The sequence below is a fragment of the Dermacentor andersoni genome, chromosome 3 (genome assembly GCF_023375885.2).
Source record: "Dermacentor andersoni chromosome 3, qqDerAnde1_hic_scaffold, whole genome shotgun sequence".
NCBI lineage: Eukaryota > Metazoa > Arthropoda > Arachnida > Ixodida > Ixodidae > Dermacentor > Dermacentor andersoni.
Window position 1 is genome coordinate 33,839,040 of NC_092816.1, and position 576,716 is coordinate 34,415,755.

Consider the following 576,716-nt stretch of genomic DNA (forward strand, 5'->3'; position numbering starts at 1 on the left):
CCTCCACGTGTAAAGAAATAGTCCCTCTCCAATGAGCGGGTATTAGTGCGTCCAGCGGCACGACATCAGTGTAGAGTGTCTGCCCATTGGTGCAGGCTTGTGTTCACCTGCCACTGAAGTGCAGATTCTGCGGCCTCCTAAAGTTGTATCTGACTATAGAATCACGTAATGCCTTGCACTGGTTGCATCGACTTTAGCAACCTGATAGCACACAATGATCAGGAACAGAAATCTATAAAGGCACCCAAGCAAAGCTGGCTGGCCACACTTCCATTATGAGGGGCTGTACAAAGGTATCGCCAAATATTCCCATGACATCCTTGAAAAAGAGGTGGTGTTTGGCACTTCTTTAGAATCAAAAACAGATTACAGTGAATGTTGTGAACCACGTTAAAACAAACTGAGCTTGGTTGTCTGCACAGCATGTAATGGAAGCTTGTGCTTCACATAGGAAACAAACTGCTCTGTCCAGTACAATTGTCGAGTTCGGTGTGGCACCTATTATGTCATTAGTGTCAACATCCAAATTTTCAAAGACCATTCATTTCACCATTATTTTTGTACGACGATTCTTTCAATCAGTGCTTGTATTACATGAGCAGGTGGATGTGAAAGCAAAGCTTTGTTTGCAAACCTTCAGACTTCCATAATTGTGTGGCAAGGCACTGGCATGGTGTCGAATAGCTCACACTTCCTCGGTCCTGCACCAAAGAACAAAGAAGCCCAATGCTCTATTTGAAGTTGCATCACGCAACAATTCGATGGCACACAAAGAAGAGTAACACACACAGCACAGCGTTCTGCTGTGTGTATTTCTCTTCTTTGTGTCCAATCAAATTGTTGTGGAATTCAACTTCAAGCTTCTATACCAATAAAACCAGTCTTCAACCTCATCAATGCTCTAGTTATTAAGCCACAATGGCGCACATCTTTGAAATGTCCCAACAAGAATTAGCTCTCCAACAAATCACCACAAGCGTAAAATTTTGCTGCACAGGTGTATGCACGTGCCATATTCTGTACCACTAAACTCGCAGGAATCGAAGGGGCAAGCATTAACCAGCCTTACTGCTGCCGTTACCATCATCATCATGACAACAATAGAAAGACAGTGCTGCGTTTCAGTAAAGGAAGTGCCAGAGGGAAAGCCGTGACAGCGAGGCTTACAATAAAAATAGCAGTTACAAGACACGTTCAATGCCAAAATACGCTACATATCGCTCATCCTACTTTGGCATTGCGGCAAGCTTTTACACGTTTGAGCATGTCACAGTTTGTGTAATCAATGCTCTAAAGCTGTACAAAAGGTCTATTCCCTCTGCAATCTTTATTTTTATCATGGCGGGTTAAAGACCCACTTTTCATTGGCATCTGCACCACATTTCTCCCGATATGTAATTTTGCCTTGGTTCACGACATCTTCACGCACACCGAGTTCTGCAGAGCATTGGATCTGCAGTGTTCTGCTGCTGAAGAATTAGAGCCCCATTATGAGACGAAAATATATGATTTGTCCATACATAATAACGCTGCCCCCCCCCCCCCCCCCAAAAAAAAAAGAAAATACATTGAACCACTGGCAGGTGCACAAACAGTGAACACAGCAAACACTTAAGTATTTTCTTCATGCAAGCCAGCACACTAAGGTTCCCAATGCATTTTCATTTCGCCATAAATGCATAGGCACAACCGGCTTGGTGCGACATCCACATCTCGCACTGCAACGAATTGTGCAATGCCTTGCTGTTTCATAGTGCGGCCGATATATGACGCATGACCATAATTCAGCGTTATGCATACTAACTTGTACTAAGTACTAAGTAATCTCATAAGAAAAACCAAGTTCTTTATGAAATTAGCATTCACAGGGTACTTCACACAATTTGTGATATCCATTTATCTATTCATACTTCATTAACCTCTTTCCCCAAAAAGTGAGCCATTTGGAAGGCACCCTGATAGATAAGTAGAACAATCTGTAAAAATTCAGCAACCAGCGAAAAAGTCATTATCATAGGCTGTCGCATGTGTGATGTCGGTAACACAAATTTGAAGTCCGCTACACAGAAGTGACAAATTTGGCAATGTGGTGTGTCTAGACATTGCTTCAATGCTAATCACAGTAACGCTGTCATTGAAGACGCCTTAATTCCTACGTACGTTCCGTCGACACACCCAACTACGTTCGTAATGCTCCGGCGAAGTAGGAAGCGTTCTTCTATATATGCCCGCTTTGCCGCGGCCTTCGGGAAAGCCAGCCACCGCTTACGCACTGCCACATCGATAAGCGCATCAGACACTTCTCTGACACAGGCTCACAGTAGTCTGATGACGTCCAATGTAACGCTCGGCGCCGACGCTTCCCTGAAAACTCCCAGTCACGTAGAAACTGAGGGCGCAGAGGACTTGCTCTTCGACGGTGGGCGAATGAAGCCCGCCACGCTGTCTCCACATACGAGAGTCTTCGCCTAGCTCGTCACACAGCCAGCGCACCGATGTCTTCGACAGGCGAAAATGACGCTGAAACTCCACGGCGGTCATGTACGTGAACGGGTACAAACGGTCATACTGACGCTTGCTGCCGCTGGATGAAATAACACAGGCTGCTGCTGCCGCCGCCATGTTCCCGAGTTGAACTCGGGAGGGGTTTCGCGATGCACGAGTTTAGCACGAGTTCGCCTGTCAATCAAAGCCATAGGTCACGCCCCGCGCGAGGCATGTAACTCGCGAGGCATGTGCGCGCACCCACCACGGTTGGGCCACGCCCAACTTATCTTTCGGCAACAGCGACGCGGTGCCGAGCTGACAGGCATCAACAATATTCACCACCGACATAAAACACGCACAACGCACTGTCATCGGTGATGTACTGCGCACTACTATCAAAAACAAAGCGTTGACTGTCGCTGGCTTATGCATATATCTTCTCGGGCTGAGATGGCCCCGCAGCACGGTTTCATTGCCTGCATTGTGGCGACGTAGCGCACAGTAAATAATTATCGGCACGTCACTGTAGCTGCTTGCAAGGCGTCGATGCACCGAGGGTGACGACGATGCTGAGGAGTGCGTGTCGCAGCAGTCGTTTGAGATGGCTGCTCTGTCATCGGTGATGTATCGGAGCCACAACGTCGTAAACACGATCAGCGTCCGAGAATCGCTCGCTCTTTTAGACCCAGTGCAATGGCATTTCTTCATCACAAGCACTGCGCACTCAACAGTTCCAACACCTTCCTCAGTTCGAAGTCTCATTTCATAACCGTACACAAGAGCCCTCACCTGCCAAAATGCAATTGCTGCGGTGTCGTTACGGTATCCTTCTGCGATCGCTGCTGGCTCCAGCATAAGTAATCCGCAAGCACCTTGGTGTGCACAAAACACTCAAATACTGCGTACATGCGCTCAGAGGCACTTTCACTGGGCAAGCGATGACAAGCGATGAATTGTGTCGCTGGGAAGCACGCACTTCTTCGCAATGCATCGCCGAGGCTTCGCGCACAAAGATAAACTGGTACATTTTCACTAAACTGCGTCACTACGGGCACTACGGACCACCGACAGCCGTTGCTCCCGTGACTAGTGCGTCGTTTTTAGTTGGTCAAGCGGAGGCCTTAAGGCGCCTGTGATGAACAGCCGTACCACGGCGCTGCGTTTCTGTTCTCCTAATAGAGAAAGAGTGGTGATCACTGACATTATTGAGAATAGTACTGTAGCGCCCCTAGGTGACTTCTCACCGTATGAACTGCCTCGGGCGCGCGACCCGCTTCAATGTATCCGCTTCTAAGCTTTCGCCTCACTGTCGCCACTCACGGCAAGAAGTGCAAAATTTAATGATTTGCTCGATCTCCGTTTGTCATCAGAAATTTCTAGCATTCAAAACAAAAAACAGACACTTAAAGAAATAAAAATGTTCGCTATTTTATTTGTTGTATTTTAACGTATTCGTTTGAGCGAAAGCGTAAGTGCAAGAATGCGCCGCATGTACCCTGTTCGCATTCGATGGAGGATAGGAAGATAGTGGCCGAAAGAGGAGGCCCGCCCTTGACGCGCCCGCGAAAGGCGTGGCAAGCGGCTCACGGCAAGTGTGCAGACAGACAGCGGGACAGGCACGGTATTGCTAAGTTGTGATAATCCGTTGATAACAATACGCGGCGCTGGCGCGTTTCGTTGTGCAGCCGTCTGCGCTTGAAACGTGAAAGTAGCGTCCCGCGCAGGGTGCGCTCATGTTGTCATACGCGGCTTTTTGTCTACGTATTTTCTTGCCTGCAGCCTTTGCGCGTCCCGCGCTATCTCCTTTCACTGACTGCCGTCGAGCAAACTCGGGTAAAACTCGGGTGAACGAGAAACTCGGCGCATCCTGCATAGCACCCCTGCACTCCGGAGGGGCCTGCTCCATCGGCCCAACGATATCGATTCCAAGCTCTTCCCACGTCTTCTCGGGCCACTGTACTGGCTCCAACGGCGCCATTACGGTTTTTGCAGATTTAGCTGATGCTTTGCAGATAGCACAATTCCTAACCAGAGATTCAACTTCACTGTCCATTTCGAGCCACCAGTACTGTTCCCGCAACCGTTGTTTGGTCCTTACAATGCCTAGATGCGATTCATATGCCATCACGACACACGAGTCCTTAGCCGCCTGGAAGTGAGTGTCGCTGGGGGAACGACCTGTTCAGCACGAAACAGTAGCCCGTACATAAACGACAGTTCTTGTATACGAAAAAACAACCTTAGTTTTCCAGCTAAACAGCCCTTTTCCGGCCATCTGGACATAACATGCTGCGCCACCTCATTTAGCAATGAATCCTCAGCTGTTGCTGCTTGCAATTCACTCTTGGTGATCATGCTGGAAACCACAGCAACTACTTCCTCCACAGGTTCGTCCTCTGCATAGGTCAAAGGTAACCTAGAAAGCGCATCCGCAATGGCATTGGTGTTCCCCTTTGTGTGCTGCACAGTGAAGTTGTATCTCAAAAGTCTAGCACACCAGCGTTCAATACGCAGTGAGCGTCTTCCAAACCCATTTGTGGACAGCAGTGTCCCCAAAGCCTGATGATCAGATCGTAAGACAAACTTGCGGTCCCACAGATAAACGTGCCATTGTTCGCACGCCCATAACCATGCCAGCGCCTCTAGTTCCCCGGTAGAGTATTTGCGTTCTGTTGGAGTTAGTGTTCTCGAAGCGAATGCCAGTGTACGTGCTTCTCCGTCGACTACCTGCTGTAGCACAGCTCTCAGTCCATATGCCAAGGCGTCAGTGGTCACTTGTACAGGCAAAGACTCGTTGAAGATAGGCACCACCCCGCATGACGACAGCATCTCCTTGATCCTGCAAAAACTATCCTCGGCGCTCTGGTCCGACACGAACTTCTGTCCTTTACGAAGAAGCCGTGGCAGCTGCTCCACCACCTCTGTATAATTGGGAAGAAAATGGGAGTAATAGTCTACGAGCCCAAGGAAAGACCGCAGCGAGACTACATCGGCAGGCGTTTGTGTCTTAATCACAGCACCCACCTTTGACTTGAGTGGGTCAAGACCATTTGCACTCATATGATGACCCAAAGAGGAGAGTTCCTTGCCAGCGAACAAGCATTTCTGGCTTAGTTGCAGCCCCGCCTCAGCGATGCGATGCAATACCTCGCGAAGGTTACGGTTGTGCTCGTTCTTGGTCTTTCCAAAGACTATAATGTCGTCGATATAAAACACGCCCTTGCAACCTTTCAAGATTTCTTGGCATCATTCGCTGAAACGCGGCTGGTGCCGATGCGAGGCCAAAACACACTCTGCGGAACCTAAATAAGCCTTCGTGCGTAATAAACGTCGTTATTTCGCGACTCTCTTCGGCTAATTCCACTTGGTGGTAGGCTGCAGCAAGATCCAGTTTCGAGAACCATGCTGCTCCGCTCAGCGCATGCAACAACTCCTCCGTGTGCGGCAAAGGGAATCCATCAATGACTACTGCTTTGTTCAGCTCGCGCAAATCGACGCATAGACGAATAGTTACATCCTTATTCTGCACAACCATTATAGGAGACACCCATTCCGCAGCACTGACCTTTTCTATAATGCCTGCACCCAATAATCTTGCCAGTTCAGCCGCTACTTTCTCTCGCAGCGTCAGGGGCAAACGCCGAACATTCGGTGCTACTGGTTTTACATCTGCGCGCCGCTTCCCAGAATGTACAAAGTTTTTCGCCAATCCCAACTAATCAGCGAAAAGAAAGGAAAACTCACATAATTCAGGAGGAAGCGACTGAGGGCTGACCGTGACTTGTAGGCACTCCAGTGTAGAACCGATGATTTGCAACTGTAGCTGGTGCACCGCATCCAGTCCTAGTAATGCCATGTTTTGTGGAAGAACGTAAAATCGAAGGCAAGCCGAGTTGTTCCCACGTACAACTCTGGCTGTGAAGCATCCCAAGGCTGGAATTTCCTTCTGTGAAAAATCCCGCAGCGTCGCTGTAGCCGCAGTCAAAGGGAACCTGTTGGCGAACTTGGCTCAATAAACGTGGCCTGGCAAAATAGACACCGACGACCCAGTATCACCCAGCAACTGAAGTGACTCGTTCTCAATAACGACGTCAACGACCAAAATCCTTCGTTCCACTTGTCTGACCGCCAGCACAGTGAGCACGTCCTCCTCGCTAGCGCCGTCGTTTCGGACTGTCCACACGTCCCGCTCCGCCGACCTGCCACAGACCGCTCGGAAATGTTCCATCCTGTGGCACTGGGAGCGTTTCCCGCGTGCTTTGCATTTCTGTGAATTATCTGGTTGCCTTGTAGAGCCGCACCGGCAACACCTGCGCACCGGCTTCATTGCCGAGTCGCTGTCTGGGCCTTTGCCTTGAGATACACGCTACACTATGTCCGTTTGTGACGACCGTTGGTCACAGACCGCCGCACCCTCCGCTGCCTGCTCGTACGTCTGCAGCATTTCTGCTGCCTCTGCGAGCGTAAGTTGTGACCCCTTCACGAGCAATTTCTGTCGCAACTCAGTGCTCCGTACTCCGTCAACAACCCTGTTCCGTAGAGCGTCTTCCGAGAAATGCCCGAAGTCGCACGCCTTTGCTAACTGTCGGAGGGCACTGACGTACTCTCGTATCGGCTCATTCGGCAGTTAACGACGTAACGTGAATCGACGTCGCTCGACCAGTACGTTGACGGTGCTTGAGAACTGACGCTCCAATACGAGGTAGGCACTGACGTCTTCAAGGTCGCCATATTGTAGTACAGCGAGCACAGTGAAAGCCTGCGTGTTATCTCAACCCGCTTATCTCCGGAAGCGCTGTGGAAGCTGTGAAAAGTACAACAAAATGGTGTGCGGTGACGTCACTTGAATACTCCCTATAGGCTCAACGCCTCCGTGTAACTATCCCCTTCACTTGCCTCCGGCCCGGCTTTTGTCGTGTCTGACGTCCGTGCCGGATCTGAGCCAAATGTGCGAAAAACACAACGTCCCTCGACCCCAAGACATTGCAGCAGAATGGTCTTTTCCGTAGTGGCGATTGCGCGTCCATCCCCGTCGCTTCAAGCAAAATTTGTGAAATCATCGCGCCACTGCTCCCATAGAATTGTCGCATCTCCAGGAGTCTTCAGGAAAGGCGGTAATGGCGGTAGTCCGTACGCTGCCATCTCGTAGGTGACGCCCCTTGGAAGAGCAGGAAGCCAGGTAAGGGAAAGCAGTTCGTCGCTAGCTCGCTAGCTTCACCGACTGCGCCAGATTGTAGTGACGCAAAGCGCGGAATGATAGGACAAGACTATACATTGACGGGGAACCGCGGAACTGAACTTTATTCTGGTGGCAATCGCTTATATACAGCTGATATATTTGACAGCGCCCCCTATACACAACAATACCAAGAGAGGAAGGGGAGCACTGTCACAGGGCCCAGTACGTGTTCCTTAATTATACACGCGCGGATGTGCCGCCTCCGGTCACAGTACGAGCAACGATACGTCTAATAAGTGTGCTGGCAGGCCTCCACAGCTGTTTATGACGCGGCTGTGCCCATGTAAGCCCTTAATTTTCCCACGGCGATGTCATTTGACATGAGGTGAAATAAGTTAGCATGCGAAAATAAAAATAATACCTACCAACGGAGGCCTCAAATGAGCACCCGATATTTTTTAAATATAAATAAAAATAAATAAAAAAATAAAATATACTCAACGTAAATACTCACATCTAAACGAAGCAAAGAAACGAGAATTCTCGTCTCTTTATCGCCCTTCCGTCTTGTTTCGCGTCGCACCACTTATCAGTATGGAAAAGCAACTAGTCCAATCCGCCGCCTGTCAAATGCATACTAACCGATATTTCTGGAAGGGGGGGGGGGGGCAGAGTGCCCTGTGTGCCAACCCCCCGCTACGTATTTCGTTGGTTTACGGCATCAAATCCCTGAACAAAGACGTGGTCGACTGCATTCCCATTGCGAGACGCTGGGGAAAAATTCTTTGGTGTCGTGTCGAAAGGACACATCAACTTTAATCCGTAGCCGTTGTTCACGAAACCTCAGATGTACCAGTTCACGGTCGACGTTAATGTTAATGAGTGGCATGTCTTTGTCTGTGTCGCTGTCGCAGCCGGGAACTACACTCATGAGGGCAAAGTGAACTAAACGTAACACCTTCCTTCGCGAAGCTAAGTGAAGCCAGAAGTTGGCGTTGCTCCGCCATCATGTCGGGCCATTTCTCCTCCCTTGTTTACATTTCTCGTGAAACCACGCCGCGCTGCGCGCAACCGGGCTGTTCGGACGCGTGCGGCCTGCAGCAATACTAAACAAAAGGATGTAATCGCCATGTCTCATCGCATTACCGTTGCCGAAGTCATGTTGAAAGAAGTTCATAATGAACTTCGCAAGTTAGGCCGTGAGGCCGAATCGGCTGCTTTTACCGCCTTTTATGAACATAAACATGCTTTATCAGCCCAGCCAACTGAACTGTCCTCATCAACCGCGGGCACCAGCCGCTGCCCAGTTCTTGCGTGTTTTTCAAAAAAGGTCACCGTTATCGCTCCCTTCTACTTGCATTTCTCTGCTTGGACTTCCTGGGGCTGTCAGACGGACTTGCGAGCTAGACGCCTGGTGACACGAAAAAAATGTACGGTCTCACTGTACTGCAAGAATGCGCTGGATGATACACGTACGACACACCAACCCATTTGCGACCCATGTGGAGTTTATGATCACAAACACGTATTCTCGCTGCGGCTTGAGGAATCGCCGTGCTTTATAGAATTTTGGGTGGCCGCGCATCACTACGACAGCGCGCCGGCAGGGAAGCAGAATGTCATTTCTGACTCCGCGTTTAGATTCATTGACTGCGGCCTGAGGTGCCTTCTTCCCACGGCAAGTGAAGTTTCACGGAACCAAGCTTTTGTGATAGCCGGCGCACGGTGCAGAACGGTACGCACGTAGACCTGGCCTACGTGCGACCATGGAACAGCCGTTTGATGTGTTCGCAGCTGGCGTACGTTCTGTGGAGCCTTGCTCACTCTTGCAGCACATCCCGCTAACCTTCACTTCCTGGCGCTTCTTGCGCGCAGACATAACATACGCCTGCGGTAGGGAGGATTCGTTCCTTAAGTCAAAGCATCTTCCCGGATGAAGCGTCGACTGGCCGGTGCACGGTGCCGAGGGCAGCAAAGTGCACACATTCTGCATAACGCAACAAGTGCTTTAATATGCACAAAATCAAGTTGTTACCGAACACGAAGTTCTAAAACCAGGATTATGCAATCTTGACTAACATACGTTCTAGTACGTGCCTCAAATGCGCCATGCGCTGTCACAAGCAGAAATCACCGACCTGCAAGACGTTCATTGTGCAGATTCTGAAACGCATCGGCTTCGGCTTGCGATGGCCCGTTAGCATGATTGCGCCGAAGAGGGCAAAATTTCCCGCGGATATTCCTTCGTCGCCGTGGCGCGGTACATTGTGTACAGCGTTGCATGCGCGTTCATTTCACGAGCTTTAGTTCCTCCTGTCCCGCCTGGCCACAGCAACATCCGGGCAAGCACGGTCCAGATAACACAGCGCAACAAAACACGGAGACTAACGCAAACCTGCCCACACGGCTCCTTTGCCACGGTACGAAACCTAGGATGAGCAACATGTGTGAGCGCACAGAATCGTAACAAAGCCGCCATTGCGGCCCGAAAGCATGGCCACTGCAGCAAAAGAAAGAAAAAGCAAAAAGAGAAAAGAGAACCTACCACGTCACTTCCTCCACATTTTTCTCCAAGCGCGCAGAGGGGTAGACTTTTTCACTATGAAGCTCCATAGGTAGGGCCTCTCCTCAGTTTTTTTCCTTCCTCCATGGTCGTCCTCTTCTTCCACAGCTGTCTCGTTGGCGCCACTCAGCGTAACCGCGCGAACGCGCTCGTGTCACTACTTGCGTGTTCGTGATCGTTGTCTTCTTCCCTAGCTGGCTCCCTTGCCGCTCATCATGCCAGCATTACCATACTGCCCCTCCCTCTGCGAAGGCGCTGACGGCACTGGCCCACTGCCAGTCGGTGCGGCGATTTCGGTCTCAAATTCTTCGCCTCAATATATCGCTTGCGCCTTCGTCTTCTTCCACAGCTGGCACCAATGCCGCTGATCATGCTAGCGTTCTCCTCAACATACATTGTCAGTTCATAAGTTTGTCTAACGCTCACAGACATATTAAAAGAACAGCGTATGTTGTATTCATCGGCTGCTCTGATTTAGTTTGATTTTCTTTTATTAAACTGTTCGGTCGGTCTTCATGCCAATCAACAAGAGTAATTGTTGCCAGAATTTCGCAAGCTTCGCATTTTACAGCTAGTTCAAGCAATTGGAATTCGTCTTTAAATTTCATATCTGTGTACTGACTCGTACAAGAACAGTTACCATCATACTTAACGTGAATGCTCCTTGGGCACCTATTACTACTTCTTTTGTTGAGTCCTGGATATTTCAGGTCGTAGCGCATTGAAAGGATAGTAGCTTAACTAATGAGACTTCCAGAACATTCAACGTTTTCTCCTTACAGCCTGTGTTGGTTAAAGTTAAGCTGCTATAGATGCGACTTCATTGTTCGAGTCGAGTCTGATGGAAGCTGTACGTACCTATTTTGCTATACCAGAGTAACTAATGTAACTATACTTCAGCTACACTGTAATTTAAACATCTCCAGCTTCGGACGCGCAAGAAGGCATAGTTATACAAAGAAAATTCCAGAGCTATTTTCACTACAGCGCTATTAGGTTTGTTTACATAGATTATTATTATTATTATTATTATTATTATTATTATTATTATTATTATTATTATTATTATTATTATTTTGCTCCCTTAGGTGCTGCATATCTGGTTCAGGATAACAGGCCTTTTTCAAAACCATGAGGCTGGTTTTCTCGCACAGTTGGATGCTCAAAATGTTGTGGCAAAATGAATCGCAAAACGACATTAAACTATTATACACATGCTGCTCACCAAGCGCCAAGCAATTTTGTATGCTGCACATGTATTGCATGAAGAAAATCGTGCAAGCCGAACACATGCCTGATAGTTCAACAAGGCCTGCAGCCACTGCAGGAAAGCTACCTTGCCATTAATTAAGGAAGAGAGTTCATTTTGATGTACCAAGTGTGGCCATCCAAGTTAAACAAATGGCCAACGACAAATCACACCATCCATGCAGGATGCTCCAGGAGAAAAAAACAGGACAACGTTAGCATAAAAATTAATTTTATTAATGAAAGAATTTCATAGTGTGTCCCATGGGGCGCAATTATATTCGTATATGCATCAAAATGTACAGACCGGGAGCATAGGTGTCTTTTTTTGTGTGTGTGTGTGTTTACATGAGACGTATGTCCAAAGGATCGCCGCACACTACCTTTGTGCAATTTCGTGTAACACACACGACCTGCGCGCCGACATTTTCATAACTTAATTGTGACGCAAAAGACTGGAAGGGGCACGATTCTTTCGCGCAACAACCAAGGGAGTGTGAAAAAAAAGAAAAGAAAGAAGCACATCCATGGATCGAGAGGGAAAAAAAAAACTGAGATGCGCTCGGTGACACACGAAATTCGTATTCATGCCTAGAGAAACTGAAACGCAAAACAAAAATTAAAAACGAAGAGCCTATAACAGCGAAGACGAGCTGCCTCCCTCACAATTCATTTCATGGTGGCAGTAAAAGACAATCACAAGCGCCAGTACGTCGCAGCAGGGCAGTATGCGAACAAAAGTGTGTGACTAGGCGTGCTCACGACCGCACAATGCTGCATAGGCTGGGCGACCTCGTTGCACGCTTTTCTTTCTTTCATTTCACGATGCACAAATCCTTTAAAAAAAATTTAAATAAAGAATGTGCTCACGTAAAAACGAACAACACCCATGAGGGAAAAAAAATGCATGGTACACGACGCTGAAACAAAAATTCACAATGGAAACCGCTCTAAGTATACACTCCATCATCAATGTGTCACGCAGAAAGTTTGACTATAACAGCCACAGACACAGAGAAAACAATAACACGTAAAAAAAAAAAAAACATTTACAGATACACACTTTAGCCAACGTGCTTTGTCATTGGACAGAAGACGATGAGGACTTATTATAATACATAAGAGTATTCCTCTTGAAACACATTTCCTCACTGTCTGCCTCTCTCTCTATCTCTCTCACAAGCTTCTCTTTTTTCGTTTTTGTATTTATATTACAACAACTCTCTGACACTAACAGCAAGCATTTGCTGTCCTAAGCTCGAAATAAATAACTTCCAACTCATAGCATTCCAAGACATTTTCAAATTTCTTTCTTTGAACGCTCAGGTTAATCTTCGGGACAAACAAGAAAAGATAATGAGGAAAGGATAGCTAGGCAGTTGCTAAGTGCAAAATAAATAAACGTCAACAACCTCCCCACTTCCATGCATCTCGTTTTGTTGGGCTATAGCAGACAGATAGCAATTGTGGAGCCCTCGCATCATTTTGTGATTGAAACAGGCTACCTTATTGCTGCTTGTTGCTCGTCTCTATAAAAAGCTTACAATCATGTAAGAACCTACGAAGAACTAAATTTTGGAATCAAGTAAAATAAAAATGGAACTGGCAGCTTGAAAAATTTAACTGAAGTAGTACTATAAGAAATTCCAGAATGGCACGCTTGCTGCCATTAGTAGTGTGGTCTAATAATAGTGCGCATTCAGAAAGCTTTGCTTAGTAAGCAATCAATTACCACCCTGTGAACCAGTGAATAATTAACAAATGTCATATGTGCAAGCTCTGTGCAGTCATCTGTATAATCCGTATTTGACCTAAACTGTTCCTTTAGAATGACAGGAAAAGGAGACATCTGTAAATGGCACTGCGAATTGTAAACAATTAAGGCATCACGAGTATGCTAGTCTTACAACGTGCGCAACATGTCACACTTACAGGCTACGGCTGATTAGTATTCTGGCACTGAATACAGAAAAAGATAAATATGTTAGCCTTCAAACTATTTCCTTTTCCTGATTTGCACAGATGTTTACAAAATGCATCATACTAACGAATTTTGTGAAAAGAAGGTACTAAAACCTTTTCCATTTTCATTTTGGTTGAAAAGGAACTTTGAGTGTGACACATGCTGCACTAGCGTTAGGCAGTGGAATGAAAAACTGCGCCCAGAGCAAGCTTAGTTCAATTTCTTTCCTCTCGTCTACCGTGTTGCAGACTCCCATGTTTTCCTACATGACAACACATTTACAGGCTTCAGAAAATGCAGCTTTAGATCTTTCTATGACAGCTGCAAAGCTTATGCACCTACTCACAATATCGGTCACTTCCAAGCCTTTATACATTGAGCTTCCAGGGGCCATTCATACGAAAACTCGGGATTGCTGAAACTTTTTGCACATGTGGCTGCTTCTGCTTGTTTTCTAGACTGACAACAAAAAGCAGACACCTCAACTGCGACACCTTGACATTACCAATTAACTGATCTGTCATAGTATGCATAAGTTGACAGACTATAATCAGCCACCTAAAGAACCACTGTGGTTTGATTTGGTCATGTGTCATGCAACATAGGCGGATAGAAAATGCGAAATGGAATGCAGCATGTAAACCATAAGCTAGAAATATTTCATGACTTGTCATGGCTTGCTAGAATGATCTTGTGGCTTTCTGGTGCACAACATGTTCTGTGTATGAAACCATCTCTAAAAAAAAAAGGAAGAGTAAAGAGTTGCTAACATTCCGTTTTCAGCAGCCAGTATGCTGTCCAGTTCACTCAGTCTTTCTAACATGGCAGCATTGGTTCGTTGAGCAATGGCATACAATAGACCCAACAGGGAAGTATACATGTTCACAGGAAAAACAAGAACGACTGAAAGCCTAGAGACGTCGTTGTGGCATTGTCAACGGGCAATAACACACGCAATGACTGACAGCCCAGGAAACATGTCTTTGCATATAGCATGAAGCACCTATTGAGTAATGATGGCACACCTAGCGGAAGGGAGTCAAAAGAGTGGAAAAAAAAGTGTCCATCTCACAGCTCCAGCAGGGCTGTCAATAAACTACTGTCATTAAAAAAAAGTGCATCCATAAAAATATTTGGAAAAGCAACAGGTAATGAACATTCTTTGTCATGTGAATGATGACAACGAAATTATCAGCTGAGATTAAGTGGCGATATAAGTAGGTTGCTTGTGTTAAAAAAGTATGACCAGCTAGAAGAAAACCAAGATGGTTTGCATGAAATAAAATTTTCTCCACTAAAAAATTGAATTGAAAGAGAATCTTCCAAAGTTTCGATTGGGTGTTTTCCCACCGAAACAGAGTACTTCGCTGCAGTAAACTGTAGTAACATGCACATGCTCAACTCAAGAAAAGAATTCAGCATACATGATAAGCAGTGCCTACAATGACACGATTTAACAAATGCCAACTCAGCAGGGCTGCAGAAAGGCAGTTGATATGAAGGGAAGAAAACAACCTCTAGGAATTTCCCCCACTGCCGACAAACACGGAACGATGCGAGCACACGGGGGGGGCAAAGAAGGTTGGCATGATATGCAGGCTTGTCGGGGAGGAGCACGTGAGATGAGTCCTTGTCTCAATGTTCCATTCATCTCTCGCGCTGATATGTTATAATAGTTCCAGCTATGTACACACAAGCACGCACAGGCACGCACACACACACACACACATGCCTTGGCTTCAACTGTCTCCATCACTTCCGCAGTCTCCAAAACAAGATGTGGCAGTCAACCGCAGCATTGTAGATGCACGCTCGTTGCGACACGTTGCATAGCGAGTAGAGTCTGCCGCCACCACACTGCGCTGCATGCCTCGATGATTTGTCCGTTCACACAAGGCTCAGCACGCACTTGCATCATACCAGGGGGGCATCATAATCCTCAGTTCGTCTAGACCTGATGCAGTTGGCCCTGCTTTGCCCACAACAACTGCAGCAAGAGTTTCCCAATCAAACCAGAAGCTTACAGAAGTGCTTATAGATTGGCGAGGGAATTTCAAGCTTAAAATTCTTAGAGCTTAAAATGTGCGATTAAGTAGCTGAGCAGACACAACCATGTCTCTCTGCCAAGATGCACATTAGATCAGGACCTCTTGCAGCCCTCAGAGCAGGTAAACCTTTGCCAACTAGATCAGGTGCAGTCAGAATAAACGGCCCTACTTTGTCCATTTCTGCTGTCTGGGAAACCGTTTGCCTACTTTTTAACAAACCTGGAGTGGCGCAGGAAACAAGAAAGCGGTGGCAAGAATAATGACAACCCGGAGAATTATGGTTACAGTTTAGAAAATCGAGTTTCCATCCATGGAACCTGCTAGTTTTTGTATGTCTCTGGAATGAACTAGCAAGCGTGGAAGCCTTTCTCGCGTGGCGAGAAGATTCATTGGGTCACCACTGCTGTTGCTGCTTTCCCATTTTCCGGCACCATGTTCAGGTCTGTTTAAGTTAAGGAAGCAGATGCCACGAGATCAAGTCAACGAGCAGTCCCGTGTGCCTAGACGACGCACCCATCAGACATGGTGGCGTTTATCTGCGCCCTCAAGGTCTGCACACTGTTCATGATCTTCTTCTGATGCCCCACAAGCACAACACCAAGCGCGGCCAAGTCCTTGAGCGTAAGCCGCGACACAGCCTCCATTGTGGTAAAGCCACCCCTCTGGAAGCTTTCATGGTAGCGTGCCATTTTGATGCTGCACAGCCACTCCTCGACTGTCTTGAATTGTGTCATATCGGGAGCGTTAGGATCCAGCGGGTTCTGGTGCCTGCATTTGTGCAAACAAAAATATAAGCGAGAACGCTTAATCGCAAGAATTAAGGGCAGGGAGGTTGGCCGGAGGAGCATGAGTCCGGCCATCTGCTCCGTGCCGGGCAAAATGGAAATGGCAGAGACGGGGAAAGGTAGAGGAGAATGAGAGACTATGATGAAATGACAAAATGACAGAGAGTTAGATATACAAAGCTGAGTGCATTATGTGCACTGTTTGGAGCCACTCCACGCACTCTAATTGTGCATGTGGAAAATAAATTCAGTGCAAGATTCCAACATAATCTCCATAGCTGGGACAGTCGGATAGTTTGTACTTGGAAAGAAATTGTCTACATCCATTAGGCAAAAGATATGTGTAAGCAAGCAAACAAGACAAAGGGGTCACAGGAGGTAGAGACTCGTATTGATGAACAGCGAGTGAATAAGGGGAGCCTCAGCCTGGAGCCGACGTTTCCCCAAGTAAGCATGTAATCATTGGCGCATTATCGCTACATAGTAAGTACACAGTCATGAAATTCCATTCATACAGACATAAAAGCTGTGATGAAGGCAAAGTAGTACTCAAAATTATACTTCTTTGTCTGCTTCTATCAGTTTTTCATACCAATTATCATATTTCTCAATTGAGTTTTAATTGCGATTCAATTCTCTTTAAAAGGCTTTACCACACCACCAGCTTGACTGCCAATGAAATACATTTCGAAATCTACACATTTCTTATGAACTCTTCAATTCTGGGTCCAGAGAAGGCATATTGTATTCAGGATATGCATAACCTTACAGAAAAAAAATTGCATGTGCATTTTCTGCAAACGGTGTTCAACTGAAGGGACTAAGACAGATTTACCTGTTCTGAGCAATTTTTCGTAGACTCTCAGGGCAGCGTATGAGCTTGTCTAGTGTTTTCACAATGGTGCTGAACTGAGGCCTATGTGACCGGTCCTTCTGCCAACAGTCCAACATTAACTGGTGGACAGCTTCCGAACAGTCCTGAAATGAATACAACACCAAGTCAGGGAAAGTGGCGACAAATGAAGGTGTGACAAATAAGTGATTGAGAGTCGTTGAACAAGGGAGTAAATGATTTGTCAAGGACGATCGTCTTTTTCAGTGACAAATAAGGCTACTTAAGGTGCCTTGATTTATCCCAGCTGGCATCTTCTACTTGTCAGTTCACCTTTTGTGCACTATCGACTCCACCAAACCTACACCTTGTTGCACTTAATAGACGCGCTACATGCCAGTACTAATTCAGGCTAGATGGCATGCCAGTTATTTTTCAGCACTCTTGTCAACTTTGTCACCATTTATCAAGTGGCAGAAGGAACTTATTTGTTAATGAAGAAATTCACAAATCAAGCAAGATTAAAGGTTGACGGAGTGGTAAGGTTGCTTAGGTAATGGCTCAGAATATGCAAGATGGTTAAAGAGGAACAGATGTGGGTGCTGTCCATATTATGCACAGAATACAGCCATTGTTTTGCGATCCCTTTGAGCACTTTGTTCCCAGCATTTGGAAACAATAGCAAACATAATTGGACTAAATGAATGCAGATTCTAACCATGGGGGCAGGAAGCCTGTATCCCCGCTCGATGCTCTTGATTACTTCCTGGTTTGACCAGTTCCAGTACGGCCGCTCGCCGTACGACATCACCTCCCAGCAGACAATGCCAAAGCTCCAGACATCGCTCGCTGACGTGAACTTGCGGAATGCTATGGCCTCGGGTGCTGTCCATCGTACAGGTATCTTGCCTCCCTATTTGTGGAAACAAAGGAAAGTTCATGGGAGTAACTCACTTTCGATGCCAGAAAGAGTGTTGTGTTCTACAGCACTAGCATGGATACATAAATACAGGCAAGTCAATATATTTCATAGTGGCAACTTGAAAGGCAGTGCCATCTGAATGAACATGCTTTATACATTTTATGTGGCTATGGATCCAGACATGCACACTAAGCACCGTGAAAGGATTCCAATGCAAAGGAGAAAGAAAACACACTTACAAGGCTGCACAAAATGTGCACTCACATGACTCACCCTTGTTGTGTATGCTCCCTCAGTGGCACTCTCTATCTCACGGGACAGGCCAAAGTCAGCGATCTTGCACACAAGATTGGCGTTAACAAGCACGTTCCTCGCAGCCAAGTCCTGCAACAAACGGGCAGAGTATTGGTATCAGGTATAAGCTTCGTGCATACGTTTGTTAAGGCTTGTATTGAGGCTAGCGGGAAGGTAAGGCCTTGCTCATAAGTAAGGCTGTTCAGTTCAGAAACATTGGTTGCTGGCTCTGCACAAGGTGTTTATGTTGTGTTTGCGTTAACTGAAGTCATTGTGCCTTTACTATGACACGGCATAATCAATGGAGAAAAGCAACCAGACACATCAACACGGCAAAACACTATTCTGATAAGAAATTGTGATGACGATTATAGATTTAAACCTGCACTCAAACTTACCATTCCTAAAACTAAACGTAGTCATAAAAATTTTTCTTGTTATTATATAACTCTGTTATATTACCAGAACTACCTATAGTTCAGTGCACATACTCCAGATTGTGAATATGAAGTTGTAGCACACTTAAGTGCACACCTAAGAGTGCTAATAAGTTAACCATCTGCTAGGAAACATTCTACAATTTTACAATATTTGCAAACACTTCACTGTGCTAGGAGCACATACTTTGTAATGAAAGGACAGTGTGTTGATTGTTTTACATATAGTATCTGTACTTTACAGAAATTCTAAAAACAACACTGAAATGCTCAAACTATTTGTTAACTGTTTGGCAACACGGCAATACATCAGTGGCATAAATGCAAATCTGAGAGTGTGTTGACGGCGTTAACAGTCAACGTCCATTGGGAAAAAAGAGCTAACAAAGGTCACCAGACCTTCTAGAGCACAGACACAGGTTGTAAAAGGAAGAAGTGTAAGAGGTGGAAGGAAGTATGCTATGTGTACAAGTTGTTTTGTGGCTTGGCACCAGTGCCTAATTTTGTGTTTTCTTCATGGAGAACACTGTCAACGTCAATGCAAAGTTCAGAAGAGTCAAGTTCCAAGTCTGGAAAATGTAACTTAGATCCATTTATAAGAGCTTGCAAGCATGAGATTCTCATGTTGCATGAAAGTATCGGGTTCCCACGCATGCTCTGTCATCATCTCTCTGAATTAAGGTAATAAAGTGTACAAGTTCACCCAGTAGAACATTATGTTACCCAATCATCCAAGAGAAAACAACCATATCATAATAACTCTGCTGCATCTTAATTAGTGCCCAAAAAACGAGTGCAATGAGATTTCTACACTTTACACATATGCTGCAGGTTCAGCATTGTGGCTTCATTTTTAAACAAGCATATGTGGATGACTGTATGCGCTTGAAATCTGATAAGGTGCTTCAGAAAACCAATGTACTTACCCTGTGAACGTAGTTCATTTCAGCAAGATACTGCATTCCTGCTGCAATCCCCCTCAGCATGCCTACAAGTTGAATTGTTTGGAATTTCCCATCATTGGCCTGTGTGAAAAATATGGAGGAAGTAGGCATTAGCAGCGCACGCACATATACTGACAGGAACACCAAACTGCTTAGAAGCTATGTTATCATTTCAAGAATGATTCTGAATTGTATGAAAAATACTTTTATCTCAAGTTATACATTAACTTTATACATGCATGGTTCATTATACAATAAACAGGCTATGAATTCTAATTTATATGCCTCTATATATATATATATATATATATATATATATATATATATATATATCAGCAGTGACCAAACAAAACAAGCATCCACTCGGAGTAAAATGTCAAGCAATGGAGTTTGTCTTCCTCAAGGCCTCAATGAAATCGTTTGCTTGGTTTGGTAACTAGCTGTTTTCAAAACACTGATGCCAAGCTGCGATCATCCTTGTTGGGCTCCTGTTCATATCAGAAGAAAGTCGCATGTGAAGCTTTGTGTGCACTCACTCTGAGGAAGGTGTCCAGGGACCCATTCTCCATGTACTCAGTGATGATCATAATGGGGTTGCTCTTGGTGACAACACCCTGGAGGAAGATGACGTTCGGGTGGTCGAATTGCCCCATGATGCTAGCCTCAGTCAAGAAGTCCATTCGCGCCTTGTCTGAGGAGCCTGGCTTGAGTGTCTTGATGGCAACTGTGACCTCCGGCCGGCCAGGGCATTTGAGCTTCCCACGGCACACGTCCCCAAATTCTCCCCCGCCGATAATGGCTTCAATTGTGATGTGCAGAGCATCAATTTCTTTAGTGAACTCGCGGACTGCTTGATTGGGATCCTCGTATGTATGGGGGTCGATGTATGCCCTTGAAGTGGCGCCGGGGCAGTGGGTGAACAGAGGTGTTGTCACTGCAATGGGAACAAAAAAAGAAACGAAGAAAGACAATTAGTTTTTAAGAACGCTATGTGCTCAAGCTAGTTGGTAGCATCTCGAACTAAATCTCAGAAGTGTCTAGTATCATTGAGGGTGGCACTTTTTTATAAGCACACTTCAATAATTTGTTTATAAAGCCACAAGGCTTAGATTTCAGTGTAGGTGCATTTTAAAAGGAAAAGAAATCTGCGAAAAAATTTGCTGAAAATAAACTTGCGAGTACAGCAAGGATATGTAGGCCAAAGAAAATAATATTTCTCAGGAAAAGAAGTACCTGCTCAAATCTCAATACAACAAACATGGATATAATAAATTATTGAATATAACAATGCAAATATAGAACTTCTTTTACTGATATCACAGTGTAATAAATGTATGCTTACATCAAACGTTGGATTTAAGAAACATATTTTCATGGTGGGTGTGCTTTCATTATAGTGGGGCCTGACTACACTAATAGTGTTCAAAAAAGAATAAAATGTAATGGCCAGATTGCAACTGTACTGTAGACATTTGTTAATCTGGTCACAAAAGAAATCTCTGGCTAGCATTATTATCAGCTCTTCTCATTTTTTCTTAAACTCATCAGAGATATTTAAATTCTGTAAGCAGGCTTCTGCATGTGGTTTCTATGTAGCCACTCAAGTGGTGGAGCTCAGTGTCACAGTAGGTACCGCCTTTGTCAAAACTTCAAAAGCCACTGCATTTGGGACAAGAACTGGTGCTAGAACCTGCAGTAGTATTAGTCCCCTCTGAGACTTGTGTAAAATAAACGTACCGGCTAGATGATTCTTGATCTACAACTTTCAGTGCCTGACAATGAGACAAACATAGGCAGAAATATACGCACAGTGCTGTATGTATATTTGCAATTCTTTTTATTCCATTGTCGCACACTACACGTTATTAAGACTTGTGGGAAACGGTAGAATTGTTTAGCTTTCAAAGATGCGAGGTGCAGTGCCCATACCTTTATGTTTCGTTACTGCTGTGTGTGTGGCATTTTGTGCCTACACACATGTGTGCTGCCAAAGTCGGTAGCGCTGAGCTACCATGCACAGTGGCATGCTATAGTGCCCATAGTACTTAAATGCTGGAATAGGTAGGACACACCACAAGCAGCATTCAGCGGCAGCGAGAGGCACTATCTCTTTATTAGCCTCAGCTGCGTTCAAGTTCCGATTGTTTCGTTGGGATTTCAGTGCCTGGCATGACAATTCGAAGCCCTGTTGCCATGCAGTCTTAAATACTTGCTACAAAGGCCACAAAAGGCATCTAGCGCATTCATGGATGCTGCAATCCCTTTCTTTCTGTTCATACCCAATCTATAACTTGCTTGTTTTGCATAGGCATAGGCATGTCTTATTGGTAGCACTCTAGGAGTGTGCAGAAGCCTGCTTATAGAATTTTTCAAGCTTTTTATCCTGGACGGCAGTACTAACACAACACAGTCACATTAATAAAAGTTAATTGTAAGGTAATAGTTTGTAACAGTTGCTTTATTAGTCAAAGTGTTAAAAAACAGCCTATGATGCCACCAAAGAAACCAGACAGCTGCTGAAATGCATGCAAGCAGGCGAAGTCGTTAGCAGAAAGTTCATACTTACACCGAGCAGTCTGAACAATTGGAGGGTGTTCCAAAGCAGGGACTACTACAGAAGCAGAGAAGGAAAGGCAAGCGTCAGTTCACCAGCACCCAGCCGCTCCCAGCAGAGAAAAGCGAGCAGAAGAAGAAAGCAGGTGAAGTTTAGATAAAATTAAGCATGATGTTAATTACTGGTGCTATTTGTCGCCTAATAGCGCTGTGCTTCTCTGGTGTAGTCAACAATCTGCTAGAGCGTCGTCTAGCCAGCATGAAGAATCATTATAAAATAGGCTACTACTCGAAAAACACATGAATGTCTTGGGACTTGAGTAGATCACTTGCTCAGAGTGCTGTGAACAGACTCATACTTGTACATGGGGACCTGTATACTCTTTAACTAGGTCTGTCATTCACAGGGTTTGTCAACAAGGGACATTTTTCTCAACATTAAACTGGAACACTATTGATTTTTCTGCAAAAATGGAGATAATATACATTATTTTGAGAAAATAAAACCCGTAGTTGCACTGACCTTATAGGACATGACTTTCTTAGCCAAAAGAGGATGTCTAGCCACCATAGCGCTATGAATGCAAGTTTCAGGAAGTGCAGTAATGCTAGAAAACCATCTAAACTGTACTTTGAAAGAGGTATTTGCTGTCAATTTGAGCTAACCCAGCTCTTCATGCTTACGCCAAGTTATCACCACATTATGAAGCTGTGAATTATGCTGTGTTACCAACCATTCTGAGCGGCAGAAAGCATCATGCCCAAGGTCAGGGAACAGAGGAGGTTGAAAACAAAAATTGGCATCCTTACATTTCTTACCTTCCCCGTTACGGTATTCCAGAGTGTCGCAGTCACTGGGCTGTTTCTTGTTGCAGTCGTCAGAACTTCTGAAAAAAATGAGGAGGGTTAGTTTTAAATGACTACAAGCAGGCAGCAGTAGACCCAGAACACAGTGGAAATTGCAGTATCACATTTAACTAAATAGGTGAATAGTTTCCTTGGCTCTAACTGCACTAAACCGATAAGCTAAGACCACTCTTTATAAGTCAGTAATATTTACAGTAATAGTTTTCTCAGCTCTAGCGTTTTGAATAGCTTAAATTTATAATGACTGTCGCTGATATTCCTTACATGCTGACCAGCCATTACAATATGACAATTATTCCTTACATAACATTTGCACTGATTATTACATGAGGATAACAAATTTTTTAGGCACTGTAGAATATAGTCATAAAACTGTCTTCAAATCAGAATCATAACACACTGATTGCTGAAGCCTCATATATGTTTAGCAGTTGTAAATAGGCATTTCTAGAGATACCAGCTGCTTTATTTATACTAGTATAATTAGGACATTAGTCTTTGTTCTGGAGGAATGATTTTGTTGGTTTCTAAAGGTTAAATTATTTGTGTAGCCTTGAAGAATAGGTTGCAAAAATGTAAACAACCATTATATTACTGCCTCCCCTATGCAATATGCCCACTCAAATTAGTCATCTTATGTGCTATTCAAGCACTATTATTTTTAATGCAGCAGCAGGCAACATACTACGATTAATTATACATTACACCCATAAATTCACAACGGGAATGAACAGTGGCATGCATTCATACACTGCTGACTTTATATATACCACATATTTTCAATGTTTTTACATATAGGTATGAACTGGTGTGCCTTGCATTAAGTCTTGCCCCCTTATCATTTCTAGTCTCACTAATATTGACTTACAGTTATGAATCGCATGGATGACATATTTCAAAGTGACTTGCTTTAGTGTGCTTTTTCAAGCCCAGATATGTTCTTGCTGCAAAGAAATCATACCTGCCTATATGTTACTGTGTTTGCCCAATTGCTTTTGTTTTTGTTAAATTGCAGGTCTCGGACAACTTTCAGCAAAACGAATGTTAGAAAAAGATCCAGATATCTTTAGCTACAAACCTTCTTTTCATGCGTATGTGTTATATTATTTAAAACAAGTAACGAGAAATGAAATTAAAGCAGACCTTTTGATGTAAAGGATGATCATAACAATCACTATGACGACTAGAAGTATGACTGCAACCGTGGCTCCAGCGATGATCCTGACCTGGACCTTGTCCTCGTCACCCACCAGAGCTGCATTGGAAGACGAGCAGAAGGCAACTTGTTAAAGCAAACACAATGATTGCACATTCCATATTCTAACAGTAAAGAGTCTTTCAACCATGGACCAAATGTGCAACTAGTCGCAGACATCCGACTACTCCACCATCACGCAATCAACAAGGGACACAACATCATCTACCAGTGGATACCGGGTCATTGCAGGATTTCAGGAAATGACAGTGCGGATGACGCTGCCCGGTCGGCTCATGATGGTGCCCAGATTATACTCATACTGCTGTCAAGAACAGATGCAGCCACAAGTCTTCGCTCCCTCGCCCGCGAGCTTACACAGAATCTGTGGAACACCAGTGAATTCACGAACGCATGTCTCCACTGATTGGATCCACGTCTGCAACTCCACCTCCAACCAGGGTTGCCACGAGCGGAAGCAACACTTCTGTGCCGCCTGTGGCTCGGCGTGGCATTCACGAACTCCTACTCATTCCGCATTGAAATGGCCGACAGCCCTACTTGTGACACCTGCGGCTGCGATGAGACGATTGAGCACCTCCTTTGTGACTGTCCCCGTTACAAAGTGCCAAGAAAAGTGCTCGTGACCGCTCTCGAAAAACTGGACAATCGCCCCTTTACAGAGGAAAAAGCTCTAGGACATTGGTCCAGACGGGCTTCGGGACTCACGGCCTTAAGGGCTTTGCTTAAGTGTTTAAGGACATGCGAATTGTGCGACCGCCTTTGAATGTTGTAGCGCGTAGTTTCGCATTACTGTTTGAATTTTCTGGTTTCCATTTTTTTGCTCTTCTTCTTTCTCCTTTTATTCCCTTTACCCCTTTCCCCAGCACAGGGTAGCCAGCTGGTAATTACACTGGCTAACCTCCCTGTCTTTCCTCTCGTTTGTCTCCTCTCCACAAACAAAAGGCAACTAAGAAATTCTGCAGGTCCCATGTTTCCTTTTTTGCCTTTCCTTTAGTTTTTTACATGAGTATACATTTGACAAACAAGAGGTTTAACACAAGATGACATAAACCCGTGTAAATGCTAAGTTTAACAATAAGTAAGAGCATTGAGCTTGGCACTTGGCATTCTGTATATTTCGTGCTACTTAAATCTTTTAGTAGTCCGCTTTATGTATAGTATATAAACAACTAATTAGTAATGACCATTATCATCATTATCATCAGGGAAACATTCTTCCTGCCTATGCTGCACCATCTCCAGCTAATATCTTCGCCCTTGGTGTACTAAAGGACCATAACTATACAGATAATAGTTACCCCTTGCACTCCCTTTCTGAAGTGGAAAATTCCACCACTCCTTCTGAATTCCTACAATTCTGCCTGCTTCTTTCCTTTCGTAGCTATTTTGTTACAGACACCATGCCAATTAATTGTTACGAGTATCAATGGTTCTGCCTAAGTCATGTGGCAGCCTGGGCACATTGGTATTCCATTTTTAAGAACTGGTTCAAGCACACAGAAAATGTGGATGAAAAAGGCAAACATATACACACGCATAGGTGCAGTCCTCTTATGCGCCTGTGTGTGTGTGTATGTGTGTGTGTGTGCACACGTGTGTGTGCATGCTTCTTTTGTCTGTTTTCCATGTGCTTGATCCACTTCTGCCTAAGTCCACTTTTTCCTCCTAGATTAAGCTTTAATATACAAGGTTGTGTGACTTATTTATTGCATTCTGCTCACTTTCTTCAACGCAATTTTCCTTTTGAATGAATTTGTAGAGAGGTCACACAAAGAGCAATTCTTTCTTTTAAGCTGAGGTATACGCACAGGCAGGCATAACTTGTGCAATACATATAGTTCTTAGTTTCCTAAACTTCACTGGCTAATATAAAGTAGATGATTTCATTCCAAATGTAGATTACTATATAAACGAGCCAATTTCGTCACAAGAGCAACTTACCTGGGCTGTGAGTGTACTGGCCAGTGGTGAGGAAAACAGTGTCGCTGTACTCTCCAAAGCCCCGCGTCGTCTTGACACGCACTTGGAAGCCATATTCAGTTCTAGACCGCAACCCGGTGACTGCAAGCTGTAACTTGTGCGACTGCAACACTGTCTCGTTCTTGGCCCACTTTCGCGGGAAGTAACGCACTTCGTAGCGATCAATTTCGGGGAACGGGTCTTGTGGTGCATCCCATGCCAATAAAACTTCAGTGCTCTTGATGGCCTTAGCACGAACATTGGAGATCACTGTTTGAACTGCAACAGAAAAAACGAGCAAAAGAAAATAATCGGCATCTGCCTGTCTGCACATGTTAATCAAGGCTTTCTGTGCCTAGATCAAAATGTTGTACAGTGCACAAAGTGCAACTGGCCACATGAATTGTATTACAAACATAAAAAACAAAGAATCACGTCAAAGGTTCGGATCGAGGTGTCTTACGGAAGTTTCTACTAGGCTGCCCGAGGTATCAGTTGCCCAACAATATGTTCTTTGGAGATGTTTGCCGAAATCAATATAGTCCCCATTGGCCAACTGCAGTAAGATTAAACATTGTCTGCAGAAATTATAATGAACTATGGCTAATAACTTTATTCTGAAATCCCTTTTGAATTAGCTTTTCACTGCTTACAGTCCATTTGTGCAAGAACAATTACTTTACAAGGTAAATCGCCACATTCTTCCCTTCCACATAGCACACCTAACATATGCAACACACAGGCATGTTGGATGCATTGAGCTCACATACCTGATGCATCAGTCTTGACTGTGATCTCGGCATAGTGGCCCTTGTCAAACCCAGAGACACCATTTTCAGCATAAATTTGGAAGCGATAGGGAGTGACTGGACGCAATCCTGTGATGGTGACACTGGTCTCATTGAAGCCCTGCCTCGCTGGTGAGAACACGACGCTAGGACTGCAAGTCTCACAAACGACACGGTATGTTGTGTCCTCACGGCCACCAAGGTTGGCTGGTGGATGCCATGTCAGTGTGACCGATGACTGGTCCACACAACTTGCACTCAGGTTTTGAGGTGCTCGAGGAGGTTCTGTATGAGAAAAACAGTGCAGTGTGAAAAAAATATTCCCATGGCAGCTTTTCAATGCTTCTACAACACAACACTGTCTTGAACTCTGTTTACAAATTGGCGCTGTAGCTTGTGTGGCGTGATGAGCATTGTGTGAAGTGACAGGGCAATCCCTAAACTAATTTGAATGTGTCTTTTGTTATCGGCATGCAACATAACACGACAGAAACACTCTGTATTTTTAATGAAGGGCTGTTTTCAAAGATGTTTCCAATGCATAGAACTTCATGTGAGCATAAAGCCTTCTCGATAAATGTTGCTAAGAGCAGCAAGTAAGAGGTTTTTAGTAGAAAGCAAGAAGTTGTGCTATAGAGTACAAATGACTAAATATAATGATTAATTCAACAATATGTGTGTGTATGTGTGTGCGTGTGTGCACATGCGTGCGTGTGTGCATGTGTGTTGTAGTGCAGACAACCAATGCTGCCCAATCATGATCACCAGAGCTAGGCACGAGGATCACCACTCGTGCTGGGACTCTTGCTGCTGCTTGACCGCCGCATTAGCCACTCTCAGTCTGCAGTCAAAAAACCTCTTCACAAATGGTAGAAGGTGTGGGGTGCTTTAAAAACGACCACGCTGTAACTACGATCCCACATGCTACCGTCTACCATGCCCGACAATGCATCCCAACAGGTGCCTCTTCCTTTATTGGCTGTGTGCTCCGGTGTGCTCAGCCAAAGGGACCCTGCTGTATAAAGCAGTGTGGATGACAACGAGGTGGAACATTGGCTCTGGTCGTATGAGAAGGTAAGCGTGCGCAACAAATGGGATGATGCTGCAAAACTGAACAACGTAATTTTCTATCTTGTGAGTGTGGCCAGCCTCTGGTACAAGAACCATGAGAGGGATTTTCAGGTGTGGTCAGCGTTCAAAACCTCTTTCATAGATGTGTTAGGCCACCCTGCTGTTCACAAGCTGCGCACAGAGCAGTGTTTGTGGCAATTAGCTCAGCAGCCGGGTGAGTAATCCACGAGCTACATTGAACACATTCTAGACTTGTGCAAGAGAGTCAACAAGACAATGCCAGAGTCAGACAGAATCAAGAATATTATGAAGGAAATAGTGCACTACGTTTTCAACATGCTGCTTGTGAAGAATCCGCGCTGTGGCAGAAATAATTATTTAGTGTCAAGGCTACAAGGAGCTGTGAAGGCAGCGGTCATTGACCCACCGATCTTCTTCACATGACCAACATCTGGCTGGATTGGCTGCCATTTCCAACCAATCAACGCTGCTCGCTGAGCTAAAGGCGTTTGTGCATGAGGAAGTTGTCCACCAGCTCTCCTTAGTGGCCTTTGCTCAGCCCCAGAATATTCGACAGCCTGCTCCAGATTTTGGGCCCTCACTCTACCTTGAGATTAAGCAAGAAATCACCAAGGTCTTGCCTCTCCACCACCTAGAGATCCATGCAGTGGCCCCTCTCAGTTATGCTGAAGTCGTCACCAGGTCACGACCATAGACTGCAGCTGCAGCTCCACTCTCCTGTTCTTTCACCTGATGCCACATTCACTGCTTCCTGTGACCTGGACTGGACCTGCTGTTATTAACTTGTGGTGTACATCCGACGATCGGCCAATTTGCTTTGCCTGTGGATATGCAGGTCATACTGCCAACTGCTGTCAGCATGCTCAGTCGACTGGTGCCACATCACCCGTGAAGTCCCGTGATACAGGAGTTCCAAGGCCATTTTGCAGCTCTTACGAGTCATCTTCAGCCCCATCATCTGTTCGACTGATACCGTTACCCACTGTTCACCTTCACCGCGTCACTGCTCACTATCACCAATGCTACCTCGTTCTGTGGCCCGAGAGGAGGAAAATTGATTGTTGCTGTCCACCAGGCAAGGACTGCGGCGCCGTTTAACTACAAAAGTCCTTACCATCGACCATGAAATGTTATAGAAGTTCATGTTGAAGCCAAACACGCATTTGCACCTGTGGACACTGGACCGCCGTCTCTGTTATGGATGCAAACTCTTCGCTCACTTCGTAAAGTTATGATGTCACTTTCGGGATTCTCCCTTCGCACAGCAAGGGCTCAGGATGTTAAGCCTCTCGTGGCGTCCATGGCGCATGTGGTCATTGAGGACATCCTGTATACCAGTGAGTTTATTGTTGTTTCTTCGTGCTCTCATGACGTTATCATCGATTGGGACTTTCTTTCATGCCATAACAGCGTCATTCATTGCGCACCTGCTGAGGTTGAACTATCACTCATGGTATATGTGATCTTAGCCGATGTTCCGCCCATCCCCTGTAAACTGCTCATGAAGGAAGATACGACCATTCCCCCAGCACCTCAGGCACTTTGTGCTGCAGCAGCTTCTCCGACGCAGTCAAACTGTTTTCTCCATATGGCCTGTTCCTTAAACTAAAAGCTGCTGTGCTAGCTTTCGCTGCTGCTGACATTACTCAAGGCACCATCAATCTCGTTGTTTCGAACCCGCTTCCATATCCTGTGACACTAGTCCGACAAGAATGGCTGGGCAATGTGGAAGCCATTGACGGCAAGCGAATCATTGACGTATTTAACAACGGAGCCTCTGCCAACTGCCCCACCCTACCCCGAGTGCTTTATCTACGTCTACAGCATTGTCCACAGATGTGTTTGGTCTCTCCATCACCGATGATCTTACAAGGGTTTAGTGTTCACAGCTTCCTTGCATCTTAAACGAATTTCATTATTGTTTCAATGTCACAGAAACTTCTTTGGGCCAAATGTTCACCGCTACGCATGCCACTGACACCGACTTCCACCCACCATTGCGACAACGCCTGTGTCGTGTATCTGCTTCAAAGCATCATGTCATCAATGAGCAAGTCAATGACATGCTTCACCGCCAGGTGATTCGACCTTCATATAGTCTGTGGGCATCTCCTGTTGTCCTTGTTACGAAGAAGGATGGCTCTGTTCGCTCCTGTGTAGATTACTGATACCTTAACAAGATCACTCGCAACAATGTATATCCCCTATCGTGCATAGATGACGCCACCGACTGTCTGCAAGGCGCGGAATTCTTTTCTTCATAAGATTTGCAGTCGGGATATCGGCAAGCGCCAGTGGCAGAAGCTGACCGGCAAAAGACAGAATTTGTTATGTCTGATGGGTGATACGAATTTAATGTAATGGCTTTTGAACCTTGTAATGCACCCACAACATTTGAGTGCATGATGGACACAGTATTGCGTGGCTTGATGTGGCACACATGCCAGTGCTATCTTGATGATGTGGTTGTCTCTGCTCCAGACTTCACCATGCACCTTCAGTAACTCAAATGCATCCTGGCATGCTTAATGAATGCCGGCCTACAGCTGAACTTGAAAAAGTGCCGCTTTGCAGCAAGACAGCTTACATTACTCAGTCATGTTGTATCCTCCCCGATCTGACCAAACTTTTCACCGTCGCTGAATTCCCTAAACCAACGTCGATAAAAGAACTACATAAGTTCGCTGGACTCTGTTCCTACTCCAGACAGTTCATTCAAAACTTTGCCGCCATCATATTACTCCTTACAAAGCTTCTCAGAAGCAATGGCACTCCCTCCTCATGGTCATCAGAGTGCGAGGACGCTTTTACAACTCTACGCAGTCTTGTTACTTCACCCACAATTTTGTATCATTACGACCCAACAGCACCTACGGAAGTGCACACAGACGCCCGCAGGGTCGGTCTCAATGCTGTCCTTACGCAACGCAAATCTGTATTCGGTGAATACATCATTGCATATCCAAGTCGATCACTGACAAAAGCTGAGACCAACTACAGTGTGACGGAGAAAGAATGTTTAGCCGTCATTTGGTCCATTACTAAGTTCCATCCTTATCTGTATGGGTACCCATTCAATGTCATCAAAGACTATCATGCACTCTGTTGGCTCCCATCATTGAAAGATCCCTCAGGCCACCTTGCTCACTGGGCACTGCGGCTACAATATTTTGACATCCGCGTCGTGTACTGCAATGGACACCAGCCTTCTGATGCTGACGCCCTGTCACACTCTCCCTTGACCGACAACATTTCCTGTTCCTCAGCGTCTCAGTCTACCATTTCAACCGTTGACAATGAAACCAACATTGAGCACTGCAAGGACCACTGGATTGCCTCTTTTATAGACTTTCTCTGTGATTCGTCAACACAACCGGCAACTTGCACGCTGCGTCATCAAGCTCATAATTTCGCCATTCGTGATAACCTGCTTCACCGATGTAATTATTTCTCCGATGGCAGCCAGTGGTTATCGGTAATACCTCAAAATCTGCGCATCTTTCTATGATAATCCACAGTGTGGGCACTCGGAATTTTACAAAACTTACCAACGTCTTCGACAGCAGTATTACTGACAAGGGATGTACAGCTATGTTCAAAAGTTTGTTCACTCTTGCCCCGATTGCCAATTCCGCAAATCTTCTGCCCCCCAGTCGCCAAGTGCTCTACAGTGTCTACCTTGCCCTGCGCGGCCATTTGAACATGCCAGAATTGATTTGTATCCCCTAACAACCCTAACAACTGCTGGTAACCGCTGGGCCATCATCGCAGTTCATTATCGCAGTTCATTATCTCATGCGATACAGCACGTAATTTTGCAATGTTCCTCTTCCACAGTTTTATTCTTCGCCACAATCCACCCCAGTAACTGCTCAGTGATCGTGGGTGTGCCTTTTTTGCCCAAAGTCGCTGAGACAGCATCGCGTTGTTCATTAAACAACTACCGCTATCACCTTCAAACCCACGGGCTGAGTGAACGCTTCAACTGTACGCTTGGCGACATGCTTGCAATGCATGTTGCCTCTGGCCACTTAAATTGTGACTTCATTCAACACTTTGTCACCTACGCAGACAACACCGTGATACAGAGCACCACTGGTTCTTTGCCATTTTAGAGCGCAGCTCTTTGGCGTCCGTTCCTGGGTTTCGCGTCGTCGTCGGCGTTGTCGTCGGCCTCGTAACCAGCTCCGCCCCCCTTTCATCCCCCCAGCGCTAGCAGCGACCGACTGATACCGCTGGATGCCGCTGACGCCGCTAGAGAGTCAAGATAACGTGACTGCATAGAACACCGTCGCCGCCATGCAGAAAGAGGAGGAAAGGGTCCCCCCCCCCCCCCCGTTCTTGTGTGGCGGATAGGGTGCTCTTCAGTTGCCGACGCGCCGGTTATTTCACGTAGGCCCCGGCACGTCGACGAATACGTGACCACCTTCCCACGGCTAGACCTGGTTCTTAGTGCTGCGGAAGCGAGGGTATCTTATTGTTTGTGTCGGCATCGGCGGCGTTGTCCCTGAAACCAACTCCGCAGCTGGGGTTGACTCACTATCGGCGTCAGCGGCATCAGTCAGTCGCTGCTATCTCTTCCCTCCTCCCTTTATCGTGTTGTCCGCTTGCTGCACGCGCTTCTGTCCCCATCGTTTGCCGCTGGGTGTACACGCCGCCCCCCTCCCCCCTCTTCCTGCGAGTCTCCGGTTGTCAAAGCGCCGGCTCGAACTTAATTCCTTTCTTCGCTCCTCCTCCAATGCAACCCCTGTGCGGTGGCAATCAGAGAGCCAGATCGGTGGCGGCGGATCTGTATATGTGCACCGCCCGAGCCGAAATTGCCGCTGCCGTTCGCCCTGTGCGGTGGCAATCAGAGAGCCAGATCGGTGGCGGCGGATCTGTATATGTGCACCGCCCGAGCCGAAATTGCCGCTGCCGTTCGCCACTGCGAAATTATCTGCCAGTTCTTTCTGAGCCATGAGCGAGACGACCGATGGGACTTTAATGTTGACATAAAGACAAACAGCAATTTCCTAACACTTATGCGGGAGAACATCCCGTTCCTCTCGCTCGTAACGCGTCCCACGGCTGTGACAACCTCGCGAGGCACTTGTATAGATCTCGTCTTTGAGAATCAAGCATTGGTGTACCAAGTCGAACATATATCAGTCTATTTCTCCGACCACAAAGCTTCCTTCATGACTGTCAAGAACTGTTAGTGGAGTCTTTGTTAAAGGAATACGTGTGAAAAATAAAAAAAAAATTCTGTGATAGCGCATACATGTGTTGCTCGATTTCTTTGCCTCAATCTATCGAAAAGGTGAAACAGCTTATTTGCTGCGCTCAAATTTCGCATTAGGAAGTAACGTAATCGTCGGTAATATTTTCTTATTGTACAGCCGCCATCCATCTCACACTATCTACACGATTCTCCCATACCAGCCTGATGCATCCAAGTGTGCACCTGTTTCTGCCGCTACGAGAGACATGCTGAGGAGTGCCGCGAACTCGCACGGGCCTTAACTTAATCTGACCAGGAACACCAGCAGAGCAGTCGCTCCGACAACACCGACGTGCCCACTTTCCTTCCTGGCGCACTTGTCTGGCTGTCAGTTCCTGCCATTGCAGCCAGTCTCTCTTCGTAACTACTGCCCAAGTACAAAGGCCCTTACTGCATCATCGAGAGCCCATCTCCTGGGAATTACGTCATTGAACCAGTCACACCATCTTTGCAGTTGCGCCACCGGGGACGAGATATTGCCCATGTGCAGTGCCTGAAGACGCACTATGACCCGCTCATTGTGGTGGACTCTTATGTCACCGGGATGGCTCCTTTTCCTCCTCGGGGGCAATTGTAGTAAAGACGACGAACACTGGCCAATTATAACTAGCGCTAGGCATGATGGAGTTCGCCGCTCGTGCTGGGACTCTTGCTGCTGCTTGACTGCGGCATTAGCCGCTAGCAGTTCGCAGCCAATAAACCTCTTCGCAATATGTATATATTTATATCATCAATAGAAAAAATGTTTCACAAGCAAATGTAAGTACAAACTGTGAACATTCTAATACATTATTTTCTGTCAAACATTTCTTTTTTTATTATTATTATGCGCTGTGAATATTCCCTAGCAACTTTAGAGCAACACTGAAAAGCTTGTTTTACTTTATATCGCAAATCTCAACCTTGGTTACTCGTGACTACTGAAAAAAATAAATACAAAAATAGAACTTAAGAATGCTTCAATAACATCAGCCTACCAATCAGTAAGAGCATGAAAAAGTTATAAAATATATATGGTCATTTTAATGCTTATTGTTGGGAAGTAAGAGGGTGGTGTGTTTAAGTCTTGTGTGCAGTGTGTCACGCACACCCGTAAGCAAAACTATATGGACCACAGGGTCGCCGAAAAAAACTGAATTTCTTCAGAATTCACATGCACAAACTGAAATCGAAGAGTGGACTGGAAAGTTCACAATGCCAAGTTTGGACTGCAGTCCTCAATTTCGAGTTACATTCAGAAGCAGAGGAGAAAGTCAGCTTCATTGTGCACTCCATGATCCATAAACTTTTGCTCACAGGCATACATTTGGGGCAAGATGTTGAAGCCTGTGCAAAGTTGCATACCCACAGCTCAGGGAACCAGCGGAACTGTATAAGCAGGCTTCATCTTATGAACTGGACTACACTGGATGATAAACTGATGGTGTCTGTACTTCAGAGCAGGAACAATGTAATGACCCATTTCCAATTATTTTCCTTCTTGTGATTCATCAGTGGTGTTGTAGAGCTCCACCTATGTTATCGCCGGGACCGGCCGGTCATGAGCAGTGGAATACAATAAAGGTATAGAATCAAGCAGATGGAATGCTTACGTTATAGCAGCCCTGGTAGATCAACATGAAATAATGTGTGCACATGTTACTCCGACACCCTTTCTTTTGAGATCTGAAGCATCATTCATTCCCTTCCAACGCACGAGTTCCAATACCTTACTTACACCATTCCACCCATGTGAGAAACCCCACCAGTGAAATTTTGATTCATTGGTGCACCTGACAAGTGCACCTGACACGGAGCTTTTCAGACCAAACTGCTGGCATGATGTTTCTGCTTCTCTTAACATTTTCACCCAAAATCACTCCCTCTGCCCTTCCTTCTTACCCTCCCTGTTATTAAAGCAGTTCAAGCCCACCTACTTATCTCGTACTAAATAAATATCTGGCTCTTATGACCATTCCACACTGTAAGCTTGTTGCTTCCACAAACCCATTGCGTGCACACGCCACTGTGTTAAAAGACATAAAGTTTAATAAAAAAAATACTACTGTAGGAAAATCTGGCATTAACAGACTATGGGAGCTAACAGTCTGCTGATCCGGCCAGCACGGGAATGATGGGTAGGTAGCCCACGAATTAGCCTAATTGCCCTCCTTGCTTTGAATGACATCAGTGACCTTGCAAGTGACTTTGCAAACAGATCATTTTCAGAAAAATATTGCATTATAAGTGCTTCTGCAATAATTAGGCATATGCACAGAGACTTATTTAGTTTATGCATTCAGAAAAATAGGATTGCTCCGAAATTTAGAACATAGAGTGGAATAAATAAAGTCACAAGAACATCTGAAGCCACAAGTGTGACGATTAGACAAATCCATGTACTACCCACTATTCCCATGGTAGCTGAATGATCGCAATGCAAGGTTACCACCTAGTAATTTTAGTAGGAAACTCCATGTTAGAGCAAAGATGAGGGAAACTCACGCGTGCAAGGCATAGTCTTGGGATCAGTAGGGGATCTAAAGTAGCGCTCTTTGCAGCGACATTCCGTGGAGCCCGGCTGTGGGGCAACGCTGAATGAAGGGCAGCGCAGGCAGGGACCATCACCAGAGCTCGGCTTGAACGTGCCAGGCGGACACACTAAAGCAGCAGAGAGGGGCCACAGCACAAGAAGCAGTTAGGCGCTGGCAGCGAAAAGCAGCTGGTTAATGTTGGCAAGCGCACAGTAGCCCACAAATGAACACCACACACAAGCGATGTTACAGCAAGCTGAGCATCACAAGATAGATTGCACACACCGAATGCCAGGCTACGAATGACTCACAACAAACAGTTCATCATAGATACTCGAGAATGGGCGTCATACCACAAATGTCATGTAATGAGATGTGAAGGATGTCAGAAAAAATGTGAAGAAATGTTTCAGTAATACAGAAGAACTTTGCACATTGAACACTACAATCTAATTGCTTACTGCAGGCAGATTAATATTTTTGTCTGTGTTTATACACGCAGACAAATAGACACAGTGATTGCTTAAAACAAGAATAAAGCAGAAGGTTTGCTTTCTTTTGCCAGTGGGATTAGACCGGACAACAGTTTATTTTTAGCCTACAATGCTGAATTCACTCAGGTGGGGCAAGAGAACTTCAACCTCAAATCTGCACCGTAACATTGTTTTACCTAGTAAATTTTGATGAATTGATGCATCCAAACATGGAAATTTTTGCCTATATTCCTGGCTAACTTTATACTGACTTCACATTAAACAATAGATTGACAAATTTAGCACCGACCTTGCATTCCAGAATTCACGCTACAGTCAGTATATATTAAGAGAAGCAGATAGCAAGCTTTTCAGGAGCACATGATGCTACTATTCCTCTTGTTCAAGCTTTAAGTGCGCACTAAATGAAAAAGTGCTTACATCAGTGAATGCATGCAATGGGGATGTGATGTGATGACAAGGAGTTCTTTACAAAGAATGAGAACACCAGCGCAAAATAATGCTTCATCATTTTGCCCTTTTCCACCCCAAAAAGTCACACAGTCCATGCCAATAAACAAACAAACATGAAAGCTGTAGCTAGCGCAGCAACAAAGCACCAGTAGCAAGGACAGGGATCTGCTTTCAGAAGCTTGTGATGACAACGAAAAAAAAAGAAAGCAGAAAGACGGGAAGCAGAAAATTAAGGATATCCCATACAGGAACTACAACGTGTGCAAACAAACAAAAAGTAAAGAGAAATACAGAGAAAGAGCAAAAATAAAGATGACAACGACTAAATAACGCCCCGCATGAGAGATATCTCTCCGAAACAGCGCGGTGGCGGTAATGACCTCGCGGGAGCGAGAGCGAAAGATGAGGGAAGCTCGCGCGGCGAACGAGAAATAACAGCGTGCGGCAAAGAAAAAAAAAGAATAGAAATGAAAGAAAGAAGGCGACGCGGAAATGACAGCGCCGAGGGTGAGATAGGGCAGCCAGCAACGACGAACCAAGAGACACGAGGGCGGAGGAGGAACGATGATGAAACGAAAACAAAAACACGTTTCCTGGATATACGAGGCAAGGAGGGAGTGTTACCGGGGACGAGTGCGTCTGCTTGCTGATATTTCTTCTCCCACTTCTTAGGCGAACGTCTAAAGGAGCTCTCGGGGGAGACGCGAGGCCGCCGGCAAGCCAGAGCTCGGGAAGCACGAAGAGTTTAACGAAGGGAAAAAAATGCGGGAAGAGAGGAAGCTGGGAGGAAGGGAGCGGACGGACGCTTTACTCGGTGCTTCTCCTTCCAGAAGCACGGGAACGGGGAGGAAGACCGGGCATCGGCGCGCCTTATCGACTGCTCCTGTTTACCGACGGCTAACACCGAAGTATGGCGGTGAAGCCGAGACGGCAGTGGCGCAACAGTTATCAGCCGCGCTCCTGGATCCGACACTCCTTATACGCCAGGGCCGTGATACCCAGTTTCGCGGTTCCCCTTATCGCTGCGCACAACCCTTGCTGCCCTCACGGCCCTGGGAGGTTAGCTCCACGTGGGAATGGGAGGACTCACGCCGCGTAAACAGAACCGAGGCCTCTTTCCAACCTTTCTAAATCCCTGCAATTCTTCGTTCGCAGCCTTCTCCTCTCTCATCGAGCGCACACACGCATCGCGTTCTATCAGCAGCATTTAAAGGCGGCAGACTTGGCTTCAACGAGCGGAAGTCTGCACGACGCGCCGAAATATATACGGCGTGCTAACCAATTAAACTTCTTTTTCGTGCTTTACCGCAGACGCGCAGTTCTCTCTTTCGGTGGCTGAAAGCCCGGCGATCGTTTTTCTCTTTTTCGGAAGAGACGACGTGAGTCCTCGAGTGTTTTTCAACACTATCGAAAGTTCATTAACGCAGTGAGAGCTACATTTCAGCCTTGATCGACGCACTTGAGCAAGACCGGAAGCATCAAGCTTTCAACACTGAAACTGTTTACGTTCGGGAATCGGTGAAAGAGAGAAAGCGAGAAATCAGTTTCGTGGAAATTTTTTATAAACAAATGCGGTTGTAATTTTTTGGTGCGCGTTTCATAACGCACGGGAACCTCGCGGCACACATCTATTTGGTCCGTTTCCGAGATGAGAAACAAAGAGTACCTGGATCCCTGACAGCGCGACGGTACAAGCAGCCAGATGCAAATAAAAAGTTTTAAAATTATAACTAAGACAAAGAAGCACTCAGCAAATGAATAAAAGTTAGGACTCTGTACGACGACCTCGCAGTTGTACAAACAACCATGCTGGAGTACGCATTTTGACGCAGAAAAATGAAAGCGAAGCAACCAGCAGGTGCGACAGCAAGCTGAAAGTGCGCTACTAAATTAGAATAATCGCAGGAAGAAAACAAGTAAGAAAAACAGCAACAAGATGACAAAGTATACTAGGAGGCGGTCAAGCTGCAACAACGTTGCAAGATTAAACTTGGATATTACATTTCAAAAGAAACGAAATGTAACTACGGGAAACGCAGAGTACGCGTCTAAACGTTAGCAAAGGATAACTATATAAGCACGCACAGTGGTCGCTTGAAAACAGCAAACGTGGAGAGAGAGAGAAAGCAAACTGCGGGGCCATCATTTATGACCAGACAAGAAAAGCAGCGGAAACCCCATACACCGGTCTTCACCGTCGTCGCCGAGGCAACGTCACTGCCGCTGTAATGGTACGCCAGTCTAAAGCAAATGACCCGAGGAAACGGTGCGCGGCTGGCGGCCAGAAGCGAGGAGAAAGATCTGGCATCTGTTGTTATCGTGCGGGTGCGCGCTCCCTACAACACGCCTCGAAATTCGTGCCCGCACGTCTGTTCACCGTTAAGGGATCCCCATTCCTAGGCTGCCGACTCTGCCTCTCCCCTCCCTCAGCCGCCAAATCGCGCGCGCAGCGTGCAACAGCAAACTTGGGTTCTTTCTGGCTGGTGCCACGAAATCGCGAGAACGATGTCGTATTTCATCCTCCCCCCGTAACTGCGCTCGTACGCCAGAGTGACGCCGGCGGCCGTTAAGGAGACGAGGAAATAACAAAAGAGAGATAAACAGAGACACGCGTATGAGGTGCGGGTCGCTAGGAGATACTAGGGCGCCCAGCGCCGTTTTAAAAATGCAACGTAACACAGTAACGTGACAGTTTAACAATAACCATAACCATAAAACTGGCTGAAGCGAAAAACGGCACTGCTGTACAACGTCCGGAACTAAACGCACAGCGCCGGCTGCTGTTACATTTCAACAAGTGCGGATGCTCAAACATGTAGATAGCGCATATGACGTTGCTCTTGTAGACACGTCAGCGTCTGAGAGCGGGATCGATTGTACATGCAATAAAAAAAAATTAAGCCACGGAGGCATAAAAAGAAACGGCAGAATTTACATCAACAGAGAAATTACTCTCTTCAGCACTGCATGCAAGCTTCCTCTAGCACCTTCGAGACGTCACTGTATCTCTGCATTAGATTGTTCACGAAACCTCCGCAATGCTATAGTTAATCGCAATGACTAGCCCACTCTGCACCCAGGGAAAGCAGACAACGCCATCTACAGTGTACTTGCAGTGAACAAAGCAATAAGCATATGACAATCTTTTAAACGGTGCGAAACGACGACTTACGAAGCGTTCCCTCCTGTAAAGCGTGCTTTGCCACAGGCGGACAATTTATGTGGCAAAGCGGCCTCAACAGCGCACTACAAGGAGCAAGCTGCAAGAAGCACGGCGAAACAGGAACAATTAACCTAAATGAACCACCTAACTGGTCACTCAGTCGACAGTTAGGCATAAATGACAACTGTCCCCTCTTAGCGAAAGTTTCTAATGAAATGAAAGAGCGCTTCCAGAAGAGTACAAAACAAGGACTCTGAAAGAGTCAACGTGAGTACCGCCCGAATCGTCGCGCTTATTCCAGTGCGCATAGACAAACGAAACTGCGTTTTGAGTATCTGCACTAGAATAGCTACGGCTTACCGCTTAAGGGAAGCTTCATCGCGACTACTACGCGCGCGGAATAGTCGTAGACAAGTCCTCCGGTTGCGCGAAAAGATCAGGACTAGACTTTTACGTCCACACAGAGAGAGACTTTTACGTCCACAACTACTCGCTCACTGCAAGGAAACGCGTAAATGGGTACGACGGGGGCAGCTTACTCTGGCAGGAGTTTCCGACAGCCCGGTAGCCCGGTATGCAGGCGCATCCGCCCGACGGCAGCGTCCAGTTGCCGTCGCCCTTGCAGAGCATGCGCGGCGGCGAGCCGGCCACGCGGGCGTTGGCGACGCACTGGCCCTCAGCCGTCACTATGGCCGTCACCTCGCTGGCCGTCGGCGTCTCCGGGAAGTGCGCCAGCGACGTAGTCACGTTAGGGCACACCATGTAGTACACCTGCACACCGACGCGGGAGCAAGTCGCAGGTCAGCTCCGCCACAACGAAACGAACTCCGTGGCCGAACACACGTTAAGTTTGCCCAAAGATTACACTGCTATTTACACAGATTTCCATAACGACGACGTCAAGGGCAAACACAGAATGGGGCTGGTGTGACGCATTCCTCGGACGACACTAAGGCGCAAAGCTCTGTGTTAATGAGGAAAGTTGCACAATATGTCCCTATTGGGCAGGCCCGATCCAGGTGGGAAATCAAACATCAGATTTCTGAGGCAGGCATGTGTAGGACTTAATGGGATATTTATGAAGGCATGAAACTTGAAGGTGTAATGCAGTGCTACAAACATCTCAGTGAAATTGAATTTCCTTTTATATCATCTTTGTGAAGAAAGCATTTCCATTCATTCAAAGCAGACGCTTTACAAAGCAAACGCTGCAATATATATCGCATGTTCACATGACATTGCATGCATCATTACGGGCACCAATTTAGGTATAAGAATTACTGCAGTACTACAAATTTGTCTCTAAATTCGATTGAGACATAAGGAACACCCACTTGGTTAAAACACGTTGGCGGGCTAGTTGGTTAGAATGCATGGTAGAGTGTATAAGCGCGACTGGACGAGGACGTAGAAAAAAACAGATACACAGACACAGCGCTTGCACAGACACAGCGCAGACACATACACACACAGCAGACACATACACAGACACAGCGTCTTCGCTGTGTCTGTGTATCTGTTTCTTTCTACGTCCTCGTCCAGTCGCGCTTATACACCCTACCATGAACACCCACTGTTAAAGTAACACAAAATATGTACACGCAAATGCGATGCCGTATTCCTATAACTGCCGAAACTACGAAGATTTAGCAATGAACGCGAAAAGACGGTACAAGCCTACATAATGCAACCCTGGAGGGGAACAAAATCTGTCACGTGAATAAAAAGAACTAAAAGCGAATACATAGAAAAGGATACTGAGTCTTATCACTGACAGAATACAGGATATAGTAATTACATAATTACTGGGAGGAGCTTAAAAATTAAAGATGCTAAAATCGAGAGGTCAGGTGAATTGATTAAAAAAAGTATAGCCACGCTGCAATTACGCCCATAACTTAGTTAAGGAGCCTCGTTAGGACAACGAAGGGGCTAGATTAAAGTGAAGAAAAAAAACAACAACTAAAGGACAATTCGAAGTAGGTAGCCTAAATAAAGCCACCGAAAGGAGTAATAACAATAAAAGCGTCTGCCCTGGTTTGCGCTGCAATTAAAACGGCCTTCCGCTGCTTGGCTCCGAACCTCTAATTACGTTTACAGATTCAATTACCATTAATACGTCGGACTCGACCGATGCTCGATCCTAGGGTCCACAGCGCTTTCTTTCTTGTTGTTTCTTCTCAATTTTATCTCATTAAAATTTACAGCGCAGCTGCAGCGTCTTCGCTTTATACATTAATCCGATGATTTAACCAATTCTCGAGAGAAAGATAAATAAATTAATGAATAAACTTCTTTTTTGTCCCTACGATTTTCCAATCGATGATTGCGGCTCGTGGTCTTGATACGTGTCTTGATCAGTAGCGAACAGAGAACCGAATAACATGCAGCTGCAGCCGAGTTAAACCCACGACTCGAAGCTTTCATCGAAGCTTTACATCTACGATGCTAATAGCAACCGAGGCTCGGCAAGCGTACTTGCACTTAAATAGAAGGAAAAAACAAAAACAAAAAGGAAGACGGGAGCAATCGCATGATGCCACGCAGAGTGATAGCTGGTGGTATTTACCAAAGCTATCAGAGACGCGTTCGGCGAAAGCTCTGGGTTAGTTTTGACCTCGTGAACTTCTGTAACCTTTACCGGATGCCTCAGCACACGGGCAACTGCATTACCCATTGCATTGTGGTAAGAAATGACGTCACGCATCTCAGAACCGAAGTCTCGTGCTGTCATGTGAGAGTCAAACGTAAAGATTGAAGAGGAAGGGAGAGTAACTAAAATATCCGGCTAACTACTCCCTGCTGGGAAGAGGTAGAAGAGGTTATTATAAAATGGGGAAAAAAGAAAAAAAAAGATTTCCGCGCACGTAGGATGAGGCGTTCCACAACGTTTAAAGCTTGCAAACAACAGACACAAATCTAACGATGCAGCGTGTCTCATGGACTTCTTGTTCAGTATTGCTTTCAAAACAAAAGAAAGAAACGTGGAGACTCGGAGATGGAAACTCAGAGGAAGACGGAGATTTAAAGTGATCAAAAGTGACCGCACAATAGAATGCATGGAACCAACGTTCCGACAGGGGCACTAGTCTTCCCCGGGGAAGCCCTGGACAAAGACAACCCCCCTTGTCGAGACGTTGGCCCGAGGCTGAAGATTCTCGCGTTCGGCCACTGTTGATCGGCGTTGCTCTGCGACGTTAAACTGCACGAAGCACTTCGGCTAAACGCCGCCGCGACGTTGACTCACCTTGACAGCGATGAGGGACAGGCAGGCGCCCTGGTCGCGGAAGGCGAAGTAGACGCCCTTTTTGGTGACCGGCACCGAGCGGACCTCGGTGTTGATGATGACTTCGGCGTTGGAAGTGAAGCGCCCTTCGTCAGCCGCGATCCGGTCCACGGGCTTGTACGACTCCGGTTCCCAGGGCGGCGGTTCCCGCGTGGCGGCGTCGAACTCGTAGTAGAGCAGCGAGAAGGTCTCCTTGCACGAGAGCGCCATGCCGGGGAACAGGTTGCAGTCGCGCATGCTGAACTTGACCTCGACGTAGATGCGGTGCGCGGGGCCCCGCTCGATGAACGGCGTCCATAGCCAGTTGTTGACGCTGTCGTAGGCCACGTCGCAGACCACGTACGATCGCCAGTTGATGCCCTGCTCGAAGTTGGTGAAGCTCTCCTCCACCCACTGCGACAGTAAAATAGACACACAAAGAAAACATGTAGACGGGGACTCGAAAGTATGCTCAAGAGTCATGGAAACACGTGCGTTTAGAGCGTGGGAAAAAAAAAAAACGACTGCGATCGCGAGGTGTTCGCATTTGCGTGTGTGTGAAGTAGGTGGCATACAAAACTTACGTGAAAAGCAAAATGGAGCGGGAGACGTAGGCGTGCATTAAAACACTCCAATGAAATTAAAATACCGTGGAACCCGCACGCATAAAGAATGTCTAACATAATGGAGTGTGACTGCTTGACGACTAATTTGCAGGTAACGCATATGTTTAAAATGACACGTCGACATGGTGCGTGCGAAAGGTGCAGTACCTAGGGCCATAAAAAAGACAAAAAGAAAAGGAGGGGGGAGGGCAGTATTGGCTCTGACGTCTTAAGATAGGATAACATTTATTGGCAGGAAAGAAGAGAGGTCGACCTGAGCTAGTGCGCTCTAGACTGCTACTCTGCCCTGGGGAGGAAGGAAGGGGAGTGAAAGTACTGGGATGGGTGATGATGATAAGAGAAGTGGGAGTGCTTATGTATATTAGACAGTGGCCCTACCACAGCCGCTCGTCTAGCTTGGTGTCCTGCAGGAACTTCAACAGCGTTTTAGTTGCCCGCATTGAAGTTACAGTATCAAGCCGTGGGCCGAAGATAGCGTCCTCCGACAGTGGTTGCCTGCCAACGCTGGCTAGGGAACTTTCCAACGTCCTTCGCTCCAGCATATACGCTGGGAAACCGCACAATGTGTTCCAGTGTTTCAGGCGTCTGGCAGTATTCACAATCAGGGCTGTTCGATTGGCCGATGAGGTGTGCGTACCGACGGGTGGAAGCAACGCCCAGCCGAATCCTGTGTAGCTATGACATTTTGCTCCGCGTAACCTTCGGGGGCAAACAGAATTTACCGCCTGGGTCGCTTATATGTATGCGTTTGTGGATGTTGTCATCGTAGGCTCTGTATGCCTTTGTAAGGTCCTGCATGAGTGTCTTAATCACAGAGTTGGTGTCAGGTCGCAAGTAGGCAATCCGTACTTCATCAGAGGAAGAGAATACCGATCTTGCCTCACTCTCAGCGAGATCATTGCGAATCACACCACAATAACTAGGCACCCTTTGAAAAGTGGTCACGTGGCCACCTAACTAGGCACTGTTAAAATTAAACACGCAGCCGTTATTCTTGTAGAAGCAAATTCGAAAAGTGAATTAATTGCATAAGATTCGTTCTAAGGGAGAAGCCTAGTGGGGGAAGAAAAATCAGATGGCTTCATTATAACAAGAAATGAATCAGTTGTGTGGGTTCACACCGTTACCAACTTTCATCGCTGCAAAATTTTCGCGCAGAAATCGTACAGACAGCCAGCCAATGCTAAATTTCGATTGGAAACCATTAAGGATTCACTGTCTACAAATACAGAATAGCTATCTTCCTGCATGTCAAGTATCTAAAAAAATAATAATAATAGCAGCGAGCGAACGAAAAAGAAAAGGAACAAACGTAACAATTATCTGCTGCAAGGATAGCCCCCCCCCCCCCGTCCCCCCAAAAAAAATTAATAAAGGAAAAGACCGGTTGAAGCCCGTCATCTGTTTCAAAATTGCCTGCATAAGTGGGGCTTCGGGACATAGCAGATAACGTAAGAACCCCCTTCACTGTCAGAACAACCGACATTGTCAGAACTTAGGAGTATTCTTATCAAGAAAAATATAAATTGCATCCAAATCATGCACAACAGAGAAACAAAAACAAGATAAAGTGACAACTCTCCGCGCGAATATCTTCCTTTTTTTTTATAAATCCGGCTTTGCAAGCAGTAACGTGTCCTTTCTTTGCCCCATCAGGTTATTCCTTTTACTTTGTTTCTTTCTTTCTTCTTCTTCTTTTCCTTTTCTTTTTTAGCATTAACACCGGCAGCCCGACACTTTCATAAAGAGCGTCTCAAGCAGAGACCATGCAAGGCGACAGACTGTCAAGAGCGGCCCCAAATGAAATCAATGACAGCCGCCAAACGAAGCAAACCCGCCTCATCGTGTAGGGACGCGGTGAGCGCGAGAAAGAAATGCAGCGAGAAAAGGAAGCTTGAAATGTCGATGCACAAAACGAAAAAAGAAAGTGAGAAAGGGAAAGAACAGAAAAAGAAATATTACTCCGCTGCTGCCTCGCAGCAGCACATAGGGGGTTGCGAGATGCACGGAACTTAAAAAAATATCGAACCAAGCGAATCGACGCGATAAATAAATGAACGTTGCGACACACTCGAGCAGCAAAGCGGCGGGCGCCACGCGAGAATTACCATAATTTCAATCCCCGTGCGCGCGTTCCTGGGACGACGACGAAGCAGTTGGGGTTGTTACAGCGCGGAGCGCAGCCGAATTCAATAACACGTGCCCGCTGAAACGACGTGGAGAGAACCGCTCACGTACAACCGAGAGAGAGAGAGAAAGGAAGTATAAGAGGCTAAAGAAAGCGAACAAGACAACTTAAGCGGGAGTATCGAGTAAAACTGATGAGACAGTTTTCCAAAGCGCCGAGAGGGAACCGCCTATGAGAGGAGGTGAAGAGGGGGAGGAGAGAGAGAGAGATAAAATTAAAGGCTTACGGCGTTCAAGCAGGAAATGACGTCCTGTCTCTCCGCCGCTAAGAAAGATATCACGAGTAAATTTTCAGCCACTCTTGTCTACCAGTATGCGCGACTCTAACTCCAGTAAGCGTGATGATGCCCTTGCTTCGGGTTGACGTCGGAGAGAATTTTCTCGACTGAGCTGCCGGCTGTCACGGCGTCGAAGGGAGCCGGCGGCAATGAACGTTCCCTTGACATCAGTGTCTCTATAGCTTGAACAGAATTGCAGTCGAGGACGTTTCGACGAGTACGCTTGGGCAGTAAATGGGATGCGAATACGATTCGGGCGTCCGCTTTTCCGCGAATGCGCGGTCGTAACAAGGGGGGCAACAATGGGTCACGTGCTGAAGGGAATGGTTATTTCGGATAATTAACATCCAGGCACAGTGGCCGAAAATTGAAACATCCCCGGCCATTGTGCCTGGGTCCATAACGAGTAGCCAGCTGTTATATTATTGAAATATAATATAGCAGCCGGGCTACTTGTTCTGGAAAATGCGGATTGGACTTGACGAGACAAAGCAGAAAGAATGCCGGGCGCAGTTTGGAAATACCAAGTATACTTAGGTCGGATTTCTTTAGCTAGTGCGTCAAGAAAACAGGAGCTACATAAACGGGAAATATATCCAGCACCACGACTAGTAAAATTGCTACGTGATGTAACACTACGGCGTCACAAACTACAAGCTTGAAACAGCCCCTATATCTGCTTTGAGTGTTGCTTTAAAATATCGTTTTCAGGGACGTTTTCGATGTGCGGTGTTACATAATACAAGAATACGCAGAACAAGCCAACTCAAAAATATAATTATGGGGTTTTACGTCCCAAAGCCGTGATCCGATTACGAGGCACGCCGTATTGGGGTCTCCGGATTAATTCTGTCCACCTGGGGTTCTTTACCGTGCACCTAAATCTAAGTGCACGGGTGTTTTTGCACCTCGCCCCCCCCCCCCCCCCCCCTCTCCCATCGATATGCGGCCGCCGTGGCCGGGATTTTATCCCGCGACTTCGTGCTTAGCAGCGCAACACACAAACCACTAAGCAACCACGGCGGGTAACTCCCAATAAGAACATGGATATGCGAACAAACGGTGAATGTTCCAAAAGGACTTCTTCTTGGGCAACTTGGTGCTTAGGTTCCAAGGTATACTTCTTGATTGTGGCGCGAAATACATTTTGTGAAAAGGGACCGAAGAAAGAAGACAATGACAGCCTTCTTTTTTCGGGCCCTTTTCACGAAATGTATTTCACACCACAATCAAGTATACCTAGGAACGGTAAATGACGTGAAAGCTTCGATGAACTTCGCGTTTCATTTAACGAAATTGGGAAACCTTCAGAGGCTTACGCGCTGAAATTTGCAGTAAATAAATATTGGGTTGTAAATCAAGCGGGAGTGAGCATGGATCTTGGCACAAGCACTATCGACTTGGTTGCCGCATTCCACACTGGAGAATTTCGCTGCTGCCGGCGTAGAATACTAGGCGGTCTCCAAAGCACAGCGAGTAGCCGCTTTTGTTTTTCTTTCGGAAAAACAAATAATCAAGTGTTTAGCTGCAAATGCTAGTTTTTCCTAATTCTCCATGACAATCGTAGACGGCACTCAAGATACCATGCAATCCATCAACCCTGTTTTAATCTACAGGCGAAGGTAAACACAGGTCGTCATGTGCGCATTTGTAAGTGCAGTCCGATACGAAGTTTGACTGCCCCGAGTGCCCTACAAGTTCGACTTCGCCCTGTGCAGCTCTACAAACACCCACTGATAACAGCTAAATAAGTCTCACGCATCTCCCGATTTTCTCTCTTTTCTCTCTCTCTCTCACAAACGGGAAAGGGGCTGGAAAGAAGAATGTCAGAAGGAAAAAGCTTTCAATGTTGAACCATAGTGCGCAGCGGCAGGGACCAATACGGTTCGGCCGCATTGACGTCAGCAGAGCCGTTACAGTGGGACAAGGAACAGAGCCCGGCTGGAGAGGGCGAGCGTGGTGAGTGTGTGGGTTGGAGCCACTGCGGCGACCGGAGGGACCAGCGCACCACGTTCGATCGGCGGCTGCAAGCGGTGGGAAGGAATCCCAGGCATGATGATGAAAGAGGTCCGAGCAAGAGGGCGGTCGGGGTGGCGGGGGAAGAGCGTGCGTTGCGGAGAAGCCAGCCGGCGGGGCGCCGCCAACTGGAAGTCGTTCGTCGGGACGCCGCCGCCGGTGGAAAGGAAAGGAAAAGGGGGGGGGGAGGAGGGGGGACAAAAGGCAGACGGAGCGAGGCGAGGCGCGGCGGGTCAAGCGGAAGCGGAAATGGCCGGTCGCGTGGCAGAAACGGCTTCCGCAGAGACGAGGGGAAGCCGCCGCCAGCTCCGCTTGGCTCGCCGAGCATCGCTTGCGCCCTATGCCACCACCGTCGTCGTCTCGCGGTTGGGATGGAAGGGAATATGGGAGGAGTGAGAGAGGGGCGCCTAGCTTTGGCTCCTGCACTCCCGCACGCCGCCGACTCGAAATCGTCGTCGCAGAACGCAGGGTCCCGACTCGATCGTAAGCTATCGGCCGGGCGATCGTTTAGAAAACTCGCGGCCTTTGCGCCCCTCTCCCTGGCCACCTCGCTCTCTCTTTACTGCCAGCTATATTTTTGCTTTCTTCTCGCTCTTTGCGGAGTGAAGTTTATGCGCACTATCGCGCGAAAATATTGCGCTCGCGTTTTCCTTATCTCTCTTTATTATTATTTTCCTTCTTCCGCTCGGTTACCTCCCGTTAAACGTGGAAATAGTTAACATTGATTCGTTTCGCTGACGGGCGTAGATGGCAGGAGCTGAGACAATGTAAGCAGGCAGGAAGAAGAGAGGTGGAGAATTAATGCAATGGGGTCGAAACTGAGCCCGAAACATTTATATGGTAAGACACGGAGAGGGTGTTTACAGTGAACGATGTTTCATCAGTTGAATAAGGAGCGCATACACTCTTCGCGGAGAAATACCGTAGAAAGCACAACTAACGTGATAGAGAGCTGTGAAACGAAGGTAGTCGCAAGGATCAGGTCACTAACATTATATGGCCACTGTGGTGTTTGTGAGACGGCATTTCGCAATGTAACCAGATATTGCTACCCCTGAAGTTAAGAACTTCACTTCAAAAGAACCCTCCCGCCCCTCCCCTAAAAAAAAAAGAGGGACAGTTAGTGCCCTTCTACTCTGTGAAAAAAGATAGCCAGCGAAGCTGTATTGGGATGACTATATTGACAACTATATTGATTTATATTGCTATTGCTGTACTGATTGAATAAAGACACATACACATAACTTCGTGGTTTTCATCGTGTTTATTTTGTCTCATTCGTTATCCCAATGACCGTAGCTTTGTGAATTCGCATACAATTGCTATACTTCTACCCCTTTCGCGGCAACTCTACGTGAACCACGTTTCAGAAGCACAACTGTTCCCTCCGACAGTCAAGTTCAATCGCTCTTAAGCACTGGAGGGCGCAGCCTAAAGGAAGCGAGAACGAGATCAAAAGAAAATACAACAGAAAGAAGAGTCACGAGACCTAGTGGAGCAAATTAGAAGAAGCAGAGGAAGTTCCTGGGAGAGTCGTAGTACGCCACCTTCGAGCCAATACCACACGGCGAGCGTGGGTGTGTGTACAATGTTCGATGAAGAGGTCCAAGAACAAAGGAGTGGAGGAAGGCGGCACAACCAACCCAACCAACGAAAGAGTCGACGAAGCCGGGGCGTCAAACGACGCGGCGAGACGGCGCGGGGACAGGAACAACCACTATAAGGAGGCACAAAACGACAAAGGCGGGGGACACAAAAAAAGAAAATAATAACGTAGAAGAGCATACGCTCGCTTCTGCGTAATTGCGAGAAAGAGCGAAACGGCGGCCGAAGGAAAGGCTGCAAGCCGCAAGAGCAGACGCTAGTATATAAGAAGAAGAGCAGGCTTTACAGGGGTGGGGAAGCTCCAGAGTGCCGCAGGCGCGGGGAGACGGACATCAGGCTAGAAGGCAGGGAGATGGAGAATAGAGAGGAGGAAAGGGCGGGGCGTGGGAGTGAGAGGCAGCGCACAAAAACACCAACGCGGAGGTCAGAGCGAGCCAGAAGTCTTGGCGCAGTAAGGACGACTCCCAGGCTCGGTCAAGACAGGGGCCGGACACGACGAGATGAGGTCCAGGACAGAAGGCAAGAAAACACGACCAGACAAAAAGAGAGAGAACACCGCACAAACGGCGGCCAAGGGAGCCGGGCAACGACGCGCTCCCAGTCGCAGAGTAAGCAGAGAACAACGGTAAGCTCTCTCTCTCTCTTTCTCTACCTCCGGTGTAGATGAGAGAGCGTCGCGGCCACGCCACGAATCGGCACAAAGTGGCAAAACGAGGCCTCTCGGCGCTAGAACGAGAGACGATACAGAACAGAAAGAGCACAGCAGCGCGGAACGCTGTGGAGGAGGTAAAAAAAGGAGAGCGCGCTTCTGAAGATGAAAATACTACACGACGAAGAGGACGCAGAACGCGAGACAAAACGACAAGCAGTAGGGAAGACCCGTGGAAACAAGCAAACTGCATAACGAGCATTTCGCTCGTAATTGGGCGCGACTGAAAAAGCGACTAACAAGGCTCTCGCGTTGCTGTCGTTTATTGCTTTGGTTTGTTTTTGCTTTTATTCCTCTCTTCTTTCGTCTCTCTTTTTGCTCGCACACAGCAGCGACGGCCACGTTAAACTGGGAAATTAGTTATACGACAGCCCTTTCTTTCTAGCGTTGGCTTTCGCGAGTCCGCATTTGCATGCGCGGATGTCACATCTGTCATCCAATTATTCAAGACGCGTTGCACGTGAAAATGGCTGAAGTAGTGGCCAGCCACACACGTGCAGCGTATGTACTGCCTTAATGCCGGAACGCGCAAAAACTCCGGCGTGGAGGGGGGGGTGGGGGGGCGTAACGATTGCAACGGTACGAAGAAAGGATGCGCTCAACCTGTTACGAGTCAGCGCTCGGCTTAACCACTGCTAATCACAGCTAAGCAGTAGCTAACAGCTATTGTGCGGTCCCAGCACTGAAGAAGGTTTGCCATACAATAATAAAGCGAGCGCAGTCACGGGACGTGCTAACGAAAGCGTACCTCAGAAGCCCAATGCTCACGAGCTAAAACCGGATTTCAGAGGTCGAAGAAAAAAGAAGAAGAAAAAATAATAAAGGGCACTAAAAGGAGGCGATGGTGCACACCACGCTACCGTAATGAAGCGGGAGAAGTAAGTGTACGATCAAACAGGAAGAAAAAGATATTGTTAGAAAAGAGGACACAGAGATAGAGAAAACGTTTTTTGCGTGCAGAATTGTCGGTATGGAATTAAACAAGCACAAAAAAAGTTAGGGGGCGAGGTGGGAGAAACAGAGACCCACATATAGTACTAAAAGCCAGCTTCGAGCTTTCCAAAAAGCAAGAAACAAATTGAAATGGGTAGTCGCGCACAAAGGAACGGTGCTTGACGCGAAAGCCAAGTTCCACTATGCGGCCATGGCCATTCTTGCACAAAACAAACTAAAGACGGAGAGAGGGTGAAACGCGGCAAAGCACAGAAACACAACGTTAAGCGGAACGGCGAGGGCTCGGAGACGAAGAAATCCAAGAAGCAGCAGCTGCAAACAAAGCAGTGCAGTCTTGGGGCAGGAGGAAAGGGAATGCAAGAGGCGTCTCGAAACGGTTTGCTAGACCGCAATCGGAGAAACGATGATGGCTGCGTTGAAACGAGACACCGGGTCGAGATGGCAGCGACCCCCCCCCCTCCCCTCATCTCTCTTTCGTCTACCTGAGACCGTTGCCGCGCATGGAGCGGCGAACGATGGACGGCGCACGGAGTAATGACGCCGAAAGGGCGTTTCCAGGACCAGAGACGGGCATATACGCTCGGCGCCACTTTGCTATCGCGTGTCGTATATATATACGGATCTTTGTTTTTCTCCCGAGGCAAATCGACCCGTTTGATTTCCTCTCCGCGCGTACTGCTGAAAGCAGAGCGAAGGAAGTCGGGAAGGAGCTATTGGCGCCTTACCGTAGCCACATTAAAGTCTATTCCCACATTGGAACAACATATGAAAAAAGCGCGCGTGAGTAAATAACACTTATATTCTTTCATATGCTTAGAAAAGAAAAAGCGACTAGTCTCTAATCAGTACTGAAAGAAAAAATCATGTCAACGTTTAACCTCATTGATGATGGTCGTGCAAGCTCCAGGTAAGCCATAGAGGAAGTTGGAAGTTGCGAGATGTCGGGCGTTCCGTTTGCATCTGAGCATTTCGTTTTATAATTTGGCATTATACTTCAACACACTACACCAAAAAGGAGGAAAACGTGGTGGAACGTGTTTCTTAAGCTGATATCCGAAAGCAAGATTACGATGTAGGTGGCGCCTGGTGGTGCGCACCAGGCGCCACCAGGCGAAATATCGAAATTATCGAAGTAAAGGTTGAAGCAGAGAATGCCTACAACTCTCTAATCTGCCACGTGCAGCGAACACCCCAATTAGACTTTTACAAAGCCTACACACTACAGGCACTGCCTGCGAGTAATCCCCTCTGAATAATACGACCCCACAAAGCAATATTGTCGGGCTCGGGATAAAAAATTGGGAGAAAGAAAACTCGTTTACACGAAGCGCGGAAAGATCGCAGTACGGTTCCAGGGTGGCTTCACCCCGAAGCGGAAACAAACAAGCGGGTGCAGGAAGGGAAAGACCATCGCAAGGAACGAAGGCCATTGCGGTTCAGCGGGTGAGGGGAAGGGGGCGATGGGAAAAGATCGAATACCTTGGCATGACCGGAAGCCGCGATATATGCTAATCTCCGTTAGCCCACAGCCGGGCCCCCACCCCGGAACGACCGTCGCGAGCTGCCGCCTGGCCGGATACGCCGCCGTACACCCGAGATATAAATCGCACGCCAGGCAGCCGAGCCGGGCCAGAATCCAGGCTTCCCGAGGAAGTCGAGATCAAACGCCGGGTCCCCTCGACGGCTAAAGCCCGTGGACAACCAGCGTGCATCCTCGTCCCGTCGGGCTGGCGAATTCCCCGTCCCTCCTCCTCCCTTGCCCCCCTTCGGCACACCCCGAGCGACGAATGCTATGCAGGGGTGTACCCTGGCTCGCGCACGCGGGCGCGCCTGGCCGCCCGCCCGCGCAATAAAACCGGCATTTTTATGGCCGTCACGGGCCTGTTAATGGCCGCCGATAAGCTCGAATTACGTGATTTGTCGCAATCGCGCGCGACCGAGCGAGCGCCCCTAGGTTGGGCCAAATTCAAAACGGCCGTTCCGGCATGACGCCTTCGCTGCACCGCGATGCTCTTAGTGGCTGCGGGAAAACCGTCTCGTCAGGGCGTCCGCGTCACGTTGCATTCATCTCCGTCTATATGTACACGTGCGTAGACCACAACGGCACGCGCGAAAACGGTGCGGACGGTGCGTTCGCCGTTAAGGCCCTTCCCTCCCACCCCTACTCTCATTGAGTCATCAGGCGAGGACTGCTACCGGTACAGTGAGGTGTCGGGGAGCGATACAAAACGACCATGTAACTCGTTTTCTGATGCTGAAACCCGTCTTATTACGGCGTGAATACTCAAGCATCAGCTCACGTACGCAAGCGTTATGACTCATGACGTTAGCCATATCAAAATAAAAAAAAGAAGCTCAAGCCTCACTACCGCATCGCGAAGGCATGCAGCTTCTATTGCAATATGACATGAAATGATTATAGGGGGTACAGACCTACTAGAGACCAACTGGAAGACCAGTAGCGATTTCAAATTATCGCCTTATATTTGGAACATCATGGACTTGTTTGAGCGGGAAGACGTTAGCAAGGGGAATCTAACCATTCCAATTATACGAAACATACTCCAGCAGCCGAGAATAGAAGGCGACGCCACTGAAGCCAGACTACGCGAAATGGTGCGACGGTTGGCAGTGCGCGAACACAATCAGCTGGCGTCCCGGTAACAAGATTCGGAGCCCTAATTTGACACCACGCAAGCTTGCCTTGCGAGTTTAGATGAGTTACTTTTAAGCAGTGGTACCTCTTCCTGATCGAACGAAACGAGTACAGACTGTGCAAGGGACGTTGGGCAGTTGTAGGGCTTTTAATACACTACAATTAGAGTTGTCCGAAGCAGCTGAAACCTCCTCAGTACATATCATGACCGGCAAAGCATTCATCTTCGAACAGGCGAAACCGCAACCACGCTAGCCGGTTAACCATCTCAACGAGAGACTGAGAGACTGAACCTCGGTTCCCAAGCCCTTAGCTCGTCTTAACAATGCCTGCGTTCCCAGCGCTCGCGTGGCCGAGAAAGAGTACAACGTTAGTCTAGACGCTGCGGAGTTTACAATAACAAAAGAGTAAGGCCAGGAAACGAAAAAAGAAAGCAAAGCAGGCTAGCGAGCGAGCAAGCAATGGCACTGCTTCGGCGGTTCCCGCGACTCGCGGAGTACATGCGTATACCGCGAGCCTCGCCGCGTCTTGTGTTCCTCCCCTTGCGTACACAAGACGCGAGAGGCCGCGGACGAGGGAATTCGCGGAAGAACAAAGCAAACAAGGCCTCGCGTGCCCGTTCGTCGAGCTCGCTCCGAGAGCAAGCACCGCTTTTAGCGCGTTTGCGCGTCCACCGCTCTTGGGTAAACGCGTCGTGCCGCAACGAGGTACGGTTGTGAAAACACGGCCTGGGAAGTGCGCCTGGTAAATAGGGACGCCGAAGGAAAAAGAAGAAAAAGCGAACGAGACGTCGCCGACACGAGCACTTGAATCGTTCGTCGCGAAGGCAGCAGAGAATCGCGAGACCTGGATGGAAATGAGTGGGCGCGCGCACGATTAAACTTGTGCGTGCGTGCGCGTTTGCAGTTCACGCCTGCAGTGCAAATTAGGGACGTCTCGCGAAATTCAGGGCGCTCGGATTTTGCGCAATACTTCGCGAAAGCTTCTTCAGCCGGTGCGGTTATTTGGCTGCTGTTTCTGACAGAAGCTTGATTTCGAGCCTAATTACTTTCCACGTTAACGCTTCACAAGTGCGCGCACTGATAACTAGCTGCGCTGGGAAAACTAACTTTTCTAATCTGCTTGTTTTTCCCCTCTTCATCTTGTGCCACTGCACGAAGCCGCAGCCATTTTGCTGATTATCAGACAGTACATCTTTGGCGCATGATGTGTCTCTCTCTTGCTGCCTCGCTCATCTCATTTCTCTATTTGTTTTGGGTAAAAGATAGTACGGACTATCAAACACTACACTGCTGCTATGCAAGAAGCACAACACCAAACGTATCTTCTCAGACGTTACTTGCACTCAAACTAGCCTCGTAATATTAATGATAATAATAATAATAATAATAATAATAATAATAATAATAATAATAATAATAATAATAATAATAATAATAATAATAAGCCATCTCCTCACGTAAAAGCTCAACAAAACAAATGGCAATGCAGAAGAGACGCGCAGAAGTATGCACAAGATTTTCGTGCGCACAAGAGCGAATAACGAAGGAAGCCCGTGAGAAGAATTGCGACGCTCAAAGGCAGCACGGATGTCCAGGCGCGCAGTGAATCCCGATAACCAAACAGACAACCGACCCGGACAAGGCTGACTACAATGCGAGAAGATACGAATACAAAAGAAAAAAAAAAGGTTAAGAGAAGGCAACAACGCACGCTTGGCTAACGACGCCGGCAAAACACCCCTAATTTGGGCGAATTAAAATTTGCATCACAGAGGCGCGCCGACGGCACCAGATGTCCGCTTCGGTTCGCTCGGCTTGCCGCCTTGATTGGACGAAAATCAGCGCCAGGGAGATGTACGACATACAGCAGGGAAAGAAGGCTGAGTGGGTGAAGGGGGAGAGGTCGGAGAGAGAGAGGCAAAACGCGGCGGTGTCACTTATTTAGCCACGCAATTTGGCTGTCCGCAGCTGGATACTGTTGTGCGCGTGCGTGTGTGCGTGCGTGTGTGCGCCGTACGTCGCCGCCGCTGCGGTGTTGGCTTTCCTAAAGACGACACGCACGCCGGCTTCTTTTAACCGAGCTCCGTTCCCCCTCTCCGACTTCGCCGCCGCTCGGTCGACTCGAACGCTCAAGCGCTCGGCGAAACACAAAGCCCCGTCGTATACGGTTTAGCCGGGTAAATGAAACTAACGAGTCGCGCAGTGGCGCGGGCATATATACGCGCGCGCATGACAAAAGATCCGTGCGTTCGTGTGAAAGGACCGGCAGGTCCCGCGGCTAAAAGCCTCCTTTTAATTCTTTCTTTCTTTTCTCAGTGTCTTCGGAGGCATCCGAACGCCAAGCGCCCGCTTCGCCGTCATTCCAGTATCTGTTTCCCAGAGGGTCTTTTAACTATGATTCGGTTCCCATAGCGGTGGATCGCCGCGGACAGCCGCCGCTTTTGACTTCCCCTCCCGTTACTCTTTTGAAAGACAGATGATGGTTCAACTTCTCTCTTTCTCTGAAGAGTGATTAGAATCGTAGTCAAAACTCTTTGTCTGCGTGCGCATGACCATATGCTGCTTCCACACACGGAAATAGACGTCGGTGCTTGTATACGCTACACGGCAGCACTGCACTATTTGAACAAAGCCGCGCAGGTGACCTGTTCTCGTGTATAGCTCAATAAGCGTTTGTGTCGGTTTTTAGTTGGCGCACGTCGAATAGGTTATGGCTATTGGGTCATGAATGTCCTTCTTACGCGATAAATAATCCATTATATGTCTATTATCACTGAAGCACATCGTAAGTGTTCTTACTTTCATCAAATATTTCCTGCATAGATCGCAAAACAGAAAAATAAGCATTCTACATTATTTCATCGGACGTATAGTAAGAGAACGTGTATCATGAACTCGGCATGTGCGTACTCTGTGGTCAACCTTTGCCGGATCCCGCGTGTCTTCTCGTTCTTCGTCGCGCGCTTAGCGCTGTTTGTTCCCGAATCTGTACCGAGTAGCTCACCTAGTCCTGTCACTGACTAGATCGATGTTTTCCCAACGCCGCATGCTAGAATGTATGGCGTGATTCTCAGATAAAACGACAAATGCAGGACGCCGAGCGAGTCGACTCACCCCAGGTGTTCTCGCTTGAGGCCCGTAAGGATACCGCGTCCAGTTCAGGATGCTCTCTGTCGTTGTGTCGAGGAGGACAACTGCAGAAAAAAGGAGGAGCCATGTTAGGAAAATATTCACACATAAAGCTACACATAAAACGCGCCCACACAAAGCAGCCATCACCACGATAAGAATGAAAGTTCCAAGTGCACCAGCAGGGGGGGCTTTGCACCATTATCGAGGCAGCCGCGAAGATCAAGCTTAAAGTGTGTACGCTAGGAAACAAAGAAGAATTAAAAACTTAGGCAAGCTTACTTTCACACTGCAGAAACTCATAAAAACTCGATGTTAACCGTTTTTAAGCGGTGAATCTCGAGTGGTTGTTGGCTTCGGCAAGAAATTAATGTTAATCGATTTAAACCGGTGAACATCTCGTTCTAGCGAGCAGCCTTAAGCGTAAAGCCACGACAACATGCAAGCTGCAAGCGCTGTACGAAGGCACACCTTGCGTTGGTTGCAAGGTCTTATTAAAGGGTTATGATGCACTTACCATACACACACAAAATCAAATTCACGAGTGAATATTCGATCAACATTCACAAAGCAAACACCATTTCCAAAGCGACGCTTCCAACGAGGGGCCGGAATCCATTTGTGTGCCCTCCAGTTCAATAAGGTCTCGTAATCGTCAGCGAGCTAGGTCACTACGTCCGCAACGCAGACGACGAATCGACCTCACTCGCCATCGTTTGCTCAAGCAGCGAACGTCAAACAAAAGCACCCGTGACGCTGGCGTAGATCTCCCTTATTTCGCTCTTCCCGCGTAAGAGTCGAGAAAAAGTCGCGAGGAGAAAACAAGACTTCTCCGCCCCGCGGCAAACGCGGCGCCGAAGCTAATCTTCCAGAACCGGGTCCGCGGCCGCAAGAAAGAAAGCGATATCCTGCCTAAATTAGAAACAGAGGGAGGTCATCGCCGAAAGGCGGACACGCCCGGCTCACCGCGCGCAGAAACCCAAGAGCCAATTGCAAATATAGCGCGGCGCGCGGCATAAGCCGAGTTATGAGGCGTATGTGCCCTCGGCCGCCCTGCCCGGCCTGGCGGGACACCTCGTAGCCTCGTGCGACGCGCACACGCGCGGAGCTCCGTGGGTGGCTCGTGGGTGGGAACGAAGAGGGGACCCGCGCGAGCTACGGGACGCGCGCTCAGCGGGCGCTGTCACCGCTGCTCGGCGGTCCAGTTTATCAAGAAACTCCATATAGGCGTGATTGGTGGCAAGGCACTTCGCGCGCGCAGCGAAAGAAAGAAGCGAAGCACACGGGAGGCGGTGAAAGAAAGCGGGGGGTGCGCGCTTCGCGATTTGCATATTTTCCTCGTTTGAAGAAGAGAGAGTGTCCCTTGTTCTTTGCCATCGGCCGTCGAATCTCCCCGCCTCACTGCTGAAACCCCGGTTCCCGTACGCGCTATACACGCTCGGAGCGCGCTCACTGTACTCTTACGCGTCGCACGCTTCTCGAAGCGACCACCGGAGTTAATCGTAATCACGTCCCCAAAAGAAGAAACGGAAAGGGAAACCCGGAAAGAGTTTGGGGGGTGACGCAGGATTCGAGACGAGAAACAGAGAGGAGTACCCCGGGCGCACACAGCCAAGACCGAGCGGCACGGACATGCCCCGCTCGCAGTCTGGGCGTGCAGGACCCGCGGGTTAGGACCGGCGACGCCGAGGCTCAGTTGAAACCCGCCAAATGAATGAAGCTTCACTCCCAACCGCGATGGGCGCGGGAAACGTAATGCCCTCCCGACAGCTCGGCCGTTCTAACGTCTCGTATTCGAGCTATCACGGCTGCGTTTAATTGTCCCGCTCGCCCCCTTGCCGCGGCGTTGTGTAACCGCGCTTCCCTCCTGCGCTCGCTACGATTACGACTGCTTTAGAGCAGCAGTCGTCGTATAATCGTGACGCCAGGCGGCACGGTTCCCATGGAAACGGTAAAGACGAGCTTTACCCTGCAGCTACCGCGCTTCGCGGAAACTTTTGGCTTAACCTAAGTGTGTTGCCTGCATAGATTGGAGCGATTTCAACTGCATCCGAGACGAAAACGGCACCGCCGTGCGTGCCTTAAAACTTCAACCTAACCAAATTCTACTTTACTTCGCCGCACGCGCTTTCGACTCGACGTGCCGGCGTGTGCCGGAAATAAACGCGCCATTAATCTCTCCGGTGCACGACACTACGCATATATCTCTTCCAAGTTCGCAAACCGATCAAGCACTTCTCATCCTCGAATTTTCGGTTTCTTGAGCGCATCTGCGTGTTTTTACGGTTTTGACCGAGCCAACGTGCTCTTCTTTGCATCTATAGAGAGCGCGTTTGTCTATGGCATCACATTAACGTTGACGTTTTCCTCTTGTCGTTGTCATCCTCGTCGTTGTGACTAAAAAAATACTTTACAGGAGACAACACGCCTCGCTTCTCAGTTCAGCTTTTCTTTTTTTCATTCTTTTTTCGCACGCTCGTGCCTATTTCGCTGCTTTATTAAACTCCCTTCTGAAGTTGAAAATACTTTCCTCTGTGCAGATTGGAATAAACCAACTTTATATTTCCCATTGCCAATGTTCTGTGTTTACATTTAATTTGTTGTGCGTTTTCAAATGACGTTAATAGAGACGCAAGTGTACACGCAGATAAGTGCACACGCCAGTTCCGTGTACATCCTCCCCCCCCCCCCCCCCGTCAAGCGATTGCTCCGTATAAGATGTTCTGTTTGTTTTGTTCTTAACTCTACAAACCTACATTTATTACATGAGATTGTTATATGTAACTACGTATTCTTTCCATGGTTAATCGTTTTTATCCCCTTATCTGCCTGCACACACGAGCCCTTTGTTATCACTTCATACCGCGCGAACTGCGGCAACCGTCGTTTTGCAGCATGTTCCAGTACTCTAAATGAGCAAAACTGTCGCGTGAAGCGAAGTACTAAAACTCTGTGTACAAAAGCGAAAGACAACGCTGATGGATGACAAGGTGCCGCTATCATTTTTTTTATTTATTTTTGGTCAACTTCAACGCTTCCGGGTGCGCGAAAAACGGCCGTTAACGCCGAAATCGCTTAACGTTGCAGCACAGGAAGACACTGACACTGCCAGAGCTTCCGTATAGTCGACGCCAGGACGTGATGTGCGTCTCAAACAGGGAAGCCTCGCACTTCCTGCGTGTTCGGCGCTTGTATTTTAGAGCGGCTGCGCAGCAATATACAAAAAGAAAAGAGCAACCTTTTTAGCACATGTTCATAAAGGAAAAAAAGAAAACGAGCGACGAAATCGCCCTATAATAACTGATTACAATACCTAAAGAAATCCATACAACTTTCAGAGAGAAAATTTTCTGGTCGCAGAACAGGAAACGAGTACCGGATACGGTAGGCAACACTTCAGGCGCGCGAAAGTTTTTTTTTTGTTTTTTTTTCACTTCTGTTTTTTTCACGATGAACAGAAATTAGGTGTTGGAGCGACTATAGAGCACAATGCCAAACCTCTCACACACCAAAACAAAATGAAATAAAGAAAAGCTCCAAGTTGTACAGAAAACACGCGTCACGTGAACAATAAAGCACAAGACTACAAGATATCGCTGCTGGCGTTAGGGCGTCGCTGAGTCGCTCTATACATATTGTATAACGGTATCGAGAAACTGCCCGAAATGACGGTCGTAAATTATGAACGGAGGAACCTCTATTAATGCGCGAGCACGGCTCGAAAACGGAAGCAATGCAGCGGCTCCAGAGGCGCTAGCAGTTAGGGCGAATCCCCCCTTTTCCCCCGGGCCTTCGCCCCCTCCCCCCTCGCCTCCGACTTCACCACATAGCACACGTGTTTGAAAGGAAGCCCACTGCCGCGACGCGAGACAGTTCCCAACGCCTCGAAGCCCTACGTGCCCAGACTTCCATCGCGATATGCGGAAGGCACCGTGTGTAGCTGAAAGTGCGAAGACGTGGTTCGGTCCCCGCGGCTCAACGTCCCTCCAGGAAGACACGTTTTTCTCCACGTTTGTCATTCTCAACCTTGCGCTATTAAAACATTTTTTTTTTCGAAAACTGCCTCCCTTTTGAAGACTGCGCAGTGTAGTGCACAAACTTGTTTGGTCACGCAGTGAATATTGCTAATATGGAGCAAAAGCAAGCTATTCGAAAGCACGGTTAGTCACATACGCGGAAATCCAACATTCACTGCATTTCTTAAGCCGTTTCTTCCATTTTTAGAGCGCGATCAACGTTGTACCAGTTCCACAGTACTACTGAAGTGAAGTTAAATATGAGAAACTTTGGCACCATACGAAACCGACGGCTACTCCTATTGAACCTATTCTTACGACACGAATCGATTCTTACGACATCCATTCTTACGACATACGACAAGTTCCGACTAAAATTATCAACGTGCTGACTTCCCATCTGTGGTCTACGACGAGGAGGGGGGGGGAGGGGGATGCACAACGAACAACTTATGTAAACCTTACTTTTTTTTTCCTAATATGCACAGCATATGCAGGACGTACACACAGTATAATCCCCTTTCTCTGTGACAGTTGCACGCAAAAATCTGAACCAGCAGAAATACTTCAAAGGGCACCAGTCAGAAAATTAGATTCAGCTTTCTGACTGGCGAATCACGTCGCATTACGTCAACGTCTATACGCCGAGTAAGATCGACGAGGTGAACAACCCGGTACGAATGCTTCGGTCGAATAGACAAAAATAAAACAAAAACAGCAGGGAACACAACGATCGGCGCCTATTGCCGCATTATAAGTCTAAGCCCACGAAGCCCCCGCACACATCGGCGCCATCCCTTATCTCGGGAGCCGCGCGATCCCGACCCTGATCGCGATGCAAGACGCGAGCGATCAGCAGTACACAGCAAAGCTGGGAGCCGCGATGAAGCGCGCTCTGATGGCAACAAAACGGGCGGTGGGCCAGGCAACAGTAGCACGACAACGATAGACCGAAGCAAAAGAAGATGAACCGAGAGAAAAACATATAGAGAGGATTGAAGCTGCGAGTCGCTGCTTTAATGTGTCGGGCGTCACCCCGCCCCGGACCCCCGGCCACTTTAAGTAATGCGGTTATGGAAAATACCGCCGTATATATACATGCACATATATCTATATATACGGCGATGGCACGCCTCTGCGTTGCTTCTGGTATACGCCTCCTCTTATTTCCTTCTTAGCTCTAGGCACAGGTATTCCGCATCAGAGAGATCTTTTTGTTGTTGTTGTTGTTGTTCACACCCCTTTCTCACTTTCTTTTGAAGCGTACGCCGGCATATACCAGCGCCCGTTTCGACCCTCAGCCGTAGGGTTCCCAGCATTGGTTGCCAAGACAATATAGCAAGTGCAGCCTTGGAAAATGAAGCAATTGTGGTATGTCTGAACTGTTTATTCCTGCATAAGGAGCTTCCACTAGAGTAAGGTGCTCTGGTGGCAAGAGCAACCAGCTGATGAAATGGCCACGCCTAAGGCCACTTATCTCCTCACTTAAACTTTGCAGAATATTCGAGAAATTTCGAGTTGTCGCTTCTTAGGCTTATAGCAGCGTCAGAATTAAAGTATCGGCATCAAAGGTCTCGCGCGAAAGGCGATGATACCGCGAGCGACGATTCGTGATAGCGCAGTGCATACGAAGGACGCGTCGAAAGCAGGGTGTGAACACCGCACGTCAAAACATTTTCGGTACGCAAAGGTTGGAGAGTGGAAGCTGAAGGAATTGGTTCATTCAGCAAAAGATCCCTGCTCGAGAAATAAACAGCACCGCCTGTTGAGCGACACTGCAGCGTCCGAAAGAGAACCAACCGTTCGATTACGGGAGAATGATTAACACGAGCACCCACTGGCAAACAATGGTGTGCTTAGCGCACTGAAATGAATGTAGAATAAACAGGTCGGACTATACGTATTGAAGAACTGGGTGGTCCATTGCTGCTTACGCTACTAAATAGTGCATACCGTATGGTTCCATACATTAGACTCCTGCCCGCGCCTCTGGAGTCGTTAATGCGAAACGGGGTCGTCACGGGTCATCAGATATTTTCAAAGCTCAGCAAAAATTGGTAAGAAAGGAGCTGAGCAAGTGCAAGCAGTGCAACAGCAAATTAAAACATGATAGATCGAATTCTAGACTCCCTAAAAAAAGCCCGAAATCAGCTCAAGAATATAAGCACAACTGCCTTTTCTTTTTCTCGTGCTGTAATACAGTGCCACATAGCTGCCAACTAACCAGTGACGCTCTTATAACGCATTAAAAAGATCCCGAACAAACCGCACACGAATTAAGTAAAAGCGATGGAGGATGCAACAAGACCTGAAGAGAACACACGATGAACTCGGGCAGTTTTCCTGGATAGGATAAGAAAAAAAAAAGACACAGCTGCACGGAATAGCAAGAACAAAAATGCAGTACAACGAATGAGGGCGAAGAGACGCATATCTCTCATTTTGTTCCCTGCTTCCAAAGTGGGTCCACCCTGTCTCTCCCTTGTCTCTACCAACTACAGCCGCGAAGCCATACACAGCCGCACATGCAGAAGGCCATTCCGCATCGCATCACCACGTGAAAGGCGAGCCGTTTCAAGCAACCTATATATATATATATATATATATATATATATATATATATATATATATATATATATATATATATATATATATATATATATAATAGATACGACCGGACGCACCGCCGCCGCACGAGAGAGAAAGGGAGAAGCAGCCGCCGTACACCTAGAGATTCGCGCGAGCCAAGTATCAAGCTAGAGGAAACAAAGACGATATGAAATGGAGACGATGAGGGCAAAGCTAAGGCGAGACCGAAGAAGAAAAAAGAAGAGCGAGCGTCTCTGTCTTGAGAAGCGGTGAAGGGAGGTGAAAAGAATCGCTTTAGATAGGAACATACGCTAAGAACGAAGATGAAAGCACGAACAAGAACGACACAAAGAAGAGGCGGCAGTACGCACAGAACGCGGGACATATCGCGCCCCCGGCAGGCTCAAGATGGTCGGGCGCGCGCTCAAGAGAGCGAGAAACAAAAGAAAATGAATTTGGAAGCGCCGAAGACGAAGGAAAAGAGATAAAAATGAAAGAAAAAGAAGGATTAAAGAAAAGAGATGTGGGCGTGTGAAGCCAAGGGGAATGGGCTGAATTCAGTACCGGAGAGACAAAACGACGACGCTAAAGGAGACGACCGATGCAGATGGGGAGAGAGAGAAAAAAAGTTTCCGAGATGGCCGTCGCGCATAAGGAGGCGGAATAATACGAAGAAACATGACGATGGAAAGAAACAAGCGCACTGCGAAGAAAACGAACGAAAGAACGAACGAAAAGAGGAAGCGAGCGATAAGCGGCGAGGAAGTGAAAACTAAGAAAAATATGTTCCGAGTACGGCGCGGAACGAAATACGAATTGTAATGGCGGCAATAGAAACTAAAATAATAATAATAGAGGTGTGAAGGCAAGAAACGGGCGCAGCTAGAAAGATGAAACCACTGCCGGGGCAGAACGACAGGAAGCGGTAGAAATAGTCAGTCGCCAGCTTTAAAACAAAAGGAAAGACGTGTGCTTCTGCAAATTTGTTTCTTACTGGCGTCACTTATTCCCTCCCTTCCCCTTTTTTCCTTTTGTTTCAAGTAATCCAATCCTGCGCCCGCAGACACTTTTTTTTTCCTTTGCCTTTAATGTTCGGAATATTCCATGACAAAAATTCGATACCAAGGGTGTTGTCTCAAAATTGGCCGGTCATCCTTGAGAAAGGGGGTTCGTGGAAGTAAGTCATGCATGTACTCGCACAGTACGTATACTTTACACCTAGGTTCGGGCACTTACTGTCTTCACGGAATAGAAATTCTGTCGCTTGCCTCTCTACGCGGGACCCGCTGTACTGGCGTCAGAAGCAGAAAGATGAAAGCAATCGAAACGGCTTCGTCACAGGTGCGCTATTGACCCTAGTGAATGGCGTGCAGGTTGCCATCGCAAACGTATCGACCAACATCAGAGGCGGAAGCGAGCCGCCGCCTTCTTCGGTACCACAAGAAGAGAATTACGCTGCAGACAAGGCACGGTCCATTTGCCACAGATTGAACGGGGACATCGAACCGAGACTTCTTGACATATGATGTCTTTGCATGCTTGCCCACTTCACCGCCGTGGAGTTCGGGAAAGCTGGCTTCTCCACAATAAGAGGCTTTGTGCAGTAAAGCCCGCCTTACGTAAGTTCCTTCGTTTCAAAGGCAACCGAATGGTTGGGGCCTCAAGAGCCTACGTGTGCGCCCACCGTGCGCGTGCCGTACGCAGAACACTGATGACGATGCTGCGTCCAATTGCGATGCACTGATGCGACAAGTTTCATGCATCCCGCGAGATGCGCATGGTTGCAAACGCAAGTTAGGCAACGCACAGGAGAGTCTAAATATAGTCGGAAGAACAAGGGCTAATAGCAGGGATGCCGAAATCGACTTGAAGGTTCTTAAAGACGTGCCAACGGCAGTTGAAACCAATCAGGAAGCTATGGTGGGCTCCGCAAAGACGCGCGAATACGTCAAGGCAGACGAATTTCCAAAAGCCCATTAGCTGCCAAATATCCATTCCATCGTGCGACAATGCAAAGACTACATCATGTATTTACGGCTCACTTCCAACTACTATCTCGAAAACATGTTCTGTTCTGCATAAGAAAACCGCTCACTGAAGGCACAACGCAGTGCACAGTCATGCACAGCGACTTCCTTGCGCAAAATATGCGACGAGAAGTTGAGCGAGACCTTTAAATTTCGGAAATGCCTAACAAACAAGAAGCGTTTGCGTCCCATCCCTCCGCGCAACGGACTTGGCCCTCAGTCAACCGATCAATAAGCCACACGCACGCGACCGGCAGTGAACAACACAGAAATCGCGGTGATTTGAGCGGGCGACGCCCATGCTGCAACGGTTCTAAAATCCACCACGCGCATTATGAATATTGCGCAAAGTATACGCGCAGACTGCGTCCGCTGCAGCACGCGCATACACAGGAAAAGGAAAAAAAAATACGCCCGCGTTATTTCCTTAGGCTCCGCCAGACAGCATCTGGGGTCGAGATAAGGAAGTATCTGACAGCAAACAGGGCAATCTGCACGGGACCTCGACGCGCGTGCAGAATTGTCGAGCACAGTGCCCCCTAGCGCACGTACGCCAAGTTCTGGCATGCAGGATGGCTTGACGGGAAAGTCCATGCAGCGTGCGTGGTTGTGATACGAAAGCCCGGAGAGAGCAGACGGGCAGAGCACGCCGCAGGGAAACCGCTGCGCCTGGTCGCGGTGTAGTTTTAATCGAGTTATTCCACCCCGCTGTTAATTTTCCTCGAGCGAGTTTTGCGTCCGCGCCGCCATATAGCGGAGGGCAAGAAACGGCACGAGGCAGTAGACAGTTCGCCAGGCGCTGAGGCGTAGACGCCTGCGCACGGGAATAATTAAGGACGAAACACTAAATAAGCGAGAGAGAGAAGGAGAAAGAGAGAGTAAGAGAGAAGGAAGTGCAATCCGCGCGAACGGGAAGATTGAAAACGACCAGGATGGGGATACAGGAGCAGGTTATTAGCAAAATGAGAGTATCGTGTTCCGGGAAACCGCGCTTTCGGCGCGAGGATGCGCTACTGTTTGCGAACGTGCGGGTTTACGAGCGTGTTTGCTCGCGCATCCGCTTGCAACGTGTGCTTGTTGTTTGTTCGGTTCTCTTCTGCGGGTTTGCTTTGGGGGAGAGAGAGAGAAAGAGATAGACAGTATTTGTAAGCGTGCGTCCGCGTCCTTTCGTGCTTTCCGAATCTTTGTTACAGGGCAGACATAAGCCCTCCAAGCGAAGACGGATAGCACGAAAGAGAGAGACAATCAGGGCGTGGTTGCAAACTGGAATGCGCACGGTTGCGCAGAGAACGACGCAGTGAAAGTGCACAGGGCCTACGTAGCACGTCCCCGGTCGAAACAACAACAACAACAACAAAAAGCGCGATGGGTCATCCCCTGGGAAGCCGCGATAAAGCACATACGAAGGTCACGCATGAGGATAAAACACGAGCTTTTCGGCAAGTAGGAACAAGAGGGATCGCAAACAAGGTCGCATGAGTAAGCGCCGTGTTGTCCTCAACGCCATCCGTGTATGGCCCCCGATCGGCAACGAGCGTTTGCAGGGTAGTGCACAATGCGAATGCGTGGGCGTTCGTTCGTGTGTTTGCATGGAGATTGCGCTGCTAGGGAAGCCGGCTAGGCGCCGTTGAGGCGGGTCGGCTTAATTTCCGGCCAATTCGGGATCGCAATCCCAGCCGCTACGCGCTAACGCTGGGCGATATCCGCCTCGCAGTTCGCTTAGGCTTCGGTCGGCTGACTCGACTGATTCGGTGGGTCCGTAAAGGGCTCCTTGCGGAAGTCGCACACGGCGATGCGACCAATCAATAGAAGGTGGTTCAACTGGAGCTCTTAGAACAAAGGGAGGTACCATACATACTAAAGGTTCCAGAAAAGAACTAATATTTACATTCCCTAGCAGGTAGGAAGCTCACTTAGGACCCAGTTACAGAAACTTTGGTTAAAGCAATCACTTTCCTGGCGACCGTTTAACTTGTTCCGATGAAGTTCGAATGCATGTATACTGACAAGAAAACCCGACCTGGGAAACATACCGCGCAGAAGTGGCGGCTTCAGACCCCCACCGACAGGTGGCCCTAGTTGTCCGGCGCAAGCATATTCAGGTTCCTCTTCACTGCAGCGCCCAACGGCCCCATTTCTCGGCGAACTTCCAGAGAATTTCGTTACATTTCAACAAAGGAATGCAGGGAAGCAACAGTAACCGTTGTCGTAGTCTCGTGGCTAACCAACGCTATCGTCAAATCCGTGAGTGCAACACACGAGAAAGAAGGGGAAAAGAAGGGTTGTAGAATTGAGATATCAGAGCGCGTGTCTATCGTTGTTTAGCAACCGAAATTTGTGGTATAAAGCAAATAACTAACAGAAACAGGTTTGTGTGATCTAGCTGTCTGGACTTGTTAGCACCTAACTTCATTTCCCTGATTCTTAAAGTTGCTAACGCAAATTCCTAATCCCTCAAGTCTAACCTACAACAAAAGCGTATTCTTTTTATCTCACAGTTCTGAGCAGACAGGCAGCTTATGCTGCATTCCGGGAGAAATAGATGACTTCGGTGTAAGAAGGTCGAACACTACACAGCGGCAACTGCTACGGGGAAATAAAAGGCGAGAAAGAACTCTACGAAAACAAGCAAATCGAACCCACGCGACACGGTCCCATTCTCACGCCGTCTCGTGGCGGACGCGAGTCGCACGTAAATCATCGCGCTAGTGAGGAAAGCCCTCGTCGCGAGCACCGACACCCGCGCGACGAACCCAGCTGGCTGGTGCGGCTAAACCGCACGTGACGCCGAAATGGCGGCGTCGGCAATATAAAAACGAGCCTTCATTTTCTCCCGGCGGCGACGTTGCCAGCCGAGAGAAAAGAAGAAAGAAACAATAAAAAGGGGTGGGGGGATAAGGGGGGGGGGGGGGCTGCTTCTGCGGTCGACTGGGGCGCACCTAAATCAACCCGAGCCCACGCTTGAAGGGGCGGCTACGACGGAGGGCAGCCAGCTCCTCGCGGAGAAGTATATATACTGCGAACACGCCGCCGCCGCCGAGGCAGCACCGAAGATGCTCTGGGCAGTAAAACGGCGGCAGCCATGGCAGAAGTAAAGGTCGAAGACGAGACCGCAAACGGCGAGATATTAAGCGACGCCAGCATGGCGGCGCCCCTTTCCTGCTTTCCTATTGCTTTTTTTTTTTTTAGTTGCTCTACTGTAGATAATTTGCGTCACGGCGCAATAAACGTGCGCAATTAAAGCGTTTAAAGGAATTCTACGGACGATGTGGAGAGAGAGGGAGAGAACCGGCAAGAAACGCTGAAAGCTAGGAAAGGAGGGGGGGGGGGGGGGGGGGACAAGACGCGGAGATACAGGATGACGGCTGCTGTTATCTCGATGAAACAGGTTGTTAGCAGCGCAAACATTGGGCCGGCCTCCGAGCAGTTCAAACGCGCCGCTCCCTCGCGGTCCGTGTCCTCTGGCAGCCGGCCTGCTGCCTCCGTCGGAGATGGAAGGAAACAGCTGCGACAGCTGCAAGAGGTCTGGCGTCGGGCGAGCAAGGGAACAGTGCACGGGAGGAAGTGTGTACGCCAACAACAAAACAGTGGCGAGAGAGACGCAGTCGAGTAAGCCGAGTAGCCGAGGGTAGAAGCGGCGGCAGAGTTTTTATTGCGTGCTCTCTTGACCCATACAACAATACGCCCACCGAGTCGTAATGAGCAGGAGGAAACAAGATAGACTATACTGGCTCCTGTTTGTATTTTCTCTCTCTCTCTATGTCTCAAGTGTGTGTGTGTGTGTGTGTGTGTGTGTGTGTGTGTGTGTGTGTGTGTGTGTGTGTGTGTGTGTGTGTGTGTGTGTGTGTGTGTGTGTGTGTGTGTGTGTGTGTGTGTGTGTGTGTGTGTGCGTGCGTGCGTGCGTGCGTGCGTGCGTGCGTGCGTGCGTGGTCACCTGACCAACTACATCCATTAGTGAAGCTCTAGCAGAAGCCAGTAGATAGAATTCGCCAGCCTTCGATTATACGTGTATGAAATTAAGCAACATCTTGATCTCTGACGGAGATTCAATGCGTGACCAGACGGCGGAGACAATCAATATGCATAATGAGGCCACATATTAACCACGGAGGCAACAAACGCGCAAGAAAGGAGCCGAGCGACGAAGAGCACGCAAGAAGGACTCGAGATTTACGCCGGCTCGTTACTTTCCGTCAACGTGTCCGTGCACCAGAGCAAGGCATGGCGCCTTAGTCAAGTTAGTAGTCGCGGCCAGACCACGCGCGCGCGTCCTTACTCCTCCCGGCATGTGTCGCGAAATGTGGACATTGAAGCAAGAGGAGGACCAGAAAACGAAGCAAACTCGACGATAAATTTTCTTCGATAGCCATCGCACACCCACCGTACCTCGCAGGCACGGCAGGCACTTCTCCAGCGCAACGAGTCAACATAAAGATAGACGAAGATAAGCTAATAGAAAGAAAGAAGCGCTGTACTGGAGAACCCGAAAAGGGGGAGAGCACAGGGTAAGCGGGACGTGACTTACGTAGATTGGAAGCTATAAAAATATCCACCTGCTAGACGTCCCAAGGTCCGCGCGGCGTTTTCATTTCGTTTTGTGCCTGTGCTTCGTTTCCTCCTCCTTGTGGCGGTCGTAAACGCGACGCCCCGCGTGCTAAGCCTAACAGTCCTTCTCGCGCAGAACAAACACCCTCGAACAACGAAGCCGCTCGCGCTAGTCACATCCACGTGTTGTAGCCCGCCGCTTTTCTTTCTCCCGCGGGTACGCTGTACCCGGAATCCGTTCATGCGGGAGACATGGCGAAGAGAGAGAGAGAGATGTCGAGGGGGAGGGGGAGTAAGCAAGAACCGACAAGAGGGCCACTACTACCACCGCTTCCCTGCAGCGTCGTCGTTTCGGGGCCAACAGCGGCCGCGACAATCCCATGCCACTTCGCCGCGCTCCCGCAGACAGAAATTAATAGCCCGGCGTCTCCGGTGCAAGACGGTAGAGAATGCGGAGCGAGGAGACGAGAAAGAAAGAAAGGAAGCACAACAAGAGTAAGGTCAAGGACAACGAGCTGCTCGGCCCAGGCGGCTCACGGACAACAGGTGCGCGTGTTGCCGCCGCGCGGCCGCATCGCCAATGTCGGTCACTCACGAAGGAGCGCGAACGTAGTGCGAGTATCGCTAACGACCTGTCTAAAAGCAACGACCGTCGGGCCACCGGTCAGAAGGAACGGAGCTGGGCACCACGATGCGGCCACCGTGCGCGCGTGACAGGTATACACGCAGCTATACACACACCGAGGGGGGGGGGGGGGGGGACGAGGCCACGCGCGGACATTAACGCGCACGCAACAAAAGAAGAGAAAACGAAGCTTCGACGACAAAACGCAGAGGGACCGAGGCTTCGTCCACAGCTGCAAACGTTGGATGACGAGGGGGGGTCAGACTGAGCGCCGCGCGGCTACTTAGCGAAAAGCTAATGTTTGCTTTTAGTCGCACGCAGACCTGCAATTTCCGATGGAAAGTGGCGCGCACAGCTATGCTGCCTGCGTATATAAACGCAAGGGACAGCGAGCGCTCGAAAGAGAAGAATGCGCGGTGGTCGGCGAGCCCGGCCGCTTGGCCACCAAGAAGCGAGCGAGCGTGGGGCGGTGGCCGTGAGCGCGTAATACCCGTCCTCCTCGTAGTTCTTGCTCCTCTGTGAAACTGAGAACGGTTCTCCGAAATACAGTGACAATGTTGCAATTGCTGAAGGAAAGCAGTGATCCGCAGCGACCCAATGGGCGGCGATTGCACTCTACATCGCGAAGACTCTGTCGAGAGCCGCGAAAGTTAACGCGCACTGCATTTCCCGTGCATAGTTCAATGCAGAAAAAGTGAGGGTAGAGCCATAGTCAGACTTAACCAGAACTGCGAAAACGCGTCTATGGCGGCCGAACACAACAAACATGGGATGCGAGTAAGCGAACATCGAAAGATAGCAATCGTTCGAGACAACCCACGCCAGAAAAATTTAACATCTACCGCGGCAAAAGCAAAACGCTCTGAAGGTGTGTTCGGGTCAAGTATGATGGTCACCGTACATAACAAGGCAAAAGAATCAAAAACGTCTTTACAGAGTTTGAAGCTTGGAAAAATAGAAGCGGCTTTGCACAGCTAAACATAAAATTTAATAACATTTCCGCGCCTTTCCAGGCATGAGCAAGGTGCAAATGTTTAAGAATTGGAGTGGTCACAGTCACTTCATTCAGTAACGTAGGGCGCTCAGTTGAACGTTATTTCTCGTTCTCTTAGTAATGATAATAATTCAATGCTTATTTCGACAGCCCGCTCGCGCTAACAATCAAACTACGGGCACGTTGAATGCCGCTTCCCATGGTCCGATGCAAAATAGTATAACGCACGGCGTCACATTTTCGACGTTCCAGTTATCTACTACGGCGTTGCCGAGGACGTGCGAGTAATTTGAAGCCGGTCGGGGCACGAGGTGGAGCTGGCCGGCCAGTGGCTAACGAGAGACCTCAGTCGAGTTAACTTCTTTAAGCGTGACCCCCTCTTCGTGTGGAAGCGATGACAGCGCACGCCCGCGCCGAATCGCAAAGTAGCACATCGACCGAGCCGCTTAGGCACACGCACACACACGACGCATAAAAAGGCGCGCCGCAAACGCCCAGGGGCGACGATTCCTTCCTGACTCGCCCACGGCGCGCCGGCACACGCTGTAATTTGACGCCGTTATGATGAGGACTTCCCCGCGTCGGTCTCCATCCCGAAGGCCCCTCAAACCATCATGCGTCGTCCATTGAGGACTTCTTCCTACGTGGGAGTGGCTCATGAACGAACGGCCAGGAAGGAGAAGGAAGAGTGCGCAAGGCCCGAGAGCGGTGCCAAGCCCCAAAGCAGCGGGGGCATGCGGGCATGCATGCCCACGAGGAAACGGCACAAAACCAAACGAGCTAGCAAAATGTTAAGGAAAAAAATAAAAGGACCGCGCCGACCGGCGTTTTTCGAATGTGTGTCGGTGCGCAGCTGCTTGTGTTCCTGGCTTTCTGTTACCACAACGTTGCCCCAGCTGTAAGAGTTAGCGCGATTTGCATTTTCCTTTAGGGTTGAGCCAGGAAACGGTAAGAGCCATATATAGCAATAACAAACGAGACCCCTAGCCACACAGCATTCCATCCAAGCTGAGTTCCCCTCCGTCGTCTTGTGCCGCTTAAGGGAAAACAATAATTTGTAACCTGTACACGTAACGTGCTTGTAAAGTCCGCATTCATTCGGTAGGTTTCCCAGTGTACGCCGGTTGGCAGTCGTGAGCCCGATATAAGTTTGATTGCTCGAGGGTGCGAAAATCTACGCCCAGCGAAGTCGGTCGTCGAGGTTTCTTGGCGTCAATACGACGACGTCCACGGCAATACGTTGCAGTTCTCCTGAACCAGTTGAATCCTCTTGAAATTCCTGTTAAAATTTCTCATTGCGCGTAAAGTCTGACGTATCTGATATTTGCTTTCTTCTTTCATGATTTTTTTTTTCTTCGAGGTTGGTAGCGATCTCACGCTGACAAATCTCGGCGTGTTCTGCTCTCGTGTTTCAACTCAACAAGTACATAACCATAAAAAGAAGGGGGGGGGGGAGGAGAAATCAATGAAGATATGTGGTCGGCATAACTTATCATATATCGTCTAAAACACGCAAGCAAATATAAGAAATAAAGAGAAACGATTCGCCGGAGATAGTAGTTATCGGTTTCGCCACCTCCCCACCCCAAGTGCTTATAAAACCAAAACACCAGCTCATCCTAGCAATCTGGACAAGATGCGACGAAAACAAAAATAATAAGAAATAAATAAATAAAACAGAAGTGCGAAGGTAGGCTGCAGAATCCTGCGAAGCTAATTCCTAACCTAAGCCTCTTTGCGTAGCAATACTCTGTTGCTCGAGATCGCCACGCTGCCCCGCTCGCTTCTAGCTGGAAATAAGTCCCTTTCATCACCATTACTTCAGCGCGGCGACACAGCGACACAAAAATAACAGGAAGGAAAGAAAATAGAAAAAGTCAACGATAGGGAGAGAGAGAGCGAAAGACAGAAACGGGTACGACGAGGCGAAACTGGTCACATTCGCTGCGCAAGAAAAACTGTCTTCCATTCCCTAAGCCTTGTTCTTTTGCTTTTATCTCTCTCTTTCTCTCTCTCTTCTGCACTCTCCTGAGCAACTCAGCAGCGGCGACGCTGACGCTCCTTCATCCTGTTTCTTCCTCTTCAACTTATTCTTTCTACAACTTATTTCTTCTTCCTCCTTTTTTTCGCTTCCGTCTTCGGCCCGTGCCCAGGGCGTCTTCATTCTTTATTTTCTGACCTTTCCTCGTTCCAGACTAACGCCTTTCCGTCCCAGACGGCGTCGCGAAATTTGCGCGTGCCTGCCTGCGCGCGCGCTCGCACTGTGGCTCTCCCCGGTGAGGGAGGGACGGGAGTTAATCCATTTTCGAAAGCCCTTCATTACATTTCCTCGCCCGAGAGTCTTTCCGTGTTGAGATGCTGAGGGATAAATAAAAAGAGACAGATAGAGTATAAGCGGAACCCTTTCCCCAACCAGCACCGACCGGTATTCCATTCCAACTAATTGCATGCAGTGGTGTGGACGTTTCGCGAGTGTTCAGGGAGATCATGAAATCATTTCCGTGTAGCGCAACTAGAGTGATTGCTCCCGTTTAGGCGGTGACGACGGTTCCCGAGCTCGCACCAGGAGTAAGCTTTCTTCCTATTGAAGTCGCATGAGCATCCACTGCAGCTTCGAGTAACTTTCGGGCGACTGATAAAATATCTTTTTCCGATTAGTAATGTCGTACGCGACGGACCCTTCAACGTGCACCAAAGTCACGCAAGAACACGCGCTTTCGCGTTACGGAGCCGTCAGCACGCAGCTTCCGCGGTCACGTGCTCAGGGAACCCAACAGCGCATCAATATAAGTCGAGAAGAATCTCTGTGACACGATCCTTCCTATAACGATTCAATACGTGTAGACTTTGGTAGCTGCACAGACGTCTAGTTTCTTTCAAGCTGAAAAAAAAAATACGAAAGGAAGACGGCTTGCGAACTGGTTGAACAGCATTTGCAAATAATCGGGAAAGTGTTGCAGTGTGTCTCACGTGGTCTCCTGGCTTACTCGGCACTTCCGGACGACGCGGCGTTGCAGGCGTATCACGGACTCACTACGGAGAGACGTGCGTACTTTGTCTTGTGTCTCAGCAACCCCTTAGCTGTTCTGCCACGACGAGCCCGTTCGTGGAAATGAATGCTTCTTCGCGAGCGGTGCCTTGAAGATGCTTTCGAAGATGGAAAGTCGTTAAAAACGAACCATGCGAGCATGGACGATGACGCGCGATATTGATTGCAGAAACTTGCCGTTCCCTTCTTTTTGCATTCTTCTTCTGGCGAAATTCGCTTCCCCGAAGCATAATTGTTTGCCGTAGGGTCTCCTCACGAACACAGGCTGGCGCGAAACAGTGCGCAGTAAGCATTCAAAGAATCAGAGAGAAATTCGATTCTCAAGCAAAGGCAAAATCTACCACGAAAAAGTGCCGTGGACTCGCCGGGCAAACGCATCAGGCAAATAAAAAAAAAGAATTCGTGAGAAAAACTTCTAACGACCACGCGACGGCCGGGGAATGGCCGGTGCAGCCTACCCTTTTCCGGGCACAGCCGCAATAATTGCACAAGCGGGAAGGGTCACGACGAGTGGCCAGTTGCAACGTCCTCACCTCTAAGAACAAGCCTCCTCCTTCCTTCGTTTTCCTCCTCCCCGCGCTACACCTTTCAGCGCGGCCACTACACTCGTTCACTTGAGCTGCTCGCCACAAAACACCGGCGCGATGGGGATGACAAACGGCGGTCGTGCGGTAGGCTACAGCGCATGCGTGCACACAAGTCAGTGCGCACGCGTAAAAGTAACCGAAAACGTAGACAAGAGAGAGAGAGAGAGAGAGAGAGAGAGAGAAGAAAAAAAGAGAAATAAAGTAAACCAGAAGTGATACCCCAAGAAGAGTAACTGCAGCGCGCCTAAACTCCACACCATGCGCGCGCGGGGAACTCTACGCCTATACACCATATGGGAAAAATAAGAGAAACAAGAGACCTCATTGCTGCGCGGTTCTAGCCTACACACACGCACACACAAGGCAAACGCGTGCGGTAAGAGAACGCAATGCCCGCACGATCACAAAGCGCGCGCGTGCGAAAGTTATACCAGCGAGGCACCGCGGAAGAGGGCGAAGCAAAACAAAGGCGCAGCAATTTCCTGAGCGCAAACAAGAAAGGAACAAAGAGCAAGAGAGAAGGAAAGCTTGAAATAAGCAAGCAAGGAGTTGAAGATGGTCGAGGCAGCCACCGCAAAAGAGCGCGCCACGCAAGTGAGAGAGAGAGAGAGAGAGAGAGAGGCGCCAATTCGCCAAGCGAGAGGAAAGGAGGGTGGTGGGCGTCCAGAAAGCGCAAGACAAACAGCGCGATCCTAATAAGAGTGATGCAACAGAGCGAGAAAAAGAAACTGGTGAAGAAAAAGAAAGAGTAAATGAAATTGAGAAAAAGAAGCAGAGGGCCGGCGAATGCAAGGAGCTTTCTGGGCAGATAAAATAGCCTCCGAGACGCAGCGAGCGCGCGCGCTCGTGGATAAATAGCCGAAGCCGAGCGCGCGGACGCGGCAAAAGGCAGAGCAGGAGGCGGCGATTACGAAGCGAGGCAGGAGGAGAGAAAGAGGCAAGAAGCCCGGGCGACAGCAGTTACGCCAAAAAGGAAGCAGCAAACAACAACAGCATGTCGCTGCGAAGAAAGAAAAGGGTGCAATACAAACAAAAACAAACATCCAGATGCCGAAGCGAGACGCTGCGTATATTAGCGTAGTAGCCTCCGGAGGAAAAGCAGGAAGGAGAGAATAGGGCGGCGCATAATGATTAAAGAAAAAAAGAACGAGCGTGTAAGGTACAGAGGAAAGAGGCGGGCAACGAGGGAGGAGGGGGGGGGATAAATAATAAAGAACGGAGAAAGGAAGAGTGAAGCGAGGAGGAGAGGTCTTCGAACTTGCTCCACGCGCCAGCGGTCGTGGCACGGTGTCGGCGCTGCCGCTTTTCAAGCGCCTCGTTAGCGGCGACGACGCGAGAGGCGGCGGCATGCAGGCACGGCAGCAGCCTTCTCGCCCAACGCCCGCAATGTGCACGACTGCGAAGCCAGCCACGTATACAGCAAAGCAGCCAGTCACCTATAGCCAGGCAGGCAGGCGAAAGATCGCGGGAGGGAAAAAAAAAAAAAAACACCGCCTGCAAGGACGGGAAAAGCAGCGAAAACAACAATAACAAGAAAGAATGAGGGGGTGGTCCCAGTAGGTGGCAATTAAAGAACAAAGAAGCGATTAAGAAACGCAATTAAACAGTAGGGCTACGGCATTCACGGCCAGAGGCATCATGCTCGAGAAAATGCGAGGATATGCCGCGTTGGCGCTGCAGCGGTTACGTGGTTGTGTTCTCTTAGTGCAGGGTACAGAGTGGCGGGTTCGACTACTGAACGTGTGAAACGGCTGCGTTTCGAGGGTGACGGGCTATTAAAAACCCTGCGTGCAAGTATACAAGGGCAAAGACAACATTTCCCGGATCGAAGAGTAGATTGAGGGGACATCGTGTTCATATTTCGACCTTCCTTTTGTTCTCGTCACAGTTGCGCCACTGCAGGGACGCACTAATATAGACATAGATGTTAGATAACGCCCAACAAGCAGATTACTTCGAACTCGTGAGACGATTTCCAAAGCAGTCACCAGGTTGCTTGCGTACAGGTTCATGACACTTTACCGTCAATGCCTGTTTATCGCCACAGCATTCAAATAAATTAAGCCATAGCTCCAGAAAATAACCGTGTGAATTTAAAAGTGATATTGAAATTGGCCGCTGTTCTGTCACAAGCTGTTACACACTCGTGGTGTACCTTGCAGCTCAGAACCTTCCACGTCGGAATTTGTGTGCCCTGGTCCCGTTGTGATCATGATGATTCAAAAGTTGGCCCATGCACGAGAACAGGATGTTGCACAAAAATATAGAAAAGACAGTAAGCACTCTACTGTACGGAAAAGTCGAAATGACGCGAATACCCAATCTGAACCACGCCCGAGTTATCGCAAGCTTGCGGTAACATGGACGTAGGCGCTCATACTAACTTAGCGGTGAGCAAGACCGCGCTTTCGAAGCGAACAAAAGAGCCCGGAGCTCTCCAAACGATGACAGCAACGAAGAAGAAAGAACGAAATGGCCGCGAGAGACCTGCAAGCGGCTTGCTCACTGAAGGAGGCGCACATACAAAGCCGCGGCTATTATATTCCGCGAAATAAATCTCCCATCCAGTTCTAACGACGAGACTCCGCCAGCGCCGCCTTAGCCCCAAGTCTATAGCTTCCTGCGACACCGAATGCAAGAAAAAGGGTGCGGTTCGGGGCGGTACGGTCGACAACCGCTTTCGCTGTAAAATAAAAAAGTAAACTTTGTGTGTACGTAGGTGAAAAAGAGAGGGAGGGGCGAGTGGGAAGATATCGGAACACGCTTTGTGCTTAAACTGGAAGATGATACGCACATGAACAGCACAAACACCAGCACCAACGTATGCACGCACACACGTCTCATTGAGAAGGAAACAGCTCGGGACACACACAAGGAAATCCGGGAAGTAACGGGAGATACGGGAAGCGCGCGCCGCAGAGACGACCGCTAACAAGCGTCGCGGTTCGTGCTCGCGAAACCTGCGGCAACGCACACATGTATCGAACATGCTCGCTCTCCGAGCCAAATCGAGCGTGTACTACGCCGGGATCCACTATACGACGGCGGCAAATCGTTTCCGAGACGAGCCGAGCATCTAGATACAAACGCGCGCGAAGCCGAAGGCATCCCGAAGCCACGGCATACAAAGAAAACGTCGCCGCCCGTCGCCGCTGTTGCGTCTGGTACGAAGCCTCCTCTTCTCCGGTGTCTGTCAGTCCTTACAAGTGACGCCCCCACTACGCCCCAACCCACCCTCCTTTCTTCTTTCACGTCCATTCGACCCTAGGATAACAGGATCGACAAACAACGTGCGCAGCGCCAGCATTCTTAGACAGGGTGCTCCTTCCTTCCTTCCTTGCGTGGGGACTTTACCATGTAAGAGAAGCCTAAACGCACCGAGCGAGCCTCGACGACAACCACGCTTCGGCACGGGCTCGAGTGTCAGCGACAACAACGAACGCAGGGCGACAGTCGCGATACACGCGTTACGCCGCACCACACGGGAGGGAGGAGGCGACGTCCCCGCACAAACGTTTGTTGTTCCATACCGCATTGAAGTCTGAGCACGAGCGCGCAACAACTTTAACCAAAGAGACAAGGAAGACGACAAGAATGAGAATGAAGGGAGGGGCTGAACGGACGGAGATACACTTCTTTTATGATATAGCGCCGTCTTCTTCTTGTAGAAACCGCAGAGGGCGGAGAACGCAGTGCGTTGCTTCGCTATTTTTTTTTTTTTTTTTAGTTTTTAACACCGCCTTTAACTCGAGGCCGTGACAGATGGGCGACGGCGCACACGGCTGAGCCCAGGGCAGTAGTGAGTCGAATAGTCGTGCGATAGAGCTTGAAAAGTATAGAGGTCAATTTCGCGCAAGCGCCGACAACGTTTTCTGAATGGAACACGACTTTCGCAAGCGGTGGGAGAGGGCGGGGTGTAGAGGGCGTGTGTGCGTAATGCGGAGCTTACACCACGGCGCGTGACGGGCTCCTTGCTTGGAAATGTCGGTTTCGCGGTGTGCGCCGAACGATTAGTGGCGTACAACAACGATCACGTGGACATATTTCTCTTTATAATCCTGATATGAACGTTTATAGAATATCTATCGAGCGTCAAACGTGCCTTTACACCGAAAGCACAACAGATGTAACATTAAAGAAACAAATAAATAAATAAATAAAACATCAAGAGCACGGCGCCTGCAGTTCCGTCGCCTTGCCGTACGTGCTCACCGATTTTCTCAACGTCCACGTTTCTCTGTGACGTTTACCCTCATTTCTATACGTACTATACAGGGTCCCGAATATTTCGCTGCGAGTGTTTGAAGAGAGGTTTTGCGCTGACCGCTCCACTGTTCTTGCTCAAATTTTGCAGAACGATCGCATTTTGGCGTCGACTTCGTTTACTAACGCACAGTTAATTGCCTGGTGTTCCAAGGAAAAGGCGCGAACTTGCCTGCGCTTATGGCGACGCGAGCTGCTGCCGCGACGGCGCAAGCATAAACCTGTGCGGCCGTCTGGCGTCAGCTTCAAAAAGCACCGTTTATGGGAGCAGCAGGCAACACACGGCAGCCTTCCCTGAAACGCTGCTTTTCACAGCTGACGGCAGGTGGCGAAATAAGTTTACGCTTGCGCCGTCGCCGGCAGCAGCTCGCGTCCCCATAAGCGCAGGCAAGTTTGCGCGTTTTGTTAAAAACCAGGCAATTAACTGCGCCAAGTGTTATACCGAACGAAGTCGACGTTAAAATGCGGTCGTTCTGCAAAATTTGAGCAAGAACAGTGCAGAGGTGAGCGTAAAAGCTTTCTTCGAACACGCGCGGCGAAATATTCACTACCCTGTATAGTTACCGAAGAAAGCGGGTGGGCACAAAGAATATAGCGGCGAACACGAACCCCGCAAAGCGCTGAACACGCAGCGCAAACACAACCACGCGTTTTCGGAACACGGAGCAACGAGAGGCAAATCTAGCGCCCACGACTTACAGCAAGGCGCATCGTGCAATCCATACAAAGCAACACTGGAACGCAAATAGTATGGTATATATGGAGTAGGTCAGCGTTCTCTGCTTTCCCATTCTAGTGGCTAAGTGCACCTCTTTCCATTCTCATTTTTGGAGCAAGATCGCCAAAGGCTGGGAAAACCAAAGAAACCGCCCGAGGATAGACGACGCTCGTTACACGACCCTCCAGCTATATATATATACGCGTAAGAACTGAAAAATGGAACGCGCGCATACACACAGGACAGAGACATGCCAGTCATGCTGCCGCCGCGTGCCTGAGAGAATCAGAAAACCGCTGTACGCACGCACGCACGTACATACGTACGCACTGGCCGCGAATAACGCATTTGCAAACCACGACGCGCAAAATGAGGCGACGGGGGGTAACAAAACATAACGCGAGCTGAAAAAAAAAGAAGAAAAAAAAGAGGAAGAAAGCAGTCGCAAGAGGGAAAGTATAAATAAATGCAGGAGCGAGGCCGCCTCAAACGAGCGTCAAGAAGTGCCTTCCTCGTTTCACCACCGTCGGCACCGCCGCAAGCAAGTGTCCGCATGAGCATGAACTCCGGCCAGCGGCGACAGAAAACGGAATAACCGTGCCGCGCGCATACACCCCCAGCGCTAGATCCTCTGTTATCATCCCCCAACCCCCTCCACTCAGCCTTTCTTCGCGTTCACTTGGGTCGGCGCTGCCTATCCTTTCGTTCCAACCGCCTGCAGCCAGCGCACTACGCCGTTTTGTACCGGCGCTATCATCTCGCTCGCGCGCGCACGCACTTGCGCGGCGGCCCCGAAGCACAGCACTTCGACCGAAGGCAAAGGCGCGGTCCGTCCGGGGCCTATGCTCGTGGAAACAAGATGGTTTCCCTCAGGGGCCATCCCGGGACAAAACGCATTTGAGAAGAACGGGGCCGGCCGGACCGTATGGAGCGCGCAGAGGCAGGCGAGTCGTTTCGGGCTGTGCTTCGCGGCGACGACAGCCGGTCGCTGCTTGCCCCCCCCCCCCTTTTCCTTTTTCTTCCGAGGCCTCGTCGGCGACGTCGTCGTGCGGTTTTCTTTCTTTCCGCGCACGAATGTGGTCGTTCTCCGGCGTATCCTATGCACCACCGCGCGTGCGGAAGAAGAACATCACCCCGTGAATGTGTTCGTGTGCGTGCCACCTCCTTCGCTTCCAAAAAAGCCCGCAAAAGAACGGAGCAGGAGCGTTCCTCGCCGGTCGTGGAGGGCCCCTCCCATTCGCGGACCCTAGACGAGACGAGAGCCTCCTCGTGATTCACTCGCCGCTCGATGTGTATGGTACACGCGGTGCTGCGTGTGCTCTGGGACTCATTGTTTTCATCCTATGCACTATCGGGCCTAGCGGCTCTTGTCCCTTGCCATGATGGTTTCTTTTCTTCCTCCCTTTGTCTCCGTGGTCTCTTGGTCTCGAATGTGCGTGTTCATGGCAGTTTCTTTTCTCTGTTTCTTACCCTAGCGTCACACTTCTCTAAGATGGCGGATGGAGGATGTACACACCTGCCCGCAGCCCCCTGCAAACTGTACCTTAGTTTAATGTGAGGACCGGAAACCACCGCAAGGGTAATCGCGGTTCTTTATTATTATTATTATTATTATTATTATTATTTATTATTATTATTATTATACAAGCGCGTCCTAGAATAAAGGGTAAAATGCACCCAGACTACTGTGCCGCAGCTGCCTCAAAGGAAGCTAAAAAGATCAACGAAGATTCATGGAAGAGAAATTTAAAGCAAGCAACGGTGTTAGCACACAATGGAGTAGCAGCAGGGAACCATGCGCATGGTAAGTTCCCAGCGCTAAGGCGGCTGCGATTCACGAAGCTGATCAAAAGCTCCTGCGGGATTTTAACCTATGCATGTCGTTGAGGAGAAGATATAGTTAGGGGTCTAGCAATGTTTATACGGGTACCCGGCGTGTGGTTCACTTCGACCTACAAGCATGCACAGGTCCTCAAAATCAGGACGACCTCACTGTGTCCCATGACTTCAGCTGCGACTTCACATTTGTATACATGCGGTCGTCTACAAACGAGACCCGAATGGTCAACGAAAGCGCGTACACAAAGGAAGATAATAATTTAGGTTGATGGAAGTCAAATAAAGGCGCCTTTAGTACTCTCTTGCCAAAAAAAAAAAACAAACTAGGCGAAGCCTACCACGAGCTTCAAGCCAACTAAAAACCATTCACTTTTTTTTTTTTTTTCATTTGGATTGTCACGTCGGCGCCCGTTAACCCACGACAGCAGACCATGACGACGCTCTCATATTCGCTAATAACTCCAGACAGTCATTAACGTACGCGGGCCTGACCATATATGTCCGCTGCGGTTACAGCTATACCCGACGGGACATCAAGCGAATCGGGAAAGCGTGGCGGAGTGAAAGAATCGCTGCTCAGTCGAGGACGATACTCGTAGAGAGCATTCTTCTCCGTCGACGAACGACCGCAAGCATCGCCCCTGCAAACGCGTCATGGCCAGAAAGGGCGGGTCAGTTCCCTCTTCTTGTTTGTTTTTTTTTTCTTCCTCCCTCGAGACATCGGTCGAATCCACCCACTCGCGTGAGGTGCGCGTCTCGGGAGGAAGCTGAAAGAAACCGCGCACTATACGGGACGGGTATACGCAACCGACGGTCTTCTCAAGGAGAAATGAGAAAAGAATAAAAGAGAGATAGAGAGGGAGGCGGGAGAGTGGGAGTACAGGATGCGTGCCACGAAGACAAAGGAACAAGAAGGGGCCACGGGAGGCTACAATGAAAACAGGAACCAATCCGGCCGGGGGTCGCGGAAGCGATGGAGCCAACAAAGAGACGCTGGGAAATCGAACCCCGCGTACGCCCGCATACGGAAGCAATTGCTCAACGCTGCCGCGACTCTCGTCTCGTAACTGGTCGGCACCACCGACGTCCGGTGCGCTACGCGTACCGTACGTACGTACTCCTACATACACGGGGCCGTTACAGAGCATGCGGAGCGCGGTCGCACAGAGAGTCGCGCGCGCCGCGTGAGGCGGTCATTTCAGAGACGCGGAAAGGGGGCGGAGGCTTTGTTATTCCCTAAGAAGTCGCTGAACCGAATCCGCTGGCAATCGAAGGAGGCACGAATACCGTCAAATCCAGAGCGAGAATGCACAAATGCTGCCTGTTACAGAGAGGGGGCTTCTCTTCCTCCGTGTTCACGAGGCGACCGCAGACGGAAGATTTTCTACACGATCCCTTTAACGTAGCCCGTGTGCCATTGCGGCGCGTTTGGCGACTGAATCTTCAACAACAGCAAAAAATAAAAACGTTAACTGTTTTCAAGGGTTTATGGTTACGTACCTCGTGAAGCGCGCCTTTAAGCGACGGGGCGCTCTTGCACCATGGCGCGCTGAGCCTACACGGCAACGCGCACTACAAAACCGCTTGAATTATATTGTTACCATGTGCTGTAACATATGCGAATAAGTGCAGGTAATATTATTGAGTTAACATTGCGCATAACCACAGTGACACGAAAATGAAGCTCATTTTAACATTGGTTAGACCCTATATATGCATGCGCATCAGAAGAGTCGGTCAGTGATACCGCTTCACTGAGAAACAGAGCTGCTTTCGGCGCTCACTGACGTCGGCGGAAGCGCACACTCAGCCACATGCGTCGAGTACTTCCCGTAGGGCAAATGTGAATGGTGGCTAACACAGTACTTACATGCCCAAAATAAAGAGGTCGCACATTCTACTTCGCCCCCCATACCAACGCCGTGGTGCGTGCATGAAAGTGACATACGCGATTCGCACGTGCGCACACAGACATTGCGTCGACAGTCACTGTCACTTGCACCCGAGCACGCGCGCGCCAAATTCGCAGTCCCGGCGTTAAAATATGTCAAGATGGAACCACGGACAAGGAGAAAGAGTCAGAAGCGGCTTAAACAAGCCCACATGCTCATTTTGGAGTCTTTCCGGAGGAGGAAAAAGAAAAAAGAGCGCGTCCTGTCATGCGCACTCTGTTATCACAAGGATTCCTCCACCCACTGAACAGAAGCGACGGCAGTGACGTGTTCGCCGTTCCAAGCCGTCACCACTAGAGAAAAAGAAAGAACAATAAGTGAGACAAAGAGTCCCCGAAGAAGCGTCGTGTGCCGCACGTAAGAGAACAAGGTAGGCAGGCTAAAGGCGCGAGGGAGAGAAAGAAACGGTCTTCATGGCACGCAAGGCGCGAAAACCGCAGAAAATGGTCGCGCCTGTATAGTAGGGCACGGGACCCGCGCGCTGGCTGCCAGCAGCTGGCCTGTGTCTGCTTCCTCAGTTCTATGCAGCAGCATGCGAAAGTTGAGAGCGTAAGCAAAGGCTCGTGCACAGTCCTCTAAAGCCGCCTTTCCGCCACCTTGTCCCATCTTTCCTTTCCAAGACAGGATGTTAACGAAGCGAGCAGACTACAAGATGCAGCTACGCTCAGCTCAAGCTGCCGCGTACTCAGACGGGACAAGAAGCACCTGCGTTCGCAGATAAAGGGGTGTATAAGCACAACGCGCGTGGCAAGTGTTATCAGGAGCCACTGTTAAACGATAGCGCACTACAATCCCCTCCATGCGCCATCCCCGTCCTCAGCAACAGACCGAGGTTACTAAACATACTCCCGAACACAGTAATCAGATATATACTCGAAGCAATACAGCACGCCGCGCCTCTGGTGTCCTAAGACTGAAGTTCTGCGCGTTGTTCCACCCGTTAGCTACCCATAATAGTGAGCATGGACGTCATTTGGCCCGAGTGTCGCAACGATCGATGGCTGTGAACGGTAGAAGGCGAGCAGTGCGGCTTCGAAGTGTTGTACTTCGCATTAGCTAGCCACTCGAACACACTGCATATCCCTTTTACTTAGCATGAGAAGTGACGTAAGGAAAAGAGTGGGCAATGGGCAGACAGTATACATACAGTTTCGACGTGTCGTGCACGTCTGGCTAAATACACTTATACTCTGCGCCCGCTTGTTATAACTCCGCGAATGGCGCAACACAAGGCGCGGACTATGTGCTATTACGGCTCCGAGACGCCGTTTCCAAGTCTAGTTAGCGGTCCTTATCGCCGCGTGCCCTTTCACTTAGAAGACGACTGATGCAACGAAAGGGGATTGCAAACGTCTTCGAGACGCATGTCGTCACTCTCCCTGCGCGAACAGCAAGAACAGAGAAACCAGCGTGGTTGGTGAGGTCCGATTCTCCTCGCGTCTTTTCAGTCATATTTTGTCGCGTACAGTACAATATATAACACTATTGAAAGGAACTTCTAATTTGTACTTCGCCATCGGTTGCGGCTAAGATATGGCACGGAGTCCTACACACACATATGTTTGCCTAATACTTCGCATCGTGTGTAGCGTGTACGAATGTGTCATTTCATATTTCACCTTCGCCATCTGGAGTAGCATGCTAAGCGTTTGGCCAGGCAAATATTTCTAGCATCCGTTAGTAAAGGTTTCTTTCTCTCTAATATCTCGTGTCAGCTTCTTTCTTTCTTTCTTTCTTTCTTTCTTTCTTTCTTTCTTATTAATTGCGTAATTGAAAATGTTCCCGTTACACTGGCTGTACTGCCAGTTGAGCGCGTCCTTTGCGACCGTGTACTGCACAATTTCAAAAGCCCATCACCGGTTGCACGCAACTGCTCGGAACCAAGGGCGCGCGGTCTCCCGTTTCCCTTCGCGCCCGCACAGATACACGCGCGCCGCTCGACGACAAGGCTCCTCTTCGCGGGACGCGCTCGCGTGTCGCCTTCATTAGGAGAATGAGCGGCCGTTGTTCTTCCCTCGCGGGCGAAGAGCCCGGGCTCTGAAACAAGCGCCGGGCGGCGGTTGAAAGAAGCAAGCGCAACACAGCGCGACGCCGTTGAGACCGCCGCGCAGCGCCCAGCGCGTCGCCTCGCCTCGTCTCCGAATGCCACACGACGCGTCGGGGCGTCGTTCGCGCGGCGCCGTTCACCCGTCGCACACACGCACACGCATGGGGCTAGCGCGAAACCACCCCGGAGAACGCCAGCGCGCGACAGCAGAATCTCACTCCGCTACGAAGCGCAGCCGCGAGAAACGAAAGCAGACACTTCACTCGTACACGGCGAAAGCGCATACAAACCGTGCTCTCTAAACGTGCAAGCAGCGCCGCTCAATGAATGTTAGCGTGTACTAGTCCTGCGGATGGTTCCGATTGTGTGAGCAGCGTAGTGCAATGTAGATTGTTCGGAGGGACCTCGATTCGTGCACAATGGCTCGTAAGCGGAGAGCAAGGAGAGCGAGGACACACCCTGAGTTGATCACGAGTCTTTCGTGGGAGTCGGGTGGAAGTCGGAGAACTTGACATAGGAACACAACGCTTCATGGCGTTCGAATACGTTGTTGAACGATTGAAACAAGAAATCGCGATGGGTAGGCGCGCCGTAGCCCCAATCTGTATACACAGAGGACGGAGATCAGTTACTCCAGACACGCTATGTAAGACTACGAGGGCTGATAGCGGCATAGCGTAACAGAGTTGCAATCAAGTAAGGAGCTTGTCGTACTGGCGAATTTCTCGGAAGTAGACTCACTGAAATCCGGCGATCACTTCAAGCCCTTTATAGTGTCGAAAGGTTCACGAATCGTCGAATCTCGCCGATGACGAGGCTGCCAATTCCACAAGGCATCGCGCTCAGGCAAAAATGACGAGTGAGAACAACTATTTCACACTGAAAAGGAACATTTTAAACTGTTCACCCGCAGAGGTCACTTCTTACTACTTTTTGTCTTTCAAATACCGAGAGGCACTTTATTCACGATAAGCCACCACCAAGCCTTATAACGCAGATAAGCTCGAGTTTGCGCGTTTGCAATGCTACCCGTATGGAGTGACCGATCAAACGTATTTTTCTTCCATTCTCACCATCTGTTATCGTCATCTAGATCTGAGACAGAGAAGAAAAAAAAAACAGAATTGGACGTTACGCGATGTACTACATCTGTCACGTCGAAGCACAGGCGTGCCCAATGCAGCCGGCCCAAAAGCGGTATTCCCCATACGCGTTGCCTACTATACCCAGCGCCCTGCAGTGGTTCTCGCAAATCCCCCCCTCTCCACTGCCCTCCGCCCGTTCTTCCGCGACACGGCGTCGTATGGGGAATGATGTTATGCGCATATCGTTTATATGCATCGCGTATGCGCCGATGTGAGCGAGCGCTCGCGCGTTCATTCACGTGCTCACGCACCGGCAAGAACGGCGACGCCCGAAATCGGGTGCGCTTTTCAAATTTCACGCCACGTCTAATTTTGTCAGCAGACGCCGGCCGCCTCCTCCCTCCGCGAGAGTGCGCGGTTGTTTGACGCGCCTTTTCGTTGTTTCCTATCAGGCTCTCGACCGCGGCGAACCGTCCTTATTTTCATCTTTCACCGAGACGCCAACCTTCCGCATGCGCGAGGGAGATACAAGAATAAAGAGTCATGCAAGGGCTACGATGCAAAGCGTACGCACAGACCCCTTCTCGCTTCTCTGATTTTTCCTCCAGAGCAATCCGCCCACCCCCTCCCTCCTCGGTCCCAGCATCTCGGTCTGGTTTATTTATCATTTCTCTGTTATGTCATTTTCTCTATCGCGTTTCAAGTAGTGACGCCCGCGGGATTGATAGCACGCGCGAACCGGAAACAAGGGTAGGGGAGGTGTCCGGACATTTTTGTTTTGTTTTGTTTCGGTTTGTGTTGTTTTATCCCTTTTCATTCTTCTCACTGAAAGCCTGCTCGTTTTTTATTTGCGTAAGAGGGTGTGACGAACGCGATGATTCTAAAAGCGTCAGTTTGATAAATTGGCTCCAGCATGGGTGGGGATCCCCTGAGAGGGAGAAAGCCTCGAGGAAATCTTTTGATTAAAGAAAAAAACCGGCAAAGCGATACAGAGAGAAAGAAAACTCTGGGACTGCTGTGGATCCAAAAGAAACAAGCACATATATACTGCAGTACACTTTAGGGACGCGGTTTTCGCGAAGCGCCAGCCGCGAAGAAAGTAGAGATAAGCAGCAGCGAGATAAAATCACCCCCCGAGCATGGTTTCGCAGCAGAGACCCTTGGCTCCGGTCGTTTCTGCTCCAACGATCGTAGGCGCTCTGCAAGTCGGCGCGCTATATGTGCACCAACTGTGAGCGCGACGATGACTACGTGTTAGACACCGCCGCGCTGAGTGCCGTGATTCCCACAATCTGATCTGGCTGCATCACCAGAAGAGACCGAGCTAGGCTAACCGTGATATCGGGCACGCATTCTGGAGTAAATGTCCGACAAGTTCAGGTATACCGAGGCAAGCATATCTACCCATGCGCACCCGAAAGGTCACCGCGATGACGTGTGTCACTTCTAAGGGGAACACCTATCATTAGTACTTTGCCACTGGCTACAGTTTTGACCTGCGGGCAAGAAGATAACAATTATATGCATAAATGTCTGCCTGGGGATTCATAGGAGAACTATCTTATCGTGATAAAGATGAAGAACCTTAGCCTTTGAGCTATCTCTCTAGCATCTTATAAGTTTTCCCTTGAACAGTGTATCATGCTGTATATGCTCTTCACTAGACTAATGACGACGAGTCGACGTGGCGCTCGCTGAACGATTGTGCGTGTGGTACTGTATAAACTTCACTGTGTATCACTGCTATCAGTGCTATCTTTGTCAAGTGCTCTGAAGTTACAGTTCAATTTGATTTCAACTCGATTTCGCTCGAGCAATAGCAATTTTTTTACTCCTTTAACACGTTTTACGGCGAAGCTGTGTATGGCTGGGCTTCCGTGCATTTTTGTTCTGCTACCATCATCAATCAGCAATGGCTCAGCACCCCCTAAGCAAAGCAAAATATGCAATGGCTCATCGCTCTAGTAATGCTGAGGCTATATATATATATATATATATATATATATATATATATATATATATATATATATATATATATATATATATATATATATATATATATATAGTCGTCCACGCAAACGTATATAAATAAATGTGTGTGAGTACCTTTCGTTACGTTGACCCCCGATCAAGACAATAAATGTGTTTGTACCTTCGTACAAAATTCTGTGTTGCCTCTGTGCCGTGTGCTAAACAGCTCTGCTGGTCATCCACCTTCACAGAGCGTAATGACCCATTATTTTTTCTATAAGAACGATGGACGCTGTGAATTTTGACCGCTACGATTACTCCAACACGCACACACACAAGAAAGAAAGAAAGAAAGAAAGAAAGAAAGAAAGAAAGAAAGAGAACACAACACAGCAGAGTAGTTGCTTCTACTGCAGTACTACTATCCCACGGCCGCGCAAATAATTTCGCCCACAGCCGAAATAGCAGCGCTACTCGATCGCTTATCAAGTGAAGTACCGTTCACGTCGCGGGGTGAATCAGGCCACTTCCTCACTGGTCTCACTAAAAAAAAAAGAAAAAAAAAAAGAAGAAGAAGGCATTCCGGCACGAATGCCGCCCCTCCAGCGGGACCGGCACAGCGTGCGGCGCCATCTCCACACTGCCGCGGTCGGTCGGTCGGTCGCGCGCCAGCAACAAGTCCCACGGACCTAGAGGAGCTCGATCAGTCACGTCACCGCGCTTCGCGGAGGCTTTTCCGAGAAAAACCGCTTACGTTCTACGCGATGGCGCGCTCTGTATATGTAGAGAAAGAGAGAGAGAGAGCAAGTGAGGAGGGCGCTATTTCCGGTCCCATCGTGTCCCGCACATGCGACGACGAACTTTGTGTGCGAACGCGACGATCATTAGCGGGTCCTACTCGCTCGCGTTCTGGGGGCTGGCGAAAATGAGCAGCGTTCTCGGCCCCTTCCTCCTCTGAGTCAATCCGCGCTCTCTGTGCCGCTTGGGATGGTATTTGCCGAAGCGCCCACAGACAAACGTAAACGAGAAAAATAAAAGTAAAAGATCCGAGAACACCAACCCAGTGAGAGCGACAATCAAATCAAAGTGACAAGCAAATCAATGCACCGCCCGTGTGTGCAGCGAGGTGTCAGCGCCACCAAGCAAAGATAATCTGCTGTTACGCCGGGCAACATTACACTTGCCAGGTGGAACAAATCGCCCGTGCTCTGCGCTGATGCGCTCCTTTTAACAGCTGACCGTCTTGCGCACGAAAGCAAGTTGCTGCTAAACTGACTCACGGTGCGCTGGCTATCAATATTCTTTCTTCATTCAAGATGCGTTTATATCTTGGCTTCCTGGGAAATACCTTGGTCACTGTTCCCGTAGTTTCGCGTGAATCTATCATTAGATGCCCGGCACATAATGATAAAAAAATAAGATAAAATGGAAATACGCAGAATACTAAGACAAATTAAGTAGATCTACACTACAAATCGTGCATACTTTAAAACTTGCACACACAGTAAGGCACAGCGGATACACGAACATGCCATTGGCAAAATATCGACATAGGGCGACCTTACGTTATATAGAGGAGAAAAATATAAGAGAAAGCAATGAAAAAGAAACATGAAGAGTGTAAAAACACGCGCGCGCACACACACACACCACCGTATAGGCGTTCCTGTGCTTTAGTGCTCCCACGTTCGAATGCATGATGAATGATAGGAAAAGAACGCGCGCTCAAGCTCGACACGCGAAACTGTAATCATAGCCTAAGAGGGCTTCGAGTGCTGCTGCCTTGCTGTCGCTGATTTGTCGCGCCACTCCCTGCACGGCAGCAGAGTCCACTGCCACCGCTACTTCCGGTCCCTATACAGCTGCTGGAACCGACCTGCTGTAATCAGCGTTTTAAATACCTCTGAATGCTGGCGTCTCTCCCTCTCTCTCTCTCTCTCTCTCTCTCTCTCTGTGTGTGTGTGTGTGAGGGTGAATGTTTGTGCACTTCTGGGTGCGTATTTTAACGACGACTCGCGTAAGGACGTGTGACCAGTCCATAGTGTGCGTCTTGCGGTTCCGGCGAGACACTTCCGCAACTGATTTTGGAGTGTCCCGCTTACATAGCGCAGCGCACGTCGCTGGTGGGGAGAGACTGTCATCTCCTTGTCCTGCTGCGGTGTACGACACTCGACGAATGTTTGTATAACCCCAGCGGTTGTGCGTCTCGACGCGCAGGCTGGTCGCGCGCTCTTTCCTTTCTTTCCTTTTTTTTTTTTTGAAGTAACTAATTTAGGTTCACATTTGTAGCCTATTTCTAATTTTTTAAATTACAATACTTCAGACACGATTCTATTTTAACATTCCGTAGTAGCGTGACCTGCAGTGAGCGGCTCTACTGTGTGCGACCTGTGCCGTGTGTAACCTGCACTGTGTGTGTTCTGCTTTGTTTTTTTATATTTATCATCTTTCTCTTTATTTCTCCCTTTCCTCCCGTTCTTCCTATGTTCCATTTCTATGTTTCTGTCTCCTCGTTTTGAAGAATAGGCAGGCGTTGTGCCCCTGCCGGTGGCACTTGCCAGCCTACTCGTCGCTTTCCCTTTCCTGCCACGTGTATATATGTTTTCAAAACAAATAATAATAATAATAATAATAATAATAATAATAATAATAATAATAATATAGTTGAGAAAAAAATTGAACTGAATTCAATTCTGGGGTTTTACGTGCCAAAACCACGATTTGAATACAAGGCACGCCGTATAATGGGGGGACTCCGGATTAATTTTGACCCCCAATGGATCTTTAACGTGCCTCTAATGCACAGGACACGGGCGTTTTTGCATTTCGCCCCCACCGAAATGCGGCCGTCGCGGCAGGGATTCGATCTCGCGACCTCCTGTTCAGCTAGCTGAGAAAGAAAAAAAGAGGAAAGAACAAAGAAAGGAAGTGTTGATGATGCCAAACGTAAAAACAAAAAAAAAGGGGGGGGGGGAAACCACCTGAGGTCATACGCCAGCGCCTTCCCACCAATTCGATCGCGAATGCCACTACCGCTGAACCTGCAGTTTCCGTTCACAGCCAACACGGTGTGCGGCAAGACGCCATAGCACACGCAGCACGATCGATTGAAAAAAAAAAAAAGGAAAAGAAAAGCAAAAAAAAATTTGCCGCGCGTTTCGCGGCGGGTCGAATCTGAAGTACTTCCTGTCGTGCACAGATCTCCGCGCAGCTAGTCTGGGCCCGCGTATATCACGCAGCGTGGCAAACACCCGCCACACACCACCGACGCGCGCACCATGCCAACCTCGCACTCCCCTCCCGGTCCGATAATAGACGCTCGCGAAAAGACGCTTCGCGTAACGGGTCTATCGAAGCCTCATCCAAAATTTCCCATCGACAAATCGCTAGCGTTCGCGTACGGTGTAAAAAAAAAAAAAAAAGCCGCGCGAGATAACACCGCTGCGGGGGTCTATATACGCTCACTCGGGTTCAATTAACCGTTCGTCGTTCGAACCCATTTGTAAGTAATATAGCGAGCCGAGATTTTCGGTGATCCTCCCCCTTATAAAAAAAAAAAAGAAAAAGGAATTAAAAGCGAGCAAGGACAACTACCGTTTTCGCAACGACGATCAGCGTCGACCAGCGCGAGGTCGCGGAGTAAAAAAATAAAGAAAGAAAGAAAGAAGAAAGAAAGCTGTAAAGAAGAGCCGACATAAAAACGTGGACACACACACTCATCACTGCAGGCAGCGGCACTCATGTCCCAACTGAGAGCATTAAGATCGGTATCTCGCTTGCCCTGCCGACCGCGGAGTATGCCTGCTGCATGCAAGTGGCCCACGTAAACAGGGCGTTTCAGCAAACTTTAGCCAGAGTATAAAGACAACGCGACCAAATGCATGTTGCTCACTTTTGTATGTAGTCTGTCACGCTATTTTTTCTATTCTGCTTAATTAGACAACTAGTCAAGATTAATTCACCGATTTCTGAAGCAACGGAGCTAGCGAAAAAAATTCGAATTAGAAAGTTGCAGAGCGGTTTGCAAAGCGTCCGATTAGACAGTTTCTAACTTTCTGTCTATTAAGTATTAGTGTTTTTCATCTTACTGCGGATGCCCGCGAAATAAAAAAAAAAGAACCACGTGACATGCTTGCTTGGGCGTCGTGATTGCACTGCTCCCAAGCGTTCCGCGCACAAACGAACACAGCATTTAACCGGGTGTGCTGCCGCTGCGTCTTCTTATCGCTATCATGAACCGCCGCGAGGAAAGCACATCGCTGGCGTAAATCACACACTGCAGCCAACGCTTTCGTCACTGCCCTGTCGCCTTTTAAGCGGCAGCGCGCGCTGCTAGATGCCATGTTCGTTTGTACGTGGACAGTTTGGGAGCGCTGTAATCACGGCGCGCAAGCGGGTGTCACGTAGTATTCTTTTTTTTATTTCGCGCGCATACGCAGTAAGCTGAAAAACACTAATACATAATAGATAGAAAGTTATAAACTGTCTAATCGGACGTTTTGCTAACCGCTGTGCAACTTTCTAATTCGATTTTTTTTTTTTTGCTAGCTTCCTTGCTTCCGAAGTGGGTTAATTAACCTTCGACTAGTTATCTAATTAGGCAAAATACAAGATATAGCGTGACACACTACATACAAAAACGAGCAACATGCATTTGGTAGCATCGTCTTAGAGTGCATCGGCATATTTCTAAACTCTGGTTATAGCTAGCTGCAACACCCTGTATACGTACAGGGCGGCAGTGTATCTACTACGCGTACAGTTCCGCTGGGAGCGCATGCGTACGCGTTTACAAAAACAAAATTCGCACACAAGTCGCATACAAACGGGTACGAAGCAAAAGAAGCAACTATGCGCATATATATATATAGCCAGGCGGCTGCGATTCCCATACATATTACGCGAACTGGGACGCCCCGAGTGCATGCCGCGCTTACGGTTCTCTTGTTTTTCATCATCATCTCTCTCTCCATCTCTTAATCAGCGTCTTCCAACTTTGTCTCCTCCCCCACTGGCACTGAGCTTTTACACACACGCACGCACGATCGCACAAACACACGTGGCGCGGGCGCGCCGATATGTAAACACGCTCATTGCAAGGTTGCCCCTGTTCGTTACAGTCTGCAGTATGCCGCGGTCTTGACTAAGCGAGCACGCCCTACATGCCGTACCGAATACGAGTGTGTCTGTGTACGTCTGGAGCGTCCGCCCATGGCGGCTGTGTATAGCACTTAAGCGACCAGTCCGCACACAATATCAAGGCGATGGCTCTTCATATCGGGGTCAGGCTCGTTTGCAAGGCGCTCCTCCCGTCTCGTTTGCTTCTGACCGGCGAGTTCTTTCGTCGCCCGGGCCCCTTATTGCCCCGGCTCTATTAGCCGGCGTCTTCGCGAGTGCCTCGGCGATCACCACGGGAGGCGCCCTAGTCGCGGCGGCATCGTGTGCGAGAAGAGAGCCAGGTCAAGTCAAACATCCTTCTTATTTCTGCCCTTCCCCCTATTTTCTCGGCCCTTATTCCTGCCTCTATATGTATAGGATGTGCCCCGGCACATCGGAACATACGCGGCCAAACTTCTCGGATCTTGCGATATGTCGCGCAGTATCTAGGCGCAACAGATACTCGGTCCTAATAGTACAGTGCAGCATAGCCGAAGCTGCAGCTTGGCGTCATGTAAACTTATGTAGATCTCACAGATAAACTGCCTGCTCGTAGCATCGCCTTGCGACTGATTGCCGCAGTACGCTGGATAATCACTACAGAATAGTTGTCCGTACTGCACGAAGCATTTGCAATACGTGGCACGAGCTCATAGCGAACGTACTGGACGTCTTGTACGAGTCGAGCGGGTAAAGTATAAGCGCTCCAAGCGCAATAACTGCACTTCAAACGTCGTTCCTTCCGCACTGTAGTTATTTCATCACTAATAGCCACTTTGCCCTAGAAGCACGATAATCTTTAAGTACCCTATTTCCACAAGAGGAGTCGATATTTCCATTCCTAAATAGTTTGTGGCCTCCCTCTCACGCATACAACATGAATGTGGCATCCGTTCTGAAAGCATTGTTTGGTACTACAAACGTTTCTGTAAATTCGTCCTTGTCGCTCGCTCATTCGATCCTTGTCGTTAGCTGCGACAAATGTGTCACATCTTGACTGCCGAAGGGTCTGCCATCCCAATCTATGAAGATACTGATCGATAGGCGAGGGTTGTAGCTCTAGCAACCCTGCACGGTACTACAAGTGAGATAAGAGCACGCCCTATACTTCGGTGCCGATAAAGGAGAACGTGAGCAATAAGCGCGCCTCTGCCTACAACCGCACAGACAAAGTCACAGGCCGCGCGCACGAACGGACCGAGCAAGCAGATAAACAAACCAGCGCGCGCATCATCGCTCGCGACAAATCCGAGGTCGCTAACGATCGTCACCGAGAGACGACGGGCGCCTAATTCCGTTACTCTTTCGCGACCGGTGCGGACAGGCCGCCCAATTACTTTCCTCCCCCGAACAACCTTAGCCGAATGGCGTATCTGCAGGCGCGAGTGAGTTTGGGCGATGGGAATTGCGTTCGTTGGCGCCGAGGAAGCTCGACGAGTGCGCGAGAAGTCGAGGCCAACGACTGCCGGGTCGGTAATCACGCGTCGTCGAGTCGGCTGTTGTTTCCATCTTCCACGTTTTCGTTGAGGGCCTCCTGCCTCTCTGGCGGAACGCGCGGATTTGGTGCAGCGACTAAACGACGATAATTTAGTTTACTGTACTCTTTCTATACGTTGGTATACCCGAGTGCCGATAGTGAGTGCAGCAGCGGCTCTCCAATAAACGTAGGGGTAGGAAAACTAGCTGAAGACAGTAAATCTCATATGCTTCATGAATAAAGATGTGCGCAGGCTGTTCAAACAGTTTCTACGCGTATGTAGTAAATAGACGCTAACTGCACTGACAATAATTTCGCCGACACTTAAAAATATTTAAGTGGTTTGTGACTATACTTGTAGAGACGGCCACTTCATTAAAAGTTGGACAGTTTTCGTGAAGCAACATCGATATGCAACACTGCACGCAACTAACTTGCCGATGCTGGCAACTATAATAAGGCTGGCTGAACCGTGCGCGCGTTCTCATTCGCGCTGACTAATTAACGGCAAGAACTTAACTGCGTCCTTAGTTTATCGCACCCTCTGCAAGCCGTACGCATGTGCGCGCATACGTGTACTTAACAAAACAAGGGTAATAATAAGAGAGGGGGAAGGTCCTAGAAAAGTGTGGCAAAATGGCTCGATACTGTGCATTATAATTTCTCGAACATCAACGTCGCGCCAATCAAATACCGAGTAACGCCCCGTTAATTGTGACCGCAAGCGAGCAACTCCCGCCGCTCGCAGATTGGAGGCCTTCTCTCCTTTCTTTTCAAGCACGGCATGCGTGTAGCGACAGCTTGATTTCTTTTCATCTATATTTTTTTCTTCTTTATTTCTATACTTCGTAAGTGTACTTCCTAACGATCCGTAACGCTGTACCACACGCCACGCACCTCTGTACACTCATTCATGCGCAAAACGCAGCCGGGCTGTGAACTACACGAGAAGCTGCAGACTCTCGTATCTCTCCCGGCCCGACGAAAATGCACCACACGGGAACGAGGAGTGGGTCCTAGGGGGATGAGGTGGTGGTGGTGGTGGTGGGGGGGGGGGTCTGCATGGTTGAAGCCCGTCCTTCGCTTTTCATATTTAATTCCCAGCCTCGTTTTTCGTCCGCGCTCGCCCGTGCATCACCACCACTGTCCGCACATGGGCCGAGCTTAACTTAGCCCGCGCGTGGCGTAGCGTTCCTGACATCACAGCCCGAGCGAGCGAGGGGAAAAAGAAAAAGAAGATGATTAAAAAGTATACGTACTGTACACATAACGCTGTGGAGCAAACTTACCCGAGAGAAAGCTAATTCTCATTAATAAAGCTCGCGCATCATTAACCAAACGGGGTCGGATCCCTTAATGATTCGGATATGAATCGACGTGCAAAAAAGAAGCACGGGCGAAGAGAGCAGGCGAGGGGAGCACGCCAGGGAAAGAAAAAAAAAATAAAGAGCGCCCAAGAACGCAGAAACAATAATATCGGGGAAACTAATACCGGTGCCTGGTGTCGGCTCCTCCTTTTTTATGATTTCGGGTCATTCGCTGGCTGCGGCCCGGAGCTTGCGATCCAACACGCTGTATATAAACAAGCCTGATTGATCGTTCAATACTTCAACTTCCCGAGTGTTAGCCGGAAGTGTGCCCGGGCCCTGCTGGGGCTACTGGCATGTAGTTTGCGCGCCTGTTTGGCGTTGCTCCTCTCTCCTGTGCATGACGGCCTCGCTATATAGCGTTGTGCGCTGAACCGAATAGTTGTTGCGCTTCGATAAGACGGGCCCCAACGTTTTCCCGACTCTGCCCTGCTACCTAGTGCGCCATTAAACTGCTACAACTATTGAACAGCTAGGACTACTGGAGTGACGGTATAAGGATCACTTAAATAGGAGAAGCCGCACAGAGTGAACAGAAAAGAGGTCAACGAGGAACAGTGCGTTTGAGGAACCTATACATTATATATAACAAATGCTGGTCACCTTGCAAACTATGCTCTACGACAGCGTCACAGCCAGGCCCGGTATACTTCTATATTTAAATCAACCCACTTTCTGGAAGGTACCGCCGAAATGAACGATCCCCGCTAGGCAGTAAAGACGGTGCTTCGACGAGCGCGTTTTATTACTAGTCATTACACGAATAGCTGATTAATGACGAGGAGCACGACATATATGTGCTTTCACTGAGCTACCAATAAGAAAAAAAAAAGAACAATGAGGAAACTACTTCAACATGCCTGTCTTCACTTCCCCGTAAACGTAAACACAAATAAATATAAGCCGTGTTCCGTTGGGCGCCGTGGCGCTCCGAGCGTATGCGACGCCCAGCGGAACATGGCTGTTATTCATTTTAGGGTCACTTACTATCAATGCCATTTAGAAAGGAAGAGAAACGAAGTACTTATCCACAAAACAAGCGCGAGGCACAGTAGGGAATGAGAGAGAGAGAGAGAGAAATGAAAACAAGGACGCTGTAAATGTAACGATAGCAATAACCATAAAATGGCTCGTAAAAGGCAGGGACCACCCGACGGTTTCTTTCCCGCAACCACCATCGATGTCCGCACGACAGCCGGTGTCCCTCATTACGCATTCCGTGTCGAGAGCCGCCGTAGCAGGAAGAGAACAATAAATAATTCACGTCGTGTCCGCTAATTTCGTGTCACCTAGTCGAAGCGCACGTTACTAGGGAGCCGATAATCTCTGACATCGCGAGTGCTTATTGGCCGGGTATCCCCTTGCTGAGCTATTTTACTACCACCCCCCCTCCCAAAAAAAAAGAAAGATGACCCAGTTTTTAATCGATCATATATGACCATGCGGATACGTATACAGCAGGAATTCACACGGGCCGCTACTGTGCCGATGCTGCAGAAATGCTTTCGTACTGACCAGTGGACATGAAATGGCTGCTGATAATGATCACGATGATCATTATGATAATGAATGACGACGCGCAAAGAAAGCGCTAGCAGAAGCAACGAGCGCTATACTTCGTAAATTGCTTCCCAGTAATTTCTCAACGGCCAAAACTATATGCGCCTGTGTAGCTGCTATACCAATGCTGTGTCAGCATACTCTCGTCTCGGCCACGCCAATGAACTGCAACCAAAGGAATGGGCACAAATCGGGCACCAAACGAGCAACCGGGAACGCGAACCAACGAGAAGATTCCGTCTTGTAATAGTCTGCTGGTAAGAGAATCCGGAAATGCCCCTAAGAGGCATCCGGACAGAACCAAACTTCAAAGGCCATCGAAAGATGGCGCCACCAGTAATGTTGCTCTCTGCATCTTCTGCGGCTTCTGCCGGCTAGAGGCAGGGAGCCAGGACAAGGGCTCCGTAATGAGAGACGCAAGAGATTTCAAAACGTGGCGTACTTAGCGAATACGTGACGACGTGCGTGCCGGAAACAGGTATACGGAAAAGCCTTTCGTCGCAAACACACACTGCGGAGACGGGATTTCGACTGATAAGGCCCGGCGACGGCCCGTGCCACAGGTCGAGCGAGCCGCCGCGGCATTCCTAAAAGGCAGGCGCAACGTCGGGGCACGTCTTCGCGGCGTTATCTCATTTTCCGGCTCCTCCCAGTTGCCCTCCCTTCATCGTCTTCCCCAACGGCTTTCTTGCTCTCGCTCTGTTTGTCACTCTCTATTTGTTGAATTTTCTTTACACCGTCGCATCCGAAAGGCGCACCTGCCAACAAGCTATAAGCGAAGGAAAGGGACGCAGGCCCAGCGCTTCGTCGAGCCTCCTCTGCAGTGAACTACTATCGCGCCCTCTCTCAATTTGGCGTGCAACCTAAAGATGAAGACGTCGCCGTGCCGGCGAACGGACTCCGTCGAAAAGAAGATGTAAAAAGTGCATTACGTCTCCCATCACGCAAAGTGTTTCCCCTCCTTCGCACTCGGCTTTGGAGCCAGTCAGCACGCATCATCGAGCTCAAAGTCTGCCGTCGTCGACGGTGTTGTTGGTGCTGCTGTTTGTTGGCGTTGCTGTTCTTCCGCTCGCCTTTTTCGTGGCCGCCACCAAAATGGTGGCGGCCAAGTAGCAGGTGCGCACACCATCCATAACGTTGTTTTCCTCGACGATCGCGAAGACGCCACCATCGCGGCGCCTCCACTGCAGGTTCCGCCCGTTTCTTGTAAACAGTGTATACTACTTCGCTGGCGTGCGGTTTATTGAAAGCAAAACGAGAATAAAGTGTGAAGTGCCCGAAAGAAAAGGAGGCAGAAAAGGCATGGACGATAGCTTCAAGCACACGCTCCAAGCAAGAAGCGGTAAGAGGAGGAGGAGGAGGACAAGGCACGTGGATGTGTCCATTCATCACGAGCGCGATGATGTGTTGTTGTTCCCGTTTATATGGCCACAGAGTGCTAACCGGCGAGCAAGGCGAGCGAGCCCTTTCCAAGCGTCGAGGCGAGGAAAGCAGAAGACGGAGCAGTTGTGTGGAGGAAGCGACGCAGCAGCAGAAAAGGCACATCCTTTAGGGCAACGTAATCAGCCTGCTGTCTAGAACCGAGAGAAGTTGGGAAGCCATGGCTGCAGTGGGCGCGAGCGAATGAGCCTTCCCTGTTCAAGAGAACTGACCCTTGGCGCGGAAGGTCTCACATATATACAGTCGTGAAACCCAACGGCCGCCCGAAGCGTTGAAGCGTGCAGGCGCAGAGAAGCCACTAAGCCTTTAAATGAGGGGGAAGGAGGAGCTATCTCGTGACAGGTTGAACTATGATGCAAGTCTCCCGTCTGATATAGCGCTCTCGTGTATTTTGCCTACGATAGGCTAAAAAGAAACCTGGGAACTCGCACACCACTTCATTTCAGCGTTTAATGCCCGGCGAAGAAAAAGCCGTTTCGTGACAGGTTGCATGAACTATGACGCAAGACCCCCGTCTGGTACAGCCCTCACATTCATTTCTCCAAGGACAGGCGGGAAATAAACCTGAGAGCTCCCACACCACTTCATTTCTTCAATTCTCGTTTTGCTGCTATTTATTCATTTCTTTCATTGCATAAGCTGGACCGCAATACTGGAGATGAATCGAGATTCTTTTATAATATTCCCTTGGGTGCATTAAATAACCGCGATATGCTACGCGCGCACGCACAACAGTACGAGCTCCGACAGAACAGCACGACTACAAACGAGGTTATATATACCTGAGCGCGAGGCCGTCTTCCTTAAGGCTACAAGCTTCCATCATAGCATGACAAGGTTCGAATTATACATGACGTACAGAAGCGCTCTCTGCGCGTCATATCAGACATCATTCAGTTTTATTATTAATTTCCTCTTTATAGACGGTACGGAGCCCGCGATTAGAACAGTGAAGTCCTTTCGCTTCTTCAAAAAAAAAAAAAAAAAAAACATGGAGCATGGCCATATAACAGTCGCGAGAACTCCTCTACGACCCTCCCTTTTACGTCTCATCAAGTATACGACATTCACCCATTCGCTCTGCCGAAGTTCATTTCCTTACGTCGCCGTATTCAGATTGGGCAAACATACGCCGCACGCGCGCGCGCACACAGAATCTCGTGTGTATCCAAATGATAACCCTCGAGCGTCTCCGAGAGCCTGCGCGGGCTCATTTCTCTATATGCCAAGCCGCGGGCCTATTGCTGTTGCTGCAGCAGATTCGACGGTCCTTTACCATCCATTTCTTCCTTGCTTTTCGGCTGTGCGCGAAGCCTTACCCGAGCCCCCGAGGCAGCGGCGTATAGGCCACCACCGTTGCCTGCCGAGAGCCAACCCTCGCGGGATCGTGCCAGCAAGCGAGTGCCTCCTTTTCGGTCGGACCGCAGAAAGACGGCGCACAAGAACCGGGCACCACCGCAGCAGCAGCAGCAGCAGCAGCAGTAGTAGTAGTAGTCCCTTAATTTCGCGGAGCGCTCGCGAGTTGGCGCGCACAAACGCACACACCACGAACAGAGAGAGAGAGAGAGAGAGAGAGAGAGAGAGAGAGAGAGCGAGAGAGAGAGGCGCACGCGGGTGAAGAACTTGCTGTGGGCGAAATAAGAAAAAAGAGAGCCTGAGATCGGTAAAACATACAGGTCGTTTGAAATAAAGAAAGAAAAGAACAGACACAAAAATAGAAAGGAAGATGAGAAATAAAACGAAGAAAGAAAAGAAAGAGCCAAGGAATAAGAGAAAGAGCACACGGAGGCCAGAGTGCAGCAGCAGGGAGCGACAGAGCGGCCGGAGCAGCCAGCGGCGGCAAGGGGAGCGGTGGCGGCGGCAGGAAGGCCAGAGAAGACGCGATGAGAGAACCCATAATTCATGCGGTGGCGACGGAGGCAAAGAACGGAGCGGAGAGGACGCGGCGCAGAGAGATGCGAAGAAGATGAGGAAGGAGAGTGGGGAACAAACCAGTCCTGGGGTTAAGGCGCGCAGGGGGCCGAAGAAGACACAGAGAAAGCTCATGAACAATGTATGCACGATAAAAAGGGAGGGGGAGAGAGAGAAAGAGTGCTCGTGCGCGCGCGCATATACACACACACGCACCTAGAAACAAGAGTTACCGCAGTTTGAAGACGAGAAAAGAGGGGGGTGAGGGTGGGGTTTGTAAAGAAGAGGGAAGTAGAGCTTGTATCCTAAAGCCAAACAGAGTGCAACAAGCAAAAGGTACGTGAATGAACAAGCAAACCGAATAAGACCAGAAGAAGAACAGAATCGAGAGAGAGGGGGGACGAAGCAACGTCATCCTCGGAACAAGCTTCGCTCCCTTCTCATTCTCTTCCGCAGAGCCGCGCGGTGTGGCGGCGGCGATCTCCTTCCGATCAAACAAGCTCCTCGGGGACTTCCATGGCTTCGTCATCGCTCCAGCCAACCTCGCCTTGGGGCGCCGTGCGCACAAGGACAGGAAGGAAGACCCTCTGCGCTCGCAAAAGCACAGCATCGCTGTTCTGGTCTATCCGCATGAAAGCTGCGATATAGCGGACACGTGCAAATGCTTAGGGCAAACTGCGAGCCGTACAACGCGACGTACCGTGCGCACTTGCCGAACAGGGTCGGCGGTCTCCACAACGCTGCATTCTTGTTTTTCCAGGTGTGACGTAAACAACATGTCGACAACAAGAATCTATATATGCGTTCCTCTCAACGGAGCTTTGCCGCGTCCGTCAATGCCAGTGGTGCCTCGAGTGGAAGACCACTCAGGCTGTGATGGCGGTTATCATACTGAAAGTAACAAATTTGCCAACACTCGGATTAGCTTATAGAAAGAACCGCGGAAGCGGTTCCAGCTGACAGCGGTGGCTAGTAGGTAGGTCTGTCCAGATATATATATATATATATACCAACTATAAATCGAGGCGCAAAACGCTTGTTCCCCACGATTCGAATCTGGGGACGTAAGAATACAGGGATTCAAGGTAACTTTATGGAGTAGCCCATATTGAGTCCATCAAATCAGCGACATCGCAAACTTATAGCAGAAGCAGTACGCAGTCCTACCTCTGAAATACAGCACGTAGCTACAAGCGATGCGGAGAGGCGAAAAGCTTCTAGAGGTTCTCTCGAGGCTCCCACGCGACGGCATGCAGACTCGAGAGTCTGCTCTGCAACGCACTTCGCGATTCTCGCTTCCTGGAGGGGCAGTTGGGAGTACAGCCCAAGTGTACGTCCAGTAGACGAAGAACAATAACGGCAAAAGCAGGCAACCCGGTAAGGCCTTCCACTGGCGCTCACAAACGCGCGGCGCGGCGCTATAGCCCGCCTTCTGAAAGAAAATTTGAGCCAAAGGATTCGCACGACCACTCGGGGGTGACCGGTAGCGAAAGAGTGCTACCCTGCTGCAGTATACTTGACAGCGGCGGCGCGGCCGCGATGCTTTGTTCCCGCCGAGCTTCGCGCGGCCATTATGTCATTTACCCTTCCCCCCTCCCGCCCCCCTCTCCTTCCTCCCTTCTCAACAACGCAGCCTTTCCGATTCCTTCTGCCGCGCGCTTATTACAGAGGCCCGCGCGAGTCTCAGTGCGGTGAGGTGCGAAGATAACACGGTCGGGAATATAAACGCAGGAGGCGCGGCGAATAACGGTGCACCGAAAACTCGCGCCATCATCTTTGGGCCAAACTACCGTGACCCTCTAGACCACGACGCGTTTTTCATCACGTGCGACCGCGGACGGTCCCACGTTTTGGGCTGCCGCGATCGGTGTGTTAGCACTAAGCCGCAAAAGCACACAGCGCCTTAACTGCGACCTTGAGAAACACCGTAAATCTTGCACACACATGCACACAAGGTAGGGTACCCCAATTTGGAGCTTCCCAAACATGCGTGGAGCTACAACAGCTTGGTTACCGCGGGATAGCTGCTGAACAACGATATAGCGTCAACGCGTGATGAAAAAATCGCGACTTTAGCACGCGGAGAATTTATATTCTCTGGTCGTAATGACGGGGAAGAATGCAATAGCAAAACTGTAACCTTCAAAACTATGTGTTTTTTTTATTGGTCTAACCTGTGCCCACGAAAACTCCCGAAGCACAACGTTAGCGGCGAGCACAGTAGGTGATCGCCGAAATCTGATCAGCGGGTCAAGCGCGTTGGCTTTTATACATGACTCGTCGAAGGCTCCAGCGTAATCGCTGCTGCTCGCGTGCCCTCCAGAAAGTTCTACACAATTCGCGTGGCACATACAATCAGATCACATAAGGTTCGGTGGCAACTGACAACGGACAGAACTATCGCTAACACTCGGGAAATTTCCTGCGCCTAGCAATTTCGTTTCAAATTTGTTAGCCGGTGAAAAGCGGTCAACAGAAAAAGATAAGCAAGCACACATGTCGATATACAGCGTATACATGTATATGTCATCAAAAACAAGAATGAATAGGAATGGAAAACGAACTTCTTCCTTGTTTTCTACTTACATCAAGCGTGTCCATCAAAACCACGATTCAGGCAGAAGACAGGCAGACATACGCCAGAGGCACTGCACTCAAACAGCCGCAGCTTTGCGCCCACATCGCTGTGTCGTAAGCGCGTCGCCTATCACGACGTGAACGAATTTCCCAGACAACTGTATACGCCCCCTATCCTCGAACTTGTTCGGAGAAATCTCGTCCGATCGGAGCTGATCTTGACAAAGCTATAAAGAAAAAACGGTCAGACAACGTTACGCGGTCATCGCTCTGCTATTCGACACCTTATCCAATTACTCGAGACGAGAAATATGTCGCCGTGTTCTCGCAATAAACGAAGGGTTGCCTGTACAAACGCATCTTCGCTTTTGCAACGCAGTCCGAGCGCCGAACCGTACTTCACCTCAGCCGTCATCCTTTCTCTTCGTTTCAGCCAACCCAAACATTATAGCGTCTCGCACAGCGCATTCTTTACGGCGTTCTATAAGAACCATGTCGGCACGCCGTCGCAATGCGCCTCCTTCGCGCGTTTATTAGAAATCGGGCCGTCTGCCTGTTGTCTCTCAAATATCAGCCAAAAGGAAACAAACATCGGAACCGCGCCTCGTTGCGTGATTGCAGTTATGGCGCGGCGGCGGCGCTTCCCAACGAAAAGGGCAAAGGAAACGCGAGACACGGACAGGGAATTCTGTGCCCTCCACCGACCGACCAACCGGGCGCCTCCCCAACACAGTGAACACCAAACACACGGACGACGGCGTAAGACAAATAGAGTGAAAACGTCCACGAGGCATTTCTCGACCACCTCCCCAACCCCTCTCGCACCATCGGCCAGACACGGTCTGTATTCTTTTTTTTTTTAATGTATTTATTCAGTTTCTTTTTCCCCTTCGGATCGACTCCCATCATCCTGCCTCCCACCATCTCCTCCTGCTTCTTTCCCAAGAGATGAAGCCGTGGCAGGCCGGTCTATTCTGTAGCCACTGTCGATTACTGCTTCGGCCTGCCTCCTGTCTTTGGCACTCCTTTTTTGTTTCTTTCTCTCTCTCTAACTCTACGAGAGTGTCCGAGTATTTACTTGGCCGCGTCAACTCTGCTTGCGTTGTTGGAGAGAGGAGGTAACGGGAGGGGGGGAGGAGGAGACACAGGCAGAAAGAACGCCGTTCATGGCAGAGACCTACCGAAAGCGCGCCGCTGTGTGGCTCCCAGAAAATAAAAGGCAGCATAGAGGGAAGAACGAGATGAAGAGGCACCACTCCTCTCGTGTTACTGATCCCTTGACAACCATCGTGTAGGCTTCGAATTATGTTCCTCGGGCCATCGAACGTCTCTGCTTGCGCGGTCCGCTACGAAAACGTCCGCCGGCCAGCTGCTCTCGTCCTTTACTTTTTTTTTTCGTCTGACATTCTCTTTCGTCTACTTTCGCAACGCCCCGGTCTTCTTACTCGCCCCTGATTTCTCCCTCCAGACAAGAAATGCACGGGGATGTGGCATGCGATGCCCGATTTCTATACTTTCGTTCATTTTTCGCGCTCTCTACTTTATCCGCATTTCCTGCGAGCGGCCAATGGACGGTGGTGACGAGAGTGAGAACTGTACTACGTCGCAACAGACTTGCAGGCTCGGTTCGGCCAACGCGTTCTGTCGAGGTTTACGTGTGGGTGCTCTGCCCGCGTAAATGACATGTGCTGTGCTGTGAAATATACACGTACGCATTGCACAGAAACAGTATGCTGTGCAGCCCTCATCAGGTTCACCATACAATGGCCCTCATTCCTCTTCCCACCCTATCTCTCTTATTCCCCAAACCCCCTCCGCCGCGTGGAGTAGCAGGCTACAGGCACTTCACTCAGGCCGACCTCTCCACCTCTCTGCCATTAAATATTATCTCTCTCTCTACGTGTGGGTGAACTACTATTGCGTCTCATGGGTGGACCCCTATGTTGATTCTGGATACGAGGTGGGTGATCAGACTGAAAATCAGAGGGCGGCTATGACATCGACGGTCTTACGGTCGTTGTCGTTGTTCATTGCGAATGTTTTATCTTAAGTAAGCTTCAAGCTTCACCACGCATTGCGCCTCAGGCCGTATAAAGCTTAAATGCAGCAGCACTATATTTCAACCTCTCCACCTGACTTACACAGCTAAACCTAATTGTTGTTGTTTCTATCTTCCTGTTTGTAGTGCAAGGAACACAGGTGTCCTAGTGTAGAAGAGAAACTAGCGGCATGATATCGGTATGCAACTAAGGTAATGTGCGATGAATTGAGAGCGACCATCCGTCGCGATTTTCAGTAATGTATAACTGTAAGTGGTCAAAGGCATTGCATTAAAGAAATAATCATAATAATAAGAGTGAAATCACTGCTTGGTGAGCATTCGCGTCATTTTGCTAGATCGCTCATTAGATCTACAAACTTACAGCTATGTCACTATAGTAGGACGTCGAAAACAAAGCGACATTGACCACCACACGCCGACGCTTACAAGGAGTTACACATCCATGTCATGGCCGGGCGTGGCATCCATCTGCTGAGCGAGCAGGAGCAAGCGTCTTTCTTGCTTCTAGACGTTTATTTTTTTTTTTTTAATGAAACGTTTTCTCGACCAGTGTGCTTGCGTAAGAAAATCTGCAAGACAAAACAAGAACGACTCGGAGAATTCTAGAGGCCAACGGCTGTGGAGATCAGTCATGTACGAAAGAAAAGTCATGGCAGGCAGTGATTTATGTATACCCATATTCGACAAGAAACGCCGGAATCAAAGTTTTTACTGCGTGAGAGAGGATCTCAAAGGTGGCATATGCGTTTGACACCCGTCACGAAATATAGAAGCAGTGGTCCGTTTTATTTTCCGTTTTTCCTCTCTCCTCTTTACATCCCACCATCGCATTCCACACATACGAGGTACAAACTACAGATTTCTTAGTATACTTTAATTCCTGCTCCGTTCCGCATATAGTCTCTCCATCAACTCCGGCGAGCGTCCGCTTCGATTTAGCAAAAAGGCTCGACACCGGCAGGTAAAAAACGCTCTTAAAGCCAGTTCCGTGCGCGCGTATACGTGCCCGAGATATCCATTCCAAGGGCTTTTTAGCCCTTGGAATGGCACGTATACGCTTCCCTCGATGGCGCCTGTCAGCATTTGGAGCGCGGTCGCGGTCGACCCCGATTCGGCCTCCGGTTCCCGTCGCCGCTGGAGACAACGTACCACCCGCGTCGCCAATGTGCGCGAACCATCGATCAAAGCGCGCGCACCGTTGATCACGCAGAACAACCAGCTCCGGCGAACATTTCTGGTCGTATGTCACACGAATGCGGGGGCGGCGCCGCGACAACTTGTCCCGCTGTGTGTACGTGAACGTAACACACGCGAGCCCCACCAGCCACCGGAGAATCGCCGCGTCGGGAAAGCGAGAAAGTCGGCGCAAAAGTCGCGCGCGTATCTCGCAGAAAGAAAAAAGAAAAGTGCGCGAGAGAAATGTGGAGGAGTGTTGATCAGAAGAGACAAACAAAGCAAGGGTCGCATGAAATAATTGATAGACTTTTCGCGTATAATGCCAAACTGAAGCGGAGAGCGAAAAGAAACATAGAAGTATGCGATGTTCGTATTAAGGCGAGTAACGAAACTGCGGCCGTCGATCCGTCACAAGAACGTGCAAGCTGACGCTCTGTGTAAGATCCGCTGAGAGAACCTTGTATCGGCATTTCGAGACATCCGACTTGGAGTTTTCTATGGTGAACGTCCGCTCGGAGTTTTGTGACAGAACGGTGTAAATTTATCGAGCTGTACAAACACATAAAAAAAAGAACAAGGAAAGTAAAAAAGAAACGCCAGACGAAAAAATAAGAAGGTATTTCTAAATTATCCTATTGCGGTCATGATGGCTGCTGGGCAATAACGTGTTCACCGGAAGCCAGCAAATGTTTGTGACTGCCGCAGCCACACAGAAGTGAAAATATTTTGAATATGGTCAGTATGTCTATGTAGATATGATGTGTATACGTGTACTACCAAAAAAGCGGTAGCGTGAACGTTTTAACTTTGTCTTGAGGAAGTTGGCTTTAATGAAGTTATTTTTCCGTTTGTATGCAGTTACTCAGAGAAAAAGAAAAGAACCTATGAAGTTAGTCGTACAAGAATGCATATTGGAGGAACTTAGTTGAGAGAAAGAACATTTACTCCTAGTTACTGCAGCCCACCGTTCCGGTTAACTTTTATAATTACTGACACCGGATTTGTCACCTCTAAGTACAATTGAGGCCACAGCTCGAAAGCGCTGGGAACGAACGCAACCGAAGAAAAAGAGATAACACGAACCAAAATAACAAGTACACAGAGATCGATCTCAGGGATATAAATTTAGATGATTGGAAACAGAACGTGGCTTAAAATAAAGAGGCGCGATGATCTTTTCCCAGCATCGCGCGGCGATCTGGAAGCATTCCGTATTTCGATTCTCCCAATCTCCACTTAACTCCGAGACTTTAGAAAATATAAGCGAGCGCGGACGGCAATACACTTTAACGAGCCGCTCATTCCCATCCTTCATCCTCGTGTCTTTCTTTCTTTCTCTCTCTGTTTTTTATGCGATCTTGTTACGCGATACGGCTTCTTTTGTTACGCCTAAGTAGGCTCATTTCTTTCAGCGGCACTGCCAAAGTAGTTTCAAGTTTTCTACCCTCGAAGGAACAGATAATCATTCTTCCTTTATATCTCCAGAAAGCAGCTTAGCAGGAGAGAGAGAGAGAGGGAGAGAGAGAGAGAGAGTGTGTGTGTGTGTGTGTGTGTGTGTGTGTGTGTGTGTGTGTGTGTGTGTGTGTGTGTGTGTGTGTGCGCGTGCGTGCGTGCGTGCGTGCGTGCGTGCGTGCGTTTCACAGTAATAATATAGCAGAGGAAAATGCAATAGGATCCGTCTGATCGACATGCATGAAGGCAAAAAGGAAAAAGAAAGAGAGGGAAAGCAAGCATACACGCGGCAACAGCCGAGTGAGATGAGAAAACGCGGAAACAACCCGCCGTTGCGGTTCTTCGGGTTCGCGAACGCGATAAGCTCGGGCGACGTTTGCGGTCGCGCGCCCTTCTATACTGTACACCACGTAACCCGACGCGAGGACGGCGGCCGCGACAATTACCGCAGAGCGCCGTCACTTGGCGGGCGGGAATAAGAACCCGCGAGGGCTTTCGGAGATAAAGGACGAGTGTGAGCGAGAGACGGGGGGTGTCGGTTACGGGCAGGGGCGGCGGATTTAGATGAATCGCGCGCGCCTAATCACCCGGCAAAGCGACACCTACAGAGGAGACGGAGCGCGAAGGGTAATGTATTGCGCGTGGCAATTATTCGACGAGACGCTGAAGCTTATAACGACGGAAGAAAAATGAGATACCGAAGGGGCTTCTCTTTCGCTCAAAGGAAGCTTCCCGTTTTTCGACATATATTTAAGCATTTTTTTTATTCATTCATTCCGGTATAACGATTTGATACGTTTCAGTAACAGCATTCAATTCATTTCGCGGAGTCAGATAACGAAATCGTGGGTGTTCTGCGTCGCTTTATCTCGGCGCAACTTGACAAAGATTTATTTTCTCGTCGATAGGTTCGCGCTTGGGGGTATACAATCGCATACGGAAATAGCGCGAACGCCGACTTTATAATTATGATGATAATGCAGCACCGCATATATTATACCATGCGGATGAATGCGAATGGAATAAGGACTTGACACGAAGCAAGAACCTTGATGGAAGTTCCTTGGAGGTTTGATGAGATAATAAGAGGAGCTGAGAACGATTATTCGTTCTCATTGATACAGCTCCCCATGACCCCCCTCCGCCCACCCCACCACGAGGCGGTCGCGTCTTTATGTTAGAGAGTTTAGCTTATCAGTATTATAATTTAGGGAACACCGGAGATATAGACGTGAACAACGTAAAACATCAGCGCGGATGACGCCATCTTGCAACGTTCAGTTCATCCACAGCGCATACAGCTATTATAGCAATAACACGTCTATGTGAAACATGACCGGCAGTGCGAAAGGTGAAAGCAGGAACATAATCACGGATGTATATAGTAGCTCTTTCCTCCCCTTGCATATAGAACGGCAGGAAACAATAACGTTTGTGGTAAATCGTGCTTCAACGAACCAACCACAACGTGTCGTTACCACAGCTGCTGCTGCCGACCATAAATAACTCAGGTGTTCCACTATTCCGTAAACAGCGGCACGTATAAGCGGAAAGGCTAATCATTTCCATTGGCTTTCCGCCGCACACCCGCCAAGGTGACTTGGTGGCACGATGTGCGCGCATGTGACCGCTGTTTGCACCTACGACCAACTTTCAGGAGATCAACAACGGCCGTGCACTGGTCAGCCAGCTTACGCCGAAGTTTCGGCCCGCCTGTCCCCACTTCTTATGGCGTCCTCACCACTAACGGCCGAATTTCGAAGCGAACGCGTCTCCCGCTCTTGCGTCAATAGCATCGCTGCGTGACACGAGGCAGCCTTCCTCTTTCTTCAGAGCTATAGCGGCGTACAGCCAGTTCGACCGCATGCGCGATTTAACAAAGCAGATCGAACGCCACCGCCACTACCACTGCCACTTGCACACGGAGGCAAACGCCCCTGTTTTCGGAAAGCTTTTCCTAGGGTTTTTCTTCTTGTTGTTTTCGTGAAGCAGGGCTTATATTTATAGGGCCAGCAACTGCAGATTGTATCATACATACTCAGAGTGAAGGCCCGAGAAGAATATATAAAGCATAACGAAATAGGAAAAACCGTCAAGAAAACACCTAAAGGAAGAGAACACCGCCAAAATTCGAGGCGTTTTATTTTTTTCTTTAGAGAAAACAGCGTATAGAGAAAATGGGAAGGCAATAAAGGGGAAATAACGAAATAAACGGGAAGAAGAAAAGGAAAGCACGACGCAGGAAGAGCAGCCGGCACGTACGAGACGGACGACCGACGACCAGGAGGGATCGGAAGTTTTATCGCGGCAGTTTAAACATTTAGTCGTCCTGAGCGCCCGCCGCTTCTCCCCCTCCCTCCCCGACTCGACGTCGTCGCTCGTCGGCGCACTGTTCAGAGCGCGATGATCCCGCGCGCGCGAGGGGCTGCGTACCGCATCTTCTAGAACGTAAGCAGACACTATATGGGTTTCGGCCCCCTAAACCACCTTTCTGAGGATGGAAACCCGCAAAAGTTAATACAACTGTTGCGCATTTCTGAACGCGAAGTAAACTGCCAGTCGAACGCCTCGGTGGATCGGTATAGCCCCGACGTTCTGCTGCTGAGCACGAGGTCGCCGGTTCGATTCCCAGTGGTGGCGGCCGCATTTAGATGGAATAGAAATGCAACACAAACGCGTACACTTAGATTTAGGTGCGCGTTATAGAGAACACCAGCTAAGTCAGATTTACCACGAGGCCATCCGGTAAACTTAAGTCCCTCGTATAGCTTGTGTGCTTCTTCGGGGTGTTAACCTCCCTTTTTTATTTATATTGGCAGCGAATTGGTAAGAGGTACTGTGCCAGCATTCAAGAATACCAGCCTACATCCATTCGAGTGCGATTAATCGATTGACTGATAATCATACCGATTTATTTATTTATTTATTTCGCAAAGAACCGCCATAGTGGACGGCTCTGGATTATTTTTGAGCCACGGCGTTTCCTTAAGCAGGCCTCCTAAATTAAAAATGTAAAGAGAGAGAAAGGAAGACCGGTTAGGTGCGAGTGAATGCGGTATATGGAAGAGCCGCGGGGCAAACACGAAGCGATGAGGAGGATCGGATGAAAAAGGGGGGCGGGCGGTTTATTGATTCCGTCTAATGCTCCGGGCAGCGGCGCCGATCATAAAAATCTCCGTGAAAGGGAAGACTCGTAAAAAAAGGTACGCGCGCGCGCACCCGAAAATACTCGCGCTCGCCGCTGATGCTGCTGCAAGGGGGGGGGGGGGGGGGGACGAGGTGCACAGCCGATACGGCGCGCCACGCACAGGCACTCGCGGACACAAGCCGCATAGGAGTGGAGACGACGTCGCTACTATTACCCAGAGAGCACGGAGCGCAGCGGAATCTGCCGTCTATGTGCCAGAGATTCTCCGAGTGCGTGTGTGTGTGTGTGCGTGTGTGTGTGTGTGTGTGTGTGTGTGTGTGTGTGTGTGTGTGTGTGTGTGTGTGTGTGTGTGTGTGTGTGTGTGTGTGTGTGTGTGTGTGTGTGTGTGTGTGTGTGTGTGTGTGTGTGTGTGTGTGTGTGTGTGTGTGTGTGTGTGTGTGTGTGTGTGTGTGTGTGTGTGTGTGTGTGTGTGTGTGTGTGTGTGTGTGTGTGTTCTTTGGGAGGAAACACGCGGTTCGCTCGTTTCCACCCCCCCCCCCCCCCCTGCGGGTTTGATTTCGCTCCCGTTCCTCCATCGTCGTTTCTCCCAAGTTCTTTTCGGGCTATGCGATTCTGCGGAACGGCCCACTTCATATACAGCTTCGATCGGCCGCATATGAGACGCTGCCATTTCGACCATTACGGATTCTTCGATGCAGGAAGCTTCCACGCAGTGTACACCGATGTTCGTTCCTCGGTCGATGTTTTTGTCTTCCCTACAACGGCGTGTTGTGTGCGTCTTCTAATGGCCATGTATATATATATATATATATATATATATATATATATATATATATATATATATATATATATATATATATATATATATATACATAATGCCAGCCATGATCTAGTATCGACATCCATTGTTTACTACAAATAATTCCTTTTTTTTTTTCAAGGCGTCTTTAGGAATGCAATAGTTGTACGCAGGAGTGTGTGCGTGCGCAAGGCAACATTGCATGCAAGTTTCTGCAAGCCCCTTCTCGTTTCTTCACAAACACAGAAACCGCGGCAGAAAAAAAGAAACGAAAAGAAAAGAAAAAGTGAGGAAGCGCAAGAACCCTCCCGTGCCCTTTTATACCAAAGCAGCGACGCCCACACAAGTTTTGCCTTAGCTCCTTGTCTTGGGCTTCCCTTGCATCCAACTCCAGCCGTGTCGATCATTTCTTTCTGTCTTTCGTTGTTTTCTCAAACGGGGAAGCAGCTACACGACCGGGCTGGCGACACGAACGCGCGCGAGGGCGACAGCCTGGAGGAGCAGCAGCGGGCGCGGCCGTGGCGACGATCGAAGTCCCAACCTAAGCCACTCACGTTCGTCGACGACTTGTCAAACGCGCTGGCGAGGAGGGGAGACGGAGGCGTCACGTACACGCCACCCTGGGTGCACACACACACGCACACTCACACGTGCGCGCGCAAACAGGCGACGTGCATAGAAAAGGAAGAACTGGTGACCAGCCAAGTGGTATCGATCGCAGAGCGCATCGGCAAAACCTATAGTACGTTGTGAAATGGCGCTCTACCCGAAGGACAGGTCTTGTTAACGGGAGGAGGAGGAGAACTGCAAAGATGCAGGGAATGGCGGTAAGGTAAAGTGCTAAATAATGAAGAAAAAAAAAAGAAAAGGACAGGAACGGTATACTTTCGTATTTGTACCGAGATCACATATGCATACGGAACTAGCTAGTGTATACACTTTAACGTTAAAAAAGAAAGGAAACACACCGTAACGTTCCGCAGTGATGATGCCAATACACATAGAAGTAGTTATAGTATGAACAAACGGTAGGCTTTATGGGAACGTGGTGCGCTATAACAGCGCCAAATATGTACGATGCCGTGCCTCGAGTGAGCAGCCGTCGGTAGCCCGGGGAGCCGAGCGCTGCGCAAGATGACTACCAGCGCACTTGCTGTTGCATTAAAGCGGGAAAACTTCCTGATAACCGATCACAAAGAACTCGCCGTAACTTTCGTGGGACTCCATCTACTATGAACGAACAGCGATTCTAGCCTAACGGCCTAATTTTTATTAAAGCTGCTAAAGAAATTATGGCACGCCTAACTAAACGTAGCAAGAAAAAGAGAAACAATAAAGAGAGAGAGAGAGAGAGAGACCTGTCAAACAGGAACGTGAGAAGTCCCAGCCGTTGCCACGTGTCAAACACCAGACTGTCACGCGTGTTTCCGGGCCTTGCGAGTACGACCATATACACATGCAACCGACGACACAACCTTGCACTTGCAAATAAAGCCCCACCCAGTCGGCTGTTTAGAAATGAGTTACAGCCAAGCTTATACGCGCTGCGCAGTTCGATGCCACGCTCATTGAGAGCGATTACGCGCGTAGGCCTGGCGACCCAATTCCTGCAAGTCCGGACAGACACATAGCCGCGCCCGCAAGCATGCGCACGCATCTACGTGTAGGCACACATTACGGCGCACCCCTCCGGACAAAGCATATGAAAGAAAAACGTAGACATGCCGAGCAAGGGAAGCTTAGGACGGTTTGCAAGTGCCACTTGCATTCCTTTAGCAACGCGTACATATACGGACGAATTCGTCCCATCTCTATAAATCGAGGAGGCACATTCGCAGCGCCTGCGCGCTTCATCGAGCGCTAAGACGACAAGATACTGAAAGATGGCTACTGGAAGGCCATTCGGGCAAGCTTTGCGGGCCGGACTGTCCTCGACCGAAGTGGCTTTCTCTCGCATCTGACTGTCTATATCAATCTGGATTATTGGCTTTGATTTTTTGTGGCACAGTCAGCGGAACAAGCAAAAGCGGTGGCAAACAGTCGTTTGTATATACACTATAAACATAGTTCTATGCGATGGCTGCAACGTTAGACAGGTCTTTTGTATTTGAATGCGAAAATAATCGTGCGGTGGTTTTAAGTTCTTTCTATACTTATCTCTCAATTTCTTTGACTTTTAACTTGAACTCAACATTCATTCTGTTCATATTTTTTTTAAGCAGCACAACAAAGGAGGTAAAATGAAGTAACAGAAGCTACTCGTAAAACATTATTGCAAAGAAGAAGAAGAAAAAAATAACCAGCAAGGATGTACGGAAGGCGTAACCAATATGCCGAAACAGTCACTAATTATGACTGCCCATTTTCAAACGTCTTATTCGGGACCGGTATCTTTTCTAACTTTCTAGGCGAATTTTACAGACGCAGGATGCTCCTCCAACCAGCGCATTTATTGGGAGATGAACTTATATTTCCGTCGAAAAAATACTGCGGCTTTCCTACAAACAATAGGCATTTCGCGTGTGGGTCACGCATCTCTGTAAAAGTTTCGCCAGTGGAGAGAGAAAAAGATATTATAAAAGCATGAATAAACTCGTTCTTGGTACATTACACGAGGAGCGATTGCTGTGGCGGTAAATAACAACACAACTAATTTGCTTACTAACTTATTTTAGATATATACTACTGAGCGACATACACGAAGAACGAACGACGTAGTGCACGCGAACTCAAAACGTATAGTCCAAATTAGAGATTAGCGTGACACAGCCCGCAAGCATTCAAATGACACCGTACACCTAATGCCCTACATTTGAGCTATCTTTTGTCTATTCGACCTTTCTGTGCTGCTTCTGTGCCAGCCTCCCGTCATTTCTTTCTTCCCTCTTTTTCTTTAATATATTCTCGTTTCACCAGCCATAGCAGCGTAGAGATAATATCATAATTTGGCGTAACAAAATAACTCCGCATGTCCGACAGAAAAACAGAGGAACGTCAAAGCGTGCGCGCACGTAAGGCCTCCGGTGAGCGATCGGCGAATATCGTGAGTAATTAGCAGCGTTCGGCATTGTTGCGGTCACGCCTGCGACAGCGCTGAGCACGCATGCTCGGGTGACAGCGCTGCTTCTTTCTCCAACCTCTCTCGTGGTTTTTATTTTACGTATACTTCACGAAGGTATGCAGCCTCTGTCAAAAGCACACAGGCTACTTCGAGCTTTCCCGATATATGTTGTATGTATGTGTGGTGCGCTTCCCGTGGCCCTGCGACATTACAGAAACCTGAATAGTGAGTACGAGGGAAGCGATTTTCATTTCCCGGGGCGCTGGAACTTCCTCCGACGTAATATCATATGAAATGCCTTAGGGAACCTGTAAACAAGGCCCGTACACTTTCGACAAAGAGTGTACCTGTTACGAGTTTGTTCGGCTCGTGTTGTGTCCCCGAGTGAGGTACATGCAGCGAAAAATGCAAGAAGAAACGAAAATATAGAAGGATAGTGAGCGGGACACTATAACGTTCGCAAGTTATGTGAGCTACCGCATATGTATATGCGTATAGTTATCTTAGTTCATTTCGCAAGGTTTTTCTTCTGAGTCTGTAATACGCTTGTTCAGTTAGTACCTTGCGATTTTCCTTTTTGTTCTTTTTAACATTTTCTCTCGGTTTCCTCTCAGTCCAAATCACGGTGACAGCCTACATCGATTAGTAGCAACACTTCCCACACTTCGCAGTCAACAGACAACATGCCGGAGTTGAGACATGAGGAAGCGAACCATAAAGAAAGGACATAAAATAGAAGTTCAAGCATGTTGCAGCGAAGCATGCAAAAAAAATAACAACTATAGGTATGATAAGGGAACCGCAAACAAACGAACAAAAGCAACCATCAAATAAAGCAAAGCGGAAAAAAAAGGAAGCGGGACCCGTGGGAGAGGTGAATTCTAACTTGAGTACGCGACTATATCGTCCTACGTCGCCCTCCCAAACCAGCCCAAGCCTCAGATCCTGCTCGTATATCACACATACGCACTACTTTCCGCGTTTCCTTCGCTTTCCACCGCGGGGGCCGAACATTGGCAGCTGCATCCGCGCGGCGGGCGCTGACCATTTTGTTTTGGTGCCGCGCGCGCTCTACGCGGCTGTAAGAATGCTGTGGAGGAGGCGAAGAAGCGGACGAAGAACACGATCTCGCTTCGCCGCCCACATCGAGAGCTGCGGCGCCGATCCGCGAGACTCCCAAGAGGTAGGCCGTACACGTCGGGCCTTTGCAAGGCGGCGGAAGCAAGCAAGCCCCGCATCGTCTCCAAGAAGCGGCAGGCAGGCAGGCAACAGCCGGTCTCTCTCCCCATTATAACGCAAACTCGGGGCGCGCCGATGCGAGACGGTGGTGGCCTAGCTCAGTGCCGCTCTCCTGACACAGCCCCCTTTCCGTGCTTCGCGCGGCTTCGGCCGGGCTCCCGCCCGTCGCGAGCTCATCTTCTCCCCTTTTCAATTTCGCCACACGGAACCAACGCGCCGCGCTTCGTCCGTCGGCCTTGCTTGCTTGCTTGCTTGCTTGCTTGCTTGCTTGCATGTTTGCTTGTTTGCTTGCGTCGTGATGCACTGACCTCCACCACTGCGTGAGCCCTTGTGTTCGCTCCGATGTGCCCATCCGTGTGCTCTCGTATACACTTCCTTTGCGCCATAAGCGAGCAGCTCCTTATTGTCCAGTATTGAAGCTCATCTTCGCCCTAACGAGGAGCGATGTTATTCGTTTATTTCTGTTTGCATCTGGCATATTGTAGAGGAACGTGAATGGAACATAGCAAACGAAATAAAAATAAAACATTAGAAATGATCTGCTGCATGCCACCCGATGGCGACATACATAAGATCGCCGGTTCTATTCTTTTATTAGGCTTATTTCATCATCATCATCATCATCATCATCGCCATTAGCAGTGATCAACTCGCGCGTTCGCGCAATACAGCATTTCGAGGCAGGGTACATAAATTTGAGCACGCGCTTTCGTGTCAAGCAGCCAGCAAGCAGGTGGTGTGTCGCAGGCATTGCGGGAAAGCCGACATGCGAAAAAGGAGGCACGCACGGAGACGAAAAGGTATCTTGCGGACTGCAGCCTCTTTCTCTCACCCTCTCTTTCCTTTCTCAGTTCGTATTGGACTAACTTCCTCCACCTCTTCTTTTTTTTTTTTTTTTTCGTAGTTTCACAGCATCCACGATATCTTGCGCTCACGTTCGTACGAGCATGTTATATCTTTCTGCGCAATGCTATATGGCATATACTTGCCTCGCATTCTGCTCTACGCGGAGCAGCGCTTCCTCCTCGTAGCTGCTAATATTTGCTGACGCCGTCACGTTTCGAGCATCGCGGAAAAGAAAGAACAAAAAAAGAAAGGAAGAGGCTGCCGAAGAGCGAGGCAGCTGGGCGATGGCGACTACGAAAAAAAGAGAACGAAAGATAAGACAGAACTGCAGTAACGCGCGGAAGAGTCGACGCCTGTACGCGAACCGAGAGGGTGACGAGACAAGCTGCGTCGACACCGCCGCAGCCGAGGGTCGATGCGAGAGAAGTAGTAATGCAAATAATAAGACGGGACACCGAATCCGTCGATGCAAAACATACGTGCACGCCGAGCCGAAAGTGCGGTGAAGAGGGTGCGGCAGATCGGGGACGTCGAGGACGTCGCGATGCCCCGGAATTCACGCGCCAGCTGGTGCAGCGTTGCAACTTTTTGAGCCCGCGAAAGGCAGGCAGGCGGCAGCAGCAGAAACAGACGTGTGCACTATGCCGCCCCACATCCCTCCCTCTCTTTCTCACTCGCCTCTCTAGTTCTAGGGCTTTCAACCAAGAACGCCCCGCTCCATTCTTTCTTTCTTTCTTTCTTTCTTTAATTATTTCTCTTCACCTTTGAAGTTTGCCTTCTGGCGCTTGACACTCTGAAAAACATCTCGTTGTGCGCTTGTTGGCACTAATGCCCGTGACCTCGCCAAGGCCGAAATAATTACTTTTAGAAAAGGGGCAAGAAGCGAAAGACGACGGCGATAGGCATAGATGCCACTGCAAGATGGGGAGGTCGGTGAGTGGCGGCGAATCACGACCAGGAGCAGTCATAACTAAGGTTCGGCCTAAATGTACGTTGCAAATTGCTAAGCAACCCAACGATTTGTTCCGAGTCTTCAACGACGATGCAGAGAAAAGCGAACCCCGGTGATGACCCCGGAATTCCCCGGTGATGAAAGAATGCTTGTATATGGTGCACGCCAAGGGACTGCAAAGATCGGGCGACGGGACCGCGTGCTCCGCGTCATGCCCAAATATAATATGCACACACTCACGATTAGTTGTGGGGAAAAAGAAAGGGGGGGGATGAAACATTAAGGGCAATATAAGTTGATGGGAGGAGAAATGTCGCGTTTTATGGTCGAGAAAGACCTCGAACCATACCATTTCTGTCAAGTGAAATTGAACAAGGTAAGTACTCTTGCGAGTGATGCCGCGACAACCACGTCAAACTTATGCGGAGTGAAACGTCACGATCGAAGGCGACCAGCGTGCTCGATCGAGCTGTTTGTTGGTTTGCGCAGACACCACAAAGTTAAGCGTCCCGTAAGTTCTTAAAGCTATCGAATACGACGAAGTACTACAGGAAGGTCACGAAGGGGCCACGAAAGGCACTCGTGTATATGCCTCCTGCCAAGGCTGCGCTTTCCAAACGCGATTCCTAGTTTCGCGTGTCCTTGCCACGGAATCACTTGGCAAACTCGGCTGTCACATGCGCCGACGAACCTTCGGCTGACAGAAACTTCGACAAACACGGCTGTCCACCTCCGCAAACTACAGGCCCTTTCAAGGAACGGAAACGCGGACGTCTGGCGCGGCAGGGTATTCAGTCGAAATTCGGTTCCTTGAAGAATCCATCACGGCTGTGGCGCCGTGATTGACATCAAGTTGAAAAAACGCTCAAAGACAAGAAACGCGTATAGCCGGGAAGATGGTTCGTGATCCACCTACACAGCATCGGCCAACTTCCACGTGCACTGTGCAACGTTTTAAGAACTGCAGAGGAATGGGAGCGCAGCGCCGACGATCTGGCACAGGTTGAAGCGATGGTTCAGAATGTAGAAATCTAAGGAACGCGCTCAGTTTGGTTGCCTCCATCGTTTTGCAAAATATAAGCCAATAACAAAGCTCTTCGAGCACACTAAGCCTGGGCTTTGTCCCAACTACAGACATCGAGAATCGCTTCAAATAGCTTCGTGTTCTGCAAAATATTTATCGACAGCGATAGCTGCAGGCCAATGGCGATAGGAGCGGGGCACGCTCCCCCTACAGCCCTGAGCGATGTGCCAATTGGCAAGCGAAAACGAAAGAATGCGCTACTACGCAGAACCAGCGAGACAGATAACGACACCTACAGGTGAAGAAAAAAAAGAAGGTCGAGGGACAAGAACGCGATGAAAATAAAAACGAACAGAAAAGAAGGCACGCTATTTGAAAAGTGCGATAGAAACACTGTATAGGCTGAGGCGGAGAAGGACGACGAACATCACGTCTCGTTAGGACGCGGCCACGCGGCACGTGAGGAGCTTCGTGCTCGAAGCCAGTGGGCAAGGACACTGACAACAGAAAAATAGAAAAAAAGAAAGGAAGCCAAAAGGAAATAAGAAAGAAAGAAAGAAAGAAGGAGCGGGATGGTGCGCGTGACATCTGGTTATTCCAGAGCACAGGGACCCGTCGGTCAGCGGGCGCGTCATATCGAGGTCAGTCGGTATAATCGAACGAGACGGCAAAGGAGGGGGGTCGATGGGGGGGCCGCAGGTATAACAAGGTCCACTCACAGCCGCCGCTTTGAGTGAGACCAGTCAACGACGAACCGACGGACGCCGGCGTAATTGAAATTGTTTGAGACCGGGAGAGGGGGCTGTACACCGCCTGTACAGACCCCTCTCTCTTTTTTCAGACAGCGAGACAAGTGGGTGAAGTGCCTGCGCCTCGAACAGTGGAACGCGACACGCGAACGAGGAATACGCCCACGTGTGAAAAAGTGTCACTCGAGCGGCGGAGGCTGCAGTGACGTCAATAATGTCTCGAAGTGCTCCAAGCTATCGCATGAATGCGGGTCGAGGAATGAGATCAAAACGGGCGCCACGCGCGTTCATTCTAAATCGAGAACGTCTTCGCACAAGAAGCGGCAACATTTCGGGTGAGATAATAAACGGGAGCAGCGTACATCGAACATACAGAACGCATTTCACACGCAGCGAATTCCATATGCGACAGTTCTATAAACATTTAATGACTTGATGATACAAAGAGACAAGGACTATTTTAGGATTGTTACAATGCAGTCGAGCATTATCGGCACCCCAAACTGCTCGACTACACTGCTTCTACCCAGGTGGTCGAAATTTCCGGAGTCCTCCACTATGCCCCATAATCAGAAAGAGGTTCTGGCACGTAAAACCCCAAAATAATTTTTTTTTTTGCATTGCTTCTAAAATTATGTAGTATTGTTGTGCTCACTCGTTTGTTAGTTTATGCAAACGCAGGCCATAGTGTATGTTCACTTGGTGACAAGCTATACTTATAGTTTTGTTAATCTTGCCTTATTCATAATCACCTCAGTCGGCTTGCGTGTGAAATAAGCGCGACAGTCAGCGCAACAACTCAAGTGCGTATGAAATAAGCGATTGGTCAACTGCAAGTACTAAATTAATGTTGCACTGGTGTACTGAATTACAAGAGTAAAATTTATGCGCTATTATCTCTGATAAAGCAATCTCTACAAAGCTAGAGTAATTGCGTCTCTGTGGAAAAATAAGCAAAGAAGACACGCGCTGAACTTCAAGATGTACTCGCTGTGCCAATGGGGTTCGAGAAGTCGCAGACCGCTTATCAACTATAGAATTGCAGCCGCCGATATTGCGTATTCTTCTGCGAGTCGATACAACGTGAAATCGCTGTCGCACTGCATACACTCGTATAAGATATAAAACGCTAGCCTGTCCAGCTACAAGCAAGAAAACAAACGCGTTAAGCGATGGAGGTACTCCGTTCCTTGCTATTTACGTACGTACATAAAAGCAACGAGCGATTAAATTGCGTCGCAGGAGAGCAAACAGAAGAGATTGTCGCAAGTGGTGAGGGAGTAGTGAAAATGGATACAGAAGGAACGCGGTGATAATGCAAATGCAGGGTAACTTTGCTGATCGACCCGAACGTGTGAACGCAACAGGAAAAAAAAAAGGGGGGGGGGGGGAGTAATCGATAACTCATCTTCGTGGCAGACAGAGACAATTTAGAGCGCGGAAAGAAGACCATGAAGATTGCGCATGTCGATAAAGTAGAGGGGGGTGAGGGGGGGGGGGGGGGTTGAGCGAGGTTGTGACCTCGATATTGTACAAGCTCCATGCCGCCGGATATCGACCCGCGTCTCCGATTACTTCATAGAAGGAGCAGCTACTTTTGCGGCAACGGTGTAAAGGAGCCCGACTATGAGCGGAGAGACAACGCGGACGACGACAACGGCAAAAAATGAAAAAAAGAAATACAGAGGAAGAACTGGAAGAGAGAAAGAGACAAAGAGAGTAGCGCTAGAACAAGGAAACATGCTTATCAACAAGTCATCTTGCGGGGTTTAATTAGTGATGAAATCTATCTTGTCAAGTAAGGTCGCTAAGCACAGAACATACATAATGACTACATTGTAGAACACCCCAAATTGATCCACCAACGATCACTCGTAAAAGAGATACTGGCCATGGCTAGGGAGACTATATGCTTTCAAATTAATGCGCAACTGCTAACGAAAGAAAGAAATTAAAATAATAAAGGAAGCGAAAAGAAAAGGAAAGCTTGGGCAACCACCAGAACGAAAATCTATCGTATAGACGTTTATGTGAAAAAAAAGTAGTGCCAAGGGCACTAATGTCTTTACATTCTACACCTATAGTTAGTTTTTCCTCTCCTGCCTCTAACAGCTCATTTACCACTCCAACCACGTTTCGAGGCACGAAGATGGTATAGTCGTCCAAAAGCGCCAAAGCAGAACAGTGTGCTATGCGCACTGGAACGAGTAACAAGCAATAAATGCAGTTGAGCGCGGGCTGGGAGCATAATGCATTTCAATAAAATCCAAGCTCTCGCTTAAGTTGGCTGCAGTTATTAAAACACGAGCAACGACGGTTATTCCAGACGCGGCGGTGTAAATATCGAATGCCTTGCCATCCGAACCACATCAGCACGCCGTCCAAATGGTTGTTTTCGCCAGCCATAGCGCCTCGTGAAAGGATAATGAAAAATGATATAGAGCGCGGTGAAACGGCTGAGCGAGAGGATATCTCAAAAACTTCCAGGTTCTGGGAGAGCTTTCCGCAAAGGCGACTCCCGCACGCATGAACGCCTCGGCGTCGGCATGCAGCGTTCCTCCCGCTTTCCCCTCCCGATAACCCCGGAACTTGCACGCAAACCGTGTGCGAAGAGCGCGAGGCGCCGGCGCCATGCTAATTAATTACCGGGCTAATTAATGTAATGACGCACGGGAGCGGCGCACTTGGGCTGCGCTAGAAAAACCAGAGCAACAAAGCAAAAAAAAAGAAGACTAACCGCTCCAGAAGGGCACGGAAGGACAGCAAGAAATAAAGGGAAAAGAGCATTCTGCATTCAAGGAACTTACGTGCGAATCAGCCCCTATCCTCCTCCCGCACGCGCAAGCACACACACACACACACACACACACACACGCACCGTTTCTTTCGCATTAGTTTCCATTTTCCTATCCATTCGCATCACCACCTTGTTCTTATGGTCCCTCGCTTTTCTTTTTTCTTTTCGCAAGTGTGGCAGGTCGTTCGTCCCATTTTACACGCGTGTTGGACACAGCGCGTTAACTTCACCGCGTTCTCCCGACTTCGGCGGCCCCGCGAGAACGCAAGCACGCGCATAAGGGGCAGCGAAAGCCCTGGAACAAAAGAATGATAAACGAGTACTCGGAGGTGCAGTTCTCCCCTCCCCCCCCCCCCCCCCAAGCACACACACACTTCGCACTCTTACCCCCACTTTCTTTGCGGAAACGACATTGAGCTCAATGTGTGCAAGAGGCCGTGCTGAAACAGTGGTGTTGTGTGTACATACGAAGCCAGTCTACACCCGTGTCGGCCTATGAAACAAGAGGTCACTCTATTACGCAACAGTGTTGAAGCTTAAGTCATGATGCTCTGTCATGCTCGCACCGCATTCTTCTTCGTGAAGTCCTTTATTTAGAACGCCGTTCCCTTTTGTTCTCGAATTGCTCGCTCGCAACATAACAAAAGAAAGCGCGCGCCGAAAATTGCCACGTCGGTTGCTTTCACGTATGCTTGAGCGCGCGCTGCTAAGAGCTAGAGAACGCCAGAGGCACGCCGAGAGAAATAAAGGCAACAGTGGGAGGGCGCGGTGGCAGAAGGAAACGCGCCTGATCCACCATATGGATACTGTAATGCTATCTCGTCAGAATGTAGCGAGAACCTTATTCAAAGCTCTCAGTAAATTCCGGCACGCTAAAAACTTGTTATAAAGTGCCTCCCCCCTCCCCCCCGTTCCCTCGCCTTTTTTTTTTTCTTTTTTGGTTGCATGACTCAGTTGAGGTTGTAACAAAGATTCCAATGGAGAATGATTAAAGTTTTTTTTTTTTTTTTTCTCGCCAATCGGGCGTCGTGCGAAGTAATTTCCTGCACTGGGTGTAAGCATGCCATGTCTCTGGAGCGCGTGCGCTCATGAATGCCACGTCAGTCAGGGTAGCGTGACTAGGAGCGCTTCGACAGAACCAGGGAGAAACAACACCAGGAATTGCACCATATAAAAAGAAAAATAAATGAAAATAACGACTTGAAAACTGGCGAGGAGGACGAAAACACTAATTAGCTCTCAAACACCACGCGGTGCGCGCCCTGCAAGGAGGACCTGCAAGTTGCAACCCCACGCGAACGCACGTGGACAGCACGAGGCGATTCGAACCACCCCAGGCCTGGCAAGTCTGTCTCTCTTTCTCTCTGCAAATAGCATCTCGCCTCCGGCATGCGCGCAGCAAAAATCGGACGACGTGCGGGAAAAACACCCCGCAGGAGGAAATGCCAGACAAAGAAGCACACAGAAGGAGAGCACAAATGAGAGGAAGCATGCACGCTATAAGCAGAGGTTGCGGTCAGAGGGGAAAAGGAGGCGAGAAATGGCGCGCCGCGCAGATAATCCGCCGTCCCCAAATTGTTCCACTGACTCACACGAAAAGCGCGCATCGACGTGCCGCCCCTCTGCCCCCACCCCGCATTGCCGCCTATTGCCTTGCGCAAGCGCAGATATAGCTTGCCTCACGGTTATTTGCCCCCGCCCCCCCCCCCCCCCCCCGTCACTTCCTTCTTCTTTCTTTAACTTTTATATCGTTATCTCGCCGCGCTCTTCGGTCCTCAATCGAACGCCATTCGAGAGAACCTAAAGAGCTGCTTGGCCCAGCGATAAATGGAACAGAGCACGGCGCTGATTGTCATCAATAGATGGTCGGTTACTTGGCCTATCGATTCTGTTCGACATTCAGGTTAACCCATTCACAGTACGAGCCATGTAGCTTATACATTTATGCTAAACGAAGCTGTTGAACGTCAAACACCAGTGACCAAAGTTCGTCTACGGGGCCAGCTGCTTAGTAGCGGCAGAGAAGTCACGTCAGGCGCGAATTCAGTCACGCAAGCGCGGCGGGAGATCGCGGTGACAAGCACATAGTACGCTATCTGGGGTGCGACTTGATATTTCTTGTGCGCACGTCTGCCTTTGTTCTACAGCTCGCGCACGAATGCCATATAATAGCTGACTTTCCAAACGCATCAAACGATTTCAACAAAGGTCACCAAGGCCTGGAGGCCGTGGCTTCGATCAAGACGTAATAAACGCAGGAAGAACGAAGAAACGAAATGCTTGTTACCTTGATCCATATGATATGCCCACTTGAATACACTGTTTATTCCGATTCGCAGCATACGCATACAAAAAAGGGTGGATTGTGGGAGAGAGATACAGTGAGATAGGTAGAAAAAAATTATGGAAGCTTACTAGGCTGTGTCCATTTGACTGTCCTACACGCGGGAAGAGGAATGGGAGAGTGACATGGAAATACGAGCCGGGAGTTCGTACCCGCAAAGTGTACTGGACAAGACACAAGGCGTCGATAGCCGGGCCACTCACCACAGGGGCCCTGGACTGAGGGCTCCACCTTCGCCGGTATACCTCCTTTGTGAAAATAAAGTTTTTCATTCATTCACGGGCATTACCTTCAGGTATGCTAAGGAAGTGTTCTCGTAGCTTTGTTGGTTGAACGTGTTATGCAAAACTTGACGACGATCCAGCTTTCCGTCCCAACCGAAGCACCTTTGCACAATGCAGAACGATCGGTCGGAAACGCAGAGCGGACCTGACTACATTGCTCACTCAGCTGGGAGAAAAGTAGCCACCCACGTATTCAAGTGTAACGCAACTGAACAGGTCCGTGTTATCGGCGCGTCGCAAACATCAACGACAAAACAGAAAGGACGCCGTTCCTCGGACGACCCCATAAGAGCGGGCATTCGGAGACGTTACAGTCCGAAGCCAAGTAAACACACCCACGCGCACAAAGCGAGGAAGTACAGTGGAAGAAACGGGAGCCTTGCGTGCAACAACGCGAAAGTGTTCGGGAGGTGTGCAAGGCGAAGGGGGAAGCGAGAACGGCCTGCATGGGGAGATATAAAACGAGAGAAGAAAGGTTAGGCAGCCTCCACCGGCTGCGCAGTGGAAGCACGGAAACAGGAAAGCGGTGCAGTCCGGAGAAAGGGGGAAACGCGAATCATAGGAAATCGATCGAAGGCGGCTGCGAGGCCGAGCGGAGTTCGGCAGCCGCACCCGACGCCCGCGCCCTTTCCAACCGCCCTCCGGTGCGCCTCTCTCGCTCACTCCTCTTTGCCTTCCCTGCGGAACACGGCAGCTCTCCGCAGCTCTCTGGTGCAGCTGTTCCCGCTTCTCCGCTCGCGCGAAAAGAGCCGCAGAAGAAAAAAAGAAAAGGAGGACGGTAATGGGAAACCATGGATCAAAGGAAGGTGGAAACAAAGCACGAAGCAATCAGCTGCCGGCGCAGTGCCGTAAGCAGACAGGCACGGCATGCAGCATCCCGCGATGAGTGCGGTCGCCAATTAATGAGCCGCATCATCGGCTAAATGTTGAACGGACTCCAACCAGCAAGAAGACACCGAGGCAAAATTAAATGAAGCTGGGCGTTTGATTAGATTTTATCCTACTTATCAACGCAGTGTTTAAACTAACCATGCAGATTAAACGCTCTAATGTAGAAACGAAGCGCAGCTTCCTGTAACAGCGATCGCAATCTAACGGGACGTTTCGAAAGATATACATTGAGTCGGGATTCTGGCCGCCGAGAAGTAAGTAGGATTAGATTACAGTTGGATCGCAGTATGCATGCGTTACGTCAGACTATATCCTGCGTCATGTTGCCTTATCTAATGCGCCAAATGTACCATCTATTGAGTCCATCAACGCCTCGGGGGCGTGGCTATCGTGGACGGCAGCCGCTCAGCTCTCTCCGTAGGTAAAAGGCCTCATCGCTCGGTGCCAATCTCGCATTGTTTCCGGCTTGCCCCTCTCGCGGTCGGTAGCGACCACTGAAGATAACGCTCGTCCCACATAGCCGCGAGAATAACGCACACCGGATCAAAGAAACCGAAGCAGGCTGCCAAGCACGCGCCGAGCGGGATAGAAAGGGACGGGTGAAACCGGAGCGAAGGAAAAGCGCGTAAACAAACCGGCGCTGTTTCTGCAGAGATGGGCCACGCCGTTCGGCCGCGTGCCGCAGCCCTCTTATAGAAATTATTCCGCCTCCATCTCTCGGAAAGAATCGAGAGGCGCAGTCGCGAGATACGTTCGCCATCCGACAAAGCCGTCTTATCCTTCCGAGCGAAGTGAGAACGAGAGAGAGAGAGAGAGCTTGGACCAGAACTGCGTATGGTGGTATACGTGTAGTGTGCCTAGAAATAAAGAAAGCGCGCTGCGAACACACTGTTCATTCCTTTTCGTTTCCTTCTTTATTATTTTTTTTTTTTCCTGCGAGCGCCCACTGTTATGCATATATGGCGATGTATGTAGGAGCGACGCAGGGGGGCATTCAAGCTCGCGTTCCTTATCCTCTCTGGCCACTGCTTTGCTCTTTTCCGCACCTGCGTGGTGCGATCGTTTATTTTCGTTTATTCTTTTCCCCCCACTTTCGAGCTAGCACATGCAGAGCGCGGATCGTCAGTGGCGTGAGGCTCTCTCACCCTTTCCAGCCCCGACCTCCTTCCCCCGTCTCCCTCCTCCAAACACTCGGGACACACCGCTGTTACTTAAAAGCCCTCCTGCTTCGCTTCAGTCACCGCGAGCCCCACACTACAGAACACGGGGCGAGCAACCAACAACCCTTTCGCTCGAAAAACATGCCAGCAGAGTGCGCACGGGCTGCGGCTTTCTGCCGCTGCTGCCGCCGCTGTAAGAACAGGGGAACAGCAGCACGAAAAAGAACGACGACGGCGGCAAAGTTTTTAAGCCTAACGATTACAGCACCAACAGTAAGCAAAAAAAAAGCACGACGCAGCTGCGTGCGTGCTCGCGCATCGAATATCTGCAGGCCTCCGCTGCGCGGTCTCTCTGTGCACGCTTGCGCATCGGAGCGTGCTCGCATGCGAGCGCGTTTGCGCTGGCGACCGCGCGCGGCCTCTCCGGCTTGTTTTCTTTCGAAGGGAAGCGGGGGGGGAAGGGAGTGAGCGCGCGCTTTCGGGGGCAATTAAAAGCAAAGCGGAGTAAGGAAGAGCGAGCAAGGAAAACAATAATAAAGGTGCAGGCCTCTCGGAAAGCGTAATTGGCATAAATAATAAGCCATTCTTCGCCGGCCGCCCATGGCACCGTGGCGGCTTGGCTTATAGTACACTCCCTCCCCCCTCCTAGCTGAAACCTGTCGGCGAGCGGCACGGCTCAAAAAGCCGCCGCAGCTTTGCCTCGTCTTCGCGTGCTTCGGGACCTCGCGACCGTTTAGCGTCGCTGTGAACTCGCTCGCCGTCGTGGAGGAGGGACGGCCTGCCTGCCTGCCTGCATGCATGCCTGGCTGTGGCCCGCAACTCATTGGGAGGCGCAAACAAGCAAACATGCACGCGCACGCAAGTCGCGCGCAAACGAGGCACGATTTGAAAACATTGTTTCCAACATACGGCGCGCGTGACAAGCGCGACATTTTTTATTCTTTTTCGGCGTGTGTGTGTGTGTGTGATTTCCGGAAGCGCCCTGACCCTGTAATGCGTGCAGATGATGTTAAAAAAATAATGTAAGCGAATATGAACAAAACGGTGCTAGCAAACTGGCTAAGTTTAACAAAAAAAATTACGAGGCGAGGTGAATCATCGCAGACAGTGAAATTGCAGTCCTTATAGGAAGGAAGGCGCGCTGGTATACAGAAGCACGAGGCCAGGTGAAAATAGCTGCGGCATTCTCGGGAAACCGACGGAGGCGGGGGCATGGAAGTAGTGTCCGTACGAGTAGGGGGGAACTTAGCAGTCGTTGTTTATGACACCCTCGGAAGGGCGGCTTTGGGCGTCATTACGGTGTGTCCGAAATATCAACCGCAAGAAACCCTGCCGGGTGTTGATATATATCAAGCCTCCGACCTGCTGCCTTACGCGCAGCGTTGATGTGAAAAAATAAAAATAAAATGCGTAAACAGAAGCGATAAAGGAAACTAGAAGGCGGGTTTTTTATATACTGCCGCGTCATTAGCTCGCGTGATTCTATGGGCCGAGAAGAGGGCGCTGGAAATTGCCGGACAAGAGGCTGACTTAGAAAGACGTTATGCTACTCAGCGTCGCTAAGTATCTCTCCGCTCCGTGACATCCGCGCGGATTCTACAACGAAACAAAAGGAGAAAGCAAGAAAGAAAGAGGGAAAGAGAAAGAAACGATGGAGTACGTAAAATAAAACGAAACGAGTAATTTACGACGACGTGAATAAAAAAAGAAAATGAAAAGAGACGCGCTGGACTTAGATTGAGATGTCAGGTCAGAAAGAGCTGCGAGCTCGCTGTGTACATGTAGGCATAGCAGCGAAAGCTCTGGAAAGGCAAACACAGACTGAGAAACAACGAGTTGCGGATTCAGTTGCGGAGAGTGGCGCCGCGTGTGAGGCGAGTCTGCGTTGATGATACACAACGACGAATGCCTACGAAAATACAGGCCTTCGCTTCACCCTTCGCCCTTCACGCTTCGTCTTCACCCCCATTATCCTTTGCAAAAAAAACAGAAATTGCGTGCCTGAAGCTGGGACCCTGAGCTGAAGGGGTCATGCGTCTTTCGTGCAGACGTTGAGGGTAGTGGGACGGCTGACTTACGGTACACTAGAGAGGGCTAGGCTCGTAGCCAGTTCCATACGCGGACTTGTCGGAGGAGGCAGTTGGACTTGGAACGCGCGCAGCTATGGCGTGCGACCGCCGGGCGGATTCTATCTCCGAGGAGCTGCAGCGACCTCTGGGGAGGCGGAAAGGAACGATGTGTGATTACGGTGCGAGTCCCTCCGAGCAAGAGAAGAAACTGGAAAAAGGGAGAACAAGCTGAGACAAAAGAGGAAAAGCTCACGAAATTGCGGCGGCACTATCTCGTTACACAGCGAGCAGTGGACGTTTCTTTCATTTTACTCTGAGGGTACATAAGAAGCGAGGCGACAGAAAAGGAAGCGAAAGAAAGAAATAAGGAAAGTGGAAGAAGAGACGACGAGGTTGAGCAGCGCGGAGTGAGAGAGAGAGAGAGCGAAGCCCCGGTTGTGAACACAGTGTATCATTCGAAAAGGGCGACGAGGCGGGGCGTTACGAAATGAAACGCGGCGACCCGCGGATGATGCCCCGAGTCCCACTTAATACCCGGGCCGTCTTGACGGCGGTCACACTCGCTGCGTCGACCACGACCACCTCTCTATCGAGCGAGAAAGTGTGCGCTGCCGCGGAAGCTGCAGCGCTGTCCCATCATGCCGAATGTCGCGCGTTACGCAGTCTGTGTATAGTGCGTCGCGTTAATCTATTTCATGTCCGCAACACTACGATTATTATTATTATTATTATTATTATTATTATTAGTAGTAGTAGTAGTAGTAGTAGTAGTAGTAGTAGTAGTAGTAGTAGTAGTAGTAGTAGTAGTAGTCAAAGCGAGCTGATTAAGAAGAGTGGCGCGAACACGAAGCATGACCTCGTGAGCGGTTTTAGGCGATAAGCCTTGCATGCTTCAGTTCGCTGTCTTCGTGTGCATTTTTGCTTACTATACGTCGTGGTATTATTGTTATACGTATGCTTGTGGAATTGAAAAACTGCGAACGTCGCTTTTTTTTTTTTTATCAGCTTACTCGTTTAAGAAATTGCACGCACCTAGTTGTCTTGGGACTGTTTCTCATGCGCCCTTTTCTTTGCGTTGCGGTTTTTCGCTCTATGAAAAGTTGTAGCCGGCGCATGACATCTAAAGTCGCCGCCGTAATAAGTAGGTAATAAAAAAAAAGGAAAAACAACGTTGTCGCGCCTGGTAACACAAATGAAAGCTAACTTGCAGACCGATCATCACGAAAGTCCACCTCATACCAATCCGTATACTTCAACTTCGAACCAGCGTTTTCACATCGTATACCAAAGAACAATTCGATCAAAGGGATTCGTAGCATTTCCTCCGGGCGAAGAAGCGAATAGAAAAAAAAAAGAAAAGAACGCATAAAGGTTTTCTTGCCTTCAAGTTTAACGACGCCTACAGAGGGGAGCATCAAGGAGAGATAATATCATTTCCTCGAGCGATGCACCTCCAAACTTCAACAAAGAATTGGATCGCGGTTTTCGAGAGCGGCAAAAGGAACAGGGCGACGGGTCTTTGCAGGATTGCCTCACATGCCAGACATTCCACTGGGAGTGCCTTTAAGTTCAGGCAGGCTGCAGTGGCACACTGAGAACAAGCAGCAAATACCCCACTGCCCCAAAACAGAAGAGAAAAAAAAATGAAGACGGGGAGATTCCGCTAACAACATTTCGAGTTTGAGGAAAATGGAATTTGAAAGTGAAGTACACTTTCTCCTTTTTTTTTTTTTTTTTTTGCTCTTTCACGCATTACGTATATATAGAAGCTTTCTGTCCATCAGAGTTGCGATCCGATAATACCGAGTTTATCAAGTGGACAAAGAGACGCAAAACAATCAGCGAGCGCGCCATTCCACGCTGTATAGCGCGCGCCACCAGGTCTGACGACATTTCACGTTTCATTTTCCACGCTCCGCGCCCTCTTAAGTCCATCGGAAGTGTTTTCTGCGAAGTTTTCAAAAAAGGGTTTCCCCCGTAAAGCTTGGGCTGACACATAAGGCATCGAATCGAATGGGCGCTGCAAGAAGAGGATTGCGGAGAGACCGAGAAACTCCCGAAAGGACACTTCCAACGAAGTATCGGATGTTGTTTTCGGTATGCCGCCCACGAATACTGGTACCGAAAACACAGCCACAACTATTTGCGCGACTCTTTACTTCTTTGTTAGTAAATGCGAAGAGCCGCGGATAAAAGCTTGCAGAAGACTGGTTCCCCGCATAAAGAACAAGAATAACCATGCGCCTAGACGGCCACCGCGGACTAGGTGCATGGTAATCTTGAATATAGCCTCAAGTTTCGCGGTCGTTGCCACAGGAGCAAGTGGTTAGCTAAGTTTACGAAGGAATTAAGCTTTTTTCGCAGTGACCACAGCCCAAAAACTTCTTTCTAGACTGTATGTACTTCCGCCAGCTAGTATGATTAAAGGAGAAATCGTTCACCTCACTGAGTCGTGATCCTCACAAAAATCAATATAGAAATATATTAAAAAAACTTGTGCTTTAACTATGAAGAAAATGTTCGCTCCTAGTCTAGGAATCAAAACCATAGAACTGCCGCTCTATACCGCAAGCTGCAGCGAACCGTTCAACGGATGGAAGTGGAGGTGCTGATGTCTGTCGGCTTCTTGGAACAGGACCAAAAGCGAGACAGGTTGCTACGGCGCCGTCCAATTCACGGATGGTCTAATCCTTCCTCAAAAAAAGGAAGCGCTGTGCGGAAATCAGTGCTTTGTACCCCCTGCGGATTTCAGCGCACAATTTCGGCACACTCCGGCCTTCGCTTTAGTGGATGGCAGACGCCCAAACAAAACAGAACATAACGTGATCCCCAAGGACTACAAACAAGACAAAGAGACAACAAGACCTGTCGTGGACCAACTTCCTCTCTGAGCCACTGTCGATTCCGTGTATCTACACGAGGGACCAAGCGCTATCATGACTACCTGCGACTCGCAACAACCACAGGCTATTCAAAACGAAGGGAACGTACCATATACGTATATCGTCACACGGAACACTTCCCTCTTCTCGCCATTGTCCTTGCGTCCTTCCATGTCTGCGTACGGGCGAACAAGCACCACCTCCTCGGGACAATACTAATAAGAGCCATGATATATGGGGTTTCACGGCTTAGTCCGGGCTGTCCTAAGTATTATACCGACTGCCACGCAGGTGGCCACGCCGACGGTGTACATACAGGCGGATTAAGGCGGGACGGAACGAGGCTCTCGATACTTATCGCGAATGAACGACACGATCGGTCCCGGCCGCGAATTTCGGCACCAAGGGCGGAGGACGCCTATTACAAAGCACGCAAAAACGCCGTATACACCACGGGGCGCTAATTGGGTGCCACATTCCTGCGCGCCGTGGCATGCATTATACATGCCCTGTCACCTCCCAGCCGTGCGGATACCGCGCTATCACGATAAGGACAGGGAGGCGACGGCTGCGGCTTCAGCCAGCGTCGAGATAATTACACGCCGCGCACCCAGTGGTTAACTTGTTGATGCCCATTGTGTACTGCGTGTGGTGGCACAAGCTGCTACCCGGCAGCAGTGTTCTCCCCTCTGCGATGAAGTGGCTCTCACATATCGCGAGTGCCTTTGTCTCCCGTTCTACTTTCACGTATGCACTTTCTCTCCTGTGAAATTGCCTGCGCTTCTTGATCTTGATTTGACACCTCGCTTAGTTAAGCATGCGCTCTCCTTCGTTCGCGCTACCGAAAGCCCGCTTCTATCGTACCACTCGCGCTTACGAGAGCCCTTCGGTCACTCACGCAAATTACTGTTCCTGGGTCGAAGCAGCGGCTCCGGTTTGGAACGGTTTGCCGTAGCGCTAACTCAGTTTCATATACTACATGAAAGAAAAAAAAAACACACTGAAGAAAGAACAGATTTCTCGCATTCTGGTAAGGCGAAGGTTCGGCTGCGTTAAAATGGCGCTAGCAATAGGCGCCGCTGTCTGTCGTGCGTGTAAGGGCGAAACATAACGATCCAATCGTGCGTTCTGTTTCGGAACTTTTTTTCTTCGCACCGGGAGATCTGATCAGAGCTCGAGCGGCAAAAAAAAAAAAAATATGAAAGAAGAGAAAGCGCAGGTGCCTTTGCGACAGAACCCTGTTCCCGCCGTCATTACGTCTTCGTTTCCCAGTCCCTCGTTTGCTATGACGAACGACATAATTACAGCCCTCCAGAGCGCCAGCGACGCGAAACAAAGCCCAAATGAGAAGAAATCTCGGAGAAAAGAAAAGGTGGGCCAGTCATTTGGAGAACCTTCGCGACTATCCCCACACCAAGCCGACGGGAAGAAAGTGAGAGAGAGTTGGGAGAAGGAGAGAGAGCCTTGTATCACGAATTAGAATCAGCTAATGCGTGTGTCATTCTAGCAGAATGCGGGGTTGTGCAGCGAGATGGTGCGCAAATGAGGGCGAAAAAGTAAGAATAAACAAAAGAAGCCGCGTTTGAGACGCCCGGGAGGAGGCCGAGACGGGGGTGGAGGCGCACTGAATAGAGATGCAACAAGAGAGAAAGAAACGGGAAAGGAAAACAGTAGCACGCGCGCGCATCGCCGACAGACAGATGGCACGCTGCATAGCGCGCGACTGCTTGGCCAAGGGAGCCGGGAAGAGGCGCCGCGCCCTGAGCAGCAAGCAGCGATTGCCTCCACGGCGCGCCACAACAACTAAAACTACAGCACGCCTCCCTCCACTGCTGCGCGCTTCTTTCTTTTCCTTGCTTCATCTCCGCCGCTGCCAACTTCCGTCGTCGTTGTCGCACCGTCCGCTGCGCACAGAGCCGTCACTCTCACCACCCCAATAACGCAATTTTAATTTAAGCGTCGTGCGGTTCGCCGGAGCATAATGAGCTCACGCTGTCTTCGCCGGGGCGACGAGGAGGAGGAGGCGGCGGCGGCGACGACGACGGCCGGGAGGCGAGAGGGGGCGCGCTGATGATGACGGAATAAAAGAAGGGCAAAGCATCCATCCAGCCAGACAGCAACAGCAGCGAAACGGAAGAAGACAACCGCCCGCAGAATACCCTCTCGTCCCTTTCGCTTCCCTTTCGAAACGGCGGCTGCAAAGACAATGCGATCGCCGGGCCAGCGCTCTGTCTCATCGGCGCCTGCCGCCGCCGCAGGAATACGGCTCGTCTCAAGCCGCAGTATGTAAAGGGGAACTAAAGAAATAGAAAAATGTAAGAGCGAGGGTACCCCGGCAAGAGAACAGTAATCGCGTCAAATCGGCTTATCCGGTCTTTCTCGGGCGGCGGCGGCGAGAGTGCCTGCGAGAGGAGCAAAGCACCGCGAGACGTGAAGGGAGCGCGAACGATTATAAAGCGCGAAAGAGACGAGAGCGAGTCGGGGGGGGGGGGGGGCACCCGCATCGGGCGAAAGTTGTCATTAGGCGCGACGCAAATTGCCGGGAAGGCACGAACGCTAAAGCTGGGAAGGGGTGGGGGACGCGTCATTCATTGTTTCGTCCCGAGAGTTTTAAGAACTGGCGCGAACACTTGTTTCGCACGCAGCTCGCATCCGGAGCTACGGCAGCAGCGCCGGCTATACCACGCGGAGAACAAGTCTCTCGCCGAGACTTTGCTTAGTTTCGTGCATTGTAAACGCTTAATGTTCTGCTCAGTGCACGCAAGCACTGAAGGTCATACAAAGAGAAGTCCTAGATCAGTTCAAACAGATAAGCTAATATTTGAAGGCTCGATGTTAATTAATTTCACGGTGAGATGTTTATTGGAAAAGGCTTTAAAGATTCATTTTTCAAATTGTGAGCCATCACTCCATAGCTGCTGGGACAGTGTGACGTCACGGATTTCAATGTACATATAAACAAATATTTGGGCCGTTATAACTAACTCATTTAAAGTTCTTGAAACTTGCTAAGTAAATTCTTTGACGCTTTTAGAATAAGATGTAGCTGATATTTACCGATCAGAAATTACATACGCTCGAGAAGACTTCTTCAAAATTTATGACATCGCGGCAATCTGGTGCAGGGACTTGACGGTGGCGTCGCCACCCGCCTTTCGTGTACGTCTCACAGTAAGCGTGCGGGCTTTTCGGTATTGTAAAATGATAATTTACCAATACAGAAGAAATACAAAATTTCTCCCCTTTAGTGTTCCTTTAACTTCGGAAGTTTGAGAACGGTTTGAAGTAAAGTTGGGTGGATTTGGGAACATGTTCAGCAGAAAACTGATTAAAAGTACACGGCACAGCTGCTTCTGCAGAACCCCTCGAGTAGAGTCCAGTTCATCGCAGGTGGATGTCACGACCATCGTAGTCCTTGTAGCTCTAGAACTACCACGTAGCCATGCAACGACATTTCTTGCAGATTAGAGAGCGTTCACTCGCTCGCTGGTAGCTCGAACACAAAACTACGCAACACCGCGCTGGCGTTTTGTATTTCTGTGCTGAAAGTTCAGCCCCATACGCACCGTTCTTCCCGAAAAAGACGTCAGAAGGTTTGCCACGCTGGCGCCACTGATTAGAACACTCGCGACTCTCACTCACTAACTCTGCTGTATACGGATGCGCTTGCAGGGAAGGCGCTCGCATCACGACGAAAGGGTCGTCGTAAACTGCGCCGACGACGACGCGGTGCAGGAAGGCGGAATGAACGCACAGCTGCCGCGAAGGGAGAAAATTGTGCAGCCGGGCAGTTTCTATGGGCGTCCGGACGAAAGGGTGCCCCACACAGAGCTCCTCGCTGGCGGCTCTGTGCGGGGCTCCATAGAAGCCCGTAGCCGTCTAATCAGGCCGCCGTAATTGCCGGGCCAGGCAGCCATAGGGCGGCAAACGAGCGCGACACAACCGCGGGGTTCTCCCCTCCGGTCCGACGCGGCCTCACGTGCCCCGTAGTTAATTAACGCGTGGGCCACGGGAGGAAGAAAGAGGTCGCAAAAACTGTACGGCTGCCGGAAAACGTGGAACGACCTGCCCCGTGCAACCCAACGAAAAACAAACTGAGTTTTTGGTGACGCGGATAACGGAAGGACACGTAACGATCACAGCAGGATAAGATGCCTGAGACCCGGTTCCTGCACGGCGCATTCTTCGTTCCTAGTCCCCGGTTTCAAAAGCATCGCGTAAAAAAAAAAATATGAGCGTGGAGCGCCAGCAGCGGAAAGGGTACTAGACCTCCCAGTTCGCTCTGGTCCTTCTAAACTAAGGCGCACCCGCGGCTCCAGCCTGTCGCACCGTCATAAGTCCTGCAGTTTTCCAAACCGAAGGAAACCACCACCTCTCCCTACCGTCGCTCCGTGATGACGTTGTGGACGGACGGGTTGCGTAACGTGTACGGGCGTAAAGCCTTTGCAAAGCCTCGCTCGTCTTCCTCACCCCGCCCCGCGGACACCGGTACCGCCGCGAGGGTCGAACGAATGCCTGCCATACTCGCTATTTTTACGCGCTCACCCCGTTACAGCGTGGTGCTGCGTGCTTCTGGAAGCGTGGCGGCGATGAAGCCTGTCTGTTTCCATTGGAGCCGGCGGCCGAACCCAGCGCACACCCCTTTCGACGCCGAGGCGGCGGACGTCGTCTGCTCACTCACCTTCTCGCCACCAGGTGACGTCGCGCGCAGCAAAACACGCGAGGAGTTGGGGGTCGCAGAGGAAGTGCGGGAGGAGGACGAGGGGAATGCCGAGGGGGGCGCGAGCAGACGCGCGCAGCTCGGGCCAGCGATCCGATGGGGTAATCCATTTTCGCGTGCTGCCGCATCTTCCGCTCGGTCCTTCTTCGCCCGCCCGTGCCCCCCCTCGACAACGAGCGAAGAAGAGGTGAAGAAGCGGGAAGCTCCGGGTGGCAAGGCGCGGCAGCGCACAAACCGCGTGGCGCCCTCTGACACCTCCTCTCTCAAACAGCGAAGAAGGCCTTCCACCGACAACCGTGCCACCACCCCGAGCACGCCGCCAGAACGCCACACACACACGCACGGACCCAAGCTGCACGGCGGGGAAGATCCCGGCAGCTGGGGTATCCAGGATGAACGGAAGGCCTCTTACCTGCGTGAAAGGAAAACGGGAGATGCGTGAGAGACGAACGCGCAGACCCGTACACAGTACTCGACACATGCGAACATTGTGATGGAAAAAAAAAAGAAAAACGAAACGAGAATAGATAGAAAGCTGTAATTCGATGCCGACGTTTGGGCAAGACAGCGAGACAGCACTTTCGTAGGGCATAAGAAAACTTGTCTTTGTAAGGCCCTCGCCGCGGTGGTCCTGACGAAGACGAGTACTCTTGTCATGCGGGCATCAGACTGATGCTTCCATTTTCCGTTGCCTCTGTGGCTTGCACTGAATTCAAGATTAATGGTTCTTTATTAATTCGCTGACGGACATATCAAGTATTCGAGATGACCGCCGATATTCAGCGACGAGGTAAACATGTGCGTGAACACTAACAGCGGCCACGAAAGACGAAATGCACTGTTAGTCTTCACGCATGGCGAACAGTCATTTCAAACGCCAACGCCTTGCCAGCAACATGCGCGATACTATGACACGTGAGAAACGGGAAGCACTAGCGCACTCGGGGATACTACTTTGCAAGGACAGCGCCAAGAAATGGCGATGACACTTGAACAAGATAAGCTTCACAAAGCGAACAACAATGTGGCCGGGGAAACAAAATATACGCGACGGAAACAACAAGCACGTGTTTTGCACTCACATCACACATGAGAACAAAACAACGCGGCAGAATGTGTGTTCAGAAATGGCAATGAGTTATGAACAAGAGATGCTTTATTAGACACAAGAACTCTGGATGACAACACTTCACAAAGGTGATATCGCGACGACGAATATGTTCTTCTTCACTCGCATATCTGTAGACGACAATAGTGACCGCTCTACTACGGAGAAGACAACGGGATGGTAGCGAGTGGTGATGGGGGTAACTTCAATAAGAATTAGCAGCAGCACTACAGTACTGCTACTAATTATAGTAGTTGGTGCACAACCCTTTGTTCACGGCTTACAGTCATTTCAACAGTTCACGAAAGATGAGAATGTAATGATGCCCAGACATACAGATAGCAAACTCTTTTAATTACGTTGCATACACTGCAAAATGACAATGCAGGGTTCACTTGACAATGCCGCTGGGCGAAAAGAAGAAGAAGAACGAAAAAAAAGGAACACCGGCGCGACAGGTAAGTGAAACTATAACGGAGTACAGACACAGGCAGAGCCATTTATTCGGTTACACCAGTCACATGAGGTAATTAAAACAAGTTCCCGCGCCCCCGGACCAGGAAGTGCTCAGAATTAACAAGGCTGTCAATCTGTAGCAAGACCACTGGCGGACGAAGAAATTGAACTCAACATTTCCTGGACGATGCCTTATGAAAATAAAGGATAAAAAAAGAGCTACGCTGGGACTTATCAAAAACGTGGTTCTGATCTATTCGCGATCATTATTTCGACAGCGCATAAACGCACATACAAAACACCGAAGCCGCGCACCTTGACAAACAGGCCTGCGTCATCGAAATAGACTTACACACGCTACACGGGTTTTCTTATTATTTATTTATATGCATCGGCCGCACCCACTGCCGCGTTTCGAAAACAAAACAACGAAGATCGAGAAAGAGACACGGAATAGCGGGTTTCTTAATGACTCCGCTGTAGTGTAGTAGCTCGTTAAAAACGCGCCCCCGGACGCGCGGAGTCCCCTAAAAGCCTCCCAGCGAGAGACGTTTCCCGAAGGCGCCCTTCGTCCATCTTACTCCGTCATGGGGGCCCGCCACGCTCCATTTTCCACCGGGGCACTTAGCGGCGGCAACAGAAAGTAGAGACGAGCCACAAAACGGACGCGACAGCCACGAAGTTCCCGGCGTGTTTGCCCCGGGGCTGCTTCTGTTGCTGCTGCTGCTGCTGCTGGCGTTCTGAGCTGTAACAGGCAGGCAAGCGAAAACCGGCGGCAAAGCGAACGGCATCGGCGACGATCGACGATGCGTCAGGGCGCGCTGACCGTAAACGTGCGGAAATGTGCGGAATGCTAGAGCTTGCGGTGGCCGGGAAAAGCGAGAGACGGAGGCTGGGACGGAAATAAGCGACGACCGTTGTTTGCGGCGGCAATCGACGCGCGCGTTCTCGCCCGCCTCTGGACGTAACTACGCACCTTCGGCCATGGCCTCTGCTGCCGAGTCTGCAATGCGTGCTACTGCAGAGTGCACGTGTGTACAGACTCGCTGAGAGAAAGGCTGTCTACACGAGTGAGTGAGACTCGTCCCAGGCTTGTCAAATACAGGTGCATTCGTGCCCGGGAGGTTATGACGATCATTCACGTTTCTCTCCCTTGTTCTTGTTGCTTTTATAGCGGTTTTTTTTTTTTTTGTGATGCCAACAGGCCTGACGGGAACACTGGCAAATGCACCGATAAGAGCTCTGGAACGAAAATCGCAAAATAACTTTTGATGTAAATTTCGTGACGTTGACCTTCACTTACGTGCCCAGACTTAGTACCATAAGGATCTAGATGATATTCCTTTCGACTCGATTGTATGAACGCACAGGGTGGATTGAAACGTGACAAAACATCAAGAAAAAAAAAACATGTGCTTTTCTTGTGTCTCCTCCGCGTCTAGTTTAGGGCTACCTATAATTTTAAGCTCGAACAATGGATGCTGTATATGTTATTACGCCTTAAGGCAATCAAACTATATAGTGTACGTCACACGTAAAAGCGCTGGTGCTTCCTTCTTGTCGCCTCGTCATTACTAGGTTCACGTCGGTCCCAAGCTGTGAGCACCAAAGCTATACCTACACTTCCCCCAGCAAAGGTAAGTCACATATCCTCAGATGCAAATATTCTTCCAGCGCGCACAAGAAGGTGAAGTTCTCATCCATCGTCAATACGTTGCCGGGCAACGGGAAACCATCCGTAACGGATCGTCCACGCCGGCAACAGGAGTACTTGAAGTGCACGCGATGAGATGTCAAGACGCGCGGGAAACGTTCCTTTTCGTTCGCCTCTCCAGGTCACGTAAACCTCTTACAAGCTTCTCATCGTGTGCGAGACATTTCTCATTCTCTTCACAAGCACGCGAACAAAACGGCTGCAGCGCTCTCGAAAAGCCGGAAGCACGCTGTCGTGAAGCTCCGAGACGGGGACGTACGCGACGCAGAGGCGAGCCCCCCGAGCGCTATCAGTATGTCAATCTTTTTTGTTATTTTTCCTTTTCTTTTGTTCAGAGTTCCTCTCCCAAAGGCCAAACAAAATGGCTCTGACATCATTTCTCTCCATGTGCACACACACACACACACACACACACACACACACACACACACACACACACACACACACACACACACACACACACACGCACGCATGCGCAGGTAGTATACAAGGAACACGATATATCGCACACAGCGCCAGGTGCGGCACGTCACTGCCGTGGCCGACGCCGCCACCAGCAGAGGCAGCAGCGCACACAAAGAAAGGCGCGGTGGCGGCGACTGCAGCGGAGCCTGCACGGACCCGCCCTTCGAGTAAGACGAAGCAGAGGACGTATACTGCTGGATACAAAGCCGATGACGCGCTCGCTTCCCACTGCCGACACGGCAAGTACACGTAGAAGGGGCATCAGCGCCAACACCAATATATGCCACCGTGTTATCCTGCACGACTGCCAGGTTACAGATGCAAAGCAGAGCCACAAAATTTTATAAGGTAGCCAAAAACTAGCCAACCTACAGGCCACAGCCGAAGAAAGTGTGGCCAAGGTGTACGAGTAAGCGACCAGTAAAGGAACAAACATTGTGCGCTATACTGCAGTCAGTGTGCATATTAGGACAGATACAACTGGTCGATCGATAATACATCAATGTCACACGACACAGCTGCAAGAAGGAGTTTAGCGCACTTAGGGAAAACCCGATTATCGGCGGAATTTTCGTACTACTAACAAATACCCTAATGGTGCCAGTTTGACGCAACGTAGCTAAACCTGGCAACCCTGCCTCAGCCTCGAACTCGTGCACTGAGCGCTCTGTCCACTTTCTCGTTACAAGTCAGTGTCGAGAGCGAAAGCAGCGTCAACACGGACGCCTTCCGCGTCATCGAACGGCTTGTCATTCAGAGTCAGCCACACGATGCCATAGAAAGGGGGGTGGGGGTACGTCTAGAGAAGGAAAAAAACGGAGCTGTTTCTGAAAGCGCTATTCAGCCCGATAAATAGAAAGGGAAGTTGGCGATGTTGAGGGAGCCGAGCGTTTCCACGGTGCGGAAACTTGATCGGCAAAGCACGCGAACGGCAGTGACAGCGCGAAGGAGCCAGGCGTGTAAGCTCGCGACCGAGGGTGCTAAAACTTAATCCCGAGCCCGGATTAGCGTAATCCGAACGCGCCCAGAGAACCGCCGGCCGGCCCTTCCGTTGGCCAAGCTCGTGGGAGGACTTCCAGCCGTCAGCCGAACTGCAGTTCTGCTATTAGGTTGCGATATCGGATTCCGCTTTCTTTCTTTCTTTCTTTCTTTCTTTCTTTCTTTCTTTCTTTCTTGTGACGCTTGTTACTTCATTGCTCGCGTTTGTTTGGTGTCTTGGCGTCAGCCAGACGTAGGTGACAGCGATGGCAGGCAAGCGCAAAGCCCGACGTTTCTTTTACTTTTCCCTTGTTTGTTAGCCTGCCACAGTGTCTGGTTGCGTTCGGCTGACGTTCGCCTTACTTTATCATTGTTCTCAGTGCCTTAATTTTTGTTTTTGGTTTTTCTTGCTAGAAAAGCAACAAAACTATCTTGAGCTCTTCTTGCGGAACGTACACTCATGTGATGTTGTTTGAAAGCGAAATTAAAGAGTGCACACTACTGCGTCACGTTAGAAATGTAAAAGCCGCCTATAAATATTGTCTGAGAGCAAACCCGTCATAAACATTGTCTGAGAGCTTACGCAGTATGAATTGCAAATTGTCATGTGTGTTCTTTTTACATGCATGACCCTCATACCTGGACACTTCTACACCTGCTTGAGCGAGCAATTTGGTTTTTAGATGTTTGGACATCAGGCTCAGACGACGAAAGCAGTAAGGGCCCTAACGCCCCAACGAACAATATTTATTGTTCGCGCCACCTTTACTGAACACCCGCCGTGGTTGCTCAGTGGCTATGGTGTTGGGCTGCTGAGCACGAGGTCGCGGGATCGAATCCCGGCCACGGCGGCTGCATTTCGATGGGGGCGAAATGCGAAAACACTCGTCTACTTAGATTTAGGTGCACGTTAAAGAACCCCAGGTGGTCTAAATTTCCGGAGTCCTCCACTAAGGCGTGCCTCATAATCAGAAAGTGGTTTTGGCACGTAAAACCCCATAATTTAATGTTTTAAACCTTTACTGAAGTACTCCAACGAATGCTTTCGTATCCAGTAGCGTGAAGATACGTTAAATGTTTACTCGTCTGCGCATGCACGAAAGAAGCGTCTAAAGCCAAACAAGAGCAACGAATGTTTACTAAACAACATCTCTTAATCAGCGGCAACAAATAAATCTTATCAGGGGCACGTGCTCCGCGAGACGAACACGCCAGACAAAATGTTCAACAACAAACGGAAGCTTACAAACCCGCGTAGCACATCTGCCCCGTACCTGCTGGATAAGAAATCATTCGAGACCGAGAAAGAAAGACCGGCCAGCTGACAGCCAAGCCAAGCCCCGGCTGAGCTCGCGTGTAGCCTCTCGCGGGAGCAGCTAAGGAGAGGGGGTTGGAAGTCCCTTAACAGCACGACAGCTCCCTTCAACTTTGCAGGCGGCGGCCGCATGAAACTCCAAAAAACGGACTTGAAAAAGTCGCGCCTCCTTTGCGAACCCAACATTGGCCGACCGCACAAACAGCGGAGACCCGTAAATCACGCCTCGCCGGAGCCCGCGCGGGAGGGCAATGTGGCGCAGAGTCGCGGCTTGCGACGGCAACGGCGGCCCAGCGCAGCCACGAACACACAAAACGAAACGGCAACGCACCGACTCGTAATTAAGTGATTCGAACTTCGCTCGGTCGCCGCGGATCTGAGACAGCAGCAGTAGCACTCACTACCCCCGCGGAGGAGAAGGCTACTCCGCCGTCGAACCAGCTTTATTTTACGGCCGACAGCTGCGCAGTTCGCCGTGAAGAACTCCCGCTACTTCGTCGGGCTACCGAATTGCTCCAGAGTCAACTGACTGGCACCTCTCAGCGAAGAGAGAGAGAGCGCGCGAGAGCGACGGCAGCCCAACCAAGAGACGAGGAGGCCCGAAACCCCGGTCGTCGAGCAGACCGTCGCCACGTTTCGTCTCCACTACAGACTTCGCAGCTTCTCCTCCGGGGCGGGCGGCAGTTTCTAACTCGGGAAGCCGAGAGTTGGCTCGTCGGATCGAGGAAATTTACGCATACGCGGACGCAGTTCTCGCTCGTCTGGGACAGAGCTCGCACGGCAGCTCCCACAGAACGCCTGTGTGTATAGCATAACTGCCCTGCAGACGTCCATTCTCCGCGCTCCACTGTACTCGGTCTACACGGTGCTCGCACGAGGCGCCAGGCGGCGGCGCGCTGAGGCACAGCGTGCGAGAGCCTTGGGTTCGCGGGACACGGCGTCGGGATCCTCCACAACGCGCGTTTCCGAACGCACGTACTACACGTAAGCCGCAGTCGAGCGCGACAGATAGCGCCGCCACTCTTTCAGATCTGTTCAGAGCCGCAGCGGTTTATCGGCTTCCCGAAGCTAACCTACTCGGACGGCCTGCTGACGTCCGAGACAGACTCTGGCGACTCTCGCTTTACGATTTTGCTCCCGTGTCGAAACAAAGAGAGAGAAAAAAAAGGAAAACTAGGGAAGGGGGTGCCCGGTTGAGTCACCCCTCTGCGGCGACATCGACGGGGTCGTCGCCGTCGTTTATTTTTTTGCCGCCTCGCGGTGTAGCGGCGCCACGTCGTCAAACGACTTGGCAGGGTTCTTCAGCCGCGGGGGAGTGAGAGGAACGTATACATACGGGGGCGACGTGCATAAATCGTATTCCCCGCGCGGCCCGTCGTCCTATTTGCGGGGTCGGCAAGTATAGAGCCCTCCTCGACGCCGCGAGCGGCGGCGTGTAGCGCTGCGTCTCCGAAAGAGCAGTCGTCGGAACGCTTTGTCACGCCGAGGTGCTATTTGTCAGCATTCCCGTTTGCTTAAACAACCCTCCACCTCCCCCTCCCCCTCCCCGCCTTGCCCGACACCATACCACACTTCACAGCCTAACGCATTCTATGAGGAGACGCAGCAACAAACCGTCTCGTCGGGACACATATACGGCGTGCGCTTCCTTTGAAGACGTAGCCAAGACTTCCGCTTGGAACGAAGCTTGTTGCGCCATTCGGTGACAATGCGTCGAGAAATGGGTTAACGGGGGCCGTCGAGAGAACGCAATTCGACGAACGCCTTAGCGCACTTTTTCAAGCGCAGCAATCCAATAATTTCTGTTCTCTCGCTCTGCTCTTACCGCCATGACCGGTACCCCAACGTGCGCACAGAGCACTCAAGCCGGCGGTGCCTTTCCTGAGCGCAATTGAGGCGCCTACTTCGTGACGTCTCTTCAGTGATGGACGATCGGTACACGTGAGTAGCAGCCTCATGCGAGCTCAACGAAGAAAGGCAAAAAATGGTCTCGAGCGCGAATGTTCCCAAGCGCACACAGCAGACGGAAGTCGAAGAGGTGCTTGTGGTTGGTCTGGTTTCTGCTCGAACAGTGCCCATACTAACACTTCGGAAGCCCCTCGCGGTGCGGTTCCGGCATCGGCTCCGAGTCACGCTTCGAGGACGCATATATATGAGGCTGTATACTCTCGAAGTTGATCACGAACGAAAAAAAAAAAAAAACACTTAAATATAGGCGAATACTTTTCTTCCCAATGCTGCGTACATGAGCCGCGGCGCTTCAGTTGCTCAGGTAAAGGCAGCGAGAGAAAGCCCGCCCCGCCCCGAACAACGACCGCTCGTAACGCGGGTTTCGGCCGCCGACGTGCTCGCCGGCGCGCCGGGCACACAATGCTTATGGGGACCGAAGAGTCGGGTTTCGACGCCAGATGCTCGCCCAGACGCAGCGGCGAGAGAACGAAGACATGTAAAAGAGAAATAAATAACGAACGAAAGCAGAGGACGTATTCTCGCGCAGGTTCACTACCGGCCGATCGCGCCTGGCGCGCCCGCTGAATGGTTCAGTGCGCGACTGTTCCCAAACGTCTTGAGCGAAACGTGATACCGTCTCCTGTAATGCAAGGGGAGGCCGAATGACAGCAGTGGCAAACAGGACGACGGAATAAAAAAAGGAAAAAATGCAGAAGACGGCGGCAAAGGGAGCGCTGCCCTCTCTGGCAAGGCAACAGGAATGGAAGAAAAAGAGAAAAGAGAGAGAGGGCGAGAAACATCCTCGCGTATGCAGGACGCGCCCGGATCGGAAGCCAGGTGCACGAAAACGATCAGAAAGAAGCGAAAAAGAGAGCGGGGCCCAACGGAGGCCGAAAGCTGCCCCCCCCCCCCCTCCCCGCACACACATACACAGACCCGCTGGAAGTAGAAAGAGGAAAAGAAAACTCGAAACGAAACTGCACGGCGAAGAAGGAAGCGAGTTTGCACGTAGCCACCACGTAGCAAATACTTCTTTGTCGGTGCGATTCGAGGGAATAGAAGAGGAGAGGTGCCACCGAGGCGGCCCCTCGCGACGGTCCCCTCCACTTATCCTGCGCTGGTATTAGCTTCGATCTTTCTCTCGCACTTGCTTATATACATCTCTCTAGATGCTTCTTTCATTCGTCTTTCGTTCTTTGCATCTTCGAGCCAGGACCGGTCACGGGCGGCGGCTAACACGCGCGAAAAAAGTTACAGACAAGAAAGAAATGCTTTAGAAGCAAATCCCACGTCGTTTTATTACGTGACCTTTCTTCTTTTGCTTTCTGCGTTCCCTGCGCCTCGCACATCTCTCACCGTCGCCATCCTCTGTCCGGGTACAAGCTTCGTTGTCTCGAACAACCGGGACACGAAAAGAAAGAAAGAACAAACCGGCGTTTTGCTTACACGACCTCTGAACTTGCGAAGCTAAGGAAAATAAACCGGCAACACCGTCCGAGGAACGATGCAGCCGGAAAGGAAGACACCGAGTCTCGTTCGCATGCTCACCTCTTTATCGGTTTGCTTTTGTTTCTGCCTTTCCATGTCCGAGCTGCACATCATGCTTCACGTGGTCCCGCGTCTGGTGGCAGCCTTTGTCTCTGACACTCGCGCCCAGCGCTTCTCACCTCACGGAGACGACTGGCGAGTCGACAGAGCACAGTGCAGCGGGGCGAAGCGCCGGGGGGGGGGGGGGGGGGGGGGGGACGACAACCCGAGCTTCTGATATATCTCGTTTCTCTTTTGACATTACGTTCTGTCGGAGGCGAGCGCGGCGCCTCGCGTATGTGGTGATTGTGTACCATAGAAAACTCGTGCGCACAAGAGCAAGAAAAGGAAAGAACGAGACACCGATGTGTCGAAACACTTATTTGCGTACGGCATGAATCTCCCCCTGCTTACTTTCGAAACCTGCCGACGAGGCACCACAGTGGTCAGCAGCTTGTGCTATTCCGCACAGCAGATCGGTTCTTTATGCGGCTCTGAACTAGTCGTGACACACACGGCTTCCCATTCGTACAAAACGAAACACGATAGAGATCGTACGCTGAGTATATCGAGGAATAGTAACCAATCGCGGTTGTGCGACGGTAGTGACGGTAAACACCAACAGAACGTCATGACTGGTTTAGTACGCAAAACAAAGCGCGCGCGCGCAAACACACACACAAACACACACGCATAGGAATGTACAGGACGGAGGCAATGCGAGCGTTTTCGTTCTGTCCCCCCTGTCGGTCACTGACATTTATGCGGTAAAATCCAGTGGTGATACTGTACCTATAAAGCGGTACCCCAACAACGGTCTCTAGGATGGAGTTTCGCTGAGCAAGCACAAAATGGAAGACCGACAGTGGAAGCACGCTGCGAAAACAGGGACGCGTGCGCTCTTCACGTATAAACAGGGTCCACAGCTGACCCTTATAAATGTAAATTGTAGACAGTCTATGGATGGTCTATAGATTCCCAGCGCGCCGATTTGTCTTCTTAGATATTACGGAGCAGGTTGCTTGGCGTCCGATAGACCCTTGTTGACGAGTGTAATGTCATACACACGTCTACAATGCGACATTCTATGGACCTTAGAGTGAAAGACCTTACAGGCGTTGTATATCATTTCACGGGGAAAAAAAATCGCACGATTGCAACTCGCGCCCTGTATGGAGCACGGCGATAAATAGTGCAAGAAGAATCCCCCCCCCCCCCCCCAAAAAAAAAAATATGAAAGAAGAGCTACGCGGATGTGGACGTTCTGGCGTCTTCGTGTTGGGAAAAGACGACGTGAAACGGGGCTTGACGAAACTCGGCGGGCCCCACACTCCCACGCCAAGATGCCGCGGTCACGCCGGGGGCGAGACGCACAGTTGCGCCCGCCCGTCAGGGGCTAAGTCACCGAAAAAAAAGAGGGGGAAGGCAGGATGCGAGCAAATATAGGCGAAACACTACTCTCCGCTGCATGTGGCAACCGACCTGCAAGCAGCTTCTATACACGCAGGTTACCCGTACACACGTGCAGGCAAGGCGTATTTCTTGCATCTCCTCTTTCGCTATAGTCCCGTTCAGCACTGCGAAATGCTCTAGGTCTTCTACCCGCGGCCCGATTAACCGGGGATCGAGATAAAATATCCCACTGCCACCCGCTGCCTCGCACAGATGCAGCGCACAGCTATCTTCCCGCGCACCGCTCGCAACAGAAAACAGCAGGCTTACGAACAAAGCAAAATGCTGATTAACGAACACTGATGACGTCACGCTGGCTACAGATGTTTACAGTGTTAGAATAAAGTCGGTGCGTGACGTCACGCTGGCTGCAGATGTTTACAGTACTAGAACAAAGTCGGTGCGTGACGTCACGCTGGCTACAGATGTTTACAATATTGGAACAAAGTCGGTGCGAGCCGGCACGATGCTTGATATCCGGTCGTCGAGATCTCATAAACGCTAGCGTGATCGTAAGAGGAAGCACCGGGATGTTTTATGCCCGCCCACTTACAAGGGCTAAACCGACTCGCTAGATCACCTCGACGAAGTGCACGTTATCCCGATTTATGATTCGATCCGATCGCGTCGAGTTGATGTCACCCAAGCCTATGAAGTGCGGTAAAACGGGTGATGCGCAGGAGCACATACACACGCAGACGGATTTGCGAGTCCTTCCTCAGCTTCCCATTCGTGATGCACGGAACTGCCGTGAAAGAATACGCGTGCTTACGCGAAAGCACACCCGGCCATTTGCGGGACACGCTTCTTTAACGCCGCTCACAAATGAAAACGTCATGCGCAAACCGAAAGGGTCGCGCGCGCCGCGCAGTAGGCGGGGCAGCCAGATAACGCGTCCCTCCCCACTGCGCCAACGCGCGAACCGCGCTTCGCCGTCGTACGACGCTGCCTTTATAATGAAACACATGCGGCGTCCAGACCCAGGAGATAGACACCGCAGCGAGCTCTTCGAGCAAGGCGGGCCAAGTCAGAGACGAAGAAGAAGAACAAAGCGAAAACAAGGTGGAGAGAGAAAACCCGCTCCCCTTCTTCCCCTCGGAAGATAAATGACCGAGACGATGACGGGCGAAAACCGAAACCAAAACTGTTTCCTCCCCGCAGCGCCTATCCAAGCATGGTAGGGAGGGTTGCGCGCCTCTCAGCACGCATTCGCAGCCGATGGTGATGATGGTGACTATGGCTCCGCCAACCCAGCAGCCAGTCCACTCTTAACCCCCCCCCCCCCCCCTACCTCCGGCACCGCAAGGCAGGGGCTGCGCCAAAGAAAGTGCAGAGTGGCGAGATGCTACGCAAGATACCCAAGCGATGATGTTGCGAGCATGAAGCCACGGTCGCTGCGACCTTTAACAGGAACCATCTGGAGCGCGGAAGAGGAGACGACTGGCGTCTCGTCGACCGCCCCGCACTGAGCGCCCATCGGAACGAGACGCCGCCGGCATCAGTCAGGTCCTCCGCCCCCGGCGCACACTTCATTGCTTCGCGTGCCTGTGGCGTTTTGCCACGCATGTGTGTTTGTTTTGCTTTCTCCGCCAGGCCCCACCCGGCCTTGGTTATTGCGTTGTCTCGTTCCTTCGCAGTCAGAGCATCCACTGGTTCCTCCTTTATGGTCCATCGCGTACTCGCTTTTCCATGGACTAGAGGCGCGCGCACTCTCCATTGACCAGAGGCGCGTACATCCTGTCCGGAGCAGATGCGTCCCGCATTATGAAAGGTCGCGTAAACACGCCCTCGCGCAGCAGCGGCAGCGCGGCGTTAGGCTCTCCCTGTCTTCAGCTGGCGCTCCTGTCTTCTCTCAAGAGTTACTACTATAAACCACTCGATTATGTTAATTTCCGCTTAAGTAATAACATGTGCGGCGTTCAATTTTTTGGGGGGAAACGAACATATAGGCTAGCAGTCGGAAACATTTATGCAGCGCTTTCCTCATTCTTGCAAACTAATATTCCAGATGGCATAGGAACAATGTCCGCAGGCACCATCAACATAGGCACAGCCTTAAACCAGAAATTGTGCAGAACATCCGCAATATTTGCGCCAATTCCGTCAAAAAAGAAAAAAAAAATGGCAGCGTTTTGCTCGCCCGCAACGTGTATTGATGACGCGGCACGATCTGGACAAATGGATGAACAAAAACAGCAGTGCGAAGGAAACCAAACAGACCGGGTATTATAGGGGCCATCACCGAGTGCTTCTCTCATAACAATATTGCGCTCCTGAAGAGGCGGTTTCGTCCGCGAAAAACACGCAACGCGGTCTTCACAATATTCGCGGTCCCGTGTCGAACATTAAATGACTTCGCTTGCTTGAAGAAAACAGTCTCTCAATACTGCCGACGACTTTCCCTGTGACTACAACGGCACCGACGCTTGGTAGTACGAGACTGCAGAACTAGTTGCCGAATGCAGACCTTTCCTTCAGAGGCGCTACCCTCCTAAACAGGCGAAAAGCGAATGCCATCGGTATACATCGTCCAAGCGGCCTACGTCGCAGGATCCCCGTGAACATGCTGAGTCACCTTACATATGCGCGCGCCTGTCCGGTATAGCGAGATCGCTCGACCGTGTTCGACTTACGCACAACACCGAGAGCTTTTGCGAACGCGTATACGTGGAACAGCGTGTATACCCTTGTAGGTGTGGCGTAAGAAGGCGCCTCGCTAACTCCCCTAATCCTTCGCTCACGGACGCGAGCCTCCGCATACAAAGTAACGGTGTCGCTCCCCGCTGCTCTCGGCGCTGAGGTAGCGAGCCAAAATAACGGCGGCCGGGCAGTTACAGCCGCCTCGAACGACGCAAGGCTTGCGCGCGCCGGGCGTTTCAGTCGAGCACGCGGGGCACGACGCGGCAGTGGCTCGCCACACTTCTCTCCAAAAGCTCCCCCCCACCCCCCCCCCCCCCACCATTCACGCGCACCTCGAGCCTCTGTTGCTGCGCCCCGCCAACGACCGGGCATTAATTGCACCGTTCTCGCTAGCGGGAACAACACGTGCACGCGTTGCTGTTGTAGTACGTGCCGGCGCGCGCGCGCGTGCGCGCGTCTGTGCAGTATATACGCATAGTTGCGTGGGCACGGCCCTGACATAAACGACGACGAAAACTGCCATTGGACGAGACGCGACGGCGCGCGAAACGCTCCATCAAGAGCTCGTGGGATTATAAACCTCGCGAGTATGGGTACACACGCACACGACAAAGTCGCGCGCACACCGAGCAGTGGAACGTGAAAGAAGAGAGCGAGAAAGAGAGAGAGATGGGTTTATAGGGCTCACGTCTGCGGCGCCCGCAATCACAGGGGGAAACCAGAAAAGAAGGATACAGAACAGAAAGGCCGCTCAGACCTCGATACTCAACCTTAATCCTCCTTGAAAAGAGATCTTCGGGCCGTTCGCGTTACACGCGTAAGGCAAACGGGACCCCAAGGAGAGAGGAGCTCGCCCGACATTACATACATCGAACTGCCGCGTGGGTGAGGAGGGGGCGTCAAGCGATCACCTAAAACGCGGCGGGCCTCTGCAGGCCGAGAAGGCGAGCGAGCGTTTTCCGAAGATTAAACGAATCCCCCCACCACTTGCCCCCTCTTGCATACATATAAGAAGACAGTGTTTCGAACGGTGCAGGCGGGTGAGCCCTTCGAAGCGGAACCACCGAGCGCACGTGAACAGAGGAGAGAAATTCGCCAGGAAGCGGGTCGAACAAAAGTCGAAGCAAAAGCGCGGGTGCAACGCGACCACTCTCTCTCCCAATACCCGCGCGGAAGACGACATCGACGACGACGACGCAACGCGCGACGCTCCACGCGACACCACAACGCTCGCGCGTGCAACCAAGCCCCGCGGCGAATGCTGCCTTGCCTGCGCGCCGCGGTGGACAAGCGCGTATGTATACGTACGCGTCTGTCCGTGACGCACGTCCGAGCGCGACTTTCTCCTGTACCTTCTTTGCTCGGCTGGAAAGCGTGATCCGTCTCGGCAGGCGAGGCCACGCGAAGACCGAATTCTCCCCGCTGTTCTTTTTTTTTTTTTCCCCGCCGCGAGCGAGTGTCGTTTGCCGTCAAGCAAGTCGCGCTGTCCCCTCGCTGCGTTATACGCATCACGAGCGAACGCTTCTGCCGGGGCTCTGCAGGAGTGACGTCGACGTTATTCTCAAGCGAAAGAGCTTACATGGAAGAAAGTGAAATTCGCAAAACGCGGCGGGACACCGCGGGAAAGTGACTGGTGACCAAGATTGTCGCTTACGTCCTGCAAAAGTCGATGTCATCGTTGGTCGCAGGTGGACATTTCTAATTTTCAGCCCTGTGTTTGGTGCAGCAAACTCCGCAGGTCTGCCACGGGCTTCTTCACGTACGGTTACGGACGCGAACGATAGCCGAACGTAAGCTTTTGACACGTGCGATGAAGGCCCGGCTAATTAACTCTTCCAAATACCTCTCTACCGCGAAGGGAGCTTCAATGATACGGCGCGACTTGTCCCGCGTCAACCTAAGATCGCGCAGGCTGCCCGCTGCCAACGCGTCTCTGGACCTAGGTTTAACAAAAGGAGTTCGAGGAGCTCGTACTTCAAGCTCTAAACTCCTCTGCACGCACGGGCGTCCGACTAACGACTTCCGGTAACCAGATATGATGAAGCCCCGTGTTTGCACAGGCGCCGTAATTAACGACACCGGCAAAGCCAATAAAGGAAATTCGCAACGTTTGCTCTTTCTGCGTATACCTGTCTCTATACACGGCGAAAGAACATTAATCGCGTTCTCTGTCAGGACGTCGGCAGCGCACGCATCAACGCCCCAGCCGACGCGGCCGTCAAGAACAATTTAGTGAAATGTGTGCGTCCTGTGCTCCTTAGGCTTGCCGCACATGGGAACACGCTCGGCAGCTCCACGAAAAAAGAAAGAAAGAAAGGCGCTCATTCGCGACGGCAAGCCGCGAAGGCGACGACGCTTATTTGCATGTGTGCGGTGCCTCCGTTCGGCGCTTGTTAAGACGGCCATAGAGGAAAGTAAAAGGCACAAGCCAGCGCGCTCCGTCGGCGACAATCCATTAAGTTCAGAGTTAAGTGTTCGTTACGGTGTACGCCTGCCGAGGCGCGTTCCTTCGTATACTCAGTATACAGGGAAGCGCGTCGGCAAGGAAGCGGGAAGAGTGCGTACGTAAATGCTGCACGAGCGCGCGCGCGCGTAATGTGGAGCGAAGGCGCCCCCGCTATGACACCGCGCAGCGGTCACACGCGGGCGTGCCACCCGGAACGATAACAGCCCGCGCAGCACGGCAAAGGCGCGCTGTGTACACCGTAAACGCGTGCAGTGGTGTGAAATAGCCACAACCAGCTGGCAGTCACATCAGGGTTATCACGGACGCAACTACTCGAAAGTAAGAGCGGTTCGCGATTGGCAGGTACATTTTAGCTGGTACATCTATACTCGAATTCAAGCAACCCTCCACCTGCAGCCCTCACGTGCATCAAAACCCCTCGCGCGAGGTCCTCGCCTATTTCATACTAAATGTGAATAAGTGTGGTACAGAGTTCTCGCCGCTCCGCGCTGAGGTGCGCGTGCAGTCAGTCCCGAAGCAGCAACGAGGTCAAAGAAGTTAAGCGAAACAGGAAGCTGTTGAAAGTTGCGCCAGGTCATGTCGAATTTATTTTACTTCATCTTTATGGGCAAAGAGGTCGAGAAAAGTCGGAGGCGCGCCGACGCGAGAAGTGCGTTAGCCACAGCGGTCATGCTCGTGCGCAAAGCTCGTCACCGCGGCCAGACCGGCGTTTCTTCTTTGTTTTTTTCTTTTTGTATATATACATACGCGAACGAGAGCGCGAGAGCGTGGAGGTTGGGGGAGTCGATGCGGCAGCTGAACAGAGGGCGCGTAAAGTAAAAGGGAGGAGAAGGGCTCGAGGAAAGCGGGCGAGCGAGATTCCTCTCTTCGAGGAGCGGGCGTTAATTATAAATGCATGCTAGAGAAGCAGCAGCAGCAGCGGCGGCGGCGGCGGCAGAAGCACGCAACGCGGGCCAATTATAAATGCAGCGCCGCGCTTCAGGAGGATGGCGAGGTTACCGAAGATGAATTCGGAAGGAGATTAATGCGCTGTCCGCGCTCTGACGCCGCCGTCGCCGCCGTTGCATCGCAGCCGCGAAAGCAAAACCTTCACTTCCCTTCCTCCACTGATGCTCCTCGTGGCGGCTAGCGTCGCATCCATTATGAAAGGCACGGGTAAGAGCGATGGTGGTGCGTTTGTGCGTGAAGATGTGTATATCGAGCGCCCTTCCAAGAAGAGCACACACACTTTCGCACGCTCACCACTGGTTATATCGGGCGCGCCATCGACATCTATGTTACGGTGCGTGGCGAGAACGGGTACGCATGCGTGAAATTATATGTAGTTCGAGTGCGGAAACCGCGGCCGAGGCATCACCGTCCGCAACGCTGGCGTAAGTGAGTGTTGGGCGGCTTCATTAAGACCGCGGTGCCCAAATGAGCAACGCGATGGTCCTGGCAGCGTGCAAGTGCTTATTACACATAATCGAGACCACAGGTACGCCCCTGTGTGGCGCCACTAGCTGTGAGTATGCGACCTTACTTGACACGTGCTCAGCTGCGACTAACAGATGTGACGTAAACTAAGGTTGGGAACTCGGAAGAGGGAGAAGACTCACATGCGTGCACGATATCACGCACGCGCACACACACACACGTTTTTACTACTCCTATGCTTCAGGGATCAGTCTAGCGCGATTACTTCATGAACGGGCAGCTTTTTTTTTTTTTTCCGCGAGCACTCAGGTCTGAAAATAGCACCTTTACTTATTTTGCTCTCTCTCTCTCTCTCTCACACACACACACACACACACACACACACACACACACACACACACACACACACACACACACACACACACACACACACACACACACACACACACACACACACACACACACACACACACACACACACACACACACACACACACACACACACACACACACACACACACACACACACACACACACACACACACACAAACACACGCTTTAACCTTTGAATTCTTGTACACGTAATGCCAATCCGGCAGTTCCAATGACTTAGACACCAGACAGGAATGCCTGGTACTCTGAATGGCTTCCACTCCCGAAGAGCAATTAACGCTGTCCCTATCTAGGCAAACACAGAGTAAAAGGAAGGCCGCTGAATATACAGCATGCGAGGTAAGCCGACCAGACTAACGCTGCACACGTACGGAGGCCGCTTGTATATGGCTCAGCCCGCGAGGCTTCTCGATGACGGACGGATAGAGAGAGCGTTCACGGGCCATTGTTCAGCCCAGGCGCTGGTCGCTGCCAGCTCCAGGCGAGGCACGCCCTCGGTGAACGGAGCAAAATATAGATAGGGCGACGCACCCTGTCTGATGCGTGGGAGCGAACCGTGTGCATAGAGCTTCTTCACACGTGCTATGTGCAATGGCTTTCTGCGGGTGCCTTTATATGGGAACCGCGTAAAGTAAGAAAGACAGAGACTATCGTAAGTATGCACGCATAATGAGACTTAACCTCAAGAAAAGAACGTCAGCTGGAAGAGTGGCCAGTGCACGGCGTATGCTCGGGGGGATACACCCCGCAGATTTAAGGCCCTCCACACACGCGAACTGAGAATAAAATCGACGCTGGGCGACGCCGCCATCGTCGAGTAAATGAACTCGTCTTTCCAATTAGGCGTGGCTCGGTATTCGAGAGAAAAAAAAAAGGGGGGGGGGGGGGGGGAGTAGAGTTGTTAGATCGAAAAAAAGGAAAAAGGAACTACAAGGAAGAAAAAACATTTGACGTTTCCGTTGAGCATTTATCACGGACTAGACTGCTGTTATGATATTTTATTTTCTCGCATTTTTTTGTTTTTCTAACTATGTCATTAGCTCGGCTACGGTCGACGAAGCTTGCAGATAAAGCAAAATGGGATGTACAGCATTTTAATGTTATTCGTCGCGTCACGCCCCCAATGTTGTTTGAAACGAAACAAGAACGTCCGGTCTCCAGCAATTTAAATTCAACGTCCACTGTGAAAAAGTACGCGGGAGCCTTGGGTGTTGCAAGAATTTGGCAGGGTAGAGGATTCGTCACAAAACACTCGTGAAGGCCTTCAAGGAGAAAAAGGGGGAATAGTTTACTTCTTGTGAACGATAATTTTCCTCTTGTCTAATTAACGAGCTTTGTTTCGCTGTATTCGCTTGACACTCTAACCGATAGTCTGTGACGTTTCAGTGTTGCGCATGAAAGTAATGAAGTAAAAAGAAGATAAATTGGGACTACGATCATGTACAGCAACGACAAACTTGTATAACAGCCCCACCATAGCGTGCACAATACGGTACCCTGTATATATACGGTACAGGACACTCACTTCACGGCTCAGGTGTATGCCAATGTATAGATGTTCCCGAGTGTGCTTGCGTACAAAAAAAAAAAAAAAAAGAAGAAGAAGGAAAACAAATAGAAAGAAAACAGTGAGGGAGAGGAAGGGAGAAGAAAATCTTAACGCCAGCCAGCACTGGGCCCATATCGGTGCAAAGCATTCGACCAGCAGGTTTGCGAGGACGCCTCGTCGCGGAGCTGCATTGTTCGCGAGAAAGCCGATATGCACGGCGGCGCGCGCCACACGAGAACGGAGCCGCAACCGAAGTGGCAGATCGAAGTCGGCGCCCGCTCGACGTCGCCGAGATTGAGTGCTTCGCCGCCGACGGGACAGACGTGACGACGGTACGAGTGGTGCCGACGCCTCCCACGGCACGCACTTGACGGCGACGTTGACGACACCGCGCGGGACTCTCTCTCTCTCTCTCTCTCTCTCTCTCTCTCTCTCTCATTTCTTCCATTCTCGCATCTCGCCTTCCGTCACGTTTCAGAGGCTTCGTTCTGAGTTTCGTGCTTGCGTCTCGCTGCTAGAACGTAAAATTGAGCCCCCGAAGACGGTAAACGCTGTGGGCACAAGAACATCCGCGCCGTTGAGAAATTCACTCGGGAGAAGCCTGATACATATATGCGCGAATGTATGCATGCACGCGGGACTCGTCGACACCAGGCAGCCCCTGTCGTCGGTCATGCGAAGCAATAGAGTTCGTGTACCTCTCAAGTTTTTTCATCTGTGTACTTACTTTCACCAAGATATTTTCGTTCATGCTGTCGTTGCTGAGCTTCGCATCTCGTTTCCAGCATCGCACAGACCAGTCTGTCTGTCTGTCTGTCTGTCTGTCTGTCTGTCTGTCTGTCTGCGTGTTGGTGTGATTACACATATTTCTTCAGTCGGCCAGCCCCCCCCCCCCCCCCCCCCCCCCCACCCCCCCGCCCCTGAACCACAGTGTTCACTACAGGAAGTCCTTATAGTTCAAGTTCATTACTACAGACTATACAAAGCTAGCTCGACAAAGTCCTGAAATGACGCGATTTAAAAAAAAAAGTATAAATCTGCCTTACAGTCGGAGCTACACGAATCGCTTTTCAATACAACCGTTTAAATGAGCGCCATGGATGGCAGCGCTGCATTGCCTCCATTCGTGCGAAACCATCAACGCATATTATACCGCTATCCGTCGTGAAATCTTTTACTACCCGTCATGCTTCGCTATCTAAAGGAGGCAGGAGGCGGCTACAGTAGAAAAGCTGAGTAACGGCAGGTCCGCGAAGCACACAGTACGCGGCCGGCTCTCCAAACCCTTTCGCCTGTAGCAAGCGCACAGCGGTACTCGAACGGGTTTCGCGCATTAGGCGATTCCTATGCTCCTTCCTGTCGTTTCCTTTTCCCTACACCCCGATCTGCCCGCCGGCTTCCCTGTACAAGGAGCGCCACGGGGTACGCTTTCACGGGGAGAGAGAGAGAGAGAGAGAGAGAGAGAGCGGTCCCTAGGGGCGCCAGTTGAGGCACGCAGCTATAGGGTTATGCGGCGTGACGGCTCCGGCGCACAGGGGCGATCGCAGTTGCCCGGGGCAACAACGCTGTACTATACTGGCAGGCCAGCGAACCGGCGCCCGGTTACTGCATGGGATGATGCCTTGGCTGGCGCGACCAGGAAAGTGAACAGGGACAAAAAAAGTAAAAAGAAAAACGTGGAGCGCGAGACGCTGTAAGGGACTGCAGGCACACACACACGACCGTGCAACGTGAAAGCTGCGAATCGCTTGGCGCCCCGGGAAGGTGCGGGAAGGCAATTATGACGCGCGCGCGCCCATAGACGCAAGCGAGCTCAGGAGCTCAGTGCCGAAGCGGTGCGTTTGTGGGGGAGGTTGAGCGGTATATAGCGATATTCCCTTAGGTGCAGCCGTTCGAACGGTTCGAGCGGGGTGTGTCGGGGAATAAGTGACTGACGACTCCTTTCTCTCCTTGGGAGAGCTGTTCCCGCTGGGGAAGAAGCCGGGTTTAGATGCGGGAGGTGCCTGGAGACGAAGGAAACGCGGAACGCGTGGCGGCGAAGGAGAAATGACACGACGCGCGAGTGTTGGATACGGGAGGAGGCGAAGTTTGCGGAATGGATCCCCGCGATGGAGCTATATATATTGTTCGGCAGAGGGAGTAAGGAACTGAGTGGATAACACCTCCAGTCAAAGTGTAGGCATTAGAGTGTGCTGTGTAACAATCTGCAGTCGGAAGTCTCAACAGCGTGAGTTCATAAATGTATAGTCGAGAAATCGAAGGAGAACTAACTGCCCTGTGTGATAAGAGATTCCATGGACGCGACATGTCCCAACGTGTACGCTTTCTAGTCTTGACAACAAAAGTTAAATGACCAAGCAGCGAATCACAGAAGGAAGAATTGAATTCTGGGGAACTTTTACATGCTGAAACCACGATTTGACAGGAGAAAGAAGAAGAAAAGAAAGCGTGGGGAATGAACAAGAGTTGTCTCGACGAGGCCGACTCCAGTAAAGGACGAGCACGCAATAAGAATCTCGATTCGCGGTCCACTGCTGATCTTGACAAGCTGTTCTGCGACCCAGTAACAATATTGTGCTGTGCGGAAACAACTGTAGCCTTGTTAGAAAGGCGGACACACGCGCAAGTTAGTAACTCTTTCGTTGGCGTTTAAGGTGCTGGCCTCATCGTTACGATTAAATAAGACCGCCGACCATGAGCGAGCTGGCCGGCCGGCCGCGAGGTTCTCTGCTCACATGAGGGCGCCCAGCGAAGATTGCTCCACGAACAAACGTCTTTCCTGTTTCTCGAACACGCGAAAAAGAAACAGTGTGTACGCGAAAGGAAAAACGAACCTAGTCGGAACGCGCGCCACGAATGTTAATTTCCAACGCGTCAGCTGCACGCCGTGACACGGTCAGGAACAAAGCCTTTTCTTTCCTCCTCTTACTCGGGACCACGCGGGGGGGAGACGGCGCTCCGAACCGCGCAGGGCCACTTTAATCGAAACGGCTTGGCGCGCACAGCCGCAGTTCGCAAAGCGCAATCGCATTTTCGAGACGGAATGGCCCTGTCTCAAGGACCCGCCAGAGCGCAAAAAGGAGTGCGCCTGCAAGTCGCCGCCATTTTCGCGTCACAGAGCGCGCGCGCTCGGGGACGGAAGGGAGAAAGACGCCGCGGTGACAAGCGTGAAGGTAGCGAGATCGAACTGAAGGCGGAGTGAGACCCCGAATGGAGGACGTCCGGCGGCTGCACTGAGCTCGCAACGAGGACTGCACGGCGCGCCGGCTATAGCCACGCAGCCCCTATAGCGAGGAACGATTACGCTATAGCCGCGTCAAACCGGAAGGCTGAGAAGTCATTTTCTCCGAATAAGTTTAAGCTCAGCGTGGCCCGGCGAGTCGCCGCACAACGCTTTATGTCGTTCTTCCAGTCTCTGCTCTTTCTTTCTTTTTCTGCCTTGTCTCTTAAAGCGCACGCGAGATCTGTTACTTGTTTCGTTTGATTCGGCTGATTTTCAATTTCGGCTTTGCCCTTGTTATTTATGTACATTGTCTGGACGCAAGGAAATGACGTTGTAGGTATGCAGACAAGTGCCTGACATGTCGACATCGCCTGCTTGTGCGTCACACGAGTGAGTGGGCCAACATACAAGGGGGGGGGGGGGGGGGGCGATAATTACGCTTTTTTGTCTGTTCCGCCAGCGGCTCGGTGAGGCAAACGTGCAAGTGTAACGTGCGCACGTGCATTACGTAACTAAGGAATTGACACGGAGTCATTAGATGAAGACGAACATTTGAGAAAGAAACATATATAAAACGCTTGCAGTGGTGATCGACGTAATATACAGGTGCTCCAGCAGGCAAAAAAAAAAAAAAATCAGGAGGAATTGGCCTTGTTGGCTGTTCAGCGCCAGAGAAACCAGTACAGAAACTAGACGACGACGAGAATAGGAATGAACAAGCACGTAGAGATAGCACCTTGTGTTCCATGTTCGTGTTACATATAGCGTATATCTTCACTCGTCTGATTTTTGCGCTGGTTTCCGTGGCAATCAAAAGGTCAAGAACATGCCATGCTGTACCTGTACCCCCTCCCTATTTTTTTAAGCAACCGATTTATCGCTTACACACACGCACGCACGAACGCACATACATACATACATACATACATGCATACATACATACACACACACACACATACATACATACATACATACATACATACATACATACATACATACATACATACATACACACACACACACACACACACATACATACATACATACATACATACATACATACATACATACATACATACATACATACATACATACATACATACATACATACATACATACATACATACATACATACATACATACATACATACATACATACATACATACATATGTACATATGCAGCAACAGCTGCCGCCGTGTGCATCATGTACGATACATGGCACGCAACAAACAGCCCGTGTTTTCAAACATTTGTTCAGGAGATACACGGCGCCTACAAATTATACGAACATATTAAAAGTAGACAACGGATAACGAACGAATGCGGCAGCTCGGGCTCTAGCGCGCGCATTAGACGGTCGCTTTCGAACCAGGTCGAAACAGCGTTGCAAATGCGAAGCGCAGAGACCCGTCTGCAGCTCGTATATACTGCAGCTCAGAGGCAGCTGGCTACTCACGTTGATTTGTGCTAACTTACCCTGACTTACAAAAGGCACAGGCAACGTGACGGCACGCCCCGTATTTATATCACCAGGTAATCGACTGCGGGAAGTTCCGGTGCGAGGCGGCGGCGTATACAAAGCACGCGGGGAGAGAGAGAGAAAGCACTTTGGCAGAGCGATTACCGGGGGAGAAAAACGAAATGCATTGGCGCGAGCAATCGCATCCGACGCGCAAGGACAAAACGAACCACCGGCGATTCGCAACGGGCATTCTGCGGCGGTCAGGACGCAGTGGCGCCTTGCGGTATACGCGCCTCGCGTGCGAATGCAACTAGCGAAACTGGAGCCCGGCAGATCTACGGCGACAGCGTGAAATGCGAATGCAAAGTGCGCAGCTTATAATGTAGTCTCGCTAAAACTGTGCAGTGTTGCGAGTACTATACAGCCGAAGTCAACCAATCACGAGGCTAAATCGCAGATCTGTCCACGCGTATAAAAACGGTTTGTTAACTGGGCAGCGGCTGAGAGCTGAATGACCCCGATAACCAGAGATATGCACAGACTGGCGCAACCTTCACTCACAATCGTTCGAGAGCCATGGATAGGAAAGTGTCCGCAAGTGTCAATAATTTAGTAAGCCCACGGATGTGAACGCGAGTGCCAGTAACTGTCGGTGAATGTGTGAATGCATGAGCCTGTCAAAGCGCATGTGGGACGGTGTGAGTGAAGTGAATGTGAGTGAATGGCCATTATTGTGAGTGCCGCTGTAATCGACGTTTGTGGTGCGATGGGTCGGCCCACACACTCCTCGGTTCGTTTCACTGACGCCACTTTACCCTCATCTCCAAAAATTCAGACTGAGTATGCTGGTGTATAGGTCAGTGAGCGCACTCCCATAGTCAAGTCATCATATAGGAGCTAGGAGTGGATTATATCGGAAACGCGGCGTACACGTAAAATACGTGCTTCGCAGCAACATCACGAATAAAAATGTTCCACCAGGCAAGACACTTAACGCCCTGCGCATGCGTGGACATTGCTCCTGCAAACAGCCCAGTCAGGCTGCCTTGCTGCGTAGAGTGCACAACGGGACCGGAAATCGATAGCTGTGAAGCGCCGTACACCGCACAGTAAAGGAATGTATGCGTCACGCAGGTATATCTTATCGGGCAATACATACGAGTATTTTTAGTGGTTTCCCGCCGTACCTGCGTTAGGAAGATATCGGTGCTCTTGAATGTGTTTTCTCAAATGCTCTGACATAGGACCTTGGCCACTCGACCCTTGTCGTGCTCCTCTTGTGCCCAGGAAATGCCTTTGTAGTACTTGTAAGCTTCGAGCACAGCAGGACGTGCTTCTTCGTACTTTCGAGATGAAAGGTTCGTCCTCGGAACTCATATCGCACACAAAGGCACGTGCGGAGGCATTATTCTAGGAACTGACGATATCTCACGTTTGTTGCACCCATCCGGACTCGACAATCGAAACGGTACGCCAATGCCCATTGACGAGGTGTTTGCGGCATCGAATTTCACCGGCGCTTGTGTACAAAGATCATTGCGGCTTCCTGTTGCGCTTTAGTTTGGGGAACGATGACGAGTCACAATAACTTGAAATACGATCGTCTGATCTTTGTCACGTCCTCTCTCCGTGTTGTTCAGCAAATGCGTGTATAGCTATGCTGTTTCCGTTAGGCGGCGCTGACTACAATGCTATCTTAATAGAGATTAGTAAGAAAGGATGGGAAGATTGGTGGAAGAAAAGTATGGAAACGACATATGACGGAGGCGTACAAAAACAAAGTTCACGATAGGGGTTCAGAAACTTTGGTTACGGGAGTTCATCGCGGTTTTTTTTCCTTTTCTTTTTTAACATAGGTAGGACATTATACAATAAAATAACAAGTGCTTGGTGGCGGAACCCACCGCCCCGTTCCAAAGGGGACGCTCATAACATCCATCCACCCATCTTCAGTTTAGAGATGACGGTGGGGCTCGCAGCACTCACACAGAAAAGGAGGCCTCAATGAACGTGTTCAAGGCGACCCTAGTTCAGTAATGCGCAGTTAGCAATGTCCTGTACTGCCAGTCCACTGAAAAGTAGACTTGACCTCCGCACAGTTCTAAACCAGCCAGACGGAAGACCTTTTTCGTTGAACGAGTTGTTGGGACCATGACCTAACATAGCACAGCTGCAAAAAGCCACAAGAGCGCTGTTGCAATTTCTGAAGGCTACAGTACTGAGCGACAGACTATGTCAGCGACATCAACAGTGGACTTTCTATTAATCTTTTTCTCCCCTTACCCTTTCCCCCAGTGAAGGGTAGCCAACGGGGTTCAGTCCTGATTAAACTCGCTGCCTTTCAATAATCCTTCTTTCCTCTCGCTCTCTCTAGATAATGCATGGTGTATTTTTAGACTCTTTGCATGCGAAGAACCACAGCCAAGGCGAAGATCAATAGTAATTGAATCTTGGAGAATGAATAAACGAACAAGTGATCGACAAAACAAGCCACGAAAGGGGCAAACACGTCCCACGCAAAGCAAATAGCAAGCAGGCAGGCAGTCTACGATCGTATAATCGCCTCTGCCGCGTCGCTACCTGCAACAACAGCTCGCGAACCAACGCGCACCTCATCAACTGCTACCCGCTCGTCGATGGCTGTCGTGCGCCCCCGGGAATGCCACCTTGGGCTGCCGCGTGACAAGCTTAATAACGTACGCTGGTGGTACGTGGAGCCATCGTCGGTCAGCGTCTCCACCGAGGCAGCGCTTACTGGAGCAGCCATTAACGTGATCATTCGGTCGCAGGAAGCGGGATAAAGCACGCCCAAATTTGAAAAAACGCCACGAAGCAGCCAGTTGCAGCGGTATCTGTAAGCGTTGCATCACTAAAACGGTACAGCGCTAAGGAATATTGGAGCAGCGTTGGACCAATGAGCTGAGCTGGTTCACACCGTAAGTTTGTGCAACCTCCACTGGCGAATTCGTCTGCTCTCGCCGGCAACGAGCAGATGGCGCCGAAGCGAAACACGCGCAGTGACACCAAATTAAATAGACGACTGCTTTGAACAGTATAACGACGGTCCTGCCGAAGTTGGGCACGCCTTTCTTGACCGGGGTTATAGTGATATACCGTTCCCTCAAGCGCGGAGCTTGCACACGCTTCCACACTGCACGTTTTTACTGAGACAGACTACAGAAACGAACAGACCAGCGAAATAATGAATAGAAGACAGGAAAGAGATATCGTAGCAACATACATAGAAGCAAAGAAAAAGATGAGTGCCACGAGGGAAAGGTGAACGATGACGGCGCGGTGGAAAAAGGCAGCCAAGCGACGCCGACGAAAATGTGGGCAGGCGCAAAAGCGAGTCGATCATAATGCCTCCCGGCAAGGGAGACAAAAGGACGCGAAAAAGAACGAGATCTATCTGCTCCTGCTCGGTGGGGGGGTTGGTGGGGGTTGAGTATAAAGGGGGGGGGGGTGCGGATTGCAAGACCACTCACGGAAATGGCTGAGCGCGGGAAGAGACGTGATCAGAAACCGCGTATCTCCGAAGCCTGCTGCGCGACTCTTTGAAACTCGCCATGCCAACGGTCTGCAGACGCTAAAGAACACTCGGTCTCTCGTCTGCGTTTTTCCCTCATCGGCTGCGGACGAGCGCCCGAGAGGCGTTCTATGCGTTACTTGGAGGGGGAACAAAAAGTCACGTGAGTGAAAAAAAAGAAATGGAGGGGGCGGGGAAGGGTACAATGTGGGAAAAGCTAACGAAATAATTTGACTTGGCACACCTGGTACACTGCAGAATTGACTAAAGTAAGCACTGGGACACTCGTGACTTACGTAACAAGACTAGTATTAATCATTAAAGGCATCATTAGAAAAAGAGATAAAAAAGAGAAATAAAGCGCGAATCTTAACGGAATGGAGAAAAAGGAAGGAAGGAAGGAAAAAGTGGAGAAGGAAAGGCAGGGAGGTTAACCAGTTTAGCTTAACCGGTTTGCTACCCTACACATGGGAGCGGGATGGGGGGGGTGAAAGATGGGAAGAAGAGATAGAGAGCACATAACACGGCACACACATCGTTAGTTACAGTCTGTCACTCTTGCGCGGTAAGTGACATCACTGTCACAGCCGCTTGTCCAAGTCCGTCTCCTTCATAAACCGAAAAAGTCCCTTCGTCGCCTTCAGCTGCGATGTCTTCTGTCGGCGATATGCGAAAATAGTTGCAACTGACAATGGTCTATTGTCAAAGTGCGCTAGAACGGACGCCAGGGACTGTCTTGGAACATTATATTCAGGACAGTCGCACAGAATGTGTTCCAGCGTCTCCTCGCAAAGACAGGCATTGCAGAGAGCGTTGTCGGCCATTCCAATGCGAAATGAGTAAGATTTCGTGAAGGCCACCCCTAGCCATAAGCGATAAAGCAGGGTGGCCTCACTTCGGCGGAGTCCAGATGGCATAGAAAGATGCATCAAAGATGGCAGGTCGTATTGACGATTGCTCCGGTTGGTCTGACTGCTTGGTGTGCACAATAGAGAGAGCGTGATCTCCTGTGCAAGCACTCGAAGTCTGCTGGCTGCGTCGGACCGTGAAAGTGGTATGGCCTCTTCCTGTGTGTCTTCCAAGAGCTCCTCGAGCGGCTTTATCGGCGTCTTCATTTCCTGTGACGCCGCAGTGACTTCGCAGCCACTGAAACGTCACGTGATGTCCTTTCTCATGTGATGTATGGAGTAGGCATCTAATATCGAACACGAGCTGTTCGAATGGCCCGCGACGCAGAGCTGATAGCACAGATTGTAGGGCTGCCTTTGAGTCACTGAAGATTGACCATTGTCGAGGTGGTTCTCGATTGAGGAAACAAAGTGTAGCGCGAAGAGCAGCTAGTTCCGCAGATATAGATGTCTTTGGGTGGTCAGTCCTAAAGCTGATGGTAATACCTCTTGCTGGGACGACCACAGCACCGGACGAACACTGGATGTTTGTGGAACCATCAGTATAAACATGTGCACTGTCCGCGTACCTCTCGTGCAGAAGAAGCAGAGACAGTTGTTTCAGCACAGGCGACGACAGCTCTGACTTTTTTTCGATTCCTGGTATGCTGAGATGGACTGTGGGGCTGACAAGACACCAAGGGGGTATCGATGGTTTAGATGGAGCGGTGAAGCCCGAGGGAAGTTTGTCGTTGTACTTGATGATAGTTTTAGAGAATGATGCTTGGTGCCTGTCTGAAGGTAGTGTTGCAAGGTGGTGATAGGGGGCACGTGCGAAATGTCGAAAAGAACGACGATGACGGTAACAGACCCAAGTATCCTTGAAAACAAGAAAAGCACAGCACAAGAAAGGGTGGCTTAGTGACACACACAGGTGCTGAAACGCCAGTGCATTAGACACGCGAAAAAGAAAGCACGAGGAAGAGCAAGAAGAACCGACAGGAATAATACGGACGGCAACCGAACACAATATTCTAAGGAAGCAACAGAGGCCCGACTGCCCGCGGCCAAATCTTCTCGCGGAGAAACACCTCCCTCCTGTTCATCCTCGGTGACTCGAAGCGGCAAATGAACCACCGCGTTTATAAAGCGAAAAACGCGTCCGGCTAAATACGAACAAATGAGAGGATATACACACTGCAGAACGAAAGTTCACGCAAGACGACCGCGCACACATCAGCGAGGTATAAGAACCGAAAGAAATTGTCCGTATAAAATCATGAAGTCACAAGCAGACGAAAAAGAAGAAAGTATACAAGAACGAAAAAGACATCAAAGCAATCCACATGACGGCAGAGCAGTGGAGGTAACAGCGGCAGCAGCAGACAAAGACGTGTTATAAGGCGGCTGAGAGGAGGGTGGTTCAGAGCAGGGACGGAGGGCATGGGTAGCAGGGAGGGGGAATGGAATCTCACCTCTGCAGATGTATCGCGCGCACGCAAGGGCAGCCGCGGCGGCAGTGTCTCTCCTGGCGTGCTCTCATTACGGGATCGCCTTTTATTATCGAAATTTCTCCTCTTCCGCCACCACCTCGTCCACGTTCGCGGACTCTTTCCCACTTTTTTTTTTCTGTGTCTTTTCGCCGTGGCGCTGCACTTTTCGTCGCGCTTATTATTATTTCTGTCGACCCCGCGAAGCTATAGCACCGTCGGCCGCGGTGGCGAGCGTTTGCGAGGGCCGCTATTAACGCGGACAAGAGCATCGATCTCTTTTGTGCTCGCGGCTCCCAGCCCACTAGGTTTACCTTTCTTTTTTTTCTCTCACTCTCTTTCTCTTTCTGTTCTTCGCGCTTACATCGCTGGAGCTGGTTCTTCACTCGCTCTCGGCTCCAGAGCCGTGGCTCGCGTAACGCGCCAGAATTAATGCGCCAGACCCTAGGCTGGCGCGCTTGTCTTCTCTCTCTCTCTCTCTCTCTCTCTCTCTCTCTCGTCTGAGGCAGCCTCTGTGTAGTACAACGCTGCTCGCGAGGGTGGTGGCGCTGGTGAAAGTGCAGGTGCATCGTGCGGGGCACTGATTGCGAGCTCGCACGCAGTGTGTTCTGTGGCGGCGAGTGAGTGTTTTGGCTGATTGAAGAGAAGCGGCGGAATATGGCGCGCTGTCTGCTCATTTATGATCACGAGGGTTTTACGCGGAACGACCGTAAGGCTGGCGCAACACAAATATTCGTGACGAACGTTCGTCTTCCCTGCCGCCTGTTTTCTTGTGTGCGGTGCACGCCACATGTTATTCATCTATATTCACTGTTTCCTCCGAACTCGCTAAACGTTCTAGCTTCCGAAAAAAGCTAGTGTACTCTAAATATACGTGGACTACCGAACATGCCGAGCTCGTCGCGTCAATGCATCTCACGTCTGATATATAGGCGAACAGTGAGCATGTATCATGAGCTTGTTATTTTACACCCGTGGCAGGTATGTCAATTAGCATGTCATTAATAAAGCAACGTGTTAGTTTTAAATGGCTTAAATTCTCGCCTTCTCGTCTGAACAGGTTGTGCAAGCAGCATTTATGACGACGGCAAAGCATTACGAAACATCGATCAATTCTGGCTCGAGTCAACGCGCAACTTGTTCCGATGCAGAAGTCTACTAGCGCCGACTAACAATACAAACGAGTATGATTAAACTTAAGTGAATACAAACAAGCTCGCAGACAGTGCATGCACACGCAAGACTACAATGAATACACAATAGATAAGCTCGCAGGTCAAAGGCCATAGCCGGAAGACACGGTCGGCCTAGTATTTACGAAACAACCGCATTGCACCCGGAATTATGCGAGCACTCGTCTCGTCGACAATGCAAGAAAACTCCCTGACGAAGCTCGTTGTCGAAGACTATAATAATGCGCACTCCCAAACACCCGCTTGAAGCCAGAGCATTGTTATCGTTATCGCCTCTCCTTTCTTTTCTTGTTTCTCCTTCACTCGACGGAATCTAATTAACATTCTCGGAAGCGTGTGTGCGTACACCACAGCGACTCCATTCTCGCGGGCGCGCAATCCGGCCCCAACTTTCTCACGCACCTGTATACACAATCAACGACGCGTGCAATAAAGGTAATATAATAACAACAAGCAAAAGAAAAAAACTGCCAGAACGGGCAGAAGCGAGTGAGAGTTCATCAACGGTGTCGTTTATACTATACAGCGCTATGTGGTGGTGGCGCTGGCTCACTGCTGCGGGAGTATCACGAGGTCTCGCGAACTATACGCTCACGCCGCGGCGCCACTGCCGCTCCGCACAGCCAATCATTAGCGCTCGCGGGAAACTAATCATTTACGGGTGCCCCGGAAAACAAACACCCCCGGAGAGAGAGAGAGAGAGAGAGAGAGCATGCGTCTGACCGGCGGCTGTGAATCAAATGCGCGCGAAGCATCAAAGAAAGGCGCGGAATCGTGCGCGGAGGGTGGGCCGTGCAGTGAACGGGAAGAACGCGTGCGCATATAACTGCGAAGCCGCCGCCAGGACAAGCAAACGTATGCCGCCTATACTGGGGCGAAACGTTAACTCAGCGCAATCACGCACAAACGCCGTTCATTAATACAATGTTCTCGTCCGCCGCTGTATATACTTGCCTGCGAACAACGTCCTAGCACGAACGTAACAAAAAGAAGAAAGGTGTAGCAGTTCTCTCTCTCTCTCTCTCTCTCGCTATATTTTACTGTGATGTACGCACATACCCGGAGACAAGTTTCGCGAATAATGCTATGCTGATCAGGCTGACGAAACGTGCGCATCACACGCGAACATTACTATACGTGCGCCAAACGACGAGGTCGCGTATCGGTTTTCATGCGTGACGTCCCTTGTAAGAGCCATGCTACTGTCCTAACGTGAGTCACTACAGATGTAAGCTCGTATGCGCAGCTCTCCACTAGGAATAAGGCGCAAATCGATGTTGCACAATGCGCTTCGTATACGGTTATTTGAAAAGCACCCGAACAGGTCAGCGATATATGGCATTCGCGTATACCGACCCGGTAAACCGAAACTCGCCCTCAAACAAATAATGGAGGTATTTTGCACGTTATTTAGTTTGCGTAGTGCAATCGCTGTGCAGGACCACTCTGGGCGTAACAAAGCCATCTAATAAATAAGCCTGTCAGAATCCAACGCCACACACCTTCGTCAACGCAGATATGCAAAGATGCGCGCGCGCCGCTGCTGCCGCTTAATCGAATTTCTCGCTTTAAAGTTTGCGCCTGCCGATAGCGCCACGTTATGGAGTTCGTCACGAAGTTAAGCCGTCATTCTCCGGAGCACAACACGGTCAATCCTCGTCACGACGCAGAACGCGCAATAGCGGCCCGCCGCCGTGCACGCAACAAAACGAAGGTGCACAATACACAGTACGACGTGCACCTGCCGGCGATCCGCACGCCGCGCTGATTCGACGCTGGAAACGGGACACAACGCGCGCGCAAGCGCAAACAATGCGCCGCATACCGCAAACAAAACTTGTGAAGGAGCTGCAAGGCAGGCCAGGCCGTCTTTGCATCGGGCCCCCGGCAGCACGAAGCCGTGCTCCAGTTGCTTGCGTGCGTGCGTGTGTGTTGTGCGCGCGCAGGACCGAAAGATAAAGCCCGGCTGCTGCAGGGGCCCCGGCGGCATCCGCACCTCTAAATGACCGTGCATGTGTGCGCGTGCTCGTAATTACTGCCTAACCGTTGCTGCGAGACGAGATCGTGACGTCGCGGGTCCGTTTAATTTTCCCAAAGCCGGGCTCCGTCAGCCCTCTCTCCTCCGTCCGTGCATGCTTCTCGGGCGCACTATATACCTTGGCCCCGTGAAGCAGCTTCGCGATGCCTACCACCTCACCCCCCCCCCACCCCTAACCGAAGTGGTGTATATAAATGTGCGTGCAAGCGAGCCATCGAGGCCCCGCTTCCCACGAAAAGCAAACAGGCGTCCCAACAGCGCAGCGAGAACATGCCTTCCTTCCGCCCGCAAAGGGAACGCGCGCACGGAGGACTGATACGCATCTTGGGAACACACAACGGCCACTCGGCGCCGTCATCACAGTCATCATCATCGTCGCGCCCTTTTCCTCAAACATTTCGTGCCGCCTTTTGTCTCGGGCCCTTTCAACCCTCCTCCTCTCTCTCTCTCTCTCCGCTACCCCCTTCTCCCCATACCATCTTTATAAAAAGAAACCAACGTTGCATTCTCCGCACGACAGTTTGAGATCTGCCAGTTATCGCGCATACGCCGCCGTGCGCGGATTCCATATATCCACGGTCGGTCAGGCAGATCTTAAAGGACAGCGTTCGCGCACCGGCCTGAGGTCTGCGTGTTGGTGGCGGTGACTAAGCGCGCTAGTGTATTTAGAGCACGCGGAAAGAGAAAAGAACGGAAAGCCATGAAAGCGCGCACACAAGTCGCTTTGTTTGCGGGCGGCGTTGCACACACCCTGTTACAAATGCGATCCACTTCTTTTACCCCGGTTTTGTCTGGCACATTCCAAATCTTGGATCAGAAGAGCCTGTACTGTGCTTCTCCCTATTCATAAGACGCAGACGAAGGTGGCACGCTTGCAACCGAGAACGAGCACACGTCCTCGAAACCTCGCAAGCGAGCTCAGTGCTTCGAGAATTCCTGTATGGCTGATGGACGAAGGTGCGCAATGAAAACAGCTACGACTTAATGATATACACAACGCTGCAGAGTGCAGGCATGGCATAATTTCGTGTGTCGTATATGTCGTATGCGCAAAGACACGCGCAGTTGACAACGTGCAAGGAGTGCGGCGACATATACGACCTTTCTCCGAGAGCACGGTGCAAAGAATTACTTTCCAAACTTGCTTTTCGATTAGTACTGAAAGCTCACAGCGCAGAACCAGAACACACACTCTAATCCCACGCTCACGCGCTTTCGCGTCACGACAACTCATGCTCGAGGAACAGGGAGCGGTGCGTGTGTAATATCTATAATGCAAGTTTCGCGACTCGTCACGCGTCGATAACAGCACATCGCGAACTCGAAGATGAGCGCCAAACAAAACGGCTTTCGGCGTTTCATTCCGTCAGTTCACATTTCGTTAAGACCTAATACGACAACATACCGGGACCACATATACGCGACCACACACTTAAAGCCAGTACGCAAGCACGCGCGGTGTTCCTCATCGTCTCTGCACATACGATGGTCACTGTCGTGCAGCGTTAGCAGCCAGCAGGGAGGATGAGAGATAGGCCTGGCCGAAAACAATGCGCGTGGGAGTAATCCCAGCACCGGCCTTCAGGAAACGAGTTCGCGCGAGCGCGCTGGCGGTTCCCGATCAATCGCCTCGGCCGCAGCAACGCTGCGCGGCCGCTCTCGCATGTTCAGCCGCGGTGTGCGTTCGTATCGCGCGCCGCTAGCGTATACGTCTGTGCGTGCATGTGTGAACGGTCGAGTGCGGCGTAATTGAGTTTTCCGCGATTATCATTTATCCGTTTACACGGCGGCGGCGGCGCCGGCACAGGTCCGACGGACAGCTTCGCATAGCGATGGTGGCGCGCGCCAAGCGTGCCGAAGGAATGTTACGCGCCGCGTCCCGCGCCTAGCGTAATCTTGTTAAGCGTGCAAATGCGAATGCCTCGTCGTCGTCGTCGTATCCTCCAGTTCCTCGCTCTCTCTCTCTCGCCGACGCACAAGTCTGGCAACGCCTGCAAAAGGAGAACACACGTCTGCCACATGTCTAGGGGTGGTTGTATATTGATCGCCTTTTGGGGGTGCATAGTATTAGTTAAGTGCAATGTCTCTTGCTTTTGTCTATGCTGTCCCTCGGCTGAACAATGTCATGGAACGTGCTCGTCATAATGGAGTTCCGCAGCTCTGCGCGCCTTCTATAGGAAGCTTTCTTCGACGTCTCGTAGAGCAATGCGGTTGTAGTGAACTCTTTTATTTGCTTGCGAATTTCTGATTGTTCGTGACCTCACGCGTGACCCAGTTGCTTGCTAAGTAATGATATTACGGTAAAATAGTGTCTCATCTCTTTTGTTCTTTTTTTCTCTATCCGTTCGCAGAACATATAGCAAGTTAGAATGCGCAACCTGGCATCACGTATAGATCACTGCTGGAGCTTATAATACGTAGCATTTACTGCAGCCGGACACTCCTTGCAGGCAAACAAACATTTGAGTAGCGTGACCGCATGTAAGCGCTAGTGAACCGGAGCGCCGCAATGTCAATCACTGCGCGACCATCACGTCACGCGAATTCTACGCGAAATCATATCACTGTGCAGCGGCGTCTCGCACCGACGTTTACGGATGAAGGAGCGGGAACTCTCGACGCGCTCTGGATGCCTACCCGACGCGCGATACCATCTCGCACAGCCGCGCGCCGAGCACGCCGCAAGAAGAGCACGAGCTTCATTCGCCCAGAGTTCGTGCACGAGAGCTGTGCACCGATTCGGAGGAATAAACGATACACGAAGACGCGCGAAGTCAGTGAGCTCTGCACTCGGAGGGAGACGAGAGATATCGGCGAGATTTGCACGCGGAGGCCCCCTTCCTTCCAAGAATGCACGACCAGCCCCGGAGCGGCATGGGGACGAGCAAGCACTGCACAGAAATGGCGTCTCTCTCTCTCCCGAAGCTGTAGAGCCTGGAGGTGCCTCCCTCGCCTCTGCTGCATCCGTGGTTGCTCGCTCTTGTTGTTGTTGCTGTTGTTGTTGATGATGACGACGACAATAGTGAATCTCGGTTCTCCGTGTAAAAGCGCATCGCCCTGCCATTCGCGAGGCCACACACGCACGTGCGAGGCCAGCGGGCAAAAAAACAAAACATAAAACAAAGGCGGGTTCACTGGCGACGCGGCGGGGTGTAGCGTGATCGGCGCCATTAGCCACATCGTCGCTTATGGTAAGCAGCGCGCGCGTGCGCGCCCCGATGACAAGCCAAGTGGCAACGGCCAGGTCGACGCCAGCGCGGTAGGTGCGTGCTTCGGTTCACCATCAGCAAGGAGATGGCTGGGGGGGGGGGGGGGGGGGGGGGCTATACGGACGGCAGAGCGCGAGCAACGACGCTTACCTGCGGTGTGCCCTTCGCCTCTACGGTGCGCACGCATCCCCTTGTGTCTTTTCTCGGGCGGTGCCTCAGCGTTCCTGAGAGGCCCCCTTCCGTCCTTGTACACAGTTCTCAGCTTCCGCCTCGCTTAACTGACTGCGCCTGCTTGCGTGTCTAGGGAGCGTGTTTGCGCAAGGGTGAGCGAGGAATGGTAAGTCAATCTGGTAGTGCTTGTTATTCGTTATTAATGGCATCTCGGAAGACATTAGTTAAGCACTGACAAGGTCGTGCGCGCATTGTCATACTACAGGCGGAAAACGTCGGTCATTGCCACGTTATGTGCCACCATTTTTCGTCGAGGCTTTTCCTAACGCTCGGAGCAGCAGTTACAGATATGTACAGCTCTGATCCCTTTAACGTAAAAATGAAACGTGGTTTGTCACAAGGCTCTGATGCGAGCAGTCACCCTGACAGGTACGCATAGCCTAAGTTGTATAGAAGCGCCACTGCAATGTATACAAAACTGACTGGTCTCGCTAATTAAACATTTTCCACCATAAAACGCGCGCGCAGGTCAGAGGAAAATGTAAGTTCTCCTTGTCTATTATTCAATGGTTTCAGAGTAATGGACATTTGCTTCATAATGTTCCGCTACAATGCGTTGAAACTTCTCACACGTAAAAATTTTGGCAGGAGCATTTTTCGGAGGCAAAATAAATCACCGCAGCGTTCCATATTTTCACGTTGCTTCGAGCACTTATGAAACATAAGCTGGCATACTGTCGCGTGCGCACCCCTATATGGAAATAAATTTCCATCGCTACGCATCTCGATAGCGGTCCCATCCTCGCTCAGCTGTAACAAGTTGGCGATCTTTGAAGGCAGCTAGCTCTTCTTGAGAACAGAATATAAACGGGTGATCACACAACAAGAGTTAATGCACGAGAAGAGTTCAGTGTTTTACAGTGAGGCACCAGCAGCACAAATGACCTCGCACAAGTTTACGGGGAGCAAGCGGCTTGTGCACGAGGAAGACTATATATATAAGGAACAAAATACAGAAGGAAAGGAAAGAAGAGAACGCGTTCGCGACAGCGGAAGATTCGCCGGAGCTTAAACACATACCACGCACGAGACACGCGAGCGGCGGGGGAAGCTTCCCAGGGAGGTGCGAACGAGACAACAGCCAAGCCGAGCTCGTTTTCAGCCATCAACACTATGCGACAGTAAAGACGCCGGGAGAGTGAAAACCATACGCGCCCGGACAGCTGCCACGGTAGCGAGCGAAAACCGGGGTTGAAGAAGCGAGGAGGGAGCGTTATAAAAATGCGCCCTAAAACATGTCCGCCGCCGTACGGCCGTAAAAACCCGAAATGAACCGACACTGAAGAACTGCCAAGACTTTCTTCTTCCGCCCGAGATGTTGCTGCTGCACTCCTGGGAGGTGGCGCGCGAGGATCGGAGAGGAGGAGGCACAGCGGCAAAGCGCCGCTGTAGAAAAGCAGAAGGTGCATTGAATGGTGGCACGGCCCCGGGAGAAAGATGGCGTCTTGTCGCCGAAGCAGACGACGACGACGTCGACGCACAGTGAAAGAAAGCCGGGGCGACAACATTCTTTTCGATAAGCGAGCTAGGCGGACGTCTTGACTACATACCGCCTCTCCTCTACCAGAAAATGAAACTTCTTATACGTTGCACCGTTGTTTGTTTCTTTGTTTTTCGCAACTTCTAAACGCCACTCTTGTTCGCAATAGAACGTCACTCTCTCCCCGGACGTTCGCCTTTCACGTGTACACACCCCGCGAGGTTTTCCTCCTCCAGCCTGTTTCTGACCACTTTGTATACGCGATTCCTCTCTCTCTCTCTTTCATTTCGCGAACCCCGCTGCACGCTGCCGATGATCGCGCTGTTATCTGGGCCCGGCGTGTTTTTTAGCCGTTTCCCAACCTCGCCGCCCGTTTCTTTCTAGCTCTTGTTTCTGAGACACAGTCGGAGGTTCGTTGGCTTTTCCCGTTTCATTCTTTTTGCCCTTTTTCATTAACTGCCCCCGTCGACAGGGAGATTTATTTGCCTGCCAATCACAGGGGGCCGTATCTCTTCGCTCTCTCTCCCCCCCCTCCATTCCAACCCCCACTTCCTGCCCCTCTCCGGCCGTCACCATTGCCTCCCGCGTTTTCGGTCCTTCTTGGCTACTTCTCCGGCTGCGTCGAAGACGACGGGACCCTGACACGATTACCAAACAACGCGCTTGCCCTGCCGCTGGTCCCGCGGTGTCTTTTAGTTGTCTTCGTTTTACGCTCTCGATTCTCCGCCCAGTAAGCGGATGGGCGCACAATAAAATGAAACAGTAGGACACTCATTCGCAGATCGAAACTCGTACCCAACATAATTGATGCTTCAGCGAGCGAGCGAGCTCCTGAGTCAATAGCGATGGAAGCGAAATGCGACAAACGAGCACACCTGCTCTTTGAAGAAGGGAAGGGTGACAGAGGAAACAGATGTCAACCCACTTGACGCATGTGCAGCGCGCCGCGCTGCACATGCGTTAGGTAATCGCCGCGCGCGCCGATTACCTAATGGCCTCAAAAGTTAAAGCGATGGGCTCTGCGGCCGCATCCGCCGCGAGTTGTGGGGCGCCTAATAAAGATTGCGCGCGCTGGTACAGAAGAGGTTCCCGAAGGCGTGCGTACGCACATACTATGTGCGCCGTGGTCGACGTCTATTTTCCTATGGCCTCACTAAAACGGTGCAGTGGGAGACGATACGGAGAGCTCGCGGTATATAGGGGACGATCGGCGCTGTTGTGCTCTTCATGCTGAGATGTCTTCTGCGAACGAGCGCAAAAACGTTTAGAGGAGGCTTCGACGGAGTGATTAAAGCCCCTCGATAAATGTTTCGCTGAGTAGCGCTACCGTGAGTGCGCGCTTTGAAGAGCAACAAGTGCTTACACGTTGCGCGAGCGCTATCAAAACTCGGCGCCATAGTTTGTTGCTGTAGTCCTGCGCCACTGGTGACAGCCTCACCACCCCTCTTAGCTTTCACGACACTGCGCGGAATTAGAGAGAGAGAGAGAGAGAGAGAGGGGGGGGGGGAGGGAGGGAGCGATAAGCACCGGATTCTGGCTTGTGAGGCACGTTAGGCTTCGGTGCTGTACGAGCCAGCATTTTAGATACGCGCTACTCCGCATCGATGTGCATTCGTGCCGGCACTTATCTCGGCCAGCGGGCCGTAAGATGGCCATGAAAATCAAGTAGGTCGTAAATAATTCCCCGCCACAAAAATGTAACAGGCGGGGGGGCTCGCCGACTCGGGCAGAAGACGAACGAGAGGCGGGGAAAGGGGGGGGGGGGGGGTTATTGTGCACACTGCCTTCCTCCGGATCCGTGTGCCACATGCGGGAACCGAACAAACTTGTGACCGACGGGCGGAGCCCGCGAGGTATGCGAGTTAAAAAAAAGAAAGAAAAAAGAAACTACACGAGAGCGGCGATTCGTACGACTGTCGGCTACCGTGTATACGCAAGGTATACGCCGATGTAAGGCCCATCGCTTTAGCTTACTTTCCGCAGGAATGTCAAGCTGGATATTACTGATCCAAATAACAACAAAGTTCATTGATAAAGCTGACCACGGAGTCTTTCATGTATTCCCGCGTCCACAGTTTACGCCACTGCAATGTTTTCGAAGCGAAATAACAGCTGAGCGTTAAGAGGTTACGCATAGCGAATGCATGCGGCTCAGCGTACTTATAAATAATTACGGTCAGTGACATTGCTCGCGAGCAAAACACAAACACAACTCGGGTTCACTTGTGTGCATAACCGATAGCGTCCCATATACGCCATTTCTAAAATAGCCAAGTCATTTATCTATGTAATCCGTTCAACAGAAAGAAGGCTAACTGCTACAAAAAAAAAAAAAAAAATAGTATCGTTCCCATAGAGCCTGTAAAGAGGTAGAAGTTTCCAGGATCTACAGTCGTAAGCTTTATAGTTTCTATAAAAATTCCGCACTATTACGGTGTGCTCTTTACCATTGGTGGGCTTGTCTTAACCACTGTCACATCCACAATCGCTCTCCTGCGCCCGAAAGAGGGCAGCAGTTTGCTAACGGAAGTTTGTAACCATTATATAGCTGTCCCTGTACACCCTCCACGCGAAACTTTCCGTCCTGAGGCTATTCTTTCCGATTTAAAGTCCCACATTCGAGAAAATGTAGCTGTTGTCGTTCCTGGCTCCAAACGCCGAAGACTAAAAGAAACGGACGAGAAAAATAAAACAAAGTGACGCCTCTAATGTGCGAAACACCCGAGGCAGCCGCCAGAGAACATCGATTTGAAGTAGGAAGCGACGCCCACTACAGGAAAGAATGCCGCTGTCGTGGCTTCCGCGTCGATCCGACTTCAAACGGAAGCGCGGCTAGCACCCTTTTCCAGCCGAACGAAACGCTCGCGTCACCGCGTCAATTGTGTTCCGCGGCGAAGTCTCTTTTACGGGGCCGAGGCGCACCAGGCCTTTCAGCCTGGCAGCACCGTTTCCTGACACAGTCTGTCCGTTCACAGACATCCATTCTTCGGCGATTCGCCAGTCTCGGACGAGGAACAGCGCTTGCGGCTTTCGCCTTCGGACAAACTGCGTGAAGGTTTTCACGCGACACAAAACATCGGAAGCGATGACAGCTTGCAAAAGGGAAGGAGGTCAGCGATATAGTTTCGAACGATGCAGATTTGTGGCGCCAAATTGGCGATCTTTTTTTATTTCCCGTCAAGAGGCACAGACGAGTCATCGCAGTACGATGATCGCGATTCGCGCGAGTGTGAACAGCACGACCTTGCAATACTAAAAGAATGACACGCAGTTTCAGGCAGTTCACATTTTCTTTCTTTCTTTCTTTCTTTCTTTCTTTCTTTCTTTCTTTCTTTTTTTTTTGGGGGGGGGGGACGAGAAGTCGAGTGATGGGAGTGCGATTCGTTCACGTGGCGAACGTGCACATTCAGGAAGACCCCGGAAAGACACTGTCTTCGGCTGAGCCGGAAGCTCCATTCCCCTGGTAAAACAGTATTGAACGTATAAAATGAAGCTTCTGTCACAAGGCGTGGAGACAGGATAGTATAAAAGTAAGCAGATAGGGGGTGGCAAACACTGCCGCATGATATTACAGCAAGAGGCACCCGCATTGTCAGGCAGGCTATGCCCAGAGAAGAGAGAGAGAGAAAAAAAACAAGGATAGGAAAGGGCAGGGAGACCAACCAGAAGAGCATCCGGTTTGCTACCCTACACTGGGGGTGGGAAAGGGGAATAGAAAGAGGAAAGAAGTATTCCCAGTGAAATCAACACATAAACCTACCTGCTCTCTCTCTCTCACACACACACATACACACACACGCGCGCGTGCACTACAAACAAACACAAAACCACTTATTAGAGCAGTGTGAGCCAGCTTAAGATTGCGCAAGCTGTGGAACGGTGATGGTAAAAGCAAACGAACAACTAAATCAACTAAGCAAGCACGTCTTCGCGCACGATGCAAACACGCACGCGCGCGCGCATTCCCCCCCAAGCTTCGCACGTAGCGGCGTTGGCGGCGTACAAACAAACCGAACTGCTCCGGCCATCCACGATATACTCGCACCGCAAGTACGCTCCAGCGTGATATGTGCAAGGCAACGAGACAGGCGAGATACATCTATTCTCTTTCTTTCTTTCTTTCTTTCCCTTTATTGTCCTCTTGCGTGCCAGCCGCACCGTGAAAGCAAAGAAGTTGTTTCCAAAGCCTCAGTACGGACGCCGACAGCCGGTTCAAGTTTCCCTTTTCGTGCACGCTCTTCGTCTCCTTTGAAATCCTCAACCGATCCCCCTCCTCGTATCGTCTCGTGGCGTGCAAGTACATATTTTGCGAGAGGCGGATTTAGAATCTACCTCGCGGATTAAACGCTAATCCCCCCCGCCCGAAGAACGTCCACTTCATATCAGGGGCAAAGCTATATAAATTCAGCCAAACGAAAAAGAAATAGTAATGACAAATAAAGAATAAAAGGTGAAGTTTACTAGACATGGAAAAATTATGGAGTATATACCTACAGTGCGTGTAACACATGGCGTGCTGCCCGCATTGCGATGTAGCGCTCGTATAGCGACGTTAAGTCGCATACTAAGCGAGACGAGAAAGAAGGGATCTCCCACGACGCCGCTGCCTATAGGCGGGTTCTTTGTGAATGCGACGCTTTGAAGGAAAGGAGAAAAAGACAGACTGGAAGAACCTGCATCACTAAATTTCCACCATATATCCTGTGCACCTATACCTTCACGCAAAAAAGAAAGAAAGATATTAAGGACCATCTTTCAGACCAAGCAACTACGATATTTGTTTTTCACGTTCATTATTTGTGATATCCACGGGTGTACATTTCTAAACTTATGTACCTATGTGGTTCATGTGCGTTGTATTTGTGACTTCATATCTCGCGATTAATTACTAACGTATAATGAGTCTATGTACAACCACCCCACCCCTTACGTAATGCCAGTGTGGGTCTTCTTTAGGGTAATGAAATGAGATAAAGCACCGATGCTACAGACAATCCCAGACGTCCCTAAGGTTATACCAGAACAATGGGAAAATGGCCAGTACGCGGTCCGTGTAAACGTGCGCTGTCTCCACGTGTACCAACGTAGGAGCGGATATAAAAGCGCTCTACACACGAACTCCGGGGCTTACTATGGCCGCCCATTCACTGACGATTAACTGAGTGCTTTCCGAGCAACAATGGCCACAAGCTTCCAAAAGCGATGCACATGAGCTGAGCTTAATATATGGCGCTACACGCACCACAATGCACGATCGATTACGCCAGTCGACCGAGCTGCTTACTTATTTCTGCGTACCCTCATGTTCGAACGATTCACTTAACTACCTTGTACCGATGACGTTCAAGTGAATCCAGCGCGGATGACTAATCACTGCTAAAACCGCCCAATCGGGGCGCCGTTGCACCCATACCAGGCATGCGTGTACTAAACAGCTACGTATACTCGATATGTTTGAATGCAAGAAAAGAGGGAACCGCGACATTTAGGTGCAGTGGTAAGTAACGATCCTCCATAAATATTCATACGGACCATGTATACACACATGCTGCGTGGGCTACAGTTGGGGATAAGACACCGTCTTTGATTATATGATTATGTGCCGCCTCACTTATGTGCCGCCTCACTGCATAACATTGGTAAACAAAAAGATACCGCGTTGCTGCAACGGTTCAAGCGGGCAAGCGAGAGACTGGGGTAAGGAGGAGAAAGGTACCGGACCCGGCTCAGTGGCTCAATGGCTATGAGCATTCTGCTGCTGAACACGAGGTCGCGGGTTCGGTTCCCGACCGAATTACGAACATTCCCCTGTACCGTTCTTTGGGAGCCCGTTAGGGAACCCCAGGTGGTCACACTCATTTCGGAGCCAGTCCCCGATACGGCACCCTCCCTGCAATGAATATGAAGCGGTGCATAGCAGTTGAGCTGCTTATCGCAGTGATTAACTTGGAGCTGCTGAGTCTGTCTTTTTCTATATATTTTTTCCACCGAACTCTCAAGTATAACACGCTACAATATCGATCTGCGCGCCGCGAAGTCTGCAGCGAGACGAAGTGTTTTTATTATATACGTCGCACGACCAATGAGAAGTTGCTCCGATGAGGAAGAAAAAGGGTGTCTCGGGTTTTGATCCGGGTGAAAGACGATACACTGAAAAGAAAGAAGGAAAGAAAGAAAGAAAAGGAAGAAACAGAAAGTGCAGTCAACAAACAGCTCACTAACACCAGAAGGATCGGGCTTCGGATTTCACTACAAATTCAAGCTGTCCTCACAGCTTCCAGCTGCTTTATAGCATAAACTGAGAAACGGCGACGAAGCACTCGGCGCCCCCTCACAATAATTTCAACGTCGCACTACTACAGACCATACGTATGCTGTTCGCGGCGCTTAACGTTTAAAAAAAAAAGAATACGCCAAGAAAAGTATAGCAAAGCACAAAGAAGCACAAACGGGCACTGGAACCCGACACGACGAAAGCGGGAAACCGTGCCGCGGAAAAATATTCCTCGAATCAATTTCCGTTCTCTCTTCCGTGTCTTGCATGAAGCTCAAAAATGCCCTTGTCTCTTGAACCTTCTTTCTTTAAAACGCGCCGGCGGCAGGGCTCTAAACCGGAGCGACAGAGAGCGAGCGAGCGAGCGATATAAATTTTAAATATACGCTCGCCCCGGAATAACCGGAATGAAGATGACGAAGCTAAATATAGATCACGTGCTCCCAGACAAAACCGCCAGGAAACGAATAAAGCGCTAAAGAATAGCAGAGATGTATAAACGTTCTGGCGGGTTGGGCGGGCACTTTTTCGTCCGCGAGGGGTTTCGAGCGTTCGATTCGCAGTTCGCCGATAACAGCGAGGGCATTGAACTTGGCCTCAAGGCGCGCATGAAAGTTATGCAAAAAGGATGAGTTCATACATAAAGAAAGAAAACGTGAAGGTATAGATGGAAGAAAGAATGGAAACGCGAGCCGGGGCAAGGCGACAGGTAGATGGCAAGCGAGGACTCAACTGTGAGGACCCGGGGGCGATCTGACGACCGTTAATGGTTCCCGTCAACGCATGAAGTTGTACGTGCGAGAGCGGCCGCGCCATACGCTCCTATGCGAAGTGTGTGTAGCGTGCGACCGCTGCGTTCCTTTATGCGGTGTCCTTTTATTTACTTATTTATTTTCATTTGTTTCCTTTCGTCACGGGCGACACTCTCGTTAGCGTCAAGCGCAGGGACAAGAGAACAGTTGAGCCAATTTGAAAGCACTTCACTTATTAAAAGTGAGGCCAAAGGGTGCTCGACTTGGAAGCGAACGTGACTTAGTCGCGGAGAACAAGTGGAGCAGAGGTGGTTGGGCAAGCGTGTAGGGTAAGTGTATCAAGACGTGAACCATGTGAACGAGTGATTTGAGTGAGTGGGTCGATAAGCACTGTACGAAAAGAAAGGAAAGGCGGGAAGAGATATACAGAACTATTTAAACACAAGAGATAATGCAAAATCTTTATATAGTTGCATGTCCGCTAACGATTCCTTAAAACGATATAATTTTTCAGTTTTTCATTAAATGTTGTAAACTGTTTTTCTGGAAATGCTTATCTTTCTGATACGTAAATGTTTACAGACACGGCGCGCCCAGCCGATCACCTCATCGTCGACAACGACGCCAACGACGAATCTAAGTAAACTGAAAGACACGCTATCTGCATTAGATAGGCTGCTTCAGCACCCGCCGTCGAAAACAAAAGAATGCACAACGTAATTATCAAGAGCTCAGCCTCGTCTCCGGAAGACGATGTTTATTTGGGAAATGACATCTGTACAGTGCTGATGCCCAACATCGCCTTAAGCTCGCTTTTTCGCGCAGTCTCAAGGACGAACGTCGCCGAGGAATTACGTCACAGCCGCGCACCATGCATTGTCGAGAAAACAATGGCGTCAGGCCGTCTCACGCTGCGAGGAAACACTTCCATCACTTCCCGTCACGCTACGCGCCGGGTGATCGACGATGCTCACGAGACACACTCTCGGACATCCTATACAAACTGGCTCTGAAGCGAATTGCGTTTTCTCCGCGGTAATCGCGTAAGAAAAGTGTGTCAGTGCTACATAGCTTATACGAAGCGATGTTGCGAAATCACGCCGCAGGCTCCGTGCGGGCGCCGAGTCGCTGAAGCTGCGCAGTATAGCGCATTTCAATCGCTGGTTGGCCGTATGAGAGGTTAAGGTGTAGAGGCCGCGTGGAGGTTACAAAAGAATGAACGATTTCATTTAGAAAAGAAAAGAAAAAGACACCCGCAAGAAAAAGAGAGTGCAAATTTTAATGCTAAACCACTCCCGAGGGTAGTCGAACATATATGCAAAGATTTTCCAAAGAGCCCAAGCGGTCTCATATTTTTTGAACGACACGAGATATATGCGCAAGGAAGTATATCCGCCGCGTCACTGTCACTGAACACACGCAAACATACATACACGCGCACGCGTGTGCAGGAGTGAAGGAAACATCTATATGTGCGGCGCAAATACAAGTTACGTGTCTCGGTGCTGAACAGCACTAAATACGTGAACAGCGAAGCGCACGCAGTACGTAAATCACACATGCATCTGCAGACTATATGCGCTCACGCTGCATGCGGCACGGAGGAGCGTGCGAGAACACACATGCGAAATGGTTGGCAGCACCGATCCCGCATGGGCGCGCTCAACTAATACTTGCGCGGCATGCCGACAAAGTGCACTGCAGAGGTACGACGCTGAGTACGCGCGACAGAAGTAGAGATAAAAGACAAAAAGGAAGGCAAGAAGGAGAAGGAGAAGAAGAAGGGAAAGGTAAAGACGGTGGAAGCATATATATTGCGTTGAGGAATTACCAAACTGAAACCACGCAATCGGGAACTGCAGACAGGCAAGGCGTTTGCACGAGTGAGATCACGCGCAAACGCGACGACTTGCCCTCCAAGATACGTTCCGTCATTTCGCCGGAAAGACGTGAATAATTTACCGCCAATGCTCTCGACAGCGCCTCGCTTGCGCTGCTTCGGCGGCGCCTTCACGGTGACGGTGGTTTTGTCCGTACACGTGAAAGAGGAGGTGGAATGCCAGGCGGCCAGTTAATTTCACAGCTTTCGCATGCAAGATGTGTACGCGTCTGCCGCTCGATCATCTGTACAGAAGTGGCGGCTCAGGGCCTATAACATCTGAACTTTTGCGCCTAGGAAGCCGTGAACAAACAGGCATGCAACACGCCAATCTGTACTTATCTCCTAAAAAAAAACGAAAAAAGAAAGGAAAGCATAAACGCGAAGAGCGAATGGATTTATAGATATAGGCAGCGTAATTGAGGCCTACCTGTACTGCGTCACCAATGAGGCTCTGATTATGTATGTATGTATGTATGTATGTATGTATGTATGTATGTATGTATGTATGTATGTATGTATGTATGTATGTATGTATGTATGTATGTATGTATGTATGTATGTATGTATGTATGTATGCTATGTATGTATGTATGTATGTAAACAAAAAAGTCGTAACTACAATGCTGTGGGTTCGTGCCACTTCACGGCAAGACGTTTTCAATAGCCCAGCTAACACATAGGCGCACGCAAGGCAACATAACGGACGGCCCAGCGAAAATAAGAGAAAGTAAGCGAAAGACGAGGCAAATAACGCGTGAAACGGCGCGCCTTCGAGCTCTCGCTTGACGCGTCCCTGACGTGCGATTGCAGAAACTATACGGCCGCCGACTGGCGGGCAGTTGTACGCATAACGCTGTACTGGGAGAACTGAGTGATTTCCCGCTGATAGCGGATGAATAAAAGAAGAGTTGGCGAAGGAGCGACTCGCGAGAGGCCGGCACGCATAGATGGGCTTTGCGGGAACGACGTAAGGTTTATTCTTGCGACTTCGAACGGTCACCAACGTTCTCTGCGAATCTTGCGGTGAGCAACCGCAAATTTAAGCGCCGAGAACGCGCCAGTGCTGGGACTTTCTCTCTGTCGTTCTTATGGCGACAATAGTTGGTGCGTATCAAAGAGCAGCGCTTTGTGTTCAAGTAATCTTCCTAAAAGATTGCATTTGGCCCCCCTTGCGGCCCTGCACATTTATTTGTTAACCTATTTCACGTTGAAAAAAAATACTACATTTAGTCACTCACTGAAGCGCTGACACGCCGGTTCTAATACAACATTGAGAACGTCCCTGTTGTTACCGTTGACTGCAGGCGTTCAGCACTGCAGAAACCTCCGAATCGATGGCCAATCATTTAAAGCTTTCTTGACGCTAAAACCAGGTAGTTAAAACATTGCCCGAAGCATACCGGACTTGAGTATGGCAACCAAACGTAATCTTCCCAAACACCTGTATTACTGAGCGCGAAAGGTAAATAACTGCGTCGTTTTAAGCGTAGACTGTTCGCCTTATAGGCTGACGGTTTCAGATTTGTACTTGGTTATGGCTTGTTCTCTGGCTATAGTTGGGCTACACCATGATCTAATTTGTAGCTGTATTTTTTTTACAAAGCATTATTTTATAAACAAACGGACAATTGTTTACCACCCACATTTCTGTGCCATATATGATAAGGCTAATAAAAAGCAAGCGCCCTGCAACGGTAACAATCTGCTTCCTACAATCCGTCGAATCTATTAAATAACTACGCCCGCTAGAAGACCCGAAGGAAGCTTCTATATCCACAGTTCAGGTAAACAGACGTGAGCCGATAGGATAGCAGCGGAGGAGAACGCTCAGGGGGAGGGAGGTGGAGGTGGGTTGAGTCATTCTCGTTTGCTTTGTTTTCTTTCTTCTGGGCAATGCTTATTATTTATCCTGCGAACCACTCAAAAGTCACTTCAAAAACGTCTCCAATGGCGCTGTTTCCTCGCGGGATGGAGGCTGGGAGGGGGGAGGCCTTCTCGGAAGATAAATAAATAAAGCCACGGTTTATATATTTCCCATCCGCGCGGAGTCAGTCTTGCCGCGCTGTTCCAACGTTGTTAGCCAGCGCCGGGGAACGACTTCTCGAGTTCTCGAAGGGCAAGGAGAATGAGAGGAAGAAAAAGAAAAGAAAGAATGAATGAATGAAAAAAATAACAAGAGAAAAAAAGGGGACAAAGACAGGAAGCCTCGGCGTCCCAAGAAGAAACACACACACTCGACAGCTGCAATGCGGAAGAATTGAAGAACCTACCATAAAGCGGAGCGTTTGACGAGAAACCGAGGCTTCGCCGCAAGAGAGCTCGCGCACTCGAGATGGCTCCAGAGAAACGGGAGGCCCCGAAGAGAACGGGTGGAAGGAGAAAAAGAAAAAAAGAAAGATAGAAAGGTTATAGCGACCGCGCAGCGAAACATTTTCCGGAGTGTTGTCGAGACACGAAACTAACAAACGCCCAGAAATGAATAACAAAATATTAAAAAAAAAACTGGAGGAAAAAAAAAGAAAGGAGAGAGAGAAAGTCCGAACTCAGACGCAAAGAACAGAGCGATAGTTTCGAAACATCATTTCGAGCTTCATTTTGTATCGTTTTCCTTTCTTCTCATTCTCTCTTTCGCTTCGTCGTGCCACGCCGTTTTCTTGCCCTCAGCTTCTATCACGTTCCCTTCCTCGTTCTTTGCTCAACATCTTTCTTCGCTCTTCCTTTGCTCTTCGCTGTGCCTCGCCTGCGCCTCGCCGCGACGAGTTTCGTTTTTATTCGCGCTGCTTTCAATCCAATTTCAAAAACTTCCAGCGCCGGGCGATATCTTTCTCTCTTCTCCTCCCCCTCCCTTCTCTCCCTCCTAATAGTTCCCAACGTTCCACTGCCGCGCGCGCCACGGCCTCCTCAAAGCTCAGCACGTATATAAAAGCTTTGCTACGCGCTCCCATTTTGTCCCTGCCATCCCTGCGCACCCCCCCCCTCCCGCGCCTCCTCTGCCGCTTCCCCTTTTTGGCTCCCCCAGCGATTCTTGTGATTGGGTTGCGATCGTAAACAGAATTCCGGTGTGCCGACGCGGCCATCACGCAAGCTTTCCTTCCGTCCTGCCACGTCTCTCTCTCTGTTTTTCTTTATTTATATATATATATATTAATACACCGGCTCGGCCGCCGCAAGTCCGAGCTCCATGGGACCCGGTTAGAGTGCATTGCCGTGCTTTCGAGCTATACGAACGCCGAGAGTACATACAGGCGTGGACAGAAGGGAATAAACGCAGGCGCAGCCTGGTCACTTGTGATCACTCTCTCTCTCTCTCATCTTCCTCCCTCTCCCCCTTCCCCGTTTGCCTTCTCTTCTCGACTCCCTTCTTGGCTGTCCTCCGTTTTTTTCCCCCATAGTTCAAAGTGCGTATTCTGGCTCCCATCGACCTTTCTCTTGTTGCTATACTGCGGCTGGTCCGAGAGTATACACACGGATTCTCACCCTTTCTCTCGTCTTCTTTTTGTGTGTGTATTCTTTATTAGCTGCGTCAATGGCTTCACAAATATCCATTAGAATGGAAACAGCATTAACAAGATGACATGCAGCAATGTAAAGGGAAAATAAAAATATTTAAAGCGCTAGGCGGTGTGCACTAAAATTTACGTTCAACGCGGCAAAGTGGCGAAACATTCCTTCTGCTTGCAACTTAATCGCAGGCACGGACTTGATCGTACGGAAACTCACGGGTCGTAGTGGGCATTTCAGACGTGCTTTTGTTGTTACCGTATAAGGGAAAAAGACGTCCAACTGTGCGGGAAAGCTTTCCATGCGGCGAATCGCACCGCGGGCGCAAAGCGGAATAGCACTCCGTTAACAAGAAAGAAAGAAAGAAAGAAGGAAAGAATTTCGCCGCCCTAAGCTACAATTTCAGGATCTTGAGAGAGAGCGAAACGCAGAAAACAACACACCGTATCCAACAGCTAGCTATACAAACATTGCCTATCTTCCCATATTTCGGAATTTCTGCCCGGAAGGCTAGGACGCAAGCGAGCAATGCCTAAGAGTTAACTCTAAAGCCCTACTGTGCAAACCACCGCTAAAGAGATTGACAAACAAGAAACTGAGATAAAGGGATGGTTTCAGCTCCAGGCAACCACGCAGTCGAAGTGAGAAGTGGCAAAGCAAAATTGCATGTATATCCAACACCGCGCACACTTTCCACACACACACACACACACACACACACACACACACACACACACACACACACACACACACACACACACACACACACACACACACACACACACACACACACACACACACACGTTTCTATATTTCTTTTACGTTTAACGAAAACAGCGAAAGCGTAAGTTGCGCCTTACACTGCGTTCATCCTTCCATACCGAAAGCTTCGAGGTGCGGGCACGCGTTCGGTAAAACCAACCGAAAACAGCAAAGAAAGAATGAAAAAAGAAAGAGAAGCAACTATGTAGACCTGGGAAACAACGAGCACAAGCCCGGTGTCTCGCGCACGCCGTTCGTCGCTGCCATCCGGCGCTTCCTTTTTCTCCCACACCACCTCGTTCGTTCGTCCTCATTCAATGAAATTACGCCAACTATGTAAACACACAACCGCTGGCACGCACCGCACCGATCCCCTTTCCTACCGCCACGGGAAAGGGCGACGGTGGAACGAGCACCTGCTCTTCAACATCCAGCGACGGTGAGGCGCACAGGCGAGGCAGCAAAGGGCTGCGGGCGTGTGAGGCGACATGCGCGCCTGAAAGCGAGAACGGGCCGCCAAGAGCGGCGGAACAAAGAACACGGAAGGAGTCACGGGATAAGAAATAAAGAGCAAAACAAGAAAAAGGAAGAGGAGCAGAAGAGACGGTGAAGCACGAAAGCGGGGGTTCCTTTCCTTTACTCCTTCCCTTCTTCGTCAGTGCTAGCTAGACCTTCTTACCGATTTCCCTTTCAAGCTCGCACACAGCTAGCCGATTCATTTCTTCTCATCCCTATCTCTCTCTTTCCCTCCTTTCTTTTTCTTCAATTTCACCCGTCGTCGGTGTAGCGGCGTCGGCTGCTTGAGTCGTCGCACTGTCCTCGTCGGTGGCTCCACCGTCTCACCTCTCCTCCGATTCGCCTCGCCCGACGCGCCCGGCCCGCCGACCCAGCGAGAGAAAAAGAGAGCCTTTTGAATTTTGCATCGACCGAGAAAAAGAGGCGAAGAAGGAACACGGCGGTCCGAAGGAGCAATGCTCAAAAACACACATACACGCGCAACGGTGTGTGCGCTCGCGCTTACTCACGCGAAGCAAAAGCTCGGCGATGCGACGAACGACGACGCCGTTCCAACCTTTTCTTCTGGCTTTTTGTGTTTTGTGCTGTTTTGTTTTTTCTCGGCGACTCCTCCCTTCGCCGTCCGCCGCAGCCGCCGCCCTGTTCTATCTATCCCGCTTTCGCCCTCCTCTATATACCTCCCTCCTCGACGAACCGTTCCCTCAACCTGGCCCATTAGCATATTTCGCTCGTTCACTCAGCCGCGCGGAACGCGCGCAGAAAGATTGCCGTCCGGCCACCACCACCGCCAGGCAGGCGGGCAGGCAGAACAACACCGGCAGCGAACCGCAAGGCAGGCAAGTACCACACCGCCAGATATCCACAACCACCGCCAGCAAAGAGCCAGAACGGAGAGGAGAGGCATACACGCACGCCGTGCGGAAGAGGCTGTGCGCACATACAAACGGTGCCGGCGCGAACAGAGCGCTCGTCGTCGTCCGATGCGCTGCCACCCGCCTCTATACCGGCGAAAGCCCACGCAGGAACGGAGAACGACGACAGAAAAGAGGAATAACGTCACTCCTGCTCCTTTTCCTCCGCGCAGACTGAACAGAAATGGAAAATTGTGCGAGCGGGCGAGTGGAGGTGTACGCGAACGACGAACAGCGACGACGGTGCGCTCGTCCGCGCGAGTTTGGCATGCCGACGTGCAAACGCTCTTCGCCGTGCACCGATCGTGCTAGCTGCAAAAGCGATCCGCTAGAGACAGAGAGAGAGAGAGAGAGAGAGAGACAGAGAGAGATAGCTTTTGTCTAGGTAAAACCGTGCAACGGCATGGAAGCTTTACGAGGTATACATACTGAAGCTGTTACGTAGAGAGCGAACAAACGCAGTATCACTTTTTCGCAACCGATCGTACTGCACATAATTTCTACTGTTGAAGTTATGCAAGCGCTTAGCGCATCACTCGCAACTGTTCCCGATTGCAACAAACGGGACGGCGCATGCGTTCTTATGCATGCCACTGAAAGCAAACGAAACACCACTCTGTGGTCCAAGCATCGCAAGAGGTTTGTATAGGTTTTGAAATACCCGTGTTTCTATAATGTTCGAGCATGAGCAACAGCAAAGGCCCCTAATAAAATATATATCGCGAATCCAAGACACACTGAGTAGTGACGTCACGGCCGGTGTTCCCTCGATAAACATCTAAGAAGGCAAAGCGTACATGATTATCACGACGTAACGGCTCTGAATTCTTGCGCCTTGCTCGATTAGGAAGGCCTCGGCGCGAAATTGCGTCACAAGGCATTTAGATCTATAAACAATGTTTTCTTCTGACGCGCACTGCAAGAACGAAATAGAACGCAGCAATACGCTACGCTTTTATCGGCTGACGCGGCAGCTTTGCATTATACACATCGCTGTACCCTTTCACCGATTCCTCGGTAAACATGTATCAGCGGCTGCGAAAACATTCCAAATGCGCGTTAACGCGCAATGACAAAGAGGAGAACAGAAGAAAAAAATGGCTGTGGCTTAGCTAAGGTTAAGCCCAGGATGCGAAGCATACTAGCCTTTATTTTAGTTGTTGAACCACTGTTTAGCCTGGTGAACTGCTGTTGCTTGGCTATATTTGGTTCGGCTAGTAGAAGAAACAACTCATGCGTTACTGTGCTTCGCCTTCAAGAGTGGGACGCGACAGCGTTCCCGTCGACCCGCCAAGGGGTGTAAGACAATGGGCTACGGCGCAGCGACTACGCGCCCTGCATTGGACGCGGTGAGCGTCGAGCAACGCAGCGTTCGGCGCGGCAACGAAATGTGCGCCTGAGCAAGCGACGCACGCCTGAGCCTTAGAAACAGCTCGTTTCTAAGGCAACACCGCATTCACTAGAGGCGCTTTTGTACCGCTTCGAAGCATCGTACTCGTTGCTCAGTGGTAGCGTCTCCGTCTCACACTCCGGATACCCTGGTTCTATTCCCACCCAGCCCATCTTGCAAGAGTGGAGCCAAAGCCACCTAGAAAGCTCTAGTAATATGCTTCGCATAAAAGGGAGCCTATATGCAGTTTATACAGTAACCCTAGAGGACAGCGCATGGCGGCTCCCTCTGGCGGAGAAGCTCCAATACTGAGACACGATGAGAACGAGGTAGGGAAAACTAACGGGCGCTGCGGGTGCTTCCAGGTAAAAAACATAAAAATTAGATAGATAGATGGGTCGGGGAAGGGGACTGACACTTAGGCATTCGTGCCTTTTTGTCAGCCTCGTTGACAGAGATTCTTTGTATTTTATTTCTGTCAAAATAAACATTCATTCATTCATAGATAGATAGATAGATAGCATTTGGCAAAGAAGAAAGTTGTAGCAATAGAGGACAACAAAGCAAGCTTTAGCTACGCGACACCACATGAACAATAAGAACAGAAAGCGAGAGGGGGGAAAATAAAGAAGGCCCGTCGAACGGAACGAAGAAGCGCGCAAAGGAACGCGCGGTAGGGCTGGGAAAATGCAACTGAAAGGCAATAGTGGCTGAGTACCGCAAGCCCCACATCGCTTTCGGGACGCGCTACATACACGCTTTACGCTTCTTTTCGAATTCCGCGCCGATCGTACCGTCCGTACTTCCCCGCGCTATATAACATTACGCGCAGGCAGAGCGGTCGGGCGATGTAATAGAAGCATGGCGCCCGCGGGCGGCGAGGGAGCGAAAGAAAGGAGAAGGAAAACAAGGTATCGAGCATGCAAGCAAGCAAGCGCGGTTCTAGGACTAGCCGTAAAAACAATACGACCCAACATTACGACCGACCAACAAGAGGGGGGCTCCATACCAGCGCCGGCGTGCGCTACTAGACTACACGGCTCGCGCCACTACTAAACTTCGGCGTGGAAGTGGCCGATGCGGACGCCGCCGCAGGGGCCGTTCTCCTTTTGCACGAGCCCTACGGCACGCGCTCGTTCGGCGGCGCCTGGTCGAGCTGGCGGACAGCCAGTATGCGTAAAACGCGCGGAAGCGGACTGGCTACAACCTTTAGGATGGTCGCAGGTAAGGTACGTAGGTAACGTCGAGTAATGGTGCTCAGGTTACGTGGAATACGAAGGAAACGTTCTCTCACTCGGTTCTCCTTTCTTGTCTTTCTTTCTTTCTTTCTGGTTAGAGCCTGCTTCGCCGTACTACAAGTACGTGAAGCGGAAAAGCGGCTTACCTTAGAACCGAACCCCAACCGCAGAACGCCCCGCATTTTGAGGTGTAAGACGCTTGGCACACCGGTTAATACGGTTGGTCGACCCGATGAAAGACAATTCTCATAAACTCAGCCGTCCACAGGAATAAATATACCACGCAGGTTTCTCAGACTTTCCTTCTTTTTTTTCTTTTTCCTTTCGCTTGAAGTCTTTTGCACGAGATCGGCTTCACTTGGGACGGCGGTACTAAACTTTCTAATACAGCCGTCCCAAATTTAGTAAGTGGCACATCGCCTACTACAACACGGAAACACGACATTCATAACGAGCACCTAAGAGTGCCTTGCGGATGGGCCGGCTACGAATTTTACTAGAAGTGACACCGACCTGCGTAAACAGCGCTACTATTAACACATTCCAAGTACAACGAAGGTAAGTTTACCTCTTTATTGATAGACGATTAAGAAAAGTGTTGTCGAATTCTAGCGGGCTATGAAGAAAGTTTTGACAACCGTATATTAAGTGGAGCGCGCTTACACAACAAATGCGCGCGTCCCGAATGCAGCAGCCGTATGTGCGACTTGCATCCGCGTGAATGACAGAACGGTAGACGCTTGCTCAACTCGTTCCAAGAAGACCGCCTATCGCTTCGCCGGCGGGGCGGGGCGCCCAAGATAGCCGAGCATAATTAGCTCCGCCACTGCCGGAGAGGGCACCAAGTTCAGCAGGGAGAGAGAGAGAGAAAGAAAAAGGTCGAGAAGGTTGTGCTCAAGCAACCCTCGCCAACAACGGCTGCCCGTAAAGAGAGGAGGAAGATAGACCAAGTTGTCTAGAAGTAAAAAATGTATTCTCCCAAACCATATATAAAAAGCAAAAGAAGAAAGAAAGAAAGGAAGGAAGATATAAAAAGAAATAAGAATAGAAACAGGACTCGGGATGAACCGGCTCAGCCCGAAGGGGACAAGCGTGGCCAGGCTGCGTGACGTAATGCAAGAGGAAGCGGAGAGAGAGAGAGAGAGAGAGAGAGAGAGAGAGAGAGAGAGAGAGAGAGAGAGAGAGAGAGAGAGAGAGAGAGAGAGAGAGGGGGGCATAGGGGGAACGGGAGGAGAGTGGTGCCAGGTTCGCTTCAAGTATGGAACGGGATGTTGCGAACACTTGTGGCAACCGCCACATCGAAATAACAGTAACAGCAAACAATAACGCCACCATGGTATGCAAGCGCAATTTTGGCCGTCGGTTCGTATGCCGAGCAGAGCATTGAGCGAATATACAGGTTGTGCTCTTGAGTATGAATTAGGACTACTATTGGTGCCCGCGTTTCTGTAAGAGAGTGGCAAGTTTGGCGTCGTTCGCCTAAAAGACACTTCACGTCACTGACGGAATCTTAAAACAGCAACTTCAAGATATATATACATATATCGCGAGTGTAAGCGCAACTTCAGTAGCGACAATCGCACTTCATTATCGCCATTGGAGTGGGCTTATTCGGCAGCCGACTTCTGTAGCGGTATGCAATACACGAAGCTTGCGTTATCCCCGAAGGAGCACTCTGAAACTACCCATGCAAAGATGCCATGTCACGTGAACTTTGCACGCGCCGTCTACACGAAACGTGATTTCTCTTAACCTATAGTGTACTGTTTTTTCAGACCTATTTTACGGAGTCCAGTTTACTGACGCCACTTACAGACCCCAGGGCCAAACCACACATTCGTTTTTGAACCAGAAAATAATAGCGCAACCACGGTTCACGGTGGATTTAGGCTTCCCTGCAATGGCGCCGCGCGGATAGATGACCGCAGATATCAAATATGCCGTCCGATCGAGAAGATATTGCTCTATTTACAAGTGGAACTACAGACTCGAAGGCATTTCTCAAGTACAGAGTGGCGCACTCAATTCAGAATCCTATCCACCGGCCTCAGCTCGCAAGTAGAGGACGAAGACGGAGAAGAGAGTCTCATTCGAAAACGGCACCGAGAACACCGCGTCATTACTTTAATCCCGAAGGCCAGTCCCACGCGGAAAGCGCCCACCGACTTCTTCGAGTTTCCTCCCAACACTCGGGAAGCGCTTTCGCGAACCCGGATACGGAGCAATTAGACACAAAATTAAGCGGAGGAACCGGAAACGAGCGCAATTCTTCCTTCCACGCTGGGAGCTATATACTATAATAGAAGGTTCGGAGCGAGCTAGAACAATGCGATGAGGGGAAACGCCATGAATTCTCCGCGAGAGTCTTTAGGGCGCGACGAAGCGAACGAAATTCGGCGCGGAGCAGGGCCCAGATAGAAACTGTATAAGTTCCGAGTGTGAATAATTAATTACGCGCGCGCGCGGCACGGTTCTCTGCTCTTCATAAAAGGACGCGCTTAATACTGCGCGCAAGGAACTTCACTTTCTTCTTTTCTTTTTTAGTCTGTAAGAATCGATGAAATATATACTTGTATATACTTTCCTTCTTTTGTTTTGTAAACTTTATACAGTTCTTTATGCCCCCCCCCCCCCTCATTTACTTGCTTTAAATTATTCCCGCCCCTTGTCTGGCGCAATGAAAAAGGCGAACTTCTTTGCCCTCTCTGTCCCGCCCTCATTAAGAATCTTACTGCTTTAAAACGTTGCGGGTGCGTATTAAGGGCGACCCGGTCGGGGCAGAGCTTGAAAACGAAATGCGCGAACAACCCGCAGTACACGGCACACGCCGAAACACCAGGCGGTGTTCGTCGCAATTAAGTTTCGTCCGAAACGCTATACACACTTTAGCGTTTCGCGTTGTTTCCTCAGAATTGCTACCGCTGCTATGCGACGAAATGTCGCCCTCCATTGGACTACGAACTTTCTTTAGCGTTATTAAGTTTTGACACGCTGTCTGTCGTCACCAATACAGTGTCCACGGAATTGGTCATTCGAGCTCGATATCTCGTATACCTTCCACACACAATGTTCTCACAATAATATTTCCACGGTTGGCAGCCAGGATATTTCCACTCACCGATGCAGAAGCGGCACGATTAGCATTGTTGTAATCGCACCGCTGGCACGAGTTGATGGGGTCTCGGTGCTGACGCCCGTTATTGCCAATGGGTCGCAAGCCCCAAGGGTAGCGTTGGCCTGGCGGCCTGGGGCACTGGAAGCATCCGAAGGTCCCGGCAAAGCAAGAGAAGACTGGTAACAGAACAACTTGTTTATTCTAACATAGCAAAAGAGCGGCCGGTCAGGTCGACCGAAGTGGAGAGACGGGAGAGCACGTAACTCAACAGTACAAATCGGAGCCTCCCTCCTGGCGTCCGGGGGCAGCTGCTCTTATACTCTCGGCGTCGCGGTCCAAAAGGGAAGGTCACGGGATGAAGGTCACGGGATGAAGGTCACGGGACGGCGGAGCATGAGCCCACGACGGCGCGCACGGTCGAGCCGAGAGACCTGCTGAACCGAGTGTAGTGACGCATCGCCAACCCTCACTTGGGGAGCTCCGCTCCCCGGCTGCCGCGCTTTGACAAGCGTGGGCACACACACACACACGCACACACGAAGACACGTGGCACTGAAACACGCCTGGACACGCTTGGCGGGGAGGCGTGGCGGCGGCGTCGAACGGGCCAAAATGTCCGCCGCTTTGAACGAAGCCCCGGCGTCCGTTGCATCCGCGCCGGCATTACCGCGCGTTGTAGGCGAAACGTAACAGACCGCCCCGCCGGGGGAAGGAGATCCCGATGGTCAGGGGACTGCATCCGCTGTCCGGAGGGATGTCGCTCGATGATGCTCATAACCGAAGTCGGGCGTCCTTTGGCGTTTCTTGAGCGCAGCGCACAGAGAAGGCCTCGTTCTCACGTTCAGGTGCACACAGGACACTGCAAAGTGACTTCGGGAGAGTTGACATTTTTGTTCTCGTTTCCGGCAAGCGTTAGAACTACGCCGAAAGTCAACCGCTCAGTCAGCAAGCACGGCACAACCCTCACTAAGCCCTGCCAGGCTCTTTCCCCTTTTATACTGCTGCCTAGTTCCTTACAGTAGTTTAGCAGCACTCAGAACGCGTCCACAAATCGGAAAAATTGCACTAAAAAGCACATCATCACTTTGAAACACTACACAAAAGCAATAGGTTAAAAATCCTGCCTCAGGAAGAAAAACATCAGTAACAAGCAATTTTGAGGCTGATTCCCACGTTAGGGGCTTCGACTTAAGCCATCGGCGTTACCGTTGAGACTCCCCTTTTTGTAACGCACCTCAAAGGAATATTGTTGCAAAGCGAGGCTCCAGCGCAGGAGGCGGCCATTTTTGGGAGAGATGGTCTGCAGCCATTGGAGAGGGCAGTGATCCGTTTCAATGATAAACCTCGAGCCGGCTAGGTAACATGACAATTTCTGAACGGCCCACACGATACACGCACACTCTTTCTCGGTGGCGCTATACGCCTGCTCACGACTGGTCAGCTTACGACTAGCATACAGGACGGGGTGTTCTACTTCTCCATTTTCCCGTTGGCACAGTACAACGCCCATGCCTCGCTCACTAGCATCACACTGAACAACGAACCCTTTTGTGTAGTCGGGCGATCGTAGCACAGGCTGGCTTGTTAGGGCGCTCTTTAGGGCGCTAAAAGATCTTTCCTTCGTCTCATCCCAGACGACTGTTTGCGGCTCTGTCTTTCTTAGAGCATCCGTTAGGGGAGCCGCGATATCAGAGTACCTGGGGATGTACCTCTGATAGTAGCCGGCGACACCTAAGAACGACCGAATATCGGTCTTCGTGCGCGGTTGCGGGAAGTCTCGCACAGCGGCCACCTTTATTTCAGAGGGGCGGCGACGACCCCGACCCATCACGTGTCCGAGGTAGACAACCTCGGCCTGTGCTAACTGGCACTTGGGAGCCTTGACTGTCAAGCCCGCATCGCGCAGGCGGGTTAGCACTGCCCGCAAGTGCGCCATATGCTCAGGCCAGGATGCGGAGAATATCGCTACGTCGTCTAGATACGGTAAAGCGAATTCTTGCTGTCCCCGCAACACTTTATCCATGAGGCTTGAAAAGCAGTATGGCGCGTTCTTCAAACCAAAACTCAAAACTTTATGACGGAATGTCCCCATTGGTGAAATGAACGCCGCATACCTACTAGCCTCTTCTGTAAGTGGAACCTGCCAATAACCCCTGACAAGATCTAGGGTGGAAATAAACTGAGCGCTACTCACTCTCTCAAGGCGCTCCTCGATGTTAGGGATCGGATAAATTTGATCCTTAGTGATGGAATTAAGCCTGCGGTAGTCGACGCAAGGACGAGGTTCCTTGCCCGGTACCTCAACTAAAATCAAAGGGGAGGTATAATCACTCTCACCCGCTTCAATAACACCGAGCTGTAGCATTTTCTTTACCTCAGCCTCCATAATATCGCTCTGGCGGGGTGACACCCGGTACGCCTTGGATCGTACTGGCTCTGGGGAGGTAAGTTCTATGTCATGAGTAAGGACAGAAGTCCTACCAGGCCTCTCAGAGAACAGACCTTGAAACTCTTGTAAGAGCTGGTGTAGTTCGGTTTTCTGCTCAGGCGACAGCGATGCTTTACTTATTAAGTCACTAATGACTTGATCGGTGTCTTTCCTGTTTGTCACTGAGCCTAGTCCCGGAAGCTCGACCGGAAGCTCTTCTAACTTTCCCGCATCGGGAATTTCCTCTCCAGTATCTGGTGCCTTTAACGCTACAGGCTCAATTTTATCCCGTTCGGGCGTGCTCTGAATACCAGCTTGCTGCGCCTCTGACCCTTTTTCATCGTTCAACAACGTCGGCCCCGCAACTACCGCCTTTGCAGCGAGCTCCCGAACCTTCGATCTGGTTAAGGCCTGAACGCTAGCCTCACCAAACAAAAGCCCCTTCTCGCGCAGGAGGTGATCGGACCTGTTCGAAAATAGGTACGGGTACTGGGGGGGCAGCATAGATGACACTGCGGCCTCCGTCTCAAGTGCTCCGAAAGGTCCTTCAATAAGCACTTTTGCTACCGGCAGACACACGCTATGAGCTTCCACTGCTTGCTTGATCCATGCGCACTCGCCCGTGAACATATCGGGTTCTACGTAAGAGGGGTGAACGACATCCATCGTAGCTGCGGTATCGCGAAGCACTCGGTACTCTTTCCCGTTCACGAGGAGGTCTCGCATGTAAGGCTCGAGAAGCTTCATGTTCTCGTCAGTGCTGCCTAATGAAAAAAACACGACTTTTGGTTTTGTTTCTGGGCACTGCGCCGAAAAGTGTCCCGGCTTCTGGCACGTATAACACACGCGCACTTGCCTCACCTCGAACCGCTTTCTGCGTTCGGCTTCGGCTGCCGCCGTCTCCTCACGTTCGGTCGGACACTGCGCCGAAAAGTGACCCGGCTTCTGGCACGTATAACACACGCGCGCTTGCCTCGTCTCGAACCGCTTTCTCATGGGCGTGAACTTCGGCCTCTCAAACTTGGAGCCAAATTCACCCTTTTGACCGTCCTTAGCTCCACGAGCCCGACGCGTCACAAACTCCTCGGCTAGCTCGGCGGCTCTAGCCACCGTACTAACGTCTGGCCTATCCAAGACCCAGTACCGCACGTTCTCAGGTAACCGACTATAAAACTGTTCTAGCCCGAAACACTGCAGAACTTTCTCGTGGTCACCAAACGCTTTCTCTTCTTTGAGCCACTCCTGCATGTTTGACATAAGCCTGTAGGCAAACTCTGTATATGACTCACTTCTGCCTTTCTCGTTTTCCCGAAACTTCCGACGGAACGCCTCCGCTGACAGCCGGTACTTTTTTAGCAGACTCGATTTCACTTTGTCGAAATCCTCTGCCTCCTCTCTCTCCAAGCGAGCGACTACGTCGGCCGCCTCGCCGGGTAGCAAAGTGAGCAAGCGCTGTGGCCACGTTTCCCGAGAGAACCCCTGCTTCTCGCACGTTCGCTCAAAGTTAACCAGGAACAAACCAATGTCCTCTCCAAGCTTAAACGGCCGCATCAGGTCAGTCATTTTGAACAATACTCGTTCTCCTGCACCGTGTGCCTGACTTCCATTACGAGCGCGTTCCATCTCTAACTCGAGACGCTTCATTTCCAAAGCGTGTTGACGGTCGCGCTCTTCTTTTTCTTTCTCTTTTTGTTCTTTTAGTTCGCGCTCCTGTTTCTCTTTTTGCTCTTTAAGTTCGCGCTCCTGTTTCTCTTTTTGCTCTTTAAGTTCGCGCTCCTGTCTTTTTGCCGTCTCCCTCTCCTCAATGGTCTCAAGGCATTCCGACAGCTCGTCATCCTCAGCTTCTAACTCAAGAATAGCCCTTAGCAGTTCTGGTTTTCTGAGTTTGTCTGAGACATCCAGACCCAACTCTCTCGCAAGCTCCAGCAATTTCGGTTTGCGCAACGACTTCAAATCCATGGCTGCTCTGAATGCTGCTTTCTCTACTGCCTACTATTGTCTTGCCGCAAACTAACCCGGCAGCAACGACAACCCCAATTACCAGCTCTGTTTCTGACACTAACAAAAGCCTGGCAAAACTCAGAAAAAGAAAGTCCCGCACTCACCAAACCTCGCAGCCAAGAATTCCGCGCAGTCGTTCCGCTGCAGGCAACCAGTCATCACACAGGGCTCGTTGCACTGCTCCCGGATGGTCGTTGTGCTGCTCAGCATACATTCAACCGCATCTCTTCGCTGCTGGCCTCCGTTGTCGCGATCCCACCGCTTCCAATCAGTTGTTGTAATCGCACCGCTGGCACGAGTTGATGGGGTCTCGGTGCTGACGCCCGTTATTGCCAATGGGTCGCAAGCCCCAAGGGTAGCGTTGGCCTGGCGGCCTGGGGCACTGGAAGCATCCGAAGGTCCCGGCAAAGCAAGAGAAGACTGGTAACAGAACAACTTGTTTATTCTAACATAGCAAAAGAGCGGCCGGTCAGGTCGACCGAAGTGGAGAGACGGGAGAGCACGTAACTCAACAGTACAAATCGGAGCCTCCCTCCTGGCGTCCGGGGGCAGCTGCTCTTATACTCTCGGCGTCGCGGTCCAAAAGGGAAGGTCACGGGATGAAGGTCACGGGATGAAGGTCACGGGACGGCGGAGCATGAGCCCACGACGGCGCGCACGGTCGAGCCGAGAGACCTGCTGAACCGAGTGTAGTGACGCATCGCCAACCCTCACTTGGGGAGCTCCGCTCCCCGGCTGCCGCGCTTTGACAAGCGTGGGCACATACACACACACGCACACACGAAGACACGTGGCACTGAAACACGCCTGGACACGCTTGGCGGGGAGGCGTGGCGGCGGCGTCGAACGGGCCAAAATGTCCGCCGCTTTGAACGAAGCCCCGGCGTCCGTTGCATCCGCGCCGGCATTACCGCGCGTTGTAGGCGAAACGTAACAGCATGTACGCCTGTTTTTTCTAATCAATGTTTTAAAACTCGTTGAAATGTGCCACGATCGAGACGGCCGTTGGGGCTGACGTACATCGCAGACATTTAGGGACGCTGTCGTAGAAAAGCAAGAAACTTTTGCTCTGCAATGGCCCTAACTTTGGCGCTCTAGCTTTGGCCAGAAATGGCGCTTATGTCATTAAAACCCATTCATCAATCAAATCAATCAGTCAACTTAAGTTTGGGCATCGCATCCCCAGACGGTCAGCCTACATTTCAACAATACGGTTATCACTGCTCCATATATGAATCAAAAGATGAGTCGGTCTGTCGGCTTGCATTTATTCGTTTACCGACTAGCCCAACTTTTAATGCTTCTACACTACAGCTGCCATTAACGCACTACAAATGCCGGAAGCTCCCTCACTCTCTCTATCTCTTTAAGCACAAATTAAATACCGAGTTGACTACGCTGTATCTGTCACACACATCGTAAAAAAGCTTCGAAGGAGTATCGCACCGATTTTCACAGAGACCATGCACACTCCTATATCAGCGGCATAAAAAGATCCCCAAAGGTAGCAAATAACCTTTCGCTTTCTTTCTTTCTTTCTTTCTTTCTTTCTTTCTTTCTTTCTTTAAGTGAGTGAAATAGGGAAATAGCCAGGGTAATATACCTTTAACCAAGACGCACCGCACCAGCCGCATTCGACGCAACGGCAGGAGAGCACGGAAAAAGAAAGAAGCACACGGTTACGCATAGTTAAGAACCGCGCCCTTTGCGTATGTACGTGCATACACAAAGACGCCGCCCGCGCGCAACACGCACGCAGATTACAAACAAAGTGCATAAGCACACACACAAAGCACCCCACCGCACGGAGAAAGCATAGAGACATACTTCCGTGTCTGCGCAGAAAAAGAAGGGAGGGGGGGGGGACGCAGCAGACCCGCAAAACATTGATGACGGCGACCGTCGCCGCCACTGCCGCTAGCGCGATTGCTTCCGCAGAACAGGAGGAAAGAAGGGGGTGGGTGTTCCGTAAGGAAAGCCATCTGTCGGAAACCCAGGGGCAGTGAATAAGCAAGCAGCTTGCTGCCGTTATACCAGCCCGCAGCCGAGATTGCGTGCTCGCTCAGTCAGAACGAACGCGCTGATTGCATGCGTGCGCTATTACGTTCAGCGAGAGAAAAGCGCTACTGCGGTATATATGCCCTCGCGTACATACACACACACACAAGGCACGACTCGGGCCGTCGATCCGGCGGCGCGTCTGCGGGGTCAGAACCACGAAGAGGTCGAAAGGCACAGAGCGCCTGACTCTTTCGTTTCTTTCAGTATATCGATCTATCTTTTTTTTTTTTGTAGTTCTTGCCGCTTTAACCATGCTGACGCCCAAACTACGTCACCATCGGCCACGACCTTGCTTGCGGATACTGAATAGAAATAACACTTGGCGCAATTTGTAGCAGCAACAAACCGCGAACACATGCATACCGCACGATACTAACGTCCTACTGTAAGCTGCCGTGGTATTGTACTGCTACATAATTGTTGAATTTATCTGGCGGCTGGCTGGACCGCAGTAAATTCAAATTGCTTAGCGGCGCAACGCTATCCGACGCTTCATGTAATATCTGAGTAAAATTCGCGCTTGTGCTCTCTCTTTCTCTAAGTCCGGATTTCGTGTACCTCATTATTCAATTTAGATTGTCTTGCCATTATGCAAGAAAACACCCCTGTACCGCGCATTGAGCGCACGTTAAAGAACCCAAGGTGGTAAAAATTAATCCGGAGTCCCCAAGCACTGCGGCGTGCCTCATAATCACATCGTGGTTCTAGCACTCAAGACAAATAATTCAATTTAATTTTAGTTGAAGGTAACATATTTGCCACACTCAAAGGAACTGCTAAAACAAGAAACTGCAGCCAAATGCCTAAACGGCTGCAGAGCATGAAATACGCCCTATAAAAAGATATATACATTTATAGACGGGTTGAAGAGCGTCCCCATATAACTCGGCTGTAAAAATACATACCGGTGTTGTTTCTCTTGCTTTATAGCTACTTTTCTTTCTCTTTTCCTTTGTTTTCCCTTCTAGCAACAACAAAAACATAAAGAAAACTTCTACCGCAAACGTAGCTGAAAATCCCACCTCGACGTTCACTTATGACGCCCGGAAACGCTCGTTATCGCAACATGCAAACTTCAATCGCCGTGGGGCAGAGACAATGCGTCTCTCTCTATATATAAGGAACGTAACGGAATCATTTGAATATCGCACTTCATCGACGAATCTCCCCTGTATCAGCGCGCCGCGCCCACTTTCGCATTCTCGGCGATCTTGAACGACGTACGTTCAAGCGTTCGAAGATAGAGATATACAGGATGCGACGAAGCTATATTCCTTTCGACGTGTGCGGTCCCCGGGGTAAGCGCAGAGCGGCATCACGCGCTTCGCGACGACGGTAACCGCGATCAAGACGCATATATTGAAAGGAACGAGCTCGCTTCATTCTCGAATTGGCCGTGGTCCACAGACCAGCCCCTCTGATTTACGGCGAGGCACATATGTGCCAGCGCGTCTCGATTGCCGTGCAGCACCGGCGTATCAGATCGGGCCAATTCCCCAGTTTTACCGACGAGTGGGGCGGTGGGGGGGGGGGGGGGGGGGCGACGTGTGCACCCACTAGCACAGCGACCACGCGCGCGCCTAAGCATCGCCGGTCGCTCTCAATTCGCGTAGGGTTATCCAAAGGTCGGGCCGGAGGTTAGGCAAAGAACAGACCGAAGGGGCAGACAATGGGCAATCACGATCGAGGTCAGCCCGAACCTTCTCCTGCCGCCGCCGCAAACGAATCGACGAGCAACCGGCGCGCGCGCCATGCGCGCACTGCGGGAACCGGCAGAGCACCAGGCGCACAGCGAGCGGCAAGCAAGGTCGCCGCCGACGCGGCACCGCATCGTGCCAGACCCACTTTGTACTGGCGCGTATACGACCCGGCGGCATCGCCGATGAACGAGGAGCTCGGAGGGGACGCGCGCTGTCAAAAGCGCACGCGTAATGTTATGCAGGGAGCGCTGCCAGGCATTTCCCCGGAGAACGGGGCCCGGTGCGCGGGTCACCCTGCGTACAGTACAGTGAAGAGCAACCCCTTTCGCTATGCGAAGGAAAATAACTGTGCGCTGACTCAACCAAACCGATAAGTAATTGCGAGCGCCGAGTTTAGCTGGGTAACATGGTTATGAAAGTGGATGATGCGGGATCAAGCAAGGAGCTAAAGTGTTCCGAGATTTTCTGAAGGCTGACCCGCCTGTACAGGGATAGCTCACAACGTTGCACAGCCGCCGTCAGACTTGACCCGAACAATGAGAATATTATATAGAGATTCAACTTTAACAAACGCGGGCTACAGAAGAAGCAAACATCGAGTGCACTGGAATGCTAGCGCATTCAAGGCACCCAAGCTGCAGACACTTCCAGCATACTCCAGTAACAAAGAGGTGCTCAAGGCATGTTCGGGTTAAGTACGAAGGCTACTGTACCATTCTGCCTTCACGATCTCTAAAACGCGGTTCTTTGTTGCGTATAGTTAATAACATTCCCGCACATCGTTGCTCCCGCGAGTGGTGTCTCACGTTCACGCTTCCTGCAACTTGCGCACAGAACGGAATCGATCGTGAACACACGATGGAGAGGTCACGCTGGGGGAGAACCAAGTTGCCAAAACGGTCTCTCTCACCTCAGGAGAGCCTTTGTGGAAATATGTGACCTCAGCGGGGTTTAAAACGTCATTTTCATCGCCACCGCGCACGGCGACTGTGCGTCGGTATTCTCTAGAAAACGGTGATTATGCATGATGGCGATAAACGCGCCGCTTGAGGTAAGACGAAGGACTGGTTAAGACAGACTTACCGCAAGCAGCGCGCTTAGCCATGATTTCGCACCAACCAACTAGCCACCGTATTAGCGGCCCTACTACCAATTACGCATGAAAACACGTGGGGCGTGAGAAGACTGGCACTGCCCAAATCGAAGGTTTCACGGCTCACCCAGTACAGCAAAAAGACTGTCGACACTGAAGAATGCAGGGCTGTTCTCTCAAAGCAGTCCACAGAACAGATCAAGCTTACCTGCAAAGACAAAAGAAAAGCATAACAGGATTAGACAAGTTGCAGCGAACGTACAGCAATCGTTTCTGGCATCTAAAAAGAAAGCGGCCGGTGAGAGAAAAAGAAAAAAAAGGGCGCAAAATATGCGTGTCTCTGCGAGCTATGAAAGCTACGAGAGGTTCAGAGGCGTTTTACGCGAGCTCATATCAGAGAAATGAGAATGAGAAGTGAGAAAAAAGAGAAAGTCAGGAAGGTCAACCAGAATAAGGGCCAGTTTACTACCCCGCGACGGGGAAAACGGAGGAAATCGAGTTACAGAGAAAAAAAGGGGGGGGGGGGGGGAAGGATGCAAGAAAAAAAATTTCCACGATATGTAGCTCACACTACTCATACATGCACTAGTAGGTGAAAATATCAACATCATCAGCATGGGTACGCCCACTGCATATATATATATATATATATATCACAGTTGACACGAATGCACGCCTGCACGGGAATGGCGCCGTAGCTTCCATGCACCAACAAAAATAAGTCCACAGAATGTAAGCAAAGTTCGAAGAGACCAACAGGTACGCACACATACACTACAAGAGACGCGTGCAGCAAGCATACATGGCTGCAGAGGCTCCGGCGATCACAAAGCGGGAATTGAAACCTCGGAGACGACGACGACAACGACTTCGAGGTAGTCATCCGCCCTTCAAAGTCCCCGCCGTTTCATTGTTCTACACAGCGAGTCCGCCAGTGCTCCCGACCCGCCGGACACGACAGTTAAAAGCTATACGCGCTCGGTCGAAAATGCCAGCGAGTCGGCGACTCGGCTCTCGCCGTTCCCCCGAGGACCTCCTTTTTTCTCACGCCGAGTTGGGCGGCGGCTCTACCCGCCCAGTGCAACCATTACGTCAGGGGTGACGCGTAACGGAAAAACAAAAACAATAATAAATAAAAAAAAGGAACATGACGACACAGGTGTGAAAGCGACCAACCGCACAGTTTCTTCGTGACGACCCTCGAACAAGAGCAGCAGCAGTAGCAGCAACAAAACAAGAGTTGGGAGAAAAAAAAACGAAATAAAAAGGAAAGGAACAGCGGGAGAGAAAAAGCGCGGCGCAGTTCCACGACCAACTGTATACCGCGCAGTCGTCACAAGTGTAATGGAACCATTAGCACCGTTTTCCTTTCGTGCGCGAGAAACAAGTAAATGCGCGCTGGTCACGCCAAAGGGCCCCGTTGAGTATAACCGAGGCGCGGGATATCAAGAAACGAAATGAAGGAAAGTTACTCGAAAGAAACACAGCGGAAAAAGAGAAAGGAAGCACAGAGTGCAGGGGGGAGGGGGGGGGGGGATAACACAAGAGATGCGAGATGCCACGAGACCGAGAGAGAAAGGTGCACGGGGCGAACGGGAGAAACGCGGATTCATTCTCGTTTTCCGTGGAGCGCCGACGCGACGCATGCACAATGGCGAGCCACTCAACGCGCCGCCGCCGTCGCCCGCTCGTCACGCCGAACAAAGCTGGACGCATTGAAGCACGCGCGCGAACTCGCTTGCTTCATCCTCGATACATGAGCGAAGAGTGGGCGAACAGAAGAAGCTGCAGCAGCGGCAGCAAGGAGGAAGAGGCGAAGCGAAAGCGAGCGAGAGATGTGGACCAAGGTTTCTTTTCGTCTCGAAAATCAGCACGTTAAACACGACAGCTGAAAGAAAGAAGAAAGAAAAGCGACATTCTCCTTAATGAGGACTGCGGACTGCTTTCTTCCCGCGTCACGATGCATGGTCTAACTGAGGAGTACAAAGAAGGTGTGAGAAGCAGTAAGGCGTTGCGGGAGATTGCAAAACAGTGTCTCAAGTTCACTTTCTGCCTGTGGTACGGTTCGTGCGCCTTAGTTTCGTTTTACCTGCGTGCAAGACGCGGCCGGGGAAGATTCGCCATTGGGAGCGCAGGCTCGTGACCCGTGAAGTTTCATTGAAGGAACGTGCTAAACTATGAGGTGCAACTTGGTTAAGCTCCAGACCTGCCTTTCATTTCCTCCTTCTTTCTCTCACTTTGTTAAACTATACGAAGAACTTCCAATAATAATAATATTATTATTAAAAATTCCTGTTTAATGAGACAGAAAAGCAAAACAGCGCATCTATCCACCACCACTACTAACAAAGACATGCGTGATGATGGCGCTCAGCATTCATCTCAGCATCATTCAGGCGCGAAGAAAGGGTGCGACATATAAGGAGGCACGGCTGCAAGCAACAGCTACAGCGCCATAATAATAAGGCCGAGCATTGACCTGTCAGGTCACACGCCAAATTTCTTTCTCGGCGTAGCTTCCATAAAAAGAAAGAAAGAAAGAAAGAAAGAAAGAAAGGAAGGCTGACAATTTACAACACAGCCCCCGAAAAAAGTGCCGGTAGCGCAGGCGGCCCGAGGTGCGCGTGGTAACGCTTCGACAGCACGGAGCGCGACGGAAAAAGCGAACGACCAGGGGCGACGGCGACCCATTAAAATTTGGAGGCGACCGAAAGAGCGAGAAGGACCGTCGCAGTTCGGCGGGTCGATGCGCAGGCATGTGCGATGCTGCCGGCGTCCCGAAGCACGGCGTGATTTCGCTCGTCGGTGCGCGCGATCAATGAACGAAGCGGAGCGCGCAGCCCGAGTGCTCTTGTACTACGCGCACGCGTGATGAGTCGGCACGCGATGTGCCGGAGCACGGCATGCGATTTTTATGGCGCGAGTGCACAGAGTAGCCCACGCGCGACCGCAGGACTTTCTAGGCGGCGAATTCGCAACGACGCAAGGGTGTGAGAGCGCGCCCACAAACAACTGTGGGGCACCTATGAGACAAGCCCGTGTATAGCGGAGGGGCTCGGCATAGACATTCCGATCGCCGAGACCTTTTCAAACTGCAGTTTAACAACGCACTGATTTGCGCGACTATAATTCGCGAATACATGGCTGATTTTCGGCGCAGAATTACGCAGAAAGTTCAGTGTATAGCAGACCGAAGCTTTTCTGGTTAACCCCCCTCCTGCCTTTCCTTTCATCTCTCTCTCTCCGTCTGCACGGGAACACAGGGAAACGAAAACGTAGACCAAGAACTCTGTGTGTTTTCGTTGCCATGATTTCTGCAATTCTGCGCAGAAAGCCTGTGATTGATTCTTCAACGTTCATTGCAAAATGTTTGATCACGGGAGCATTCTTGCGCGCTCCGCACCTATATACACGTGTAAGACTGCGGCTACTGCAACCACGACGAGCAGAGAGAAAGAAAGCGCACAGAAAGAACGACGATGGTGTGAAGATGCTCGTCTAGTTTGCTATGCACCTCACGCCGGCAAAACGGACAGAAAAGAAATTAAGCGAATCCACAGCTTTCCCAAGCAGCCGACGCGTTTGCGCCTATGAAAGGCTGAAATCAGCAGTCCGTAATAAACTTTTCTGCGTCGAGCACACCACTTCGAACAATTACGCAACCATCATTAAAGTGGTGCGCGCACGTCCTTTACCACAAGGAAACCGCTGTCATCTGGCGTAACCTTACGCAATACAACCGCAGTACAAAAAAAAAGGGGGGAAAACGAAATAAGCTGCGCGCGTTGATGTCACGACAGTGGGCCGGCACAGCGTCAACAGCGCGTTGATTGCTGCGAGGATGTCGCCAACGACTTCATCGCAGCAAAACACAGCTATTCAATGCACCGTGAGTTAACAAAGCAGATACGTGTGTATATATGCGAGCGGTGAGTGACTCGGCGTATGATAAATCAATTGCGCACAAGTTACCCCATAGCGGCTAACCGCTATAGTATATATACCTCGAGTCTCAGCGAGTCTGTAAAGCGCGACTTTTGTTTCTATAGGTCGTCTGCCTCCGGAAGAAACGCGTTACCCAACTACCAAGCGGGCGCGTGAGTCAGGTATAACGCGGCACAGATCTCCCGCTAGACCAACAAGGCGGATCGGTGACAAAAGTCCCCGCTGTCGCGACTGTCGCGCAGATGACACGGCGCGCCGCCGTATATTTCGAAGAGGGACACAGCGCGTTTCGCGAGGCGGCTGCCCCTCTGTCGTGAACGCACCGGCAATGAGGTTAAACGAACGGCGCATGAATAAGCAAATCACGGCACAACACGTACTGGAGGACGACTGTGAGTGACGTCACGGCCAAAGCAACAGTGTCTCCGTCGCGGGGCGCAGTGGTACTGCATTCACACGCGTATAACTCGACCACGTAGTACAAAGAAGTGCTCGTATAGGAGCCACCACGATGTCGGAGCTGCAGCTGGTGCAGGGAGGGCCTGAATGGGGAAGCTCACGCTGCCTCCGACCGCGCCGTTTCCCCGTTGGCGCTGCTCTCGTCGGTATATGCGCTCCTAAATAACGCCCAACTCCTCTGTTGCCCGATTCCCGAACGCAGCAATGCCGCTAGAGCGAACTTCTAAATCCGGTGAACGCTGCACACGCCTGGGACATTCGAAGACAACGCTCATGCGGAGCAGCGTACATCACCGGCTGTTCATTGCAGGACTACGCCCGCCTGTAGCTAGCAGCCACCTTACGCTCATTCTATTAACGCGACAGCGTTAAGAGTCCCGTGTCGCAGAAGACTCGGCGTCGGCTTACGGCGTCGGACGTCGCACGGGCAAAACGATTTCTGAACCACCCATACCCAGGCCCTCCATGTGGAGCAAGGAAGTTGCTGAATTGAATTCCTCAAGCTAGAATACGCAGAAAAATCGTAAAGTACGACTTTCGCACAACTTACAGAGACAATAGCGTCGGATTGTAATTTGAATATACGAAAAAACAATTCTGTTACGCGAAAACAAAAGGAAAACCTTTTCAATTGACTTTTATTTATTATTATAATTATTATTATTATTAATATTATTATTATTATTCATTCTTATTTTAAGCTACACTTTATTTTTTGCATATAAGTGAACTCCATGAGTAGCTGGAGGCGCACTGCTTCCAACCTCTCTAGATATAGGTCTCATTTAACCCTACGTACCTACAGTATACAACAATAAAAAACGCGAACGAATTACAGAATGTAGTAAAAAAAAAGAAAACTAACGCCTGCTACGTGGTTTCTACTTATATGAAGGCCTGCGTATCCCGCGCGCAACGCCATGCACCTTGTCTTTACCCCCTGGTTTAAAGGACGACGAGCAGATCAGTCGGTTGCATGCTAAGCTCCCATAGGGTGTTTTTCCTTTATGCGCGCTTTCGTTTCCCTCAAGACGGACTTCAAGCACCTAGCCCGCCTTGCAATCGCTCTTTAATGACATGTGATGCAAGAGGCTCTACGACGTCACTTCCTCTCAATTCTTCGCGTCTCGTATGTTCTCGCGCAGTGAATTATCGAATGATGATCCAAGGAGAGTACCGATGAGATTATACCTACAAGTGAACATCACCGCGTTACCGAGCAAATCCAGGTGCGCAGAGCGTGAACGCAATATGCAAGGACGGGGGCCAGCAAAAGCGTTCCCTGTAGTTCGTGCGACGCGTGTGACGTGTGACGTCACATGCGGGATGTTCGGGGTCTCGTTAGGGAAGCGTCGGCTATGCTCCGACAGATACGGTAGCAATGTCGGGCATCTTATATACAGCAGGAGGCGCGCGCCAGAAGCGCCACCGAGGCAACGCAAGGCCGGCGGCCGCCAGGTGCGCGACGTCATAGCCTCGGCGTCGGAAGAGGGGGCGCGCTGCCGCCCCCAGCGGGAGGCCACGCGGCGAAATGACAAACGGCGCGCGCGGCAGCAGAGGCGCTCAAGGATGGCGGAGATTGAAAAGTGGACGGCCGCGGCGGCGTCCCAGTTTTCTTTTTCGCCTCCTCTGATGGAATGCCTTCTCCTCCGAGGAGAAAAACTAGCGACGCGCAGGCGGGCCGCGCCGCCGATCGAGGTGGGGCGAGCAAGCGAAAGCGCGCGCGCGCCAAATCTCGTGAGAGCGTTTGTAACAACCACAAACGCGTCGCGTATATGTACGACAGGTCTGTTTCTTTTCCCTCTTCTGCAGCGCGTACCCGCATGGCCCCGGCAAGACAATGGCAGCCAAGGACGAATCCGCAGCCGAAGCCGGCCGTCGTCTGCAGAGGAAACGGCGGCGCGGACGCGTATAACTGATGTAGAGAGGCCGACCCTTTTCCTTCTCTTGATGCGCGCCACCCGCGATGTACGGCCGAGTTGTGTGTGATGCGTATATTTACAGAACAGTATTTTGCAAGCCGCGCTACTGCAAGAACAATGGCGGAGGGGCGCGCTCGCGAACGCGCCGAGTGTTGGAGGTCTGAGCGGACTTCACGCGGCGTGCTCGGACGCGTCGCTGCTGCTGCATGCATAGGCGTCTCCCTCAGCTGCGCTTTCCAACGGAATGGCCAGCAGCACATTTCGAACGAGGGCTCCCCAGATGTCGCTTTAAACTGCCCACCCAGACTGTTGCGAGCGATACGTGAGCGCCTGCTCGAAAGGATATATATATACTTCAGAGAGAATGGCGGCATGTTCGCTTGCACCAATGCGCGACATCCCAGATGACAATAGAGTGCCCCGATGGAAGTGCTTGGATGGCGAACGGATGCATCTTGCGGCGACTTTTCTTCCGTTTCTTCATTTCTTTTCATACCGTTGTGTAACTAGCACAGAGTAGTGCCTACAAATACATACAGTAAAATAATAGCCACAAAATCAGCAAAAGGCTAGCCCCAGCACATCACTCATGGTCGTATCGGCACCACGTACAGCGGCTATGATTTAATAGGCCGTAGAATTGAGACAAACAACCGTTACCAGGGGCTGTGACTGTGGTGAATTCATGGTAACGGCGTTCAGAATGCATGCAGCATCAAAAAATTGGCACGGCATGCTGAAGTGCGTGCCCTTGCGTAACACTCACTACGTAGGCAGCGGCTGCACAAGCCTGTTGTTTCTCGCGATGTTTGAGCATACACAAATCATGAAGCGCGCCTCTGCCTTGTTACTCCGGCGCGTTGTCATGGCAGTAAACGACAACGAATTCGGGACAGCCTAAGTAAGATCCATGCAGCATTAGCGCACGCATATAAAGCTTCCATCCTTTAGTTCGAAATCAAACGCAATAACGAAGACACAAATGAAGATAAACAGTGAATGTAATCGAGCCATTATTAAACACAGCAAGCGACAGAGGAATGTTAGCAATTCACTCTATCACATGCTTCAATGTCAAGGCGTTTCTAGGCAGAAAGCTGCAAATGGACTCACAAGATCTGTCGATTTCCTCACTGACCCGTAGCCACATATATATAGGGTCACCGTATCCGCCTTTCCCATAGCCCGCGACACGGCAAGCAGCATATACTCGCGGCGGTCGATTACGTCACCCAGACTACTTCCTCCTACAAGAACGTTCGCTCCTTGAAGGACCCTGTTTTCACGGCCATCAGCAGCAGGAGTACCGCAAGGACGGAAGGAAGGCATAGCCAAAGCGGGCGCCGCGACGCAGGCGCGAGCCAAAGTACCAGAAAGCACGCGAAGAAGCATGCAGGCAAAGAGAGACACGTTCGTTCGTCGTCGCTGCTGCCGCCACCGCCGCCGCGTACGACTACTCTCTTCGGAAGACGACGACGACCATGGCGGGGCCGAGGAGAAACGCTGGCTCGTCGTCGTCGTATGCCGCGGCGCGATAGACGAAAGCAAACGCGAGACAAACGACCCCTAAAGGACCGTGAGGATGTAAAGAGACAGAAAGAAATGTGGGAGGGTGGGGGGAAAGGCAGGCAAAACAAGCGACACACAGCAGCAGCAGACACGGCAACTCCTTGCGAGGCAGAGATGGCATAACAAGAAAAATGGACTCGGGAACGAGGCGTCCTAATGGGAAAGTCACGACTCTTCCTCACGCGACCGTCCTCCGCCGCCGCCCAGAGACCCTCAAGCGCGAGGGACGACCGATCGTCGACGAGAGCTGAGGTGGGTGGGGGGCTTGGCTCGCTGCTTCCTCTGCAGCCCCCTACACAGGAGACCCGGGGAACACAAAGCGCGCTGTGCGCCGCCCCGACAACGGCTGGCACGCCGCGCACGGCCTCATGGCATCAGGAAGCGCGCGCTAACGGCGGGCGCGAGGGATGCGCCCGTTCCCTTCTTCGACAAGCGCTGGCTCCATGACGCGCGCGCGCGCGCGCGTGTGTGGCCCCCTCTGGCTTGGAATGGGCGCCGCCGTACGACGGTTGATTGGCTTTCGCGCGGGCACCGAGCACGCGAACACAGCCAAGGAGAGAGAACGCCTCGAACAAGAAAAAGTCATGACAGGCTGTGCGATTTCTTTGCGGCTCGCGCTGACCCTTTGGCGGGGCGCGCCGATGACGTCGTGTGTGGCGTCTTTTCCGAGTTGTCGACAGAACGCGCCTTTGACTGTCAGGGAAGCAATAAGCCTGTCAACATCTCAATAAGCTATCGAATCAACAGCCTGAGCCTTGAGTCCCGGAGTAGCACACAACGTAAACATAGCGAGGCGAACAGATAAGGGGAATACATATATCCCATCAAAGGTATAATTAGCGGTTGTCTAACATAATGTAAAGAAATCGGCAAGTGCTAACGGGCAGTAGGGGAGAGCGAGAGAAACATTCTATTCCAAGATAGAGAGAGAGTGACGATGATCAAAGAGCGGCCGGGTCGAAACCCGCAAAAGAAGACATTCACTGCATGTCTGCATCCGCAGGAATAGTGATAGCTCCTACATGCCAAGCTGAGAAAAGAACGCACGGTTAGCCATGGCTGCCATCGCACAAGCTGCGGCATCAAATAATTTCCATCTGCAAAACCCATCAAGCTGGACATTCAGTGCAGAGATGCCGTTAATAAAACCCACGGAAGCGACCGCTACACCGACGAACACACACACACACACACACACACACACACACACACACACACACACACACACACACACACACACACACACACACACACACACACACACACACACACACGCGCGCGCGCGCGCGCACGCACGCACACGCACACGCACACACACACACACACACACACAGGCAGGGAAGCCCTGGACCACCGCCGTCCGCCCCGGACACGCACACCACCGAAGGGTCGCTCGCTCGTCCCAACTCGAGTGCACTTCCGACCCGAAAGCCGGAAGCGGTCGCATCATTCACGTGGCAGCTGCACGTATATATACGCGCGCTCCTCCGAAGGGGCGACGACGCGTAGGGCAAACAAAAAAAGGCGCAGCGACACACGCGAACCCATCCCAGCGACAATTATAAATGAGCAGCATCCACATCACCGCACGGCGGCGTCCGGCCGACGGTGGGGGAGGGGAAAACGGGCACTGGAATCCCCTCTTCGGCAGAGGGCCGGCTGCACATGCAACGCGTTCTGCTCGGAGTAAAAGGAGGAGTGTGAGGAGAGGGGAGGCGAGGAAGCCCCGGGGCCAGCACGATCGATGACGAACGAGTGGACGACCCGGTCGGTCGACGCGGCGCGGGTTGGGCTGCCGCCGCCGTGGCCGGTTGAGGCCCCGACAACGAACTCCACCGTGCATGCAGGTCTGGCTCTGGAAGGCGCGAGGGCCCTGCGACGATCATGCTGACGGCTAAAAGCGCTCGAGAAGCGAAAACTTGGAGACAGCTCGATCGCGACAAAAGGAGAGAAGAGACGAGGGCTTGCGCCGTCGGCAAGGGACGCCGCGATGGGCAGCCACCCGAGAGTCTGACCCTCGGAGGCGACACCGGTGGTGCGGTCGATAGCTCAGTTTGTGCGCTGGCACGGCGAGGAGACTAAACGCGCGCGAAGACACGGGAACGTCACACCTGGGCCTGTTGGTGGCGACGGAATGCAAACTTGTCACAGAGGACAAGCATCGATAGCAGTTTTAGAATTGGGGTCTATATATGTAGTCAGTGAAATGGGGTAATTCATAACAGATCGTATAGAAGACGGGACCTGCTAAAGTTATCTTTTTCCTTACGTCTTACCGTCTATCGCTCTGTGTTTTGCTGTTATTATTTCTTAATATATACGAAAGATCATTCACGCGTTGCAACGGGCGTTACATTGGAAGGACTAAAAAGGCCAGTGGCAAGGGATGAAGAAAGGCAGACGAGGAAGTAAGAGTGAACAATCACCCCGAACAATAGTAACTATACCCAAGTGGAGGTGCGTTGGGGTACAACGGCATGATGTTTGCAGAGCTAAACAATCAAGTCCCTCTTTTGTATTATTTCTTCCTCTTACCGTGAACAAGAGTTGACGTTCAAAACTAACAACCGCACGAGCTTACATTACAGACCATAAACGTTATGTATATATGCAGTTCTTCACAAGATTTGCTTATTCCTTACCCGTAAGTCAAGGTGGCTGCTGCTTTAAGAACAAGAATCGTAAGATATATTTTATAAGATCGACTATCAGAAGTGCACGCGATGGTGCCACTTCGCACAATGGAGAATTCAATAACACCCCCTCGCGGATAAACGTCACCTCACAGCTCCGTGCGGCAAGAGTGACAAAGGAAAGCCTTTTTTGAGATACTATCGAAGCAAGGAAACTGGGTGGGCGGACGCTTAACAAGTCGCTATCGCAACGCTTTTCGCTGCATGGTCGTCCTCGATCAACCCTCACCCTCACAGCCCCCCAAAAAGTAAAAGTAAATAAAACGGGCCTATCAATTCCGCGTGTGCGGGCGGCCGACCAACAGACCCGCACCGCTTCGCATGCTTCCAGAGACGTGAGCGATACATTCGCCTTCGGCGCCGCGCCGCAGCGATCTCAGGTCAAGCATATCATGCATGCGCGGCGCAACGCTGGGAATCCGATCGCGCGGCCATCGGCGCCACGCAGATTCATGAATCGCCCAGGTGGCGGCGGCGGCGGCGGCAGAGGAATCCCGACCCGACAGGGCGCGGAAATCGAGAGGCCACGTGAATCTGGTGCATGACGCCCACAGGAGCACCCCCCTACCCCGTCCCGCCACCACCCCACCACCACCCTCTTGTCTTCTATATACCCTCTTGCACAGCAGCGCTTGCATCCCTCCGTCCGTGAGGTTGCGGAGTTCAACTCCATGCACGCAACTGCAGCGCGAAAAAAATCGGCGATTCCCGCGCAGCTGCCTGACCTAACACCGTGGCGAGGGACACGTACACGTAGGCAGCCGCGCTTTTCGCACGATCATAATACAGACTCTACACATACCATCGATTCTGTCGATGAACTCGAGCCCTAACGGTTATAGGAAAAAGGCATATTAAGGCTGCCACGACAACCGCATTAGCAATCGGCATGTGTGTCTCAGTGGTTCTTCGTCAGTCTGTATCTATTACTGCTAGTAACAACAACCATTGGAAACGGACATCGCTATACATAGTGGCAGCGCAAACTGAAGACAACTTGCAAACGAAGAAACGAAATAGACGGGACGAGCGCTGAGCGCTGAGCGCGAGCGGTCAAAGAAGCTCAGCGATGCAGTTATACGTTACAACGCCAGTGGTGTCCAAAATAGGTCAACGTGGATTTCCGACACAGCACCGGTGACCCGGAACGCGGAACACAAACTTCGAAATTGATTAAAAATTAAAAAAAAATTTGAAGGTTATACGTTTGAGAAAGGAAACAACAATAAGGAAAAGCTACCAGTGTTTCCGGTCTTACGAAATTCTCGGGCGGGCCCGCAGGGATGCCACTGAGTCAGCAGCATCCACGTACAAACGCCATAACTCCCTTCCCAGTTGCGACCTCTATGTACACCAACTTGCGGTCACAAAGGGTCGAGGACGTCGTTGAGAGAAATATGGCTGTCGCGCATGTAGTTGAGGAAGCAAGCAAATAGGCGTATAAAATATGTGCGGCCTGCTGAACATGGAAATCGTTCAAGGTCGCTTAGAGAACTACCGTCGGCAATGAAATTTACAGCTCGCCGCTCGTGAACACTTGTAACACTTCTCACGCATGCTCACCCCGCCGGCCCACTTCCGACCCTCTGCCCTTATGTTCTTTTCTTTCCAGACATATATGCGGAAACCCAACCAACCAGCGGTACATGGAATGTAAGGCGGACCGGTACACGGGCACCGTACTATATGATCACGTACGCGCTGCTTCTAGCATAGTCTCAGCGGGTTGCCGCAACCGCCGCCGGAGAGACTCCCGAGATCGCAGCGGGAGACGGACCGAGACAGATGCGCGACTGCGGGAAGCTGGCTTGTCTGCACTACGTGCCGTTTCTTTCTTTCTTTTTTCGCGAATGAGCTTGTGTGGAGACCAACTCTCAGAATTATGAAAAAAGTGAACGGAGGACCGGATCCCAAGGTCCCCTCACTGACTACTCTGAATAGGAAAGAAAAAAAAGAAAAAGAAATGGGGGGGGGGGGGGGGGGGCATAGCAATCGCGGCAGTCTAGCTAACGGGACTCGAGCTTGGACTAAGGAAAAAAGAAAGAAAGAAAAATACACGGCCTGCTGTAGCTTACGCACGTTCGAGCACATCTCCGAGGAGCAACATCCGGCGGAAAGCCGGTTATAGCAGTTCCGCATAGTGGGGACGCGCAGTCCCACCAGCTAAGCACACGCCAGGTCACTATATACGCTGAGCTGAAGGACAACTTCTTCTCTTGTTGCTCAATTTTTACGAGTACACACGTTACGTCCCTGTCCTCTTGCTACAAAAGGGAGTTTTGTTCTCAAACGCGGAAAGACGCTCCAACAACGGAGCGAAAAATTATTGCCACGACGACGCGCGACAGAGGGTGATAGCCCTTCCGGCTTCCTAACGTACTCCGGAAATCAAAAAAGCTCCGCTGCGACGAGGCGCGGGGAGAGACCGGAGAAACAAGGGAGAAAAGGACGACACGACCGGGAAAGGAAGATGAACACATGAAGCGCGAAAGGATGACCGAAGTTCCTCGGCTGGAGTAGTCTGTATCGCCCACAGCATCTACAACTACAAATCTACAAACATCTACAACTATCCGCAACGGTGTATGTACCCAATGAGGCCAGCTCCTTGACAGCGTTTCCGCTACGCGAGTTGTGCATTAGCCGACGCAGGAGGTCATGTCGCGACACACGGACAACGAATAGCACCGCTACATGACAAAAGGACAGCGCAAAAAAAAAAGAAAAAAGGACATGCAGCAGCGGACAGGAGAAAGCCACGATGGCCCGCTACATTCGCATACATAACACAAGAATCACTAAGCAGTGGCGGAGAAAGAGACGCATACAAAGAAAGATAACTACGTGAATTCTTGAGGAATGCAAGTGCGAATCGGTAGAAGCGGCGCCTGATGGATGACCTTTCGTCATATAACACCATAACAATTTGATTTTCACGGCATACCTAAGCGTTCAAATAAGAAGCCTCGCTCAGACAACTGAATCGGCATGGGATTAACACGTCGCAACGATCAGTCTGAGTCGTTATCTCAAATGCTGTTGGCAGTCATGATCCGAACGTATACATACGATGAACGAGTGCGCGAATAAGTTTTGACAACGGGACCTTCTAGAGAATAGACAGAAGTTTTCTTGCAGAACAAAGATATCGAGTTGAGCAGTTCCCAAAATCATAAAGCCGGTGTGGTGTGTTGGGCCATCTTTCATTTCAGTCAATCGATTTCAACTCCAAAACAAGTAAGTCCTAAACTATATACAATTGGGAACGCCGACGCCATACGGAAGAATGGCATCAGAGATCTAGATTAACGCCTGCGAAAGAGGTAACACAGCGGCTCCATCAGTCACCGCCGAAACGTTTTTCGATTCGCCAAGCCAAGAATGGAGACAATTTTCGCTCGCTGCCCCCGCGCGCAAACGTCACACAGACCCTCCGCAAACGCGGTCAGCGTCGTCGGCGAAACGAAAATACATGCCGCAGTGAGTCGGCCAAGAGGAGAGAATCACACCGAGACCTGGCAGCGGCATGGTCCCGTGTTCGAGAGCAGTGCTCGCTTGTCAAGTCGGCAACGAGTGCCACTCAAGGACGCCAGGGGGTGAAGCCTAAAGAAGTTTGTGGAGCGCTATCGACGCCCAATCAAGGCCGATCGGACCGACGTGTGGCCTGGTTACGGCGGCGTGCTTGCTCGCATGCATGGGCGCTTGCACGGGTCCACGGAGAACAGCCCCAGATACGCAATTTAGATACAAAACCCCTTGTCTATATTAGGGGCACCGGCCTGACGGAAGGAAACACGGTAATGACGGGCACCGAATGCTATAGCGCTCCACTGATCATCGTCATCTCGTGGCTGCAGACGTCGAGGGCAGCGAGGAGATCGCGCCACCGCCCTTTGTGTGCGTGTGTGACAAGCGGGCAGGCGGCGAGCAGACGGAGCCGTACATCCGCGGGCAAAGACAAGACCCGCTTTCAAGGAAGCAGACGACGTGTGTGTCTGGGGCGTTGCCCCGTTTTTGTTTCCATCCTTGGAATAGCGCTCGACTTTCGATGTGCGTGTTTCTTTTTCTTCCTCCTTGGTTCGCGAAACGCCGGTACGAAAACTCAATTAACTCGGCGGAGACGATGGGATGATTTATGTATGCACGGTTCGTTCGATATGTTGCGCCAGACCAAGCGCTGAAAAATAGACCTTTGTTAAGGCGCGAAATCCTTGTGATCGGCGCCGGAGAGTTTGTTAGACGGGGGCGTTTCTGTATACGTTTTATTACATGCAATGTTTAGCCAGAACTGGTGCACAATATTCAACTGGCTCATTCGTGGACTGCACTTTATTAGAGGGATTTGGGGACCCCAGCGCATTGAGAACCGAAGAACAGAACTGATTACCAAGGCGTACGCATAAAACCCAAGGCAACTTTCAGGCTTTGGGTGTGTGTCGACCCGAAACCGCAAGATTAAAAAAAAAAAAAAAAGCGTCATGTCATGGGGCCTCTTTCAAGGAAGAGACAAACCTTGTGGTGCCTAAAAGAGGTATGTTCTTGAAATTTAGAACCTCGTCAATTGTCAACCATTACGCTAACTCGCGGAATCACCTGGGTTATCCTATATGACACAGCATCGAAACTGTTTGACGGCACTAGCCGTTTCGGTAAGCGGCAAAAAAAAAAAAAAAAAAAGCAAAACAACGACACGGGACTTGCGCAAGGAAATTGTCAACAAATCGTTTGCATTGACGTAACCACCTCCGTTTCAACGACAGCAACGTCGACCTCGATCACAAACAAGATCAATCTGCGTAGACTGACACCACCACCCATGCCTCGGCATTAACGGCGCTTTTTAACGACCGATGTTATTCAGTCAGCAGCAGACCGTCTTCGAAACGCAAACAAGGACGCCGCTATGAAGAAATGCTAAACAGAAACAACAAATGTCTCACAGTAATAACCTATCGAATTCTCTCCAGTCGTTCTATCCAAGCTATCAAGGGGAACCAGACGCTGCGCCCAGAAGGGACGCCGTCTCTGGCAGTCGTATAGCAACAGGCAAACAGGAAGCTGCGGCCAGCGAACAAGAAGGTGGGCCTTTGACCGCAAACTATGAAAATCAACGCAAGGAAAACGGCCGCCATGCACCAGGAGGGGTCCAACGCTCCCGCCCATATATGCGCGCTTTCAAGGTCGTCACAAAGCCGAGGTATTAGGAATGTCCCCTCGTAAAAAAAAAGGGGGGGATACGTTCCAAACGCTCGCGCAACGGCAGGTACTGGGGCGTCTCGGAAGAAATAAAACCGTGGGGCGCAGACTGCGAACGTGGGCAAGGCTCCGTGGCAGTTGAAAGAGGAAGGGGGGGTCATGCAACGGGGAAGCTCTCAAAGAGGGGCAAGAAGACCCCGAAATGGAAGGGCGGGGAAAGGACGGGATTATTTTATAGTCCGCTATAAACAGAGGCCAATAATAACCGCCGCGAATAAAGCCTGCAACAATAAGGGAGCACGTGCACACCACCAGGGGGAGCCAATGTGCTCACGGGCTCCGGAACAAAGGCAGAAACAAGGAAGCAGACGAGAAACAGAGCGACGAAGGTGCAAGTCGGCGCCAAGTCACCACGGAACGTCTAACCTGTCCTTATTGTTTTCATCACCTTTCCGGGGCCACCCCACCTAGCGCCCCGCCCCCAACTCTTAACTTCGCTTAAGACCGGCGCTGACATTCGTTGCGACTCCCGACTGCCTTTCCTGGACCTGGCCGGCGAGCGACTGTGGCCGCGCCGAGAGAGGGAACCGCCGTCTGGCGGCGTTGGCTTCTTCGGTGGACACAAGAGCTTAGCATATCTTCGCTTCGGACACGCCGGGGCCCCACAGTCGGCCCCTCCACCCGCCGTCCATTCTCTTCTTCTCAAAGGACGCCGTTTCTCAACGGGGGTCCCCCACCCAAGAGTCAACAGAAGAGGAGAAAGAGGAGAGCAGCCTCGACACCGGGACGACAACGCGTCGCGGGCGCTGGTTGCGTATATATCTCCTGGTCGCGCCAGAAGGCCCCCTGTGCTGCAGCTGCAACGATTCTCTCACTCTTTCTTGCAAAAATTGTTACAGAAATTCTGCGTTTTATTGAGTGTTTATTGAGTTTTTATTGCTTTCAGTATACTTTGTGTTGAGTTGCAAGTTGCATGTTGGTCCAAAGAATTCATGACTTAAAAGGTGCTGGCTGTTATTCCGGCAGTGCAGGTTAGTTCTGCTACATGAAAAGCCAAGGGCACAATGTACATCGCACAAGAAGGCAAGACAACACTAAGGAGAGGTTTCTACAGGTATCAAAATGCTGGAAAAAGGACGAGCTGCTTCTTGTGATGCAGGCTGCATGCGATGGCATAGAGATCGAAGGCTTGTCAACGACACTTGGCTGGCTTGCCGTTAACATCTATGTGCTATACACTGTATACGGGCTATCCAGGCCGCTGACACGTGTTCTTCGGGGGATCAGCTCACTGCCTCGGCCAGCAGCCCATGCAACAGAGCTAAGAACTGCTAACACTAACACGCAGTCAACGGAGACGTGAAGCTAAAAATGCGAGGGGCAAGGAACACAGTGGGTACGGCTATAGGGAAATGTGTTGCGATAAAGCGATCAGTGATAAGGCGCGTGAACGTTATTCTACAGGGCAGTTTCACGGGACGGACAATATCGCCAAGTCATTCCGCGGGCTGAGCGTGACGTGAGATTGCTGCACCGAATATCACCGTGGCATGTTCATCTGAGTAGCTGTTAGGCACGTCCAATATCGCAGGTGATGCGGAACGTGCTTTTCTGTAGCTCGATTCTTCTTCTTCTTCTATTATTATTATTATTATTGTTATTATTATTATTATTATTGATTTAGGTGTCACCAACATACCGCCTTAACATGGCACGACGTTGTCAAGACTTCTCACTACACTTTTTGGCTAATTCTAATACAGTTCAAGCCATCACCTCAGGATTCTAGCGTATTTTCGGGGAAGTCATCCGTAGCCATATCAAAAGCCGACAGAATATACAGCAGTACGGGACACCCAACGTCGAGAAACAGCACCTGCTGCATTGAGTGTCCTGGTACGCTAAATATATCTGGACAGAGATGTTTCATAAGTGCAAAAGGAGGAAGCATTATACCTTCGTTGATCTGCGACCACATTGTTTTCTGAACGAATGCATAGCGTACAGAAAGAACCAAAACGTGCATGTTAAACAGCGACGAAAGACAAACTGTCCGCGGCAAGATGTATGCTTCGAAGCGTAATATATAGCTATCGACGCCGTGATGGTGAAGACAAAGCGGGTTAACTACTTATAAACGCTCCGAGTCAACGCCCCCACGAGAACGGGTTGCCAAAACAAGGCACCTGCTTTGTCAACGGGCGCGGGTCAACGAGAGCCGGCGTTCATGTGCCTTGCGCACAAATCCGCTCAAGCAGGCAGGCTATAAGCCGCTGTCGACGAGACTGCAAGAATGGCCACAAATTCGGATCTCCACGGCTCACGGCCGGCACGCCTCGCAATCAGGGCAGAGGAGGAGGGCGTATTACCCCGAAGCCCTCCTCTCAAGTTGTTCCGTTTTCCTCCTCGACGTTCAATAACTTCGAGCTCCGGACGTACACCTGCGTTCGATCAGCCGGTCGCATATCTCAACGCAACAAACGCGGTCGGGACCGCGGGTCCGGTGAAATGCGAGGTGAACGCGGAGCGAGACAAAGGGCGCGTTAACGCAGGCTGCTGCAGGTGGCGTCTGGGAGCCAGACGCTCGTTTATTATAAATAAGCCAAACATGTGCTCTCAATCAAGGCGACACAATGGGGGTCCGTCGACGACTCGATTCCCAGAGGAACGACGCTCGATGGGGGATGCTCGTTGCTCGCTTCTTCCCTGGCAAAGACAACGGGGGAATTTTGTGCGCCACCCTCCGCCACCCACGGCGGTCGGACCTCGACGTGCGAATCTAGCCGTTTGGGAGAGTGCCGCGGTTTATTGCAGTGTTCTCATCCTACATTTCCGCTACATTCTTGGGAGCTCTCGGCGGTTCCGAGTCGCCCAGAGCCTACTCCTCGAACGTTTCCGTCCTCGAGTCGCATGTGACACCGACCAGTGGTTGGTCGGGTTATAGGAGCCACGCGATTCGTGTCGTACGAATCTTTTCTTTTTTTTTTTATTTCTAAAGCCAGGATCAATATAAGCATCAGCAATGTCACCTCGTTGGGGTCGCTAGCGCTGGATATATGTTTATTGCAGTGTTGCTACTAAGCCATTATCTGCTAATGGCGAAGAAGAGGCCTACCATGTTTTAGATGACGACGACAACACGAAAACGCACCATGTTTGAAGCTTATCACATCGTCATCGTCATGCTCGCTCTTCTCTGCGGTGCTTCGCTTGTGCGCCGTGATGTGATCCTCTGATTATTTGGCAAGTTGAGCAAAGTAGTCTCTGGTTTGCCTGCCTTTTCTTTGTTTTTCTCACGTAGCACTATCATTAAACATAATTTTCCCCATACTTCATCATTATGTAACTTACAGAACCAAATAAAACCGCCTTGTATTTCGCACCCACACACACGCACGTACGCAGGCATACAGCCTACGAGGAAATCATTCTTTTTAGTCGCCAAAACCCCGACGATTGCTCAAATTTCGCTTGGCCCGGTAAAGAGGAGGCCAAGATAATGCGACCCTTATTAATGCACCTTTCTCAAACCTGTATCCGCGCTACCCCATTTCGAGAGCGTTCCGATTCTGCATTCCCTTTCATTTTTTTCTTCTCCTCTCTCTCTCTCTTTTTCATCCTTTCATCAACGCTGTTATCTTTCATCGCCGCGCATCAAACGCAGCCCAGCATAAGGAACGAACAGACTCCGACCATCCGAGGAGGATGCAGCCCTTGCATGTATGCACACGCACGCACGCACGCATAAATGCCGGCACACACCACACCGCAGCAGCAAGCAAGCAAGCAAGCAAGCAGCGGCCGGCGGTGAAGCTCGCGCGCGGTCAGCGAACTTCCTTCCTGCGGTATTCCTCGTTTATTACACCGCCCTCTCCCGCGGGGCGCAGTCTGACCTGTTTTGTTTCTCCTCCTCCTCCCCTCCTCCTCCAGAGCCTCTTTCCCTGTTTGCCAACGCCGGCGGCGTCCGTCCCCGCCGGCGGCCGGACGACGCCAAGCGGCCGAGCACCACAGCGCGCGCACCTCCTTCTTTTCAAGGTTGAATGGGGGCCGAGCACGGGGCGCTTCCCCCGCGGCCCCTTCGCACGACGTCGCGGCCAGCGCGTGCATCCGTACACCTTGCCGCCACAGAGTTTTCTACTAAAGTTTAGACTATAGAGGCAGCTATTTTTAATTATTCATTTATATTTTAAATTACCGGACTTGACGTGTGTCAAAAATCTGGAGTACGCTTAAGCTTCGCCTTTATGAGTGGAGCGCGATAGCGTTCAACGACCCCCCTTGATGCTTTTCATGCTTTCCGCCGGCAACTGCAGCTTATGCAACCGTAACGTTTACCGGGAAACGCTGGCTGCGAACGCTATACACGAAGACGAGCTTTCTGGTAGAAACGCGACCATATATATTACTTTCGACAGTGTGCGCTTTTGCTGGTTATGGGTAGGAAAGATCTTTGGAAAAAGTTGGTGGTAATGCTGCCCCCGGACAACGCCTCTCTTCTTCCTGGACGTTCCTTTTTTTTTTTTTTTCTGGTATCTATTTCGACCACGACGCGAGGTATTTTCTAACCTTTTATACACCGGCCGGTATGCTACTTCTCCCTTACTATCAGTGACATGTTGTACCCCAACATGTCACGTATTGAGTCTGTGAGCATGCAACAGTATTCCAATGGTTACTGTGGTGGTAGTACCACCGCTAAAACTATACCACTGGTACTACATGTACTTCGAGCGGTGTGTTATTGAAAACTACTATTTCTTCCAACACTGGACCATTAACAATAAGTAGCGCCACGTCCGTTTGTTCAGCTGATACGACGCACTGCTGCCATGTATTTCACACCTTGATACAGCTGCTCTAAGGCCAGGGTCAGTTGAACTGAAAAACATTTCAAGACGCGGTTGGCACTTTCAGCTACGAAAAAAAGTAGGTCTATATACTAGAAATAGTAATAAACAAATAATAATGAAGAACGTGGGGCGACGTTGCGTGCCTATAGTCGCAGCCATTTGCCCGTTGTACCCCAGTTATGCGGCGGCGGCGACAAGAGATTTCGCTCTTGCACACCAACCGCAACAGGAAACGCCTAGCGGAAGCAGCAGCGAGACGACACAAGGCAAGAGCACCACACAGGGCACCGTCCGCACGGCCGCGCATAGTAGATTGATGCATAGTCTGCCACCGTACATAGCATCCCGCATTCATTCACGCAGCCTTATTCCTACACCTTCCACGAGCCAAAATAAGTTTCGGAAAGCTATATACGCCACGGATGAAACAAAAACAAAAAGAAGTCATGAAAAGCCCAAGCACGTGGGGGCAACAAGGCGTGCCCCCCCTAGCGCACCACCGACCACTGCAAGGAGGTATGGGGGGGGGGGGGGGGGAGGTGCTCGCCTGCTTTTTCGCGTGTTCACACCCAACCGAAAGCCCATTACGGCTATCGTTATTTATTAAACTCGTGAGCCGTAATTAATTCACGCGCACCGAGCTGCGAGCTCGTCGTGCCATGCATATGCGGCAGGGCCATCCGCATGCTGCCTCTTGGCTCACAAACGTACAGAGGTATATAACTAACGCGCGTACGCGCGTACACACGCACGCACGGGCACGTATGCGCGCAAGCTCGTTCCCGCTGTGCCCACAAACGCCGCCCAGGGTCGTCATAAATGTAACGCAACAAACAAACTGAAGAGATGGAGCAGAAAGAAGCGGCACGCAGCAGCAGCTGCTGCAGCAGCAACGCCTTTTGTGTCTCGAATGCAAAGCACTTCTGAAAGAACAAAAGCGCCAGGGATGCCCGGCGGCCCCGAATAAAGCGCGCGTAATGAGCACGCGGCGGCGAGCGAGCAAAACAAGGGGTCGGCCCCCCCGGCGTTTATATATCAGAGAAGAACGGGAGCGCAAAACTAAACCGCGGGAGCAAAAACTTTTTGCTCTCTCGAGCTCCGAGCGGCACTTCGTTCGTCCGCGTCGTTAGGGGCGCAATGGCAGAGGCTGCGCAGGCATATGCACACACTGGAAGACATCACGAGTGTGTTAGGTATGGGAGACGAGGAATTACGAAACGGTTGCACGCGTAAGTTCGCGCGAATTCCATACCTATATACGACGGATCCACTTGAAGCCGAACCACATGCATGGTAGCAGAGTGTCATGTGCTATCTCTCGAGTGTCTATTACTCACTCCTTGTTTTGTACTAACCTCGAGTGATATCCGACACTCTGCAGGTGTCCTGCCTTATAGAGACGCTTTTAGTTCTACGCAGTACCATGGTGCGATACACCTGCGCACCGTAAAGTATCCCTAGGTAACTAAGGTATGGCAGACGTGTTCTATACGAAAACAAGGATGCGTGAATGAAAATCATCGACGCATGCAGCACGAATGTAAGTAACGTTCTAGTGCTATTCAGATCATAGGCGAGTCATCCTTCGCATCTGTTTGGGTACGCACAGGCATTTTGCATCCCAAGCGTGTACAGTCGACTACAAAAGTTTACAGACCACGGGATCTAAGAACAATACATCTCCGAAGCCTCGCAACGCAGCCTGATATTCGCATTTCGAGGCTGTGCTATAATATAATATAATATTCGAACAACATTGTGATGCATGGTTTTACTAGCTACTTTTATAGACTGCTCGGAAATTCAACGTATTTTGAGATCCCGTGGTCCGTAAATAATTGTCATCGACTGTGCTCTAGTAAGTAAAAAAGACGCGGACCTATTATGAACACAAGCGTTTCAGCATGAGAGTTGAGTGTTATGTGAATAATACTATTCCGGTTTTAAGTATACTCCGCTGCTTTTAGACTTCAGACTCTGAATGAAGAAGTAGCTAGTGAGTTGCGTTATGTCGGCAAAGATGACTCAATATTGAATCAGCTCATTCACTCATTAGCCGAGTGTCACATTTCATTTTCTTTCTATTCTTCCTGGCAGTGCATTAATTGGAAGACATACCACTGTAGAGCATCATGGAACGAACAGCCGGAAGCCAAGCAATGACGGCAATACTAAAATATTTGACGATCATGCGCGTACTTGACCACGATTTCCCTGCATACGACTGGACCAGCGAACGCAGAGCAAATAGTAGCGGCAGGCGCACATAGACACTGACCGACGGAAACCAGTCCGAGTTCTGCCGAACTTCCGACTAAGACGAAGACAACCTAGGTCGACCGGAAAATAACACACAGAGGCTGTCTCAAGGTCGAATCTTCCTGCAGGTGACAGCAACAACTAGAGCGTTTCGAAAGGACACTAATCACTGAGGGCGTCACTAGGCGACGTCGTTACCCCGATACAGCTACGCATTATCTGTGTTAGTCATCCCGCTTTCCATCTGCTATGGGACAAGAGTTGCACTTCAGAGGATGTTCTATCATGTGCGAACAGTTAGTGCGTAATCACATCTCAGCGACGCGACACAGTGGTCGTAGCTTAACTATGATTTGCAAAGAGAAAGAAAGAAAGAAAGAAAGAAAGCCTCAATAGGAAGATATCGCCGGAAGAACATGGAAAAAGGAAGGGGAAGGAAGTGAGGTCAACCAGATGCCTGTCTGGTTTGCTACCCTATGCAGGGAGAGGGTGGTCAAGCGATGAAAAGAAACGAAGAAATGAGGGGAGAACAGTGCCGGTGCCGCTTCATCTAAATATGCACATCGAGACAACACTCGGTCACTGAGGTCTGTCGGCTTCGGGATCTGCATGCATCGCTTCCTGGACTTATGAGGCATGTGGCCACGGTCCACGGAAGACGGCAACAGAGGCCGCATGGCTTTCGGAAACAGTACGAGAGGGGAATTTTCTTCTTTCGAGAACACAGAAATGACAGGGAGGCAAAACAGGTACCACAACACCGAGGAAAACCTTCAGAAATGAGTGCGGAAGAGCGAGAAAGAAGCAAAAGAGCGAGCAGCCTGGGGCCGATCGTCGAGGAGTGCACAGCATGCAGAAAACGCGCTCTCCGCTTCACTTCAGCAGCGGCGGGTGTGCACCGACAGACAGACAGCAACGGATCCATCCGGTGTCGAGTCGTTCCAGTTCGCCGAACGCGCGTTTGCACGACGACGGTGACGACGAAGCCGAACTCTGGAGCGCGCGGATGCCTGTTCGGCTCGCACACGGAGCGGAGAAAGAGGCGAAGGAAGGCTCGGCGAGCTTCGCGGGCAAGGGGAAAGTGTCCCGGGAAAACACCCGCTTCCTACTCTCCCGCCTTTCTTTCTTTTTTTCTTTCTACTAGAACGAGTACAAAGCTTAACGACAAAAAGTCACGAACGCGAAAAAGTGCGCAAGAACATCAAAGAGGCAGCAAGACTGTCCAAAGAACAGCGAAAGAGAGAACACAGGTGGGGGGTGTAACCGCTGTGGCGCAGTACCTGAGCCGAGCGAAATGGGCGTGACTTCTGCTACGGCGAGGTGAGGGGGGGAAGAAGGGGGGAGACGTAGCAGACGATGCGCCAGCTCTGCACGCCGGTGCGCGGTGCCCATAGCCTCCAGCGCCGAGAAAAGAAGCGAACCGGAAAGGACGGCGGCGGCGGCGAATTCTTGACCCGCGCGAACGGAAGGAAGGGAGGCGGAGGCCAAGACGACAAAAGCATGAGAAGCAGACCGCCGATATGGGAATAACTCGTGACTGCCCTAGCGGCGGCGATGACGTCGTCGCCGACAACGGCGGGCCGCTACACACAGAAGTCGATAGCCGAGGTGGCACCGCCGTTCGCCCGCGGAAGTACATTCACTTTACGTGCTCGCTCGCGCCGTTAGCCGGGACGAATCGTTTTTTTTTTTTTTTTTTTTTTCTACGAGCTGCGCAGGCGTAAATAAGAAGTACGCAAGAAACAGAGACACAGTTAGTCGACGTATTACGTCTTACGAGGTCACCATTCATTCTCTTTTTTTTTTTTTCGTACCGCCAAGTCTTGCTACGCGGTCGATCATATCAGCAATTGCCGCTTTAAGCTGGCTACATAAGCGGGCAGCAAAACGATGCCCGCGGACGAAGGAAGTGTCTTACGAAGCACCGAGAGAAGAGCAGTTCGTACAAACTAACATGGCGAACGGTCGCCGTCTCTATATACAAACAGAAAGTATGCAATTGCTGATTCAATAGAATTGCTCCTAACGAGACTCATTTAACAAGAGCGACATATCCGAAATAAAACTTACATCACAGGGAGGAAGCGCAAGAACACGTACTTCCGCCTACGAAATCAAAAAGAAAACTAAGGAGTAAAATTGCTAACGCTGCTCGAAAAAAAAAATTATGTCTGGCGTGTGGAACAATAGATTTAATTATTTCTTTCTTCACAGCTAAAAGCAGGCACCAGGAGGTCGAAGCCTCCAGTGAAAGCAGTAACTGCACCAATTTACGATACGCAACCGCCCTCGTTTTAACAAACAAACAACCGCAGCCGGACACTAAATCAGCGAGCGGGTGAAAGGCGCACTGCACAACGCCCGTTGTTGTTACGGCACGCACCTGCCTCAATAACGCTGCACCTGGCTGCAGCAAACAAACAAAGGCCGCGTGGACCGTCGCGTCCACGGCTTACAGTAGACACAAACGCGACCATCTCCACTTCAGCGGTTCGGAAGCAATGGCGACGGAGAGAGCACCGTCGCTACTGTCCGTCATCAGGTAAGCATTCCCCCCCTCGTGCCCACCTACTGCAAACGGCGCATGCGCACAGCTGCTTCCTGTCCCGGGAGAACACACACATACCAGAGGGACGCACCGGCCTGGCCTCCCCTCTCTGGGCGGCTGGACTCGGCAGTGGGCAGCCGGCGGCGGCGTATCATTAAGACACTCGGTGTCAGTCATGTCGCCGCGCGGCGTCTCTCTACTCGAAAGGCACGCCGGCGAGGCCCGACGAAAGGAAGAGACAGACGCAGTCGGTGCGTGAAGCGGAACCAAACAAACAGGGCGCACGGTGTGTGCATGCGACAGAGAGAAAAAGCGAGCGAGAGAAACGTGGCTTCTTCCTCTCCCGGTGCGCCTACTCGTAGCCGGCCCAATTGGCGTCACCCTCCCTCCCTCCTCCGCTCAATACGGCGAGAGACAAGCCGTGGCGGGCCAGGGTTTTCCGGCCCGGCACGCCAGACCGCTGGCTACCCGAGACAGGACGTCCGATGAAGGTCGGCGCACGCGGCCTCCTGTATTACAGGGAGCCGGCGAATTTAAAGGGCATTGGGAAGAGGAGAGTATATAAAAGAAGAAGACGAAGGAAAGTGTGGGGGTTTGGGGGGGGTATCAGACGAGAAACCAGTCCTGCAGTGACCTTGAAAGCAGCCTTCACACGACATCAGTGCGTGGCGCGCTGGCCACAACAACCACTAAAAGTGTCAAAGATAGATGGATGCCTTCGCTTTCATCTATACATAGATATGAACCCCAAGACGGAGTGAGCTCGGATGGGGGAACCTTTTCACGTTTTACTTTTATAAATGGCTGACTTGGCATACGCGCTTACGGAAGATGCCAATTTGTGCCATTTATACGCGCCCTTCACTGATATTTTCACGTCGCTTCCCTTGCCTCTATCTTGTTAACGCCAACAGTCACGCTAGCAAACGAGTAGCGATTAAAATGAGTGAGAAACAGGTGTACAGCTGCAGAAAGCCCAGCTTTCCAAGTGCCGTAAAGCTTGTGCGCGCATGTCGTCCAAGTCCACTGCCACTAAACTTGCATCGCTTTTTTACTGCGCATTTCATCGCTCGCTGGTTGTGGACGACTTTCACAGCGTCGATTCGCGTCACGAATACAAATCTGGGCTAACGGCGAATCCAACTTATAATGACGCTTAGGAGGCGAAGTCATCGCAGCTGTGAAACGAGCGTGGAGAATCAGCGGAGAAACACACACACACACACACAAACACACACACACACACACACACACACACACACACACGCACACGCACACGCACACACACACGCACACACACACACACACACACAACTCGTTTTCAACCAGAGCACGCGAATGCTCACTTTACATCGCACCCTCCGAAGCACAGGCAGCCATTTCCTTCCCATCAGTCCGCATGTTGAACCGCCGCCTCCAGTTTGCACAAGAAGACAGAACGGCGCTGAGGCAGGCCACTCGCATGGCTCCACGGCCCCTCAGCCGTCAACATACAAGTAACGCATGGCTGCGCTTGAATGACCTAACTCATCGGAGAACCGAGAGCAATGCAGCAACGGCGGGTGAAACGAACGCAACGTAGGAAGCCCCCTAGCAAGGGGGAGCGAGAAATGAAACCTAAAGTGAGAGAAGTCACCATGGACGTGAGAGGGTGGTGAAGCACGCGTACACAGCGGGGTGGGCCCGGACTGAAACCATGAGAAGTAGACGTGGGGTGACGCGAGCTTTTCGTCTAAAAATACCAGCGCCGGGAGACTCCGGAAGACAAATCGTTTTCGAGTGGTTTCAAAAACCCAAATTCATCCCCATCAAGGCGAGCGCGCTTGCTTGCTTGAAGCGCTCCCTGCAACGAGTACAGCCCCGCTGCTCCTCCATTCTCCTGTGACATCTCTCGCGTCATTGCCCACCCTGCGAATAGTCAGCCCCGCATTTGACGCCCAAGAGGTGGTCGTCGTCCCCCGTCCAGGTCCACCGCCAGTTGCTTGGGCCCACATGGCTTCGGCTGAGTTTAAGCGTCCCTGCTTTCAAGCGAGCACAAACGATGCGTCGCTTCCGCTCGCCGTTCGGTAAGCGCTTAGGTGGGCTGTTTTTAAGACGAAGAGTTCGACTGAAAGCGGCTGGTAGCAGGGCGCCTAATACACTTAAAGCAATGGTGGGCAGTTCTGGAACGCTACAAATGGTCAGCCCGACACCTTTGCTTCTGGCAACAAAGCAGTCGGCCGTCGCAGCATGACTGCTCTACAATATGTAACCCCCGTAATGGCGTGCAGGGCCATGCCCAAAACCACTACGTGCTGTGCCGAACACGCGCACTATGGTAAGCAGTTTGATCTACCCACGAACCTTGTTTGTATAATGTGAATAGGATTCCCTAATGTCCTCCTGAACCTTTTCAGCTATCCTCTCTCGCCATTGTGTAAAATACAATCTTCCATATCCCTCTATCGGCCGCTGTTCAGCTGTCATCCAATGGAGCAAGACAACTAGTTACAGTGCCGCCAGCAGCAATTCCTTTCTTTCCCATTCCCTCGATAGTTTAATGAAAATCTGCTTACTATAACAAAGGCAGCTCTGATAGAGCAATAATGCTAAATCGTAACTAGCAAACTAGAGGCCAAGTATGGTATGATGAACTTTATTTAATGTCCTGAAGATCAACCCTTAGGTTGACGCAGGCGGCTCCCACGTCGGGACAGTAAGGTTTAACCTTAGTAGGGGAAAATAATGTTTAGGGATAATGGTCCCATAAAGCACCCTTTATCACGCATAAACAGTGCTAGGAAAGCAAGCAGAAAAAAAGATGCAGCATCTTAAACTTCTGGACGAAAAATAAATAATGCACTAAACAAAACCTCCCTCCGCCCATCCATCTTTCCTTTTGAAAACCAAAATTTCGGAGCCATTCATTTAATCATATAAAGATAGACGGGAGACGCGAGGCTCAAAGAGCTTTTTATCCATAGAGTTGCGAACCGATTTGTCAATCGATGACCTAACCCCCCAACCAAACCCAGGAAATCCAACAGCTCCCTCAGAAGCCCACAAAGGGAGCCCAGCAACAGACCACCACCACCACCCGTTATACTATACCCAAGTAGAAAACACGCACGCACATACACACACAGCGCACGACTCCAACCCCGACACCCGCTATACTTTCGTCACCGCCAGAGTTTCCTTTCCCGGGAAAAAGGACAACCCGGACTGGCTGTAGTATAGCACGGCACGGCCTTCCGCGGTGTTAGCGGCGTTTTCACTTTCCCATCGCAAACTTAGCGACTCCCTTTCTCCCTGCACACCTCGTAGGTTCTCAGCCTTCCAATAACCTCCTCCCCCCCCCCTCCCACCGGCACCATCCTTTCGGCGGCGCGCGAGTTATCCCGACTCGGCACTCAAGCCCCCTCATCCATAAAGGGACGCCTTGGAAAAACATCCGCCGCACGTCATCGACTGTTTACAAATGGGAAGAAAAGAAGATAAGCGCCGGACACGAAAGACGGGAGGGAAAAGGACCGTCGCGCCAATATACGACGAAACGACGCGGCAACCTATAGGAGGAGGCCCCGAGCCGGGCGCAGAAGCACGAAGGGAAAAAGAAGAAGCGACGTAGGAGGAGGAAGAGGACGATGATGTCTCCTCTCGTTAAGGACGTTGGGGTGGGGGAGGGAAGGAGGGGGGGAGAAGCTTCCGGACAAAAGAACGCCGCCGACGCCATCAGCAGCAGCGGCAGCAAGCTCGTCGCGTATGGCAGCTGAGCCGCGCCGCTGAAAGGCGGTCGAGCCGTGCTGCTGAATGCGGCGGTGGCACCGCGGAGAGCAGAACCAGCGGCGAAACTGCAGTACCGAACGAGAATTCCTTTTCAGCGCGCGTCTTTAAGACAATTTTTTTTTTCCTCAGAGAACTCCCCGCGATATCTTGCCACGTTCGAAGGGCCAAAAGGATTGCCGCGGACGAAGGGATCCTTTTTTTTTTGTTTTTCTACGTCGCTGCTGCGGCGAGTGGATCCAGCCAGCAGGGTCGACCGACGGAGCAGCGTGCGAGGCAACTCTCTGAGGCCATTGGGGTCCACTCGCAGGAGCCAAGCACAGTCAAAGATCAGGCCAGAGATGGGCTCGCGCACTCGACAGCCGAGACTTCGAAGGGTCGATACCAGAACCAACACTTGTATACAGCACGAACGAGATCTTACTAATATGAATTTAGAGAATCTGTAGATTGTCTTGCAGACGGGCATATAGTTTTGCCTTCTTATAGCCTTCGTACATATACGCTCTCTATTTGACTACGCTCATCTTGCGCCATACGTGTATACACTTCCGTGGACAGGAATTTTACCAGCAGGCGTTTGATAAAAATGTGTAAGGCTGTTTACTGAAATTCTATGGATCACGGTAAACCACCTCAGCGCTTTCTATAGAATGCGCAAACATATATTTGAGGGGTTTCTGCTACAGCGCGAATATAGTGGCGTCCGTTTTAAATGGCGTGGCCTCAAATAATTCATTAGTCCGATAGGCACGGCTCAGGTAAGCGCGATAACATACGCCCATGTGTCGATGTATGAAACGCGACCGGCAGCTCGCAAGTGCGACAGTTCGAGGTTGCCACCGCTCAGAGGAAACGGCCAAGTTCGTTCAGCGCAATCAATCGTCCGTGCACTCACCCATACTCCACTCACACAAGCGCGTATACGATTGCCAGCGAGCGTGAGAGCGAACGCGAATCAGTGCTAGTGAGCGGGAAATTAAATTTAAAATTAATTACGGGGTTTAGTTACGTGCCGAAACCACTTTCTGACTATGAGGCACGCCGTAGTGGAGGACTCCGGAAATTTCTACCACCTGGGGTTCTTTAACGTGCACCTCAATCTAAGTACACGGGTGTCTTCGCATTTCGCCCCCATCGAAATGCGGCCGCCGTGGCCGGGATTCGATCCCGCGACCTTGTGCTCAGCAGCCCAACACCATATAGCCACTGAGCAACCACGGCGGGTAGTGAGCGGGAATGCAGTGATTCTGTGCAGAACGATGGCGATGGCAAGCACCGCGCGCGTGTTTCGAATCTCGCGTCGCGTCGCCTTTTTGGCCTCTAAGCCCACGACATTTATGGCCTCGCCCGCCTGGGCCTGATGTCACGCTGGTCGCGAGAGCTCCGGAAAAAAAAGAAAGAAAGAAAGACTAGGACGAAGAAGATCGCGCACGCCCTTGGTCAGCCAGAAGATAATTGAAGAAACAGTGCGCAGACCCAGCCAGCCTTGGGGGACCACGGTATAAAAGAAAAAATATATATATAATCCAGACAGGGTCAACGCGGCAACAGCGAACTAGCTAATCGATGGAGGCTCGACGAAGACGCTCGCTGCAAGCGCAGACCCGCGCTATCTCGTCCCGCGGCGCCAGATTAACAACGCCCGGCTCGCCGGGTCCCCGAGAAAACGGGGTCAAACGAGCTCGGGAGCTTACGCACCGTATCGCTTCGAAACAGTATAGCGCGCTGTTCTCGGCTTCCTGTCCCTCGAGGTCAGTGAGCAAACTGAGTTTCGCGCGAAGTGTATAGTTGAGACTTACTTTTAAACCCTTTCCGTAACTACGTTTGCCTAGTTTCCAAAGCCTTATAGTCCAGGCCTGAAAGTGTGAACAGGATATATTTCTCAGCTGCGGCTGCAACTTGTTTCTGTAAGTGCGTTGTCGTGCACGAAGTTTTCGAAAGCCCCCGTAGTTCATTTCCTGGCTGCTGCTCTGGAATGGAAATGTTTGTTTCTTTTCTTTTTTTTGGTATTTTGGTTGCATCGCCATGCTAGTCCCGTAAAAGATTAGATGAATGCACAGACAACCGACACTAGTAAACATAGATGTTATAGCTGTTTGCAGAGTCTTGTTATATACATAGCTTTCAGGAAGACCTGAAACACCTTGTTTATACTTGTGGACTTTTGCGTGTGCGCTTCGTAATATATACTCGCCACAAAAAGAAAAAAAATTGATAAGTGTATAGAACTGCAGAATTTAAGAAAAATTGAGATTATATATAATGTATAGCAACTGGTTAAACACAAGCAGGCTGCACGGGAGCAATGTATTCGAGAAACTGGTTTGTTATTGTGGAGGTGCTAACACCACTCCAGTGACATCTCACATCGCGAAAGTAATCACGGGCAAATACATCCACTGAAATCGTCCCCCAATTTAAAGCGACCGTAAATGTGCACCGATGACACCGACTTGGAGGCTTTTCTTATTGCACAGTTGATATTGAACGCTGCTTCGACAATTTTTGCTGAACTGGATTCACGAAAAAAAAAAAAGATCATTTATCTCGAAAGGCCTCCAACTGACGCGAGCAGCGCCAAACACGTCTACCCACATGATGTTCGCCACCAATGCAGAAACGCTGCTTCACCGCGGACGCAATGATTTGCTCGCATTGAAAAGATCACACGCCAGCTGTCGGTGCGTCCGAAAGACCTGGCTTTATGAAAGGGGAAATCGGGATAAAGCTGGGCTGTAAGCCACAGACGGCGTGAAGGGAGCGAAATGGCCCGTCCAATGCTGCGCGGCGTGTCCGGCCCATTTGCCGGTTCGTGGATTCACAAATAGCGGGACGAGGGGGGTGCCGACTTGTTGGACGTGCGTCGGGGACCACGAGCAAACAACCAGGCGAGCAATGCCCTGCGCAGGTCGACAGGTAACAGAGGGAACAGCATGAAAAATAGGTTGGGATAGGTAGAGAGGGAAGCGTTGGGCGAAGCTAGGCGGTCCGGCAGAGGCAAGAGGAACGGGGCACCGCGGTTACAGCTACGCCTCTGTGTATCGACGGAGCCGCAGTGAGAGGGCATAGCTGAAAAGCGCAGGGCAATGCCGGTCGCGGTATGCGATGGGAGGAATCGGTTCATCGATCACACACACGGGTTTGTCGTCGCGCACAGTGGAATCAACACGAAAAGAGCTCCCTCGCTACAACGGTCATCGTAACGCATCTGCTTCGCCTTCCCCCATGCCCGCGGGCATGCGACAGTCCCGCTGTCCAGTGTTGGTGTCTGGCTGTACACCAACAACTCCTATAGCTTTATTTTTCACTCGTCATTGGGCGAAGTCACGCTGGCAGTACAGCGGCCACGTTGTGCCCAATATGCACACTACTTTTTTTTTTCTTTTTTTTTTACAGCGCATGATGTTCCATTGCGCGCCATTGAACAGAGCTGACTTCCGGTATGTTCTTTTTTCGTCTTATCTGCCGCCTTAAAGTTGCGCGCTGAGTAGGAAAGCCTGGGATGCGACTTCAGATAAGGCAACTCTATTTAGGGTCAAGTACACGGTGCAAGATAGAGAGTTAAGTATACCTAGAAAAATGAAGGACGCTTTTACGTCACAGACCACGGAAGGCGGTCAGCTATTGAAACGACGCAGTATTGGATGCAAATTGGATAGAGCGTGAGGACAACGTGGGTGCCCAAGGTCACGGTGACCAAATAATTGTGCAACCCCCCCCCCCCCCCCCCCCGCCCCGCCCTACCTCAGTTCAAGCACCACCGTGCACGACTCCATGCTTCATTTGATTTCAATGAATCTCCAGGGCAGATCTGGCAGCCAACGAAGAATGCAAGAAAGGCACTCGCCCTGTTTCTGCCACTTCCAGTAAATTCTACGCGTCAAACGACCACTTCTAGCCGCCTTACCGTTGTGAAGCTACGCGAAAACGTATATCCTTTCTCCAAAACTGTTCATTCATTTCCTCCCACACGACTCGCCAGCCGCACAGGCTTTCGGCAACACAATTCAATATAGATTCTCTGTAAAAATCCGAAGTGCAGAGGGGGTACTAACCCTAAAGCTAATAATGCAGGCACATCCCATGCAGCTTTCTCTTCACGCAAACTTGTTGCAGCGGCGCGTGTTGGAGTGCATCGTCACATATAGAACACACACAAAAAGAAAAAGCAGGGTGATCACGAGCCAACAAAATTGCCAAGGAATTCGCGGGGCAAATAGTCGCTGTGGAGGGGAACAAAGGAAGCGAAAACGCGCCCCGTGCTGGTGCCGCCACAATCTCGACAAGAGAAGCGTGCGCTGTCCAAAGGAAGGCACGAAATGCTCTGATGGACAGAACGAGTAGAACTCGAAGAAAGAAAGAAAGGAAGAAAGAAAGTAAGAAATCTGTGAACGCAGTGTTGTCGCCGCGCCGCCGGGGAAAGCGACGAAGCGCTGAGAAACGACGCCTTTGCCGACGGCGAGCGGAAAAGGCGCGCAGCTGCTCGAGCGAGCACGGAGACGTGGAAAACGAAAAAGAGACAATAGGAAATAAAGTAGGAAGACAAGCGAAGGAGAGAGGGCGGCGAGCTGGGGCGGCGCGGAATCGAAGCACGCAAGGGCGTCGAATGAAGAAAAGGTCAAGCTTGTCCGACTCGGATAAAGACGCGCCGGTCTCTCGACGAGCGCTCGTCACTCACACGCTTCCTTCCTTGGTTGCGCCTACGCCGCGAGTCACTGACAGCGCGAACGCTGGACAATGAGAGCGAGAGAGAGAGAGAGAGAGATTTGGCGTAACCAGCAAGCGCAAGCGGGAGGCGCTTACCAAGCGCTATGAAGAAAACAGGTGGTGTACACAAAAGTCGCGGACGACGAGAAAGAGGTTTGGAGCAGTGGAAAGCATACGGACGCAGACAGCAAGCAGCAAGCCGGCATGCACTGGAACGAAAGAGAAACAGAGAACAGACCAAGCAAACGCGTTCACCAAAAACGAAGAGAGAGAAAGAGAAAACGTGCAGAGAGCAGCCCGAGGTGGCAGGCTCTCCTCTCGCACGCAAATAAAAGAGCGGAACCACCGACCACCACGGCCATCGCATGCACGCTTTGAGTTTCTGATTAAGTTACGCAGAAGGTTGGGTGCGAGCCAGAGCGGGAGACCGACGCTTAAAAGAAGAGAAATAAAGAGAAAACGCCGGACAGAGGGTGGGGGGGGGGAGGAATAAGTGGAGAATAAAAGCAATCAAAACGAGTCGTCGCCACTCTCGACGTAGCAAAATAATAAGCCGCGACCATCTCTCGAGCTGTAGCAAAAGAATAGAGCGAGCGAGCGAGCGAGCGAACGAACGAAACACCCCAGGAAGAAGAGGAGAAAGTCAACAGATAGGATGAAGAAGGGATGAAAGAAGAGAATGCCACAGCACCGTCGACACGAGAGCGAGAGCGCGCGAGATTGAGAAGTGACGACGCGCGTCTGTTTGGAGAGCAGACGGCACAAATGTTTCGTTCCGCTTGAGCCGCCGCGGAAACAGGGTGATGGGGGGAGGAGGCCCAGCGGCGCCCGAAGGTTGGCCGGGGGGGGGGGGGGGAATTGGGGGGGGGGGCGGGAGGTGTGGCAGCAGGGGCTTGCGAGGAGGGAGCTTGAATGCCGCCAGGTTTGATTCCTACGCGCCACTCATCATCGCCTGCAGCCTCCGCGGATCTTTTTATCTCTTCGTATTTACCGCCCAATAAAGCGCAGCACCACTACAGCGAGGCGCTGGACCCGGGGATGTGCACCTTGTGTGCACCGTCGGACGACGACGCTCCGTGACGCGCATGACGGCAAAAGGCGCGGGATGAGGGCGAGTGGGGGTGGGGCGTCAGCACTACACAACCTTAGAAGAGATGGAGACAGCTCAAGCGCGAAGAAGGTTCGCACCAGAAGTGGCCTGGTCTCTCTCTCTCTCGTCGCACTGCTCTCGAGAGAGGAAGCGAAACGCGACAACGGAAAGGAAGATGAATAAAGGCCGCCTTGTCCAAACAACGGCACGGGAAATCGCTCCCGCCGAGGACGAGCACGGTTCTTGGGCGGCCTTTCGCCGCAGAGCGGGCAAGCGGGACGCAGGATTTGTCGTGCCGCTCGGCAAGGCGTACGCCAAACACAGAGCGGCACAGTGCGGCGTGCAGAAGCGAAAGCAGCAGCCGCGAGCGCGGAAGGTATAGCAGCAAGAAGCAACGGCTGCAACACAGCAAGACGGACGGACAACGCATATAGCGAGAGAAAGAGAGAAATCTGAAGAGAGATAGGCGACAGCGCCATTCCAACAGCATCTCTGCTGCATGCGGGCTTTCTTTGTTCTCGAATTACGCGCTCCTCTATTTACAAGTGAGCTTCTTTTCGACCCTCGTTTGCTTCTGCTGCTTTATTTCCAGCTGTCTTCCTGCACTCGCCACGGTTGCACAACACACACACACACACACACACACACGCGCACACACACACACACACACACACACACACACACACACACACACACACACACACACACACACACACACACACACACACACACACACACACACACAGGCGCGCGCGATTTAGAGCCTGCATTCCATCGCGCCCGCGAGAGAGAATCCGTTTCGCGCGCGCGATCAAACGCGAGGCGTTTGCAATTATCACGGCACGGAGGACACGCGCGAACGCTCCGCTTCGGCAGAAATATTCGACGTATTTCTCCCGTAAGCTTGCCAAGAGGCGAAACGAAGGGCAAAGGAAGGGGGCCATGAATAGTTGGCGGAGCTATGCGGAGAAACACGTCGTCGCACGCCGGTGTGCTTATGTGCATACTCGTCGCGTTTCGTGGCAGAGCATTCGAGCCGTGAAGGGAAGCATGTTTTCATTCTGCCTCTCTCTTCGTTCTTTATATTTTTTGTTTCTTTTGTGCGGCGCAGCTCTATACGCGGGTTACCCAGCGCTGAGCGCGCGCGCCTGTGTAAACAACGTCGCGGCAACGCGCGTCCAATTCACCGAGCGCGATATTAGCTGACGCCTCTCTTATTTTTGGTGTCGTAGGCTTGCATGCATGCGCGCGGAAGAAAGAGAAAAGTAGCTATCCCGAGCAACGAGACCAACGAAACGTTTGTTTCGCTTGCGTGCCTCAGTTCTCGCATTCTTCCTGAGGATGCGCTTTCTCACTGCACACGAATCACTGCGGTTTGATTTAAGCAAGAGTAGCCTAATCAAAAAAAGAAAAATGAGACGTGTATTTTGAGTACTATACGGTCGCAGAGAATGCGCTGAAGCTAAGTTCTCTGATTAGTTGACGACGAAGTTGTGGAAAATCTGGCGGCAAAAGTTGTTGCCAGTACTCCCAACACCAGAAAATAAATAAATGTATCATATTACCATTGACCTACTTTTGCAGTGGAAAGTAAACACGAGAAATCGAGACCTCCTTTATTTTAAACAATATTATGAAATAGTAACAGCTAGGTTCCAGCGAACCGATCAATGTGTGCCACCTGCATTGATGGCATACAACTAGTGTGTACGAAAATAATAAAGGCTCTCAACGCGTCAGCCGTGCAACCAGACGAACTGAAACATTTGCACTGTCACCCGGGGCGGACCCTATACTGCGTACAACTCCGAGCAGTAAAGCTTTTCTGCAATAACGCTGGAAGAAACGTATACTTTTCCTTTCCATGCCTGTATGAATGCGGCGTGGCATCGTTGATAAAACTGATGTATTTCCCTCACCAACTGTCGTTGTTTGTTCCACAGTGAAATGCACAACACTCTATAGTACACGTATGAGGGGGGGTCGTACAGGCCAAGAATCGCACGGCATGGACTGCTAGGCTCAGCGAAGCCGCACAGGCTCACTGGGCAACGCGCGCTCGCAACGTCCTCTCTTCGTTAAGAGAGCCGCGAACAAACTCGCTCCCAACAGAGGGAGCCGCAGCTTTTATCTGAAGCCGTTATCTTTCAGGTCACGGGCCGTGACACAAGCACACACAGACAAGCGTATACGCCGTGGTCGAGGGTGTTTGCTCGTTTCGAGAGGACATCTGCCGACTCAGCACAGACTCTGGGGCGGCGGCAGCCGCGAAACAACCGCGAGTTTCACAACCTTGTTAGTTCAACTCAGGATCTCTACCAGCCGGTGTGGTTTGTTTACCCTGCCGCTTGCAAACAGACGCTCAGGGGATGGGATGGGGGTGGGGGATGCGCGGCGGTCCAAGGACCAATTTGCAGTTCCTCTCTAGTAACGGAAGACAAACTACTGCAGAGGGTTTCACTTCAAGCTTCAATGCCCAATAGAAGAGAGAGAGAGAGACAGGTCGCATTATATGAGGCCGGCCAACAGACCGCAAATTAGATCGCACGATGACAGCGCCGGTTCGCTGGCCGACATGTCAGGATCTGCTAAATGAAATCACTGACGAGTCGGAAGCGCGAAACATATACAAAAATTCGCAGTTCTGCCCGAAAGGTGAAGCACCGATTGCGATAGCAAATTAGTAGAGCTGTACGGAGCAAGGAGAGCAGTTTCATCGGCCGTATAATCTTGTAAACATTCGCTTACTAACTAAATTAACAATGATACAATGTGTAAGCGTGACTCAGCGTGAACGTATAAAGAAACAGACACACACAGAGACAGCGCTGTCTTTGTGTGTCTGCTTCTTTCTACGTCCTTCTTCAGTCGCGCTTACACATTCTATCATGGATTCAAACCAACTAACCCGCCAACGTGTTTTAACTAAATTAACCAGCACGGTGTCACGCACGCACAGGTAAACATGAACACATCTCGCTCGATGACAGCCGCAACTGTCTGCGAAAACGGTGGAGTTATGAATCGCGGCAGCCGCTGCAAGCCAATTGACCTCCGTGCATCTGTCGCTTCAACGCGAACGAAACGTCGAAAGCACAGCGCATACGAAGCTACAGGCACTACGCGCACTCGGCAAACATCGCAGATCGCTTTGAAGATGAGGCCCGGGCAGATGCGCACTTTGGCCACGGCGCAGATCGCTTTCAAGACGCACGAGCGCCGGCAACGCGTCCGCGATTCGCGCGGCCAAAGCCGTAATAGCAACACCCTCTAGAGAGGTGTCTAGGAGGTGTTGGTAGTAGACGCCGCGGTTGTCTCCACTCTGTAAGGAGCGGCGGGCGAGGAGGACATCGAGACACCCTAGCAGCTCAAGGAGAAGAACGCCCCTCCTCTCTTGCCTGATCCTCCTGCCTCGCGCGCCACAGGAGAGGGCACGCATCTGGGCGGCGTTCCTCGCTCGCGCACGCGACACTGAATCGCATTCGCCGGCTCACCCTCACACGTTTTCACTCATACGAAACCTCACGGCGACGGCGACGGCGGAAATGCGCCTGGAGTGTCCATATAATTGCTATCGCAATAAAACACACTGGCCGTGATAAACACACTGGCCGTGATAAACACACTGGCCGTGATAAACGCGATCGACTCGACATCGTCAACTAATGCTGACGGCTCATCGTAGCATCAAGGAAGTTCGCAAAAATAGGCAACGAAGTGGACTTCATTATACGCTGCATCTGCTGTAACTTGATAAAAGCCACGAGCGCCGCGTCAAACGCTGCCCACTCTTCCCGCGTCAAGTGGGCCTTTTGCCCACGCCAACGCCTCCTTGCTGGTGTCGTTCTTCCCCAAATGCATATTGCCGCTCGGCATAAACGAGGCTTACTTGCGAGATCAGACTGCTTCTCTGAGACAAAATAAAAACAATAATGTTGGCGGTGGAGGACTCTGTGACAGAACCTGGTAGAAGGAGAAGTGAGGAGGGGGGGGGGGTGGAACCGGGGTGGCACAAAGCACCGCCCCATGCCGCGACAAGCGCGAAATATGCAGAGGAACGAGGCACGCACGAGGAGTTCGCAACGTCTCTACTTCTGACCCGCGGCGTACAACCCGTACGCAGCGGCCCCTGCAGTTGACGCACGGAGATGGAGGGGCGATCTGTTCTCCGGGGCGCCCAGTTTATCGGTTTTCCGCGTCTTTTTGCGCCTTATTTGTTTCGTATCCTCGCCAGATCCCCTGTCGCCTACGAGGGGCCGAGCGAGCCCTATACGTATAGCAGCATTTCTCGCGGTCCGCTTTTTTTGCTATCGGCCGATTCTTCCTTCTTTCCATCCTTCCGCGAACCCCAGTCGCCACCGACACGAACACCCTCCTTCTTCCCATGTCGCGCGGCCCTCGTCGCACCGGCAGGACAGCGCTTCTCCCACCCAGGCGTTGGGAAACAAAGGGACCACGGCGACAACGAGACGGTGATTTACGGTCGGCGGCAGCGTACACGACAAGCGCGTCGCGCCGCGCTGCTGCGACAACGCGCCACGGCGGCGACCAGGCCGCTCGGCTTGCGCCAGCCAGCGCCGAAGGAGCTACACGCTCGCCCTGGTACGCAAGCGCCGGCGGCCGGATCAAGATGGAGCACCGACAGACAGACCTTGCCGTCCGTCCGTCCGTCTGTCCGCTTTCCTTTATTTACCCGACCCCTGCGACTTGCGGGGGTTCCCGGATCCAGCTTTTCCAGTCCATTAAGCGCACTAGCATCGTAACTTCGCTCCCCTGACCGAAGGAGGAGAACAGGAATGCGAAAGGCGACTTTTGAACTCGCCTGTCCACGTTCGTGCTTCGACTGTGAAACGAGTCCAATCACTTAAGCGCTGCACAGTATTCGGAGTAGGATGGAAGTAAGCAACCATTTAACTCCGCAGAGCTCCCGAGCAAGCGAGAGATGCTGCTCAGAAAAAATTGTTGCTTCACTGAGCTTGCGCATGAGGCGCTCGTAAGAGCAACTGCAGGTCGCCGTGTGTTCGCTGTCTCTACATAACTGCGTAGTCACGTATCCACGAGGCCCGTCCTCCACGACTGGGAAGACGAAGATCACCTCCTTTTCTGAAACACTTCAGAGGAAAGAAGCAGACACACAAGTGCTGTATAACGAGGAGGTTCAGTCCTCTCACGGTAACCGGGAAAACACAATCGAATACCGTTTCTGTGTGTTCGTCTTTCCACCCGATGGAGATTCATTCCTTTTCGAACATATCCTGATCCAACATAATGCATCCAAGGCTTGCGGACAACCAGCACTCACGCATCTGCAGCCACATGCAGCACGTCTTCCATATGCAGCTGCAGTTGTTCCACGGCGACGACAGCCAGTTCATGCATTCGAGACTGATTATCCCTGTGTAAGAGAGCGAAACGACAATCTCGCCGAAAGGTTCCTTCGGCCACAGCGGTGTACGCGAGTAATACTCGGCCTGGCAACCCGCTGAGAGTGAAGCAACATAACGATACACTAGAAGGATGCGCAAGAGAATGACTGATGGACAAGACACGATCGTTCGGATCGGTGATGTCAAGGTCACGCCAAGAACAATCCGGCGGTTCGCCCAAGCTTGTTCGCCTTACAAGACATGCACAAGCGACAACGACGGGTATGATCGGCGAGGAGGCAGGAAGAAAAACGAAGAGCAAGGAAGGCGATCGACCGATCGCGGCCGGCCGTTAATTAAACGGGCCTCCGCAGCACGAGACGCGGCGCGTTTCTTCTGAGGCACGCGAGCAGCAGAAACCGGTCGATATTGAGTGACGACTGCACGAATAGAAACGTCCTTGGTTTGGCGACGGAGAAACACACACACACATACAATGGAGAAACCAGGTGCGCGTCCGATCGAGGTGGAAGCACTTCGCCTCTACAATGGATGTATTTGTACGACCTGTTACTCTTCTTCATTCTTCCCTACAATAATCTCTCAACCACAACCCTCCCTTTCTGACACCAAGCGCCTTCCTTAGCGATAATATTCTGTATGTTGAGAACAGTTAGATTCGTCCTCATCAATATCGACGTTAGCGTGGCCGCATGGTGGGGGTCAGCAATACGAACAATTCTCACTCGCTCTCACTTCCGCTTAACAGGGCCATCATAGGGCCCCGTGGACCACGGGCTCCTCTCCAATAACCGTTCTGTTCGTTAATAAAGTTTACGCTCACCGCTCAAAGGCAGCGAGGATGTTCATATAGCGCGCTGTTTCTGGAAAACGCAACGACGACAGAAATTACAAAGGTTACATTTAGCTACGCCGTTCGCGCTAATGAATTCAAAGGCGTCGAGAGGTAAGCGAAGCGTCTCGTTTATTTCGCTCTGATAAAGCCTCGATTGGACTTCCTAAAGGTTCATTTGGATGCCTGGAAAATATAGACGATGCCGGTACAGAACAAGCGGAAGAAGTCGCCACTGGTGGTAGTAGCCTTGCGTGAATTTTGGACATGCCCACCTTTTTCCTCACTTTCCTACTACAGGCAATTCTGTGATATGCGGCCTCACATGAAAAAGGAGCGTACATATGATTAGATATGCTCACGAATGTAGCAGTTTGCTCCCCCCCCCCCCCCCTCCTCAACCAGGCTTGTGACAACCGGGCACGCGCTTGGTTAACACGCCTACCTTCTCTCTCTTTTCCTCCCTTCCAGCTCATTGTCCCTTTTGAACAAGACCACAAGAATTCAATGACAACCGGTAATATCTGGCAGCCAATTTCTACGAGGCGAACCTGACCGCATCCAGTAATGTCTAGTACCCCAGCTTGCGTGCCCTTCACGATCTGAATCCGAAGCCAGCTTTCGGGCAGGGTCGAGGAGCCGAGCCGGCCGATGCGCAAGAAAATGGACCGGCCGGACGGCCAGCAACTTCCTCGGCTGCCGCCTGTTCGGCGGCGGACCTTCTTTCCTTCCTCTTCTTTCACTCGCACTTTGGTTTCTTCTTTCTTTCTCTCCGTCCTGCCTCTCTGTTGCTGCCACTGCCTCTGCACATGCTGTGGCGTTGTGTTCGGCTGGCGGAGAAGGGAGCTAAGTAAATACAACACAGGAGGGAAGGAGGAGATGAGACGAGGAGGAGGAGGCGAAGAGTTGGCGATGTTAGAGAAGGGAGGAGCCGGTAAGAGGGAAAGGAGGGAGAGAGAGAAAATGGTCGAAGGAAAAGAAGAAGCAGCCGTCGTTGCGGAGCCGTCGGCGCTCGGCCGTCGTCGACAAGGAGCGCGGCAAGCTCTCCTCCTTCGCTGCTGTTCCCAAGAAACGCGAAAGAAAGAGAGAGAGAGAGAGCCGAGCGCCGCTGGGGATGCGCAGGAGCGAACCGTTCAACGGGAGCGGAAGTGCCGCCAGCGCTCTCTGTCCACGCTCCTGAGTAGCCTTCGTCGAATTCCACGCTCGTCCCCGGCGCCCTTCCAGCACTTTGAGTTATCGTATGGCACGTAACGGGGCACCATAACGCGAAGAATGAACCCACCTCGCGAAGGAATGCGGAAACCTCGGGTACGAAGCACGCAGTGCAAGCTAGTGTTTGTTGTTCCTGGTAGTCTGTATTGCTGAGTTTTATGTATTACTGCCTCTAGAAGTTCTTTTACATTTTGTTTTTACACTTTTGTTTCACTTCACGACAAAGATTAGGGGTTGATCCTCCGCTTCTTTCGTCGTCGCTTCGTCACGTTACCACCTATATACCACACAGCAGCCCGCAAGGTATTGCTAATATATAATAATATAAAGCGCGTTCGTTGTTTCCGAACAGTTTGCGACTGTATTTCACTGTGTGCATCTTCCCATTCCCCTTTTTTGGCTCATGCTACCGTTCGTGACCTGCCTTGAAACGCCGTTTCTTTACGCAGGTGTAACAAACTCGCCCAACGTTCAGTGTCCCGATAGCCTTCAACCCTCGATGATAGAGTGAAATCTGCTTCCCCAGCGGACACTGCCTCCAAGTTCTTTCTTTTCCTGCCTGAACCAGCTTCATATGTTAGGATAGCGATATGGGCGTTTATGTTCATTTCCGCTAACCAGACTTCTCATACTTCGGCGCTTTGCGCTGCATTCACCTCATAATCTTCGTAAGTAGGCTCAATATGCAAGTGCTCTACCGAAGGCGAGGAAGCATGATGTAACAAAGTATCCGGAGCTTCAGTTTCCCTCATGCAATCTCACTTGTCGTCGTCTGGAAGCAGCGCGTGCGCAAATGCCCATCGATCTCGCAAAAGCCGACGCGCCTGAACAACAAAAGAAAACAAAACAACCAGAGCACGGCCACTCCTCGCAGCAGACACCGGCAGCAGCGCAGTGTCCAGAGCCGAGGCAGACGGGTCCCAAGCCCCCCGCTCGTAAGAGGAGCCGAAATCCAAAACCGGTTTTGCATTTCGCGGAGAGAGAGCGAGAGCGCACGCATCCCTTGAGGAGGAAAGCCCGCCGACCCGCCAGTCGGTCCGACCAGCGAGCACATCCTTTCGGCGAGCGAGTCAAAAACAAAAGATCGAGTTCGCGGAGGGGAACAGCGCAGCCTCCATCGGCAGCGGTTGCAGTAAAAAAAGCAGCAGACTGGCGCAATGAAAGAAGAAGAAGCAAGAAGAACGGCCGATATTCATGAAACCAGGAGGGGACGATCCAATAAGACGGCGAGGGGGGAGAGGAGGGGGGGGGTCCCAGCGGCCGCGCACGCACGCACACCAGCGTGAATGCATAAATCTGTTAAGATTCGCGCAGGCTTGGCGAGCGGTAGACACTTGATAATTACCAGCCACTTCGGCGGCGCGGGGGAGCTCGGCTTGTACAAACAAACAGGCACGGCGGGTCGGACGGAACGAATATAGAAACAAATAAATAAGCAGCGGACGACCTACGCGCGCCTGCGTGTGTCCTTCTGGCTAAAGCCAATTATATTAATTGGCAATGTTTGCGCCCTTGTCTCTCCCCTCTCTCGCTCTTTGACTATCCTTCTTTCTTAACCCGGTCGTCTCCGCAAGACGGCAGTCTTTTGTTCCTGGAACCCGGAGCTAAGAAAGCGTCGCCCCAAGATGCGCGCGCAGTGCGCCTAGCCTGTCACGCGGCAAGAGATAAATGATACGTGTAACGACTTTGCATTGATAAAGGACAGTAGTGGGGAAACAAGCGCTCCGTCTTTGGTGCCACTTTCGTGGGCTCAGACGACCTTGAAGTTTTCTTTTCCTTTGCTTCTTTTTTGCGAGCTTCCTTCGTTTTCAGTTGCGCAGTAGAGTAACCAGAAAACAGCCCGATGTCGCTTGGAGTACTGCAGTACGTATCTTTGAAAACAAGGATCTCGGCGAGCACAACGCAAAATAAGCTTGGCCCTTGATTCTGTTCAACTCGCACGATAGGCTTCGAAATGTCGCGAAATCTCAGGAGTGACCTTCGCATTGTGACAGCGCGCGTGATTTCAGATTGCCATCAACGAACTGCTACTAAATTCAGCTTTTTTTAAAAAATAAACATGAAAAGAACGACGAGCAATAGTGACCCAAAGCTGTGTAAGAAATAAACTTCGTCATTGAGAGACTCCGTGCAGCTGCCGCTACAGTGATCGCCACAGCAACAACAGTGCCTACGTTCAGTGCAAGCTCAAAGTATGCATTTACACTACTAATAGATTTCGGGGTACTACAGGCTGTCATAACGCGTCGCAATGCTATCACGCTCCTTGGTGGCTTTTGCGGAAACAAATATTTGCAAACGACAACGCCGCCCTCGGAGTTTCCTTCTATGGAACACCAGAAGCAGGCTTCCCGACAGCAAACAACTGATAAGAAAGAGAGATGGGGGCTAGGGGGCCTTGCACTGACGATGTGCGCGACAGTGAAGGGGAAGGGGGAGGCATAAATATGTAGAGGCGGCTCTCGAAAAGAACTCGGAAGACAATGTACTACGGCAAGGGTTGAAGGAGTAGGAAGGGCGTACAGGGGAGTCAAGATAACGTGAGACACGGGAAAGACTGAGGAGGCTGTCTCGCGAGGCTGCCACAAGCCAAGGAGGGAGAGAGGAGGCGGGGGGAGATGGTTGCAGCGAAGGCGAAAGCAGAAGAGGAAGAAACCAAATAACGTTTAAAGAAAAATATGCGAAAGTGAACCGAGCTGGAACGCAGAAAAAAATGCAGTATCGTCAGTTTAGTGAAGCGCAGCCCAGGCCCACCGAAGTGGTGGACGCTGCCACCAATGCAGCGGGCGCGGGAAGAACGGCAGCAGAGAGAAAACAGCTTGGGGAGCGAGACGGCGGCGGCATGCGGCTACTGTCTCGTGTTATCCGTCTTGTGCTGGGACAGTTGGGTATGTCGCAGCGCTTGCCAGCATCGAAGGAAAGAAAACAGAAGAAACAGAAAAAAAAAAGCAGAAGGAAGGAAGTGAGCAAGCATGCTGGAACGGCAGAAGGTGACTGCCCAGCCGACCACGTCTCCGCAGCGCAATTGGTAGCGCGGGTACATGACGCGTGGCCGGGCGCTTGGTTGCACACGAGTAAACTAACCGCCCCGTTTCCACGGAAAGGCGGTGCACCACTTCGGTCGGTCTGCGGCCTCTAATTTCAAACGGTGAAGACGGGCGCTGGAGAATTAAAAAAGAAAAAAGAAAAGCTTGCTCATGAGGGACGGCGATGACGGTCCTTCCCCGCTCACGCAAATTCCGCAACAAAGAAACCACGTCTACCTTGCGTTCTACAAAGAACGTTGCAGCAGAAACGCAAGCATAACATGCGCGTCGGTTTGAAATCCGGGGGCCATCCACAAGATGTGACGAGACCGAGTGGCGAAACAAATCACAGCCCCTGTATTTGTATACCTTATGGAGTGGGCTGTAAGGCGGTAGCTAGGCTATTTAAAACTGAGCCTGAAAACGCGGTCTAATGGAGGAAAATCGGCCTAATGGAGGAAAATCAGTTTAATGGAGGAAAATCAACAGCGGTAAATCGCAGCAAACCTTTTAGGAATTTCGTATGAACTAAATTCCAGTACAGTATTGACAATGGAGGTCAAATAAACGAGCCTTTGTCGATAGCCACGAGTTCCTAAACAAGAATCAATAAGCATATGCGCCTTACTGCGGTTAGCAATGCGATAACATTGCAATTACAAGAACTAACCAGAGAACATAGCTTCACCTCTGCAAGTTCCGAGTTTATTTATATCAACAAGCTTTAGCAACAAAGTTCAACAAAGTTTCTCGCTACTGATCAGCGGACAGTGGGTACCTATATATATATATATATATATATATATATATATATATATATATATATATATATATATATATATATATATATATATATAACGCGCCAAATCCATCACATCAGACTCTATACACCACTACAGCTGTTACTTAATTTTCGTGTAACACAAGAAGACTGCGCAGCGACTTCCTAAATTTAACGCACGTTATCAATCTTCCTTATCATGGCATCTGGTTTCCTTAAGGGTTTCAAGTTTGCTTCTATATCCGCACGTGCAGATTCTTGCGCGACCCAAAACAAACGACGCTTCCGGTCGGCTAGTTAACTCGGAGCCGCAGTTGCGGCGACGAAAAAAAAAAAGGAGGGAGAGGGGGGAGAAGGCTTCGGAGATACACGTCTATCGAGCTTCTGCGAGGCTTTCCTAATGAAGCCGTTCGCGGAAAAAAGAAGACCCAACTATTAGTGACCCCAAAACGGCGATAAACGGCTGCCCCCTGGTGTTTCCGCGCTCACGCTGCGTCTCGAAAGGCAGAAAAGTGAGCAACGAGCGATGCGCGAGCAAGCCAGAGGGAGGATGCTAGCGGCACACTCGGGCTCCTCAACAAGTGAACAAACCCGGAGCCAAGGAGGAAGACGAGGGAGATATCGAGAGGGAGAGGTTCATCATCGTCAAGCGCAAAATCCTGAAAGGCGCCGGTCCAGTACCGCGCTCAAGGAAGGGCGTGGTGAGGAGGAAGTTGAGGAAGAGCAGGGAAAAAAGCCGGCGTACAAACGAATGGAGCGGGGCAGGAGAAAGCAGAGGGTAGAACAGGGAGGCTAGAGGCGAGAGAAGCGACGCGCTCGTACGCCGATGCACTTACAAGGCCCGCGAACTTGGGGTGCAAGTAAAGAACAACAGGAAAGAAAACGGCAGCGAAAACAACAGAGCCAGTGAAGAAGCAGAGGAAGTAGCCGAGAGAGGGAGAGGGACGAGGCGAGAAATAATTGAAAACAGCGGCGGAACGAAGCCTGCTGCTTCTTTCTCGCGCGACCACGGGGCCTAAACAGGGCGAAGGAGCACGGCGCAAGGCTCCAGGGAGGCTAGTCGGCGGGTTGAACGAAAGAGGAGAGGTGGGGTGTGGGGGCAGCTGATGGTTCCGGCGCCGTTCACCGCTTCGCTGTCGTGCGCTTGCCGCTTGTACACGGTACCGCGAACGAGAAGCAGCAGCAGCGGCCAGCCGGCATCCATGCACCACCGGCAGGCAGATCAGCAGGCGTGAGAGAAGAGGTAAGAAAGGCAGCAGCGGCGGCAGCAAGGCACCAGCGCCACCGCGGCCGTTACGGTAGTGCGGAACGAATGCCTGGCCACGAAACACCACCGACCTCTCTCCGAGATACCGGAGGCCCATGGTGGCGGCGGCGGCGGCGGAGATCTCGGGGTGAAGAATGAGGAGCAATTGGCGGAACAAACGAAAAGTTAAAGAAAAAGGCGCCCGCACCCCTGACCCCGACGCTGCCGCCAGCGCCACTGGTGATGAACGAACAAAAAAAAAAAAACTATATATAGATATATACCGCCTCTTTCCTATATTCGGGAACTGGAAAACAAGGCGAAATGGAGACGCGTCGATGGGCGATGCTGGGACCATCCGGCGCCGTGGAAATAACCAGAAATAATGGGATCACGACACCGGAGAGAGGCACAATGCGAAGGAGGGTTGTTGGCAGACAATAAAGAAAGCACGAGGACGATGATTTTATTGCCAGAGAGACAAGTGGAAGCTGAGTCAACGAGTGCGATATAGATTCGAGGCGGGGTAAAAGAATCTGTAAGGTGCGTGCCGTTCACGCGGGATCGAAGAATCAGACTGGAAATCAACTTTTTACAAAGATGGGGGAATGGAAGTAAATTCTGCTGAGACAGAGGAGTCCATAACGAGTCAAGGAGGTAACGGTTGGCGGCAAAATGTTATAGCTGACCAATTAAGGTCGAGTGCGTGAGAGACTAACAAAGAAAAATAATACATAAATAGATAACGAACGCGATCTGCACAATGTGCAGGTGCGTCGACTCACATTTAACCCCCCGCGGTACAGATCAATGGCTATGGCGTTGCGCTGCAGAGCCCCAGGTCGCGGGTTCGATCCTGACCGCGGCATTTCGAAGTGGGCGTAATGCAAAAAGAAATAAAGGAAGAAAAAAAAACAAGAAAGAAAGAAAACACCCGCGTACCGCGCAGCGTCATAGAACCTCGGGTGGTCAAAATTAATCCGGAGTTTTCCGCCTACCTCACTATCAGATCTTCGCATTGTCGCGTAAAACACGATATCTTTTACTTCGATTTCGGATACAATGGGGCGGGGGGGACACAGAAGACGACAGAGACAAATGAAAAAAGCGCTAGCGACTAACGCACATTTAGATGCAAGACCACGAGAAGACAAAGACTGAGCCCCGGATTTCAACAGCACTACAGGAAACGGTTTGAGTGAAACAAGGCGTAAGAAGAAGGCAGAGCAATATATATATATATATATATATATATATATATATATATATATATATATATATATATATATATATATAAACACGTATGGCCTCTCCTAAGGCGACCGAGACACCGACCCTGCGTCCTCCGTTTCACTTCCTTCCGCTCCTCAGTTTTTTAAAAAAGAAGTATAATAATAAACCTTGGAAGGCCCAAGCAGTGTACCAAGGGTAGCAGGACCCATTTTTCGCAAGCACCAGGAGCGGTTCCTCCTATGAGGTTCTTCCTCCTATGCGGTTCTTCCTCCTGTTCGCTATGCTTTTCTCTTTCCGAGTGAATGCACGGCCCGAGAGAATCTCAATTTTTTATTTGTCGTTTCCGTTTCAGCTTCCCTTTTGTTTTGGTTTCGTCTTTCGATTCCAGTCCCTCGAGTCGTTTCGTATTCGTGGTTCCTCCTCAACTTCCGTTCGGAAACGAGAAAAGCAAGAGGGGGGCGACGAGGAACACGAGAGAATGCGAAACTACTCGAAGAGACGAAATCGCCCGAATTCCTCGGAGAGTGAGAGAGAGAGGGGGGGGGGAATTTATAAGAAGGGCTTACACGATGTACAAGAAGGGAGAGGACGCGACAGAACTCGAAATCGAGAAGACCGTGAGAAGAGAGACGAATGAAACGGAAGACGAAGGAGGATACGCGCAATACCGGAGAATTTGGGCTGGAGCATTGCAAGCGGATGGACGAACACAACCGCCGCCGACCGGCATGCACCCGAGGGTTCATTGCCATGCGACACACACCGCATGCTCGCGAAACGCAGATCTCTCTCGTCGGTAGCGTTTCTATCGTCCCAGTGAGACAGACTGAGCGCTATACAGCTATACACATGCAACTGTTTGCTCGCAGCTTGCAGTATATTCTTCTATACGTGTACGTAGCACAGCAGGAAAGCACGCTCGCTAAACTCGTCCCGCGGGCTCGTTTTCAGAAGCGACAGACAAAGCGCATTTCGTATACTGCTATTTACTCGCAGTATACACGTGAAAAACCGCATACGTAAACGCAGAGCTGTGCAATGCGAGCAGGTCAAATGTTTCGAAAAGGGGGTTTGTCGATCGGCGCAAAATGCTTTCGCCTTGAAATGCATGTATGCAAATTACGTGTCTATGCAGGCTAGAGTGTCGAAAGTCCTGGCCTCGAGGTAGACTGATGGCGTTCGTTGACAGAAAAAAAAAAGGGGGGGGGGGGGGAAACTGACTCGTGTATTTCACAACGGCGAGTGCGCCGAGTATTGAAGCGTTACTCCCACGCTTTATTTTGCCCTTTATCTAGGCAAGCTACAAACGCACTGATATCGACCCAACTGTTATAACTGGGTCGAACGATGAGATGCACTGCAATAGCTAAAACAACCCGAGCACGGAGCAAGCCAATTGAACTAAGCCATTATATTCCGTCTCTTCTTCCGATAGTACAGGGGAGAACATAAGTGTCAGAGAAACTGCCTGCGATTTCTATGTTTGACTATTCCGAGAAATGTTAGTAACACAACACTTCCGTACGCTGGTCAGTGTTACGAGGAGAATAACGCTAAAAGGAGCAGCGTTTATTAAACGTATACGGGTCGGACACGTATGTACCACACATGTCGTTCGGCCGTGTGTTGCGGTTCCCAATGCGCTCCTGACACTCCAGAACTCTGGATGGCGTGTACATGAGAGCTCTTTTCATTTACCAGGGCGTTGTAACCTGTGAGGTACAGCAGCGACTCCCAGGCAACGTAGCCCTTGCACTTTTCACGAAGACTGCACATCATCATTCGTGCCTTAAGAGACGAGCGCAACGCAACACGCGCATCTATTAATTGTACATAGGTGATCGACAGCTCAACGTGGACGTCTCGATATACGAAACGTCTAAGCGCACAACTCTCTCTCTCTCTCTCTCTCTTGCACAAGCACGCATACGTCGTTCACCCTCATGTCTCCTTCATTCCAAAAAGCTGAAAGTGCGGGAGAAAAAGACAGGAAGGGGGAGGGAGGGAGAAGGGAGGGAGAGAAGAAGACAGCTTTGAATAAGGTAAAGAAAGGTACGCCACATATACTACCACACATCTCGGCCCGTTGAGTGCACAACGCGAGCGCGCCGCAGTGATTGGTAGGTCGACCGGGAATAGCGCGTCTCACCGCGGGAACAAAGCATCGCGCCCGTGGCCCGTCTCCTTGCATGCCTCGAGCACAAAACCTGGCGAGAAGGAAATAAAGAAGCGAGGCGGCCAAAAAAAGGATCCGCCGCCGGTGGGGGCGAGGACGGCGGGTCCGAGGCGCGCGGCACCTACGGCGCCGAGCAGTGATGGATGGGAACACGCACGGGGTTCTTCCCCTAATTACGAGGCCGTTATACGGGCAGGAAGAAGCGTCGCTCGATGCCCGCACATGATGACGATGCAGCCGCCAACTTCTCGCCGAGGGGTGACGGGCCCCGCCGCAGCGACTCTTCTCTTCCTCCCGAAGACGTCGTATACAGCCCCGGCAACTCCTCGGCCTCTGTACGGCGTCCTACACACTATATAGCCCGCTATGCGCCGAGAGCAAGACGCTATGCGCCATACCGCGCTCATTCCTTCCCGAATGAAATACGAACGCGAGCCTGAGGGCCCTCCGGAACGAAGACCTCTCTCTCTCTCTTCTCGTTTCGACCTGTCTCCGAAAAGATGCGGGGCGCAGAGTACAGCGAAGCGTCACGTGCGCATGACGTAAGCATTGTGACTCGTGCCGCAGCTCCAAAAGATATACCTGCCCTCAACAGCGCCGAGCTGATTGCCGTGTGATCCAAAAAGCACCGTGAGACTATACTTGAAATCAGCACCGAAAATGACGGCAACACAAGGAGAAGGCCACAGGATGAGCGTTTGTATACTGAGTCCTTCTGTTTGTGTTGCCTCCATTTCCTTGGCTGATTTAACGTATGTGCATCCACCGTGACTAAAGCCAACCTACGCCCTCACTGCACCGTGAGAGCGCAACTTAAAAGCTTCAAGGTCCATCATTCTGTACTTTTCAGCAGCTCAGTATACAACCCTTTGAGGAAAGGTTGTATAGTGAACGCATACGGCAGCTCTCATTAACGTGATCACTGTATCGCGTATAGCAGGCAGTTCACTTCATCAAAATATTAAAGAACATCGCAGCAACGTTAGTAAGCCGTAGTGAGAAGTGAAGGAATTTAACTGGAACTCTGACTATTTGGAATAATTATTTCCACGCTGCAAAGCCTGTGTGACACTGGTGTGATTAGTTCACACCAGTGCCATAGGCTACGGAGTATTAAGGGTAAACGACGCGTCGCTACCGATTACACAATGATGTTGGACTGCACGACTTTCATGTGTGCTTGCGCGCAATGAGTTTTCTTTACTTCGCCCTTTCAGGTTACACTCTAGCCTTTTTAGTATTTTATAGGACACCGAGACAAAATTATTTCACGGTGGTACGCTGGGACAGCTGCCCCGGCTCTCACCTTTCTTCTTTTTTTTTTTTTTTTTTCACGCGAATTTGCCAAGAGACGATTCGTAAGAGTGAACAGAGAGTACAGTGCTCGCAGACGCTTGGACCAAGTGTTTGCATAAGACGCGTTGGGCTTTCCGCCCCCGGCGGACAGGAAAATAACGGGGCAATAACCTTGCTTACGTGCACAGTCCCGCCGCTACGCATAGCGCTGACAGAATAATGCACGTCGGCGGTCGAACCACATCATTCCTGCGCCGCGGGCTCCCACAAAGCACCGCCGAGAACCCTGCGAGGAGGATCGCCCTCAGCACAGCTGCGTGCTGCGGGGAACCACGACAATCAGAAACGTTTTTCGCAATTTTCCAAGCCGAAACGTCGACGCCTTCCGGGCCAGCAGGGCGAGCTTGCTGCGCCGTTTTGCGAGAACGCGTGCGAGCGGGCGGGCAGGCAGGCCGGTAGGCAAGCACGCCATGCGAACGTTCAACGGTCGGTCGTCGATGTCAGGAATCGCGCTGGGCCGTTCTGCGAGCTCAACAATGCGCGCTCTTCCTTTAGCGGGTGACGACAGGACGACGGAGCCGTCGATCCTACGGGGTACATTTTTTTTTTTACGCAACGCGGCCACGCCATCAAGATTGACGGGTTTGCCTAACTTCACATCGCGATTTCGATTTAACGGTTCGACGCCACCCTGTATACGACGAATGCAGGTCGACGTGTCGTCAGCATAATAGGAAGCAGTAAAGGGCGGTGAGGCGTTGCGCCACTACTCCATTACATCCCTTTTGCTTGTAGCCGGGTAATGCGACGCGCAACACAAGGCCACGCCACAGGGACTTAATGCCCCGGGTCGTTAAGCGTGTATGTTAGGCCCCGCGGTCCAATTACTGAGGACCACGGTGCGTTAAAGAGTTTCTCGGCGGTGCCTGTTTAGTAATCGCCGAGACAAACTTTAACGATCAACTGCGCCTAACACGCCTAAGATGCGATATACCGCCTAATCTACCGAGGTTAACCTTCATTAACTAGTTATAACGATTCTTAATTAAGAGCGCTTCCTGCTCAATAGGAGATCCTCGCTCTGGACCACATCGCTCGAAGCAGTCAAGTCTCACGCACCTCACACACAAGCACGAAGCTTGTTCGGCCATTCAATCTCGTTTGATTGCTACGCCTTATACCCTCTCAGACGAGCGTAAATCGTTGGAGACGTGCTTCTGAAATACGGCCGTAAAAGGCGAGCGATAACCGCCCACCGACCCCCAACGCCCTTCACAAGTGGTCGTCTCACGTGCGGGGTGTCTCGCGCTCCTATATAAGACGTCCAGTGAGAGCCGCGGCAGGAAAGTCATGCCTCCATCAGTGCGCCGTCGCAGTACGACGACGACGACGGCGATTGGAGCCCTTCGCTCAACGACCGATGCACGCCCGCTTGCGTACAACGCCGTCACGGAAGCTTGACTCGTGTGCCTCGTGGCGTCCGCGCTGCTGATGTCTGTCATGCCGTCAGGCGAGATGAAAAGCCTTCGTATGTCCCCGTCTGGCGTGTGACCTGGAATGACGCGGAACTTTGCTCCGCACAGGCGAAGGCCTTTTTCTAAACGACCTGTATTGATGTTTCGTGCAGAACGGACGCGACCAGATTCATTATTCGTGTCGGTGACCTATATCTCTTAATTTAAAAGCTTTTTGTACAGAGCTCCCTCGCTGGATACAGCACACTTGCACGTGGCTCCCATATACCGGTCAGGAATACAAGTTGCACGACCCTGGTCCTATAGAGTTGAGAATACCTGCAAATGGAGTAGTTGGTTTTGTAGGAAACAGCGGAGGTCGCGCTACGCAAATTGATAGGAAAGGAAGAGTCAAAAGAAGGACTTTGTTTAAGTTTGGCTCTTTTCCGGAGTTTTCTACGCCTTATTAGGTACAATTTCACTAGCGAAACATTCATCGTGCGTGTTTAGAAGCGCATTATCTATGTCATTTTCTCCATGCAGCTTCAGAAGGAACCGACATTTCATGCCAAATCCCTTTCGTAAGTTGCCCATATCACATATTTTCATCAGCTGTGCCGCATTACCGCCCGCGCTAATATGTGGCTAGCATTAATCTTTCTTCATTGTTTTTAAGATTTTCTTTTGTCGTCTCGCAACCTCGTTCCAAAGGGGCTCGCTCATTCATTAAGGAAATTATATAATCAAATATTGAAAATTCATCGGTAGTGCTCCATTGTGTTCAGGCAGAATTCTGCAAGGGCAGTCAAAAAAAAAAAAAAAAGTGGGTGTGAGAGAGAGAGAGAGAGAATTTAGTGACGTAACGACACGTCAGGACTGCACAGGATGGCATTCACTGAACGTTTGAAAGCACTGATCCGTGCAAAACCAAGCAGCCTTTTCTCACAGCGGCATCAACCTTGACACCACGTCGCCTAAACGCTGCGACAGAACGCCACGTAAATGTATACCGTGCTGCGATTTCGCAACGGACCGTCTCTACGGGGCGCGCGTTCTCGGACAGCATTGTTCGGGCAAACAAAGGCATAGCCAGCACGTCCCTGACAGTGCTTGATGCGAGCCCGCCAATAAAGAATTCCACCACTCCCGTTAACACATAATGCTACCTTCTCCAAAGCCTACTCGGGCACAAGGTATTTGTGCTTTCCGCGTGTGCGCGTTTTTGTTCTTCAGTCAATAACAAGTTCTTTTTTTTCTTTTTTTTTTTTTTTACAGCGAGAACGTCTAGCACCAAACATGCAGAGCTCACAACTGGTGCCACAAATAAGAGCAGCTGTTGAATATAAGGGTAAACGGCTGTGAATGGCTTAACCTACGGGTCATTATCGGTCACAGTTTGCACACCGTGCTATATTAAATGAATAAATAAGCTTATGCACGGGATGAAAAGCAATAATTTGGACGTTATCTGCGTAAGATTCTGTTCACTTTACACGTTATCACAGAACTGTGCTTGGGGTTCATTGCCCTGCCGCGTCTCACAAAGACAACAAGAAGAAGACGTCGAAATCTGCAGCCCCGCACCGAAGTGAAAATGAAAGAAAAAAAATGGACTGCAGAGAAGACGACAACCAACGACACGCCAGAAGTCGAATAAATGCGCCCACCAACAATAACGGAAGCAGAGATAAGGGAAGGAAGGAAAGAAGAAGAGAGAAAAAAAGAAGAGCGCGGAACCAGGAAACGGAAGAGAGAGACACACGCACAGAGACACACCTTAGCGCGCAAAGGTTAACGCGAAGAAGCAGAGAAAGCGCACGAGAAGAAAACCGTGGAGTCGCGGCACACACGCCATTTCAGCCAAGTCGTCGCTGCCGCGACGGCAGCGCGGAACCCGCAGGAGAGCGTTTAACAAACAAAACAGCCGGGCCTGGCGGTTGCGCCGCCGCTTGCACCCGCATGCCAATAGAGCACCGGGCCGCAGCAGGCAATCTCGTTACGCCGAGGTCAACCGAGATTTTTTTTTTCGCCAGAACAGTGGGGCGGGCGCGCAGGGAACGTGGCAACGTTCACTGCGCATACAGCTCCGAACAACGACCCAGATAAGACGACGACGAAGTCGACGTCGTCGTCGATTCGCCGACGACGCCTCGTTCTCTCTCTCTCTCTCTTCCCCTCTTTCCTCAGCCACCCGCGTAGAACACTCCCGTTAACGAGCCGCAGGCGAAGCTGCATAAAGGCAAGAAAACGAAAAACGAACGCGGTAGATAAACGAGAATACGAGAGAAAACTGAGCGAGGCGCAAGAAGAACACGGCTATGCTCGCGCGCTTTATTCGCTTCGCCCCGCGTTTCGCGAAAGCATCGGCACAAACGGCTCCCGAAGCGTTATCGCGGCGCGCGCTCCTTTTTTTTTTTTTTTTCTGTCGACGCGACGTGGACAGAATCTGTGACGGCGCGCCTACACCGGCAGCCCATGTATACGGCAGCGCACACAACGCAGATGTACCGCTATCCGCGTCTCCCGTACGGGCACGACGAGGGGGAAGGATGTTGGTGGGTGGGCGAAAAAGAAAATAAGAGCAGGGCGCTGCTAACATGCGCCAGGATATGGACCTGAACCGAAAATCGAGCGTGGAGAATCGGCATCGAAGGAAAGAAACAAAAAAAAAAATGTTTCCAATCGTTTAGTCCCGCACAACGTCGTTGACACGTTCCGAATTTTCACGTTCCGGCACAGCACATATACGCGCCCGTCGCTATATACTGCGACGACTGCGAACTGCGCGTCGTATAACGGAGAAGATAGCCATCTCGGGCAGCGGGCCAGAAGCGATTCGGCAAGCATACGCGCCTTTAGGCGCGCGGAAACGCGTTAAGTTACAAGAGAACCGTATAAACGAGGAGGCAGCGCGATTTGTTCCAAACAGAACGGGTACAAAAAGGAAAAAAATAAAGAAAGAAAGGAGTGGCTCATTCAACGATGCGCCTGTATACAGGCATAGCATTTAGGCGTTGGGTCTCCCGCCACGCGGATTCCGTCCGATTATATACGCAGCCGCCGACTTGCGAAACATGCCTCGCCCGCGAGGGGAACGTTATCCGTAGCTCAGGCTACGCGCACAGATCGCCACCGCCTCTGTCCGTCTCCTTGCTCGCTCGCTGCTGATTAGCGTCTTGTCCAAACGTTTACCCCTCCTCCCCTCCACCTCCTATTCGAGCAGCAGTTATGTCTCGATCAATCTTCGCACCACTTTCACTCGGACACGCAGACATCGAAATGCGAATCGGGCCGGGTTTCGCAAACTGGTAATCCCATCGAAAAGCGAAGGAAGGCAAAGCGAAGCGGTAATGGGATTAGAAACAGAACGCCGCTTAAGGACGCTGAGATAAGCAGAGGGGAAAATACGAGCAAGAGGACGTCGGGCGTGAAAATGCTTCCTCCTCGTTTCGACGATCGAGAAAGAAAAAAAAGAAATAAGGAGAAGAAAACACCGGCAGAGGAAAACACGTTCTAGCATACGACTCAGGAGTGGAAGAGAGAACAGATATTGGGACGGGGAAACTGAATTCAGAACGCAAGCGAGCGAGCGGTATACGAGAACGCGCGTATATATCACTTTCGACAGGCGTGGTGGCGTACGCGGGCGGGACGTGGCTTGGAGCGGGAGTCACTAAACAAAATTCGGGCGCCGACGCAACACACACATACACACACAACCTCGCACGGCACTGCTGCAGTAAGCTCAACAAGAGGCACAACGCTCCGCGTCCCCCTCCGCGATGCATTATCAAGGCGCTGCTTGGTGCCAAGAGAACCGAGAGGAGAGAATCTGGAGCGCGATAACTCGATTCGGTCTACCTCCGCACGATCTGCGTGCGCATCCGTTTCGCCTTCCACGCCCTGCAGGCGGCGCTTCGTTCGACACCTTCAAGAGCGTATCCCAGCGCGATACTCGCATACGACTCGATCCACGCGCAGAGACCCACCCGGCCGTGCGAAGCAGGGCGACAGGGAACCATCGAACCACATGCGAACCAGCTTTCTCCACACGGAAAGAGTCGCCAGAATACTTTATAGAGCCGCTACAGCGGAAGAGGAAATACACACGCCGGCCCGATCGCCGATGGCAAATGGAAGTTGGGACTGTAATTTTTGATTAAGAGGCGGTCATGGGGCTTCAACGGGAGGGCTGTGCTATTCGACGTACACTTTCCTGCTAGCTGCGAGTACTTGGCGCTACTCTTAGAAAACTCCCACACGGCGTTTCAGTGGGTTACCGTGACTCACTTCCTGGGACAAAAGCTTTTATTCCGAATGTCGTGCGTGGCCTGTATATCGCCGCGTTATGCGTTCACGGACACGATGCAAATGGTTTGGCAGACGTGGTGCGTCACGAGTATCCTATATGAGCAACCTTAGCAGTTCCTGAAATCACAACGATGTACACCGCGGTTCACTTCAGGCTTAGATTGCAGGATAAGCACATTAGCAACTACCATCACTACTACAAGACCAGAAACGAGCTATCCATACCCAAATCAAATGTCTGAGCAGGAAAAAAAAGAAGAAGGAAATGAAAGTAACAAAGAATAACATAACGAAGGTGTTCACGTCAGAAAAGCAACAAAACCACTGTCACGCTTCACGATTACGGGGGAGCTGCGTCGGGGAGGAAAAAGAAGCGGCGACTCGCTCGTTATGAATGTTCCGGTACAAATTAGCTCTCGATGTAAATATAATCGCAGGCGCTGGCGGTCGTTACGACGACAAAGCGTCGAGCGCGGCGGCTATGTGTACATACATAACGGACGGCGACGAATACGTAGGCAAAAAGGGGTTGTACAGTCAGTCCCTCCCGCACGCACCCCTTCCTCCGTTCAATTGCACCCCTCCCGTTCCTCCCCCTCCCCCCCCCCCCCGTACCACCACCCCTTGTAACGCCATATAGCGCGTACATACAGGCCATTCCCCTGGGTTTTTATACCTTGCGTCGGTTAAAAATGTGCAGTATTGCGGACACTACGACTGGCGTAAGTTGCTAATAATGAGGCCCGGATTCGCACTGATTCCTACACGTGATGTTATATGATCGAATGTCTGTACGAAACGATACAATCGCTCCTAAGCTGGGCGCTGGCAGTTCGGGACGCCCAACGAGATGAATCCGGCGAGAAAAGTCGTGTTCGAATCGCTCTTTTTCGCATGGTAAAACACGACCCTCGGAGCTGTGGCGTTCATAAAATGCCAGCATGGCGAACTCGAACGCGTTCACAATGCTATATATGAGCAAGAAATGACGCGGACACGAAAAACGAACGTGTGCAGCTTGTCATTTTCCTTTCCTCGTTGTCTTCGAGCTGTCAAACATCAATAGGCGTGGTAACCATGCGCATTAATGATTAGCCAGAGCAAAGGTCCTTTTATTTTTAATTACGGATGTTTCATTTATCCTAACGTTTAGGCGCTGGGAACAAATATGGTCACTTCGTTGGTGCCAATCGTCGCCTACTCTATGCTGCACGCTTTTACCGAGACAAGGCACATAATAGCCGGCAGCACATATCAAGCACGTACGTGCAGCATATACTACAACACACCACACCCGAGGCGGGCGTCGAGAAAGAGAAGCAAAGCAAATGGAGGAATCACCTCCGTAGGAAGACAATAAAACACTTGGTGGGGAAGAACAGGGGAGGGCGTAGAAGAAAAGGAAAGAAAGGAAGGACAAAGGCTGGCCGACTTCCCTCTCTTTTCCGGCCGCTGGAGCCTGGGCAACGAACGCGTCGGCCAAGCGGGCCCGCTCACTGCAGCGTGGATTAATCGGCCGGGCAGCGACGCGTTGCCTCGATCGATACAGGGGAGGAAGGGGCCGAGGAAAAACGGGGATGACGCAGCGAGGAGGAAGCGGGAGGGAGGGAAGAAAAGGTTCTGCAGCGAGCCTCGAGGGAACAGGAAAGCGGGATCGGGGCAGGGAAAGGGAAATGGGGGCTGAAGGGACGGTAGAAGAAGCCGTGGCCGGGAGCAGAAGGCAACGGAGCGAAAGCGGAGAAGTGTATGGCAGCGAGCAGTGGAGCACAAAACGGCGACGCTTGGTACAGGCTCTGTTAATACCGTCCCCGTTTATCGGAGATACAAGTTAGGTCAGTAAGAGAGAGAGGGAAAGAGGATGGAGCGGTCTTCAGATTCGAAACGGACGCGTTCACGGTTGGGTTTGCGTGGCGCGAAAGGTCGGTTAACCATCATGAGTGCTGTCAGAATTGGACGCGTCCAGAAACTGCCCGCTAGTCGGAGCATTGCTCGCCACCTTTTGAAAACCATCTTTGGCTATCCTATAGCAAGAAATTTCATGGACTGATTGCGCATGAGTCTGCATTCAAGTATATTTACACGTTATATAATATGCGGAAAATTGGCGCAGCAATAGTTGCTGACGGCGCCTAGCTATAGAAATAGTTTACGAATTCTCTACAAAGATGAAGCTCAAAAAGATATACAAGTCGACTAGTTGTCGCAATACATGGACGTATACGAAACAGTTGAAATAGGTACCGGCCTCTTCATTTGTTAGCCAAAATTGGATTTAATGGGATTTGAGGATGTGCCTCGCAATTGGTGCGATAAAAATGACCGCAGTCAAGGCTAAAGGTCCCCAAAAGAGAAATGTTACGTATATATAGGGTGTCTGCCTGTCTGTCGCATTCGGACATGTTTTGATATACGTCCACTACAAAGCCTCACGTAATCGACGACACACAGGCTAGAAGCGTAGTACAATAGTAAATATAGATGATACTGAGAGAGTGAGAGAGACAAATGATGCGTGCACATTAAGTTAGCAAATTCAAATCAGGCTTAAAATCTTGTCAGTGGGAGAGGGACAAAGAAGAGTATCACAGTCGCGGCCAATGTGGGGTGATTCGTACCCGACATGTCCATACGTAACCAATAGCTTTTTCCTCAAATATATCGTTCCACAGAACGCTTTCAAGTGTTGAATGTGTGCTTTCAATGTGTTCAATGTGTGCTTTCAATGTGTGCTAAGCAACTACGGTCTTTTGAAGGCAATACGAAGGCGGGTGGCGTCCCCTTCGTGCCTGGGCGCGCGGCAGTGAAACACACTTTGTCGACGCGGTTTTCATACGTGTGGGCGGGCTGCGGGTTTCGGCTCTGGCTGTGGCCGGCCGCGCTCGAAACGGTGTCGGTGAACAAAGCGACCCGAACCGGACGCGCCGCCACCGTCAACACAAACAAGACGATCGCGGCTCGGAAGAAGCGCACAATACCAGGACGTGCACTGTTCTTCCCGGTACAATACCCACACGGAAAGGAAGGCCGAGCAGAGCCGCGCGTGCGCATCAGGTGAGCCCCGCGAGTCGAGGACAAGGGGAACAAGCTAGGCGTGACCTGAACGGGCCACGACTGGCCGCAGGATGGGCCAGCGGCGGCGAGAGCAACAAGGTGAACCCAGCAGGCTCGGCCGCCCTTGTTCGTCTAGCTTCGCATCCAAGCAGCAGCAGCACGTGCAGCAAGGGACGAGCAAGTGGCGCAGGAAACAGCCGCCGCCACGAGCATAGAGAGGAAGACGAAGAAGAGCACGAAAAGAAAAGAGAGGCGAGCGCTCGCCAAAAACAACATCCACACCCCACCGCAGCACACACGCACACACATATACGGTCGGAAAAGACGTCCATATCGATAACGCGAGAGTCGATACGAAATTACTATAATCAGCCACGGCCGGCGAAATCTGCGCCCGTTCAATGATGAACCAGTCGACGGGCCGCGCTACGGCGGCACCGCCACGGCCGGCTCGTTCTTCCGTCGTTGCAGCAGTTGCAGCCGGTCTCGTGTAGTACGTACGGCGGCCGTCCGGCTGGGCAAGGCCTCGGCCGAGGACCGCCAGACGAGGGCGAGGAGGCGCAGGAGACGGAACGCCAGAGCTGCCGAGAGAGGGCGAGACTGTTTGGAATGCAGTTCGCAGGGAGCCACCAAGCCGCCCTCCCTTCATCGCAAGAAGACGGCAGTGCTGCAGTGTGTGGCGTGTGTGCGTTGTATTACGCGAGGCGCAGCACCACAAGCGCCGCCGGCATGAGAGGAGCGAGCTCTCGGCGGCGGACGTTAATTGCGCTGACCATTGTTAGTTTTCGGCCCGAGACGCCCCTCCTGCGGGCGTCCTCGCGCGCAGCGCCATTTATAACGTCTCGGAGGAGGCCTCGCTCCTTCCTTCATCCCCGCCGCCGCGCTCCCACAGGCGTCCCCCGAGCGAGCGGCGCGTCGCCCGAGAGGACGCGGCCACACGCACTCGGGCAGACGCCGAAAAGACGAGATGCCGAGGGGCGGACACGGGAAGAAGGCCCGGCTGGTCCCTTCAAGAAGCTTGCTATCGCAAGCAAAGCACAGCGATCGGTAGAGTGCGCAGCGGATTAAACGAGCCCGACCGAAGCGGCGAGTCTAGCTACATATCCACACCGTACAGACATCTTCAAACGGGGAGTGAGACGGCCAACAGAAAGCGAGCGAGAAAGAGAATGACGGAATGCAGGGAGTTTGGCTAGACTGCAGTCCTGTTTGCTAACCTATACACGTGGTTGAAGAGAAGGGGTGGGAGTATAAAAGGCTGACAGCGAGATCCCACGGAGACTAGTAGGAAAAACGAGCCGCACCCCGAAGTCAAAGACGATAACGTAGACTGGCTAATCGCCGTAAGCGCTTTCCGAGCTGACAAGCCGTTCTCAACGTCCGTGGTTCCGAAGCAACGAATCGGTACCTGTTATACCAGTGCCCATGATATAGTGCACCTTCTCGTCATTACAGTAAGACAATCAGTCAGCACACTGATCTCGCCTTTCAAAAGTCAGGGCATTGAAAAGCCTTTTATGAACAAGATGCATACGAATGCTGAAGGCCTTCGTGAGTACTCCTTTACACTTCGGTCTAATGGTCAGTCACTGTTCCCCGGCACCATAGGCTTCATAAGTATGCTCGTAAACGAGAATTTAGCCTACAGGCGACCGCAAGCTTAAAATAAATGTCGACACATGAAGAGTGGGTATGAAAACCTCACTACAATACTTCATTCGCAGTTGAAACTATCACTGCTGCTTTATTAGGCTAACTGCGGATAGTCATTGACTTTCTGGATGGGAATGTGAAATTTTCCGCAGTGCTGACACGTGTCCAACGACCCATGTGTTCTTCTTTAGTTCATTTAGTTGGTGTACTCATTGCTCAAGCATATTTTGGTCTAGCTTGTATTTGCTCTCACTTACAACGTCCAGTAATGCACTTCTCTGCCAGCAATGACTATTTCACAAGCGTTTCCATATCTGCAGGTTACGCAAACTAAATTTACACTCGCCGAACACCGGAACGCCGCCAGCCCTTTCGTCATTTCCATCCTAGCACTGCGTGCAAACGACTACTGGCAGCCAAGCAATACACCGCATACAACAAATATCTCTCCTCCCCCCCCCCCCCCCTCCCTTTCGTTCGCATAATGTCAACAAACCATCCGCGGTCGAGCTTCGCGTCAACAGGAGCTTTCTCCGGAACAGCGGAAAGAAGGCGATGCTAGGTGAAGACAAGTCAGCTCGGGCATTTGTTGCGCGGGAAGCATTTCGTCTCTCAGTATCGTCATCATTCCCCCCCCCCCCCGCCAAGAAAACTACGGGGAACAACACGGAAACCAGAACGCAGCAAGGTGGATGACGAAGAAGGCAAAACGACTCCGAGAAAGGGGGGCTCCGCGCACGGAAGAGAGTCGTGTAAACAAACGAAAACCGCAGGCAAAGCTAGCGAAGCGCGCGCCGCACGAAGGAAAAGGAAACTCCCCGAAGCGGCGGAGATGAGGATGCCAAGACAATGTGCCGCCGAGACGAGAAGACGAAAGCCAGAGTATACGCGCGAGCGTAGCGCTGACTGTACGTACAGTCGACGTGCATACAGAGAGGCCCGAAGAGAGAAACGAACGAAGGAACAAGAACGCCTTTTTTAGACGTCCAACAACCTCCTTCGGCTTTCGACCGAGAGCGAACGATCGGGAGAGGAAAAGATAGAGAGAGGTGGCGTTGCATTGAAACGGCGGCGGGCTTGCCGATCGCGGGCAGAAAGCAACATCGGGGCGCGCGCGCGCTTCGGTTGCGAAAGCGGAGCGCGCCGCTCTCTTCGTCGTCGGGCCAAGGCAACAGCTTAGCGGATAGGAAGGAAGTGAGTGAGAGAAAGCGATGGAGAAAAAGAACAAGAAAAACAAAGCGTTCCAGACGCACGAACCGACTGCGAATCCCGCCCATCGAAACTAAATCACTCAAAGTCGCCCTCCCATCACCACTTATCACCCGGCGCGAAGGGGTAAACACGGACGCCCGCTCGGGTCCACCAGGCAGAACTCCCCCTCTCTCCTTCTGGGTGAGGGAAGAAGAAAAGAAAGAAAAAGGGGGGGGGGTTCCGTGCTCTCGCCGAAGGAGCAGAATCACGGGCCCTCACTTGCTCGCACAGAGAGAACAGGGCGCCAGTGAGTGAGTGACCTCTCGGGCGGCCGCTGGGGCACCGCCGAGCTGCTGCCGCAGTTATGCTCCATGTTGGCACAGACAGATTTCTTCGGCTCCTCGGTGCCTACCAATCACGAGCACTCTGGAAGTGAAAGAAGCTATAGGCAGGGGATAACGCGAAGCCGGCGGCGGCGACGCGACGTTCGTTGGCACTGGCGGCATTCCTCCTGCGACGTCGACTGATAACAGCGGCGAAGTAAAGGAGAGCGCGCCCACACACACACGCACGCACGCACGAGCCTTCACAACTAAATCATAAGCCACCAGCCGACTGACGCCGATGGTGCGCGGCCTAGGACGGGCTGCCCAGACAGCGAGATGGAATCCAGCGCGGCGCGCGTGTTGGCGCTGTGCTTTTCCGCAGTGCTGCAGCGGTTGCGACTATCAGAAGGCGAGCACACAGTGCCTAAGCCGAACGGAAAGTAAAAGGACGACTCTCTTAAATAATAACAGGAGAAAAAAATTGACAAGCAGGGAGAGAGAGAGAGAAACTTGCAGCTATCGCGAGCTATCCCCAGTTCTCGAAAACGCTCCGACCGTGTATGCACTTTTTCCTCCCCTTTGCGATAGTCGAATGCGTGGATCAGAAAAACAAGCGGTCCTTTCGTGAAGAGATAACTCACCGACAGGAGCGGCGACAGCTATAGCCTCGCATTACCTGACGGTTTGGTGTATTAGAAAAAGTAAGCAAGAAGAAAGAAAGGGCGAGGTGGGGGGAGGGTAATGCTGTTTACAAGAGAGCCCAGGAACCTACACTACAAATAGTGCATCGCCAACTGCCATCTCTGTGGGAACATTTCCAGCTAGGAATTGGCGTCGGCTGGCTTTTTCCTACGCAAGCGCACATGAATCTGCACAGGAAAGTGCCGAAAAGCCAAGTCGAGATTTCTAGCTTGTTCTGTCGAACAGTTTCATTCACACAGGGGATCGATATCCTTCTTAGAAGCAGCGGCTCCAGGATAATTATGGGAGAAAAAAAAAATTGTTTCGGCTGCATCCTAATGCTTCTATGCGCTTTATTTCTTAGCTAGTAGATGTATGATCAATGTTATTTGCGCACCACTTGGAACGAGGACTGGGGAACGACAGACACGAGCTCGAACTGCGTCAGTGTGGCTTCATTGGGACTATCACAAAATGAACTTAGCTATCTTAACGGAGCCGGATTTTGCGAAAGCAGAGCGATAGATGTGTAGGCCATCGACATGTCTGTCTTGGTTATCACAAACATTATTGAGAATTTATCTTGATATTGCCAATGCACGTGTGTTGATTTCGCATGCATATTTCATCATGTATTTCATGTTACGTCACATTCATATATGTACATAAACCACTTGACTTCCTACGAATAAAACCAGTTGAAAGTTTGCGCTTGTGTCTGTCGTTCCCCAGTTCTCGATCCAAGTGGGCCGCAAATAATATTAATCATCAACTGTAACCAACTAACCCAAACCAGTACCCTTTTAGTATATGAAGCTACAACGTCATAGAGCCAGTCCAGCTCTGTAGTGTATGGAGGTGCAAAGTGTAAGTTCCTCATTGTCTAATCCTTGGTTGAGCAAACATAACAACATAGTACCGTATAGTACGGGTCCTTCGGTTTCAGGTAAAACCTGGTAATTACCGATTTTCGCATCCCGAATAAAGCTTCTTAAATTCGGGTTAATCACGATTTCTCCACGTAGTGTGCCCTTTTGATAAAAGGTACTAATAAATGCAGGTGTTGCAAAACCAATGAACGCTGCTCGTCTTCTTTTGAGCAAGTTTGAGCAACTCAAGCGAAAACCGGCGTATATAAATGTATGACATATTCAGCGCCCGCTGGCTTGAGCCACCCAGTTGCTCTTTCTTTCGTTCTTTTTTTCTTGTAGCCGCATTTACATGAATACGGCAATAACGCATTGCAGCGCATTTCCCACACGCGGCATACAACTGTATTATTATTATTATTATTTAGTCGCACCAAATTAACGAAAATGCCTGTGGAAGATAACGCAATTTCGACCCTTGATGAAACCCTTGATGAAATTACTCGATGAGAGGGACGTTTCAAAGGCGGTATAATGTGCTAGGAAGCGAATTAGCGCAGCGATGATCTTGCCTCGAAAAAGAGTGGCTCATTCGTCTAGATGGTATTTCATCGATTTTGTTGCAAGAGTGTATATTTGGAACCAGTAAAACAGGACAACGGGCAAGGACGAAAGGCCCGGCAGGTATATAGGATGGTCACAGAAATGCTCCCAATGCATGTGATAATGTATGTCATCAAGGGCTTTTATGATATAGAAAAAACACCACATCTCCTGCGAAGCGTGCCCGTGTCCTTTGCTCTTGGTACTTTTTTTTTTTCCTTTGTTCAAAAATGCCGAGAACCAAGTAAGGAAGGGGTCACCATGCCCGACTCTATTTGACGTTCTTGTTAATGTGGTTCCCTTTAAACGCATTAATAATATGCCTGAGAACCAGGGTCTACAGAGATTATTTCGTCGCATTGATTTGTTCTAGTGTTCACTCACATGTTCTAGTGAGTGAGTTCGCTTGTTTAAATAAAAACTTCGGGTCCAAAAGGAGAACATTGCTGGTGTTAATCGTTTGTAAGAGATTAAAAAAACGAGAACATTCCACAACTTTCGGCTACCAGACAACAAAACCTCAGACTTCTCCCGACTTCCCTGCTATAAATATACCAGATTTTTTATAACCAGTGTTATATATATATGTACATAATGCCCGAGAACGAAGGACCCTAGGTAGAAAAAAAAAAAACAGCATGGACCAAGCTATTGCGATATAGTCAAGAATGTCAACTGTCACGGCCAACGGGAGCAATCGCACCGAAATTTAGGCGATGCTGTCAAAACCGCAGCATAGAAAGGAAAATTAAGACGTTATTTCTCGCTAGCCTGTTGCAAAAGAATCTTGTAGGAGCCTTCAACATGCTCACACACAGGCGCCTTCATATTGCGATGCCTCTGTGGGAACAAGAATGGCGCGATGCTACAACGAACGGTACGAAGGAAGCGGCAACCTAGGTCCTAGTTACGACATGCCATTTCGCCTCTGCAAGCAAGCCTTGGAGGTGATGACAGACGGTGCAACGGCCTAGCGAGAGCAAACTGAAAGTTTGTACTACAGACGGTGTGAAGGCGCTGCAATGAGACAGGAACGAAAAGACATCGCCCACGTCTCCTAATATGCAAATCAATTCTGGGGGAAATCCGCAACGTGGAAGAAGTTTTCATAAAGAATAAAAAGGGTCATCCGACATTGGAGAGCAGCACGAAGCTACTAACCACATGCTGGTTTCTCAGAAAAGTAAAACGACGCTTGGGTGTTGAAGAAAAATTCGCCCTGGCCCGGGAATGGAAATAGGGGCCAACGCCTTTTCGGGGCGGCAACTCTACCCCCCTAGGCTAACTATGAAGCCATAAGTAACGGGGATGGAAGAAAAAAGCGCACGGTCTTATCAAGCATAAACGAGACGGTACAAAGCTTCATTCAGCTTAAGCCGCGTGCATTTTTTATGCGCTCCCGAACAGCTGATGTCGCTGTGCTCTTAGCACAGAAGGCACACGTACGCATATTATATTGCTTTTGGTGCCTGCAAGGGATCCTGGTTTTCAACTTTCTGCCACCATGTCTCAGCTGTTCACGTGTAAGATTTCGAAAGCGTTTGCCCTGGAAGCAGCCAAATATAGCCGGCTTAGCGCAAATTCGTCTCCAACGGGACATGCCAAATTTGTTTGAATTATCGAGCGTTACAATTCAAATGTCCGTTTAACGCTCCTGGTCGTGTTTTCGTACTAACGGTGGATCGATGCCGATGAGATTAACCTATACCGGATCAACGGGCGCCCCACGTTTGTTATTGTGGCGCAGCACGTAGGGAAATAAAGACCATAGTAAGAGCACAGTGTTCTCAACTTCGCAGGGCGCCCGCTGACAGAACGTACTTTTTATGCGAGTCAATGGGTAGAAAAGGAGAATGTCCGTCAAGCTCGCGTCTTACGTTTTTTATGCGTTGAAATGCAGCTTTTCTTTTTTTTTGGAGCGACACCATCCAATTCAAATCACAATTCCATTATAATGAAAACGTAAGGAACATCTATCTCAATAGGTATACAGACAGCGACAGTGAAACCAGGATGGGGGAAGGTTACCTAGCTTCCATATACGAGACATTCCAGCTATTTACATTACCGAAAGCACTAAGAACAATATTTCAAAGGGACTAATTACTGAAATGACAAACGGGCATCGTGTTTTCTATGAACAAAGAACACATTGAGAAAATAACATAGCGCACACAGCTAAATTAACGGGCGTAAGGGCGGCACAGAAGCATTTCACTAAATGAGACCGCAGTGGATAAATGTGCTGGATTATGAAGGCTCGATATTTCAATCTAGCATTTAGCTAAAGGTCAAAAAAGAGAAAGAAAATGAATTCGTGGGTCAAGTAACACAAGAAAGGTACTGGAGTCTCTACAAACGTAATCGTGTGCAAAAACTGCACTGCTGGGAGTTACGTGGCGTCTGCTACGGAATCTGGGGCCACCTCTACCAGCACGTACGGAATGACGTACGTTACGCTTGCGTGGAAGGATTGTATGAGAACGCCCTTTGAAACAGGGTGGTAGCTGGTGGTCTCTTCAAGCTCACTATTCTTACGGTCCTAGTGCTATATACAGTGATGACGATCTTGAGCGAATTCCCCTTTAGAACGGACACGTGCCACCACACACCAGTGATGCAATCTACCTTTCTGCGCAACTTTAAGGTCACTGTACATGTTTCAACGTACTTCCACTACTTGATTTCAGTATCTTGCGCTGAACGCTAAATACTTCCGTGCCATCTGTCGGTGGTTACCGGCTACAAGGGCGAGCAGTAGTCTTACTCCCGAGTGTTTTCACATCCCGCACCTTGACGTGGGTAACAATGTACAATTTAGCGTAGCTAAGAATATTTGGCGGCGTAATCAAACGCGAGGATGCACACTGTACAGGGTGCTTATTAATGCAGATATGCCTACGGCTATAATGGAGTTACGACTATGCAAGTTCCCCGGACATTTCGGCGAGCGTGGACGGCGGTGCCTGCGGTTTGCGAGATGACGATCTCCGCCTGTTTCTTCCTGCGAAAATATCTCGCTCTAAATCTTTCGCGGTCCTTGGGGCCTGAGACGAGGCAAAGCACTCGAGCGATAAATGCACGTTCGAATCGTGCTGGTGGCACGCATTTTCCTCGAACAGGTCTTCCTGACGCCACTTCGTACGAAAGGCGCCGGGTTGCGCCCACTTCTACGTTATCCTCGATGATTTAAGCTCCAATGCCTTTTCTGCGTTTCCATCTAGACCATTCGTGAGCATGCAAAATGCAAGATGAAACTTCGACTCACCTTAACCTTTCAGAACGATTCACACCATCGTTGCCGAAAAAAAAAGAAAATCACTGCGTTCATGAGAGACCACCTCTCAATTTTCTCCCCGAAAATCCGGTGGTGGCACGGATAGACGCACAGCGGTTGATTCAGTGACGGGACCACAATCCGGAGGCCGTCGTCGATGTCCAAACAAACGTCGAAGAAACACACAATCGCAGAAGCTTTTTTTTCCCGGTGGATGAGCAGAACCAAAATCACCAAGCACAACAACCGGTGTGGCGGCGGTGCAGCGTCGATGTCTTGCGTGGGTCCGAGATCGTGCGGGAAAGCCCACCGCAAAGGGGCGCACCGACGACCAGTCGACAATGCTTGCCGTTTGTACCGCACCATCACAAAACACAGCCCGATCGGAGAAACGCGACGCACAGCCTTTTTGGGGAGGCGCTCGCATGCTTTCCTTTAAAACGAATCGACTGTACCTCAAAACCGCACGCGTTTCGGTTTAACTACAGCAGCTGCTATCGTGACAACTAATTACGCATTCCCGAAAACGGAGGATGTTCGAATTTAGCTCTTATCAGTATTTTGTTTTCACCCGTGAAACGACTTGCAATGAGAGTAATAAGCGATTTTTTATTATTATTATTATGACACAATGGCAACCCGCTTTACGCTTTCAAGCATATTCGGACAAGCTTAGACGCGCAGTCGACACACTCAAGCGATTGAATGGCGACGAAGGCTACGGACACTGCGTGCACTACATCGCATACGCGACTTCCACTCGTTTTGTGACTGCGTACCAGATCCACAGAGCCAGCGACGGCAGGTAACACCAGTGTCGCGCACCGGACACGGAATCGAAGGTCCGGCATGCGAGACGCTGAGCGTTACACGAGAACAAGCGGCACCCCACAAAGAGGCAACGGCATCGCACAGAACGAACCCCTGGGAAAACAAAACAACAAGCCGGCGAGCTCGCGAGAACCAGCGGCGAAGTTCCCAAACCGGCTGCCGGCAGGGCCGCGAGGGCACCGTCGGTCGCCGAACAACCACCACGCCGGACTTGTATACTACCACGCCGCGTCCGCCCCGCGTACAGCGAAGGAGCACGAGCGTGCGCCGCGTTTCTCCGGTCAAGCATCATCAGCTTCCCCGTTCCGCGCGCAGGAAAAACAAAGCACCTCCGTCTGCCCGAGACGTACGGTTGAAGCCCGAAGAGCGTCCTCCAAAGATCCAGGGGTGGGAAGGGACGACAAACCAACGCGGCATGGCGTTCCTTACCTTGGTTTCCTTCGCAGCGCACCAGAACGGGCAACACCACAGCCAAATAGCAGACAAATTTCCAACGCTCCCTCCGATCCGACGCCATGACTGCATCTGACAGCTCGGGAGGGCAGGCGAACGCGGCTCGCGCGGAAACCGGAGCGAGAGACCGCCCCTTTCGCCGGCGTACGTCACTTCCGGTCACGCTCTCCATTGGCTCGGCCGTAGAAATAGAGAGAGAGCGCGCATTTCCTGAGAGGAGGAAAGAGAAGGCGCGCGAAAAGAATAAGACGGCGAAAAAGAAACCCGGAGAGCCCGGAGTGTGTTCGCCGCGTTGAAAAATCGCGGCCGATTTTGTGGGGGCTGTTGGGAACCAGCGGGGAGGCTAGCCGGGCTCCCTAGGCAGATCGGCGCAGATAGACGGACGGCGGCAAACGGGCCCGCGGAGGCATTCGCGAGGAGAGGCGAACTCCGGAGAAAACGCGCGCGGACCCTTCCCTCGGCCCGTTCGTTGTTTATGGAGGGACGTCAAATTTGGAGACCCGAGAGGCCCTCTTCGAGCCAGGAACAGGTTATCGTAGTGGGACGGCGCACACGAAATGGAGACGGCTCATAAGCAAACATTTCGGATATTTCATTTGTTTTGTATAGACACAGGTTTGTTTCGTACAGCAGGTTGCCGCATTAGTACAGCAGATTCAACAAAAGCCGGCTTTTTGGGGTCGCTAAAGGAATGCTTTATGATGACTGTTGCACAGTTTTCCCGATTGACGAGCAAAACTATATTTTAGCTGATCCCTAACTGGCTTTCTGGGTGCAACAACAGCAAGTAGCCGCCGTGGTAGATCGGCAGCTGTGTCGTTGCCGTTGAGCACGGAACCGCGGGTTCGACTGCCTCAAACTGTGGCCACATTCTAATTGAGGGACACGTAAGAATGCACGTGCGCCAAGGACATGTGCTCCGATTGGTAAAAGTTACCTTCATTGTCTACACTAGTTGACGTGGTTTTACGATCCACACTAGGTTATAACATAAGGTCGCACCATTTATCATCAAAGCAAGGGCAGCGTCTGCATAGCATGCTTTGGAATGTCGACAGGTTTATAGCTTGCCGGTCGGCATCCAAATATAAGCACAATACATGTGAGAGTGAATTGAGTTCTCTCTCTTTTTTTTCTAGTTGTAACTGAACAAGACACAATGCTCTACAGAGGTCTCCAAACTACGGCCCACCGAGGCTTCCGATGACGTTCAGCCCACCTCACCCAGGCCCGTTTACCCCCCCCCCCCCCTCCCCTTCGAGAGACTTCACTGTTCATCTCCGCCTGGAAGTGGGTCTTTTCCACAAAACCTTGCGTTACTGCGCTTCTCACTGGGAGCCGGCATCGCTGCAATTACATCACTCCACCTGGTCCGAAAGAGCGCCGACGAATCAGGAGTCTGATGCGACCATCGCGCGAGGAGCGCGCGACGCTCTGATTGGCCTATCCTGACCACCAATGGCCCCGATCGCCCGAAGTCCTACCACTAGCTAGAGCTCCTCGTCAGAGCGGTAACAGCGCTGTAATTGTAGAAGCACATTCGCATCCTCCTCATACGGTGAAAGATTGCCATGAACGGTGATGATACGGTGAACGACTGCGTGCGTGCGTGCGTGTGTGCGTCTGTGTGAGGGAGAGAGAGAAATAGCGCGAATAATAAAGATATGTTTGAGCGCGCATACGGCAAACACTCCCATCCCAACTCATAAATAGCAGGAAGCCATATTACAGTTGAAAAGAAAAGTGTACATTCATTGCGTTCTACCGTTACCAATCTAAAGGACAGAGACTTGGAAATTGACAAAGAAGCAGAAGTGTGCGTATATTCGAAGCTTTCGAATCGAGAAGTGAATACTCGTCAACACCGCTATTTATTTAACAGTTTTCGAATATTTCAAATCGCCAACTCTGCGTGTATATGATCGTAAAAGTGGAGCAGAAGTACTGTAAATTTCATCCCTGCATGCGGCCGTACTAGATGTAGCACCTGAAAAGTTACGCCGTTGAACAGGCTGGTTACGACGCTCAGAGAGCTGGGCCGGCTGAACCGCGATAATACATGCGTTCTCGGAACAGTCCAGTGTATTCGAACAAGCGGCTTATTTTTACCTAATTCTTCATTTGTGGTTTTAATATACACCACATCATAACGTGCAGCGCGATGACAGAAACTTGACCATGTTGCGAATGCTACGTGATATGAACGTTCTTTCACGTTCACGGTGAAAACGGTTGTTCGTTATTCGGAAACTCTTCGATTCGTATTCGAAAATTTATATTCGCACGCCCGTACAGAAGCTCGAGAACTTGAAGTCACCGCTATGGGCGACGAAACGTGAAATTATAGGCGTAAACTTAAATAGACGTGCAGTATGACAGGGGAGTGGATTAGTGAGTACAAGGATGTAGCCGATATTCAGTAATGAAAATAAGAGGAAGAAATGTAGTTGGGCCGATCGCAGCAGATAACAGATAGATGCCCTGAATAGATCCCTTGCAAGGGAAGAGAAACGCAGACGAGTACGCCATAGGATTAGAATTAGGTGTGATGAGATTAGAATATTTGAAGGCATATAGAATGGAGTCAGCTTACGCGATACATTGGTAACTGGAAAACGCTTGGAGAGGCGTTCGTCCTGCAGTGTGGATAAATTACGACTGTGGTAATGATCATAGCGATGATAAAAATGGCAGCAAAAAAGGCTAACATTAAAATTTAAGCTGCGTGTAAAGCTCATAACTACGGAAATAACGCTAATAAATAATAATGAGCTACGTCGGGTGACCATAGTAACGCTGCTAGAAAAAATATCGCGCTCGCGCTATCAGTGCAGCGCTCTTTATACGTCGCGTTTACTTGCAGCCACATAATCTACGCGGGAAAAACAGAAAAATATACTTCTTTGAAGCTATAGTGTTTACTTCCTTCCTTACTTCATGACAAGGGATGACGCTTACCCTAGTCGCGAAACAAGGAAAACGAACAAAACACAGGATTCAAGATCGACAAAGCGATGAAACCTGACAGATAAGAAGAAAGTGACAAGTTTTTGACAGCGTCGAAAAAGAAAAGCCCTGAACTCACTCGCGTGGTTTAGGGCCCGAGATTGCCATCGCAGTGAGTTGGTCTGGGCTGGAGGTTTCTCGTATATGTAGTCTGGCTTACAGGTGCAAAGAAGAGACAAAAGTTGCCCGGAAAGTTTTGAGGGCCCAGCTTCGCGTTTCGGCATCTTTGCCATCTCGGAGTGACGTGCTCCGTGGTCGCTGGACAGAGCAGACAAAACTGCCGCCCGTTTTCCTCTGCGAGAAAGGACGATTCGAGGGGTGTTTGTAGGGCGACGCGAGAACAGAGCAAAGCAAAATGACTTCAGAAAATGCGGTTTAGGCGGCGTCGTGTCAACGGAGCTGCGAGCGAGATCAGATCGTGTCGTCCTTCTCACGGAGAAGAACCGATGAATGCGAGATAGTATGCGGAACGCTCCTACACGCGAAGTGAACTAAAAGAAAGAGTGTGTGTTTAAAAGACAACCGATATTTGCGTGGATGCGGCTCTGTTCTTTCTTCTTTTTTCCTCCCGTGTTCGCGTATAGCGCTGAAGTGATGGATGCGGTGTCTTCTAGATCTGTCTCGCCTATCTTTGTCCTTGAACGTTGCCTAACGATCCGATAAGACGTTGAGGCGTATACGTATAGCTGTATCGTTGTATCTCCTGGTTAACAATTTATCAATTTCGAGACTCGTACGCAGAGTACATCCTCGTGTTTTCTTTCTGCTTTTATTTTCCTCAGGTTTTCCACGTTAAAAAAGTTTAACGTTATCTTGCCGGATGTATAGTCTAGGAGAAAATGAAAGTTCGCCGTTTAGCGCATGCGACTGTCATTTTAAAGTTTCTTTCTTTCTTTTTCTTCTTAGTTGTCCTCGTTGTTATTGTAGCTGTTGCGTCGCAAGAAGCTTGGGCATATTCCTTCCGTTGACTGCATGCTTTCGACGTATCCACAGGATGTTACGTTTTCAACTCTTTCATCATCTCAAGATAATGCTGCCACGATTAATTTCCAACGCACGCGCGGGAATACAAAGTGACGAAAATTTTTTCCACCGGACTATGTCACAGGAACTCGCTGAGGCTGCCGAATGTGACTAATCAGACAAGAACCTTCGACTCTGATAAGCGCCTTCGCCTTTGTGACACAGTAGTTTCACTGGCCTTGGGTCTCATCTGGGAATCTTCTCAGGGGATACTAAAGTAGCTCCGCTTGGTGTATCACGGTAATTGAAAAAACCAAGCATGAAGACTCAGCGCTAAGACTACTGAGGTAACCTTAAGCGACACAGGACTGTGCTAATCTTAAAATCTGTAGAGATCTATTCGGAAGAGATGCTCTGCTGTCCTGACACTCCTACAGTTTGGAAGTACTAAAGCAAACAAAGTATAATTTACGTAACAGCATCGGGTTCTCACAAAAAAAAAAAAAAATCCCCATCTTTTCGAGAACAACTCCTTCGTCGGGATCCACACAGCGTCGTTATCATACGCTGCATTTTCGCCCGCGATGGCCTCCAAAGTACATGTATTGATGTCCAGACCATTACCAATCGGAAAGCGCCACATCAAAACCGCAACACACTCAGTAGTGCCCACACACCATTCTGCATCAAGGAAAACAATAGCAACTGGGTCATTTTGATGTCTGGTCATGGAAGGTACATTTGTACATAATAAAAGCAAGGGAATGCTGTTCGAGTTAGAATTTATTTTGTATGTTAATTAATTATAAATTTCCGAACCATCCACAATTCAAAACTCACTCCAGCGTGTCAAAAAAGCTGCATTATTTTAGGTACATTATACTTAAGAGGCGTTGGCGCCTTTAGCCGATGTTGGCTACTCATCTTCACATAAAACAGATATACGCTAAATATATACTGGAATAACAAGCCCGGTAACAAGAACGAAAAAATCGTCCAGGTGACCATAAACGCACTAAAAGCAGTTCACAACAGAAATCACAAAAAAAAACAAAAAAAAACGCTAGCACAGGCTACGCGTTATGTTTCTCACGCATAAAAGATAATTCAATAAATCATAATATGATACGTTAGCTATTAGATGGCTCCAAGCTGCAGCTTGACGCAAGGGGCATGAGTTCAATATCCGGTAGCGAGCAATGTTTTGGTTTTAATGACTATAAATATAAATAAAGAAAAAGACAGAGGGGGGAGGGTAAATGTTAACGTGGGGATCTAGCCTGACAACGATGATACGATAACGACGAGGACTTTACGCCGACTACAGCGTCGCAACGAAAATAACCGACGGATACAGCAAACCCGGTTTGAAGCTTTTAAATGTCGTCGCAGTATTCAGTCAACTTATAGTAGCCTTATCTGCTTTCAGAATCAAAGTAGGCGTACTCATGGTGCGCTCCAGAAAAGAGCGATGATTATGATTATTATTTTTATGATGATGATGATGATGACGACGACGATGATGATAATGATGATGATGATTTCACCTGCTTAACCAGGCGGCTTCGTCGATAGGAAACCGATAACAATACTGCTGCATCGGACATAAAGAAGATGTGCCCATACGCGTGCACGTTAGCTTAGTGGCTACGGCATTGCGCTGCTAATCTGGAGGTCACATGGTTAGGTCCCAGCCGCGACGGCCACATTTCCATGGGTGTGGAATAAAAAAAGGCTCCTGTACTTAATTAGATTGAGGTGCTCGTTCAAGAACCCTAGAGAGTCAGAACTAATACGGTGTCCCCCACTACGGAGTGCCTTACAATCAGATAATGGTTTTGGCAGGTAGCACCTTAGAATTTAAGAGTTAATTCTGCTTGTTGGGCGAGTTGGAAATGCATACTGCGCTGGGTGCACTTTGAAAACAAGGAGAGAGTAAGGCACACAGATAAGCGCTCTGTACGTTTATCTATCCGCCTATACTCTGTCCTTGCCTTCAAAGCGCACCCCAGAGCATTAATGAAAAGTAATCTTGTGTTATTATTCATCACGAGACGTATCGATCCTCCGCTTTACACTTCACCCAATGAAGCAGGAAACATCCATCACTTGCTGTAGTCGTGCCCAAGCTATAGCCTGCAAGGAAGCTTCACGCCCTCTTACTTTCCTAAAAGGGACTATGCTATTGGTAACGCAACACAGTTTTACACTGTGAGATACGCTCAGGTGGAGCGATTTCCGCACCCGAACGCCACTGTAAGCCCGCCTGTTGCTATAAACAAGCACCACCACACTTAGGAACTGCGGCACTACACACTGCATGTTGGCGTATCGGCGTGAGCGAACAGCATTTGAGCACTCTTCAGTTTAAATTAGAATAATAAAACTTTGAAATAAGTTATTATGGGGGCACCACAAGTTGAATGTGTACGTCTTCTTTTTCCTTATTTCATGCATCGTGCGTCAGATGCTCATTCATTCAGGAAATAATAATAACACTAATGAGCGGATCCCACGCGCTGTTGAAATCGGTTAAAAGAAAGATTTCATCGGTGCTTGCGAAGAACGTTGGCTCTTGTTTATAGGGACCATTCGCAAGTGTAAAGCAGACGACCAAGTAGGACACATTTTCAATGGGAACCACCATGCTCAAGGTAAACTATAGTGGCATTTGCTCGTGTACATCCCACGTATGATGACCAAGAAATTATGACGAACTGGCTCAGGCGCGGATTTATGGGCCAGTACAAAGGGGAGCGGTAAGAAATCTTTTTTCTCTTTTTCTTTATATTTTGCGTTTGTGTACTGGTAGTATTTACATATCCCATCAAATGCTGAAGAGATTTACCGCGTATATCGGAAACCTATATTTAAGCTGCTTATAAACATGCGCGTTAAATATAGACTTTTGACTATCGCGCCGTAAAAGAACTTCGACCAAGAATATATTTCAATATACCCTGCAGCTTTTTCTTTCTTTCTTCTTTTTTTATTACCTGTCAACTAGCATTTTTCTTACACCAAGCCTGGACGGAAGTACGCAACAGCAGAATAACTGAAACTGTGAGCCAAATAGGGATTTTTTTTCTTCGTTGCAAGCTGCATCAGTGGTTGTGTTCGCAACAGCGGACTGGAGAACTGAGGAGACGAGCAAATTATTTCAAGACATGAAGCCGAGACTCATTTTTTGAGGCGGCCGATTTCGTTTTGTGTCTCAAATGGCGTCTGTCGGTTTCGTCAGAGGACATAGAGGACAGGCAGTTTTAATCGAAGTCCTGTGGTATAGGAAAATTTGTGGGATGTGAAGTGGCGCAGCTATCGTCGCAGTCGACGCAGCCAAGGGCCCGGCGGCACGGGTCCCACCCAAAGCGAAGTTGGTTTCTCGAGTTTCGCTGGACCGCCCGCAGGAACCACATGAGGGCCGGTGCCAACAAACACACAATGAAATAACACTGAAGTCAGCTCCTTGCTTTTCCACTGCGAAAGAACCGGTCGTCTATATAGTTTCACAGTGTTATTCTAATAGAAAACGCTTATTTCGCAGCCCAATGGCAAGCTATAGCGTTTTTTTTTTTTTGTCATCTCTTTTCGAGGAGGGGTTGGACACGTCTAAGAAGGAGGTGATGGTGGGAGTGTCTACCGCTTCTACAGCTACTCCCCCTCCACCACCCCGCTCTCTTGAATCCTTCCATTTACGAAGAAGTCTGACGACGACGGTGAGACGACGCCGGCATGACGACAATAGGGTGACGACATCGGCATGGCGGCGCCAGAACGACCGCAACGGCACGACGACGATGACGTAATGACGACGGTGGCAAGACGACACCGGAACGACTACTGCAGAATGACGACGATTGGACGACCGCGATAGCATGACGACGGCCGTATGACGACGACGGTAGGGCGGTGCTGGAGTGATGACGATGGAATAACTACAGGACGGCGTGACGACAATACGGGGACGAAGCCGGAACGACGACGATGGTATGACGACGAAGGCGTACGTGACGACAATGGCATCACGACAGTCGTGTGACGACGGCGAAACGACGACGACTCTCTGGCGACTACGGCGTGACGACGGGGAAGGCAAAGAGAGTTTCGCTTTGAAACCGAACAGTCTGCATGGTTACCTTCGTTGCACGGTGCGAAGAAATGTCTGTTGACCGATTGAAAACTGAAGTACCTCGCTGGCTTGCCTTGGCGCAAAGCTTTGTGAGCAGGCTTCTAAAAAATATAAAGCCCTGGCAGTAAAGTGGCGGTGATCGAGCCTAAACCCCTTACAAATGATGTAACATTCTCGTATAGATGAGTCATGTTCTCGCACACAAACCGCAGCTGTTAGTCATGTTCGAGCATTAGACATGCCAACATAACGTTTCAGTCGTGCTGAGGAGCCCGTTTACGGGCTTCTCTCTCTCTATTGTCTATTTGAGCCATCGTATCCATTATCTCACCATATTAATCAAATAGGCTCGGTAAAAAAAAAAGAAAAAAAAGATTACTGTACAGAAGTGCGAGCAATGTTCCTTCCGGATCACTCAAGGAAATTAATTATGCCGTGTGCTAATTGGTACAATAAAATGCAAACACATTTAAAGCGAAGTCTAAAAAGGACATTAAAGCGAAAAATAATTTGAGCTTTATTAGAAAACTACTCTAAAGTAAACTGACAGAAAAGAAGACAAATAAATAAATAAATAAATAAATAAATAAATAAATAAATAAATAAATAAATAAATAAATAAATAAATAAATGCACTTTTACCGTCCGAAGAGGCTTGGTAAGCAAGAAATTAAGAAACAATAACGAAAAGCAGGTGGCGACGTTATCTTGGTGAAGTTCCCTCACCAGCTCGGTTTGACATCATGAATTTTGAAGGCGTCTACCCGGGGGCTAGTTAATTTTTTTATTTGTAAAGATGGCATGAATCACATTTTAAAAGAGCCAAAGACCGAACTTTCAATGTTTCGAGAAGCTTATACTGCATCACTGCGGAACGAAATACGGTAAAATAAACTAATGACATCACATACACAGATATATAAGAGCTTTGTGGTTCTGGCTCGAATTTCAGAAAATAAAATGGAAGTTTGGTCTACATTCTTCTCCTTTATAGCATAGTTGACACCTTTCCGCGAAATTAACGTAAGTAGTTTGAAAGCCTGCTATATGAGTTTGAGCAACTGTAGAGTTTCTGTTTAGTGTATCTTCAAGCGCCTCTAAAGCAGCTGTATAGCTACGGCGTAGACACCGCTACGACGAGGAAATAACGAAGCTTAGTATAACCTCATTGTCCAAGTCACCAGTGATTACTTCAATCACGACTCTAAGGACAGTACGATGGCTCACAGATCGCGGAGTGTATATCTTCAATCCTTGGTTGGCAACCAAATAAAGTCTTCTGGCAAAATACTCTGCCACGAAAACATGATTATGTTGAAAGCTGCGACAGATGCCGAGAAATTTGACTGCTATACTTTGAAATTATAGCAATTAAATAAATGAAGCGGACGAGGGTCAAAATTTATCGGTCGGTGACTGTCAGTCAGCACCTGTAGCATAGACCGGGAGGTCAGAACAGGCTGCACCAACAAAGCACGACCAAATCAACTCTTACTGTAGTTCTAACATCAGCGGGTCTACTGTCAACGCGACCTGCGGTAAAATTATATAGGTGCCTTCTTTTATCCACCACCACATGGCTGGCATGCTACAAAAGAATTATCTAGTAGGATCAACCGATTGCGGGTCTCAGTAAAGAGCGTAATGCGGTTGACTGGCTTCTAGGTCTTTAACGTCTGTAACAATAATTAACTCTAAGAGGTCCACAGCGCGTTCAAACACACTTGGGGCTTGCGTGGTCGGTGGCTTGTATGCCCGCGTTTCATAATATCGCTTGAGGTGAAGTACACTACATATTAACGTGTATATAAGACCCACACAAGGATCCACAAGGCAGCTAGACGCACACTAGAAACGCTTATATTGCGTGTACGCTGCATGGGAAGAGCGAATGAAAGAAAGACTGAAGGCGTTAAATTGCGGTCAACCGCAGCAGAGAAGCAACCCCCTCCCTCTTCGAATAAACGGTGGCACCTTTAAGATAGGTCTTACATCAGAGCTCTCCAGGCCTTGGCCGCGGAGCTAGTGGTTTAGAAATCGGACGTGGCCGCCGCGTGATCCAAGCAAGCAGCGGCTTTCTTCTCTTCTTCCACTACTCACCACGAAAGGATAGAAAAGCGTCGGTTGCTGCGTCGGCCTCGGAAGGACAGCGAGAAGATGCGGCCGTTGAGGCACCCGCGGGCGGCCTCCTCCTCCTTAGCGCGTAAATCACGTCCACTTTTACTGTCCCTTCCTCCCATTTGCCGCGCCGCGATCCTGTCTCAACGTATAGCCCGGTGCCTATTGTTCGACCCTTCGGTCCTTCTTTCTTTCTTTTTTTTTATGATTCGCGGTTTCTATTCAATGCAGACGCGCGCGTTATAATACGCAGGCGTACATAGATAGGGGGGGGGGGGGGGGGGCGAGCGGTTATAGGCCAGTCTCGCGAGGTCGCTATATACGTTAGCGGCCACGCCGCCACCGCCTGGGCCTCTACGTTCTTTCAATCAAGAAACCTGAGTACCGCGCACTCTGCTGAGTCTTACACGGATCCCCGGTATATATAGCGGCCGGACGCGCTCAGTCTTTGAGAAGAAGGTCCGGCCGGCGGTTTCCATCGGATGCGATGCCTCGTACACATTCTTCTATTGGCCGAAGCCGTGTACGTGCCGGTATAGAGTAGAGACCTCGGTTTTATATCTTTCGCCGTAGATTGGCACGGCGCAGATTCCTCGCAATGCGCGTGCGGACGTTCGCTTTGGGGCTGCTTCGCTCTCGCTCCTCCAATCTCGCTTTGCATTACACGCTGTCTCCTCGAAGGCATAAAACGACCGTGCACGTGAACTCTATACTCGAAGCTGTACGCGTACATGGCTCGCGGTTTTCGTTTCTACGAACGCCTCACTAGTATAGCTCTTTCGGGATAAAACGATGTTCGATGTCTCGCGTCTCCTTTCAGGTGTCTTCCTCTGTTTGCCTTCCGCTTTACGGAGGGCGCGTATGCCGATGTCCTTAAGGACTTAGCGGATTTACATCACGAGAGCGCGGTATGCCCTCTGTCCGAGCTGTGAGGAGAGGAGAAACGGCATGTGCTAGGCGGAGCGCGTGCCTCGGTGCATACGCAATCGTGAAGGCAGAGGAACCGCATTACATTAGAATTCCGTCTGCCGCAAGCTGTTGCGCTGCGTAAATATTTCCGTAACTATTCCAATATGGCGCAAGCAAATGCTAAGTCCCGCAGCTAAACGAAAAAATAAAGGAAGATTTTCGTAAGCCCCCTCCCCCCCCCCGAAAAAAAAGAAAGAGATAACCAGAAAGAGAAGAAAACGCAGTTTAAGAGGGACGTTCATTCCACGGGGCTCTCTCTGTTCGTGCGCATGTGTGAGGGTCACTTGGATCCCCCTGCTTGTGCAAAGAGTATAATGTGAAAGTGGAGTAGGCATACCATACAATGCTAAACAACACTGTTTATAGAAGAGTATATCGACGCTATACAGAATGTATACAGAGGAGGTATATATAGTGCAACGGTAGCACTTGCAGTATGCCGCGCACGTGTCAAGTGAAAGCATTGTTACTGCTCGTCTGTCGGTTTACTTAATGTATGCCTAAATGTATAAAAAATAGAAGAAGAAAAAACACACAAGGAAAGAAGAAAAGCTGTACCCGCCGCAGTATCCTGGAGCAGGCCATGGCGTTGTGCTGCTGAGCTGGAAGGTCGCGGATTCGGGTCCCTGCCGTGACGGCCGCATTTTGCCGGGGACAAAATACAAAAACGCTCGCGTATACTTAGATTTAGGTGCACGTTAAAGAAAGCCAGCTCGTCCAAAGTTAATCCAGAGTCCTCGGCTACGGCGTGCCTAACAATCAGATCGTGGTTTTGGCACGTAAATACCTAGAATCTAATTTAAATAAAGGAAAGTTGCGCCTAAATCTTCTTTTTTTTTTTTCGCTCTTTTCCCATTACCAGCTTTTTTCTTTCTCCTCGGGGATTGTTGTTGTTCGCATGCCTAATCAGAAGAAAACTTGGCGCCGGGCGACGTGCGCGACTGACTAGAGTGTTATTCCTGTGGACGTCACGGCTGACCTTTCGCGAAAATTAGGGAAGATAGTTGAGGTAGTTTATGCGTATTTCATGATTGAGACACTTTTAACTAGCACTGAAAAGACGACTATGACGACGAGCTCATTACGTGCACACTAGAATATATGGCAAACTGGTGTAGGCGTGCATCTATATGTTCAGATAGTCCCGTTCTTCGCCTGTTGACCTTTTTTACCCACTAACTCACGAAGTCGGAGCGATAAAGGCGATGCCTATTCATGACAACCGCGGGCCGTATCGCGGACAATGACAGGAGCAGAAAAAAGGCTACTGCACCCGTGCTGTCAAGGGTACGTGAAGAGCAACGACCTGCTGTCTTCGCGCCCGAAAGGCACAGCAGTATACGTGTTGACCTACCACTATGTTGAGCTATCAGGAATGAGCGCCTTGTAAACGCTCGCCCGACTCACTCAGTTGGTGCAAACGAACCTTGGCTATCATATCGCCTCTGTCCATCCTGGTTACATAACCGCCTGCATTTTTGCAGACAGCGGGAAAACCAAATTCTTACAAATATATTGTTTCGCCAACCGGAGTGTACAGACCAACTTATGCAAAATCCGAAGCCCTTCATAATTCAACTCTCCGCTGTTCTATGCCTGCAGAGCTTTGTCTCTTTTTTTCTTTTTCATTCTTTTATTCTCCTGTCGATCGTAAATCCCCCCCCCCCTTCTTTCCTCTCCTCCCAGCTCATTACTATTCAAATTATTATTACCACGACTGATCCCTCTCCAACGTTATTACCGGCCCGTGTCACAGGCGGCGTGCGACAGTCGAAGCCGTTAAGCGAGAACCGCGAAATGAAAGCCAGCTGCAAGGATCACAGCCTCCCACGGAGGAAAAACGGCGGCGGCGCGCTCAAAAGGTCTTGGCGGTTTGTGCTGAGGTTAGTGTCTTTGGGAAACGACGCCGAAAGGGAAAGAAAATATTAAAAAATACAAGATGTGGGCCCCTTCCACACGTCCCGCCTCCGCTTTTGGGCCGAAGCGGTCAGCGGACGCGTGCTCATACAGCCGAGAGGAAGCGTCAATAAGAGATTCCGCCTCGTCGCTGCGTGCCACACAAGCGGCGACACCCGGAGTTGACGGTCGCCGAAAAAAGGGGGCGAGCAGCTGCGCAGCTTTGGCTTGGGTCACCGCCGAGAAGAAAAGACCACACACACCGGCGCACGGCGTCATCCGATCCGCACGGGGTGGCGCAAGTGTGGTAAACGCGCGTGTTCACATACCGGCACGCATGCTTGCCAAGCCGGTATCCAAATCAGGTTTCATTCTCCCGAGCTTTTGGGTGGAATCCCAGACAAAAGTAGTTACCGTATAAGTATCTGGACTGGGTCTGGGGCTTCGGGTTACACGACATGTAACAACTGCGACAATCTTTAGGTGACACAAGTTTGCAGGAGGCTTTCCTCGAGGCAGGAGGCTTTCCGAGCCAAAAACACGAATTCGGCACATCCGGCCTCGATCATTTGGTGACTGTGTTGAAACCGGAACGTGCTTCACTTAACTAGGCAGTGCTACCTTTCTTGGTGAAGAAGAGTGCAGTATTAGTGCTACCTTTACGGATATACACCTCTGCAGGATCTGCCGGTTAATATAGTACATCAAAGGAGCACCTATGCGGTCGTTTAAAATGCAACTCCGAAGGTTGATCCACGATTGCCGATCTGCCTTGCTACAGATAGTATACTACAGGTACAAGATGAACGGTACTTGCAAATACAATACCATGCGCATCGCGAAAAATGTAAGTGCTTATAGTGTGAAGAAGAAAAGAAAAAGAAAGAAGTTCAATTTCTTGGGGTACTGTCGAGAGCAAAAGGTTGAAGTTATTAGCCTGACTGAAGGACTGGCACACTATACCCTGGGGGCGACTGAGGTTAGTGGTCTATTTGCTCGTGCAAAGTTGCGTTGGCGCTTCGCTCATGAGCTGTGCTGAGCAATCCATTTGACGAGATAAGCTTCGTGAATGGTCACCCGATGAAACCTCTATATTTTGGGCGGTCTTCCAAGGGCGTTCCCAACAGAAGGAGACTTGAAAGAGATATCTCCTTGCTTTGTGTTCACAATGTACAAGTTACGCGCCCTTGTCTGCAACAGGAATGAAAGATGGGCGAATTTGTATTGATTCATGACTGTACTCTGTGCGCACACGAAAACGCCAGCGACAGGCAAGACAAAACGTTTGTTTTCTTCTCTTGCCTGTCTCGCTATACTTCTTTCGCGTGACTGGAGTTTTGTAATGAGCGTCCTTACATTGCATTCAGCTCAATCTATGCGTGTGCGCTCATGCCTGACGCTTCCGCGATCCCTTTTCTTCTTCTTTTTTTTTTCGTGTGTGTTTTAGCTGTGTCGTGGAAAATGCTAGTGCCTGTAGAGAGCGCCCACTATTACTCTTCTTTGACATGATAATTGTAGTCAAAAGGACGCAGATGATGGTGCGTAGTAAACACCCGTTAATCCCTGGTAACGAGGGTGAATTCGGGCAGAATTCCAACAGCACTGCTGTTTTCTTTGAAAGTGAGAAACAAGAGGTATAGGGCTGAAACACTGGCGTCTTTGGCTTTAAGGCATGCAGGCACCTAATTGTCACCATATGACGGAGTGAAAACAATTTCGCCTCTAGGCTTCCCCCATACAAACTGCTTCCACTCATCATTTTTTGTGCTCATCAATAATAATCGAGAAGGGGGTACAAACCCGGCCGCCCACAAACTATAAAAGCCAGTCCCAGCCTCCCTCCCACATTTCCTGTGGCGCTTCATTTTTATTAGGCGTAACCTGCAATTTTTCTCTCCTCCTTCGTCATCTTCTTCTCTCACTCACTTTTCTTCCCTGCAGACTTCGCGAAGGATTCCCGGAGGATGCGTTTTCCATGCGTTTTAATCAGACACGTTATATGCAAGTCTGCCACACATCAACCTCACACTTCTGGTTAAAAAACAAAGGAACAAATAAAATAAAATAAAACATTGTTGTTCCAAAGCCCTCCAGGCTCCAAACCTGACAGAGGCCTAAAAATTATCTCTTTAGTTTTCCTTTTTCCACACCCGTTTCAGCGTACCGACCGAAATTTCACGCAGATGTGGCAAGGCACGCACGCACGCACGCACGCACGCACGCACGCACGCACGCACGCACGCACACACGCACACACACACGCACGCGCACACACACACGCGCGCACACACACGCGCACACATACACGCGCACACACACACGCACACACACACACACGCACACACACGTACACGCACGCACACACACACGTACACACACACGCATGCACGCACGCACACGAACGCACGTACGCGAAATAGCGGCACCACCGCTCCGCGCGCGCTCTTACCTCCCGCGGTGACGCGGCCGCGCCGCGGGACACGGCGACGCATCGTCGTCGTCGGCCCCCGTCTTTTCCCCAAGAGGGCCCCGAGGAGCGGGCCTCAAAGCGCTCTTTTCCAGAAACGAGCGGCATTACACGCGAAAGCCAATCAGCCGGGACGACGGGGCTCGTTCGCCCTGCGCCAATGGCTCGTATTTCATTCGGACAGCCACCGCCTTGGCCGTCGTCGTCGTCGTACTCGTCCTCCGCCAGTGCCGGCCTCCTTCTATACACGTCCGCGCTGTCCAGCTTCTTGCTGCAGCCGCCAACGCGGCTTGACTTTGGCCCTGGGTGTCGTTTGCTTCTCTGACCAAGCGGCAGTGGCGCATCTGGCACAGGAGGGCTCCCTCCAATACACAGCCGGAAACACTTTGCAGTCGTTGAAGCCCTGAAGAAAAGGGCTGCTTTTCCCTCTGCCTTTGTGTTTCTTGTCGACGTCGTCCACTCCTTGCGAAAGCGTCGTTTCGAAAACGGTGTTGTTCCGACCCCGAAACTCATTAGAGAGAAATGGCCGACTGAAACGCGAATGGCAACTTCTATGGTCTGGTGCGCATTTGGTCGACTGCGTAGGGGTCCTCGTTCTTCCTTTTGAGCTTGAGTTTCAATATTTATTTTTTCTCGAAACTAAATAGTACCATGTGTTGCCCCTGAGTGCGCGTGAAATTAGACGAATCAGAAGCAGAAATGCGTGAGCGCAGGATGGACAAAGTATTTAAAAAGCTATTTTTGAAGAAATTTGCAGCAAGCGCATCAAGAAAAGCGTTTCACTGGGAGGTTCTGATCGATTGTCAACGGAAAATTCCAGTAGGATATGCTCAGCGGTCGTACAAGAAAAGCATCTTTCTTCTCAACCGGTTGCTGCATCCATGGAATTGCTTGGAAAGCGGTTTCTGAGTCATATTTGTAGCACGCCGAGGGCTTGTTTGCACCCATTGAAATGTCGGTTGTTTCACAGCGAAGAGTTTCATATATTTTTTTTTACTTGCCTGTGGCAGATGGCACAATTCTAGTCCATGAGCTGGTCTACACGAAGAGGCGGACAGTACTCACGCAAGAAATTAAATGCATAATTGACTAATTAACAAAAATGACTAATAAAAATTTCAGCTAATTATCTCATGACAGATATTTTAAATTACAAATTCTAGCCCGGAAGTTCGCAAGGTAGATCCACTTGGATCGAATTCACAGGATGACACCCATTTCGAGATATTAATTCCCGAACTTTGCGAAGAAATGCATTGGTGTTCCAGTTATTCTTGGCTTCAATGCATAAAACGACGTTTTGTTAAGTGAGTGCAATGACAGTGCGTCTTAACCTAAGTTTAACGGCGCGTATGTCCGTATCTCGTAAATGGTATCATCCGCAAAATTTTTTTTCAAGTGAGTATGCCTTGCAGTCTCACCCGCTAGAATTTGTAAATTCCAATGTGCGCCATAAGGACGTTATCTAAAAAATTAATTAGTGATTTATTTTTAATCAGTATATTATGCATTTGAATATTTTTCTGCAAGTAATCTCCGTGTCTTCAAATAGACCAGCTCATGAGCTATAATTGTGCTATCTGCGACAGGCAATTAAAAAAAATTGTTTTTTTAAAGTGTTCGCTGAAACACCGTGTGTTAGTGGACGTACGTCAACACGTTACTGTGAACCCGTTCATGTAAAGCACGCGAACCCTATAGGGTTCGCGTGCTTGAACCATGAAACGAGAAGTACGCATATGCGTACTTCTCGCTTCATGGTCCTGTCTAGAGCAGAATCTTGCTTTGAGTTATTCGGTGAGTTGTATACAAAGAAATTCACGGCGCAGACTAGACGCGCGTACCGAAGACATGACCACGGCGCCCGTTCTGCTGTATGTTCTCTGTACGCGTCTAGAGGCTTGCGCGATGAATTTCCTTGACAAATGGTCCTTTCTTCTGCTTTTTTTTTTTTTTTTACGCGGAGTACTGCACTGTAGAGAAGGTATGAAATATTGAAGAAGTGTTTCGCTTTAATACGATGTCATTCGTGCTTCTTGCTTATAGAGAGCCATTAAAGAAGTTGATTATAGAAGTCAGTGTCACGCACGACCATTCTACGAGCACGCACCATTCACATATTGATTACACACTTGTAATTCGATGTCCTGTAATCAATTTAATTAAGGTGCGCAATGGGGAGAAAAAGAAACAAACAACTTGAGAGTGTGCAAGAACGGGGAAATATCACACCATGCAGCTGTTTATTCCGGCTGTCAAGCGTGCCCTTAATTAATGTCGTTCGTACTTGGTACATCTGTAGTTCAGTAGCGTTTGGCACCTGAATCGACGCGTTCAATTCACCAATCTCGAAGCAGCACTTATATTGTAATGACGCCGCAATGCCGTAATCTGACCTCGCAGCGATGCTCTATGTACTCAAAAGACCGTAACCCTACGCCGACCTGGAGCCCATATCTCATATTACGCTCCTACTTTGTATGTAAATATCCTCGCACTCGCATTATTTACGGACGCGCTTGCAAGCAGACTGGGGAGGACCGTGGATTTGCTTGGCCCGGGAAGCTTTCTGGGCGAATTGCGGGCGTCCGAGCCAGAGAAGGGTGAATGAAGGAGACGATCCCTCGAGCACCGCGAGCCTTTCCGGCGTCGCGCCGGAAAACACAGGGCCCGCGCCGCGACCGCACTTTAGATTCATAAATTAACGTCAGCCGACATTCTCGAGTGGCCTGTGCTGCGCGGCGTGCTCTGGGAGAAAGGACAGCCGTCAGGGCAGCCGTCGTCGTCGTCGCCGCCCGCCGCCGTTGCGTTCGTGCCGCGCACCACACCATGCACGCAGGCCGCCACCCTCTCTTCGGGGTGCGCTGTGTGCGGGCACGCGAGCCACATAGATGTGCGCGCGGGCCCCGACGTATGTGAGTGCGTCGGCGAGCCGGCACGGCGCGGTGGCAAGCCGGCCGCCTTGGCGCCGGCATTCGTATGCAAATCGTAACTGATTAACTACATTTACCATCCTCGCTCGCCCCGCATCTCCTCTCGCGGCAGAGGGGGCCCTTCGCCGAAGCCGCGTACCACCCCTCCCTACACTTTCCCACGAAGCGAAACCTGCAGAGATGCCCCCGCTCCACGTGCGGGTTGCCGAGCACCGGGTACGGCCCGGGGCTCGGCAACCCGTGCCGAGATTCGTCAGCGTGTCGTCGGTGTCCTAGCTAGAGCGTACGCGCTCTCGCTCTAGCCTGAGAGGAAAAGGAGGAGTGGCGGAAGGGCTCGAATGTCCTACGCTATAGCGTACGCTGCGTTGCAGCTAATGGCATGCCGACGGGCCATAATGCGCGCGCGCGGCGCTGACGCATTGTGTTTCGCTCTGCTGGGCCATAAGCGACGTTGTAGTTTTTGCGTGGTTCTGTGTTCGTCTTCCTTGTCAAAGGCAGCGCGCCAGCGGCAAGTTGCGGCCCCTCTTCACTGCGCTAAGACGTGTGTGGTTTGACATCGATTAAATTAAATTATGATGTTTTACGTGCCAAAACAAAGATATGGTTATCAGACACGTCGTAGTGGAGGCTGAGAAAAAATTTGGACCTCCTAGGGTTCTTTAACGTTCACCTAAACCTAAGTATAAATACGGGTGTTTTCGCATTTCGCCCCCATCGAGATGAGGCCACCATGGCCGCAGGATTCGATCCCGCGACCACGTGCTGCGCAGCCCAACACCATAGCCACTAGCAACCACGGCAGTGGGGTTTAACTTCCAGGGCACTACATGTAGGGACGTGCTCTTGCGCGAGTTGCTAATAACGCTGCTTGACAACACGATATGGCGCAGCGTGTGACAAGATGGAATTGTATAAGAACAGGCGCTTGGAAACTGCTACAGCGAAGTGCGTTGAATCGGGTCACGATTCGTCGTACATGTGCGGCTGCAAATTAATATTTCGTTTAAGTGACTTTTTTTTTTTTTTCATGTGCGCGCTTTCCAGTGTCTCCGACAGACTGCGTGCCTTAAAGGGACACTTTGCGCCTTGTGCATATATTGCATGCCGATCTCTGCGGAAGATTGTTTTAAGTATCCCACGCACGGCAGCTTCGTCAGTATGTGAGCCTCAAATGGCGTGAGCAACTGTACTATTCATATTGCAGTAAACTTCGTCGTGGCACTGTCCGTTGCGAAAGCACACAGTAGAGAATGCGGAAGCCTATAAACTATACATGAAAGCAGTATATATAGCACTGCTTGCGCGCTACTCAGTGCCGTGTTCTCGAACCCCATAGAAAACCCAGCCTCCGAAACACAATCTGCCAGTTGAACTTAATGAATATCAAGACGCGAGAAAATGTTCAATGATGCGGTTAGGAACATGTTTCACTCAGCTATAGATTATCTTTCTTCAATAATGTAAAATGTTACTGCTTGAGTAGGCTATATTTGCATACCCCCGTTCGATGCACTTCTTTGTAACCACTGTTTTTATTTTCGTTTAGTTTTTCTACCAGTATTAGACGTAATTTTTTGTGCTGCTTGAGTATGCAATATTTGTATGTTCTCGCTGGATGTAATTTTCTCTTATAACCATGCAGTGTATCTTGTCTGTTGCCGTTAGACATTTCTTTCTTTCTTTGTTTTTAAAAACTGGTGGATCAAAGTGATGCATTTGGCATTTTTATTGTGCTACTTTGTTAGCCATGGCGTAATTTTTTGTGGTAAACATATTGTGCAAATTTTTTATGATTATGCACGTACATTATGTGGTAATTCTTTCAAATCCAGTGCCTTTCTTTTATGCTGCTGCCATGTACAATGACTCCTGGGCCTTTGGCAAGTATGTTGATTCAAGTTTCTAGCCTAGGAGTCTATCAGGATGCTCCTGGTAAATAAGTATTGATTTTATTTTATTTGATTAATTGAAGCGACGAGAGTCAAAAGAAGTGGGCTATATCAGGTAATTATCGAGCCGTGGAACATTTGTTGAACGTGTCAGAATAAACATAAGCATATTGGGGGCTGCATTTACAGTCAATGCTCACGGTCGGAAACTTCATAGGGATCGCTAGGATCTTGGGCCCACTGATATTAGGGGAAAAAAAGAAAAAAAGTTGAGAGTGATATCTCTTGTGGGAGCTTCACATTTGCAAGAAAGGACTTCGATGACCTCCAATTCCCAAGGGAAGGTGATTCCACAGTTCTTCAAATACAAAGCCGGCAAGACAGATATGTGTTTTATAAAGCGACCAGATTGATTAGGACGAGGGCTGCCCCGCGAGAGTGTACTGGAAATGGTATGTACAGCAGCGCCTCTTTAGGCGGTGGACGCACATCGGCGATCATAGTCTTGGGAGCAAAGAGAGGCGCCGAAATTGACTGCGCGGAAGATCAAGGATCGCGGTTATGCGGAGAGATCGAAAGGACAGTCCACATACGAGTTACGAGGAAGGAAAGATCAAGAGGGAAGAAATAGAAGGAGAAGACTAACTTGTATGCGCATATATATGACACATCGTGCCCTAGGTGCACTTCGCTATATAGTATAATTTGCAGCCCCCACTATATCCTATCTCCTGCTCCCCATCTTCCGCCGCTTCCCGTCCAAAGCGGCTCTGCTAGCGATGCTGCAGCAGCGCAAGTGTGCGTCGCCCACACTTTTGGCGGCGAAGGCGCGTTTGTTTTCCGCAGGGATGAGGAGATTGCAGTTTATTTCCTTCGATAGGACACCGAAAGTTGCATAAGCAGGCGGAATCGATCGAACTGTTTCTCAGCATGCTACTTTTCTGCGTCTTCTGGGTATTTCTCCCCCTTTTGCTCTTTGGTGCGTCTATGAGATCCCTGATATAGCAAACCAAATTGGGATAGTGAGACCCAAGTGAGATCGAAAATTGCGTTGCCGACGTCTGAGTAGAAACGATGGAGAATTCTGCTGAAGCGATCGCGTTCTATCATTGAGTTCTCGCCGCACGCGTCCTTTCGCGATGAGAGCTGCTCGTATATACTGCATATTTTGCCTGTTAGCTGAAGCGGTGGGGAAGGGAAAATATTTTGATTCAAGAAGAAATAGTCTGGGCACTTCTTCACATTCGTTCTATCAGTTCTTGTGTCACTCTCGTATATTCCTCGGGCATGCAGGACGTGTCAATCCACTTGAACAGAGAGAAAGAGAGAGAGAGAGAGAGAGAGAGAGAGAGACCCTGCTTTTGGAGGTAGGCTCTCGATGCAAGGGAAGTGAACACCAAATACCAAACACCAAGAAAGCGTAACACACACACACACACACACGCACGCACAAACGGATATCAGAAAATAATGGTATGTACCTTCCCAATTTCCTTCATGCAAAAAGAAATTATGGTCATGGCCTCTGAACGGCTTCATGTTCCTGCTTGGTTTTGTCCAGGTGATACCATTTACGGTTTTCGCTCGCACAAGGCCAAACCTTGAGTAGGATTCGGACCTGGGGCCATACGTGCAGCCATAATATTCATGACTTTAATGATAATAAATAAACAAAGAAAGCTTTACACAACCAAAAGGCAGTAATCTCAATGGTACGCCTGTCTGCCGTCTAGCGTGAGCAGCCAATGCAGTACCAGCCGATTGAAATACATACAAGTGCACGCCATTGTCTATACACGTGTCATCCTACAGCAAAACCTTTATTTAAAAATGAGGTCTTTGACAGCGATGTCAGAGGAGTTCCCTGACATACGCTTTGTACGCGCTGAGTAAAACGTAACTCGCGATTTGTATTCCGAAAGAGACGGCCACCGGAGGTTACTCCCTACTCACCCCTATTCGCCTATCACCATGTCAGAATACGCGCGCTGATACGTCAGAGGCTAGCTGCACCCAGGCAAGATAAAAGGGAACGAGTCGATTTCCCATGACACCTTCAGCAACGCCCGTGTCATACAGAGCGTGTAATTGTTTCTGCCTCCTCTTAATACACAGAACGCGGGGAGGCAGTACCCCAGAGCTCGTACACTATAAGCGCCGGAGCCACCACCGCCCGAACGACACCACCGTCGGCCAGACACATAAACACTAGCAAGGCAATAGGCAACAGGAAGAGGAGGGGGGCATAAGACGGGGAGAAACAGGGACCGATAGGTGACTCTCGATTCAACGAAAGCGAACGTCAAAGGCCGAAAGCCAAGAAAGCGTAAACAAAACAGAGCAGAAAAAAAAAATAATGGTGGCGGTGGGGCAGCGATGTTCGTGCTGCCACGACGAAATAAAGAAAGCAAAGCGGCTATAAAATAGGACGGGCCAGCCGACCACTCGCCTGCACGGACGCAAGTTGCGGGGAGGGGACGCGGTCGGCAGTGAAACAGAATATTGCATTTGCATTTAGATGGACAGCAGCGGCCCCGAGAGAGAGAGAGAGTGAGTTAGAGAACGAGGGAGGCGAGCTGCTTGCTAGGTGGTGCTCGGGGTGCTTCCGAGTGCCACACGGCGTGAGACGAGGTCTATAGCGCGAGCTCGCAGGAGAAAAACCTCTTCGACGACGTATAGAGTGGGGACGAATGGGGAGCGCGATGTCTGGCGCTGGTAGCACAGCAGCAGGGGCATCGGCTCATAGTGGCAGTTCGCGTTAGGAGAGCGGGGAGGCGCGCTCGCAAAGAAACAAGAACGCGCGCGCGAAGACGTGCGCGGAATACGCAGAGAAGTGCGGAGAAGCAGTCTACGTGTACGCGCGAGGCAGCGGCAGTGGACGAGTTTGCGAAAATTCTTGCCGGTGAAAGCCGTGCTCCGAAAAAGACGTGCCCGAAGGAACGCGCTGCGCGCGGTCGCGCATAGCGTGTGCTGTGCGGGAGTGAGCGAGGGAACGCACGCGCGTAAGTGCTCGTGTGTGTACACGAGTCCCAAGTCTGCCGTTATTCGCGCCCGAACAAATCCTGCCGTCAAGAGTGAGCGGCGTGCGCAGGCACGTGTTTGACGTTACCATATCGTCAAACATGCGCAAATACAAACCTGTGCAAACCATTACGTCAAGCGGACGTAAGCTCACAGCTTTCAGCGCGCATATTTTGTGCTATCTTAAATATGATGTTTAATTATGTGCAATAAGTCTATTCTTATATATTTGAATAGATGTGTCACGGAATAAGCCATGGCTTAGACCTGTCGGCCTAAGCCATGGCTTGTTATTGGGTAATATCTGTCTTTATATTCTGCGACTCATTGCTACTGTCATCTGGGGGTCCAGGTGCGCTTATGCAGATTTTCCCTCTATCGGTACACACCTGCGGCCAGGCCGGTGTCTCCTCCATGGTGTTTGTGCCATACGGAAGTACACCTCAGCATTCCAGTACTTCAGAAAAAGTCAGATCTACCACAGTCTGCATTATTCGCACATCAAATACGGACAAAGTAGAGAGACGTAACGTGCACGAGCACTTGTTATGGCTCCTGATGTGCGCGCTGTATGTAGTAATGCAGGTGTACCGACTCGCCCGGCTAACTATACCGTACTACCACCGTCTGCACTAAAACAATTGATCTTACTCCTGTTGTACGAGAGATATATACAGTAGCCACGTACACATCTATACTGACGGATCGACTACATCGACAAGTTACGGCGGTGTTGTGTTTATACCGACAAAAGGAATAACACTGCGATCCAAGGCGTCACATGTCACGACGTCCATGGCTGCAGAACTCACGGCTCTGCGCAGTGCGCTTCAATTTATTGACACAGAGAGTCCTGGTACATGGGCCGTGTTTTCCGACTCCAGACCGGCTTTACACAGCATGCAGTCAGTTCACCGACGTGGAGCTCACAAACAGCTAACGTACGAAAACTTCACCACGACGTCAAACAGAAAGGCAACGAAATTATTTTCCAGTGTCTGCCTGGCCATTGCGGGATCATTGGAAATGATCAAGCAGACAAAGCTGCCTGAGAGGCACATCAAGAACAACACAGCGTTCCTATTCTTTTTTCCAGGACAGACGCTGCAAGCCAGCTTCGTCACCTGGCACGCAAGCTCTCTTTAACAGAGTGGAACACTCCAAATATTTAGCGCTCCAGGTTGCACGAACTGAACCCTTCGCCCAAATTCCGACTTCCACCCGTGCTTCACCGACGTGAGGCATCGCTTCTATACCGGCTGTGGTTGGGAGTGGATTTCACGAAGGCGTCCACTACTTTGATTGGAATTATCCGACAGTGCTGCGTGCGAGGTCTGCGGCGGCGAAGAGAAAATCGAACATTTATCGTGGCACTGTCATCGATATCAGTCGGAAAGACAAACATTATCGATCGCTTTGCGATGACGGACGATCAGCCGTTGTCCGTGCAGGTGCTATTTGAAGACCGTCCCCATCGCTCGTCAGCCCACGAAGCTGTGAATGGACTTCAGTCTTTCTTGAGGGCGTCTAGCCTATGTGAAGGCCTTTGACTTGCTCAAGCCCTCCGCGTCGTGCGCGAGCTGACCGCGGCTTCCCCCCTCCCCCTCTTTATCTTATCTTTCGATTCCCTCTTTCCCGTCCCCCAAAGTAGGGTAGCGAACCACACGCAGTTGCAGTTCACATCCCTGCCTTCTCTCTTCATTTCCTCCTCCTTCTCTCTATCTCAGCGATTTGTGTTACGGAACCGAATAAAAGAAACAAAAACGCGTTCATTGATGATTGAGGTTTACCGTGCGAAAGCAACAATGTGGCTATGATGGATGCCGTAGTTGAGGACTCCGGGTTAATTTTGACCACCCTCGTTTCTTTGACGTGCGTTTAAATCTGAGTGCATGCATGGGTGTCAATGCATTTCGCGCCCACCAAAATGCGGCCGCCGTGACCAGTAATCGAACCCCCGAACTCGTGCTCAGCAGCGGAATGCTATCGCATGGTACTAAGCTACCGCCGCGGGTACATAGTATGTATGTATGTATGTATGTATGTATGTATGTATGTATGTATGTATGTATGTATGTATGTATGCATGTATGTATGTATGTATGTATGTATGTATGTATGTATGTATGTATGTATGTATGTATGTATGTATGTATGTATGTATGTATGTATGTATGTATGTATGTTACATGTGTGTATGTATGTATGTATTGTCACGTGGTAGTGACGGTCGAGGACACAGCAACAAAACGGTGAATGGCGAAACTAACATTATTGGGCGAACCTGTGCCCACAAAAACAGGCTACGCTCCAAGCTCAACGAAAGGGCGAACACAGTCGGCGATTGTAGAAAATATCATCAGCGGGTCAAACGCGTCGGCTTCTATTCATTAGTCCTCGAATGTTCCAGAATAATCACTGGGATCCGCGTCTTCCACAAAGTTCTACGCTATTCGCGTCGCGCATACATGCAATCAGATTACACAAGGGTCGGTGACAGACAGCGGATCACGGTGAATCACCGCGTAAGGAATTTCGCAAGACACGACCGAGAAGGTTACAGCTCAAACCCAATTCCTGCGCCTCCACTGCCGCTGCACGCGAAGGAAGCTAGGCGCGGCGACATGAAAGGGACAGACGCTTGGGGAACGGGGATATAGCGAGGCGATCGCTGCTCCGTGGGGAGATTGGAGGCGAGAGCGACGCCGCCGTGAGGGAACGCGTACCCTGCATGCTCGAATGACGAGGAAAAAGGTGCGCCCGCCTTCTTCCCCCCAAGATTGGGTGATGAGAGGCTCTGGCGCGTCTCAGACGGACGACAGGCGATGCCAAGATGGATGGGCGGGTGCGTCATCTGCGACTTCAGGACCCCGGTTGCATTATAGGGCACGTGTTTCTCTCAGATATATGCATATGTAAGACGAGTGAGGCTAGGTGTCGGCGGCGCCCAGAAATTATTTTCAGGAGGAGTTCTGCAGGGCAATGGCGGCCATCTTAAAAGACATGTACTCACTTAGCATGTGACTCAAGCACATTGGTGACGTACAATTACAAATTTGTAGTATAATGGCATACGTACAGGTAAGTTGTGCTGAGCAGTATGTCGCCGCAGCGATAATTTCGGGGGCTGTCATAACCACTTAACTGTCACAGTGGATGCGGCCCTGGGTGTCTGAGCACATCGGACGACTTGTAGATAAACATGCGTGCAAGTTGGGCTAGACAAAGGATCGCAACCCAGATACAATGAGTTGAGCGTCTTAGGACTGGACCATTCTTAGTTCAACACAAAAGCGCTTACATACACCCAAGAAAGCACTGGCTTTAGTCCCGTCGACCACCTTTTGCACGGAAACCAACTGATATTTCAGTCTTTCAACGCAGCCGCTCATGCCGCAACCAAGATCCACAGCTGGCGTCGCATTGTCCCTCAGGCGTACCATCGATTCCTCGCTGTTCGATGGCAATAGGAATGAGTCAACAGGGTTAAAGAACAAAGGAGACCGGGCGAGTAAATTAGCAGCGTACCCTGTGTGGCTGCAATTAAGATATGTGCAACCCATTGAAGGCTTTCATAGACGCGCTTATCACTTAGCTAGCAGACAAGGCCGGACACATCGTGTCTACAAGCATAACAATAGTATATAGTAACGAAGCGAGACGCAGCCCTCCGGGCTGGCAAGTTGCTGCGGTGCTTTCTCGCCGGCCAGTTCGATCGGCGTCTAAACGAAGGAGAGAGAAAAAACAAAAGTAACTACAGGCAATAAAAGCAAGACGAGAGGAATGCAGCAATGGATCCGTGGCTCGTCAGTGCTAATGGCGATCCAGACGAGTGGCCGCGCCGCGTGGCGCATGGAGACCGCACCGCGGTGTTGTGCGCGTGGAGTTGTCGAGCTCCGAGCCGGCAGCGCATCGGCGTTCGGCGCGCCGGCCAACTCGTACATAATTAACGAGTCGCTGAGCGAAACTCTCGCTTCGGTGTGTGCGTGTGTGCGTGGTAGCCGTGGATAGCGGACGCTCGCGCTGTATATCGCGGCACCAGCCAGCGAGCAACGGCAAGAAACACTAGAGAGAGAGAGAGAGAGAGAGAGAGAATAAAGAGCTTGTGGGGGCCGTTAGCCGTGGTAGCACGCGTCCAGGGAGAAAGCGTGGGCCGACGACAACAAGCGTGCTCTATACGGCTCGAACAGCTCGGCGCGTAAATATCGGGACGTGACGCCCTCGAATGGCGACGCCGACCCCGTCTTCCTTGTTTTGCGCGCACTGCCTCGCTCGCGTTTGCGCGCAGCCGCGGCCGCGTGGACGGGCATCGAGGAGGAGGAGGAGGAGGAGGAGGAGGAGGAGGAGGAATGCATGCCGTGGTTCGGAGCACGGCGTTTAGACGTGCGTCTGCAGCGCGCGTTTTCTGCCGCACTGGCTCGTGACGCCGCGAAATGGAAAATAAAATAAAAGGAGAGAAAGAAAGAAAGAAAGAAAGGAAGAAATAAATAAATAAAGAAAGAAAGAAAGAGGCGTGTAAAAGTAGGTTAACGCATAAAAGTGAAAGATGTGGATCTCTGTAAGCGGCAAGCATGAGTGCGGGTTTGCGTTCTCAATAGCGAAGCAGACGGTCTGAACTAAACTACCACCGTGTTTTCATTTTTTTTTGTAAACATGTAAAAGAAAGTAGTAGTAGTAGAAGAAGAAGAAGCAGGAGGAAGAGGAGAATGAGGAGGAGGTAATAAAGAAGCTGCTGCTGATGATGATGAACGAGATCCCATTATGGTTCTAAACAAGGAAACAATACATAAAACCATCGCGTACCTGACGTAACATTAAGGACGACGTAGAAACACGGTATAACCTATTCCTCGTGCAACAACAACGACGACGCGACGAATACGACATTAAAAGGCGGGCGAATGGTGAAATATGGCAGAATGTTTACGATCACAAAAAAAAAAAAAACGTTCGCACGATAGCACCAAAATAAACTTTAAAAAAGAATTCCGGGGTTCTACGTGCCACAGTCACGACGTGATTATGAGGTGTGGCATTCGATGCTCAAGTAGACTTCTGTGATAATAAGTATAGACGAACTTTCACCTGCCTTAACCAAGCGCCATGCGTGACTCAAATCACGTTTGCTACTGGCGCAGTGAGATTTGTGCGCCTTGGAGCGAGAATGTGCTATTCTCGCTCTGACGTGTAACTCCGCGTTATTATGAAATTCGAGATCTTATCAGCGCTGATTACTTCACATTAATATATATATATATATATATATATATATATATATATATATATATATATATATATATATATATATACATTTATTTCCACCCCCAATGGAACATTGGAATGCGGTCACTGTGGGCTGCTTCCGCACCTGCGACCTTGTGTTGATCGAGCAGCCGTAGCCAGCGAACCATCGCTGCGGACATGGATAGATTTGACAGTGTGGAGAAGGAGAATTCAAAAATCGTGGTTAGTTTCTTTTTGTTTTTTTGTTTGTTCTTGACACGATTTAATACCTTCGCGATCGTTAGGCAGCCAACCGGGCTCCGAAAAAAAATTAAATTATGGGGTTTTACGTGCCAAAACCACTTTCTGATTATGAGGCACGCCGTAGTGGGGGACTCCGGAAATTTTGACCACCTGGCGTTCTTTAACGTGCACCTGAATCTAAGTACACGGGTGTTTTCGCATTTCGCCCCCATCGAAATGCGGCCGCCGTGGCCAGGATTCGATCCCGCGACCTCGTGCTCAGCAGCCCAACACCACAGCCACTGAGCAACCACGGCGGGTAACCGGGCTCTGTCCCAAGGTTTTGCTGGCTGCGTTTCTATAGCTTCGTCCTCCGTCTCCTGGGTGGCGGCTTGCACGAACACTCAATAACGAAAACAATGACGAATTTAAGAATGCGTTCTCAAATGATCCCTATAGATAACTCCTAGTCCGCACTATAGAACGCGTTCTTGAATTCGTTATTATCTTTCGCTATTAAATGTCCGTGCAAGGCACCCCTGGCCTCTGCACTTTAGAAACTGTAGAGTGTATATATACCATCGAACGTGCACGTACATTTTCACCCGCGTGCTCGACAACTTAACTTAATTACGCCTCTGCGAAGCTTGTACATGTCACTCGTTCACACACTCTCCTTTCTGCTTCCAGGTCACGTAACTAACAGTGCCGAACGCCTATGTTATGTACGAAAGCGTGACAAATTAACATTCGTTTGTTTCACACTATATTCGCTCCGTCTTTTGTTAAAAAGAGTGCTTCGTTTAATCAGCTGGTTGGCGAGCGTGTGTGTCTATAGTTGCTGGTTATTTGCCTGTTTTTTTTTCTTTCTTTTTTTTTTCTTTTTTTGTCCGGATCTCCTCGCTATCGTGTCCTACAACACTGTTCCACGCTTCCGCATGGCGAAGTGAAATATTAATTAACCACCACAGTATGTTTCCGCTTCGCCTAATTGTGCTTCCACTGCGCGCGTGACCGGCTGGACACGTTTTTCGGCAGAGCAATTTCGAGGACGCGCATGTGTGCGGGACCGTGTAATAAAGACCTCTGGCGACACGAGGCGTCGCTCTCGCCGCGCGTCCACAAGCCATATCGACAGCTAGCCTCGTAATGGTGACACGCCACGAACTACGTGACCTCGACGCGTCGAGGACTGCGAAGGACGAAGTGCTAATTGTGTTCTGGGTGCTTATTCGGCTCCGTATATACTTCGTTATTAATTCTCTTTTTCTCTCCTGTTTTCGAAATGACGCTATTTCCGTTATTACATGATCACATGTGCCATAGACGAAAACTCGATTACGAAAGGTGGTGCGTGGTTGGTAAGCTAAGCATCAGCATATAGAAACACAAAGGGGAAAAAAATGAAACTAATTTTTACATCTTTATTTTCCTGGGAAACAAGGGAAGGTGATGGCAGGAACTCACTAGGAAAAGTGCAGTGCATCGAATCCCTTAAACGCACACATATTTTTTTTCATTAGAAGTAAGTGATTAGATCGATCGATCGATTGGTTCACCTGACAGAAGAGACAGCTAGATCCACTAATATGGTCTGGCGGTCTGACTACATACATACATACATACATACATACATACATACATACATACATACATACATACATACATACATACATACATACATACATACATACATACATACATACATACATACATACATACATACATACATACATACATACATACATACATACATACATACATACATACATACATACATGAATGATTGCGTGCTTACGCACAGACAGATAGACAGACAGACAGTGGATATTAGTTGCAGATATAACGAGGACAAATTCGGGCAAACAAAAGCTCGATTATCAGATTCCAGTCGTTCTCAATCACCCATCTTTAAATGTCATGTTTGATCTCCCTAAGAACAAATTAAAAAAAGACATCGAAACGTTACTAATCAGCCCTGACTCAATATAATCTCAGTTTTTTACTTAGCGAAGCATCTCTTGTTTTCGTGTCAAGTTGTTTGTGTGTGTGTTTTCTTTAGCGACCTCATGCCATGTTTATACGCTGCCTTTGAGTTATGGTGCACTGTCTTTGTATCAAAAGTAATATTTTTCACGATAATACTGTCGTTTGATGCAGTGTATTTTGTTCACTATCATACTATGTTAATATTTATTTCTGTGTTGCTCACTGCTGTATCGACTGTTTTGGGGAACTGTGACCTCGTCAGGCTTTACCGCCTTTGTCGCAGTTCCCTCTTTCATCTTTGAAGGAAAATAAACCTCAACCTCAACCTCAGATATTGTCGTTTTCTGCTAGCCTAGCTCTCTGATCAGAGTTCGCAATCGGGAAGCAGTTGTTACTCTACGTGGAGGAAGCGCTTGCGGAATCGGCGACAGCGTCAACTGAATGTAGATAACGAATGCTAATGAACGCTTGCACACAATCGTCTCGATAATTGAACGCTACTGCTCGTCCTTCCTGCGATGGTGGCGCGAATAGTTCCGCTAGCTGAACTTGCTAGAACCGCCGAAAGGCGATTGATATAAGGAAGGCTTGTTTTCCGGTTTCCGATAGACCAAATACAGGCAGCTCACCACGCTCGATTTCTTTTGCAAATACACGTTTCGTTCCATTGGAAATCACGCTCAACAATCCTCAATTCAAATTTGTTTACCCTTTAGGTAAGAGTATATTGGGACCTGAAAATTAGTTACCGAGTGCTGAAGGGATACCTGCGGCCACATTGTGGCTTACGAGGCAAGAAACGGAAGAGAGGTGCTGTTTTATGCATAATATCTACGAAACTGCCGTCTCTTTCTTAAATATATTTCTGGTTTAGCTTGAGTTGCAGTGGAATTCCGCATTGCTTCTTTTTCTTATCCGACTGGTCGTGGTCGTGAAATTATACTAAGAGTATAAGTAAACGAGGCGATGCGGAAAATATAGAAAGCGAGTAAAAATGTAAACTAAAACAGAATAAATCGGTAAACTGCTACTTGTAAACTGCCTTCAGCCAGCTGCCACAAACGTTCGCAGATTTGGCCCTTCTGTTAATGCGCTGCGAGGTTCCGTATCGCGTGCCTCGAACCATTCTTTTGATTAGAGCCCCTAGTCCACAGAATGAGCTCAGGCAAGATATGTCTTCGCTTGTTCTCGACAGAAAGCATCTGCCCAAAATGAACTAAATAAAAAAAAACGTCAATCCACAGAAAATGCGTAATGGAAAGACGTAACATTCAAAGCATAGGAAAAGACGTAAGACACGGAACGCAGAAGAACGGAGGCAGCAGCGTAATGCACACGCGTGGTTCCTATATTAAACACTCAGACGAAAATGATCAGTGCCAGAGCTCTGAATAAACGCTCCCGCCCCCCTTCTGTTCCTAAGGAGAGAGAGAGAGAGAGAGATCTGAGCATAGTTCAGAAAGTACACAAACATACATTTAAATTGACTGCTACTTCAGTTACGCTCGTCTGCTGATGTGGGAACACACAACGTCCTGCCTGTGCACACGTGAAAACGCACACGCAATTTCACAATATGCAAATACGTGAGAAAAGCAAGAAAAAAAAAAGCAAGGGCCCACGCGACAAGCAGCACGCCAGAGTAGTGCCGAAGGCACACGAAGAAGGCATGCAGGAAAAAAAAAAAAAAAAAAAGGGTGTAGGAACGATGCGGAGAGACAAACGCGATGGTGTTGGAAGGGGTGTGCGGGCGGTGGAAGGCAGGCATCGAACAGGCCTCTTGCAGGCGCCCTCGCAGAGACAGCCTTTTTACCCCCAAGCAGCCCCGAAAGGAACGGCGCTCCGCCTTCACTGCCGAGTGCGCGCGGGGTAGGCTCGATTCTCGAGTGAATTCAACAACCCTCGGCGGCGGCTGGCGGCGACCCCGTTCCTTCCATGCACCTGCGGAAGGGGAAATTAATGGGCCGGATTCGAGTCGTAAATTTGCCCCCCCCCCCCCCCCTGCCCATCTCTCCCTCTCTCTCTTTCTCAGACTTCGGCTTCATCTTCATCTTTGTCTTCGTTTTCCGAATGCGGAGTGCCCCCCTCCTCCTGCAGGACCCGTGGGACAAAACGCGCCTTCGTCGTGTATAGCCGTCGTTTTCTTCGATGGGCACCGCACCATATAGGGTCGGTCGGGCATGCGTGGTGCGCGTCCATGGATGAGGCTGCAGCTCCCGGCTCCTCCGCGCGCCCGCACTCTCTCTCTCTTCAAGCGCAGAATGGTGGACGACGCGCTTTGTTCTTGCGAAGTGGGGAGGAACGTAATTGCAAAAAAAAAAAAGAAGAAAAACGAGTGGTAAAGGAAAAACATAAAATTCACCAGAGAAAGGAGGGTATAGCAGCCGCGAAGTGCCTCCCTCGATAGATTTAGCTGCCGTGTAAGATTTAGTAGTGTGTATAATAGTGTGCTTCCCAAGCAACGTTTGTATCCTTGTGTTTCGAGGAAGTTACGCGGGATGAAATTAACATCAGGAGGTGTATCGAGTTGTAAGTAAAACACGCAGCAAGGAGATTTAGGAGGCGGGGATGTTGCAGGTGATTCTTATTTTTCTTATTTTTTTTTTATTTCAAGATACCGGTAAAGGCCCACTCAGGGACATCGAGAAGAAAGGGGAGGACATTACAACGAGGAGATGTAGGGAATATATAAATAGCACACATAATTGAATCAAACCCTAGCCAAAACTGTACGCGATCAGCCAGAGATAAAAGGCGAAAAAATAAACGTAACAAATGGGAAGGAATAACATGTGCCGAAGACATTGCAAACAAAACTGCGAAAGTATTTCTGTCATTTTGTCTCAAGTCACACAGAAGTAAGAGAAACCGTCATACTGTATAATGCGATAGGCAGGAATTCCTACTGCACGACTGTGCCGTAGTTGAGGACGTGCGGGCTCTCAACTGCAAACCTGTAAGTAATCTAGACACAACTACCTCAAGTAATTCTTTTGAAAATTTTTATTGAAATTAATATTAGGAGATGTTGACGCCTTTATGGCGGCACCGGCTACTCATTGTCACTTGGCAAAGGAAACAAATTTCGTAAAAAAGGAAGAACAGTGACACAAAATATGACACTCAGTAGGACACCGAATGAATAAAAATTATAGTCCAACAGTACATGAATCGCAAAGTTTTGTGCATGAGTTCAGTACACAGTATATATAAAGTCAGATATATTGAACAGCCAAAACACACAACAAATGTAATACACTGCAATAAGTATAGAACAGAATTATACGTATTGCGTAAAAATTACGATCATCAGATCAAGTTTGCGTGTTTTAGATGTTATTAATGACAATGTGGTACCTTGAATGTACTTTACAAGTATTTGCTACTCCAATACAGCTTTCTTTTTCTCTTTTTTCTCGAGCACCTTGTGCTCATTTATCAAGATGCGCGTACGGTGTTCCTAAATTTATTCGGCAGCTCTGCTGAACCTCAGATGCTCACTTCGAGAAACAGCTGCTTCTTGGAGCCAATAAAACTTTGCAGTAGTCAAGTCGCTGCATGAATTACTTTTTTTCGAGTTTTAGCATGCTCTTCTCAAGTACCTTTCTGAATCGAGTATTTAGCACTCTATATAGTTACTTTCGCACACGGTACTCAGTATGCTAAAACGTTTTTTTTTTTTTTTTTCCTCAGTATTTTAGCATTTCGATCAAGTCTGTCTCTCACAACCTGCACTCACTCGTTGTTCGATCTCCCGGGCGTCCGCGCCAGCGTGGCCAGCGTCGTTCTGCGCGCGACCCGTTTTTCCGCGCGATTTGTTGCCCCCGTCACGTGTGCGCGGGGAAAGTCACGTGCACGGGTCACACGGACCGCTCGTGGACACTCGCAGCCGTCGCGCTACGATCCGTACTACGCTCGCTTCTTGTATGGCGCGCACACGCTTTAGTTTCGGGACGGGAACGATCGCAGGCGTGGAGGTGACGTGTGAATGGGACGGAGGCAGGAAAGGAGGGGACGGGGGTGGCAAAGTCGCGAGCAAAAGTCACGCTCGAGGCCGCGCATACAAACGGAAGGACCCCGCGATTCCGACTTGGGCCGGCGTCCGCTGCTGCCGCCGACGTTGAGAGGCGAGCCGAGATGGGCCGGGACGGCGCGGGTGGTGGCGCAGCACAAGCAAAGAACGAAAGGTCTCGTGCGCGATGCTTTGTGTACGTGGCACTCGAAAACACGAAGGGGGAAACAAAATTGTGTTGTGTGCTTGAGCGACAAAAAAAACCTCCGTTTACATTTTTAAATCTCGCGAGCCGTCTGGCGGCCTGCGTAAGCGCAGGCGGATGACTGCACCGTTGTCACGGTGGCATTGGAGGGTGTCGGCACCGTTCCCCGAGTTTACAGATCTGCAACTGACAATACTACCAAGAGAAGCTCTACGCCCCTAATTTGCCATATAGATCTATTTTCCTCGTTTTTGGCGTTGTTGTAGCAGCCTAATAGTAGTAGTAGTAGTAGTAGTAGTAGTAGTAGTAGTAGTAGTAGTAGTAGTAGTAGTAGTAGTAGTAGTAGCAGTAGTAGTAGCAGTAGTGGGAGGAGGAGTAAGAGCAGCAGGAGCAGCAGTCAATAGTGGTAGTAGTTAGTATCAGTAGTAGTAGTCGCAGTAGTTGTAGTTGTTGTTGCAGAACCCAGGATATAACACGTCAAGACTATTTCTGACCCGGAAGGCTATAAGTCTGCCGAAGAGGGTGCGCTAAGTTTCGTCCTCATATGTAATGCCTGTGCCAGAGGTGCTTCCGCGATGAAAGTTTGCCAGTTCCTTCAAGTTTCAGGTAATGGCTGGTAATGCTGTGTTCTCATGAGTAACAAAAATAAGTAAAATTTGGTGTTAACAGCTACCGCGCAGTCCCGGTGCCTGCGCTACGATTATATACGGAGGACAACAAAGGCGCTTCCGCGATCTATGTAGTAAAAACAATAAATAAGAAGAGAAAAAGAATGAAAAGCAGTGAGATAAACAAACGATCGCAAAGATGGCGGGAGATGCCGGAAATTGCGCAATCGACGACAGCGGAAAAGCTCGCTCGGTGAAAAATGGACGGGCCTAGGTGACGAAACAAGCGCGCGAGGGTAAAAAATGATGCGTTAGATAAATGTACAACTGGGTTGCAACCGAATCGACAATGGGGTGTCGAGTGTTGTGACTCGAATTCGAGGCCTGCGTGGAAGCGGTGGTTTTTGAAGAGACAACGACGCCCTCAGCCCCTGCGTGGTGCTTTTCTAATGCTTCCGCCGTTTTGTGCTATATACCCCCTGTGGCGGGGTCGCGATCAGAAAAGAACGACTCCCCCTCGCCCCACCAAACACCCACGGGAACTGTCAGCTTTGCCCTAACGCGAGCCCTGTTCATTTTCTGCCCTCGTAGGCGCGCCTTTCCATTCTGTTCTCCAGCTCTCGCCTCGCACTATGCCGCTCTTGTCTCTCCTTCATGCGTTGCACGCACGCGTAGCACGTGCCGAGAGGTGATGTGCTGTCGATACGGGCTGCCAATCGCTCCCGCGAGCCGATGGGTCCCACTGATGACTCACTGAGCTCGGGGCGAGAAACCCGAACTTCACGCTCTTAACTAAGGCCGTGTCGTTCGAAGTGTGAACCACCCGAGTCGGCTGCCGCTGATGTTTAGTGCGTGCATAGGCGACTGAGTTTACTTAATTATACGCCAAGTATGCGCTAGTTGTAGAGCTTCAAACAAGACAAAGTTCTCTCTCTCTCTCTTTTTATATGACGAAGGCGGACACTTGAAATGATGAATCATGGTACAACATGCTATGTCTCTGGAGACTACATCTCGACAAGGGGACTTCGTCTTCGTAGAAAAAACAACTTACTTGTGATCGAGACATCATTTTGTTGTTGTTGTTGTTGAACCACTGTTCATCAGTTGTAGAGCCTTCAGCACGTCTAGAAGAACAATTAGCGCAGTAGAAATTCGCACGTGTTTATTATTATTTTTTTTAATGAATTGTCTTGGCGATGTCAGCACCTTGCTCTATACCGACCGTTACATTTTCTCTTTGTTGCAAGAGAGAGAGAGAGAGAGACAAAGAGGAGGAAAGACAGGGAGGTTAGCCAGTGTAAGTACCGGCTGGCTACCCTGGGCTGGGGAAAGGGGTAAAGAGAATAAAAGGAGAAAGAAGAAGAAGAGGAGAAAAAAAAAGAGAAATCGGTAAATTCACGCCGTAACGCGATAGTACGCGATACAACACTCAAAGGCGATCGCACAATTCGCATGTCCTTAAAAACTTCAGCAGAGCCCTTAAGGCCTTGAGTGCCGAAGCCCGTCTGGACCAGTGTCCTAGAGCTTTTTCCTCTGTAAAGGGATTTATCTATCTATCTCTGTAAAGAGACGTGGATCCATAGATTGGATCCACGTCTGCAACTCCGCCTAACACCAGGGTTGCCACGAGCGGAAGCAACACTTCTGTGCCGCCTGTGGCTCGACGTGGCATTCACGAACTCCTATTCATTCCGCATTGGAATGGCCGACAGCCCTACTTGTGACACCTGCGGCTGCGAGGAGACGATTGAGCACCTCCTTTGTGACTGTCCCAGCTACAAAGTGCCAAGAACAGTGCTCGTGACCGCGCTCGAAAAACTGGACAATCTTTGTTGCAAGCTGTGAAAATAAAATGTAAGGTACAGAATACAAGCAAAACAATATGTACGTTCGACAGGTTGCAGGTGTATAGATTCGACGTGCAGTAGTTCAAATGTAAAACGTTGCACATCACCGTAGGTACGCTTGGCCCGAACTACTTGCGTACAAGTCCCGCATAGTTCGAACTTGAGTCGAACAAACTCGGAGGGCGCTAAAGAAATTGTTAACTCGAGTCAAAGCTCGTTCAAGTGTTCTTTGAACCCGGGGATATCGCAAATGTTTGTCTAAGTAATGTTCAGTGAAGTGGCGCTTCACCGTATGTGCTTTCCAGCAGTGCGAAACTGGAGGGTTTCTTTGCGTGCAGGCGTATGCTCGGCCCAAGATCACGTCGCCATGACTGCCCAGCATACGCGTGGACGCATCTCCTTGATTCTTGACGAAATGTCGCGTCCACTTCCTTAACTTTATGTCACCGATCGGTTGTCGACGAAATACCTTGTGGTTCGACATGTTTATTCACGTTCAAGGATAAACAAAGAAAAGAAATTCTACGTTCGTTCGCATCAGTTTACAAGTGTGGCCGATACCCTTCTGATAACAGGGTCTTATGTTGTTATCGTTTTCTTCTCTTTCTTTCTTTCTTTCTTTTCTTCCACAAATCAGAAGAAAAAAAAACATTGCCGGCATGGCGCAACTGTTACCAGTTGAACATTATTACAGAGTTCCAACTGTCCGCTCTCTTGTCTTCAACGAACTGCGGTATATCGGAATTCTTTTCCAGCAAAGTATGATATAACGTGAAATACATGATGCTTTAAATACCGCCTTCCACTTATAATTAGCACTCATACCATAGATAGATAGATAGATAGATAGATAGATAGATAGATAGATAGATAGATAGATAGATAGATAGATAGATAGATAGATAGATAGATATAGATGGATAGATATAGATGGATAGATATAGATAGATAGATAGATAGATAGATAGATAGATAGATAGATAGATAGATAGATAGATAGATAGATAGATAGATAGATAGATAGATAGATAGATAGATAGATAGATAGATAGATAGATAGATAGATAGATAGATAGATAGATAGATAGATAGATAGATAGATAGATAGATAGATAGATAGATATAAACGAAATAAATAAGATGTGGCCGTCCGCAGTCGCATTGTTACTTCAAGATTAGTCTTCGTTCCATGTTGACTATGTGCAGAGTACAATTTGTGCACCGTAATGGACGCAGTGTGCGTGTAGAATTACAAAACGCAAGCGTTCATATTTCACAGCGATATAGTGCCCGATTGCACAATACCGCGGCTTCAGTCCTTGACCCAGAATCCACGGAGCACTGCTCACTAAGCTTCCTTCTCCTTCTTACTTCTTATTCTCTTATCGTTTTTTTTTCTCTTTTTTACCCGCGGACGCTACAGATCCAAATGCCCCCGCGGTGACGGCTTCCATCAAAAGTTCATCAGTTTGCTCCATCAACTCTTTCACGCTGCGGCAAATTCTCTATGGACTTCGATGACGTCGCGTGAGCCATGGCATTTTGACAAGCGTGCGACGTTGGCTAATCGTGCGTGATGCTTTCGCAGTTTTTTTCCGAGTTGCGGCAACGCCACATTTTCCTCACTCTGCAACCGAGTCCTCCCCAAGAAATGAGAAAAACAAACTAACAAACGAGAAGAAGCAGAAATAAACACACAAGACATAACAGAAACCACTACGCGCGCATTTGCGTTATACGCCGCCCGAAGAGGAATTTTCGTCGGATACTTTCGTATTCTAAGGCCTATTTGATCCGGCTCGAAAGGCTTGTCGTTTCTGTCTTGTTCGCTTCCCTTTTTATTCCGCTGCTTTTTCCCAGGACCATTCCAAGGCGTCGCGAATCGGCAGGTGCCGACGCTAAGAAGTTTCCCGGCGAAATATCGAACCGACGAAGAAAGCCCTGATGGATCCCGGGCATGCGTTCGACAAAGCCAAAAATGCCCCGTATACGCACATGCGTACATATACGACACGCGCAGAAATATCCGCAAGTAAAGACAAAAGTTTGAAGCAAACGGTAAGCAAAGTAACAATGAAGAAAAAAGAAAGTATAACACTCGGAGACTACCTGAAAAAGCCAACGCCAAACGACAAATACAAACGGCCCAAGCAGGAATAATAAAGAACCGTATTCCCCAAGTTTGCAAAAAAAGAAAGGGCGGGAGGGAAGAGAATCCACATCCCGCGGTTCCGTGCGAAACGAAGAGGGCGAGCGCCACGCTCTGAAGAGATGGGGAAAGAGGGAGGTTGAAGGGGAGTGCTGGGCGCGTCGGAACATTGGAGCTAATAAAAACGCATAAACTCGGCCAAATGCGATGCAAAGCCATTTAGAAAATGTCCTACGCCTACGCTTCGTCCCCCCACCTCCCGTTCGTCCCTTTTCTGTCGCCTCAACCCTCTGAAACCAGCCGCCCCGTCTTCTTTCCTTCACCCCCTTTTTTATTTCCTTTGCTCCGTGCCTCGTCCCATCCTCGCGAAAACCCATTTTTCGCCCTCGCGCCCTGCCCGTGCGCTAACCTCCCTATTTTTCTTCTCACGCGCGCGCGCGCGCCTTGCTGCGTGTGTATGTGAGACGGCAGCGTGAGGTGCGATGTGCTTTTCCTTTTTCGATGTAAGACTCCGTAATGCCTGTCGCTTGCTTCGTGTTGGTATGTGTGTATATACATGATGTGTGCCTGATTTGTACGGTGGACAAATAAAAGAAGGGTTTGTTGACTGGTTCACCAATATAGGGGTGCTGGAAAAGCCAAATTTTAGCATCGAATCTGATACGAGTGACAGAAGAACACGTGGAAACGAATATCGAATAAAATACCGGAACATGAAGGGGAATGATGGTAAAAAAAAAAAAACCTAGCCTTGCACGTTTCTGCCTAAGCCCGTCGCAAGGTACACCTTGCGTTACATTATTACTCATAACATAAAAAGTAAAAAACAATTATAACAGATCTGCTTACTTATATGGCATATCGCATCGGCCTTAGTTAGCCGCAGGAAAGGCTATAAAAACGAAGCAACCCGAGCCCGTACTCCGGCAGCAGATATTAGTTACGTGAGCCCGGCAAGTAGTGATATATCACTCTGGTAATAGTCAGCCTAATCAGAGAAGGCGATCGGTTAGCGACGGCGAGTAGCGACTAAACACTAAAAGGAAGAGTGAATGAAAGAGCCGCGCTGATTATGTTGGGTCGACTTGTGCATATATTGGAAAGCAAACACTTAAATGTGATCCAACGGTAGCCGTGACCCCTGTCGGCAGTGGTCGAATTAAATCAGGCGCTCCAGGTCATGTTCATCCGCTATCCATGCAAATGCCGCACAATGCATTCCGGGGCATACGGCAGATTCGAGATGGATTATTCACGTCGCGCGTGCGATCAGATCAGACGCACCCATATCTCGCTATACGGAATCGGCGACGCATGTTGGAAAAGTTTCCGACAGTCAAACCACGCCGCTCGCGTCAGCGATCGCGCGACGCTGACAATACTGTCAAGCGTGATCGCCGCGCAAGAAGGCGTAGAACACGTGACAACATAAACAGGCGCATTACGATTATTGGCAAACTCGCTCGTTTCCAGTCTCCGGCGCAAGTCCATCTGTTATTGCGTTTTCGTTATGAAACTGTCCCCTGGAGAAGCCACGTGCGCGACGCATACACTATAGCGTATAACCGCGCGCGATCGAAGCGGCTCAGCGGCGGCATCCGCTCGCATGGGTCCCGCCGCAGCCGCCGTCGCAAATCCACGCAGGAGACAAAGCCTATCGGAATACCGACGCGCGAGCGAGCGAGCGCGCGCGAGGCACCATTAGCATAATCCCAGCTGCGGCGCGGTGGTTTTTGCCCCGCGAACGGTAACTCAATCAACCACGCGCGCCCCATCGCTGCAGACTGCGAGCGTGGCAAACCTGGCGGCGCGGTGTCTCCTATATACCAAGAGCGCGCGCGTGCTGCGTCATGCCTATATACGCGAGAGGCAGCCTGGCCCTCCCCGAGTGTGAGCAAACCCAGGAAGCATCAGCGACGGCCGGAAACAGCTCGGAGGTTTTTGTATTGTACGGCGCAGTATGGCTTGACGATAATGCGGCATAGGCCAGAGTACCGGGGAATCCATATACTGCTGAGTCCGACCCACGTTGCGCAGCAGACGCGACATCGATCCGCTCTCAAGGTAACTGGTTCGACTCTCGTCGTCGGCGATAGTCGCATTGCGGCGAACGCAAAGAGCATAGCGTCTGCTTTCTCTAAGATATTTTTTGCTTGAAGTTGGAGTTCGTACCTTAGTGATCTCCTTGAGCTGCGCCGTTTAGTTGTCATACAGCTTTACAAACATGCCGAGATATTCATTCATGTCAGTTTGCGCTAGCTGCTGTTGCTTGAGTCAAAACGTTGATGCACATGACTCCCTTCCGCTAGATCATCCAGTTGCTTTCAAAAGCAGACCGATTCTTGTTACTACTCGTGCTTATCTGGATCGGTAGGCAACGAGGTTCGTCCTCTAAAGTTCACTGCGCACTTGGCTTCCGGCGACTCTGTCACACCTGCAAGTGTGACCGGATGAAATTCCAAATTAAAAAAAAAATTTAGGCAAATGAAATCCAAGCACCTCGTCAAGTGAGAAAGATGAAAAAGGCAGCCCAGGCGCGGTGCCATATTTAGCATTTGTCACGTGCAATCTAAAGTATGGCACACTTTTCTTTCACGCCGTACTCTCGTGTTTTCTCGGCTGGTAGGCAAGCAAATACAAGGCTGCTCCCTGAACTGAAGAGGCATCATCAGGCCTCGACAAACTCGGCTTTCTGCCTACTGCACAGAACTCCTTGAGACACGCGTGTGTATGTATATAGGCCTGCGCGTCTGCTGTTGCCGCCGCAGCTGAGGTCATGATCGGCCCCTAATCCGGCGCTGCCGCGGAAGCTAATCGAGGAGACGCTCGCCGCGGGCGAACGGCGGATCACCACGAGGCACTGCGCATCGGGATAAAAACGCCCCCGCCTTTGTTCACTGCAGGACCGCTAGCCGGCGCGTCGGTTGTGGGGACAGGCCGCGTCTCCCTGACGCGAAAGCCCAGGCGTTGCTGCGCCAGCGCGCTCGGTCGGATGTTTAATCCAGTGTCACGTTTCATTACATTAAAGACAAACACGATCCATCACGTGATTCACGCCTCAAAGTCGTCCCCCTATCGCGCTCTCTCCTCTGCAGGACCTTCCTCCCCATCGCGGAATGCTACCGCCTCCGCTTCCCTTTCTTACTCTCGCTCTCGCATTTTCTCGCCCGCTCGAATTCTCATTGTCTCGCGGTTCTTTCGCCCGACACTGAAAGAAGGGGACTTCGTGTGATGACGAGTACCCTGTGCACTCGGCCAAGAGCTCATCCTGGGTCTATCCCTTTATGGTTGGTCAGGTCGTCCATTATAGCAAAGATCAGTGTTTGCTCTGTCGCTCTTCTATTTGCGTGCTTCCCCTGGAAAAATGTGAAAAAGGAAGGAAGCGTTCGCTTAGCGTGTGCCGGGCCGTCACACTTGCTACTCACCGTGGAGGTGCGCGGTGGCAGTGACACGGCGCTATTCATACTTACGCGTAGACCCAGTTTGTGTTCCCTCCTCGTAGCTACACTGCGTTACACAAAGAGAAGTTGAAAAGCGCGATGGAAGTCGCTTTGGATGCAGATTGTTGTCTGCTGGCCGTAATGACACGATGATTCGATTCCAATACGATCTGCTGGCCATGAACGTTAACGTCAGTGCAGTCATCCATTGTCGGTGAGCTAGGAACAAAGACATCGTTGCTGGCATCTATAAACGAGGCGGCCTCGAAGATGTTGCCGCACTGTCTCAAGCTAGCACACCCCTCCTCTGAATATACAGCGGGAATCCTTGCATGCTGATATATGATAATAAATTTTCACCTTCTCTCCCTATTTTTTTATCTCTCAATCACTTTACTTCGGTATAAAGTACAGCACGGCCTCTATAGTCAGAATACAACAGTATCGCTCGCACTAAAAGGGTACTTTGGTACAATCGAAATATCGTTCTCTGTGGTGTGAACCAGGACAGTCGACTGGTAGAAATTCAAAGCGCGCTGTAATTGCGGTCTCTTCTATAGAAGTTAGAACTAAGCTGAGCCAGACTCAGCATAACAAAGTCGTCTATAATTAAAAAAGAAGCTGGATAAAAAAAGCACGCATATTCACTTCCGTACATTCAGCTTTCCCGTAAGTTCAGTAAACTGAGAGCATCTAGCCGCGAAAAAAGAAATAATATGGATGCAGCGTTCGCTCGTATAGGATAGAAGGAAAGGGACAGTTGCTAATTTATCTCGTTGGCCAAGCTGTCGCCTTCCGCGCGAGACTCGAGCGCCGGCCGCTAGCTCAGAAAGTCGCGCATGATTCATGCTCATGCGCAGGCGTAGCCTATGTATGAGAAGAGAAGTGCGCTTCTACCATTTTGCTTTCAGTCCTGTCAGGATGGCGCGCTTGCAAATGCGGCCAGCGACCTTCGCGCGAGTGTTGGAAATGTCCTTTTGATGGCGCCGCGCCCAGGTTCCTGTTTCGTCCGATCAGAAAGTGGACGCAGCTGTTGCGAAAGCAAACAGCAGCGTAGGCAGCGGCCGATAAAAAGCCGGGGCTATAGATGAATCAGAAGGGGATCAGGCAGGGAGGCGCGCATAATGATCGAAGCAAACAAACAAAAGAGTAGGAGTAATGAAAGGATTGTCGAGGGCAACAGCTGGAAGTGCTGAGCGATCGTTATTTCACGTGACGGGCTAGCTTTCGATTGCATCCGCAGTATGCAGCACTGGGTGCACGGGAGAAGGTGAAAAGGCAGGGTTGTCGAAGACGTGTCTGGCCCTCCCAAATTTCGGCAGGCAATAACAGCTTGTTAGAAGGCAGCCGACGCGCGCATACGCAAACGCAAGAACGGTGAGGTTCTAAGCGATCGCACTGCTGCACGCCATCCCGAAAAAATAAAAAAATAAAAAGGAATGTTGACAAGATGGTGTGATAGTGGCTACTACTTGCTCTATAAGAACATTTCGGCAACACGCTCACAGACGCGAAACAAGAGCCTGATGCGCTAGGATATTAATCTGTAACAATATAGACTATGTAAACGCAATATACGCAGACGGTGAGCGAAAAGAATAGGTGGAAGTTAGGAGCTGCACATTTTTTTTTTTTTTCAGTTTTCTTTTCGTTAATGACAATCATATGAAAAGTGCCAACATCTAAAACTTATCTATGTACAAAAAATAGAAAGAAAGAAAGAAAGAAAGAAAGAAAGAAAGAAAGAAAGAAAGAAAGAAAGAAAGAAAGCCAATAGATGGTGAAGTCAAGGAGACAACCCAACAACGAACGATAACGAGCCGGTGCCTAAAACAGAAACACCGTGAGCTGCAAAACTTGAGCGGGGCATTCTTCATTCGATCTAAGCTTGCTTCAGTCTCTTTTACCAATCAATTGATCGGACAGTATATCGATCATTAATTCTATCGAGCAAGCAAGAGAGCGCAGCGCTTGAGTTTTCTTTGCCCCTCTTTCATTTAGGCACAAGCAGTTCGATGCCAAGGTTCCAGGAATACATGTGCATTAATATCCCAGCTATATATTACACGTCACTGTTATTAACAACCATATCTCAATACATCGGAGCTTTTTCTAGCATTCCACTCTATTCTAAAGGCGGCTGCCATCGCCGGGAATCGAACCTGCTACCTCTCGCTTAGCAGTAGTATAAGCCCCAGCCGCTGTACCTGAGATCAGAAGTTTTTTTCCCCGTCTTCCAGCATTTCCTTACACTGGCTCCGAAATTATGGCGCACAGAAACAACGTCGAAAGAATATGCAACCTGCACTCACTACACAAAATGTTCCCTACCCAGGACAGGGATACATGTCCGTGGTGCGGGGCAAACCCCCCGTTATACCACACCACGTGGGAATGCAAGCGTAATGTCGCATTCCATAAAGTAAATAACCCAAGTGTGGAACAATGGGAGGTTCTGCTCACCAGCAGCGAGCTCGCAGCCCAACGGGCAATTGTGCAGCACGCCTGCGAGGCAGCAAGACTCAGTGGTGCCCTGGAATAGGGGTGGCGACCATGTGAAGCGGCCAGGACTCAAGACATGAAGACACCGGCCCACCGCCAATCTCTCTGAGATATAGAGCAATAAAGTTTTTCCATTCCATGCGTGACCCAGTAGCATGTTAACATGCTAACATGCTAACATGCTAAATGCTAAATGCTAACATGGAAACGTTACAGGGATTTCGGGGAAAAAAGCTGTAAAAATCAAAACAAAGTGAGCAGAACCACAGCAAGATGACAACCATATAGTCAAGCAGTGATAGCTTTCCGGTGGACCTGCTGATATATGCTGCTGGAGTCATATGTTTGCTTAGCTGGTTCAATGCTATAAGGCGCGTGGACGATGCGACGTTGCACGGCCTCCGAGATCGACCCGCCTTACAAACCGCATTGAAAGCTCCTGCCACATATCGCGCACTGGTATCAGGATCGGTTCACTGAGTCACCACCTTTGATTACCTTGTCTCCGGGATCACCCCAGTTTACTCAGCAAGTCCAGAAAACCGCGCATGCAAAAAAGAAAAAAGAAAGGAGAGGAGAGAGCCAAAGAAAGCCTCGCTTTAAAACGAGACAACGTTGCGCAATAACTCAAAACTTCGTAGTCGTAAAGGAGTCACAGCTCGAAGCCCAGCGTCAAAACCTGCTCCGTTGCTCTGACTTGGGCGACAGCTTGCGCGGTCGGATAGCGCTGTCTCGATTCTCTAAACTTTCTTTTTTTTCGCCTTGTTCTCACTCTGTTTCTCTCTCTCTCTCTAGCTTGCTCTTCCTGCATCCCAGCGTGTCCCGCGTGTCAGACACGGCGCTGCCTCACGTCGAGCTATAGGGTCCACTCCCTCCCACCAGCGGTGGCTCGCGCTGGAGGTGACGTGACTTTTCGAGCGCTCTCCATTGTTCTCAAAGCGGTCGCCACCACTAACGGCTCGACTGCGCCAAACGGGAAAAAGCCAGGCAATACAGTATATGCGCGCGTGATGCTCATGTGTGTGTCTGTACATAGGCAGAGCGGTCGCATGATTCACGCGCCGGCCGTCTCGCGACATGCAGGCACACTCACGCAGAGGCACATACAATCACACACACGCACTGGGACTCGCACGCAGTCGCCGCGTGGCGGTTCGCGGAATGAAGTAAGCCCGCTCACCGAGGGTGCCAAAAACGCGCCCTGCCGGGACCCACACGAACAATGCATAAAGGGAAGATAGGGGACAAAACAATGAGGAGGAAGGCAGGGAAAAAAATAAATAAGGTGTGGAAGGTCGAGAGAGAGAGAGAGAGAGAGATACAGCACGGTCCGGCCGGATGCGTCGCGGGCAATAACGCGCGATGACTGGACTCGGTCTGGAAACTCGGCCAAACCAGGGATCGGCCGAACCCTCCCCGCCAAAAACCCCACGGCGAACGCCACGGGTGTCACACGGCGTGGGGGAAAGCCGCCGTGGGGATTAAGGGAAGCAAGGACGGCTCCCGGGATATCCCGCACCCGCCACCGCCGCGGGATTTGGGATTAAAGGAAAAAAGGCGCGGGGAGGGCGGCGGGAGAAATGACGGAGGTCGCGGGCGCGCTGTGTGTGCCTCGATTTCTAACGTGCATGCGCGTGCGTGCGCGTGTGAGTGCGTGCGGGCTATATAGGTGCGAGCTCGGGGCGCTTGAGGGACGCGAGAGGATGCGTGCCTACAGCACGGGTCCGGGACCTCTGCTGGAAGCCCCTCGCTCACCCCAGCGGCTCTCGAGTTGGCATGCAAATAATGGGCACATTTTAATCCTAAATGGTCGATCCCCGTGAAATGAACAGCCTATACGAGAGGGATTCCTGCGCCCTATTGGCCCAAAACGCCCCCCCCCCCCCCCTAGGGATTCTTTTGGGGTGAACGGGATGGGGAGAATGGGGAGGGATGAATTAGAATGGCGTCGGCGCAACTACGCCTGCGGTGACACTCGTGCGTGTGTGACGGCATGCGGCTGACCGCCCCTTGAATGTTCAGAAGGGTGAATTTGGTGAGCGTGAACGCTGCTCTATCGTTGAACTGTGTAGGGGCACTGTAATGACATAGTCAAACGCTCCGCACACGACGCCAAACAGGTCAAACGGAGCGTGCTCGACAACTATGGGGCTTCAACAACCTATCGCTGAAGAGGATATCAAGTAGTCAAGATAATTCGTACACTCTGTGCGGTTCGAGGCGGACAGTTAGCTTTATTGTTTCGGTGAGTTCCTGCTGCCTCAGCAAAGTACGCTGGTTGCCTGCGCTCGTATAGGATTCGACGATGGCGTATTGCCCTGTGATATGTAGAACTAGCGATAGATATTAATTACCGGAAAGGCAGAGAGGTTGGCCGGTATTTCTCATTTGGTGCTGCTTCACGTTTCAATAGCCGCGAACTAACTATTTTTCGTTACCGCACATCGGGACGTCACAAGGTTAATAACTTTCCTTTAGTTGGCAAAAACAGTTCTTCACACGAGGCTCATTCTCTATAGCCTGTTTGCAAGAACAAGAGATACTTTGACTTCTCATAGGCATGCAGAAATTGCACTTCGACCAAATACAAAGACAACTTTCAGCAATCAGTTCGTGTCAACCCTCGGCTCCCTGTCATGTGATCAGGGAGCGAGGGCCAGTCAAGCTGCTTAATCTGCATATTTTACCTCGTCTCCATAAATTTCACACTGTACATTTGCGAGAAATAAAATTGAAGTTGGAGTCAAAGTCAGTTAACATGGTTCGTCACGAGAACTCAACCAAAGTGACTTCGTAAGGCATGTCCGTATACAAACGTGGCGTTCGGTTCGCTTTGCGTTCAAATTCTGTACTTTTTGCCACCCTCTCCGTTACTGGACCCTAAAAGCCACTGAATCGTACGAAGGTAGACGCATTTCTTTACGCTGTCAAACCCGCTGTTCTCCTGTTCCTACATACCTGCCAGACAAAAGGCCAGCAGTCGTGGAAGAAGTTACACCGCGAGACGGGAAGCCCAAGCGTGCGCGCGCGGCCGGTCACTCCTCCCGGTCGTCCGCCGGGGCGAATGAGTAAGTGCCCCAGGAAGGAATAATGTATGCCTAAATACGTCACTATCTCGGAATACCCGTTCGCAGGCATACTGCGCCCAGCTCCTGTGGAGGCGAATGGGAACACGCATTGTATACACATAGAGACATATACATAAGCGCCAGCGCGTGGCGACGGAAGCCACGGGGGTCTCGTACACGACCGACGCAGAGCAGGAGACAGGCACAAGATAAGACGCGCTATACAGCAAGGCGCAGAACAGCGCGATTCGAGTCTACCCACATACCGTATACCCTCTAAAAGTGTGCATTGTTGTGAAAGCGGTAGAGTACAAAACGACCTAATCGAGGGTGGAGTTGGCAAAACCGCTCGGAAGTATAGAAAGTGATTCCGGCGAACAGTCGGCAGCCTCGCATGTTGCGTTGATGCCCGACCGCGCCAGAGTGTCTTTTCATAGCGTCCCGTTTTGTTAATGGACAATTTGGAGTGCTTCTTGTACTTGGATTTGAGTTTCAAAGCAGTGGACGTGGTGCCGGCTGTTAACCCGATGACGAGATCAGACCGCTGGTCCACGGACTGCCCCCGATTCTGTGATTTTCCCTGCCGATACCTTTTGAGACGGGCGAACTCATCCTCAAATACGCATCTCTAGCCTTTTGCAGATCCGCTCGTGACGTTCCCTCGGAAGCCTTAGAGTGAACTCAAAAGAAGCAAGAGTTTTTCGGTTAGGTATCCTTGGCTGTTAGGATACTTCTGCTTCGCTATACATTACTATAGCTTTCATAAAACAATATATACACTTTATAAGCAATTGTTGATTAAATGTGTACGGCCACAAGCGTATAAGATACACAGGCATCACACGCAATTGTAACGTTTAGATTCCTGCAGAGAGTCTGTAGATCAGTGAGCGCCTAGTGATAGTCGGTAGCCTTAACACACGAATGTTCATAACTTCATGGCTGGTAAGATACTCTTAAGTATAGTTGTAATGAATCGCATTTCTTCCTTGCATGAACAGCTTTGTGGATTCGGCGTTCCTTGTTCCGTTCACGCTGCATCCAGCTTTGGCAGCGCTGCACGGCATTGTCGAGCCGGGGTCGTACAGGCAGCGAGCCGCACCCAAGGCACGCCGCAGCTCTGGGGCCTCCCCCTATACATCGTATATACCCGTGTGCTCACGTCGATTCCGAACATCCGCGACGTGTAGTACACGGCAGCAAAAACACGCGTCCCCAATCTCGTACACCCGCTGTCTCCCGCGGGCTTCTTTGCTTCTTCTCGGTAATCGCTGCGACGATCGTCGTCATTTTCTGCGTAAAACCCGCGGCACGGTCGGCGCATAATGTGCGCGCGCCGTCGTCCCAGGCGCAGGGAGCTTGGGCAGCGCGCGGGCAGCAAGCAGCTGCTGCTGCTGCTGCACCTTCAACTTGCCTCGGTCGGTCCACGGAATCGCGGCGGAAACGCGCGACGACGCGGCGGTGCACCGCGCTGTGAATCACCATTCTCGAAAGGACGGAAGGTGTACATAACACTCGGCTGCTGGGCGAGAAAAAAAAGAACTGCACGTGATCGAAAGTGTGTAGTAGTAGTCTGTCTGTATATATACTGCTGGAGGAAACGAAAAAGAAGGAAAGAAACAAGAAAAAGAAAAGTCGCGCTACGAGAGTTACGTTTGTCGCCATTAAAAAAGGAGCGTAAGCAAAGCTTCGTTCTGCTGCTGTAGCCTTTATTGAATTTCATGAGCTGCTCCTCCTCCTCTTCAAAGTCCGGACGCGCGCGTCCTATATACTGCGAGCGGCTTTACACACGTGTAAGTCGCGTCTTTTTCGCGTCGCCCGGTGGGTGCGCGATGCAACACTTCATCCCATGTCAAGGCAACAACAACAACTACTACTAAAGTAAAAAGAGAGAGGGGGGGGGGGGGGGGGGCTGATGGAGAAACACATATATGATAGACACACTGCCTTTCCTTTTTTTTTTCCCCACACCTGACGAAGTTATCGCGCATAATACGTGGAAAACGTTGTTCCTGCTATTCGGCTGTTGGTATACGAGCGCTTACGCATATATCGGGACTGGCGTGCGGAGTTACTTTGCTACCTGTTGCCTGCGGCGGTGGTTGGGTGGATATGGTGTTTCACTTATGAGCAAGGAGGTCACGGGTTTCACTCTCGGCACGGTGGCCGCGTTCCAATGGGTGGGGAATTAAAAAAATGATCGTGTACCATGCTTTGCGTGCAAGTTTTATAAACTACAGGCGGAAAAAATTAACACGGAGCTAGCTCTCCATTACGGCGTCCAGCATAGCTGAGTTTCTGCCACAGAAAGTTAACTTTACAATTTTGTTTTTCTATACTTTTGAGTTAAGAAGTATCATTACCTTTTTTTTCTTTCTATCTTTCCCGCTTATTAGTGTCGTCATAATCAGTCTATTTGTTTTTTGCGTCCACTGCAGAACGGAGCCCTCTCCCAGCGGTCACTAATTAGCTCTATCTTGCGCTAGCTTATTCAACTTGCGCCTGCAGATTTCCTAATTTCGTCACCCCACCTAATTTTCTGCCGTTCTCGACTGCGCTTCCTTTCCCTTGGCACTCATTCTGTAACTCTAATGGTTCACCGGTTATCTGCCCTACTCATTAGATGGCCTGTCCAGCTGGATTTTTCCTCTTAATGTCGACTATAATCTCGCGGCTATTCCCATTTTCTCTGATCCCCACCGCTCTCTCTTTGTCTCTTAGCAATGTATACGGTAGCAAAGTGGATTTTCTGTTCTGGTTAACACACTGCCTTTCTCTCTCTCTCTCTCTCGCTATATATATATATATATATATATATATATATATATATATATATATATATATATATATATATATATATATATATATATATATATATATATATATATACACCCGTACATGAAATCTCGTTTCCGGACTTCTCCGGCAAGGCTGATATATATATATATATATATATATATATATATATATATATATATATATATATATATATATATATATATATATATATATATATATATATCAGCCTTGCCGGAGAAGTCTGGAAACGAGATTTCATGTTCGGGTGTATAAGGTCAAGTGAAATGAAAAGAGTGATCGTGTTACGTAATATAATAGGTAGCGTTCTTTAATGGCTGGTTTAAACAAATTTCGTTATCATCTTCTCGCAACGGCATTCGTAATTTTGCGCTCACTCTGCAATCTACACTAAACAATAAGGTCAGTCGCCTATCGCAAAGCTGTTGACAGCGCGCTAAATTTCAGAAACCTCGTTCTTAGAGCAGTCTGCCCATGACACAAGTACAGTGCGCTGCTAACAGCGGCCAAGCATATAAAGAAATCGTCTCTGCAGGAACGAGAAAGCGTTTGCGGTTTTCTTGTATGTGTCCGCGTGCGCGCGTGCATATGGTAACATTTCTTGTCTGTGCTATTGGGCATAGCAAAGCCATAAACTGAGCTTGACTGAAACTGAAGCTGTCAACTTAAGTTACATTGAAGTAATCGAAGAAAAGAGGTAGAAAACGTTTTTTCGACTTCTGTTTAGACAGACAGACAGACAGACAGACAGACAGACAGACAGACAGACAGACAGACAGACAGACAGACAGACAGACAGACAGACAGACAGACAGACAGACAGACAGACAGACAGACAGACGGACGGACGGACGGACGGACGGACGGACACCGCTGTATTCCCTGTATACCATAGGCGTAGCCAGGGGGGGGCTTATGGGGCTTCAGCCCCCCCCCCCGAAATTTTTTCGTGCTGTCCATGCATCGCCGACAAAAGTAACCCCCGGTGCCGGAAATCATTCTGGATTTTGTCTAGAGCGTCTTTTTCACGCTCGAAAAGCCATTTCACCGGGAAAATTGCGAACTTGGGCTGAATTTCGCGGCAACACCCATGCACCGGGAGTCACATAACGCAAGCAGCCCCATCCGAGCACAAAGTTTCAAGGATGTTTTCATGGCGAACGGGCTCGCCGCGGCATCTCGCGGAGGCCGCGGAATCTACACTCTGTCATGGAATTTACGGAGCGCGTGGATATCAATTCCGAAACTTTATGTGTATAAAGTTCTCATAAACTTTTGATGTGAAAGGTGCATTGACATTTCCAAACGTGTGCTTTAGATTTTCAATCGCGGAACTTTGTAAGTTTAACGCTCCCATAAATATTTGACGCCAAAGGTGCATTGACTTTTTCAAAGTCGCACATCGGGCCATGCAACGAGACAAGCCAAATCAACACGCTATCAGACAAGTTGACAGAGCCCGCAGCGAGGCCGGATGAGACGAAGCCTTCTGGTGGTTCATTCGTGCCGTCATGTCACATAAAAAAAATATCAACGTTTTTTTTTCATCTGCGCCAAAGCATCCAGTGATGACACTAAAGCCAGCCAAGGCAACTACGTTCTTATTTATTTTTCTACTTTGACTTTTAATCACGAGGACACATTCAGTCTCTTGAATTTTTTTGTTCTCGCTCCCCTACCCGCGCGCTGCCAGAGCCAGCCAGAGCGCATGCGTTTTTCTCGCGTTGACCCGACCACCGCGCGGCGCACTTCGGTGGGCGTTCGGTTTTCTCTGGCCGAGTGCATTTTCGCCTGGCAGAGCTTTGGACGCCATCTAGCTAGCCGACGAGAAAAAGAAACAATGGTCGCTAGCCACCATCACTGTGGGGACTCGACGGGTTGCAGCGCGTTCGCTTGAGCGCAACCTCTCCAGAAAGTCTTGTCTCGCCGGTATAGGATAGCGAGCAGTATGCGCATGGTTCTTGGAGGACCAAGCGTCTCGTGTTTTCTTCAATATTCCTTTAATAGCCATATTAGTTGCCCAAAGTAGGCATTCGATTGTGACCAACATACCTTGCGTTTTTTTTTTTTTTTGTTCATTGCGGTGCCCCCGCTCCACAAAAGGAAAAAAGAAGCGTTGTGGTAGTGCAGCGAATTGTCGCATGGTGAAAGTGGTATTTTGTTACTTCTTTTGTGGAAAGTAGTGGGCCATGGGACGCTTCAGCTGCCGGATACTCTTATTATATTATTGCGACAAGAATTATATGGACGCTCTATGCGCATTCCTGCCGTCGCCGTCGCCCTCATATTCCGCATAAAGTCGAAGTGCGATAACATCGTGACCCCGCGCCGCATGCTGTATGTGCGAGTGAAAGCGTGTGGGGGGTGGGGGGGGGGGCGACGATAGTGGCTCAGTCTTGTGTGCGCAAGGGAGAAAAGTGAGGAGCAAGCACGCCGGCTTCCGTCGCGCGCGATACATCGGGGGGAGTGGATGGAATGGGGGCAGGATCTAGGATTCTGTGAATCTGTGATTGCGCAACATGTTTATTTGCCTTGTTTGACGCATTATATACCGTTACTTTTTCTTAGATACGTAGATTTATTGGAGACTTACTTATACGTATGTTTAAGTGTCTTGTTGCGAGATTTTGTGTATACGTGCAGTCAACTTCGTTTCCAGTGGCACTTTTTTGCCCTTTATCAAGCTGTATCTTCGCATTTGTATATTCCATTGTATATTCGCAATTCTAATGTACGAAGGCGAGTCAAATTAAAGTGAGCCTACCCACCCCGCGCAATTATGGTTCTGTTCATTATCTGCAAGGCCTGCGCGTAGCACACAGGCATCTCTCATTAACAACAGTGACCCGCAGGTGTGAGGATAAATGTTCTTTAGTGCTCTCATACACTAGGTTGAACATGGTTGCGTGCCGTAATGGACTCTCCAGAAGTTGAGCAGGGTGGTGCCGTCAGGTTTTTGACAGCTGAAGGTGTTTACCAAAAAGAAATTAGTCGCCGTATGGCTGCCGTGTACATGGAACATTGCATTTCATTGGCCACTGTGAAGCGTTGGAACAAACGGTTCAAAGAAGACGTGAAAGTTGCAAAAGCGATCCCAGACCGGACCGAAGCCATCGTGCACCCCTAACGATATTGCAAAGGTTGATGAGCTGATGAGACAAGAACGGAGGATAAGCATCGATAAACTGGCAGAGTGTGTGAACATCAGTCACGGTTTAGTTCACGCCATAATTCATGAACATCTCGGTTATCGGCTCTTGTGTGCGCAATGGAGGCGCAAGATTTTGAACCACCGCCAGAATAAGGAGAAGATCGGCGCTGCCTTTACTCATCTGATCCGGTATCACAATAAAGGTGACGATTTCTTGTCTGCAATTGTGATCGGAGACGAACCATCATGTCACTACTACGAGCCTGAAACACGACGGCAAAGCTTACAATGGAAACATTCAAATTCACCTCCCCCAAAGAAAGCAAAGGCAGTCATTTCCGCCAGAAAGGTGCTGTTGACTTTTATTTTTCGATCGTCAGGGGCCATTACTGATAGAATTTGCTAAATCTTGAGAGACTATCAATTGATTCCGATATTGTGAAACGCCGGATCGGCTGCGTGTCGCAATCAAGAACAAACTACGTGGAAAATTGACGAATGGGTCATCTCGTTCCACGACAATGCCCGTTCCCACGTCGCTGATGTGGTTAATACAAAACTGGCAAAGTTCAAGCGGGAAACGCTGCAACATCCGCCACACAGCTCAGACCTGTCGCCTTTACATTTTTCATATCAGCGGCATGCACTGCTTTGCTGGCTTCGAACTGATGTAGTTCTAAAGTTCGTGTTATATATTCTTTACTTATTATATAGACAAAATACATGGAAGCATTGACATCAGTTATGTTGGGCACAATGTTTGGCACATACGAGCTTATTCTTTAATGAAAAAATACATAGTTTGCTTGTATTGACAGTGCTTAGCGTTCAACAATTCGTTTGCAGTATCTTTGGCAATGGCAATGCAGTTATTATTCGTGTATTTGATCCCTAGGCAAATTGTTTAAGAGGAAGCTTTAGGTCGGGCCCAACTCCGACGCGGGCTATACGGATACATGTAAAACGCAGAAACGATTTTCTGAGATAACTCCTGAATAGCTTTTAATGAAATTTGTTGCATTTGGGAGAGTAAGTTCAATTCTAGTTTCTGTTGGAAGCGGAATTTCGATTTAGGGCCTGAACTCTGTTTAAAATATTTTTAAAAATTCCAAAGTTCAAAAAAAAATAGGAGCATGAAGTTTACAAATTAATAGCTCTGCATGAAGAACAGATATCGCGGTTCTGTAAACGGCATCCATTACACCATTCAAAGAGGACAAATTCTATATGTCAATTTGTATCTTACGTGAATTGGTTATATTATGTACAAGGATTCTGCAAAAGCCGTATTTCCATAACACTTAATTTTTTGAGTCTCATGTGTAACATATCAATTTTGTCCGCTGTAGATGTACTATTATGTGCAATTCACAGCATTGTGATATCAATTTTCATTGCTGATTTACAGAGTTGTAAACTTAATTGCTTCGTTTTCTGAAAATTTTCGAATTTTGCCAGTTTTCAATAAAATATTGACGACCTAAATAGAAAATTCGAAACACAGTCACTAGAATGTAGGTTTTTTTTTTTTTTAAATGCAACAAACCTCGTCAAATTTGGTGCAGTGGTTGCCGAGAAAAACGAATTCTCCTGCTACATGTATTTGGATAGGAGCATCCGACCTAATGTTTCCTCTTAAGGAGGAGGCCCACCTGCAACGTGAGCCCCCCCCCCGCCCCCCCCCGAACGATATTTCTGGCTACGCCACTGCTGTATACTCACATATAACAACAAAATCAAATCATGTTTATTTTCCAAAGAACATTTGCAAGGAGGCCCGAACAAAAAGTGGAAGCTAGTCCAATTGACGAGGGTCCGGGCCCCCTTTTACAAGGCACAGCGAAGGTGACAAAGACAAGCAAACAATAGAATCAAGTATACAGAACCAGATAATAACTAGTGAACAATAGCACGGGCGTACAAATGAGAAGAAAACATAATCTTATCAACACATAAGTAAATATTACATTTTCTTTTGAAGATATTATTCGACATGTACAAAAAGTGTGCGGAGTCTTGCTCTACTACTATTTTCTATCGTTAGTGTCTGTTTGTGTAGATAATTTATTAGCATAGGAAGAGAAATAGCAAAGCAATGCAAGTCGGCGACCGCGAACACTGACGGCCTAGAATATTTCCTGCCGGTCGCGCCCGTCTTGTGTCCTTTTAATCCGTTTCTTACTTCTCAGACAAGCTGCTCAAACACAATGAGTCGCATACAGCTCGGACAAGCAGCTTTACGAACACAACACGCCTCACCTGTCTTGTGTTTGCAGGACCCTGGTAATTTTGCCGGTCCCATATAGCTCTCGCTCGTTCGCAGGCTCGCCGCTTTGTGAACACGTATACATGTAAGTATATATGCCCCCCCCCCCCCCCCCCCCCCGTGCTTGCCTGAGCGATTTCGGAGACCAAGGCAATCCCCACCTCGCGTGACTACTAATAAAACCACGCAGTGCTACTGAAGCTAGGCTCATAAAGCTGTCCGCACCTTGCGACTTACCACAGCCTCGGTCAGTGAACCGCTGAGCGTCGCGATTGACCCGCATAGGCTTCGACTCATCTCGTGCTGTTATGCGCGAGCACCTGGATCACTTACCGAGTTTAGCAAACCAAACTTGGGCTAAGATAGATGCAGTGATGGAAAGCAAAAAGTGAGGTTTTACAGTGTCGGGACTTATTCACAATCAACTAAACCTCAGTATACGCCGCCTTACTTTTCTTTGCTTTTCTTTTTAAATTCTTTCACCATCACAACGCCACGGATATCGAACCAATTACATCTTGCTGATGAGTGCGAAGTTTCTGCCGCGGAACAAACGTTGCGAGTTGGATAACTTTGTAATTTCGAGTTCTTGATAAGCCTGACAAAACACGTGTCAACACCGCGGGGAAATAAAAAAAAAAAATGGTCCATTAGCTAGAGCAGTGATTCTAACAGTGTGTGTACGAACTACATTTGATTGGCTCTTCGGTTATTTTTGTTTGTTTACTCCTTTTATCCTCTTTCTTTTCGTTTTCATGTGAACAAGCATCGATTTAGTTCTTTCTTAATTTGGCGTTTTCCGTACAAGCGAAGTGACCTTCCTTCCAAGCATGTATGTACCGTCAACCCCACCCCCTTCAGCTATTCGCGGCGACGGTTGCACACGCCTATCCGACGTGGGCGCTGTACATACAGCTTCCATAACACTGCGCGCTTTTGGCGACCACGGAGCCTCGATACACTTGGAGAACAATGATGGAACAACGACAGGAACGGATATCGAAGTGTGATCGATAAGGACAGCGGGCTAGCCAGCTGCTGCTGCTGCTGCACACGCAGCGAGCAAGGGGTCAACCTTGGTCGCCGCCGCCAACCGCCTTCTAGTCGGGGCGTTGCACGGACGGCCGGCCACCACGTTTGACAGCTGCCGCTCTAAACCGGCGCAGCAGTGGTTGCGAACAGCCACTTGTGCGGCACTGGTCACTGCGACCGACTTGCATGAAGAGCGCGTACACATGGCAGCGATACAGTAAAGGGACCGCCGCGCGGGTTTTCTAATTTGGCCTCCGGTGCATACTTAGCGCGCGCGGCCAGTGGACAGCCGAGTCCGCGCGTCTGCATAGTATACGCGCGTATATGTGCTCTTGTGTGAGCGCGTGCTCTTGGTAACTGCGCCGGCACCGTCCTGTTTGTCAAACGCCGGAGTCGCGCTCATTAATCACTCGAAGGGCGGGGTTCTGTCGCGAGTAAGGAGCGGGGGACAGTCGAGGAATGCGAACCGCATGACTAAACCTTGAGGAATGTCCTCAGAAAAAAAAAAAAAAGCAATTAGAATCAAGTAGGATAATGCAAGTGTTACGTTTGGGAGATAATATATACAATAAACGTATCGGCTCTCGTTTAAGGCGAAGAAACTAATTTGGGCTTTACTTCGAACATGTGGTTTCGGCGTAATATGTTTAGCTTCGACAGCGACGGGGAGGTATATTCGTCACAAAAGTAATGAAGCCGGCATCGTAAGCGTCAACAAAGTCAGACGCCCAGTTAGGACCATTACTTCATTTGAAATTCATCGTAACTGGGAACCACATAGTTATCATTCGAATGACGAGAAATGAAGGCAGCCAAACCAAGCCATAACGGCTGTATATGTTAGGCTAAAGGCCGTGGTAATATGAAGATCGACCCGAAACGTCACAAGCTTCAAGACTCTTGAACGGAGCGTCCGAACATCGCAGACATCTATGCTTCGTGTGTGCTGCAGGGTATTGATTTGCTCTTCAAAAGATCTTTTCAACGTCTTACTCCTCGAGAAATAACCAGACAGCAATGTACGCACTCCATAACTCGCTTTCAAAGTTAAATGTGGAACTTGGTTTTAAACGGCAGACAAATATAGAAGCCTATATTAATTGTTATGGTGCAATTGTAAGGATGCACTTGTTCATAACAAACAAACAAACAAACAAACAAACAAACAAACAAACAAACAAACAAACAAACAAACAAACAAACAAACAAACAAACAAACAAACAAACAAACACACAAACAAACATACGAACTAACGAACGAACAAACAAACAAACACGACAGACAGACAGACAGACAGACAGACAGACAGACAGACAGACAGACAGACAGACAGACAGACAGACAGACAGACAGACAGACGGACAACTGTATAATCAACATGCGAATAATTCTATAATTAATGCATATCTATCGTCTGAGACTTCCAATGTTGGCAATGAGAATACATGAAAGCGAAAGTGACGGCAACCAATTGGTTCGCGGAGTATGAAGACAACTTCCAGGTTCTCTGTGCCTGTGCAAGGTACACGGCAAACCTGCATAGGTAGAATACCGGCATAAAGCAAAGATGACGCGCTTGACTGCCAAAACATTGTCACTCGCAATGTACGGACTCCTACTAGTTCTCAGAACGAAAAACAGATTAAGAAAAGCATCTAAACTATGTTTTCTCAAGCGAGTGCTTCTGTTCTATATTGTTCGTGTCTTCTCTGTACCGAAACTTTCTCTAAAGAACCACCGTGATTCTTCCCCAGTTCAATATTTCATTTCGGTTGGCATTTTCTGACGAGCTATCTATACAGTTGAAAAGAAAGCACGTGCGCTTCGAAGTGAAGACATCCGTCCAAGAAATACTGAGCGAAAGAAAGAAGAAAGAGAGTGAGAGATATCGTTGCGAAGCCGGCGAAAGCGGCGACGACCAAGCAAAGGAGCGCGGGCAGACAAAGAAACAAAGATTGTTACGCGTTCGCACATCGGTCACTTCACACCTTGGAACGGGACTCGGCTGTCAGAGCTTCCATTGTGCAGTAACCGATGAAGGAAAGAAGATAATGGCTGTGCGAACGAAGAAAGCATGCGGGCGCCGAGCCAGATTGCTTCCTTCGGTGATGCATCGTTGTCGGGTGGCGCGACTGGGGCGCTTTTCGGATTAGCGCGAGGGCGCGCGTAATTGCGACTCGATGTCATTGCTATCGTTAGAACCGGCGTAAAACCGCGGCAAATTGCTCGGCCGGTGCCTCCTCTTTGGGCACCCTGCCGGCGGCACCCGTTGACCTGCCGGCTTTCTGGCGGAATCCGTGCTACGCAAGAAACAACCAACACACACGATGTTCCCAAGATGAGAGAGCCAGGGCTACTATGCGACCGGCCGCTTCCGGAGTCCCCGTGGCTGTTGTCGGCGTATACTTACCGCGAATTGCAAGCACACGACGCTTGAGGGGACACCGTTTCCACGCCGGGGCACATCAATCTAGCGCGGAGGGAGACAAGAAGACAACGGGCGACGGTCTCGACCAACAACGGGCGGGAAGATGCCGACCTCTTGGAAAGTGAATTAACGTCGGCGCCCTTTGAAGTCTGCACGCCATGACGCAGGGAGGCGAGCGGCTGGCTCAGGTGGAGCCTCTTCAAACCCGAGGGTTGGCGCGGGTTCGCCAACATTCCTAAGGCGACGACTTCGTTGGTTAAGGTTGACATCCAGTGCAAAAAATAAAAAAAGCCCTCTCTCACTCCACGAAGTCCCGTTATAGGTGAAAAAGTATGAGACAAAGTATAACGTGCATCATGGCGACCATGTAGCACAAGCGCAGTGAATAGACACGAAATGAAAAGTTGGCGTCGAGCCGTCTGCATTAATTACCACGAAGCTACAAAGGAAACCCCTATACAGATTACTCAAAAACAAAACTTCGTTGCTGAAAAATCCGTCCAACTCTGGTGCTCGAACCCGGACCATCGCCCCTCCGGGATTTTCATACCATCTGAACGATGGATGAGTGGCTGCGGCACCCTGCCGCTGAGCGCCCTCCGGGCTCACAAGCACTTAAACCTAAAACGTAAATCTAAGCACACTATTATGCTTAGATTTACATGCACATTAATGAATGCCGAGCGGTTAAATATAACCCGGTGTCCTCCACTGTCATAAAGCGGAGGTGTAGCGTTTGGAAGCGAAGTCTATATAGCCAAAAAATGGACGCAGCTTACTTGATTTAAGCGTGCAATCGGAAAGAGATGGCACTTTTCTGTGTTGTCACAGGTTTACGGCGCGAGTTCTTCGGAGCTATAAAAAAACGTTTAGAACGGTTTTTTCTCGCACGACCGAGGATTACCGCCACGACAGAAAGAGAAGTGATACGGGAAAGGTGGGGAGGATAACGAGGCTAATCCTGATTGGTTACCCTACGCACGGCAAGGTGGAAACGGCACTGAGAGATGAGAAGAAGGAGATAGTTTGATAGTGTGCACAGACACACATACGCAATTAAAGCCTTCATCGCTCAGTGAGTCGCAAGCGGTCGTTATATACGCAGTAACAAGAAACCTATGGCAACACTAAGGATGCCCTCTAAAGGTGTAGGACGCGTGGGTACGGCGACCGTAGCGGTGGGTGAAATACAGGACCTCGCGCTTTTCCGTCCCAAACTAAGCGGCGAAAAACGGATCCGCGGGAAATTCCTCACCAAGAATGACTAATGAAGGGAAGCAAAGCAGCTCCATCTTGTGACGCTCCCGACGCACCGCCGTAGATGGCTCGACCCTCCCTCGCTTTTTCCTGCGGTGACTGACAAACGATAGATAGGGCGGGTGGGCGCTCAAAAATATACGGCAATATAAAAGCTAAAGATGCAGAAGAAACTTCCTGAAATGGTGAGACTGAGAGAAAGAAAGAAAGAGATATATATATATACAACTTTGGTGGATTGCGCGGCGGCACGTGAAGAATGCGATACAGATGAGGGATTGAAAGAGGGCTTCTCGAGACCTTGTCAACTTCTGTATACGCTCTTCTAAGTTATGAGAGGGCCTGCCGAGAGCTGGCCCAGGGTTTTTCTTTCTTCCGGCTTTTTTTTCTTTCTCCGTACTTCTGCCCTTCATCAGCTCAGATTTTGTCGTCGCTGCTGCCCCTGTGGCCAGCGACTCCCAGCGTTCATTCTTTCCGAATTTTTCTTCTACCTCCCCGAAACTCGATGTTTTCGTTCGCCGTCACATCGTTTACGGGACCCCCTATAATACATACATATACCACGTCACTACGCGCTACGAGAGACAGGCCTTGTTCGCTTTATTTCTCACTTTCTCTTTTGTTGTTTTCGAATGCGAAGGCTCCCGGTAGTAATAACTAACGCTCATGTCAGCGATGTTTTCTTGCTCGCGTTGGAAGCCTTCTTGCTGTTAAAGTGCGCGGGCCCGCCGGGGAACCGCGTCCCTCGCAGTATGTCACGGAAAATGTCGCGATAGTATACACGGCACCAAGCCGGCGCTTCTTACAAGGTTCCATGTCGTCTTCCCAGTATGGAACGTTGTCATCGTCGTCTTTTGTCCTTCCGACAGGAAGCACTATACAGAAGCCGGTCGACAACAGCACCGACGGGCATTCGAACGCCTACGTAGAGGCAGTAAACGGCGACCAGTAGCGTCGTGAGTGAAACATGGTTCTCAAACCATGCATATATACGGAGCTCAGTTAAACGAGACCGGAAAAGCCAGAAAACCCGACTCCGTGCATTCCCACACTTCGGGAAACGGTTCCCGGCGGCACCTTTCTTTCTTTCTTTCTTTCTTTTTTTTTTTTCGTGTCCCCATTCTCTAGAAAGAGTTAAAAAGATGCACTTTGCGCGTGAAAACGCCTTCGCGTGACAGACCATTCTTCCGAGCCGTTTACTCCTCGAAAGAGCTAAAAGGGTTCGTCTTGTTAAACGTCGTCGTCCGGCTTGGTGAACACGTGTTTTGCTGCTATGTACGCGCGTGTATATACGCTCCTTCGCCTTGGAGACGGTCATCAATCGTCTCGGAAGAGCGCTACCTGTTTCGCGCATTTGCTTCTGTGCCACTCGAGAACCTGTGTCCCTTTGTGTTCGATATGTTCCAGAGTGAAAGGAGTCGGCGTACGAGGAGCAAAGGAAGCGGAAAGAAGACAAAGCCGGAACGGCTTGCTATAAATCAAGGTTGTTCCATTAAACGGGAACCCACGCCGCGTTAAGCTGAACTCTGCGAGCTAAATGGCTTCAGGGAAGCCAGAAATTATTCTTCGACGAAATGGTATGCGAAACGTCAAGGCGCGTGCGTTAGTGACACCTGTACTTCTATTTGGTCTTCACGTATCTTGTATTATTATTTTTATGTTTACCATTCATAACACATTATGTTTGTGCAGTTACTTCACCTGTGGACATTCCCCCGAATTTCTGTTAAGGGACGAGGATGAGTACCCGGTACTTTTGTCTGTCTGCTGTAAACCGACGCAACAAGAAAAATAACGCGAACTGTAGCACTTGCATCCAGGTTTAGGCAACTGTTTGTTGCCGCCCCATATCGATGGATATCCCAATAGAGATCATAATCATCATCGTCTGCTTCATCATCATCATCATCATCATCATCATCATCATCATCATCATCATCATCATCATCATCATGATATACAAGGAGAAGAGGGAAAATATACGTATGGAGGTCAACCTGATGCACGGCCAGTTAACTGTATATCACATGCAGGAGTAGGGTCGAGTTAAAAGGGTCAAGAGAAAGGAACAAACAATTAAAAGAGACAGAACATTTAGAGTGCCGCTTCAGGCAGAGGCGCACGTCGATACTATAGTTGGTCGCTGGGGTCTGTAGACTTCAGAAAATGCAGCAATTCGCATGTCGCTTTTTGATTTTTACATATTGGCTCTCGTCATGGGGCTGCACCGCATGGGGAACATACGTGAGGTTCGTGCTTATAGCATATGGATGGCCACTTTGCTGCCTTCGCCGCCGATTGAAGAGTTCATGGATGGATGTTAGAGTGCGGCATACGTTTTCACATATCGGCTTCCAACTTAACTCATCGAGTTCAGTTAAAACGAGTACATCAACTCTTCAAAGTGTGATGAACACGACAAAGTGTTCGTTTCATGGTCGCAACGAAGAGACGAAATGACTTTGGACAACGCCGTTCTTTTATTAGGTGCAGCATGAGCCTTAGAAATAAGCTGCTCGAGAACGCAGCTGCGCTGTGCTTTTTCTGTGCGTCCCATTTGGAGCTGATGTCGCGCCCCTGCTGCAGCGCTGTATAACATGGCATTACCGTTCCTGACAGCTGTTAGAGCTCAGTCCCAATAAGCGTAGAGCAAAAATCACTCTTGAAAGACATGCTTCACAGAAGCTCGCTTCTGGCTCAAAGAAAAATTAAATGGGCATGCTTTCCCGGTGGGGAGCGTGCTGCTTCTGTGGCGTATACAGGAGGTAGAAGGTATGAAAGCTGACTAATATAAAATGTTTAGCGAAACTCTTAGAAGTGAAGTAATTCCTTCAGAATCGTGAAGCATAACCGAATAAAGGGAAAAGTAATTGCTTTTCCTATTTTCTATAGAGAAATTGGACGCCATATATATATAGTGTCGCGATAAGCATTTTCTCGCTCTATGAGCTCAGAGAACACAGCTCACAAGACTCTCGTGCAGGCGTGCGACCAGTCGGCGTACATTAGGGATTACCTAACCGTCTCTTGTCAGCAGACACAAACGCGGCTTGGTAGTGACAATAGAAAAGGAATTCCAGCCAACATCTACTCTCGTTTTAACGGTGTGCTCAAGGCGCGCTGTTTATCACGTCTCGACTAACGTACAGCAGTCCGGTTCTCCTGTTCCAGGTCTTGGCATACAGTACGAGAGCAGTCGCCGTTCTCAATTGCGAGAAACAGATAGCAGCAAGCAGGTCCGACTCCTCCAAGACGGGGGAAAAAGAAAATCAAGCACATACAGGCAAACGCCGAGCTGCAGCTGCGTGGAGTAAGGAGAGACAAACGGCTACTGGGAGCCTATACATAAGAGGAGGTTGTCCAGGAATACGAATGGTTGCGACAACGTATATCTCCCAGTGCTCGTTATGTAGACTTTCACTGATGCCCGACATTTCCACTGCGCCGCCCTAACATTGCGCAGCAAACTTGGCAATGCCTAAGGGCTGGTTCTCGCATGTCGACACCGGGATACACGGTAACTGTGGACAGATAACCTCTCAATTAGGAAACTTCGCAGGCCGCCGCTGTCCAAGCTACAAGACTATAGCGCCGCCGGTACGCAAGTGGTTTGTTAACGACAGCGCAGGTATAATTCTTTTTCCCTTCTCAAGCCATCAAAGGGACCCCCGACAATTTCAAACGAAGGCGCAGTAGACGTACGTGCAGGCACGAACACACAACGACCACAAGGGACGCGACGCGTACAGAAACTGCAGCAACAGCTGCAGCATCAGCAGACGAAGACCAGCGCCGGAACACTTTCGCTTTCTGTCTCAGCCTTTCGCATTGTCTCTGCCCTATCGCGGAGATGCCAGTTAATTTTCCGACGCCGGCTCGCAGTATCGCTGGAAGACGACGCCCGCGCGCGGCGACCGCACGGCCGTTGCAGAGGGCTGCGTACAGCGGACGTCCTCCGAGAAATACAAATGCCCTTCTCTCCCATGCGTCCAGCAGGTCGTCTCCCAAGCGTCGTTGGCTGGGGTGCTCGCGCGCCTCTTCGCAGCCGCTAACGAATGGCCCCCGGTCGCCAGACGGCAGCAGCAGCCGCCGCCGTCGCTCGTGGCGGCGCAGCAGCAGCACCGCTCTGTTTGTCCACGGCTGCCACACAAGGCTAGGCGGCCGCCGCTGGTCCGCGGCGTGTGATATACGAGCGACGTCTTTCGACGGCGCGCCGTCCCATGCGGCCGGTATCTGATCGAGGGTCAAGTTTCGCGGCGTCTATCGGCAATCCCTCTTGGCCCACCTTCCCATCTCTCTTGCGCGAGCCGGGCCCTCCCTTGCCCCCCTTCCTCGGACCAGACGACAACGGGGCAAGCCCGAGCAGGAAAGGGGGCAAGATGGCTTCGCTGGCCGGCGGGGCGTACTTGGATTCTCATGTGCTGCGCCTGCCTCGCCAAAAACCGTGCATCGTGATGCAAGCTGCGTACATGGCAAAAATTTATATCTTCAATATACTCAGTTCGGAGATACCCGCTTACGCGGTTACAGGATACCTGTACGCAACTTATACAAACTAATTACAGCGAAACGTATACTACTACTTTCCGTCTCTCAGCTAAGTCCCACAAGAAAACGTATTGCCAGCCCATGGAGACATTTTACAAGCATACAGTAGCATTACATACTATATGCCTCTATAAAGCTGTCCACCAACTGAGCTAAAGACTTCTGACAGACGTCAGACACCAACTATAAAGACTTCTGTGCAAGGTTGAGTACAGTCGTATAACCTTATCCTGAGAAATGACTGTGGTGGATAGGCTACACATATAGGCAGTGGGTGGACGTAGCTTAATATTACGATGTATCAACAGTAAGCCTCAGTGCAATCTGTCGACTTATTGTCTTACATTTTTAAGCAAACCGTTTTCGATATATTTAGAGCTGGTTTAAAAAAATGTCTATTAACTTTTTTTTTACACATATGACACTTATAAAGCAAGGTACAGACTTAACATGTTTATAAAAGATATGTAGGATGTCACAATGCATTCTTTTACAAGGGTAGCGGCTGCGCCGACGAAACGGGCCAATTTTATGAAGCTGCGCTGGAAGTTCCTCACCGGTGACCGTATACCTCACTTACCATGTTGCCACCTGTCACAATCGTATATCAAAGTGGCGTCCGCTAATCTCGAATCGTTACACCACGAGCAGCGTTGCGAATTCAGGCCGCTATAAGAATCGCGACGTCGGGTTTACACCACACACACAACACTGCACGGTTTTAAAGCAAAGATACAGCGCAGGCCATAGAGAGAGAGGGGAGAAAGACCACTCGATGGAGAGGAGGAAAATCCGAATTCCTCTTATCGGCTGGCGCGCGCGCATCGCACGCCCGTTCCTGGGATTATGTATACGATTTAAGCCAGCCCGGCCGGGCCGGGCTTGGACATCACATAGTTCACCCGGTGAAATTTGAAGTATAAACACGGGGGGCCCCCCACTACGCGACGCTTGAGAAGTGGTCGCTCGCTTTCTCGATCAGCAGGTTTGTGCGCAGCTGGCAAGGCGGAGGAGAGACCCTTAAACGAAGAGGCTCGATCGCTGTTTGTGTAGAGCGCGGCGCAGATAGGCTTCTGTGCGGACGCCCCGTTTTTTTATTGCTGAGCCGAGTCGATAGCCACGAACTTGCATCTTCTTTTTTTCTGGGCTTGCGAGTGGCTTCGCGGAGATACCAACTTTATGTGAGAAAAGCTTCAGCACTCGCGCAGCTTGTGACCTCATAAACGTTCCATTAGCTTTCAGCTTGCGCCATTAAATCGAGGTGCTTGAATACGCTACCGTCCGTTGTCGTCAACACCGACTCTCGCCATGAGTCGTACTATAGCAACAGATGCTAAAATGTTCCAGTTGTTGCGAGCAGTGTAGATAGTTTTCAGAACGACTTTAGATAGTGTAGATTCACGAACGACGAGTGTCTATACTCCTTGCTCTGTATAGTTTAACGTCTGTGCGCCGAGGGAAGCTCAGAAAACGAGCGACCACGTTCATGCGTCTTCGAGACCGCGGTCAATCTTGAATACGTGCATATATCTGCCATTCAAAGATGGTTGAGGGATGGCTGAGGGTGGGGGTCGGGGGGGGGGGGGGCGGAGTGGAGATGGTCGTGTTGAAGGAAAATTTGGTGGGGAATTCCCGGCAGATGTCCCAATAGAAAAAGTTATGTTCTGAAGTATAGTGTTTGGGATCGCGACCAACCATTGGCATTACTCGTGGGATTGAGTCCCGTCCCTTACGTTGTTACGCCTTCCTTCGAATGCGACGAAGGTTGGGGTGGAGGACGCCAGCAGCTATGCACCCATCGCCCTTTAACGACGCAGGTGCTGGTGCGACGATCGCGACCGCAGATAAAAGTCTTCCGACTTCCGTGCGAAAAGGCCTGACCACGCTGGAATAGAATTAAGCGCGCCTTACGACGCAGGCTGGAAAGGTGGGGTGGGGGTGACGACGTGCACCGGGAACCGCGGGCTCTGGGAATACCGGCTGCTCGGGAACATGCGAGCAACAGCAGTAGCAGCAACGACCAGCTGGGCATCTCTCAAAGGCTCGTCGTCGCCGTCGCCACCGAGGCATCAACAGGGGACAGAGTGGCATTAAGCCATAAATAACAGCAGCGGCATCAACGACGGGGGCCGCGGAGTCGCTGTCGACGTCGTCATCAAGCTCGCCAAGATGGACAGGCGCACGCGAACTGACGGAATGCCATCATCGCCGCGGCGCGACCGCCGCCTCCATGGGCGGGATGCCCACCCTCTCTTTCATCCCGGGCCGCCGCCGCACCGCAGCCGGGCGCGCTCGTCAAGCGAGCAACAAGCGCGTCGCGGGCGACGACCAGCACGCAGCGGCATATCACGCGATGTTCGACTCTTTCTTTCTTGTCACTCTCTCTCTCTCTTTCTTCTTTCTTTTTTAAATTCCCGCACGTTGTATTCAGCTGCGAGCGCTGCCTCCACCTCCGGTTCGAGGTCTTCACCCAGCGGCGCGCGACCGCGGCTGCATGCATGCTGCACGATGCGCCCTGCTCTCCGGTGACAATTCGTGTAGGTCGAACAACTGTAGCCGGCGCGGTAGCGCACTCTTACCTCTGTCATGTCCTTCAAGGTGGGTTGCTACATGTGGGCGGAGATGTTTCGTGCAGTGCGCGCCTGGAAAGGTAACTCCAATCTCGTTGCAAAATGTTTAAGAACAGTATAGGGGTCGACGGACACAGAAAACCTCGCAAAGAGGCAGGTGCTCCTGCTCCTTGATAGCCCATTTCAAAGAGTTGCAACACGGTGCGTCTAATGGCTTTGATGAACTGTATTGGCTCTCCAGTTGCAGCGCCTTCCTTCACCATAGCCTTGAAGGCACCGTATGTCGCTGATATAAAGCGCACCGCATGAATGTGTTTTCGGAGCTGCACGATTACCAGCCAATTTTCTTACACAGTTGAGCTTCACGTAACTGTAAGGTGGCTAGAGAAATATGTTTGCGCGGTTCTGATTAGGTGAAAACAAAACCGTCCGCATGGCACTGCGTTAGCAATCGCTCATGCATGCGTAGCAGCGAACATAAAGTAGCCTATTCATTCTAATTCCTATATCTGCATGACTGGAATGCATGGGGAAGATATTAAAGCGCTGCTGGAATGTTTTATTATACATAGATATATCTTAGAATATTGTCGTTTTTTATTTAGTGTAGGGAAAGGGTAACCTCTCACACGGGAAAAAAATATGTGACCCGAGAACAAACCCTAAAATTAAAGCCCTCGAAAGGGCCGTACACGATTGGAATCGCGAGCAGTCCGCGTCGAACATCTGAGAAGTTTACCTTCGCGATTTCGAAAAAGGGCACGCTGTTATGTTTAGCTGGCTGTGATTGCCGCGCGGCCTTGCTGGCTATCAACTAATCTATAGAGGAAGCTAGCTGCCAGATTCGTGTATTACAAAGTGCATGCGGTCCGTCGATATCCCATTGTCCATTGAGGACGCAGCAAGGGATCATACGGCCTGTTTGCACGAAACATCATTTTGGCTCGTTGCGACAGAACATTGACTCATAGCTGAAGCTTCACTTAATGACCGCTCTCCCCAGACATGACGAAACATTCCTTTTTCGCGTATGACGGAGCTACAACCTTCACCAATTGTTACTCATTTCTCTATGGAGTGCCAGAATCCCCCAAAGCGTGCTTACCGTATGTATGAAAAGAAATACAAAGCATGTGGCAGTCAAGGCCTGCCTTCTCTAAGTGCACTTAGCTGATGCAATAACTGGTAGTTACTCTTTCCTTCTTTCTTTCTTATTCTACCAAAATGAAAGATGCTGGGGCGTGGCTCCAATCTTCACTGGTCCAGAAAGCTACACAAACTATCGAACTTTCAACATACATGTAGCCGACACACTTGAAAGCCTTTTACAGTCACACCGAACATGATTTTTTAATGTTCGTTACTTCATAATTCCCTGAAGTTTATTAGAGGGATTTGCTCCTGCGCGATGAAACTAAAAGGCGTTGTCCAAGTATTTTATTAAATGACTTAGCTGCAAGGTAGTTGGATGGATACCGTAAATGAGCATGCATATATAGTGGGGGATATATGTGCGTGTCGTTCGCCTAACTATTAGCAGTCCCGTCGAAGTCCTTAGTAAGCGCAACCCAGAATTGTTTTTTTGTGCTTTGACTTTCTGTGCTCACGCATCTCGCATTCCGTCGTTTCCATATGCCCTCCTCCACATGCAGGGTAGTGAACCGAACGTGTGCTTGTGATGATGTTCTCGCACACACCTTTATTACCAGGTGTTATGAGCATAGATTGATACATCGAAAATGTAAACACGATAAACGCCCCTTTTAGCAAACTTCAGAGCGTTGAAATGATTACTGCCTACTTAACCTTAATACAATTCCTTTATAGCATTCCCCCTGTCTCTTTGTATTCGTAAATTATGTTCAGGCATTAATTTTAGGGCAAAGGGAGCTTCGTCAACAGCCTTGCTGCGCTTGCAGACAGTGTGAAGCGGGTGACGAAAACAGTTGTTAGCTTGCATTCATTCTTTATATGCAAAGTGCCGCATTATCTTTCTTTTCAATTCTACACCCTCGCCGCAAACACCCTCGGGAGATACCTCGCCAACCAGCCTTACTCTCTCTCCCCTTTGGAAGAACCATACCTATATATACTGTGCCGAGGAGGGCATATGTCGAGTTGAAGAAGACAAGTCCACTTCAGTTTCAGTTTATTATTATTTAAATACAATGCATTGGAATAGGTGGCTCTTGCTCTCACCTTGTTATCGTGTTGCTCAGCATATTTGGGAACACATTTTTGCAGAGCACGAGCGAATTGTATCTTCTGGGAAGTCCGGAAGCATGCAACTTTGCAGCGGATATGTGGAAAATGGCGCTTTCGCTTCTCTATGTACCTGCGTACGTTGCATTAACAGCACTTCCGCAAGCACCAGCAACTGCTGTACATGCAACAAGTGAGCCACCTGCTTCATAGTTCTTTTTAACAGTGGACATACATGCGCAAGCGAACAAAGAAAGAAAAGAAGGAAAAGGAAACAAGCGTGCAAGCAAGCAAACGATAGATTAAAAATCAAGCAAGCAAATGCAACACAAAAGGAGCACAAAAGAAAAGAAATCAACGATGGAAAGCTTTCTGCTCAAGCTTTCTAATGACGACCGGCTGAGAGACAAGCGGCTGTCCGACATTCAGCGGCTGTCCAACATTGTCGCATATTAAACAGCGTTGTGCGTTTTCTCTGAGCACCTGCAAACGAAAGGATAGTAGTGCGAGCCGAGCAAACAAAGCCATCGCAATAAGAATAAAGATCTCTCTCTCGCGCGCGCGCTTTTTACCCACAGATTTTATACATACATAGAACGGCACCGAAGTCCACGGCGCCTGCTTGCTTGTCCGAATCGGTGTATAGCAGGCGCCTGGGTACATGTCTCATAGCGACAGACGAGCTTCGACGAGTAAACACAGCGCCCCAGGTTTCGGTTCGAATAATTCGTCGAGGGGAAGCAGAGGAGGAACCGAAGAGAAAGATCACTATAGAAAAAAGCGAGAGAGTCGAAAGGGAAGAGCAGAAGGGCACCGAGGCGCGCGCTGCTCCGCTTAATAGGATTCAATTGCAATCTAAAAGGCGCCGCGGTCCAGTCGCTTCTCCTTCGATTTCTATCCTCGGTTTCTTTCCTCTGTTTGCTCCCGCGGTGTGCACAAACACATACGCGCGCGTCTCCACCACACGCGCGGACTCACACACAGACGCGAGAGAGCAACGCAGACGTGCGGTCGCCGAGCGTGAGGTTGGAGGCCGTGCTTTGGTGCTTTTGTCTTTGACGGCTCGCGAGAGAACGCGCGTGGACCAGCCGTGGGCTCCGTTTTTTTTTGTGTTTTCGATGCGGCCTCGCGTATACTCGGTCGGTCCGTCCGGGCCGCCCTGGGGCCCGATGATGGAACGCGACAGGGGCCCCGGCTGACGGCGCGCATCTGTCATACTCGCTGGACGCCGCGGCGTCCGAGCGGGCACCGGCCGTTTTTTGTGCGTCTGTGCCTGCCTGCCTATAGCCATGCCTGCCCAGCCATGCCTGCCCGCAGCCTGCATGTTTGTCTGTCTGGCGTGCACCTCGGCTTGCGGCCGCGTATGCACGGGGGATACCTGTTCGTTCCGATTTCTCTCTTGTTTCTCTCGGACAGAGAGTGGACCCGCTGCAACCGCGGCACCCCGACAACGCGTGCTGGCGAGTTTCGGGCGGCCCATTTCCCAACCTTCGAGAAACAACGGCTACACCGCGCAGCTCCTGCGCGGGGAGAAGACGTGTGGCGCTTGCGAGCACGCGCGCGTTTTGCTTTGCACTGATCCGCGGGAAACGAGGACCTCTCGGCCTTCTTTTCTCTGCTCCTGGACCCCCTCCCCCTTGCTGCATCTCTTACCAGTAACTACGCTTATAAAACAAGAAAAGTCACCTTCTCTTTCTCTGGACCGACGTAATAACGCAAATGCATGCGTGCGGGTGCACACCTTCACTGTTTTCTGCGTTCGCTTGGCCGCGCGTCCGTAGACACTTGCTTTCGCGCGCCCTTGTTGCAAGTGTCGCAGGCCCCGACTGTGAAGCAAGGTGTACTATATACATGAAGGCGACAACTATGGCACAGCCATTACGCTCGCGTCCTGAAAGGAATGTGCGAGGCGGTCCACAGGGCGCGTCCCGGTTGTCACTGAGAAGGTGCAGGTTTTATGCACAGGTATCCATAGAGGCAGCAGCGGTGGTAACATTATATCATACACAGAAACAGGGAGCGAGAAATCAAGAACGTTTGTGTTAGGCTTTGCCATGTTTAGAAAAACACCTGTACGTGTTACCGGAGATATGCCAGCGAGCTTAGCGATGCCAATGAGTGCGACAGTGATGGGTCCGACACATATTGAATTCCTATGGCACGTTGTACACGCAGTTCGGGTTATAGATTCGCTGTGAAAGCTATTTGCGGATGCGTTCTCGGTTGCGGTGATTGCGAGCCTATAGCACACTTATCTGCGGCATATAACACATCGCCCCCGGTACTGCAGAGCACGTGGTTTGCCCAATATAACCGAGCCACTTATTAATTAAGCAGTGGCCTGGCATCGTAAGGAAGGAAAATAAGAAAGTTTTAGCGAGGAATTTATGAAGGCAACCAACTTGCTACCTGCATGCAATCGAGAATACCCACATTTGTATCCTTTGTCTCTTGGTAAGAAAGTTCCTTCCTCATTAAATTTTGTCATAGGCAGCAATACAATAGTAGCCGTATAAATTCTGAACTACTATAGAGAACTGTAGTATCACGTTTTTATATCTCGCAGCCATACTCAAGGTGATGGTGACATATGAGCGAACTGTGTTTCTTTTTTCATACATTGTGCGCTCAAATGAAATATATAAAGTTTTTCCTTTGATTAGCACCGATCGCATAACGCTACGTTGACGTTTGCACCCCCAATCCACCCTTGGTAATACGCAAAATTAAAATGCGCCGTACAAAGGAATATGAGGGTGTGTCGTATAAAGGAAGTATATAGGCTTTCGGCCTACAAACTCTGTCCTTTAGTAGCCCCGGAGACAGCAGCAGCGCCGGTGCCAAGTCCGACGCCACGGTTTTTGCACTTGTAGAAACAAGAGCAACCACGCCCGAGGAAATCAGCTGCAAACCCTCGACCGCGGAATACTATTGCTACGTTGACGACTGGTGCGAACAAAGGCACGTGTAGAACGATGTGCTTCCGTTCACGTCTGTCGTCCACGTAGCAGCGTTTCCCCAACTAGCGCAGGAAGAAATACTTCTAATACGATTATACACTTGAAACATAGTACCGATAAGCCAGTATCTTCATTATAGCAAGACCGGAACGAAAAGGTAGGACGGGCACGCAACACGTAATCCGCGTCCGACCTAGCACTGTTGGGCAAAGCTATGGCTATTTCACAAGTGGGTATTTCTGGGCACACGTTCGCCGGTAGAGATGATCAACTTTAGCAACAGGTTCGGGCCTTTGTTCAAAAGGGTCAGGACAGTGGTTTTCCTACCTCGGCGTGATGTAACGCTCCTATGTCCAATATAGCTTCGTGTAGTATTCACAAATGCCCACCTTTTCTCATCGGAGTGGCCGATAGCCCTGAATGCGAAGCTTGTGCAGGCAAAGGAGTCTATTTGCGCAGATCCTCTGTAAGCATTTGCTTTTCTTATATTAAACCCTTACTGCCCGGTGTCGCGAATTCGCAACATACCGGATATTCGTCAAGTCCACATTAACGGACCGAAATTGCGGGCTATAGTTTTGGCCCTGTATTTGTTCCCTTTGTTAAAAACTTTCGATCGCCACTAGTGGGCAATTATCTGAATGAGAAGCGAGCGCGCATCGAGACAACTATGTTGCAGACAATTACTTTCCGTTTTTCCCTGGTGTACTACTTATATACGAGATGAGACCGATTGTAAAATAAAATTGGTCTTTGTGCTCGTGCAGCTCAACATTTATTCGCACCACTACAAACTCCCTAGAATCCGGAGTTAGCAGTTTTGTCTGTGTCGCGAATTCACAACACCGGCCATCCGCGCCTTTCTTCGTGCTTCGCAGTTAGGTGCACTGAGAATGCACTGTGTATTTAGTGAACATTTAGAAAAAGAACCTGATATAGCGGCACTAGTGAAATGACCTGAACAGGCCGACCGTTGACACCTGTTGCTCTGACACTGGCAGTGCTTGCAATCCTAAGTTTCACGGGTCCTGCTGCAGCGCAACACTCAGCGTGTGGTCATGTCTGTGACGCTCGCGTGCTCCTTTATTTTCGAGCGCTGTTAGATGGCTTGGAGAAGAGTTTGAATCAACTACAAGGTTCTCAGAAGAAGGAGAAGAGCTCCTTTTATATGATGGATGGAGATTCCTTATTTTGACCGATCAAGTCTGCTGAGGACACGTCTCCGAGCGGAAGGCAGCATAGATGACGAGAGTTTCAGTGAGGAAGATGACGAAGCCCATACACATGTGCATAAATCCTTTGAGACACGATGTCTCAACATATTCGCACGACCAGCCAGGACGAGGCAGACGAAAACTGCAGTCACTCCCAACGTGTGCCTCGTAGCGATTGAAGAGATGTTAGTGGATGAAGATATCCTGCATTGAAACATGTGATAGGCAGCAGGGGCAAGGATGTATACTTAAGATTGAGATGATGAGACTCCGGTTGGATATTTCAGAATTCTCCTATGCAGCAGCACGCTGTATAGCTGGAACATGACACTGCTTCAAAGCAGAGTGGCAGACTGTCGTCGTCCATGAAAATATTGCTGGTGACGAAGAGGATGAGTGTCATGAAGCCAGTCCCAACTTCGGACGTCACGATGAGAGCGCGGGGCAGTGGCCGCTTGTACCTAAAGGAAACTCGACAGAGCTGCAAACAAGCTAAGTGCAAAGAACAGACGGTTTTCGTGCGCCTCATGTGCAATGTCAATCTCGGCCTCCCTAAACGCAAGAACTCCTTCTTCGATATTCATCGGCATTTAGCCAGCAAGGCCGAATGTATAAGTTTTCTTTGAAAATGCAAAGCGTTTCAGATAAAACTTAAAAATAAAAAGATAAAGCCAGGCATAATTTAGATGGATGCCTACCTGCATAAGCAACTTTGATAAGTAACTTTGATAACCAACTTTGGCCGAAGATAGACCAGTGTCGCGAATTCGCGGCGTACCAATTTTGAGGAATACGGGAGCGCAATGAAGATCTCCACTGTATATATATATTTTTTTATTATAGAGGAAAAAGCCAAATAAACCACAAATATCTAAATTCTTTTTCGAGCTTAAAGTAAATCAGGCATCAAGGGCTAAAAAAGAAAATCTTGTAGTTCCGTTAAACTACCACATTGAGCGGTTTTCTTGGAATGAGTTAGCGATACTACATGATATTATGTAGTATCAATAAAATACTACATAGTCTCTCCGAATTGAGCTTCTTCGGTAAATTGCGGGTGTTGATGCAAAAATCTTCACTTACACGTTGATATCAGCAACTTGCATAGAGTGATAAGATAACCTCCTTATATTTGAAATGCAGAAATTTGACACTTATGGGACGGTATTTATTTTGTGCGAGCTTTACATGCTGTGCGCGCATGATATAGCCTTATCCCGAGAGCGAATTCTGTGTGTTGAGTATACCTACCGAATGGTGTCACGCATACGCCTTTCGGAGTAGGCCTAAGCATGGGCACGTCTATTTAACTATAGGAAGCCATGACAGACCATACTGAAACGTCGTGACCTTGAAATCATCCAAACGACGATTCAGTGTCGCAGTTTTGCCGCGCAAGGCTTCAGACATTCGGGCAAGGACAACTCTTTTATCCGACTATATTTTCTTTAACCTCTGTCAGCCGATCATTAATATCGCCAACTTGCCTTTCAAAACAAAGTTGGCTTTCTTTTGGCTTCGTTAAATGGTCTCAAGACCTCCCTCCGATTCTTATCTGTACTTTCTCGGTTAGCGATTTAAGTAAGGACAGACTATCCTGTGAATGCCTGCTGCGTCCCTGCGTAGGGGTCGGCCCAGTATTCAGTTCTTTATCACCGCCCCAAGATAGAAATTTAGAAACACACACGTATTCATAGAAAGCGCGAAAGACTGTGCGCCTTCCAGGGCCTCGGTCTAATGAGCGTGGAGAAAATACTGAGAGAGAAGAGGGAAGATAGGCGACGGTAGCCAGGTAATTTATATTTGATCCCAGCTTGGAAAAGAATTAACCGCCAGCCGTTGTGTCTCTAAATTAACGACTGCCTCAGACGTGCCTTCGGGCTTGCTGGATATATTTTTTATCGTCATTACTGTCAGTGGTTTGGTTTACTGAAACTATTAGTTTACAAAGACTAAATGACAGAACCAGAGGCACTCCAACCCCTTTCGGTAGCAAAGTAACAAGGGGAGGACAAACGTAACGATTATCTACGTTTAGCTGGGGAAAAGAAACGAAGTCATCGACACGTTCAACAGAAGCCTAGAACACGCCTCAGCTATAAGACTGCAAAACGTAGAGATAATAGGTATGAGTAATAATTAACTAATTCCACGCTAACAAAAGACTAAGAAACCGCTGACAGGCTCGATATAACAACAGCTTGCGCCGGGGATTATGACAGACGCGAGGAGGGTGGCAAATAAATTCGTCATAGCAACAACGGAAAAAAAAAATAGATTGAGAGAACTGCGAATAGGAGGAGGAGCACCATGGGGGAACAGCAGTTCGGCGCGGGAGATTAAATACAAAACCGCAAGTAGAGGGGAGAAGACGCCGGGCCGGCCAGCTAGCTAGCCAGCCGGCCAGCCGACCGAGAAGACAGACCGCCGCCCCGGGCCTTCGATAGCGTGTCGAAGGTCGCCGCCACCATGTTGCCGCGCTGACGCCATCTTTGCTTGTGCGCGCGCGCTGGACACGACACCACGGCGAGGAACGCTCGCGTATGTATTCTTCTTCTTCTTTTCCCTAATAGCTTTCTTTCTTTCTTTCTTTCTTCTTTCCATCTCGGCTCGCTATCGCTTATTCCTTGCTCGCTGCCGCGGCGGTCCGGTCTATTTGGGATGCCTCCACCGCCGCCGTGCCGTGGCTTCCACGACCGCAGCCTACCGAAGAGCATGGCGAAAGTTGAGAGACATTGAGAGAGGGGGACAGTGGAGGGGCATAAGAGGCGAAGGGGAGAGCCAGGTAATTTATATTTGATCCCAGCTTGAAGGGAATTAATCACGAGGCACAGCGGCGCGTCTGGTCTTGTTTGCTTTAGGACCCTCACCCTCTCCCCTGCAACTTCGTCGCTTCCCTTCGTGTTTTCTTATTCTTTTTTTCCTTACGTAGTACACGTGCGCGTCTAAGCGGCGGCGTGTGTATTGGAGCCCGAGTGAGCTTCCAGCGTCCTCCGCTGTCTCTCATCCGAGGACGCCCCACGAAGCGGACGGTCGGCCGGCAGGCAGACCGCCCCGAAACCAGTTTCGTTTTTGAAGGCACCGCGCGTGCGTCTTGTGCCTCCCCCTGCCGGTCTTTGTTTCTTCCCTTAACAGCCGTAAAGTGTTTGCACTGGCCCATGTCGACCGCCGCCGCCGCCGCCGGAGGAGGATGAGGAGGAGAGGAGCGAAGAGGCGCGGGCTGCAGCAGCAGCGGCAGCAGCGCTGGACTGGACTGTTGGTCCGAGAGCCTGCGGCCTCCATCAAAAGGAGCGCTCTCCCCCCTTGTGATCGCTGCGTGCGGTATGCACACACAAACGCTGCTGGCCATCGCGGAAGTTGCGGTGCGCGGACGAAGTTATGGTTTTTGAAAGAACCACGGACAAAGTGCAGGAAGAGATGTTTTGCATTCTTTGCCTCGCTGATACGAGCACGAAGACTCACTGGAATTCCACTTGTTTTCGCGGACAGGAGCAACTTGCAAGGATCGAGGTGTTTTCATAAATTTGATGCACTGAGCGGCACGGCACCCCCTCTGTTGCTTCGGATGGAGGGCATGTAGTGCATTCGCTCGGAGGAATGCCGCCTGAACAGAGATCGTCGTGACGGGCTGTGTCTTTTGCGAACTGAGTTCTTCCAATAAGAAAAGCATCGTAAATTCGCTTCTCGTATATGGAAAGGTCGGAAATGAACTGGTGTTCACACTAGCTCAATTTCGCTCTCTGACTCAGTTTCACTCACTCACTCACTCACTCACTCACTCACTCACTCACTCACTCACTCACTCACTCACTCACTCACTCACTCACTCACTCACTCACTCACTCACTCACTCACTCACTCACTCACTCACTCACTCACTCACTCACTCACTCACTCACTCACTCACTCACTCACTCACTCACTCACTGAGGAATGCGCGAACATTACAGGGGATCTTTAGAGACGAGGAGTCAGGGAGACGGAGAATGCTGCGTTCTACTTCTCCTCACTCTCTCTCCTACAGCAACATAAAAACAACATAGATGCTTTTCTACAGTTTTAAATGCCAGGCACTCGTCAATGCACAAAAACGCCTCCAGCGAACTCCGCCCATGGCGGTAACGATCGTTCATCTTTGTTATTTCAATCTTCCCTACGGAACTCGGTACGGGCGCAAAGGGGTTCGACACTGTAAACGCCTTCTATTTTACCATTATCCGTGCACCAGTATTCCGTACCATTATTTAGCGGAACCGGCCGTGCTAAAAATTCCGCTGATGTTCCTACGCGGCAAAATGTGTTCAAGGGCCTGCTTGCGGAATCGGACAAGGAAACGTTGAACTCAAGTTGGCAAGACTGTTTCTTCAGGAATAATGCTTATTCTCAATTTTACAGAGCCTAACGTGTTAAGTTGTCCCTGCATGATGTTACGTTTCGCCTACAACGCGCGGTAATGCCGGCGCGGATGCAACGGACGCCGGGGCTTTGTTCAAAGCGGCGGACATTTTGGCCCGTCCGACGCCGCCGCGACGCCTACCCGCCAAGCGTGTCCAGGCGTGTTTCAGTGCCACGTGTCTTCGTGTGTGCGTGTGTGTGTGTGTGCCCTCGCTTGTCAAAGCGCGGCAGCCGGGGAGCGGAGTTCCCCGAATGAGGAGCCTGGAGGTCTCTCGGCTCAACCGTTCGCGCCGTCGTGTGGGCGGTTGGCGATGCGTCACTACACTCGGTTCAGCAGGTCTCTCGGCTCAACCGCTCGCGCCGTCGTGGGCTCCTGCTGCGCCGTCCCGTGACCTTCATCCCGTGACCTTCCCTTTTGGACCGCGACGCCGAGAGTATAAGAGCAGCTGCCCCCGGACGCCAGGGGAGAGGCTCCGATTTGTACTGTTGAGTTACGTGCTCTCCCGTCTCTCCACTTCGGTCGACCTGACCGGCCGCTCTTTTGCTATGTTAGAATAAACAAGTTGTTCTGTTACCAGTCTTCTCATGCTTTGCCGGGACCTTCGGATGCTTCCAGTGCCCCAGGCCGCCAGGCCAACGCTACCCTTGGGGCTTGCGACCCATTGGCAATAACGGGCGTCCGCACCGAGACCCCATCAACTCGTGCCAGCGGTACGATTCCAACAATGATAACTGACAGTCAAGAACGTAAAAAAATTTCTTGGGGTTGCATTTTTTTAAATCTTTCGTAGTTGATTATTCAGCGCACTGGTAGATACAATAATATACTTCAGTTAAGGCAGAGAGTTGGGCTAGTCGGAATTTAGGCAGCTGCATGATCCAGCGTGTAAGGAGAATGAAAGGAGGTGCAGAGACAGAAGCTTTGTCGTCCTTTTGTCTGTGCACCCCTTTCCCTTTTACTAACGCGCTGGAACATGCCTTTGTCTAATATACTTCACGTCAACAAACTTGCGCTACCATTCAAAGTGAACCATGCTTTCCATATATGCTTTGGTAAATAAACTGTGGTACCACAATCAGGGCTGTAATACTCTCGGGGCTAGCGTTGTCTAACACTTATTAAACTTGGTTTGTCTTAGATTATATACATTATTTCTGGCACTTCGTTATCTTTGAAACTTCAGGAACACTTTGTTATGGAGATACTACTCTGCGCTATACATCGTCCACTTTAACAGTCGGGTTTGCCGAGAGCATTCTAGTTTTTAAGAAGTAAAAATTGAGAATTAGGACTCGCTCTCACGTCTTTGCTAGCGACCCAGTCGAAGCGAAATAGTTCTGCCATCGTTATCTTGTCGCTCTCAGAACGCTACCTTTGAGGCTTAAGACGAGCACACATCTTAACGGTGGAAGAAGGAGAGCGTACAACAACAACAACAACAACAACAACAACAACGAAAAAGCATTACTGACAATTATCGCGGCATACCAGCACGATGAACTAGTGTTTGACAGAGCTTGAACATATAGGCTGCACGAAATACAGACATCGAGGAATAACTGTAACGTGGCTCGGCTTCAAGAAAACTCCTGTTCTTGCGTTTCATTCGAGCGAACTTTCACTTACTACTGTAGTCCATCGAACTTTGCTCAAGCGAGCTTTCACTGCAGTGCCCGTTCACTCGCTTCACATTCGACATTTGTACTGATTGATTGATTGATTACACCGGCTATGAGAGATGCCCTCTGGATTGCTCCGAATTAGTTTTGACTACCTTGGGCTCATTAACTAGCACCCAAAAGCCCGGTGCGCGAGGCTATTTGCAACCGCCGCTGTCGAGGTGCGACCACCGTGGATGGACTTCGAACCCGCTACCTCGTGCTCATAAACAGGACGCCATGGTCACTGCGCCAAATGGCGGGTCCTCCCGAGTACAGCCTCCAGCATTCTCCGCACTGCACGCAACAATCGACGCACGCGAGGAGCCAGCACAACTGACGCGCGGCTAAGACTGCAACAACAGCAACCGCGTCCGGCACGGCGCGCCATCGGCGGAGGGTCGCGTCCGAGGGCGCAGTAAGACTAATTGGGAGGACGGCCGCGGCGACGATGACTTCATCAGTCTCTCCCCACGGCGAACGCCTTTCCATTCAGCGCACCTGATGAGTCCCGGCGAGCCGTGAGCGCGCATGCAACGACGACTAAAGGCGCTACGGGGGCGCGCGGGATTCGACGATATACAAACACGCTCGCAAAACACGCTCGCAAAACGCGCTCGCGCGCCGATGGCTGTTGCAGCGATCGGATGCGTTTTTTCTCTTCGCCGGTGATCTTATCCCCGCCGCTGCCGCTTCGTTAGCGCGTAAAAAATTATCTCGCGGGGGAACCTGCTTATTAATTAGCGCATCCTCCTCCAGTGCAGAGCAATATGCACGGCTCCGGGGCCGCCCTGGTTCGCCCGCGCCCAGCTGAGCAGGCATGCGCGCCGCGAGAATATGCAAGGTCAGAAACAAGAGCTGCGCTATAGAGATCGCGTGCCTCGCAAACGCCTCGCATTATGCCCGCTTCTCGCTTCTTGAGGGGGTTGCGTGGGGGTCGAGTAAACTTTGGCGCGCAAGGGGCTCACCGGCTCGACCTCGTTAAGCAAGCTGTGCAGCCATTCCATCGTCTTCGACAGCAACATTGAAGCACACTGGTGATGCACTGTCGACATGCTGCCGTAACGATCGCTTTTGATATATATACCACCTTGTGTCCTGAGGCGCGTGTGCATACGGGCAAATGAGAGATTATCTGTTATGAGAGCAAGTACATGTGGACGAAGAACAACACCCGATTTAGGTGCTGGTAGTGTTCTTTATATGGCACCAAAGCTCGAATGCGTAATTTGTGACGCTTGTACTTGTAGGAAACTAGATTTTAACAAAAAGATTTGCTATATGGACGCCGAGGAGATCCGTGTTAGATACATGTGCACTTTCGACGTTGCGGAAGGTCGACCCGCCGTGGTTGCTTAGTGGGTATGGTGTTGGGCTGCTAAGCACGAGGTCGCGGGATCGAATCCTGGCCACGGCGGCCGCATTTCGATGGGGCCGAAATATGAAAATACCCGTGTGCTTAGATTTAGGCGCACGTTAAAGAACCCCAGGTGGCCAAATTACTCCGGAGTCCCACACTAAGGCGTGCCTCGCGCATTCAAACTGATGTGCGCCTGGTGCCTAGCAATAATATGAGTTCTACCATTTCCTCTTCGGTCGCTGTGTAATATAGAAGAGTGCATGTTGGCGACTACGCATTTGGAGCTTTCAGAGTTCTACAGAATATACACACTTTAATATCAAGAAGAAATTTGGCAGACTCGTCTGTAGTTGACTACTACGTATGCGAAGAATTCACGTTTTGTAGAGATCGGTTGTACGAGTAATGTCACTGTTGTAGCACATCTTTATGCAGAGGTTATGTGTTGTAGACTCCTCAAACGAGTCACTTCCCGGAAGGCTGGCATGAGAGAGGAGAGCCTAATTAGACTCGTCCAATCCTTCGTCATCAGCCACGTCGCGTACGTTGCAGCCTACCACAGATGGCTGCAACACGAGCGTAACAAAATCAACGTGCTCATCAGAAGAGCGTACAAGACGGCGCTGGGCCTGTTCGAGTCCACGAGCACGACCCGCTTGTTACAACTCGGGATACACAATACGCTCGAAGAAATAGCCGAAGCGCAACGGACCTCTCAACTGGAGAGGCTGTCCATGACCAAAGCCGGGAGGAAGATACTGGACGATCTGGGAATTGGACGCTCGAACGAGGTGCAGATGAAGCTCCCCGTCCCCGAAGAGGCCAGACCAGAATCGACCCCATACCGAAGAACATGAATCCCGAGTTCAACAAGGGAAGAAGAGCGGCGAGGGCCAAGGCTCTCATCGACCAGCATGCCAACGACGAACACGCGCGGTACGTGGACGCGGCCGAATACCAACGGAACGCCTTCGCAGCGGTCGTCATAGAGGCATCAACCGGCGCCACGAGGACGGCAGCGAGCGTAGCGTGAGAAGCTCCAGAGCGGAACAAGCGGAGGAGATAGCCATCGCCGACGCAGACTGCTACACGGTGCTGAGTGACTCGAGACAGGTGGTGCGAAACTTCGCCAAAGGCCAAATATGCAGGGAGGCTGAGCGCGTACTGCGAGCGGTAAAACTAGAAGAACGAAAAGTACGACTCAAGTGGTTCCCGGCGCACGCGGGCGACGCGTCGGAACGCAATGAGAACCACAATGCGACGGCACACGCAGCGGTGCGAGCGCTAACCAATCGCGCCCCGGCGACAGACCGCCCGACGTGGTTCGGAACCAAGGACCGCATGACGGATTACAATGAAATCACGAAGGCCTACCGCCTGGCTCGCAGGACTCTCCCACCCCCGCACCCGAGGCTGAGTCGAGCGGAGGCGGTAGTACTGAGACAGCTCCAGACCGGATCTCTACCGAGCCCGAAACTGATGAATCGCATGTACCCCGAGACATATCCGACAGATACGTGCAGAGTCTGCCGGAGGGAGATTGCAGACTACACGCACATCTTGTGGGGCTGCGTTAAATATCCAGCAGAAGCAAAATCAAGAACGCTCCCACCGCAGCTCGAGGCAACCGCTAAGAGCTACGACCGAGGCGATCAGCTCTGGGCCGTCCAGCAGGTCCTCGAGGCGCTCGAAAGGCACGGACTCAGCGAGCCGGCAACGGCGAGCGGAGACCCGCGCCGAGCAACGGCGGCTTCGTAGATGACGTAGGCCCTCGTCGGGGCGCGCGAGCGCCCAACTGCAGGCATAAATAAAGTTGGCTCCAATCCAATCCAATGTAATCTTTATATTTCTAAGTGAGGCAGAATGTTCCTAATAGCAAGATATAAGATTGAAAACAAACTAAAACCCAGGGGCATATACCCAGCTGTACATACCCAGTGCCCATTGCAGATACCAAGCGCACACACCCATTGCACATACCCAGTCGTCCCTGTGCATGGCAGATAATTTCAGGAGGCACTGTCACCGGGATCGGCCCACCAAAACAGCAAGCCCGCCCATCCCCAAAAATGTGGCTACAGTCGGAGCTAGAAAAATATTGCGCATTAAAAACCATTTCCATTTTGGCCTAGTACATATTTGACGCACTGTTTCACGCGGTTTGTGTGAAATAACACACAAATCACAAAGAAGCTTAAAGAAATCCGCGCACTTGGTTATGGCAGCCAGGCACACACCCCTTTCCGATTTCTATACTGCGACATTATCTTCCACACTCTGGAGGCAGCGAACATAATACAAACATATCGCAGCAGGTGCTAGAAATCTCAAACGAAGCAGCACTACACTTTGTTTTTGCCAACTCACTCCACGTCAACGACAAAAGGTATATGCTATCGCACCGTCTGTCTAGAGCTTTAGCGATTGCGGCAGAGTTATAGTGAAATCTATAGTGGTGGTGTTACAAGTGGTTTGTGTCCCATATCAGTTTGGTATAATCAATTGATTTAATTATTTACTTAACTGACAGTACGCGCAGGTTAGAGAAACTGCCTTATCGCCGCAGTGATCTCATTCAACACCCTGGTATACCATTCGTTCGTACTCTAACAATCTATAGTTTGTGGAGAAGCCGGCTACAACATGGTTGCCAACATTTCAAACTATACATCTAAAGAACGTGCGCAAGCTCCGTGTCATCAGCGAACGAGGGAGGCCTGATGCGTGATCCACGGTGAACAGTGTATACTGCGACTGACTGCACGCACGACCATTAACGCCTGCAAGGGTTGCGACAGCAGCGCGCTCTATACTGTAAGACGGCACAACTTCGCACACGTCGCGCACCGCGTAGCATCTAACCCCGAACAAACGAGAGGTTGCCCCCCCCCCCCCTGGCGACATCTTCGGGCAACGAAATATGATGCGACTAACGCGATGGCGATACTTTAGAGAGGCGCCACAAAAACTGCCTGAAGTATCCGTAACAGCACTCAGTGCATAGAAAGAAAGCGATCGATTGAAACTTGGTGAAACGAGGAAACCGAATGGAAAATTTGCTCCGGCACAAGCTCGGCACAGGCATATGAGCAAGCGTTGGCCATGCGTATATACATACACGCGTACAGTGAAAGAAGCTTCCCGCCGCCGCACTTCAACCCTGTGTCAACAGCCGCGGTCCCTTTCAGCAGTATATCGGACACTTTGAAGAGCACTCGACGTCATCCAACCTCCTCCTCCTCCTCTTCGTGCGAGAGATCACAGGGAGGAGGGATCGCAGCGTTCAGCTAATAAACAGCTAAGCACCGTATACTGCTCATTCCACCCTTGTGCACTCAACACACTCCCTCCGTTCTCTATACTTCTCCTCACTATGGGAAGTATAAGCAGAGTAACTCTCTTCGAAATCGGAAAGGCTGGCGCTGCATGTTGGAAACTCCGGACAAGCGGCAAACTTTAATTACCGCCAGTTCTACACGAGAGAGGCCGTCGGCTCTGCTTTATGTGCGTGTATAGCATACGGATGAAAGCCGCGCACGTACGTCCTTTTTGCGCCTCGAGCGCCGGTGATCATAAGCCACTTTGATCAAAGGGACACCGTGAGAGCAGCGAACCCACTCGGAGGAAGAAAGAAGTAATGGCGCGTTGCCGTTTAGGTCAATGCATTGCTACGAGATGAGCGAGACTGTGCGAAATATGCGCGTGTGTCACATCGACAGTGTGCTGACACGCTATACGAATGTTCTCCTGGCTATAGATCGGGTGAAAGTATAACTCGCCGTTACACGGTTACATTTCGGGCAGGCTTCATTCATGACGACTTCGAACATTGGGTAAGGATATTTGACGTGGGTTTTTTCATCACTACGACCCACAGTGTATAACGTCGATGAAGGCTCTCAAAGAGACACTAAAGACTGGACTGATTTATGCCTATTTCAATGCTTTCTGTGCACTTCTACAGCTAACAATATGGTTTGATAATGGAGTAGAAGATAGATCAACTTTTGCTCTCCCGCCGCGTCGTTGATGACGTTACTGTGACACAATGCTACGCATTGGAGGAAGAGAAAGTATCTTTACGTAAATGCGACGACTGCCCACCGGTTTATACCATAATTTGTGCATCAAAACAAATTAATTTCAGTTCGTGGTTGCTTAGTGGGTATGGTGTTGAGCTGCTAAGCACGAGGTCGCGCGATCGAATCCCGGCCACGGCGGCCGCATTTCGATGGGGGCGAAATGCGAAAACACCCGTGTACTTAGATTTAAGTGCACGTTAAAGAACCCCAGGTGGTCTAAATTTCCGGAGTCCCCCACTAAGGCGTGCCTCATAATCAGAAAGTTGTTTTCGCACGTGAAACCCCTTAATTTATTTTTAATTAATTTCAGTTTTATATAGTTGTCACCTTGCAACTATGTTTAGTCATCTTGCGGAGTAGTCGTTGAGCACGAGCTTCTTCCGCAAGACAAGGTCAGAGCAAGTTCTACTGTGCGCCCTAGAAGCCGTCACTCTTAGATCTCTAACATTTCCAAAAACGTACCCTCTGAGGCGTGGTTATCCACAGAGATTCGCGATATTACCAACAATAAATTCCGCGGAGAAGACACACTTACTGTATGTATAAACCTGAGACTGCTACGCAGATAAATACCTCTAAAGTCGTTGTATATCGCCTCTCTAAGGTATACTGTCTATCTAAGCCCGGTTACATAAACTCATTTCTAGTCGGCATATCTCTCTTCTTTTACGTCCAGCGCATATGGGCAAAAGCCGGCGGCCGAGTTATTAGCTTATGATTCAAGCTTACGACGATAGATATAATTTTCCTCAAATAGTTCATAGCATGAAGTCGGCATCGTCGAACGCAAATGCAACCTCAAAATTTGTCTGCTTCGCTTGGCCTCACTCCTCAACGTGTACGTTGCCTCGTGTCCTTTTACGACCAACGGCGTCAAAGTAGACACGAAATGTGTCGGGGAAATGACAGCTAGAGGCGCATTTCGTCTACATTTTGCGGTGCACTTCAAAACAATGCGTCTTGAAGCAATGTTCTGGGCGCCATCGTTCAACCCTTGCGTACTTATCGCGCTGTACTTAAAGACTTCTGCATGCACTTGAGGAATAGATGACTGAGCTCAAAACCAGCCCACGAGGCCACGTTAAAGGAGTTTTCCACGACACGAGAGGAGGCGCACCATGTAACTCCACGGAAGAGACGGCCACCAACAAAGTCGCACCATCCCCTCCTTTTTCCGTCACTCCTTATCACAATCCCCGCAACCATACAAATCAATCAATCAATCAATCAATCAATCAATCAATCAATCAATCAATCAATCAATCAATCAATCAATCAATCAATCAATCAATCAATCAATCAATCAATCAATCAATCAATCAATCAATTTTTAAAGCATTGTTACAATTCTAAGGGCAATAACCTGTACAAGCGACTTTAGCAGTGGCTTAATGGCTACATACGGTGTTGACTTTTATCAATGTGCCAGTGTTTTGTCTTCTCTCTCTCTCTATTTCCTTCTAAACTTGCAACATTGCCCTCCCGCGTCCCCTAGTATAAGGTAGCAGAGCGAATTTTTTGTTCTGGTTAACCTACCCGCCTTTCTCCCTTTGTTTTATCTCTCGCTCTCTCTCTTCTAGGGGAAGCTTTCATTGGATCTCCCCTTCTTCATCCCATTAAACCAGATAAATCCTGGAGACAGCGGTGATTCGGGCGACAGATTTAGAAAAGTAGTGATTTGGCGGACCAATCCCGATATCAGTGCCAGAGCGGCACGATGTGTGTTCTAACGAGGGTAATAAAGTAGTTTGCAGAACGAGCCGATCCTAGAGGCAGTGCGATGCCACGGTACTGATATATGGCTCATTGAATTAATCTATTGGCTCATTCTATGAACATAGCCTACCAAGAAGCTCCATATCGCTTGCCTATGGCAATCGTTCTACAACAATTTCTCAGCGCCCAATTTTACTATATATTTATATCAACACAATAGAGGCCCTTTGTCCGCACCGTATATAAGACGCAGACTCAGCAGCCCCGAGTCAATAACGGCGCTAAGCATCTCCACTGCAATATACCTATTTACATGACCTGTGCAACCCCGGTCATAGCTGAAAGAATGTTTACATATGAGCATTACGCAAGACATGGTCTCTATTTGAACGTCACTGTGATCGCCTCAATACTAATACCACTTAGCCCCATTAAAAGCCGGCAGATTAATCATAAGTGGCGATTCGGGCTTTCGATGACATGGCGGTATTTGCAGTTCTCCGATCCGTCGGATGCGTCACCCAGGAAAAAAAACTTCCCCAAAGAAATGCACCTCAACAAAAGAATGTGCAGGAGGGATTGTGTGGAGCTTGTGATTCTCCACTTTATCCGCCGGCTGTTTATCGCTACAGCTCACCTTGACTTCAAAGTGCGCAGTTGACTTTCGTTAAACACCCATGCACACACGCAGAAAAAGAAAAGAAGGAAAGAGCGAGCGTTCACACACGCACAAACGTAAACAGGCACGCACACACCCAACGTAAACCTTTAGGCAAAGTTCGACTGCTGGACGCTCCGTATAGGGCTGCGCGGTAACTGATGGGTGTCCTGTCCGTGGGCCTAATTTCGCAGGCGTCACAGTGTTGAAAGTAGGGAATGCGAACCTCGCACACGCGGCTATCGAGGGAAGAGATGGACCTGGGAAGGTCGCCGCGTGTCGTTGACAGAGGCTGTCGGCAGCCGCCTTGACGCGCGCCATTGCGAGGGTGAAGCGGCGCGAGATACCGTGGAAGGAAAAAAAAGAAGAAGACGGGCCGTTTTCAGCGCCCCTCTGCAAAAAAAAGAGGTGAGGCACGCCGAAAACAAGAAAAAGAGGTACTTGTCGCAAGTCCCCTCTCCGTCAAGAGACGCGAAGTTAATTGCCTTTCAGCACTCTCTGCACGCAGGATACATGCACGCCTCGATGCCAAGACGGGAAACGCTTGCCCGGACGAGTGCATGGAGGAAAATAAAAGCACGGTAGTGCAAACGCACCTGACATCCCCAAGCAGCGAAGTCCTATCGTGTGTTTAAATTAAATCTCTGTCATTTCTATGCAGAGCGAATTGTGCTGCCCCCCCCCCCCCCCCCCCCATGCCACTGACTTCATTTTTTTTCCTTTTTCCTACTTTGCTATCCCAGTTCTGGATTTGTAAATAGAACCAAATTAGGCTGACCGTGACCATTGGAAACCACTGTCCTCATTCCGTCTCCTACATTCAGGCGATGCCTGCCTTGTGATGAGCATGCGGAAAGGTGTGGCGTCGTTGTTTCGGCACCTAATGTTATAGGAATCATAAACTTGTACAGCTTCCTTGCGTAAGCAGCATAGTTATACGATATGCCGAATGTGACCTCTGAGAGCGGGATAAACAGAGCAAGAACTCAGTTGGCAGTGCAACGCTGTCATGAAAATGGGTAAGGCTTCCTTACAATGGTCGCATCGATATTGGATTGCAAGGCACCTTGAAACCCACTCGAACAGATGTTCTCTTGTGTGGTTTCGGTCCCCATCTTTTCTGGCGGGGATCCGAGAGTCATACTAGCGCTGCCACGTAGATAGATAGATAGATAGATAGATAGATAGATAGATAGATAGATAGATAGATAGATAGATAGATAGATAGATAGATAGATAGATAGATAGATAGATAGATAGATAGATAGATAGATAGATAGATAGATAGATAGATAGATAGATAGATAGATAGATAGATAGATATTCCACCGCCACCTTAATTCTACACACGAAAAGTAGGAAGATACCTATAAAGAAAAAGGTCAGACAAGGAGACAACCTCTCCAATGCTATTCACTGCGTGCTTGGAAGAAGTAGTCAAGCTATTAAATTGGGAAGGTTTAGGAGTAAGGATCGGTGGCGAATACCTCAGCAGCCTTCGGTTTGCCGATGACATTTTTCTATTCAGCAACACTGCGGACGAATTACAACAAATGATTGAGGGCCTTAACAGCGAGAGTCTAAGACTGGGGCTGAACATTAATATGCAGAAGGCAAAGATAATGATAAATAACCGGGCGAGGGAACAAAAGTGCAAGATCGCAAGTCAGCCTCTAGAGTCTGTGAAGAAGTACGTTTATCTAGGTCAATTAATCACAGGAAACCCTGACCATGAGAAGGAAATTCACAGAAGAATAAAAATGGGTTGGATTGCATACGGCAGACATCGTGAGCTCCTGACTGGGAGCTAACCGCTATCATTGAAAAGGAAAGTATACAATCAGTGCATTTTACCGGTGCTGACATATGGGGCACCTATGACATACTTGGAAATTGATAAAGAAGCTCGAGGACAGGTTAAGGACCGCGCAAGGAGCGATGGGACGAAGAATGCTGGGCATAATTTTAAGAGACAGAAAGAGAGCGGTTTGGATCAGTGAGCAAACAGGTATAGACGATATTCTAATAGACACCAAGAGAAAAGAATGGCGCTGGGCAGGTCATGTAATGCGCAGATTAGATAACCGTTGGACCATTAGGGTGACACAATGGGTACCAAGACAAGGGAAGCGCAGTAGAGGACGACAGAAGACTAGGTGGTGCGACGAAATTAGGAAATTTGCGGGTGCTAGTTGGAGTCGGCTGGCGCAGGACAAGGTGTTACGGTTGGCGTTCCGCTCCTCGTGCAGAAAGGGCTTTCTCTCACCCGACCTTCACCAACCAGGCCTCGTTGAAATGAAGCGTGACTTCCTAATTCGCCATGACCATTTTCGAGTGTCTGCCGGTCTGACAGAAGCCCCGCAGTGTTTACAGGTCTCTTTTGTGTGGGTGTGTGTGCGCGACTTTAGAGGGACCCTTTCCACGAATGGTCAAACTCTACAGGAGAACTTCCACGAACCAGCAACGCGCAAAAGAGACGGATAAGCGTCTACAATTCCAGGAGGCGGGACGCCCTCCTCCTTGCAGCAGACCCGGTATAACCAGAGGAGGAGGGGCACTCTTTCTGTGCCAGTCACGTGACGTCGACGGAAGCAAGATCCCTCCCAAGATTGTAGAGAGCCTATTTAAGGGGCTCCGAAATGTACTTTTGATCACTTCATTCTCTTCTCTTCATCTTTCACCAACCTTTGAATAAACCGTGCAAGTTTTGCACTAGAAATCGTCTCGCCCTTGCTTGGTCGCCATGGTCTACCGGATGCCTGCAGCCCGCCGACAACGCCACGCTACCCAATAGTAACGTCGGTCGAGCAGGCGTCGCTACAACTCGGCAGCAGTACGATACGCTACCCTGGAGTACGCAACAAGGAGTAATTGGAGATCGCAGGGAGAGGCCTTCGTACTGCAGTGGACATAAATAGGCTGCTGCTGCTGCTGCTGATGATGATGATGGTAGGTAGATAGATAGATAGATAGATAGATAGATAGATAGATAGATAGATAGATAGATAGATAGATAGATAGATAGATAGATAGATAGATAGATAGATAGATAGATAGATAGATTGGCTGTTTAAATTCATGACTGGAGTCGGTGGAAGCCCTCAGTTCAGGACGTCACAGGTGCATTTGTTCAGCGCAAGTGTTATGAACTTCACTAGTACTCTTGTGTTGGCAAGGAGGCGGCCTGCGTGAGCCGCGCAATAGAGGGGATAGAGGGACGACGAGGTAAGGAAGAAGGCGGGAAAGGGTGGGGGAAGTGCCACAGGAAATGCTGGGAGTTGAGGTATACCCTCGCAAGAAGAAAAAAAAAAGGTTGGGTTGCATCTGAGAAAGCGCGCACAAGATATTGATGGATGCGGAGTGCTAAGCGCGAACGTCGAGTTGGACTGAAGAAGCCGTGCATAGTGGGAATATGCCACGGCACGCTAAAGCAACTGAAAACTGGAATACATGGCCGGTGCGGAAAACACTCGAGATATCACGAGCGAACCAAATTCTGTTAAAGAAAGGATCAGGACTACACCGGCGGCCGAGGAAGAGCGGAGGCAAACATTACTGGCATAATCGCGCCAACAATGGAACAACGCGGATTGAGTTATCGCGTTCCGCAACGTACTGTCATTCACCATTAATGCCCGATAACAAGAAACTACAACAACAAAAAAAAAATGAAAACTGCTGTTTGGTCGCGCCTCACGCACAATACCATATGAGGCGTGGCATGCTATCAAAGCCGGATATGTTTCACATCCCACGGTTTATACTTGCAGTCGTATGTAAATAGGTGAGTGATCTGAAGTGGGCGCTGGCGACTAAAGATAAAGTGACGACTCTGTTTCTGGAACCTCCTCTCGGGCTATTCCATCCAGTACCCAGCACACTATAGCGGCTGCTGGGTTTGCTCTGGGCCGCCACTCTACGGAGAAGCGGGCAGAATCCACTCACGGGGTGTCTCCCCCGCGTAGACGTGTGGACAGTGCAGGGAAGAGGGCTCCTCGTCGAGAGAAGAGCTTCCTCTTTCTGCCGCCTCCCGAGCTTATTTATCTCGTCTGTTGGCGCTCTCACGTCCACGCACAGAAACAGAGCAATCGATGCCCGTGCGACATAAAGGAAAAGAAAGAAAGAAATGTTTAAGGAAAGCGGGGAGGATAGTAACTATCTGCTACTCAGTGAAGAACAAAGAGGACCTGGAATAGGCGATCGGAGACCTGTGTACGGAAAGGACGAGATCGAGAATAGAGAGCCAGATTCGAGAGAGTTCGCCGGAGAAAAACTGCAGACGTGAAGGAGAAGCGAGGCAAGCCAACATCAATTCTGATTAGAAGAGCTAAGTCTATATGCACTGCTGCGTGGTAATCGCTTCCTTTTGTTCTTTTTCTTCCACGGCTGCCCTTTATACGAGACCGGTCTTTTCATTGCAACTTGCCACATCTCCGCACTTTCTCCGCATTCGCGATCCTCGCCGTCCGGCAAAGATGGTTCGGGGATTTAGGCCTAAAGAATAAATCTCTCCTAAGGCACACTGTAGCGCTTCAGAACCCGTTCGTTCGTTCGTTCGTTCGTTCGTTCGTTCGTTCGTTCGTTCGTTCGTTCGTTCGTTCGTTCGTTCGTTCGTTCGTTCGTTCGTTCGTTCGTTCGTTCGTTCGTTCGTTCGTTCGTTCGTTCGTTCGTTCGTTCGTTCGTTCGTTCGTTCGTTCGTTCGTTCGTTCGTTCGTTCGTTCGTTCGTTCGTTCGTTCGTTCGTTCGTTCGTTCGTTCGTTCGTTCGTTCGTTCGTTCGTTCGTTCGTTCGTTCGTTCGTTCGTTCGTTCGTTCGTTCGTTCGTTCGTTCGTTCGTTCGTTCGTTCGTTCGTTCGTTCGTTCGTTCGTTCGTTCGTTCGTTCGTTCGTTCGTTCGTTCGTTCGTTCGTTCGTTCGTTCGTTCGTTCGTTCGTTCGTTCGTTCGTTCGTTCGTTCGTTCGTTCGTTCGTTCGTTCGTTCGTTCGTTCGTTCGTTCGTTCGTTCGTTCGTTCGTTCGTTCGTTCGTTCGTTCGTTCGTTCGTTCGTTCGTTCGTTCGTTCGTTCGTTCGTTCGTTCGTTCGTTCGTTCGTTCGTTCGTTCGTTCGTTCGTTCGTTCGTTCGTTCGTTCGTTCGTTCGTTCGTTCGTTCGTTCGTTCGTTCGTTCGTTCGTTCGTTCGTTCGTTCGTTCGTTCGTTCGTTCGTTCGTTCGTTCGTTCGTTCGTTCGTTCGTTCGTTCGTTCGTTCGTTCGTTCGTTCGTTCGTTCGTTCGTTCGTTCGTTCGTTCGTTCGTTCGTTCGTTCGTTCGTTCGTTCGTTCGTTCGTTCGTTCGTTCGTTCGTTCGTTCGTTCGTTCGTTCGTTCGTTCGTTCGTTCGTTCGTTCGTTCGTTCGTTCGTTCGTTCGTTCGTTCGTTCGTTCGTTCGTTCGTTCGTTCGTTCGTTCGTTCGTTCGTTCGTTCGTTCGTTCGTTCGTTCGTTCGTTCGTTCGTTCGTTCGTTCGTTCGTTCGTTCGTTCGTTCGTTCGTTCGTTCGTTCGTTCGTTCGTTCGTTCGTTCGTTCGTTCGTTCGTTCGTTCGTTCGTTCGTTCGTTCGTTCGTTCGTTCGTTCGTTCGTTCGTTCGTTCGTTCGTTCGTTCGTTCGTTCGTTCGTTCGTTCGTTCGTTCGTTCGTTCGTTCGTTCGTTCGTTCGTTCGTTCGTTCGTTCGTTCGTTCGTTCGTTCGTTCGTTCGTTCGTTCGTTCGTTCGTTCGTTCGTTCGTTCGTTCGTTCGTTCGTTCGTTCGTTCGTTCGTTCGTTCGTTCGTTCGTTCGTTCGTTCGTTCGTTCGTTCGTTCGTTCGTTCGTTCGTTCGTTCGTTCGTTCGTTCGTTCGTTCGTTCGTTCGTTCGTTCGTTCGTTCGTTCGTTCGTTCGTTCGTTCGTTCGTTCGTTCGTTCGTTCGTTCGTTCGTTCGTTCGTTCGTTCGTTCGTTCGTTCGTTCGTTCGTTCGTTCGTTCGTTCGTTCGTTCGTTCGTTCGTTCGTTCGTTCGTTCGTTCGTTCGTTCGTTCGTTCGTTCGTTCGTTCGTTCGTTCGTTCGTTCGTTCGTTCGTTCGTTCGTTCGTTCGTTCGTTCGTTCGTTCGTTCGTTCGTTCGTTCGTTCGTTCGTTCGTTCGTTCGTTCGTTCGTTCGTTCGTTCGTTCGTTCGTTCGTTCGTTCGTTCGTTCGTTCGTTCGTTCGTTCGTTCGTTCGTTCGTTCGTTCGTTCGTTCGTTCGTTCGTTCGTTCGTTCGTTCGTTCGTTCGTTCGTTCGTTCGTTCGTTCGTTCGTTCGTTCGTTCGTTCGTTCGTTCGTTCGTTCGTTCGTTCGTTCGTTCGTTCGTTCGTTCGTTCGTTCGTTCGTTCGTTCGTTCGTTCGTTCGTTCGTTCGTTCGTTCGTTCGTTCGTTCGTTCGTTCGTTCGTTCGTTCGTTCGTTCGTTCGTTCGTTCGTTCGTTCGTTCGTTCGTTCGTTCGTTCGTTCGTTCGTTCGTTCGTTCGTTCGTTCGTTCGTTCGTTCGTTCGTTCGTTCGTTCGTTCGTTCGTTCGTTCGTTCGTTCGTTCGTTCGTTCGTTCGTTCGTTCGTTCGTTCGTTCGTTCGTTCGTTCGTTCGTTCGTTCGTTCGTTCGTTCGTTCGTTCGTTCGTTCGTTCGTTCGTTCGTTCGTTCGTTCGTTCGTTCGTTCGTTCGTTCGTTCGTTCGTTCGTTCGTTCGTTCGTTCGTTCGTTCGTTCGTTCGTTCGTTCGTTCGTTCGTTCGTTCGTTCGTTCGTTCGTTCGTTCGTTCGTTCGTTCGTTCGTTCGTTCGTTCGTTCGTTCGTTCGTTCGTTCGTTCGTTCGTTCGTTCGTTCGTTCGTTCGTTCGTTCGTTCGTTCGTTCGTTCGTTCGTTCGTTCGTTCGTTCGTTCGTTCGTTCGTTCGTTCGTTCGTTCGTTCGTTCGTTCGTTCGTTCGTTCGTTCGTTCGTTCGTTCGTTCGTTCGTTCGTTCGTTCGTTCGTTCGTTCGTTCGTTCGTTCGTTCGTTCGTTCGTTCGTTCGTTCGTTCGTTCGTTCGTTCGTTCGTTCGTTCGTTCGTTCGTTCGTTCGTTCGTTCGTTCGTTCGTTCGTTCGTTCGTTCGTTCGTTCGTTCGTTCGTTCGTTCGTTCGTTCGTTCGTTCGTTCGTTCGTTCGTTCGTTCGTTCGTTCGTTCGTTCGTTCGTTCGTTCGTTCGTTCGTTCGTTCGTTCGTTCGTTCGTTCGTTCGTTCGTTCGTTCGTTCGTTCGTTCGTTCGTTCGTTCGTTCGTTCGTTCGTTCGTTCGTTCGTTCGTTCGTTCGTTCGTTCGTTCGTTCGTTCGTTCGTTCGTTCGTTCGTTCGTTCGTTCGTTCGTTCGTTCGTTCGTTCGTTCGTTCGTTCGTTCGTTCGTTCGTTCGTTCGTTCGTTCGTTCGTTCGTTCGTTCGTTCGTTCGTTCGTTCGTTCGTTCGTTCGTTCGTTCGTTCGTTCGTTCGTTCGTTCGTTCGTTCGTTCGTTCGTTCGTTCGTTCGTTCGTTCGTTCGTTCGTTCGTTCGTTCGTTCGTTCGTTCGTTCGTTCGTTCGTTCGTTCGTTCGTTCGTTCGTTCGTTCGTTCGTTCGTTCGTTCGTTCGTTCGTTCGTTCGTTCGTTCGTTCGTTCGTTCGTTCGTTCGTTCGTTCGCTCGCTCGCTCGCTCGCTCGCTCGCTCGCCTGCTTGATTGTTTTGTTTGTTTGCTTGCTTGTAAGCTTGCTTGCATTGTTTTCTTTCGTGAAACATGATGCTGACGCCACATTTCGTTCTTGGTTTACACCAAAGCGAGAGTACGAAATGGTTCAGACGAAGTGAATGGTGTAAGCAGGCATGGATCTCGCGCTATACTGTTTCTCAATAAATCGGCGCTGATGTGTAAAAGGTATCATATGGGTGTCACGGAATCGGGACCAGAATCCGCGAACCCGCGGCTAGTATCTGGATACTTGGTGGTAAGCACGGAAAGTGGAAAAGAAAGGACACCTCTATTGAAAGCAAAGCTCTATAGTCAAGGCTCGCGGAGAATACGGAGACCTATAGTCGTCGCTCAGGTCTATAGGTATCTGGTAAGAAGAAGAAGAAGAAGAAGAGGAAGAAGAAGAAGAAGAAGAAGAAGAAGAAGAAGATTTATTTACAGCCACTTCGAAACGGGGGGCGACAAGTAGTCATCTAGCCTGCTTGAGCAAATCATTTAATCTACACATATTTATCAGTCTAACATTTTGTCTATGTCCCCTTAATATTTTCTCTCTTCCTTAAGATCTCTATATACCTGTGTGTGTAACGGGCATGGTTCATTAATGGTTTACCTGTTCTTTCCCCCCACCAATACTATAGATGTCTCTTGCTTATCTACTGCTGACCGGTTAATGCTTCCACCCACTTTAAACCCCAGCGCTTCTGGAAGGTTGACGTCTCCTACAGGTCTTGCAGGGTTAATGCCTGCGCATTACATTTGTACGTGTTCAATTGCCTTCGGATTTTTGCTGCAGCGCACACGTGCCTCATCCTGATGCGAATATTTCCTCCGGTATGTTTTGTCCGGCATGTAAGGCAACGAGCTCGGGCCTCAAACAGCAAGTTAATACCCGTTATGTTATCTTACAAATCTTCCTTTCTAACTTATTCCTTGCCATTCTTGTAAATATCCATGTCTTCTTTTATCCATCTCGTCGAATTTACTCTGTTTTTCTTACTTTCTTTTGGATGACTCCTGGTTGTCTTTTTACACTTTCAATTACCCTGTACCTGGTTGCCGACTTTCTTGACCTCTTCCTCCATACTGTGGGCATGATATTGAGGTACAGATATTTGTGCGCTTTAGCCGGCCATCTCTTTTCGTCCATATGTTCCTGAGTCTGTGTTCAAAAATAAAACCACCCATGTCTCCCTGCACTGCCTCACTCGTGGCTTTACTTTGAGCCACCAAGGCCAACCAGTATACAGACCTTTGGTTAACTTCCAACCCGACACGATGTCTGATTTTAAGCACAGAATGGCATTTGTGATGGTTAGCGCTGGCATTACTCCTTCCCAGTTTCCTCGCACCACCTCATATTTATCGTAGCCCCGAAGTGCTCTATGTTCCATTATTACTGCATTCCGCTTCTCCTTCATTCTTACATCATCTTGCTAGATGCTTGAGTAAGTCTCTCCTTCGTTTATGTAGACAACAAGTAATTTATATTACTTGACTATAGATGACTTGCTGTTGAACTGATACCATGCCGTTGCTCATCTTTTCAATCAATATCATAAGTCCTGAATTTTCTGTGCCAAACTTAAGGCCTACATTTGTCGCTGCATTGTCACACATATTCGCATGTCTTTCCGGACAGCACCAGTGCCACCTATACAGCATTTGTACTATCCTCATTACGCCGGGGGAAGAGTCCGTCAACCAATTCTCCAGGGTCGCATGAAGGTTAAGGCAACGGATAAGCGAGAATTGTTCTTGCACGTAGACAACTCTTTGGATTTCAGTGCCTCACTGGATGACGCTGTAGCCTCCAGGTTTAACGAACTGCACGGTTTGAAAGAGAAAACACACACAGAGAGAGTGAGTGAGTGAGTGAGTGAGTGAGTGAGTGAGTGAGTGAGTGAGTGAGTGAGTGAGTGAGTGAGTGAGTGAGTGAGTGAGTGAGTGAGTGAGTGAGTGAGTGAGTGAGTGTATACGTGCGTGAGTCTCAACGCTTGCGAAACTGTCTCACCGTGGTTGTACGACTGCACGAAGCGACTGTTTCATAACTCAGGAAAGTTTCGCAGAAGTGGCGAAACGAGCTCGAAGATGCTGGGGGCGGGCAGCCGCATGCAGCACTGGTAAGGCTCAATTACACCCACTAGTGCGTGAAGTTTATTCTTCGGCTCCCGATCGGAAGGGGGAGCCGTGCGATTCAAGGTAAAGCAATAAATTTCCCTTATGTGAAAAAAAAAAAAAAATTCGCCGCACTTCAACAATCAATAAGAACATATAAGAACCTGAAAACGTTGTACCTTGCAGTTTCTTTCCTGCCTTCCTTTTCTGTCTTCAGGACGCTGATGTTGCGAATTGCCAAGGCGTCTTGCGAAATAATAGCCTCGTATTTCCCAACACGAAGCCAGCCAAGCTGCTACAATGTATTTCTTTCGATCCAACTTCGTCAATCGGTGTACGTATACTTAAACCTGTCCGCTGAGGCGCCCGCGGCCGTCAGCGGTTTTGCAAGGTTAACACTGAGCACATAATCCTTGGAAAATATCTGGGAATGAGCTTTGGGGGTCCACGCGTCGAGCCACTTGTCTGGTGAATTCAACAGACAGGTGGCTCACTCCACCAGACAGGTCGATCACCTGTCTGGTGAGCCACAGTCTGGTGAATTTTCTTCCTCGCTGTGTGTGCACTTCACATGCCAGAAAAAAGAGCAAAATGTACTATTCAAACACAGGTAGCCGAGAAAGAAATGTGTTTTTATATAAACGTACACTTCTGCAAGATCTATAGGTGGAGGTGCTCGCTCCATATTTTTTTCTCTCTTTCGGTACCGAGAGAGAGGAGGGTTAGTTAGATAAATAGAATTAGAGAACCGTATTGAACTGCGCCCTCCAAGGAGGGCGCCTACTAAACTTTAAAAGTAATTCAATTTCGCAAGAGAACCAAAATATAATTCAACATCCATAATTGCCACCGTTTTCTTTCCCATGCTCGTGCTTCAAACGTCCAATATTTCGTCTCATTATGTTTCTTCATGATAGCGCATCTTAAAAAAACAAAAAGAAAAAGCTGACTTAGTAATACAGATTGATTCACGAGGTTTATAGTAAGAAAGCAACGCGCCAAAGGGAAGAGCTCCGGATCCCTTTCGAACATGTATAGGGTTCTTCAACGTACGCCTAAATCTAAGGACACAGTTGTTTTTTTGCATTTCGCTCCCGTGGAAAAGGAATCGAACCCTCGATCTCGTGCTCAGCACCAGAACGCCATAGCCAACTGGGCCACAGTGGCCCAGTTGGCTATGGCGATAGTGATTTCGCGATAGTGATGGAAATAAAAAAAAAAAAAAGAAGAAAGAAAGAATAACTACTTTGCTTCAATGGACAATTGCACCATTCATTCTTACGGTACGTGCTTTTGAATTTACTTCAGAGAGAAGTCATAAAATGGTCGGCAGCGTTTGCGGAAACTGCCAGAGATAAACGTGCACGGAAGGACTACTCGCAATGTAATTTAGGAGGACGAAGAACGATATAGTGTATTAAACACAAACAGAAGAAACAGATTTATTTGCGCAACGTTATCACGCGATAAAGTATCAAGAAAATGCCCTCATTCGAGGTAGATGCTATAACGCATGCTGGCCATTTCTTATGGTCAGAATAATATTGACTAGACAGCTCGCCGGCAGTTTCGAACTCGACCTTTATCCGGGAAACGGAGTGCGCGAACGTGCTGATGATCGATTTACCGTCGGAATACACTTCTGCAGGAGGGCTCTCCAGAAGCGCCCATGGCGTTACATCTTTGCAACCGTACAAACTTCTCGCCGAGCACCACCATCCCGCAAAAGCCATTTCCGCCACGCTTTCCTTCCGTCACAAACAAGGGAACGAGCTCGCCAGATCACTTTTCTTTTTGCTTGAAAAGTCATCAGCGTTTTCGTTTGGCTCCGACCAAACGTGCGCCGAACGAAACCTGCAAACGGGGTGCTTGTAAAAACACACAAAGGGGCACTGCTCGAAGCCTCCGGTTTGTTTCAGTATAGTAAACATAAACCACATTGCGGCACGTGCCACGGCGGATGGTTGCGTTTCTTTGCTTGTGTTTTAGTTCGGAGCGACCGCGGCTGCGCCAACACGCAGTGGTCTCTCGCGGACGCAGGTGCTCGGGTGCACCCGCATATACTGGAGATTAAAGGAACAAAGTGCTCTTTTTAGCTGGAACTAACCCTGTTGGCTATATGGTGTTATTCTGGAGTCTGGGGAGGGGGGACACTGTCCATTTCCGCCATGTTTGCGTTTTGCGCCAATCAGAGATGGTGTAGCCGCCCTGTCAACCAATCAGAGCTGACAAGATGGCGGAGTTCGACAGTGCACAGAATAGCATACCATGATTGAACACTCTGCACTACCGAACGTTTTCTCTTCTAGATCAGGACGCACACTTTCGGTTCAGCAAGTATGTTTCGCATGCACTGTCATCTGCAGGCTGTTTTCCCGAGCAAGATGAATTGGTAAGTATGTGCAGGCCACCAACGCACACAATAAACTATCGAAACCCAAGTTCTAGCATTTACAGCGCTGCACCGTATTTAGGGAAACGGTGGGCGGGACAATGAACGTAGCTAAAATGCGGACGACGAAAACAGGAATCGGAGCGCTGGCAACCCTGTAGCTTCCACCCGAAACGAGCACTTCCGCCCCGTGTATACGTACCGAGCGGATGATTTTCCATCCGGCATGCAGGGATGGGTTTTGCTGAAACCGGAAGTAGTTTCAGCTTCCGTTTCTGCTGCGCATCGTTGGATCCGGAAAGAGGATCCCGCCTACTTGTAACTCGCGCCAGCGCTGTGGTGGGGAACGACGTTCCTTTTGGTGTGCTTGAGCCCCTCGCGCCGCCTCACTCGTTAGGAAGATGCTGCAATCCATTTTATTTTGACTCAGATGTTTTGTTTCACAATGCATTCATGCGTTCAGGATCTTGTTCAGACTCACGGCCTTTGTTTAGTTTGTTTTCTTTTCAGTCATTTTCACTCGGATGAGTGTGGACGCTCTTTCAAACACGGAACGCGGGGCAGTATTGTCCGTGCAGGCGACTCCATTTGTAGGGAGCACATATGGGTCTGCATTGGGGCCGGCAAAAATGCCGAGAACTACATCTCTCATTTAAAATTTAATTTCTACACCGAAGTTTTTGATATATGGAACTAATGTTAAACAGCGCGAATAATACAAGGACACAAGGAAACAAATACCACAGACAAGCGCTGTCTGTGGTATTTGTTTCCTCGTGTCCTTCTTTTATTTGTGCTGTTTAACCTCACTTCTAAATATGAACCAACTACAGCCCTCATCAAGATCTTACTAATGGAAATTTCTTGATATACATCGTGCAGGAGTGCAGTTTTCGAGGAAAAGAAAAAGAGAATTGACCTTCAACTGAAAATAGCCTACTTAAGCTGATATTGTGGCACGGAACGAGAACAGTGGGGTGCTTCCTAAGTGTACAAGGTTTCTGCGTGCACGGCCGCAGATTATCGACGGTATATGCATGACTTTTTTTTTTTTTTGTAGAAGCGAAGTTGGTAGAAGAAACAACACGAACGCCCGACAGGCAAACAAACACGTGCACCTGCAGACATACAAGTGAGGACTTGGACGGCATTTTGGGCGCAACTAATCATCCTGGTCAGGTCTCCGGGGGGGCAAGGGAAAGTAAGCACCGACGACAAACAAACGGAAGCAACGGGGGGTGAACCAAATTGAAAGCAGAGTCGGACACGGCCGCTGCGGTGCCATGCACGCTATCTTCTGGCCATCAGGGATCCTCTCCGGCCATCCTCCATTCATCACGAGAGGCCACAGCGGCCGGACGGCCGACATTTGATGGTTCGCACAACCACTGTGCGTGCGTTCGTGCCAGCCCCGCACTACATGGCCTGCTCAGTGCCGGCGCTCGACTCTCGGCGCATAGCTTCGCACTGGGAGCTATAGCTCGCGATGGTACGCGCGGTTGTCGTCCGCGGGCCCGAGGCCAGGCCTGTCCGGATCAGGCCGACTCGGACGCGGAGTGCGCGACGTCGCTCGGTGCGCTCTCCATCAATTACGTAAGGGGGGGCCCCGCAAGTCGAGTTCGCCCGCTAGCGTCCTGTGCCGTGCGGTGAAGCAGCCCGGCGCGCAGGCGCAGTCACATGAACAGTATCTACACGCAAAGCAGTCCTCGAATGCGAAGGTATAGACCGCACCGGACCGACGCGTACTGTACCACTCGCAAAGGATGCGTGCGTGGATATAGGACGGCGTTCCGCGGAGTGCCTGGAAAGCATTTCTCTCGGGGGCTTTTTCGGGGCCGGGGGTGCTTAGTCACAGCAGCGTTCGTGTCGCCAGGCGCGCAGCCGCTTTCGCTCTCCGACGTACTACGTCAAGATGGATGGAAGATAAGAACAGGACAGAGAAGAGTATGGGCCCGTCCTGGGTACTGTACAAGCATGCACATGCGAGATGCGGGCACCGCATCTGAGGCCAGCCGCGAGCTTGGCCGTTTAGCAGCGAACACAACGAAAGGAAGTGCGCGGTGGTGATGAAGTTGTATACGTAGGGCAGGCCGAAGGAAAATGAACGCCCTGTAGCTGGCTCACCTCTCATTAAAGCCGGGAGCCTGCGCTGCCATAGCACGGTAACCAGCCCATATCGCGTCAATGCACTCTATCATCCATCTTTCGTTCCGCCTTTTCGTGCTCCCCGTGATTAATCTCCACGTGAGCGCACGCATCGGAGCACGGAGAGGCCGCATAGAAGACGCGTACTCTTCTCCTCCATTGTTCTCGTCGACGTGAAGCGAATTTTTTTTCTGTCTCTATTCACCTTGATATTTCAATCCCGCGGTTTTCTCGTTTTGTTTTCTAGATGTAGTCACTCAGCAGCAAACGGCCGTGCGGACAGTCTCTGGATCGAGCTCCGACGAAGCGCTTCTTGAAGAAGCGATGAAGATCTGCGATGGACTGAACTCATGCGGATATGCGCTCGAGGAACGCTCTAAATGGCGTGCTCTTTGACGAATTGTTCGGTCTGGCTGTCTCTTGATGACAAACGACCAGAACCAGCAGACCTTAAGGCAACAATAACAGACTACTTGCACGCCAGTGTAGCGAAAGGGAACGAAACAAATTATAGGTCGAGACTAAGGAGATAAGAAATGAAGGAAACGAAGGAGATCCTTGCTTTGATTGTCTGTGTCTTGTCGGAAACGTAAAAAAATTATAAAAGCAGCGTACTGGCAGCTATATTGATTATATAGAACTTCTTCAACAGGACTTCTTAAATACGCAAGCGATTGTTCCCATAGCTCTAGTTGGCCTGACATGGCGGCAGCTGAAAAATCCTGATTGGAATCCTTACCCAGTTTGAATTCATTCTGGCCGAATTCCACAGTTAAATTTATTAAAAACAACTGCGCCTTCCGGGAAGGTCACGTTGTTTGATGGTTGTTTACCGCTCGGAAGCACCCTGCTCCTCCCCTCCCCTACACCTTGTAATCCATGAAAAAGAACAGTTATATGCAATACTACCTTCAACAATGGGCCAGCAAGCACATCGATTTTGTGCCCGAAAGCGCAGTTCCCATATACACAGCCTCCATCACAATGGGTTTCCAAGCAGTTCGCTCTCGCCAGCTATTCTCATCAGCGCTTTCCTGTTGCACTAATCATCCGGCCATATCATGCCAGAGCCACAAGAATGCTCTAGCTGTAGTCAAGAGCAATGAATGGCTTTCCCGAAGGGCAACCCAGAACATAAGAAAGAAATAAAGAAAGTAAAAGGATGAAAAGGCTGACCGTGCTGCTGGCTAGCTTTTACGGCTTTGCGCGGACCACGAAGACGCGTAAACGAGCGACAACGTCCCCAGCCCTTTTGTTCTGATCGCGCACGTGGTTGGGCCGCGCACTTGTCCCCTACACTTGCCGCAGGGCCCATTTGTTGCGCGACGCCGGACCCACACACACATATATATATACGGGGGAACTCAGCTGCCAGCTTCAGACCCGCCGAACGTTCGGCGAAGAACTCTGGTGTGCGGTCCTTGCAGTCTACGACAGGCCTACAACGGTATTGGGGCGTCTTTGGCGCTGTCATTGTTGAGGGAGAAAATGAGGAGGGAGGGGGAGGGCGGTTTCGGCTGGGGCAGGAGGAAGATGGCGCGCGTGAGAGGCATGTTTTCTCGCGATTTACGACATTCGAGGGTGCGAGCCGTGAAACGATGAGTGAGAACGTGAACGGTCGGAAAAAGCACTGAGAAAGAAAAGGTGCCACACGTCTTGCACAAAAATGCAATAGCAGGAGGATGTAGGAAATGAGGAGGCGGGGGTCTGTAGTCAACAGGGAAGTCGTAAGGGAGTGGGCGTTCGGCTTTTTGAGAAGCTCCGGGAAAGGGGGGGGGGGGGGGGTGCTACGGAACAGGAGGAGTGTTCCTTCCTTCTCTTTGAGAAGGGAGAGCCCATCGTGCTCGGGCAATGTTGTCACAGACGCGCCGCGGTTCACCCGCCACCGCTGTTCTGCAGCGATGCCGTGGCGCGTTTTAGCGGAGCCGAAGCCCAAGCCGACGCAGCGCTTTTGTGTCTTCGAGCCGCGCAAAAGCCGAGTGGGGGTCCGCGTTCCCGTCCTTTTGTCCGGCGCCGATTGAGTCTTCGAAGGAAGGGCCGCCGCTCCAAGGGGCTTCTCCTCAACCTCAACGCCGAAAGAAAGGATCCCCCAGTGAAAATAAGTGCAAGAAAATTCCGAGTCTAAGACGGAAGGGAACGTTGTTCACGCGCAAGATGGCGCGAGAGTGCTAGGGGAAGCAAGCTGGGAGGGGGGGGGGGATAGCAAAGTCTTCCTGGAGGCGCCTGTAGAATCAAAACTCACGCTTCACCCTCCTTTCAAAGCTTCTTTTTTTTCTTTTTCTTCGGCACAATGTGTTGTGTGTTTGCGTGTGTCCCAGGCGTCACCACGGTCGTCACCCATCTGGCATGGCGAAGGGCCAATTCTCCGGCTGTTGGTGTTGTGAGCAGGGCGGATGCCTTCTGCTGCCGGGCGGCAAGTTGAGTTATCTGCGCGAGCTTTAGGCTGAGCGTCCTGCGGGCCTGCGTGCGTGTGGTAATCACTTGTTGCCCGCTGCGGTGCGCCATCGCTTTATTTATTTTTCTCTTGTTGCTCCGACACTGCACGACCTATTCAAGGAGGGAAATGAGGGAGCTTGCTCCCCTCCTCCCCCACAGCTCCTTTCTCCCTCAATGGTTTAGCGTTCCATCCCGAGTCTCGATCTGCTCGTCGCAGCTTTGACGGCAGCTCATCACAACCTGCGCGAAGGAAATAAAGGGAGCCAGGCTAGAGTTGCCTGAGGGAACTCCGCATAGGCGTAAAGCGCTGCCTTTGGTTCGGATAAACAGCGAACCGAAAAGGAAAGCCGCTAGGATGAGTTGAGTGGAGATGCTATCGCTTCCATTGGCGTGAGCTCAAAGCTTGCGGGCTGACAGGCGCCCGAGGAGATGACACCTACGCGGCGGAGAGAAACCGCCTCGTCTTACAATAGCCCTTCAGTACGCTTTGGCTGAAAAAAGGACAGCGCTGTACGATGGCAAACTGTGGACATGGGCGTTGCGATTATGGTGGCCTGAAGTGACGATCGTTTGTAGAAGTGCTGCTCGCATCTGTCGATCTGTCGGTATACGCGGCCACAGAAGAGAAGCGAAGCTTCCTGTGCACAGACACACGCGCAAAAAAAAAAAAAAAGGAAATAAGGAAAAAGCTGGGGAAACTTGAGAAGAAAGGAAGCCGGGCGAAGTACTTTCATCTTGAAAGTGGAAGCAAAATCAGGACGATTTCGTAAGTCCGAAAGAAAGTCGGCTTCTCCTAGTTACACATGTATACTGTTTGCAATATGTTTTTAGCAGTATTAATGTTAGGAAACCTATAGGCCTTATGCGCTCGTAGGGCGGTGCCAACGATGATGTTGACGATTTAATGGCATCCCTCTCGAAACGGGGCGGTGACAAGTAGTCACCTAGCCTGCTTGATTTAATCAGGTATGTCATATATGTATTTTTTTTTTATCTAGCATTTTGCATACATCTCCTTTGCCTTTCTTTTTTCCTTCAAAATCTACATTGCAACACTAGCTATGACTTCAAGAGATCCGGTCATATCAATCTCTTCATTCATTCATTCATTCATTCATTCATTCATTCATTCATTCATTCATTCATTCATTCATTCATTCAAATAACTTTATTCAGTGCCCTGCGATTTGGTGGGGTGGGCCTGGACCCGGCCTAGGTTTCAGCCAAGGGTTGTTGGCCCTAGGCAGCTTCCTCGGCTCGCTGGACGAACAGAGTTGGTGCTGCAGATCCGAGCTGAGCAACGCAGACTCCCAGCGCGCGCGGAGGCTGTCGCTGTTTGAGGCTGCATCACCGTTACCCTGTATTACAGCCGTACATTCCCATAGTATATGCTCCAGGGTTGCTCTATAGTTGCAATGTCTGCACTTGTCCGTTGGGTATAAATCTGGGTGTATTAGGTGCATAATAGCTGGACTCGGATAGGATCTGGTCTGTAACTGCCGCCATTCTACAGACTGGTTCTTGCTTAATTTTGGGTGCGGCGACCGGAATGTACGCCTCTGCAATCTATGGTGTTGTGTAATTTCGTGAAATCTGGTCATTCGATCTTCCCACTCCCACTCATCGGTAGTCGGTGAGGCGGGGTTAACCGAGGCTCGGTCCGTAAGTTCTCGAGCCATGCGGTGTGCCACCTCATTGCTACCGTCTGGTAGTGTGCGAGCGGGTGTCCAGATGAGATCGACACTTTTGTCGCGGTTATTAGCTAATATTAGGAGTCGTAGTGCCTCTGGGGAGAATTGACCGTTGGCGAAGTTTCGTATGGCCGTCTGGGAATAACTGCTGATTACACCCGTTGGTGTTTGTGCTATATGGCTAGCGCAATAGCTATTTCCTCTGCGGTTTCTGCATGTAGCGTGTTGACTGTAGCGCTCGTCGTGCATTTTCCTCGTAATTTATCACCACTGCTGTGTAGGCGCGCTTGTGTCTGTATCTAGCTGCGTCTACAAATGTGGTATCCTTGCTGTTACCGAATTTCTTCTGTATATTGCGTGCTCTGCTTTTCCGTCTACCCTGATGGTGGGTAGGATGCATATTCTTGGGTATTGGAGGGATGGTTATCATATCTCTGATGTGTCTGGGCATATATACTTTGACGCCATGTTGGGTATGATACCTTATACCTAGGCGATCCAATATTTGCCTACCTGTTTTAGTTTTGGACAGGCGTTCGTATTGTGCTATTTGTTGTGCCTCGATTAGCTCATCCGGTGTATTGTGGAGACCTAGCTGCAGTAGTCTATCGTTGCTGGTGGTGATGGAGAGTCCGATTGCTTGCTTGTAGATTTTTCAGATTAAGCAGTCTAATTTGTATTTTTCTGACGAGTAGCATCGTAGGTATAGGGTGCCACGTATACTATTCTAGTTATTACGAACGCTTGGACTAGTTGAATCAGATTGCCTTCTTTCGTTCCACTATGTTTGTTGGCTATTCGTTTAAGTAGCCGCATGATTTGAGATGTTATATTGTCTTATTTGCGTATGGTCTGCCTGCTTTTTTTTTCTGCAATACTCTACGCGTCTCTTGCTTATCTCGACCGCTGACCGGTTTTGTATGCTGCGCATACACATGCCTCATCTATTACCGAATACTTGCGCCGGTATGTTTTTGTCCTTAGGCAACCGGCTCGAGCCTCAAGTAGCAAGGCGCTTCCCTTTGTGTTATCGTACAGATTTTCCCTTCTAATCTCTTTCTTCTCATACTTATAAATCTCCATGGTCCTTTTTGTTTCCATTCTTTGAATCCCATTAACTGTCTCTGTTTCGCTGACTTTCTTTCTCATCACTCCGCTCCCGAACGCGACAGCGACACTGTGGTCGGTCAGGTCGAGACCGGTGCTCGCCTTCCCGGCGCGTTGAATGATGCTGTATGCGGCGGCTGTCGCTGTGCGATAATGACATCGCGAAACCAGTCAAGCCTGTTGTTTCACGGCTCCGGAAAGATAAGTAACGTTGACGAGTATCTCAAACGAAGCAGTTTGAAAGATATCTGTATAGCGCAAGAAAACAAAGACACAAGGAGAAACGAAGCCAAAGACAAACGAAACGAATACGAAGTCTTCGTTTCTTCTTGTATCTTTGTTTTGTTACGCTATACAGACACCTTTCAATGAAGACTGACCAAGACGCCCGTATCGCCACCCTTGTCGAAGAAGTTTGGTCCGCGGTGCTGACTTGTAGGCCGCTAATAACTTTGTGAGGGGAGAATAAATCAACATTGCCGTCGTCTTGTAGGAAATCTACGGAAAGTGTGTTTGACACAAATAAAGAATCGTGGAGTACGACGTGCGCTTAGACGTGAGCACAGTGTTTTCTTGCTATGCATTCCAGTTGTTATTGCGATACTTGTTTTTGTAACGCTTGAATTTTAGAAGGCTGCGTTTTACGGCTATAGCTTGGGTTCATTCCGCTTGGCTCATGCGCGGCACACATTATGCTACCACGCGGTGGCCGGCACTACAGGTGTGCCAGCTCATGCAGTAGTTTGGCAGCCCAGCCCGGGCTCGACGCTAGCAGAAAGTGGGCCGGCCGGACTCGACGATGAACCAAAAACCCGCGGGCGCGGCCCGGATTCAAAAATCTTCTCGTTCGTGCTTTCTGCGATCGGACGGCCGTCGTCGCTAATAATGTGTCAGGCATCGGGATCGGCCGTATCAGTTTGTCTTACGGACAATTCTGGCATAAGAAGTTTTTTGTGAATACTGGTCCAGCTTATAAGCGAGCTCGCGGCGTGATATCAGGACGGGTAAACGAAGGCAGATGCAACAAACTGAGCTCTCCGCTTTTTGCTCGTGGTGCATATGCATAGATCGAGTGATGGCTCGCGTTTCGGTGTATGTTACAAGTTCACTACAATAATAAACGAAAAACAAAAGGGGGACACGACTTTGTCCTAATAATATCTTGGTTAGCAAGCAGAAGAAAGCGTGCGAAGAACAGGCGCGTTTGCTTGCCTTAATTTTGCTCGGGCCGGACGGCTGCAATCAGCCTCGTACGATTTCTACGTAAATGGATATAATTCCACCTTCGATAGCTTTCAGGCGGTGTTCTTATAGGCGATCTGACAGCTTACACGCAACTGCACACTGAGGTTGATTTTTTTTCACCGCATACACTGGCTCGCATCTCTAGTGATCGACCATTCGCACTATAGTTCCTGCGTGGCGGCGAGCAAGGAACACAAGTATTCCTCCGGCACTCGTCACAATGGCACTGCATGTCCGATTAGACACCTGTTATGTGAAACTACCTATGAGGGAAAAAAAAAAACGAAATCAAGAAAGAAACCATTTATAGTAACTCAAAGGGAAGCTCTTTACTTTTAGAAGTGAGATCTGGATGACTTACATCGCGTAGCTATAAAGCGAGGTACACCAAGGAAGAAAGAAAAAAAAGAACATGTGCTTGCTGCGGTAAAGTAGGCAACGATAGAACATGTTTAATTAGAATGAGAATATATCTATCAAGCTGTCGCCTTAGGCTCCACTGGCCTCCTTGAAGACCTTGGGTTCAGGGATAGCAAGGGGAAAGTAAACATGTCCGTAATAGAAGATAGCTAGAGACGATTGAAGGTTATTTGGCAGAAAAGTAAGGAGACCACAAACAACGGAGGCGTACAGAAACACAGTTCCCAATAGGGCTTATGAAAGTTTATACTTGGAATTCTTTTGTATGTGTGTACATTTTATTTAAAGATAGGTAGGACATTAGGCAAAATAAGAGTAAGAGCTTGGTGGCGCAACCCACTGGCCCGTTTCACAGGGGACGCTCATAGCATCCATCCATCCATCCGAAACCGCAGCGACGAGGTCTATAACGATGTATCTCGTAAAGGAAGGGGCTAAACAGTGGCTTGAATGGTGATTGAGTCTGACGCGTTGCCTCCTGCGTTGCCGAGGCGGACTTGACTTGATGAAGTTGATGAATACAGCAGGTACGTACAGCACTAGAATGCAGCTGTTGCCATTTCTACCACGGCGGGCGTGACACGTGTATGTGGTTTTGACCAAACCTGTAGCCGATGAAGCAATTCGTGTGGGCTCGTATATTGTTAGGCGGCGATTTCTTTTGCATGTGTTCGGAGAACGACACACAAGCGCACGTGACATGTAATCTGTGACACGCCTGCGTATGCGTCAGAAGGGGTACTATAGTGAAATTAGCAGCGGCTAAATGTTACGCGTTGAGACAATCCGGAGTCCTTGCTCTATACGGAGAACCGAGTGCCCGTTCCGTGAAACGTAGTGCTAAGCGTTTCACGCGCACGAGAAATCAAGCAAGGATAAGAGAAATTGTGGGCAGGGCCGTGAAGAACAATTAAGGGCAGACGAGACGTCGAGCGTCTAACGAGGAGCCTGCCCCGCGCACTCCCACCCTCCCCCAATTTTTGTGCCACCCACGAGCAAACGAGCGGGGCATGGAGGAGGCTGCAAAAAGGGAGGCTCCTTTCTTGGCCGCGTCGTGTGTGTGTGTGGGTCGCTGATGGAGACCCTCTGAAGACGGCAACATGTTCTGCCGGGGCTCCCAAACAAGGCTGACGAAGACCCGCTGCGTGCTTGCCTCCCTTCGGTGCCGGGGGCGCACAACAGGGTTTCCCGTCCGTGGAAGAGATAATCAATCGGTTCCGTCGTTTTCTCCCCCATTTTCCAGAAGTTAGGAAGGAAGGAACGGAGACACGCGAAGGGAGAGGGGTGGGGGAGGCTGTGCTGGAGGCTGTGCAAGCTAAGGAGGTGGGAGAGGGGTCGTTCCATCCACGTCCCGCAGAAGGAACCGTAGTTTCCGAGATGAAGAACACTGAGACGCAGGAGAGGGAGGAAGGCCGTAACAGCTAGTCGAGCGACGGCGAGGAAACGCCTGTTGGGCTCCGAGGCTTTGAAACAAGTCACGGGCAACGAGAAAGAGGGGAGAGAGAAAGACGAGATGTTGTTGGGGGAGGAGGAGCGGGGGTGGCGGCGGCACGAGTGATGGTCGCGCTTGATAATGAGACCTCTCATTTCATGCTGAGTGCGCGCGCATACACACACGTGAGCACGTCGCGACGTGCACCAATGTTCAGCCGCCCCTGGAGGCCGCGACGGCGTCACCATTACCTCTCCCCCCCTTTTCTTTAAGGACGCACACATAAGCCTACACATACACACAATCATCCGCCCTCTCTTTTCAAGTCCGGCGTTCTTTTACGCATTCTGTCGAAGCTGGCCGCCATCCGTTCGACTCCTCCTTCCCACTTTGTTTGGACGCTCGTTTTTCCTCGAAAGGATGTTGGTTGCCGGGTAAAAGGACACTTTTCTTATTTTTCTCCCACTCCGAGAATCCGTTATGAGTCACGACGACATTGCGGTCGTTCGGAAAGTGGGAGAGAGAGAGAGGGAGAGAGACGCCAAATGGGGCGACCATCGCGGCGCACCACCATTTGTATACGACGAACGTTGGGGCGTGCGCTAGGATGAGGACCGCAAAAAAACAATAATCGCCTTCCAACGACAGACAAAAGAAAGGAGGCGAAAGCGCGTTGACAGCGAAACAAGCAAGAGAAAAAGTAAAGAAGAGAAGGGTGGCCGGAGACGTGACGCGGCACTACAGGCAAGGCACGTGAGCAAGAAAGAGAATGACGATACTGGAACGAAGCAAAAGTGAAATTTCGGAAAGGTCAATACGACGAACGGGCCACGAACAAAAGCGAGCCGAACCCGTCTCGCCCGCTCCCCCCAAATGGACCGCCGAGAAATCCACGACGGCTAGCCAAACCTTCGGAGGCGGCCTGCATGCTGGCCAGCCGGACAGACGTGCGCTTCGCGCGCGCTTCTCGTTCCGTCGACGAGCCATGTGACACCCTAATGGGGCAGGCCTGCCCACAACCAGCCTCCCCCACCCCCCTCCCACTCAGTCAGGCCCACGACGTTTCTTTTCCTCGGTCTCACGTTTCCTCCGCCGAGCTTGTCTTTATTTCGTTCTTTTTATTTTCCTTTGTCCGAACTGCGCTGACGAAAGCCCGTAGTCGAACCGGAGGAGACCGAGGACCTCATTAGTGCTCCACATATTTTTCCGCCTCGACCGTCGTCGCCCCTGGGTACACCACCAGAACCCCCTTCCGGTGCCGCTCTCCGCACCTCCGTGCCTTCGTGAGCGCTCGTTTTTCTTCGACGTGACAGTAAAGAAACGAAAAAAAAAAGAGGGACCTAACGTACGATCGCGCCAGCAATTGAGTCGAGCCCAGGGTTTCGTTCAGTGTCGCCACGTGCACCCCAACTTCCCGTGTCCTCCGTGGTTGCGAGTCGCTTCCAACCTCGAAGCAGCCGTGGAGCCTTTCCGGGGAGCTCCGCTCCGTTCCGGAGCCTCCATTATTTTGGAGCGGTGTACTTATATTTCGCACCTTACTCTCTCTAGGATTGATTCGCGTTGCCTGGCAAAACGGCGGAAGGGAGTCGTCGGGTCACTAGATGTGAATGGGAAGAGGACGGAGCGCAAGATATATTTGGCAAGATTGGGCGGGGAGGGTGGGGGGGGGGAGGATGAAAGAGAGACCCTCGCGGTTGTCTAACACGCGGGGCGGCGCCTGAGATGAGTGAAAATGAAGAAAAACGCGATGAGAAATGCGGGAAAGATAAACAAGGCAGGAAGGGAGAAAAATAGGGTTCGGACATCTGGCTTCCTTAGCTGCAGTTCCTTTTCTTTGCTTCTTCTTCTACTTCCCCCCCCCCTTCTTTTTTACCACTTGCCGTTAACACGCACGTAAGTAAGCGGAAAAACGTGATGAGCGACAATGATCGAAGGCGACCCCAGTGCCCCGCTTTCAATGAACCCAGAACCGATTTAACCCAAACTGCCAGTGCCTTTGGGTGGGCACAAAAATGAGACGCCGAAAAAGTGTGACGGTGACGCGGCAAAACTGAAAACGGTGTGGTTGTTGACACTGCACCGGCACGAAGACGTATACAGAGGAACGATCGGCTATGCTTCGAAAGGCTCATTTCTTTTGGTGTGTAAAACGCAAGTCCATAGCGGCTAAGTCTATGCTCTCACTAACCGAAGGGCGAGGGGCACAAAACAACGCGAGAAGATATATACAGCGGCCTGGCGTGATGTACTACCACGCAACGTCACAGGGATTTTCTGCGGTGGCCTGAAGCTGCCGTCTGCGCTGCTCTTTCGACTCTACGGTACGGTATTCCAAACGTTTCGTTGCCGTAAACTCAAGGCTGCCTTATCAACCCACCTTTTTTTACTTGATAGCGCTAAAACTGTATTAGAAGGAAATTCGGGGATTCTCGTAAAGGTGTCTACATGAATGAGTATCAATGTAAGTGAAGACTGGATCAAGAAGCTTGCTATTAATTGAAGCGAACAAGCTGCGTACACGCATTTCTATGGTGCTCCTTAGAAGTGCGCAGAGCTTTAGTTTATAGCCACACAGAAATCATGTTATCTCTAGCTTTACGTGTGGATCAGTTGTATTAGATGTTATAAATTTGGTGATGGCACATTTGCGCACTCCTCTGGAACGATAGTACCACCCGGGCAGATGTATTCATCTGCACAATAGTTCGACCTCCACAACGCAAATGTTTCTTTTCTAGTTGGCTTAGAGACCCGTGGCGTACGTGCACACTTACTTCAAATTGCTGAGGAACAGGCAGGTGTTCCATAAACGATTGGTACCGCTTATGCGATTGTGCCGAACTTCCAAAATTGTCAATTCGGTGTGCACGGCTTTGGGCGAGCTGCGCAGCCGAAGGTGCTGATCGGGCCTCCAACGGCGTGGACTGCTTGTCGTTGTAATGCGAGTAAATTATTACATGCCTAATGAGTGCAAATTTCCACCATGCATAAGGTAATTAAGTTATTGTAAGTAAATAAGTAACTAAGACTGTTTCACAAGAGTAGCTGAAAGCCACGAAGTTAAAGCTAAGCAGTTAGGTTGCAGTAACTTAAGTATTCATGTTGCGCCCAAGCCTGGAAGCGAATGGTTTCGTGCATGGTGAAGAAGGCATACGCAAATCTCATCGGCTTCAGCTGGCGGTTTGATGTTGTGTCTTACACAATCGCGCCAGTAACATGCGCACGCTGCGGGTTCCACTGTCCCGCGGACCTTGACTATATATTACGGCAATCTACAACATTTGCAGCCGCGAGAATGACCCTACAAGCACTCCAAAGCACACATTACCGTGACGCACCAACCACGAACGCTTACGCATGAGCTTTATATAGTTTGACAAATATGGAAGCCAAGACGGCTTGCTTACAGTGGTGTAGGGGGCACGGTTAAGTCCTCTTCTGATCTCGCACAATACACACTCGCAACGCCCCAATCTCGCAACGCCCCCTCCTCTACCCCAGACGCCTTGCGGGAGAGAAGGGGCGGACCACCTCACCCCCCCCCCCCCCCCCCTGCTCCTTCTATAAAATATAGCGCTTTCAATCAATTTGTTTCAGTTGTGTTTATATTTCTTAAAAAAAGAACAGTATTCGTTCATGTGAAAAGATATAGTTCAATCGGTTTTCACTGCAGTTTTCTTCAACCCTGCAATGCTCGACTTAGCGCAATACAATATGCTACACCAAGTTTAGTACCGCGATATTCTGATTTATACGCGAGAAACTTTACGCATAGCCGTATATAGTATACATAACGTTTCTGACACGCTGGAGCGAATTTTGAATAGTGTAAACTTCAACAAAGAAATTACTAATAATGAATCACTGTACCAATTACGTTATTGCCTAAATAATATTTCGCCGTTTTCTTTTTGGTTTTCTGCAGAACTGCACCCTCCACGTCCACACACACATAAAAAAAAAAAATAAGAAGAGTTAGTTCTAATATTCCTTGATACGGTATTGTGTTCGGTCATTACAAGGTGGCTGTCGCGTTGAACCCTGTTTTCGCATCCCCGTCTGGCCCAGGGGTTGACTGGTTGATGCCCTCTGTCGGGCTACGGCAATGCGCACGCGGCCCCCAAGAGCGTCGCGGCGGGAACCAGTCAGCCAGAGGCAAGCGTAATTGGCCGTGGCGGCCACGCTGCTTGTTTGCACAGAGAACCCACACCGGCCGCCGCTGCTCATGTGTGTGCGGACGGCGCAAATGTTGACGCCCCTCCTTGAGCCCAAGATTGTCCCTAGGTTTGCGTGTGACGCAAAAATAAAAAAAAAAAAGAGGAAAAGAAAACCCCGTAGTTGCGCATATTCTTCCAATGCAGAGCGCTCGCTTTTGTAAAGATACGGTACCGAAGAGCACGGAGTCAATATTGACTGAAAGTGCCTAGAGAAGCAAACTGACAGTTTAAAAGTTCTTGTCCTGGTTTCAGGCTGCGTTGTCCTTTCAGGGAGACCGCTGTAGCCGTAATGTATCTGACACTGAACGCTAGAGAAACATGCGTCGAATAAAAAAAAATATAATGTTTTCTTTATCTTTTAAAGTACTTTTCTGTTTCTGTTTGCCGTGTGGCAAGAAGACATCCACTTCCAATTGGGAGAGGAGTCCCAACGAAGGTCTCGTCTAGCTGACATACTATATTGAAGAATATACAAAGAACAGGTTGACTGTGAGATTGCTGCCGCCGCGTGTCTCCTATGTGTCCACCGGGCTCCAGTGCTGTGTGAATTAAGCAGCCTTGTCGACCTATCTGTCGAGGACCACCTGAAAATGACCCACCGCACCGAGTAGCAGCAGCTATGGCCAAGGCAAGCAGTTGTTATGTGACTGTCCTTCCTGCGATGACTGGAGGCTCGTCCTTCTGCCCGTCCTGTGTCTGTTAGATGATAGACCTTTCACAGGAAGCGGGGAAAAAAAATAATCTTGCGACCGTCATCTTGATGCGTCTTCGATGCCGATGGTAGCAAGGGCGCCCCCTGCTGCGCTTCTCATAGTAGGTCGGTTTACGGGACCGCTTGTAATTTATTTTTAACTCTCCCACGAGAGAGATATCAGATTTCTTTTACCAACAGCTCTTTGTTCGAGTCGTCTGCGGTGACAACACGTTGTTACGTGGTGCTTTGCAACGTGCGGCTGCACGCTTCTTCTCGCCGTTTCCTCAACGAATCTTTATTGTCCCTAGCCTCGTTCCCCATCGTGGGTATAGCCAGCAGCGTTCGGGAGATAGAGAGAGCGAGCGAGAGAGAAATAAAAGAGCGGGAAGGCAGGAAGGTTAACCATGCAGACGCACGTCCGGTTTGCTACCCTGCACTGGAGGAAAGAAGTAGAGAGAGACAGATCAGTTTCGCGCACATTTGAAGGTTCGGACTGAGTCTGCAAACGGTCGCCATGAGACCTGTCAAGTGTTCAGTGCAGGTTAACCTCACGGCCTTTTCGTTCTCGAGTATCCCCTCACTAATGAAAGGAGGCTGTGCACCCCACTCGGAGGCAACTCATCGAAGCAACCGGCGGCTACACGCCTAGCGCGGTGGAATCAGTATGCGTGGCGTGTATCACCAAATAAGAGTATATGTAGCACTGTGAAAACGTCGCCATCGCTGCAAGCGCTCATCCCGTCCCTCGATATGTCGTCGTATACTTCCACCTGTCACGATAGTTATAGCCCACGGCGTTCGGACAGGGAGCCGGCTGGACTGGAAAAATCCCCACGTCAACCAGTTAGTTGCCCATCGCGTTGCGTTACGATTCAGCATCGCTTTCTGGGCGCGGTAATCACCCTGACAACCCGGTCGGGGAGTAAGAGACGTTGCCACGCGAAAGGATAGGTAAAAAAAGAAGAAAAAAAAAAGTGGTAGGGCGGCTGTCGTGGACTCTAGCACCGATGGCCCAAGCGGCCCGCTGTCGAAGAAGGCAAGCAATTAGTTCCTTCGAAGAACGTTTACGATTACGAGGCCGGAAACATCCTCGGCAGGCAAAGGGTTGCCCCAGCAGCGCTCGGCAGCAACAGAAAAGGGAGGAGAGACCAAGCGGGTGAAAGAATAAAATAGGCGAGAGAGAAAAAGAGGAAGAAGAAGGAGGAGGAGGCGTAATGATTCAGGGGAGGACCGGAGTAAAGGATGGGAGAGAAGGACACCGCAGCAAGAGTACGAAGGAAGAAACAAAGTTCCAACGAGCAGAACCTGAATCTCCTGTCAACGCCTCGTTAGCAGACGCCATATCGTGGTCCGCCATTTTCTCCCGGCCTATAAGGGCGAGGGCTAATGAGAGAAGAAGTGGAGGAGGAAGACGAAGAAGAGAGGAGGAAAGTGGACACGCCGGCGCACATTCGCCTTCTCTCTCTCCTATATCACCGTGCTTACCCTTGCCACTTAGAGTTCTGCGAAGCCCACCGGAACGGCCATCGCCGTCGCTGACCGCCGCGGCCCACGATGCTTGCCGACGTCGGGACGCATTCCACCGGACCTGGCCGCCATAAAACAAAGAGCTGGGAGAGGAGGAAGGGCGCAGGAAGGGCAGGGGGAGGCGAAAGCGCGAGCACGATGCACTTAGCGAAGCAGGGGAGACGGGAACAGAGAGAAGGACGAGGACCGCGGTAAGATGCAAAAACAAAAGCGCGTTTCACAAAACGCGGCATGCCGGTCCGGTGGCAAGGCATGAGAGGAGAAGGAGGAGGAGGACGAAAAAGGCAGCAACATCAGCAGCATCAGCAGCGGCGGCAACGGCGCCTCGAAAAGGTCCGCGGCACGCAAGGGCCATTCACAACGGAGAAGCACGGCGCGGCGACTCTTCTTCTCCGCCTCGTAATTGCGTACTACTTAGCCGTCGTCGGTTTACTTTGGCCCTCGTACGGCGCGCGCGCGCTAGCCCGGTGGTGCTGGTGGCGTGGTGGCGCGTAGACAGCACAAAAGGCGATTGTGCCTGCGACGGAGGAAATCCGATGAGCAGCAGCAACTCGAAAATGAAAACCAACATAAAACGAAGAAGGCGGGGGAGGGAGATCGTCTAGCGTCCGTCGGGCCGACACGGCTCCGCCCCTATCTGATGATGACGAGCTTGCTTCGCTGGTGCGCGGCGCCGTGGTCTATCTGCGAGTGCGGGAGACAAAAGCCGCGGCGGTGCAGCCGCGGTCGTTTGCGTTTCTGCATGCTTTAGTGACTCCGTTTTTTCTCTTTGCTCCGTGGCTTCATCCGCTGCGACTATGGGGGGCGGGAGTGGGAGGATGCAGAGAAAGAGGGGAGTGAATGCATCGCATCGCGAATATAACAAGACGACGAAAACAATTGGCCAATAAACGCCGTTGCCGTAGGCACGCGCACGCCCTTAACCTCGCCCTGCGGTCGTGTCCCCAAATGCAACAGAGCCCCCTGGTGGAGGATACGACACAACGAGTGACAAAACAAAGAGGAACCGTCATCACCCTGAGCTGTATGGAAGGGAGCCGGTCATTAGGGCTCGCTCTTAAGGGCGGATATGAAACGCCAGGCCAGGAACAAACTCTTCACACGAGTCTTTTCCTGGAAAGGAGCTGGCACAGTGATGGCCTAACGAGAGGAGGCGGCAAACAGTCATTGCGGGATACTGTATTCGCTCTTCAATGTTCACAGCATGCATATGAACCAATGCAGGCCAGTATAGCATACACAGCATTAGATTTAGAGGTCGTGTGCGCAGGTACGCCATGAATGCATATTAGCATTTAGCCAAGCCACGAAACCTCGAATAAAACGGCATTTCGAGGAACACAACTTTTGTTATAGCTGGGCGTTTGCAGTGTGCTGGATTACGCACACCTGTACAGAATTAATGATGTAATTCCACGAGGACGTGACAGCAGCAGGCGTGCGTACCGCATTTAGCACTGCAATTACCAATGGCGTAATGAAACCATGAAGGCACGGAGACCATGCATGTATAAGACATGCCACCTTCGACTGACTACCAGCGTGTGGTCTCATGGCATTAATGTGCTTGACTGATCAGCAGTAGGCGAACAAAAGAAGCCTGAGAGCTGAGCGAACGTTTCGATAACGGGATGTGTCTTCGGCATTCCGAGTCTCCATCGCCCTGTGATCCTTTTGTTTTGTTTAGCTGAGGGTCACCGATTGATTGTATGTAGTAGTTGAGACGTTGTCTGGTGGATGAACGTTGACGGTCGCTAGAAGGACAGTGGCTACCAGCGAACTATTAAAAAATAAGTCTCTATAAGGCTCCCTTTCGGGATAACTCCATATGAAACCGAGATGCGGACCTTGGGACATCTCTTGCCATTAGAAAAGCCGATGGGTTCCATGTGGTTCCGGGATCAAACTGAAAGTAAGATAACGTAATGCTAAAAAAATGGCAGGAAATAGTCTTGAATTCCATAGCACTTTGTTAATGGCTGCGTATACATCTCTGACCATTGAGGAAGTTCCCAACGGCTGTTGTGGCTTCAACACATGAATCAAATCCATAAAGGGGGATTGGCGACACTGGATATCTAGACTGCAGCCATTGTTATCCCTTAGCTGGGCACATCCACCAATACAAATTGAACCACAAATAGTCTTCAACAGCTGCAGAGCTTGTTGCAATACACGAAGCTGTCCTCTTTCTTTTCTGTCCGACACCGCGTAAGTGAACTGTACTTTCTGGCGTAAAATCAGCACTGCAAGCGATCGACGCTTTCCCGAGAAGAGGCCAGTATTGTGTGCTAGCATTAGACGTCCTACATGTATTTAATCTTGCGCAGATGAACGGTCATTCCATTACCTTCCAATGGGTATACGTGGTCCCTGTGGCTTGGCCGGCAACGAGGTATAGCTGACGCGGGGGCAAGAACCGCTGTTTCTAAAACCATCCACGTAATCATTCCATAGTAGCGAAGTGATGTAAACTTTGTGTTGAGTGCGCTCATGCGACGTTTCCACAGCACATTACTGGGCACAACCAGACCACCAGTCTAGTTGCGCCTGCGGGAAATAGACTCTGGCCTTTTCGCCTCCCGCTGCTTAAGTCATGCAAGCGATGCCAAGCAAGCATGCTTGACCGGATTCACCTGGGCGTCGCCGTCTCTCGACATAATGATCATATATACAATATATGCGCACATGTTATCGGCCGTGCGGACAGCTCGAACTGTGAATGCTGTCCGAAGCGTCTGAGAGTCTCCAACACCTGTTTTGCGCCTACCCGCCTCTCTAAGCGTAACAGCGGAAGGCACTGCAGCTTCTGCGTTAGCAGCAACTGGCAGGCAAACACTGTTCGAAAGTAATATTTTGTCCGCAGTGTGCTACCGTACGGTAGCAACAACAGCTACAAGAGCTGCTCTGAACTATTTGACGATCACCGGACCAAATTCAAGGCTTTAGGGAAACCACTGCCAGTGTTATTGCATATGTACGTCCTTTCTTCCTGTCCTCGTCATCACTTTCACTCTTTTTCTCGTCACCTTCCCTCTTTTTCCCCTGTGGGGAGTAGCAGGGCAAAGATGCTAGCTGATGCCGATCTCTGCTTTTCTATTAAATTTTATATCACTCTCTATCTCTCTGGACTCGGAGATAAAGAAGTGTACCTGACAAAGACGAAGAGGAAGGAAGAAACAATCAAAAGGGAAATATTGCGCAGCATAAGCTAGACAAAATTGGGGCGATATTCTCGGACGATCGCTTTCCACGATACTATCACTTTCCCGTGACGTATGTAGTACACGGCGCGTTGGGTGATTCGAGCTGTCTTGGTCAATAAGCCAATCAGCTCAACCGTTTTTTCCCAACCAGCCAATTAGCGCGCACTGAAAGTCATATCTGCGAAAGTCATCGTCCGAGAATATACGTCTCTAGGTTAACCTATACATGCCTTTCCTTATTCATCATCTCTTTCGGCAGTGAGCGGTCAGAGCGCATGGTTGCCTTCTGACAAGTTTTCCCACCTCAATTCGATAAAGACATATAGCAGATATCGCCTTACTTAATTAATTAGTCAACTTGTGAAACATTATAATTAGTTGATACGTATCAATGAGAAAAGTGTAGAGCAAAATGAAAAAAAAATTCCCGATAATGCTTTCTGTTGCTCGATACGTGCCACATAAAAGTGTTTTTCCAAGCATGAAAGTAGTCCGCGAATAAAAGAAAAATGGCTTCGTGACCGGCCGCTCGAGGCAGTTTGCGTGTATGCGCGGGCTTCTCTCATGCTTGGGAATAATAGTACTAGTAACAGAAAACTTTATTTGCTGTTTTTTAATGAAGTCCCAGAGGGTGGAGACCTCAGTCCAGGGCCTCAGTCGCTGCTGATATATACGGCTGACCCAGTCAATCAGGTATCGATGGTCGTCCAAGGCTGTGCTGGAAAGAGCAGCTTCCCTGGGATGGGGAGGCGCTGGGAATTCTAGGAAGGCGGGTTGGTTTGGAGCAATCCCACGTAGAATGAAAGAGGTTTGGGTGTCCTTTACAGAAAGGACATTTGTCGGGGTGGTAGGGTAAAAAGTGTGACGGAGAGCAAGGCTGGGTAACGTATTTGGAGCTGACCCCACGCGACTGTATCTGCACGGTTTAGTTCCACGCATGGTGGAGGGGGCGTTCTACGGTATAGTCTGTAGTGTTGTAGTATATGCGTGTATGTAAGTGGCATCTTTTCCACCTTGTCTGGGTTGCACTGGCCTTCCACCGGCGCCAGGAGGATGACGCCTCGATCTGTCGTGTGGACGCACTCACTGCCAGGGAGACGCATGTCCAGGTGTCTCAACTACGTAGGTGAATTAGTGGGACATGTTGGTTCGTGTGTATCAATTTATGAGCTATCGGGGAAATCCAGCCTTTTGCGTACGCCACGCTTGACGGGAATCTGTAACAATATATATTATCTTATCTGGTGATTGAGCGCTGATGGCAATAGCCATGGGACATTCTTCAGCTTCCGTGCAGTTGTCGGTGCGTATTGTGGCTGATAACACTGCTTCGACCCTAGAGTCGGCCACTGCTACCACTTTCGCTGTAATGTCGGGGTAGCAAGCGGCGTCTGTATAGAAGGTGTCGAGGTCGTTGCCGAATGCTCGGTGCAGTGTCATTGCAGGTGCAGCGCACCTGCCCTTATAGTGCTCGGGGTGCATGTTCCGAGGTATGGGTACCACTGTAATGTTTTCTGTGATGTTTGGTGCGATTGACAGGGGCTCGCGTGGGCCAAACTCTGATGTTGGGTATCGTAATTGTCTGAGTACGTGCCTTTCGGTCGATGTACGTTTCAGTAGTTCGATCTGAGGGACTTTTTGAGCTTCGAATAATTCGGCCATGGTGTTGCGCCCACTAAGCTATTATAGTATGACTCTTGAAGTGTACAGAGGGAGGCCTGTTGCCGTTTTCGCCGCTGTGCATATGACGATGTATAGCTGGTTTGTTTATTTTGTACCGAAGCTCTCTATGGATATAGATCTAGAGAAAAAATAAATGTGTCGCAAGATGTTGATAAAAGCAAATCATCTTGTAGACCGATCCTATAGAAAGGGTCCAAGTTCAATGGCACATAACCTTGTGGGCTCGGGAACCTGTAATGCGTCATTGAACTACCCTTGTTACACATGGGACCCAAAGAAGTCGCAGGCCTAAGGGCAAGAACATATTTCTTTGAAAGAAAAAATGTTTTGTACAACTTTTTCAAAAAGGACTGTCAAAAGGTTATCGGCACCAACGGGGCAAACGCGCTAGTGCCGCTGATGACGCGTTCGTCGTCGTCTTCCACAGCTGGCCCTGTTGTGCAAAAAACTATCATCATCAGCAATGGCTCGAGCGTCGTCGTCTTTAACAGCTGGCTCCTTTGCCGCTCATCTTTCCAGCTTAGAATTTCACTTCTGTTCTGTCGTCGTAATGAGGAGGACGCGTTTACTGGGGTCTTAAGGGGGTATGAGCCATTCATTGTCTTACGTGACGGACGCGTTCAATAACAGAGGTGATGCGCGAATGTGTGTGCGAACCTATAACGCCACGATGACGCACTAGCAGCAGCGGATGTCACCCGCTGCTGGGTGACATCCACTGCTGCTTGTAATTTAGTGTACTAAATCTAGTGCACTATACTTGTAGTGCGCCCTGCATTTACCATCTGAGCCACTGGTGGTCCAGATGGTGATATCATCAGCATAAAGCGCATGCCTAATTCCCGGTATGTCATATAGTAGCGGGGGTAGTCTACTCATAGCTATGTCAAATAGCACGGGGGAAAGCACTGACCCTTGTGGCGTGCCTCTTCCCGCAATAGGGATGGAGTCCGAACGTATATTTACCATACCTATTGTTGCAGTGCGATTTTTCGGAAACGCCCGGACGTAAGTGTATAATCGTCGGTCACATTTGGTTGCAGCTAGATTGGTGAAAAACACTGTTAAGTAGCACGGACTGAGCAACAGAAAGCTGTATTGGGAGTTTTTCATGCTGCTCCATAATTTTCTCATTGACACTTTTCATATAATTATGATATTTGAGAAGTTGACAAAATAAAGACTAATTATGTAGTTAGGAGGAATACAAAAAATAATCTGACTACCTCCTAGCGACGGCAAACAACATTACTTTGGTTCTGACTAGCTACGTGACATTTGTATATGGTACACGCCATGCAGCATTGGAGCGCCATGGATAAGCGATGTGATGTGCGCAACTGCAGACATATTCGTGGTAAAGCGGCAAGCGTCCAACGTTGTCATTAGAACTGCTCATTCATAGCGGGACCTGTTCCACATACAATGAAAATATCGTCAAGTGGAATTTATTTACTCAAAATGTAGTGTCGCTCAATTCGATATTTTTTTTTTTTTAATTTCGGTACGCAGCCCATGCTTTTTAGATAGGGTATTTGAAGTGAACTCACGCTGGACTTCGCTTGTTCACAGTGGAGCACACAGACAATTTGAATTTCCCATCATGGTGTGGACAATATTAGATACCGTGAATACCGGCATCAGGAAATTGCCTTTCTTCGAAATAACAGTCTAGAAAATTAAATATCGCTGCGAGGGCCACTAATCCACGGGTGCCCACTGAACATCACCGCGAGCACCTCTTTCCATCCCGCACAGTTGGGGTGCATGCGATACCCGCGTTACTAATTTAGAGGCTCTCAGCTATTAAGAAAACGTTGCAAATAACGAAATTCATTTCCTCTTTCATTCGCTCCCTTACAACGAAGGTTTGCTTGAAATTGAACACTGCCAACATGGGGATTTCCTGCCACAAATTATATATAAGCGAAGCTCTTGCTCGAAACTGAAATGCAGCCTTGGCGAAGAGGAGATGTTTGATAAAGACAGGAGGAGCTTGCCAAGAGTAAGTTTGGGGTACTGCCAGAAAGGCACAGCATATGAATCAAGCATCTGAATGTAGAAATGTCTGTTTTTATTTGTAGTTTGCTGTTACCTTCAGGTGAATTATAACTTGTATTTTCACGAAGGCACTCCGCCTTGCCGATTTCCGAACAAGTAATTGGCGTAACGTTGCGTATGCCCGTTAATGATACATTGAAGCAAACTCACTATCTGCACTGCTCAGGCGCTCTTGGAAAGTAGGCGACGTACGCACGTACACATACATAATATAGCATCGTGATATCGTATAATAAATGCTAAGGCACGCGTCGCGCTCCGCGTTGCAGTTGCCTCCGATTTAGCCGCATGACAGTTATAACAGTCGACGCAAAAAGGTATCGGCACAAGAATACGATATCCGTTGCTCGTTATCAACCATGCTCTTCCTCGCTTGCATGCGGGCGCCTACATGTGTACACAGACGACTGCCTCGCTTTAGCGACTACGTCCGCACTCCGTACACTATACACATAGTATACTATAGTGGACACAGCGCATAGTATAGCAACTGCATCGCGAGTGCTCGGTCGCTGAACGAGGCTTATCGAGAGCTGCCGGGCGGCCCTTCTTACTATACACAGACATCGGCGGGCGGCACCCGCTGCCAACGGTAGGCGGTCTGCCCCGCCACGCTGCGGCGCACATGACTAACCAGCGGCATCATCGTCGGCCTCGTTGTCGTCATCGTCGCTGTCGTCGGGGCGCTGGATCGGCTCGGCAGCGCGCACGCCTCTCCGCTCGCCGCCGGCCCACCCACGATGCTATTTAGGGCCGAGGGACGGCTCCGCCACCAAACTAGATTCCAATCAACGCGCGGGCCGCCGTTCGCTGTGTAGCTGCTGCTGCCGCATCCATGCCGTCCGCGGGCATTTACGCGCAGAAACGGCCCACCGACAACGCCTGTTTGTTTTTCCCCCCTCTCCCCTGGAACAGAAACGATGAAAATGGCGTAGAAAATAAGCAGCCACGGAGCTTTCCGTACGTTCGCTCTCTCTCTCTCGCTCACATACACACACACACACATACACACGTTGCCACGCTTATCCGGCCTGCTCACTTTCCTCGGCCTGGCCTGGCCCCTGTGCTGCGACTTGGCATCCGGGGAGAAAACACGGCCGCTTAGCTTCGCTGCCGCTGCCCGTATGGTTTGTAGGTATTCCGCGGTCGTATCATCGGCGGGGAATCTGCGGCTTTCTCGGGGAATCGCTGGCTGGGAGAAGGCGGCGTTTGCACGACTTCGCAGTACTTGCTCGATCCCCCCACTCGTTCGTGGAAATATACTTGCTCCCGGAGTGGTGGCGGCCGGTCGATGTCCCATTTATGAGAGAGTTAGTTCTCTGATATATATTTTTTCTTTTCTTTCGAGCGATTTCTTTTAACGGGACCGTGTGCTTCGGAAGACACTGGGTCATGAAGGTCGCCCGCATTGTCTCTCTCGCTTTCGAATTGTTGCCACGGTTAGAGTTCGCCTATCGTTGCACTGTGCCGAGTCCACATACAGCAGACTTTCCGTTTCTTTGTCTGGACGACTTAATAGGCGCAAGTGCATGTATTGACAGCAGGCATAAGAGAACAGGAATCGCGTTGACTCACCATGAATCGCCGTAGAAGGTATTAAAGCGCTCTCCTTGCCAATGTACGTTCGCCCCGTTTTGCCTTTTCTTTATGCGCGTCTACTTGCATTCTCTCAGTTTTACGCACAAAAGCGCGCCAGCATACGCGCAATGGGCCTGATGTAGATAATTTTTCAACTATAATAATTACCTCAAAGGTATTCAGCATTTGCTTTTGTTTTGGCCTCTACACTTTGATTTCTTCAAAGGGCGAGCTCCTAACAACATACACAAAGGATATCATAACACACAACATACAGAATTAAAGTATCTAGCTGAGAGACCAGTGTCTTGAAGAAAGACAAAAAGCGCCTTTGTAGCGAGGGGACGCACAGCCAACACCAGCCCATAGCCCAAGCATAACGTCGTATAGCCTGCAGGGCGTGATCCCTAAAGTATGTAAAAAATCGTTTGCCAGAAGTAGTGCCTATACTGAAACGTTGTGTGCTGCATCCTATGATCAATTGAGTTCCCGATCAGCCGTAAGGCTTCTCTTTCATCTTTTCTGTACAAGTAGAATGCGTTCCCGTATGGTCCCTCTCGTTCTACGGTTTTATTTTAGAACATAATTTTTAAAAATTGCCAGTCGCAGATAGCATAATTCTATAGTAATTGACCTAGATTACTTCGAGACGGACACTACTTGCACGAGAAGTTCAAAAGCACAATCGACTACTTAAGAAAAACAACTAAAGAACTTTACAACTAATTATTTCATGTCACACACTGCAATTAATGAATTGAAATTAGTGAGTTCTCGAGGCGATCGTCGCTCACTTGGAAGGAACTCTCAGGATGACTCCAGTTTCGAGATACTCATTCTAATAGTGTGTAACGGAATGCATGGGTGTCTCAGTTACTTTTGTTCTTAGATAAATAAAACAGTGGTTTGATAAAACGATAATTTGAAAAATAGTGCATTTTTACCGCAAGTTTCACGACGCATACCTCGAAGCCCGGGTGATCCTTAGAAGTCGTTCCAAGTGTATACCCTTGCAAACGCACCGGCTACAATTCGTAAATTGCAATATGTGCCATAAAGCAAATAATTAAAAAAGTAAATGGGTAAATTTTTGTTAATTATACGATCATACATTTCGATCTCTCGAGTGAGTAATGTCCGCCACTTCGAGTAACTCAGCTCAAGAACTACAGTTGCGCTATCCACCACCGGCGATAAAAATAACAAAGTTCTATATAGCCTAAAAAAAAAAGAAAGGAAACATGTACTTAAAGCTATGTAGGCACAGTCTATGTTGGATGTTGAAAATAATGATCTGGCTCGCAAAAAAAAAAAAAAGGAGGAAAAGGAACACACATACATGAAGTGCACAATTTCGCGCAAATGCATGAAGCTGTTCAAGAGGACACATTATTGAGACGTGTCACGCTTCGAACGGACAGAAGCTTCTCCACTATGCATAAAGCGTTTGGACGATGCTCCCTCGCATGCCGAGGACGTCGCGCAGTCAAGACACTAGTCACAACGCAAGCCCAACGTTGCCTTCAAAGATAGTTTAGGATATCGTTTGTGGCGTCAGACACAACGTAGACGACGGCAGTTCTGCAATTTAATTTCATCGGAGTGTTCGGCTGAAGAATTCTATGCAGCAGAACTGACTGGCGCATACGTCGCCTTGAGTTTGTTGGCGACGTATTTCCGACTGCGGAGGCCATATGGAATGTGGCCCAATGTGAAGTCGGCAATAAGTTAAGCTTGGGCTTGCCTCATGGGCACTACAGCAGATATTCTCCGCTACACGTGAAACATGTATTCGGTACCACATTGTAAAATAGTTGTATACATACTTAAGCTCCACACCACTATACACGTAGAACGATATAAAGACTTACGACATAAGGAGCTACATTTTCCTCAGTAAAATGATATTGACTCAGAGGAGGCGCTGTGCGGCACTCCAGCTTGTGTCATTGGCGTGAGCATTGCCCACGAAGCCAGTATGGCTATCCGGCCAAGATCACTCCTGAAGAATCTCGCAGGCCCCGTGTGCCCCACCAGCCACATCGTGCGTGTACTTGTATGTGAACTTAAGTCGTTCCAGAAAAAAGTGTTCATGCCTGTGGTCGATAAAAGTCTTCTAGGAGTGGTCACAGACAAGATACGATAATTTTGAAGGCATTTAATAGCGGAAAGACGTTTAAGATTACCCCAAACGAGCTAGCTAGACCACAAACGAGCCACCACAAATATAATATGTCAGAGGCGTCTACTCAAATGAGTTATTTTTTTTTCCTGGCATTGTTAGTGTAGACACATTGTGGTCTTCCTCCTGGCTCAAGTGTACGAAGAACAAGAAAGAGCTGTACGCGCGTAAGCAGTATACTCTCTATACTTCATCTTTTATTTTTTATTGAAATGGATAATTGGAGAGGTTGGCGCCTTTATGGCGGCATCTTGTCCCCGTTGTTACTTAGCAAGGGAAACAAATATGCGCAGAAAGAGAGAATAATGCCACAAAATATGGCACTCAGTAGAATACCAGTTCAATAAAACCTTTACAGTCCAACAGTACACGAATCGCAAAGTTTTGTGCATGAGTTCAGTACACATACGCATATATAAAGTCAAATATTTTGGATAGGCAAAGCACAGAACACAAGGAATTACACATAGCGTAAAAATCCCGATCCCCACATAAATCAATTTGGAACCCAGAACAACATGTATATCACTCATTTAGCTTATTAGAATAAACTGAAATTTAATATTCCTCCGTGTCCTCGAAAAACCTTTTCGAAGCAAGAAGCGCCCTTTTCTGAAGGCCCGCTGTTGGCCATGGACCAGGTATCTTTATTAAGATGTTCAACCAGCACCAACTCGCCCAAATGTCGATCCTTCTACATCTTTATTAGAGTGAGTGGTATTCTATCTAAACGTAACAAATTTGCTTGCAATATACCCTTCGTTGTAGATCGTATATTTATTTCACTCGAGGAAGAGATGATGCACATCCTCGTCTGGATGGCCACAAGAACAGTGCGGACTAGAGGCACGTTTTCTCCTGTATAACAAGTGTCACGTAAGTGCAGTACCAAGCCGTAGGTGGTGCACTAATGTTTAGAATGTTCTGTTTTCTCTCAGTTTTGACAGAACTGATAGGTTTATACATGGGACTACAAAGTATAACTCTGAGTTCTTGGTTGCTGATCCAACTAGGTAGTTTTGCTGAGACGACAGGGTATACACCTGTATCAGAAGCAGACCGACTTCACTGCGCAAAAGAGGAAGATTGATTGTCTCTGTGCTATGTACGTCCGATTCGCCTCTGCGTCCGCTGCAGTGTTACCGGGAATATTGCAGTGCCCGGGTATGTACTGAAAAGCAATTACGTGATTCATTGCGCTTGCTTTTGTATGTTCTTTGAGCATCTCAAACAATAGCACAGTGTTCAAATAATTTTTCTTATTGCTTTGCAGTAATGTGAGAGTGGCCTGAGAATCGCTAAAAATAACTAATTTTTGCCCACTTTCTTCTGATGATATGAGAAGCAGAGCACACAGGATTTCAAACAGTTCTGCCACGGTGGAACATGTCTCTCGGGATAATTTAAATGTTTGCTCGAGTGCCAAATGTGGTATGATATGTATGCTGAAGCCAATGAATTTTCTTATGACACGAACTGTCTGTATACGCGTGGATGTACTGGGGACATAATGAGTAAATTGGGAAGAGTACCAGTTGCTGTGCGGCTACCATGAACATGTCTCTTTTAGATATAATTCCCTCGACCGATAATGCTATCTTAAGACTTGTTAACAACCAAGGAGGGTAACTAACATCCACTTTGCATAATTCAAATCTTATTAATAATGCTTTATGTTCTCGAAAAACATCGTGAATTTTGATTTTGTTTCGTTCGCGAAGCGCGAGTTTTAATGGATGCTTCTCGTATTGAGTTTAGATGCGATAAATATGTACGCATGTTTAAACCATTCGTCTGACTAAAAATGGTGGGTGACGAGCTTCAGCAATTACTAAAGAACACGAGGTATATCCTGCAGAACCTCAAGGCACACTCGCAGCACTCTTGCCAGTAAATGTTGAAGAGGTTGCTCAGAATTTTGCGATAAACCATGGAGCATAGGTGCCGAATAAGCAATTTTTTGTTTTATGAGTGCGTTATGAACTTGTTATAGTGAAGAGACTGATCTGCTCCATGTTGTGTCAGCGAGTCGCGGAAGTACGTTTATTACAATATTGGTCTGCGTTTCAATTGTGCGGGTGTGTGATGCCCATGTCAACTGTCAGTCAAGAATAACGCCAAGAAAGTTATGCTCTTTCACGAACCTCAAAGCTCGCCCTTCAAGCATAAGTTTGAGATTATTCAGCTGTCATATAGTGAAACGAAGCACGGATGTCGTTGCGTATGTTTTAAAAAGGTGTCAATAATATCCAAACCCTCTTGCAGCGCTGTTTGAATGCCGTGTATATGAGATCCAGAGGTCCATATGGAGATGTCATCTGCGTACACATAATACTGCAGGCCAGAAAGTATTTATTGTGATGAAGTTTTTGTGGTGAGCAGTTTTTATGATGACACAGTTGAATAAAACGGACTGAGAACACTGCCCTGCAGAACGCCCTGCGTGACGATGCGATAATTAGTCTCTCCTTCAATTGTTCTCATGAATACTGTCCTTCCGCATAAGAAATTTGATATCCACCACAGTGTTCGACCGTGTAGGCCAAGTTCTAACATACCAGCAAGGACGTGCATGTTGCAGTGTCGAATATTCTCCGAATGTCTAAGAATACTGCTATTGTCACATTTCCACACGTTCGTTTATGTTCGACGCATGTGGCAATGTCTAATGCTACATCCATTGTACATCGCTTTTGCCGAAAACCTGTCATGTAGTTCGAAAGCATAGTCTTGTGTTCACACCACGATTGTAGTCGACTGTCTACCACCTTCTCCATTGGTTTGCAAAAACAGCTTGTGATACTGACGGGTCGGTAGCTAGGAGTCAAAACAAAGTGGAGTCTTTCCTGGTTTCAGTATTGGAATTACATGGGCTAATTTCCATGAATCTGGAAGAGACTCTCTTGTCCAGATGTCATTACATATCTCCAGAAGAGTCATTCTACCTGCTGGACCGAGGTTCTTTAACATCACATATGTAACACCGTCTGGGCCTGCAGTTGTCTTTGTACGGCATAACGTAAGAGCACATTTCAAATAATCTAAACTAAACTCACAGTCAAGTTGAGCGTGTTCTGACATAATGCACTCACGAACCTTCTGTTCTGCTAGTGCTGTGGAACTTGAAAATTGTAGGCAAGTAAATGTAATTCCTGGTATGGATATAAGTTGACAGAATTCGTCAGCGACAGATGTTTGCGGAGCGTTTCGAGCTACGGCAAGGGTTCGGAAAGGATGGCGCTGGGTAACTGGACCACTAAATGATCGGACATCTGACCATATTCTGGTAACTGGAGTGAAAGGAGACAAAGTACGCGCAGAATTCTCGCCATCGTCTCGTACCTAATTTCTGTAAGCGGCTGCACTAAGTTTACTGAACTATCTGTGCCATCTTGTAGTCATCCAGTTTTCCGCTCGATGGTAGGCACGTTCTGCTCGTCTTCTAATTGCTGTTAGACATTCTTATTCCCCACCAACTGCAGCATATTCATTTGGGACAATAGCTTGCTTTGTGCAGATCTTGTAAGACTCACACAATATATCTGCAAAACTTTGAAAGTTCGGATTTTCGTCCAGTCAGTTAGTTAAACAGTGACGAAGACTGTGCCAGTTAGTACATTTTGAGTAGCACCGGGTCCCTTAAGACGATGTTTTACCAGAACCGGAAAATGATCACTGTCGTGCGTTTCTATGTCAGTGGACCTTTCATAGCCATGAAGAAGGTCATATAAGCAGAGCGTAACGTCTATGCAGCTGGAGATAGCGAAACCTCCGCAAAAACGTTAGAGAGCTGTCATTTAAGACGGTGAAATTACATTTTTCTGCTGCGCACTCGATAAAGTTTCCGCGGGAATCATTATGTTCACTTCCCCGGATGACATTATGTGCGTTGAAGTCCCCACAAATCAGCACATTTGAATTTGCGATACCAAACACATTCACCAGGCTGTCTACAGACATTTTGCTAGAACGTTGTACATAAAGACTTATCAGTGTGATGCATGTGTTTAGAAAGGATATACCTTGCATGCTACAAACTCCGTTATATCTGAATCGCTCGACTGTATTAAATAGGATGGCAGGTCTATTATCACGCATAACATCTCTCTGCTATTTCCAGCAATGCGCGATCGATGATTTATACATTCATCACATAGTTTGAAAGACGAAAGTCACCTCGCACGCCTGCCTCCTGTGAACATAAAACAGGAAAGTTATAATGAGGTAGTAGTTTTGAGAAATCACCTGACTTACGAAGGCTATTAGCATTCCACTGAAATATGAAAACATTGTTGTAACGATTATTCATTGTAAGCCTGCCGTGGAGCTGTTAGCGGTTGGGGAAGCATCAACGACTCCATAGGCAGCAGTGCTTTTACTTCTGGCAGGTTGTTTGCTTGTGGAATGGCACTGAGAATTTCACGCAGAACTGTGAATACCATGGGTAGGATCGTCTGCATGTACCACAGGTAAAGACGCGTAGTCACCAAAAGACGCTGAAGCTCCATGTGTGATCGGAGCAGATGGCTGAAAAGCTGACTGGGATGGTCGCTGGGATGACTGCATGGTGTGGTTGGGGCGAATCCTGAGGTAGTCACTGAGATGTTAGATGAGGTTGCTATGTCAATGGCAGAGGGCGTTGCTGAGGAGGTGGGCGATTTTGACGCGATGCCTGGGCAATATGAGCAGCATACTCTGAAGATGGATCGTGTCGCTCGCTGTTGGAACGTTGTGGAGCTGATTGCTTTAGAGCTGCAGAATAGTTCAAATTGTCCGCTTGCTCCTGCTCTTTGTTGGGAGTTGGAGGCTCATATCATACTGTATCAAGGTTAGGTGGGGGTGCATTATGAGGAGACAGCCTTCCGTGTATCAACTCGTGTCTATGTAACTTTGAGGCAGCTCTGTTCTGACGGCACCCGGAGTTGGACGCTGTGTGGTTTTCGTCATCGTTTGCACACATTGGTTGCATGACACACAGACTTGCACTCTGAGTGGCTGTGATCTTCTGAGCATATCTTGCAGCGTTGTGGACTGCGGCAGTCATTCGCTAAGTATCCAAATCTCTGGCAGTTGTAGCATCTCAGTGCAGGACCAAGGTATTCTTCTACAGGATGACTCGGGAAACACAAGTGCTCTCTTTGTGGCATCGGTTTGTCTTCTCTGAAATGAAGAATAACGCCTGACGACGGACGGATGTCACTTCAAAATCCTTCAGGAAGTCAACCAGTTCTTCCGCATATTGAGCTGGGACATGGCATATTGTGCCAACGTTTTTTGTATAAGATGTCGGAATAAATGGCTTGACTCCGAAACCAGCCACTTCACTCATCGACAGTAGATGTATTGCGGATGAGGCTGAAGTAACGTTGACAGAAAAACTTCCATCTCGATCCACGCGGAACGACTGCACCTCTTTCTTTGCCGCGGAAACAATTTCTAACGCAGCGCGGTATGTATTCACTTGCCAAAAGTTGCCGCCTTCGTGTGAAGGTCGAAAAAAAAACTGGAATTCCCTCAGATCGCTTCTTTTTATATGCTACCAAAGAGAACGGCGGATCGTCACAGTCTATGACTTCTTCTTCGCTTAGCTCATAGGTAGATGTCCTATCTTCGTTAACTCGCGGTTTGTTGGCTTCACTTTCGCATGTCTCGGCCATACAGCCAGTATTCACTGAAGGTGCGCTGGAACGTATGCTGGAGCGCGTTGAAAACTATGGTCGCCGGCTTGATGACATTAGTCGCATGTTGTGGCACTTCCGAACACGAACAGATTATGTGGCACTCATGTGCCTCAGAACGCGCTGTCGGACATGAGTCGTGCCAGCGTTCTTTGCTGCCTATCGCCGTGGTATAGGCGGAGATGCGCTGTAGAGCGCAGCAAAACCACACGATGATGTGCGTGATCTTTGACACATAGGTATCCCACAGGATGCCTTTTCTCTCTGGACAACAGCATAAGGTCTCAAAACAGCACTGATTCTTCGAAGAAAACAGAAAAATAATATCTCACCGAAGAAGATGTAGATCTTTGGGAAGAAGCAGCGGCCGCTCGGTAGGACTTTTTCTTTCTCCCTTGCACTTCGTCTTCTTAGCCTCCTTCTTATTTATTTCTTGCGTACCTCCTTTTTCATTTACATCACTGCAGCGCCGGGAGGTTATCACAGGTACGTTTTGCTAGAAAGGTTGTGAACTCACATCTCAAAACAAAGAACACAGCAGATTATGATACTATTCCCAAGCATCTCGTGTACTTCTTGAAAGCCGACGAAGCCCTCGAAAAGTATGAAAATTTTTTTTCCGTACCTTTATCAAGGACTCACGCAGCCCAGCACCTGAGCAAGCTAGCGCATTATTTAACATTACAAAAGCGGCACCCACCTGACTTCACTCGCCACCGGTTGCATTCACTCGACCGTTCTATGCAGCTGCCCCTGCTACCTGGTCTACTCCTAAGGGAAGAAGCAGTATAATGTGAGGCTGACGGCTAGGTGTTGCATTCACCAGTGCATACTCATTCTTGACTTGAATGACTGATAGCTCCTAATGCAAAGCCTATGGTGCGAAGAAACTGCAGAACGCCACTTCCCGTTCTTTGAAAATGAATGGCTTGCCGTCCGCACCGTAGACCAACTAAACCAGCTAAGACGGAAGACCTTTCTCGTTGAACAAGATGTTGGGAACACGGCCTCGCATATCACAGCTGCAGAGGGCCACAAAAGTCCCGCTGCGACTCCTGAAAGCAACAGGACTGAGCGACCGTCTGAGGAAGCGACAGCAATTAAGGCGCCAATACACTTCGACGTGACCCGGCGCGCGCGCGCGCGGTGGTTGCGCTACGTCACGCCAGGTCGGCTACGCCGCGTCAGGCGTAAATCCGTCCCCCTACAGTACAACGCCGCGCCCCTGCTGCAGCTGTAGTAGCGCATGCGCAGTACACCGCGCCGCTCCGTGGCGCCTGTCGTGGAACATCGAAACAAATCTTTCGCGCGCTTCTCAGTCGGTAGCGACCGCGGGCCGGACTGTTGCTCGGCGTCGGCACGGATGCAGACACATTCCGCAAGACGAAATTAAGCAGGAGACACACGGTACGATTCGGCGTCCGATCCGACGTGCGGCATACTACGATTCGGGGCACACGGTGCGTGCATCCGAAAGATTGAGCGGCGCGTAAGCTCCGCCCAGATACAGTCATCCACTGCTTCACTACATATCCACACCGAAAAACACAATACAAACAACTCTGCACAACACTGCTTCGCTTTACACGAATACTGTCAATAAAATTATGCCCTTGCGAGTGACGGAACACTTCACGACGGCGCGTTGTCTACTGACGGCTCCGCCAACAACCAGTGATAGGGCCGGTAGGCCTAGCTAGGCGGACGCTGCGGCCGACGGCGCTGGCGATCCAACGCGAGCTCGTCAAAGAGCGTTTATTTTTGCCAAAACAATTAACACTTTACATTTAGGTCGCCCGTAATTAAATACAATGGTTTACTCGACGCAGTCGTTGCGAAGGGCAAACGTGCAAGCGAAGCGAGCAGCCTCGCTCAGACGGTAGGTGTGTGCTGTCTGCCCGTGAAATGCCCTCACGTCACGGCTCCCGATCTCGTCAGTAGCTTGGTGCTAGTTTATTAGGCGCTGCTTTGCATAACAGGCACACGTTCGAGATAATTCTACTGAACTGGTAACTATTTCGTGTCGGAAACAAACTGCAGCAGGCAAGGAAAAAAAAAAAAGAAACTGCGAGAAACCGGCCAGCCAGCGCCGCCTCCGTGAAGGGAACGTCAGAGAACGTCACATGCCAGCCACGCTGTCATTGGCTGCGGCCGAGTAGTGAGTCTCTACCTCGACGAGAGAGGGCGCTAGGCGCTAACTTGCTCGGCGCGGTCGGCGCGAAATGCAGTCGGTTGCATTCGGCGCCGGACGACGTCCGAGCGCGCCGAATGCCGCCGGTCGCGTCGGCGCCAGATGCCGCCGGACTGTAGAGGGTCGTGTTTTCGCCAACGTAACGTCGCCATGACGAGCGCGCGCGCGCGCGCGCGTTACGTCGGAGTGTATTGGCGCCTTTAGAATTTTCTCGACGTCGGGGACATCAACACTGGACTTTCTCTCCTTCTCTGAAGTTTTTCCTCCCGTTTCCCCGGTTCAGGGTAGCCAACAGGGCTCAGTCCTGCTTAACCTCTCGGCCTTTCATCTACCCTTCTCTCTCTCTCTCTCTCTCTTTTATTCACGCCATTGTCCTTATTTTTATTTTGGCTGGCGCACCTCTACAATTGGCCATATAATAACCGCCCGCAAGTGTCATGGCTTCGTTTCCAGCGCTACGCCGCACGTGACGTCACCAGACCTTATGCCGCGAGGGAATTATACTTGCACCCGCACGTGCGCGCGCCTATCAGCGTTGCGCAAACAACAGTTTCACTTTGCTTCCACACCGCTCATTACGCGGCATAAACGCAAACGCGCCAACCGGCTTCAAACTACCGCCACCGCCGCCGGTCGTAAAGTGACACCCTTCAGCGCGCGTTATAATACCCTCTCGCGTTTGTGCACAATGCATCGCTGCCGCGTCCGCGCGTATATATATAAGGCAGATGGTCCGGCCTCGGCTTGCGCGCCGGCCAATATAATAAAACCGTGACTGTCGGCCCCGCCCAAGGGTCATTAAATGAGTAAACACCAGTTACCGCTGTTTCCGCCGGCTTGCAGCTATAGCTGTAGATCGCGGACGCACAGAGAGCTTAGAGAGGGACAGAGCGAACACCGATAGACACAGAGCCACGATTTTACTCGGCGGTCTCCTCCGCCTGACATCTGTTTTGTCCTGTGTAAACAGTCCAGAACGCGCGCGAGCGCGTGTTGGCTCTAAAAGAGGTATTGCGTGCTCGCCAATTTGCGGGGATTAGCGTAAGTATATTCAAACAAGGCTGACTCTCTATTTATCTTGGACGACGAGGAAACGGCGCGGCCACTGCGGCGGTAACTAAACGTCGCGCCGAGATTCTGCGAAAGATGAGAGCGAGATATGTGTAGGGACCCAGAGCAACGGCTGTAAGTGAGAGCAGCACCACTGCATTGCCGCTGCATGTGAGCTCTGCGCGCGCCAGGTGCGTGATACGATCGCCGGCCAACTCCGCAGGGCTGCGGGAGAAGCAGGGCGGATGCAGTGGGCGGGCGAGGAAAGTTTACGTGAAACCCGACGCTCGGCAGACGTGTGTACCGTATTTTTTCACCTATTGTGCCATCTCGTATCCGCTCTCTCTTTCTTTCATTGGCATGATAGAAGATGGTCGGCACACAGATATAACGCAGGCTATTCTTGTTACATGAGTAGGTGGTATCTATAGCTACACATATGGATGTGTACACTTCTGCACATAGTTTGAGCAGAAGAACAGGTTTAGAAGAACAGTTAATGCGGCAGACAACCACATTGCAACATAACATGTCAACGCAACACGGCGATGTTACGAAGACACTCCCAAAGTAACAATGCGAAAAAAAATAATAAAGAAGCGACAATATCGCATCACGTACGAGGTGACAGTAGAACGAAAAGCTTTGTGAATACGGCGCCGCTTTATACAGTCGTTCGTAGCGTTCAACAACACTTGTGTCCTCAGTGCATCTTTTTCGGCGCAATCAAAGGGCACATTTTCATGGCTCCTGTCGGCAACAGGCCCAATCATTTCTTTCAATGAGAAAATAACGTTGTTATAATTTAATGTCATGAACTGGAAACATGACCTATATTCGCATCACTTTGCACGCATCACGGGGTCGAATTCAAAGCCTTTTGTTCGTAAGTGCTCTTGGCCAGTGTCTGGCCACCTTCGCTAATAATTATGAACAATTCTTACGAACAGTTCTATAACGTAAGATCTTTTTGTAAGTACCGGGTCAGAGAGGTTCGCGTATAGGAACAAGCACCTTTCAGTGGCAATAATGTTGCGTTGGTCCGAGCGTATATGGAAGCTGCAGGCCCGGGAGGTGCCAAGTCGCAGAGGTTTGACGAGTGAAAGACGCTCAATGCATGCATCTTCATAGTTATGCAGAGTAAGATGCAGCCGCACAGTCAGTAATCAGCTCTCAGACTGATCAGACACGGCTGCATGTTGCTAGAGGCACTGCCGGCTTACGAAAGCTGAAGCTCTCTTTTCAAGTGCATACTTGGTGGATATCTAGAGCATTGCAATATTTTTAGTCCATAAAAGCTATTTGCCGTGGATCGACCGCGTTCGCTAGTAATATGAACCAATATCAGAATTAGCTGGAACGTGCAGGAATAATTCAATATCGTAAGAACTTTCTTCTGTGAATGTGGGTCCACAAGAAAAGAGATCGACTTTACAAAGCCTTTCGCTCTCATAAGCTGTTTGTTATTGACTGTCACTGACAAGCAGTATCAGACAATGAGAATATACTGTCATCATGGTCGACCGGTATCCCTCGCCAATTGTTCCTGTGTACAATTTGGTCTGCGACTACGAGCCCGCCTTCTCTCATCTGGAGCCAGGTTTTGTTGTTGCAGGCGAAGCTGTCGCCACAACGAGAACTTCATTTAGTCGCGGTAATGACCACACTGTAACCTGGAGCCGTGTTTTGTAACAATTAATTTTATTTTCCAATCAACTTGCTTTTCGTCATCCCCGGTGTTGGCCACTCTGCGACGGGTGATAATAAATAAACTGAATCAAAGGAAAAACAATCCTTACATAATATGGTCCCTGCTCGTGAGACCTCTTTCCCTCCGTCGCACAACCGCCGTCCTATCCCATTTCTCTTTGAAGTGTTGCTCAAGAACGTACTCAGGGATATGACTGGCACGTTTCGTTGACCAGTGCCGACAGATTTTATTTGAAAACAGGCGAGGCAAAGATGATGCACTGCATTTCGGGTTCTGTGAGTTAACAATACACAGATGTATCCGGGTCAACGGCTTACTTCCGGCGCCAGCAGACTAATGTAGAACGTCGTGGCGTTGCAGGGCACTAATGATCCCTCAGGTCCTTATCAGCGCATCATGACGTTTTCGCTCACGCTACGCAGAGAAGGCAAGAAGCTATAGCGTTTAGGGGGAGATACGGGCGATAAGGGAACCGGGAGACAGAAGGAAGCCTCACGCGACCAAGTCAGAAAACTGTCGACAGATGTTTTTATCTAGCATCCGCATGTGCTGCCATGCAAGTGTACACTTACCGTCATTGCGTGCGAAGTCGAGGTGTCTTAGGCTATCAATCCCGCGTATATAGCCTGCGAAGCGCTGAACTGCAGTCTAGAGTAAGAAAAAAATAAATAAAAAGCTTAACGCGTATTCGGAGTTGGAACACGTTAAAGGAGGCGCAGCAATTAATATAGTGCTAAAGACACACAGTAATATTTCTCTAAAATGGGAAAGGTGCGTTCGTCAAACATTCCGCTCTACCGAACGGCTTTACACCGCAAAGATGGCTCGGATTGCTGGAACCTAAAGAAATTACTGAGACGCAGCGTTTGGTAGGTGCAGTACCATTGCAGGCCGTATTGTTTTTACGCGTCAACAATGTTTTGCGCAAAGAAAAAGTATCGAAAATGTTACATGTTAACAGAGGCTTGCTCACTTGCCCATGTGGAGCTTGCATGGAGGGTGCCGTTCTGACTGACTATACTGGAGAGGCGGCGATGATAGCTCAGCTACGATATAGTCATGGTAGTAGGGCTGCATAAAAAAAACTTGGACCCCGGGACCACATTTTCCGCGGACACCTGTTATGATTACGATTTACCAGTGACTACAATGATGATGCTGATGATGATGATGATGATGATGATCCCAGCGATTGTTCAAGATGCCCATGGTTAGACTGTCGCTGGTTTCGACTGCTCTTTTTGAGTTTATTCTTGGATAAAGAGTTACATACACATTAACATACATACATACAGGGGCATTTCGCATTTCGTTATAACGTTTGCTACACTTCTGCTTTGAGAAAACGTTTTTCTGTTTCTGTTACGTTATCTAAGGCTTAATGTCTCATGAACACATCGGTAACATATAACAGGAAAGTCGGTCACAAATTCACGAATTTGTCCGTCGCCATCACTCAGTAAAAAGATGCTTGTTGTAACGCAACAAGCATTCCATTTATATGTGACCACTTTAACATTCTCTGCTTATGTGGCATGCAATCTACGAGAATACCAGCAAGTGCATGTAGGACTCGACCTTTAGCACTAAAACGGGATAGAGGTTCATAGCGCGTGCTATTCGTAGCCTAAGCACTTTACGACCTGATACAGGAGACAACGCAAAAGCTCAACAACTTTTCACAGAAGCCACCAATCAAAGAAAATGACGATAAACAGTACGCTCGTGACACTTAATTTTATTTACATACGAAAAAAAAGAAAAAAAAAGTTATGTCAATATGGAGAATCATATACAAGTTTCCAATAAAAATATGTGTCTTAATTCTGGCTTTTTAATCTGTCTCCTTACAGTATCTGCCGTATTGTCAACAAACCGGTCACCGGTTTACTTGTTAGACAAGATGGGACCTCATTGCCATGGCGAACAATGCGGTTAGGAATGGGCCCTATTGTGCGATCACCTATCGAATCCCCGAAAAATTGCCCTTTCCAGGGAAACCGGGTGCCTCCTTTCTACCCCTAAATGCTAAATCTCGTTCAGACAGGCGTCTGACAACCGACACGACGTACTTCTGAATATCCTTCCAATAGATCGTTCCGGCGCTCCCTGGAAGACGTGTTACAGTTTCTAGTGAATAACCAAAATTTAAAACGAGGCCCTGGTGTGGGGCCCTTTATGACTGTTGAGGGGCACGCGAAAGAAACATTTTTCATAGGGGCCCCTGGTAGTCTGGGGTCCCGGAGCTGTAGCCCCATTAGCCCACAGGTTAATTTGGTCCTGGATGGTAGCCTGCAGTAGTCATGGTAGTAGCTAAGAAACTCAAGAAGGCCTCGCATTTCTTCGCTTAATTTTCCCTCATATCTGCTCGTCCAGGTGTCCCGTTCTTTTTTTTTCAGGGTCTGCTTGTTTCCCAGCATGTTAACTAAGACAATCAGAAAATATGTTATTTTCCCCCGTTAAATACCGCGCTGTTTCTTTTGATGTTTATGAACTGTGACAATATGACACACTTGCCAACTCTCCGATTTTTCATAAGGCATACGAATTTGCATGGGTCCGTTTTACGATTTTACGGTGATGTGTCAATACTAACGAAAAATAAATTTTATTCGCGGAAAAATTCCGCATCGTCGGTCCCGAACATTACATCGGAAGTCTCCTGTCCGTGAAAGGACGTGAGAGGGTGTGCTTGCCTTGAGCAAGTTTGTACAGACAAGTTCCTGAACCAGGTTAAATCGGCAACAACAAATTTGCTGGAAAAAGCCACTGCGATTTAAAAGCAATACACTTGTCGATCTTTGTCATGCGAAGTTTGCTGCTGCTTGTGTACTGCGTCTGAAGGTAAATCATCATTAATAAAGTGCGCGCGCATCTCTCAGCCAAAGCTCTCTCCCCTTTCTTCCCCATTTCCTCGGTGTCATGTCCGCGGGATTTTACTAATTTTAACGTTCACAGGATGGCATGCATGTAGTATGAGAAGTATTCTGCGCTTGGATGTTCTAAAAATTCGTCATATGTACCAAATCGTACTAGATTGATCGACTGCACGAGCCGTTATTCCTTTATATTCCACGCGCCACGGTCCCCTAAACGGCGTGCAAATGTCTTGCAATGGTTCTTTCATGTGGAGCAACTGCTCGACCACGCGTCTCAATCTGCAAACACTGCAACAATAAAAGCGAGCTTCATTCATCCTTTGCAAGATCCCTTGTTGGTGCCTCCATTTTCTTTTCCTCGCATTCCTTACAAAACCAAGAAAAAGAAAAGAAAAAAGAAGTATTGTACTGCGGAGGAAAGGCGGCACGCCGGCTTCTACCCGCCCTCCCTTCCGTTTCTCCCGAAACAGCAGCAGCGACACGGCCGGTGGCGCTAAACTCTGGGTCGACGCCGAGCGTCTCGTAAAAGAGACATGAATCACTAGGAGAGAGAGAGAGAAAAAATAAGAAATAAAAGACCAGCGTCACCGGCCAAACAACCACAAGGGAGAAAATTTATAGAAGGGTATGCCGAGAGACGACGACGACGATACTGCAAAGGTCCGCGCAAAATCGGTCAACCGTTTGAACGGCCGGAAAAGTAGTCAAGCGGAAAATTGGTTCTCCATGCGATCCCGACCAAACCTATGGCGGCGGGCGTTCAAAAAAGCACCCCAATGCCGCGGCGATCTTTAGAAGAGACGAGTAACCACAGTAGAAAAAAGGCAAGGTACAGGAGAGAGAAGAGACGCAGTGGAAAAAGGAGGGGGGAGGTGCTGAGACTCCACAATAAAGAGTCTAGCGCGAGGGAACAGCTGACGACGGAGATGCCAGCAGGAGTGCGACCGGGAAGACGGGAGTGTCAAGCAGTGGTTCAACCGCAAGCTTCCAGCCATGAGGGAGAAGAGAAAGAGAGAAAGAGCGGCCATAAAAGGGAGGCGGCGACCAAACAGCACTGCAATAAAAGGCGACAAAGAAGACCCCCCCTCCCCCTCGTCGTTTCCCTTTTATTTATTTACATCTTTCACGCGCTGAACTGAAGCGACGACAGGAAGGGTTGTTTGCGGGGACCGTCACTGTTGGGGATTCCTCGCTGAGGATGCGAAGAATGAAACGCCTGTGCGAGCACGCGCACGAAGGCCATACTAGCAGACGGGCGCGTCTCTGATGCGGGGGACTTGGGGAAGCGCGGTAGAGCAGGGTATTCAGTTGCTCATTTGACGCCCAGATGGCGCCGGCCTTACTGCCTTTCGTACACCCTCTCAACTGCATCTACGCAGTGTGTCGAAAGATAGGTATTCCGCGATCCTACCAAGGACTCGCGAAATTGCTATACGCGCCATAAAAAGAGCCTTATCAGTTTGCTGAGGTGCATAATTTGGCAGCCGCTGTCGACAACAAACGATGTAATATGTAGCTGAGACGACGTATAAATGTTCTCGTTATTGCGTTACCGCGTTACTAGATAGGGGTATAGAAGAAAACAAGCACCAGTGGCAACGTAATGTAGCCACGGTATAATCGAAGCCCTCCCGATGAACACTTATTCCGCATACAAGCGAGTATGTTCTGTTTTATCGGCTGTCGCGAAGACGTCGGCATATCCCACGAAAATACATTGACTGATATTTTTCGGCGTGAAATACGATGCAACAGAAGAACGGTTCCAACACGTGACACAGCGTCGAAAATGTTGCCACCATCGCAGATGTTCCCATCTACGTCTCCGGTGTCGCGCTATATCCCCGGTCAATCGAGCGAACTTTTGCTTGTGTGCGTACCTGTTCGAGAGCTCGCCGTTCGGTTTCCGTCACTTGCTGTGGCTTCTGCCAAGCTGCACGCTTTTTTGTAAGACGGGAAGCGCAGTCGCAGAGTTTCCGTTGTTCACTGCTGGCTTCTCGTGTACGGCAAGAAGGCGTGCGGGTATAGTATAGAGGGGCAGCAGGAGGGCGGGGGAGGAGGGTCCGGGTGTAAGGCCAGGGATTTAACGCTATGCCATAGAAGAGCAGTGTGCACACGTACGCACGCGTGTACGAAAAAGCCGCGCGCCGTCCAAAAGACGTCCTGCGGGCTCCTTTCTTGAATGTGCCCGCCGTTGGCGTCTCACGTATAAGCGGGGACCTGGGTCCCTAGCCATATCCCCGCTGCCCGTCGTCTCGACGATGGGAGCTCCCTTTATTTCTTGCGGGCCCTTCGTATAAAGTACTGGCGTTCCTTTTACGGTCCACACATTTTAGTTGTGTGTACGTCCAGATTTTGCCTGTCCTCTCGCCTCCCGTGTTTTCCTTCACTACACATTTTTCTTTTTTTTTTTCTGTCGTCGTATATGCCATTGTGGAAGAGGCGTGGAGGCGATAAAAAAGCGTTGCTTTCGATAACGTTATGCGCGCCTTGTTTCTTTTTGCTTTCTTGTCACGGCCGTATAGAATTAGCAAGGAAAAAAGTTTTTCGAAGCGAACCTGAAAATGAGGTGAACGGTGCGTGCCGGTGTGCAAGCGCTTGCACTGAGGTTTCGAACCCCTGTATGCGCACTGCTTGTTTGCTGTTGTGATTCGGTTCATGAAATGACATTCGGCGTGTTTACCAAAAGTGTCCGGCGTGTTCTTTTGCCTAGTTTGCTGGCATGCGCTTGGGCGACTACGTGTATAAAATACATTTAGTACCGTTGGTGCGTGCTCTGCTTCTAGCGCTTTCAGTCGCATGGCCCAACTGATCACGTGCGTTGTCCGATGGGAATCGCGGCTTATAGCTTCCGTGGGATATAGTAAAATGAAACGAAACCATAGGACAAAAAGCACTTAGACGGCGCCGGTGATAACTACAAGAAGGTTTACACTGGCTATCGAGAACGGCAATTACTCTGCGTTAGCATCCAGCAGTGGCACTAAAGCATGTCGCTAGACATCCAACGAACCAGTGTGCCTGAGTTACGCGGGCAAGAAATGTGGGATTGCCTTGCGGGCTGTGCATACATCATATGTATACATGTGGATACATCATGCATGTATCCACCGCCAATACCACTTTCTGGATGCCCGGCACTGTATGTATACTTAGTGCGTAAATAATAATAATAATTAAAAAAAACGAGACACATTCAAGCCTTAAGGAGGAGGAGGAAAAGAAGGGATAAGGCAGGGATGTTAACCAGAAAAGTACATGTCCACACAGCCTTATGCTCTCTGTTCTTCTCGAAAGGCGGTAGTGTTGAAGTATTGCACAATAAGTGTGTAGTGCTTGTTGAATGGGGTCTCCTGCCGTCTCTTGTAGTACCCGGTTGCAGTGACCTCGGGCTATCACGTGTGCACGATGGTTTCTGCTGACAGCTTCGTGTCCCGGTGCCCAGAGTATCCTGGTGCAGACATTTATTTGAGGCAGCTGAGAATATCGCATGCTACTTTATGCACATGGCCATTCGCGTAGACTCGACATCCCTCACCAGAGCCGGAGCCATGGACGGCCTGGAGGGAACTCTAGACCAACACCTATTCTCACCTTACGCTCCTCAACGCGACGTACCCCACAGTTTATCAACCCCTTTGTTATTTCTGTAAAGACTGCGCTGCCCTGCACGATACCACATGGACCTGCTAAAAAATACTTAATACCCCTCCACCCATTCCACCCCCCCCCCCAAAAAAAAAAAAAAAAACGCAACGCACGAGCAGTGCGAGATGGTGCTGACCGGCTCGGCATTGGAGAATCGGCGAAATTTCTTCGCCAGCGCCGGAAGCGCTGCCAGCGCAGCTGAGGCCCTGGACTGAGGGCTACACCCACCGCGGGGAACCACCCCTCTCCATACCCTGTCAAAATAAAGTTTCGCTCTCTCTCTCTCCCTATGTTATCTGTATTTTATCTGAAAACTAATGGAGATCGTAGTCACTAAGAAAGCTTGAATTGATCACTTAAAACGTGAATTATGCTTAAACCACAATTTAGCTTTTCTTTCATTTCACCAGTTCAATTAAAAGCGAACACTTCATTTTACGTGTGGTTTCCCTTGATTCATTGCTTGTTTCCTTAACATAGATGTAACATAACAAACAAATAGAGAGGAAGGGTCGGACGTTTGAGTTTTACAGCGAAGCTGTGTGCCTCTACCCCCCAATGCATTTGTCGCGTCCGTGGGCAAAAACTGAACCATTCACAGCGGGAGGCGCACGTCGCGTGCGTCGCTGGGTTCCTTGCAGCACCACCAGGTGGCGGTAGGGACATTTGTGGGGAGGACATTGGGCTTTGTCACGGAGCGAGCAAAAGAAAAGCGCGCGGAACATGCCTACCGACGCAACCTTGTCGTAGTAGCAGGTGGGCTAAATGACATGCTAAACAGAAAAGGGGCAGGACTAGCCCAGCGCTTGGCGAAGGCGGTATAGACGACTTGCGCGAGATGTTCCCTCAGGTGCAGATAGTGGTGTGCACGGCGCCGGAGGTGCCTGTAGGTGACAGTCATGTACAAAAAGACGTTGTGGCTGCTAATAAGGCTGTATGGACAATGAGCCGAGAGAAAGGTTTTGAGATTGTAGAAGTAAACAAGGAATTGAGAAGGTATGGCGTTTTTCGACGAGACGGGGTCCACTTCAATCACAGGCTTGGACGAGAAGCGGGCTGGCGACTTGCTGGTAGCGCGGTTGCTTTTTTCGGAGGTCCACGGGTGCTCAGGAGGCCAGGGAAGATAGTAATGAAGAATAAGGTCCCTTAGAGGAACCTCAGAATAGCATCACCGTCAATAACAGAAAAAAAGAGGAAAACAAGAAAGACAGCTCGCCATGCAGTAGGCTACATAAACATGCAAGGTGGCAGAAGAAAGGAAAAGTGGGTAGATACTGAGGAGCAGGTAAATAGAGAACAAATATGGGTGTGCGCGGTTACAGAAACCTCGGAAGACCCGCCAGGTATTGAGAATTATGTTTGGGAAAGGTGCAACAGAACTAAATCGGAAAGAAAGGGAGGGGGAGTCCGAATGTTCACTCATCAGGGAGACCAATAGAAAAGAGTAAATTCAAAATTTCAAGAGCATCTTTGGTTATCATGTACAATGAGTGGAAAGAAAACTTGGCTAGGCGTAACGTATTTGTAGATCGGAAATAATTGCACAGAGAAGTATCAAGAGTTAGTGGAATGCCTGAGTGTTGATATTAAGGGTTTCGCGAATGATGCCTAAATTATCCTATTAGGTGACATGAATGCCCACATACAGGATCTAGGTGGCTATACGGACAACAACGGCAAGTCAATGCTAGATCTTTGTGAGCAACACTACCTCGTTGTCGCGAATACAGGGCCTAAGTGTGATGGGCAGACTTCTGTCAATCCTCTTTCCCCCTTTCCCTGTGCAGGGTAGCCTACCAGGCTCAGCCTGGTTAACCTCCCTGCTATTCACTTATGATTATGACCCTCTCTCTCTCTCTCTCTCTCTCTCTCTCTCCGCGTCGGAAATGGGAAACCGGCAATCGACCTTTGATTAGTATCTGATAACCGAAGAAAATTATGATAAGTTGAGAGAAATGGCTATTGACGAAGACAGATGGAACAGTATAGGGAGTTACCATAAACGCATCATTTTGAAAATGGGATTTGTAGTTTTGAAAGAGAGCAAGCAACGAAGAATGGCCCGTCCAAATTTGAACGCTGAACAAATAACAAACATGGTCACAAGAGTCGAGGAAGAACTTGGCAAATGGCCAAGCAAGGAGGGAGAATATAGTTAGCTTCTAAGTGTGATTACGACGGAAATACGGAACGAGAAGCAACAAGCTCGTTGGAAAGGATAAAAGAAAACGAAAAGCTGCTGGAACAGGGAGATACAAGAAGCGATCGCCGAACGAGAGAAAGCATACCGAGGGTACAGGCAGCCAAAAAAAGCGCAGTTGTCGCAGGATGAAGTAGCCAGAAAATTGGAATTATACCGGGAGAAAAATTATGGTTTAAATACTGGTTCAAGCAAAGATAAAAGGAGGAAATTAACGTTGGTTGTCGGAAATACGTCAGAAAAAGGCCACACCTAGAATATTTTGGAACCACATGAACAAATCAGGCAGGAAATCTGGAACAATACAATAACATATCCCAGACGAAGAAGGAAACAAACTGGAAGGGGACGCTGCATTAAATTACATCCAAAAAATACCAGCCGAATCTTTCCAAGGCAATGACGAGGTTGTACTTGAGGAAACAAAGAGCATGAAAGAAAAGCAGATCAAGAAGGAGCTGGTGATGACAAATTTTAACTGGAGAAAGCCGAAGAGAGAATTCCGAAGTGCACAGCCACAGGGCTAGACATGGTTCCCGTTAAGCATTATAATGAACTAGGACCAAGAAGTAAGGAAGTTCTGTTGAAAACAGCAGAAAAATACCTTAAAAGATAGACGAATACTAAACAGTTGGCGACAAAGTATAATTAATTTAATTTATAAAAAGTAAGGGATAAAAGACAAAATTCACTCACATAGACCGTTGACCATTACATCGGTAATGTACAGGTTAGCAATGCAGGCGATTAACTTAAAGCTGCAAGCATGGATAGAGAATAAGGACATATTGGGAGAATTTCAGAATGGCTTCAGAATTGGTAGGGGTCTGGATGATAATTTATTTGTGCTTACTCTGTGTATTGAAATATCCAGAGTAGAAAGAAAACCGTTATATGTGGCTTTTTTAGACATTACAGGAGCGTATGACAACGTAGACCGCAACGTTTCGTGGGATACTCTGTAAGGGAAAGGCTTAGGCGACGATTGTATGCACCTTTCGAAAGAGATTTCCCTAAAAAATTCCGTTTGAATTGAAACGGAAGGGATGAGGAGCGAGGAGAAAGTTGATATCAACAAGGGACTGAGGCAGGGGGGGCCGTTATTCACACTGCTGTTTATGATGTACCTGGTAAGGATGGAAAGGGCGCTAGAGAGAAGTAATATCGGGTTTAATCTCCCACTGAGTATAGAGCAGCAGCTTCCAGGTTTGTTTGAAGCAGCTTCCAGGTTTGAAGGCCTTGGGTTAAGCAAGAGCAGGGGGAAGGCAGGAAACATGTCTGCAAGAGACATTAGTAAGAGGCGATATGAAGATTGGTGGAAGAAAAGTAGGCAAACGACAAACAACGCAGGCGTACAAAAACAATGTTCCCAATAGGGGTTCAGAAATTTAGTGATGGGAATTCTTCGCGAGTTCTTGTTTCTCGTTTCTTTTTTTTTTTAACATAGGTGGGACATTAGGCAACATAATGAGAAGAGCTTGGTGGTGCAATCCACTGCGCCCTCTCGAAAGGGGACGCCCATAGCATCCGTCCATTCATCCGTCCAGGTTCGCCGCAAGCGTTTCCCGGTAAAGATTACGGTTGCATAAATGGCAGTTGCCGGGAAGCGGCAACTGTAGCAGACGAAGCAGGGAGTGACGTAACTGCACTTTCGTATGTAAAAGATACTGCTTAGCAAATGATTTCACTTGCTTTCTTGTAGCGCTATGGAAAGGTCATGCGTAGTTAGGATTCCCAAAGAGGAGCGTGAACACGATGAGCGGCGACGGGAACAGCAACCTCGATATGTACAACGGTCTCGTGCTCAGCCTAGGCGGGACGCAGTGTTTCCTGCGCAAAGCAAGCCATGCAATTAGGACGCTTGAAGAGCAGCGCGAATACCATGAGTGACGAAAGGAACGGCAACGTCAACGCGCATAACGGCGTCGTGCTCAGGCTCGGCATGACCCAGTTAAAGGTTACGCCACATTGGCCTGTCGCATCAGGTGATACCACAGCCTCGCTCGCCAACCACCTTCACAGCGTGGAACGGAGCCCGTCTTTTTCTTATTCTTCTCCCTTATTGAGCCTACCCAGCACGTATAACCAGTCTTCAAAGACGGTTTCGGTTCTTATTCCACCCTGGTAAAACTCGAAAAGCTGGTTGGGACAGTACCGTGCGCGCTGAAGCTCCACAGAAAGTGTACGAGTGCTCAAAGGGGGCTCTCGCGGCGTAACTGCAGAGCGGCAAGTCACAAGACCAAAGTGACAATTTCCCACTTCGCCGCCCCGCGTACAACGACTGCGTACAACACCGCTCAAGTTGTGTGGCGCGCAAACACCGGGAGCTCGCGCCACCTGTGAACGGACCGGACGTGTAGGCCGTCGTCCCTAAGTCCCTGCTCCACGCTTGGCGGAGTCCATTTTTGCGCCCTGTACCGGTCCTCGGTTTCGTTCGCTTGCAGCCACGCGTGGTAAAGAGAGAACGCGCGCACTGCTGAGTAGAAGCCGAAGGTCTGGCGGGGTTCTGGGACGGATTGGAAGACGCGGCCGGGGACGTCTTATACGAGCGACAAAAGAAGAATTTCGTGGACCGCTGCGCGTTGTGCTTCTCTTCGCACCCCGGCCTATTGAGAACCGGAGAAACTAATCGCTAAATGTAAAACTTCCAGCAAAAACGCGACAAAGCGCGCGCACTCGCGTGCACGCAAGACTCACGCACACACGTACGCACATACGTACGGGCGCTGGAGAATCAGCGCGGCGCTGATAGAATAGGGAAGCGCGGAAGACGGCAGTGAAAAGGCCGGCGCACGACGAACTTTCTTTCTTCGCACAGTGCCCCCCCCCCTCTCTCTCTCTCTCTTTCTTTTCTTCTCTACCACGCTTGCTATCCCGCGCGCCTTCTTTATGCTCGCACCTTTGTAGCAGCGACACCTCCGAGGCTTGTACGCGCTAATCGAACCAGCGCGGAGCGTCGGCATTTTCGCAGGGAGCTCCATTCTTCACCTTCCTGGTGCGACCCCGGCTTCGGGACCTCGAAGAAAAGGAAATCGGCGAACGCGACGACGGTGGCGGGGAAAAGACGGCTGCTGCTGCGTGGTCTGGAGTCCTCACTCTCGGGAAGAAAAAAAAAAAAAAGGAGGGGGGGGGGGAAATGCTGCGCCTTCCACGAGAACAGCAGCCAACTTTTCGCGGCCGCTTCTTTTCTGATACACACTACGTCGGGAGCGGCGCTGAAGAAAAGGCGCGCTTGGGGATTAGCGACGTATTGTTCCAAGCTTACGCGGAGACCAACTGGACGGTTTTTCTTCTTCGGTCACAGAGCTTGTGGACCAAGGCGGGGGGTCACGACCGTCTGTCGCACCGTGTGTTCCGATTGATTCTTTTTCCCCCCGCCTTGCTGAAACCTTCCGCGTGTTCGCGCTCTTGCTGAGCGCTACTTCGTCAATAGGCCGGACGCGTTGCATCTCGGCGTTTGCGATGCCGATAGCCGACTACGTCAACGTTCCGGTGTGAACGGGAGGTGGGTGGCGGTGCAGAGGGGATCTGCGATGAGAAATTGAAGAGCGCCCATCTAAAGGTCGCGCCTGAGAAAAGATAAACACGTCGTCGAGGGCTTCGCTCCAGCTTGGCATCTACAAAGGTGCCGCCCGCCTAAGCGAAAAGAGAGAGAGAGCGAGAAAAAAAAAAAAAAAAAACGCACAGCGACAGCCCTGCCCGGATGCGAACATATGCCGCTTTCTTGGGTGTTTTTCTTTGTGCATCGATTCCCTTTTCCATGCCAGCCGCTTGTGACGGAATGCGCCGATCTTGTTTATCGTCACGCCAGCGCCTCTGTTTGAACGGTAACGCTTGCTCGCTTATTGCTCTTAAATGCACCGATGGAGCTGACCGTGAAAAAACGTCTTCATCCGACAACCAAAGGAATTCTGAGCGCAAGCGTCCACAGCAAACCGTTGTCTCGAAACAATTCAGTGCGTGCAGTCACGGCGTACTCGCCGATTACGCTTTCAGATCCCAAGGAAGAATTAAACGAAGGTCGGTGCTCCAGTATCTTCTGAACTGACGTACAGGTGTCGCTCATCCAGTGACCCCGAGGTGTTCGAGAGGGGATTGCCTTCGCAAGTCAAGATGAGGGCGGTATCGCCTTAAGCTGTCCATGACCTCTTCGCAGCTGCAGACGGACTTTCCTTCGAGATCTGTATAGAGCAGACGACGCGCATAGCTCACGAGAACGCTGCATTATAGGTCGCGAAAGTGAGATGAAGCAGAATGCGGTGCGTATATACAGATACGAGGGTTCCCTCACCTGGATCGCTCGGCACGCGTAGAGCACATTTACATAGGCCAATTACTCAGCACATTCACGTCACATGGACACGGCTCAATTTCACAGCACAGTTCACGCAGCAGAAATAGAAAGCGAGATCGAGATCTCTTTAATAAGTCCTGGGGAGGTGCGGTTTGGTGGTAATATTTCTCGTGAGCTCTTTCGTCACTATTCCCGCCACTGGGATATACCAGCAGAAATATTGCTCGTGTCCCAATGGCGTGAATTAAAGAGGTCGCAGATCCCTCCGCGTTCAAGTTCGCAGCACTTCTCTGCACGCACATCAACGGCCAAACCGCCAAAATCGGCTTTTAACGTCAGAAGAATTCTGAGCAACGGTAGAGAACCCGGTACCGGAAAAAAGAAACAGAAACTTTGAGTTGATAAATACTCAGCTCCACCACAGCTTGTGAACAGAAATTAATATTCTGAGAAACGTTTGAGATACATTAGTGTTGAAGCTCTGAGTACCCTGTATGTAAATAGTTAAGTTGGACACGAACACAGTGCATCGATGACGAAGTCTCCGAATAGGAAGAACTGACACGCAAATTGTACGAGAGAGAGAGAGAGAGAGAGAGAGAGAGAGCTTTAAATCATGTCTCCAGACATATTTGGGGGTGTCCATAAACAAAAGGTGTACATAGTTGACAAAAGTGTGTCTCACTATACAGAAGCTTCACAAGCGAAGCTCTGTAGTGCATGAATTACCCTGTGACCGCACCCAGTCATCGAATCATGTCACCGCTTGAGGACGCTACTCGGAATGCCAAAATGGATCTCGGAATGCCAAAAGTCGTTCGCATTTCAGTAGTTAAATAAAGTTAGTAGTTGTGCCATCTGCGCAAATACTAAATAATGATTAGTGCAAGATAAAGGAATTGGCATGACAAGCGAGCGATCTACCGCAGGTATACCCCCGAGCTCCCTGGGATTGCGTAATAAAGCGCATGGTAAAACGAAAAAAAAAAAGTGGATCTCACGCATTGTGGGAATTCACGTAAGCGAAGCTTTGTATGCTGTTTGCTTTGACTGACTATAGTTAGCGGTGATGTTGGCGGCGAATGTCTAATTTCTTGAGCGTTTAGTTCAGTACGAGAGGGGTGAGTTGATTTTAAACGTTACCTTGCGTGTACCACTGCTGTTTGTCTGCGTAGTCCACAGGACGCACATGGAGACGTGTTCGCTTGAGGTGGTCTTGTGCGTCATTGTTCATAATCTGTGATAAGGTTGAGCATTATCATTGTCCCACATGACACATTGCACCGTCGCAGAAGTGTTAAACTTAATTGAATTATGGGACTGTACGTAATTCAATTAATTATTATAATTGTATGCACGCATTGTATACATACGGTCTGCACCCCGTTTCGCTGCGTAGCGAAGAAGCTCCTGTTCCGCGCGACGGTGTCCTCGATGCTGAGTGCACGCTCAGGAGCCATTTTGATGGCGCGTGCTTGCGTGCGCCTTCTGCATACGTGGCCAGCAGGCTGTTTGAGAACAAGGTGGTTTTTTTTTGTTTTTTTAATTTGGTTGAGACGCCAGCTCCAAATGCTCTCATCAGGCTATGGACGACTGTAGCGTCCACGCTATCACAGCCCAGCATGCGACCTCCACAGCCCAACACCTGCATTTTTGTCGCATAGGAAAGCAAGCACAGCAGGTGCCATATATGCACACACTGTGAAACGCTGCTGCGGCGGCGCCGACCCGGATGTGCAGAGGCAAGCGCCATCTGGTGGTGTGGCAAGAAACGCAGCGGCGCGCGCAAGCAAGACCACACCAGCAGCGGCGCCCAGCACCAGCAGCACCAGTAGCACACCAGCAGCAGCGAGAAGAGGCAAAGAAAGCTTCGCTTTGAAATCATAGTTTCTGGCAATCAAGCATATTAACTGGTCTCCTACACGAACAGAGCAAGTATGACATTGCTAAGAAAGCATGAAGAGTGATAAATAACAACTTGCCGAGTGAAAGTGGGCAGGGGTCTGCAATAAAAGCTAAGCTTGCTGCTCAATAAGTCGATGAAGAACTCTAGAAATACCTAGAAATATCTGAATTGAAAGAATAGATGCACATACAGGTATGGATAACAGCTATGGCACATAGGAGATACAGGAGCTGGGAACCAAACCTCAGGGACACAATCCATGCAGCGCATGTTTTTCCCCTTCATTTTTTTTTTTTTTGTAAGAACTGCTTTTCCTTTACGGGTTTCTTCCCTAACTATGTATTCTCTACCACAAATAGTCGGCGTTAGCTTTCCTGAAATTACTCTAACGCTCGAAAGCATCCGCGAAAACCCGGTTCACGTGGATATAATGTTGCTAACAGTTTTGTTGCTACACATAAGCATAGCATTGCGAGGTACTTCCGAGTAATGTATATATCATATAGAGTCTAAAGTTCTAGACAATATTGGAAAGCTATAGTACACGCCTGCTCGGACAAACATAATAAACAAGCACATAAGCACGCACTTCGGAGCAATGAATGGATCGAGGAGAGCGCGTGATCCCTGTCTGCAGAAACAAGGGAAGAGAGAAAGCGAAATAAACCAAGCAACGATGATAACACCCAGCTACAGAAAACCAAGCCAAAAAGAGTAAAAAAAAAAAGAAAGCCGTAAAAAGGTGGCAGTAGTGGGGGGGGGGGGGGTGAGGGAGGCTCGTTTTAGGAGTTAGTATACACACGAAAGAAAGTGGGTGGAGCGTTCGGACGATGCAGTGTTGTTTAATTGGATCAGAAAGTCCGGCCTGTTCCAGCTCCGGCTCGTAAATCCCATTACGAAAATTGAATATGCGCAATTCGCGTCCAAAGTACTTTTGGAGGAGCAATCTAACGCTTCCTTATATTCTCTGCTCGGCGCTGGCTCTCCTGCGGAATAGAGCTTGGCGGGATAAGAAGAGAAGGGCGGCTCGGCTTGGCTTGTCTGCGCGCCCTCGCTCTCCGCGGCGAGGCACAAGACGTGCGCGTTCTGTCCGGAGCCCGGGCCGAGCGCGGCGGTTCGGGGTCGGCCGGCAAAGTGGATTACAACGCCGAGGGCCGACGACGCAACGAGCCGGCAGCCACCGCCGAAGATTGACATAAATCATCGAGGCAGCAGCGGGCACGCTTATAAAGTCGTTGCGGTTCTCTCGAAACGAGTTCCCGGACCTTATTCTCTTCTTCTCGGCTCGCGTATGTGTGGCGTTTCTTTTTCTTCCGATATTACTTTTGGCAGTATTTTGGAGGAGTTGAAAATCAAATGAGAAAGTCGACGCTTTCGTCGGCGCGGTGGGCTTTTCGACTGTCGTCCTCGCGGTTTGTTCAAAAGAGTCCGTTCTACTTGCCCACTTTTTAGCAACTTGTAAGAACGACTCCGCATAGAGGGGAAAAAAAAAAAAACACGCAATGGATGAAAAAGGAAAAATACGCCGTGGACGTTGACGACGACGACAAACCCTGCTTCCTTTTTGTTTGTCACGATATATCTTACACACCTTCCGAGAAGTTCCCGGTGTGCCAGCCAACTCTGGCGGATTCAAGAAGCTGCGCACTCGTACTCGTATGTCACGACGTCAGAGGCGAAAGTGCAACAACGGTGTTGAAGATGTCTGTACGGAAACTGCGTTTCCAAGCGTGTGTGTGTGTATTCTTCTTATACTTAAAAAAATGGAAGACACGCCTATTTAGAGCTGCAGCTATACCGATATACCAAGTTCATTATCCAGGCATAATGAATAATAAAGAACAAAATTAAATGAACATTGTGTTCATAAGAACAGATACTATACAGTTTAACAATATCAACAAGCACTAGGCGCATAATGGTGATATTGTTGTGGTAACCATACTATCTTATTGCTGCATTGATGCATGTTTTGTCTCTTTTGTTTCTCATCCTGATTAATTATGTACAACCGATACGCGATTATTCAACTCTGTCTTGATCGTTGTTGCACATACGTACGTATACCGTATGGGCCTACACTAGCCTCGGCTATGGGCCCAACAGTTGTTTGCTTATGTTCATGTACAATTTTATAATGAAATAAATAATGTCTAAATGTCTAAATACAAGTCGGAAGCACATAATAATAATAAGAAAAAAAATTATACAGATCCATGCATCACGCACTCTGGAATCTGTGAGGCGTAAAGCTATTTTGAAGCGGGTAATTAAATGGTATGCATAACTAAATGAAACACGTACAATTGTATTTATCTTTATTTTATGTAACGTGTAATATCGTGGAATATTTTCGCATCGCACAGGTCACAACATTAATGTCACGTAAGTTATTTAATATTTTTTTTTCTTGTGCACTACACTGTTCACAAGCTGGGCTGAAATGCAACCACGAGCTCACTTGGACACAGTGCGAGGCCTGGACCATGTTTGATCTTTGTGGGACGAGTAGCTGGTAAGCATACTTAGATTTAGGTGAACGTTAGAGAACCTCAAGTGGTCAAGGTTAATTCGAAGTATACCACTACGGCGTCCCTCCGTGGCCTAATGTGCGGTTTCTGGCCATTGAACTCAACAATTTAATTAAGGTTATGGGCCAAAAACAGAAATACTGCCACTTACGGAGGCGAGGCTTAGATATGACAGAGAATGTGTGAAAACAAGGCAAATCAGACGTCTCTACGGGAGGTCTGATGCAATGACTCTTTACATGTAGAAAGACGTGTAATCTGGGGAGCCGTTATCGAGGGCGCTGTATCGCAGCTGCTCAGCTAGCCTCGGGCAACATCGCAAGGCCAAGCGCGCACATTTCCTTCGACCGCAATTAAGTATTGCTTCGCTGCAACCGCCATTATTTAACGACGACGGCAGGTGGCTGGGCAGACGGTCAGTTGCTGTCGTTGTCGATATTTGACAAGGGCGGTTTTTCAGAACTACTCGGAGACATTCTGTCTGCTCGATCCTGGCTTAACTGCTATACGAGCTTCGCGAAAGGGCTGGCAGCGGTAACTCAGTCTGCGCGTATCTTTTTTGTCTTATCCATTAAGAGAGAGAGAGGGGGGGTAGGGCTAGCGAATAGCTCAAGAAAATAACGACGAACGCAGTGCAAACAATAAAAAAGGAAACATGGGATGACAAACACCGCTCAAAGGACAAGTCAACCTGAAAGAACAACAACAACAACAACAACAACAACAACAACAACAACGGACGGACGGATGCTCGACTTGTCCGCAGGCTTCTTGTCTCTCCTTAGCGACGTTTTTTATTTATTCGTAATACTAGTTCAAGAAGAAAAATGTTCTAAGTCAAAAGAAATTAGCGACTCGCCTTTACGATGAGAGAACATGCAAAAGAAACGTGAAATTAGCCAAACAGTGAGACTATGACAGCTTGAAGGACTTACACGCCAAATATTATGGCGCCCAACCCCTAAACTGAAAAAAAAAAAAGCTATTGAGAGTTACTTTTTCTTTCACCTAACTGGAGCCATTCCAAGACTCGACACCAAGTTTCCTAGCATCTCTACAAGATTAGACAGTATTGCGTGCCCAGAACATTATTCATTTATTCATTTATTTATTTATTTATTTATTTATTTATTTATTTATTAGTAGATACTGCAGCCCCGTTAGGGCTACTACATGAGTTATGACGATGAGCAAAACGAGAGCACGGTATAAAAGCAGGAGCCAACGTTTCGACAAGTAAAGTCCTTTTTTTTTTGAAAAAAGACAGGTCTACTTGTCGAAACGTTGACTCCCGCTTTTGTCTTGTTCTCGTCTTGCTCATCTTCTTAAATTTGCATCTCCCGCCTACTGCGGGTTTTCCCTACATGAGTTATAACATCACATGTCCATTTTAGCCAAAAAACGTATTGAATGGCAAAGAACGAACTTCTCCAGGCAAATCGTTTCGATGTTTATCTGTTAAAACAAATAGTATTGGTACATGCCCGTTCTAGGTTGAAGCGTTATAAGGTTTAGGCTACGCATGCTACGAGTGCGGGAAGCTTCAGGGAATTTAATGTATCTATCTAAGTGGGTACAGCGTGTCAAGTTAGGGTGTGCGGAGAAAAGCTTTGAATGGGGTGATGTGTTAGAGGTGTTAGGTGCTGATTAGAAATGTTAGGAGGTGAGAAGACCCTACCAGATTGGTCCCCGTCCCGTGAAGTGAGGCTTCGTGAAAAGCTGCTGTCTCAATACACAGGTCCATACCCCGTCCTTCGACAAGTTACCGACGTCACGTACGAGATCGAATCCGAATGTCCCACGACGTCGTCCACGTTTTGCGGTTCGAGGTTTACTGCCCTTCTGCTGTAGCTTGTTACGTTTCGCCTACAACGCGCGGTAATGCCGGCGCGGATGCAACGGACGCCGGGGCTTTGTTCAAAGCGGCGGACATTTTGGCCCGTTCGACGCCGCCGCAACGCCTACCCGCCAAGCGTGTCCAGGCGTGTTTCAGTGCCACGTGTCTTCGTGTGTGCGTGTGTGTGTGTGTGCCCTCGCTTGTCAAAGCGCGGCAGCCTGGGAGCGGAGTTCCCCGAATGAGGAGCCTGGAGGTCTCTCGGCTCAACCGTTCGCGCCGTCGTGTGGGCGGGTTGGCGATGCGTCACTGCACTCGGTTCAGCAGGTCTCTCGGCTCGACCGTGCGCGCCGTCGTGGGCTCATGCTCCGCCGTCCCGTGACCTTCATCCCGTGACCTTCATCCCGTGACCTTCCCTTTTGGACCGCGACGCCGAGAGTATAAGAGCAGCTGCCCCCGGACGCCAGGAGAGAGGCTCCGATTTGTACTGTTGAGTTACGTGCTCTCCCGTCTCTCCACTTCGGTCGACCTGACCGGCCGCTCTTTTGCTATGTTAGAATAAACAAGTTGTTCTGTTACCAGTCTTCTCTTGCTTTGCCGGAACCTTCGGATGCTTCCAGTGCCCCAGGCCGCCAGGCCAACGCTACCCTTGGGGCTTGCGACCCATTGGCAATAACGGGCGTCAGCACCGAGACCCCAACAACTCGTGCCAGCGGTGCGATTCCTACATCTGGTGGCAGCGGTGGGATTCCTACATCTGGTTGCCAGCGGTGAGATCGCGACAACGGAGGCCAGCAGCGAAGAGATGCGGTTGACTGTATGCTGAGCAGCACAACGACCATCCGGGAGCAGTGCAACGAGCCCTGTGTGACGACTGGTTGCCTGCAGCGGAACGACTGCACTGAAGTCTTGGCTGCGAGGTTTGGTGAGTGCGGGACTTTCTTCTTCTGAGTTTTGCCAGGCTTTTGTTAGTGTTAGAAACAGAGCTGGTAATTGTGGTTGTCGTTGCTACCGGGTTAGTTTGCGGCAAGACAATAGTAGGCAGTAGAGAAAGCAGCATTCAGAGCAGCCATGGATTTGAAGTCGTTGCGCAAACCGAAATTGCTGGAGCTTGCAAGAGAGTTGGGTCTGGATGTCTCAGACAAACTCAGAAAACCAGAACTGCTAAGGGCTATTCTTGAGTTAGAAGCTGAGGATGACGAGCTGTCGGAATGCCTTGAGACCATTGAGGAGAGGGAGACGGCAAAAAGACAGGAGCGTGAACTTAAAGAACAGAAAGAGAAAGATGAGCGTGAACGAAAAGAACAGATAGAACGAGAGCAACAAGAGAAAGAAAGAGAGCGCGACCGTCAACACGCTTTGGAAATGAAGCGTCTCGAGTTAGAGATGGAACGCGCTCGTAATGGAAGTCAGGCACACGGTGCAGGAGAACGAGTATTGTTCAAAATGACTGACCTGATGCGGCCGTTTAAGCTTGGAGAGGACATTGGTTTGTTCCTGGTTAACTTTAAACGAACGTGCGAGAAGCAGGGGTTCTCTCGGGAAACGTGGCCACAGCGCTTGCTCACTTTGCTACCCGGCGAGACGGCCGACGTAGTCGCTCGCTTGGAGAGAGAGGAGGCAGAGGATTTCGACAAAGTGAAATCGAGTCTGCTAAAAAAATACCGGCTGTCAGCGGAGGCGTTCCGTCGGAAGTTCCGGGAAAATGAGAAAGGCAGAAGTGAGTCATATACAGAGTTTGCGTACAGGCTTATGTCAAACATGCAGCAGTGGCTCAAAGAAGAGAAAGCGTTTGGTGACCACGAGAAAGTTCTGCAGTGTTTCGGGCTAGAACAGTTTTATAGTCGGTTACCTGAGAACGTGCGGTACTGGGTCTTGGATAGGCCAGACGTTAGTACGGTGGCTAGAGCCGCTGAGTTAGCCGAGGAGTTTGTGACGCGTCGGGCTCGTGGAGCTAAGGACGGTCAAAAGGGTGAATTTGGCTCCAAGTTTGAGAGGCCAAAGTTCACGCCCTTGAGAGCAAAGGGGGATACACGTAGTGCGGATGCGAGTGAAAGCAGTCCGACCGAACGTACGGAGACGGCGGCAACCGAAGCCGAACGCAGAAAGCGGTTCGAGATGAGGCAAGCGCGCGTTTGTTATACGTGCCAGAAGCCGGGTCACTTTTCGGCGCAGTGTCCGACCGAACGTAAGGAGACGGCGGCAGCCGAAGCCGAACGCAGAAAGCGGTTCGAGGCGAGGCAAGCGCGCCTGTGTTATACGTGCCAGAAGCCGGGTCACTTTTCGGCGCAGTGCCCAGAAACAAAACCAAAAGTCGTGTTTTTTTCATTAGGCAGCACTGACGAGAACATCAAGCTTCTCGAGCCTTACATGCGAGACCTCCTCGTGAACGGGAAAGAGTGCCGAGTGCTTCGCGATACCGCAGCTACAATGGATGTAGTTCACCCCTCTTACGTAGAACCCGATATGTTCACGGGCGAGTGCGCATGGATCAAGCAAGCAGTGGAAGCTCATAGCGTGTGTCTGCCGGTAGCAAAAGTGCTTATTGAAGGACCTTTCGGAGCACTTGAGACGGAGGCCGCAGTGTCATCTATGCTGCCCCCCCAGTACCCGTACCTATTTTCGAACAGGTCCGATCACCTCCTGCGCGAGAAGGGGCTTTTGTTTGGTGAGGCTAGCGTTCAGGCCTTAACCAGATCGAAGGTTCGGGAGCTCGCTGCAAAGGCGGTAGTTGCGGGGCCGACGTTGTTGAACGATGAGAAAGGGTCAGAGGCGCAGCAAGCTGGTATTCAGAGCACGCCCGAACGGGATAAAATTGAGCCTGTAGCGTTAAAGGCACCAGATACTGGAGAGGAAATTCCCGATGCGGGAAAGTTAGAAGAGCTTCCGGTCGAGCTTCCGGGACTAGGCTCAGTGACGAACAGGAAAGACACCGATCAAGTCATTAGTGACTTAATAAGTAAAGCATCGCTGTCGCCTGAGCAGAAAACCGAACTACACCAGCTCTTACAAGAGTTTCAAGGTCTGTTCTCTGAGAGGCCTGGTAGGACTTCTGTCCTTACTCATGACATAGAACTTACCTCCCCAGAGCCAGTACGATCCAAGGCGTACCGGGTGTCACCCCGCCAGAGCGATATTATGGAGGCTGAGGTAAAGAAAATGCTACAGCTCGGTGTTATTGAAGCGGGTGAGAGTGATTATACCTCCCCTTTGATTTTAGTTGAGGTACCGGGCAAGGAACCTCGTCCTTGCGTCGACTACCGCAGGCTTAATTCCATCACTAAGGATCAAATTTATCCGATCCCTAACATCGAGGAGCGCCTTGAGAGAGTGAGTAGCGCTCAGTTTATTTCCACCCTAGATCTTGTCAGGGGTTATTGGCAGGTTCCACTTACAGAAGAGGCTAGTAGGTATGCGGCGTTCATTTCACCAATGGGGACATTCCGTCCTAAAGTTTTGAGTTTTGGTTTGAAGAACGCGCCATACTGCTTTTCAAGCCTCATGGATAAAGTGTTGCGGGGACAGCAAGAATTCGCTTTACCGTATCTAGACGACGTAGCGATATTCTCCGCATCCTGGCCTGAGCATATGGCGCACTTGCGGGCAGTGCTAACCCGCCTGCGCGATGCGGGCTTGACAGTCAAGGCTCCCAAGTGCCAGTTAGCACAGGCCGAGGTTGTCTACCTCGGACACGTGATTGGTCGGGGTCGTCGCCGCCCCTCTGAAATAAAGGTGGCCGCTGTGCGAGACTTCCCGCAACCGCGCACGAAGACCGATATTCGGTCGTTCTTAGGTGTCGCCGGCTACTATCAGAGGTACATCCCCAGGTACTCTGATATCGCGGCTCCCTTGACGGATGCTCTAAGAAAGACAGAGCCGCAAACAGTCGTCTGGGATGAGACGAAGGAAAGAGCTTTTAGCGCCCTAAAGAGCGCCCTAACAAGCCAGCCTGTGCTACGATCGCCCGACTACACAAAAGGGTTCGTTGTTCAGTGTGATGCTAGTGAGCGAGGCATGGGCGTTGTACTGTGCCAACGGGAAAATGGAGAAGTAGAACACCCCGTCCTGTATGCTAGTCGTAAGCTGACCAGTCGTGAGCAGGCGTATAGCGCTACCGAGAAAGAGTGTGCGTGTATCGTGTGGGCCGTTCAGAAATTGTCATGTTACCTAGCCGGCTCGAGGTTTATCATTGAAACGGATCACTGCCCTCTCCAATGGCTGCAGACCATCTCTCCCAAAAATGGCCGCCTCCTGCGCTGGAGTCTCGCTTTGCAACAATATTCCTTTGAGGTGCGTTACAAAAAGGGGAGTCTCAACGGTAACGCCGATGGCTTAAGTCGAAGCCTCTAACGTGGGAATCAGCCTCAAAATTGCTTGTTACTGATGTTTTTCTTCCTGAGGCAGGATTTTTAACTTATTGCTTTTGTGTAGTGTTTCAAAGTGATGATGTGCTTTCTAGTGCAATTTTCCGATTTGTGGACGCGTTCTGAGTGCTGCTAAACTACTGTAAGGAACTAGGCAGCAGTATAAAAGGGGAAAGAGCCTGGCAGGGCTTAGTGAGGGTTGTGCCGTGCTTGCTGACTGAGCGGTTGACTTTCGGCGTAGTTCTAACGCTTGCCGGAAACGAGAACAAAAATGTCAACTCTCCCGAAGTCACTTTGCAGTGTCCTGTGTGCACCTGAACGTGAGAACGAGGCCTTCTCTGTGCACTGCGCTCAAGAAACGCCAAAGGACGCCCGACTTCGGTTATGAGCATCATCGAGCGACATCCCTCCGGACAGCGGATGCAGTCCCCTGACCATCGGGATCTCCTTCCCCCGGCGGGGCGGTCTGTTACGTTTCGCCTACAACGCGCGGTAATGCCGGCGCGGATGCAACGGACGCCGGGGCTTTGTTCAAAGCGGCGGACATTTTGGCCCGTTCGACGCCGCCGCAACGCCTACCCGCCAAGCGTGTCCAGGCGTGTTTCAGTGCCACGTGTCTTCGTGTGTGCGTGTGTGTGTGTGTGCCCTCGCTTGTCAAAGCGCGGCAGCCGGGGAGCGGAGTTCCCCGAATGAGGAGCCTGGAGGTCTCTCGGCTCAACCGTTCGCGCCGTCGTGTGGGCGGGTTGGCGATGCGTCACTGCACTCGGTTCAGCAGGTCTCTCGGCTCGACCGTGCGCGCCGTCGTGGGCTCATGCTCCGCCGTCCCGTGACCTTGATCCCGTGACCTTCATCCCGTGACCTTCCCTTTTGGACCGCGACGCCGAGAGTATAAGAGCAGCTGCCCCCGGACGCCAGGAGAGAGGCTCCGATTTGTACTGTTGAGTTACGTGCTCTCCCGTCTCTCCACTTCGGTCGACCTGACCGGCCGCTCTTTTGCTATGTTAGAATAAACAAGTTGTTCTGTTACCAGTCTTCTGTTGCTTTGCCGGAACCTTCGGATGCTTCCAGTGCCCCAGGCCGCCAGGCCAACGCTACCCTTGGGCCTTGCGACCCATTGGCAATAACGGGCGTCAGCACCGAGACCCCAACAACTCGTGCCAGCGGTGCGATTCCTATTAAGCTCCTTAGACGAGCGGAGAACGCCGCTTCTGCCGCCGGGGAGCTTTGCTATATATTTCATCCCCCCCATCCCGCTCCCATGTGTAGGATAGCAAACCGGTTAAGCTAAACTGGTTAACCTCCCTGCCTTTCCTTCTCCACTTTTTCCTTCCTTCCTTCCTTCCATGTCACAGTCGAAGAAGAAGAGAGCGGCCTCTGGATGAAGACAACGCCGTGCCATGTGATTACGTGAACTGCCTTCCGTCTTGGCCAGTGCTTGTGATTCTTGTAAATATACCGTGTAAATAGCTTGTGTCTTGTTTATTTCGATGTAACAGCTAGTATTGTTGTAATCGTACCGCTGGCACGAGTTGTTGGGGTCTCGGTGTTGACGCCCGTTATTGCCAATGGGTCGCAAGCCCCAAGGGTAGCGTTGGCCTGGCGGCCTGGGGCACTGGAAGCATCTGAAGGTCCCGGCAAAGCAAGAGAAGACTGGTAACAGAACAACTTGTTTATTCTAACATAGCAAAAGAGCGGCCGGTCAGGTCGACCGAAGTGGAGAGACGGGAGAGCACGTAACTCAACAGTACAAATCGGAGCCTCTCCCTGGCGTCCGGGGGCAGCGGCTCTTATACTCTCGGCGTCGCGGTCCAAAAGGGAAGGAGGGAAGGTCACGGGATGAAGGTCACGGGACGGCGCAGCAGGGGCCCACGACGGCGCGAGCGGTTGAGCCGAGAGACCTCCAGGCCCCTCATTCGGGGAACTCCGCTCCCCGGCTGCCGCGCTTTGACAAGCGAGGGCACACACACACACACGCACACACGAAGACACGTGGCACTGAAACACGCCTGGACACGCTTGGCGGGTAGGCGTTGCGGCGTCGTTGAACGGGCCAAAATGTCCGCCGCTTTGAACAAAGCCCCGGCGTCCGTTGCATCCGCGCCGGCATTACCGCGCGTTGTAGGCGAAACGTAACAGTATCTACGGCAGATAAAACACACCTTGTTCGTCTGTTTCAGTCCAATCTTGCCAATATAATTTTTCCGAGTAAGGTTCCAGACTATAGGCGCATATTCAAGGATTACACGGATTAATGTTTCGTATGTTAGCACTTTGGTTTCTTGAGAAGCCGTATGAATTGAATTATGGGGTTTTACGTGCCAAAACCACTTTGTGATTATGAGGCACGCCGTAGTGGAGGACTCCGGAAATTTCGACCACCTGGGGTTCTTTAACGTGCACCTAAATCTAAGTACACGGTTGTTTTCGCATTTCGCCCCCATCGAAATGCGGCCGCCGTGGCCGGGATTCGATCCCGCGACCTCGTGCTCAGCAGCCCAACACCATAGCCACTGAGCAACCACGGCGGGTAAGCCGTATGAAGAGTGCGGGCAAGCGCGAGTGTAATTTTTTGCATATTACTCGGAGGTGCCTGCTCCAAGACAAATTATGAGTGAAGGGGAATCTAACGCACTTATATTCAGCTACCTTTAGCAATAAGGAATTACTGAAAACGTACGGGAAAAGAGAAGGATCGAGTCAAAACCTAATAAATGACATAGAAAAGGTTTTGCTGTAGCTAATTACTCATTTGCCAGGTGTCAGCCAATGAGCAAGTGTGTGAGAATGCATCTTTAAGAACAACATGATTTTCAGGAGAGTTCATTTCGTGGTGCAGCATATCAGAGGGCCCATCTTTTCAGTCGTGCCCCTATTGGTTTTAGAAGCGTGCTCTTAAAGGAATGATCAAGATTTCTGGAGGGATCTCGCCCCGGAATATATATATCACCCTGGCTATAACACCACGAAATTTAAGTCTAGATGAGAATAAGCGGCTCGTAACAATAGATACAGAAAGACATTTCGTTACGACTAATGATGTCCCTCGCCTCGTGCTGCCGTCTCTGAACTTAGCGCCTAGAATCACGACGTCCTTGCTCTGATCATCAAAGACATTCGAGCACCTTTCTTGCGCGATTCCTTCCGGCGCAGTTAAAGCTTTACAAAGTGCGCACACGTTTAAAGGAAGCGACAGAAAGATAAAAAAGCAAAAGTCGACAGAAAAATAACGATAATAAATAAAGAAAAAAATTGGAGGAAAAGAAAGAAGCAGCATACTCACAAAAGGCGTCATCGAATGATATTGCATTCTGGCCGCTGCCTCGTAAAATCACGAGAGGACCGCGCTCTCGCGATGAGACAGCGAATGTTCTAATCGGCGGCTGTATTTTAAACACTTATTTACACTCCACAGAGCGCTGCCGCCGGCAGCGCGGTCCAGAGGAAGGTCTATATACGCGAGCACTTCGTTATTTTAAGCCGCAATACGTTTCTTTTTTTTATTTGTCTTTTTTTCTCTCTACTTTTTTTTAGGCTTGTGTAAGGCGACCATGGACGGGGGAGTATGAAAAAGAAGAGCCCCGCTTACGGTCGTCTTTATATATCGAGTGGGCGCTAAACCAACATTTTACGAGGCTAAGCCAACGGCACCCTGTCTCCCTCCTTTTTGTAGCCGATGTATATATACTTTGCTTTTCCCTCTTTTCAACTATGGAGGGATGAATGCTCGTCTTCTTCGAGCTGCGTCTCACGCCCCTCCGCTTTGCTGCTCCCCCTAGTGACACATGGAGAGACGAACGGACGGAAGCCGAAGCTCTTGATGCTCCTCGGCTACCAATTCTATTCTTGCCGCGCCGCCCTATTCAAGTGAGGCCAAAGCCCGGAGCCGAAGCTCTTCTCCTTTGTTACCCTCGACTTATACAGATTCAAATGAAAGCCGCCTAGCGTGACACGCCGGCGACGTATATAGTGCCACGCGGGCGCCGGCCTGTATATAGCGGACACTTTTGTCCGCGCGACACACTGCTAACAAACACCGTGAAAGAACGCGTAGGCGTTATCTTTGTTCTTTGAGGTGCTGTCCGTTGGCATCTCGGTGTAACACACGCATGTGCGAGAACTCTCAGGGCAATCTCTGCCCCACGCGCGTCCATTTGGATTCCGTTTATAGACTCGGTAATCATAATCGGTGACTTCAGTATTCAGCGGCACGTCTGTCGCCGACTCTGAAATTTAGAGTAAGTTCTAATTCAATATCCCGATGCTTCTGCATGCGAACTGCAATGTATTTCCTTTTACCTTTCTTTAATATATATCCCGTATCGCTCCCGACAACATCTATAGGGTTAGGCCGACGAAAATAAATAGCCTGGTATCGTTGGATAGCCACGAAACATTCTGTAGAATGAATGTGTAGCCCACTAGATTTGTCATTTACTCTATGACTATGTGAACTTGCAGTCCTCACACCGATTAAGGTGAAGTGAGCTTGCTCAAAACACGATCATGCCATCACATAGACTGGGCCAAGCGAGCGCAGAAGGGTCGACAGTAACCACACAAAAGATGAAAACCGCGCATAGTCTGTTCTGGAGACGTCTTTAAACTGCGGTTTCCTGGCCACTATAACCGAGGACCCTCAAATCCGTCTTCTGCTGGAGCGCACTGGAAGATGCCAGCGTATTCAGTAAGCAATTTTAGCCATACCAGGAGAGGGAGCACCCGGACTCTCTAAAGGGAAGCGGTCTCCAAGATAAACAAACACGTATACCCATTCTTCCCACGCGACAGGGAAGTCGCAGAGGCGGAAAACGCGGAAAGACACGTCCAGGGCGCGTCGGCTGGGGTGAGCGGGGGGGGGGGGGGGGGCACCTCCGGAACTGGCGCCCAGTAGGGAGATACTTCCAGAAGCAGGACACTGGTAGATCACGGCCGCGAACGCTTCACAAAGAAGGGATACCGCTCGCCTTCATCTCCACACCCCCCAAAACATACGCCTGGGCAGGTTTCCCTTTGATTTCGCGCGTGCTGGTAGAAGACAGGGAGAGGGAGGCGGGTCACGGACAGAGGTCTTCCCTGGGCGCGACCGCTGTACAGTGCGGCCATGCGCCGAAGGCACGAAGGAAGCTCGTCCCTCAAGGGTGCTTCACAGCCTCTGCAGCCGTCGCCGCACCCGTGGGCCGCCGCCACGTTTGCATCGCCGGTGAGCCAGCAGGCTGGAACGACGAGAGGGCAAGTATTAAGGAAGCGGGACATGAAGCACCCACTCAAGCGTGTGCTGCGAGCCGACCTTCATTTTCAGAATAGCGGACACAATAAAGCACGAGGCGGACGACGCGCCGTCTGTTCTGGAAGCTGCAGGAAGGGTGGAGAGGGGGTGGGAGGGTCAGCGTTGCCAGTGCAGGCAGGCCATGGGAAGGCAGGGGATGGCGGTGTCTCCGCTCCCATAATATTTATCCTGCGGCACCACCGTCCTCTCTCTATAGCATTCTAATATGCCACTTGGGATGACGGTGAGCACCGCTCAGGAGGCTTGCGCGCAGCGCTGCTCTCGCTCACTTGGCCTCAGAGTTCGAGTGCTCTCCTGGCCTGGGGAGCCGAGTCCCAGCCGCCGCCACCAGCCCGCGCTCTGTAGCTGAACCCGAACGCGGAATTGAGCGCCCGTCTTTGGTGGAGAAGGGTTCTCTCCCGAACTGCCGAGTTTCGGGAACTTCTCGCGCGCGAGTGCTTCGCGGTGATTTGCCGCGATGTGGAACCAAAGGCAAGGAACGGATGACAGGTTCTGAGGATATATTTGGGATTCTAAGAGGGCACCGTAAGAGGGAACCGTTGGCTGTTTACAGTAAGGCTGGTGAAGGATGGGGGCGCCGGGGTTGATGCGAGGGGAGGTATATGGAGCGCACTGTGTCGAGTTGAGGACCTACTGCGGTTTGAAAGAGGGCAGCCTATAGCCTTACCCGTGCGTTTCACGTGGCTCCTGCTGAACACACTAAGGGTCGTCGTCTCGCTATATCGTCACGTGCAGTAAATGTGCTGGATTTACTTGGTGGGTAGCTAGGACGAACCCTTATATCTTACGCAGAGAGAGAGTTTCAGGCCAGCATCGTCATCATCATACTTTCCTTTTACTCCAGCGGCCCCGGTCTCTTAGCACGGTGGCAACGTCGTAGCATTTACCGCCCTTCCCACACGTCGACAAAGTAAGCGTATCTTTCCCATACTCTGACTCGGGAAAAAGAAAATACAGCATACACTCCGGCGTGTTGCGACGCCTGTTTCTAGAATCTCGACCGGCGTTACTGTTGGGTGGCGTGGCGTTGTCGGCGGGCTGCAGGCGCCCGGCAGACCATGGTGACCAGGCATGGACGAGACGATTTCTAGTGCGAAACTCGCACTGTTTATTAATGGTTGGTGAAGAATATAGAAGAAGGGAATTGAATGAAAAATACATTGCGGGGCCGCTTAAGTAGGCCGGCTAAAATCGTAGGCGGGATCCTGCTCACGTCAACGTCACGTGACATGCACTGAGTCTGGTCGGGGATGGGTGGTTGATCCTTTCTCCTAGGCGACGTTGCACGTGCTTGCCTCCTCTGGCGGCAACCCGCGGGCCCTGTTTGGTTCGCGGAAAGGGTCTCCCCTAGAGTCGGGAAGTTCGCGGAAAGGGTGCTCCCCTAGAGTCACACAGTTTGTGAAAAGGGTTCTCGCCTAGAGTCGCACACACGCAAAGGGGCCTGTAATCACTGCGGGGCGCCTGCCAGACCGGCAACCACTCGAGACAACCATAGCAAATGAGGGATCCATCCGCCGTTTCGATTAGGCATGGTCTTTGAGCATCCTTCTTGCCCGGGACGTTACACGCCATTATTAGGCACAAGTAATTTCCCCTATGTTGTCCTTGTTGTCAGTGTTTGTTGGCTTCTTATGATATGACTAAGAAAAATCGGGACCCTCGGTTAACCCCCTCTCTTCTCGTTTACGCCATCGTAACAGGCGCACGTAAATGGGAAGAACAAATAACGGTACCGAATACGCGCGTGCCGGACCAAACTCAAACACCTCGTGGCAATAAAGAGGTTTCAAATATCCAACTCCGAGACTCAGGCTAAGAGGCAGTTTAGGCACTTTATCTCAATTTCTAGCAACCTCACCTCGTCTGCATAACCAAAGGCAATAAGAACCGGATACTGCAGGATGTTAGGATTTGGTTGGTTGATGTGCACGCCACTAAGAACGTGGTGTATATCGTTCGTGGTGTATATCGTAAGGACAAAAAAAAAAAAAGAGGAAATAAACGCTATATTGCTATACATACGAGAACCGGTCGTGATAATAAACGACGCTAGGCCTAACGAGTCATTCCGCGCCGCTTCGACGTCTCGAGAGAAAAAAACTTTGAGGAATCGAGCGGGCTCGAACCCGTGAGACCGTTCGCGGACGCGTAATTCATTTTTTTTCCGTCTTTTTTTTTCTCTCTCTCTTTCGCGCGCGCGCAACGCGAACAGGTCGTAATTAGCATCGGGAGTGTAATTGCCGAACGCCAGACAAAGTGGCCGCTGGCGTGAATTATTTACGCCATCTCGGGGGCTGCAGGCTCGCACGCAGTGCCGGACCGAAAGACAAATAACGCGCGCTCTCTGCTGCATGCGCTCGTCGAGGTAAAGAAAGTTGCGGGGTGGTCTCGTTCGAGACGTTCGCTTGGCCAAAAAGGGGAGCGAACCACCCACCGCTTGACAGCGACACAATAAAGCGCCAAGCCATGAATAAGCAAAGTCGAGCGTCTAATGCATAATGAATTAGAGGGGAGGAACCGACTGTGAAGGAAATGACTTTGTGCTCGAGCAATATAATGCACGCCACGCGCGGGGCTTCTTGGGAAGGATGTCCTCGCAACACGAGCACGCTTATCATGGGAAAGTTTCCAAAAAACAGAGGCGAATTTTTTATTTTTTTTTTCTCAACGTGCGCCCGCCCGACGCAGACGCCCGGATGTCTAAACTAGAAGCCTCCGGCGTTGATTTTTCTGCGTGATAGCATAGTACGGCACAAAATGAAACAGAATATAAAGAGAAAACACAGAGAACGCTGATGTCCGTGTGTTTTTTTTTCTTTTTTTTTTGTGACTCCTTTAGAGGCGGGTCTGTGTGTTCTGTTTGGAGCTCTCGCTGGTAATACGCATCACGAATGCACCAACCTATCAAACAGCCCTTCTGACAGCATTAGTTGTTGATTTTCTTTTTCTCTCGTTTCCCAAACGGTTTCAGTTTCCTACAGGACTTACGCGATGCGTATAAACGTCATGATTCCGGCAAAACTGAGGAGTGGCTCGAGCGTTTTGGTCGAAACTGCAGTAAGATGCTTGGGTCTAGTCTAGTTTTAGAACGTTCTCTCCACCTTGTCGCGCAGGCCAGGGCCGCTTTGTTAACGACCTGAGTGGTCTGCGTAAATGGGTGCGTCGCGTACAGACATAACACGATGTTTCATCCTGTACGAAGCTCACCGAGAGGAACGCTTCGTTTGGTTGAATATTAGTTCTCTACGTCGAGTGTTCTGTCTGTAGTTAGCCTAAACTAAACGACTTCGTTTCTTAACCTAAGACTAAACTGTGGACAAAGCTGGTTAGAGGCCACCAAAGCACTGGTATGAAACTCTAGGTGCTGGGAGGTAATTACAGCAAACAAAGTGACCACATAAGCACGCAAAACAGCTATATATATATATATATATATATATATATATATATATATATATATGTGTATATATACGCTCACAGACACTTACTTGCACAATAAAGCTATTCCAAATGTTCCGTTAAGGTCTGTGGAACACGTGGGACTGTACATTGATCGAACGAGCAATGAAATTTGCACATATACTCGCATATGCATAATGAATAATCCAGTATGTTATTAACGGCCCCTCACAGAAGACGGATATCCTTTTTTTTTTTTTTGTAGTGAAGCTTGCTCTCCCAAGTTTAGCTAATATGGAAGGCATAAAGTTTACTAGCCACTGTATTTCACCAGTGTTCACCAATGGTGGAAGCTAACAAGACAATATAAGACCGCGGACACGCGTAACGAATGACTCGAATGATCCAAGAATGATAAAATTGCAGTTAAGAGATTGAAAGACCGCATTAGCGTTCAGGATTCAAACGAGCTTTGTAGATTATGCGATTAAGAAAAAGAAAGGAGATGACCACTGGTCTGTAAGAAAAAAGAAATATCACCGATATCAAGAAAATAGAAGCGGCATTGGTGGTGAGCGATAATGAGTTGGAATTTATAATGAAATTACAAAATTTTCAGCGAGAGGATGAGCTCGCTTGATGCAGGGCAAAAATAATTGTAGATCTTCGATATAGGTTTCTGTCCTGTGATGAAACTAATTAGTCTTAGAACAACGACGGTGATGACGATATAAAAGACGAAAGACTCTGTTAAATAAGTAATGGCTTGTAATAAGCCGAAAAAATAAACATCAGCACTGTAAGATCAGGCTAACCACTACTAAAGCAATACACATAAATAGATCCGTGCATAGATGCAATTAAAAGCCCATGCAACCATGAAATAACAATCACTAACGTCCAGGCACCCTTTGTGTTCAGAGGGCACTTGTTAAATACACATGCTTCGCAGTATAGCTTGTACAACATATGCTGATACCCAATATTGAAAGCCCGCCCGCTTTGTACGATCGTGACGACACGACATTTCGGAAATATTGAGGCAGATCTGCTCCTTGCATGCAAATAAACTAATTTTGAATGCAGCCAGAAAGTGCAGAAAGAAAGAAAAAGAAATGGAATAAGAAGCAGGAAATATGGGTCCGAATTTACCAAGTTCTCGGTTTATAGAGACCTCATCAGCCCGGATACGGGCTGAGAATGTGAAACAGGTGTATTGGCAAGCCTTGTTTCTTTCCATACCGGCACGTTACAAGGTATCTGCCATCATTAAGTGCTCGACTGGTCTGGCGTTCCTGATGACCAATGACCAAGATGGCGCCACCAATATCTCTTTAAGTCAAAGAAGAAACTTTTGCATTCCACTTTATACAGCGTAAGCCTCTCGACATTATAAAGGTCGTTCGCGTCGTGCCTGAGCTCAAGTTGCAATGAGCCGTTCTAGTACATTTCTGGTATCTCAGCAGGCCGCCTGATATTATATGTCTGTCGCCACGTATGCGTCATTTTGCTCTTCGCAGGCGATCGCATTCGCCGAAGCATTAATGTTATCACGTTATCTCTTTCGCAAAAGGACGCTTACCGCACCGGAACATTCGTCAACGTTGTTGTCCCCTACACTCTTAAACAAATGTACACCGTTTGGGGTGTATATTTGCCACACAACGATAATCGTCATTTGTCTCGCTTGCGTTTCCTTTCTTGAACACGCTGCGCTCGCTGCTTTCATATCGAGAATGCTCTGCCATGCTGATAATGTGCATGCCGTTCGTGATATGGAAGTAGCGGGCTCGCAGCGCTAAAGAAAGGAAATGCGGACAAGACAAATGACGATTGTCATTGTGCGGCAACATACGACCCAAAGGGTGTAAATTTGTTTAACAGTGTAGATAGCTGGATAGACCCATCGTAAACGTAACGTAGTACATCTGTCACGAACGCTGAATAGCACATTCTCAAACCGACGCGTGCGCGATGACGTGCGATGACGCACGCATCACAGGCGCCGCCCGAACTCGGAGACCATGCATGCGTAGCGTATCACATAATGATAAATGAGAACAACTCTACCTCGTTTATTTCTGGCCTTGGAGAGTACACCTGTACAAAAAAAAAAGAATGAAAGGATGCACGAATGAAAAGCTTGTTAGTATTGCTATTAATTAATTAATGATTTCGAATGCTTAAATACACAATTGCGGATTTGTTATAGCGCACCAAAGGAGGCTACGCATCCACTCTCTTGCACCAAAGTCAGAATTTTGAACTATCGAAGTCTTCATAGGAACAATGGTAGGTTGCACGGGCGTTATAGGGACAAATGGTGAACGGACTCAAGCAGTGGGGTTCGACTCCGCGACCGCCGACAGTGGTCCCCGCTATATCAATGTCATCTAAGTGCTGCTTCGTTTTCCTGGGCACAAGTTCAGCCAATAAAGATTTCCATTCTTCATGTTTGTCTAGTATTTGGCTGGCGTTTCTGGTTATGAATTAAGTTCTCACATTACCATGTGACATTATGCTCTTACTCGCCCTCCCGCCTTCGCCTTCCTTTAGGTGAAATTCTTTTTGCTTGGTTATACGAGCAACCTGCTATGTGACAGCGCTGCTAAATCAATGGCAGACAGGCGTTGCTGCCTCTTCCCGTATAACCTTCGATGCCGGCATCACCGTGATCGCGAGATACAGCGCACACGCCCACCTGCTTTCGTCGGCGCATGAATCTGTCAGAAACTCCCTAACACTTAAAGCACATGCACGGTCTGGCACACGGCGGAGCAGCAAGGTATTAAAAAAAAAGTAATAAAGAATAATGCACCCGGGCATGCCACCGCTAGCATGCGCGTTCCAACCCCGGCAACAGATGCCGACATGCGCGGCCAATTAACCAGTTATGTACGGCACGAAGAGGCTTCGAACGCGCCTGCTTTGCATGACAAAGCCCGTCGCGTGTACACACGCTCGAACGCACGTATACGCACACATGCAACGCACGCACGCACGCTCGAACGCAACGTGTATACGACGGGGCGAAAGCGGAGAGAGACCTGCCTCATCGAACAAACTGCGTCCGGGCACGCGCGACGCCAATCTTTCGGCGGCGCACAAAAGCGCCCACACCGAATGCGCATTGCGGGACGTCGTGTTGGACGACCCTCGCGCCCGCGCGCACGCACGCACGCACGCACGCACGCTGTCTGTGCGCGTCTCAAACCCGGAACGCGGCGGAGACTTCGTCCGCTTCTATGCGGCCTGCACGAACACCGCAACTATACAACACGCAAAGACCAACAGAACGCAAACACGCACACACTCGGTGAACCGGCGTGCGTGGCAATAGCATCGGCGCGTGCAGATGTGCGCGCTTGGGTCGAAGAAGGATTTTTTTTCTTTCGGGCCGAGGGCTAGCACAGGAGAGCCTGCCGGCCAGCGTTGGCGTCGGATGGCTTTCTCCCTCGTATTAATCATGCCGCAAGAGCAATTTGTGTCCGGCTATGGAATGATAATTCAAAGGCTCCATGCGAGGAAGGTTTAGAAGCACTCGGCAGCCCTGCCGGAATTCTACGCATACTGCGCGTGGAACAGACGAGCGTCTGCAGGACAAAAATAACGGAACGGTACTGTTACTGCGGCTTCGCGTTCTGTACACGTCGGGTAAAACAGTCTTTTTTTCTTTCTTTTTTTGTTGGTTTTTTTGGTAACATCGGCGCTAGCACTGTATTTCTTTATCTCTACACATGAAAGCGCTCGCGATTTCTTGTTCTTTTGTTGCTCCTTTACGTGCGTATAAGGAATCCTTGTCGTCCGAGTATCGAGACAGGCTAATATAAGAAATGCTGTAATGATTACAGACGAAGCCGGAAAACGAAGAGACGCGCCTGATTGGAAAGCAAAGAAAGGGATAACTTTTGAGTCCGTTGAACCAGTAAACAAATATCAGCGTGTTACGAAAATGAGGGTTGCACCTGGGATGAAACCATACGGAAAAGACAAAGGCAGCGTGAGCGTTTCAATCTTTCAGTCGGGAAGAAAAAGAAATTCAGAAGGGGAAGGGGCAGCCATATGCAAGACAGAAAGCAGGTATAGGTACCAGTAAATACTCATTGAATTTTACGTTGTCTTGCAGAGTAGCATGTAGGCGAAAGTACGCTGGGTAATAAACACTCTGAATTTTCAATAAAGAGCTTTCTCTCTCTCGTTGTCACGGGAAATGCAGCGTCACTCAACTTCAAGACAAAGCTGAGTCGCTGTAGAAATATCTTCTCAGCAAACATAAGCAACGTTGAGACCTGTTGGCAGCGTCACGCCAAGCAGTTAGCTTTACACTGCCATTGCCTTGTTCGATTCGCCTTGCGTTTCGTGACACTTCGACGTGTCACCTCCGTGCAGGTAAGATGAGCGCGGACCTTTTACACTAATATTACACTACGTCTTCTGCAAGTGCGAGGCATCTCGGAATACTGCGAAGTCACCTTACACGAAGCCTGCACCAAAACGAATGCCGAGGTACACATGCCACGACTCAGTATTCTGGAATTAATGTTGAACTGGACAACCTGTGAGGAGGGGGGGAAGATATTTTGTAAGTGTCCACCTAGTGGAGCTGTCCATTACGGCCACCGCTGATTGACTGGAGCGATACGAGCAAAGAAGGAGGCCTCGTCCTGTGAAAGCAAAATATAAAGCTTAGAGGGACACTATCGAGAAAAATCAGCTGAGCTATATTAGTGAATTACACTTCAGCAATGCCAAAAAAAAAATAACGAAAAGAAAAAGTTACTCTCATTGTGAGATGAAGCCTGGTAAATCACAAAAGAGACAAAAGACGAAAGATGGTAGCGACTCCGCTTGGAAGTGCCCGCACCTGCAGCTTGACGTAACGTCATGAATTTTGCCGTCGGAGGGTCGGGCCTAGTTAGTTTCTTTTAAACAGCGTTTGAACTACACTGAGTTCTGAAAGAGCCATAGACTGAACCTGGCAAGTTTGAAGAACTCTTACTGAGCCACATACTTTGAAATCCGCTACGTCACGCTGACGTACAGGTGAAGGGGTTTCGGCGCGAAACGCAAATGAAATTTTGAACTTCATTTTCACTTCCAATGTTCTCCCCATCACCTAGGGAAAAAAAGGCGAGGTAACAAAGAATTAAGGTCATTAAGGGTTACGAACTAGATTCCAAGGGAAGGGAAGCGTAGCAGGGGGCGGCAGAAAGTCAGGTGGGAGGATGAGATTAAGAAGTTTGCAGGGAGAACATGGCCACAATTAGTACATGACCGGGGTAGTTGGAGAAGTACGGGAGAGGCATTTGCCCTGCAGTGGGCGTAACCAGGCTGATGATGATGATGGTGATGATGATGAATATTCTATCAGAGTAAACTTATTTAGTGGTCCTCTGTAGTGCCCGTTCAAAGGCCAAGAACGAAATTTCACTTCGGATGAATTGGCTACAAATAAATAGTACATACCACTGAAGCAACCTTTCCAAGGTCGCAGGGCTATTTGCATAGTTTTCTTCTTGTTAGCAGCCTCTAAACAGCACCTAAGCCAACGACGCGTGCTCCCTGGTGGCTAGCGTTTATTATGTAAGTCCCAGCGCGCCGCCAAATTTTTAGCGCCCCCGACGGCATCAGCTAATCTCGGAGGTCATGCCAAGATCCGCGCGTTTTAGATCCGCGTCACTTCCGGCCAGCGATAATGGGGGCGTTTTCTTAAGTTTTGGTATAAACAGCCACGATTTCTGCGAGCTTTCCGCGACGCTCCCACTCGTATTTCGAACGCGAAATGTTGCCCGAGGGCTCCTTTATATGGGGAGGGGGAGGGGGTGCACTATCTTAATCTAAGCTTTTTACGCGTTCGAAATCTTCGTTGCACTGGACTTTTAAGATAGTTTTGCATGCAGTTTCTTGTGTCGTCACGTTTACTCGTCTCAAAATGTCGCCAAAAATAAAAATGCGTCCGTCCCCATCAACGATTTGACGTTACCGCTTAAGAGTATGAGTATGTTCGTTATATGGTCCAAACCAGCACCCCTAAAAGTGAAGGATGTTTTACGGTGCTACAATACCGCGGTTCATTCCCGACATCAAAAGAAAACACGACATTAAACTAAAACAGAATCCGTGTACGTGGATTACAATGGTAGCTTCGAGCTACGTATATACCGTCAGCTCGATAACAACTACCCTTTCTCAGGAAGGAAGTGGAGGGCTGTTGCTGGTAGCTGCAGGCGGATCTAGCCTTGCAAAAAAGTGCCGGCGAGCAGCTGCTCCACCTGACCGCCACTTATAAAATAGGGCCACAGTCTTAAGCTCGTTACAACACATACAAGTTCTATGCAGAGCTGATGTGTAAACGGTGAATCGTGTGGGCGAAATAGCAGGGCGAAGTAAAATTGATGATGCGTAGCCCGTTGCGCCCCGGTTCAAATCTATTCTCACCTTCCTTGTCTTCAGGCTTCCTTAGCCTTGCGGATTTGGAAGCATCTGTTTAACTCAATAATAGGTTGGCGCTCCCACCCACTCCACCCTTTGTCTAAATATAAACAGCAGCCATGCCATGCTCAGCATGCCAGCCCGGCGATCACGGCGGCCAGTCCCTGTGACTGAGGCCACCCTGAAGTATCGAGCGCAGACGTTCTTTTTTTTTCTTTTTTTTTTCTGGCGCAGGATAGATCTGGGGCCGACTCAAAAACCTTTTTGTTCGTATGTTCTTTGCTATTGGCCAGAGGCGCTCGATAATAATATGTCCAGAATCAGAATTGGCTGTCATTTTCTCTTACTCACAATTCTACACCACATTAACACCCTTTTGTGAATAGGAGCCTTGATGTCCATGCTGAGTGGCGTACCAAGAGTAAACATACGGATTAACATAGCCAGCTTGCAGCTTACTCGTACGAAACGTTCTGCGCATGTTCATCGCCATTTCATCACGCTAAACTAAAGCTATCCAATTGCTGTTGCCCACTTTTGTGAGAAACAGTTCTTAGCTTTTCCGCAAGTCTATCAAAACAAGAAACATCTAACTTCGCCCAAAAGATTCTTACGGGAGCGCCATAGTTTTGAAAAGTAGAGGAAGGCCCTGTGTCTTCTTCAGCCTCTTCACAGAAGCATGTGGCGCTGCAGGTTTTGTCAAGGGGAACTTAGATCGTATATGGTGCGAGAAACTTCGGGTATATAACATAGGCCACAGAATAGAATTCAATATATCGATAGAGACCAGCCGCTATGTTGGAACAACAATGACTAAATTTGGGCTAAGCACAGCCTATAGATACTGAATGCTTCTTGTGCATTATAAGATTGTTGTCATCGTCGTCGTCGTCGTCGTCGTCCGAGCTGCGTCTAGACCGCTCCTCGTCGCTTCCTCCTATAATCGTGATGTTGCTACAGCTGCACTCATGATAGGGAGCTCACGGCAGCAGCTCGTACGAGAAAATCACGAGAAATGGTCTAGCAGAGGCTGGGCCGCCGATAGCCGGCACTTCGGAGTTAAAGCTAACTTTGAGAGAATGAGTAAGGCTGGTAACCAAAGAGACAATAAGCATGTCAATATAATGGAGGAAGTTTGACACCGGCGCTCCCATTGGACACCGGCGCTCCCATTTCCGGCCCTTTTGTTAGGCAATGACCCGTGTTTTGCGTTCATCGACACAATGCTCATTTAATGCTACCTTTTTATTTAAGCTCTAAAGACCCTAAGGGCTTTAAGCCAACTGTGGCGCGGCCATGCAAGCCACGGGTCATGACCCCCGTAAAGGCTTAAGACAGCCTGCGCATAATTTGCTGCCACATGGGGCCCGCACACTTACTGTGACTAGCGCGTGGTGGTAATGATGATTTGAAAACAGCCAAGCACTTACCGCGTAAGCGCTGATTGCAGCGCGCCGATCGCATACGCTCGTTATTAGGTTTTTTTTAGTAAGTTAATGATGTTGACTGTTACGTGACTGTGCATTATTAATCCTTCCTCACAATAACCACTGACAGGTAATGCCTTGCCTGCAGTAAAGTGCTCTTAAAGTACATCCGCAGCAGCAGGGAAGAAGCGCATGCCTGACCTTTTCCTTTACAATTGTCTTCAAACAGAATACATGTTCCAGGAACAACGCAGTGGCGACGTACTACAAGCAGTGGCGCTGGGAAAACATTCAGACCAGCCAGGAGTCTGCCAGAGCTACGGCAATTAATGAACCCTTTATTTTCCCACGAAAAGGGTTGACAGACGTTATTTGTGATCAACGTCCTCAGAAGCCATGGCAGGCACCCGAGCATAAAGACTGGGTTCCGGGGGTTACAGGAAAAGGAGTCAGGCAATAAGTCACGGTCTTCTGCATGCTCGCTGGTCCGAAGCTTGTGGCGCCTTGTCACGCGAGAGGAACATTGACATGCATTTTCTTGGCATCCTTGCAAACCAGTCGGCACTTTATGTGAGGAACATGTAGGCGAAAAAAAAAGAAAGAAGATGGGAAGAGGGTTGGAGGAGTCAGCCGTCACGGCCGTTTCAAAGAAGACACCGTGTAATTACATCTCATAAGGATATGGTTCGTTCTAGGGACTGCAAATGTCGTGTGTCTTATGGCTCTTCGCAGATGGCGATTACAACAAATGCGACACTAAATTGCACGTCTTGTCAACTGGGCAGCGATCATTTATGGGATAAAAAATGGCCGTAGAATGAGCAACTGTAGAACTGGCGTAGAAGGAATGGACGCACGCTTCCTTTTGGCATGCGAGTGTCTTGCAGAACGTTTTTTTTTTTTTTTTTTAAACCAACCCCGCTGTCCGTTGTCTACGTTAGGCATCAGGCCCAGACTATATGTCTGGTGCCGTTGCACCGTTTCGACGGAAATAAACTTGCTTTTCTTTTTTTTTAAGCGTGATAGTTATAAATAATGATTATTCGCTTGGCGACGTCTGGGAGCTGTTCATCTTACATTTCGAATCTGATAAGCGCTTTTTTTTTATTCTGTCCCTAGATATATTATTCTCATTATCAATCTGGAGGCCATGCAGTCGTCATGCGCAAGCGCTGCTTCTCCGTTTTCGCGTGCAAACCTGAGCGATTAATCATAAAAGGCGCCGTTAAAACCTGCTTCTTATCTCCTTGTGCCTTCCCTGTTGTCTTCTGTGAGTGCCGGCGTTCGTACGCCTTTCTTATTTTTTGCCCCAAGGATGGCGCTGCTCGTGGGACAAGCGGATAACCGAGGCGATGCAATGACCATGCACGCTTCGCCTGTAAAACGCATTTTCGTGGCGGAGCATCGCAGACAGCGCACGTAGTTTAGAGGCTGTGATTTTCTATTCTCCTGATGGCTGAGTCCCTATCCGTAAAAATTTTTCATTTCTCCTTTCTCTTGCAGCAGCGTGCAGCGTTCTAACAGAACCTTTTTCTGTTTAACGTCTCTGCCATACTGTGTTTTCGTTTTTTATTCTCTCTAAATCACACGAAAATTCTGCCGAACGAGGAAAATGAGAATCCAGGATGGATGCTAAGGACACTAAGGAAATTCAGGATGTATGGCAGCGTGAATAACATACCTGGCGATATAAATTATAGTGCACGCAATGTTCGTTATCACACCCGTTAGGTGTGCAAAAAAAAAAAAATGCATTTCTGGAAAGGATACAAGTTTTCTGAGGAACCACGACAATGGCAATACCACTAGAAAAACACAATGCCGACAACAGCACACTACCTCGTGATTCTGTGCACTACGTACGTGGCTAGCGTTAGTCCAAAAAATTGGTAGAACTCATTTGCTACCCTTGATAACATAACTAGGTATTGTGCAACAACAACAACAACAACAACAACAACAACAACAACAACAACAACAACAACAACAACAACAACAACAACAACAACAACAACAACAACAACAACAACAACAACAACAACAACGACGACGACGACGACGACGACGACGACGACGACGACGACGACGACAGCAACAACAACAACAAAGAAAAACCGAACGCGAAGACAACGGTACTTAACGAATACAGTCACAAATACGTAAATGGCGTGGAATGCGTATAAACCCATCATCTGGGCTGTATGACTGACCATAATTCTTGTGAAGCTATTTTATTGTGTTTGTGAGGACATGTTCTTTTCATATATTCCCTTCTCTTCTATTCATTTTCTACCAATCATTCCTTGCAGTGCAGAGGTGCTAATCCGACAGTTACTCTTGTTAACCTCTCTAATTTGAGACTACCCGCCGTGGTTGCTCAGTGGCTATGGTACTGGGCACGAGGTCGCGGGATCGAATCCCGGCCACGGCGGCCGCATTTCGACAGGGGCGAAATGCGAAAACACCCGTGTGCTTAGATTAGGGTGCACGTTAAAGAACCCCAAGTGGCCAAAATTTCCGGAGTCCTCCATTACGGCGTGCCTCATAATCAGAAAGTGATTTTGGCACGTAAAACAACCTAATTTTGTTATTTTAGACTCTTACTTTCTCTCTATCGTGTATATATATAAAGAACTTGAGTGATGCTACAAGGTAAACAGAACAAGTATTTAATTTCAAAAGCTTTGAAATTTTTATTTTCAAATTAAATACTTCCGCTGCTTACCTTGTAGCATCGCTCAAGTCCTTTACGTTTGAAAGGTAGCCTGCTGAATTTCTCTTCACCATATTATATATATATATATATATGGAGCACAGGTCATGATCTACTACACGAGTTTACTTGCTGATGCAACGTCTGCTGCGGATGGTGTATCTTTATGGGCTAAGTAAAAAAACAATTGAATACATAAATTAATTGCGAAGTTATAGAGCTACAGAGCCGGTCGGCTTCTCCGCGCGTTTCACATGTGTCCACATCAATGCAAAGTACCCGTGTCTTGGCTCTGTGATATTAAAAAAGAAGAGAGAGAGAACAGAGGTGAACAAAACGGCGCTTTAGAACCAGGAAAACCTTTGATAAAAAGGAATAAACTCTCTCTGCATGCCATCTTGGCGTTTGTTCCCGCCTTTACACAACCGTTTGTCCATCCCATTATTGTGCTCTTCCGCCTTCTCAGTCACTTATTTTTAAGTCGTCAGCATCCGAGGCGGCAGCGCGTGATTTATGCTCTGCCGGGTGTTTTTCTGGTCCTTCTTTGTCCCCGGGCGGATGGGCGCGGAAGGGGCGAAATTATTAATCTCCTTGCATTCTTCTTCCGTTCTCTTCTTCTTTTCTATCTGCTCGTATTCTTCCGCGTCATCCTCTGCATGCTTTGCAGGCTTCCGCCGATGGAACGCCGCCTTTCAAGGCCTTTTTCACTCGGATATTCTCGCTGTAAAAGCCGGGCGTGGTTGGCGCAAGTACAGTAAGCTCGAGCGCATTCGCTTCCCATGTTTTGTCCTTGTCGCGATTTATGCCAACGAATTAATAATAATAATAATAATGATAATAATAATAATAATAATAATAATAATAATAATAATAATAATAATAATAATAATAATAATAATAATAATAATGAAGAGGAGGGCGATGAAGAACCACCTTTAGCATTTTAGTACATTTTCTTTAATGTCTTGCCCAAAATGTATGTTGTATTTAGTAATAACTTAGCTTCCTTCCTAATACCATGCGGACCTTGGCAAATCCCCAGCAGTGGGTATATGCCATGAGCTGAAAAAACAAACAAAAAAAAAAACAACAACAAAGAAGCCCAAGCGAAACCGAACCAGGTGCGCCATCTTTTAACGGTTCGGAAAATCGACCGTTGCCTTAACCTCGCCTGATTGGTCCGAACCACATTTTGGCTGACGAAAACGCCACCATCACCACTCGCGCAAACTCAAGCGAACGGTCCGCTTTCCGAACCATTGTAAGATCGCCGACCCTGGCTCAGGTTAATCTGGAAACGACTTTGGAGATTGTGCTCGTAATCGTGGGTGGAGTTGACGTATATTAGTGTTGCGCTCACTCGAGGGATCGGCGCTAGGCATTTGCCATAAAGTTTGTCGAGTAATCTATAATTACGCCTGCGAAACAAAAATGATTGCCTTGTTAACGTGCCCCTACTTTAATAGTCGGTTACCACATGCCAACGATTTACCCATATCTGTGATATACCCTTTACCACACTCCTTCTTTTCCCGAATCATTTAAACTTCTTTTTATTTATTCTTCATTTTGCACTGACCACAGCATATCCATCATTTTAATTGACTTATAATCGGTTTATTTTATGTTCTCATTGATATTTTTCTGTGTCATACCAGCCTATTTCTGGCTTGTTGCAGAGATAGTTTGTGTCATTTTTGAAGGAAGACGGGCTCATCATCATCATCATCATTACGTAATATTTGCCAATAACCTTATCCGGCAGCCCTTTAAGTATTAAGCTGCGCCCATGCTATAGTATAAGTTGCGCCAGCAGTTGAATTCATTGAAAGGCAGCTTGGATAGCTGTCGCTGTATCTTCATCTACGCATTAGAATGGCCACGTGTAGAAGCAAAATATCAAGCTTGCTTTACATTATGACCGCGTATGCCAGAGACTCGACGCTCTTCCCCTTCCGCTTCTTCAATTCCAAGCTATAGAGACAGAGCTGGCATTTCATCTTGTCATTTTCTCTTGTAATAGGTTTTCTTACTTATTACTTGATACACTACGTATATACACTCCATTGAGCGTAGACACTTAAGTAGGAGGCGTTGTGAGAAACACAGAATAGGGCGTAGGAAAACAGAAAATCAGAAACGTTACTGAAAATTTTTCGATTAAGGACCCTTATTTGGCCAAACTCCATGCATTTTTCTGATGACGTCTCTCTTTCTCTCTCTCTTCAAAGGTACTACGTACTGCAGTGATTTGTGTTATAAACTTTATTAGACAGTTCGTGAAAATTCGACGTGGCATTACTTGCGGCTCAGGGTAAGTCTGTGCGTAGAGCAGCCTGTTCTAACTTTTTTGTATTTGCACGCATGCATTTAAGCAAATCCATTGCGTTATTATTGACATGCACACATGGATGCACAACTAAGCTCTATATAGCTTATCATCTTCGCCTGTGAAGAGTCTTCTGTCTAGGATATGCGATTTAGTCACTGCTTCACTCGAGTGACTGTAACGAGATGGTAATTTGTTATCCCATGATTCGATGTTCATCTTTCAACATCCGCATGACTTTGCTATCTTATGCATGTCCCCGAATATATATTTTGGCACTATAGGTGATCCACTGCTGCTGTCGACGAGTTGCCGCCTACGAGCCTCCAGCGCCACGTAAGGCAATCGGAACACAACAGCACAACGTCTGCTTTTTGTTGCTGCCGGTGGTAATGTTTTTATAGGCGGGGTTAGCGGTGCAGTTGTGTGGACCACAACTACGCTATATAACTTCTGCCACGTGGCATTCACTATAATATTCACTGCACGCTGCCCCTACTTAACAATATGTGTTACAACCACAGACAAATGCGTACATTTATGCGAACTACAGCAATTGCTTTATTACCACCGCCTCCGTACAGAAGAGCATAGAATTGCGCAGTCCATTGCAGCCGCCGCCGCCGCTGCTCCTGTCGCATGCCTCCCTACGTCACACCTCCTCCACTGCCCCGTCTTCCCTATCCGTCACTCTCAGCCCGCCTGTTGCTACGCAGACGACATAGCTCCCAAATCAAGTTTTAGAGCACCGCTCTTAATGGCCCGTTCCTGCAGCGAGCGGCGGTGGCGGCGTAACCGAGCGAACGAGCACAACAGCGAAAGATGAAAGAGCGAACGTGGAGCGACAGATGAAAAATGCAAGCCGCGAACGGCGGAGACCAATGAGAGCGGCCCTTTCAGTGACGTGCGCGCGGAAAACTGGTTTCATGCGGACTCGCCCGACCGCTCATGCGTAGTCGTATCCGGCATCAGCCAGACTGCTCTTTTCGTACTATCGTCTGCTCGCGCCAGCTCTCGCTCGCGCTTGTTTGGTTTGCTCGGTTTGGTCTCGTTCGAGCTTGTTTCGATTATCAAGGTTTGCGATTGTTTTGTAATCTGGTTGTATGCGCCTCGCTAATTGTGCAGTACTTTCTGGAAGGCAAGCGGCACCAACGATTACACTGGAACCTTCGACGAGTCATGTATAAAAGTCGACGTGCTTGACCCGCGGATAAGATTTTCGACGATTGCCGACTATGGCTGGAATATGTCTCTCTCGAATTCTTTGCCTCAATATATCGCGAAATGAAAACACATTTAGAACTGCGCCCGAATTTTGCATTGGGGAGTGTCGTAATCATCTGTGAATGTTTTATCTCGTATAATGATGTCGCACGGAAAGACTTGCGACGACACATGCGTGCGCTGGTATCAGTATCGGCCCACCCATGTTTTTGCTTAGCATATCTCCGGGATCGGCCGACGATACAAGTCCGGCTACAAACCGGCATTCCAGTTTTGATCTGTATAATACTATCGTGTTAAAAGAATGCTCAAAACGGTTAGCGTCATCATTGAGAGAAGGTAACTTGTTGAGCGAGCTGAAGGGCTTCCTTTGGAATATATTTCTCTCTCATCACCGTTTGGTGAAGTAACTTCCGCGCTTGCTCGAGGCGCGCGACCAGACGCGAACGTGTTCAGTATGTCCTACGGCCTTTTCTCACGAATCTCCTAACAGCCCGCAGTATATATGCATAGCCAAGTCCCTTTCAAAGTAATGTGCTGGCTTTTGACTGCCTCTTTCGAACACCTTCCTTTACGTCGATGGCAGCAATTTTTTCTTTTTCTTTCTTTCTTCTTTCTCGTTTGCTGAGGAGTCGTGCGCAAATACCGATCCGCGTCTGTCGCGGTGAACGACAACACCCGTGACTTACTTTTCTTTTTCCCGTTGACACTTTACTTCTTTTTTTCGTATGCCCCTTTACTCTCGGTTTTCGACACGTCTCATAAAAGGGGAGGATGATGCCAATCTTTTTGGGGTGTTTCGGTCAGACATTTTTCATCACCGCCAAGTCAAGCCACGTAGGACGGCGTTCGAGTGGGGAGAGAAAAGGGGGGGGGGTGGTTAGCAGCAGACAGACTGCACTGTACCCGCCTCGACTCGACTCACACTCTCCTCTATTCAAGCACCTACGGTCGGTTGGTTGCCGCATCAGCGAAGTGATGCCCGGTACAAACACTCACATACACACGCTCGCACTAACAACGCACAGACACACGGTATGTGAAGAGACTCCGCCAGGCGCACAGCTCGCTCGCTCGCTTTGCCCTTCCTTTTTTCTCGGAGCACAGGCGAAAAGATCGATGTGATTTAGAGTTCGGCTCGACGCCGTTGAAAAGGACCTGAGTGCTGCTGCCCGCCTGGATCAACGCTGTCGGGGACGATCGCTTGGCGTCGCCAAGCTTCCAATAGGTTGTGCGGCGCCTGTCCTTGTCGCCATCCCCTTCGCTCGCGTGCGTCGTAGACTACAGCCGTGGCTGCTTTTACTGCGCCCTTTTCACACGCCTTCCTTCGCGAACTTATATTTGTTTTTGACGGCGTGTGTGCTTACAGCACGCGCACCGTATGCTCCTGTCACCCCACCCCCCCTTTTTCTTCCCTGGCTTCTTTCCCCCCCTTTTTAAGGGGGGGGGGTAAACTTGCTGCATTCCCTGTTTCATTCTATATATATATATAACTTTTTGTGTAGCAGTCAGCACTGTGTCTTCGCGGTCAGTTTTCGATAAGACCCATCGTCTGACGTTCTGGACTCCTTCCAGCAGAGGCCGATTGTGGCGGACGAGACGGCGAAGTGGCGTGCCAGTGGCATGTCGCGATATCGCAGGGCATCGTCGGTGGCAGAACGATTTGGGAAAGAATTTACACAGAGAAGCTGGCAATAATGATCGTTATAGCCTACGTCCACCAGTCGCCATTGCAAACTGCCGGCACGAAGGTCTTCACACTCAGGCGCTGTTGTGTGTCTGCGTGAGGGTCAGTGTTCACGTGTGTGCGTGCGTGCGTGTGTGTGTGTCTATGTAGGAGCATCGCGTGATATGATGACTTGAACTAAACAGAGAGAGAGAGAGATAAACGGGATGGGAAAGGCAGGGAGGTTAACCGGATAAGATTCTGGTTTGCTACCTTGCACAGGGGAAAGGGTAAGGGGAAATGAAAGACAGAAAGAACAGCGGAGAGAAAAACAAAGAAACGAAAAAAAGAAAGAAAAGGTAGGGAAGCTCGTGACCGTCATGAAAATTACAGTCTCTTCAATAGGCCACTCGAACGTGAAAATTTAAAGAGTGCCTTGACTGTCTTGTGGTGTGGCGACTGTAAGGTTGGCGTTCCAGGACTGTCTGCTCCGAAAGTAGCCGTTCGTCAAGACGCGCCAGCGCAGTCTCGAGTGACTGCCTGTGTGCTCTGTATCGGGAACAATGACAAAGAACACGTTATAGTGTTTCCTCGTCGCCGCAGTGGTCACACGCAGCACTATCCTTTCATCCGATGCGGAAAGCCAACGACTTCGTAAATGCGACGCCAAGCCACAATGGGTAAAGTACCGTTGTCTCGGGTCGGGATAGTCCAGGTGGTGGATGAAGTTGCAGACAGAGGTCCAACTTCAACTACACGCTCAAACAAAGCCCTTCGCTGCAGTAGGCTCCGTTCATAGTTGTATACCATAGTATGTGAATGAATAACCGGTCGACCTATTAGCGCTTCGTCATGACTAGCCCTGGCTCGTATAATTAATGATATAGTAGTAAGTAATTAGGTTTGCCATCCCAGAGTCACACCTCAATAATCGGAGACGCAACGTAATTAGGTGCCAGATCCGGATTAGTTTTGTTCGTGGGGTTTTTATACCATAAATAGAAAACTAAATTTATGAATGTTTTCTTCTTTCACTTGCTGCTGAATGCGGCCGTGGCAGCTCGGTATCGAACTGGTGACCTTACACTCAACGGAAAAATGCCATGGCCGCGGAGACGTCACCGCACGTCCTGGCCTCAGCAATGCTACCGAGGTGTTTGCTTAGCAGAAAGTGAAACCGGGGGCGCTTCATGTAGTATGTTGCGCCTACGTAATCAGTGTGCAGTTGACATTAGCTTAACTTGAGTGCTAAGGACGGTTTAAATGTGGTGGACAAGTTGTGATTCAAATGTAGTGCTCATGTCAAGCAGCCACCAGCCCTTCTACCTTGCATAGCATGGAGTTGAGTTTTACATTCTTTTAAAGGCCCATGAAGCATATGGCAGCGATAATTACATCAAGCACTGGACAGTTGAGGCTACATGTCACGATCGTGAAGGGAGCACAGTTTATATGCGTACTGCGGTAGTCGCTGCCTCTTTTTTAGTATTACTAGGTCATTTGTAATTTTTGTTTAAACGGCACTTTTGTATCTTTATACGATGATCTGTCCGTCAATTCCTTTGCACTACTTGATGAACTCGTTTCCTTTGCTATAAATCTGATTATTACAGCTTATTTACTAGCCATAGGTATCATGATATCGCAAAAATCAAACAGCAACAACAGCGGCCACACACGTGCAGCGCCACTCGAGGAGACGCTAGCCTCGCGCGCACCATCGCAACATTCCTGCCCGCGAGACGTCGTCCACGTTCATCTTAAACGCTGCAAGACAAGCCTCGACACACACGTCAAGGCGTTCGCGCGTGGCGCGACGTTAGTCGTCTTTGACTCGCCGCCCCCGTTTCAACGACAACTCCATCACGAGAATGGTCGTCAGCGAGAAAGAGGGAGACGATGACGTGCTGCAGGAGGGCCCACTGGATGCCACCGACGCGCACAGCAGGCGAGCGTCGCTGCGAAGCCCACCGTCGCGCCGGTCGAACGCTTCGAATCTAAACGGTCCCCATTAAAAGCGTGCAGCACCGAGGAAACCCGCGGCAGCTTCAAACAATCAGGTAAGAACATGGGTACCGGTACTATGTAGCATACGCGCACCGAATACGAAAAGATACGGGCACAGGGGCCAACCCGCATCGTCGCGTTATCTTGTGGAATTTGAGAGAAATGTTACCCTCGCCAATCATAACCGTTGAGCACGAACACATTGTTGTCCCGCAAATTGCATACCGCTGCATTTATATCTTCAGAAGCATTTACAGAAGCACAGTCCAAATTTGTCCGTCTGTCTCGTGTGCTGTCAAGTGTGGCAGGCAGACAACGGTGCTACAAGTGTACGGCGTGTCGTGGGAGTGCTGTGACAACGCACTGGCAACTCTATAAAAATGCGGACTACCGCAAATCTAGTCTAGAAGCGCTGCTCAAACATGGCGCTTCTTTCTTCTCCACACTGGTCACCACCTGAGCGTGACCCGGCGGATACCACGCCGCTGCACAGAATTATTTAGACAGTGCGTAAGGGCCAAAGCGGCGGCGGTCACAAACGGCCACTCACGAAGGCACACGCACGCACGAACAAACACACACTTTCTGCTCAGGCAGTGTGCCCTTGAACGGGACGGGCGGAGAAGACTATACATGGAGGGGCCGAGGAGAAGGGAGGGGGGGAGCGATACGACCGGGCAAGAAAAGACTGAGCGCTCTCCAACGCACGCACATTAATTGGCGGTTCCGCTTCGAAGGGGGCGCAGCTGACAGCGCCTGTCAAGCAGGTAGATACGCAACGCAGAGCGCGTGCGCGCTTATTTGCGTAGGGCCGGCCGGGCCGGCGGCACCGACCGCCTCGAGCGCGCGCGCGCGTCCATATTAAAGACGCACACACGCCGACCGAAGACGACGAGGGCTACGCGGAGCGGCGGCCTTCACGGAGAGGAACGAGCCGTGAGGCGCACTCCCTTTCTTCGGCGCGGCACCGCCTCCTGCGGAAGGAAAGCGTTCGGGCCGATGACGCAAAAAAGAAGCGCCGTGCCGATGCGCTGCACAAAAGAGCACCGGCCCCCATTCGACGCTGCGTCAGTACCGGAGCGGTGTTTCCACCCCCTGCGCGGCTTTCGGGAATAGCGCATACGTGCGCACGCTGTATGCTAGTTGCAGGTACAGTGTAATGAGATCTGCTCGAGCTCGAGGTGTTTAACTTACCTGACTGTGACAGTGGCAATGGTCTCGTTTGCTTCTTTCAGTGAAACGTGCTTATGCCGTAGCAGAGACCAGTCATACTGCGAGAGGAGGTTTGGAAAGACAGGCCACTAGCGCGAAATACGGTTGTAGGCACCGCCTTGAACTTCCCGCACCAGCGCCCAATGAGAACATGGAATTCTACCTGATCATCTGCTCAGTCCTGGCTAATCTCTTACCGATAACGATGTTTAGAACAGGTTTTAGACCATGCGGGAAAGCGCATTAAAATCTTTGACGGCACCCTTACACGCCGGCGTTGATGTGTCGGCACGAAAATCAAGGAAGAAATGCTTGGCCATCTATTATTTCACGCAGTAATAATAATAGACCGTTTCTTTTTCTGCCAAACGAACGAACAGGTCGTTTTGAAAGACCACGAGCCTGTGCTGTATTAAGAGCCGCTCCTTATAGCGTCCCTTGACGGAGAGCAAAAGAACTGCAGGTCACCGGCAACTAGGAAGCGTTATTATGTTCATCCTACGTGCATCGAATCCGTGCTCTCCAGGAGAGCACGCGCATCTCCCCTCGAGGCGCCGACAGGCACTGCGCCTGCGAAAGGGCGACAGGTTTTCTTCTTCCTCCCTTCTCTTCCTCGCCGAGCGCGCACTCTATTTATTCAGGCGTTCGTCTCGGCTTTATTAACTTTCTTTTGGCCACGTACCACCGTCCGGCCAACGTCCACTCGATGTTCGCGCGCGGATGCACTACGCGACTTATAGCGGCAGCGCGCGCCGGCTCGGATGAAAGGCCGAATTGGGTGGTCTGTCACGACTCTAGCGAGCACGAGGGGGATGCTTCTCCGCAACAGCGCCGTCATCCTCTTTCACCGGGCTTCGTTTTGTTCTTGAAGTATATACGCCTAAGCGGACAAGTCTATAATGAGTGGCAGTTATTACTATTTTTTTTGTACACGCCATTTCCAATTCTACTTTCTTATTGGCAGCAGCCGCATCTTACGCTGCGCCATTCCATCATCAATGTTACCGATGGATTTCGGGGAAAGAAAATGCGTATACAGTGAAGGCGAATCGCAATTAGCAACACGAACGCAATACAAATGATCTCTTAGATGACAACGAGCTCGCGGTGGAAATGCTTGTCTGGTCATCTTATCTATAACGGCGAATTGCGTTGATCAGTCATGGGTAACGCTTCCTTCTTTTAATATATGTTGTTTATGTTTCTCGTTTTTTTTTTATTCCGTTGAAGAGATGGCGCATTGTGCGATCGACTGGCGATGTTCTGCTGGTGTATTGAAGAAATATTGCTTCGCGTTTGTTCTACAACCGTGGTACATATATATATATATATATATATATATATGGAGAGATTAAGTTAGAGGTACCTAGGTTGGTCTATTTCTTTGTGCTCTAGAGCACTGACTAGATACATAAATTAGTAATTATACCACTACGTTAACCAAATAAATTAAAAAGGGAACAATGACGACAATCACAATAAAGATACCGATGCCGCAACGGACAGTTCACTCGACATCTAACTTGAGTATATCTAACTTGAGAACCGCTGTGGTATATCGGCTGTGGTGTTGCGCGCACTGCTATGGATGTGCCAGGTCGCAGGATCAAATCCCTGCCGCGGCGGCCGCATTTCCACGGGGGCGAAATCTAAGAACGCCCGTGTTCCGTGCACTAGGGCCACGTTAAAGATCCTCTGGTGGTCAAAACTAATCCGTAGTCCCCCACTACGGCATGCCTTATAATCAAACCATGGTTTTGGCACGTAAAACCCCAAGATTCAATTATATGTTTTACATCCTCCTTCTGTCGTCATCGTGACCCATCGTGTTCCTTTTCTTTGCGCTCTTTATTTCCCTCTTCCCCTTCACCCAGCGCAGAGCAGCTAGCTAGAGGAATGACCTCAAGCCAACCTCTCTGGATTTCGTATCACGAAACGTTTATCTCTCTCTCTCTCTCTTCTCATAAGTTCTAGCCATTCTTTTGCTCATGAGTGCATTACGTTATCCACGATGCACAATCCGGAAACATCTTCTGTTGTAGACCTCGGATCAACTGGAGACATGAATCCGAAAAGAGATCATGAACGTCACACTGTCTTTCCCTCGGAAATCCAGCGGCGATATACCTAATGTTTGCACGCTCTTAATAACGATGCTTGTGACTTGCGCAGAAGTTGCGCAATATAAAAGTAGTCTAAAAAATTCGACTCGCAATTTTGTTAACTATTGTAAATATACAAAAGTAATTGTTTGTTTGGGCGTGTGTACGCAGCTTTGGCTGGACATGCGTGCGTGCTTCGTGCTGTCAAAGCCTATTTCGTTCGTATTAAGCGCAGGAAGGATTCGCCCCGTAGTTTAGATAAACGTGTCAAGTTGATTAGCATCTTCGCAGCTACAGAACTGATCCACGACTCCTGTTTTAGTGTCGGCGTTCGTGTTTATAGCGATACAACAAAGAAAACTTACGCATACAGGATGCAGGGAAACCGCTACTCGTGTGAAGAAATGTTTTAATTTGCCATCGAACCCGGTAAGCTTTCGAACTTGAAGTCTTTTTTCCCTTTTTCTACTTGCAACCTGTCAGTAGGCAAACCTGCTGTCTATATACCATCACATAGACAACTAGTCGCACAGTCTGTTGTCTGGAGAAAGAACAAGTTTCATATAAAATTGAAGCCATTTGTTCTATGCATGGTGCATTTTGAAAACACACAGTACCAAGTTAGGTTTATGGCATCCGATAGATTAACCCTCGTTTTTTACGCTGTAAGGCAGGAAAAGCTAAGGAGACGAGTCAGTGGTGGAGATGACACAGGTTGTAGTTACCACGAGGGCGATTGTCCGTACGCATGACATTGGGCTTTAAAGGTAAACGTTATGGAGTCTTCGAAGTAGACATACCATTTAGTGCGAAGCTTGAAAAAATGCCATTAGTTGTTTTCATGGAACAATGATCTTGGCGTGAGTCGGTAACACTAGTTGCACTGACTCAGAAGGACCGAGCAGTGGCATTCAAATGACTCTGAGATCAGCCCATGCTCTGGCATTGAACTGACCCCGATATTGGTCCATGCACCTGTACTGCACTGGTTCGAATACTGGCTCAAGCAGTAGTATTGATTTTACTCCGGGATTTTTCCAAGCAGTCATATCGCATTGGCTCCAAGAATGACCCATGAACTGGCATTGAACTGATTGCGAGGTTGACTGATGCACCGATATTGCACTGGCTTGGGGATTGGTCCACACACCTCATGCACTTTTTCAGCATTAAAGATACATGAAAACAGACATCCTAAAAAAAAAAAAAAAATGTTACAAATTACTGGCGCTAAATTGCAAATAATTATTAATACAACAAAATGCACAATGGCTAGACATACATATTCTACAACACTGTGAAACTGGAATTCGTAATGGAAGCACCAGAAGGTGCTTTTGTAACCCTAACTAAACAAAGACATTGAGATTCTTCGGTTCTAACTGGCAACCCTTGCAATAAACTTTCAATTCTAAATTTTCATGCGGCCTGATTTTCGAATCGTAGGGTTCATTTCAATCCTCGTTGCAGTGCTTGCAAGGAATAAGTGAAAAGGAAGAAGCGACAAAGGAAAATGTGACAAATATAATGAAGCGAAGCCGCCAATTACATTCAAATACCGCGAATGCAAAATTTGCTGCCGTAGAAAGAAACTTAGCAACCAGTTTTTCTGAAGACGACATTGGCAGAATAAGTTGGGAGTTTCAGGCGTACCTTCGAAGAACTTCGCGGTTGTTATCGATGTTTTACAGGAGCACAACTTTTCACAACCTTTGAAAGTTCCTCTGAGCAAAGAGAACGCCGTGTATCCTATAAGAAAGTTATACCTTTATATGACGACGAGCAAAAGAGGAATCAAGCAAACAGACAAGTGAAGCAGCAACTAAGCAAGCAACAAAACCGTTGTAGAGCTGGCCATGCCCGCGTCAACTTTTGCGAAAACGTAGCGCGCTGCTTCGGAGCGCAGACAGACCGTGACGCCATCTGTGGGAGGAGAAGAACATTAGACGCCGCTGCCAAATTGTGGAAGGCTTGACTTGCCGGCAAGGGCGTTTCATACTGTACCGTCTTCCCTTTAGAAGCGAGAGAGAGAGAGAGAGAGATACTGCTGAATTTAGTAAGGAACTAAGGATGTTAGGTGGCATATTTCAGGTATCGAGTGACAAATATCAAACACAGAATAAGTTTGATCTCAGCTTTTTGTGTTGGGGATCACGTTCAGGACATCAGTAATCTTTTAAAACGCCTCTTGTATTGATGCAAAGGTGAAATGTATATAACCAAACCTGCTTAGCTAGGAGAGAAGAGAGAGGGAGAAAGAAAGAAGGAAAGAAAACCGCTATGATATGACTCAGCGATCATAGGCTGAGGGTTTTTCAAGCCTTCGCGCAGGGTAGTATTTTCCCGGTTGACTGAAAGAAGACGGCACAACAAAGCAATTGCATTTCAGAAATGCGAGAAAGAACAAAGAAAAGGAAAAGAAGGCAGAGATGGGAAGGCGTAGGCTTTCTCTGTACATTCATATAAAAAAGCACATCTTGCAAAGAGGGAGCGGGAGATCAAAAAACGAAAGAAAGAAAGAAAGAAAGAAAGAAAGAAAGAAAGAAAGACCAATCGTGATTTATTACATATGAACTTTATTTTCAACAACGGCCCTACGCAGTTACTTGGGGTACCGGCGTTTTGCAAAACGGATGTTCATACGTATATCGAATACGCAATTGCTCCGGCCAATGAACTTGCCAGCCACACTTTTGTTCAGAGAGCGCGTTGCAGGTGCACCCTTTTTTTATGTAGCTTCGCTACATTATGATCGGCAACGAGTCGTTCTTGGCGAACTCTTACGATAGTGGAGTGAAAGAGAGAGAGAGAAACGAGATGTGAAAGGCTGTGGGTTAACTGGAAAGGAAGCCTCTGGTTTGCTACCCTACACCAGTGAATGGGGAGTGGGAAATAAAGAGGGAAATAGTAGAGGAGAAAGCATACGTGCGAAAAAGCTGCTTCTGAGTTCCTAAGTAATGCCGTGCATCTCGGAGGCTATGCAAGAGCACTTTACTGTCATAGTTTTTAGAAGGTAATCGAACAACGCTTCAGACAGGATGAAGTAAAGGCGATAGACACAGCGCTGACTGACAACTAGTGTTTCTTGCACTTGAACAACAATGAATAGGAACGAAGATGTGCGCAGGGAACAAAACGACAAAATCATCTCAAGCCGCTATTGTCGGTAGGCAGTCACACATTCGATAGATAGTTTACTGCTGCGCAGGAATATGGAAGGTGCGCCAACACAAGAATCACTCAGTTGATATATCAGAAGTGCTTCGCTTATCTCTCAGGCACGTTGCTGTTGCATCATCATCATCATCATCATCATCATCGTCGTCGTCGTCGTCATCATCATCATCATCATCCCCATTGTTTTCATTCCACGAACAACGGGTTAGCATCGGGTGAGGAAGCTGAAATTATCTCAGCGAGGCCTGCGAACCATTTATCACAGCGCTGATATTGGTGGCGTCCACATCTCTCCCACAAGGGACGACTCCCTCAGAGTAATGAAAGCTCCTCTCAAAAGCCTTACTTTTGCCGTGCTGCCGGCGCCGAAAGCGGTAGGCGACGTCATGACCTTCATTTTTGGCCTGCACAGGTAGCTTAGTGACTATCGCGTTGCGCTGCTGAGCTCCATGGGTGCTATTCTGGACATTATTTGTGAAATTGCGCCACAATGTCATGTTTGGTAAGGACGGCATTTTGAACCAATCAGAGAAACTCAGGGCGCAGCTACGGCCTCTCTGATTGGCTCAAAATGCTGTCGTTACCAAATATGACAGTATGGCGAAATCTCAAAAGGTCCACAATAGCAACCCAGGCAAAAGGTCGGATTACGGCCGAGGTGGCTGCATTTCGATGGGGGAGAAATGCAAAATCGCTCGTGTTCTTGAGTTAAGTGGACGTAACCAGGGGCGGCTTGCACGAACATTTACCAACGCAAACAATAACTAATTTAAGAACGCGTTCTAAAATGCTCCATAGACAACGCCTAGTCCGCACAAGGACGCGTTCTTAAATTTATTATTATTTTCGTTATTAGATGTTCGCGTAAGCCACCCCATTTAGCGGTTTTGGCACGCAAATCCCCAGAATTAAATGTTTAAGCTTCTTTGTTTTTCTACACCACTTATTCCTAGTTGACGTATATGTCACAGCTGTATTTGCATTGTTGTATTGTATTCTGTACTTGTAGGAGGCTTACATAAAGAGGGCACAAGGATGTGTCGCGCGATGACGTGGTCAAGCAAGGATCAACGCACGCGCGTCTCCACCGATTCCACCGCAATCGCTACGCCACGTACTGACGGGCGAACGTAGTGATATTTTTCTTGTTTTTTTCTGCGCGCCGCTGTTCTTCTCGTGCATGGTGACGAACCGAGTGCGTTCGTGTTTCAGCGTGTCACGAAAGTTTCACGCTCGAAAGACTATAGAGAGATCATTAGACAAAAGAAGCGGGGGCCGAGATATAGATTAACTCCGCGCACGATAATTTATAGCCCACGGCGGCGAGCGCACTGCTTTCCCGTGCTTCGATCGGCGCGGGTCGCAGAACGCGTGAGAACTCGCCGGTCACGTGAGAAGACAAATGAAGTGTCGCGTGAAATGAATGTCGCAGGCTCTGGATGGTGCGCTGCTATATAGCCGACTTGTCCAGCCAGTATGACGCGTCCGGCGGGGCATATGTAAAAATGTGCGTGTGTATATACCTTACGGTGCACGTCTGCGGAACCCTCTGGTCAGTATATTAGGTGATCCCGCGCATGCGCTCCACGCGGGTGGCGCGCATGGCCCAGGTGCAGTCGAGCCGCGTGCTTGTTATATATGAATGGGCCGACGGCACGTGACGTTACAGTTTGTCATGCCTTTCAAAACTGACTGTGTGTGCTCTGTGTGCGCGTATTTCAATACCGTATACGTGTTGGCGGGAGCATAACCTCACGCACGCATGCATGCACGGAATGCGCGGCAAATATGTCCTTATAGCATCTGTAGGAAAAATAGTAACAAAAGTTCTCAGTTCTTGAGAAACGTTTGCGATTTACCGGGCACCTTGGTGATCCCGGCTGTGCTTCACGATTGAGATTGTGCGGCACCTACAAACTTAAATGATACGTTCTTGTGTGCAGATGAGTTTGTAAATCCTGCTGCAGAGCTGCGTTCCATGCCAAGAACAGACCAAAATCGCCGTGCAGAGAACAAATACAGCGTTCACATTCAAGCACATGAGGCGTAAGTGAGGAAGGAGAAATAGATGCCGTTGACAAGCATATATATATATATATATATATATATATATATATATATATATATATATATATATATATATATATATAAAACCATGTGAGATATTACAAAAGGTTTCGAAGTAGAGGTCATTGAGCTTTATGCCTTTTTACATGAGTGGTTCACCTATTCTACGGCCGCCAGTCCTGCGGTTGATAGTTATATTGTAGTTTTCTTGACGCCCATTGCCCACTTGGCCCTCGCGCCATCAAACAACACACCATCGTCATCAACATCACGTTCAGAATCCTAATTGTCAAGCACGTGCAGTAATGGGGCACGTTGCACGTCGCTGAAATGCCGGAACTGGCAGCTTCTATCTTTCTACTCAACAGTGGTCAGGGACAAAAATGCCTCAGGCGTACGTATTTGGAAGACGCAGATGAGGAATAAGAAGATAATATTAATTACACAGGCTAAAAAAGAAACGCGGAAGAAAGCAGCGTGGAATGGTAAGTTATAGACGAACAAGGACGGGGCAATAAAGGTATGCGGCTCTCAAAGACGCACGCAACTAGAAAGAAGACTTGACGAAAGTGACCAAAGTGTAGCAGAATAAACGAAAGCTGGACACCAGAAAACGAGGGATATGGATAACGTAATAACCAGAAAAGTTTACGGAATGAACAGCGAAGGAATACAGGTATTGATTAAAAAAAAAAAAAAAGATAGCTTATAAAGAAATGAAAAAGGGAGGCGTGCGGCCAAGCGGTCGCTACAGCATGAGCGAAGAGGCGGCACTAAACGAATAAAAAGTCCGACGCTTCAGACGCGGAACGAGTTCCCCGTCTCGAACGTTCACGAGCGCTCGGACACAGGCGTGCTTCCGAAGCGGCTCGCGCTGTCGTCGAGAGAAAGACGAGATCTCGCGAGAGAAGCCAGAAACGAGAGGGGTCGGCAGGCGGCGATGCCAGCAAAGAAAGAATAGACGCCATCGAGCGGGAGCCTATTAAGGGCTCTCACCGCCGTAGGCCTTATAATTAGACAGCGACGCGCAATTTTCGGAAACAAGATTGATTTCAATCAGCAACGAACCTCGGCTACCGCTGCTGCTCTTGGGGTTCCGAGTGCAGGGAGCTGTCCTGAAGTACATGGGCGCAATTGTGCGTTGCTCCACACGTCGCCAGAGGTTTGTCTGTTTACTGTTATTGCTTTTTTTTTTTTCCCTAAGTCTTTCCAGGCTGTCTACCGCCGTCGCAACGAGAAAAGAAGAGAGACAAGTCAGGGAGGTTCAGCGTGAGCAAATTATAACGAAGGCAGGCTGGAGCTGGTATAAACGGCGTCGACGAAAAGACGTGGGAGGCGGCGAGAGGTGGTCGAAGGATTAAGCCGCCCCGCCCCGCATGGAGTGATCGCCGTAGACGGAAGACACATACTCTCTCTCTCTTCCTGATGCGCTGACGAAACTGGGTGCCATTACGCCTTCCACCTGCAGCCGCCTTCCTCTCTTTCTTTTCTAGAAAATTTATGGTTACCTCAAATATCGAGCATGCCTGCTTGCCGCGCTCTTCCCCTTCTCTCTCAATCGACTGCAATTTCGCGTTATCCGTACGTGATTGAAGTAATTCGCGTTACATGATCACCCCGGCAATAAAATGCGTCTGGACTCTCAGCCATTGTCCAGTTCCAAAATCATGGTAACTAAAGGCTATAGAGAATACTGCAGTCCTGATTCGGCAGTGGTGCTAATGCAGGAAGGTGGGGTCAACGTTCAAGCAGTGAACCATTGATTAGGCACCCGTTCACTGCCAACGATTGCACCAACAAAGAAAAAAAAAAACTACTTAATACAATAATTAATTTATCGCAAGGACTAAGAAACATTAATCGAAAATGAAGAAAAAGAACACATCAACATAGGCAGACGTCACAGGCGTGCACCGGTGACGTGTGTCTACGCGTTTATTTATTTAGTCATTTATTTATGTTTCGTAGTTGCGTCTTCTTGCTGCATCATCTAGTCCAGCAACGTGTGCTCCTGAAGTGTGTTTAGTAAAGCATGTGCGTTATCGAAGCCCACACCCTCGTTTCTTAAAGGAATGCACTTTCCACGTGTCTCAATGGAGACACGTTTCGTGGCTGTCAGGATTGCTTTATTTCATGATATGTCGAGACGATTCCCACATTTTGTGATGCTGCGATGGTTGGCGCTGCGGTTTTGCTGATATATAGGCAGTGCGGGGCTTTGTAGATGGCAGTTATACACATTAAGGGGAAAATTGTCATCCAGCCCGCTTGTACATATAAAGGGTGTTTCAGCCAACACTTCCGAAATCAAAAAAAGAAAAAAAAAAAGAAAACTGCCTGTGGCAGATAGCACAGCTCTAGTCCACGAGCTGGTCTGCTCGAAGAGGCTGACATTACTTGCACAAAAAATGGAAATACATAATCGAATTAGCAAACCTTAAATAATTAAATTTCAACTAATTACCTTATGACACATGTTGCAATTTACAAATTCTAGCGGTTGAAACTGCAAGGCGCGCCCGCTTGGAAAGAATTGTGTGGATGACATTATTTACGAGACAAGCGCCGTCAAATTTACGATAAAAATGCGTGTCGTTCCACTTACTTTCTCAACAAAACGTCGTTGTATGCACTGAAGCACAAAAGTAACTCGAACGCCGATGCACTTCTCCGCATAGTTCGGGAATAAATATCTCGAAACTGGTGTCATCCTAAGAACTCCTTCCAAGTGGATCCGCCTATAGCGAACTCCTCGGCTAGAATTTGTAAGTTGCGTTGTGTGCCATAAGGTAATTAGTTAGAAACTTAATTACTGATTTTTAAAAATTATTCGTATAGGCATTTCAATTTATTGTGCTAGTAATGTTCGCCTCTTTTAGCTCATGGACCAGAATCGTGTGATCTGCCACAGGTAACAAAAAAAAAGAAAAAAAAAAGGAAGTGTTCGCTGAAACCCCCCGTATAGTAAGAATCTACAAAGAAAACCCATACGGGTCTTTTAGAAAGAAGGGTTTGTAGTTGAAGAACAACTCGTCCTCGTGCACAGGTGCACGTAGACATACGTGCAGTCGTGGTCGAAAGCGAACCATTTGAGAAGCTTCAAATCGCGACGATTTGAAGAGATCGAGTCTTGGCTTGTCACGAACATCGCTTCAGTGAGGTTTCTTTGAGCGTCGTTGTGCGAAACATGCGTGTCGAAGCGACATGTTTAAACGGCTGGCTCAGCGTTAAACTGTCACGTTGACGACAGTGTCGTCGTCGGTGAGTGGTGCAGAAAATTCATCACTGTCGTAGGAGCTGACAAAACTATCAAGCGACGAATGCGTGCAGTAGCGCTGTCTGCCAAATTTCTTCTTAATTTGTTTTAGTGATTTTGGCGCACGAGGGGGTGCCGGTGGAGTTCAGGGGAAGGGATCGAATTAACCGAAGGGGCAACCTTTCGCATTCGAACCAAACGAGCTTTCCTTCCATAGTATTGTACGCTTTTCCGCCGGGACCTTTCAGTACGTTCGATTGAACTAATCGGAAAGTTTAACTAACCTAGGCCCCGCAATTAACGGTGGTCACTTTATACACGCATATGTTGGGACTCAGCATAATGCGTGGTGCAACCTGTCCTCGCCTTATGCCACCGTATGTTTCAGTGTCTCTAGCGTAACTCACAATATTTTCATTATTTTAGAGCGCAACTCTTAGGCGCCCGTTTCTGCGGTGAGCGTCGGCGTTCCCGGCGTAACCGAACGAACGAGCACAGCGAAAGTTGAGAGCGAATGCGGCGTGCAGCTGGAGGATGAAAAAAATCGGCGAGAGAGAAGCGGCGCGAGGAGGAAAGTGGGGAGGATGGTATGGCGAAAGCGCGAGAAGAAAAGCCTAGAGCCGCGCGCAATGAGCTCTGCGGCGATGGCTAAGAGATGGCGCCAGCGTAGGGCGCGTCATCGGGGTCTGTGCCCACGCGTCTCCCACGCGCTGCCTCTCGCGATCTCCGGATTAGCGAGGCAGACGTAAAAAAAAAAAAGAGAAAAAAAGAAAAAAAGACGCGCTAGGCTTCGCTCCGTTTGCGACGTTGCACAGGAAGCCGATCGTACGCGCCAGCGAATATATAGCGAAATGAAAACACGTGTAGAGCTTCGCTCAAATTTCGCATAAGGGAGTATCGTAATCGTCGTTGAATTTTATACGACTAATACCCGTGTCACACAGGCAACTCGGATCTCCTTCAAACTTCCTTCCCTTAAAGGACCGCAAGGGAGTTTCCCCTCAAAGGAGTTAGCTCCGTGTCACACGGCCTATAAACGAGCTTTTGAAAGCTGCCGCTGGGGGCCCATTAGGCGCTGCTCACCTCGTACGCCGTCATGAAAGAAACACGTTATATATTGCTAAAAAGTCTTGGGAAAGACGTGAATCACTCATTCCGCATGCGCGAGACGTGCGATCGCGTTGACCAAAACAACAAAATAATGGCGCAGTCAGGGCAAACGCAGCAGCCATTCCGAGAACGCCCGGTTCGAGAGTCGAATGTAGCTGCTCAACTCAAATATCTTTGTCAGTGCTCAAAAACTATACTATATGCAATAAAAACAGTTATAATTACTGTTAAAAGTGAAATTAATAAAAATGAGGGTGATTTCTTGACTCGAAATTCAAGCACGCTGGGAACAAGAGTACTCCTTGGTTGAAGGGAGTTAAAAGTGCTTTAGCCGCGTCCGTGTGACAGGGGTATTATAGTTGTATGTTAAAAGGAGTTTTCGGCACTAATAGAAGGGGGCTCAACTTGTTTCTTTTATGTTTATTCTGACTAAAAAATGAAGGAAATAAAGAAAACACAGAAAAAAATGAAAGCACCTCTAGTTGAAAAAATCCAACCCATGCCGATGTGGCATGCATTTCCATGTTACGAATAGCAAATGGAGACCGTCACATTTTGCTATCACATTTCGCAGACATCCGTGTTTTTCATGTGTTTACTTACGGTGACTTGCATACATATTTTTCTGCAAGGACAACTTGCACCCTGTATTTACTATCGTTGAAGTATACAATCACACGCGCTGTTACATGCTGATCCTTTTTTTCCAAGTCCGAAAAAAGAAAGAAGCAAAGCTTATTGCTTTTATGGGAAACGAGATCTTAGCCTTGATTTCCCGAGAGGAAATAGAACAAGACCCGATCGCTAACCGGGTCAACCGCATTAGACCAGTTGCAACACATTGTAAAGCATATTGAAGTTCGGCTCCGAAGAAAAAAAAAAGATCGATCCTGCCCCGTTCCACAAGCGGGCCTCAAAGATGCTGACGCATCGCTGACTCGACGGGGCACTTGAAATATGACCGACTTTTTCTTTCTATCTTTACATTTTTCTTTGAGTCTTTCCATTCGTCGAACCTGCGTGCGAATTGCCGTTACTCATGGTCACGCGGGCCGTTTTCTTCCTCTTTTTTGCTGCTGTTCTTGATGCTGCCAATTTGAACCAAATTTATGGAGCGGATGCCTTTTTGCAATAGGGAGAGCAATAAATAAAAAAGCGTGCAGCATGGGCGGACCGCGCAAGCCGCAATCCTTATTGCCAGCTTGGCTACGTTGGTCTCCCTTTACCGCGCCGGCCTTGGCGCTAGAAGAAAACGAAGACGATATGGGTTGCAGGAAGGATCGGGGGCGGGGGTGGGGGGAGAAGGGGCGGTGAGCGAAGGGAGTTGGCGGGGCACATCCGAAAGGATAGGGTTTCCAGACCCAGCGCTGAATTAGGTTGCGACCGAAAACCGGCTGTCAGCTGGGGGAAAATGCCGAACGAGAAACAAAGCGGAACAACGAGGGATCAAATGGAGGCAAAATACGTAAATACTGCAAGACAAAGCGAAAGACATGGGGCACCAGAAAGCAAATATTGTAGACGAGGCTAAGTTGGGTGTGCGCAGCTGCATGGCGAAAACAAAAGGAACTGCAGCAACACAACGAATGCGCGTATGCGTTGGTGTATGATCAAATAAAGGAAAACAGGCGCAGAACTTAAGCAAGCAAGCAAGCAAGCAAGCAAGCAAGCAAGCAAGCAAGCAAGCAAGCAAGCAAGCAAGCAAGCAAGCAACTTGCAGAATCGAGTAACAGCCGCCGAGCTCCGACTTGCGCTTGCCAGTTTGCCTTCCAGGCTGCGTTGCTCCACACGTGGCTTTGGTGGGCCCGTTCCTCGCAGAGGCCTGTCGGAAAAGGTCGGGGAACAGGCTAGCCCCGCAAGCTATAGGATGGAGGTTGGAACGCCAGGCGTCGGGGGTTATACGTGGGCGACTCCGCCGCGGCTGGCTGGCTGGTGGCGGCGTCCGTAACCTATGATAATGGCGGTCCGATAGAGACGTGACCGCAATGCCTTCCGGCGTTTGAACGCCCTGTCTGTTCTTCCCCTCGCTTTATTTTCCCTTTGTCGCTTTGTTTGTTCCTCCTGTTCTTATTCATCTTTATTGTCGCGTTGTTCGTTCCTTCTCTCGTCTATTTTGTTCCTCTTTCTCACGCTTGTGCGGTGCAGGGGCAGTGTAAGAAGGCTGGCTGTTGTTTCGTCCGGGCGACAGCAGCAGCAGAAAACCGATGACGACGGCGTACGCGAAGCTGTCTGTGCTCTTGCTTGCGTTGGAACACAAGTAAAGCAAGAAGTATAGGAGGCGAACGCGCATATACATTCCACAGCAAGTTTCGTTTTGTTGACGCTGTTTAGCGCGAGTCGCGCCGGCGCTCACGTCGGTCGCCCGTCGCCGGGGAACACTCATAAATGTTCGACTGCGAATCAAAGCCAATGTCGCCACGAAGTGACAAGGCCAAAGCTGGAGCGGGATTTTGTCCCGCCGTGCGGCTGCCGGAGGCACATGTGTTGGCAAGACGTTAGAAAGAAGAAGAAAGTGAACGGATGTAATGCTTGTCCTTTGTCTTTTTTTTTTCTTCTTCCCGTTGGTTGTGCACTCTTGTCCTACGCGCTACTGCCAACAGTTGCGCTCATGTTTGCCACGCTACTCTTCCTTTCTCCGTCGACGGTTTCCTTTGCTTGCGCGTAAGACAGGGATAAGCGTTGCGACGACGTGGTCCCCATTGCGGTCACGTCCATGGGCTTCCTGCGGTAACGTAAATGTTCCATCGTCTGTCCATTCCCACAAGGCTTCCGGCCTGGGCTCTACCTCCCTGCACCATGCAGTTGAAAGCTTTGGTGGCGTGAGTAGGACCGACCTTCATGCAGATCGGCGTGCTTAGGAGAGAGGGAGATAAAACTTTATTGTTACGAGTCAAGTTGCGAACTTGTTATCATCGACGTCTGAAAAACACAAACTGGTCCCTTTTCTTTTAGAATGGCGATGTGCGACGACAAAAAGCTGCTATAAAAATATATGGATATGTGCGTGTTTGTGTGCGTTCATGCAAGCATGCGTGTGTCTGTGAGCGCGCGCGTTTGTATGTGTGCGTTTCTAATGACGCTCATGGCACCATTAAAGCGGGATGAAAGTGGAACTTGAGGAGTCGATCAGCTGGAAATGCCCTAGAATTTGCACCCCTCGCGGACACGAGGCAAGAACTCCTGCAACGAAGCATGCTTTGTAAAAGTAAAGAAATTGTGAATTGTTGCGCATGGCATGAGACATCGGAACATTCTATAAACATTCGTAGGTAGTGCTATGAAATTAAAACAACAATATACCGAGAGCTGTCCCAGAAAGTAGATAGACATTATCTAAGTTCACATTTGGGCAGTGAAGATAATTTAAATCATGTTCGTCGCTTTTATAGCGTAATATTTGCCTTGATGGTGCTTTAGTGCATTTATTGTACTTTTATATCTCGGCAACTTTTGATCTTTGCTTGCGTCTCAGTGTGGTAATGCCTCAACTTCATTTAATTAATACATTTGTAGATATTACTGTCAACGTTTCTTTCTCACTAATTGTTTCAACGATGTTTTCTTCCTTTATCTTTCTTTCTCCTACGTTTTTACATACATACATACATACATACATACATACATACATACATACATACATACATACATACATACATACATACATACATACATACATACATACATACATACATACATACATACATACATACATACATACATACATACATACATACATACATACATACATACATACATACATACATACATACATACATACATACATACATACATACATACATACATACATACATACATACACACGCACGCACGCACGCACGCACGCACGCACGCACGCACGCACGCACACACACACACACACACACACACACACATACATACATACATACATACATACATACATACATACATACATACATACATACATACATACATACATACATACATACATACATACATACATACATACATACATACATACAGACAGACAGACAGACAGACAGACAGACAGACAGACAGACAGACAGACAGACAGACAGACAGACAGACAGACAGACAGCGTTAAAGAACAATCGATGCTCGTCTGTGGGAGCCCAGGAAGAAGAGTGATGAAGAGCGAAGACATTTTACATGCTCATCAATAAGCGATTAAACGTGACTTCGGCAGCAAATGAAGAATAGCGTTTTACGTCATGGCTGGCGCAGTGATCACACGCGCTCATAGTCTTCCGCCATGGGCAGTGGTTATTAGGAGGCCCTGCACTTCGGCTCTGTTATCGCAAACAAAATCAAGAACGCATCAGTATGGGTTGATGTATGCCCATTTCCGCCTCCCATGCACTGACTCGGGAAAAAGTGCGTAAAAAAGTTGCTGCTCATAAATGACTGAACTGATGAATGCCGACGTCGCTATGAGCACACGAACGTGCGACATCTACGTCCGCGACGATATCACTTTGGTAGAGCCCAGAATTTACTCTACTAGGGAAGCCAGTTATTAATTCTTCCACCCGGCCTAATGTATTCACAACGACCCTGCAATTACCATTCATTCGCGGCAAGCGTCCACGCGAAGCGAAAAATGAGAAGCCAAGCTCCCATGAGAACATTAGCTGCCCGCCATGCTTTCCAAACAAACAGCACTTTCCACGCAACACTTAAAAAAGGTAAAACGCGAAATATCGCCCTAAGGAAAGCAAACAAAGAGTACACAGCTTGTGCGATGATGCCATCTTATCTTTTGTTTGTGTTTGTTTCAGTACTGGCTAGGGATATCATCTGCACCACGCTCTCTCACTTCTACAAATCAGAAAGAAGAGATAGAGGCGTGGCTTTAGAGAACATGCATCATACGCGTAATTTGTCACGATCACGTGGCCCGATAAAAAGGAAAGATAAAACAAAAATATGCGGCGCGCAAAGTAGTCTTCAACACCGCATCATCCGCGTGGTCTAACCGCTAGAACAGCTTAATTGTACGTTGCGCGATGTGTTCTTTGTTAATGATGTTCAAAAACAAAAACGTGTTCGGCGATGATTTAATGTATTCGGTTTCCCTTTCCACGAAACATGTCGTGGAGGTGTGATTATCGCCAAGACAGGCTATAAGGCTTCTTCTGCAGAGCTGCTGCGCGAGGATTGAGGCGTCTTCCGCAGGGCATGCAAAATGTTTTCTCTCGCTGCTTTCCTTTAAATAAAACGTTTTCATCATCATCTCGCTGCTCATTTGCTCTAGGGAATGGTTCACAGAGAGCAAAGCGAAAGAACGGGGTTGAATTGTAACTTTAATGTAGTATAGCTTGAATATACAGTATGAACAGTGATTTCTCTACGCTCCCGAAATATATTCAAACAGAACGGAATGATTGTTTACACTGTGCATGTTGAATCGTCATCACTTTCACGACCAATGCCACCTGTCTCTTTTCCTCCATAAGACTGACTATATATATGGGCCCACTGCAAGATGAAGGTATCTCCAAGTGATCTCCAATTACCCCTGCCTCTGCGTCCTGTCACTCTTAATATCTTTCATGTCTCTGCGTGCGTTGCAGGTTATTTAGCAGCAGTTGCAAATATTGACCAGTTGTCGGTCAACTTATAATCTTTATAGAAGTTATAGAATTTAAATACAAGTTATAGACTGGAACGACATCATCATCGTCGTCGTCTTGACCACCACCACCATCATAACTATCAACTAAATCCAATTTGCCAAATGTAGGCGCAAGGCTGACAGTGTTATAAACTTCCACGGTGGCTGCTGCTTTCGACCTGACAGCTGAAAGACTTGTACACATATTCGTATGCAAGTAGTACTGGCCTGTGCTAGCAGTTCTTATGTATAAATGTGCTTATTTGTACGCATGTTTGTGTGAGCATGTACGTTCTTACATGTGGACATGTACGTCGGTTTCTGTATGTCCGTCAATTTCTTCGTATATGTTTACATGATTAATAGCAATAATAAAGTAGGTGAAACAACGCAACTATTGTAATACGTCATCCTATATACCAAGCAGCCACAGCGAGCGCTTCTCAAGACGACCCACGGTAGCTCATGGTTAATTGCACATGATTAACTCCGCTAATAACCATGTGCAATTTTCTGTAACCTGACTGTCAGGCACTGCCAGTCAAGCCTTCTGTGGCTTTGGCACGCCTGCTATTTGTATTTTGTTTTCTTTATGCACAGTAAAGATTGTATTATATTGCAGTATTGTATTGTCGTTTGCCGTAGACGTCGAAGCCGAAATTGACGTCCCGCCAGTTTGGTAAGAGGAGCAGAAAATTTTTTTTGACGTCACGTCTCCGCACACGAGAGCTAAAAAACAAGTTTATGGTCGCAAAAGGCTTAAAAACCCCGACTAGATGTGACGGTAACGCACGCGGTATCGGCTTACGCAACCACACCATCAAAAAGACCAGCGACAGAACAAAATAAAACAAAGATAAATTATACGTAATACACTCAAAGAAAAGACAAACGCGAGAGATATGACGTTCGGAATGAAGGGGAGCCGAGACGGTATCGCACAAGCAGCGGCGTAGAGGATGAAACAAGCAGTTCCAGACACGACCGTATACGTGGACTGCAGGGAAAACCCACGGCGTAGGGGCGCTCATCATGGAGACGTTATTGAATTGTCTCGAACGGGCGGCAAATTCTTCCAATTCGCCTTTGATCGGCCCGTCGCCTGTCGCTTACGAGAGGGACGCAACGCTGGTTGCTTTATGCCGGTCTAGCTCCCCGCAGGTCCTGGCGCTCTGTTTTTCCCCAGGCTCTTCTTTTACCCCGCGGCAAGCTGGAGTACCTCGCCAACGTTGACGCAACTAGGGTGACTCGCGCTCCTGCTTCCCCCCCCCCCCCCCCACCTCTTTCCCTGGTACCTAGTTGGTCGTGCGTAGCACATCAACGAAGGATGAGAGCCGGGGCGGCGTTTTGTTGCTCGTCTGTACTTGTGGCATACGTATGCCATGCCCCGCACTAATCGCTCGCTACTGTAGACTACAAAGCCGATTTCGTGCTCTTGGTGGCTTACTGCTGCCCGTAACGAACAGATGGCGTGAAAGGTTAAAATAAATATGCATTTATGATTTATAGCGGTAAACGCGAGAGAAATCCGTTAGCATTACGTCGCACCTGTTTGAGGTGCCGGATCCATGATTTAAGCCGCGTTAATCACAGTGAAAAGTGTTGTTCAGGAGCTCACTCCACACACGTACTGCCTCTTTGATGAGCGAAGTGCAACTGACGGTTTTCCGTAGCAGACTACTATAGCAATATATATATATATATATATATATATATATATATATATATATATATATATATATATATATGCATTTTATAGAGAGCTATCATAATCACAAAGTAATTAAATATTCATTTGTTGTAGAGTCAGTCTTGCTACCTTTCTTCATTAACATTATTGAATCACCCGCTCTAATTGCATGCACAGGTTAATTATTGGGTGCAAGTATTACACAAAAGGGGAAAAAGATCTTTTGCAATTATTACTGAAACGCCCTACTTCAAACGTCCCGGGACGTCAAACATGGTAGTGCCTTCACCAAAGTGGTCGTCTCAAGTGATACGTTTAACTCAGAAGTGAAATGGGTTTACTTTAAGACATAAGAATGTTCAATTTACTCAAAGCTTGTTGTCCGTTGTCCATTCCTTGCAACCACTGCACAGTAATGGCACAAATAAGTCGCGTCCACAAACGTGTACGTCGTGGTTGAAGGGGATATGATACAAGCTCTCCAATAAGCTCTCACATCCCCTCTCTGCTACCACATAACGGACTTCCCACAATTCACGCACATACACTTTTCCCCACTTTGACACTGCTAATTCTAAGGCGCTGAAATATTGAAGAATGCCTCGTACGGCAGTAGGGATATGTATAACCGTGGGCAGCACATCCACACTTTGCCTGTCATGCCTCGAATTCTTGAACAATTTATCTGCGACAAGTCATAACATACGTAAGCATGCATGTAATCTATTCGTGCTATGAAATGAGGTGGAGTTTAGTGTGCGAGACATTCTCAGGCACTTCTTACGAATCCGAAACGTTTAACGGCATTGCTTGGGTTTCACACACTGCTCGATATCGTACTGAAGTTATCAGCGTTCCTTATAACGAGGAAAACCTACCCACAATCTTTCGCAATTACAAAACTATAACACTGCGACGTCGAGAAAGTTAATGAGTTCCCAAAGAACGTCCCTTTGCACGCGCCGGGCCTGCGCATGCACTGAACATGCTTTCCTCCCATTCGACTCCTTGACACAAATTAGGTCGTTGTCGGGTCCCGTTCCCGTCAGCGCGCTGCAACGTCTACCACGACGAGACTGCAATGACGCCGCACAATGAAGACCCGACGCCCAACTTTGTCTCGACGTCATCCAGCAAACACCGCGCCACTGGTGCGGCCTGGACAGTGGCCAAGACGGTTGTGCGGGTGCGGAGTAAGAATAATACCCCCGGCGACACATGGCTTCAGAGAAAGCGGAGCTGCATATATTCGCGCGCCCACACCACAAGGGGGGTCGCGACCACTGGCTACTGCATGGGCGCGGGACGAAGTGAGTTTTGAGCTCGGGCAGCGACGGTGTGACGTACGCGCTGCGAATACGCCGAGAGAGCAAATGGAGGGGCGTGCAGTGCGAGAAAGCAGCGACTGGCCCGGCAGACGGGGACGAAGATAAACGAGGGACGCCGGCCGCTCATTAATATTAGTTGGACGCGAGTCTCGCCGCGCGACGACGAATGCGAGTGTGCGCGCGACACTGATCTCTCCGCACTACGGCACACTGTGTGTCTCGGAAAAGAAATGCTGTGCAGCATTGTGGAAGCTGTGGTTGGCGTCAACCAATCGCCTGCGGAAACGCCCGTACGAGATCTGTATAACCCGTGATGGGCGAGCGCCGTTGGTTTCCTGTCTATGGCTGCAGACACCGGCCTGCTTGCTCTTGGGTAAGAGAACCGCGTGCTATATGCATTTATTGGGAGACAAGAAATACAGCTGTAGCTTGTTATGCATTATGGAGGAGAACCAACCGGTCAGCAGGACAAGTAGACGAGGAGCAACACAATGGCACTGCGACAACGCGAACTAGGCACAACGCTGTATACGCTAGGCTAATCCCTGGCTTTGTTCAACAGTTCTTTAGTATCGGATTTGGAAGCCGGCCACAAGATTTTGCCACGCCCACTATCACGAGTTATCTTGTGTTTTGATACAGTACAATACAACACAAAAAAAAAACATGTAGCAACTTCCATGTAATATTCCTAAAAACATGGCAACACATGCAGAACGCTGCTGTTACAAAAAAAGGAAACGAAGGAAGTGAACGGCCGTAATCTTACTACGCAGCATAGTGATGGCTGGCATGAGAGGCAAACGAGCTCCTTCAAAACTCAATGAAGCGATGCTTTGTCCTTTTGTGATGAATGATGAAAACTTGTAAAATCGTGCTCGCTCGCTGGCCTTGGTAAACCAGCTGAAGGTTACACAATACAGCACGGTTTTAGTGCGACAGAGTTCAGGCGCGAGCCACTGCTATGTCGTAGGATAAGTATAGTAATAGTATAGTAGTATAGCAGTATAAACTTTACTATAGCTGAGTGGGCTCCGAGCTCAGACGTATATGTGCATTAGGTTGACATACGACACATCAAGCAACACGTGATCCGCGGCCTTTGGTCCTGATCTCCATTTTATACCCTTCGCTGCAATGTGCTTTGGTGTTCTGTATACTCGGCTGGGGTGCCACTGGTGCTCCCAGCCCTCCCGCACTCGAAAAGTTCATCTCGGCCAGACAGACCCACACAATCTGTGAGGGACAAGTAACGAACAACGCTGCGTGGTTAATTACTTTCTTTGCCCTGTTTCCCCAACCCCGCGGGGAGATTCAGCCCCTGTGATGCTTTTCCGGAACGTACAGCGCAGTGATGCTTCTCTTCTGCTAATCTTCATCAGTTCCACTATCCTTTTCAGTACGAGCTTTTGCGATCTAGATGCGGTGCGCTATCTTAGCATCTTTCTTCATTGGCAGTCTCATCCCTAGATCAATCTTTCTTACGCTCCTATCATGACAAAGTCGAAGGCAGCAGTGAAGCGGACTTCACGCAGAGATTCCATGGTTATTGGCTCCATCACGAAACGGACATTCCTTCGTGAACCTGATGCTGCGACTTTCAGTCGGCTAGTATAAACGAGAAATGCCAGGCGTCCAGACGCAAGAGCGTAAGAAATGTTATAGTTCTAGGAAACTCTAACTGACAATATATTTCAGCTGATCTAAGAACCGAGTAGATAAAACAGAACACCAGAAATAGACGGAAGCGTAGTGCTTAAGCTGCATGTTTCCAGCCTCTGTTCTGCGATTTAAAATATGTTTGAAAACTAGTGCCGATGATGTACGCGCTACTGCCATACACCTACGGTTCCTTCAGCAGTAGCCCATTTTCGTTAAATTCGTTCTTTTTCCTGGTACCTATTTCTTCGAGCAACCTCTATCGCCGGAATTCGGCACCTATATTTCGGGCGGCAGCGGTATATGTAAGCCTCAACGTGCAGCATCGTAAACGTCACAAGACTTAACTCACACTTTGCCTCGCTTTCGTGTTTCTCTCTGATTCCCTTTAGTAAAAGCTTAACACGAGCCTACATAGTATTTCAAGGCGTCATATACTTGTGTGCCCGTGGGATGACGGCTTTAAAACTAGAACCGAGTCTGTTGCACCACATACGTATGCAGTAGACCAAGAATAGAGCTCCGAAATTCCTTGTCGCGGCGAGAAAAACCTCCAAAGTGACGCGGGACGCTCGATCCGGTGCGCGTTATTGCGCTTCTCTCCAATAGTTTAACTTGCCCAGTCCTGCCTGCAGGCTGACCACTACACCGCCGATGGGTCATTTGTCAGGGTGGCGAAATAGAGATAAAGGGCTCGCGAGACAAGGAGTGAGCGGAGGCTAGCCGTCCGCACAGGAGCCGGGGTCCGGTGCCACTAAATAAAGAAAAAAGAAAAAAAGAAAAGGTGAAGTGTGTGCTCGGAAGGCGAAGGGCAAGGAGAAACGTAGGAGGATGCAGCTGCTGCCCTTCTAATTGCGGTCAGTGCAGCGGCGTCAACTAATGCGGGAACCACCTTCCTAACTTTGTCTGAAGAAAAAAAAGTGTGCAGGGTTGTGGAAGGTATAGATAGAGCTCGAGCCAGCCAATCAGCTCAGGAAGCGTTCGCCATTGCACTGTGTGTTTCCCCCGTGGCGTGTACACATGCGTGCGCACTTCGTCTGATGCAGAGAACGGTGAGCAGACGACCGTGCAAACCTACCATGAGTGCTAATTGGCTATAGTCGATCCATTTCTTGGACACCGTAGCCTCTGGCGCGAAGTGGACGTCCACAAAGAAGATTGCGCAACCGCCTTTCACGTGTGTTTCCCGTTTGCTCCAGATGCTATACGCTACTCAAGCAAAGTATAATGCAAGCCGTGCGGCTTGGCAAGACACGCATGCGAGAGGTACATGGTTTGATCAGACACGAAACACGCAGTTAGAGCTTTGCCGAAACCTGCCACTGCTCTGGTTTAGCGCGTCAGTTACCTCCACATACGCGCTCCGCAGCTCTGACAGCGCTGCACGACTTTACTGGGGGCCAGTGTACGTGGCCGGTGAGCTTCTGTCTGACGGCAGCATTGGCTGCTCCGCACCGCCGTTCAGCAGCAATATCGCGAGCGCCCACCTTTTTCTCCCCACCTGGCTGCCGTTTCGGCGGGCGATCTAGAAGGGCCCATAAAAGGCCCGCTGCCAGCAATTTGGGTCTCCTACATATATATACAGGGAGGGCCCTGTACGCCACCACTCCCTAGTTCCCTGCCCGTTTTTCTCTTGAAGAATGGGTTAGCAAAAGGGGATGGCTGCAGTCTTCCCTCGGCTCCCGTCCGTCGGTTATTTACAACCACCGGTGTCATAAATCTCGCCTGTCTGTCGATGTCCTCCGTCGGAGGCTGGCGACCTGCGGTGATCTCGCGCGGAGCCTTTGGATCGAGAGCGCCCGTGACAGCTAAGATCTTATGGTTGCCACATCTGACGCTGTTGCGAGAGGCGCTCGAAGTTCAGTAACGTGACAGGAGAATCGGGTGTTAGGAGTCGGTAATTGACGGTGTCACTGTGTAGTGCGCTGTTACCTCTGCATGTCTGGATACATCGCGAGATAGGGTACTCCAGGAGCCGCGGTTATCAGAGCTAGACTGCTGTGGGTGCGCGCTGAACACGTCTGTTCGATAGCATCCTGACTACGGCAGCGCGTGCTTTCCACACCTGCTCTCACTAGCATGGACTCAATGTGTTTGGGCTGTTCGGTGTAACCACTGGAAACGTTCTGTAAGCAACGTTACCGTATTCGACGTGTGTCGAGTAGAGCCTACCCGTAGAACTGCACGTTAAACCTGTCACGAAGACAGAAACAGAGGAAAAGAATGGATGGCCCAAGCTTTGTCAACCCTTGATCGTTTCACCCTAAATCATTTCGCAGTCTTACAATTGGTCCGTAAGTCTTCAGGATAAAGAGAGGTTGCTTGAACGCTTCCAAACATCTGAAAGACATTGGGAAGTGCGACCTGGAAGAATTCATTCACATTTGTGCTCATCACACCTTTTCGACACCAGCGTCATCTCCCAAATGAAATGATATGCTGCAAAAGTAAAAAAAAAAAAGAAGGAAAAGGCTATTTCAATCGTGCTATTGCCTTTTTAAGAACTGCATTAATATACAAGAAAACAAGAAAGGAACCACGAATTAGTGACCTCAAATTGCAAATAAATTAGTGCACACAGATTTTCCTCAATTTGGACTAAGAACCTGCATGCGACAGCGCGATAGCGGAGCTATAAATACATACCTATCTCCTCAGGTGTTTCCAGCCTGACCGCCCCTCTTTCGCATATGCACGCTGGAGGCAAATTGAGCGTTTCACGGCCTACTCAGTAAAGCTACGTCGGCTGCCCCGAAGTTCGGTCCGAATTCAAGATCCGCAAAGTCTTCGGCTCCGTACTATACTAATCCTCGCCCAGCGCCGGGGCCGAACTCTTCAATAAAGAAACAGTTCGCCCCACGGCCGTGTCTGTGCCTAAAACATCTCACTCAGTCATACAGGCAGGCCTCGTGCGAGCCAAAGCCCGTCGGCCGAACGAAAGGGACCGCTGCCGTCACCGCTTTCGCGAGCAGCCATTTAAACGGATCTGCCCGGATCACCGAGCATATCGACGCGGAGCGCACAAGGCGCGTCTCCACTCTTCCAGCCGAAGGGCCGGCCGACCACACCTTGGAACTAAGCCTCCTTCGGTCTGTCTGTCCCTCCTTCGGAGCCCTTTCCACACACACGTACCGTCTATACTCGAACGTAGGCCGATACACTTCATTTAAAAGAACTAATTTGAAAGTTGGGAGTTGAAAAAAAAAAGCAGAGAAGAGATTGATACGACCGGGTTCGTCACAGGCATTGGTAGCGGCACAAGCTAGATAGAGAAGTTTTGAGGAAGAAAAAAAAGTTAAGGAGATGTATGCTGAAATACTAGAATGGAAAACATGCATAATCTACCTGATTAAATCAAGCAGGCTTGGTTTGGTGACTGTTTGTGACCTCCCCCGTTTTAAAGAGGATGCCAATAAATCCTCATCGTCGTTCGGACGCCTGTGTACTTCGGCTTGCCCTTCGACATGTTTATTTCACTTAGTACTGAACTGGGCCCGGAATTCTCAAGGCTTTCATATCGTAAGTGCGTGTTGCTATTTGCCCGGGCTGCCTTCGATAATGATAAGTCCAGCGTCACGATTGGTTGGTATGCTCTCTTGCGAATATTTCTCGCGTAAGAACTTTCTGCGAGTCCGCGGTCCTTGGATCGTGGCGGCATGGGATGAAATTTCGGCCAATCCGATGACGCCTCCCGAAAATGACACATCTCGACGGCGTTTTGTATGTTCTTTTCGCTGTTCCACATGTCTCTTCTATTCGGCTCACATTCGAGTAAAAGCTTTTTTTTCTCGCTGACCTTCCAAATTTCGGTTGTCAGCCCAGAATCGAGGCCAGGCCTAGATTCGAATAAACACGGCACACGCACGCACGCACGCGCTCTCTCTCGCTTCTCTCTATCTATTCCGTTCGCTGTTCCTTCGTCGCAAGAGCTGGGAGCACCCGCCGCCTCATTTCCGCCGTGCCGTCCTCTAATCCGCGGCCAGTCTTCACTAAGCCCCCAAATTTATACGGCGAATAACTCTTCGAAAGTGAGAACACTCGCCTCTCTCTTCGAGCGCCCTCTTTGAACTAGGCGCCGGCGGATAGGTGAGCACACTGAAACCCATCTGTTGCCGCTTTGGGCGAACCGTGCACCGTTTTGGCTTCGTGTGGCGACTCGGGAAGAAGCGAGTCGAATTTGGACTTCAGAGTCGGCGGCTACAGTTTCGGCAGCGTACCCCCCCCCCCCCCTCCTTCTCATTTTTCTTTGAACTTAACCCGACTGAAGAAGTCGCAACGTAGTGTACCCGAATTCTACAAGGTTAACGCCTCCTTAATTCTCAAACTTTCTGTTTAACGCATGCTCGTTGCTTCTGGAACATACTTTTGGATAAGTCGGAGAATGCGTTCAATTTACTGATCACAGACTTGCGAACTCGCATAAGGCTCGGGAGGAACAAAGAAAAAAAAAAGAAGAAAAGCAGCGCACACACAGAAGTTAATAATAATAATAATAATAATAATAATAATAATAATAATAATAATAATAATAATAATAATGAAAGCCTGACCTCCTTCACATTGTTCAATGGCACGCAAACGCGATAATACTGCAGAGGTTCCAGGACTTTCGAACTGACACATCCTGTATTCCGCCAGCCTTCCGTATAGGTGTAGAAACAGCGAGTCTGTAGACTTTGTGCTCACAATATTTGGATGAATGCATCTTTTGACTTTGTATTGAAGAACAGCGAAGATTTTGTGAGAGACAGGTGCGAAATGCAACCTGTTAACTGGATAAATACCGCTGAGCGCCCTTGATAGCCCTGCGTGCACAGCACGCGCACAACAACAATAAAGCAGGCACAAAAAAAAAAATTCACCCGCGATTACGATACTTCCTAAATTATGGGTTTTACGTGCCAAAACCACTTTCTAATTATGAGGCACGCCGTAGTGGAGGACTCCGGAAATTTCGACCACCTGCGGTTCTTTAACGTGCACCTAAGTACACGGGTGTTTTCGCATTTCGCCCCCATCGAAATGCGGCCGCCGTGGCCGGGATTCGATCCCGCGGCCAACACCATAGCCACTGAGCAACCATGGCGGGTTACGATATTCCCTAATGCGAAATTTGAGCGCAGCTCTATACGAGTCTTCATTTCACGATATATTGAGGCAAAGAATTTGGCAGAGACAGATAGCGGAGTCGGCGATCATCGAAGATCTCATCTGCGGGTTAAGCGCGTCGGCTTTCATACATGAGTCGTCGAAGGCTCCAGGGTAACCGCTGGTGCCGGCGTGTCTTCCAGAAAGTACTACACTATTCGCGTTGCGCATAAAATCATACTACGAAATGTTTTGGTGATAACAGCCAATGGATAGAACTATCGATACCATACGAGAAGCTTCTGATACATGAAGGCGCGTTGTGCGTCGAGGCATAACGTTTAACATTTGTTAGCCGCTGAAAAGCAGTGACCGAAAAAAGCTGAAAAGGTCATCGATGAACAGACGACGGCGTGCTACTCTGGCACCATCTGGTAGCGGTCGTCGCCGCAAGGCGTCATGAGCGGCACTACGCCTTTCTGCTCACACTTTTTTTTTTTACCACACCCTCCTCTTCTACTTTCCTCCTCGCACCGTCTGCGCTCTCGCCGCATTTTTTCATCCCCCGCTGCGCTCCGCGTTCGCTCTTTCATCCACTGCGCTCGTTCGCTCGGTTACGCCGGCAACGCCGACGCTCGACGCAGGAACGGCGCCTATAGGAGCTGCGCTTTAATATTATTGCGAAGCAGTGGGGCATAGTGTGATTATGAACACAGACGACGATTTGGCGAAGCGAGCGTGCGGCTGTTTCGGGCAGCCATCTTGTCTACCGAGCGTTGCTGAAATTTCTAAATGCCTGTAAATACACATTAGCCTGACTATTTCTGCAGCCTCCTGGCATTTTGGTGGAGGTGCCGGCTATTCCCAAGAGATCACGGAGCTCGATCTGCAGCGGTCGTCGCCTCGGTATTACCATCATGACGGAGGAGGCGGGACCTGCGCCAGTGGCGACAACCCCAACCATTGTCCTGGCGTATCCGGAAGATCCAGGAACGTTCTGCGGCACCGATACCGTCGACGTGGAAGAGCGGATCGCCATGTATGAGCGTGTGAGTATACCCACAACAGGTGGGATGCAACCATAATGTTGGCCAACTTGATGTTTTACTTTGCAAGGCACGGCGAGGGTGTGGTTTGGCAACAACGAATATGAGCTCACAGGCTAGGAAACCTGTAAGCAGAAGCTGAAGGACTTGTTTGGCCGTTCATTCGGGCGGAAGAACGCCGCTATGAAATCCCTAGCGACTCGTGCGCAAACGTCCACGGAATCATACGGCGCTTATATCCAGGACGTTCTCGCTCTGTGTCGCAAGGCTGACGGTGAAATGTGCGAATCGGACAAGGTCGGGAATGTTCTGAAGGGCATTACTGACCATGCTTTCAATCTACTAATGCGTAAGAATTGTGCAACAGTAGACGATATTATCAAGGAGTGCCAACGCTTTGAGCAGGCAAAGAGCCGCCGCATCGCAACGTTGCCAATGTCGTTCGCCTGCTTGCCGAACACAGCCGCGACTTCCTCATGCGAAGACAGCAGAACGCAGCGACCATCCACTTCAGAAGACGTGACACGAATTGTTCGGCGCGAAATTGAAGCAATGTCACCTTCCGCCCTTTGTCCGCGCGTCAGCGATCGCAACAGCTTGCCCGCAGTACCCCTTGCTCAAGCAATAGTCCTCGAAGAATTCCATTCCGTTTGCTCTATCGCCCTATAAGTTTATTTCGTTTGCTCTATTGGAAGTCCACGACTCAATCGTGGACTTTATCCTTCGCCTGGCCAGCAGTACCCTTCAGCTTATCGAAACCTTGCCGAGTGGCGAACTGCAGATGATTGACCGATCAGCTTTGCCTGCCGTCGAATCTGTCACACTCCCCGCCATTGCCGCAACCGTATCGCTTCTTCACTTCTGTGACGGACTTATGGTTAATACCGTTCCGGACGGAGCCCACGCTGTCTCCAGCCTCCATTTGACCAGCAACCGCCCAACGCCAACGCTACTGCTACATGGAGCATTACCTCACCGTCATTCTGGCGTCACCAGTCCCGTTCCCCACCAGCATGTCGGCCGTCATCCCTTGCGCCTCAGGCTCGTCGCCCGCCGTCCCCAATGAACCTCCGACGCTCTTGCCCGGGAAATCAACTGCTGCAGCTCCCGGAGGTGATGCTACGCTGACGACTAGACCTAAAAATCCTCTGCTCACTTTACCGACCAGACAAAACTTGATTGACGCGATCGTCGATGGTGCAAACATTCCCGCATTGATCGACACTGCAGGTGCTCAACTATCTGGGATGAGTGCCCAGTTGCGCCGCCGCTTGAACAAAGTGCTCACTGCTGCCGCATCATGAACCCTCCGCGTCGACTATGGAGGAACGCCCACCGTGTTCGGAATGTGCACTGCTCGCGCCAGCATCGCAGGGCACTTTACCATTGTGTTGTTTGCAGTTTTGGAACAGTTCCCTCACGACATTATCTTAGGATTGGACTTCTTATCATCTCATTCCGCCCTCTTTGACTGCGCGTCTGGCGTGATTCAACTTCAACTGCCCCAGAGCTGCGACATTCCACAAGAGACACAACTGCGCTTATGTTCTCGCAATGACATCCGCCTGCCACCGCAAGCCACCAAGTACATTACTGTGACTTCATTTCCGTCTGTTCCTGACGGCGTCTATGTGGTGTGTCCGAGTTCTCACGTAATGCTTGAAAGGAACGTCGCTCTTCCGCTCACTCTACTCACCATGGCAGACAACTGGGACACATTCCTTCTCCTCAACTTTAACTACTTCGCACAGGTTATCCCAAGAGGCACGTCGCTGGCCAATATAAGCGACGGAAATAAGAGCACATGTCCAACAAAGCTTCTGACATCTCCTGTGGATGATGGCCCGGGAAAGTTTTGGACAGCGCGAATCTTGTCAGGGTCGGGTTGAACTCCGGCGGCACTGACAAGGCGGCTGAGAACAGTAATCTGGCGATGTCCAAAGTGGTACTTGGACGAGTTGAGTTGTTGGCCGGCACGTCGCAAAACATCCAAGAATGGCCGACAGACGCGTAAGGTGACTTGCAAACGTGGGCGAAAAAACTGTTACATCGTCTATATAACATAGACAAGTGGACCCTTTATAGCCGCGATATAGAGTCCATCATTCGCTCGAAAGTTGCCGGGGTATTACAAATCCGTCTGGTGTAGAACTGGTCTGATGGAGCTTGCCTGCAGATGATGGTGGAACTTCCGTGTCTAATAGAGATATCTCGCAACATTTCGCGCTATTTTAAAGTGTTGTATAGTCACATGTTCCGACATCAATATTACTATTTTAGTGTCCTGGTGGCTTACCCTACAGTGAATCATTACATATCTTCAACTGCCTGTATCCATAGTTGTGAAGAATAAATGTAAGGTGCCGTACGCTTAAGTTTGAAGTCGCTAAAACGCTGCCAGAAACGAAGTCCTAATAGTCAAGTCCAAGTCAAAAGGCTTACTTACGTGCACGAGAAGGCGAAGAACTACGGCAAACACGATAATTACGTACTCGATTGTGGGGTGAGGGGTCAGGGAAGGGGCACCTAAATTGAACAAGGTACTCGTTATCAGCTTCTTGCCCGACACAGGTAAAAAAAAAAAAAACAGCAATAGAAGAAGCGGGATACTCGCTCAACGATTGGGCACAGAAAGTACTCGAAACATGGAGGGAAGGCTGCACCACCCTTCCCACCCGCACGTATCGAAGTGTCGGGAGTAAAAGTCAAGCGAAAGCACCGCCAAGCGCTTAAAATTCCTTAATGATGTTCCGCAGAAAGCGCCCGTGTCCGCCAAGAAAAGCACATCGACTTAAACAATCAGACAAGGGATGAAGTAAAACAGAAGAAAAAGAAGAAAACAAGAAACCGTAAAAAAAAAGGAAGAAGGGAAAAAAGGAACACTTCAAGCGGGAGTCAGCTGGGGATGCAGTAATAAAAGATTACCCAAAGGATGAAACAGGAAAAACACGAGACGGAAGTTCGCTGAAGCTCAAGGTTCATTACGCCTTTGTCCGTGGCAAGTTCGATGCGTGCTCGCTCGCGCTCTCGCGCGGCTTTAATCCCCTGGCGGCGGATTAAAGCGCGGAGGCGAAAGCCGCTCACTGTCTCTCTATACGGTGCGGGGCACCGCAAGATGGATACTAATCCTCCCCGCGCCGCTTAGCATAATTAAAGCGCCTTTCTCCCCAAACTGTCCCCCGCTCCGGCTGTCACCTTTCTTTCGCCCGCCGCGGTGTGTGTACATCGCCGAGCGTATATGTATGCCGTCTCCTCCGCCTTCGCTCCTTGCGACGACGCTTAACTCGAACAAATCCGGCGCCGCGCGCGCGTTTTCCGCAATTATCAGCGCGGAACACGAAGCACGGAAGCGACTGTGTGCAGTGTGCTCGCGCTCGCGTGGCGAGTTACGGGCACGGAGTCAGAACAGCGGTTACGTGGGCACCAGGCGTGCGTACACAGCCCGTGTAAGCCGACGGAAGTTAACTTTCGGTTTAAGTCGACGAATGTACGGTGCGCTCGCATTTCCTCCGGATGATTCAAAACTGAGAAGGAAAAGTGGGAGCGGGAAGAGGGGGGCGGGAGCAAATTACACTCGCAGTTTTGTGTTCATCGCTCGCTTGGACAGTATTATTTATCTTCCTTGTTTGTTTCATTTATTAGGAGGAAGACGAGGAAAGAAAGACAGAAGGCAGGGATGTTAACCAGAAATGAGCCTGGTTGGCTATACCCTACTCTGGGGGATGGGAAATAGGGAATAGAAAGATGAGACAGAGAGAGAGGGAGAGGGGGAGGAAAGACGCGGTGAGCTCGCGCACTCACGCAGAGGACCTGAGCAAGTCAAAGGTGTTCACATAGGCCAGTCACCCTCAAAAAAGACATCTGCAGGCTACACATGCAGATGTAACCTCACAAAAGAATGCACCGGCAATTGCTCCGCCCAAACGGGTGTTTTAAGCACGTGTGATGGTAAACTAGCGTGGGCTGAACATACCGCAATGCTAAATGGGGTGTGAGTCGATACCTTAGTGTCTTTCGCAGTAACAGCAACACCATGTTTGTCATCAGTCACGTTATCTTGACAGAAAAAGGCGCCAGAAAACTCGGTGCCTGCTCAGCGATGAGGTTCCACCCCAGGTTCGCAGCCTGCAAGCCATCGTGCCGTCATCGCGACGTCGTCATCGTGAGGTAATCCTTACCGTTATCGTTGCTGTCGTCGTCGTCAGGCCAGCACCCACTGTTTCCTAATTAAAATTAAATTATGGGGTTTCATGTGCCAAGATCACGATCTTATTATGAGGCACACCGTAGTGAGGGATTCCAAAATTTTGGCTCTCCTGGGGTTCTTTAGGGTGCCCCTAAATCTAAGCACAAGGGTGTTTGCGCATTCCGCCCCCATCGAAATGCGGCCGCCGTGGCCGGGACTCGATCCCGCGACCTCGTGCTCAGCAGCCCAACACCACATAGCCACTCGGCAACCACGGCGGATCCTGCTGTATGCCGGGGCGCTTAAATATTTCCTTTAAATTGTCCTTATAATTTTTTATGCAATTGATAAAATGGAACGAAATGATTCAAGGAATGCTGAGGGGGGGGGGGGGGGGCTGCATCCAAGCCTGCACCAACGCACAAACGAGAACAGTAACGAGCAACAGATGCCACCGCCAATAGCGCTGACAGCTTCGTTTCCCCTGGTGGCAGCTTCACACCCGACGCCTTCGCGGCAACGCAAACAGTCGCAAAACCAAAGGGGAGGCAGAGGGTAACGAATGCAGCCGGAGGGACTCGATTGCCGCTCGCACATCGGCGGGCATTCAGTGTGTCAACAGGCGCGAGCGCGCTTCTGTGCTCCACAAATAACGTCTAGCTCGCGCACAGCTTTATTCATCGCGACCACGTACTATAGCCGAACGAGGCGCGCGCAGATAGATTGCGATCCGCGCACCGGAGGGAATACATAAAACGCGGACTGCGAAAAAAAGAAAGAAGGAATGAAAGAAAGAAAAAAGGAATGGCATGGTTTTTACGACGCGCCATTTCGAAACGACAGCGACAATGCATCGCTTCTCCTCTCGGACGTCGTGTGCGGGAGTCTGAGTGTGCGTGTGTGTGCCTATGCTTGTGGGAGGCTTGTGTGTACATATGTAGCTGCATTTACACTAGATCCCCCTAGTGTGTGCGTTGGTGACGAGTCGGGCCGATTTATGGTGGCGTGCGACGCTATACTGTGGCACGTTCGGGACAGGGACGGCACGGTGGGGACCAACACACTGGCACGAAAGGCAGCGTCAAAGAGGTGTATAGGGAGCCGCTCCGCGAAAAGGAGCAGCGGCGATGGTACGAAACTGCCCGACCTGAATTAATGTGATTTTGCGCTGCAATCTGTCGCTGAGCGTGCACGCATCAGGTGACCGCTGAGCCCGCGGTGATGGTAAACGCGACCATCTGCCGTCGGCTTAAGCAGAGAGAACTGCGTGCAGCCCAATACTCCTAAGATGGACTTGATAAGCTTTGCAGTTTCAATGGGTGTTGATGCTCACTTTTCACAATATCGCGTGCTTGTTGATTATTTGTTCGTAGAGTAAAGACCAATCTCTCTAACCATTCTGATATTGGCAGTGTGCGACGTTTATGTAACATCAGTGTCCTTTCCTCTCTGCACTGTTATGCACCGTCATCTTTAGCTAGTGCCATGAAAGTTAATGCATAGCAAGCTTGCCCGCTGAACAATTGTGTTCGTTAAAAAGTGTTCCTTACCTTTATATGGGTACTAAGTTCAGTGTGCGTACTGTCGAACACCAATGTCGTCTTTCGGCTCCGTTTTGATTTATTCTTAAAATCATACCTTTTTCCACACTTGTTCACTGTTTTAGAGAGTCTGAGTACCAGGAAACCAACTGTTGTTACTTCTGAAGTTTCGGCTTTTCTTTTAACAAGTTTCTACGAGGACGTCTGCCTTTCAGAGGTGAGACAAAACGGTAACCCAGAATTCGCAACGACCATTTGATGGTTGTATTCACTGATCGACTCACTATATCACCCTTCATAAGACACTGACGTTACCTATAAAGGAGCTAACAGTGGAGGACTGCTGGTTCATTTTTAGAGTATTTATAACTTCTAACGTGGGCCGCAAACGAAGTACTGATGTCCCTTTTACGACTCGCATTCTGAGCGGATTCGAGAAACGGCGGTGGGTGTCCATATAGTAAAACAGTAAAAAAATGAAAAAATACATTATTTTACTTCCGTTGGCAATAAAGTACAAATTAAGTTAAATAAGAAACCAGAAGTGAGAAGCTCAGAAAAAGTAAAAACCTATTTGCTGAGCGTGACACAGGCACAGCAGGCCAGCGCTAGAAGAAACACTTCGAAAGAAAAGGACAATTTGTGCACCCTGGAACGTTGACAAGAAGCGGGGTCCCTCGTGCATCTCATAGAAGTAAATGTGGAAAAGCAAGAGCGCAAATGGACCGGGGATGGGTGAGGGACTTCCAGGAAGCGCTGACTCGACTTGGACCGCTTTCAGGGTCAGCGACTTCGCGAAGGCATGCTTTACAAGTCAGCACCAGAGCCGCGTGGCAAAGCCCACCTTCCAAAGAGTGGTGCGACTGTGAGATTGCGTGTGGTCAGGCAAGGCGTCGACTCGGCGAAGCCTGGAGAGACGGATGGCGACGACGAATAGAATCCAAGACGAGGCGAATCACGAGACAGAAACGAGGTTTCTGAAAAAAAAAAATATCAATACGGCTGAATGGGCTGCTTGCGGCCCTGCTCTAAGAATGTGGACGAATCGCGGTTGTTCAGCTAGCGCATCAGCCAAGCTAGGCGAAGATTCCAAAGGCGGTTGGGTGCACGGCCAACGATGAGAGTCGCAGAAAAGATGGAAAGAAGGAAGAAAAAAATAAAGAAACAGGACGAAGAAGTCACAGGATGCTATCCGCAGCCCTCGCTCAGGGAAGAGCTGGGGCCCCAAGGCTCGCATTCGGCCGGATTTGTACGTTTGCAACACATACACACACGGAATCAAGCACTCACGGGCGGCCGCAGTGCGGCAGGGCGGCTACAGAAGGCGTGGGGGACGCCGGGCAAGCAAGCAAGCAGCTTAGGACGACGAGACGGTTCCTTGAGCAGAGCGAGAAAGCATTCCCAAACTGTCGGGGCGTGCAACTCCTAATGAGAATTCCTCCTCTCACCTTCCGTCTCCCCCTCCCCTTTCCACAATTGTTTCCGAGACGCTGGACAGCCGCGAAAGGGAAGGCAGGATTTCTTGCGGAACGGTGCCGTGCCCTCCTCCTCCTCTTCCTACTCCTCCGACGGAGGTACCACCGTGCTCCGTCCGTACTTGTCTTGCCTGACCAAAGCGTGGAGGGACGGCGAGTACGCGGATGGGAGGAGAGGTTACCTCAGTGGTCGGTTTAGCTCTGTCCTCCCCCCCCCCCCCCCCCCCCCGCGCCGCCTTCGCCACCCTCGCGTTCGCGCCACATCGGCGCGCTCGGCGACGCGCAGTCGTCCCATCCTGCATGCTCCTCAAAGCGTGCAGTACGTTGCTTCGTTTCCTCGCAGCGAACCGGCGCGGATGATCCTGTTCGGGCGGCTTCGGCGCGAACAGCGGAGACGCGAGCGAGAGGAACAAGACCGAATGAAGCAGGCGCAGAAAAGACCCCGAAGAATGCGCGTGGGCGTGTCGGTCGGGTCCGCGTCTGCGCGCGCCAGTGAATTCCGGAGTGGTTGCCGCGGTGAGGAGCGACCCCGCGCTCTTGCGCCATCCACTGATGAGAGAGCAGCAGCGCGCTATGTAATTCCCCGACGACACGTGCCGAGCCGGAAACCGTAGACTGTAGCGATTGCGAAAGCCCTTTCAGTCATATATACCGTCTCAGAAACGCTTCCTCCACGAGTGCGAAGATCTCTGATCGAATTTGGGGCGCTATACAGTATAGACGCGTGCATTGAAATGATGCAGCAAACGGGCCATCCCTTGTTGACCAGGCATCACGAATAAAACGAAAGGGCACGTCGTTAAGAGTGGGATAAAGGAATCAGCAAGACACGGACAAGCAACGTGTTGCCGGTGTCCTCCTTAGTGTTCGGTAAACGAGAAGAAAGGGGGTTAACCGAGGGGCCCGATTTTTTGTACGTCATATCATAAGAAGCCAACAAACACTGACACCAAGGACAACACAGGGGAAATTATTTGTGCTTAATAAATGAAATAAGTAAACGATAAATTAATGGAAATGAAAGTGGATTAGTATTCGGTAGTGTCTTCACACGTTGCTTTTTGCTAAGCATGTAACGACGTAGGAACTGCCCAGGAACAACTTTAGCTCCTGGCGTTAGCAATTGAATGCGAGCCCGCTGCGTTATTTTCCTTATTAATTTACTTTTTTTGCTAAAGCTGGGTGACCCGAAATATTGTAGAGGTACAAAATTATTGCCAACTAACGCTCGAGTTCCGAAGAAAGAAACAAATGGCTTAAGCACTTTAGCTGTCTTGAAATGTGCGTGGATCGGTCATATCGTGCGCTTGAGTTTTTTTTTTTTTTTTTTTACACGTACGTGTCACTGCCCATATCCTTCGTGCCACATGGATTGGGTTAGGTTAAGTTAGATTGTCTTCCCTTGGGCTGCGTTGAGGTCAGGTTGCGTTAGGTTAACTTACGTTAGGCTAGGTTCGCTTACGTCGCGTTAAATTAACTTAAGCTGGCTTTAATATAATGTTGCGTCTCGAGGGGGACAAAACTCTCGAGCTAGGGGGACATTTAAAAATCGGCCTTCCTAGAATATTAATATGATTTGCTCGTGGCGGCAAAAATCTATTGATGAGAGTACGCTCCTCATTCGCGCTTTCACGGCCCACGTCCTCGAGGCGAGAGGTGTGCAAAAGTATCGAGGATTCCACAATATGCAGCTTTTTCTTTTAACGCTTCATTGGTGTCCCGGATATCTAAAGACGCAGGCGCTACAATTTCCCCGCCTCCTTTAACGGCAGATAACGCAACTCGCGTCGGCGCTGGCGGCTTATAATTGTTTTCTTCCGTTCGTGCCAGACGACACTTCACGCACGTTAGCAAGGTTGCACGGCCAGAATTTGCTATACGCACTTTTCTCTCTTTCTTTCTCCATTTGTTGCGTAACTTCCTTCCAGAATTGTGCAACACTGGAAGAACAGTTTACAGAAGTTAGCTCACCCAATGCTTTTCGTGGGAAACGTTTCCAAAACGCCATGGAAAAGAAACAACATACTACAGCCCCTTTGGGCGCTATAGCCAGCCTATGTCTCCTTGCGACAGGTTCGGCGCAATTGCCCGTTGTAAGCGAAAAAGAAAAAAAAAATCCCCTCTGTGCCTTGGTCTCTGGCATACCCGTTCGCTGAGTTGTGGCACTTTTCCGTACGTACATGCTATATCGACAACATTAAGGGCTGAGAAAGGAAAGACTGACGTCATTACTTACGAGTCATTAAGCGTGAATAGTCCTTTACCGCCGACTCATGAAAACTATAAGGTCCTCCCGCGAAGCACGCGGGTGCCCTCGAAAATTCGCATTAAGGGGCTGCGCGGCACTGCATGCCTCCGCAAAAGAACAGCCCCGAAAAGGCTAAAGTCAGCTAGCGGAAACACGAAGCGGACACTTCTCTTTCTCGTCTCTTACGTAAAGGGGAAGAAAAGCGGAGAAAGTATTTCCCCTTAGCTTTGGAGAGTAGAGGAACAAACGTTCACTCTATCGACTTTACAGCGTTTTCTTCTTGTTGTTTTTATTATTTTTTCACCGCTCGGTTGGTCGTTTCCGCACCCTCCGCGGGAACTGAGCGCGCGACGTTGCCGCCTTTAGAGTGCGCTATGTAGAGCAGCGCATAAGCACAGCAGCGTGGCGCTGTGTCTACGCATAATGAGGGCTGTTTGCTCACCACGCGTTGCCCGTGGCCCTTCTTCAAGCTGGCGCCGCTCACAAGGGAAGAAGCGCGGTGAGCGTATACACCGTGCAAGCTTCGGTGAGACGAAAATTTCGCGCGCGGACGGGAAGTTTGGAGCGGAGATTACCGAGGGAGCTGCAGCTGCCTCGTATATAGGCGGGCGTGCTTGTTTTAACTAATACGACGGCGTTAAGGAATAAAGCGCGATAAAAAAGAAGAACGGGCGAAGAGCGAACGGGAACCCCGAAACGAGCAATTTGTCTCGTCAACCTTCGGCGCAACAATTTTTTTCCGGGTCGAATTTGCGAGGAGAGTGACGGCGCGTGGTAATTTATGTCGCCCGGGCGCTGTCGTCTTGCCCGTAGACGCGACCAACCGTTCTGGCATAAATGATTCGTGATCGCAGGGGTTCACAGCCGGGTTCGTGAAGCATTCATTATTGGTCTTCTCGTCGGGACCAGTAATTATATTAGACCCTCGGTATATACTGGCCATGACACAGGGCGCACGGTGACACGGCATGCCCAGCCCTTGCGTAAGAACTGTTTTGTTGAACCTATAACGCCAAATATATGAAAAGAAACTCCGAAACAATGCTGATATGCTTTGAAGGCACGGCTACCGAAGCGTGATATATTGCGCAGCCAGGACAACCTACCCAAGGACGCGTTGCGGCAGCTTATTTATTCGTGATTTCTGTTCTCGACAACTATAACGCTCCACGGGATGTTACTCCCGCTTTGTGTATACTGCAGGTATTATTAACGCACTTCATCGTTTTCATATGTACGTAGTCATCGTCATCCCCGATGTCCTGCTTCTTCGCGCATGAGTTGGCGCATTTCCTTTTTGGAGTAAAAAGCGCTTGGCAGTTTGGTCTGTCTCGATCTTATATTACTTACTACAATGTAATGAAGTCCATTTATCAAGAGTGGATGGGGCTTGCGAAACGAACTAACGAATGAATGAATGAATGAATGAATGAATGAATGAATGAATGAATGAATGAATGAATGAATGAATGAATCGATTAGTCGCAAGTGGCTACACCGACATCTTTAAGGTGATACCGAGCACTTCTACAATAAGAAATAGGCAAGGCGTCAGTGGAGGCATGGTGAGTCAAAGGGGACACGAAAACAGAAGACTTGTGATATAAGTAATCATGCATAATGAAAAAAAAAATGGGGTAAGGCGTGCAGACACGGACACAAGGGAAGAGAAGCAGGCAACACGAACGTCAGCTATCAACTGAACGAAGCACTGAGGCGAAAAAAAGAAAGAAGACACAAAAATCATCTGCGCATGCTCTGGAATGTTAACACCATGTGTCCGTCGAGTACACGTGCCGGTCTACGTGAGAGATAACGGTTAAGGCAATTTATCTCTACCTTATGTAAGGTGATCGAAGGCTCACTCACGCACGCACTTCCACCATTATTTATATGCCATGCCTCGACCATAACACGTGTAACTTCCTTCCTATGCCTGTACAATATCGCGCATTCATCTAACTCATATGTTCAGTTACCATCTTGGCAGTATTGGCAATGTAAGGAAAGATTAGAAGGCGATCCACTGGTTAACGACCTTTTATGTTCCATTAGCCTGTGATTGATAAACCACCCCGTTTGCCCTACGTAGAAATGGCCACAGCTAAAGGGAACTTTATATAGCACGACCATAAGACAGTCAGTAAAATTGTTGTTCTTGATGTGCTTCACTGGACGAATATCTGTTCTTTTTCTTTTTTGGCTTTCATCTGCTCCTTTTTCCTTTGCACAGCAGCGCATATTTTACCTAGCTAATTGGGAGCAGTGAAAACAACGTTAACGCCATATCTACTTGGAGCTTCTTTGAACCTGGGCGATACTTAATGAATGTAGGGAATAGTCACTACTCGGCGAAGTCCCATAAGCAAGAGATTCCTTATCGTGTTATAGTGTCAGAGAAAGGGACACGGTAGGTCTGTGGGGCTAGTTACCTACAGACCTGCTTAGCTTCACTAGTTTTTTCAGACCCCTTTAGCTTGCGTAACTCTCGGGCAATAGTACCAGTTTTTGACAGAGGGAAATCATGGTGATTGTATAGCTTTTGGTATGGATATTGGAGACCTATATTACTCCTTGCCGCATGACGGGTTGTTAAATTCCGTAAATGAGTGCATTAAAGAACAATTACAAGAGTCTGATTTTATAGACAGATGCGGTGTTTCCACGGGTGCTTTTCTTGAAATTCTTTCAATGTACTTAATGTCGACGCTGGTTGGGTGGAGAGATGGCGTGTTTCTGCAGAAATTAGCAATGTGTATTGGTTCAAAGGTTGCCCCTACTCTTAGTGATATTTACCTGACCAAGATTGGCAGCGGCTTAGAGAAGGCCTTAGGCGATTGTGTTATTAAGGTTTTTCGTTACGCTGATGATTACCTGATTTTCGGCAATAGGAACGAATTTGATTCCGCTGCTATCTCAGTAAGTGAGTAATTTAAACTTAATGGAGGTGGATTTAAGTTTACCAAGGAATTTCCTCAGAGACGCGTAATACAGTTTCTAGACACTTCCTTGGTCTTCGAACAAAAGCACGTGTATTGGCAGTACTACCCTAGATCTTCGAAGCGATTGTTAAACTTTCAATCCAAGCATTCCAAAGCAGTAAAAAACGGAATTGCCATGTCGTGCCTTAAATCTTCTCTCACCAGATCGTGCACGCACAAAATGAGCGCCAGTTTTAGTGCACCGGTCCGGCACCAGTTAGGAGCAGGTTATCCTAGCGTGGCAGTGGCCACTGTGGTTGACCGCCTAAAGAAGTCGATATAGAGGGGAACGGACGTGACTACAGAAAGCAGTAATAGCAAGAAAAGAGTAGCGGCTATTCCCTACATCAATTCAATATCGCACAGGCTCAAGAAAGTTGCAAGTAGATATGGTGTTAACGTTGTTTTCACTGCTCCCAATAAGCTAGGTAAGATATGCGTTGCCGTGCAGACGAAAAAGGAGCAGGTGAAAGGCAAAAAAAGAACAGATATTCGTCCACTGAAGCACATCAAGAACAACACTTTTACTGACTGTCGTATGGGTGTGCTATATAAAGTTCCCTTTAGCTGTGGCCATTTCTACGTAGGGCAAACGGGGCGGTGTATCAATCAGAGGCTAATGGAACATAAAAGGTCGTTAACCAGTGGATCGCCTTCTAATCTTTTCTTACATTGCCATTACTGCCAAGATTGTAACTGCACATATGAGTTAGATGAATGCGCGATATTGTACAGGCATAGGAATGAAGATACGCGTCCTATGGTCGAGGCATGGCATATAATTAATGGTGGAAATGCGTACGTTAGTCAGCCTTCAATCACCTTACATAATAGATCATTTGCCTTAACAGTTATCGTTCACGTAGACTCGCACGTGTACTCGATTGACACGTGGTGCTACCATTCCAGAGCATGCGCAGATGAGTTTTGTGTCTTCTTTCTTTTTTCGCCTCAGTGCTTCCTTCATTTGATCATTGGCGTTCGTGTTGTCCACTTCCTCTTCCCTTGCGTCCGTGTCTGCACGCTTTACCCCATTTTTGGAATTATGAATCCTCACCAACTAGCTCAGCTTTCTGTCGCTTTAACAGGATAACAGTTAACACTTGTCAGTGCTAGAGTCCCTCGTACAGGTTTGTAGACCGCAACAACTGCAACGTCCTCTAAGCCCAAATGCTTCATGGAGCCAAGAAGCCACACTCTATGCCACTGTTGGGTTGATATGTGGGTCTCTATATTCATTTCCCGAACAAGAGAGGGGGAGTTTGAAGATTAAACGCAGACATGTCAAGCATTACTGCCGGCATGGAGGGAAAAAAACGCAGTCTTTCCTTTTTTAGTTCCTCATGGCTCCCAGTTTGCTATCCTATATGCTGGGCGAGAGGGAAAAGGCGGCGCACGGGAAAGAACCGGGAAGGGAGAGCGGCCGTGAATGGATGGGCACGCGGAGACCGCACGAGAGCCTTCACCGCGCATTGAGAGGCCGTCGCACAGTCTATTTGTCCTCAAGAACCGCTCACCAGCCTTTGCAGCATACGCTGCGGCGTAGCCGCAACAAGTTCCACAAATTGTGGCCCGAGGCGAGGGTGATCAACATGCTGTCGCATCTCGACGCCGTCATCGGCACGTTCGATCTTGCATTCAGCAGTGTTAGCGCAAGCCCAGATAACGTCTGGAAACGAAACTCGGCGGCCATCGCTTACACGTGGCGAAAGACAAACCGCTATAGCTCGTGGCCGCGTGGAAACAGGGTGAGCCTGTTGTACCTCATTGGTTGCGGAAGCTGTGGACCACGTGGCCACGCCTATACTTCGCCTCACGCGACGTCAAACTTTACCAGAATTATATCCCGATTGCAATCACCCACACACGACGAACTTCTATCGCCGCTAAGAAATGAGGCCGGCTACTGGATAAAAACGAAAGAGAGAGAGAGAAAGAAAGAAAACATTGGGCCACAGAACTAACAGCGGGAACTATCTTACAAAAAGCTTGGCGTGAAAAAAAAAAGAAGATACAGAAGTAAGGCAGCCTGCGTTTCAAAAAAAGTTGCGAGGATCGTGTGATTGGTCAATTCCGCGCTCCACGTCTCCTGAAGACCAATGGCGGCCCGCCAAAGGGCATCGGCAGCGGGCGCGCATCCGGCGCGAACGCGTTCTCATGCTGCGCACGTAGGTCCATCGAGAGAGATAACTCACTTCGCGCCGCGGTTCTTCTTCTCTCGTTGTTGCTGCTGCTGGCGGCGCTGCAGCGATGCCGGCTGCCGATAGAGGAATTAAAGCGAGCGGCCCGGCTCGGGCCTCTGTCGAATCGCGCCTCCTGATTGGATGGGTTGCCACGTATAGTCCTCGTTGTGAGAGGCTCGGGAGAGTTTTAATGAGCGCCTCCAGACGCCGTCGCCGCAGCGCTCTTCTCTTGTGCAACGGCGCCCTGCAGCTGCTCCTGCAATACGCGGCAGCGCGAGTTTTGGCAGGTCTTCTCGTCAGGCTTAACGCGCACGGGAAGAAGAAAAAGAAAGGTTTGGAAAGCGGCACCACGTGCCAAGAAGAAAAAAAAAAAACGATTGAAAGTTGGAATGATGAGACACTTTCAAAATTCGAAGTAGAAAACGGACTATAATATCGGAAGCTGGGCAGCAGCTGTCGTTGCGCAAATGTCATGCCTCGCTAAATATGAGAACGTTTCGCTTCTTTCGTATTGCCTTTGGAAGCACGCTGGGCGGCGTTAACGATAAATTAAAGAACCGGTTCTTCTGAGACCCTGAGACGGTGTTGCTGCGAGTCTTTTGTGCATTATCGGCTACTGCTATTGCCGCGAAGATTAGGGGAGTCGTTCTTGAAGCTTGGCGAAGCCATCTGTTAGCGAAGCACGAGCGGCAGACTGGAAGCCCGGATAATGCGAAATAGAAGCTTTCTTGAGTCACAGCAATGTTGGCTTCCAAGTGGAGAGACATTACACATTACTTCATTTGCTGCTTTCTTTCTGGATATCTTATTCCATATTTATTTGTTTTCTTATATGTGTACTATTGAAGTAGGGAAAAGTGACGTGAAGTATAGAGTACGGAATATATGGTATCGTGCAAAGAGCGTAAAGTAAGAATGCGTATATATATATATATATATATATATATGACACTTATCCTGTAGCTGACTTGCTGCCAGGGTGGCACGGCGAATGTGGGGCATTTCCTTCCGCAGCCTCTAGCTGCATCTGCTGAGGCAATTTTGTACTGAACTCGCCTTGAACAGATTGAAAGAAAGAAAATAAACAGAGAGTGAGGTAAACAACTAAAGGTTAGCTAGAAAAGCACCATGTTTAATAAAACTTACGCAAGGGGATGGCGAAGAAAGGCAGAAAGGAAATTCCAAAAATGAAACGCTAAGTTAAGGCGGATTCCACTTAACCACACTGTCTTTAACCCCACACTCACATAGGTGGTCACATAGTCCTGTAGACTTCGGAAAGCGGAGCAACTCGCCGTTAGCTTTCTGTGTAGAAGTTTTTCGTACTACACTGTAAAAATGTTTGCACCCTTAAGGGTGTTTTCTTGTCGCACTGGTAATACCCTTACCCTAAGGGCCTTACAAAAATTTATAGAGGACGACAACGGAGCTCTAACTAGACGCGCGGTGACAAAAGACGTACTTGAAAAATATAAAATCATTTTGACAGCCTTGGGGGCACAGTAATATCCGACGGGAGAATTTCATGTCTCTTTCTGTGAAATTCCCTTGTCAGATATTACTCTGTGCCCAAGGCTGTAAGGATGATTACATAGTATTGAACTACGTCTTCTTTCATCGCACATCTAGTTAGAGCTCCGTTGTCGGCCTGTATAAATTTTTGCAAGGCCATAACGGTAAGGGTGTTACCAGACCAACAAGAAAACACCTTTAAGGGTGCAAACATTTTTACAGTGTACGGGGTCCCAGGATCTCTGCCTCCACAAAAGCTCTGTCATTTATTCAGCTTACATTATCTTCTCGTCTTACGTAGGACAATGACACGTCATCATGGTCATCAGCCCATTTTGATGATGACGATGGCCCGTTTTCAACGTTTTCTTCGCGGCCTCGGGAAGGACACCAGCGAAATTGCTCGCGGAAGCGCCGTGGGATATCACCTTACCGCAACAGCCAACGACATTGTCGGCCTTGTTCGCGTCCCTTCGCTTTAGATAATCGCTCCTTAAACCTATAGAGTACACCAGCGAACCCTACTAACCACTGATATTTCCTTTCTTTTTAATGTGGCAACAATACTGCGCCGAACTTTCTGGCAGGGCATGGAGGAGTAGCACTACGGACACTCCCACGAACCGGTCAAGAGGTCGCGGTGAAATACGATCGTTCCTGTCGAGTTCGGCAGCAAGCGGAGACGCCCGCAAGCAGTTCAAACAAATCTGATGAACAAGAAAAGAAGACGAAGAGAGCGCAGCTGATACTCGACATCATACTGGAGGAACACGAAACGAAATGATCCTCGAATCTCTTGCACTGCGTTACTCCGATGGCTTTCGCAATGCTTGTTTCGGATTAGCACCCGCACGCATGCGTGCGTGCAAGCACGTCTTACGAAACGCATTCGCCTGCCCAGAAAGAAAGTCCAGCAGCCTACAGTCGTCTCGCGAGTACGTGTTTCCCCGGTGGATTTCGCTCGCACGCGGCTCCTAATGAAAACTCTCGAGCGCGCGGGGGAACAAAGGCTCTACTCGGCGCAGTGCAGGAATGAGGAGGAACGACTACGACCACGGTGACGACGACCAGCGGACGGACAGCGATGGAGGCGCCGAGGAAAGAGGAACGAAGGCGCCAGAGCTCCGTAGTAAAGAAGGCAATAAGAGCGGCAACTGGCAGAGGAGAAGACAAGCGGGGGTACGAGGAGGGATGGACGTGCTCCTTCCCGAACGAGAACGAATACGGGAACAACCAGAACAGCGGAGAAGAAAGTGGGAAGGAAGGGAGACCAAGAGAGGAAAAAAGACAGCAGAACGACGATAAGAAACGTAGATGGGAATGAGGAGGGAGAGAGAGAGAGGGAACGCCAAGATGGCGAACGAAAATCGCCGAACGAGAGACGGAGAAAAAAGAAAAAGAAGCAAGCAGTGTCGAAGAAAGGATACTTCGAAAGCAAAAATACGCTAACGGAGGAAGCGAACAACGGCAAGAGCGTGGTGACCATTGTCGAAGAAAGTAGACGAAAGCTGAGAGAAACGCTAGCTCGGCGAATAGGGAGCGGAGGCGTTAGGGAAACAAGACTGTCGAGTTGGGGGAGAATGAAGGAGCAGAAGACAAGCGCGAGAGCAAGAATAAAAAAAAAGGAATGTTAAGCTGGAAAGCCTTCAAGGGGAGAAGAGTAGGGAACGAAGGAAGAGCGTAGACGAGCCAGCGCGTCGACGCGATTCTCTCCGCCGAACGAGAGATGCTGGGAAAAAAAGGGAGGATGGAGAGGTGGCTGGTAAAAAAGAAAAGAAGGAAAGTGAGGAGCGGGCCGCACGTAATCGAACGCCTGGCCTGGAAGCGAAGAAAACAACGGGGTAATGAGGATTCGTCCGGAGGGAGTCCAATGTGCGCTCACGTCCCAGCGGAAACCACTCGGCGGCACGCTCCGGCTTCGCGAGAAGGAGCGACGAACGAGCGGGCTGTAGTACTACTACTCCTTTGCCGCTTGTTCTTCGCTTTCGATCTCCATGGTGGGGCTACAGCGAGAGGTGTGGGAGAAGAAATAAAACATGGAGGTGGGGGTGCGTAGACGAAGCACGTGAGCGCTGCTTGTAGACATGGGTTGCGTGTCTCTGTCGGAGTTCCTCACGGACTGGCGGTGCTCGCATAAGCGCCTGCTAGCCTTACTTTGTTAACTGGATGTGTTTACGTGCGCACCATGGATATGCTTTCGTTCGTCGCAAGGATGTAATGCGTTCGACCAACAGACTATAATACCCATTCATTGTCAGTGCTATTCAGCACTTGGCAAGCATTGTACGTGCGTACTGAAATTTATTTCCACCTTGTTTAGTAGCTATACATCGTTGCTCATATTCCTTGTCTTCAATATCTGGCCCTGTCTTCTTCAACAAGTTGATGATAAATGTTTTCTGCATGCGGCATGATGTCTCAGAGATAAAGTCCGGCACATTGGATGGCACGTCAGACGAGTCCTGGATGCGAATTGCACAATTGCGTGGCTTGCCCGGCATTGGAAATTAGCATTTTATTTTGTGGTTAGGTTAGTATAAGCATAATATGACCCTTGCAGCATACCGTACTCAGCCTAACCCTACGGGAAAAGGCAGTACACGTCGAGTGCCAGGGTGAACTTTGCTGAAGGCGTCCAAGACTAGGCGCATATTCATAGATGAGCACACTCAGCTAATTCGCGGGCACATTTGCTCGGGTCTCGACTGCACAAAATTTGTGATTTTGAAATAAGTAATGCTTTCACAGACGCTTGACTGAATAGCCATATCCAAATCTTAACGGCATACCGATTCAGCTTGGTAGAGTCCTTATGGCCCAGAGCGAACTTGGCAAGGCATGTACGCGAAATTTTCGTTCCTTGCTAGCTATATAGGCCGACTAGGAGTTCACTCTACAGTAAAGAATTTATTGCTTCAATTAGTTATTGAAATAAACTGCAGGCCGTAGCTTGCCTCGCAGGGGTGACCAAAGAGCACCCCATAAAACTGAAGAAAGAAGAGAGAGAGAATAACTTTATTGAACTGGGGAAATGGGGATAGGGGATTAGGAGCTTGATGGGTGGTGCCCCAAGTCCAGGGCTCCACTGGCTTCTGCCGCTAGCCGAACGTGACCAAGAAGAGCCTTCTGCACCTTCGGGTCTGAGCTGGCGAGTTGTGCCTCCCATTGCTCCAGTGTGTTGGTTAGATTCTACCTAACTAAGTAGGCATTTAAATTCGGCGGTCTATTTTGGCATCCCCATGAGATGTGGTACAAAGACGGTGGTGAGTCGCTACACCACGGACAGGCACGCCCGTACATCGTTGGGAAAATTTTGCTCAATCTTAATAAATTTGGGTAGACCCCCCTTTGAATCCTGCGGAGATCTATTGCGTCTTCCCCTTGCAAAGATGTGTGGGGGGCGCCGTATTTTTGCTGCATGCCGCGCTGGTGAGCAAGAATATCGCGGGGTGCCATACGTGCCAGATCGTTATTCTCCTCCTCGCGACGGCTTCCCTGTGAAGCGGCGGGTTGTGAATGGGAGTGCGATGAACAATTAGTATTCATTCAAGCAAGCAAATGGCGTAGACAGGGAAGCTGGGAATCTATGTGTATAGAAAGAAGACATTGGTCGGCAATATATGCAGCCTGATGAGCAAATTCTCAGTGTATAAAAGTCTTCTGGATCATCGTTGTTCTCCAGCAGGCGTCGCAAAAACATCAAATGGTTGAGCGGGAAGCAGAGTGGATGAGCTTTCTGGCAATAACAGGACTCGGAAATTGCAAGTAGCGGCATTAGTCGAGGAACCACTCGAAATGATATGGAAACAGAGCCTCCGCCTGGCACGATGCTCGAATAACCACACTGCAGGAACAACATCTTGCGGCACGTTCGTCGCACACACGTTATATGCATATTTTGATGGCACCACGAAACGGGCCTTGCGGCTGCTGCTCCGTTCGCCAAAGTGCAGCTTGCTCACATTCGGCACGAATTGGCATAGCTTGCACGAAAGGAAAAAAAGAAAGAGAGAGAGAGAGAGAGAAAGACTAGAGTAAAGGAAAGAAAAGCATCACTTGGTTTGTAAGACAAGATAGAAGGCTGCTACGGAATGCAATACAAGGCGGGAAACAAAGAGACCCGCCAAGACGGCAGGGTCACGAGAGAAGGAGAAACCGGGAAAGCCAAAGTGAAAGGGTTTTCGCAAATGGCTGTTGCCCCGCGAGTAGGGAATAATACCCGCGCGCCGAGAGAAACTCTCGATCTTTCGATGTCTCTGTGCGAGCACGCGTGTGTGTGTGTGTGTGTGTGTGTGTGTGTGTGTGTGTGTACGTGGCTGTGTAGTAGCACGCGAGAAGCAGTGCAGAAAAACGAAAGTACAAAGGGAGGAAGGAGAAATAAGTTGCCATGGTTAGCCGGGAGAAGGCGGTACCGAAAAAAAGAAAGCGGCCGCATTACGCCCCGGAACAGATTAGGGACGATGCCGGAGGCAGTTATCGGCTATCACCGGCCGGCCGGCCGGGCGGGTGGCCGTGCCGTCGATTTGCACCGTGCTCCTCCAGTGTTCCGCCGGCGCACGTGACGCCTTGGCGGCGAGCTTCCGCACTAACGGGGGCGTCTGTCACGCTGGATCGCCTTTATCTCTTCTTCTGTACTTAGGTACATTTCGTCCATTCGCTCTTTCCACGTTCCTTTACACTGGTTAGTCCGTTTTCTCTTATGTTTGGAGAAACGTATACGAATACTGTCGCTCGCGGTGTATAACGGCCGTTATCTAGCGTTATCCGGATAGCTAATTAAAGACCGTGGACAACGCGCGACTAATATTACATGAAAGAGGTAACGTCGATTGTGAAGACACAAATATGTGTACGAAGCTAGTTTGCCTCAACAGATAGCCCTGAAAAAGTGCAGCGCTATAGCGTAAATGGGGCCAATCTTGGGGCAACGTTGTTCAATGTACGGCCGATGTGGCCAATGTTTTGGACACATGGGCTCGGCTTCCTGTGTTGTTAGGGTAATGCTCTGTCCTTTAAGTACGTGACTGAAGTAAACATGAATAAAAAAGAAGGAATAAGAATAAAAAAAAAATGAAAGAAAGAAACTATCTTCGAGCACGAGGAAGTGTAGGCATCGATGTAGCAGTAATAACTGTACCGTATGAAGTATTTGCAGCTTGAAATATTTAGAGGAGATAAACGCAGCAGAGCAGCTATATATTGGGACTTAGTACGCGTGCTTCTGTGACACTTTTCACTCGGAGGTGATCTGCTTCCCCAATAATCAAAATTATTTGAGCTTGAAACACACGCACGCACAGGCAGACGCACACGCTTCAACTGGCACGCGCGGTAGAATGTTCCAGCAAGAAACCTCCCCGTAAAAAGGAAAATAAATAGTAATAATAATAAAAAACGAAACGAAAGTAAAAAAAACTTAGTTTTCTTTTTAAGCTTAAGTAACATAAGCTTCTTGAATTGATCCTCGGTGCGACTTCTCGGCACGAAAACCGCAGAGTAAATGGGTTGGAAACCCTTGGGTTGATATAACAGCTGACACTATATGGGGAGCTAGGAGGGTGAAGTTTATCGCGTTCACGGTTCTCAGAATCATGCACTGCCGTGACATTGCGCGATGGCGCAGTTTCCATTACGAACCGAAGGTCACAGTACTATATGTCATCATTGCGGATCGAGCGAAGAAATAATAAAATATCACAGCATGCGATTGCATTTTTGATGCCGAGCGTTATTACGTTATCCCGCATTGTCACAGGAACGAAAGGGGCAGTGTTGCAACGCCAAGCTCGGACATAAAGCTGCGTGCACAACATGCATAACACAGCGTATCTCGTCATCTTAAACAGGCACATTTCGCTACTTCGAGCATGTTCTAGAGCTCCAGGAGACACGCTATATGATGCAAGTTGCACAAGTTCGCAAACTTTGTGGTTGCGCAAGCACACATACAGGGTATTGCGGATTCGAGCTTACGCACTAACTTTTCTTTTGTTTGATTCTTCGCTGTCTTTTTCTTACAAGTGCCCTTCCAGAAACGGCATTTCCATTTTTTTAATACGTACAGCATCATTATATTTGTTGCTTTTTCATAATAAAGACCAGGCTTTTAACACAGCGTATGATACCCGACGGCCGAGACTGCTTAATGACTTTGTCTTTCTTTCTTTGTTCGTCAATTCCAGAAAACAATCTATCCGTGCCTCCCCTGCTCTCGAGAATGAATGAATGAATGAATGAATGAATGTTGCTGGATGGGAAATTTCCTTCTCCGGTCAGTAGGGGCATTTGAAGCCAGACAAACTATATATAGGCTTAGAATCGGGTGTTGCCACACGTAAAGTGTTTTGTGTATAGTTTTCGCAAAGAGACGCGCATCGGTACAGCTTAAATACGATGAACAATAAATACAGGACAACCTCTCCCGCTGTATTATATAGCATTAATTAGAGGTTGAGGGGTTGACGATGAAATTGCCTTGACAGGGACATCGCACTTGACAGTGCTGGGGTGCACATGCGCCCTTCGTTAATTACTGTGTATACTAGCAGAGCCTTACTGCATCACGGCCAAGACCAACATCACATTAAGAAGGCGCTCCGTACTCGAACCTTTGAACTTTATGACGCTTATAGTTCTGCAGTGAATGCTCATAATACCCCATAAGTATTGTGGAGCAGCTGGAATCTCAGCGTATATGATAGAGCGCCCGTTCCGAAGGCAGATGGAACGAAGAGTGTCCAGATTGTACTCTCCAACTCCGTCGCTGAAAGTTGGTCGGGTTCACTAGCCTTTCAGTGATGGCACGCGGGGAGAAAGCTCGTAGATGACTAACGAACGCGACCGCCAAGTGAGTCGCGTAAATCAACATTCCGACAGCGGTCAGCATAGCTTGCGCTCTGCCGACGTAGACGCGTGGGATTGCTTTGCTCGCCTACTCCTTCCCCTCCTATTCAAGCCCATACGCATGCGTAGTAGGGAGAGCTAAATATTTCATGCATACAGGGGCCGTGAAATGAAGTTGGGTAAGTTGGAGGCTGGTTGTGGATAGAGGAGCGAGGCAGTGGGGGAGCGGGAGGGGGGGGGGGGACGCTGCAGGAAAATGCGCGTAGTGGAGTATAATTTTCCATGCCGCCTTCGAACCGCCGAGTACATAACTCTGCACGGACGCTACGCGCACATTCTGCACTGAATGAAATTCCCAGAAGCCCGTTTATACTGCGCAAAAATGTTGCAGAATGCGTGAGAAATGATCATCGGGCAACGGAAACGCAGGGTTCCGTGCTAGAAGCTTATTCGGCCAACTGTTGTATTCGGCCAACTCTACGGGAGTTGCGTACGTTTCGCCGCTCTGAAATGAAAATGAACCCAGGCGCTGTGTTTGAGGGGATAGTACCCGAAGAACACCATCTTGCTGCGTCGCATTCAAAACAGGACAATTTCATCTGGAAGCCTGCAATAAGGATCTTGCTCTGTCAATAAACTGCATGTTATTTATACCTCATCCCCCCTTTCACTTCCTATTTGGACGCATAGGAGAAGCACATGGTTGCACAGTCTTGCCCGCGTTTCAAAGCAATGGCTTCCGAACTGTTAATAGCCTGTCCCTTCAGAAACACCGCGGCGGAATTCCTTACTTTTGGCACAAGAAAGGCGACGTTTCAATGCTTGGTTAATTCTATTTAAAGATTAGTAAAGAAGACATAGGCCGTAGAAGGAATGCTTTGATAGTGCTAAGATTTTGTATATTTTTTCTCATTTCTTGAAGAAGTGTTCTCACCAAAATGCATAGGTTGCTTGAGCAATGGCGACAGTTGTGCGAGAAGCTATGAGCAAGAATATACCTCAGAAATTTAGCGCATCGGTTAAAACATCCTGTTGTGCGTCGTGTATCGTGCGCTGAAATAAAACTTTTAAGCCTTTCTGTGCTCCTTCGCTCGAATTCGTTCTTTGGTGCCATTGTAACGAATCACCTATGGCACCCCAGAAAACGTTCCTTGCAAAGATCGTGCACCCTTCCTGCTCACAGTGCACAATGATATAAGCACGTGAAGCAAAATAAAACATTTATTTAAGACAAATTCAAGAAATGCTTAGTAGACGAATTGTCTTCTCCACACTTCGTCCTGCAGAATGGACGACTGCAGCAGGCGTTATGGCACCGAGGTTCACGACACGCCGTGCGGCGAAACTGTAGAGCTGCGCTCGGTACAACTGAAGGCTGTAGCTCCCCACTGCAGGAAACGGCGTTGCCTCCCTTGTCGTCAAAGTTCGTTCTTCGTCTGCAGGCTCTTCATCACTGCTACCTTCGATGACCTTGACTTCGTTTCCGATGGTTATTGATAGACTTGGAATTCAAAACAGTGCGAAAGACGGAACACTAGTTATCTGATGTTCCGTCTTTCGCCGCCGCCGCCGCCGCCGCCGCCGCCGCCGGTGTCCGTCGCAGCTACATGGTCAGATTCCTAGCCACTATGGGCGATTGGCCAAGAAATAGTTGGATTGTCTTGCGGAGAAAAAGAAGATTAAGGAGATGTATAAAATATGCTAGAAGGAAATACATGTATGGCATACTTGATTAAATCAAGCAGGCTAGGTGATTGTTTGTCACCGCCCTGTTTCAAAAGGGATGCCAGTAAATACTACTACTACTACTACTACTACTACTACTACTACTACTAATAATAATAATAATAATAATAATAATAATAATAATAATACGTATCGTGTCTTTCCACTTGTCACGTGATGTGAGATGCGCGCCGCGTAGCATCGATACGTGCGCACTTCCCATTAAAGTTACACATTATTACACCAGGTGGTACGCCATGCAGCAGTTGCATAGGTAGCGGTACAAGGTAAATTGTGTTTCCTATCAAGTATGTGTCTCCTAACCATTACGGGGGATTGGCCAAAAAATTGATGGAATATCTTGAGGAAGATAAAGAAGATTAGGAAATGCATACAAGAATGCTAGAATGAAAAACTGTATAACATGCACCTGATTAGATCAAGCAGGCTAGGTGACTGTTTGTCGGTGCCCCATTTCAAAGGGGATACCAATAAATCATCATCATCATCAGCACTGAATCGTGCCACTTGTCACGCGATGTGACATTCGCGCCACGTAGCGTCGACACATGCAAACTCTGCATTGCAGTTACGTTGTATTCCACCAGTTTTCCAGACATGTAGCAGTTGCATGTACAAGTTGCACGTTGCTGGACCTGGTTAACTCAAGCAGGCTTGGAGAGTATTAAGCATTAAATGCTTCTAGCTTCTGTTGTCGGCGACCTTCAAGTGACCTTGAGCCAAAAGCCACAGCCGCTATCCGGGCACTCAAACGAGAACATCCGGGCAATTTGCGAGAACCAAACGAGATCATCCTTGCAACCAGTCAAAATTTAAGAAAATGAGGTCGATGACCCCCAACCGTTTGTACAGGACCGCATTGCATATGCTACTTATTGCCCAGTCAAGTTAGAAAAAGTATTGCTTCCGAGTTCTTCCTAATGTTTTTTCACAATATCAGTCAAGCTGTAACTTCTAGTAGGCTGAAGTTTTATTTGTCATTTCCAATAGCGACGCTCAAAGGGCAGATACAGGGCACCATACACTTCATTCTCATCTTTTGGCGCTGAGACAGGGTTGCCTGTGCTCTTTTGAATGCCAGCGGTCCGTGAGTTCCGCGGCGCGGGCTTTGCGTCACCTCGAGAGATGGCACCACGCTGCGTGGCGCCTCCTTCAGGCGCTATTCTTCTAGCTGGGCGGTGCGCTCTATCTCCCTGGCGTCCATCGCTGCCTGTCGCGCCGCCTTCAGCCCGTTTTCTTCTTCTAGCTGGGCAACGTCCACATGAACCAGTGTACAGTATGGCGTGGTGCGGTGTGGTGTGGTGGGTTGGGCCGTTGCGAACATGCATCATGTTCATTTTAAGATTGTGTCTAGTATCATCTACAACCAATCTGCTCTGCTGGTTGCCATTTCATGCTTTTTCATTTTTGTCACGGTCCCGTATCAAAGGAGATGCCAATACTGATCATCATGGTCAATGCCATCCTATCGTGCCACGGGCCAAGCGATGTCACATGCGCACCGCGTAGTCTCGGTACCTGTGTTTACTTTTCGGTACACTTTATGGCGCCTCCTAGCAAGGTACAAACCTCTGCCGAAGAAGCGAATCGTAGAGTTACGCACGCGGCTACAACAAGGCAACGACGGGCTCAGCAGACCGCTGTGCAGAGAGCAGCACAAATCGTAGCTCACCGTCGACGCCGCGTTGTGGAAAGTTCAGATCGTTCTCGTGAAAATGACAAAAAGCGACTTCGCCGCGAAGACCCCATAGTGCCGAAAATGGAGCTCCTATGGAGCCGCTCCTCCAACTTACGCTGTGACTGTGCTGGGTGCGCGGCGCAGGCCTGTGACTTTTCTTTCTTCTTTCGTTCTTCATTTGTGACGAGGCCTCGCATTGTAAAATGTGCAGGCTTGTTGGGAGGGGAAGTGGGTTGATCGGGCATACCATAGCTACGGCATAGTCGTGACCCTCCCACGCGGCCTTTGTTGTGGCGTCGAACGGTGCTTCCAATGCACATCGATGCACAGTGATGGCTGCGGAGGGCAGGGGTGGCGCTGCTGCCGTGAGTTCGTTATAGAAGTACAAATCAGTCATCGGGGACGCCTAAATTCCCTCCTTGTGTAGGCAAAATGGCTTTCGTTGTAGATGCTTTCGCAATACACATGAAAGACAGGAATCCGGCCTGGACATGCGAAATTCTTCGTGGTAAGAGTCATTTCATTGTGGAGGCGCTCGGCTATATAACAAGCAATTTTAGCAAGTAGTGCCAGTGAGCGCGCCTCCATTTTACCTCACAAAAGAAAAAAGTCCTACATGAAACCTGTACATATAACATCAGCTCCATACGTATCTCTAAAGGAAACAGACCTTCGCAACATCTTCTTTGATTTTCCGAAACTTCATATATCTGGCACGCCGTATTCTTCAACCATGGGTTATTCGCCACTGGAGATGTATCCACTCTTGTCCAATCAGCCAGCCTAGGTATGTGACACTGAGACAAAGCAGGTATAGAATGCTTAAATGTATTTCGTATGACGTACTAGTTCTGCGGAAGCCCGCAAGGTGGAGGGAAGTAATAATCAAACGAAAAATGAGACATCCACCCAATCGTAGCAATTGCTACAAAGGAAACCCATGCGGGCTCCTCTAAAGAAAAGCCTCGTAGCTGAAGAAAAATTCGTCCTGGTCCGGGACTCAAACTCGAGACCACCGCCTTTCCGAGGCAGCCGCTCTACCATCTGAGCTAACCAGGCGGCTAGCTGATGGCAGGGCGAAACTAGCCGCCTGGTTAACTCAGATGGTAGAGCGGCTGCCCCGAAAAGGCGGTGGTCATGGGTTCGAGTCCCGGACCAGGACGCATTTTCTTCAACTATGAGGCTTTCTTTTTTTTCGAAGAACCCGTATGGGTTTCCTTTGTAGCAATTGCTACGATCGGGTGGATGTCTCATTTTCCCGTTTATTAATGTATTTGATATGTGTCGCACTTATTTCCGTGCCTGCCCTCCCTTCCATACAACTCTAATTAGCATACTTCTATCAACAAGCAAAGTACGCCGCTGCCTTCGTTCTCGTGACATCGCTGCGTCGACGTTTCACAATAGGCGTGAGCCAGGTTCGGTTTTCGTATTTCAACTTAGCTTCTGAACAATACACTACATAAACGTGGACATTGCACGACATTTACGATATTGCCTGTGCAGTGCATAAACGTAAACATTGCATAATATTACACGTTGCATATGATGAAAACGAACACGATTGTACTCGTCGCATATTGTTGCATGACATTTAATTAACCACTTCACTAAAGCGTCCGATTACATATATCCCAACATGTGCGCTGGATATGCATATATATTTTTTTATCAATGAAGTGCTATGCGACAGCGTGCGTGATAAATTGAGCAATATGTATGTTCTATTTTTTTTTTATTTATAAGGAATGACGCGGTATGTCATCGTTCAATATTGAACCGAAATTAGCTGGAGAATGTATATAAAAAAAGAATGAGCAAAACGTTACCATGCCAGATACCTTCCTCGCGTTTTCGCGTATGCAAAGTTCGAGATTTCCTTCAAGTCAGCATTCTTTTTACACAATTTTATCCGAGGTTCCAATAAAGATGCAGCGTCAGCATGCTTTAAGATTTGTAATTATGGTGAACGCGCACAAATATCGCAGCACCAAGATTAAAAAAGAACGCGCAAAGCAGAGGCGATACTGGGCGTGTTGTTCCTGAACAGTCCTAATTAAAGGCGACAACGGGGGACGGCAGCGCAAGCCATAAAAAAAAAAGAAAGAAAGAAAGAAAGAAAAAAGGAAAGCACGAGCGGACACTGCACGTGTGGGCCACGTCTCGTTGCCTTCGAGCGTTGGGGCACCAGCTGCCGTCGCGTGCTTTAATGTTTAACTGATTTATGTTGCGCAGTTGATGCTAGGGTTAATGAATGAATGAATGTTAATAAAGATAAATAAATCATATTCATGTTAGCGTGACAGTTTATGTTGCCTTCACCGCTAAAGAGCTGATAGCAATGCGCTTATTAAATAAACTATAGTCAAGTATCTGAAATGTCGTTCCCTTTCGTGTTCATTTGAAACGGTTGTACGAGACACCGCGACAGCCATTTTCTGCCCGGCGAGTCTCGGTGATCTATTAAAGAGAAGTTTTCTTTTTGAACCCAACACCTGGAGTAAGCATGTCAGGCGAAAGGCGAGGCTAACATCTCCAGAATATCATTAACAGTCTCTCTCTCTCTCTCTCTCTCTCTCCTTTTTTCCTACTGCTCTTGGGTTCTGCTGCCGCGGTTACCCTCTTGCCGGAGAGCTCAAATAAACACAGGACAGCAGTCGGGTAATCAATCGGCTTATATGTATCTCCATTTGTACTACACCACCAGATGTGCCGCGGTAGCCGGCTCTGTTCTTTACGGAATCGCACAAGTGAAACCACGAACGGTATACCTAAGTAGCCTCACTGCATCAAATACTAAAGCGAAGCCCTTCTACCCCTTCTTTTCCGGCGTCAGTTTCTCGCCGAGTAAAGTGGGCAGATTACGGAAACTGGGATCCGCGTTCCAGCCGGTCGCGTCTCTGCGCCTTGCTTGGCAGGCACGTGATCACTATGCTGTAAAACGCTGTGCAGAAGATGAACAGTTATGTCACATGCAATTAACCGCGACACAAAAGCGTCGCTTCACACAGATTCCAATGTGCGCATTGAATCTGCACAACTTTTTTCGTCATCAATTATGTATAAGTGATACGCTTGCCCTGTATAAACAGTTCAGAGGACTACGCGTTGCAACAGATCAAATCTTTGGCTTGTCAAACACGGAATGAAAAACAATTCATATCCATTCCACTCCCTGAAGGTGGATGACCAGCGGAGCTGTACATGTGCTGATAAATATGTCGATAATACATATTTTGATTCAACATAAAATACACCTACCCTAATGAATTTCGCTTTATTCACGATTTTTTGTTGTTTTATTAAATTCCATACTCAAGCTTTTTTTTATTTTTGACCTTCCTTTGTTTGCTTTTCTGGATTCATTATTTGGTCACCTACACATGTGCCGAAGCTCCGCCCCTTCGTGGCCACAGTAAGTTGTCCTCGAGCGTCGCGCGTCGCGCTCCGAACCGCTCGTCTCCACAGAAGCGCGTCTTCGACCCACTGAGCAAAATCTTCTTTTTCTTGGCCACAACATGGCGTGCGTGAAGCTGCGGATGAGGATGTGCCTGGCTGGACGACAACTGTTAAACGCAAACGACGGGCTGATGCAGCAATACCAATTTCTAGCCTTGAACTGCGGTCGCAGAAGCGGAATAATCGAGGTATTTCCTCTTACCATCTCTAAAACACCACATTAGCTAAGAAACAACCCAATAAACAAACATACAAGAACAAACAAACAAACAAACAGAGCAATCAAGCGTTGCCCTGAAGAAGAAAACTCCTCTTGTAGAAACGCTGACTCCAGCGACATATGTTGTTCTATCATTGTGCATCCCATTAAGCCTCCATCCACCTGTGAACTTCAGCCAAACAAGGTCATCAGACATTCAATCAATCAACAAATAAATCAATAAATAAGCCAATACTTAAACAAATAGATAGGTGAATGATGTATGCAGGAGAGCGTATTATCTACTTCAGTGACCGTTGTGGCTGGGATTTCATAGGAGAACGTTAAACTACCGGAATACAGCTCTTGAGAACGGTGCACGCGTCGTCATACACGCGTAGTGAATCGCTGCTGCTCTTTGCGCAAGTGTCCCTTGCTCATCAATACTTGCCCGGTGCTTAGAAAAAAGCACCCCCTTGAATCCGATGCGATCGTCAAGCTGCAGTGGGGCTCGACACACCGCATCGCTGCTTGATTGCGCCGACTCCCCCGGCCAAATACGCAGGTGGGAAAGCGAACGACGTCCCTCCGGAGCGGCAATTAATTAATAACGCGAAGCTCATAAGGAAGGCGTGGGCGAGGACACTGAAACAAAACCTTTTTCTTCCCTCTCCTCCTTCTTCCACCTCAATATCCTCGCGTTATAATCCCTCAACGCTCTCCTTGTTTCCGCGTCGTCGCTCTTCACGTGCTTCGCGGGGAAAGGGAAAAAAAGAAAGGTACCTGCTCTCCACCAAACGCGAGAGCGTTTATTTGCGCGGGGACGCGCGCAAGGGGCATTATGGGCCCTCGCCGCGTAAGTTTGGAAGCGGCGTTGGCGGCCCTGCCTTCGCCCGCCGCCGCCGTCGCCGGTAACTCCCGGTCATTGCCGGGCAAACCTTAAAGACTGGCGCGTCGTTAAACACACACACACACACACGCAGCAGCAGCAGCGGCGGCGGCGGCGGCGGCACCAGCAGCAGCGCTGGCGAAAGGTTTAGGAAGTGTTCGGAGGAAATCGTAAATCAGGCGTATATGAGGCTCCTTGTTGACACTGCCGGTATTCTATACGGCCTCCCTCCGAGCCCGCCGCCGCAGCCGCTTTACCTTCGTATAACCCAAACTGCGCCGACACCGCTGTGAGCTTCTCGTTCGCTCCCCTTTCGCCCCCCCCCCCCCCCCCCCCCACATCTCGTGCTCTCTCGAAGGAAACGGCTCTTTTCGTGGCGGCGGCTATCACGAGCGTCCTTCCCCCGTTACCCTCCTCCTCGCAAGAAGCCCACTCTCTCTCTCCTTCATTTTCTTCCCTGAAGCCTTGTTAGCGATTGGCCGCCCTTAATAAGGTGAATAATGTCCGGCATTAACCGCCGAAATGTGCGCGAGCACGCGCTGCCGCACTATAGCCACGGGCAGCAGCGAACAGCGCGCACGAGACCGAGCGGTTGTCTGGATCGCGCGCGCGGTCGGTGCGTGTGTGTGTGTCGCCAAGAGATAAGCTATTTTGTCGCCGTTTCCGACCGGTGCTTTTCTGCGCTGTCTCTGCCAGGGGAGAACAGCGGTAAAACAAAGGATCCTCGGGATCAGAGTCTTAGACGTGGCTCGATATACTTGCCGGGGAGGGGGCCGGGAATAGGGGCTCGACTTCCTTCCGTCGTATAACAACACGACGCGATTACGAGGAATCTTTCTTTTCCGCTTCTTGTTCCCGCAGTGCAAACGGCTAAGTTCAAACGCGACAGCGGAGGAAGTATGGAGCGTTGAGAGAATTATGAGCGAGAGAACAGCACCGGCCGCTGTTCTGCAGTGTACGGAACGGGTTCGGTAAACAAAAGTGTCTTAATTCCCGGTCTCTGCAGTTCGTTCGAGGGCCCCGGACAGAATCCTAACGGGTGAGCGCAACGAGATAGCGACCGCTACAATTAGTACACACGACTAATTCATCAGTCAGAAAGGCAATTTTTCTTTCTTTAACTCTTTCTTATGCTCTGGGAGGGAAGGGCGCCCTCATGGATCGATTATTAGAGTGCTTATTTAATAGTTTTATTCTCATGCTAGTCTGTGTAAACATCTACGAGGCCGGTGCCTTCCACAGTCAGCGTTACAGCTAAAGACATTGCAGTAGAGCTGATGATAATCAGCGCGTAACTTGCGATCGTGCCTTGTATTCATGCAGATACCGGTGTCTTGCCTCTTACGGTTACGGACACGCTCCTGGCCGTAATCCATACAAATACCCGCGGGAACCAATGTCAATCTGAACGGATGGGCTTCGGCATCAGGTTGCGACAGCTTCCCAGTGTTGCCTTCCTTCTTAGCGTTCCCCTTCTTCCTTAGCGTTTCCTTTCTTACCGGGACTTCGGTTGTACCTCGCCAACGGAAATGGGGCGTGTGACGTTAAACCATTTCACGTCTGGTTTCGCCAAGGGCAATTTAGCGCGCGTGCCTTTCGCTCGTCGTATCAAACTTATCCGAGGAGCGAGATCGAAAGCAGGCTGGGTTCTCGGGGCTGGCGAGCTGTGGCGAACGTTATCGAGTACGCGAGATGAAGCGTTTCCATTGCGAGGCGGGGGAATCAGCTAGCTCCTCAATTAACTTTCGCACGCACGTGAAGGGCCAAGAAACTGCGATAGCGGACGGGATGTCGTTCAGTCGCCAATCTGAAGTATTCCCTAGATGAAGCATGCACGCACACACACACATATACACACACACACATTTCCTCTCTCTCACACACACACACCTTCCTTCTACCGTCTCTCTCTCCCTCTCTCGCAAACATGCCAGCAAACACCCATACGAGCCTTGGGCGTCCAGTAGCCGCCGTCTTTGCTTTTAGTTTTCACCTCTGGCAACGCTGACGGTCAGGCTGATTCGATGAGCGGGCGGACTCCTTGTCCGCTATCTCTCGCCGCTGCAGGAGCGAATTACGCGGCATCCCATTTTACTCCGAGCTAATTGCCCGGTTATCTCGGCCCGCCACGAATGCGTTCGTTCCATCTTGGCCGGGGTCCGGTCTGTGCGCGTACGCCTGGTGTGCGGCATTCGACTGCTCTGCTGGCGTTCGAGAGGAGAAGCGGACCTATACGCTATATGCGCGCGGTCGAGGGAGAGTGTCGCCTGAGCAGATTTTACCCGACTTAACGATTATTGCCAACGTTCCCATCTTGTGGGACCGTCAGATCGACAATATACGAAGTCGGGTTCGTGCGCGTATTCAGGTAATAGTCAATGATTACACCAGTCACGGTTTTCTTTTTCGGGACAGCGATGCAAAAGATGGAACAACTTGCAGAATGTTGCTGCATGACCTTGCCTATAACATAATGTTTAATTTGGCATCGTTCTAGATAGACGTGATTCATACAACCGGAATAGTAATGAATACAATACTAATTGTGAAACCCCGCCCGCACGGCTCACACTCAATATGTCTCGGTACCAGGAACAGCTCGCACGCGCACTTTTGCGAGGATATGAGGAAGGTTTGCGAAAAACAATAAATGCTTTGTAAGATATCTATGCCCCAATATATTGGTAGGGACATTGTTACATGCTTATTTAGTGTTTTACCTTCCGAAGTCACCCAATAGGCCTTAGAGCCAACTCTTGCAATTAAATATGTCCGTCATCATCATAATCTTCTTCGTTGACTGTCGAATTATGGTTTTGCGACATCGTCCGCACTGTTTACGCGGCGGAACCAATATGCGCGTGAGGTCCAGGGATATCTGAATTCAATAAAAAATTGTCTAATAAACAGCAGCAACGTTAAGTGCCCTGTATAGCCTCTAAACCTTGTGAAGGATGATCGAAACTGTGATCTCATCTTGGAATGATATTTCGGAGCAAATGCTGCTTCCTAGCTGACATCACGTGCATGCCCTGATAGCGCACATCGTGTAATTCACGCGCTGTAAAACATGCCACACATTCTAAGACATCGAATGTGCCACCATCTTCAAACTTCTATTACCATGAATCCTTGGGGATAAACTTTCTTCGATCCACTAATATCAATATAGTGTAAATCTTGTGCAGGAAATTAGCACAGAATCTACAGTAAGTGAGGAACATCTCAGAAAATGCGTCCAGGGTTGCTCTCAAGTTCGTGACGTTCTTTTATTGTATACGTAAGCACATATTCTTATATTTACAGTATATAATGTAAAACTACGAATGGCTTCAAATTGGGCTAGTTGTTGCTAGGACACGTCCAGAAAAGAAGTTCAGGCGCAGGGCTTAAAGGGAAACTGAAGAGTCTGTCGAATTCAATAAGAAGCTCATATACGGATGCGGGAACCTTATAAACCATGCAGGTAAAATTTTGGGGGGGATTTTTCACTTAGGAGCGACGTAATCGTCGGTTAAAATTGTGCTGTCGCTCCGCCCCCCGTCGAGCGCCGCGCGCTGCTGCTGACGCTGACGATGCGAGCGGAGAACGGAAACGGCGGCGTAGTGACGTCAACACTGGTGTTCCGCTCCTTCGCAGCCTCCGCGACCGTGCCTGACCGGGCTTATTTCTGCGTGCGTGCCGTCTTAATCTGCTTCGGTCGACCCAACATTCCTTTATTTGTGTGTATATAGGAGTGGTAGTTCACGTGCGCAGCATCAATTGAACTTGTAGGCCGATCATGCTGGCGTTCTGTGCAGCCTACGCTTGCAGGAACACAAGCGGCCGCGACAATGTTCCAATGTTCCATTTTCCCGCAAGACAAGAAGCTTTCAGCTAAGTGGAAGGCTGCTGTGAATCTAAAGAATTTCAAGCGCTCAAGAACAACAGTGCTGTGCTCTAACCACTTTCGTGACGACGATTACTACCAGAGTTTATCAATAATGCGTGAATGAGTGAGAGATACGACTTGCTGCTAGCAGGCGTTCTAAACGCAGCGCGAAAATGTCGGTTGTTGGGGTCTCGGTGCTGGCGCCCGTTATTGCGAATGGGTCGCAAGCCCCAAGGGTAGCGTTGGCCTGGCGGCCTGGGGCACTGGAAGCATCCGAAGGTCCCGGCAAAGCAAGAGAAGACTGGTAACAGAACAACTTGTTTATTCTAACATAGCAAAAGAGCGGCCGGTCAGGTCGACCGAAGTGGAGAGACGGGAGAGCACGTAACTCAACAGTACAAATCGGAGCCTCTCTCCTGGCGTCCGGGGGCAGCTGCTCTTATACTCTCGGCGTCGCGGGCCAGAAGGAAGGTCACGGGATGAGCCCACGCGACGGCGGAGCATGAGCCCACGACGGCGCGCACGGTCGAGCCGAGAGACATGCTGAACCGAGTGTAGTGACGCATCGCCAACCCGCCGACGGACAGACCTCCTGGCACCTCACTTGGGGAGCTCCGCTCCCCGGCTGCCGCGCTTTGACAAGCGTGGGCACACACACACACACGCACGCACGAAGACACGTGGCACTGAAACACGCCTGGACACGCTTGGCGGGGAGGCGTTGCGGCGGCGTCGAACGGCCCAAAATGTCCGCCGCTTTGAACGAAGCCCCGGCGTCCGTTGCATCCGCGCCGGCATTACCGCGCGTTGTAGGCGAAACGTAACAGACCGCCCCGCCGGGGGAAGGAGATCCCGATGGTCAGGGGACTGCATCCGCTGTCCGGAGGGATGTCGCTCGATGATGCTCATAACCGAAGTCGGGCGTCCTTTGGCGTTTCTTGAGCGCAGCGCACAGAGAAGGCCTCGTTCTCACGTTCAGGTGCACACAGGACACTGCAAAGTGACTTCGGGAGAGTTGACATTTTTGTTCTCGTTTCCGGCAAGCGTTAGAACTACGCCGAAAGTCAACCGCTCAGTCAGCAAGCACGGCACAACCCTCACTAAGCCCTACCAGGCTCTTTCCCCTTTTATACTGCTGCCTAGTTCCTTACAGTAGTTTAGCAGCACTCAGAACGCGTCCACAAATCGGAAAATTGCACTAGAAAGCACATCATCACTTTGAAACACTACACAAAAGCAATAAGTTAAAAAAAAATCCTGCCTCAGGAAGAAAAACATCAGTAACAAACAATTTTGAGGCTGATTCCCACGTTAGGGGCTTCGACTTAAGCCATCGGCGTTACCGTTGAGACTCCCCTTTTTGTAACGCACCTCAAAGGAATATTGTTGCAAAGCGAGGCTCCAGCGCGGGAGGCGGCCATTTTTGGGAGAGATGGTCTGCAGCCATTGGAGAGGGCAGTGATCCGTTTCAATGATAAACCTCGAGCCGGCTAGGTAACATGACAATTTCTGAACGGCCCACACGATACACGCACACTCTTTCTCGGTGGCGCTATACGCCTGCTCACGACTCGTCAGCTTACGACTAGCATACAGGACGGGGTGTTCTACTTCTCCATTTTCCCGTTGGCACAGTACAACGCCCATGCCTCGCTCACTAGCATCACACTGAACAACGAACCCTTTTGTGTAGTCGGGCGATCGTAGCACAGGCTGGCTTGTTAGGGCGCTCTTTAGGGCGCTAAAAGCTCTTTCCTTTGCCTCGTCCCAGACGACTGTTTGCGGCTCTGTCTTTCTTAGAGCATCCGTTAGGGGAGCCGCGATATCAGAGTACCTGGGGATGTACCTCTGATAGTAGCCGGCGACACCTAAGAACGACCGAATATCGGTCTTCGTGCGCGGTTGCGGGAAGTCTCGCACAGCGGCCACCTTTATTTCAGAGGGGCGGCGACGACCCCGACCAATCACGTGTCCGAGGTAGACAACCTCGGCCTGTGCTAACTGGCACTTGGGAGCCTTGACTGTCAAGCCCGCATCGCGCAGGCGGGTTAGCACTGCCCGCAAGTGCGCCATATGCTCAGGCCAGGATGCGCAGAATATCGCTACGTCGTCTAGATACGGTAAAGCGAATTCTTGCTGTCCCCGCAACACTTTATCCATGAGGCTTGAAAAGCAGTATGGCGCGTTCTTCAAACCAAAACTCAAAACTTTAGGACGGAATGTCCCCATTGGTGAAATGAATGCCGCATACCTACTAGCCTCTTCTGTAAGTGGAACCTGCCAATAACCCCTGACAAGATCTAGGGTGGAAATAAACTGAGCGCTACTCACTCTCTCAAGGCGCTCCTCGATGTTAGGGATCGGATAAATTTGATCCTTAGTGATGGAATTAAGCCTGCGGTAGTCGACGCAAGGACGAGGTTCCTTGCCCGGTACCTCAACTAAAATCAAAGGGGAGGTATAATCACTCTCACCTGCTTCAATAACACCGAGCTGTAGCATTTTCTTTACCTCAGCCTCCATAATATCGCTCTGGCGGGGTGACACCCGGTACGCCTTGCATCGTACTGGCTCTGGGGAGGTAAGTTCTATGTCATGAGTAAGGACAGAAATCCTACCAGGCCTCTCAGAGAACAGACCTTGAAACTCTTGTAAGAGCTGGTGTAGTTCGGTTTTCTGCTCAGGCGACAGCGATGCTTTACTTATTAAGTCACTAATGACTTGATCGGTGTCTTTCCTGTTCGTCACTGAGCCTAGTCCCGGAAGCTCGACCGGAAGCTCTTCGGGAACGTTTACCATCATGCACACCACTGCTTCCCGTTGCTTATAGGGTTTGAGCAGATTACAGTGGTAAACTTGCTGTGCTTTCCGCTTTCCTGGCAGACTCACCACGTAGTTAACGTCCGACAGTTTTTGAACAATCCGTGCTGGGCCCTCCCACTGCACGTCGAGTTTGTTCTTTAGCGATGTGCGCAATATCATGACCTCATCGCCCACCTCAAAATGACGGGCCCTGGCTGTCCGATCATAATAAACCTTGGCCCTCTGCTGGGCCTCTGCCATTGCTTCACCTGACAACTCCTGTGCCCTTCTTAAGCGTTCGAGGAGCTTAAGCACGTACTCTACCACGACTGGGTCGTCGCCCCTGCCTTCCCATGATTCTCGAAGCATGCGAAGCGGAGATCGCAGCGAGCGACCGTACACCAGCTCAGCTGGCGAAAACCCCGTAGCCGCATGCGGCGCGGTCCTTAAAGCAAACATCACTCCAGGCAGACACAGCTCCCAGTCAGTTTGATGTTCAAAACACAATGCTCTCAACACGCACTTCATGACGGAGTGGAGCTTCTCAACGGAATTCGACTGGGGGTGGTGCACTGAGCTGTGTAACAGCCTTACCCCGCACCTTTCGAGAAAGGCTGTCGTCAAAGCGCTAGTAAACACTGTACCCTGATCTGACTGGATTTCTGCAGGAAAACCAACTCGCGCAAATATGGACAGTAGTGCATTGACTATCTCAACTGAGCTGAGTTCTTTAAGCGGCACTGCTTCAGGGAACTTTGTCGCTGGGCAGATCACAGTCAAAATGTGTCGGTACCCTGTGGCTGTTACCGGCAGAGGTCCCACTCTATCAATAACGAGCCGTCTAAAAGGCTCCGTAATGATAGGTACCAACTTCAACGGCGCCCTCGATTTGTCCCCTGGCTTGCCCACCCGCTGACAGGTGTCGCATGTCTTCACAAAGTGGTCTGCGTCCCGAAAACACCCTGGCCAATAGTACTCTTGCAAGAGACGGTCCTTAGTTTTCTTAACTCCTAGGTGTCCGGACCACGAACCCCCATGCGACAAGCGCAACAGATCCTGACGATAGCATTGAGGCACGATCAGCTGATCGAACTCCACTCCCCTGCGGTCTAGATACTTCCGGTACAGGACCCCACCTCTTTCCACAAAGCGAGCATTTTTCTTGGCGATACCTTCCTTGACAATGCAGCGTATGTTTTCTAGGCTGCCATCCTTCTTTTGCTCGGCTATCAAAGCCGACCGGCTGACTTTTAGCAACCTGTTTAGTCCGTCTGACGTAGGCGCGATGAGCAAATCTGGAGACAGCTCTTCTAACCTTCCCGTGTCGGGATTTTCCTCTCCAGTATCTGGTGCCTTTAACGCTACAGGCTCAATTTTATTCAGTTCGGGCGTGCTCTGAATACCAGCTTGCTGCACCTCTGACCCTTTTTCATTGTTTGACAACGTCGGTCCCGCAACTACCGCCTTTGCAGCGAGCTCCCGAACCTTCGATCTGGTTAAGGCCTGAACGCTAGCCTCACCAAACAAAAGCCCCTTCTCGCGCAGGAGGTGATCGGACCTGTTCGAAAATAAGTACGGGTACTGGGGGGGCAGCATAGATGACACTGCGGCCTCCGTCTCAAGTGCTCCGAAAGGTCCTTCAATAAGCACTTTTGCTACCGGCAGACACACGCTATGAGCTTCCACTGCTTGCTTGATCCATGCGCACTCGCCCGTGAACATATCGGGTTCTACGTAAGAGGGGTGAACTACATCCATTGTAGCTGCGGAATCGCGAAGCACTCGGCACTCTTTCCCGTTCACGAGGAGGTCTCGCATGTAAGGCTCGAGAAGCTTCATGTTCTCGTCAGTGCTGCATAAAGACAAAAACACGACTTTTGTTTTTGTTTCTGGACACTGCGCCGAAAAGTGACCCGGCTTCTGGCACGTATAACAAACGCGCGCTTGCCTCGTCTCGAACCGCTTTCTGCGTTCGGCTTCGGTTGCCGCCGTCTCCTTACGTTCGGTCGGACTGCTTTCACTCGCATCCGCACTACGTGTATCCCCCTTTGCTCTCATGGGTGTGAACTTCGGCCTCTCAAACTTGGAGCCAAATTCACCCTTTTGACCGTCCTTAGCTCCGCGAGCCCGACGCGTCACAAACTCCTCGGCTAACTCAGCGGCTCTAGCCACCGTACTAACGTCTGGCCTATGCAAGACCCAGTACCGCACGTTCTCAGGTAACCGACTATAAAACTGTTCTAGCCCGAAACACTGCAGAACTTTCTCGTGGTCACCAAACGCTTTCTCTTCTTTGAGCCACTCCTGCATGTTTGACATAAGCCTGTAGGCAAACTCTGTATATGACTCACTTTTGCCTTTCTCATTTTCCCGAAACTTCCGACGGAACGCCTCCGCTGACAGCCGGTACTTTTTTAGCAGACTCGATTTCACTTTGTCGAAATCCTCTGCCTCCTCTCTCTCCAAGCGAGCGACTACGTCGGCCGCCTCGCCGGGTAGCAAAGTGAGCAAGCGCTGTGGCCACGTTTCCCGAGAGAACCCCTGCTTCTCGCACGTTCGCTCAAAGTTAACCAGGAACAAACCAATGTCCTCTCCAAGCTTAAACGGCCGCATCAGGTCAGTCATTTTGAACAATACTCGTTCTCCTGCACCGCGTGCCTGACTTCCATTACGAGCGCGTTCCATCTCTACCTCGAGACGGTTCATTTCCAAAGCGTGTTCGCGCTCTTCTTTTTCTTTCTGTTGTTTTCGTTCACGCTCATCTTTCTCTTTCTGTTCTTTAAGTTCACGCTCCCTCTCCTCAATGGTCTCAAGGCATTCCGACAGCTCGTCATCCTCAGCTTCTAACTCAAGAATAGCCCTTAGCAGTTGTGGTTTTCTGAGTTTGTCTGAGACATCCAGACCCAACTCTCTTGCAAGCTCCAGCAATTTCGGTTTGCGCAACGACTTCAAATCCATGGCTGCTCTGAATGCTGCTTTCTCTACTGCCTACTATTGTCTTGCCGCAAACTAACCCGGCAGCAACGACAACCACAATTACCAGCTCTGTTTCTGACACTAACAAAAGCCTGGCAAAACTCAGAAGAAGAAAGTCCCGCACTCACCAAACCTCGCAGCCAAGACTTCAGCGCAGTCGTTCCGCTGCAGGCAACCAGTCATCACACAGGGCTCGTTGCACTGCTCCCGGATGGTCGTTGTGCTGCTCAGCATACAGTCAACCGCATCTCTTCGCTGCTGGCCTCCGTCGTCGCGATCTCACCGCTGGCAACCAGTTGTTGGGGTCTCGGTGCTGGCGCCCGTTATTGCGAATGGGTCGCAAGCCCCAAGGGTAGCGTTGGCCTGGCGGCCTGGGGCACTGGAAGCATCCGAAGGTCCCGGCAAAGCAAGAGAAGACTGGTAACAGAACAACTTGTTTATTCTAACATAGCAAAAGAGCGGCCGGTCAGGTCGACCGAAGTGGAGAGACGGGAGAGCACGTAACTCAACAGTACAAATCGGAGCCTCTCTCCTGGCGTCCGGGGGCAGCTGCTCTTATACTCTCGGCGTCGCGGGCCAGAAGGAAGGTCACGGGATGAGCCCACGCGACGGCGGAGCATGAGCCCACGACGGCGCGCACGGTCGAGCCGAGAGACATGCTGAACCGAGTGTAGTGACGCATCGCCAACCCGCCGACGGACAGACCTCCTGGCACCTCACTTGGGGAGCTCCGCTCCCCGGCTGCCGCGCTTTGACAAGCGTGGGCACACACACACACACGCACGCACGAAGACACGTGGCACTGAAACACGCCTGGACACGCTTGGCGGGGAGGCGTTGCGGCGGCGTCGAACGGCCCAAAATGTCCGCCGCTTTGAACGAAGCCCCGGCGTCCGTTGCATCCGCGCCGGCATTACCGCGCGTTGTAGGCGAAACGTAACACGGTGCAACGAACACATAAAGACGGGACGAGTGCGGGTGGACGGATGGTAGCTGGTCTTGGAAGACCTTATGAACACACGAACTCGTCCAAACCTGGATTTTTATTTACCGCTAGCTCCTTCGTGTTAGCAAGCTGAACGGAAGGTGCATGTTTATCTCCCACCCTTGACGCAGGTTTCGTCGCAAACCACCGTTTATTTTCTATTCGCACATGTGTTGTGAAACAGCCTACAAGCAGCTACCATAACCCTGTGCAAGTACAAAATTTGCATGTGTTTGAAAGCCAACGCAGGCCAGGACGCTGCGCTCCCCCTTCTCTCGCGCACAGAGAGCAACCGGCCTTCTCACGTAGCCGACGGAATTCGCCGCCTTTACGGCTTCGGTTACGAGTAGCATGCGGATGGCGCTCATGAAGGTCGCTACACGTGCTGCAAGAGCCGGAAAACGTTTCCTGCATGTAAACCGTCTGTGTAGATTGCCGACACCCGCCGTGGTTGCTCAGTGGCTATGGTGTTGGGCTGCTGAGCACGAGGTCGCGGGATCGAATCCTGGCCACGGCGGCCGCATTTCGATGGGGGTGAAATGCGAAAACACCCGTGTACTTCGATTTAGGTGCACGTTAAAGAACCCCAGGTGGTCAAAATTTCCCGTGTCCCCCACTACGGCGTGCCTCATAATCAGAAAGTGGTTTTGGCACGTAAAACACCATAGTTTCATTTTTGTAGATTGCCGACCGATTTGGGGCAGCGCACAAATGCCGACGATCGCATCCCCGCTTACGTTCCACGAGGAGGCATATAAGAACATAACAGTACAGTTGTTTGCCCGGAAACGAAATCACTGGATCGCTGAATGCAGCTTTGCAAAAAACATACTCACCAAAGAACATTTCTAACACGAGGAGATGCCAGCACTTCGCTTTCGTTCCCGTTGAAACCACTGCTTGCTACCAGCATCTTTTGCTTGTTCGAGGGGCCGGCTCCTCGCAACCGGCTAGTACGTGTAGGGAGCAACGCCGAACTCCTCGGAGAAACGCAAGCTCTCGAAATTTACTATTACCGTCTCAGCAAAACAACAGCACCAAACCACATTGCACCGTGCTTCATGTGAACCGGCAGCGGTCGGTCCGGACGAACACCATTGTTGACGTCACGGGTCGCCCGACCAATCACAGGTGGAAACGGGGTGGACGAGCTGCACCGAGTCTGCTGCTGCACTTTTCGTTGAAATAAAATCTATTTGTGCTTTCTTTCGCTAAATTTCGATGCGATATTGGAATTCGGAGGGTTCAAAACCATTACGGACAGCTCCTCACTCATTTTTTTCTGGAAAACCCTTCAGCTTCCCTTTAAGGATAGAAGGACGCCCCACGCGTTCACGTGTTGTGTCCTGTCTGTCAGGTCCTGTGTTCGCGCTGTTCTCGCTAAACGTCAGTGTACGCTATAGCATACAAAACGCAAAGGATAGTATCTGTGGCACACGAGAGAGAGAGAGAAAGAGCGAGAGAGCGAGAGCGAGAGCTATTTAATGTATTCTGGAAAGGTTTGGCTGTCTGCGCGCCTATAGCGTGGTACTCCATTCACGGGAATCATGAGAAGTGACATGATACGACGTACGTGAGACTCATTATCTATGCGAATGAGGTAGAAATTAGTTCCTAAGTCAGGCCCTGGCCTTGGGGCCATCTTCCACCAGTTTCATCGTATTCAAAGGAAGTCTCTCTGCTTCGGTCCACCTCTTTCGTGTCGTAGGGTGCGGACTCACGTCTTCATCCTTGGCACTTTTCGAAGCGACTACTCGAACGAAATGGCCATAACTTTAGAAGCGAGAACGCTGACGATACAATGATGCAATCAAATCTTCGCGCTCGCAAATAAACTCTCCTTGGAGAGCACAACGAGCAGAGAATTCGCAGAAGAGAACACCGCCGTTAGCAGCTAGACACGCCGATGCGAGTGTCCCCAGGCAACGACTCGCTCAAACGGCTCCAGGAAATGGAGGCCATCGTACACACGGCACGGGAAGCAGATAAGGCTGAAGCAGCGCTACTGGTCTCTCCGTGGACTCGGAGTATTATACGACGTGCGCCGAACACAGGTGCTACCGGAGGCGGCCGCGGCGGTTGCTTCTTGGTGCCAGCACTATAGCGGCGGTTATGTTGTGCGCGCACCATGGGAGGGGCGACGTGAGATGTGCGTGGCCAACGGCGGGCTGTTCCGGCAAGGACGTATCCTTCTTGGCTTTTTTTTTTGTATCGTTGTCACTTCTTTGCTCGGTTCGCGCGTCCACTTAGGCAGTGCTTGAGATGCGCAAGTGCATTCGCGACGTGCGCGATACCTTGCCGTTTTCGAGGGAGGCCCCGGATATATCGAGGTCACGGAAGCCGATAAGAACTCACCTCCTGGACTCTTGAGGAGGAGACAGATTTGAGAGAAAAGCGAGAATGGGTGCCAACATTATGGCGTCTCTGAGTGGTTTAGATAGGATTTTTATGAGCACAGAAATGGGGCGTCGTAAAGCGAGAGAGGAGAAATCTCCTCAGGCCTAGCACAGCCAATTATCGCAAAAAAAAAAAAAACGAACTAGCATAGCAATTAGGTCTAGCTTAATTCTCCCTTGATGAAGGCCAATGCATTTTCCGCAGTGATAAAATTATTCGTATAAATGTGGCATTGTGAAACGAAAAAAGAAATAAGAAACCGTCAATGCAATAACTACACATTGCATTGTAGCAGACTAATGCATTGGCGGTCGCTCGGCTGCTTGCTGGTAAATGTTGGCGCTGGGAGGGGGGAAGGGAGGAGGGGGTTTGCTGAGGCGTTGAAGCTCGACGTAATAAAGTTACCCAGCGACGCTAAAATAGCATGACCGCGTAGGTCCCTGCTGCATTTTGGCTGGTCTCCACGTTTTCGTTATCCTTGTCTTTGTTTTCGAAGTTTCAGTTTCCATTTATTATCCATTCAACAAGCAGTGATTATGTACAAATAGTATACAGTTGAGGGTCCCAAAGTCAAAGACTGCAACGAGATCCTATGTTGAAGAAAGATGGTATACAGGTGTACACGTGTTACTGAAGCACGATTTTAGCGCACGTGCGTGGTATGGGTAGCGCGCTGGCACGTATAGCACCGGGATGACACTGTTAACATAGGATAAGTCTTCAGTTTGTAGCATTGCAAAGCGTTACGGAAAAAAAGAACAAACTGAAACCTTGTTTAAGACGTCAAATTTTTTTAAAGAAATCAAAACAAAGTACGTTAGCAGGTGACATAGGTACTGAATACATTATTCGCGCAAATGTTACTTATTATTTTGCTTTCCGGAAAGCGAGGAATCGGGGGGGCGGAGGTATGCTGGTTTTCGTTCACCCTGGTGACTGATTTATTAATTTATCTATTTCAAGGAAATCGAAAATGTTGGCCGCCAATGCATCGGTGGCATATCTTTCAAACGACAAATACATTAGAGAGCTGGTATGAGGATAACATGAGAGGATGCAATCTCATTACAGCAATACGATAACTAGAGCAATTCCATTGCACGTTCACGTGTATGCCGGCGCGCACAAACTATTAAATGAAGCCGCTGTGCATGCCTATTGTTGGATAAAAAAAATAAATAATAAACATAATGTTACACTTTTCTGTGGTGCAGCCAAAGGGTCAGGAATGGAGAACGTTTTGTTTATTGACGGTGCCACAAAGATCCACTTTCTCATTTTATTCTGCTCACTGCTCCCTCTTTCCGCGTTCGTGTGCTAACGTGTGGGTGTGCATTTTTTTCTTCTCTCCTCTCGTCCATTGACTGCTTGTTATATATTCAACCTGCAGTTAGCATAAGCCATTTGCACGGCTAATCTCTCCACCTATCATGAATATTTCTCTCACCAGAGCGTTCATGCATAGGATTTCCTTGCGATGCGTTCTTGGAGTACGTAAGTTGTGGTCAACGTGAGTGGGCTATGCGGTGTGCATATCGTAACCTGACAGTGCGCGTTCAAGAGAATCTCGGCCGTATAGACTAGCAGTCTGGTGTAGAGAGAGAGAGAGAGAAAATGATAAATGAAAGGTAGGGAGGTTAACCAGGACTGAGCCCGGTTGGCTACCCTACACTGGGGAAAGGGAAAGGGGGACGGAAAGATTTAAAAAAAAAAGGAAAAGAGAAAGTCCACTGGAGATATCAGTCGGTCACTCAGTCTGGATCACAGACGCTGACTCAATCCGGTCGCTTTCAAATATCGCAGCAGCGCTTTTGTGGCCTTTTGTAGCTGTGATATGCGAGGCCATGATCCCAAGATCTTGTTCAAGGTGAACGGCTTTCCATCTAGCTGATGGAGAGCTGTGCAGAGGTCTTGCCTTTCATTTTCATAAGATGGGCAGTAGCACAGTAGGTGTTCGATGGTTTCCTCGACACCGCAGGCATTGCACTCGGCGCTATCAGCCATTCCAATCAGAAATGCATAAGCATTTGTGAATGCGACGCCCAAACGTAAGCGGCACAGCACTGTTTCCTCATTTCGCGGAAGACCTGGTAACAGCCGCAGTTGCATATAGGGATCGAGGGAATGCAAGCGATGGTGAGTGAATTCAGGTGTGCGCCACTTCTCCAATGTGAAAGAGTGCGCTAGCTTGCCTAAGTGTTGGGCTGCGTCGGTCCGCGATAAAGGTATTGAAACAAGGGTTGCTCCCTCGTGAGCTTTTCTAGCAGCTTCGTCAGCGAGGTCGTTGCCGGAGATACCGCAATGACCAGGCAGCCACTGAAACACGACGTCGTGTCCTTTCGCGATCATGTGATGGTGCATTTCTCGTATCTCCGACACGAGTTGTTCACATGACCCGCGACGAAGAGATGCCAGAAGACATTGTAAGGCCGCCTTCGAATCGCAGAATATAGCCCACCTATTAGCCGGTTGGTTATTAATATAATCAACGGCACCTCGGAGGGCAACAAGCTCCGCACTAGTCGATGTTGTCAAGTGCGAAATCTTGTATTGGATGCTTAGTGAATGGGATGGTATAACCACTGCGCTGGTGGAGCTGGTCTGAGTGGAAGAGCCATCCGTATATATATGTACTCGATCAAAGTAGAAAGTGTGCAAACAATCCAGAGCTGCTTGCTTCAAGGCCAAGGTAGGCAGGTCGGTCTTCTTTCTTATCCCTGGAATCGTAAGACGCACTTGAGGTTGTTTTAAACACCACAAAGCTGAGGTTGAACGTGCAGAGGGTGTGAAACCCGATGGTAAGGAGGCACGATGGATGTTGACCTTGTTGGAGAAGGACGCCTGTGGTCGTCGTTCTGGCAGGCACGCAAGAAAGCTTGACTGCATCCGTGAAACATGACGAACATGGGCTCTAAGCGTTTCGGTGCTAATGTAAGTTGTGATCGGATGGTCTTGAGCGATTATAATGGTTCCAGCTGTCGAGGCGCTGCGCGGAAGGCCTAGGCAAACACGTAGTGCCTGTGCCTGCACGCTCTGAAGTTCTCGAAGATTTGACTTACATGTTTTAGCAAGCACGGGGGAGAGCAGTCTGGTGTAAATTAACACTAACACTGTGAGTGTTTAATTCACGGGACACGAAATGCACAATATTACATATTTTAGTTTCCTACGGTTTTCACTACATTGGAACACGCACAAGCAAGAAGAAAAATCCAGGCAGCAGACGGCTAAACCGGCGTCATCGTTTAAAGTTGCACTCGTTTTATTTGAACGCACGCGGACCATGCCTCTCTCACATATAGTTGTGATGTTTCACTCTGAACAACCATGACAGTGGGGTCTAATAAATGAGCTATGTGATTTAATAGACAGAGCAGAAAAGCAAATAGAGACGTCAAGCATGTTAACTAGAAAAATCGTCTCGTCACCTAGGCTACTCTAGGGTAAAGGAAATAAGAAAAGGTGAGAAAGAAAATGGAAGTACAGGCACGGTTGGTGAGTGTACGCAAGCCTGCAGCACCATACGCAATCAAAGGCGCCCACACAGGCAAGTACTCTTCAATGTACAAAAGGCGTCTTCATGGGTCTTGTGTGTCAGCTGTCGGTGATGACGGTGTCCCCGTGGTGTCTGCACGAACAGTTGACGATCGTCCTGTCGTCCTCGTGCATTAGACAGTCATTGTCCTTATAATTTGGAGCCATAATACACAGTTTAAATAACTTGCTTTCATGCACTACGTCACCGTTTTTCTTCCTAAAGCAAGAAAAAAAAAAGAATCTGATGGTGACACCACACGGCGCTTCCCAGCGACTCTAGATCTCTCGACGAGCGCAATATTCGTGAACGAAGTGTCAACGCCCCCGTCGCCATCTGAGATAAATAAATCATCCTTCTAGAAAACCGGCATGTGCGCCGAAGCAAGCATCGACGACACCACCACCACAGCACGTATGTATACTGTACTTCTCTGCAGACCACCGCGGTACATTTATAAAGCTTTAGAAAGAGCCTATCAGCTTTCAATAACGCGAAGTCACGGTCATTTCTCTCTCCCGGCTATAATCTCAGGCCCGTACACGCGAGTATACAGGCCGAACAACGTCGCTTCTTTTTTTTCGCTCAGCGCGCGTTTCATCAGTGGGAGAAGCCATTGAGAGGCCACATTGTTGCCGGCCCCAGACCCCATTGCCGAGGGCCCTCTCATTCCGTACGTCCTGTCTCCGGACGGCGAGCAACCCATTTCTCTTGCCGAGCCCCAACCAAGTCTGAACAAGGCGTAAGAGAGGCCGAATGAAACCAACGAGCTAAAAGAAACAAATGAACCAAACCAAAACAACGCCCGGCGTCGCTTATCATTGGCTTGTTTCGTCGACAACACTAAGCGACCAGCTTTTCCTTTGCGGGCACACGTTTTCATTGGACGCGGCCCGCGAGTGCGGCGTGCGTTTGTGTATGAGCGAAACAAGTGTGGGCAGCCGGGTAAGGCCGAAAAAGGGATCCGCGCTGACGAGAGATATAGCCTAAACTGGCCTCGAGAAGAATATACGACAAAGAGGAACCAAGCGTGGCAGCAGAGGGGCAGCGTGCTCGAGTCGTTTCGTGGCGTTGTGTGTTTTCCGGTGTTTTGTTGTTGTTGTTGTTGCTTCTTCCGCGTTATATATACGCGGGATATCCCCAAGCTGAGTCGCGTGGCAGGACGGCTTTGCTCCCGCGGCCGCCGTCCGCGCAGACACTGATGATGAAGCACCGTGGATGGCAACGCAGGCCTACACTGTATACACGTCGCGCCGCTAACGCGGCACCAGCGACCCGCCGCGCGTCTTCTTCCGGGCGTCCATTAGGGGGCGCCAAAGCCGACCCGTTGCTGCTCAACCCGTCGTCCCCGGTCCACCTTTCTTCCCTCGCGTCACCCCAGCCTCCTTCCCTTGCTGACACCTGCATTAGAAGGTACGGGTCCGCGGCCGACGAGCCGCCTTCTCTTCGGAGGAGCCAATTTGTCCTACGGATCACGACCTACAAACCACGACGTCCAAAAGTCATCGGGGACCCGGGCTTACGCCGACCTCCGGGTTTGGCGCCCTAACTCGCACACACACGCGGACACACGCACAAACATTCTGCTCGCCTCGCGAAGACGCTTTCTGAGCGTTTCCCTTTTGGGCCTTTCGTTCGTTCTTCTTCGCTTCCTTCTTTCGCATCCTTTATCTTTCTTTTTGAACCCTCTCTCTCTCTCTCTCTCTCTTGCACTAGGCAAGAAGCTGAGGGCCTTTTATTTTGTCCAGGCTTCCTCGCAGGGCGGTCCCACGGTTTCAGCAGAGCGAAGACGAAGGCGTTCGCAGGACCGTTGTGCGCGGATGCTTCGGTCTCGCTCTGTCTCAGGCTTTTTTGTAGCTGTCGGTTGAGCCCCAAGTGAAAGAACGTGTCCGGAGAATGGGAGGGCGGCGCTGTGACAAAGCGCGCCGGGCGCCGTGACATATGTGCCGCGGAGGCGTTACGTATACGCCTGGCCTGCACTTCCACAGGATGACGGCAGCGACCCGGAAGAATCTGTAAACAGGGCGCATTGCAACGCCTCAGAGACGTTCATTTTTCTCTACAGTTTTGGCTTTCAACCGCTTTATCCAATCTGCGGCAAAAGCGAAGCAAAGACAAGACAAGCAAACTGAGAATATCCCGACGAATGTGTAATGGCATGTTCTCGTTCTTGTCTGGTGGTGATAGGTATTATGTGGTAGGTCGAGACATCCTGCTCCTCGGTGTTTTTGCACTACGCTCCATTAGACGGCCTAAGAAAGTGTTTAGACATGGCGTCGCAACAGTGTTCTCGTTATTCAAAGGATATTTCGAAATAATATGTGTTGTTAAAATGTAGTACTCGTAATAAGTTGTACCATGTTAGAAAATGCTGGGATCTATCAAAAAGGCTTTCAATAGACTACAGAGTTCTGAAGTGCTGAACTCGAAATGCAAGGTGCGTCAAACACTGATGGATTTCGAAAACAGCAGTGACTCTGACTTAGCCAGTGACGCTAGGAAGTTGCAAACGTTCACGTTTCTGCTTCCTTAGGTGCCCTGATTGGTGCTTTGAGCCGGAAGCATGTCAAAGTTCCCAGAACATTGGAAACCCTTGAAAAAAGGAATGTCTATAAGGAGTCTGCAGCAGCAGAGGCAGTAAAAGAAATTAATGGACATTGCAGGAAAAAAAATTATGACGAACTTCTGTGAAAGACCAATAATCATGAAGCTGAAATTACAGTACTGAAGAAAACGTCACAAGAAATCATCCGGCAGCTCAAGGAAACGAATTGTCTGATTGCCGAGCTTATATACTGTTAAATGGGCCGAACAGCAGACAAGGTGCAGAAACGTAGAAATACATGGCATACCAGAGTCGCCTAACTCTATCTCTAACAGATCCCCATGGACTTAAGCACGAGGCTTCAACTTCCTGCACCCGCTTGGTGCATAGGTTGAAAGCGCGGCCAGGTAAGGTCCCAGTGATTATCGTTCTGTTTGTCGATCAAGCCACCAGAGATAAATGGCTGGCAAAGAAACGTACGTTGCGCAGTGAGAGTGTTTTCATGAATGAAAATCTGACAAGGGTACCAATAATAATGGTCTGGTCAGTGCTGCCTGCTTTCCAGGCAACGAGCGTACAAGTTTGCGTGGATTTGAAATGGCAGAATACTGGTTAGGAAAGCTGAAGGCGCACCGGTAATTAACATGCGCACTGAAAGAGATCTCGCGAAATTGCCGTGATTACACCCATTAACTCATTTTAAAGGGGAGCGCTCACGTTAATGGTGCATTATCTGAAGCAAAGCTAAATCAAGAAGTCGGATTATTGCATGTTAAGATTCGAAGCCTGAACGGACAATGGGATGAATTGTGCATGTTGTTAAATAATTCAGAAGTTCCTAATGCTGCTATTGTATTGAAAGAAGTGATCAAAGAAACGCCAAGACAAACCTTGTATCATCTGCCTGGTTATTCTCAGTATGCACCATGTGAAGGAAATCTAAAAGAAGATGGTGTGTTTGTGAAGGATGTTTGGCTACCTAGTGGGGTAAATGCGACATTTGATCACGCTGAGGCAGTCGCGGTGTCTCTAACTAAAGGAAACATAAATTGTACCATTTTTGCAACTTACAGGCCCCTTAATCAGAATGTAAAATTGTTTTTAGATAATTACACCACTTTCTTCAACGACATATGAATTAAAAGAAGTTTATCATTGTTGGCGGTCGTAATATATATTGACATTAGGCAAGATATGAGAAAGCCTGTCAGATACTATTTCGACCTATTGGCAGAATTTGGACTTCAGAATTATTGATGATTACAACAGATAACACCGCTTAGGCATCAGAATTATGAAGTCATCCATAGATCACGTCATAGTTCCTGTAGGAAGCCGACATATTGTTGCTGTCATCAAGCAGAAGCGCGCGGATCATAACTTCACATTTCTTGTAGTTAGGGTCGAAAGAAATATCAAAAATTAGGATTCCGATATTACTAAGTCTATCTTTAATAACAAAATAAGTTGATAAATCTATACAGGAGTTTGATTGGAGCTCCATTCTAGAATTAGACCACATCAGTCTATACAAAGAATTCGTCAAGATGTTGCAAGAAATATATGAGGAATCTGCCAGAACTGTAAAAATTTTAATATAGAAACTCTAAGAATGCCAGGATTACTCACAATATAATGGAATCGTCGTGTGTTAATGACAAGGCCTAGGAAAAAAGCGCAATACACTTGGCAAACATGGTACTCGGAGAATAATTTAGGAAGTTGAGAAATTTAGTAACGACAAAATTGCGACAGGCGAGAAGGTTATATTTGACGCGGGAATTTTAAGTTAATAAGCGTGGGAGGAAAAGAGGTAAGAAGAAGGCAGGAAGGTTAACCAGAATCATGTCCGGTTGGCTACCCTACACCGGGGGAAAGGGAAAGGGGAAAACAAAGGTAACAGGGAGAGAGAGGAGGGAAGGAAAGAAGGAAAGAAGTTAATAAGCGTGATAGTAAGAAAACATGGGAACTGGCAAATATTCTGATGGGTAGAAGGAATAAAACATATATCGACGTCACGATAAAGAAGGCCCTTTCCTGGTTGAAGCACGAAGGGAATGTGCGATAAATTCAGTAACACTTTGGCAGATGCGACGGAAAAGATGCGAAACATGAAAACTAATAAGAATGCGGCGTACAGACCGCATCGTGGCAGCGCACAAACGGCTTACCTACCACCGATGTCAGAAGGTGATTTGGAGGCTATAATGCATGGGATGAAGCTTTTCAAACCACTGGGGCATGACGGCGGTCGTCTCAGGGACTTGAAGTATAGCTCGTGTAACTTTGATGTGCTCAAAAGTGTTCTGATAAATGTTTTAAATGAAATATGTCAAACAGGCAACATGCCTGAGGAATTTAAGATTTATATTGTACAGCCAGTGTACAAAAATGGTAAAAAAAAATCGACTGCGGGAACTATCGGCTTTTCTTGAATGTATCGGTATTAGCGCACATCATTAAGAAAAAAAGAAACATGTGTCGTACGTTATGTAGTCATTCTGTGAAAATTGTTCTTTGAAGAACTCAGCCTAACTTGGTTTTACAGACGATAGAAACACAATTGCGCTGTTTGAAGAATTCTGATTTTTATTAATGCTGCGATAGAGAAAAATAACATTGTTCTAGCAGACAAATCGCCCGTTGTTCTAAAATTTAGGAGTTCTTGAATTTCTAGGTCAGTTAGATAAGCTTTTTCTTGATTACTTCACCAATAGGCTACAATGTGTTAATTGACTACATATAGGCTAATTTTAGGCCTGTGAAATTTTATATACCACAAATAAATACACCTAAGTGTATTTATACAATTGGTCCTTTACTTTTAACATTTATGTTTCCGATTCAGGGTTGCGAAAGTTGACATGCATGTAGAGTCTTTCAATACGCAGACGATACAGCATTGGCACTTGAGGTTGTAACTATGGCGTATACGAATGGAAAGTCTCAAGCATACATCATCAAAGTCGTTGACTTGTTCTCGCAGAATGAAATATACATGAATCTTGAGCAATTAATACACACATGTTTTAAAAATCCTCCTCAAGCAATTTCGTTCTGTAAACCATTATTGTTGCACTCATCGAACTGTTGCCCTTGCAAATGTATTGCAAATGTATGCAAATGTATTTGTCTTCTCGTAATTGAGAGTCAGTTATTAGGTACCTTGGCATTTTCTCGTATCAGCAATTGATGAAGAACCACCGCGTTGGTCAGCTCTTTAAAAAGACACGAGCCATGGAGGCCATACGTTACCTTCTAAGAGGAAATTGCCCGCTTTTTATTAGGTGTCCAATATATAAATCTTTGGTAGAACTTCTTCTTACCTATAGAATTACGTTATAGGGCAATCGCTCGGATTATTAGGTACAAGCTTTTAAACTCTTTAATAAAAAGAATAGTTTACTCAACAACTTACGGCGCTTATTTAGTATCCGTCACCATAGAAGATAAGTCCAGTGCGCGGGAAGAGTGGCTGGTCTGTGAGCTTTTTCCCTTCATGGCATTGACACATTGTTAGTACAAATGTTACTACAAAGTGCCGCTCATCAAGAGCGTCACGCTGCGGAAAATAGAGCTATATTCTAAATGGCGTGTTTTTATGCACTATGGAAAAAAACGCGAACCTTGTTCGTACCAGATGTACTTAATGAGCTTGATTATAACTACTGCTATATTAACAGAAAAGCAAAAATAATGAAGACTATTAGAAACTGGTGTGCGTAAGCTGTAGTTTTTATATAAATTAGTTGAAACTTTTTCCTAACCTGAGAAAATTTGTTCAATGTATTCAGTTGTACTTGTTTGATTGTCTTGTTGATGTTCATTCACTTGATGTTGGGTCAGTTGTCTGTATTCAGTTGCATTTTTCTGAATGCTTGCGCACCACATAATACACGGAGTATATTTATCTGCGTAAACGTGAACTGTGTGTGTTAAGTCAATCAACTGCCTGATCTGCCAAACAAGCGCATTATGCCTAGATGGATCAGTACCTTATATTTATGTATGTATCCAAACGAAAAAAAAGTTGTTGCATTGTATAAGAGGGCAGAGCGATAAATGTGTAAACGCCGGATGTGTGAGGAGTACTCGTCGAGAGATTGCCCCGGCATGCTTGGGCTACTCCAACTATGCGGAACCTTGAAAAGTTCGACGCTGATTTCCTTATATATCTGATGTACGATCGCTTTTCAAGATTGCCTGCGAGAGGTCTCGACAAAATATATGTTAAGACTCACGCAGTGTCCGCGAGAGTGATCTTCCTCCACGTACAGCAAATAGAAATATGCAGGGTGTTTCGGCGAACACTTTCCAAAATTCATAGAGGTTGCTTGTGGCAGTTAGCACAACTATAGTTCATGAGGTGTTCTACTCGAAACGGCGGACACCACTTGCACAAAAAATTGAAATGCATAATCGACTAATTAAATAATTCACGATTTAACTTTTTGACTAATTACCTTAGGGGTGTTACGTTTCGCCTACAACGCGCGGTAATGCCGGCGCGGATGCAACGGACGCCGGGGCTTCGTTCAAAGCGGCGGACATTCTGGCCCGTGCGACGCCGCCGCAACGCTTCCCCGCCAAGCGTGTCCAGGCGTGTTTCAGTGCCACGTGTCTTCGTGTGTGCGTGTGTGTGTGTGTGCCCTCGCTTGTCAAAGCGCGGCAGCCGGGGAGCGGAGCTCCCCAAGTGAAGGTTGGCGATGCGTCACTACACTCGGTTCAGCAGGTCTCTCGGCTCGACAGTGCGCGCCGTCGTGGGGTCATGCTCCGCCGTCCCGTGACCTTCATCCCGTGACCTTCCCTTTTGGACCGCGACGCCGAGAGTATAAGAGCAGCTGCCCCCGGACGCCAGGAGAGAGGCTCCGATTTGTACTGTTGAGTTACGTGCTCTCCCGTCTCTCCACTTCGGTCGACCTGACCGGCCGCTCTTTTGCTATGTTAGAATAAACAAGTTGTTCTGTTACCAGTCTTCTCTTGCTTTGCCGGGACCTTCGGATGCTTCCAGTGCCCCAGGCCGCCAGGCCAACGCTACCCTTGGGGCTTGCGACCCATTGGCAATAACGGGCGTCAGCACCGAGACCCCAAAAACTCGTGCCAGCGGTGCGATTCCTATCATCTGGTGGCAGCGGTGGGATTCCTACATCTGGTTGCCAGCAGTGAGATCGCGACAACGGAGGCCAGCAGCGAAGAGATGCGGTTGACTGTATGCTGAGCAGCACAACGACCATCCGGGAGCAGCGCAACGAGCCCTGTGTGATGACTGGTTGCCTGCAGCGGAACGACTGCGCTGAAGTCTTGGCTGCGAGGTTTGGTGAGTGCGGGACTTTCTTCTTCTGAGTTTTGCCAGGCTTTTGTTAGTGTTAGAAACAGAGCTGGTAATTGTGGTTGTCGTTGCTACCGGGTTAGTTTGCGGCAAGACAATAGTAGGCAGTAGAGAAAGCAGCATTCAGAGCAGCCATGGATTTGAAGTCGTTGCGCAAACCGAAATTGCTGGAGCTTGCGAGAGAGTTGGGTCTGGATGTCTCAGACAAACTCAGAAAACCAGAACTGCTAAGGGCTATTCTTGAGTTAGAAGCTGAGGATGACGAGCTGTCGGAATGCCTTGAGACCATTGAGGAGAGGGAGACGGCAAAAAGACAGGAGCGTGAACTTAAAGAACAGAAAGAGAAAGATGAGCGTGAACGAAAAGAACAGAAAGAGAAAGATGAGCGCGAACTTAAAGAACAAAAAGAGAAAGAAAAAGAAGAGCGCGACCGTCAACACGCTTTGGAAATGAAGCGTCTCGAGTTAGAGATGGAACGCGCTCGTAATGGAAGTCAGGCACACGGTGCAGGAGAACGAGTATTGTTCAAAATGACTGACCTGATGCGGCCGTTTAAGCTTGGAGAGGACATTGGTTTGTTCCTGGTTAACTTTGAGCGAACGTGCGAGAAGCAGGGGTTCTCTCGGGAAACGTGGCCACAGCGCTTGCTCACTTTGCTACCCGGCGAGGCGGCCGACGTAGTCGCTCGCTTGGAGAGAGAGGAGGCAGAGGATTTCGACAAAGTGAAATCGAGTCTGCTAAAAAAGTACCGGCTGTCAGCGGAGGCGTTCCGTCGGAAGTTTCGGGAAAATGAGAAAGGCAGAAGTGAGTCATATACAGAGTTTGCGTACAGGCTTATGTCAAACATGCAGGAGTGGCTCAAAGAAGAGAAAGCGTTTGGTGACCACGAGAAAGTTCTGCAGTGTTTCGGGCTAGAACAGTTTTATAGTCGGTTACCTGAGAACGTGCGGTACTGGGTCTTGGATAGGCCAGACGTTAGTACGGTGGCTGGAGCCGCTGAGTTAGCCGAGGAGTTTGTGACGCGTCGGGCTCGTGGAGCTAAGGACGGTCAAAAGGGTGAATTTGGCTCCAAGTTTGAGAGGCCAAAGTTCACGCCCATGAGAGCAAAGGGGGACACACGTAGTGCGGATGCGAGTGAAAGCAGTCCGACCGAACGTAAGGAGACGGCGGCAACCGAAGCCGAACGCAGAAAGCGGTTCGAGACGAGGCAAGCGCGCGTTTGTTATACGTGCCAGAAGCCGGGTCACTTTTCGGCGCAGTGTCCAGAAACAAAAACACAAGTCGTGTTTTTGTCTATATGCAGCACTGACGAGAACATGAAGCTTCTCGAGCCTTACATGCGAGACCTCCTCGTGAACGGGAAAGAGTGCCGAGTGCTTCGCGATTCCGCAGCTACAATGGATGTAGTTCACCCCTCTTACGTAGAACCCGATATGTTCACGGGCGAGTGCGCATGGATCAAGCAAGCAGTGGAAGCTCATAGCGTGTGTCTGCCGGTAGCAAAAGTGCTTATTGAAGGACCTTTCGGAGCACTTGAGACGGAGGCCGCAGTGTCATCTATGCTGCCCCCCCAGTACCCGTACCTATTTTCGAACAGGTCCGATCACCTCCTGCGCGAGAAGGGGCTTTTGTTTGGTGAGGCTAGCGTTCAGGCCTTAACCAGATCGAAGGTTCGGGAGCTCGCTGCAAAGGCGGTAGTTGCGGGGCCGACGTTGTTGAACGATGAGAAAGGGTCAGAGGCGCAGCAAGCTGGTATTCAGAGCACGCCCGAACAGAATAAAATTGAGCCTGTAGCGTTAAAGGCAGCAGATACTGGAGAGGAAATTCCCGACACGGGAAAGTTAGAAGAGCTGTCTCCAGATTTGCTCATCGCGCCTACGTCAGACGGACTTAACAGGTTGCTAAAAGTCAGCCGCTCGGCTTTGATAGCCGAGCAAAAGAAGGATGGCAGCCTAGGAAACATACGCTGCATTATCAAGGAAGGTATCGCCAAGAAAAATGCTCGCTTTGTGGAAAGAGGTGGGGTCCTGTACCGGAAGTATCTAGACCGCAGAGGAGTGGAGTTCGATCAGCTGATCGTGCCTCAATGCTATCGTCAGGATCTGTTGCGCTTGTCGCATGGGGGTTCGTGGTCCGGACACCTAGGAGTTAAGAAAACTAAGGACCGTCTCTTGCAGGAGTACTATTGGCCAGGGTGTTTTCGGGACGCAGACCACTTTGTGAAGACATGCGACACCTGTCAGCGGGTGGGCAAGCCAGGGGACAAATCGAGGGCGCCGTTGAAGTTGGTACCTATCATTACGGAGCCTTTTAGACGGCTCGTTATTGATACAGTGGGACCTCTGCCGGTAACAGCCACGGGGTACCGACACATTTTGACTGTGATCTGCCCAGCGACAAAGTTCCCTGAAGCAGTGCCGCTTAAAGAACTCAGCTCAGTTGAGATAGTCAATGCACTACTGTCCATATTTGCGCGAGTTGGTTTTCCTGCAGAAATCCAGTCAGATCAGGGTACAGTGTTTACTAGCGCTTTGACGACAGCCTTTCTCGAAAGGTGCGGGGTAAGGCTGTTACACAGCTCAGTGCACCACCCCCAGTCGAATTCCGTTGAGAAGCTCCACTCCGTCATGAAGCGCGTGTTGAGAGCATTGTGTTTTGAACATCAAACTGACTGGGAACTGTGTCTGCCTGGAGTGATGTTTGCTTTAAGAACCGCGCCGCATGCGGCTACGGGGTTCTCGCCAGCTGAGCTGGTGTACGGTCGCTCGCTGCGATCTCCGCTTCGCATGCTTCGAGAATCATGGGAAGGCAGGGGCGACGACCCAGTCGGGGTAGAGTACGTGCTTAAGCTCCTCGAACGCTTAAGAAGGGCACAGGAGTTGTCAGGTGAAGCAATGGCAGAGGCCCAGCAGAGGGCCAAGGTTTATTATGATCGGACAGCCAGGGCCCGTCGTTTTGAGGTGGGCGATGAGGTCATGATATTGCGCACATCGCTAAAGAACAAACTCGACGTGCAGTGGGAGGGCCCAGCACGGATTGTTCAAAAACTGTCGGACGTTAACTACGTGGTGAGTCTGCCAGGAAAGCGGAAAGCACAGCAAGTTTACCACTGTAATCTGCTCAAACCCTATAAGCAACGGGAAGCAGTGGTGTGCATGATGGTAAACGTGCCCGAAGAGCTTCCGGTCGAGCTTCCGGGACTAGGCTCAGTGACGAACAGGAAAGACACCGATCAAGTCATTAGTGACTTAATAAGTAAAGCATCGCTGTCGCCTGAGCAGAAAACCGAACTACACCAGCTCTTACAAGAGTTTCAAGGTCTGTTCTCTGAGAGGCCTGGTAGGACTTCTGTCCTTACTCATGACATAGAACTTACCTCCCCAGAGCCAGTACGATCCAAGCCGTACCGGGTGTCACCCCGCCAGAGCGATATTATGGAGGCTGAGGTAAAGAAAATGCTACAGCTCGGTGTTATTGAAGCGGGTGAGAGTGATTATACCTCCCCTTTGATTTTAGTTGAGGTACCGGGCAAGGAACCTCGTCCTTGCGTCGACTACCGCAGGCTTAATTCCATCACTAAGGATCAAATTTATCCGATCCCTAACATCGAGGAGCGCCTTGAGAGAGTGAGTAGCGCTCAGTTTATTTCCACCCTAGATCTTGTCAGGGGTTATTGGCAGGTTCCACTTACAGAAGAGGCTAGTAGGTATGCGGCGTTCATTTCACCAATGGGGACATTCCGTCCTAAAGTTTTGAGTTTTGGTTTGAAGAACGCGCCATACTGCTTTTCAAGCCTCATGGATAAAGTGTTGCGGGGACAGCAAGAATTCGCTTTACCGTATCTAGACGACGTAGCGATATTCTCCGCATCCTGGCCTGAGCATATGGCCCACTTGCGGGCAGTGCTAACCCGCCTACGCGATGCGGGCTTGACAGTCAAAGCTCCCAAATGCCAGTTAGCACAGGCCGAGGTTGTCTACCTCGGACACGTGATTGGTCGGGGTCGTCGCCGCCCCTCTGAAATAAAGGTGGCCGCTGTGCGAGACTTCCCGCAACCGCGTACGAAGACCGATATTCGGTCGTTCTTAGGTGTCGCCGGCTACTATCAGAGGTACATCCCCAGGTACTCTGATATCGCGGCTCCCTTGACGGATGCTCTAAGAAAGACAGAGCCGCAAACAGTCGTCTGGGATGAGACGAAGGAAAGAGCTTTTAGCGCCCTAAAGAGCGCCCTAACAAGCCAGCCTGTGCTACGATCGCCCGACTACACAAAAGGGTTCGTTGTTCAGTGTGATGCTAGTGAGCGAGGCATGGGCGTTGTACTGTGCCAACGGGAAAATGGAGAAGTAGAACACCCCGTCCTGTATGCTAGTCGTAAGCTGACCAGTCGTGAGCAGGCGTATAGCGCCACCGAGAAAGAGTGTGCGTGTATCGTGTGGGCCGTTCAGAAATTGTCATGTTACCTAGCTGGCTCGAGGTTTATCATTGAGACGGATCACTGCCCTCTCCAATGGCTGCAGACCATCTCTCCCAAAAATGGCCGCCTCCTGCGCTGGAGCCTCGCTTTGCAACAATATTCCTTTGAGGTGCGTTACAAAAAGGGGAGTCTCAACGGTAACGCCGATGGCTTAAGTCGAAGCCCCTAACGTGGGAATCAGCCTCAAAATTGCTTGTTACTGATGTTTTTCTTCCTGAGGCAGGATTTTTAACCTATTGCTTTTGTGTAGTGTTTCAAAGTGATGATGTGCTTTTTAGTGCAATTTTTCCGATTTGTGGACGCGTTCTGAGTGCTGCTAAACTACTGTAAGGAACTAGGCAGCAGTATAAAAGGGGGAAGAGCCTGGCAGGGCTTAGTGAGGGTTGTGCCGTGCTTGCTGACTGAGCGGTTGACTTTTGGCGTGGTTCTAACGCTTGCCGGAAACGAGAACAAAAATGTCAACTCCCCCGAAGTCACTTTGCAGTGTCCTGTGTGCACCTGAACGTGAGAACGAGGCCTTCTCTGTGCGCTGCGCTCAAGAAACGCCCAAGGACGCCCAACTTCGGTTATGAGCATCATCGAGCGACATCCCTCCGGACAGCGGATGCAGTCCCCTGACCATCGGGATCTCCTTCCCCCGGCGGGGCGGTCTGTTACGTTTCGCCTACAACGCGCGGTAATGCCGGCGCGGATGCAACGGACGCCGGGGCTTCGTTCAAAGCGGCGGACATTTTGGCCCGTGCGACGCCGCCGCAACGCTTCCCCGCCAAGCGTGTCCAGGCGTGTTTCAGTGCCACGTGTCTTCGTGTGTGCGTGTGTGTGTGTGTGCCCTCGCTTGTCAAAGCGCGGCAGCCGGGGAGCGGAGCTCCCCAAGTGAAGGTTGGCGATGCGTCACTACACTCGGTTCAGCAGGTCTCTCGGCTCGACAGTGCGCGCCGTCGTGGGGTCATGCTCCGCCGTCCCGTGACCTTCATCCCGTGACCTTCCCTTTTGGACCGCGACGCCGAGAGTATAAGAGCAGCTGCCCCCGGACGCCAGGAGAGAGGCTCCGATTTGTACTGTTGAGTTACGTGCTCTCCCGTCTCTCCACTTCGGTCGACCTGACCGGCCGCTCTTTTGCTATGTTAGAATAAACAAGTTGTTCTGTTACCAGTCTTCTCTTGCTTTGCCGGGACCTTCGGATGCTTCCAGTGCCCCAGGCCGCCAGGCCAACGCTACCCTTGGGGCTTGCGACCCATTGGCAATAACGGGCGTCAGCACCGAGACCCCAAAAACTCGTGCCAGCGGTGCGATTCCTATCAGGGGCCATATTGCAATTTACAAATTCTTGCCGTTGTTCTGTATCGGCCAGGCGGTATAATAAGATTGTACTGTGAATGAGGTGTGCTTGACCGGCATGCAGCGTTATCTATAAAAGTACGCTGCTGCCTCGAATAAAGGGCTTTTTGCGTTGCTGCCACTGAAGCGTCTGTCTGCTGCTTAGAATAGAATAGCCGAGGAGTTCGCAAGGCGGACCCACTTGAAAGGAATTCTCAGGATGACCCCAGTTTCGAGACACTAATTCCCCAACTTTGCGGAGAAATGCACTGGCGTTCCAGTTACTTTTGCGCTTGAATGCATAAACGATCTTTCGCTGAGAACACCATGGCTAGAATTTGTAAATTTTAATACGGGCCATAAGGTAACTAGTTACGACGTTAATTAGTGAAGTGTTGCTAATTATTCTATCATGCATTTCAATTTTTTGTGCGAGTAATGCTCGCCTCTTCAAGTTGACAAGCTTGTGCTATATGTGCCACAGGCAATGGTAAAAAAAAAAGAAACAAGGGAAGTGTTTGCTGAAACACGGGGTATACCGGGTTCCGCGGTCTCTTTGAATAGACTGCTCAATAGTGCATATCAGTACAATCAGCTGTACTGCCGTATTGATATACATGTTCTTGCTACAATACGAAAAGAAAGTAAGAATAATCTAGTACGACTGCACGTCAAAAGCCAGACACGGGTTGCCTAAACTAGTGCGATTGCTTCACATCACAAGACTTAGCCAGTATGTGTGGACCAGGTGGATAAATTATCGCCGCTTATATGCTGACCGGAACGGAATGTCACTTTGCCTAAATTAGTAATAAATTAGTAATGTATACTAACGAAACAATCTAGGGAAAGCTGTAGAGCTGATAGTTGTTTAATATCCTTATTCATCACCATCCTCATTATCATCATCCCCTGTTTATTTTTATGCCCACTGCAGGACGAAGGCCACCACCCCAGCGATCGCCAATTACCCTAGTCTTGCCCCAGCTGATTCAAACTTGCGCCTGCATATTTCCTAATTTCATCAACCCACCTCATTTCTTGCCGTCCTAGGCTGCGCCTCCCTTTCCTTGGCCCCCATTCTATAACTCTAACGGTGCACCGCTTATCTGTCCTATACATTTCATGGCCTGCCCAGCTCCATTTTTTTCTCTTAATGTCAACTAGAATATCGACTATCCCCGTTCGATCCCTGACCCACACCACTCTCATCCTGTCCTTTAACGTTACGACTAACCTTTTTCGTTCCGTCGCTCTTTGCGCGGTACTTGACTTGTTGAACTTAAACTTACAGCGCAAAGACCTAAGACGAACCCCAAAAGGAAGATACGACACACACTGGCGCTGACTAACAACTTCTTCATTTCTTCGTCGTCGATGCATATATAAACCTATAGGCCACACAACCGCGCAGGCACACAGATTACATTACTGAGATCTGCCAAATTATCACATACGCAAACGTAGGAATTCAAATTCAGATGGGTGCAGCGACAAAGATGTGTCACTGATGCAATTATCGCCTTGTCTTTTTGTGTGGTAGGCCTCTAAGGCAAGCCGCGCATGCTCACTCTCGCTTTTGCCAAGAATCAACGTTCGATCAAGTCGCGCCTTACAATTGCTGCAAGAGTTTATATGCGCAACAAGGTGCGCTCCTCTATCTACATTTTTTGTTTACTTTTTGCGCATGTTACCTGAGTCGCTCATTGACGCAACGCCATGTCCGGCCATGTTCGTCTTAGGTGTTTGCGCTGCAAGTTTAAGTTCAGCATTATGTACCAACTAGGCCCAAATGAAGTTTTCCTTTACTTGCTCCCGAGCTTCTTTTTATGCCTCATATGCTAGCAGTGGCAGAGTGCATATTGTTGAGTTTTATTATGTCTACTCTTACCTGTATTATCCTAATCTTAGTATCAATCTTTACAACGCCCCTAAGCTGTCGAAGCGTGCACCTGGTGGCTGCGGATGTGACGTAAGTTCCAGCACGCTGTTTCCGAGGTCTCATCCCGCGGATGGCGCCAAAACTCGGAGGTCATGCCGGGTAGCCGCTCGTTCTGAATCATGCATCTCTTCCACCAAACAGCATTGGCGGCGTTCATCTTTTTTTTAGTTTCGGTATAAAATACGTATACTTCAGCAAGCCTTTCGTGACAAGCGCACTCCGATGTCAAGCGTAATGTTTTGCCCGAACGCCTACTCTATATCTACGCTATCTGAAAGTAGGGTTCTTACGCGGCCCGAAATTTTGTTGCAGCTGGGCAATAGAGATTTATAGCTGAGCGAGCCAGCGGGCCAGCGGGCCAGCGGGGCAGCATGTTGTATGTTGTATGCGCATGTTGTATGCGCATGTTGTATGTGCATGTTGCACCATGCATACGCACTAGCGTCTGCACTGGCCTGCTGGCTGGCTGAGCTATAGCTCTCTAATAGCTCTCTACAGGGGTGGTGTAAATTTAACACTGCGGTGAGCACCGGAGAACGCCTTCACAATTTTCCTTCCGCAGAACACGGTTGGTTAGAAAGATCGAACGGCACTTTTCGCTGGCAGCTGGAAGTTGTGAAAAAGTTCACAAACCGCGAACGCAGTTGGTGGCATCATTTCATTAGTCTCTTTCTGTTGTTTGTGTTGTATTCACTTCTCCCTTCGAAGCGCGGAATAGACAGAACATGAAGCCGGGAGTAACGGGAAAACAAGAAAACGAAGAACAAACGTCGACGGGGAAACGAGGACAACAAGGCAAGGCGCGAAATCACCCCAGTTTTCCCTTTTTCGCGCAGTCAGCGGAAGTTATCGTCCCCCTCTCTCCCCGAAAGTGGCCCGCGGAGCCTTTCGATCTCGTCGCTCTTGCTTCTCGTTCCCGGAGAGCCAACGAAAGAACGAGCCGCCGCCGCGGTCAATATGTGCACGACGGCGGCATATATACATTACGCGTCGCCAGCGCGCGGTTGCAACGCGTGAATGCGGCGAAGCGACGGGCGCATAATTGAAGCGCGCTTGACAAGCCAGGCGTGTCGGCGCTGATATACATACGCGCACTCACGCACGCACTCACGCACGCACGCACGCATGCACACGTACGCGCGTGTGGTATGCTGCAGAACTGTGCGCAGCGCCGCGGGTGTATACCTCGCTGGCGTCAGCTGCCGCTCTCAATAACAGCGCTTGCGGAGATCTCCCCCTTCACTGTGACACTATCCTGCCGCGTCGAAAGAGGAGAAACTTCATTTCTGATCAATCCGGTTGAGCCTAAAGCAGAGTCGTCGCGCAAGCTAGGAGCAAAATTTCGTCGACTAAGCAGAAAAATAGAAGTGACACGTCAACTACCGTCCCACTTGTGCATGCTATAGGAGAACGAAAACTAACACGTCCGCGCGTTCAGGGAAGAGTGGGTGTTAAAAAGAAAGAAGGAAGGAATTGAAGTGACGGCTGGGCGGGGTGCGATTGAGAGGAGTGAACTGATGCTATACTCTTGAAAGGCGCGCGTTCGTTGCATAAGAAATGCCTCATTCGTTTCGAAATTCTGGATTGACTTCGTTTATCTTTATTGTTGTATTTATTTCGTGCGTTTTCTTATTTTTTGCTTAGTCACTCGTCCGTATACCGCGCCGTCAATATCAGGGCGTAATATAGAACCTGACAAATCCGTCGGCCGACCGTTTGATGACAAAAGTTAAGAATGAGAAAAAGAATAAATGAACAACTCAGGTGTTCTTCCTTATTCTTTGTTACTGCATGCAGAAAAAGAGATGAATAAAGGGAAAGAAGTGAACTGAATGGGAATGTCCTGCCTGCTACACTGCACCTGGTAAAGGTAAAATATGAATATAATATAGAAAAAGAGAAGAAAATGCAAGGGCGGTTAGCTGGACTTCCACTAATTGCCTGAAATGTTTTATCTTCGTTAGGAAGCAGATAATCACATTAACGACAGGTTCCTTCGACCCTCAACGTTACCTAATATTGTTTTCTTTTTTCATTTCTTTTTTTACATGGGTTGCCACGCGGCATAATGTCATAATGGCGCTACACTTAAGCACGCAAGCCCGTTTCATAGAGCTACTGCAGCAGTGTTCTTGGACGAGTATTGCCTCATTCGAGTATTGCCTCAGTCGGCTGTCTGGGACTCGCACACACAGGCTAGCATATATAAACTCGAATCAGTACAAAGGAAAGTCGTAAGATTTATATTTAATTCCTACCAACGCGGCGCATCGCCAACAGCTCTTTTGGAAAGCGCAAAATCGGAAACTTTAGAACTGAGACTGAAAGACTGAAGCTGTTCTGTCTCATACGTAATAACAAGTTGGCAATAAAAAAAAAGTAAGTACATTGAACCAATCTTGCGCCGCGAAACGCGTTCGGCTCACCCTAAAAAAGTTACTGAACACCTCTGCCATACCAATATATGCGGGTATTACTTCTTTCCTCGTACGACTAACGACTGGAATAATTTACCACCCGAGGTTCTCGAAAGCGCCGATCTGAAATCGTTCGTTCGTGCGTTGCCTGCACCGTCTAACTGACAATTCTACGCTGGTTTATTTCTACAGTTTACTTTGTTCTAACCCCCCATGCACTCAGAGTGACGGCTTTAATTCCTATTTATCTTGTTAATTCCTATTTACCTTTCTTAATAAATATGCTCACGTTTACTTGTGCTCTCGACATTACTTGCTGCGATGTGCGCGGCATCTGTGCGTCGCTTTAGTCTGCGAGGTTGTACGAAGTTGTTTTACTTGTTATTGGATATTATTTTTGGTACGGATTGTGTATTCGTTTCCGCAATATTTTATTATGTTACATCAGTGGTAGTTGCTACTCCTATGGTGCTTAGGTGGTGTTAGTTGATATTGCTGTAGTATTATGTGTGTTTGTTTTGATTTGTGTATCATTCGGACTTACAATCTATACGATTATTACCTTTTTTTACGGCAGTAAGATTGGCTCTACATTTCATTCTGTTCTGTATTTCCTGTGTTATGTTAATTCCAATGTATCCCTAACCCCTCCATAAAGTCTGGCATTCAGACTGGCAGTATCTCTTTATATAAATAAATAAATAAATAAATAAATAAATAAATAAATAAATAAAATAATGTTTGATATCTTGAACTTAAGAGTACGTATATTAAGGCGATAAAAACCATCAGAATGTACAGATATTGCATTTAGCGACGACATGGATCCACCGCTACCACCATCACAACCACAATCATCATCATTATTATTAATATCATTAAGACCACAGCTTACAAACGCATGCTGAACCCAAAGAAAATCATACTCTGCGGTCCTCCGAGTGATTATTGAAGAAGTATGAAAATTTTGAGGTGCGGCAGTGGGGCAATGAGAGTGGGTGATCGAATGCGTTGTTTACGCGCTCGAGTGTTTCATACCACACGTATGCGCCGCTTCATATGTCATCGCCTCGTATTGATTAGTGTTCCGGGCAAGTTGAGCCGCCAGAGAAGCCTCTCCGGCTTTCATTATAGAACTCTCTTTGCTCTCCCATCTTCCTCCTCATCTTCCATTTTCCCTTCCGTACTGAGTCTAAAGCCGCACTTCCTTCACGTACACGGCTCGATGTGTCAATATCAGACTGCTTGTCGTCGAACGAACTTTGATTTAGAAAAGGACGATAAGCCTGGAAGCGAAACTTCGCCTCCTCCCCCCCCCCCCCCCCAAAAGAAAGAAAAGAAATAATAATGTTAACCCAATCAGCTTTTCTTTTTTCTTTCTTTTTTTCATGGGCGTTGACATCGCCCGGCTTCCCCGCTACAAAAAGAGCAGCTGTAGACACGTGTGTCGCGTTCGCGACATCACAAAGGGAAGCAATTTGTAGCTTCAAAATATGCCTTATACCGAAGGCCGCCTTGAAATGAAAGTAGATGAAGAGAATATGTTTAACAGGAGAGAGAGAGAGCTCGAGGGAAATAAAACAGAAAATTACGGTGTCGTTGACGAGAGGCGAAAAAATAACCGTATCCCCGCGAGGATGTCCTCCGCGCATCTCCGGGTGTTCCGGTGTAGCCCGCCCTTTATCATTCTATTCAGCGCAGTCGGGCCTCCACACACTGCACGTGCTTCGAGAGAGAGAGAGAGAGAGAGAGAGAGAGAGAGAGAGAGAGAGAGAGAGACGCCGCCGCGTTCGCAGGCTCGACAACAGTGTGCTTCCGTTAGCATTCAGCAGCGCCTCGGGCTTTCACGGGGTTCCGCATCCTCCGCCGCGCACGTGGTCCTCTCGTCTTACACGCCGCGCGTAGCGCGGCATCAGCGAAGGGTGCATAAATCTACACGCGCCAGCATCATACTCGCGCGCGCGCGGAGTTCAAATATACGGCAGCTTCGGCGTGATGTGAAATTCTAGTGACGTCCCGCAACGATATTCACGCGGAGGCCTTTTCACGCTGCATACGAGTAGAGACGTGCGTGCGCGTAGCCAGGTCCTCCCATTCGGTAAAGAATACGCGTGATGAGAGCGGTGAATGCTTATCTTCGACGACGGCGATATGCGCGTCATGCCGAACAGACACAGCCGCTGTGTATGCACACGCGCGCATGCAAGGTTTGAGAATGGCGATCGCTGTGATTTCGATGCGAAGTACATCTATATCTCGTTGTCGTGGGGTGGTGCGTGCTGGCGAAGTAAAGCGATAAATTGACCGGTGTGCCTATGCCACCGTCAAACGAAGTCTTCATGTGACGATAGCTAATCGCTGCTTGTGTTAAACGTTGCCCATTGGTGGTGCGAACTCGTGTTGAGTGTAATTCCTTGTGTTACACAAGAGAAGCGAATGTTTGTACGGCTATCGAAGCTATACTCGCGGACAACTCTCTGTGGCAATAAAGGGAAAGCTATGGAGGCGAAGCGCGCACAAGGGAGAGCGCTTCTGAAAAAAGTCCCCTGTTTTCGTCCACGTTAGATTAAGCTGGGGAAGAGAAAGCATAGACGCCTTATTAGCAACAGTTAAATAAAACACACCGCTGAATGTAAAAGTTTACTTATTTTGCGACTTTTCGCTTCCAGACCTGGGCAAACGCGAAACCGTCGCACGTGAAGCTGCGTCGATTCAGCGTCTCTTCCGAACAATCGTCCCAGAGCTGCAGAACACCATGTTGCGCAACGCTTGTTCTTAATTTTTTTTTTTCGAGGAGCAATAAAGATATGGGGTTTTACGTGCCAAAACAACGATCTGATTATGAAGCACGCCTTAGTGGGGGGCTCCGGAAATTTTTACCACCTGGAGTTCTTTAACGTGCACCTAAATCCATGTACACGGGTGATTTCGCATTTCGCTCCCATCCAAATGTGGCCGCTGTGGCCGGGATTCGATCCCGCGACCTCGTGCTCAGCAACCCAACACCATAGCCACTGAGCAACCACGGCGGGTTTTTTTCAAGAAAAACGCAAGTGATTAGTGGGGGAGGGGGAGTGACTGGACGCAGTTTGGAGGACACATTGGCAAAACAAAGAATGCAAACGAACTTCCTGACCCACAAGGCCCGATAATATAAGAAGCACAACTGAAAAATCATAGGGGAAAGATCTAAGTGTCCGATATGTAATAGCCTGACTGTGTGGACCGTTTGTTGGGCGCTTTGTCTGCGAACTCATGCCTACTGGCGGAGAGATTCTCAGTAGTATACAGTTATCGTGCAATGAACGGCACCGCTCAACAAACGAAGAAGTAGAACAAGCTTACTTACACGACACTGACCAAAACAAAAGCGACGGCTTATCCTACGAACATACGTACACATGAATATATCCTCAATAAGCTATGCACAATAAGACAAACACCACAATTCTATGTTCGTGGACTAGCTTTCACCGTCGTATACTTTGGTTTCCTTCACGTTTACCATGCGGCTTTAGCCTCAAACAACGTCTAAAGCGAAGCGGGAAGTGCGCCCGCCACCCTGAACTCAGTAAAACACTCGTGAAATTCCGATCTACGGCTCTCTCATGTTTCCAACTCCTTATTTTTGTACACTTCCGTCACTCAACTTACCGTGGCATCTTACAGCCGGAAACGCAGCAAAATTGTGCTGTCATTTTCTAGGTCAGCAAATTCTTGAGGCGAAAAACACTTACGGGGGTTCCCGCTGAAAAACGAAGGGGTTCAATTTCATCACTTCTTCCATGCACGAAGCTGTCGCCGAGAGTAATATATCGCCCAGCCGAGTGCTTTCCGCCAACGGCATTCCGAAGAATGCCACCGGATGCACTCGACGAGGCAACCTTGGGCGCCTTCGAAACTTGCTCAACTTCGGCACAAGTGAACTTACTGCATCGACGAGAGAGACCACAAAAAAGAAAGCGCGCCGCACCAGGCCACCTAAGAATACATATGCGCCACCAGCTACTGCAGTCGCAGCACGTCTTTCTGTATACCAGCATGTCGCGTTTAGAGAGCGAAGAAAGTCAACTTCGGCCACGCTGCGTGACGCCCCCTTCGCTGTATACCAGCGCCGCTCATACGGTACGCGTCAGTGGTACCGTGCCAATGTTCCACTGAAAAACACAATACAGTAGAGAAAAAGAAATAAACGAGGTAAAAAAAACAATCAAACGGGAATGGCGACGGTTGCCGCTCCGTCAGCGCTCGGCGTCACATGCCACGCTTCTGAAATGGCTGGGATGCTGGTGCTATATACTTGGGCAGGCAGGCTGGCATGGAGTAGAGTAGGAAGAGAGAGAGGCAGCGAGAGAGAGAGAGAGAGAGAGAGGGAACATTACAGGGACGCAGAAGGCCAGTGCATATACAATAAGACACGGCCGCTCGCGTGCGTCCCCTGCACTGACGTGTGTGCTTATAGAGTATACGGTAGACGTCTGAAGAATTCGACAGGACGGCGGAATACCTCACGCACCTCCCCCCTCCCCGCTCCACTCCGCTCGCGACTCGTCGTCGACTGCTCCTATGGGCACTAGGTCGAAGTGACGTGTTTTATGGAGTCGACAAGGGAAGAATTTCTTCGGCCAGACCCGGCCGGGAGGACGAGCCGGAGGAGGCGGCGCGAGACGAAGACAAAGAAGGTGCGCTCGCTTGCTTGTGCCACGGTTGCGGGGTTCTTCTTCCCGGAGAAAATTTGAAACAGCCAAGCGGCGGCGGCGGGCCTATCCGACTGGGAGAGAATCCATGAATAAGGGATGCGCCGCCCGGCTCGACGCGTGATAGAGGCGGCAGGGGAAGACGCGGACAAAACTGGAGAGGAAGGGACGGCTGCTGCTACGACCGACGCGCGGAGGGCGCACAGGCAGACAGGCGAGACGCACAAACTGTAGAGAAGAACAAGAAGCACGCGAGCAGGGACGAGAAGAAGAACAACAACGAGAACGACAACAAGAACAGGAGCGCGCGTCATTCGCCGCTCGCCGCGCAAGTCTCGCGAAGAAAATGCAACTTTTGTTCCTCTACCACGCGCGCTTGAAGCGTGCGCGTTCCTTTTTCACGCCGTTACACAGTTGCATTTTTGTTGCACTGCGGAAACTGAAAAAAAGAAAGTGGGAGGGGGGTGGAGACGCGTCCTGCTTTCCCTATACGAATGCTCTAGTCCGCGCGCGCGCCCCAGCGCGCGTCCTCGACAATTTTCTTCGCCCCCTCCTTGTCGTATGTATACGCCCCGTCCTGTAGACCCTGCATATTTCCCGCCTATACCCCCCCCCCCCTCTCTCTCTCTCTTGACTTTAATTTGGCTTTCGATTCGTCTTTGGCTCTGTTTTGGTCTCCGCGACGGTACCGAGAGATGCGCAAGACGTGTGTCGGCAACAGAAAAAACTAAGAATAAAATAAAACGAAAGGATGAAAACAAAAGAAAAAAGAAAGAAGCAAGGAGGACATCGGCGAAATGCACAAGGACGCGTCGCGTCTTTCCCCATTCCTTGAGATTCTAATATATCCGAGTCGAGGAAGCCGCGGGTGGCGAAATAAACGGATAATAAACAACGGCTCCGCGAGAGGCAAGTAACAAACGCGCAAAGCGCGACGGCAGAGTAAAATTTCGCTTCGCCGTTTCTCTCTCGGGTGCGTGCGTGCGCATCGCGAGATTCACGAACGAGAAATAGTTCTCGACAAACACGCTTCGCGCGAAAATACTTACTTTTGTTGTCTGTTGATACTAATGCATCCAGCAGCGCGCGAGCGTTTGGGGAATTCTGCAGACCGGCGGCTTACGCTATAAATTCGGCTGCTCTACGTCGAGTTAGAATCTTGGTTTTCGACGCTGGCCCCTGTTGTGGTCCTTTTTTTTTTCTCTCGTTGCACGGAATGTTCGCGTGGTTTAACTTTCAGCGCTAGCTACGACAAAGGAAGTCGAAAGGCAGCCCGAAGGAGAGCAAATGGACAGGCTGTTGGCGCGATCATTTTGCTCGACCACGCTGTTGACGGTGAAAGTGTTCATTCCCGGATCTTCTTCTCTCAGCTGTGTTCCATATCTGTGTATACGGTGCCATTTCTTAAAATATTGATAGCTGCAGGATTGAAGTTTGTCTTGATGTGTTAATATGTAAGCGAGCGTAACGCAAGTCTTTGTGCATGCGTGCTGTTTTCAAAGCACACGCAAGATTTTAAGAAAGGTTGTCATGGCGACCACAAGATTGTGACACTTATTCTACGGGTCGGAATTTCAATATTTTAACCGCTCTACATCATGTATTGTTCTTCATAACCGTTTAATGAATCTCTGCCACTTCACTTTATCGGCTGTTAAATATTTCTGTAGGTTATCATCGTTGAAATCTGCAATGATATTCATTGACTTCATTTTTGTTTATTCAGTGAAAGACCGGGAGAAGAAGGATAGTTGAATCGAATGGTTTATCATCAATGATCGATACATGTCCCGCGGATGTTGTACTACTAACTGAAACGTGGCTTTCCTCGGCAGTCGTCGACAATGAAATACTGCATTGCAAATCAGAGTGCAAGCGTTATAGTTCTGGCCGTACTGGTCTTCCAGGCGGTGGCGTATTAATAGCTGTCCGAGATACCGTTGTTTCCAATGTTGTTGGTTGACAGAAATTTAGAATTTATTAGTGCACGTATATTTATTTATGGGGCATAAAAGGATTACATCTTCAGCGTATGTTACAGACCGCCAAAGTCTTCTACCACATTTCGTCACGAATTACATGATGTCCTAAATAAGCTAACTGTGCAGTTTCCCAACTGCCCTTTATTTCTTTTCGGTGACATTAATTAACCTGCTGGTAATTAGGCTACTGACCCACCAAGCCTCGCGGCTAACTTGTTGGAATGTTTGTGATTTTTTTATATTTGTCTGTATTTCAACTTTAGGCAACTTGTCCTTCAGCCTACCCGTTGCTCACCTCATTCTGCTAGTAGATCACCTCATGTAGTAGATTTGCTGCTTACGACAAGCCCAGAAATCGTATCACCCCTAATTTTCTCGCCTGGCCTAAGCGATCATTGCTTTATTAACTGCAGTATTCACGCCTGTACGCCTCCCAAGACGCAAGTCAAACTTATTCAAGATTACAAAAACGCGAATTTCTCTGCCATAAATACCTAATTGCCGAATTCATCACTGACTTTATGCCGAGCTGTTACTGTCGCACCGTTCAAGAAAATTGGTCTCTCTTTAGAGAAAAAGTTGCCTACTTGATCGATCGCTACATTCCTAAAAAAAACGCTCCTTGGTTTGACGCCCATCTGAAGCGCTTGCAAAAAAAAAAAAAAAAGAAAAAAAGGATATTCCGCCGAGCGAAAGTGGCGATGACGCCCGAACGACGGAACGCGTAAACTGCGCTGATCACGAGTACAAAAATGACATTGCTCGGGCAAAAGACGTGTTCAACAATTGTACCTTGCCCCATCTGCTTAAAGACAACCCTCGGCAGTTTTGGAATGTATTTGGTGGCAGCAAATCCAACACGATTCACTTGCTCGACACCAATGGTGACGCTGTTCCTAATGATGACTGCCCCAATGTGCTAAACGATGTTTTTGTTCTTTGCTTTTCTGGCTTAATGGCCTTTTATGTGCCAACGTTCGCCTACTCTGGTTTTTTTCCACTGGATTTCATCTCTGTAGATTCAGCTGGGGTGTGCCGTCTGATAAAAAAAATTAAATTTCTCTAGCTCTGCAGGTAATGACAACATAAATTCAAAGTTCTTTAAAATATACAAGAAAGTGTACTGTTCCATTATATTTGTTGAACTCTGTTCGCAGTCTTTACGGACTTCCACTTTGCCAGATGAATGGAAGGCGGGTAATGTGGTTTCACTTCACAAATCAGGCAACAACCGTTCTCCCTTAAACTACAGGCCCATATCTTTAACCAATGTACCCTGTAAACTTCTCGAACACATCATTTATTCAAACCTGGTATCTTTCCTTGAATCAAACATCTTTTTTCTCCTTGTCAACACGGTAACATGGTTTCAGGAATCACTTCTCTTGTGAAGCACAGTTACTCTCTTTTACTAATGATCTTTTTGAGGCTTTTGACAAAGATTTGATAACCGATTGCATCTTTTTAGGTTACGCTAAAGCCTTCGATACTGTATCACAAAAACTCCTCCTACTAAAAATCAGCAAGCTCAATATAGATCCTAGTATACTAGACTGGATTCAATGCTTTCTGACTGACCGCTTACAGTACGTTCCCACTAATGATTATGACTCCCCAGCTGTTCTTGTTACTTCAGGCGTACCACAAGGATCGATTTCGGGCCCATTACTATTTCTTATTTATGTTAATGACTTACCTGTCTGTATTAACTCTCGCATGAAACTCTTTGCTGATGATTGTGTGCTTTATCGTGTAAATAATAACCCACAGGACGTTTCTATTTTGCAATCCTACATCGACGCTACTTCTAACTGGTGCGACGTGGGCTTACGAAGCTAGATGCTTCAAAATGCAAGGTGATGAGAGTAATGCATCCCAATAAAGTTAATGACAACTTTGCTTATACCCTTAATAACTCCGCTTTAACCCCCGTTACTAGTTGCCGCTATCTTGGCATGCATGTAACTCACAACTTCTCATGGAATATACACGTTGAACATGTAATTAACAACGCTAATCGCATGCTTGGATTTCTACGCTGAAATATTTTCTCCTTTCCCTCCAATTTAAGAATTAAATTGCGCGCAACTCTACTTAGATTAAAATTAGAATATGCTTGCTCTGTTTGGGACCCATCTAGCTCCGCATTAATCACCGCCCTTGAATCCGTTCAGAACCGCACTGCCCGATATGTGCTCCTCTAATTACTGTCGCTACGCCAGCGTTTCTTCAAATACAACTAATTTAGGTCCATCAACACTTCGGTCACGCCGCAAGTGCTTCCGCTTAAATCTCTATCACAAAATTTTTTGCACTAACCCAACACTTAGAAACGATCTTTTCCTCCAGCTAGATTACGTGTCCTCAGGGATCGATCATAAACTCAAGGTTAAAATTCCTTTATGTCGCACTAACACTTGCCATGCCTCTTTTTTGCCGCAAACAAGCAGTGACTGGAACCACCTTACCGCCTCCGTCGCTGCAATCGAAGACCCTGCCGCCTTTAAAGTTGCGATTTACAACTTATTGTTAGAACACTCCTCTCTGTAATACCCTCGGGTCCTGAGAGTACGAAAATAAATAAATAAATAAATAAATAAATAAATAAATAAATAAATAAATAAATAAATAAATAAATAAATAAATAAATAAATAAATAGTTGTACCTGCCGCGATAGTTCGGTAGCTACATATCGTGTCCTGCTCTTGAAAATGGAGTTTGAGAGTTCGATTACTTAGCGGCCGAATTTCAGTAGGGAAAGAATCGCGAAAACGCTCTATGCTCGTGTCTCACATTTAAGCGCACCATATAAAACTCCAGATGATGAAAATTTCCACGAAACGGGAAATACGCAGGAGACAGCTCGGTCACGTAATAGCACACAAGGTGACTGCTTTTCTTCGTGTCGAGTTGGACAGGTAAATCGCGCTGCGAAGGTGCAACTGCTCCACGTTACAGTGATTTCCCGGGTCTGTGGTTTCATCACGCAATCATGACATCGTATCCGACAGAAGCTTCTGTCTAAATGAGGCAGACGCTCGATAGAAGATGGAAACTTGAAATGATCGGCAACGCTCGAACGAGAAATGTCTCTGAAGCCAGCGGTTCGACAAGTCTGATTAATATTCGTCGGGAACCGACGAAACATCAGAGACATCTCATGTTATAGACCACTGTTGAACATGACGCTATAATTTAACAGACGGGAAACAGAGGAGGTCGCGTGGAGTGTTGCCATTTTAAATTGCTGACGCGGTAGGCACAAATCGTCGTTTTCACAGCACGAACTGTCACGCGACGATCAGACAAGCCGTCGGCCCTCGAACAGTTGTGTGGCGCGTTGCAGCCATAGCAACTTGCGACACAACATGAACCGGCTCACTGGGTATTGTACGTCGCTCAGAAATCGCCTCTAGATTGAAACTGGCCCCCAGAGTTTTGTGTTTTACTCTTGACATGTTATACACGTCAGAAACAAAGATGGTCGGTAGAGAAAGAAGGAAAAGAAAGGAAAGAAGAAATTTGTAGCCTGTCTGCTTCACACACATTCCAAACACATGGAAGAAGGCTGTTTTAGGTGCAGGTGTTCAGCGCACGATGTGGTCGCCAAGGAGGCCGTAAACACCGGGAGCCTTCTGCGTACGTCTAAATCTGATAAGAGTGCACGTGATCTTATAATAAGATATTTATACACACAAACAGAACCGGATATACGCGAGATGCGCCCCATATGCTCCCGGAACGCGATGTACATGGATAGGCCGATTTCGTATGGTCTCTGGCGGAAAGCCTATAAGAGAAAGAGGGATAGAGAGATAGGTAGATAGAGAGACAGAGAAGAGGAGAAGCAAAAGAAGAAACAAAAATTAGAACGTGAATTCTGAAATCAAGGCAACAATGACAAAAAAAAAATTAGAGCGCCGAAATTGGAACATCTTATCAATACCCGGCCGAGGGAGAGGCTGAAAGAAGTATTTATTACCCGAACTGACGAAAGCTAGAGATAAGCATCCACGATAAAAGCGTGAAGTACGGTGGTATAAATTGCCTTACAACATTACAGCAAGCCGCGCAGGAGATATCTTGAGCAAGGAAAAAAATAAATTAAGAAAGACACAAAGTTGAGGAGGGGCCGGCTACGTTGACAGCCCGTGTGCGTGTGTAGGAAAGAACACTGCGGTAAAAACAGGGCGGGGTCGCGTTTCTTCGGCATGTATACGACCAATACCTGGCGTCGAAAGCTGGTGACAGAAGTGTGGTTGCCCGAAGACGTTACCGGCTAATCTCGAAAACTCATCAACCGCCTACTGTGCTCGCCTGCGTGTCCGCGCGTGTGCTGTATACCTGTCCTGCGCGGTTTTGTTGCATGCTGCAGGAACGAAGTGAGAATTCGTAATCAGGCTCAGTACGGAAAAATGGTAGCCCGACCCGGGCGTGGGCCTCCCTCAGATATATTGCAGGTGGCCTCCACTCTCTTTCTTTCTTTCTTCTTTCGTGATTTCAGATTCACATCTATAGATGTGAATCGAGCATCGAGCCACCTGTGAGGCCAGCCGAGTCGGAACACTAAATCTGGGTGTTAACCCAAGCAGATGTGCCCCACAAGAGCAGTACAATCCACACGAGATTAGTCTATAGATGAGGAAGTACTCTTTCAAAACCCTAACGTTTGGAATTATTTCGCAAGAAAAAACTTGACTACCAACAGCCAGTATGAAGGCCGAAGCCCCTTTCTTGCATTTCGCGCCGAAACCACAGCGCTAGCACGTCAGTGGGACGTCAAAAGTTTCACTGTATATTCTTGAAATATGGCTGTTTCTCGTAGCCACTGGGCCGCATTGGCAGCCCAGTCGCTACGGCGTTGCGCTGGTGAGCTCAAGGTCGCGGGTGCGATCTTGCCGCGGCTACCACATTTAGATGGCGGCGAAAGGCAATGCCGCCTATATTCTTAAATTGAGGTACACGTTAAGGATCCTAGGGTGTTCAAAATTAATCTGGACTCCCACGCTATAGGCACGTTCCATAATCAGGTCATGGTTTTCGCAGGCAAAACCCCAGAATTTATTTATTTCTTTACCGCCTGCAGAATGCGATGAAATCATTCTAAATCGATAAACAATAAATATATCCGAGCAGACACTGTCAAAATTCATGCCGTCACCCGTACCAGGTGACGTCGGGTGACCTCGATGTTATCAAGAGCAGATGCCGAGCAACCGCTCACGCTAAGACTGACTATTTCGGCATTCGCATACTGCAATTTCGCTATCAGGCTTTGAACATTTGTGAATAGCTTTATGGGTAAGTGGATGACATATGCTGTTTGTGTGCTCGTCCGATCACTTTCTATACCGTAATTATCACCCAGTACCCCCAGTACCCAGTCCCCTAGTGCAGGATAGCAAACCGGACGTTTTAAGTCTGGTTAACCTCCCTGCCTTTCTCTCATTTGCATCTCACCCCCCCCCCCCCCCCTCCGCTAAAGCGCCACTTTATATCCTCTTTAGTGCCGACATAGAGAAAGGGCGATTCTCACGCTTTTCTGACACGGTGTTGAAAAATTGACGGGGAATCCATCCTTTGGAGATTTTTGGCAACGTTAATGATATTAGCAATCTATTTCATAACGGGTGTTTAATTGGTTGAGATATGTTTTATATATATGTTATGATGTTTACTATGAAGAACGGCCACATGGCGAGTGGCACATAGCCTCTGACCTGAGTTGGTGTGAAAGCAAAACGGTTAGAAACGGACAAATACCGGAATGTGAGGGAACTATCCTAAGAATGTTAATCGCATTAGTATCGATCAGCATTAAATGGAAATGCCAATTATAAGAAGATACAGACTCCCTTGAAACAACAAGAGAAGTAGTAATCAGAAAGCTAGTTAACTTGGGTATAATGGCACAAAGGCAACTAATCCCATGCTGCGCCAGTCACAAGACAAAAGGAAACGCAACGTTAGAGCAGGTAAACCTGCATTACGTTACAGTTGGTGTAAATAACCAGTTGTCTCTAAAAAGTGGAACAGGTTAGTGAATGGCACTAGGGGGTCATCTGTCAGTAATATGGCAGGTTGTAAACGTATATGTAAATTATATGGGCTGTGTAAAAGCTTCCGTCGCTGTGTTTCATATTGTGGACATGTTATAAGAATATGTATTACTGTAAGAGGTTCATTGCATTTTTCGCAAGTCGACGGGTTTTCTGTTCAGGGGGGAAAGTTGTGTGTTATATGTAGGTGTCCAATCCGAAGTCGACACAGGATCACCTCACAGAACCGTTGCTGACGAGTTCATGACTTCCACTCTCCAATTACGGGTTTAGTAAGATGTAGCTTACTGCTTATACAATGGTCCTATTCTTGTTGCCATTTTGACATCAAGGCCTTCCTAATCGCAGTGATACTATCCTTATATGGAAGCGTTGTGTTTGTTATGTATTTGCGCGCTGCCATTGATGCACATTTATCCGCTGCTTCATTACCCGGTACACCAACGTGGCTTGGTACCCAGCGAAACCTAACTGACCTGTCGTATTTGTTTGATGTTACCATGTTTAAAATATCCCCTATCAGGGATTCACATTCGGATTTTATGTGAAGTGCCTTCAGCGTGCTTAATGAATCAGTGTATATGATTGTGCTTTCGTGTTTTTCAGCGATGATTTTTTTAATCACAGTCCATATTGCATAGACTTCAGCTGTGTAGACAGAGGCGCGCTGTGGCAAACGAATACTTCTTTCCTAGTTTTCTGTCACGGCCCCCACGCCCATGTATTCTTTTGTTTTAGAGTCATCAATGTAATATTCCATGTAATTTTTATATTTGTCTTAAAGAGCGCTGAATTCTTGTATGATGTGTTCGTGCGGGGTGTCTAATCAGGAAGCGTAGCAGAACCCTGATACTAGAGAACTTATTGCCACAAGAAAGGAAAGTAAGCTTTCTCATCGCTTTATTTGTGCACATGTGAAGTTCACTCCTCCTTGTCACCTTTCAGTACACTTTCCCGTTCCCCAACGCATGCAGGACAGCCAACCGAATTCAGCTTGGTTAAACTCACTGCTTGTGCCTTCTGTCTTTTTTTTTGTCTCTCTCTCTCTCTTTCTGAATGATAACCTTCATAGGGAAGTTTTTCGAAGCGCTACCGTCTTTGAGTTTCTATCTCGTTGCAAGATAGCAACGTGGAAGTTTTTTTGCACTCATCGAGGCATCATTGTTTGGGACAATGATGGTCACGTGACAACCTGTGGCGAAAAGAAATAGTGTGGCGTGCATGTATATGTGGAAAACAGGCTCTCCCGTGTTCTTACCACGCATGGTGGAAGTTGGACGGTAAGCTAAAGCGCGACTATTCCCCCCCCCCCTTTCTTTTTTTCATTTCCTTTCATGATATCCTTAAAGCCGACAACAAGCATCAACTCTAGGTACCTGTGACGTGGCTAAATGCAACCTGTCTTCGGGTACCTGATTTCCTTCGTTTGTAATACAAAACCGATTAAACACTGGCTACATTAGTGAGAGATCTGATAAGTGGGGAGTTGGGAATGTTGACAAATCAGAAATATATATACAATAATAAGCCGAAAAAATGGTGCGACACACCGTTAAGGTTGGACAAAATGAAAAAAAGAAAAAAGGTAGAGACAAAAGCAGCTGTCTAGAAAGAAACATGCATAACATGACGCATTAACGTCATACGTGTGATTGTGAGTGCTCTGGAGTTACCATCGCAGTCAACAAAGCTGTCCCATCCGACATAGAATGCTTTTTTTCCATGACTTGGAGCAGGCAACAGTACAGGGATAGCTTCAAACGACAGCGTAAAATTTCTGAGCGGCCTAAACGCGCACCTCATAGGACGCTCTGGACCATGCTGACTTATACAGGGTGTTTCAGTGAAC

The 576,716-nt window shown here is 49.4% G+C and overlaps 1 protein-coding gene across 5 annotated transcripts; it reads right to left on the reverse strand.

Annotated features, from left to right (window-relative positions):
- Window positions 1-11,692: 11,692 nt before the first annotated feature.
- Eph (Eph receptor tyrosine kinase) lies at window positions 11,693-277,698 on the reverse strand. 5 transcript variants are annotated; one of them, XM_072287118.1, is made up of 16 exons: window positions 277,611-277,698; window positions 57,476-57,555; window positions 43,311-43,742; window positions 40,603-40,834; window positions 35,925-36,080; window positions 27,071-27,373; window positions 26,283-26,579; window positions 24,266-24,377; window positions 23,075-23,142; window positions 22,269-22,313; window positions 20,239-20,636; window positions 19,685-19,783; window positions 18,301-18,411; window positions 17,824-18,018; window positions 17,109-17,251; window positions 11,693-16,256 (listed from the first exon to the last, which is right to left on the reverse strand). In XM_072287118.1, exons 1-16 carry the CDS (start codon window positions 277,696-277,698, stop codon window positions 15,989-15,991), a joined length of 3,027 nt encoding a protein of 1,008 aa, XP_072143219.1. In that variant the 3' UTR covers window positions 11,693-15,988. The 5 variants fall into 5 exon arrangements, with proteins under 5 accessions (XP_072143219.1, XP_054920811.1, XP_072143220.1 ...); XM_055064836.2 differs by lacking the exons at window positions 57,476-57,555; window positions 277,611-277,698 and having other exon boundaries at window positions 23,066-23,139; window positions 43,311-43,682; XM_072287119.1 differs by lacking the exons at window positions 57,476-57,555; window positions 277,611-277,698 and having other exon boundaries at window positions 23,066-23,142; window positions 43,311-43,682.
- Between the last annotated feature and the right edge of the window lie 299,018 nt (window positions 277,699-576,716).

What these genes read in the sequence shown, in the direction of transcription:
- Eph (XM_072287118.1), bottom strand. Translation starts at nt 277,698, where the DNA reads ATGGCGTCGGATCGGAGGGAGCGTTGGAAATTTGTCTGCTATTTGGCT. An exon ending in CCAGTACACTCACAGCCCAG is followed by an intron (nt 24,378 to 26,282) that starts GTAAGTTGCTCT and finishes CTTCCAATGCAG; the next exon opens with CTCTGGTGGGTGACGAGGAC. An exon ending in CGAAAAATTGCTCAGAACAG is followed by an intron (nt 16,257 to 17,108) that starts GTAAATCTGTCT and finishes GCACAAATGCAG; the next exon opens with GCACCAGAACCCGCTGGATC.